The 468973-nt window shown below is 52.4% G+C and overlaps 1 protein-coding gene across 1 annotated transcript; it reads right to left on the reverse strand.

Moving 5' to 3' along the window:
* Positions 1–125482: 125482 nt before the first annotated feature.
* TBC1D22A (TBC1 domain family member 22A) lies at positions 125483–445397 on the reverse strand. The gene is made up of 13 exons (XM_060165087.1): positions 445179–445397; positions 418057–418113; positions 416705–417045; positions 412393–412569; positions 340810–340880; positions 328565–328693; positions 324593–324655; positions 306036–306150; positions 259206–259315; positions 242345–242420; positions 212707–212834; positions 162309–162404; positions 125483–127427 (listed from the first exon to the last, which is right to left on the reverse strand). The coding sequence occupies exons 1-13, from the start codon at positions 445238–445240 to the stop codon at positions 127299–127301; spliced, it is 1554 nt and encodes a 517-aa protein (XP_060021070.1). The 5' UTR covers positions 445241–445397; the 3' UTR covers positions 125483–127298.
* Positions 445398–468973: the final 23576 nt, after the last annotated feature.

The raw sequence follows: 468973 nt of genomic DNA on the forward strand, positions 1-468973 counted from the left end.
TAAACCTCTAACCAAGCTAACAAAGAAAAAAGAGAAGACACAAATTATTAATGTCTATAATGAAAGAGGAGTCATCCCTACTGATCCCATTGACATAAGATAACAAAGGAATATTACAAACAGCTCCATGCCCACAGATTTGATAACATAGATGAAATAGGCCAATTTCTTCAAAGACAAAAGCCACCAAAACTCACACAAGAGGAAATAGACAATCTGAATCTAAATCTATTAAAATAAAATGAATCAGTAGTTAATACTATTCCAAAAAAGAAAGCACCAGGCCCAGATGGTTTCACTGGTCAATTTTATCAAACACATAAGCAAGAAATGATACCAATCCTCTCCAACTTCTTACAGAAAATAGAAGCAGAAGGACAATTTTCTAACTAATTCTATGAGGTTACCATTGCACTTACGCTAAAATCAGATAAAGATATTACAAGAAAGGAAAACTACAGGCCAATACACATTGTGAACAAAGATGCAAAAACCCTCAACAAAATATTAGCAGATTGAATCCAACAATGTGTAAAAAGAATTATACACCACAATCAAGTGGGATTTATTCCTGGTACACATTCAATTAATATAAGCCATCGCATCAGCAGATTAAAGAAGAAAGATCAATGATCATATCAATCGATACAGAAAACCCTTTTGACAAAACCCAACCCGCATGCATGATAAAAACTCTCAGCAAACTAAGAACAGAAGGGAATTTCCTCAACTTGACAAAGTATATGTGCAAAAAAAAACCCCTTATAGCTGATATAATACTTAATATCGAGAAACTAGATGCTTACCTGCTAAGATCAGGACCTAGGCAAGAATTTTTCCTCTCACCACCCCTATTTAACATTGTAATAGTATCGGTAACTAAATCAAGAAGACAAGAAAGAAGCCAATCTGAAAATGCTACAGACCGTGTGATTCCAACTACAGGACATTCTGAAGAGGCAACGTTATGCAGTAAAAAGAGTCCGCGGTTGCCAGGGGTTGGGGGGCAAGAATAAAGGACAAACAGGCAAAGCACAGGATTTTTAGGGCAGGAAAACTAGTCTGTGTGAGATTGTAACAATGGATACATGGAATTACTGCATTCGTCCAAACCCGTAGAACGGACAGCATGGAGTGAACCTTTGTGTAGTTAATAATAATGTATCAGTATGGGTTCAACAATGGTAACAAATGTACCACACTAAAGCACGGTTATAAAAATAGGGAAAATGGGGGAGCGGTATATGGGAACTCTCTGTACTCTCCACTCAATGTTTCTGTAAAGCTAAACCTGTTTTAAAAAATAAAATGTATTCTTTTTTTTAAAGAACGTATAATCAGGATACATAAGACAAAGTGATTAAATTGGGAAGCGTACTGTGCTCATGCCAGGGAAGGGTCAGCATCAGGAAGACGTGTCTCCGAAGCCAAGGCATACTTTTATCTCAACTCTATTCAAACTACAACAGGTTGCTTTGTCGATAAGCTCACCTTAGAATTCACCTGGAGGAGGAAAGGCTCAGAAACGGCTAAGGAAATCCTGAACTAGGAAACAGGGGATGGGTTTTGTCCCACCAAAGGGCAGAGCAATTAAAGGGGTGTGATGCTCACACAGGGACAGGAAATAAGCCAGTAGAACAGGTCACACCGCACACAAACAGACTCACATGTCAATGAAAACCTGAAATTAACAGAGTGACAGGGACCCCCATCCTCCCCCAGTACCTGGGAGCAAAGAAAGAGGTGAGCAGTCCCGGGGACCAGAGCCCAGCTCCTGACCACTCAGCCTCCGAGACAGGAGGAAGGGGATCCCGGGCTCTAAGTGCCCCTGTTTTCAGCCAGTAACGTGGGAAACCTTCTCCAGAGGAAGATGATGAAGACTCCAGGCTTAAAACTGTTTCTACAGTTTTCTGTATACGACATCCACCAGCCGAACGCACGCCAAGGCAAAGCACACGTCATCAGTAGGCAACAAATGAATTATTCTGTAAGTGTCGCTGGATTGAGCGTTCATGTACAAAAAATAAAATAAAATCCGAACCCTGACACAGGCCTCTAGAGTGTGGGGCTGGAGGCTTTGCTGAAATATTTTATGGCAAGAACAGGCTGTTTTCATAAGTTCCAATGATATATCCTCAGCCGATCCTGCAGCAAGTCAGGCTGGGCTGCGTGCTGAGCAGGAACCCAGGCCTCCCGCTTCCTCGCGGGGGATGCACTGGGCCAGCGGCGATGGTGGCAGGTGGCGCTGCCGTGTTCCAAGGGAAGAGCCGCTGTGTTGTCAGTAATCTCGTAAAAACCTCTTAGGTCTCCGAACACACCACGTTGAAATTCCAGCATAAATACTTTATATGGTCAGAGAAAATCTCCTTTAAGGAGACACAAAGAGAAAGAGAGACATGGACATATATACACTACCCAACGTAAGGTAGATAGCTAGTGGGAAGCAGCCGCATAGCACAGGGAGATCAGCTCGGTGCTTTGTGACCGCCTGGAGGGGTGGGATAGGGAGGGTGGGAGGGAGGGAGACGCAAGAGGGAAGAGATATGGGAACATGTGTATATGTATAACTGATTCACTTTGTTATAAAGCAGAGATTAACACACCATTGTAAAGCAATTATACCCCAATAAAGATGTTAAAAAAAAAGAAGACACACTGTAGAATCTAGTGTCCTCTCCTGGGCAGTGTTTCCCTACATCACCAAGCCCACCCGGCCGCACGCTCCGCAGAATGTGGAGAACTGACGGGAAATCCAAGGTGCGCAATTCAGAGACTAGCGCGGCTGCACCTGCTGAGTCATCAGCGACCCCCAGGAGGGGCTGCACCCACACGACCCGTACCTCACATGACACACATGTCCGTTTCTAGTGGACGAAAGGCCTCTGTGGTGAAAAGAAAACTACAGAAGTTTTTAAAAGAAAATACGGCAGAATATCTTTAGGACCTAAAGGCAGAGATATATTAACAGCACACACACACAAACCCACAAACCAGAAAGGAAGAAAATTTTGTTTTCAAAAAGACAGCACAAAGGTAAGTCACAGCCTGGGGGATGCTATTTCCACTAACAGAACTGACCAGGTATCAGCATTTGGAATATTTAAGAGATACGCAGGCAGCTCACAGAAGAGAAAACGTGAGCAGCCTCTGGGTCAGTCTGAGACGCAGAACCAGCAGGAGGACCATATCCTTTCTTTTGAAGAATTGGCTCACACAGTTATGGGGCCATTAGGTCTGAAATCCGCTCGGCAGGCCAGCAGGTGGACACGGAGGCAAGAGCAGGTCCTGCGGTCTTCAGGCAGAATGTCTTCTTTCCTGGGAAACCTCAGCGTCCGCTCCTAAGGCCTTCGACTGATTGGGTGAGGCCCCCCTGCACAATCGAGGGTCATCCTTCACTTCAAGTCCACTGATTGTAGGTCCACCACATCTACAGAACACGCTCCCAGCACCACCTGGGTGTGGTGTGATGAGATAAGTGGGGACTGCAGCCCAGGTGAGCCAGGAAACCAACCACCACAGACATTCAGTGTGAAAGGATGCCCACCGTTGTTAACTACCAGGGAAGCGCCCGCTCACCACCATGGCATCCACCACATGGGCAGTGGGCTCAGCCTGACCACACTAGGTGCAGCTGAGGGGCGTAGCAGCATCGACTTTGTGTTTGTGGTGGTGGCACAGAAAGTGGGTGGGGACCTCAGCCAGGCCCCGGGGCCACAGGACCTGCAGTTTCCCTCTTCTGCCCCGAGCGAGATGGCCTGGGTTTCGCATTTCGGCTCTGCCCATGAGACCTTGGGCGAGTTATCTAGCCTTCATGGGCCTTGACTGTCTCATCTGGAAAATGGAGTCATGTGAGCTGTGACCACCAGCCGTGTCTAGCAAAGAGGCCTACACACCCTATGATGCGACCGACCCACCTCTAGAAGCGTCCCACCACTGAACTCTGCCCCATAAATTCAGGTGCGGGGGACAGCCATGGGCGCGGTCAATGGCGGGAAACGACTGAAGTATCCACGAGTGCAGGAGTGGATGCCCAAGCCGTAGCCAAGGCTGTGCAGCCGTTCGAAGGAATGAATTACTGGGATCGATCTCAAAGAAACAAAAATTCAAGGAGCATGTAGATTTCATTCATATACAACGTTACGCACACAAGCAATACCGGATACTGTTTATGTGCAGATATGTACCTAGTAAAGGAATAAAAAGAATGCCAGCCAAAGTGGGGTTCGTGTTACTGCCTCCAGGAGATGGGGCAGAAGGGAGTTGTTGGGGGGACATAAAAGGGGCTTCAAGTATAACCCACCCACCCACGTGCCCACAGCCGCCAGACCCACGTCCTATGGGGCTCTCTATCTGCCCCCAAACACTCCTGGCTCTAATGTGTTTGGGTCGGACCTGCAGAGTTGTCAAAGTTCTTCACTTTGAACGTGACAGAACTTTCCTTTTCTTCCCTGCAAAGTCCTCAAAGGAGAAGAAGATGGAAGGGTTCCCCTCCAAGTCTTGGAAACAGAATCGCCGATTTCTGGGTGGTCCAGAGGCCAGCGTTTATCCCCAGGCTGCAGACCCAGCCCCCTGCTCGCCCCTCATCAGGGGGACTCACCCTCATGTTGGCTTGCTTCCAGGCCCCTGTCGACCAGCATTCAGACCCCAAGGTCCCCCCAACAAGCCCCTACCTACAGGCTGGGCACACGCGTGTCAGCTCCAGGAGGGCAGAACACGGCCGGCCCAGGGGATGAGCCCTGTCGTTCACACAGTAGACACTTGCTGCATGAATGAACCAGCCGCGCTCATGGAAGCTCATGCGTCAGAGGCCTAGAATCCCGTAGGTGCTCAACGAATGCTCCTAGAGCAAATGCAGGTGTGCCGTGGGAGAACACTGTGCCCCAAGAAACGTTCTGCGTCAGGGCAGTCGCTGTCTCTGGAGCCCCATCCAGGAGCTCTGCTCAGCCCATCTTTCCCCTCGAGGTTTTCCCGTGACCACGGGGCTGCTGAATGCTGAGGGGGCTGGGAATCCCCCAGAGAAGGGAGGTGGGAAGTGCTTCCAACAGGACCTTGGAAGTGATGACGTGGGGCATCTCGGGAGCCCACCGCCCCGCAGGACACACCTGGGGGACCGGCCACCTCCTGGCTCCTGGCAGCCTCACTCCTATGCAGGGATGGGAGGAGAGGGATCTTTGCAAGGCAGGAGGGGACCAGGAGGACCCCTGCTGGGGACTGAGCTGAGACCGGGGTGGGGGGGGCAGCAACTGGATGACAGAGCCGCACACCGTAATGACAGCAGTCAGGGGCCAGGGCTCGGAGCAGGGAGCGTCTTACACAGGCAAGATTTATCGGCCTGTCACTCACCAAATGTATTTACAATAAAACCTGACATCACAAGAGTTTCTGGAATAAATATTTTTCTGGTTTTTGTGCTCTGGCTCTGAGGCCAGTCCATCTCTGAGTGGCGTCACGTGTGTGAATAGAGAGCATCCCTGAGAGTGGCAGCCGGGGTGGGGGGAGGGGGGAGAGAGGCCGTCCCCTCCAGGCCCAGGAGTCAGCAGAGGTGAGCACACGCCATCCAAGCCTGGGGCTCAGGGTGCTGGGTAAACCAGGAGCCTGTGGACAGACGCACCTGCCTTCTCACAGGTGAGGAAACACCCCGAGCCCCAGGGCCCTCCGTGGACGGACTGTCTGCACCTCCTGAGCTCCTGGCCTGGCATCTGGGCGGTTTCAAATGAGAAAATCAGTGAGTGTGGGTCTTGAGAAGGTTACCACCCCTGCGTCCACCGGAGGACCACGGAGGGTGACACGGGAAACTCCAGGTCAGGATACCTGGACCGACCCCTGGTCACCTCTGTCCTGAGGATCGGGCAGGCCACGAGGAGTCTTGTCCTCACTGCCATACAGGGAAGGAGAGGAAGACAGAGGAGGAAGCCCTTACAGCGCTGGGGGACCAAGCTCGGGCCTTCACATCCCTCACTCGCCACAGTTCTACAGCAGTACTCACCCCGGGACTTCCCCGGCGGTCCAGTGGTTAAGACTCCGCGCTTCCACTGCAGGGGACACGGGTTCAATCACTGGTCGGGGAACTAAGATCCCGCATACTACACGGCATGGCCAAAAAAATTTTTTAATTAAAAAAAGAAGTAGTATCGACCCCAAATGAACTTATTTACAAAACAGAAACAGACTCACAGACTTAGAGAACGAGCTTACGGTTACCAGGGGGGAAACGGTGGTGGGGGGAGGGATAGATTGGGAGTCTGGGATCGACATGTACACATGGCTATATTTAAAATAGATAACCAACAAGGACCTACTGTATAGCACAGAGAACTCTGCTCAATACTCTGTAATAAACTAAATGGGAAAATTATTTGAAACAGAAGAGATACGTGTATATGTATAACTGAATCAGTTTGCTGTACATCTGAAACTAACACAACGTTGTTAATCAACTATACTCCAATGTAAAATAAAAATTAATAATTAAAAAAAAAAAAGTATGGGAAGTGGGTCCAGTCCTGAAAAAAACGAAATCCAGTGTGCATTAATTATGATGTTTGGCCAACATTTATGTAAATAACTTTCTTTGCTCTTGGCTAAAAAAAAAAAAAATCCAAAAAATAAAATAAAATATTTGATTCATAGAAAGGATCTGTTTTTTGAAGAGTGCCCCAAATAAAGGTATCTGCAGACATCCAAGTAAATAAATAAAGTAGTATCGGCCCCATTTTACAGATGAGAACACTGAGACTCAGGAAAGGTGAAAAACCATCCGGGGTCACACAGAGAGTAACTAGCAGAGTAGAGATTTGAAGCCAGGGCCACTTGTCGCCCTCCCCCAAGGCCATGCTCCTGCCATCACACCAGGGACCCAATGACCTGCCACTACATGAGTCAAGGACCTTCACAGACACGGGCACTTGGCCTGATCCAGTCTCCCCGGCACCATCAGAGTGTCCTCAGACTGTCCTCCCCCACCCCTGCCACAGCTCGCCTCTCCCAAGAAGCCCTCGCCCCTCCTGCCCACCCTCACTCTCCCCACACGCCATCGGCAGCTCCTCTGCAGCCCCCGGCTACAGGGCTTCCTCCCTTGCACCAGAGCCGCCCACTCGGCCACCAGGCTCCTGGAGGGGACATGGCAGACCTGGGAGCCCAGGACGGTGGTTGACCCAGATGCAGGAGCACAGAGAGCAGTAGTGACCACGGTGAATCAGAGACCACTGGCCCCTTCCAAGGGGTCGGCCTACTTACTCCCAACAGAATGTGACCCCTGGACATCCTGATCAAGGATGGCCAAATCTATTAATTTTTCAACAGGAAAACTAACAGAACTCCAGAGTTCCAATGAATCCTCTCAGGGTTTAGACACTGGTTTGAGATTTTGTGAAAACACATAGCAAGGCCTGCTAGCAGGGGGACAGTGGCCAGAGTGGCCTCCACTGTGAACAGGGCAGTCAGCCAGCAATGGGAAGGGTACAGTGCAGAATGGAGGGGCAGCTGTACCTGAAGGCCCCCTCGCTCTAAGGTGTGTTTTGCCAAGGAAAGGCATCCCAGAAAGGAGGGAAGATGCCAGCATGCCAGTGTGTGCAGGGGGCCCTGACTCAGCTTCTAAAGGGGAGGGACACCGTCAGACCCACCGGTGTCTACACTGCAAGCACGTGGACCTCAGCGACTGGATTCAGAGAACAGTGGCCAACGAGTGAACACTCTCACTGGACTTTTCTTCCTTTTTACATTTTCGAACAAATCTTTTCCCCAGGCCAAGCTGAAGGGCAAAGCTCTTGTTTTCTGGAGAATACTGTGTGAGCAGCTCTCCTGGCTTGGACAGGGAGAGAGAATGGTGTTTCAAGATAAAGCCGTTCATCACTGCAGCGCTTCCAGACCTCGGTCGGGGCTGCCCGAGGAGCTGGAAGAATCCGCAGATGAGGGGGCTTGTGGGACACCGGTTTAGTGTCCTTGGTGGGCCCTGAGCGTCAACTGTGACAGGTAGCTTGGAGCAGGGGTCTCGAACTGGAGCACCCAGCAGCCTCGCCTAGAAAAACAGACCTCGGGCCCATCCCCAGAGCTCCCGACGCAGCCGCTCTGCATTTCTAGCAAGTCCCCGGGGCGGGTGCTGCACCGCCCTTGGTGAGCAAGACCTGGGACAGGAGAATGGGGTGGGGGGGGGCCATCCAGACGAACCCTGTGGTCCCAGTGGCCCTTACAGGAAGGAGCGGGCATGTCCCTGCGGGACAGTGACAGGCTGTGCCCCTGGTGGGTCACTGTCTAAGCCCTGTCTCCTCAGCGGCACAAGGATGGCGTCCCTACCACCCTGCAAAGCCATGGGGCTGGAATCAGGAAAACCACCACGTGGGACTTTGTGGACAGGTCTGCGAGGACCACGGTCACCTGGTGCCCGGGAGGGCTGCCTACACCCCCGCGGCCACCTGCCTGCACTCCTCCCCTGGCACTCTCCAGCAACCCCCTGGAAGCTTCTCCAGGACTCCCAGTCTCCCGCGAACCACAACACCCCGGCCTGTACCCACAGACTCCCTCGCCGCCTGGCTCACCTGGTCGGTGTCCTGGCCACCGCACCTGCACCCAGCAGTCCCACGTGCATCCCTGCTCCCAGATGGCCTCTGGACCACAGCGCCCACTCCGTCCTTGTCCCCCACCAGGTGGGCGTGTGAGGGATGCTGAAACCAGCCAGGCTGAGGGCCTGCCCTCCTCAAGGGGACCACGCAGCAGGCAGAGAGGAAAACGCCCAGAAGAGCCTGTGTGACGGGCAGTGGGCACATGAGGAAAGGGAAGGAAGAACACAGGTGTGTGTATCTTCTGCACCTACGGCGCGTGTACACCTCCTGTGCATCTGCGTGTGCACCTGTGCGTCACTGGCCAACTGGCCGATTTAGAGCCTTGATTCCATCAAATCCTCACAAATGCAGTGGAACAGGCTATGTTGCTACTCTAGTTCGGAGATGTGGAAACGGAGGCTCAGGTGACCGAGGGGCCACGCACACACAGCGGAGATGGGGCAGGACTGGGTCTGTCTGATCCCTGAGGACACATTCGCTTCCCACTCCTTTGACTGCAGACACCGTTCCCTGAAATACTAAGCTCGCATCCCCCCCCGGTTCCTGGATGGAGCGTCACCCCCGAAGCCTGACTCCACGCTCCTAGGTGTGAGCCAACAGCCTTGGAGGGGACCTGACCCCGTCCCGAGAGCCTCAGCCTCCAGAACCCAAGGAGCTCCCAGCCTCACCAACCACGCCCTGAGCACCCGTCTGGAGTATGTTGAATGGTGACCCTTAAAAATAACATGTCCGGGTCTTCCCTGGTGGCGCAGTGGTTGAGAGTCCGCCTGCCGATGCAGGGGACGCGGGTTCGTGCCCCGGTCCGGGAAGATCCCACATGCCGCGGAGCGGCTGGGCCCGTGAGCCATGGCTGCTGAGCCTGCGCGTCCAGAGCCTGTGCTCCGCAACGGGAGAGGCCACAACAGTGAGAGGCCCGCGTACCACAGAAAAAAAAAGGGGGGGCGGTTTATAGAAAGCCAGTCTGCAGAAGTGACTGAGTCCTGGGTTTTCAGGTGGGCCCTAAATCCAACTCCAAGTGTCTTTATACGGTACTAAGAGGCACACAGGGTGGGAAGAGGAGGCCACGTGATGACAGAGGCAGACGATGGGGCCACAGCCCAGGAGCCCCTGGAGCCACCAGCACCTGGAGGGGACAAGGAGGGAACCCCCTACTCTGGAGCCTCGAGAGGGAGCGTGGCCACACGCCTTGACTGGATTCTGGTTCCTGAGCTATAATGGAATCAGTGCCTGTCGCGTTAAGCCCCTCGGCCCTGGGTGGGGTCCGTGGGGTCCAGGACACGGATGCACCTTTCCTCCCTCAGCTGTAACATGAGGCTCGGATTCCGGCAGGTCTGAGTTCAAGCCTCTGCTCCTGGACTTACTGCCTCTGGGGCCCCCATGCCCCCCACCTTCTCAGAACAATGGAGACAGGTCGGCCTTGCTCTCGCCGAGAGGCCTGGGCAGGACGACGGGCACAGCCACCAGGGGGCAGTAGGGAGTGACGCAGTGAGGAACACACAGGCCAGGCTTCCGCGGCTGCCCTCACAAAGGACCCCAAACTCGGCGACTTCAGCACCTCCGACGTGTCGTCCTGCAGCTCTGGCCACCTGAGTCTGACCTGGGTCGCCAAAGTCAAGGGGCGCACGGGGGGCTGGCTCCTTCTGGAGTCTCCCGGGGACAATCGGCCTTTTTCAGTTTCTTGGTCGCTGCCTCTTCCTCCATCCTAGAACCAGCAGTGCAGCAGCATCTTCAGATCTCTCCGACTCCCTGACCTCTGCCTCCATCACCACACCTCCTCTCTGACTCTGACCTTCCTGCCTCCGTCTCATGAGAGCCCTGTGATGACGCTGGACCCACCCGATATCCCAGGCCCATCTCCCCATCTCAAGGTCCTTAACTCTAACACATCTGCAAACTCCCTCTTCCATGTAAGGAAACACTCCCAGTTTCCGGGGACCAAGACCTGAACATCTCTGGGGTCCTTATTCTGCCCATCACACGTGGGTCCCCCTCTACTCTGCCCCTAGCTGATACATGATCCTGGGCAGACCCTTGCCCTTCTCAGGCTTTGGTGGTGAACACCAGGGCCATGAAAATGTGGACGCAGCACCTCACCCAGCCTTGGGCGGAGGGAGCTGGTACAGTCCTGGAGGATGTGGGGAGACGAACCTGAAAGAAGTGTGGGGTGCCGGCTCCAGAGGGCACAGCACAAGCAAAGCCACAGAAACGCAAAAGAGCCTCCGTGCCTTGCATTCCAGCAGAAACCTAGTAACGAGGTTGCCCAGGGTCTTCTGGAGGCTGTAAGCGTTCAGATCTGTTTCAGTCCTAACAGCTGGTCAGGAAGCGGGGATTCCTGCAGAGAACATTAGGTGGCTGGAGAGGGTGATGGGCACAGGTGGTCCAGGGTAAAGCCGAGGCCAGCATCCTGGGAGCTGTGGGCACCCTCCAGTCTCCCCACCAAGGGAGCCTGGCATGTTCCAAAAGCCAGCTCCAAGGTGCCTTCGCAGAGCAGCCCCTCTGATGGTCTTTGATGTCAACATGGCCGGGATCCGGCCATCAGTTCCAAAGCCAACTTTAACCTGACATGCCAGCCAAGCTCCCTCTTAGCTGTTTCCTAAAAGGACTTCAGAGTTGCCCAGAGTTCCACGTTGGGCAGAGGTATAACAAGAAACTGGGAGTTCGAAGGCCCCATTAGACGGCAGAGCCAAAGGCTTCTCTGTGTTTTGAGACCCAAGTCAGGACCCACCCATGCACATAGGCCTGGCACTGCCAGCAACTGCCTGCCTTTCTGGAGCGTTTTTCCTTGGCAAAGCAAACCTTTCAAGCAGTGACACCTTCAGGTACGGCTTGCTCAAGCACAGCCATTACTCCACTCTGCACTACGCCCTTCACCTTGCTCACAGTGGAGGTCACACAGGCCACGCTCCACCTGGAAACAGGCCTCGCTAAGTGTTTTAACAAATCTCAAACCCAGGACTCAAACAGCACAGCCAGGAGGGCCTGCGATGGTGGGAAGGAAACTGCAGGCTGGCTGTGTCACCAACTCGACCTGCCTTCTCAGGGAGCCTCTTGGCCTGCCTCTAGAGAACCCCATGAAAGTGGGACAACACTCACGAATTCCAGAGGCCCCGAGGGTCTCACATTCCTGATACGCCAGCTCTTCTCTGCCTCTGTGAAAATCACGACTGCCCCGGACTCTCCACCGATACAGCGACCATTTGACCCTATGGATCAAGGGAGCGTAAGAGGTGTCTGCAGCCCAAAGACCAATTTAGCCCTTGGGACAGATGCCTCCTCTCGGTCCACTACGTGCGAGTCTCTCTTCTCTGATCCGCCCCAGGCCGGCCCTCACCCTCACAGGGCCTGCCCTCAACGGTGTGACCCCCCAGCCCCTGGGGAATCAGGGGAAGGGCTGCATTTGGCCCTGCACTGTAAGCCCTTCACAGGACGTATTACATGAAACAAATCCTTCTATGGAAATAAAACCTCAAAAACGTGTTTAATAAATGGGCATTAATGTCTCTCCTGGCGATGGGCATATTTCCCTACGTCGTGTGGCAACGATTCTCGGAGGGTTCCCTGGAATAATCGGCCCATTCCACTTGTTAGGACGTGGTCTTTAAAACTGAGTTATTCCTGAACATTCCTGGAAAATTGGGGCTCTTCATCTCACCAATTATGATATACTGCAGACATCGTTTGCAAACCGAAAAGAAGATTTATGGCCCCAGATCCAGGGGAGGCTGCCGCCTGAACTCCCAGCCAGAGATCCTGTTCTCGAGTTTCTGATCGTTTTGCAAGTAACCTTTGGGGAGGGTTTAACTACTGTGTGGTGGGAGAAAGGATGCAGTCCCCTCCACCCCCATGCTCCTGTCAGGGGATGGAGTGATTGAAGGGGGCTCTGAGGGAGGAGAGCACGGGATTACGGTCTGAGCCAGTTGGAGGCCCCCCTGGGCCACTCACTCATTCCCTCCTTCGCAGTCCCCCACCCAAGTCCCTCCTTGGAGCTGGGGCTGCTGCGGAGGCTGCGGATGGGGGATGGGAAGGCATCTCTGGGAGTAACCCCTGCCCGCCCGACGACGTAAGCAGTGCCGGGCGGGCACCCAGAGGCTGGGCCTGGACCCCGCTCGGCGGGACGTCGAGGCCGACGCTGGGATGCAGCCTTTGCAGAGCTGACTGGAGATGAGGCTGCACGGGAGCCGTGCCCACACACGCAGGAGCTGTGTTCCAGACAGAGGAGAGACGTTTCCAAGCAGGAGGCCTGAGGAAAGGCATCTTCCAAGCCTCTGCGTGAACCTGTCTCTGGCCGGCACGCAGGGCAGGGGAGGCATCGCACGGCCATCGATGGGGTGGCCCAGCGCGATGGGGATCACAGGATCTCGCCAGCGGAGAGTGGGGTCTTTGTGTGATTTCACACCATATGTGGCACGTGATTTCTCCGGCGCTGCTGCGAGGCCGCTGGCTGAAGGGCACGAGGCTGGGAGACCAGGGTGCAGGCTGTGGTCGGTGCAGAGGGGCTGGTGGGCCACGGGAAGAGGAACGGAGTCCTGGGTGCTTTGGTTGTTCACAGAGCTGGAAGGGGCCCTGTAGTGGGTCAGACATCGTCGCTGAAAAATTCGTGTCTACCTGGAGCTCAGAATGTGATTTAATTGGGGAAGAGCGTTTTGCAGATGTAATTAAGGTAAGGCTTTCACGATGAGATCATCCTGGATCACAGTGGCCCTGAATCTGACGGTGTCTTCAGAAGAGACACAAAAGGGGATGCACAGACGGGGAGACAGAAGCAGAGACCAGAGTGATGTGGCCGACAGGTCTCAGGAGCTGGAAGAGGCAGGAAGGACCCTCCCCTGGAACCTCCAGATGGAGCGCGGCCCCGGGACACCTTGATTTCATATTTCCAGCTACCGAAACAGCGAGAGAATCCATTTCTGTTGTTTCAAGCCACCTGGTTTGTGGTCATTTGTTTCGGCCGGCACAGAAAACTAATACCCTGTGAACGCCGTCTCAGCTCCCCGACAGGCTGTCACCCACCTAGGTCCCTCACCTCCCGAGTGAGGGTCTCACCAGCCATTTAAGGGTCTGGCCATCACGCAACACCGAGACATGAGGAAGTTCTCAGAGCTCCGGGATGGACCCTGGGCGTCTCCTCGTGGACCCAGGTCAACTGCCAGGCCCACCTGCTCCCTCCCCTGAAGAACCGGTCCCAGCCTGACCCTGGGACCCCCCACTGGAGCTGGTGGCAGGGCTCCCGACCCCTCGTCACCCAGCGTCCTCTGGAAGAGGCTCCAGGTCCCAATGGGAACTTTCTCAGGAACGTTCCATGCATTGGGGGAGAACCAAGAGAGCATCACCTCCTCCCACCAGCAAAGCCCCCTGGGTCCCCACGCTGGCCCCTGAGACAGCCGGCCCAGCACCGTCACCCGCGCCCCACCTCCCCAGGCTGTCCCCAGCCCTGTGCCCCCCGCAAGATGGGACAGAGGGAGCAGGGAAGGGCCGGGGCAGGCGCGGGCTCTCACGCCAGCCGTGTGGCCCCTGCCTGGGTGGGGAAGGGCACGTCCCTTTCCTCTGTGACTGGGGCTCCCCAGTGTCGGGTGGTAGCCGAGGCCGTGGGTACGATTCCAGCCTCCGTAAGTTCCAGGTGAGGTCCTTAGACGCTCCTGGCTCGCAGGTTTACCACGGGAGGGGCAGCCGAGGCCTGAGGGCAGCGACGGGGTCTCCTAGGCTTTACACGGAGAGCCAGCCTCCCCTACACGCGCCTGAGCACCACCTCCACGTGCAGTCAGCGAGCCCGGAGCTTACACGTCATCACACGCCCGCTGTAGTCTTCCTCGCAGTCCACACACGCATCACCATACTCTACATGTGCATCTTGGTACATGTGTGTCACCAATAGTGACGATGGAATAAATGTGTGGGCGGGTCACACCAGAAAGTGAGCGTCTTGGGGGCGGCTGTGTCCCCAGCACCTGGGCAGGGACCGTGACAGGCCCTCGACGAGCGTCTGCCGGTGACTGACTCTAGCCGTCGTCTCCCAAGAAGCCCTGCAGCCTCTCAGCCCGCGTCCTCCCCGCTCCCCCAGGGCCCTGCGTGTCATCTTCCCCATCTGATTCCTTCTCTGGGTCCCGACTCCCAGCATTTTCCCCAGTGTCTCCCAGCGGGGGGCCCACTGGTGGCAGGGGTGCAGAAAAGACCGTTGATGTCCTTGTCATCTCTGGTCCCACCCACTAGTTGTCAGGGGACCACCTCGTGCCCCCTCTTTCCACCTGCCCAGAGAGGGCCCCGGAGGCCCGGCCTGCCGCCCCGTCTCCTCTCCTGGGCCACAGTGCCGGCTCTGGCCTGCCCCGACCTCCTCTGATGCCAACTCCCCACCCCAGGACGTCCCTCCTCGCATCCGTCCAAAGCCTCCAGAGCTCTCAGGGTGGAGACGGAACCTTCGACCTGGCAGCCAGCCCCGCAGGCCAAGCCTCCAGCCTCAGCTGTCCCTGCTTCCCCATCTGCCTGCGGTGGGCCACGCCGACGCCCACTGCGTCCCTGGCCCACCGCACTCTCTGCAGCCCCAGGGCCTTGGCACACACTACGTCTTTTCTCTGTAATGGTCTTCTCCCAATCAGTGGCTCCAATTCTCCCAATTGGCAGCTTCCCTGATGACTCCTACCCTGCCCCCATCCTATTCCCATGGTTCCAGGTCCCCCTCACAGCCCTGGCTCAGCGTGAATTTTACATGTGTGACTCCTTGATAAATTCACTTCCCCATCAGACAGCGGGGCCCACGTGAGGGCCCACCTGCTTCGGTTCCCCACCCTGGGAAGGGCTACCCTCTCCAGGCTAGGCTGCCCCAGGGAGATGCAGGCATCGTAGACTAAAAGGGCCTCACGCCCCCCTAACCCCCATGGAATGCAGCATCTAACCGGATGGGGCCATCACAGCACCCAGACCGTGTCCACATTTCTGGCTGAAGGCAGAATTTCAAACCCCCCAGGGCTGGCTTTCCTCTGTCTGTGATCAAGGCAGTCGTGTGATTTCCTGAGCTTTGCAAGCTCCACAGTGCTGGGTTCCAGCCAGAGAACGGGAGGCCCCCTGGCAGGGATGGAGGACTGCAGAGAAATACCGCCCCAGCCTCCACCCACCTGTGGTGAAACCCAAGGATAAATTGTTTGGGACTCAGAGGGACATTTCCTCCCTCACTGATCTAAGTTCACAGAGCTCTCAAAAGGAGGTCCCAGCAGGAGCCCCGAGAACAGGGCTGCCACAGGGAGGCGGCTCAGCCTTGGTCAGACCATTTTAACACACCTGTTCCAGTGGGAAGGGGCCATCGCCTAGCAATTGCTGGGGTTCAGGCCACAGGGAAAGTTTTGCTTTTAGTCTCCTCCGTAGCACAGACATCTGGAGGAGTGGTGAATAAACAGGTGGGAGAATCTAGTCCACGTGACACATTGTACCAACAGGGACACCCAGGCCCGGATGGTGACATGAGCTGGGAGCGGCCACACTGGGTCAGCTGAAGCACCTGCCCCGGAATCCAGATGGCGTGACTGGAGCCGGGCCCGGGGGACGGGGACAAGGCCCTGCAGGTGTGGGTATCGCAGCCAGTGGGGGCGGGAGGAGGGGGCAGGGCCCGGTCCTTTCCATCCTCAGCTCCCAGCTGCCCGGGCTGCTCCCGCCAAGGCTTAAATCACAAGTGTATGAGAACAAATGCATCCCCTCAAATTGTAATAAATTAATTTGAAAGCTCTGTAGTGATGGGGAGATGGTGTTCTTTCCTCAGAGAGCCCGGTGGACACGGTCCTGAGCCCCCTTCGCTGTCAGTAAGAGTGAGCCCTGAGGGACGTCTCTCAAATCCTTCCCGCATCCTGATATCTGGGCAGGGGGGTGGGAGGGGCTTTGGATGAGGGCTGTGCACAGAGGGGCCATTGCCTTTCCCCCTCCCTCCTGCTTTACTGTGAATCTGTGGACCGGCACCCTGTTCGGGATGTTTCTAATGCAAACGACAGAAGGTTCAGCTGCCTTATCAGAGCATCGCCATCCAGCGGGGTGCTGAGGGTCTGTCAGGTCATGTCTAGTTAGCAGAGTTTCTGCACAAACACCGTCTTGGCCGAGGGCAGGCCAGAGGATGCTGCTTGCCCAGCGCCCTCCACTCGTCTCTGTTACCAAAGCCAGACGTTGGGAGGAAAGCAGAGGGATCAGTCACACGCACGGACCCTCCCCACCATCCAGCTGAGCTCGAGTCCTGTCACCTCCCATCCTCAGCAGAGCGCCCCTCCCCGGGCCTCCCTGGCCTTCCGCGCCGACCGTGGAGCTGCCCTGATTCAGGCCTTTCTGCAAACGCTGTTGGAAACCGCTGTCCCATCTCCACACCTGCCCCTCCCCTCCATGCATCCTCCAGCAAGCCTGACCATGCCAGCGTGGGCACCAGCAGCCCCGCGGCCCAGCCTCTACTCTGACAGACGCCCATGCAGTGTCGCATAACCAGGAGCACCTGTCTGCCCGCTGGTCGGGGACCCCTCCAGGAGAAGGGCCCCCTCGCAGCCTGGGCCCATGACCCCAGGCTTGCACCCCAACGTCCAACATGGCCACCTCTCAGATGCCACCCTGAGCACAGGCAGGCTCCAGGGCCCTGGAAGCCTCCAGCAGCACAGGGACCCACATCGTGCTCTCTGAGCTTCTGTGGAAGCTGATTCTAGACACTTGCATCTTGTGGGGGGGGAGGTCACGGAAGCCAAGCTGCAGGAAACACAGGACGCAGCACCAGTGACCGGGGAGGCTCACATCTCACAAAACGTGATCAGGGATGAAAGCCCGGGGCCCGGCCTGGGGCGATGGTGACGTGAGACGCAGGAAACACCCCAGAGAGGCTTCCTCACCACGGTAGGCATGAGGCAGGACACGGGCTGGACCTGCCAAAAGAACACGAGCAGGTTAAACCCTCCCTCGGCTGCCGTGCAGACCAGAGGAGCACCCGTGTGCTCGGAATAGATGAGCCCAAGAAGCGGGCGCTGCACCGGTGCTCAGCTCTGCACGGGGTCGGGGTCAGTAGACGTGGGAGGCCGTGGAAGATTCCAGGTGGAAGTGTGAACCTGGGAGCCTGTGGCGGATTCTAGAATCTTCACCATGAGCATCGAGGCTCTGGTTCATTGGACGTGGCCCATCCACTGCGATGTCACAGAGCCTGGGAGAGCGGAGAGCACAGGGCAGGGCCCGCGTGGGACCCAGAGTCAGGACAGGGAAAGGGAACCAGGACCAAGAGGCAGAAACGTTCCCGGAGCCTCATCAGTTTCTTAATGAGGACTCGGCGTGTCATTGAGGTCGTCATGTACATAACGATGTTAGGTTGCTTCGAGAAAACGATTGAATTCATCCAAGTGTGGCTTAGTCACTGTGACAAATCCTTCTGCTGTTGTCCTTATAGAGGCCGTATCAAATGAACACTATTTGTTGTTATAAGTACCTCCCTTGTTGAGAAGCAGCACGAGAATTCTGTTTCCCAGTGTGGGAAGTTCTGAGTTTCAGGACTCGCGGAATGGCCATAAATAAGATCAATCCCAGCGCTACCCTGTGCCTCATTATACTGGGTTTTCCGTAAATTCCGTACTGAGAATACATTATCGGGACTTCCCTGGCGGTCCAGTGGTTAGGACTCCACGCTTCCACGGCAGGGGGTGTGGGTTCGATCCCTGGTCGGGGAACTGAGGTCCCACAAGCCCCACGGCTCAGCCAGAAACAAAGAGAGAGAGAGAGAGAGAGAGAGAGAATACATTATCAATATTTAGCTTCACTAGTAATCAATGCAATGCAAATTGAAATAAAAATTACAGCAGTTTTTAAATGGCAAGGGAAAGACAGTTGTTTCCCCCTCCTCCTTTTAGACATGAACCAAAAAGCACAAAAGAAAACAAGAAACAGAAACATATCGATAGGCCTGAACCTCGGTGTATGAGGAAGGACGGCCACATGCAATAAAAGCCCCACGGAAGCATGGAAAGGGACCAAGAAAGGCCCATGGGGGGAGATGTTGGGGGGAAGAGCCAAAGCCACAGTGGAAACTTCCCACTCAGCTTTGGGCAAGGTGAACAGGACACAGACCTGGGACAGAAGCATCCGTGGGCCAAGTGTATAGGTCTCCAGAAGTAGGAAAAAGGGACTGAACCAGGGATTCCACTGAGATGCCCGATGTACAGGAAGCCATTTCTTAAAGAGCCAGACAGAGGAAGGAGGCTGCGCTGTGAATTAAGTGATAACCCAGTGTGGCCAGGGAGGAGTATAGCCCAAATAACACAACCTGCGCCCTCAGGGGACGTTTTGCCCGTCTGTAGCACATACCGCATATTTCACCATGATCAGGAAAGATGTTATGTTTAATGGAGAATCAGTTCTATAAACGTGAGCTCAGAGCAGAGATAAAAGTATCAAGAGAAAACAAAGAGATGGGGGAAAAGTGACAGCGTTCAGGGAAAAAGTAGAAGGAAAACATAAAACGACACCTAAAAGGTAAACCCAGCTGAACGTGGTGCAGAGACAAATGCAGACACGAGGAAAACACAGTAACAGACGTGAGAGTTGATTGAGAAAAGCAAGCAAATGAAGTGGAAATCCACGAGGACCGAGAGGATGAGGGAGAAAAGCACAGACATGGAGAGCAAATTAATATAACGGAAAAAGTTTACTATCATTCAAGAACAATTCTCACAAGAAAAAAGGACTTGTGTCTACAGATGGAATGGTACGTGTCACAGGGGGGAGAAAATTGGCCAAGGTGTTAGCAAAGTTGCTCAATGTTAAAGATAAAGAAAGGATTATTTCAGCAGCCAAAGAGAAAAATCAAGTCACATAAAAGGGAATATCATTAGCCCGGCCTCAGTCGTTACCATGACAACACCCAGCGCTGGAATCCGGAGGATGAATGCCTACAGAGTCCTGAAAAGGGAATTGGAACCCAAGAGCTTCACAGCCGGCCAATCTGTATCTTTCAAACATAAAGACAAAGGACAGGTACGTTTTGAAAATTCAAAATCTAGAGGAAAATCCTTAAAATGAGCTCATCCTGAAGAACCAACCAGAAGACAGCTTTGGCCAACCAAGAGAAAAAGGAGAAAGTGGAGCAAAAGAAGCAGCTGTGAGCACGTTTACACTGTTAACTACGAATGAAAAGCTAAAGCAAACATGGCGTCTCAGTTACCGGAGAAAATGTGAAGGTTACATACGAGAGCAGTTTAGAAATATTGTACCTTCAAAAGCTGGAAGAGAAAGGACAACTTATTCAAGAGGTGGTATGAGGACACAGATTTCCTCACCTGCCATAACCAGAGACAAACATGTATTTAAATCTGATAACTCGATTCCTAGATGTGTAAGGATGTGGGGAAGCGTAAAGGTAAACTCTGAGATTTGAAAAGAAACCCAAGTAAAGTTCGCAGAGAAGGTTGAGTTGGACTTGTTCTGTAACTTCTCATCACGTGGAGTCAGTAAAGGGTTGAGTCAAATATATGAAGTTCAGACTATAAGATAGTCACTAAACGAACTCCCACACGATAAAAATAAACTGACACAACAGAGTAAAGTACACCAGGAACTTATGGTGAAAAACGTTCTTAAGGCACAATCAAAAGTGGAAAGTATAACAGAAGGAACCTCAGACACACCCCTGCTTCACTAGGGGGTTAAACTGGACCAGGAGGAAAGCCCAGCTTCAGGCTGCATCCTGATATTATCTGAAAACAAAGCGACTCAGAAAGGTTAAAGATGGATGTGTACAAGACAAATGCATACAAAATGCAGGGACAACAGTCAACATCAGAGAGGGCTTATTTCGAGACAAGAGGCATCATACAAAACAGAAAAGGCACTTTATAATGGCAGAGGGGGCCATCCACAAAGAAGTCCGCAAGTATGGACATTCATGCAGCGTAATGTCAAGCCACTCCCAGAGCAGGCGCTCAGCGAAGATCGGAGGAAACAGGGATGTATCGGGGTAGGAAATGTGCATGCATATCTCCTAGTCCAAGACAGATCAAGGTGGGAAAATGAGTAAGAACACAGGAGATCAGGATATAATTAATATGGTCAAAATCTTCAAGGGAGCAGAGACACCTAGGGAAGCCCATGGGGCCATTGGTGGTGCGGCCTTGGCCACATTAAGGGTAGCACAAATCCCAGAGACCATAAAAGAAAACAGGTTTGATTACATAAAAATTATTTTAATCTTCGTGTCAAGAAATGTATAAACTAAATCAAAAGACAAACTATAAACTGGAGAAAGGGTTTGCAATTTATGTCATAGACAACTGCTATTTCTTTTTTCTTTTCTTTTCTTTTTTTTTAATTAGGGAATAGCTGCTTTACAATGTTGTGTTAGTTTCTACTGTACTGCGAAGTGGAGTTCCATGTGCTATACAGCAGGTTCTTATTAGTTATCTGTTTTATACATATTAGTGTATATATGTCAATCCCAATCTCCCAGTTCATCCCACTACCACCCCTGTCCCCCCACTTCCCCCCTTGGTGTCCATACATTTGTTCTCTACATCTGTCTCTATTTCTGCCTTGCAAACTGGTTCATCTGTACCATTTTTCTAGATTCCACATATACGCGTTAATATACGATATTTGTTTTTCTCTTTTTGACTTACTTCACTCTGTATGACAGTCTCTAGGTCCATACATCATAGACAACTGCTATTTCTTTTTTTTTTTTTTAAAAAAGGGGGTTCTTCAGATCAATAAGAAGACCAACAGGACAACAGAAAAATAATCCAAGTATATGAACCCCGTTTACAGAAAAGGAAATACAAATGGTACTAAGCATATAAAAACTATTCAACCTTATACACAAACACACACTTATGAAATTAAAACTACAGTGAGATACAGTTTTCAGTTTGATGCCCTCAAATGTGGACAAAATGTTGCCAAGTACTTTGTGGTTAGAAGGTGTAGCCATGGACCGGGCACCGATACCAAATACTATTATGTAGCAGCCAGAGTTTGGCCAGGAAAAGGGGACACACACAAAGGTACTTCAACAAGAGGGGATTTCATGCAGGCAATGAAAGGCTTACAAAACTGTCGGGAAGAGTAAGGGTCAGGGAAGCTTCTGGAGTGTCTGGGAATCTAAGGAGAGCAGAAGCTGTGGGGAACCCCACTGCAGATCTCAGCTGTACACGAATGGTCTTTGCAGGAAGCCACACCTGAAAACCACTGACAGACTCACCCAGCCTTCATGGAAACCCACATGTCACACCCTCACCGACATCAACTTCTTCTACTGGGCTTCTGAATTTCATACCAATGGCCTCGTTGGTAGACAATAAACAAGATCCATGCTCCCAAAGGATCTGGGGGAAAATAGTCTTCAGGCTGCGACCCCTGCAATACAGGGGGGCAGACAGAAGGGAAAAAGAATGAGGAAGCAACAAGAGATGACCCAGAAAAGTGGGCTAACTGGTTCAATCTCTGAGTAACGACACCCATCACATTTGCCCTTTGACCCAGTAATTACACCAACCAGAAACTTATCCTACTGGTATTTTAGCACATGTGCAAAATGACACGTCTACCAAGATATTATTCATAGCACTGTTTATAATATCAAAAGATTGGAAATACCATAAAAGCTCATTAGTACGTGACTGGAAAATCAGTTATGATGCATTCGTGTAAGAGAACACTGGGAGACCATTAAAAACAACGAGGTGGGGCTTCCCTGGTGGCGCAGTGGTTGAGAGTCCGCCTGCCGATGCAGGGGACACGGGTTCGGGCCCCAGTCCGGGAGGATCCCACATGCCGCGGAGCGGCTGGGCCCATGAGCCATGGCCGCTGAGCCTGCGCGTCCGGAGCCTGTGCTCCGCAACGGGAAAGGCCACAACAGTGAGAGGCCCGCATACCGCAAAAAAAAAAAAAAAACCGAGGTAACTGTCCATGATATCATGGTTCCATCTCCAAGACACACTATCAAGAGAATAAAGCAAAAACAGTGATGCAATGTGCTGCCATTTGTGTGAAAAGCGGAGTTGTGTGAAAATTCAAATAACCAGGTACACATAAGCTTGTCTGTGCATGGACTCACTTTCCAAGATTCATAAGAAACAGCGAGTCTAATTACATCTGGAGAGGAGAGCTGGGCACGGGCTGGCCAGGAGGGTCGGCCAACTCTGCATGTCCTGTTTGCTTTTCCACGTACTGCCTAATCACAAATAAGGATACTGTTTGTGTCAGTCGAGGTCCAATCAGAGAAATAGAACCAGTAAGTACAGAGACAGAGATGGACATGGACATGGTCATGGACATGGTGATGGAGATGGAGATGGAGATAGAGATGGAGATGGAGATAGAGATGGAGGAGGAGGGGAGATGGACATAGATTTGTTACAGGGATTTGACCTCACACAAGGGTGTGAGCTAGTTAAGGGGTCTCTCAAGGGAGGCTAACGTCCACAGGGCAGGCGGCACAGAGGGAAGAAGGCGGTAGGTGGGGGAGCCCAGAGGATGGACGGAACCCATGTCCTTCCGTTGCCTCTGGCCTGGGCAGTGTGGGTGTCCTGGGGATCCAGCCCTTTGTCGTGGACCTGAACGTGCACACCTGGACCAGAAGCTGGAGGAGCCAGAGGAACCAGGAGCAGTCCGCACGCCCCGGAGTCAGGCCAGCGGATAAGGGGGTCCCACGTGTGAACCCTGCGCGCCTCCCTCCGCAGCTTACGTGAGACCCTCACCCACCCACCACTCCGCCCAGAACCTCCACGAACGGAATTCTGGGAAGTGTAGTTCACCTGGCCAAACCGACACATCACGAAACCACCACACTTTCAAAACGAATAATGTGGTCATATTTTATGTCCACTTTAAAAACGCTGAGAAATGAGTCCTAATTCTGGCAAGCGTTCAGTAAAATCGATATGTGGTCATGTGTCCTTGGTGTCCGTCTAAATTGGTTCTGACTTAGGAGTGGCAATTTGGACAGACAGGTCAAGAAGCAGTGGAGCCCTCACACCACTTCTGGGAATTGGACAAAAAATAAACATCCAAAATCAGGGGGAGAAGGCAGGCTCCATCGCTCCATCGTCACATGACCCCTAACAACAATTAGAAGCAAACTAAACATCAAAAAATAGTGACCTGGGCCGTGCAGTCTTCCTGTTCACAGCTATGATGCCTTTTAAGGTTGCAAGCTCTGGCCACGTGAAAAATGCTTGCAGTATTAAGGGAAATAAAGCAGGATACAGAATGCTTATGTGCTTTGCTGTGGCTGTGCAGTAAGATGAGTTACATGAGACCCAAGGCCAGCCTGCAGCACCGTGGAGGTGCCCCGCCCACCACGGCCAAGGGACCCTTAATGGCTCCCCAAATATCAGAGCTTTTCCATGAAGAGGTGCCCATGGCTGTCATTTTTCCATCCCTTCTCTACGTGAAAGGCTGCACACATGTTATTGGTACGTGTGAAGCACATACCCAGCAAGGCAAGCCTTACCATCCTTGCGTCATCTTTGAGCAAATGAAGGTCCAGGAAGTTTAAGCCCAAGTTTCATCACTCTGAGTGGCCGACCAGCCTGGGAGCCTGAGCAACCCTGGTCCTCCTTCCACAGCAGGCCGTGATTCCTCTGTCCCCCTGGAGATCTCCAACAGGGGACACAAGCGCCTGCTGATTACTTTTCTCAGATGAATCTAATTTTTCATCCTATTCAGAGCAGGGCTTTGGCAGGGATTTCTATTCCCTGACCGTGTCCACTCATATTACGTGGAAGTGATTTCCAATTGATTTAAGAGCCTTCCTCCCGGGTGCTGGTCCCAGCAGATTGGACACGCTTCCAGCTCGGTATCTAGGTGATTCGATATATTTCAGAACAGAACTGACTACAGGAAAGAAGCTTCCCAGTGGAGACTGTGGAAAGGCGGCACTCCAGAAGGAGGGGGCTAAGTGTCAGGCATAGAGTTTGGCCCTCATTCTGCTCAGGCGTGGAAAGGATGCCCAGAAGATCGTAAGAGGGAGGAGGTGAGATGGAGCGCCCTCCGCCGTCTTGCAGGAGCTGCTCCCCACCTTAGTCTCCTTCCTCCCACAAAGAAGGACAAGATGCTCGTCTGATTGGTCAAACCCTGGGGCATAGATTGGGCCTCTGGTAGATCTTCTCCAAAAGTAGCCACACTAACTCCCTGCCCATATCCGTGCTCCCGTGCAGGTGACTTTCAGCTCCTCTCATCAGGAAGCACCGTCTTTCTCCACCCACTGGAAGGGATGGACACTGCACCAGTCCGAGCCCAGGCCTCAGGCAGTCACTTGTTCTCCTGGAAACCTGCTGGTGGCCGGGAGCCAGTCTGCTGGGTAAGGAGGGACACGTGGCCTGGTACCCACTGCTCCAGCCGACAGCCTGCTGAGCCCCAGGAGCAGGGCCAGGCCGCTGACCTGAGGCTGCCCACCAACACTGGAGGGAGCCCCGAGGGGCCCACAGAGCCTCCCAGCGGAGCCCGGCCCAAACACTGACCTGCTGAATCGGGGGCTAAATGCTTGTATGTTGCTTTTAGTCTCTAAGTTGCGGGTGACTGGGGACCAGCACAAGCTGACTGATTCCTGCGGATTTATTAATGAGTGCGGTCCCTTCTCCTAATTCTTGCTCTGCCTTCTCGTCCCCTCCCCTCCAGGCGGAGGGAAGGGGCTGAGCCCAAGCTGGCCCTGAGGCCCAGACCACCATGCTTTTTTTTCCCACTCTCTCCCCCTATCCCGACAGGGAGCGGTGCCTTGGGGCCCAGCCTCAGCACAGCTGCAGCCATGGCCACACTCAACACACCCCCCGTCGCAGGCAGGCCTTTGCCCCAAGGCCACCTACCATCCAGCAGCTGGACTGTGGCCAGCTCTCAAGTTACGAACCCTGGGGGAGGGAAGGGACACAGGGGTCTCTGTCGAAGTCTCAGGCCTAAGCTTTGAGCGCCGACCTGCCAGGGAACCTGGGGCATCAGGGATGAATGCACTTATTCCATTTCCCATCTGGCCGGCCCTTCTGACCTACCTCAGAGCCAGGGAGCGATGGACAGGACAGGAGGTAGGCAGGCCTGTGTTCCCCGCCATGCTCCACACTGACAAAATCCCAACCTGATCCCCTAGAAAGAAATGCAATCCTGTTCACACGTGTCTGGGATTCTATTTTAAGGGAATAATCAGAGAAGTGCATCCGGATTGATAATCCAGGGCGTTCCCTGCAGCCTTATTACCCTCCAGAACTGTGAGAAGATTGATTTCTGTTGTTTAAACCTCCCAGTCTGTGATATCTTGTTAGGGTGGCCCATGCTGACTAACACACGGACTTAACCATTTGATTGGAAGTCAAAGATGGTCAGGCAGGATGTTTAAAAACCTATATGCTGTTTCTGTGAATCACATCTAAACATAAGAAAACAGAAGGGTTTAAAGGAAAGAATGGGGAACGGTATATCTGAAAACACTAACTGAAAGGAAGCTGCTAATGAATATCATTATTGTATCAATAAACTTGAGGATAAAAGATTCCCAGAGACAAACACTGGCTGTTTATATTGATAAACACTTTAATTCCCCAAGAATATATAATTCCTGAGTTTGCACCTAAAAACATGACCCCAAAATAGGTAAAGCAAAACTTGACAAACGTACCCAAAAAAGGCAAATCCCTAATCGTTATAATTGATACATCAAGCAGGGTGGGCTGGGGAGGGAGGAAAGACCCAGAAGACTGAACCGCGTGCTTAACAAAGTAACGCAATAGAAAACAAGTGTACATGAGGAGAGTCACAAAAACAACAGTTAGTTCTTTGAAAGAACAAACAGAATTGATCAATGTCTGATGAATCTAATGAAGAAAAAGGGACAGAGAGGGAGGAGAAGAAAGAGAACACCAAACCAATATTAGGAATAAAAAAGGTGATGGTTACAGAACCTGCAGGCAGAACCTGCCCTTGTGTTAAGAATTTTGGGCAACGTAGATGAAAATAACTAACTTCGAGGAAAATACAGCATACCAAAACTGACTGAAGAGGGGACCTCCCTAGTGATCCCGTGGTTAAGAATCTGCCTTCCAGTGCAGGGGACACAGGTTTGATCCCTGATTAGGGAACTAGGACCCCACATGACGAGGGGAAACTAAGCCCACGCGCCACAACTACTGAGCCCACGCACCACAACTAGAGAGAAGCCCGCATGCCGCAACTAGAGAGAAACCCAAGCAGACCGCGTGCCGTAACGAAAAGATCCCTCATGCCTCAACAAAGATCCCTTGTGCTGCAACTAAGACCCGACACAGCCAAATATTAATAAATAAATAAGGAAACTAAATAAATATTTTTTAAAAAAATCTGCCTGAGGAAAACAGAGAAAATCAAAATCATCCCATAAATAATAAAATTACTGAATCGGTAATACAAAAACCTTCCCCCAAAAGAAAACTCTAGGCAAAAATTTATTCAGTGGAAAGTTGTACCAAACCTTGAATGAAGAAAGAATTCCAAACGTACACAAATTCTCTCAGATAAAAGTGAGAAAAAAAGGAACATTTCCCAGTTCACTCTATAAGACTAGCATACCTCTGCTCCCAAACCTGACAAGGATAGTACGGAGAAGAAGATGAAAGGCAAACGTCAGTTACAAACATACATGTAAAAATCCTAAATGAAGTATTCACACAGGGTTAATAATTATCTAAGAAGGATAACAACTACATAATGACCTAATCTGTTTATTCCCAGAGTGTAAATTTGTTCTAACATTAGAAAATTGATCAATATCATTTGCCACACTGACAGTTAAAGGAGAAAAACCATGATCATCTCGAAACAAAGAAACTGCGATTTAAAAATGCAACATTCATTCATGATTTTTTTTAACAAGTAACTGAATCAATTTTAAAATAGAATTAAATGTCCTTAATCTGAGGTCTGTCTTCAAGAAAACCTACACTAAGTATTATTCTTTCTTTTAACTGAAGTAAAGTTGATTTACAATGTTGTATTAATTTCTGCTCTACAGCAAAGTGATTCAGTTATACATATATATATATATATATACATTATTTTTTAATATTCTTTTCCATTATGGTTTATCATAGGATATTGGATATAGTTCCCTGTGCTGTACAGGAGGACCTTGTGGTTTATCCATCCTATATATAATGGCTTAAAACTGCTATAATCCCAACCTCCTGATCCTTCCCTCCCCCAACACCCTCCCCCTTGGCAACCACAAGTCTGCTCTCTACGTCCGTGTGTCTGGTTCATAAATAAGTTCATCTGTGTCCTTTTTTTTTTTTCTGGCCACACTACACGGCAAGTGGGATCTTAGTTCCCTGACCAGGCATCCAACATGGGCCCCCTGCAGTGGAAGCACAGCATCCTAACCACTGGACCACCAGGGAATTCCCTGTGTCACATTTTAGATTCTGCATATAATGATAACATATGGTATTTGTCTTTCTCTGTCTGACTTCACTTAGTGCATCCATGTTGCTGCAAATGGCATAATTTCATTCTTTTTTATGACTAATATTCCACTGTATATTTATAAACCACATCTTCTTTATCCATTCATCTGGAAAGGACATTTAGGTTGTTTCCACGTCTAGGCTGTTGTGAATAGTGCTACTATTCACAACACATCTTCTTTATCCATTCATCTGGAAAGGACATTTAGGTTGTTTCCACGTCTAGGCTGTTGTGAATAGTGCTACTATGAACATAGGGGTGCATGTATCTTTTTAAATTATAGTTTTGTCTGGATATATGCCCAGAAGTGGAATATTCTTAATGGTGACTTATTCAAATCTTGGCTTAGAAATAGGAAAGGGGCAAAAATGCCTGTTATCACAACTTCCATCCAGTGTCTTCCAGTAGGACTAGGCAGTGCATTGAGTCAAGGAAAATAAATGATACATGTGAGAACTGGAAAAAATAAATAAAAACAAACTAAACGTTTACTATTGGCAGATGCTATAATATAAACGTAATGCAAAGGAATTTGCACTATGTAATTTGAGTTAATATAAGATTTTTCTAATGCAGCAGGATATATAAATCAATATTAAACATCAATTTTAATTCTACATACCAGAAAACAATTTTTCCAGATAACATACATGTGCTTTTCAGCTTCTGGTAATAGTGGAGAAGCCTATTTCAAACTAATCCTCTTGCTGACGACAATTATAAACTCTGGGGAAAATGTATAAAGCAACTTTCTGAAACCACAGGAGAGCAAACAAAATTCGACAGAAACTGGGTGGAGATACCACACGTGAAAGAAGACTGTCACCCGGGGTGAGTCTCTTTCCCCGGCTCTTCCCAGGGATACGGCACACACAGGATGGAAGTCATGCAGAAAACAGCGTCTTAGCGAGTCAGTGTTAGTTAGGTGTCAGAGCCTCTGGAAACTGAGGGGGAAAATACCAGAAAAAGAAAGAACCAATAAGGAATTGGAGTCCCAGAAAGACAAGGGCAAGGTAATGAGGGGTATAAAATATACAACTGAAGAAATATTGTTGAAAATCTTACAAATTTGACCCAAAGCAACCTACAGCTGCAAGAATCTCAACAAATTCCAATCAAGACACACACATGCATACGCACACACACGCACACGCGCACACACACGCACACGCGCACACACACACATGCGCGCACATACACACGCACGCACACACACGTGCACGCACGCACACACATACACGCACACGCACACGCACACGGCCCCCACATCTGTGCACCTCATAATCAAACTGATGAGAAAAATAAAGAGAAAATTTTTTATCAGCCAAAGATACTCCCTCACTGGGCATGAAAAGTAATTAGTGTAGAATTTGCCTTCTCACCCTAACCAACTTCAAATCTTCTCAAACTATACAAATATATAAATATACATATGTATATAAATATACAAACATATAATATACGTATATGCATACGTATATAGATATACATATGTATATAAATATATATGCGTGTATATGTACACGTATATAGGCAATGTATGTATGTATGTACATACATATACACATGTATATATAAATATACAAATGTTGGAGCAAAAGAGAGTGCAGGACGGTAGTCCCTGAGATAGGGTAACAAATGTGGCTAAGTCCTGAGACTGCCCTGGCTTTCTTGGGGCAGAACATAGACTTCTTGATGAAGTGGGGAGAGAGAGAGAAAGCGGAGCCTGGGGAGGCTGCAGCAGCTGGAATTTGCAAGGCAGATTACCAGAGAAGAAGCCGTGCAGAGAAAGAGCTCCAGGAGCCTTCAGAAGGATCTGGTGGAGACTCTGGCTGGACACCGGTCTCTGCGTGTATACAGTAAAACAGCACGAAGCCAGTCCGCTGGGCGCTCTACAGTGAAAAGCTCCCAGACCCCACACAGCGGTGGGAGATATTTTAATTCCATCCTTCAAGAGTAGAAAGACTGGAGTGATCCATGAAGACCTTAGAAGGGTTACAGTGTAGCAGTGAGGCTAAAATTTCCCCAATGAAGGCTACTCTAGATTCCACCAACGAAACTCAAAAACAACACTCCAGGGATTCCCTGGTGGCACAGTGGTTGAGAGTCTGCCTGCCAATGCTGGGGACACGGGTTCGTGCCCCGGTCCAGGAAGATCCCACATGGCGCGGAGCGGCTGGGCCCGTGAGCCATGGCCGCTGAGCCTGCGTGTCCGGAGCCTGTGCTCCGCAACGGGAGAGACCACAACAGTGAGAGGCCCGCGTACCACAAAAAAAAAAAAAAAAAGCCACCCTGAATAGAGCCTCAGTAATCTCTGGGACAATATCACACAGTTAAAATGCCTGCATTTGGAACCCCAGAAGGAACAGAAACAGAGAGAGGGGAATAGATTACTTAAAGAACTAAATTTTTAACTTCTCTGAGTTTGATGAAAACTATAAGTCTACAAATGCAAGAAGCTCGAGATAAAAACAAAGAAAACCATACAAAGTCACCACCAAATTAACCAAAATTGTTGAAAGCCAGTGATAAGGAAAAAAAATCTTAAAAGCAGCCGGGGGGTGGGTGGTGGTGGAAAGAGCTTTATGCAAAGAGAAGAAATACAGCAGACACAGCATCTGAAACTGTACAAGCCAGAAGGTATGGAATGCCATCTCTGAAGCACTGAAAGAAAAAAAAGTCACTCTAAATTTCTATATCCAGAAAAAATACTATAAAAATGAAGGCCAAATAAAAAACTTGCTCAGATGATCAAAAACGGAGAGAATTTGTTGTTAGGAGACCTACACTTAAAAAAAAAACTTATAAAAACTTCTTCAGGTGAATAATGATTCCAGGCAGAGACATGGGTCCACATAAAGGAATGGAAAACAGTGGAAATGGGAACTATATCGGTAAAGATAAAAACCTTTTTTTCTAAATTAAAAAATTTATTTAAAATAAAACACATATTTGGAGTTTTATAAAATATATAGATGTGAAATACATAGGACAACTCTTGTAAAGGGACAGAAGGAGGAAGTGAAAAGTACACTGCTGCAAGGTTCTTACACTCTGGGTGAAGCGGTGTGCTATCACGTAAAAGTAAAGACTGGTGACTTAAAGGTACGTAGTGTAAACCCCAAAGTAACTATTAAATATTAAAAATAAATAAATGTCGCCGTCAAAAAGCCACTAATGCAGGTTAAATGGAATCATTAAAAAATCATTAATCCAAAGAAGGCAGGAAAAGAGAGAGGAAAAAAGAAAGAATCAGTGGGACAAATACAAAACAAATAGGCAAGTGGTAGGTTTAAGTCAACTGTAGGGACAATTACATTAATTGTCACTATGGATGGAAAAGTAAGAGTCAACAATATTCTGTCTACAACAACCTACTTTAAATATAAAGACACAGGAGAAAAAAATTGAAAGCAAAGGGATGGAAAATATATGCCACGCCAAACAGGAAGCATAAGGAATATGGGCGTTACCAGGCATAAAGGGAGTCATTTCATAATGATGACTGAATCAATTCATTGAGAAGGCGTAATGGTCCTACAGGTGAGTGTTCCAAATAACAGAACTTCAAAATATATGAAGCAAAACCTGATGAAACTGAAAGGAAAAAAGACACAATCGTAATTAGAGATTTCAATGCTCTTCCCACAGTAATTAATAGAGCATATAGACAGACCATCAGTGAGCTTAAGCAGACGCCCTAAACAATGTTATCAACCAGCTAGACTAGGGGCACCTAACGCTCCACCCAGTGACAGCAGAATACATATTCTGTTCAAATACACATAAAACGTTTACCAAGATACACCATATGCTGGACCATAAAATAAGTCTCAGTATGCTTAAAAGAATTAAAAGTATATTAAAACAGAAAGTTTACAAAAAAAGAATTAAATTAGAAACCAATAACAGGGACTTCCCTGGTGGCACAGTGGTTAAGAATCCGCCTGCCAAAACATTCATTGCAGCTCTATTTACAATAGCCTGGAGATGGAAACAACCTAAGTGTCCATCATCGGATGAATGGATAAAGAAGATGTGGCACATATACACAATGGAATATTACTCAGCCATAAAAAGAAACGAAATTGAGCTATTTGTAATGAGGTGGATAGACCTAGAGTCTGTCATACAGAGTGAAGTAAGTCAGAAAGAGAAAGACAAATACTGTATGCTAACACATATATATGGAATCTAAGAAAAAAAATGCCATGAAAACCTAGGGGTAAGACAGGAATAAAGACACAGACCTACTAGAGAATGGACTTGAGGATATGGGGAGAGGGAAGGGTGAGCTGAGACAAAGTGAGAGAGAGGCATGGACATATATACACTACCAAACGTAAGATAGATAGCTAGTGGGAAGCAGCCGCATAGCACAGGGAGATCAGCTCGGTGCTTTGTGACCGCCTGGAGGGGTGGGATAGGGAGGGTGGGAGGGAGGGAGACGCAAGAGGGAAGAGATATGGGAACATATGTATATGTATAACTGATTCACCTTGTTATAAAGCAGAAACTAACACACCATTGTAAAGCAATTATACCCAAAAAAAAAGTTAAAAAAAAAAAAAAGAATCCTCCTGCCAATGCAGGGGACATGCATTCGAGCCCTGGTCCAGGAAGATCCCACATGCCGTGGAGCAACTAAGCCCGAGAACCACAAGTACTGAGCCTGCTCTCTAGAGCCTGCGAGCCACAACTACTGAGCCCATGTGCCACAACTACTGAAACCCGCGCGCCTAGAACCTGTGCTCCGCAACAAGAGAAGCCACTGCAATGAGAAATCCACGCGCACCGCAGTGAAGAGTAGCCCCTGCTTGCCGCAACTAGAGAAAGTCCGCATGCAGCAACAAAGACCCAAAGCAGCCAAAATAAATTTAAAAATAAATAAAGAAAAAGAAACGAATAACAGAACAAGATATTTTGAAAATCCCCAAACATTTGAAAATTAAATGATATACATCCAAATAATCTATGGGCCAAAATTCCAAGGGAAATTAGGAAATAATTTATGCTCATAAAAGTAAAAAGGAATTTATCAAAATTTGTGGGATGCCATCAATGTAGCATGTAAAGAAAAATTAAGAGCTTTAAATGTTTATGTCAGAAAATTAGGAAGGTCTAAAGCCCATAATTCTATTTTTCACCTTAAGAAGATAGAGCAAAAGAATATATAAGATGCAAAATTATTAGAAGGAAGGAAATTATAAAGGTGATAGCAGAAATAATTGGAAAAAGGCAAATAGAGAGGATCGATTATACCAAAATCTGGTTCTTAGAAATAATTGACTTGGGCTTCCCTGGTGGCGCAGTATCCTGCCAATGCAGGGGACACGGGTGCAATCCCTGGTCCGCGAAGATCCCACATGCTACAGAGCAACTAAGCCCTGTGCACTCCAACTACTGAGCCTGTGCTCTAGAGCCCACGAGCCACAACTACTGAGCCCAAGTGCTGCAACTACTGAAGCCTGTGTACCTAGAGCCCATGCTTTGCAACAAGAGAAGCCACCGCAGTAAGAAGCCCACGCACCTCAACAAAGAGTAGCCCCCGCTTGCTGCAACTAGAGAAAGCCTGTGCACAGCAACAAAGACCCAACGCAGCCAAAAATAAATAACTAAAATAAATTTTTAAAAAAAGAAATAATTGACTAATTTGATAAATATCTAGTACATCTGATGAAGACTGTAAGATAAAAGACATAAATTTGCCATCAGGAATGAAAGATGTGACATAATTATAGATCTCACAATCATTCAAAAGATAATATTAAAACATTATGAAAAAAAGTTACGCCAATAAATTCAACTACTTGTACGAAATAGACAAATTCCTTGAAAGATTCAAATTACCAAATCTGACTCAAAAAGAAATGGAAAATCTGAATAGCCCTCTAACTACTGAACAAATTAAATTCACAAAAATCTAGCCACCAAAATCACTCAAGGCTCAGATGACTTCACTGATGAACTAACTGTACAGCACAATTAGGAAAAAGTGAAACCACTTCTACACAATTACTTTCAGAAAATGGAAGAAGAGGGAGTACTTCACAGTTTACTTTGAAAAGCCAGCGTCATCAGCCACTAAAGCCTAATAAAAACATTACAAGAAAATGAAACTACCAACCGATATTTCCCATGTATATATGTGCAAAACCTTTAACAAAATCTTAGCAAATCAAATCCACCGAAATATAAAAGTTGCTGCAGTCCAAAAATACAAGGTTGTTTTAGCATTCAAAAAAAAAAAAAAAAACAAGGCAATTCACCATACTAACAGAATCTAGGAGAAAAAAGTATATGCTCTTCTCAGTAGATACTGAAAAAGCATAGGACACAATTTAACGTCCATTTGTGTCAACAATTCTCCACAAACTAGGAATAGAAAGGAACTTCCTCAAAATAATAAAAAGCACCTACCAAAAGCCTACAGCTAACATAACATTTAATGATGAAACACCACACCCTTTCCCCCTAAGATTGAGAACAGTGCAGAGGAGTCTGTTTTCATCATTTCTGCTCAACATTGTACTGGAGGTCTAGCCAGTGCCATGAGGCAAGAAGTAGGACTAAAAAGCATCCTGACTGAAAAAGAAGCAGCAAAATGTTTTTATTCATAGACAACAGGCTTGTAACTGTTATGATGAACTGAAATGAGTCAGAGTTACACGGAAGTACTAAAACTATAAAAGTTGTAGAAAAATACTTTTGCAACCTTGAGACAGCAGAGATTTCTCAGCTATGACACAGAAAGCACAAACATCAAAGGAGCGATGGATACATTGGACTCCATAAAATTCAAAACCTCTCCTCTTCAAAAACATCACAGAGAAAATGAAAAGGCAAGCCACAGACGGTAAGGCGATATTTGCAACCATGTATCTTAGCAAAGAAGTGGCACCCAGGACATATAAAGAACTCCTACAACTCAATTATAAGAAGACAAGTAAAAATGGAAGAAAGATTTGAAAAGACCTTTCATAAAAGAAGATAGAAAATAGTCACTAAGAGCACAAACAGACGCTTAACATCGCTAGTCGCCAGAGAAATACAAATTAAAACAGCAACCAGGTACCACAACACACCCACTGCAATGGCAGAAATATGATACCAAATGGAGAGAATCTGGAGTAAAAAGGACCCTCACACGATGCTGGTAGTAGCATTAAATGCTATAATCACTTTGAAATATCTTAAGTAGTTAACCATATGCCTACTCTATGACTCAGACATTTTATGCCTAGTACTTACCTAAGATAAACAAAAACACTAAGACTTGTACATAAATGTTCATAACAGCTTTATTCATAAGAGACAAATACTGAGTACAACCCTAATGACCACCAACAGGTGAACGGACTAACAAATTATGATATAAACATACAATGGAATACTACAAAAACAAATACCACAAAGACCAAAAAACCCACAGAAATGAGTGAACATACAATATACAGCCCACGTGCAACAACGTGGTAAATCTGAAATCATCACACGATGAAAAAATCCAGATACTGAATAATGCCTACTGTAGGAGCCCATTTACATAAAATTCTAGAAAAAACAAAAGTAATCCCTGGTACTAGAAAGGAGATCAGAGATTTAGGGTCAGAGGTTAGGGTGGCAACTGACTGCAAAGAGGCAGGAGGGGATTTAGAGTGATGGAAATAGTCCGTATCTTGATTGTGGTGGTCATACATTCATGTGTACATTTGTCAAAAATGCATCAAGTGGTACACTTAAAGGGACTGTAATTTATTGCATGTACAATACAACTTTCTAAAGATGCTTTCAAAAAGAATAAAAGACTTGACCAGACACATCACAGAAGAAGACATATGAGTGGCCAATAAGCACATGAAAAGATGTTCAACACCATTTAGTCATCAGGGAAATACAGATTAAAATCGCAACGAACAGCACTTCACTCTCACTTAGGAAGGGTGAGATTAAAACGCCAGACAACCACAAACGTGAGGATAGGGTTGACTGGGACTCTCCAACACTGGCTGGTGGGGATATAAAATGGTACAGCCACTCTGAAAATTCTTTTCTATTTTCTCATAAGTTAAACACACCCCCATCCTACAAACCAGACATTTCACTTCCAGACATTTAACCAAGAAAATGGAAATACACATCCACACGGAGACTTCTACCAGAAATGTTTATGGCACCTTCGTTCATAATTGCCAAAAACTGAAAACAACTCAAATACCCACCCACAGGTGGATTAAATTATGTTATATGCTCATCCAGTGAAATGCCATTCTGAAATAAAAAGGCATGACTACCGGTACACAGAACAACATGGATAAATCTCACAAACGTTGAATGAAAGAAGCCAGACACCAAAGGGTAAATACTGTCGGATTCCATTTATACAGAGTTCAAAATCAGGCAGATCTAATCCACAGTGACGGAAATCCAAATAGTGGCTTTCTCAGCCAGAGGGATGGGACCGTTTCCCAGAAAGAGGCACTAGGGAAACCTCCTGATTGAGATCTTGTTACCTTGAGTGTATGTATACGTCAAAACTCATTGAGCTGTACTCTAAGTTCCGTGTAATCTGCTGTAGGCAAATTATACCTCCATGAGAAAAGCTCAGGGAAAAAAACTACGAAGAAGGGATAAATCTGACAGAGATGTAAAAGATCTTTATTCAGGAAACTGTAAAACACGATTGAGACATTTAAAAGAATCTCTTAAAATGGAGAAAATAAAATTTGCTTTTATTCGTGGACACAAGATTAGTGCTCCCCACACATAAGTTCTCTGTAATACTAATCAAAATCCCAAAAAGCACGTCTGTGAATCTCGGTGTGCTGGTTCTAAAATGGATGCGGAAATTCAAAGGGCAAGAGGAGCCGGCACTTTGTTGACAAGCAAGAAAAGCGTGAGAGTATTTGCTCTGCCGGATGCCAAGGTGGAGCTCCTGTAATCGGCCTAGAAAGAGGCCACGGGAGGTGGACACCTGATTTAGTACAAAGATGGTTCTGAGGAGCACTGAAGGAGAGAGACGATTCTGGTACAACCGGTATCCCCACAGGAAAAAAAGGAACTGGACTCCGGCACCTCCCAGGCACCCAAACAGTGATTCCATGCAGACTGAAGTCCCAGTGTGATAGTCAAAACACTCAATGAAGCTTTTAAATGGTTATATAAGAGAATACCCTCATGACCTTCAAATGGGGAAAGATTTTGGAACAGAATTCAAAATGCAATAACATCAAGGGAAAATTGGATGAATCTGGCCACATAAAAATTACGTATTTCTATCCATCCAAAAACACCAGTAAAAGAGTGAAAAGGCAAGACACGTGGCAGAAAGTATTTGGAACACACGTAACTGACAAAGGTCTCATATCTGACATATATAAAGAACCCCTGCAAATCCAGGCCGAAAATGGGCCCAACACGTGAACAAGAACTTCACAAACGCAGAGCCCCAGCTGCCTGTTAACACAGAAAACGGTGGTCCATTAGCCACGAGGGAAATGCACATTTAAAACCACGGTGAGAAACGACCACAAACTACCAAAAGAGTTAAAATGACTGGGGAAGGTGCAGAACAACAGGGACCATCCTAAGGTGCTGTACAGCCCGAACAACAGAACTGCCTGAGAAATGTAAGGACGCACGTGCTCTGCGACCAAGGATTCCACTCCTACACGCCCAACAGAAAAAGGTTCATAAACGTACCGGGACCCGAATATTCTTTAATAGCAAGTAGATGAGAGCATCTCAGTATCAGTGATAAAAACAAATGCATCACAGCTACACACAGCTCTGGGGATTAAACATAAAGTTTATGGAGCCAGCCAGACGCAGAAGTACTCTATCATTTCATTGGCATAAATGCTTAGAACATGCAAAACTAAACCATGTTATTTGAAGACACCTACGAAACCTGTTTGCAGATGACAGAGCGATAGAAAAAGGCAAGGAGTAAGTGACGGCATAAAGGTCAGGGTCACAGTCACCTTCGGGGAGGACGGGGCCTGGGAATGGAGGGGTCGCTTGCAGGGTGGGGGGGTCTGGTGACTGACTGGAGGTGGCAACCACGGGCAGAAGTGGGGAGCGCTTCAGAGTCAGAGTCAAGGGAGGATTTCTTTTTGCCCTGGGAGCTGGGTGTTGGCCATCCTGGCCCATAGGAGCAAGTAGAAGATGGTAATGCAGGAGGACAGAGGGGTGGGAGTCTGGATACAGGGAGGGGCCTGGGCCATTCATCCAGTAGAGCACGGGTCCAGCATACGAGGCTGATAGATTCAGGGGAGGAAAGATGAAGGGATTTTCTGTCAGAGAAATAAGAAACAGCATCAGAGGCCCCATGCCAGAGCTTCCAGAACCACCGAGGTTTCTCAACACTCCTGGGCCGGGCCCAAGACCAGGTCAGCAGGTCCCACCACCTCCTCTCCAGCCCCTGCCGGCAGGGTGCTGACGGCTGCAGTGTCTCACCTGGAATGGGAGGGGTCCCCACAGAAACCATGGGGACACTGGGACAGCTAACGGTCATGCTACCAGCTGTGTCAAAGCAACAAAGCCAGGGGCTTGGGGCTGTCACTGGATACTGCAGAAATCAATCCCTAAAGAAAAACGCTTTTAAAAAAACACCATCTGTGTTGAAAAAAAAAAAAAAAAAGGACCCAACCAGCTGCTGGGCGAATGAAATTCTCCACATCAATGATCATCATTATGGAAAACATTATGGAGGGACTTCCCTTGTGGCACAGTGGTTAAGAATCCACCTATCAATGCAGGGGACATGAGTTCGAGTCCTGGTCTGGGAAAATCCCACATGCCAAGGAGCAACTAAGCCTGTGCACCACAACTACTGAGCCTGTGCTCTAGAGACCGCGTGCCACAGCTACTGAAGCCCGTGTGCCTAGAGCCTGTGCTCTGCACCAAGAGAAGCCACCGCAATGAGAAGCCCGCGCACCACAACGAAGAGTCGCCCCCGCTCGCTGCAACTAGAGAAAGCCCATGCGCAGCAACGAAGACCCAACGCAGCCAAAAATAAATAAATAAATAAATTTGTAAAAAAAAAATTATGGAAACACTGGGCACATCTCATCATAGCTGCAGTGACAAGTAGGAAAGTTTGTTCTGAAAACTCCAAATTCAAGTTCTTACGTGCAAAATTTGCCTATACATCTGAAATGATAAAACTGAGGAATTTAGTAAATACCAGCTGTTTTCAGCTTTCTGGGAAGAAATGGGGTCAGAGCCCCGCATGGTCCCTCAAGGCAGAGAAGCTGGCGCCCAAGGGGAGGTTAAGTCCAGAGCTTAGGGCTAAAATATAGATTTTATTTTTTTGCTGATTTATCGAAGTAAAGTCACTGGCTTCAAAAACGGCTTACTTCACTGCCATGTCTTGAGCACTGAAATGAACTTATTTGAAAATGGCAAGAACTATATGAAAATATGGAAACATTTAATGATAGACTTGATAGATTCGAAGCAAAACCATCAGAAATGTTCACCCATGATGCTTAGCGAGGGTTATAATTTGAATCCCAAAGAAGAATTAGTAAGACTCCGGGAGCAACATCTGTGGATGCTGAGAACGTCATCGTTATTTTGAAATATTTGATATGAAAAGTTCAATTAGATTCAAAATCCATTTGCATTATCACCCAAAATTCCAACATTATATTTGTCAACGAAAGAAAAAGACGATTGCTAGATTGGAAGACGGAGTGCTCCCTTGGAGTTCAATTTAGACACGAAATGATCCAGATTCTGGTTAACGGTGAGAAAGGAGGTTCTGCCCGGCTGAGAAATGCAATCGATGATCTTCGGCCGTTTGCTGGAGGCCTCGCCGGCGTCTCTTAGCAGCAGCAGTTAGCCTTGGACAAACTGCACTCAGGAGTTGCCTGAGACCATTGCAAATAAAAACCTGCCATGAAGAAGGTCATGTGTCTGCCTCTGATTTTTAATATTTGAGAGGGTTTGATTTTGAAGTTTTAATGTTCAGTCTGTCTACTACTACTTTGAATTTTTTCCTTAAAATTATACAATATGAAAACATATGGCTATTTCGCCATGGCCTCCAGTCCCATGCAGTTTGCTCTAGCTTGCTGTACAAACGTGGCAGGTCCTGTGTCTGCAGGACAAGAATGGGGCTTAGAAGTTTTTCCCGGGATCAGAAAGGTGGTCTCTAGGGACTTCCCTGGTGGTGCAGTGGCTAAGGCTCTGCACTCCCAGTGCAGGGGGGCCAGGTTCGATCCCTGGTCAGAGAACTAGATCCCACATGCATGCCGCAACTAAGACCCGACACAGCCAAAAAAAAAAAAAGAAAAAGGGGTCCCTAGACACAGGGAGTCCACGTGGAAAACCCCACTCCAGCCAGAGGCTGTGGGGCAAGCAACGGAGCCTCTCTGAGCCTCAGTTGCCTCATCTGTAAAATGGGACAAATAACCAAGGCAGGTTTTGTCAACATTAAACAGGCGAATCCTGACCCCAAAAGACCGCTTGATCTGTGTCGGAAACAACTTTGCAGAAAGAGGGCAGACAGGCCCAAAAGGCAGACCCAGGCTGCCAGTGGGAGGAGCCCAGTGACCTATGTGACCGGGCATTTAGGTGGGGTTGCTTGTCCCGAGTCCCGGGTAGGTCAGGTCAGAGCCTGGCCAAGACCCCCAGTCCTGCCTCCAGTTAGGGGCTTGGTTCCCAGTGGGTCCCAGGGAGGCAGTTGGGTCAGAGGCTGGTCTGAAATGGTGCTACATTTCTTCCACACACCACACACGGCTTGCTGTGGGGACAGAGGCCCACTGCCTCACCCCCCTCCCGTGTCAGCCAGCCTCGAGGCAAAGGCCTGCTCTCACCTGGAGCCTTCAGCAGGGGGACGGGCTCTGGGAGCATCCAGCCTCCATGGCTCCTGTGGGGACTGGGGATACAGCTGGGCCTGTGCAGGCCGTGGGCAGCGGGAGACCCTCCCTCAGGGCTCCTAGCTCACTGCCCCGCTCTCCCCAGCCCAGCCAAAGCCAGCCCCCAAGAACCCACCACCCTAATGGAAGAGAGGAGTGCGGGACAGTGGCCCTCGGCCCACCGCTGCTTTTTGGAAGCTAAACGAACAACTTGTATCACAGGTATTTTAATATACATATTTTTTATCCCAAAATATATATGCTCTTCTAAGAGTTTTCCATGGAGACATTCTCATGGATTTGTGTAAAAACCTACCTGCGAGGGCTTCCCTGGTGGCGCAGTGGTTGAGAGTCCGCCTGCCGATGCAGGGGACACGGGTTCGTGCCCCGGTCCGGGAGGATCCCACATGCCGCGGAGCGGCTGGGCCCGTGAGCCATGGCTGCTGAGCCTGCGCGTCCGGAGCCTGTGCTCCGCGGTGGGAGAGGCCACAACAGTGAGAGGCCCGCGTACCGCAAAAAAAAAAAAGAAGAAAAGTAAAGAAACACCTGGCAGACGTCCCTTAATCACGTGAGCCAGGTGAGCCTCATGTGACCCTGGTTAACATCATGTGATCCGAGTTAGAGGCACTGGGGTAAATCATGTGATATCACACGCACCATCTGACGCAAGGAGGACACCACCTCTGTGGATTCTCCCCAAAAACCCAGAACCCCAGTCTAACCACAAGAAAAAAAAAAAAAAAAAAAACCTACCTGCGAGATTGTCCTCTCCACCATCTTTACAAGAGTAACATGTGAGGGGCCATTGAAATGGCACGTCCATGAGACGGACAGCTGCAGACGAACGCATGTGACGTGAGCAAAGTTTGAAAGACGTTATAAAGTAAGACATGTAACCTCAAATCGTCTGCAATTAGGTTTTCAACATAGGTGTATATTCTGTGTGTGCGCACACGGGCACTTAAGAAAACAATAAACCAGAAAAGGCACTCAGAAAATCTTAGCTGTCACCCCTGGGTGTCGAAATGCAGGTGGCTTGGTGATTGCAGAGAGTAACGGTGAGCAGTCTGGGCTGTGAAATACGGGCGCTTTTCCTCTTTGGGCTAATTAGTCTACCCTCCAGATAACATGGTGAGCATGAATCACCTGTGTACCCCAGAAACAATATTTTAAGAAATTAGTAGGATCTAGCTTGTGTGACACATCACAACTTACCTTCAGGTGTCTGGAGCCAGTGGGCCCCACATAAGGGTGTGAGCACCACACTGAGTGCAGGAAACGCAAGGATGATACACACAGGACGATAGTTACAGAGACAGTGACCCAGAACCTTTGTGTGAGTCCAGGGCCCCATCGAAACCTCTAGTCGACCTAGAATGTCCTCAGCGCCCTGCTCCATCCCAGAGGGGCTGCCGGGGGTCCTCTCTCTGAGTCTCATGGAAAGAGGTTTCTGAACATGTTAGAAACCAAGCACAAAACACCTTTTCTCATCTCTAAGATGTCTAGTGCGGGGACCTCGATTGACAAAATCAGTACTGACACATACATTTCACTGCATTTTCCCAGCGAATTCCCAGCCGTCCCCACTTCAGATATCTTACACACGCCCGCTGTGGCAGAGTACAAACCGGTAATTAACTCCCCACACCTCCAGTGGAAACCAGTCCTCTTTGTTTCTTGTCAAATGCCTTTAATTATGAATTTGCAGTTGGCCTGCTCATAAACTCATCTTACATGGGAGGCAGCCTGCCTTCTGCCATTCCAAGTTTTAAAGAAAATTTTAATGAGTCTTGAATTTCAGCAAAGAAACCAAACTTTATAAAACACACTGATGGGTAGAGATTGGAAAGTCCCACCTCCCGCAAGAAACCTTCCCTGACCAGCCAATCGCATCTGACATTCCCTCCTCTGGGCTTCTACAGAACCTACTGCCTGCACCCCTGGCCCGAATGCCCACCCCTCCCTGGACACACCCCCTCCCAACGTCCCCTCCCTGGACACAACCCCTCCCAGCGTGACTTGGCAGCTCCCCCCAGGACAGGCGGAGTCGGAGCTTCCCCTTGAATCTGTAAGTGACTTGCTTTGGCCCAAAGCATCCAGCAAAAGTGGCATCACCCCATTCTGAGCCTGGCCTCAGGGGCCCTGCGGGCCTCCACTCCCTCCCAGCTGCCAGGCTGGCCTGCTGCAGGACCAGAGACCAGATGGGGCAGAAGGAAGCTGTCCCCCGCAGCCAGACCTCAGCTGGCCCACCCTCTGATCCCAATGCAGGATGGAGCCCAGTCAGCCCAGCCCAGCCCAGCCTGGCCCAGGCCAGCCAAGCAGACCTGCAGACACAGAGAAATAAGAAGTGATTGCTGTTTTGAGTTATTAAACGCGGGGCTAGTTTGTTACACACTGAGAGCTGACTGATGCAGAAACCATGAGCCTCAGCTTTCCCATCTGTGAAATGGAGATGCCAATACCGGCCCCAGCCTAGGGCAACCACCGCGTCCTTCGAACTCGGTCGCCTAAATCCCTCCCGAGTTGTGGGTCTCCAGCCCTGGCCCACCTCACCCCCCTCCACTCTGAGGAGACCCTGGGAAGAGCGTTCCAAAGCACACAGCTTGCCCTGACCCCCGACACCTCAGGTTACCCCAGGGGCACCTTGGGCCCTGCCTCTTATACAGGACACTGGGCCCTTCCTGCCCTGGCTCCCCACTGCAGCGCCCACCCCACACGCCCCACCTGCCACCTGGAGCTGCCCCATCCCTGCCCCTCTCTGGACCCTTCACCCACTCTGCTCCCTCCGCCTGGGATGTACGCTCCCCTCCCAACCCTCCAGCTCCCGGCAAACTCCATCTTCAGGACCCACCTTCCCTGACAGCCCACGGTCACAGCCAGCGTCTGCTGAGTCCCCAGGGGGAGCAGCGGTCCCCAGTGGTCAGCAGTACAGGTAAGCCCCGGGCTGGGCCCCGCCTGTGCCACTGACCAGCTGGGTGACCTCAGGGCCCTCACCTGGCCCCTCTGAGTGTCGGATTCCCCATCGCTAACGTGGATGTGATCTGGAGCAGTCCCCACTGTGTTGTCACGAGGAGTGGGTCGTCCACGTGAAGGCGTGTGCCGGCATGGAGGCAGCTCACACCTGACGGGGCCGGGGCTGAACACCAAGACTGAGACCCCAATCTCTGGGCCCCCTCCAGGCCCAAATCGTAGTCGACTTAGGGGCCCTCACAAACCCACCGATTTCTAACTTGGGGATATTTAAAGAATGAGGGTCCGAATGTGGCCTTTCAGCCACAGGACTGGAATGGGGGAGACACGGGGGTCCGGCCCTCACCCCCTCTGCCCGATCGACGCGCCCCAGCGGGCCGCCCATCTCTCCTTCCACCCGGCTCTATCGAGCTGCATAGACACGATCTCCGAACCCATCCGTGCAAGGCAATTAGTTCACCACCCGCAATCTCTGCTTTTTGAAATTTATCCAGAACTCGCTAAACCCGCTGGGCTTCATCTCAGATGCCGGCGCTCTTTCAACTTCCCAGCCCCCTTCATTAATCCTCACACCCCAGCTGGGGTACCACAGCCTGCCTCTCCTCTCCTGGGCCTCAGCCCTGCAAATTGACGGGAGCCTCCCCTTCCCTGGCATTTGCACCACGGGAGATGGTCTGGTGTCTGCCACCGGCCGATCTCACCTTTCCCTGCAATTTGCAGAAAGCCTGAGGTCCCCAGCGCAGGGAGGTGAGGGCATATTAATTGGCAGAGCCAGACAAGGTCCGGTCCGCCTCCAAAGCAGGTGAGGGGCAGTGGAGAAGTCACCATTTAATTGGTTACCTATGACCCTCTCCTTCTGTTTTGGATTTAACGCTAACTTTTAACATTTGAAGCCACATCAATATTAATTATCCTTGCCTCTTTCTGAGGCCCCAATCACCCAGGAAAGGGCACGGCCATTTCTCAAAGGCAGGAAGGCAGCTGCAGCATCTGTGGCCAAGTGTAAACGTGGAGACTGCATCAACAGGCCCCTGTGGATGGAGAGACGGAGGCCTGGAGAACTGGTGCCTCCCCAGGCCCGGGTGGCGCCCTGATCCTGGAGCAGCCCCTCCGCCGCCCTGTGCCTGTTCCTGACGTCTGCAGGTCATGGTGGGGGGAGGAGGGAGGCGAAGTGGACAAAGGGACAAAGCCACTTGTTTTTGCTTTCCGATCCTCCAGCATCCCTCGGGAGATTTGGAAGGATGCTCCCTTGATGTTTCTTTCTTTTCCTTTTTTTTTTTAAATTTATTTATTTATATTTATTTTTGGCTGCGTTGGGTCTCTGTTGCTGCGCACAGGCTTTCTTTAGTTGCGGCGAGCGGGGGCTACTCTTCGTTGCGGTGCGCAGGCTTCTCATTGCGGTGGCTTCTCGTTGCGGAGCACGGGCTCTAGGCGCGCGGGCTTCAGTAGTTGCGGCACATGGGCTCAGTAGTTGTGGCTCGCAGGCTCTAGAGCGCAGGCTCAGTAGTCGTGACGCACAGGCTTAGGTGCTCCGCGGCACATGGGATCTTCCTGGTCCAGGGATCGAACCCATGTCCCCTGCACTGGCAGGTGGATTCTCAACCACTGCGCCACCAGGGAAGCCCTCTCTTGATGTTCCTGAAGGACGGCAACTCAGCCTTGCCACCCGGGCACCGGCCTGCTGTGCCGCTCTTTCAGAAGGGGGACATTGAAATGGCCGTGGAAGCCTGAGGCCAGGCCTGGGTGGAGGGTCCCGGGAGCCAGGCCCCGATCCCCATCGGCGGGAAGAGCATGGCGACCCACCTGGACACTCTGGGCCTGAGTGGGGTCGACAGACACTCCGGCCGCTGAGGATGCCCCCTACCGTCAGCAAGCACAGCCTCCCTGTGGTCCCCCTGCCACTCAGGGCACGTTAGCAAGAGACATGATCAGAAGAGGCTGGTGACTGGCTTCATCGGCTCGAGCTGCTGCAGCAGAATGCCACAGACTGGAGGGCTGACACACAGCGTTTATTTCTCCCTGCCACGGGGGCTTGGGGGGCCCAAGTTCAAGGCGGAGCCGATTTGGCACCTGGGGGAGAGAGCCGACTTCCACAGTGTCTGCAGATGACCCCCTTCTCGCTGTGTCCTCCCTAATCCCATCTAATCCCACTAATCCCATCATGGGGGCATCTCCCCCGTGACCCGTTCATCTCCCAAAGGCCCCATCACATGAGCGGGGGGGTTAGGCTTCACCATATGAATTTGAGGGGGACACATTCGGTCCATAACAGTGACTGAGATGCAGGCGTGCTGTCCCAAAGCGCGGCGTTAGATCCCTTCTAGGCCAAGGCAAAGGCTAGCCCAGGGCCAATCCCAATCCACCTCTCCTGCAGCGGGAGGGGGAGTCCAGTGCCCTCGTGACGAGTGGGTTCTGCGGGGCTCCAGGCCCTGAGGTCACCGTCCCCAGCCGGGGACTCTGGGACAACCACGTCCCCTGTCAGGGAGGCAGGTCCTCGCCGCCTAATGGGTGGGGGGCCAGGCTCCCTTTGCTCCCCTTCACGCCTCCACCTCGTATGGAACTCACGCTTCCCGGGTGCCCCTGTGTCCAGGTGCCAGGGCCGTAGGTCCTCACTCCTGCAGACCTGCTGAGGGTCTGACTGCCGTCAGCAGAAACAGGTGCCGACAGATCGAAGTGGAGAGAAAACCCACTAAAGGATGCGGAGCATCTCAGGAATGAGAGGCTGGACAGGTGGGTCTGGGGTCGGCCAGCAGGGGCTGGGGGTTTCCCTATACCCAGCCTCGCCCCAGGCACTGGGGATGCAGCAGGAAATGCATGAAGAGATAAAACCCCCCATTCATCCCATGCTTGCTCCCAGACACTCAAAATGCAAAGTACAGGCGGAGAGCATCGGACAAACGGAGCTTTGGCACCTGCTCAGCCCCCGCCCCCGGCTCACACCAGGGCGACTGGTTTCCCTGTGGCTCTTACTAACCCTAATCAGACGCATCCCCGGGGACTGGAGCTGCCCTCAGCCTGTCACCAGGATCTTCCTCCCCAGCAGGCCCCACGGCCACCTGCCTGGTGGCCTTCCTTTTCCAGAAGCCTCCACCACCGGCTCCAGAACACGGTCCTTTGAGCCGCCCACTTGAATTGCAGGCAGCGGTTACTCCCACAGTTTCAGGGCCAACAACTAGGCTAAGGGGCCGTCCCCAAAACCCATTTCCTGCCTGGCTGCGCACCGAATGTTCTTTCCCTCTAAGTAAAATAAACAGGCCTGAACTCCCTGGACTTTTCTATTTGCTGTCCACTAAAGCCTTCCAGCTCCTGGGTTTTTATACAACTAAGATTTATAGTATCTATTCTCACCAGTGCAGAGTCCCCAGATAATGTTAATAGATGGCTAGTTTTGCCAATAAATCCCTCCTGCGGTGGAGAGAAATATCTATCTCAGATGAGTTTCTCCGCAGTGAAATCCACATTCCAAGTGGTGGAGGGTATTGGGCTGAACTGAGCCCACTCAGCAGGCAGGGGCCCCTCTGCAGGGTCCAGCCTGTGTCCCCCAACTCTGCATCCTGGTACCCAGAGAGATGCCAGGGCGGATGGGGGGAGGGCAGCCACCCTGGCAAAACGCCCCTGAGGTGGGTAGACCAGAAGGCCGCTCCTATAGAAGTCTGGCTTGTCCAGGGAACTCTGTCCAGAGAAGGTGTTTGATGAACACTCACCAGTTGTTTCTGAGATTGTCGCCTGGGTGACCTGAGGCTGGCAGCTTCCTCTCCCACTCCCTGCCAGCCTCAGGTCACCCAGGCGACAATCTCAGAAACAGAACTGCCCCCTCCTCTTCTGGACACCCGCCCCCAGGCAGTCAGCTCTCTCTGCTTCCAGCTCATCCCTCTCCCCAGGGCTGCTGACAGGGTCTCCTAACATCAGACTCTCCCCACCATCCTTCCTCACCCTGTGGCCAATCCATTTATCCTGAAGAACTGACTGTCCTGGGCAAAAACGCTTGTCTCTCCAGGGTCACCATTTAAAGCAAGAACGGTGAGTGTCCAAAGGTATTTGTGGGGACGCTCCCATGGCATTCAAGGCTCTCCCAGGAGGGGACACAAACCACCTTTCTAGGTCCCCACCAGTCCCCCTCACTCGCCTTGGACATACAGACCCGCATTGGCCCCCTGCTCCCTCACCCCCCAGCTGGAGTCCCCCAGGCTCCTGAGACCCAGCACAGAGACCATCAACTGCAGGCAGTTTTCCAGTCCTCTGGTTTGCTGAGTGCAACCCTACACAGTGCACTGTCCCTGTGCTGGGAAGAGGGTAGTGGACACAGCCTCCTGTCCCTCCTCCCATGGATGCCCTGGTTAGAGCAGCGGGTGAACCCCTGCGGGATGCTGACAGCAGGAGTGGTCAGAGCCCTGGGCTGGTCCTGGGGGGGGACCAGCCGTCTTCCACCTGCCAGGTGGCCCAAGGTGGGTGAGCACTCCAGAAACGGGGCAGAGGACTGGAAACAAGGTGCCAATTCCTCCACATGCAGGAGGCCACCGTTCCCTCCAGGAAGCCCCCCGTGGAAGCAGAGGGGCTCCAGCTCTGCCCCTAAGGGAGTCCAGGCTATTTCTGGACTGAATGGCTGGGCCTCGTGAGGACCCCAAAGCCTCCACCTCGGCCCCAAGGACCATCTGGTCCACAGCATCGAAAGCCTCAACACCCAAAGCCAAGGCCCCCAGGGCAGCGCGGAGCCTGGGACAGCCTGGAACAGTCTGACCCCACTCGCCCTTGCTGGCTGGCTGGCTGCCCTGCCCAAGGAGCTCACCTTTCCTCCTCTACCCGGAGGCCAGGCCACCTCTCCAGGTCTCATCTATTCTGGGAAGGCCTCTGTTTCCCTCCCAGAAAACAAGCTCATTTCTCTTTTCCAAGTGTCATGGTGGTGGGGGAGAGCATCTCCCAGCCCCCTCGCCCTCTCCCCAACCCTGCTGCCATCACTGTCCCTGCTGAAGCCACCCTCTCCGGAGCACCCAGAGGTGATACGAGATTCTAGATGCCACGGTTCAGGGACGCACGGGGGCCTTGAGCCAGCCCGGCCCTGCTCGGCCTCAGACAGCAGCACCCAAGGTGACGGGGTAACAGCTGTCGATGGTCGCACCAAGGCCACCAGGGCTGGCAAAGCTCTTTGGGGCCTCAGGTGAGAGATGGGAAAGGACTGGAAAAGCCTGTGACGTGTGATTTTCAGGAGGAGAATTTCACTTCAGGAAGAGACAGTCTTCAGAACACTCAGAGCAATCAGTCCTGAAAACTGAAAGGAAGGGCCTCACTTTCCTGGGCTCCCGGCAGAGAAGAGAAGAAGAGGACCTTTTCCAACGGGTCCGCTGTGTCCCAGGGAACGGGGGCCACTTTCGTCTCCACGCTCATCTTGGCTTCCTCGTTCCAGGAGCCAACGGGCCCCGGAAAGGGCAGAGCCTTTCTTCCCCCACCGAGGGAGGGGGATCCGGGCCCGGGGCGTCCTGGCCGGTGCAGGACAGGGTGAGCTGTGGCTCCCAGGCCCTCACATGGGAACACGGGCATGCAGCCTTGCTTTTCTGTCCTCCCGCCCCACGGGCAGCTGACCGTGCCAGGCAAATAAAGGGAAGTGGCTTGAGACTCCGACCTGGGGTAGGAGGGGGCTGTGGAGAGGATTCCTGCCCTTCACCAGAGGTGGACAGCATCCCAGGGAGCTGGGTCCCTCTCGGTGCTGGGATGGTGTCTCCTCACTGGCTCATTCATTCGCCCATTCATCCCAAAGTACCTGTGGGTCCCCAGGCCCTGCCAGGAGGGCTCTGGTCCCAGGGACTCCACCAACATTCATGAGATTTCTCTCTCGGGCACTTACATTAACCCAAACTGGCCCTTCTTCTATCATGGGAAACAGTCGCTGGACCAGAGTGCCTGCCATTACCACCCCGTCTGTAGAACTTGACTCCAGCCGGGCAAGGCTGACGGGACCAGTGGTGGGTGGTGGTCCACAGAGGCCCAGTCGGACCCTCTCTCCTGAACCCTGGGGTTCGAGCAGCAGAACCTGTGTCCATAAGAGGGTCCTGCACACAGATCTGTGGAGCCTAGGACACGACCCCAGAGGTGGATCACGGACAGGGCAAGGGGACGGAAATGTCATCACACTCACTGCAGTGCCATTTGAGTTCTTACCTTGAGCCCTCTTATCTTAGCAGAGGAACTGCCACTGTCAACGCCTCTTTGAGGATGGGCGTGGTGACACTGCAGACATCCCAGCTCACATGGTGGCGAGAACAGCCTGATGACCAGCCAGGGGACACTGAAGGCCACACAGCCTCGGTCCAGCTCCCCATAAGAGTGGCCCCTGGGAGCAGAGGTGGGTGCTGAGGGGCTCAGCAAGTACAGGGGGCCCCCACGCCAGGCCGGGCACAAGGCCTACCCAGCAGCCCCAGCTGCACCCCTGGACCAAGGAGGACCAGGCTCCATCCCGTGCTTGCCTCTAGAGCACTGCTCGTGGCTGGGGGCTCATGCGGCCCCCTCAATCCCCTGCCCATTTTCCCAGCTTAACAATTGCGGGTATTCTCCCCTCCGAGTCATCCACCCATGAGATGGCAGAGCCTCGTGCCTTCCAGATAAACTGACCATTTCTCAGAGCCGCCCGGACTCCGGCCCGTGGAGTCCTGGAGACGAGATCCATGAGGACCACAGAGGGGATTCAGGGTGGACACCGTAAGAGAGCTTTTCTTTCTCCCCTTCGCTGTGGTTCAAGTCCTCACAGCCCCTCCCCGATCTTTGATGAAGTGGTGTTTGATGCCGTTTTATCAAGTTTCCCTCTACAGCGGCTCGCCTTGATCCAGGAGCTAATTGTATTGACATTAACCTGTTTTAACGGGTCTAAAGTATCAATAAATCATTTTTTAGTAGCTCTTCTTATTACAGCACTTTGTTAATGTATTGCACTTGAAGTGACAAATAGCCCGAGAAATCATTGCTTTCCCGGATTATACTTTGCCTTTTTAAGTCTTTTCTTTCCTCCTGGTAGTTCAGAGACTTCTAATGTTGATTTAGAGGTGAATAAAACGAAGGCAGGGCCGGTGCTGTGCGTTGGGCCTTAACCCTCCAGAGTCCACCGGGGCTCCATTTCACCCGGACAACAGCCATTCGCTCACGCTTCCCGTCAATCAGCAACCAGAATTTGAATAATTCCATGTTATTTACTTTTTTCTCTGTAAGAAGGACCTGGGGATGTGTATAATCAAGTGTTTCTGAGAAGGGCTTCAGGCTGAGAATTACAAAGAACAATCTTCATTTAGGCTATTTCAAACTATCAAAACCGATAGATGAGCAAAGAAATAAAAAATGCAAAATCTTCAACGGACTTTAGAAGTTTCCAAAATCTAGCTCTGAGCTTACTGGAGGCCAGAGTAAAAAGAGAAATACTTCTTCTTTTTTTTAATTGAAGTATAGTTGATTTACAATGTTGTGTTCATTTTAGGTGTACAGCAAAGTGATTCCGTTTACATATATATATTTATATATATATATATATATTCTTTTTCAGATTTTTTTCCATTATAGGTTATTACAAGATATTGAATGTAGTTCCCTGTGCTATACAGCAGGTCCTTGTTGTTTATCTATTTTATATACAGTAGTTTGTATCTGCTAATCCCAAACTCCTAATATATCCCTCCCTGCTTCCCCTTCCATAACCACAAGTTTGTTTTCTATGTCTGTGAGTCTCTTTCTGTTTTATAAAGAAGTTCATCTGTACCATTTTTTAGATTCCACATATAAGTGATATCATATGATATCTGTCTTTCTCTGACTTACTTCAGTTAGTATGGTAATCTCTATATCCACCCACATTGCTGCAAATGGCATTATTTCATTCTTTTTTACAGCTATTATTCTATTGTATATATGTACCACATCTTCTTTATCCATTCATCTGTCGACAGACATTTAGGTTGCTTCCATGTCTTGGCTATTGTGAACAGTGCTGCTATGAACATAGGGATGCAAGTATCTTTTCAAATTAGAGTTTTCTCCAGATATACGCCCAGGATTGGGATCACTGGATCATATGGTAGCTCTACTTTTAGTTTTTTAAGGAACCTCCATACTGTTTCCCATAGTGGCTGTGGCAATTTACATTCCCAGAGAAATACTTTTTGTATTTAATTTGCATTTGGAATAAAATGGAAGATGGCTGTTTTCGCAAGATCAGTGCACTCTTTTGTGATTCTGAATTATAAGAGGAGTGTAGCGGGCAGGTCCCTGTGGAAGGCATCCCATGGACAAACGGTAAGTTATAGCAGTTCACCCTTACCCAGCACTTGTCAGGGAAGGGAATGAGGGAGGGAGGGAGGGAGGAAAGAAGGAACTCGTCAGCCTCCCCCAGATGCACCCGTGCTCCAAAGGCTCCGTCTCCCTTGGCGATGCCCCCTTCAGGGGCCCACAGCCTCACAGATCCGAGCCTCTTTCTGCAGCAGGTGCCCAAAGCAGGTGCACTTTTGGTTGGAAACTGCACGAGTCCAGGAGGCCAGACCGACAAATAGAGGTCTTACGGCCAGCCTGGCAGGTTCCCTGAGTGAAGGAGAAGGAGAGAATAAGTGCTGGTACCCCCCCCCCACACACACACGTGTGCATGCAGTGCATGTGTGGGTACATGCATACATACAGGTGAGCACCATGTGGGTGTGTGCACTGTGAGAACACACACGAGCACATACATCTGCACGTGTGCGTGTGCATGCAGGTACCATGTGCCTGTGCACGCGGATACACACAGGCACACGCATGAGCACAAGCAGGCACACAGGTGGACAAACGCAGAGCGTGTGGGCACCTGCGTGTTCACACATGTAAGCCTGCAGGCATGCGTGGGCACGTGCACGTGCGTGTGCAGATACACACAGGCATCCGCAGGCGTGAGCACACACATGTGAGCAAGTGCAGACACACACACACCACAAGCTCCCGTGACTGCTTTGGTTTGGGGACTTGCTCCAGCCCAAAGGAGGCTTTCCACTGTGGGGGGCCTCTCACCCTTTCCTCAGGCCCCCCCTGAGTCTCCGAGGCTGGGCAGGCCCCTGGGGGACCGCAGTCAGGCCTGAGGCTGGAGGCCGGGGATGGGGGGATCCTCCTGGGTTCCCTCTACCCAAGGGCAGGACTTTCCCAGTCAAAGAGCCTCTGGCAGCGTCTCCCGCGGGGGCCCATCCCCCCCGCATCCTCTCCATCCCCCTGCATCCCCCCCATTCTCCTGCATCCCCCATTGCCCTCCAGCCCCTCCAGCCCCCTGTGTCTTCCCCCATCCCTCTGCGTCCCCTCCATCCCCACTGGCCCTGCCTGCTGGGCCTCTTTTCTTTTTCACTTGGACACCTCAGGGCTCCTAACCTTCCCACACATGACAGGTGCGGGCTGTAGGCAGTCTCTGCATGGGCCACCCAGGGCTTAGAGGTGTGGCTGAATTCCCAGCTCTCCAGGAGGCGACAGGAGAGTCACATGAGGTCAGAAATCCCGTGGCCCGCACATCAGCAGGCCTTTCCTGAGAAGGCCCAGGCCAGGCTCTGTGGCTGGTCCAAGCCGGGCCTGAGCATGGTGGGCTTAGACCCCAGGCCCATCACCACCCTCACTTGTCCTGTGTGGGTGACCAAAGGAGATGGAAGGGATCCCGTGCTGCACGGAGGCCCAACGCTGCTGAGATGCATCCCATCTGTCACGTCATCTGATCCCGTGGCGGCTCGGTCCATGATGCTTTGTTCCAGGTTTCCTAATCATAGGCCCTGAGGATCAGAGAGGTCTGGAGCAGGCCCGAGAGTGCACAGCCAGTGAAGGGAGAGGCCAGCCCGGGCCCAGGCCAGCCGAGGGGGTGACATTTCATCAGTACACACGCTCACCAGAACATCCTCTCATATCTTGAACCAAGTGAGAAAGGTGAAGAAAAACCCTACAGTCAAAGAACGTGACTCTGTGTAAAGCCCCATATTGCCCAATCTGCTGGTGCATCACCGCCAGCCCTCACAAACCCAAGTGACCCAGGGGGACACCAGGGCAGCCAGGCCCAGAGCCGCAGGTGGGTTGGAAACACGTGACCCCGTTGCAAGGTCCCAAGACAAACAACAGGCTGTGTCTTTACCTAAAATTTTGACATTTTGTCCATTGCACATTATTTTGCACTGATTTTGATTTTTTTAATGGTTTTTTTTTTTTTGCTCAGCTTTCAGTATAATTGACATACTTAATGAATACAATTTGATGAGTTTGGAGGTAAGCAAACACCTGTGAAACCATCCCATGTTCATGGTAATAGCAAAAAGCAAAGATTCCTTGTGTCCCTTGCTTTCTGATTTTTGTCTCTTCTGTTTTGGGGGTAAGAACACTTAACACGCAATCTACCGTCAAACAAAATGTTAAGTGCACAATACAGTGCTGTTAAGGGCAGGCCCTACGGTGCACAGCAGAGCTCTGGTGTGTAACCATCACCTGGTACCCAATGACCGGCAGCCCCGCCCCCTTCCCCTCCCCCAGCCCCGCAACCACCGTTTTATTTTCTGCTTCTGTTAAGTCTGGCTATTTCAGATTCCACATGTAAGTGGAATCAAACAGCATTTTTCCTTCTGTGCCCGGCTTATCTCACTCAGCGTAACATCCTCCAGGTCCACCCACATTGTCACCAACGGTAGGATTTCCTTCTGTCTTACGGCTGAACGATATTCCCTTGGATGTAAAGGCCACATTTTGTTTATCCACTCGGCTGCTGGTGGACATTTGGGTTGCTTCCACATGTTGGCTCTTGGGAATAATGTTGCAGCGAACATGGGAGTGCAGATGTCTCTTTGAGACCCTGCTTTCAGTTCTTTTGGGTTTATACCCAGAAGTGGAGCTGCTCGATAATAAGGAGATTCTATTTTTAATTTCTGAGGACTCTCCATACCGTTTCCCACAGTGTCTGCGCCATTGAAGATTCCCATCCACGCCCTCTCTAACACTTGTTAAAACATTGCACTGAACGATTCTTTATCTTGATGATTGAGTTTTGCGACCCCCTCAAATCCTGTGCCTGAGGTGCACGCCCTCCTGTCCCTTTGGGGTTTCCCTTTTGGAGCTCATTTTTAGCTGAGATTCCATTCTCTGCGGATGGGTGCGGACAACCAGCCCCCCCGCAGGCCCCAACCATTTAGCGTGGAGCTGCTAACATGCAGCCACCCAGGTCCATTAAAATCCTGTCTCTTCCCTGCCATGAGTTAAGGAGAGATCCTTTTCTCCCAGTTCCCACTTCCTGCTTTCAGCCCAGAGAGAATAATTAATTCTGTTGATCCTTAATTGACTTCAGGTGGTTCCAATACCAAACACTGACACCATTCCGTTAATGAATAATTTCTTTGCTTAAACTGATTTCAGTCTTATCTGGAAGAAAAGAATAAGAAAATTAAAGCCACAGGAAACTAACACAGCAAAGAATGAAGCATATTTACATATGCAGTCAGGCACCCCCTCTGCCCTAGGAAAAGGCTGCAAAGGGGAAGAACAGTCCACGCCAGGAAAACTCTTCATACACGGGACCATGTGCTCTGGGCCCAGGAGGCTGACGCTGTAAAGTTGGGGGACTGGGGTGCCAATGCCACCAAGGACCCCGTGTGGCCAGGACGCCCAGGAGGCTGAGCCACTGAGCCACGGCGTCAGACGCCTAGAACCTTCCATGGCTGGTGGGAAGGCCATGGGGACCCTAGGCTCTCCTTGGTCACCACGAGGGGACCCCTGCTTGGTCTCCTGGAAGAGCCATGCTCACCGAGGCACAGCCTACCAAGGGCAGGTCCTCCCGGCAGACAAGGAGGGAGAGGCCCAGAGCTAGAAACTGGAGGGACAGGCTGACCGTGGGGTTCCAGGCTTACAAGTAGTTTTCACTATTTATTTAGTGGCTGGGGACGGCTGTCTGGGGTAAGTGGGTACAGCTCAAAGCCTGCTGCGGACATCACGCTGGCCGGTGACCGCCCCCCACCCGCATCCTGCAGAGCCCGGCTCCTGACTCTCCACACTGCTGCACGCAGCCCCATCTAGGTCTGTCCCCGTCGGGTCTCGCCAAGGCATTCAGGGTGTGAACCTGCCTCTCTTCCCCCCACCCCCCAGGCCCTGGGGGCGCCAGGCCTGTGGGCAGGAAGGAGTCAGATCTCAGGCCTGCAGTGAGGGGCACAGGGAGGCCAGGCCAACTGGTCATTTCCATCAATTCATTCAGTGAACGACACACTGAGGGACCAAAGTAAACAGGGCAGCAGCCCCGCCCACATGGGGCCGATGGACGCTCCGGGAAACTTGCCTTGGGTGTGAACGGAAGTTCACTGCTGGGGCTGAGCGCCCACAGGCGTCTGGGTTACACATCTGTTACTGCAGGACTGAATCTCCCCGACAAGCACGAGGCAGGCACCTGCTTGAAGATGCAGAGACGCTTGGTTCAGAGAGGCTAGATCCCCTGCCCGAGGTCACACAGTGCACAGGTGACCTTGCCGAGATGTGAACGCAAGCCTGTCTGATTGCCGTCCTCTCAGCCACTAGACTCTAGACCTCAGCAAACTAGTTCCATCGAGGCCCAGGCAGTAAATACTTTACACATTGCAGACCACTACTCAACTCCGCCATCACAGGGTGAAGGTGGCATAGACAATATACAGTGGAATGAACCCTGTTGTGTTCCAATAAAACTTTATTGACAAAAACAGACTATGGGCTGGATTCAGTCCACGGGCCATACTTGACCAACCCCTGCCCTTCCATCTTATCATATCATTTGCAGCTCCCTGAGTGTATGTGGCATCTTTGGAGGGGTCCTGGCTGGGTCAGAGGGGGAGGGGGTTGGGAGACAGAAGAGAACCAGGTGCTGTTTCAGTAGGCAGGCCTCTCTGAGAAGGTGCTGTTTGAATATACCTGGTTAGGAAGAGGGGAGCAGATGGCATAGCCAGCAGATAAAATTTAGAGAAAACAAAAGTATGGGTCAGGGATCTTTCAGTTGTACCTGGCAGAAGTTCAAGTCAAACTACACTAAACAAGCAAAAATCACAAACACAAGATTCCTCGGGGCCCATCGGCGGGACCCTGAAGCCGTGAGGTGGCTTCTTGCCAGAAGGCTGTCTCCTTTCTCATCTCTCAGCTCACTTTGCTTTGTCCATCAGGCTCCCTCTGTGTCACGGTGACATCACCACCGGAAGCTCTGGACCTGCCTCATCCTCGTTAGGATTCTCGGTGAGAGCAAGTGGGCTTTTGGCAGGTGAAGTTTAGAATGCGGGAAAGTACTTCACTCCCTCCCAGTGTTCCACCAAAACGTCAGTAAGGAGGAGCTTTAAGCTTAGGAGAACAAGAAAGGAGATTCCAAAGCAAGATGCTAGAAACTGCAGAACAGCCTATGGCTGGTAAGTGATTTCGCTGGCCTGAGAAGACCAGATCCCAAACGTGCAGCCTGGAAATTCGAGGACCAATCAGACCAACACAGCGAGAAACTGAGAAAACAGGCACTTCTGGAAGCTGAGGTGAAGGGAGGGCTGACAGAAATGAAGAGGACTGGGGCGGGGGATGCAGAGACAAGGGAGGGGCAGCCAAAAAACAGCAGTGCAGCCTTGGGGCAGGGCCCTGGTTATGCTCAAGGGATACACATAGTACCTTTGAGCTCTTTATAAAACCCCCCAACAAATGGAAGATGTTCACATTCTTCATTCCAGAGAGGATCACAGTTTGATAACCTAGAGAAGCTCATCAGGAGACCCCCTGAGGCCAGATTAAAGGAGCGCAGGCCCTGCGCACACCCTGACCCTCATCAGCAACCCCGCCCTTGAACCACGGCTGTAAAACTCCTCACCAGATCCTCCCGGGTTGGGACACGGTTTTTCAGGGCGCGAGCCCCCTGTGTCCCCCTTTGCCTGGCAGTGCAATAAAGCTATTCTTTTCTATTTCACCCCAAACTCTGTCTCCAAGTTTCGATTCAGCACTGGTGCGCAGAGGCCAAGTTTTCCGCATCAAAACTAAGCACAGGAAAGGTCCCCAGGAAGCAAGCGAGGCTTGAGGAAGAAGTGGATTTCCCTTCGTATCCTCAGAGAAAGAGCTGTTGCATCCAGGAAAGAAAGCCAGGAGTTCCAAAGACAATGGAGGGGAGGGCATCCCTTAAAAGGCAAGAGAGGGTGGGCGGGCTCTGTCCAGAGGTGGCTGAGGGCTTGGGGTGGGGAGGGGCGTGTCTTAGGGGCGTGTCTACTGATGGGTGGGGCTGTGTCCCTGCCCGCTAATTGCTTGGCCTGGAGCTTCCCTGCTCTGGGTCTTGGAGCTGGTGGGCTGGGGGGAGGATTCCTCTGTGGAACTGCCAGCAACTGGGTCCCCATGGTAGACTGAGTTCCCAGGGGTGGCTGCCGCCGGTGTCCATGTCCCCAGGGTGAGCTGCCATTGCCTCTCGGGGAGACACTCCAGGACCAGCAGGTCCCAGGCAGGGAGTTCTCATGTGATGCCTGCTATTGCAAGGCAGCACACAAGCCCTGAGGATCCAGGGATGAACAAAACAGACCCTCTGGGCTCCCCTGGTGGCGCAGTGGCTGAGAGTCCGCCTGCCGATGCAGGGGACGCGGGTTCGTGCCCCGGTCCGGGAAGATCCCATGTGCCGCGGAGCGGCTGGGCCCGTGAGCCATGGCCGCTGAGCCTGCGCGTCCGGAGCCTGTGCTCCGCAACGGGAGAGGCCACAACAGTGAGAGGACCACGTACCGCAAAAATAACAAAACAAAACAAAACAGACCCCCTGTGCCCTCTGGGAGCTCACAGCCCTCCTAGTCTCCTTAGCTGCTAGTGGAGTTCAGGTTGGCAGAGGAAAATCAACTTGGGAAAGGAGACTTTGGAAGCACGAGGCCCTGCTCATGGCCACCAGGGCAGAGGAGGCCCAAGTGGAAAGTCAGATCGGCCACTGCCCACAGGAGCGCCCGTTGTGTGAAAGGAAGAAGCTGCTTTTAGACTTCTGACTTCTTTTCAGAATGGAAACAAGACAGCTTTTTATTTTTTCCTCCACCCATTGAATGCAATGAACAGTAAAATAAAACACTGGTTTGCAAGCTCAAAAATAAAAGAAAAAAGGCACAAGAATTTTCCAGGAAGGAAGATCATTAGTTCACAAATTTAAAAGACCCCTGAGCGCCCAACACAGACAGATGAGAATGGACCCACACTAGGGCACGGCACTGGGAAATTTCAGAATCCAGGCCACATGAGGAAGATTCTTCAGCCTTCCAGATGGGGCCACAAAGGGGCAAGAAAACAGGTCACATGCAAAGAATCGGAAAAGCAAAATGGATTTGGACATCTCAGCGACAACCCTGAAATCCAGAATACGGTGAACTGAAGCGTCCCAAATTCTCATGGGAAATAGTTCCCGCCTAGAATTCTTTGCCCAGGAAATCACTCAGACGAGTATGAAGGTAGCATGATGACATTTCAGACACGCAGGGACTCAAACTTTAACTTCCTCGCGTTGGTCCCCAAGCAGCTACTGGGGGACGGCTCCAGCAAAACCAAGGCGTAGAAGAAGAAAAGAAGCAACAGACTCAGAAAGTGAGGGAGCCACGCAGAGAACCCCGGAGGGAGACGGGAGAGCAGCATGGAGGGCGACAGTCCAGGCTGGGATGGTCCAACCCAAGAGACAGACGGGCTTAGATGCACAGACCATCCTGTCCTTCCGGGAGATGGGAGAGCAGCATGGAGGGCGACAGTCCAGGCTGGGATGGTCCAACCCAAGAGACAGACGGGCTTAGACGCACAGACCATCCTGTCCTTCCGGGAGATGGGAGAGCAGCATGGAGGGTGACAGTCCAGGCTGGGATGGTCCAACCCAAGAGACAGACGGGCTTAGATGCACAGACCATCCTGTCCTATCAACCTAAGGACAGACACTGGCTCCAGTCATGATCTGAGCTGGGCTTGGCCACACCCCAAAGGAGCCCCACCTCCCTGCCACCCTCTGCTTGCAGGACCTCTGAGAGCACTCAGGGCAGTCCACAGCCACGTTCTGCAGAGACTTGGTCTAGAAACCATGAAATAGAAACACAAGCCACTCCGCAGCTCAGGCCTCGCCCACCGATTTTCCCAGGAAGGTCTTGCAAACCCTCAGGGAAGCTGAAACCAGAGGGCAGCCTCGAGGCTGTTAGCATCTCTTCCTCTGAGGGGATGACACACCCTTCCTCACATGTCATGCACGTGCTGCCCTGAGGGTCTTCAGTACTTCATGATAGATTGTCCTGGATGATCCAGAAAGACAAGGAAGGAATGAGACAAGTCAGGCTCCTCCTCCAAAGGAGCCCTACAGAGGGGTCCCTGCTCTGGGCTTACTGCTTTGGGGGTTCCAGATATTAGAAACATCCCCCAGAATTCATTCATTAAAGGACCCCTGGGTGCACCCGTCACTCCATCCCAGCCAGACCTGTGCCCCAAACCCCCTGAGAAGCCCTTCCCACCTCCCTGTCTCTACCACCAGGGTGCAGGGCTGTGCTACCCTCTTGTCAGAGGCAGACACTGATTTCAGAGACAGAGGGTCTGGGAGGAGAAATCACAGGGCGGGAAGAAAGTCTAGTTGTCGAATTCTTCCCTCAAATAGCGTGGATGTGGTCAGTTTGAAACCAAGCAGGACCCTGTGGGGCTCCTGGTCACAGAAGCCCCTCTGTGTCCCCCGTTTCTTCTTTGTAGGGAATAGACTCCAGCCTCCATGACTTTCCTGAGTCCCAAAGGCCAGATTAAAGGAACCAGAAAAACTAATCAGGAGACACCTGAGGCCAGATTAAAGGAGTGCAGGCCCTGCACACACCCTGATCCTTATTAGCGACCCCACCCTTGAACCATTACCATGAAACTCCTCACCAAATCCCCCAGGCTAGGACACACAGTTTTTCAGGGCACAGAACCCATCGTGCCCCCCTTTGCCTGGCAAAGCAATAAAGCTAATTTTTTCTGCTTCAACCAAAACTGTCTCTGAGATTCCATCCAGCCCCGGTGCACAGAGGCTGAGTTTTTGGCATCAAGTTGTTGTATGTCCATCGTTTCAATTCAGTTGTTAGGAGGACATTCCGCCCAGTAGTGCTGAGGGACCACCTTCTTGCCTCTCCTTGGACAGCACTTCTGTTTCCAAAGGTCTCACCAGTCAGGAGGCACAGGTAAGTGTCACACACGGAAGCTGGGAATGATTTTGCAACCTTCGGTAACTCTTCTCTGTTTACATGTATGTAGAATTAGATGGAACATGAATGAAGCTTGGTATCTGTTCTTTGCAATGTTGCAGGAATCTTGACATTGACAATGAAACATGAGGAAAACTGTGAGAGAAGTGATTGTGATTTTATATGATGAAATTAACATAGGATGTTTCCTGTGTTAATGATTATGTATAATATGCAATCCCTAAAAAAAAAAAAAAATAGGGACTTCCCTGGTGGTGCAGTGGTTAAGAATCCACCTGCCAATGCAGGGGACACAGGTTCGAGCCCTGGTCTGGGAAGATCCCACATGCCACGGAGCAACTAAGCCCGTGCGCCACAACTACTGAGCCCGCGTGCCACAACTACTGAAGCCCGCACACCTAGAGCCTGTGCTCTGCAACAATAGAAGCCATAGCAATGAGAAGCCCACGCACCGCAATGAAGAGTAGCCCCCACTCACTGCAACTAGAGAAAGCCCGCGCGCAGCAACGAAGACCCAATGCAGCCAAAAATAAAAATAAATAAAAGAAAAGAAAATATTCAATCCCATTACAATGATTAAACCTTATAAGTAAAATTTCAAAGAAATTTGGTTAATTTCCTTCAATACCTGTCTTTAAGGGTTTTATTGACCATCCCAGCTACTACTGCCTCAGCAGATCAAAAAGTTTCTCCAAACTGAAATTAATTTTTAAAAACTTATCTAAGAACAACAATGACTCAAGATATGGTGTCTAATTTTGTCACTACTGTCAATAAAATGCAAATTATGTGAAAAATCTTAATTATAACAATATAATTAGCAATAGTGCTGAAATGAAGGCAAGAAAATAAATTTTATAGAATAAACATACAACTACTTAAAAATTATGCATGTGTTTGTTTTATTACTCATTCAAGCATTATTGGCCCATCAACAGAACACCCAGGCATCTGCAATAATAATTAAATTCAGTTCTCTTTGATATTTTGCCAGCTTTCAGTTATCAAAAAATAACCCGTAATTCTATACACCTTTTCAGTTTTGTTATTATGAAGGTGTATTTGTCAAAGCAGGAGGCTAGAACATTTTTTATTTAACAGTTCGTTAACTTGATTTATAATTTATAAATATTTCGACATATGGTGTGTGGGGCTGTGTTTGTACTCTTGCCCCGAGCCCCACAAATGTTAGGGAAGGAGGGAAGGGTTAGGAAGGAGTACACAGAGGCTCTAAGGTACCAGAATATTCTATGTCCCAACCTAGGCGGTAGATGCGTGGGTGTTTGTCTTGTTACCTTTCTGTCAACTGTATTTATATTTTACGCATTCTTTTGAATGTATGATACATATGACAGTAACAAAACAAAATGAAAATGAGGCTGAGAAAAAGAACCTGCCCTGTTTACCACACCGAAATCGTCTGCTTACCAGAAAAGGTCACATACAGGAAAGTACATTGTAAACCCAAAACCTTGCTCCAATGCAAACTGCCCTTATTGTTTATCTGCCTCTGGCCTGGGGGTTGGATGTTACTAGCTCAGTTGAGAATGAAAATCCTGTTGACATTTCCCTTATCAGAATTCTTAGTATCATCTTTTCTTCTGCACTGACTGTAAACCCAATACTCACCCATTTTGGAAAATTTGGAAACTATGAATAAAAAGCGAGCGTACATCTCGCCACCCAGAGAAAACCCCTGTGGAAACACTGGCCTATTTCAATCTTTTAAAAAATATATCTGGGCTTCCCTGGTGGCGCAGTGGTTGAGAGTCCACCTGCCAATGCAGGGGATACCGGTTCGTGCCCCGGTCTGGGGGGATCCCGCATGCCGCGGAGCGGCTGGGCCCGTGAGCCATGGCCGCTGGGCCTGCGCGTCCGGAGCCTGTGCTCCACAATGGGAGAGGCCACAACAATGAGAGGCCCGCAAAAAAAAAAAAAAAATATATATATATATATATATATCTTTCGATCTGTAATTTTGTATGGATGAGATCAGCCTGCAAACAAAATTTTTTTACCCGGTTGTTTCCCTCACTTAATATGCTAGACATTTCCCCGTGTTATTACAAAATCATTGTAAGCATCTTTGGCTGCATAATTTACTTAATCACTTCCTCATTATAGGACATTTAGGCAGGTTCTAATTTCTCACTCTCACGAATTACTCTGTGATGAATAAACAGTACTCTTCCTAAGTCTTTGTGTGGACTTTGGATTCTTTTCTTAGGACCAGTACCTAGAAGTGGCCTTGAGAGTTGTTAAGATTCCAGACGTGGCTCTTAAAGACATTTATTTCATAGGTACATTCACTGAACTTTCTCATTTGGGCCTGGACGTTCCGGCACCCTGGAGGGCAGCGTTAGTTACTAAGCAAGTCTGAAAGCCACAAAGAGGCAAACGGGCTTGAAATCCCAGCCTGGCTTTGCAAACATTGTCAGATGACCTCAGGACAGTCACAACCTCCCCAAGCCTTGATTTCCTCACCTGTAACAAAGATAGAACCATGACTACTACAAGTACAGTACTTGTCAGGATTACAAACAATGTACGCAAACCCCTAGCCCAATGCCTGGCACACAGTAGATGCTCAATAAACAACTACTAACACTAAACTTTTTTCAAGTGTCCTTCTAATTTTTCTGGAAAAAAGTTCCCAGGCCATACTCTGATTGGCCTGCCTGGAGTCATGTGCCCTTCTCTGAACCAATTACCGTGGGCTCTGATTGGCCAGCCCTGGGTGTCTTGCTCATCCTGATACGGAAGGTGGACAGCTTATCTGAACTACAAGGACTAAGAGTTGTGAGTCCCCCAGAGAGGGATTCTGCTGCCAGAGGGGGTAAAGGGGCTGAACCACAGACGTCCAGGGCATCTATAACAATGCCTTCCATGCTGCTTTTTTGGGAAAGGGCTGGGGTCCCAGGCAACCCCCTGGGGACCATGTGGGCATGGGAGAACAATTCCCATAGTAAGTGTTCAGATGGGGTGTAAAAAAGCAGAACAAAGGTGAAGGTCGCTGCTGGGTACCACAGGGGATTCTCAAGACGCGGAGCACAGCTGACCCCAATGAGCTTGAAAATCTTTCCAACCTTGAAAGACTGAAACTACGGGCGGGTCTAGAAAAGGAGTGAGTTCACCAAGGGCTTTGACGCCTAGGAAAACCGATGCCTCCGTTGGGACGCCATGGACAGGGCCTTCACTGCTAGGACGTGAACATGCCAGCTGGCCCTCCAAACCCAGGCCTGTCCGAAAGCCACTCATCGGAGAGGGGCCCCTGAACCCCGGCAGAGGTTAACAGGGCCGGCACGAGTTGAAGGCAACAGAAACAGATTTCATTCCTTCTGTTGCAATAGAGAGGAACGTCCAGAGTACACTGAGCTCACCTTCAACCTGTGCAGAGGTGACTGGGCACCTTAAAGGGAGGACGAGGGTGGAGGGAGGGTGGAGCCGGGCTGGAGCAGAGGCAGAGAAGTGGAATTTACAAAGAGCAGGGAGCTGGTCCATGCGGCAGCCACCTGGGTTTGCCATCTAGGGCTGATCCAAGTGACGCTCCCCCCTCCCCCGGAGGCTGGAGACAGGGCCCGTCTTCCGGTGATGGGAACAGCCATCTCTCGTGGCAGCCTGGAGCTTTCCCCGGCCAGGAACCCAAGGGGCCTTGAGCTGCTAGAAACGATGCCAGTGTGAGTTCACGTCTCTTGCTGGGACTGGAGTCTGCAGTCCCTAAAGGCCTGGGCCGAGGCCTCGTCAAGAAAAGGGCTCAGAGGAGCCTGAGCTTGGTGGAGAGTGTTGGCCAACCCTCAGTTGGTGCCACTCCACACGGCCTCATTCCCCATATTATAGCCATTTCAGTACTCAACTCTCAGCCCCAGAGCACAGTCGGATGCCCAAGGACAGGCTTCCAGCTCTGCATCCCTGGTGCCCTGCACAGGGCATGACGGAGGGCACAACTCCCGGTTAAGTCAAGGTGGCTGGTGCCCCAATGGCAGACAGCGGGACGAGCTGGGCTGGGCAGGTACACGGCTCCGAGCCCCTCACAGAGGGACATAAAAGGCTCAGCTCTCCAAGCCTGAGTGCAGGGATTTCGATCCAGGGATCTGGATTTATGAAGCTCAGGGACTGGTTTTTAAAGCTCCCTGACGACCCTGCTGCTTAGCAGGGGCTGGAACCCGCTGGCTCAGTACCTACAGATGCGCCTCTCACGTGACACTCTGCGCTGCACAAAGACGGGGCTCCAGGTGGCTCCCACCTGGGCCCACCTCCACGCTGCCCATCGGGGCACGGGAGTCATGGAGCCCGCTTCCGCCTCTATGCTCCTCCCTTGGGGCTGACAAGTCCTTGGACTCAGGTCAGGGTTTGAGGCAAACAGACAAAGGAAACCCTCCAGCTCAGTTGGCTGGAGAACCATTTGGGCCCTAAGGCTGACCCCCCGGGGCTGGGTCGGGCCAGAGCTTGAAAGAAAGCCTGAAAGCAAGAAAGCCCGCTTCGCCCAGCCCCACCAGCGGTCCCCTGCTGGCTCAGGGGGGCAAGATTGTTCCCGGTCATTCCAGAGTCCCCGGGTATAACTCAGCTCTGTCCAGTCACCCCTCCCACGGGAGCCACCAATCACAGAGGGTTAGGGCAGGGAAGGCCTGAAGAGCGTCCCACCCACCACCCACCTTGACAGACGGGGACACTGACGCCTGGGTGGCGCTCCGTTCAGGAGAGCGGGTTCCATTGCTTCTCCCCCAAACCCATCTCCACGCCTCGTTGCCTTCATTTTCATCCAAAGTTTGGGCACCACGACCCAGCACAATATTCTTCCCAAGTTAGTTTAAGGGTTTGGTTTTGAAAAACTGTAGAAAGGGCGTGTTGACCTCTGCCTGCCGTGCCCATCCCTTGGCGGCCCCGGCTTCGAATTCAAAACTGCGCTAACTTTCAAGATGGAAAGAACTAGTTGGAGGAGAAAAGTGGACGGGAGAAGACTGGGGACTCTTCTAGGCCTTTGTGGGAATTGCAGAGACTGGCTCTGTGCGGGTGGAGGGAAGGCCGGATGGGCTAGGGCAAGTGGGTTTCCTGGTGACACAGGGGACAGAGGCCAGCACCTGGCTGGCCTAGGGGCTGTTGGGTGGACCCGAGGCTGGGCTTCCGGAGCAGAGGGGGCTGCAGGACAGCCAGCCCACTGCTGGCAAATGCAGCGACTTCCACTTGCCACTGTCTATTAAGTGGCATTATTCAGACCCCACCAATCACCCAGACCCGGCATCTTAAATCTTTAACCCGTGGAAATAGATCAAAATGCAGCTTTTTACAGCCAGACGTGGTGACAAAACAGAAGTTACGTCTGTACTTGGGCAGCGTCTGCTGATGCCACACGCCAGCAGAGGCGCCGCCGTTGCCATTAGAGGGAAGGTACTGAGGGGCCAGGCATCTCTGTTTGGGTCACAGCGGGGTCCCTGGGGCACACAGCAGTCGCTCCCTGGCCCGAAGCAGGCACCTGGCAAATACATGTTGAATGAACGGTGAACTACCCAGCAAATGACCCCGTAGCAACCCCTGTGTGCGGGCCGTGGCCAGTGGGGGCGGGGAGGGCGCAGGGGGAGAAGCAACGAACCCCCAGGTGAGTACATGACACCAAAGGGGCTGGTGCGGGGCTGTGGGAACAGCCCACCCAGGCCTGGGGCAATCGAGGGGGCCTTCCCGGAGCCGGTGACGCCTGGTCCTAAAGCAAAGGGGATTCACAGGTTTTCTTAAAAGTAGAGAAAGGTGAGTTCAGAAATATGGCCATTCATTCGCTCAAGAGCTATTCACGGAGCCCGTGCTGTGTGCAGGAGATGCAAGGGTGAGCTAAGATGGTCAGGCCCTGTCACTGAGAAGCCGACGGCCTAGGAGGACAGATGTGTCCGTGAGAAGGAGAGAAGCACGGCGCCAGGCATACGACAAACTAGGACAGGTCTGCAAAGGAGGGAACCCGCGTCCGGGGGAAGGCAAAGCCCTGCCGGAACCCGGCCAAGAGCCCAGCATGATAGGCAACCAGGTGGGACCCGTGGGTAAGGGGCCTGGGCCTCACCCCACTCGGGCCAGAGGGAGTCAAGGGGGTGGTGCTGCAGAGCGAGCTGCGCCATCGGGGGGTGGGGGGGCAGGAACGTCTCTGTGGCCCCCTCCTGAGGGACAGCAAAGAAGAGAACGGGGCCCCCATGGGAAGGTGCTGGTTCTCCAGGCACGAGAGAGCAGGGCTCGGGGCCACAGCAGCAGAAGGTGCTGGAATACTGGCCAGTAATAGCCTGGCCCTTTTAGCCCCAGCCCTCCTCTTAGCCGGGACCCAGGGGTAAAGCACCTCGTCCTTGGAAATTTACCATGATGCTCGCGACGCCCTGTAGCCCGCAGCAGCCCTGAGCAGGGCCAGGCAGCCAGCGCTCCCCACCTCAGACGAGAAACCCGGGCGGAGACAGGAGGCAACGTGTCCACAGCCCTGGGGAGCTGGGCCAGCTCTGCCTCGCCTGGACCCGGCTCTGGCTGGCCCTTCCTTCATTCGTCTCCGGTGGCCTCTGGGAGGAAGCAAGAGGCTTAAAGCCGCGTGGGTTTCTTGTCCTACAGCTCTGGGATCAGAAGTCCAAAGTGGGCTGGCAGGGCCATGCTCCTTCTGGAGGCTCAGGGAAAGCCCACTTCCTTGTCTTTTCAGGCTCCTAGGGTCCCCCACGTTCCTTGGCCCGTGACCCATTCGTTCGACCTCTGCCTCCACGGCCACACCTCCTCTCTGCCTCTGACCCTCCAATCTCCCTCTGATCAGGACCCTTGTGATGACGTTGGGACCCCTGGGTCTCCAGGATCCTCCGGGGGACCCCAGGGGGGCCGAGGGCAGCCCAGAGCTGACCAGAGTGTCTTCCTGCAGGCCCTGGGCCTCCCCACTCCCCCACATCCTGGGGCCAGGACACCTCCCCTCGCTCAGAGATCCCCAAACACCCAGCCTCGGGGCAAATGAATGATGTCTGTTACTTTTTCCTGTATCTTCAGAATCAGAATCAGCTGATTGGAGATTTTCAAATCCTTATCTAAACCAAGATCAGAAATATCTTCTAAGATGCCACTACCCGTTCCTCAGGAGTTTAAAATGTGGGGATCTGACAAAAGCTGGTGTTGGTCCTCAAAGGCAGGAGAGGCCAGAGGCAGGAAAGGAGGCAGGAAGGAAGGGATGCTCTTACTATGAGCCAGGGACCCGCGGGCAGCCTGCACACACCCCTCAGCGCTCACAGAATCAATCAGGAAAAGGGTTTGGGTTTACTTTTTACACACTCAGTGTGGTTAACTGTATCATCATCAAAATTGTACTGCCCGTACTGCAGTAGGCTGTGCGTCCTGTCCCATGGGGGGTGGGTACGGCCCCTGGGCTCACTCTGGCCTTGAGATGTGAGTGCAAGTACATTAAGAGCCTCTGTAGGGTTCCTCGCTCTCTCTGTCCCTCTTCCTTGACACCAGAATGTCCCAGAGGGGGCTCAGCTGGGGTCCCAGGGTGAAGAGCTGAGCCCCTCACGATGAGCACCGATGGAGGGATGTTTGTCGCTGCAGCAGAACTCAGCCTAAGTTGACGGACAGACACGGAGCCAGGGATTCAGGACCACAGAGCTAACCCAGCACGGCAATGAGCCAGCACCTATGAGTCCACCATCAAAACAACAAGAAAAGAGCTAATGCCTATGTCTTGAGCATTTTCTTTACAGCAGGCACTGTGTCCAAAGCTTTATGGCCTTTCCAGTGACCCTCAGTAGGAGGAGCAGCTCAAACCCTCATTTTACAGGTGAGAGACGGGGGTTCATGTGCTTTCATTCCAGCGCAGATCTACAGCACTCTTTTTACCACCTGCATCATGGTCCACAATATGAATGCAGCTGATATAGGCACCCATTCCCCATCAATACACATTGCAGTCCCTTCCACTAGTTTGGAATTACAAACCGTGCTGCAATGGCTGTCCTGCGGCACACAGGTTTTTGCATTTCTTTCTGTGGGGTAGAGTCCCAGAGTGGGATTAGAGAGTCAAGAATATCCAATGCATGCTGAATGTTGATGGAAACTAAAACATAATCCAACCCCCCCCCAAAAAATAGTGCCTATTTGATTAATTTTCATTCTCATCGATAGTATAAGGAAGCTGTTTCCCACTGCTGTACCAGCCCTGGACATCAGCAGTGTTTAAAATTTTACAAACTGGAGAACTGAAGGAGAATATCTCATTGTGTTTTAATTTGGAGTTTTTAACTTATTGATGAGCAGGTACATGTTCTCCAGTGAACATCAGCCGTTTGATTTTGTCTTCCGTATGTCTTGAAGCAAACACCTCCTCCTGGCAAGGTAGTTAGCATAGCCTAGAACATCCACCCAAATCCATCTGGAGATGCGCTCCGTGCCTTCTGTCTCCACACCCCCAGAAGGGCTGGCCCACCCAGAGGGAATGGATGGGAGGAAATGACACCTTACTGAAAACTTTCTAAGTGCCCCCCACTGTGTGTGACAATTTGCGCCTGGGATCTCACTTCACCCTCACAAGAACCTGTGAATCAGATAGGCATCTTTCACCCCCAAATCCCAAAGTCCAAAGAGCTCTAAAACTCGAAAGATTTTTCACAATTTATATGGCAACAAAATCTGAACTGAATTCTCAAGAGACCACGTATAATCTGTTTACCACGTTCTTTAAGGACTCATGTTTTGCTGGTAAAATAACAAACTTGATTCTGCGGTATTTGCCCTGGACCCACTGGCCAGGTTAGTGATATGTAGTCCACACTGGATTATTCTTCCAAATTCCAGAAGAAAAGTTATGGAATGGAAACCCACCTGCCTCAAGAGCTTCAGCTGAGGGCTGCAGACCTGGGCTGTTACCCCATGTTATAGATGAAGACGCTGAGAGATCGATAGCTTTCCCCCGGGGCCAGGGCTGCTGGAGGATAAAGCAAGACATTCGACTCGGACCCCAAGCCTGTGCTCACCTTTCTGCTCTTGGCCCGACCCTTCATGCCACAGAGGGGTCCCCTGACTTGTGACCTTTGGGAGCAGTGAGAGCTCGGTGACAACCCTACATTTGTCAAGGCAACAAGGGATGGGACAGAGCTGTTAAGCTGACTGATCTCCCTGGGATTTCAATTCCGGGATGTTATCATGACTCATATGGGGTCCTGGACCCCACAGGCTGTGCCCAGGTAGCCGGACAGCTCTTTCCCCACTGTGCGGCTGAAATCGGCCGGGTCAGGAAGCAGCCTGGCTCTCCTAACAGATTAGTTTAATTAAAAGTGGGCTGCATGCTTGGCCTGCACTGGAGACAATCATTAGACAATCAAAATGCTACAAGGAGCTAATTGCATCGCACAGAGACCTTTTTGCCATCGAGGCAGAATCAATCAATAATTAAATCAGAAGTGAAAATGAGTCGCTCAGGCCCATGGCTCACTGACTCAGCAGATACGTCATGACCCCACTACAGGCTGAGGGCATGTAGATGTGGGGCCTCAGCTGCTAGAGTCCCTGAGGCTAACCCAGCAGAGACCCAACGGAGTGACCTGTGTTCTCATCAGGCGTTGAGCGGGGCTCTTGACACAGTTGATTCTAAAATATTATAATAGTGAAATGTCTTCTCAGTTTGAAGAAACTGAAACGAATAGGAATGGGGGATGTAGCCGTTAGCTACTGTTACATAACCGCCTCCCTCAAACTCAGCAGGGCATGAGCAGTGAGCGTGGATTTCTCAGGCATCTACAGGTGGGCTTCGGTGGCCCCAGCGATCCTGCGTCTGCAGGTCAGCCGGGATTGTCTGGCCCAGGCTGGGGGTTCTGTTCTAGCAGCAGGACCTGGGACAACCACACACTTCCATCCTCCTTCTGGGCCCACGAGGCTGGCCAAGGTGTGGTCTTCTAGTGGCGATGGCAGAGGGCAAACAGAAGCACGGGAGGCCTTCGAAGGCTTAGAACCGGCACACCATCGCTTGTATCCTTATGTCACCTGCCAAGTCCCAAGTCAAGGTGTGGGGAGGACCCCTGTGACGAGGCACGGCCAGGGTGTGGAAGCAGAGGGGGTGGGGAGGCATGGAGAAATGGGGCTGATAGATCAAACCTCCACAGGAAACTCGAATTTTTTTTTTTGAGCTCCTTCTGTAAACCAGTCACTTTATACAGATTTTCTCAAATAATCTGAGATGTACCATTCTAGGAGATGTGCCTGATTACTCCCATTTTAGAGATGGGGCAGCTGAGACTCTAGGAAGCAGCCAGGCCATGTTCATCCAATTAACGAATGGCTGGGCACAGGCCAGCCTGCTTCCAGAACATTCCACCACCACCCTGCCTTCACCCCGGCCTGGCGTCAACGGCAGCCGGGTACTAGTCCAAACCCTGTCTCACCTGCAGTGGGGGGCCAGGGGCAAGGCTCTCCCGTTTCTGGCCAGATTGTCTTCACTTGTGGACAAGGAAGCTTCCTAGGGCTCTGGAAGCCCCTGGAGGCTCTGAGAGTCCTGGGTTTAAGGCTAATTGACTGCTGTACCTGGCAGGTTTCTGTTACTCTCCATGAAGTGGGTGACAGGGCAGGAGATGGAGCAGATACAAACCACAGAGGCTGCTGGTTGGTTCACTGAGGTTCTACCCACAGAAGTTCCGGGCTTGAAAGGACTCTCGGGGTCACTTGGCCTCGTAGCTTCCGAATATTTCTGACCATGACTATGTAGGCTGAATTATGGTCCCCAAGGATGTCCACATCTTAACCCTGCAAACCTGGGAATCTGGTACTTTACATGGTAGAAGGGACTTTGCAGGTGTGAGTTAAGCATCCTCACTGGGGAGATTATCCTGGATCAGTCAAGTGGGTCCAATCACATCCCGTGAGTCCTTAGAATTGCAAAACCTTTTCTGGCTACAGTCAGACAGAGATGTGACAGCATAAGAGTCAGAGAAATTCTCCGCTGCCGGCGTTGAAGAGGGAGGAAGGGGGTGTGAGTCAAGGAATGCGGCACCTCCAGAAGCTGGAAAAACAAGGGAACAGATTCTCCCCTGGAGCCTCCAGGAAGGCCTTGATTTTAGTCCAGTGAGTCTCACTTCAGACGTCTGACCTGGAGGACTGAGAAGGAATCAGTGTGGATTGTTTAAGCCACTGAATTTGTGGGCATTTGCTACAGAAGCAGAAGGAAACTCATACAGTGATCTTCAGTACAAAACTCATTTTATATCACAGCCCAGTACATACACGCCACACACACACACACACACACACATATCACACACCACACACGCCACACACGGACACACACACATGGACAGACACACACGGGGACACACACACACATCACACACCACACACGCCCCACACACACACACACACACACATCACACACGCCACACACACACGGACAGATACACACAGGGACGCACACACACATCACACACGCCACACACGGACACACACACATGGACAGATACACACGGGGACACACACGCCACACATGGACACACACACATGGACAGATACACACGGACACACACACACACACACACACACACACACACACACACACACACACACACACTGCTTCCCGGAGGCCGGACACCCTGAACTGAGACTTGAAGGATGAGAAGGAAGATGTTCCAGAAGAAGTTTTCTGGAAGAGCAAACACCGCAGGCAAAGGCTTGGAGAAAAAAGAGAACACAGCGCCTGGGGAACGGCCAGTTCAGGGGACAGTTTCAGGAGTGTAAGTTAAGGAGTGAGAAGTGAGTCTGAACAGAAGGGAATGCTTCATGACATGAATGTATTAAACAACCTGGGTTTCTGGGGGAGGGAGGGAAGGAGAGCTATGCTTTACAAAGACCCATCAGAATGGGCAATAAACACTTGAGACTAAATGCTGGCTTCATTAAAATATGATGAGGATATAAGTTAAAAAAACAATAAGATGTCTTTTCACACCAACTAAACTAGAAAGAAATGTAAGGCTCTGATGACAAGTGTTGAGTAGGATGTGGAATACCCATCTCTGCTCTGCCAGTGGGCAACCACTCGGAGAACAGGTTGGCATCACCTGGTGAAGTTAAAAACGCATTCACAGGCTCACAGTTACACACCTGGGGTGTACGCCGTATGCCGTAGGAACTCTCCCACGAGTGACAGAGGACATTCAGTACCCGATAGGAAATCAACCTAAACAAACCTAGAATCAGTCAAAGGGTCCATCAGTAGGAGAAAGGACGGGTTAAATTCTGTGCTGGTTCCACAACGGGATCCCATTCCTGAGGGAGAACTAAGGAACCAGGGCATGGACAACAGGACGGCTGGGTGGGCTCTCGGGGATGGACTGTCAGACAGCAAATGCCCTTGATTCCCCTATGTACAGCCCAAGACACGCCAAGCCAGAGATGCACTGTAGACAGACACGCACTTGTTTAACTTAGGGGCAAAGGAAGAGAATGATGAATACAAAACTCGGGGCAGTGGTTACTTCCCAGGGGAGGGGGGATGGGCAGGATGCAAGCACAAACCCAGGGGCTGCAAAGGTCACATCTAATTCCCTAAGGTCGTGCTATGCCAGGGTGCTCGGTGATGTCTGGGTATCTACAGCTACTGGATACATATTATTTTGATTTTACTCAATACTTAATTAAAACAACAAAGAAAAAGAAATATGAAAAAATGGCAGAAATTTGGGGAGAGTAGAGAAAAAATAGGGATCTCTAGCTACATTAGGAGCTAAAATCCTTTCTCTTATTATCTAAATATTAAAAATGAAAATAAAATTACTTTTTAAAATTCAATTATGGTTGATTTGCAATGTGTTTGTTTCAGGTGTACAGCAAAGTGATTCAGTTATATATACATATTCTTTTTCAGATTCTTTCCCATGATAGGTTATTACAAGATATTAAATATAGTTCCCCAAATAAAATTATTCTTGGTACATACTTACTTCCTTTAGTCATTTTCCTTCCTCTACGTATCCATACTGGGTAAGTAGTCTTTTTCAGAAGAATGTATTTTTAATATGATTATGTCACCTTAAATATTTCCTATAATTGCATGTAGCAGTCTTCAAATTGTGTTTTTAAGTTGTTAACGTTCCACCTGACTCTTCTCAATAGGCCATATCTTTTATTTAAAAATCTCTCTACAGGAATTGAAGTACCTGGTGAGCTCAGAGTAATTCTGTGAAATGGAGGGTGTTTGCAATTCTAACATTTTGGCATTGAAATGTGGAGAGATTCCAGGAGCAAAGTTGTCACAATCCTGCCTTTTGCCTCCATTCAGTGTACCGTGTTTCAATGCATATTTTTTCATGACAAAATATGTCAAATACATCATCTCTATTCACGATCCTTTGGATGTTTCACCAAACGTAGATACTGTAAACTCCTAGTCCTGGGCCTTCTGCACAAGGTTCCATTCCTGCCCACATCATCAATTTATCCAAATAAACATAGCAGCTTCATTTAAAGATTCTTCCTGTGTGTCAAGATATGCCAAGGTTTAAATAAGAATCTCAAAATAAAAACTCATACACTGAGCTTCACGCTACGCCATGTCCAACTCCCCCTGGCTCCTCTAGGGATAAATTTCACCGTCTACCTGCAGGCGAGTTTTGTTTGCAATAACCGCAACTGGTGAAAAATGTTCCTGACGTTTGTGGCTTGCATCCATTAAATGCTTCAATTAAACATTTCCAACTGATTTTATACAACTGCATCCAACATTGAGAGGATTTATTTACAAAAAAATGTTTCGTACCATTATAGGACACTTGAGTTGATATTTTGAGCAAAGGCTCAAACATTTCTCAAATCTGGTTGATAATGAGAAAAAGGAAAGAAAGTTCTACCATGCCGAAAAAATTAAACTGTAGGTTCTTTAGAATTTAACATTAACTTGACCACAAAGTTGTTTATTTCAAGTCTTTCTGGGCACACACATAACAGCTTCAAATTTTGACAGCTACCACTTCTGTTTGGTTGGCAGATCATCACAGCTTGTCTGAATGCATCACCAGAACCCTAGCCCATTTCTGCACTTAATTTACAAAGAACATTGGTTTTTTTCCTTATTTTTTTATTGAGGTATAGTTGATGTACAATATTATGTAAGTTACAGGTGTACCATATAGTGAGTCACAATTTTTCAAGGTTATAATCCATTTATAGTTATTGTAAAATATTGGCTACATTCCCCGTGTTGTACAATATATCCTTGTAGTTTATTTTACACCCAATAGTTTGTACCTCCTACTCCGCTCCCCCTATATTTCCCCTTCCCCCTTCCCTCTCCCCACTGGTAACCACTGGTTTGTTCTCTATGTCCCTAGGTCTGTTCAAAGAACATTGTTTTTACCATGACACCAGTTTCACCAAAGCAATGTTGTTTCACCCGCAACAGGAAGAACTTCAAAAGCTTTATTACGATTCCATAAATTAGATGAAAATGATTAAACCATCATTGGAATTAATGGATTTTCTTTTTGAAGCATCTGGTAAAGATGGCATAAAACTGGAATAATTTAGCTGATTCCAAATTCTGGTAATGGAGCCAACACATCCCCAGCTACTGCTTTCAGGAGAGGCGTGCTGCCTGCAGCAGGGAGCGTGGCCACTGCAGACCCTTCAGGGCTGCCTAATCACAGACCTGCCGGCTCACACCTGACTAGGGCTTGGCTGGAGGAGCCGGCGGGTTTGAGGCCTGGCCGTCTTCAGAGTGTTCACGGCGTCCACCAAACCCACCCCTCAATGCAGCTCGGGAGTGCGGGACCACATTTAAAGGGTGAAACCAGCACAGGTGTCATCCCAGTCATCTGGAAGGTGGGGACACTGATGGCCCGGGGGTCCTGGGGCTGCGTGAGGACCACGTAGGTTCACGTCTGTCGCCATCCCTGGGCAGCTCTACAGTTTTCCATCTTGTTATCATTATTTAATGCCATTGAGGACACTTGAGAGGAGATTATTTTAATGATCCGGGAAAGAGTTGGTTGGGAGGGGTGTTGAGAAGGACACACACTGAACCACAGACCATCAGCAGGGGGCTCTTTGACTCCCCCCCAAGTGGCATTTTAGGTATGATTTCTGCTCTGCTCGAGACCTGCCATCACTAGAAACGGGCCCAGAGGTCAGAAGGGACCTGATGAGGCCACAGAGCTGGCAAGAGACAGAGTCAGGGGTCAGCCAGGTTCGTTAGGAGCCTCATGACCCCAGGCTGCTTTAGGGGGGACGCCAAGGCCACCAGGCAAGACAGAGCAGGAAGGAAAGACTGAACCCCCGAACTCTGTCAAGCTCCAGGCACAGAAAGACCCTCACACCCACCCGTCTCTCTAGGCCAGGCCTTCCTGTGCCCAGTTGGGCAGCAGAGAAGCCCAGGCTGCCATGGGGGTGCCAACCCTGGGATGATCTCCCTGCAGGTGGGACACAGTGGTCCCGGGGCCCCTCCCCGACACCCTATCCTGCAGAGGGAGGAGGTGTTAAGTGCCGGCCACCCTCTCCGTAGCAGGAGGGCTTGTATCTCACAGGTCCCTATGGCAGCATCAGCCTGAATGGGATACAGAGAAGCTGCAAAGCTGGAGGCTGCTTTTCCGGGCTCCCTCATAACACAGGAACTAGCCCTCATCCACCCACATCAGACCTTGATGCTCTGAATGCTCATGCAGAGACAGCCATGCCGTAGCCCAGAGTGGCATTCCCAGCTACAATGGCACCCGGAGACACAGCTTCACTGCTGAGCTCTCATGCTGTGTAGTCCCCACACACTGTCCCTAGCCCAAATGTCCACTCCAGGCCGGGACTCACAGCAGTGCAAGATGCCCCTGGACTTTGGTGTCAAAGCACCAGTTGGGGGCCCCGAGCAGCCTCCCTGAATGTCCCTTTGTCCTTGTGGGGTTCATCCTGGAGAGCTGCTGTGATGTCCGAGGATGATGCCCAGACCCAGCCCCCAGAGCATCCTGGGACCCTCAGATGCCAGGCTTCTGGGCAAGTCCACCTGGAGGACCATCTTATCCTCGAGTCTCAGGGAAACTGGCTGGAGAGGACCCTCCTCCACTCCATGCCCTGCTCCCTGTCCCTCCCCCTCCCCTACTGAAAGGGTGTCACTTTGCAGAAAGCAATTCCTGGCCAGGTCAGATGCCCACCTGCGCAGTGGTAACGAGAGCACATGGATAAATCCAAACATGGTGGGCAACTGCGGCTTGCTCAGCACCACCCTGTGCTCAACCCCCAGAAAGGCTTGTCCACCCTGAAATGCTGCCATCAGCCCCGACTGGTGGTATGTGAAATGGCACATGCGTACCCCCTCCTCCAAGAAGCCTTCCCTGGCCACCTCCTTCCCTAGACAGATCTTTGGTATAGTGTTCATTCTGACTCTGTGCCATGTGCTGGGGCCAAGGAAACCAATTCGAGATGGGACAGGCCCTTGGGGAGTCCCACTCTAGGGGATGAACACACAGGAATGATGACCGTGCACAGGGCTGCACAGAGCACAGCTGGACACCAAATCTGGTGGGAGCCTCAAAGAGGGAGCAACGAGGGTAGTCAGGGTGGGGAGCAGAGGAAGGGAAATAGCGGGAGAGGAAGGGGAGGGGAGGAGAGGAGCTGAGACCTGGGCATAGAGCATCAGCCCATGCATCACACTGTACCCTGGTCACCAGCTTCTCCGGCTCCTCCTCCACACTGGAAAGCCTAGAGGGCAGGGGCAGGGTCTTATCCATTCGTTCATTCTTTCATTCATTCACAATGTTTACTGAGCACTCACTGGGCACTGGGCACTGTCCTAGGTGCTGAAAATACAGTCCTAGCAAAGCAGACAGGCTCCCCACCTTGGAAGCTGGTGCTTCCATTCTTACCCATCTCGGAGCCCCATCTCCACACCTGGCACCCACAGATGCCCAATAAATGCTTGGGAAGAAGACTGACACAGCGTGCAAGACATTATCACACTGAACTGCTGGGTGTTCCTGGCGCCGCACAGCCAGTGGCTCTGTTAGAGCTGTGGACCAGTGGAAAGGAATAAATCACCTCCTCCGTCCACATGCAGAGCTGGGTCGCGGCTGCATCCTGATGGGACTGCAGACACTCTGGTGCTTCCAATAGCCATCAGAAGCCCGGATGGATGGACAGACACATCTTTGTTCCAAGTGAATAATTAGGTTGACCAGCATCAGGCTAGCGAGAAACATGACCAGTGAGTTTGAATTTGTCCTTCTTACCTCAAACACTGTCTGTTCCCTCATAAAATCCTGACTGCAGAGATGTCAGCCCACCGCTTAGCTTGTAGCTTGATTTAATTGTGGAATCAATGCATGCATGCATCATCCAGTCCAAATGTAACCCAGCAGGACCCTATGGGGCCTTCTTGGAGCAGACCACCCCCCACCCACCATGTCCTCCACCTGCATCTTGTCTGTAGAAAAACTTTAGCTTCCTAAGCCTTCCCCGAGTTCCAAAGAATAAATTTAATCCGAAAAGTGAGAAAATGCAGTAACAAAGGAAAACAGTCAAGCAAGACATAATAATAATAGTTTAGCCATTAAACAAAGTCAAGGACCTTTAGTTCCTCCTCAAGGGCTGGAGATGATATTCTGAGTCGCATCCTCTGAGGCGTTTGGCAGAGGTTGAAACCCCCACCAGGTGGGAGAAGTTGACTGTCTGCTGCCCGAAAGCATGTAGACCCCAGATCGGTTGGAACCAGAAGGTTGATGATGCTGACTCTTGATTCCCTCACCACCAACCAGTCAGAAGAAAGTCCACGAGCTGATCACGCACCCCACAACCCCCCTCCTCACTCTGTCTTCAGAAAACTTTCCCTGAAACCCTTCGGGGAGTTCGGGCCTTTTAAGCTCTAGCTGCCTGGACTCCTTGTTTGGTGCCTGCAATAAGTGCTGCACTTTCCTTCACCACGCATGACCTCGTGTCAGTAGACTGTCTTTAGGGTGCACAGCCTAGCAGACCCAAGTTTGGTTTGGTAACACAGCCACCTTAGTTTACAGGTGAGGAAACTGAGGTCCAGGAGTGGGAAGTCTCATCCAGAGTTACAGAGAACTTTTCACAGGAGTTGGATCCAGGGAAAGACACAGGCACCCCAGTGTTCACTGTAGCACTATTTACAGTAGCCAGGACATGGAAGCAACCTAAATGTCCATTGACAGAGGAATGGATAAAGATGTGGTACATATATACAATGGAATACTACTCAGCCATAAAAAAAGAATGAAATAATGCCATTTGTAGCAACATGGATAGACCTAGAGATTGTCATACTGAGCAAAGCAAGTCAGACAGAGAAGGACAAGTATCATATGATATCGTTTATATCCAAAAAAATGGTACAACTGAACTTATTTACAAAACAGAAATAGAGTTTCAGATGTAGAAAACAATCCTATGGGTACCAGGCCAGGGGGGAACAGGAGGGAGGGATAAATTGGGAGATTGACATATACACACTACTGTATATAAAAGAGATAACCAATAAGGACCTACAGTATAGCACAGGGAACAATACTCAGTATCTTGTAATAACCTATAATGGAAGAGAATGTAAAAAAAGAATATATGTATTTATATATATGTATAACTGAATCACTTTACTGTACACCAGAAACTAATACAACATTGTAAATCAACTATACTCCAAAAAAAACTAATAAGTAAAGACAAAAGAATTTCTTTAAAATAAGAGTTGGATCCAGGGAAGTGTCTGGCAAAGGACATCAGAGCCCAAGACTGGGGTCCTCCGCCACATAAGGTCCGAAAACCAGGGAGGCTCTTTGGACCGACAGAGCCCACACTGCAGGGGACAGGGGACAGGTGTGGCTGAACCTCTGTAATCCAAGAGAGCACAGGGTTGGCCCTGACACCCCCCAGATACCTGATGGTGGGAACCCAACCCATCAGGCTCCCTTCCTGGCTAGCCTCTCACCTGTACCTGCCCTGGCAGGCCCTCCCTGCTTGGGGCAGCTGACTGTACACCAAATCCAGCCCTTATGGGTGACCGTGAGCCACAGGGGTTCTAGGGCACCCTCTGCAGGTCAGGGCGTGCAGCGGGGTGCAGAACCCTCAGAGGCTCAGGCAGTGGCTGGACCCACCATGAGTCTCCTGGTCCAGCTCCACCCACCTCCCCTCTCCCAAAGCTGGAGCCTAGAACACAGCTCTCCCTTCCCCAGCAATTACTTGTTTCGAAGTTTAAACAACCATGATTTCCCTTTTATGTCCTTGCATTTGTTTTCCAAGAAGATTACCCATTCATAGAGTATTAATGGTCTATTAATATGGAAAGACTGGGGAGAGAGCTGGGTTGTGAAAGAACACACATTTTTATTCAAATAAATTACACGGATGTTCGATTAAAATGCTCCACTTAGAATGGACACTTAGAGCACTCTCTGGGCGTCTACTGCCAATTCCCCCCCTTCATTATGGCCGTGCCGAACAAAAGGTCTATTCAGAACACAGGCTCTTTGCGAGCCCAGGATGGCCCCGAATCCCGGCATCCTCATTGCTTGTTCGCCTGTTACATCTCGACCCTCGAATGCACTTCTGCAGAAGTAAATCAGACTCGTGGGCTGGTGCAGCAAGAGGAGGAAGTAGTCCTGCCCCAGGTCCTGCTACTCCAAACTCTCCCCCGCAGCTGGATCCTTGCCACCCATCAGCTGTCTGAGCCCCTTGCCCGTCGCACCGACGGCACTGACAGAAGGTTGATGAGCCCCAAAGCTTCATTCCGAGCAGGACTCAGCCCCACATCTCTGTCTGACTGCTCAGGAGAAGCAGTTTCTTCCGATGGCCCTGTCTCGGCTCGTGTCATGACAGCTGCTGCAGCTGGTGTGACCCGAAGGGCTCCTTCGTCTGTCCCCAAACAGATCAAGTCCGAACAGAACCGGGACTGAATCCGGCAGCAGAGATGAAATACTTCCGGAGCCTCCTTTGGAATTCTTCTTGTCTGTGTGGCTCAGACGACAACGCCACCTCCTGGGTCCCAGTAAAACTGGGGTGGGGCGAGGGGGGAGGATGGCCTGTGGGCTCCTGGGCACAGAAGGCTTTTTGTTGTCCCCTGTTTCTTGTAGGCAAGACTGCAGCCTCCATGACCTTCCCTGAGTTCCAAAGGGCAGATGTGAACAGTTGCTCATCAAGGGAGGAACAGCTAAGAAACCACCTGAGGCGAGATTAGCGGGACCAGAGAAACTCCTCAAGATTAGGAGACTGACCACCTGAGACCCTGCACACACCCTCATCTTGTCAGCAACCCCACCCTTGAACTAGTGCTAGAAAACTCCTCATCACATCCTCCCAGGTTGGACTTCGCTGGTGGCTCAGTAGTTAAGAATCCGCCTGCCAATGCAGGGGACACGGGTTCGATCCCTGGTCCGGGAAGATCCCACATGCCACGGAGCAACTAAGCCCATGCACCACAGCTACCGAGCCTGCGGGCTAGAGCCCGTGAGCCACAACTACTGAAGCCCACATGCTGCAACTACCGAAGCTCGCGGGCCTAGAGCCCGTGCTCCGCAACAAGAGAAGCCGCCGAAACGAGAAGCCCGTGCGCAGCAACGAAGACCCAACACAGCCAAAAATTTTAAATTAAAAAAAAAAATCCTCCCAGGTTGGGACACATAGCTCTTCAAGGCAGGAGCCCGCTGTGTCCCCCTTTGCCTGGCAAAGCAGTAAAGCTATTCTTTTCTACTCCACCCAAAACTCTCTCTCCGAGATTCGATTCGGCACCGGTGTAGAGAGACTGAGCTCTCCGCGTCCCCAGCACTGGCTTGCTTTCTGGTGTCGGCTCCAAGACTCAGGGCTGTATGATGGGGCATCACTGCCTGGAGGGAAGAGGCAGCACCAGGACCCCAAACGCCAAGTTTCCATGAGCTTCTGCCCCTCGTCGGCTGCATGCCTGGTCCTCTGTGCCTCAGTGTTCTCGTCTGTAAAGTGGACACAAGGAAGACCCGGCCATGCTCTCCTCATAAAGAGCTGTGAGCATTGAATAAAATAGCGAAGTAAAATAGTGTTGGTATCATTATTATTACAGAAAAGACGGTATCGGGGCCAGGTTCTGTGGGGCCTGCTTTAGAGCCCTTACTGCTAATTTAGACCAGAACAAAAGGCATTATTTCCATCTGACGGGAGGGGAACCGAGTGTTGGGTATCACGTGACTGGCCCGAGACAACTAACGCTGGTAGAAACGGCCGGGCCGAACTTCCCACACTCCGCACCATACTGACCCCTCCACTGGGAAATGTCCTCGGTTCTCTGGGGTTTGGGGGCCCTTCTCACTCCCCTCTGTGCCCCCCAAACCTGCCAGGACAAGTATCTGTATTGGGTTTGCTGGAACTCTGGCTTGGCCGGTGTCAGATTCATTCACACCTGAAGCCAAAACACCATCAGGCAACCTCCGAGGAAGTGAATCTGCCCGGCACTGGGCCAGCCAGGAGCCGCTGCTGGAGATGGGGCAGCGACCAGGTCCGTCAGGACCCCTGGGCCCCGGGACGCAGCCTGGGGGTCCCTCCAGAGCAGCGAGAAGCAACTGAAGATCTGCATTTCTGCAGACTCTTTCCAAGATTCTCTCCTTGAGAGCTGCAGCCATACTGCACTTAGGAGACCCCACCCCCATTCCAGAGCACCGCCCCCCCGTCAGACCCGGCACCTTCCCACTGACTCCTGCGTCGTGGAAGTCAGGAAGCCCTGGTGCCATGGAGGCCTGGGCTCGAGCCTGCCTCCTCTTGTGACGGGCAGGTGGCAGTTCACAGGATTTCCCCGGGGGCGGCATCCTGAGACTAAGCTCCACTTGGGGCTGTCGAGGAGCTGACAACTTGGCGCGTTGATGTAAAGCCGTCACCGTGGTCCAGCAGAGGATGCCTGTGTCCAGCCCCAGAACACAGGGTTTCCCACTGAAGGGTCATCAAGGATGCAACCTGCTGAGCCCCAGCCGCAGGCAGCCGCAGGCAAGGCAGGGAGCTTAGTCTGGGAACAGAAAGTCCCCTAGGGCTTGGGCGGGCTCCTCGTGTCTCCCCCAAGGAGGTCAGTCTCAGAGAACCCGAAGGCTGGCCCAAGGGCACACATCCTGAGTGTCTTCAGTTGCGGGCAGGAGGTGGAGCTGAGCACATCACAGGAGGACAGCTGGCTGGTGACCTCTCCAGGACCACCAGCTGGTAAGCGGCAGTCAGGACTTGAACTCAAGCTGCCTGGCCACAGGGACGGTGCAGTGAACACTGTGCTACGCCGCCCCTGTACAAGATGATGCCTGTAAATGCTCCACATGGCATGTGGCCGCTACTCAGCCAATGATGCTACCCTCCCCTCGGCCTTCTATGCATCCCTCAATGCCCTGCTCAAATAGCCCCTCCTCCAGAAAGACTGCTGGGATCCCAAGAGGCTGCTCCCGTTCCCCGTGTTGGGGTTCATTCTCCACAACTGAAGTTCAGCTAGGTACCGGCGTCACATAGAACCTCAAGGCCCAAGTCCTGGTCACATTGTTCCTGGGACTCCCAGCCTTGGGGTCAGGAGACCATTGTCCCACACCTGCCCCAGCCTGGAGGTGGTGATGAGTCCTTCTACCTTCAGTCTCCCTACATAAAATGGAGAGTTTGGACTACATGACTTTATGTGACCCCTCCCAGGTCACCTAGGGACTAGAGTCATCTGCCAGAGGACCTCTGAGGTTCCCCCCAGGTGACCTCCCTCCAGGTGACCTCCCCCCAGGTGACCCCCCGCCAGGTGACCTCCCCCCAGGTGACCCCCCGCCAGGTGACCTCCCCCCAGGTGACCTCCCCCCAGGTGACCCCCCGCCAGGTGACCTCCCCCCCAGGTAACCTCCTCCCAGGTAACCCCCCCCCAGGTATCCTCCCCCCAAGTAACTCCCCCCCAGGTATCCTCCTCCCAGGTGACCTCCCTAGAACCCCCCAGGTCACCTAGGTGCGGAGTCCCCTGCAGGGAGAGCCTGTGAGGCCTCTGGGCCGCAGCCCTGCTCTGGCTGAACATACAAAGCCCCCTCAGCCAGGGTCCTGCCCTCACCGACAGCTTCCAGCTTTCCCGTCTTCAAACGTTTTGTACACATCCATTTCACATTCCGAATCCGAGCACCCCAGTGCGTGCACTCCTGGGGGGGCGCATCTGTCGTGTTATTCTTGCTGCCTCTCGCCCACGGCATTTGCTTTCCTGGGGTGCTGGTGAAATGGTCACAGTGAGGTAGTTCATACGCTCGTGGTCGCAGCGTCTGGGGGTCCGCAAGGCTTCCAATCAGGTCACCGTCCTCCACAGGGGAGTCATTTTCTTTCTCTGGGAGCCTGGCTTTGCTGCTGACCTAGGACCTAGGTATCCCAGGTTGTCTGAGGAAGGACCAGGCTCAGCCCCCTGCCTGCTGGGGACTCAGGAGTGGAGGCATGGGCCCCTGGGGACCCGTTTCCCACAGGCTCAGGGTCCCACTCACCCTCCATCAGCGCTCATGAGTCTTTTTTCTCCCACTTTTCTGCTCGGTGGTGTCTCCCATCTTCCTGAAATGCACCAAAAACTATGTCTACAGTGGAGTCCTGCTTCTAGTTGATGTAGAAAATAAAGACCATGACTCTACAGAAACAGCAAGAAAATACCACACAAACTACAGAATCATACTTGATAAGCCTTCATAGAGCTACAAACGCAAAAAAAAAAAACCTTGAAATGAAGCAAATTTCAGAGAAAGACAAGGCCTTCATAAGTGAGCAAAGACCAATGTCTGCCATCATATCTGGGGTAGTTACTAAGGCTGGGGCCTCACTCCTCTGCCTGCCATAGGCCAAGACACTTGAGGCTCACGGAGAAACCAGCCAACCCCTTTCAGCACCACGGGCTTATGTGACTGGAATTTTTTTCTTTTCCTTTTTTTAAAAAATTTTTATTGAATTACAATGTTGTCTTGGTTTCAGGTGTACAGCAAAGTGATTCAGTTATACATATATAATTACATATACATATAAAATATATACATATATGCACAATATACATATTACACATTTATACGTGTAATATTATATATGTGTAATGTGTGTACATATATAATACATATATGTGTACATGCATATATAATATATTTTATATATAAATTCTTTTTTAGATGACAGGCTGGAATTTGAAAGAGACCCAAAGGTAAAAATAATCTCTATCACCTGATAATGCGAAGTTAGAGGCAGATGGAGGTGAGGTTGGAAAGCAGAGCAAGATCTTGAGTTTCATGATGTTTAGATTCCAGGCCCTGCTGGGGGTGAGATGGTATCTGATTTTATTCTCAAAAGAGTTGAAACCATGGTTGAACTAGAACTAATCAAAGCTGTAACTAGGACTTCCCTGGTGGCGCAGTGGTTGAGAGTCCGCCTGCCGATGCAGGGGACACGGGTTCGTGCCCCGATCCAGGAGGGTCCCACATGCCACAGAGTGGCTGGGCCTGTGAGCCATGGCCACTGGGCCTGCACCTCCGGAGCCTGTGCTCCGCAACGGGAGAGGCACCTGGAACCCCCCAGGTCACCTAGGTGCAGAGTCCCCTGCAGGGAGAGCCTGTGAGGCCCCTGGGCCGCAGACTCTATGAGTGAGAGGCCCATGTACTGCAAAAAAAAAAAAAAAAAAGAATGCACCTGCCAATGCCAGGGACATGGGTTTGATCCCTGGTCTGGGAAGATCCCACATGCCGTGGAGCAACGTAGCCCGTGTGCCACAACTACTACTGAGACTGCACTCTAGAGCCCACCAGCCACAACTGCTGAAGCCCGAGCACACTAGAGCCTGTGCACCGCAACTACTGAGCCCATGCACTGCAACTACTGAAGACCACACATTCTAGGGCCCACATGCCGTAACTAATGAGCCCACGTGCTGCAACTACTGAAGACCGCGCACCTAGAGCCCATGCTCCACAATGAGAAGTCACCATAATGAGAAGCCCAAGCACTGCAACAAAGAGTAGCCCCCGCTCGCCACAACTAGAGGAAGCCTGCACACAGCAACAAAGACCCAATGCAGCCAAAATAAAAAACCTGTAGCTAATTCCCAATGAGCTCAGTTCCTGATAAGACCACAGAGATCACTCCCTTCATGGAGGATGCAAGAGGAATTGAAGTTTGGGGCTGAGGGCAAAAAGAGATCCACATGGTCTCCTGGTACTTGCAGAAGGAAAGGGCCTGACCCCACCCTCAACGCATTTGAAACCAGAGAGGAACAAAAACATATGAGAGGTGAGAGAGAGAGCCCCAGGTCAGTTGGACTCTTGGTTGAAAATGTGACCAATAATCAAGAGAAAAAACAGTTAGTAGAGGTAAATGCCCAGATGACCCAGATGTTGGAATTAGCACATGACAACTTTAAATTTTTACTGTAAGTTTGTTATATAATTTAGAGGAAAATATGAATTCAGAATGAATGAACAGAGATTATTGACTGTTTAAAGCAATGATATCATCATGCTATGGGGTTTATAACATGTAGAAATAAAATATATGACAATCATAGCACAAGAGGAAGGGGAGTTAAAGGGACTTACACTGCTGTAATGTCCTTAAAATTGTGCTTGAAGTGGTATAATATTAATGCAACGTAGGTTGTGGTCATTTAAGGATTTATGTTGTATTACCCAGAACAGTCACTTTAAAGGAAAGAGGTACTAAAAGGTCAAGACAGGACATACAATAGAATATTTTTAAATGCTCAGTGAATCCAAGAGAAAGCAGTAAAGAATCAGAGAACTGATGGCACACATAGAAAACAAACAGCAAGAAGATAGATGTAAACTCAACTTTATCATAACTTAATTAAATGTAAATGGAATAGACACTCCAATTAGAAAGCAGCATTGTCAGGTGGTATAAAATTAGAATCAAGTCAAGTTACAGAACAATAAAATCATGTAAAAAGCTTGAACAAAGTATTAGCAAACCAAAACCTGTGTGTGTGCGTGTGTCATAAACAAGTGGGACTTATTCAAGGTGCAAGGTTGGTTTAACATTTAAAACTCCATGTAATTCACCAACTCAACAGAATAAAGGAGAAAAAAATATTATCATCTCAATAGATGCAGAGAAAGCATTTGAGAAGATTCAACACTTATTCCTGATTGAAAAGAAAACTCTCAGCAAAATGTAACAGAACAAACTTCCCCAATCTAATAAAAAGGCAAGATGTCCTACTTCACTGCTTCTACTTGACATCATTGGGAAGGTCCTGGCTGGTGTAGGAAAGTAAGAAAAAGAAATGAAAGGCAAAAAAAATTGAACAGGATGAAGCAAAATTGTCTGTATGAGCCAACATGACTGTGTATATGGAAAGCCTAAGGAATCTATGACAAAACTACTAAAAGTAACAAGCAAATTTAGCAAAAATGTAAAGTCAATATACAAAAACTAATTTTATTTCTATATATTAGTAATGAACAATTGGAAAATGAAAAATTTAAATACCATTTATAATAGTATCAAACATATCAAATGCCTAAGAATTCATCTAATAAAAGATATGGAAGATCTCTACACTATAAGCTATAAAACATGTTGAGGGGAATTAATGTTTTCAAAACCTGAATAGGTTTGCCATACTCGTCGATTAGAAAATGCAATTTTGTTAGGATAGCAGTTCTCCCTAAACTGGTCTACAGAGTCCATCCAATCCCAATAAAATCCCAGCAGGTCTTTTTACAGACATTGAAAAGGTAATTCTAAAATGAATCCAGAAATGTAAAAAGCCTAGAATATCCAATAAAATCTTTGAAAAAAACCCCAATAAAGTTGGAGGACACTCTCTTTACCATAAAGCTACAATAATTAAGATTGTGTGATATTAGTGCAAAACAGACAAATAGATCAATGGAATGGAAGAGAGTCCAGAAATAGATCCACACATATATAGTCAACTGAGGCACCAGGGCAATTCAGCAGACCAAGGAGAGTCTTTTCAACACAGAGTCGTGGAACTAGCTGACAATATGGAAAAAATAAACTTTGATCTCTCCCTCACCCCATACACGCGCATTCATTCAAGATGCATCATTGACCAAAAGGTGGAAGGTAGAAATATGAATCTTCTAGAAGAAAGCATGAGAAAACATCCTCACTCTTTTGGAGTAGGCAAATATTTTTTAGAGAGGACACAGGAAGTAATCATAAAGAAATATATAAATTTAATGTCATCAAAATTTTAAACTTATGCTCATCAAAGACACTATTAAGTGAAAAACAATCCACGGATCAGGAAAAATATGCATGATACACATTTCTGACAAAGAACTCATAAGTATCATATGTAAAGAGCTGCCATAAATCAATAACAAAAAAGCAATCCAATTAAAAAGGGACAAACAACGTGAATGGGCAATTCACAAAAAGAAATGGACTCATGGTCGATAAGTACAGGCAAAGTGCTCAAACTCATTGCCTTAAATCCACAATGAGATATAGTTTCTAACTCACTGGAAGGGTTAGGAAAGAAAGACTGACAGCGAGGCACATTGGTGAGGATGTAGAGGCACTGGGACGCTCATACACCTCCGGGTGGGAACGTAAAATGGTTAAACCACTTTGGAAAGCTGCTTGGCCGTGTACTGAAATTAAGCATACTTTTACCACGTGACCCCACAATTCCACTCCTAGGAATATACCTAAGAGGATGTACATGGCCACCAAAAAGGAAATCATGATAATAGCTAGAAACTGGAAACATCGACAGGGGAGTGAACCACCTGCCCTCCGTCCACACAGAGGGACTTACTCGGCAGTGAAAGGGGACAGCCCATGGCACCTGCAGCAGTGTGGGAGCAGCCCACAGACATTAGGGTGAGTGAAAGAGCCGGACACACCAGAACACAGACTGCGTGATTCCTTCCACGGGCGGCTCAGGGGCCTGAGAAACTGGCCGCGTGAAACAACTGGGCTGACTGGTCTATTGCATCACCCGCTCCTAGGGGTCTCCAGACAGGACGTGAACTCCCCAGCGGCATGGCTGGCTGCTTCCTTTCTCCATACATCCGGGTCGGGGCGGGGGGTGGTCACTGGCTCACTGGGCTCTGGGCAGACGAGAGGAGGTGCATACGGACTCAGGACGAGCAATGACCACATCTGGTCATTCTTGTTTGTTTGTTTGTTTTTGCGGTACGCGGGCCTCTCCCTGTTGTGGCCTCTCCCGTTGCGGATCACAGGCTCCGGACGCGCAGGCCCAGCGGCCATGGCTCACGGGCCCAGCCGCTCCGCGGCATGTGGGATCCTCCCGGACCGGGGCACAAACCCGTGTCCCCTGCATCGGCAGGGGGACTCTCAACCACTGCGCCACCAGGGAAGCACCAGGGAGGAGTCCAGGGTGACGGGGAGGGGGGCAGGGCAGGCAGCCTGACACTCTCGAGGGGACAGAATGTGCCTCGGGCCACAAGGAGCTCCTGAATCTCAGCTGCAGATTCGGCCCTCAGCTTCCTCGTGGCTAAAAAAGAGGGAAGGATGAGCAGGGACCGGAAGCTCACCATCCCTATGCCAATGACACATGCGTCCCCTCTGGCAGCTCCTTGCCTGGGACACGGACACGGGACCCCGAGAGTAGCCAAGGCAATGACCTCAGCCCCCTCTCAAAGGCCAGGGCACCACCTGCACATCCTGCCTGACCCACGGCCCATTTAACTGCGTTCCATGACGAACCATGATGCCCGTGACCCGCTGGTCGCGCTCCCTGTGACCTATGAGGCCTCCGCCCAGTGAAGTCAAAATCTGCCTTGGGCAGGAGCTGGGCTGGGGACTTGCACCCCCCATAAGGGCAGAGTCAGCTGCCCTCTGTCCAGCCCTGTGTGTCCTGCCAGGTCCCCTTGACTCTGGGACACTCCTGGGCCTGAGACTGTGATTAATCTTTTTCTTTAGAGAAAATAGATTTAAATTTAATTGCTGCTTGAAAGAGAAGGGGTGGGGTGAGGCAGCTGGGGAGGAGGGACTGGAACAAAAGGAGGAAAGCAAGGGCCTGATCAATTGTTTCCATTTAAAGAAGCTGCAGTAAAATGGCTGGAAGACAGAGTTATGTGCCTCCCGAAAATGTGGCAATAAATAAGGGAAATCACCCAGAACACACGGCACCAGCTGTTAGGTGCACAGAGGAGCCAGGAAATATGAAGAATGGACACCCATAGCTGAAAACGATGGACAGGGCCAGCGGGGGGTGGAGGCGGGGGGCAGAGACCCTCAGGCAGGTGCCCGTCCCAGGGTGGAGCCAGGTGCTTGGACACTCTGAGGAGGGACCCTCCAGCCCCTCAGCCTGGGATGCCCTGAGGGGCCTCGGGGAGCAGAAAGTCCTTGGGGGGAAATTGCCCAGCCAGGGCACTGCAGTACAGACGCACCTCCCAGCCAACACTTAATCATTCAACTAACACCCATGAGCTCCCACAACCTGTACCTCATCCTCACGTAGCTCAGCTTTCTAGGTGAGGAATCCATGCTCAGGGCAGGTGACTGGTCTACCCAAGATCACACTGCATCAGACCCCATGCCCTGCCCGGATGTCCTCCCTATGAGCCACTTGGTCCCTGAGTTCCTGGCAGAGGCCAGGTCAGGCTAAGCAGGATCCCAGCCCCCAGAGGGTTAGGTTTGCAGAACAGCCCTCTCTTCCCCATCTGGGTCCAGGAGTGTTACACAAAAGGATGTCCCTCCGCATGGAAACATGAGAGGTGGAAGAGAAGCATTCCCGTCTGCCAGCTCGGAGCAGTGGCTAAATGGAAAGAGCATCCATGGACAAGTCACCCGCGGAGCCTCAGTTTCCCCATCTGTGAAATGGGGACAATACAATCCCAAAGTTGAAAGTGGCCACGGAAGTCACCAAGCCTGAACCCTTACAACGTGATCATTAGGCTCTCCTTGCACACCTCTGAAGGCAGAAGCCCACAGTATCCCTGTGTGATCTCTTCATTCCCACCCCGGATCTGTGGGGGTAAAGGTCCCCTTTATGTTGAGCCCAAAGCGCTCTGTCTTCCCCGGGAACCACTCAGAATGCATGTGGTTCGGAGCAGCTCTAAGCCTGCACCATCCTCCCTGCCTCTGCATCCCACCTTCCACACAACGCCTGGGTACCCAGCCTAGGCACGGATCAAGGGCAAACACTCTGCAGAACCACCAGTCACTTAGAATGATCCCACTTCTCACCCTTGTCTGAGGACTAACAATTTTTTCCAAAATGCCTTCTATCTCCAGCGTACACTGCTGGATCGGGACAATGCCGGTGCTGTCTAGCCTTAGTGGGCTGTGCAACATGGGGCAAGATGCATTAGCCACTCTGTGCCTCAGGGTCCCCACCTGAAAAGCAGGAATAAAAATATCCCCTCATAGGGCTTTTGTAAGGATTAAATGAGTTAATTTAGGTAGTGTTTACAGTAGTGGGCAGAAAATATTAGGCACAATATAAGTGTTAATAGTCATCACCATCACCACTACCACCACCACCACCACCACCATCACCACCATCATCACCACCATCACCACCATCATCACCACCACCAACACCATCATCATCACCACCATCACCACCATCATCACCACCATCACCACCATCATCATCACCATCACCACCACCACCATCACCACCATCATCACCACCACCATCATCACCACCATCATCACCACCATCACCACCATCATCATCACCATCACCACCACCACCATCACCACCATCATCACCACCATCACCATCACCACCATCATCACCACCACCATCATCACCACCATCACCATCACCACCACCACCATCACCACCACCACCACCACCATCACTGCCATCATCACCACCATCACCACCATCACCCCCATCACCATCACTATCATCACCATCATCATCATCACTATCACCATCACCACCACCACCATCACCACCACCATCACCATCACCACCATCATCACCACCATCACCACCACCACCATCACCACCAACACCACCATCATCACCATCACCACCATCATCACCACTACCACCATCACCACCAACACCGTCACCACCATCACCACCAACACCACCATCACCACCAACACCACCATCATCACCACCACCACCACCATTACCACAATCATCACCAACACCACCATCACCACCATCACCACCATCATCACCACCACCATCATCACCATCACCACCACCACCATCATCACCACCAACACCATCACCACCATCACCACCAACACCATCATCACCACCATCACCACCAACACCATCATTACCAACATCACCATCACCACCATCACCACCACCAACACCACCATCACCACCATCACCATCACCACCATCATCACCACCAACACCACCATCACCACCATCACCATCACCACCATCACCACCACCACCATCATCACCACCATCACCATCACCACCATCATCACCACCATCATCACCACCAACACCATCATCACCACCATCATCATCACCACCATCATGATTATCATTACTTTGTTGTTGTTGTTACTATTTTTTTCACCCATCAAATGAGGTTGCAATAAGGTGCCCTGAAAGGGATCCTCCTCCTCTGGAATTGAGGGACTCTTTTGCTCTCAGTCTCTGTCACACATTTCCGCTGTCAAGTCACTGCTGCATCTCAGACTTATGTGAGGTCACTTGTCCCATTGGTGTAATTGACCTAAACAGCTTTAATGAACTCAGTGCCTTCCCATGTCGCCCTCAGGATGAAAAGGGCAGCTCCATCTCTGCTCATCCCTGACACAATGGCCTTCTCTGGGCAAAGTGTCACTCAGAGGAGACTAGTGACACATATCTCACTGGCAATATTCATTTAGGGCAGCCCAGCTCCACCTTCATGCCTATAAACCCAAGGTAATTGTTGATCTGCTCCATACCCACCCTGCTCACATAGGAAGGGAAACATCTGATGTTTCCATAGCAACCACCTGACCTATATGTTCACAGGCTTTGCCAGATGTGTCTTCCTAGTATGCTGAGGATTTGGGACTCTCACTGTCATGGCAGAACCCAAGCCCACAATCTCTCTCCTGGGCCATCCTCCACACTGTCACCATCCCAGTGAGATTTATAAAAGGCGAATGTCATCAGATCACGCTGTGTTTAAAGACTTCAGAGCTTTTTACTGTCCACAAGATAAAGCCCAAACTACTCAGCCTGAAACCAGTGACCCCAGGATATGTCCCTTAACCCCAACCTCTCCAGCCTTGTCTTCTGCTACTCCCTGCCCCCCCCTTCAGGTTCCTTCTGCCCTCCATGCCGACGGTATGTATGCACTCTGTTCCTTCTGAGTGGGCGGTCCCTTCCCCAGCCCCTTTGCTCACAGACCAGCATTCAATCATCTCTTAAGGCCCAGCTTTCACAATTCACCTATTCCAGGAAGCCCTCCTGATTCCCCAGCAGACATGCCCTTCATTGGACCCCCACTACCCTGACCACATTTGTCAATATGTCTGTTTACAGATTGGCCTTCACCAAGTAGGCTCTGAAAGACTCAAGGGTGAGAACCCCAGCAGAACTATCTCTGAGTCCTGGGGCCTCACACAGAAGGATGCTCAGGAAGTGTTTCATAAATAAATGACTGGACGGACGGATGGATGGTGGATGGGTGGATAGGTGGATGGATGGATGATGAGTGAACAGATTTATGTTACCAGAAGCAAGGATAAGTGTGTGTTCCGCTGGTTCCCTGGGCAATCAAGACTGCCTCTGACTGAGGCAGAGTGGAGCTGGAGCTGAGTCACAGGGCTGCTTCAGGACCCCCTTCAGGATTCATGGATGGCTTGATGGATGGGTGGATGTATAGGTGAATATTTTTAAACCCAATTTGAAAATGTTTTTTCCTTTAGGAAAGACCTTATGCCCATCTATTTATTTATGACCCAGATGAATATGTTTGATCTTTTACACCTTTGTTTTATGCTTTTTTTTTTTTTTTTGGTTTTATGCTTATTTCTTTAAAAAAAAATTCTGTGTGTTGATATGGTCATTTGGGGCTTTCATTCTTTTTTTTTTTTTTTTTTTGCGGTACCCGGGCCTCTCACTGTTGTGGCCTCTCCCGTTGCCGAGCACAGGCTCCGGACGCGCAGGCTCAGCGGCCATGGCTCACGGGCCCAGCCGCTCCGCGGCATGTGGGATCTTCCCGGACCGGGGCACGAACCCGCGTCCCCTGCCTCGGCAGGCGGACTCCCAACCACTGCGCCACCAGGGAAGCCCCAGAGGAGCTTTCATTCTTCACCAGTGATTTTGAAAGGATCAATCCTGTTTTTAATTCTATAAGACTTTGCCTTTATGTTGTTAGAATTATTCTTTAGTCTCCGAGTCTCTGAGGTCAAAGATAGGAATGAACCTTTTATCTTTGACTCGTTCTTTTTAAGAAAAAAGTAGTGCAGGCACTCCGTTACGGGTCCCCTGCGCTAGGGCCCAAGCCCGGGAGGCAGCTGGGAGGAAGGGCTGCCGTGGTTCTGAAACCCAGCGCTTCGGGCCCATTGGTCTCTGTGCTTCCTCATCGGTCTCTGAATGTGCCTGTGGTGGAGCCTCTTGGGTCACCTCTGGCCCTGGCTCCGAGCAGCCCCCGTGGGTCTGTGGACCAGAGAGCTGTCGTTGTCGTGTCCTTGCAGAGGCTGACATCCGGCACGTGTGCCGAAGTTTTGGGTCGCTGAACTCTGCTATGGCAACCGTGCAGTTTGAGTGAAAATGCACGCTGAGAATTGAAGGCTGTTTTGCTCACTGCTAAAGCAAGAGAAATCCCACGCTGGCCGTCACGTGTGGGCAGGGTGCTCAGATCCTGTAAAGGGAAGACGGTTCTCTGAAAGAAAAAACATTCCAACGCCCGAGGGGGAGCAGCCGTGTCTGCGTGCCCGTCCCTCCCTAGCGGTGTGCCAAACTAGCAGCGTGGGATTCCAGCCCCAGAGGTGTGCCTCCCAGGCCCTGCTCTCTTGGATGCCCCAGGGCTTATCCCTTGGGGTCCCTTTGTCCCCTCTACTGCCTCCCACGAGGCCCAGGACCCCTCGCCCCCTGTTCTGATCCGCCCAGCAGGCCCCACGGCCTTGCCCTGAGCTGAATGGGGCCCACTCCCCAGGCGTGCTCCACCCTGCCTGCCTCAACTGCGGTGTTTCCTCAGCCTGGAATGTTCTCCCCCTCCTCCCCGGCCTCTGCGGATCCTACACATCCTTCTAAGCAGATGCGCGGAGATGCCAAGCACAGGCCTCCGAGGGAGACCACCGAGCCAAAGCCCCAGCTTCGCCCTTTCCTGCCGGGGGAATCGGGAGCAAATTCCCGAGTGCCCTGGAGCCTCAATTCCTTGGCGCTGCAAAGAGGAGGGAGCATCCCCTTGCAAGAGGCCAAGAGGGCTGCTGAATTAGGGCACCGTGGCTGGGCGTTGGTGCTTCAGATTATGATGGCCCCGCCCCCTCTGGTGGGAGGGTCCAGAGCCCCTGCAGCCACCCAGAAAGCGCCAGTCAGCGGGAAGCTGAGATCTCCGCAGGCCTGCAGAAGGAAGGAGGAGGCGGCCCGAGGACCGAGCTGGGGGAAGGCCCACGGCTCGGGTGGAGGACGGAGGCCACCGAGCTCCACGGTTGCGGAGTGAGAGGAGGAACCCAGAGCTGTTGGTGTCTCCCAAACCAGGGGGAGGGGCTCAAAGTGGAGCTTGTTCCAAGTCTTCTGGCAGTGCAGAAAGCCTGAGTAGTGAGAGGGCTCTGGGGAAGACACAAATTTGGAGATGGGGGGGGCCACCGGAGACCTTAGGAGGAGCAGTGGATGGTGGGCATAGAAGGCAGACCACCAGGGCTCTGGAACCTTCAAAGCCATTGGGCCCAAGTTCCCACTGGACCATGAGCCTCCTCCACAGTATCCCAGCCTCCTGTTGCCCTTGATTACCTCCAATGATGGGCAACTCACTCCTCCTAAGGACAACTGCCTTATTGTTGGACAATGCTAACCAGTTCTTAGAAGAATTTTCCTTTTCCCTTAACTCAAATCTGTTTCTCTTTCTTGTTTTGTTTTACAAAAATATTTTAATTTTTGGGAAAATTTTCCAAATTTAAAAAAAAATTTTCAAGATTGGCTTCTTTAGAATTTAATAATATTCTATTTTAAAATTAAAATTTATTTATAAGTTTTTCTTATATTTAATGATGAATTTTTGGCTTAAGGAAGAGGAGGGGATTCACTTTCTCAGACCCCGTTTTTACCATCCATGTTGAAAAATGCTGAAAATGATGAATGAGAGGAAACTGGGTGAAAGTATAAGTAAGAAACAAAAACTTGGTGAAAGCTATTTCCTCTTCTGTATAAATGTTTACTGTGTCTTATGCAACAGAACACTTTCACATAGTATTATGGTATCGGCAAAGCTGCAGCATCAGCATGAGGCCAGGCATTCAGAGTGTAAAGAAAAAAGGGATGGCATGTTTTAAACATAAGTGTGATGAGAGCTTTAAAAGCCAAAATTGTGCATTACAATTTCTCAAAGTAAAATTAAGAAGCCACTGAGGCATCTTACGGAGCTACCATTTCACTAGCTGGAGACATGGGCATCATGGGGAGACTAATAGCGCCATGCAGAGTTAGCGGCACTGGGCGGAAAGTCAGCCCTCCACTGCCCAGCACCACGGTTAAGTCGTCGTGTAAATATTTAACTGCAAACATGGAGGCTGAGTTAACAGTTCGTCAGCAGAGGTGAACTCTGCCCTGCATACAGAAATATCCGCGGACGCAGATACGCTATCCACGTGCATTGGTCCCGTATCAGCACCACCTTACACCTAAGATCTTCTCTTCTGGGCCTTCTCAGCACCAAACACGAGTGGGAGGAAATCTTCACACGGCAGAAGAACTTTGTGAAGCTTATCATTTATTCTGGAACAACTGGGTTGACATTTGCGCTGATGGTGCAAAATCAGTGGCAGGCAAGGCTGGCACGACCCTCAGCACAGTTGAGGCACTGACACCAACTGTACCAGCAGCTATTGTATTATTTACTGCCATGTGTTTGCAGGGGAAAAAATGTCCCTGAAGAGCAGCAAAACAAATTTAATTTTATTAGGTTCCAATGCTTGAAGGCACATATTCCCAACCTTCTACGTGCTATGATCTGAATGTTTGTTTTTCCCCGATATGCGTATGTTGAAATCCTAATCCCCCAAAGTGATAGTATTAGGAGGTGGGGATTTTTGGGCCACGTTTAGGTCATGAGGGTGGAGCCCTTATGAATGAGATTAGTGTCCTTATAAAAGAGAACTCCCAGAGCTCCCTCGCCCCTCCCACCCACGAGGACACAGTGAGAAGGTGCCGTCTATGAACCAGGCGGAGAGCGTTCACCAAAGAACACAACCCAGTTAGTGCCCCGATCTCAAACCTTCAGTCTCCAGATTGTGAGAAATAAATTTCTGTGGTTTATAAGCCGCCCATCTAGGGCATTTTGTTACAGCAGCCCAAATGATGGGAGATGGTCTTGACAAAACGGGAAGTATTCAGAAAGCAGTTCAGCTATGTACTGAGCACTGCTGTCACCTTCAGGAAAAGCTCTCGCACAAACGTGAGTTATGAGCTGAACTAGCTCCTTTTTCATGGAATGCAATTTTTACTTAAGAGAACACTGACAAAATACGGTTATCCAGATATGGGTGGTTGGCAGGTATTTTCTTTGTTCAAAAATGAAGGAAGCCTGTCATTCAAGGAAAACAACTGACAGTAGTTGTTGCCAATGATAAAATTTTGGGTGTGTGAAAATTATAATGTTGGAAAACTTGTGACCAACATCATGAAATCATAGCTTCTTAATACTTTTAAAGATTTTTCTGATGAGATCAGTGGTGATCTTAACAAATTAGATTCTTTTTATTGAGGTAAGAAAAACGCATAACATAAAGTTTACCATCTTAACAAATGTTAAGTGTACACTACAATGGCACTAAGCACAGGCATATTATTCTGAAATAGATCTCCAGAAATTCCCCATCTTGCAAATCTGAAACTTCTATACTGATTAAATAACATCTCCCCTTCCCCCACCCAGCCCCTGATAACATCTATTCTATTTTGTTTCTATGAATTTGACTACTTTCAATATTTCATAGTGGTGGAATCATATAGTATGTGTCTTTTTGTGACTGACTTATTTCACTCAGCATGATGTCTTCAAGATTCATCCATGTTGTAATATGTGACAGAATTTCCTTCATTTGTGGGGATGAAAATACTCCACCATATGTGTAGACCACACTTTGTTTACCCATTCATCCATCAGTGGAAATTTAGGTTGCTTCCACCTCTTGGCTATTGTGAATAGTGCTGCTATGAACATGGGTGTGCAAATATCTCTTTGAAACCTGCTTACAACTTTTTTGGGTATATACCCAGGAGTGGAATCGCTGGATCGTATGATAGTTTTATTTTTAATATTTTTTAGGAACTCCATTCTGTTTTCCATAGTGAGCTCACCATTTTACAGTCCCACCAACAGTACACAAGGGTTCTAATTCCTCTGCATTCCCACCAATACTTTTTTCCCTGCTGTTGTAATTTTTTTAATAGTAGCCATCCTAATGGGTGTGAGCTGGTATCTCACGGTGGTTTTGCTTTGCATTTGTCTGATGATGAATGATACTGTGCATGTTTTCTTATGCTTGTTGACATTTGTATGTCATCCTTGTAGAAATGTCTATGCAAGTCCTCTGCCTATTTTTAAAACTGGATGATCTGACTTCCGTTGTTTTTGTTGAGTTGTAGGAGTTGTTTATATATTCCAGATATTAACCCCTTATCAGACATATGATCTGCAACTATTTTCTCTCATCCCATAGGCTCCTTTTTTACTTTGTTGATTTTGTCCTTTGATGTACAAAAGTGTTTGTTCGATATAGTTCCATTCGTCTAGTTTTGCTTTTGTTGCCTGTGCTTTTGACATCATCTCCGAGAAATCATTGCCAAGTTCCATGTCATACAACTTTTCCCCTGTGTCTTCCTCTAGGAATTTTGTAGTTGTAGGTCATATGTCTAGGTCTTTAATCCATTCTGAGTTAATTTTTGTGCTTGTTGTAAGATAAGGGTCTATCTTCATCCTTTTGCATGTGGACATTCAGTTTTCTTGGCATCATTTGTTGAAGAGACTTTCTTTTCCCACTTGAGTGGTCTTGCCACCCTTGTTGAAGATCACTTGACCATATACACAAGGGTTTATTTTCCAGGCTCTCTGTTCTTTTACATTGGTCTATTTGTCTGTCATTATGCCAGTACCACACTGTTTCGATTACTGTAGCATTGTAGTATGTTTGGAAATCAGGAAGTGTGAGTCCTCCAACTTTGTTCTTTTTATTCAAAATTATTTTTGGCTATTTGGATTTAGATTCCATATGAATTGTAAGATTTTTTTTCTACTTCTACAAAAAATAAGTCATTGGGATTTTGATAGGGATTGTGTTTAATTTGTAGATTGCTTTAGGTAGTATTGACATCTGAACAATACAGTCTTCTAATCCATGAACATGGCTCTCTTTCCGTTTATAAATGCGTCCTCTTTAAGCAGTGTTTTGTAGTTTTCGGTGTGCAAGTCTTTCACCTCCTTGGTTAGGTTTAACAAATGTGATTTTTTGATAATGTATAATGTAATGTGTCAACATTTGGAATATTTGCATAACTCAGGTCATTTTCCAAATGACACAGTGCATGATGTTACAAAATCATAAAGGGCTAAATGATCCAGTCAAAATGCAAAATAGACACGTAGGGTTTAACGTAACAGAGTAAAAAAAGGTCACTGATATGGTCTCAGATTCCACAATACAACCAACCTTTAAAGAACCACCACTTGCCAAAGAAGAATATCCACAATTATCTGAAAAGACTGTCAAAACATCCCTCCCTTTTCCAATTACATATCTGTGTTAAGCCAGGTTTTCTTCAAAATGCAAAGCAAACTATCTATTATCACAGACTGAATGCAGAAGCAGATGTGAGAATCCATCTGTCTTCCTAAGTCAAACACAAAAGAGATTTGCAAAAATGTAAAATAATGCTATTCTTCTTACTAATTTTTTCTTTGTTTTAGAAATACAGTTATACTTCATTAAAATAATGTTATTTATGTTAACATGCAATGTGTTTATCATTGTGATTTTTAAGTGAAATAATTCAAATTTTCCAGTTTTTTGTTTTTAATACGGTATCAATAGATATTACCCACATAAACAAAAGCTCTTTGGGGTCCTTGATGGTTTTTAAGAGTGTAAAGGAACTGCTGATGTAAAGCAAATGGAGAATGATTATGAATAGTCTATAAATGCACAGTTAAAAATCATAACTATCACTGAATTATACACTTAAAAACGGTTAATGGTTCACTTTATGTTATGTCAATTTTACCTCAACAAAAAGAAATGTAGGGCTTCCCTGGTGGTGCAGTGATTGAGAGTCCGCCTGCCGATGCAGGGGACACGGGCTCGTGCCCCGGTCCGGGAGGATCCCACATGCCACGGAGCGGCTGGGCCCGTAAGACATGGCCGCTGAGCCTGTGCGTCCGGAGCCTGTGCTCCGCAACGGGAGAGGCCACAACAGTGAGAGGCCCGCGTACCGCAAAAAAAAAAAAAAAAAAAAAAAAAAATGTAACCACTCAGACAAAACATACGCATACAAAATTATCAAAAGTAATAGGGACACAGAAAAAAATATGATAACATAGACTATATAGTACAAGATATTTAAGGTTTGGGACTTCTCTGGTGGCGCAGTGGTTAAGAATCCATCTGCCAACGCAGGGGACATGGGTTCGAGCCCTGGTCCCGGAAGATCCCACATGCCACGGAGCAACTAAGCCCACGCACCGCAACTACTGAGCCTGTGCTCTAGAGCCCGCGAGCTACAACTACTGAGCCCACGAGCCACAACTACTGAAGCCCGCGCACCTAGAGCCCATGCTCCGCAACAGGAGAAGCCACTGCAGTGAGAAGCCCGCAACGAAGAGTAGCCCCCGCTTGCCGCAACTAGAGAAAGCCTGCGCGCAGCAACGAAGACCCAACGCAGCCAAAAATAAAACAAATAAATTTATATATATATATATATATATATATATATATATAAAGAATAATCAACAAGAGCTCCTGAGAAGGCGAGGCGACCCGGGGTGGGATCCCCCCACCCACGCCCAGTGCAAGGGAAGAAACCTCAGGCAACTGAACAAAACAACTATTGATGCCGACAAACGGCCCAACCGCGGGGGGCTCAGCTCAAGTCAGGATGCTTTCAGAATAGGAGCCTATCAGAACACACACCAGTCACATGGATGGTCCAATAAGGAGGCACTTCTGCCTTCCCCACCCCGGGCCCACAGAGGTCCCGGAAGGCAGTCGTTCAAAGCCTGTCAAGTCTCTTGGAAAACCAGGGCCTCTCCAGAGGGACCAGCGTTCCACACGACGCCTCACAGGGACGTGCCGGAGGCATTCCCATTAACGACAGGTGCAAACCAAGGAAGCTACGTTCGCACCATTGTTTTGCCGTTTTCTGAAGTTTTAGCGGATGCTTCAAAGCGTAACACAGACCTAATAGGTATAATGACTAGAAAGGAAGCAGTAACCGTTTCGAGTTTTACCAAGGATACCCAGAAAACCCAAGAGAAGTGATTTTCAAAGAGGAGCATAAACAACCTATAATGAATGACAGTTTAGCAAACTGGCCAGATTCTAAATGAATTTTTTTTTATTTCTATGTTTTGGCCGCACTGTGTAGCATGCAGCGTCTTAGTTCCCCGACCAGGGATCAAACCCGAGCCCCCCACATCGTGGAAGCACAGAGTCCTAACCACTGGACTGCCAGGGAAGTCCCGAAATAAATATTTTCAAATCTCTCATTTTCCTACAGAGTAGCAATGACCAGTTAGTGTCCATCATGGGAAAGAAAGATTCCACTCAAAATAGCAACAGATTAAAAAAAAAAAAAGTAACACCTAGAAACAGCTGCAGTAAAAAATATTCAGCAGCGCTGTGAAAAGAAAACTGTAAGTTCTACTGAGAAAATAATTCCATCAGTATATGGAGGGGGGTATGCCATGCTGCTGGAAAATCTGAACATTGTAAATACGTCGGTTCTCCCCAAATATTTCAAATATGTGGCCCAATCCCAGCTGAAGTCCTGATTAAACAACAACAACACTCAGCAACATTGTTCTAAAGTAGATCCTGAAATACTCTCAGATCACACTGAAAGTTTTCACATAAAGGTTTTTCCACTGATTAGACAGTATTTTCCAGAGTGTTTTAAGTGGGCAGGTATGAATTTTATAAACAGATAAACACACAACAATGCAAACATTTCCCAAAGGCCAAAACCATTTTCAAACTATGTCCTTAGCTCAGAAGACTGGTATCTGTCTCTCTGTCATTGTCGAAATTGTTACCTGAGTGATTCATGATCCCTTTACATACCTGCTGCGTGGCAGGTGGCAGGGCGGGAAGTTGGCAGCCCAGTTCCTCTCAGAGAAGCCGAGGGGCCGCATCTCGACGGGCTGATCTGACCACCAGCTGGGAGGCCTCTGTGTGTGAGGAATATTTTAGGCTCACTACTGATCTAAGTACGAAGTACTGGAAGGTTCCACTGATTTTGTTTCGTTTTGCCTGTTTTCTGAGTTCTGCCTTCAACTTGGAGGCGATGGATGGATGGAGCAGAGGATGCCTTGTAGGGGTGACATGGCCCGTCACCCAGTCCCCGAGTCCTTCTTGAAATCCTGCCCAATAGCCTTCCCGTCAGGAAGGAAAACCACAGGTTGGAAAGAAATGGTAGCAAAACAAGGAGGAAGAGGGGGAGGGGGGGAGGAGGGGGAGAGGGAGGGGAAGGGAGGTCCCCTCTCCCTGAGCTTTTTCTTGACAAAACATTGTTTTTTTTAAACAAACAAACAAACCTTTACTTTGAGAATATATCCTTTCTGCCCATCTGTCCTTTGGTGAGCAGCCCAAAGCTGGCTTCTTGTCACTATGGAAACTAACTTTCCGGCTGTGCTGGGCCCCCCTGCACGGCCACCCCGCACACCTGCGCGGGAGGCACGGGGCTTTTCCCCAGGTACGCAGCGAGTGTCTCTTGCCAAGGAAACCTCAAAAGGGGCTTCAGGACATTGATCGTGACGTTTTGTAAACTTTTACCATGTGGGAGAATGTGTACTGCATGACTTTAAACATTGTGGAGAAATTGGAGAAATTGTTTCCTTTGTTTTCTGGTTTAAATGTGTCAATCTGGTGGCATCCCACCTTCATTAGGACACAACATACCCACAGGCCAAGGGGAAGCAAATCCAGGGTTCAAAATCCTCCCCCTCACCTCTTCTGACTCCTTGTCACCTCTGATTAGGTCTTCTTGGGGCCACAGAGGAGCTGCCACCCAGGGCTGATGGGACAGGCTGCCTCCTCTTCCCCCTCCCCCTCCCTCTCCCTCTCCCCTCCTCATCCTCCCCTCCCCCTCCCTCCCCCTCCTTTTCCCCTCCCCCTCCCCCTCCCCTCCCCTCCCCCTCCCCCCCTCCCCCTCCCTCTCCCTCCTCCTCTTCCTCCTTGTTTTGCTACAATTGCTTTCTTTTCAACCTGTGGTTCTCCGTTTTTCAGGAGTCTTTTTAAACCTCTTGTCCATTTCATCGACTTAACATAATTTAAATATCAGACAGCATATTCCATCTGTAACCCACCTGCACTGTAGCACTTCAAAGTGCAGCCCCCGTCACCGCTTCTGGGGCCTCTCCTCCCCTCCAGACCTGTGCCTGTGACGTGTGACATGGGCCATCCAGAGTCATTTCACACCAGGAAAGCCTACCCAACATGACTGAACCCTGTAAATGTTTTCCCTGCTTCCCTCCAGGGCAGTCCTGTGCTTCCCCTGGGGCGGGGGTGGCACCTGGAACAGAGACCCTGCCTGGCCTGGGGAGCAGGGGAGAAATGAGAGGCAGTTCCTGCTGTTGGTTTAGTGGGGACACCCAAACTCCCCCCCAGTTAGGGGAGGCAGATGGAGGGACCCAGGCAGTGAGTGTGTCCAGGCCCGGGGAAGGATGGGCGGTGGGCGGGACCCTTGGGCAGGACCCTCCCCTCCCCTTTCTCCTGCAGCCTCCCCACCCCTGTTAGGCCTTCCCTGCCCTGGTCTCCCCTCCCCGCCCCCCCTTCTTCCCCCAGAGCAGCCTCCCACCCTCCCTCCTGGGCTGCCCCTCCAGAGCCCGAGGGATCTTCCTGAAAGGCACAGTGGCCCTGGCCCCACCCCCCAGGATGGGGCCCTCAGGGCAGTGGGGGAGGTGTCTCTGGAGCCTGGGTGCCCGTGTGGGACCCCTTCTCAGCCAGGGCAGGCGTCCCTGTGGTGTCCGGGTTCAGGGGCACAGTGACAGGGAGGGACAGGCCACGAGGAGGCCTGGAGGCCGGTTCCTCCCCAGACGCTCAGTCCCTGGGCGGGGCTGCCTGGCCCGAGGGTCCAGGGTGACCTGGTGGGGTGCCCCCGCCCCCCTCCATGGGGAGACCCAGATCAGCAGGGCAGTGAGAGCCTTGCTCTTGGCAGAAAGTCAAGGACGTTGCAACTTGGCGTTTAGTTACCTTCTAGTTCTTCTCACGGGCCTTTCTAGACAATTCCCTCGCCCCCTTCCCTTGAGATCTGGTCTTATTCTTCTGGCGATAACACGGTGGCCTTAAAATACGTCCACCAAGTTCTTAGATTTCTCCCGTTTGAAAGATGGAGACTAATCTCCTCCCTCGAGCGTGGCTGGACTTGGAGACTTCCTTTTGATGAGTGGGATACGGCAGAGAGACGGCGGTGACCTCAGAGGTTTGCTTCCCCCATCCTCGCTCTGGGTCACTCCCTCTGGGGAAGTCAGCTCCCCCTGGAGGGGCCCACGTGGTGAGGCACTCAGGCCTCCCGCCAACAGCCCTCTTGGAAGCAGATCCCCAGCCCCGTGGGGGCCTTCAGGGGGCAGCATCCCCAACCCCGTCACACAGCTGGCGGCGGTGGGGGTGGCATTGGAACCCAGGTCTGTCCTATTCCTTACTTGAAACCAACTCGTGATCAATCCCATTTTTCATTATTTTTACTTATTTATTTACTGGCCGTGACGCACAGCTTGCAGGATCTTAGTTCCCCGACCAGGTATCGAACCTGTGCCCCCTGCCGTGGAAGCGCGGAGTCCTAACCACTGGACCGCCAGGGAAGTCCCCCCATCTTTCATTATTGACGTCTTAATTCTATGCCCGGTCCCTCCCACTCCTGGCCTTCCTCGGGACACAGGTCTGCCCTCCACTGCCCAGGGGGCTGGTGGGTCGCCTCTGCAGAAGGCATCTGAGACGGGCCCACGGTGGGTGCTGCCCTCTCAGGGCACAGGCTGCCTCGGAAGGGAAACCGTCCCAGGTCTGTCGGGCCGTGGTCACCTTGCCCAGCCTGGCTGGGCCTCAGTGTTACCCCCCCTGAGATGGGAATGAGAATCAGCGCTGAGTCTTCTCCACTGGGAAGCTCCGGAAACCAGAGGAAACAATGGGGCTGGTGGCCAACGGGTAGGGGGCACCAGGCTCTCCCGGCTGCAGGGTCTGAGCTTCTGGCCCCCGTCTTCACCCTCCAGGTAGACTCATCCCCAGGTGGGTGTCCCCACGGCACAGGAGAAGCAGACGGCAGCCTGATAATAAGCCGGCAGCTCATAACTGTCAGATCGTCTTGGAAACAAAAGGCCACGAGGTCTCCCTGGAAGGGGATGATCCCACGTCGAGGGAAACGAACAGAGTGGGCGGATCCAGCGCCCTCGCAGCCCCTCTCTGCTTCAGCCTTCGCTCCAGCCTGTTTGGGGCCCAGCCACTGTCTCGTGAAAGTTTCAGAGCTTCAGTATGTATCAGCAAAGCCGCCGCTTCGATTTGCTCTGTGTGATCTGATGTATTTATCGCGGTGCTTTTCAGATGCCTGCTCGCTCCATCTCCAGATATTTTCCCCTGGAGGCCCCAGTAAATGAATCAGACACTTCCTGATCTAGCCCTCCCCCTGCCGACAGCCTGGCTGCCTGGCATCCTCAGGGTGAGATGTTCAAGGCGACAGATTTTTCCTCCTGGAGAGGAGGTGTCTGTGGAGGGGCCGGGGGTACCCGGGAGGGCCACTGCTGGGCTCTGGGGGCGGGGTCTGGGGGTGGCAGGGACCCTCTCCGCCGGATTCATCCTGCACTCTCATCCTGACATGGTCCTCACGTGTTCAGTTCATGCAGGGAGAGGGTTACAGTGGGCCCCCTGTGTGTTCTGGAACTCTCTGGAGCATGAGGGCAGAGGGGAAGGTGGCAGGGAGTCACAAAGCAGGGGGATAGAGGACAAGAGGTAGACACCAGAACTGGGGGGAAAGGTTCTGGGGCGGGGAGGCTGGGCTGCCTGGGAGCCTGGGGTGGATGTCCCATTTGGGGATAGTGGCCATGCCCCCTGGGCCACCCCCTCCCCTTCCACACCTGCCAGTTCCGGTGGTGATCTCCAGCCCCCTCCCCCCGGCGTGACTGCCCTCAGAGCCCACTAACAGGAGAAGTGAGACAATAAAATGGTCGTTGCTTTAAGTCACCAAGTTTAAGGTTTGTTTATGCAACAGCAGGTAAGCAAAGTCTAGGAGCCAAAGGGGGGACCCTGGGAAGGGGCGTCCCAGGCAGAGGGAACAGCAGGTGCAAAGGGGTCAGATAAGAACCTAGGGGTAAGACAGGAATAAAGACACAGACCTACTGGAGAACGGACTTGAGGATACGGGGAGGGGGAAGGGTAAGCTGGGACAAAGCGAGAGAGAGGCATGGACATATATACACTACCAAGCCTAAGGTAGATAGCTAGTGGGAAGCAGCCGCATAGCACAGGGAGATCAGCTCCGTGCTTTGTGACCACCTAGAGGAGTGGGATAGGGAGGGTGGGAGGGAGGGGATATGGGGATATATGTATATGTATAGCTGATTCACTTTGTTATAAAGCAGAAACTAACACACCATTGTAAAGCAATTATGCTCCAATAAAGATGTAAAAAAACAAAACAAAACAAAAAAGAATCACCACAGCCTCCAAACAGAGCCTGACTCTATTCCCTCCCCTCCAGGGACTTCTCCAGGAGTTCCCAAAAGAGCAGTGAGGAGACATCCCTCCACGTGGGAGACACACTGTGCTTTGCTGGTGTAAAGGCCAAGGTTTTCAAATATGCATGTGTCCACGTCGACTTGGATGCCCGAGGGTCTGGGGCATTAATTTAAAGCCACGTGATTACTGACAAGTCTGAGCTGGGTGTCCCTCTCTCCTGTGGACCTGCGGACGTGGGAACGGCTGTTTTGCTCACTGTTGCACCCTGGTCCCCAGCTGGGGCTGCTGGTGCTGCTTCTGGCTCTGCGCCGAGGAGCTGGATGCCAGGTGGCACTCGAGGCCCCTCCCAGCACCTGCCCCTTCCTGCCGCTGCTGCCCGAGAACCTGAATGCCCCAAATTCCTGGACCTGATTTCCAACCAGCGTCCTAGTGGGTGGAGCTTTCACGGGAGTGAAGGGGGGCGGTGTGAGGGTGAAGAGGCTTGTGCCCGGCAGCCCAGGGGTGGACAGTGGTGGTCGCTCGTGGGCTTGCGTGCCCTAGCACCACCCCTCTTCTAGGAGGCGAATCCCCTCCTTGACCTCTTTGTGCGTCTGGATCAGCCCTGGAAACACCTGATCTTGCCCTGGGGCCCCAGCTTGTTGATTTTGGAGTGGGCGCTTGACCTCAGCTCTGCCAATGAGAGTCTTCTCGAGAGGTCTGGGAGCTGGAACTGAGAAGATGAACTTGACATTTCGTGGAGTGCCTATGGAGGAAGATGCAAAGTGCGGGTCGTCAGTGCTGTGTTCTGCCCTCGTGGGCCTGAGCAGCTGAGGAGCCCAGCTGCTCATAAGGAAGGATGCTGGTGCAGAGGGAAGGATGCTGGTGCAGAGGGAAGGATGCTGGTGCAGAGGGAAGGATGCTGGCGCAGAGGTGAGAAGATGTGAAGGGTGGAGACACACATTTGGATTTCCAGCTCCTTCTGTTCTGAGCTCCAAACTGCGTCTTCTCCTTGGGTCCTATGAGACATCCCAGAGTCCTCACAATATATTCATGGTTTTTAAGCTGGGTTGAGTTGGGTTTCTGTTCCATGCAACCCAAAGAGTCCTAATCAATAAAATATCAACACACACATTTCTATCAACTCTAAGAGTTAATCCGTATCCATCAATTACCACTTGAATGTGACAAGACATTTGGCACGATTTTATTGCAGTCATTCAGAATTTTAGTTCCAGAATGTTATTAATTTTCTTTCACATTATGCCAGTTACTTTGGAACGTTATGTCCCATCTATTTGGGGAATTATTTTCTAACAATGGCATTAAATCTCATTTTCTCAGTAATTATTTGGACATAACTTACGTTTTGTCTGTTTGCTCACCCTTGTTTCTTGTGGCCCAATGCCACCCTTGTCTTTTTCTCTCATTCTACTGGATGCTACTCCACAACTATATTTTTCCCAGAGGGAACAGCTGTGATATACTCTTCAAATCCCCCAAAATAGATAAACACATGTATTTTCTCCTCACAATGGAACTATATGTTATCTGGATAAGGAATTCGAGTTTCGAAGTCCCGTTTCTTCACAACTTTGGAGCCAGTGCAGATGAGAACGGCCAGCAGGAGTGGACCTTTATTCCTTTTTTAAGCAATCTATTTTTCTTTTACTCTGGAATCTTCAAGGTCTTTCTAATCCTTGCCGTCATAAATTTCACCAGGATGTATGGATATATGTAAAGTGTGCCATTCTCCCATGATTCCTTCTTCATACAGCCAAGATGTGAAGGCTCAAGCCTTCCCACCTCAGAGGAAATTTTCTTCTCTTATTTCTTTAATTACTTTCCCCCCCCCCCCTTCTCTCCCCTGGGACCCCACTGGCGTGATACTTCTTCTCCTGGATCTATATTCCCTGTCTCTCAACCTAACTCTTACAATTTCCATCTTTCACTTCTCTTTCTGCCCCAAGAGACTTAAATGGCTTCACCTCTAATTCATCAGTTTGGGTTTCAGCTATGTTATCCACAGCTTCTTTGGAGTTTCAGCGTTTTAGTAATCATGTTTTTTAATTTCAAAGATCTCTTTCTTGTTCTTTAATCCCCCAATTAAAAAACTGTGCCCGGCTCCTGTTTCACGGTTCACGGACATGATATCCTTTTGAGTCTCCCAGCAGATGCTAATTAGAAATTTACAATTCTCTTCTGTTTCCTGTATTAATCCCGTTTCATCGAGGATTAGTTGACCACCGGGTCATGCTGGAGATGTGATTTCGAGGATTTAACTGCCCTGCGGAACCACTCTTTCTATAGATAAGTATATCTTTTATCCGTGTCTGATGAAGTGGCCTGAAGTGGCCCTGGGAGCTGCCACCATGCTTTTCTCTGTAAATATTTTCAACGTTGCAGGCCCTACAGCCTCACAGCTGCTCAGCTAGGCCGTCGTAGCAGGAAAGCGGCCCTGGATGGCACGTAAACAGCAGTGTGGCCGTGAGTCAGTGACTTTACCAAGCCTGGCCATGGGCTTCACCCATGGCTCGTGGTGCGGGGAGCCATGGTGCCCTCATGGAGTAATCGTTCCCACTTGCCCATCCTGCCGATCTAGCCCGGGCTCCACGCTGCCCGTCTGTGGCCAAGGGACCAGCCAGCTCCCCAGCCCTCTGCCTTCCCTCCCTCTCACTTTCCATGGACACTTTCGCTTTCACTTTTGTCCACCACGTTCTGGGGGTTTGGGGGTTTGGAGGCTGACACTGGGAAATCAGTAGCCATTCCTCCGGTGCCTGGGCTGCCTGCTCCAACTTCTCTCGGCAGCCCTGTTTCTGCGTCAGTCCGTCTCATCCATGCTGTGGATTGCAGGATTTTCTCAGGATTTCGGATCCACTAATTCATCCTTTCCTGTTCCCCAGTGTCGCTGTTTATTTTTACCTTTTAAAGTCATTTACATGAGGTTTGGGGCAGAAAAAGAGCGAAGCCTGTGAGCTCAGACCACCATCGTGAGCTGGAAATCTGGAATTCCTTTCCCCGCTCCACTTTTTAAAAGTCGCTTTACTGAGACGTATTTTGCATGTCATATCGTTTACCCTTTTCAAGGGTACAACTCAATGATTTATTTTACCAAGTTGTGCAACCAGCACCGTAAGTCAGTTTTAGTACATTTTCATCACCTCCTGAAATCATTTTTTTTTTTGCTGTACGCGGGCCTCTCACTGTTGTGGCCTCTCCCGTTGCGGAGCACAGGCTCCGGACCAGACCGGGGCACGAACCCGCATCCCCTGCATCGGCAGGCGGACTCTCAACCACTGCGCCACCAGGGAAGCCCCTGAAATCATTTTTGATAGTCATATCCACACACACACCCCACACCCCATGTACACACACAGAGTCACCCAATCTGTATTCCCTTCAGCTGGAGTCCTGGGGACAAACCACAGAACCAAATATCTGACAAAGGGGGCCACCATCACCATCTCTAAGAAGCTACCATTTGACACACCTGACCCCTTTGCCCCTCCCCACACAATCCAACAAGCGCAAGAGTTACACCGCTTCACAGACGAGGAAGTTGGGTCCAGAGAGAAGTAACCGGCCTGAAGCCACACAGCTTGTCAGTGCAGAGAGGAAACGTGTGGCCCCAAAGCCTGAGCCAGTTTCTAACCTGCACCAGCTCTACGTGTACAAGTCAGCCCAAGGTTCATGAGATTTAACCCCGAAAAAGGACGATCCTTGACATGAACGATTAAACAGGATTTCACTTGTAGACGTTCATAAGGCTCTTCACGTGAATAAATCCACAAGCCCTGAGAGGCTCGTGCCCACCCCCGGCCCCGTCCTCAGAGGGCCGTGGTCCCTGCGTCAGCTCTGTCCCGGAGACGGGCTGAGGCCATGCCGATGCCCAGATGACTTCTGAAGCAGCCAGTGTGGAGACAGAGCCCTACTGAGCAAGAAACCGTCCTCCCTGAAGACAAGTCCCAAAATAATTGACCAGATGCCTGATGAATTCTTTAGCAAAGAATTGAGCTTAATAGCCAATGATAAAATAAACAAGGGGGAAAACTAGCGCTCTCTCCCGTCCCCGTTCGGCAGTAAGGGACTGACAGTTGGATCATCTCCCTAAGTATATGGCATCATTAAGGAAATGCTGAATCTGGGTGCTCCGGGGGTAGGGGTGACCCTGGCGGGCCCAGGGCAAATAGCCCTTGGTAATGCTCACACAAAGGGGTCTCCCCTGGTCCAGGCAGGACAGAGGGGGTGGAGGGTCCGGAATGAAGACGACAGGCGGGGGCCAGGGTGGCTGACACTCAGGGACCTGAGTCGGGTGACAGGGGACAGGGAAGGATGAGGCTGGAAAAGAGGACATGCGTGAGGCGGGGTCCCAGCCCTCCAACAGGGGAGATGGGGGAATGGGGAGCACGCTCTGGCCTCCAGCTGCAGGGCTGGGCTGCAGGAGGGGATGAGCCAGGAGGGGACTTCAGGGACAGCGTCCAGGCCGCGTGGGAGCTGATTTCCTAGAAGGTCTGCCGAGGTCGAGAACATGCCGTCGGGTCAGCTCAGAGGCTGCCAGGGATGGAGACCTGTCAGGACCCCGCAGTTACTGGGGCTTCCCGGCTGAACATGAGCTCCTTGAGTGTCTTCAGGACCTGACAAGGCTGCCGGCCCACGGGACACTCTGATCCCAAGGGCGCGTTCTTCTTCCCTCCACCGTGGTCCACGAGGGGTGACTCAGGGCCTCTCCCCACCCCAGCTTCTCCCGAGATCGTCCCATATCGAACCCTGCTGCCACCGGACATACTCTCCCACGTCCCCATGAAATTCCCAAGTGGGAGAATCCAGTCCAGTCCTAAAGCACGTAGTCAGGGGCTCCTGAGTGCCCGGCCCTGGGCCCTGGCAGTGAGCCGGCAGGAGAGAGGGACCCAGGAGCAGAGACAACAGGCCAGTTGGCTGCCGGCGCTCGGGGAAAAGCGCGTGCGGGGACAGAGATGGGCCTCACCCAGGGGTCGCAGAACCCTGAGAAGGTAATGCTGAGCAAAGAACTTACGGGCATGAAGGGCGACCCCTGCAGGTGTCTGGGGAGGACACGCCAGGCCCAGGAACAAGCAGAGGCCCCAGGGCAGCAGTGTTTGGTGTGTCTGCAGGACAGCAGCGTGGCCAGTGGGCTTCCGTGGCAGAGACACAGGGTAGAATGGGCTAGAAATGGGTGAGGCCGAGGAGTGCTTTCTAGGATGGGCTGTTTCTGTCTGTGTGGATGCTGTGGGAAGGGCCCAGGATGGGAGGAAATGTGGATGATACAGAAACAGGGAAGGACAGTGGCTGGAAAGGAGGCCTTGAAAAATGTTAAAGATAAATTACTCACCAGACGCTTGTTAAAAACGGCAAGACAGACTTTATACGAGCTACTGCCATAGGGAGAGACTTTGGTACAGAGCTGGGATTTGCAGCCAAAAAGCGGAGTATGGGGGAGTGCGGGGTCCGCGGCGGGAAGCTACTAGGAGGGACCTGATTAGACCCCAAGGGAAGGAGGGCTGCCACGAGGGTGCCAGAGACCCAACACACGTTCCCTAACTACCGGTAATTGGAACGTTATGAAATTGAAAGTTATAACGGACTAAGAGGACAACAAAAGAGCAATTTCGGTTCTTTCTTACGGGCTACTCACTTCAGGGTATTTCAATGCCCATGAGTTCTATCACTGGCCTGTTGAAAGTTGTTGACAATTCATTGTTGGCTCAGCACGTGATTCCTTTAGAAAACATGCAATAAATGGACGCTTATGTGTGAAAACATCCTGGAGAACTCGGGATGCTTTTAACTCGGGAGCATGACTCAGGGCGCCAAGTCCTCAGCGATGGATCGCCACTAGCCTGCCCGCTCCAGGGTTTGCGGGCCGGGCGGGCAGCTCACTCCCTGTAGCTCTGGATCCGTCTGTGTCACTGGGAAAGGTGGGGGTGGCTCAAGGGCGGCCAGCCAGCCGGTGGGGTCCGGGTGAGAGGCCGGCTGGCCCCTCAGGCCCCTGCAAGGATGGCTGAACTCAGCAGACCTTTGGCGGTATGGCGGCAGCAGCTCTGCCCCAGGGCCAGTGGTAACTAGCACGCCCCAGCAGCCGCCCTCCCCCAGCGTGTGCTGGGCCTCTGCGCCTGGCTGTGCACTGACCCACCGACCTTTCTGTCCAGGCAACCACTGCCCCTCGGGCCAGAGCCCCACCCCCTCTTGCCTCCTGACGAAGACGCCCCCCTTGACCAAACTAGTCAGGGTCCTCCGATGGCTTAGACAGCCCTTGGCATCTAAATCCCGCCTTTGGCAAGAATCCTGAGGGGCTGGTTTAGCAAGGACACCTTAGGAAGAAGCTTGGTCCTGGAGGATTCAGGTCACTGGAAAGGCTGACCTGAACCAGAAGATGAGGTGGGCAGGGGAGACCGCCTTGGAGTCCAGCCTGGAATACAGGGTCTGGCCTAGGAGCTTGGAGGTCTCGGGTCCCGAGCGGCGGGGTCTCACCTGCCCTCAGCTGAGCCCCCCAGAAGGGGAGGCCACGCCCGAGCCCCCAGGGAGGGAGAAGACCAGGGCCTCGGCACCGCAGAGCAGGACGGGGACAGGGCAGCCCCGCAGAGCCGTCACTGTGACTGGTTCCCACAGATCCATGTTGTTTCGGCAGCTGGCAGCCCCCAGGGAGAGAGCGAGCCCTCCAGGCTGCGCCACCAGAGGAGAAATACCCCCGCAGGCGCCCCTCCCACCCCAGGAAGGCAGATGGAGTGGTCACCTTCGGGTCCAGCAGGTATTTACGGTTTGTTAACGTTACCATGACAACCCTCTCTGATGAGGCCGCCGGGTTGCATAAATTAATGACCTCAGTGGGCTGAGCGGAGCATCGCTCTGTCCCGCTGGAAGTTCTGCAGGTCAGCAAAATCACCCTCAGGGAAACCAGGCCAGAGGAAAGGCGCGCCTGCAGTGGGGCCCGCGGGGGCCCTGGACCCTGGGCAGCCCGTGCAGAGGCCCCACACGAAGCTTGGACGGAAACCCTCCTGACCTGGGGGAGACGCGGGAGGGGCTGGGCAGCTGCCCACAGGTTCTGGGTGCAGGAGCGGGGTCCCCCCAGCCCCGCCCACCTGCTAAGCTCTGAGGTTCCACTCCCTCCCTCCCAGGGAGCTCTCGCCCTGTGGACTGAACGCCATGGAGGCACTGGGACCCCAATGCGCATGTCTCTCCTGGGCCCCCTGCAGACTCCAGTCCCTTTATCCAACACCTTCAGTCACCTCACCCAAAAGGCATCTCCGAGGTCACATGTCCAGGACCCAGCCTCAACCCCACCCCGCCTGACGGCAGCTCCTCACAAGGCACCCCCATCTCAGGTCAAGGCAGGGGCGGCCCCTCCCCTCCACCAGAGACACCCCTTGAACGTGCCACTCCCCTGTCTGCACCACTGCTACACAATGAACTCCCCCCCGCCCCGAGCATGGTGTTCAAGGCCCCCAGGGGCTGGGCCCAGCCTTTCTGCAGCCTGTTCTCCTGCTCTTCCCTGCCCCCCCCTCCACAGGCTCCTCTCCAGGCTGGACCTCCAGTTGGTCCCTCCTTCACCTTTGCCTGTGCTCTTCTCTCTCCCCAGAATGCCCTCTTCTATCCAACAAACTCCTACTCATCCTTCAAGGCCCAGCTGAAAGGTCCCATTCTTAGCAAAGACATCCCTGGCCCTCTCAGGCTGGATGAGCCCCCAGGGCACCCGTTTCCAGCCCTCTATCAGCATCATTCACGCCCTGGGGCTGAGAGCCGGACAAAGAGCAAGTGTGACAAGTCCCTGGCCTCCCCCCACCCCCCCCACCCCTGCCCGGCTTTAGCTCAGGGCTGGACGCAGGGCGTGCGTGAGCAAGGCTTAGATGCAGAAGACCACAGGGAGCCGGGCCCCAGGGCCCCGGGACCGCGCTGTGCCCTGCCCAGCACCTGGCTGCACCCAAATCACTGAGCCTTTGGTCAGACGGAAAGGAGGGTGCCCACCGCCCTCCCGCAGGGCCCGGTGAGCCCTGAGGGGCGGAGGGGTGTGCAGTGGGAGGCCGCGCTCTCGCCTTTCCAGGGTAATTATTGCAGCCGGAACCTTGAACCACACGTCTTCCTTAGGCTACCAAAATAGATGACTACATTATGACACTTTAAGTTGACAAGTAAATCTTATTATAAGATGTAATGACACCATAAAAGACATCTTAGTCGTTCCTTTAGTCCTCTCGTCCCGCTGACAGTTCATTACATCTCCCGCAACGTGGAGAACTAACACATTACTGGCAGATCGATGGAAATCTTGCAGGAGCACGGTTTCCCAGCTCTGGCCCGGCAGCCCTGGTGAGCACGCAGGGCCGGGACCCTCAGCCCGGGGCAGGTGTCAGACTCGGGGAACGGGGACTCGGCTTCCCCAGGGGGCAGGACCCTGTGAGAACACCCACATGGGGGAGGGGAGAAAGTCCACTGGCTGCTGGACCCCGCCCGGGCCACATCCTGCCGGCCACTCCCACCCACCGCCCCAGGCGGTCTTTCCACCACCGCTGATGGTGTGCCCTTGAGTAAGTCACCAGACACCCCTCCCCCACCATCTTGGGCCTCAGTTTCCTCCTCTGTAAAAAGGGCAAAGGAGTTAGCATAAGGGGACTGTGCTGCCCCTCTCCTGCCGGCCCTGGGTCCAGGGAAAGATGAGGGAGAGAATGCAGGCCTGCAGGGCACAGGGACCCCGTTTCTGGATGAACAGACAGAAGTGACCAGGCGGCCCAGACAGTTGTGCAGGAGCTGCGAGGGGGGCCAGGACCCTAGAAGGTGGGGCTTTGCAAGGACCCTAGAAGGTGGGGCTCAGAGACACTGGGGAGACAGCCCCACCCCAGCTCCTGGGACTCGGCCCCCCTCCACCCCTCCTCTGCTTCCCAGTTCACTACCGGCCTCCACCACCTTCATGGTGGAAAAATCACATCTGGACAGAGAGACAGAGAAGACTGGAAGTCACGTGCAGAGCACACCTGGACCCTTCTCACCCGGCAACATCCGCCCCCCCCCCGAGGACACACCCATCCTGGGCCACAGGGCAGGCCCTCCTCCCCCCACCTCTGAAAAGCAGGGATCGGTGTGTTTCTTACATCTTCACACCTGCCTCTAATCTGGAAGTTCTGCTGTTTAAACCAGCTCGATCTGAAGCTGTGATTTTGGGAGGCTGATCATTTCTTCCATTCTTCCCACCACTATTAGCAAAATGCCGGAGACATTTCTAAGCACATTCTTTGAAACTGGGATAAAAGCGGGAAATGGTCTTCACAGAGCCGTGAGGAGAGAACAGAAGCGAGGGAGGTGGCCACAGCCGGGCAGGTGTGCCCGCCACGTCGGGCCCGCCACGCCCACGCCGCACCGTGCCCACCTTGACGCCCCCTTTCTGCACCCAGACCCCCCAGGAGGCCCACTCCCTGCGTCCACAGCCCCCAGACGAAGCGCACGTCCGCTTGGGGATGACCAGAGCACGGCTGGCCACCACCCCAGCTCCCCGTGGCCAGGAGCCCTGTCACCGCTGGAGGAGCTGCAGGGACCCCTGACCGCCTGGCACTGTGGGCCCGGGGCCTCCCGTACAGCTGGTGGGGCCGCTCCTGCGCGGCACCTCCAGCTCATCCCACCCCCCGCCCGGACTCCTCCTCCTGGGAGCCGCCTGGGCCTGGGGTGGCCGAGGCTGAGGCCACTCCCTGCCAGGAGGAGGGGGCAGAGGTGGCAGGTCCCCTGCTGTCACCTAAGGCAAGTGTGGGAGCCAGCGCTACGTGGGGCTTCTGGAGGAGGAAGCGGGGCGGAGCGTCTCCAGGGACACGGATGGAGCCACGTGCGGATACCCTGACAGTGGGCCTTAGACACTTAAAGACGCACAGGGGTTTCTCAGCCGGAGGAGGACATTCCGGGCAGAGGGAGGGTCCCAGCAAAGGCGGACGGTGCCCAGACAAGACTGCAGGGCACTGGGGCCGGAAGGGGAGCTGCAGGCAGCGGCCGGGGGAGGAGGGCATCGGGGGCACCAGCGCTGAGGCCGGGAGGGCAGGCGGCTACCCTGAAGGACGTGGCTACCAGACTCAGGGGTCCAAGCAAACCTCGGCCACTGTCCCTTACCGCCCAGGACCTCAGGCTCCCCACAGAAGCCCGGCCTCTCATCCCAGAGCTTGGGGCGCTGCCCTCTGTGGTCACCGCCCTGCGGGCGCTCTCCCGGCAGGGACTCAGGCTCCCCCAGCCCCATCCACAGCCATCTCTCCCCCGTTTCTCTGTCCCTCCCTTTTCCTCCCTACCCTTCCCTCTGCCCCCATCTCTCTCCCCCCTTCCCTCCCGCAGCCCCCTGCTGCCGTGCAGCGCTCAGGGGGTCATCCTTGGGCTCACAAAGTTAAATATCTGAAAGATGCCAGGAACTTCTTTTGGTTTCTATGGCAACGTGAGAAGAATTCACATTTTCCAGCCAAACTGAAGGAGAACACCTTTTTCTTTGCATTGTGGGTGGCCAATTATTTTTAATAGCCGGTCAGGGCGGCTGTCCCCGGGCCCCTCTCACCATTAGCATCCCCAGACAGCAGTGGCCTTGGGAGGATGGTGGCCACTGAAAGTTTAGTAAGAGATTCCAGGCTGGAGAGAGGAGCAGGGACCAGCTTCCCACCACTTGTCACCTGGGAAACCAAGGCCAGGCCGTGGCCATCTCTGCCCTGCGGCCTTGACTCCACTGGGACGACCAAGGAGGATCACTGTTGGGGAAGAATGGGTTTGGGGTCAGGTCTCCCTGGGCTCAGGCATCACTGTCCTTACTTACTGGGTGAGCCTGGACGTCCTTTCTACTCTCTGACCCTCAGGTGCTGACCCCTAGAGTGGACTCTTAATCCCCGCCAGTGGGGTCGCTGTGCGGGGCCCAGGGTCCAGGCCAGCCCAGGACTCCCTGGCTATAGGGCCCTGGAAAGTCCCTTGGCCTCTCCAGGAGGCCCCAAACATTGTCATTCATTCGCTCCTAAAATATTATCAAGGACAAATCAGAGGCCCGGTGGGGACCACCCTGAGCTCCTGAACTAGCGGTTGTGGAGATGGTGGTCCAGGCCTGAAGAAACGAAGGGGTGGGTGGGGGAGAGGGAGGGCGACTGATGGAAGGCACTGGCTCTCGTGAACACGGGGGCCGGCAAGTGTGACCCCAGCCGCCTTCCTCGGTGCTGCTCCCCGACTAACACCGGTCCCTGCGCCAGAGACAGACAGAGGAGCGCCCACAGGCCTGGCCGCTGTTCTCCCGGACTTGCTGCAGTAGTCCCCCCCTCCTCCGCCCCTCGGAGGGAGGAGGACCCGCCCCCTCCCGCTGGTCTCCTCGGTCCAGATCCAACGCCCCTTCGCTGATGTGCATCTGGGTGTGTCTCAGTTTCAAATTTCCACGTTGGCTTCGGGAGTTTCTCCACCTCAGTCTGCGCTGGTCTCCCCTGGAAACCTCCCTCCTCGCCCGCCCCCCATCCAGTCTTCGTCTCCGCTTCCTTGTCTCTCCCCAAGCGCCTCTCCTGATTTCCCTCCAAGCTGAGACCCGCCAAGACCTTCCTCTACCTCCATCCAAGAAGAGGCCGTATTCTCTGGACAGTAAGCGCCTCCCCCGTTCTTTTTATTTGTTTGTGAGATAACTCGACCCCCTCGTTTGGGTCGCTAAACGCTAAGGCCCTGGTCACAGGCTGTAATTAACCGGGACACTCTGAGGTCCTCATTTTCTTCCATGACACCTGAATCCAGTTCAAAACCATGTGAACTCGGGGTGGCCCAGCCCTAATGAGCTCTAGATAAGAGCTGCATTATTAACCCCAAAGCAGGCAGGGGGCCTGGGGGCCAGTGGCCTCTTAGCCTGCAGACTCAATGAAACAAAATAAAGAAAACGTTAAAAGCAGCACGAACCTCCCTCTGTGGCTGCTTCCTGGCCTCCACTCCCCCAAGTCCCAACCCTGCTGGGTGTGGGCCCAGGTCAGGCTGCAGCCAGCAGCTGCTCCCCCGGGCCCAGACCCCACTTTCCCCAGACCCCAGGACCGCTCCTCGGTTAAAGCCCCACCGCGAGCCTTTTCAGCTCCTCCGGGACCCAGAGCCCCTGCCCAGGCCGCAGAAGCCAAAAGCCAACCTCACAGCTGTAAACGCGTAGGCCACCCGGCATGGCCACGCTTGGTCAGGTACGGCCAAGGCCCCAAGCCCCAACCCCACGCCCAGCCGTGCCTGGGGCCTCCACCTGATGCATTGTTTTGCTAAATCCTGGTCACCGGGGTTTAGCAGAACAGGCTGTAAAGCCATCTGGCATGTGGCCTTTGGAAACAGAGCCGTGTGACTACCTGTTCAAGGTATTTAGCGATTACTGATCTACTCAGTTTTTATTTCCTTCTCGAGTCAATTTTTGTAATTTGTATTTTTTCTCAAAATCGTCCATTTCATCCAGGTTTTCAAATTCATACACAGCTGCTCGTAGGAGGCCCTTATGAGTTTTTTTAATTAATAGATTACATTTTTTAGAGAAATTTTTGAGTCACAGCAAAACTAAGAGGAAAGTACAGCGATTTCCCACGTACCCCCCAACACACACGTGCAGCGCCTCCCCCATTATCAGCATCGTCCACCAGGGGGTACATTTATTACCTCCACGGACACATCAATATCACCCAAGCCCACAGTTGACATTAGGGTTCACGGCGGACACTCTGTGGGTGTGGACAAATGTCTAATGACATGTATCCACCAACAGAGTATCATACGTAGAGGATTTTCACTGCCCTAAAAATCCTGTGTCCTCCACCTATTCCCCCCTCCTCCACCCCCCCCACCCCACCAATCCCTGGCAACCACTGGTCTTCTTCCTGTCTCCATAGTTTTGCCTTTTCCAGAATCTCATCGAGTTGGAATCATACAGTATGTATCCTTTTCAGATTGGCTTCTTTCACTTACTAATGCATTTAATGTTCCTATATATCTTTTCAAGGCTCCATAGCTCATTTCTTTTTAGGACTGAATAATATTCCATTGTCTGGATGGACCACTGTTCGTTTATCCATTCACCTACTGAAGGACATCTTGGTTGTTTCCAAGTTTTGGCAATTATGAATAAACAGTTGTCTGTAGGTTTTTGTGTGGGCATAAGTTTTCAACTCCTTTGGGTAAAAACCACAGAGCTTCAGCATAATTGCTTCATCATATGGTAAGAGTATGTTTAGTGTTGTAAGAAACCATCAAACTGTCTTCCAAAGTGGCTATACCACATATGTACAATGGAATACTACTCAGCCATAAAAAAGAACAAAATAATGCCATTTGCACCAACATGGATGGACCTAGAAATTATCATACTAAGTGAAGTAAGTCAGAAAGAAAAAGACAAATACCATATGATACCACATGTACGTGGAATCTAAAATATAACGCAAGTGAACTTATTTATGAAACGGAAACAGACTCACAGACAGAGAAGGGACTTGTGGTTGCCAAGGTGGGTGGTGAGAGAGAGATGGAGTGGGAGTTTGGGGTTAGCAGATGTAAACTATTATATACAGACTGGATAAACAACAAGGTCCTACTGTAGAGCACAGGGAACTATATTCAATATCCTGGGATAAACCTTAATGGAAAAGAATATGAAAAACAATGTATATATGTCTAACTGAGTCACTTTGCTGTATGGCAGAAATTAACACAACATTGTAAGTCAACTCTACTCCAATAAAATGTATTTTTTTTAATGTATAAAAGCAAAGCGGCTGTACCATTTCACATCCCCGCCAGCACTGGGTGTTGCCAAGTTTTCAGATTTTGCCCGTTCTAATAGGTATGTAGTGATGTCTCGCTGCTGCTTTAATTCGTATTTCCCCAATGACACAGGACGTGGAGATTTTCATGTGCTTATTCGCCATCTGCGTATCTTCTTTGGTGAGGTGTCTGTTCAGCTCTTTTGCCCTTTAAGAGTTCTTGTGTATTTTGGATAACAGTCCTGTATCAGATTTGTCTTTCGCAAAGATTTTCTCCCGGTCAGTGGCTTGTCTTCTCATTCTCTGTTGCTTATGATTTTTAAGCACCTGCAGTTTGCCTCCTTTTTTTTTGGTTAATATGGTTGGATTTTATCCCTTAGAAATATTTGTCTATTTTTCATTCAACAAACATTTATTTAATCCCTACTGTGTATAAGTGCTCTTTCTAATGCTGGAGACAAACCAACTGCAAAACAAAGATCCCTGCTTACATTATTAGTCTACTTTAAAAATTAACTTTGGTTTTATCAGTCTTTTCCATTATTTGTGTTTCTTTTCTACTCCAATAACTTCTGCTTCTATATTTATTATTTTAATCTTTATGGTTTTTTTTTTTGCACTTTTGCTCTCTTATTCTTCTTCCAGCTTAAGTTGAATGTTGAGCTAAATTCTTTTAAATACTTGTTTTTCAATAAAACATGTAAGGCTATAAAGTCTCGTCTACTTACTGTTTTAGCTGCACCCCACAAGTTTTGATATTTTAGTCTTTCACTATCATTTTGTAATTTCCAGTATGATTCTATTTTTATGATTATTTACATGTATATGGGGGCTTTGGCATTTAAATGTTCTCCTTGATTTGAATTTCTAATATCATTGCATTGTGGACAGAACATATAGGTCTGTATACTGCCGAGGGTTTGGGTTTACTGGAATCTCCCTTACAAAGGCCAAACATTTGTAAATGTTTTTTCACGTGCCGGAAATAAATGTGTAATCTCTTCGTGGAGAGCAAAATTCTATTACATCAAACCATCATTTTTATTTAAATCTCTCTTTTTAAAACTTTTTTCTTCCCTTGGTCCACATTTTCTGTAAGAGATGTGTCAACCTATCCGTTTATGCTGTGGAAACGTCATTTTCTGCTTTCTGTTGGGGTCGTGTCGCCCTATTAACTCAGGCCCATGACTCACCAAGGCTGTCTCTTCGTCACAGGACACAACCCTTTGTCCTTGTGAATATAGATATTCTCAGCCACGCTTTCTTTTGGTTAGTATCTCCCTCACATTTATTGTTTTCATCCTCTTATTTCAAATCCTGTGACATTTTGTCTTAGGTGTATCTCATGTAAATAGTATATTGTTGGATCACATTTATTATTTTCATCCTCTTATTTCAAATCCTGTGCCGTTTTGTCTTAGGTGTATCTCATGTAAATAGTATATTGTTGGATCTTATGGGGGTTTTTAAAAAGTATAATGTGAATCTTTTTCAATAGGTGAGTTTAAGTAATTTCTTTATCATGATCACTTGCATATCTATTTGAACTTCTTTGGACCATGTTAGTATTTCCTACTCACCCTATTTTTCCTTTGCTTCTCTCCAACTCCTTTCCTATCTTCTCTTGACTCGATCAGTTTTGTTCATTAGCTTTCTTTTTCCTCTCCTGGAAGTTATACTCTCTACTTCTATTCTTTTAAAAGTTATCCTTACATTTTAAAATAATTTCTTAAACTTGTATTTTCAGAGATGTTCTCGAGTAAACCAGGTGAGTGGGTACCACCAAGGATGGGAGGGCAGTGGTCATTCGGCAATAACGACCGAAGAATCCCACTACCAGAAACTAAGGCTGAGAATGGCTAAGGCTGACCACACCAAGAGCTGGCAGTGAGGACGTGGAGAAACAAGGACCCTCGTAACCCACCGGTGGGAACGTAACCTGGAAAACCAGTTTGGCATCATCTGCTAAAGTGGAACATACCCACCCCACGTGGCCGTGGAATTCCACCTCTAGATGCACACCCGGCAGAACCGGCACGTGTGCCCCCAAGGGACGTGCACACAGATGTTCAGAGCAGCAGTATTTACAACAGGTCCGAAATGGAAGCAACTCCAGCGTCCACCACCCACAGCGGAATGGGTAAATTGTGATCCACTCAGAGGAGAGAAAACGACAGCAAGAGATAAAATGGACCACAGCCGCCCAGACACGGGGATACCTTCACTAACAGAAAAGTTGTTTGCAAGAGTCTGTCCGTGTGATTCCTTCAGATAACACAGTTTAGGAACAAACAAAACCACACGATGGTGTCAGAAGTCAGGGTGGCGTCCTGCTTGGGGAGGGGGCCCCCGGGGACACCGCGGGTACGGGCCATGTGCTACTTCTTGACGGTGATGGTGGCTCCTGGTGTCGGCCTTGTGACAACTCACTGTCCCTGGATTTGTGCTGTGTGGCCTGCTGTTATTAGCATACATCAGTTTTAAAGTAAAAACACAAAAATCATTGCCAAATCTTCCGGAAAAAATAGGAGGACTGAAAGAGCGGATTGGTTTTCTACTGCTGTTAATAACTTACCGCAAACTTAGCCACAGGGTCGCTCAGCTGCTCAGACGTTTTGTGACTTCTTTTTCACTTTTTTAAACTACGAATGACGTGAACATCTTGTCAGGCACTTGAATCGCTTCCTCTTGTGAATTGCCTATTTTCTGTGCTGTGCCCATTTTTATTTCCAAGAATTATTATTTCCAGTTATTTTCAAGCACTCGGTAGATATTAAGGAATTTCAGCCTGTCTCACCTGTTTGTTATCATTTATCTTTGTTTATCTATTTATTTATTTTTTTGGTGGTACGCGGGCCCTTCACTGTTGTGGCCTCTCCCGTTGTGGAGCACAGGCTCCGGACGCGCAGGTTCAGCGGCCAGCTGCTCCACGGCATATGGGATCCTCCCGGACCGGGGCACGAACCCGTGTCCCCTGCATCGGCAGGTGGACTCTCAACCACTGCGCCACCAGGGAAGCCCATGTTTATTGAGGTTTTAGAGCTCTGCTGGTTGTGCAGCATTTCTCCCTGGTGCATACTATAGATGTTTATCAGTCTTTTCCTTTATTGTTTTTGCCACTGGCATTGTGCTCAGAGAGCCTTTCACTGTTCCTGGGTATAAAAATATCTGTTTCTATTTTGAGTATTTGGGGGGATTTATTTAATATTTAAATCCACTCATCTGGAATCTACCTGGGTATATAGTTCTTTTAGCCTCAGTTTGTCACTGGAACGGGCTCACGGGTTAGATGCTTCGTGCATGGTCACATGGTCACAGAGTGGCTGCGAGCACCCCCTCGGCCATCCTTGTGAAGATCCTCTCCATGCCAGGGACTGGGCTGGGGTGAGGCTACAGGACTAGTGAGACAAGGCCTTGCAGCTGAGAGGGGCAGACCCCATGGGGCTAGGGTAGCACTGGAGGGAAGGGGACGAGAGGGGAGAGGGCCAGCTGGGCCGGGCAGGACCGGGGAGGCTCAGGGAGGGCCCAGCTGCCCGACACTCTGAGCAGGTTCCACCGAACACCAGCCCTGAGAGCTGCCCCACGGGGCTGAAGGCCCAGCGGACACCTCCGGCTCAGGGTGGACGGGCCCGCAGTCTCAGGCTCCATGCGGCTTAGTCGGGACCCGCCTTCCTGCAGAGACGCCTCCACGTGGCCAGGGGAACCAGGCTGCTCAAACACAGGGGCCATTCTCCCATTTCAGATTCGCAGTTGACGGCAGCACGAAAGCCCTGCCCGCCCCCCACCCCCCGTGAGTCCTTCCAAAAGCACAAATCGCTCAGACCTCTCTGGCCTCCACGCCCAGAGCCCCACCCTCCCTGGCACCAGACCTCCCCAGGGCCCGGCCTCCCGCTCTTCCGTCTCAGCTGTGGGGCCCACAGGCAGGGCCCCTCCTCGTGCCGGGCAGGGCGAGATGCAGAGGGGCAGGGGCTCGTCTCAGACCCCTGGGCTTTGGGCCACCCCTGGGGGCTCGCGGACCCTAAAGCGGGCCTGAGGAGCAAACTGCTGGGCCCAAACACCAACAAACAATGACAGCAAATGACAGCCGTCACCAGCTGCTGAGCTGAGACCTGGAGCCTGGCATCTCCCGCCTCCTGACTGTGGCGACGGGGGTGGGCAGCGTGTCTCCGCTCTGTGGCCTCGAGCCGGCACCGGGGGACTGCGAGGGTCCACCCAGCTCGACGCAGGCTCGTGCGGGGAGGAGAGGTAAACAGACCCCCCCACCGCCCGGGGGGCTCCAGCCCACCCATGGGGACGGAACCTCATCCCAAGACGGCAGAGAGCAAAGTGCTGCCCTGCGGGGCCCCCAGCGTGGGGGGGCGGGGGAAGGGCAGACGTGGGGCGCCCAGAGGAGGACAGAGCACCATGAAAGCAGCCCTGAGAAACCGGGAGGATGGGGGCTGGCTGAGGAGGGGCCTGGACACCCCGGGCTGGGGGTCAGGGCAGATGGGTGTGTCCTGGGTCCTAGCAGTGGGGAGGAGTAGGCCCCAGACCCGGGCGGCTGCCCCAAGTAGACGCTTGACAGACCGTGGCCGATGGGGAGGCCCCTCCTGTCCCGGGCCGGCCTGGATCCTGACCCCCAGCCGGTCAGCCTGGGCTTGGGGTTCAGCTCGAGTCTGAGTCTGGCGCGCCTGCACCTTCAGGTCCCCACGAGGCCCTGATGGGCTTCAGCAAGGCTGTGGGTGCCGCACCCAACGCCAGGCCTGGCACGCTGCAGACGGCCTGTATGGAAAGGCCCAGAACTCGGACTGTCCAGAGGCTGCTGTAGGGCTGGGCCAGGGCCCCTGGCTCTCAGCTCTCCCCCGGCCTCAGACCAGACAGCCACCTGTGACCCAGCACCCGGTCAGGGCACCCTGTTCCTTCAGGAGAGCCCCCGAATCAAAGGCCAAGGCTGGATTTTCATTGCATCTTTATTCTGTTTCGCACATTGTATTCCAGACAGAACAGCCTCTAATCACTTCAGACGGATTGGCTCAGGTTCCGAGGACCCCGTCAACACCCCTGCATTCAGTTCCAGGTTTACATACACGTGGAGACACGCACAGAGCCTCACTGAACTTCACAGATGCTTCCTATCTGAAAAGTCAACTGCCTCCAGGGGACATCTTTTGTGTCCCCAGCATTTGGGCTGCACAGACTACCCGAGCCGCGGTGGGCAGTGCCCGGGGTCTAAGCAGGACGGGCCTTCGTGGAACTGGACGCCCGGCAGGAAAGCAGCAGCGGGCCACGGGGGCCTTGCGCGGGGAGGAACCCCTGATGCCAGGGTGGGGGGCAGGGACCGGCCAGTAGGGGTGCTCTCCGTCTGCTCTAAGGCAAGCAGGTCCCTCCACTGATTTGGGGGCTTCTGACAGTTGCACAGTATTTTGTGCTGATTTCCACGCACATGTAACGAGCCAAAAATAAGGAACGCACAGCATCACACACGTGCAACTGTGTACTTTGACCCTCGGCTGCACAGCCTCCGGCCAGCGACCTGGCACCTGAGCTGTGCCAAGATGGGTGGTGGCGGGGCTGCCCCGGGAGGGCTGGCAGGTGGTGGGAAGAGATGCCTGCGCGTGGATGAAAGTCTGGGGCAGAGGTCAGGAGCCTGTCCCGGGCTCAGGGCTCAGAGGCTGTGGCTGTGGCCTAGAGCTCCACGGGGGTGTCCACGTCACCACGGGCGACATGCCCGTGACAGGTGCTCTCTGGCCGGGGCGGGCAATGTGGGGGAAGCAGGACGAGCCCTGGCAGAGCCCAGGGCAGGGCGGGTCTGGCACCTTCTGCAGCTGGGCTCACGGCCCCAGTGACCAACACACAGCAGCAGCGATCAAGTCCACAACACACCCGGAGACGCAGCAAGCAGAGGGGCGCGGGCCATGTGGCCCCCGCCGTCTGGGTGCAGGTGCAGCAGCAGAGCCCTTCACGGCTCCGATCACAGAGCTGGAGCGTCTGGACCCACCTGTCCAGGTGGCCCAGGCGAGCGAGGCTGTGGCTGGCGGCTGAGCGTCCGCCCGACGCCCCGCACCACCCAGCGAAAGGGCTCCCGCCCGCGCAGGCTCCTCGACAGACCAGCCGGGGCGGTTCTCTGTTTCCAGAGGTCATGGATGGAAAGTAAGGCAATTTCTAGAGGCCGCACTCTGCTCCCAGCTGCTGCAGCCGGAGGCTCCCCAGCCTCGCCGTCTGCCTTCCAGCCACGTTTAGGCCAAGGGAGCAAGTACGCGGCAAAGTTAAAGTGACGAAGTTACAGAAATCCGCCTGCTGTCAGAGGCCTGGGAGAGCAGAGACTTCATAGGTTAGTGCAACGTTTCACTTGTGACTTTGTCTACGTTTTATTCTCTTTCACTCAACAGAACAGAATTTTTACATTTCCAGGTAGGTAAGGAGATGGCTGCCACCTCCCTCTGCCCCCGGCACCCGGACAGCAGGCCACTTGGAGAGGGTCTGCCTCTCAGGCCGCCCCGGCTGGGGGCTCCACGAGGTGGGCGTTTGGCAAGGATGCTCCAGGGTCGGGAGAGGGGGACGCCCGGCCCCTCTCTGGCCCCGCGTGGCCGGGACCCTCCCTGGCTCTCTTTGGTATCTCAGAAAACAGAGGCCGCCTGGCCCTCGCCAGGCCCTGGACCACGTCCCGGCCAGCCGCTCCAGCAAGGCCTCTCCTTGGCCGTGGCCTTCAGCCGGCCGGCAGTGGGGTGTGCTGCCCGGGGCAGGGAGGCCACGCCGGTGGGCCCGGGCTCATTTCTTGTAGTGATTGGGGGCGTCCGCGAAGACAAACTTGAGGCGGTAGGCCTCGGCCAGCAGCAGGCTGACGTCTTCGTCGCCCCAGTGGGCTGTGGGCAGGTTCTGGAGGAAGAGCAGCAGCTCCTGGGGGGAGAGAGACAGCCTGGGTCAGACGGGGCAGCTAGCTGTGTCGGGCAGGGGCCCCGCGGGAGGAGCCCTGAGGAAATGCACAGGGCCACGGCGGGGTGAGCCTGGGGGGCCGCCGAGCCCCCGAGAATCGTGTCCCCTCCCAGCTTGAGCCCGAGGGCCCCACGCCCTGTAGCCAGGAGGAAGCCCCCCGGGAGGCTCCCAGGCCTGCTGGGACGCGGAGGGCAGCGCCAGCACCGCGACACAGCCGGGCTGCACGCACGCCCCCGGCCTCCCGGCACTCTGGGGCCCAGGGCCATCTGGGCGGGGATGCCCAGCCGCGGGGGTACTCAGGGCTCAGACCCAGAAGCCAGGCCTGGGCTCAGGTGCTGGCTGTGCTGCCTCCCGGCTGGTGGACCAGCCGCTGACCACCTCGGGGCCCTGGGTTCCCCATCGAGACAAGGGCCCCAGCTCCCACTGGGGCCGCCAGTGCCTGGCGCTCGGCGATGCGGGGGCCTGTACCCGGCCTGCTGTCCTCACGACGCCCCCCCGCAGCGCACGTCCCTCTCCCCACTCCCCAGTGGAGAGCCACGCGTCAGGACGCTCTGCCAGTGCGGCTTCCCTGTTGCTGCTTTCCCTTCCTCGGTCCCATTTCCTTTTGCATTTTGGACACTTTCTGGGGACCTTTAAATTGAATTCATGGAGCAAACTTCACTGGCAGAACGTCCCCGGGGATGTATCAACGCCAATCTGCTGTCTTTCACCATTAGATGCAGCTTACACGGACGCCAGTCCAATTCTGAGCAGGTCGTAAATAAATACCTTTGATTTGATTTTTAATCCACTTCGCTTCATATTATCATGACCTCGCTACCTGCAAGGTGAGAAGCAATGCCCCCATTGCGGTAGCTCAGCAACTCTACTGCACACTCAATTTCAGAATCTAATTTAGTCCCCCAGGTTCAGTGGACGGAGAGAGAATAGAAATGCCTGGTGGTCCGCAGCCTGCAATGTTAAAGAAGGAAAAATCTGTCCGGGTGACCTTTACGAGAGGCAGGGGACACAGCCGAACATGCCCTTAAATGCAGATATTTTTTTAAAAAGGCCTGTCTTATTTACGAGCTGGGCAGCGACACCTTCGACCTGGGAGCCACGGCACATCTATTAGCCACATCATTCGGGAAAAGGGCTATCGGTCACGATGCTGTCACTGGGTCACACCCCAGGGGACCCGCCAGCCCCTGCGATGGTGGCAGGGAGGGCCCGGTCCAGCAGCCCGCGAGGGCAATTCCGTTTTTAATCTTAACTTCTCTGTAAACAGTGCTGTGACCACGTCTGCAGAATAAAAGTTAAAGGAAGGTTTGCTCACAACACTGAGGTTGTGAGGAATCAAAGACAAGTCGCATCCCCGTGGTTCTTTTCTTCCCGTGTCCACGAGATGCCACCACGGCAACAAAGCCACGGCCTGGGGCATCCCACCCCCTCCATCGGCCTGTGTCACCGTGCCCTCCCATGCTGGCATGTGCTGTCCGCGGTGGCCGGGAGGGACCGTAGCGATGGTGCCGTCCCCGCTGCGCAGCCTGGAGGCCTGCTGTTCTCAGCCCCCAGCAAGGTCACGGTCACCCCGGAGTCTGGAGGCCCGCAGCACCCGGCCCCGCAGAGGGCAGCGGCCCCGAATCTCAGGTTGCCTGGGGTCTCGGTATGATGAGCGATTTGACTGTCCTCTGGACACTCTGGATGTCACCTCGCGAGCGTGTGGATCGTGGCTGGTGGTCCCTTTTACCAGGCAGTCCCCTGCGGAGGCCCCGCCGACACCACCCCGGCCACAGGTAGCCCTGCAGGCGTTGTGGTGCGGCTGACGGCAGTGGGGGGAGCGGGGGGGGGGCAGGGTGAAGGGCGGGGCCCTGAGCTGGGCTATTGCCGGGGATATCTTTTCCACAGAGTCCTTCCCGCTCTGACTTTCGCCTCTGGGTAGGTTCCAAGAGGTGAGCCTTCCAACGTTAAAAGAGTGAATAATGTTTCCGGCTTTGGGGACTTCTTGCCAAAAGAGTTTCATTTTTCCAGAGAGAGGAATCACGTTACCATCTGCAAAGTATGACTATCTCTATCTCTTTTGTCCCTCCCAGGAAGGACGAAATGGTGACACAGTGGCGTCCAGGAAGGTGGGCAGGGGTCCCCTCTCAGGACCCCACGTTCTCTGTCTGGTTGGCCCCTGTGAGGCCCCTGTGAGCCCAGCAGTAAGCCCACACACAGCCAGACACAGAGGAGCAGGTCCAAGCCCAGCGCACCCCCATCACGAGCCCACAGAACCCTGGAAGCACATCCTTGGTGTCATCACCGACGTCATGGGTGATCTGTCTCCTCTGTGACATCAACAGGTCCACGTGCCCCCATGTCCCCGACATGAAGCACACAGCACACGGTGCCGACCTGTGAACAGTCACTAGGGCACAGTCGGCTGAAGGTACGCACACTTGTAAAGGATGCTGAACGCGGGGCTCAAATCCAGCCCTGCACCACTCAGCCATGCCGGTCTCCTGGCTCTCTATGCCTCGGTTTCCTCATCTGTAAATGGGGACAGTAACGCGCCTCCCTCTCTGGGTTGTTAATTTGTGCCAGGATATAAAAGCACAGGATGAGTGTCACCTGCTGCCGCTATTATCCAACTAGTTCAGTCACTGTTCGCGGCGGGGGCTGATCGTCACGGCAGCAGCAGTGGCGTTTGTGCCGCATAAATTCCTATCTGTGGGAAACGCCAGGGAGTTTGGCAAACAAGCTTAAGACGAAATGGAATCCTCCCCGGACAGCAGCTTAGAGGAGGCAGCGCCGGCATCTTGAGGAAGGAAAGACACCACACGTGTCGACCTACGGGCTGTCTAGGACCCCGACCGGGGAGCCGCATGGGACCCTTTTGAGGGAACTTGAAGGAGTGCCTGTGGACTGGATCGTCCAATTCCGGCGTCTGGTACAAAAGGCACTGCATGTCATCAAAACGGCCCCAAACAGTCCATTAAGGAAGAGCAGCTCTGGGTGCAAGGCAGACAGGTCCCCTCACTCCACCTGCCTCTGCGTCAGGGCACACGCGCCATCACATGGCCAGCTCTGCCCTCGGGGGCCAGACAAAGGATCACGAGGCGAACAACGCTCAGCTCTGCGCAGGGGTCCGGCCAGGCGAGACTGGCTGGCGGCTCTCGACGCGGCCCCCCGTCTGTCCCCCCGCTATGGGGGTCTCGGAGGAGATGTGGGTAGATCACACTCCAGATCTCAGATACTTGGTCTGAACAAAAGTTTGCGAAATGTTCCTTAACTTTAATATCGATCACAGGTTGAAGGTAATGTTACAGATGTACTGGGTTAAATAAAATATGAATCTCACTGGTTTTCCCCTTTCTGTGAGGCTCCCAGAAGCTCTCCCTTGTGGCGGGCGCTCCTCTCCAGTGGACAATGCTGCTCTGATTACACCCAGCACAGCCATGCTGCTCTGATTACACCCAGCACAGCCCCCTGCTCCGGGGCAGCAGCCGCGAGGGTGCCGACCACGCTCCCTTCTGCAAACCCTCAGGCACAGGACTCGCCCCAAGGCTCCAGGTCAAGGCCGGCTCCGCGCACGTGGGAGAGCACACCGAGGCCAGGAGTTTACAGCCTGGCCACGCGCAGAGACGAGTGAATTAATCATGACGGGGCTGAAGGCCCAGATGCGAACCCTGAGTATTTTCTCGCCTTAACTGAGAAGACGGAACAGCAAGCCCCGCGCTGACACGGGCAGGTGACAGGCCTGATTGGTTTAATTCACTTCTCCACCACGTTCCGGCAACTTGTGCAGCTCGGCCAGCAAACCTGCCGCGGAAGGGCGGCCCTGGGTGCCACGTGGGGGCGCCACGGGGACACGCAGGCTGGGGTGGGCAAGGCTGGGGCCTCGGGCATTTCTCCCACATCCTCAGCCTTCCAGGCGAGGAGCCGGAGGTGGGGGAGGCAGGAAGCCTGGCCCAGGGCCTGGGTGGCTCGGCGCCTGTGCAGCAGGCGGGTCTGTCCCCGTGGGGCTGGGCAACGTCAGAGCACAGGTGGCCGGGAACTCTGGAAGCCAAGGCTGCGTCTGCTGGGCGGGGACAGTGACAGGAGTGACCTCCAGGCTGGGAGGGTCCGAGGGGCAGTGACTCAGCCACGCTCAGTGCAGGAGTGGCCCTGTGGTCCATCATCTCCATGTCACCAACATCCCACTGACACCCGGCGGGCCCTGGGGGCTTCACCGCCTCAGAGGTGCCGGGCAGCTCCTGCCAGGGCTGTGCTGAGGACCTGAGTACCCAGCGCACACAAGTTTAGCAGGACGCCCGGCACATGGGAACTGCCACCATGGCCGTCACCACCCTTGTCGTGGTTGTGGCCGTGGCCCCGGCTACCAGGACCTCAGACGACGAGAGTGGTGGTCACACAGAGCAGACGCGGCTGGAATCTGTGCGGCACCTGCGCCCAGGCCTGCCCTTTGTGGGCGGATACGCTGGTCTGGGCCCGCGTGGCCAGCCTCCCACCCCCCTGCCCACCCAGGCGAGTCTCCTCCAAAGGTCAAAGGTCACGGTCCAGGCCCAAACCCAGTGCCCGGCAGCCGGTGCAAGGCCAGGTCATTTGTGTTCCTGCCTGTGCAGGGGCTGCTGGGGCTTGAATCCACATTCAACGTAAAATACCTGTTCTTGGTCAGTACACGTGTAAAAGGGAAGAAAAAAAGGAGCCGAGATTAAATTACACTGAAGCGGGTTTGCGGCGACTGCCGGCAGCGCAGACAGCAGCGGGTTGCCGGGCAATTCTGATGGTCCGGGGGCTCTGGCCGGGCCTCCCTGGGCACCCCCGGGGGTGGGGGACAGGGCGGGCACGGCACCATGAGTCGGGAAGCTGGCGTGCGTCTAGCACATGGTCCTGGAGTCACGCGTGACCATCCAGCCCGCGGCTCTCTCCTTTCTACGCCTCCACCCACTGTCTGCTCCCTCAGCCAGGACCTTCCCGTCGGCGTAAGGAGACGGGACCCTGCACTGGGCCACACGACGGCGTCTGCAGGAACAGACCGGGCTCTGTCCCCTGCGTGGCGACGGCTGCTACAGGCAAGGGCATGCTACAGGCAAGGACAAACATGAACCTCGGGGGTCACCACTCAGAGAAGGTCCCAGGGCCGTCCCTCGAGTCAGTGGTCAACCACGAGCTGCCCTGAGCCCAGAGTTCACTTTGTGCCAAGCACCAGGCTACACGCTGACCTTCCGACCAATCCCGGGGCTCCCCCACCCCCGTGTCTACGACCAATCCCAGGGCTCCCGCCCCTCCCCCCCGTGTCTACGACCAATCCCGGGCTCCCTCCCCTCCCCCCCGTGTCTACGACCAATCCCAGGGCTCCTACCCCTCCCCCCCGTGTCTACGACCAATCCCGGGGCTCCCACACGCTCCACCTGGGAAAGAGGAATCTGGGACCCCAGGAATCTTATTGACCGCTCAGTTCACGCCTGGCGCTGGGAGGGCTGCTTCCCCCAGGGCTACCCTCCTGAGCCCTGAACCTGACCTCTGCAAGACCCTGCCTCTCTGAGAGGCCACATGCTCAGGGGGGACTGCCCCCCTCAAATGTGCCCCCCTGCTCTCCCCCCAACACTTAAAGGGACCCCTCCTTGGGACCCGGCAGCCCTGGGCTGGAGGTCAGACAGCCGAGGCTCTGACCTGGTCCTTCCTCCTAGAGCTGAGAGCTGACCAGAGGATAAGACCTCGGGAAGCCCCCTGGGTGGGCAGAAGGATTTGGGGGCGAACAGGGCTATGATGCTCCAAAGGCCCTGTCCCGCTCCACTGGCACCCCCCCCCCGCACCAGCCCCAGCCCCAGCCCCAGGAGGGCCCCAGAGGCCCTAGTATGAAAATTACCTATGAAAAGTTCACCCTTATTTCCCTTATTTTTAACCTATCACACTCGATGCCCTTTAGCCAGGAGATCAAAGAATACAGAACTCAACCTGACTCTCAGCAGACATGAAGGCGGCCCTGCAAAGGTCAGTCCGCCCGGCTCGCTGCTCCTCCCAGGCAGATGCTCGCTCGGGCGCCCGACTCGCCACGTCCAATCCTGCGTCCCCACCAGATTCGGACCACGGCGTCCAGGAAGACAGAGCCCCTGCTGTCTTGGGGGCTGGGGAGGGGGGGAGGCTCGGGTCCTAACACCTTCCGGGAGGGGCTGGGCAGCTGGAGGCCATCAGGGCCGTGCTGGGCGCCCTGGGGCTGCTTCCTGCCTCCCTCCCTCTCCCCTCCCTCCCAGATGGTCCTGTGACAGCTGATTCCTTTGACAATCCAGTTATTAGTTTGAAAATCTTGTCAAGTTCTGGACCAAACCAGGGCTAAAAATAGAAGGACGGTGACAGCCGGCTGGGATGGACGGCCAGCTGCCAGGCTGACCCCCTGGCTGGTGACAGCCCTCCAGAAGGTTGGATATGGAAGGTGACACCACAGAGAGCGATCTTCTGAGGACCCTGGGAGGTGCGCTTTCCTTGCAATTAATTTCATATTTCTTTGCCAAAAAAGGAATTCTAAAGAGAAAACACCTTTGGGTACTGAAAACACAAGCTTGACACGAGTGCCCCAATCAAGCGAGCTCTGCGTTTCATACGCACGGCTGAGAGGCGTTTGATCAGCACACAGAGGATATTTAAAATCCTGGCACGGCAGTTACAGCCGGCTCCATCCCGCAGGGACCTCTCCGCTTCGTGGGCTGGAGGGCCGGGCGGCTGGTCGCAGACGGGGTGCGATGGAGAGATGGAGATGCTGTCCATGGAGGGCCCTCGAGAACGCCCGGTCGGGAAGGACGCCCACTTACGGGGGTAAGGCCCCAGGCCCGTGTTTATCTACACGCAGCAGAGATGCCCCTTCCAAGCGTGCAGAGGGAAGGCGCCGTGCAGAAGGCTCGGGAGCCTGGAGGTGGCGCCGTTACCCCCCCCGCCCCCCCCCCCCCCGCCCGAGAAATCAGAGGAGGGGGTCACGGGACAGAGGCGGGGGTGGGGGTGGGGGAACTGCTGCAGGCTGCCGTCTGAACCCGCCCCCCTGCCCCGGGGGTGCTGCCTGCACAGGCTAGCGGGCAGCTCCCACAGCCTCCCACGTCCCCGGGGGCTACCCTGCCAGGCTCTGGGGCAGGGACGGCGTCAGCCCAGCCCATGTGGCTCCCCACACGTGGCCCTCTCCCCATGGCCAGTGTCCCCCCAGTGCCGGTCTTCCCTGTTGACCACCCCTTCCTGAAACCCCCTTGCCCCACCTTGCCTGCAGTTCACTGCCCATCCCCCTGGCCAGCCTGCCAGTCTCCCTGGTGAACCCTCCCCCTGCCAGGCGTCTCAGGGCCGGGGGCCGCCCTCCCTGGAGCCAGGGTCACCCGCACCTGTGTCCCCACCCCCAGCTGTCCCTGAACCCCGTCCTTGCATGTCCTGTGCCTGCCTGCACCCCTCTGCACTTGTATGCCGCTTGCCATCACACGACCATGTAAGGGCTCCCAAACTAAACATGTCCCCTCCCTCCCCTCCCTCCCCCTCCCTCCACAGACGGGGGCACGTAGCCCGCACACACGGTGCCCTCGTCACAGCAGTAAGACCCCTGCTCCCAGGACCGAGCCCTCCCTCTCGGGTCCAGCCCACCCCGGCTCCCCGGGCCCTTCCACCCTGCCTCGCTCGCACCCCAGCCCAGCCCACCACCACCCTCTGGTGGATGACCGCGGGGCCCCCTGGTTTCCCAGCCCACCCCAAATCCATCACCAGCACGGCCGCAACACCGGCTTCGTCTTAAAAAGGAAAACCGTCCCCCAGCGACCCTGCTCTCCACAAGCCACCGAACCGCTGGTGCTGGTGCTGGCCCTACAGCCCAGACCCGCAGGCTGGGGTCCTTGCGGCTTGGCTCTGGTCGGCTCCAAGCCCACCCAGGCCGCCCTCCCCTTGAGAGACACCAACATTCAGCTCCTCCTCCAAGGGTGTCCCCTGGCACGTCCCACGACCGTCAGGTCCCGCGTGCACCCCGAGAGCCCATCCCCGGCCACCCGAACTGAGCGCCGAGATGTGCTGCAGGCCGGCCCAGGGCCCCTGGGGGACGGCGGGGGCATCTTCCTTCCCAAGAAAGGCCCTAAAGGAGACACTTATCTCCAGGGTCTGCTGCAGATGGGACTCCCGCACTCCTCAGGGGAAGATAACAGAGCCCCGGGCTCTGGAGCAGGGCGCCCTCCAGTGGCCGGCACGCAGTCACAGCTGGCCGATGGCCGAGGAGACAGGAAAAGGCCACCCGGCCGGCCGGACAGGGGACAACAGGGTCCCATGAGGTGGGCTGCCTCAGGGCCAGGCTGATGGGGACGCTCGGGGCCCTGACCACTCTTCAGACTGCCCCGAAACAGCCAGGGGGCCCAGGAGCCCCGGGGCTGGCCAGTGGAGACACTGCTCCTTCCTTCTGCAAGTGGCTGAGCTCAGAGAGACAGACCGCTGGGAAAGCCACCACACAGTGGCCTTATGGCTCCCACGAGCTCAGGGTCCTCCTCAACCCCAGGGAGGTGGGGGTCTTCCAGGAAGGCCACCAGGGACCACCAAGACCTCCAGGCACAACACCCTGGTGAACTCGCCCAGTCCCCAGGAAGGCTCTCAGCCCAGATGACAGCTGAGACACGAGACTTTCGCCCACCGGGGAGAAAGGCGGCCAGCAGGGCCACAGCTGGACCCATGGAACCAGGATGTTCCACGACAGTGAGCCACACGCGCAGAGGCTGCACCCGGACCGCTGGTGGTACCGACTTGCAGCAGAGCTGGTTTCACAGACTCACCAGCAAAATGATATTTTCATTGTCATACACATTGTAAAACTGATGAATTTTCCCAAGCTGTTCAAGTATGTTCTCACATTGATTTTCCCGCTGCCTGGGAGGCCGGGAGGGAAAACGCGCAGCGTGTCTCGGCCCGCAAGGCCTGCTTTCATGCCAGCGTGTGCCGGGGCCACCCTGTGAGATGTGGGGAAAGCGCCCAGGACCACGGGGGCGTGAGAGCACCGCGCGTGCATACAATCGCCTCTGAGGGTGGCAAGTGGACTCAAAGCCACTCAGGCCCTCCTGGTGGGCTCCTGGGAGGAGCCTGGAGGCACGAAAGGGGCATTTTACATGGATAACAGCCCTTTGCCAGACACGTTTTGCAAATATTTCCGCCCACTCTGTGCTCTGTCTTCTCACGCCCTTGACACTGTCCTTCACAGAGCAGAAGATTTCATTTGAGTAAGCCCAGCTTACCAGGATCGCGTCTTTGGTGTTGCAGCTAAAAAGGCATCACCGTGTCCACGGCCACCCAGGTTGTCTCCTAGGTCGACTTCCAGCAGCTTCGTAAGTTCTGCGTCTCAAATGTGGGTCTGTGATCCACGCTGGGTTCATCTAGCGAAGGTGGCAGGTCCGTGTCTGGACTCAGTTTTCCGCACGGGGATGGCCTGCTGTCCCAGCCCCACGTGCTAAGAGGCCACCTCTGCTCCGTTGTGTTGCCTTTGCCCCTCGTCAAAGGCCCACTGACTACGTTTACGGGGCCTATTTCCGGGCTCTCTGTTACGTCCCAGTGGTCTATGTGTCTCTTCTTTTACCACACACCCTGCGACCACACCCTCCCTCACCTGGCCTTTGAACACGCTTTGCTGAAACCCTTTGGGGAGTTTGGGTTTGGGGAGTTGTTCTGAGCACGAGCCGCCCGTTTTCGCTGTGTGGCCCTGAAATAAAACTCTCTTCGCTCCAAACGCCGACGTCTCGGTTTGTCTGGCCTCACTGCGCGTCGGGCGCACGAACGTGCGTCGCGTAACATCTTGACGTCTGCAGCCTCACAGTCCATGGGGATGCTGGGCAGCATCAGCCTCCATCTTTGCTCTTTGCCAATATTGTCTGGGCCATCTGGGTCTTCTGCCTCCTTCTTACGAGCTTTAGAATCAGTTTGCCAACAATCCGATAACTTGCTGAGACGTTTATAGACTTTTGAAACTTTGAACAAGTGAATTCACAGCGACCTGGGGCAGGTGAGGGCCTCCCTGCTAGGTATCCCCCGGCTCCCTGGCTCAGGCCTGTGTGAAGGGCCCAGCCGTCATCTGGTGGCGTCAGCGACGACTCTGGCCCCTCGGCAGACGGACCACACCTCCCCAGCCCGCCCGAGCCGCCCTTCGGCAGGGGGCGTGAGTGGAGGCTCTGGGGCCAGGCCGCCCGTGCCATCCGCCAGCGCTGCCCTCGCTAGGGGTGAGCTGGGTGCCTCACCTGGCCCAGCTGTAAATGGGACGACGACAGCGCTGACCTTGTGGTGCTGCTGGGAGAACGGGGCAAATGCACAGAGCCCACGGCTGGTGTGCGCCCACCATGTCCGTGCCCCTTCCCCTGCAGTTCCCGTACAACCCCCGTCTACACAGCAGGGCTTCGGCTGCACCAAATGCTCCGATCCCCTGACTCCAAGGCCCAGGATCTCAGCCACTGAAGTCGTGTCTGGGCTCCTGCACGCGTCCCCCTGCAGTGACCCGTGCGCTCCAGAGTCCGCAGGAGCTGAGCGTGTAGGGGCCCGTGTGCTGGTCGGGCCACATCCACGCAACCAAGAAGGAGGTCCTGAGGAAGGGCACTGGCCGGTGGGCACGAGGCTCCCCTGCACCTGTGGCTCACCTTCCTGGGGGCCCCTCCCGGCTGCCATCACCTCCTGAGCCCCCCAGCGGTGCCTGGAAGGTGGGGCTGGTGGGCCCTGGGTGAGCAGAAGCTGCCTTACTCCGCCCTTCACCCCCCACTTGCCTTTATGCTGCAGGCGAAAGGGCCTTTTCCCCTCGGGAGAAGAGGAAAGAACCTTCGGGGATAAGTAGACAAACTCTGGGAGAGGAACTCTGGGGTCACAAACGTCCCCTTACAGCTCACTTACAATGCGCAGCTCCACCGAGGGTCTCTGGCAGCCCTGGTGCAAGGCTCTGACCTCGGCTCAGGAAGGTTGCAGGGAGGGGGAGGGAGGGGGATTTGGGTGGTTCGGGCTCTTCTTCTACAAAAGAAGCCAAAGGCAGCGACAGTTTAGAACACCCTTACCCTGGGTGCTGGCGGAAGGTTTGCGCCTCCCATCCCTCCAAGTACACGATGCCCTGAGACCCTCCGTCCAGGGGCATCTGGCCTGACCAGGAGTGATGGGGCACTCCGACTAAAGGGCTGCCTCTGGCGGGAGGCCAGGGCCCCCCGTGGAGCAGGACACACGTGAAAGGAGGAGGACGCGTCAGGGCAGTGAGCCGCGAGGCTCTCCCGTGTCTCCTGGATGCTGAGGCCCCCATGCCTCCTCCCTGGTCTCTGCCAGGCCCCAGGGACTGAGCCCTGGGCAGGTTCCTCCAGCCAGGGCCCTTCCTGCGTGTGCAGGTCCAGAAAGCGCAGCAGAGAGCACGCGGGGCCAAGGGGACCCTGCGGACAGGGCGGCAGGGAAGGGACCCAGGCTCCCCAGGCCCGGCTCTGTGATTCAAGCCCCTGCTTCCCAGACACTGGGCGCTGCGTAAACATCCCTCCAGGGGGACACCATCCACTGAGCTACAGGACAAGTGCCCCGACGGTGAGGTTTAAAATGCAAGCTTCTTCCTGGAAACTGTTCAAAACTAATGAACTAGCTGCACGGCAGGGCTTCTACCTCCTGATTCCAGTGAGACCCGGGCTGTAAATCGCCTGGCGTGAGGACACTTTCCTTTTGTTTTCAGGAACCTTAAAGGATCACCGTCAAGTACTCTGGACCTGAGATTTACGGACTTTTAGAGGCAAAAGTGTCTCTTCAGTCTTCATCAATTCAGAACGGTGTTTAAAGAGGAGATTCTCCTCCGCCCCCTACCCTCATCTGCTCCGCCAAGGGTCTCAGCGACAAAAGGGACACCGCTGGGCTGAAGCTGGGACTGGGGGTGAGGAAAGAGCTGGCTCCCAGGTCCTGATCCACTGGCATGGCCCCTCCCCGGGAGACAGAGGCAGGATTTCCAGGAGAGGCCCTCCCGGAGGCCAAGGCTTCGGTTCGGGTGTTCTCTTTCCAGAGCCACATTCTGGGGAGGTGTGTGGCTCCTTATGCTGTCTCCACAGCGCGGTCACCCTCAGGGCCTTTATATGATTTTACCATATGACTCAGTTCCTTGAGGGCAAAGGCTCGGACAGACCAGGCCCAGCAGCCTCTGGAACTTCACCATACTCGACTGAGAGCAGCAGGGCATGTGTCCAAGTAAATGTTGAGTGGAGGGCAGGTGGGCAGGTGGATGGATGGATGGGCGGGTGGGTGGGTGGATGGATGGATCAATGGGTGGGTGGATGGGTGGGTAGATGGGTGGGTGGATGGGTGGGTAGATGGGTGGGTGGGTGGGTGTATGCATGGGTGGATGGATAGATAGGTGGATGGATGGATGGATGGGTGGGCGGATGGGTGGGTGGATGGATGCAGGGGCAGGTAGGAGGATGGACAGATAAAATAATAAACAAAACAACGTCTGGGATGGTCCTGAAAGTAGGCTGTGGCTCTAACCCTCCCACTGGAAGCCAGCTAGTCCCGTGAGCAGCCAACCTCAGCCTGAGCCTGTGGGGCCACGGCTACACCAGATTCCGTACGTGCTCCCAGCGCCTGGCAGAGGGCCCAGCACACGGGAGGCTTATGTTCCATTAGCACCATTACTGATCAAACTGCTGCATAAAAACGCGAACACGTTCTGTGCCAGGTACCATTTCACAGCGCAGAGACCTCGGTCACGTCCATGCTTTATCCAGATACCACTTCACAGCGCAGAGACCTCGGTCACGTCCATGCTTTATCCAGATACCACTTCACAGCGCAGAGACCTCGGTCACGTCCATGCTTTATCCAGATACCACTTCACAGCGCAGAGACCTCGGTCACGTCCATGCTTTACCCAGATACCACTTCACAGCGCAGAGACCTCGGTCACGTCCATGCTTTACCCAGATACCACTTCACAGCGCAGAGACCTCGGTCACGTCCATGCTTTACCCAGATACCACTTCACAGCGCAGAGACCTCGGTCACGTCCATGCTTTACCCAGATACCACTTCACAGCGCAGAGACCTCGGTCACGTCCATGCTTTACCCAGATACCACTTCACAGCGCAGAGACCTCGGTCACGTCCATGCTTTACCCAGATACCACTTCACAGCGCAGAGACCTCGGTCACGTCCATGCTTTACCCAGATACCACTTCACAGCGCAGAGACCTCGGTCACGTCCATGCTTTACCCAGATACCACTTCACAGCGCAGAGACCTCGGTCACGTCCGTGCTTTACCCAGATACCACTTCACAGCGCAGAGACCTCGGTCACGTCCGTGCTTTACCCAGATACCACTTCACAGCGCAGAGACCTCGGTCACGTCCGTGCTTTACCCAGATACCACTTCACAGCGCAGAGACCTCGGTCACGTCCGTGCTTTACCCAGATACCACTTCACAGCGCAGAGACCTCGGTCACGTCCGTGCTTTACCCAGATACCACTTCACAGCGCAGAGACCTCGGTCACGTCCGTGCTTTACCCAGATACCACTTCACAGCGCAGAGACCTCGGTCACGTCCGTGCTTTACCCAGATACCACTTCACAGCGCAGAGACCTCGGTCACGTCCGTGCTTTACCCAGATACCACTTCACAGCGCAGAGACCTCGGTCACGTCCGTGCTTTACCCAGATACCACTTCACAGCGCAGAGACCTCGGTCACGTCCGTGCTTTACCCAGATACCACTTCACAGCGCAGAGACCTCGGTCACGTCCGTGCTTTACCCAGATACCACTTCACAGCGCAGAGACCTCGGTCACGTCCGTGCTTTACCCAGATACCACTTCACAGCGCAGAGACCTCGGTCACGTCCGTGCTTTACCCAGATACCACTTCACAGCGCAGAGACCTCGGTCACGTCCGTGCTTTACCCAGATACCACTTCACAGCGCAGAGACCTCGGTCACGTCCGTGCTTTACCCAGATACCACTTCACAGCGCAGAGACCTCGGTCACGTCCGTGCTTTACCCAGATACCACTTCAAAGCGCAGAGACCTCGGTCACGTCCGTGCTTTACCCAGATACCACTTCACAGCGCAGAGACCTCGGTCACGTCCGTGCTTTACCCAGATACCACTTCACAGCGCAGAGACCTCGGTCACGTCCGTGCTTTACCCAGATACCACTTCACAGCGCAGAGACCTCGGTCACGTCCGTGCTTTACCCAGATACCACTTCACAGCGCAGAGACCTCGGTCACGTCCGTGCTTTACCCAGATACCACTTCACAGCGCAGAGACCTCGGTCACGTCCGTGCTTTACCCAGATACCACTTCACAGCGCAGAGACCTCGGTCACGTCCGTGCTTTACCCAGATACCACTTCACAGCGCAGAGACCTCGGTCACGTCCGTGCTTTACCCAGATACCACTTCACAGCGCAGAGACCTCGGTCACGTCCGTGCTTTACCCAGATACCACTTCACAGCGCAGAGACCTCGGTCACGTCCGTGCTTTACCCAGATACCACTTCACAGCGCAGAGACCTCGGTCACGTCCGTGCTTTACCCAGATACCACTTCACAGCGCAGAGACCTCGGTCACGTCCGTGCTTTACCCAGATACCACTTCACAGCGCAGAGACCTCGGTCACGTCCGTGCTTTACCCAGATACCACTTCACAGCGCAGAGACCTCGGTCACGTCCGTGCTTTACCCAGATACCACTTCACAGCGCAGAGACCTCGGTCACGTCCGTGCTTTACCCAGATACCACTTCACAGCGCAGAGACCTCGGTCACGTCCGTGCTTTACCCAGATACCACTTCACAGCGCAGAGACCTCGGTCACGTCCGTGCTTTACCCAGATACCACTTCACAGCGCAGAGACCTCGGTCACGTCCGTGCTTTACCCAGATACCACTTCACAGCGCAGAGACCTCGGTCACGTCCGTGCTTTACCCAGATACCACTTCACAGCGCAGAGACCTCGGTCACGTCCGTGCTTTACCCAGATACCACTTCACAGCGCAGAGACCTCGGTCACGTCCGTGCTTTACCCAGATACCACTTCACAGCGCAGAGACCTCGGTCACGTCCGTGCTTTACCCAGATACCACTTCACAGCGCAGAGACCTCGGTCACGTCCGTGCTTTACCCAGATACCACTTCACAGCGCAGAGACCTCGGTCACGTCCGTGCTTTACCCAGATACCACTTCACAGCGCAGAGACCTCGGTCACGTCCGTGCTTTACCCAGATACCACTTCACAGCGCAGAGACCTCGGTCACGTCCGTGCTTTACCCAGATACCATTTCACAGCGCAGAGACCTCGGTCACGTCCGTGCTTTACCCAGATACCATTTCACAGCGCCGAGACCTCGGTCACGTCCGTGCTTTACCCAGATACCATTTCACAGCGCAGAGACCTCGGTCACGTCCGTGCTTTACCCAGATACCATTTCACAGCGCAGAGACCTCGGTCACGTCCGTGCTTTACCCAGATACCATTTCACAGCGCCGAGACCTCGGTCACGTCCGTGCTTTACCCAGATACCATTTCACAGCGCAGAGACCTCGGTCACGTCCGTGCTTTACCCAGATACCATTTCACAGCGCAGAGACCTCGGTCACGTCCGTGCGTTACCCAGATACCATTTCACAGCGCAGAGACCTCGGTCACGTCCGTGCTTTACCCAGATACCATTTCACAGCGCAGAGACCTCGGTCACGTCCGTGCTTTACCCAGATACCATTTCACAGCGCAGAGACCTCGGTCACGTCCATGCTTTATCCAGATACCATTTCATAGCGCAGAAATCTCAGTCACATTCATGTTTTACCCAGTTGAGTGCTACTTGGGAACTAGTGGAATCTGACACATAAACTGTAATCTTTAAACTAAGATATTAGCCAAGTCGATCCCTTCCCTTCCTTTCCTGCCTCCCTCCCTCCCTCCCCAGGAAAACGCAGCACAAAAAAACAATCCAATACTAAATACTAATCCTAATCCAATCCTAATCCAACCCCCAGTGCTAAACGTGGCCAACAAAGGAAAAACCGACACCTTGAAAGAGGCGTTTGGCACAAATGTCTCAGCCCCATTTCTTCTCGCAGAATCGTGCTGCCTGCGATTGGGCAGGCGGGTTGGGGTGTGGCTGGGAGCCCAGGTGTGGAGTTGGATTGCCCTGGGGTCTGGTCAGCTGTGTGACCCTGGGTGGTCCATCTCTGAACCCCAGATGTAGGGACAACCCCACCCTCTGGCAGAGCTCTTTCAAGGATTAGAATGTTACCTACAGAGAGCACAGTGAGCTCTGCAAAAGACACACAGAACATGGGGCAGCTCCTGGGAGGACTGGGATCTGGACCTCCCACTTGGGAGGGCAGGACGGTGAGGACAGGTGACCCGATCAAGGCCCTAACCCCGGGCGTGGAGTCTGAATCCCAGGCCCCTCCAGCTAGCGGCCACTCAGGGCCGCCTGTTGGCAGGCAGTCGGGACAGGCATGTTTTTTTGGTGGTGGTGGCGGGGGGGCGGGGGGGAGTCGAGTTCTCATAGGACCGACGCACCACCTCGGCACCAAGAACCACGTGGCAAGTGGCCCGCCACCAGCCCAGGCCCAGAGCAGCAACACTGAAGCGTCCAGGACCACCCTCAGGGCCACCATGTCCGGCTGCCGGGCTGCAGGTGGAGGGCAGGCCGGGCAGGGGCAGCTCCCCAGGGCCTGGCCGGCTGCCACACCAGGGAAGCTTCCAGGTAAACAGCCCGCTTCCTGAACCGCCCCCCGTGACCCGGGAGACCCAGCTGGGGTGGGTCTCCCGGGTCCCACCAGGAAAGAAGCGACAGTTCCACACACACACTCAGCGCCTGTGCGATCTGATTATTTCCACTGATTTCTAAATACATGCAGCTCAACTTCTGCTCAAAATCATGTCACTGCTCCCAAGGAGGAGGAATCGCCTTAAGAGTCGCTGGGCTTCACTGGGGGCGCTGTGTCCGCTTCTCCTGCTCTGTCTCCAGCGTGACAGAGGCGTCACCTAACAATGCAGGGGAGTGCGTGCAGAATCAAGACTGGTACTTAAGAGTGCGACTCTAACCAAGGGCGACCATGTCACAGGAGGCGTCACATTGTTTCACTCTGCGACAGGTTCACAGGCTGGCGTGCACGTCCCAGCAAGAATGAGGTTATTCCAACGGGATTATTTGGAAACATAAACCCAGCACTGGGGGCTCCCCTGGTGGCGCAGTGGTTAAGAATCCGCCTGCCAGTGCAGGGGACATGGGTTTGATCCCTGGTCCGGGAAGATCCCACATGCTGTGGAGCAACTAAGCCCGTGCGCCACAGCTACTGAGCCTGTGCTCTAGAGCCTGCGAGCCACAACTACTGAGCCCGCAAGCCACAACTACGGAGCCTGTGTGCCGCAACTACTGAGCCTGTGTGCCGCAACTACTGAGCCCGCAGGCCTAGAGTCCAGTGCTCTGCAACAAGAAAAGCCACCGCAATGAGAAACCCGTGCACAGCAACGAAGAGTAGCCCCTGCTTGCCGCAACTAGAGAAAGCCTGAGCGCAGCAACGAAGACCCAACACAGCCAAAAATAAAAATAAATTAAATTAAAAACAAAAACAAAACCAGCACCAAGAGCCAAGCCTCTCCCCCGCAGCAACGCCTGAGTACAAACGTGCACGTCGGCTACGGCAGCACCAGTGCAGGCCCACGGCAAGCACTGACCCCCGGACAGGAAGTGGCCGAGAGCAGATGAGGGAGTCTGCAGACAGGGGCTGGCCCGTCGCCCTGAGACCCCTGGGGAAGGTGGCTTCACACTTGTCCCCATGGGTCACCCTCCGCACGGCCCCTATCGGGACCCCGTGGGAGCACAGTATCAAGCTCCTTGTGGAGAACAAGAAGGGTGGCAACCCCGCTATGACAGCGATGAAGGAGCTGGGGTCCTCTAGGGCACCTCAGTGCCTGGGCGACGTGGGTCCCGGGCGCGTACCCCGGATAGGGTGTGTGGGACGTGTGGCCGCACGTGGTACCACGCCAGTGCCAACTGTATCCTCTGAGATGCTCCAACCAGCAACCTCCGCCCCAGACGCCCCACCCAGCAGTTACTCCTGGGGGAGTGGCCTTTGGAGGCCTGAGTCCTGGTTCCTAATCGGTCACTGATGAGCCCAGGGGTGACTCAGTGTGGACACACAGCAGTGAAGCACACGAGGTCAGCTTCTGGCAAAGGCTCGGTGCGGGACTCAGGAGGGTCTTTCCAGGCCGAGGGGCCCAAATCCAGGCTGGGCCACCGGGGGGATGGCCCCAGCCTCCAGAGCTGGCCGCATGTGGGTTCTAGGCTCCTGCCAGACAGGCAGCTGGGACGCACACAGCTGTCCACTGACACCCCGAGGAGGCTCCCCCGAGGATGTGCCAGCCTGGACGAGAAGGGGAGGCACCTGCCGGAGCCCCCACCCCCGAAGGGGCAACGCGCCAAGCAGGGCCCCGGGGGGGCGGCGGGGTCACTGCACACACGGTTCTCATAGCTTCTCCAGGAGAACACACCCACGTCACGCCCAGCTTCAGGTACCCGCGGTCCACTGCCTGACCCACTGCCATGCAAGGCCAAGGGCACCTGGGGTGGGGCATGTGTCCTTAGCCGGAACACACAAAGCACACAGAGCGCAGTGGGCGCGGCCCAGTACCTCCACTGTCACTTTCACAAGCTGTAACTCTGGGCGTTCTCCTTCAGTAAGGGTGGGGGGCCTGGGGGGACCCTGAGATGCTCTACCTTCCCAACTCCTTGACCTCAGAATGACAGGGGACTAGGAATCCTTTAGGTGACAGTGGCACTAGCGATGAGTCTCCACGAGCACCTGTGCTCCCCCTGCATCCGTGACAATCCTGAGAGCGGGTGCAGGTCCCCACCCCTCAGAGGAAGACGCTGAACCCCACACAGGGACACACTCTGGTCTCGGCTGTGAGGTTCGCCGGGGGCTGGAGGTGCTCAGCAGGGTGGGGTCCCTGCTTCGGGCGCAGAGTGTGAGGCTGGGGACGGGGGCAGCATAGCTCCCGCAGACAGAGCCCCAGGAAAGCCTGCCCCAGCAGAGAAGGAAAGATGGCGGGCATGGCGGGGTCCTCCGCTCCCTGACAAGAGGCAGCAGGTGTCCCGTCTGCCTGCTGCGAGGGGCGCGGAGAAGGGCGGAAGGCCGGATGTCTGCAAACCTCCCGCATCCCGTCCAGCTGGACCCTCCGCCCCCGCCGGCCCAGCTGAGCATCACACACACTAAATAAGAGAAGACCAAATATTGTTTCTTTGCATGAGGAATTACAAGATCAATGCAACTTCTTCTGTGTGCTATATATCAAAAAACAAACATCCCGAAATTGAATTAAGAAATCCTATCGTGTTTGCCCTGAAAATCCTCAAACTAATAAGGGCAACAAAATGAACGTTCCGTACAGATCAAGAGCTTTGAGGATTGAAAGCGGATCGCAAGGCAGATTTCTTCGAGCACTTCCATCAGTTTCATCTCATCTCTGTTATTTATGCGGCATGAGGGGAGAGGACTTGGTGAGCCCAGGACCTTGTGGTCGAGTTTGTTACCTTTGCGCTGGACCCCCTCCAGGGGCCGGAATGGGTGAGCCAGGCCTGCGGGGGGTGAGCGTGCCACCGGTCACCACCTCGCCTGGACGGCAGCAGTCCCCGCTCCAGGGCCCCAGGTGTGCTAGACAGTCCCCACCCCCTGCTGCTCTCTGAGTTCCTCTCGGGACCTGGTCCCGGGATGGGCAGGGGGGGAAGTGGCCACCGCTCGGGGTCACACAGGGGGTGGTGGCCAGGGATCGAGCTCAGGACTACTGAGTCACCTGGGCTCTTTGTGCCCCAAGTCTCTGGGTCCGAGGGGGCGTGTGTACAGCTTCATCCCCCAGACATCTCCCGCCACCCACCAGAGCCTCCCCGGAAGGGCCTGGGCCAGGGCCGTGGCCACAATGGGGCTGAGCAGGGGTGGCCATGGCTGGGAGCCGCAGGAAGCTGGCATCCGAGCCCTGCGGTCCCTGCGCTCCTCTGTGCCTCGTTTTCCAGCCTGAAAGGGGGAATCTGAGGCCCCCAAAACCGTTTGCTCTTGCCCGGGACCTGCTCTGCCAACTCCACCCAGCCACCCGGGCAGCCCCTAAACGGCTCCCCCCGGCCAACACCTCCAGCCCGGACGGCCCTATCAGGACGGTGCTGGCATGTGGCCACGTCCTGAAGGATGAACGGAGCGCGCTCCCCTCCGTGCGGCAACCCCTCCCCGGCACAGAGCCCTGGGGGCCTGGGGGTGCGCGATGGCCTCGTGGAAACCCAGGACGTGGTTAAATGAGGACCCAGGAGAGAGGACGGAACCACCGCGAGGCACAGGGGTTCCTTCCACAAGGCAGCCCAGGAGCCAGCGGCTACCCCAGCTAACCCCGGGTTCGGCAAGAGGACACGGCCGGGGGACGTTTGATTTCTTTCTGTCCCAGGTTTACAGGAAGCGGCACAGGCTTCTCCGCCTTAGCAGCCCACGTAAGTGGCTGCTGAGCCTATTAGGGTTGACTCCATCCCTCCAAGTTTTGCCACCGGAAAATCCTGAATCAGCCCTGCCCACAGTCAGGAAGGCTTTGAAGCAGTGAGGGCCCACTGGCACCTGGGGAGGCAGAGTGCCGCCGACCAGCTGGCCCAAGAGCCACGCACGCTTCCCTGACACCCCGGCCAGCACAGCCACGCGGGGCGGCAGGCCCACCCCCAGGCCTGTGTGGTGGTGGGTGTCCATGGAAGGTGGCAGGATGGACCGCGTGACAGCCGACGGGGGGCTGTGAGGGAGACGTTTTAATAAGGCCCGAGATGTAATTACATTTCTTCAGGGACTGAACAGATGAGCTTCTCCGAGTTGATCTACCTTAGATATCACACACCATTAATGAGATAATAAGGGCCTTTCAATTAATGATTTGAATGGTGGGTGTAATTTTTTTCTTTAATAGCAAGACTAATTCGCAGCAGAAATGAGCAGGGAGAGAGATGCTCTCAGCTGCCCTCCACCTCACCGGCAGGGCAGGCTCGTCCTGATGGAGGCTCGGCTGGGAAACCTCCAGACCAAGTGGGCTGTGTCAGGATGCAATCCAGGCCCCGAGGGAGGGAAAGGGCCTCAGTGCTGGGGGTGGAATGTCACTCTCCACCAGGAAAGAGAAATTCTTCCTTTGTGAAAGGGAGGGAAGGGGAGGGAGGGAGGAGGGAGGTAGCGGATGGGGGAGGGGTGAGGGAGGGGAGGGAGGGCAGGTGGAGGTGGGGAGGGGGAGGGGAGGGAGGGGGAAGGGACAGGAGAGGAGGGAGGACCCACCAGTGCTCCCAGGGGTCCTAAAAAGCAGCCCTGCAGAACCAGAGTCACTTCCCCAGCAGATCCCAACTTTGCCTCACAAGCTGGAATTGCCTGGGCCTTCAGAGGCACCCAATAGTGAAAGCCACAGCCTGCACCGCAGGCAGCCCTTGCTGGGCAAACTCTGGGGACCTGTGTCATGCTCAGGCTCTGGGGCCTGGGGGCGGCCACCCCAAGCGGCCCTCAGCAGGGCGGGCTCACAACCTGCTCGGTCCCTGACCCAGGGACTTTCAGAGGTGCCACATAACAAGCAATTAAAATGCAGCCAAACTTCACGCTAAATACACTTTTTCTCATACAGCATAAAAGGATTTTAAAAATTATTATTTTGAAATTATTTAGCGGCAAGTAATTCGCTTAACTTAAGATCGGCTACGATTCCTAAGAAGTCCTTGTGGGCGCCGGGACCGCTGTGAAGTGACGAGCTCGACCCCACGTTTATGCTCGAACATCGACACGTTTAAAGGAAGATGAAGTTGCACAGCGAATGAAATGGACAGGACGTTACTTTCTATAGACGTCACCTGAATGTTTGTTGACTTCACCTTTTGGAGCCCATTTCCTCCAAGTCGCAAAGAACACACGCTGCTTCCTGAGACTGCGGTGGCCGCCCTGCCCCAAGCTTGTGCCCAAACTGGGTCCTGAGTGAGGCTGCATCTCCACGTGAACTCGACGGCCACCCCAGGGAAGCTGCGGCCTTGGTTCAAAGTGTGTCATGTATGTAATCCACGGGTCCTGAAGATTCTCCCAGGCCTGATGAACAGCGCCACGCTGCCACCTGGCACGGCTGGGGCGTGGGGAACGGCCACCTCGGCCCGGCCAGGCTCGCCTGCAGACTGAGGACGAGAGCTTTAGGGGTCTGAGCTGCGAGCTGACTCTGGACCCCCAGCTGGGGTGACCCCCAGGGAGGCGCAGCCCTCAGAGGGGCGCTGGCAGCCGGCTCCTGGTCACTCCGCACTGACGGTCAGAAGCGCCTTCTGCCGAGAGGAAGAGCACGTGAACCCGGGGAGAGGCGGACAGCAAGGGCCCAGCTCCAGCCTCATCTGTCAGAGGAGGCCTGGTGGCCCCGCTGTCCCCACCGCGTCCCTGCTGCGCGAGGCAGTGCCTCCGTCTTCCCCGTGTGTCCAGGGCTCAGCCCAGGCAGACGCCACCCGCCCGCCAGGAGAGAGGCAGCAGCAGGCCGAGGAGTTTCTTCCACGACCGCTTGGTGGTCGTGGATCTTACGGGAAACAGCGGCGGCTCAGCCACGGAGCTCACACCCCTGTGTGTGTCACAGCGCCATCAGGAGGACGTGGAGAGGGCTCACTGCTGGCCCGGCCCCTGCAGCAGATTCCGCATTTCCGCACTTCGAGAGGAACCCACTTCCACCTGCCAAGGACACTACCCTCCAGCAAGATCGCAAACACATTTCCTGTGCACCCAGGGAAGCAGGACGGGACACCGGAGCCGGAGGGAGCCGAGCACCCACCCGTGGCACCCGTGCGTGGTGGCACCTCCACGTCACCGTGGCCACCCAGTCCCCCGGATCGGGACCTCTGGGGTTGAGAGCCAGGGGCCATCCGGGACGCCAACTATCGACCAGGATCCCAGGAAGAGAAGCATGGCGTTGAGTTCACAGCTCGGGAAACTGTCCAGAGATGGAGACCTGGCGTTTTGCAGACTGAACGGGCCCAATGACCACTCCGGCAGGATGACAGAAAGACACCTCACCAGACGCCTCAGGAGGGGGATGGACAAAAGCCCCCAGAGGCGGGCCATGGGCAGAAAGGAGGCAATAAAGGCCCGGACGATGGCACTACATTTCTCAGCAGCAGGGCTGGGCACAAAGAGCGTGGAGCGGCGTGTTCAACGGCCAGAGGGGCCGGCTCCACCCTCCAGGCCGTCCCGTCCTCTCTCACCCTGACTCCCCGCCGTGCTCCTGGACTCTGAGGGTGGCAGGGGATCGGGCTGCGGGAGCGCCCTGGGCAGGACGCCGGGAGGACGTTGTGTGCAGTGCCCACTCGTGGGATTTCTGGAGAAGCTGCCGCTTCCAATAAACCACGGCGGGGGCGAACCTGTGAAGAATTCGCAACGTGGGGACACAACTGCTAAGTCCAAGGGTGACAGGAGGGGACCGACTGACTCCCGTGAGCGGCACTTGGCCCCAACAAGGGGCAGCCCGGCCAGGCCGCCCTCTGACCAGGACGCTGGGAGCCGGGGGCCATGGGGGCAAGAGCGAATCCGCACCTTCCCTTCCTGCTTGAAAAGTCGTTATTTAAATAAATCAAGAAAGAGCTATTTAGGGCTTCCCTGGGGGCGCAGTGGTTGAGAGTCCGCCTGCCGATGCAGGGGACGCGGGTTCGTGCCCCGGTCCGGGAAGATCCCACATGTCGCGGAGCGGCTGGGCCCGTGAGCCATGGCCGCTGAGCCTGCGCTCCGCAGCGGGAGGGGCCGCGGCGGTGGGAGGGGCCGCGGCGGTGGGAGGCGCGCAGGTAAATACAAAACACAAAACGAAAGACAACTTAAGGTTGAAACGGGCACCTTTTGACGTGAGGGGAAGGTGGGGAGAAGGTATGGCTTGTTTTTGGGGAAAAGGTGTTTACAACTTTCCGTCTTTTAAAAATATATATACATAAGTAGCTTTAACATTTGTTTAGAAATTATGATGACTGGGCAAGAATACGTGGGGACAGTGCCAACCCCACCCACCCCTCTCCGCTTTCGAAAACCCTCTGCTGAGCCGTCTTCTGAGAACTGATGGAAATGCCACACCCGAAGGGAAACCGCTGGACCGCCACGCGAGAATCCTCACATCTGAACTTCAGTGAGGGCCGCGTAACTAAAAAGCTGACACTGTCTCACCTCAGCTCTCGTTAACACTCCTACTGGACCCCGGCCACGCCCGGGGCTCAGGAGCACGTAGCCCATCGTGACAGGGCGAGCAACGCAGAGCCTGAGAATCACCACCGAAGGGGTGACAGCGCTCGTCACGGCATCCCCGCAAGAAGAAAAAGAAAACCGGGCATGGGGAGCAGGTGTGGATAGGTCCCCGGCTCTGCCCCGTGGGCGCTGCCGGCTCAGGCTGTCCGTACAGGGATGTGCACTTTCACTCGGGCCCAAGGCCAGGTGTGGCCAGGTGTGGCCTGGTGACGCATGGACACAGAGCGGCACGCCGGCTCTCCAGGTGGCAGTTAGCGGCCTGGGTGCAGCCCCGGGGCCACCAGGCCCAGCAGGGCCCCGCGGGCTCGGGTTCCATGTGCTCATCCCCCAGAGAGAGCAGGACCCGCCGCGGTGAGGGCTGATTTAATAAGAGCACAGCCGTGTCTGGGGACGGTCGTGGGACAAAGACTCCCACCTCTGTTCTTCAAACGCCCACGGAGAGGGCAGTTCTTAAAGGGACACGACCCGTGGGAGGGCAGGGGCCACCAGGGGGCTAGGTGGAGGTGGGGGGCGGGAACCCAGCGAGGGGTGGGGACAGCCAGCTCCTGCCTCCCCTCCCACTCGTCGCTCGCTGAGACTACCACGCACACCGCCACCCACAGGGGCCTGTCCTCGGCGAAGACGGAGAACTACAGAAACATGTCGTAGACACTGGCGTGGCAGGAGGGGCGGGCGGGCGTCAAGGAGAATCCCTCAGATCGGCAAGTCGTCCAGGCCTGCGCGCGGCGGGGACGGCGGGGGGTGAGGACCACCTGCCCCAGAGACAACGCGTACCGGGCACTCTCCGAGACCAGGAACCGCGATCGGCAAGTCTGGCACGTGGACGGTCACTCCCTCCGCGGTCCGGCCCCTCCCGCCCCGCAGAGAAGGTGCTGCCGCAGGCCTCGCACTGTTCCAGCGGACCACGAAGCGGACGTGGCCTCCTGCCAACACTAACGGGGCCCGTCCCTGTGATGGAAAGGAGCCCGCGGCCATCGCAACGAGCGCGCAAGAGGCCGCGGTACAGAAGGACCCAAGCCGACTCCACGTGCGGCCACGGGGTCGTCTCTCTTCCCTCCCGCCACGGAAGAGCCTTCGCTTCTCCGGGCTACAAACCCAGCGCCGGCCTCTACGCCTCGTTCACCCTGACCCTGCTGGCTCACTGACGGGTCCCCCAACCCACCGGCGCAGGGCACGTCTCAGCACCGGATGACACGGCCGGCAGAGCTCCCATCCTGTGAGCCCGGCCCAGCCCCTGCCCTGCCCTGCAGGCTTCGAGCCCCGGGCTTGAGGGCAGGCAAGGTCCACCTGCCTCCTGAGATGCTCGGCCCGGGATGCCCCCCGCAGCTCCCCGCCGTCCTTCCTGTGTGGACAGACACTTGTCCCAGGTCACGCTCCCCCTCTGCCATCGCGGCAGGGGGCGGCGTGGTGGCAGAGATGAGGATCCCTGTTGAAACTGCAGGGTGGCAGCAGGCCAGGGCCCAACACTGCAGCACTGGCAGCACTCAGGTGGGCCTCGGCCACTCCTGCCACCTGCCCTTCCCAGCCAGGCCGCCCCTGCCCACCTGCCTGCCCTGTGGGGCGTGAGCGCACCCAGCCACGGCCCTGCCACCCACCCGGCACCGTGCGAGCCCTCTTTCCTAAGAGCTTCACGATGGCACGCTAGACTGCGCAGCAAGGGGCCGGCACCCCTAGGGCTCCTAGTCAGGAAAGGTCCCAGCTGACACTCCATCCGCCTCCACGTCCATGCACACCCACACTTCAACAGGCGCGCCACCCACGGGAGCACAGGAAAGCACAATCCACCGGAAGATTAGGTTTCAACTGACCCGATTTTGTCTTTAAAATGTCTTGAAATGATGAAGAAAGAGACAATTGATCTTTACATTGACATTTCCTGACATTTGCTGCTTCAAATGAACCCAAGATGAAACACAAACCGTTGGAGGTTAACCCGTGGAAGGCCACTTGGCAGAGCAAACTCAGTGCCGCTTGACACAGACGCACACCTGCCCTGGGGCCATTCCTCTGACCCAGTGGAGGGGATGACGCCAGGGGACTAATTAGCTGCCTCCGGGGACTGAGTGCACCGCGGATCAAAACAGCAATGGACTTGCCCAGGAGGTGCTGGAGCTCCAAACGCAGGCGAGCAGGCCAGCGCTGGAGGCGAGGCCGTGACCCCACGCTTGAGGCCTCAGTGACGGGGCGTCGGGTGGCCCCCCCAGGGGTCCCCACGGACAGAGGGCAGGAAGATCTTCCAGAAGGTCCCGCCGACTCCGCCGTCTGGTTTCAGAGCAAAGGGAAGGAACGGAGTGGGGACGGGCAAAGGCGCGCAGAGGCGGCCCCTCCATCCTGTCGGAGGCCCCGAGACCTCACGGCCGTGGACACCCCACGCCCACGGGGCAGAGGACACTCGCCGGGGGTGACGGCCCCGCAGGTGTGAGCACAGGCCGTCTCCGCTCCACCCGCTTCCACGCTAATTCCGAAACCGCGCTGATCTTCAAAGGCCCGGAAGTCCAACCTGACAAAGGCTCTAGCTGACGAGCATTTACATGGACGCCTCTGGCAAAGCAAACGCATTCCACGGGGCTGCGGCCAGCGGCTGAGCACACCGGGCGCCAGCGTCCAGGCCGGAGGACATGTAATGGGCGAGGACAGGTGAGCGGTGAGGTCGCTTGGCCCTGTGTCTGCACGCTGAGCCCGGCTCCGGCTCCTCAAAGCTCAGGCTTTGGACCTTGTTGTCTTTCTTTCTGTCTTTGTAAATCAGAGATGCCCCAGAGATTCTTTTAATGGCTTTACTAGTAGGCTGTTTACCAAAGATCCCAGAAGTCTGCGGTGAGGGTGGCGTGCTGAGTGCAGGGCCGGGCCAGGGGATGGGGAGGCCAGCTGGGAGGGGGCTTGAAGGTCATGTATTGGAATCCAGCCCAGTCTGCACACAGATCCCGCATGGTTATTGAGAAATGACCACTTCTAACCCCTTCTCTGATGGTAAGGAACTGATGACTTGGCAGAAAGAAGCCTGGTCCACTGAGTACAACACAGGCTTTGAGGGTGACCAATGGGCTAGACCAGGCGGGGCCAGAACCCTCCACCTGGCCAAAGGGAGGGGACCGCTGGGGCGCTGTGCGCAGCTTCCGAGCCGCCACGGGCAGGCGGGAGCACACCGGTGGGCACTGGGAGTCCTCACATGAGACGGACACACGTCTCGGCCCTGGGGACCACGCGGTGTGCATGCCTGTGTCTGCATGTGCACATGCGTGTGAGCTGAGGGACAGAGTCTGTGGGGATCCCGGTGCAGTGGGACCTGCTGAGACGCCCAGAGGATACTGAGGGACCTTGGAGCCCAGCGTCACTGAGCAGGGCCCCCAGCCAGGCACCTCACAAAGGGGTCTCACCTGCCTAAGGTGGGAATGAACCCGGGTGAGAAACCATGCTGACTACTCACTGAGAAGACGTGAAAATACAACAGACATTCAAACAGGAAAATTAAGATGTCTGTAATTCTACTAACCTAAACTAAATGATGCGAACACCGTGACCTGCTTCTGTTAAGTCTTTTTTAAAATTTTTATTTATTTATTTATTTTATTATTTATTTGGCTGTGTTGGGTCTTAGTGGCAGCATGTGGGATCTAGTTCCCTGACCAGGGACTGAAACTGGGCCCCTGTACTGGCAGCGTGGAGTCTTAGCCACTGGACCACCAGGGAAGTCCCTGTTAAGCCTTTTCATTGCGCATATAAGACAAGCAAACTTGGGATCATTTCTACATGTATATACACATGTAAGTATATGTATGCATTTTATATATATGTACACATGTAGGTGTGTTCCCTATATGTGTAGTGTATAGATTTGTAATGTTGAGCACATGTACACATATTTTACATACACATACATATGCGGGTTATGTTTACATGTGTAGATCATGTGTGCGTCTTACGTGTGTGTACATGTATGTGCTTATACACGTGTATATATAGACGTGTGTTTTATACATACATAAGAGGGTGTGTGTTTTACATGCATGGACATATATAGACGTGTGTGTGTGTGTGTGTGTGTGTGTGTGTGTGTAGACGTGTGTGATTTCGGATCACACTTTTCCCCCCACATAGGAATATCCTGAGAGCACTTTCTAACCTCAGTGACTATTACTTGAAGATGTGATTTTTGGTAGTTAGAAAATATTTCAACAGCGACGTACGATAATCCAGGGCACCTTCTGCCAACGCTGGATACTCAGGCTGTTGGCAATTTGTTTTCCCATAATTATAAGCAAGCGGAATTACCGGATCAAAGGTAAGGCTCTTGGGCTTCCCTGGTGGCGCAGTGGTTGGGAGTCCGCCTGCCAATGCAGGGGACACGGGTTCGAGCCCTGGTCTGGGAAGATCCCACATGCCACAGAGCAACTAGACCCGTGAGCCACAACTACTGAGCCTGCGCGTCTGGAGCCTGTGCTCTGCAACAAGAGAGGCCGCGACAGTGAGAGGCCCGTGCAACGCGATGAAGAGTGGCCCCCACTCGCCGCAACTAGAGAAAGCCCTCGCACAGAAACGAAGACCCAACACAGCCAAAAATAAATAAATAAATAAAATTAAAAAAAAAAAAAGAGTAGGGTTGGTTCTTCCTTTCTATTAAACTCAGGAGAAGCTACTGAATCTCTTAAGACCCCCCGTGCCTGGATGCCTCTGGTTACTGCTAGGATGTTACAACAACAGTGAGCAGGGCAGCATGCACACAGCTGCCCTGACCTTGGGGGCCTGGCTGCAGGGCTGCCCCTGGCTGGCATCTGGAGCTTGGCTCCTGCAAGCTGGAGCTGTGTCTCCGGGGCCAGCCTGCCAAGCCTGCCTGCACCAGCCACATGGCGCACGCTGAGCACTGGCTGTCCTTCCGGGATCTGGAATTTTGGTGGGCAGAGGGTGTCTCCACCACCTGCCCCAGTACCAACCTGGGGCCTGGGCTTCCATCAGCTCCTGGAGGGAGGCGGGCTCTGCGGGGCTCCGGCAGGGAGGACACTTCCTAAGCCATTGATTTACTTTATCGCTGGTTCCTTCACCGCCTTTTATCATAAGCTGACTTATTTTTCCATCTCTAACTTCTTCAGTTACAGAGTTACTAGGCTTTTTTAAAAAAAATGTTTTTAAATAATAAAAGGCATTTCGCCCATGAATTTGTTTACAAGCCCAGCACAGGCCACACCCCACGCATTTTTTTTTTCTTCCCTTTGCTGGTCACCAATTATTAGGGCGTTTCGAATATTTTGTGATGGGCCTGATTGAGGTTCACTGATAGAAGAAGGGGACGGAGAACTGCAGATGTGAACTTTACAGACAGTAAAGCGGAGTCTCTAAGGTCCCATGTTTCTCAATTTATTCTATAATTACAGGATCACTTTCATCTTGACCCATGTATTCTGAAGAGGGCTCTCTAATTTCCAGATGCTTCATTACTCAGGTTTAACTTTATTATCTAGTTTTAAAGGATTATGCTCAGCAAATGCAGTCCGTATTATTCCGGTTTTCCAGATTTTGACAATTTTTATGGTCTAGATCAGATGATTAATTTTGTAACTGCTCCACAAACTCTTAAAAACAAATGCATCTCTGTAGGATGTGAATTCAGATCCTCCCCAGAGCTTTTAAGCCGTCAGACCCACAGCAGCCTCGTTTTCTATCTTCATCAAATATTCTGAGCCTCCTCCTGCGGCTGCTCCATTCGATGTCTTTCTGTTTGTAAAGTTTTAGACTCAGGTTTAACCTGCAGACAGAGGGAGACTTTGACAAAGTGAGGCGTGGACCACCGCGTCCAACACCCCAGAGCCTCCGCCAGACAGTGTCTAACAGCAGAGGCACCTCTGAGCCGTGGGCCGCGCTGCGGACTGTGGCCGCCTCCCCCTCGAAGTCAACGGGAAGACCGCCAACCTCGCTGTCCCCGAGTCTGCGTGGGCTGCCCACCCGTCCCTCTGGGTTCCACGTGTCTCACACCCTGTGGGCGTGTCCACCTCCCACCCCAGGTCCCGCCCCCACCCCCTTAGGGCTCCTCCTCCAGCCTTACGGCCCCACCGCCTACTGCATCGGGTCCGTTCCCACCCCTGGCTCCCCTGCCCTGTTAAGGAAGCCGCCTGGCTCCCTCGTGCCCTCTCAGGCTCCTCTCCTGATCACCACCCACACCCCGACCCCACACGCTCAGCCCCAGCTTCGCTAACTTCCTTCCCTTGCAGAGGAGGCCGGTACCTGATCCGCTCTAGATCCGGGTCCCCGGTTCTAGCTCCCCAACCTGCTCCCGCACCTGGTTTATTACTCCCATCCCTGACCCCTGGCCTCACAATACACAACGCCCTGCTGTCCCTGCCCAGTCCACCCCCAGCCAGCCCAGCCCCTCGTGCGTGGAAACGGAGTCTCGTGACAGACAGCACAGGGCCCAGCGCAGAGGGAGGGCCTGAGGGGACATCAGAGGGGCCAGGGACATCAGAGCAGACAGAGGCCTCCCGCTGGGCACTGCCCCTGCCTGTCCCCACCTGGTCCCCACCGAGCGGCAACCTGCGAACACAGGAGACAAGGGGAAGGGCCTGCACGAGAGGAGGCCCCAGCTCCAGGGGTGCGGGGCATGGCGGCCACCACTCACACACTGAGCCCCCTCCGTGGACCGGCTGGGGTTTCCAGGCGGGGCCTACACACCCAGCCTCACCCTGGGCTCACAGCCTCGGGGCTGGCGGCCACCACGCGTGCACGGGAAGCCGTTTCTCCCCACGAGGCTCGTCGTTCACCAGCAAATACGCAGCAGCCGATTACCTTCTCAGAAATATTTACAGACCTCTGAGCTCCCGAGGTCCCTGCAGAGAAGGTCCCTGATTGCACTAGAAGCTCCACGCTCTGTTTACCACAATTAATTGCTTTGTCTCCTCTGCGAAACAAAGCACTGTACGCTGCTGCCTCTTTTGCATCTAAGGGACTTGGCCTCCTCTAAATCCAGAAGCACGATGACAGCTCCTACGTGGGGAGAAACTTCCATGTCACAAAGCACCTCTGCAGCCACGCTGCCGGGTCACCCCCGGGAGGCAGTGGGGTAGGAATGATTCCCCCGGGTGCTGCTCTCCCCACCAAGCAGCAGGGCCAGGGCGAACCAGGCTCTGCGGGCTGTGAATGAGGACCAGGGGCCCACACAGGGGCTGTTGGACCCCCGATGTCCTGGGACACCAGGACAAACTAAGCAGCTCGGACTTTGGGGGGATAAACTAGAATGATTTTCTAGCGTTGCGTGTTACCAACTGTTTTATAAGCTGCCCTTATGAATCAGACAAAGAACCCGGTAAGGCCAACACCTCCAGCGCACCTGCATCCCCGCCGGAGAGGAGGAACGATCAGGGGCACATGGCAGCTCTGGCTCAGGACCTGAGCCCAGCCCTTCAAAGGCATCTTCAGCCACGTGCACCCATCCTCTCTGGGCCCCAAGTTCTTACTGTGGGGCACCCCACAGAGGGGAGGGACCAGGTCAGCATGCCAGCCGCACCGCCAGGGGACACAAGACTGGGCACAGGGGGCTCCTTCCCCCACAGGCCCTACAGAATCTGGTTAGAAAAAGGCAGCCGGGGAGAATCAGGCTGCGGGCGCTGAGGCTGGGACTGCCGTGGCTGGCGGGGTGGGGACGGGGCTGGGGGAAGAGGCCGGCTTCGGACACCCAGGGTGCGGCACCTGCGGGCTGCATTCGGGCAGAGCTGGGGACCCGCAGGACAGACGGCACAAGGTCTGCCCGGGGGACAGCGAATCCTCGGGGAAAAGTACAAGGTCCCTGGGGCACCAGACCTCAGGGCAGGAGTGACCATCCGCCCCGGGAGGCGCCTCCCTCCAACCAGATGACCCGGCGACCCTCCCGGAGTCCACAGAGCTGGGCGCAACCAGACCCCTGGGCTGGGCAGGTCTCAGAAGCCGAAGCACACGAGAAGAGGTGGGACCTCAACTTCACTGAGCTCCTGGGAACTGGACGCAGGAAGCCAAGCCCATGCCCCCCCCAACTCCGCCAAAAGCACCCACACCGCTGGGCGTGCCGAACGCTAGGAGGACTCTGTCTTCCTCCTGAAGACGCCCCTCAGGAAATGACTGTTCCCACGGAGATGACACAGCAGTGTGCAATTTCACAGTTCTGCAGAGTGAGGGCCTTTAAAGCCTCTTCCATGGATGTTCCACTGTTGGACTCTCAAGCTGTCTTCCGTGCACACAGAATCATGTTCCTAAAACGCCACAATTGCACACGCAATTGCCCCGTGCCCACCAGGGCGCCAAAGGTGCTTTATTTAATTTGTTTTCTCTTCCTGTTTACTTTCCCATTCAGTTCAATTCCCCACAATGCAGTGTGTTCACAACACGCCCTGCATCCAACCCTGTGACATCCAGGCCTGAGTCCATCCTGAGTTTGGGGGAGAATCAACCTCATGGCTCCTCCGAGGTCTGGCGCACCGGCTGCTGTGCCGCGCTCGTCCCCTGGCCTCGGTGAGCCTCGAGTTAAGAGAGCAGGGCCCTGAGGAGGCCAGCAAAGCGTTCTAACCAGCCGCCTAGTGGCGCCCTCCAGTTACAACACGGCAGCATCTCTGGCCAGACAGCAACACGAGAGCGAGCGATGGGCAAGGGGTTCGTCTTTACGTCTTCCAAGGCCACCAGGGACGCAGTCACGTCAGGTGGGGCGGCCACACTGCAGAGCCCTGGGCAGCCCTCCACGGGCTCCCACGCGTGGGGCAGGAAGACGGGAAGGCCAAGCGGGGCGGCCCAGCACCACCACCCACCCGTGGGCACGTCCTCCCACCCAGCTCAGGGACCCTCGCGTCCAGGGCCGCTCCTGGTGGCCCTGGACCCTGGCAGCACCGTCCCTGTTTGCGGAGCAGCAGGAAGAAACGCAGGACAGAACCCTTTGCACGAGGTCACTACCAGCTTCAGGTCCCTGTCCCCAGCCGGGACTCACGCCGGCGGGCGAGGGCCATTTCTCGGGCACGCAAGGCTCAGGGGCCGCCCAGTGTTGGGGGTCACGAGCGGTTCCTGGGACAATGACGAGCCTTGGGCTCAGCGCACTCCCTACACTCTTTCCGAACCACCGCCCCCCACCAGGTGCGGGCCTCGCGAGGGCAGTGATGTCTGGCTGGGGCCTCCCGGAACCGTTTCCCCAACCAGAGAAGCCCCAGCGTAACTGAGGCAGCAACACCTGAGCCACCATCAGCCTGGGGGACTCGGGCACCTGCATCACCTGTCGTCCAGGTGAGAGCTGCCGGGCGCAGGTGTGGACGCTGGCCCGGGTCACCAGGGAGGCGGGGCCCTTCTCCCTTCCAACCAACGGCCCGGCCGGCCTGCGGGCTCCCCCGCACCTCCATGGACAGCGGGCCCTCAGGGGGCCTCATCGGACGCCCGTGGCCATCCCCCCCTCACTCGGCGACGCAGGCCGGCGCCGGGCTCTCTCGGCACCGCCACGTGCCCGACGCAGAGCGACCCGGGGGGGGCCGCAGGCCTCCCACGAGCGCAAGGGGGCAGGGCAGGAGGCTGCCTTCTCCCCAGTTCACAGACAGCAACCGGAGGTGGGAAGAGGCGGGGCGGGGGCGAAGGCCGCCCTGGAGCCAGGCTCCCACAGCGCAGCTCCCGCGGGCACGGCCGGGCCCGGCCTGACAGCAAGGGCAGGAGCCGGGATGAGAAAAGGGACCAGGTCTCGCCATCTAGCACCTCGGGGCGGGGCAGGCTGGGCGCTGGGCTCTGCTGGCCCGGACAGAGGCCCTCCCCGTCCACCGTCTCCTGGTGGCCGAGATGGAAAGCGCCTGGGCGCTGCGGCAGGGCTGGGTGGCTTCCCACGGCCCTCGGCGGGTGGAGCAGGGTCCTCAGAGCGTCTGACAAGCATGGGAGCTAAGGGGCCACGGGCCAAGCGAGCTGCCCAGTGTCACCACACTGTGGCCTGGGACAACAGGGCCTCCTTCCCTGTCCCCTCACCTGAAAGATGAGGGGCTCGAGGAGGTGAAGCAGCCAGAGAGTGACCCCCAGACAGTGAGGGGCAGAGCCTGGTTCCTGGTCCCCTCCGCTGGTGTCTCCTCGCTGCACCCCAGGCGGACCGCCCTCCCAGAGGTCAACACTGCCCACAGTACCACCGCACAGGCACACCTGGGGGCGGGGACGGGGTGGGGGATCGGCCCACCTGGAGCCCCTGGGTCGAGCACAGAGCCTCTGATGGATGGGGGCGGGTGTAGCTCTCCCACGGAACCGCTGAGGAAACGTGGCTCAGAGAGGCTAGTAACCACCCCTGGGTCACACAGCTACCAAGTGCCGGGTAGCCAGGCCATGCGATCACGCGGGCAGCCCCTTCCCTAACGCCCCACTCCCCACGGCTGCCACGAGGCTCCCAGGAGGCTCCCAGGAGCCCCCGGGCCATTCTGCTGAGGACACACGCCGGCCGGCTCAGGAGGTATCTCCTGGAGTCCATGACAGCACGTTTAATAAGGCCAGTGTTGGCAGAGCCCAGGCCCCACGTGATCTGTGCCCTCGGCCGTGGAGTCTCAGGCAGCAGGTCAGCGGTGATCTCAGGCAGCCCGTCTCCAAGCTCCTCCACAAATAACCCTGTGAACTAAATCTAATACACCTCTCTCCCAGCGGGAAATCACACTCGGGTTCTTCTGAAAAGGCATTTACTTACTTGAAAATCTCTTTCTTCCAGTATTTCTTTCCTCCATCTCACGAGAAAAGCAGCACACACGTACAGGTGGAAATGCGCGAAGCCCTCAGGTTCCGACTGCAAGAGAGAACAGCCGAGAAGGTCAGCGTGCAGCCCAGACAGGCCGGCCGGGAACACAGAGCGGGGCCGGCGTGCTCGCTTTTTGACTCAAGGCCTCCGCTTCTAATTCTCATCTCATTAAAATAAGGACAACTTTCTCTCTAATCGGGCAGCGGGACACAGCGGATGTGCCCGGCGACCGGGTGCTCGTTTGCTTTCTTGCACGGATGATGGGCAGCAACGATAAAAGGCCAGTCCGAGGGGCCCCCATTCTTGCACCGCGTGAGAAGGGACCCGTTTTCCCCACAGAGGCCGATCACTCAGCCCTGAACGAAAGGCAAGAGCAGAGCAGGCGTCCAGCCCGGGCACCGCCCGGAAACGACGCTGACCGGAAGCGGGGGGCAGCGAGCATGCTGCGCTCCCCCCGAGTGGTCACCTGCACCCCTCCTCGCTGCTCCCCGCGCTGCCAGGACAGACCTGGCAGTGGGCAGGGTGGGGAGAGGCAGACCCAGGGAGATGGGATAGAAGACCACGGAAATCATAAAATCCCAACTCGTTAGTGAGTTGGGACAAGGGGGTGCAGCACAGCTGTGAAAAGAGGTCAGATGCCAGATGGTCTGACGGCTGAGCCAACAAAATAGCCGATGAATGCGGGACTATGGGGTAGGAGACGAAGAGGAACCAAGGGTGACACCAACGTCCTGGCCTGAAAAAGCGCAAAGAGGAAGCCGTCGTTTCCTAAGAGGAGGAAAGGTTTGCGGGAAAGGGTGCGGGAGAAAGTGTGTTGACGGGAAGGTCGTGAGTCTGTCCTGTGGACACGCACCTGATAGGCCCCGAGGGGAGCTGTCAGGCAGGCAGTGGGACAGATGAGTCTAGGGCGTGTTACCGAGTCCAAGCTGGCTCTGCTCGCCGCACGACAGGCCAATACATCGGAGACGAGGTGTTGAGGCAGGGAATACGACTTTATTTGGAAAGCCAGCAGACCGAGGAGACGGCAGACTAGTGTCTTTGTAAAACCATCCTATCGGGGTTTGGATGCCAGTTTCCTTTATAGCACGGAGAGGAGGAGGAGATGAGAAGTAAAGTGAAAGGGCCGTAAGTTTTGCAAATAACCCCTGGAATAATGGCCGGGCTCAGGGAGGGGATGTGTCTGTCGACTTCTTCTTTCTTGTAGCCAGCCATCCACAGGTGGAACAGGGTCCGGATGTTTCCCTGAACAAAGGCACTTTGGTTTAACATTCAGGGGGCAGGGTTCCCCAAGGCAGGCCACTGTGTATAGACAGTATCCTTTTAGTGAACAAAAGCAGCGAAAACAAAGGTTAAAGTAAAAGAAACAGATGCAACATGTAGTCAGAATTGGCTCTTCCCTGTTACAAGTGCAAGAGGATGGCCCCACGGTCCAGGCCACAAGTTTACACTGAGGGCCTAACGGAACGAGCAGGGAGCTGGGAGGAGTGTGAGGTGCTGCCAGAGGGTCAGGTAACACGAGCCCGGGGAGGTGACTGACCACGGGGTTTAGCCACATGGAGGTCACTGGCAGGTCACACTGCCTGGAGTGTTAGAGGGTGCTGAGGAGAAAAGCCAGAGACGGGAGTGTGCTTCCGCATCTGCCCTGTGCTGGCCGAACCGGCATCGGCACGTTGAGCAGAGCTGCTGCAGTGTGGCGGCATCCTCGCCTTCTGCTTCCTGACTTCACAGCGACCCGACCACTGCTTTGCACCTTACGTGCCGGAGAAGGAAGCTGTTTCACACTAGAACTTTGTGTAGATAACGCGTAGCGGGTTGGGTGGGTGCCCTCCTACTCCTAATTTGCTAGAGCTCTTATGGATGGTTACAGAATTTCATCAGATGCTTTTCCTGAATCAACGGAGACAATAAGATTGTTTTCCTTTAATCTGTGAACGTGGTGAATTACATTAGTATCAGAGTTTCTTTAATGTTGAACCAACCTTGCATTCCCTGTAAACTCAATTTGGTCACAGTAAGTTATATTTTTTAATCACAGCTGGGCCCCGTTTGCTGATCTTTCATTTAGGATTTCTGCTCTCACACTTACAGAAAACTGGCCTCTCATGTTCCCTTCTAGAACCATCCTTGTCTACTTTAATCATGAAGGTTGTGTTTGTCTCTTTCCTCCTCCTCTTCTCAGAGTCTGTACGAGACCGGGATACCTGTCCTTCGAAAGTTGGCTAGAAATGGGCTGGGCATGAGGTCTTCTTTGTGGAAAGGTCTGTATTCCTGATTCAATTTCCATATGATTATAAAACACTTCAGACTTTTTAAAATTTTTGAAAACTTTTCTTTTTGTAGGAATTTGCCACCTACAAGGTTGTTCATAATATTCTATTTTTCTTTGAACCTCTGCTGCATTTGCAGCATCTAGACATTTCTTCTAAAATCATTATCCTTCTTGAAATGCAACCTTTAGAAGATCCTCTAATGAGAGGTCTTTTGGCAGTAAACCCTTTCAGCTGTCATCTAAAAATGTCTTTATTTCATTCTCATTCTTGAAAGATAGAACTGTTGGTTATTACTTTTAAAGATGTTAAAAATGACATCTTTTGGCCTCCACTGTTTAAAGCTATCAATCTGTTTGTCATTCCCTTGTAGGAAATCACACTTTTCTTTCTGGCTGCTTTTGAGATACCCTCTTTGTCTTGGATGTTTTGCATTTTCTTTATAATATTTATTCTGCTAGAGGTATCCTGAGAATGGGCTGCTTTCATCAGTTTTGGAAAACTGTCATCCATGATCTCCTATCAAACACCCATCTGCCCCCTGACATTCTCTGCATTTTCTCAGAACCCAGGTTAGGCAGGTGTGAGGTCTTTTCACTCTGCTCTCCATTTCACTTAACCTCTCTTTTTATATGTTCCATCTCTTTGTTTGTCTGGGAGAATTACTTTCTTCAAATCTTTCCTCCAATTTACTAGTCAACTCTTCAACTGTATCACAATTCCTGTTTAACTCACCCATTAAATTTGCGACTTGCTTCTCTTCTCAGACCTGCTTTGTAAATCACGAGTTTCCCTTTCCTCCTCCTTTCATCCACTGTGTTCCTTTTTATCACTTTAAACATGTTAAACTTATTTTCTAGCACATCTCAGATCACTTTGAAGTCTGCAGTCTTTGTAGATCTCTTCCTTGCCGTTTGTTTTCTCTGCTGAGTCCTGCTCTTAGTGGCCTGCCTCCTAGCGCATCTCAGATCACGTTAAAGTCTGTAGTCTTTGTAGATCTCTTTCTTGCCGTTTGTTTTCTCTGCTGAGTCTTGCTCTTAGTGGCCTCTGCCTCCTTGTACTTTAGTGATTTTCCCCCTCTTGGAGCTTACGTTTGATGAAATAAAATTATTTTTAAGGCAGGACAAGAAATGTTTTAACATAAAATTCTCTCTGCCAGTCTGGGCCACTACCCCTCTTTAGTGTGCACTGTGCACCTACGCTACCCATGACCCAGACCTCCCAAAGGACACGGGCATGCCTGCTCTGTCACAGAGAGCAATTTTCTCGTGGCACCAGCAAGGGAACTCCTTAGGAGATAACGTTTCTTAATCCTGTAAGGGGTCAGGATGACCTACTACTCGCCTTGTGCGTGCAGATCTGGACTATGTAAACTGTCAATACGTCCTTTGATGGAGTATTACTCCTTCTCTCAAAAAGGTATACAACTGTGTTTTAACTTCTAACTGGAGGAACAGTCCTCAGAGCTTCTGAAAGACTGTCTCCCAGGTTATTATCCTCAGGTTGGCTCGAATAAAATTCTCCATTTCTTTCTTAGATTGACTATTAATTTTGCATCGACACGTTCCTTGGAACTTTTATCTGTTGGAATTCTTTGAGGCGTGTATCAAAAATGGTTTTCTTTGGGGAAGAACAACTTTGTGCTTGCTTCTGCCAGAGCCTAAGGGCACTATTATCCCAAGTCTACTTTCAACTAAATTTTCAGCTTGAAATTTTGTAAGACAAGTAACATGAATCGGGACTCCAAACTCATGTGAATGCAGGACTGTGGTCAGATATTCCGAAGGGAGGTGTCTTCCTTCCTCTTCCCTTAACTTCCATGGCCAAGGCCAAGAAAGGCGAACAGCAGCACCTGTTCAGTCCCTGTACAGGCTCCAGGTTTGTCTCCTGCCTGAGGCTCATTGCAACCAGGCAGAAGGCCCTGGCAATTAACTGGCAGGTGCCCCTGGGGGAAGGCCTGCTTTGATGTTGCTCCCTTATCTCTCTCGATTTACATTTTCTCCAGATTTCTCCTATACCATAGTCTCTCTTCCTTTGCAGTTACGTTTTTGAGAAATACACCAGCAGCCTTCGCTGTATCCTGTGATGGAGGGGGCTCTTAATTTGCTTAACAACCTTTATTTACCGGGGAGTGCAGAGGTCAGCCTCAGGCCAGCCCTGGGACCCATCCTCACTCGGAATTCAGGAGGTTGGGCTGTGAATCCTGCGTCCCCATAAGGTACCCCCAGCTGGCGAGCGGAGTGCAGTATACGCCACGCGTTCACAGGAACACAGCATTCGGGGAAAATGGAGTTTTACAGCTTCGCTTAAGTGGATTATTTGTCTTCGATGACTTGGTAAATTATATTAAAATAGCAATTTAATAAATAAAACATTCATATCCTAATGGAAACTGGGCTTCTGCTTTAATGAAGCTTAACCTGGGCGTCGCCATCGCTGCCCGGATGAGACGAGCCTAGGAGGCAGGCTCTCCGCGGCGGACGCCCACACACCGCAGGGCCTGCCACCCGTGCCCACTCGGGATGGGGGCCTCCATCGTCTTTGGGATCTGACACGTGCAATCGGGACCTTCCCGACTGGTGCAGAATCAGCCACGTGGACCAGCCGTTTCCAAACAAACCCAGGGAGGAGCCGGCGAGCACGCAGAGAGCTCTCCAAGGGAAGAGGATGCGCCTTCGGGAAGCCCCCTGGGCAGCGGCCACTGCTGGAGGACCACGGCGCCGACCCCCTGGGAAGCACAGCGCTGCGGCCATTTCAGAGCAGGCTCTAGGGAGGTGCCTGACCCTCCAGTCCAGGCCTTCCAGCCGCCACCGCACAGGGCCCAGGCTGCAAATCCTTATCTCCCATCTCCCCAGGCTCCAGACGACTTGGGAGGGAAAGGAGGCCAGAGAGCTGGAAAGGCCACTCAGCGGTATACCAGGACAACAAGCAGGCCTTCTGCCTTCGTGGCGGCCCATCACCTCTGAAGAACAAGCCTGTTAGCAGAGTCTCCTCCTAAAAAGCTCACCCTCGGGATTCTGAGGCTGGGGACCCTGGGGGTCAAAGAGAAACACCGGTCCTATAACAAATGCCCTTTTTCAAAAATCATCAATCTCTCTAGCTGAGGAAAAGACAATTCACATAAGACCCCAGATGCACTTGAAAATGACCATCTAAAAGCCCCAATCCCATTCCGGTCGGATCAGACATCTGAAGTCTCAGGTCTTAAGATTTTTATTACCTCCAATCAACTGTGTCTAGCAAACCAGACAGCAAACCCAATCCCCGCTCCAAAGAGAAGGCAGCAGGATGATGGATGCCCACGTCACTGCAGGGGACCCCCGGCGCTCAGAGCCCCTCCCAGGGCAGACGGAGGAGAGGAAAGGACACCCTGACAGGCCAGGACTGCAGGCAGGTGGGCAGCCTTTGGGTGTGTGGGGCCCATCCCTGTAGGATGTTCCCTGGGGGAGAGGTGGAAGCACCCAAGAATGCATCACACCAAATAAGTGCAAGACAGCCGTGGGAGAGACGCTCAAGTTCTCTGAAAGACATCAAAGGAAACCTAATAAACAGGAAGATGCACCGGGTTAATGGACAAAACTTTCAAACCTGAAAAGATGTCAACTGCCTTCCATTGTAATTTATAAATCAATGTATTTCTAATAAAAATTCCAACCATGTTTTTTTGTGGAACATGAAGCATATTCGAAGGTTGATGTTGAAGAGCAAAGGGCCGAGAATAGCAAGACAACCCCACAGATGGCCAGATAAGGGGAAGATCTACATCCACTCCCAAGACATTCTGTGAGACTGATGAAGACCATGTGATCTGGGCCTAGGACAGGTGGGCCAGGCGAGCAGAGACCCCAGGCACAGGCCCGTGGTAATGTGGGTATTTGTCTTTGGCAGACAGGGTAGGCAGACCAGCTGGCGAAGGATGGATTATTTGATAAATGATACTGAAATAACTGGCTATCCATATGGAGAAAGTAAAATTAGGTCCCTACCTCATGCCACACATATGCCCCAATTCAAGGTGGATTACAAAGCAACCTGCAAGGCAAAACCTTAAGAGCGCAGGCATCAATTTTTAAAAAAATCAGTAAATTTGACAACACAAAAATTTAAACCTTATGTTTGACAAAGGCACTATAATTAAGGTAAAGGTATAAAGCACAGACTAGCAAAGGATATCTGCAGTGCATATATGACTGACAAAGGACTGTATCCAGTATCCAGTATGTGTGTGTGTGTGTGTGTACACACACACACACACACACATTTTTTTTTTTTTTTTTTTTTTGCGGTACGCGGGCCTCTCACTGCCGTGGCCTCTCCCGTTGCGGAGCACAGGCTCCGGACGCGCAGGCTCAGCGGCCATGGCTCACGGGCCCAGCCGCTCCGCGGCATGTGGGATCTTCCCAGACCGGGGCACGAACCCGTGTCCCCTGCATCGGCAGGCGGACTCTCAAGCACTGCGCCACCAGGGAAGCCCACACACATATTTTTTAATCCTCCTAAGAATCAATAAGAAAAAGACAAACTACCTAATTAAGAAAATGGGCCAAGGATGTGAACAGGCCTCAAGTGGTCAGTAAAAATAGGAAAAGCTGCTTATACTCACTGGTAATCAGGGATGTGCAGAGCAAGACAGGTAAAAGAAAGATGTCAGTTCTTGTTTTTCAAATGGGCAAAGCCTAGAAATTGGGAGGACTGCAGAGTACAGGAGAGGACGTGGGCATGCTGGGCGGAGCGGTGGGGGGATGCACCTGCTGTGAAGAGCCTGGTAATATCAAGATGTTTGCATCCTGTAACCCAGAAAAGGCCTGTCCTAAACAGAGCATCTCCTACACCAGGGTATAAGGAGACACACACAAGAACGTTAGGATTGAGCGCTGTTTGTAACTGCAAAAAACCTAGAAACAGCTCACATGTCTTTCAACAGGAGATTGGATAAATTATAACATATTCATACAGTGTGAAACTATAAAGAGTGAAAATAATGAAAGACAGCTACACCCATCAACATGAATAAGCATTAAAATATAAAGCTGAACACAAGAAGCAGGTCACAGAAGAATATTTAAGTGTGACGCCGTTTACAGAAAGTTTCAGAATATCATCAAGATCATAACTATTGTTTATAGATATATATGTATGTGGTGAAAACGAAAAAAAAGCATGTTTAGAAATCATAAAAACCAATTTCAATGTAGTGGTCACCTCTGGAGAATAAGGAAGGAAGCTTCAATGACAAATGTGAAATTTAATTTTTAAATAAGTAATAAATTATCTGAAACAAAAATGAAGAACGAACTGTCAGATTTGACAGAGCTGTGTAGTAAGTACACAGGCATTCACTGGATTATTAGCTACACTTTCTGTATACTTAAGACTTTTTAAAATTTAGATAACTAATAAGGACCTACTGTACAGCACAGGGAACTCTACTCAGTACTCTGAAATGACCTATATGGGAAAAGAATCTAAAAGAGTGGATATATGTATATGTGTAACTGATTCACTTTGCTGTACAGCAGAAACTAACAACATTTTAAATCAACTATACTCCAATAAAGTTTTTTTTTTAAAAAAAAGGCTTTTTATAATTAAAATAAAAGAAACAGACTGGGGACTATATTGCAGTGCTCTTTTCTGGGGTCACTGGGTGAGGGACCACTAACTCCTGTGGCCCCAGCCCAGCCTGGGGCACCTGTCTGGCCCCAGCCACCTCGCTGTCACTCAGACTGTGGCCTCAGGTGGATTCTGACCTCCATGACCTTGGGCAACCCCTGCTCATGTCTCCTCCCAGGGCCACAGGCACAGGGGGCGGGGGGCAGCCCCTAACTGCCCTCCGTCTTCCCTTTGACCTTCCTTCTGAGACTCTCCTCTGCCCTTAAACCAGCGGGGCTGTTGGCATGTTTACACTCTTACAGAGAAGGCTTGATTTTTGACAGAAGCTCAGAGGATGAGAACTTAATGCAGAAGAGCTGTCCCCGGGGGCAACCCGGCCTCTCCCCTCTCCTCCAGCTGCTGGCCAGAGGCGGAAGATAAACCCGGGCGCTCCTAACATGAGCTTTCTTCAAACTGCATGTCAGGTTCCACAGTGGATCTAGTTTTGCTTATAAAACGACAAAACGAAAGTTTGAAATGACTACACGATTAACTAAATGCAAATGACTTACAAGTGGAGTACACTTTTCAAAACGCAGGCAATCGGGCAAAGAAACAGCTTTCCTTCTGTCTTTTATAGAGAAACTGTGATAAAAGGAACAACTGTTCACCTTTAATCCATCATTAAACTTTGCTTATAATTTCTGGCACTGAAGACTTCCCTGTGTACACGTATTTATGTAGATGGATTTCCGAGGCCATTCAAACGACAGGAATTGTTTCCCATTCTTTGTGCGGATCCGAGTGCACCAACTTCAGCTGTGCAAGCAAAATCTTTGCTATGATTTCCTTTGAAATATTCATCACCAGGCCAGTGCATTACACAATTACCTACCAGGAATGCAGAGCACGGCCATCTTAAGATTCACGCCAACGCCCTCATGTTTGGGGCCCGGGCTGCTAATGGGACTGTAAATCACGTTTCATTACGGAGCCAGCTCCTGAGGCATGAGTGAGCTGGTGCTCGTCCAGCCGGCCTCAGAGCGACTGATCTATTAGCTCTCGCCAGATAATTCAGGCGTGTGTCTGTCCACGTCTGAGAACACTCCAAATGGCTACATGACAAAGGTCACGGCCAGTCCACTTCATTCCAGGAGTCACTGGTTGGGTGCTCATCCAACAGGGAGGGCTGGTCTGGGAAAGGGAGACCACCTGCTGTCGCTCTGATGTGTCAGCAATTCCCAACTGAAGTGAACATTTTAAAGCCGGAGAAAGCAAAGGTAACGAAGAATACTGAAATATTCTTTTACATTCCTAATAACTGTTTATTCCTTTGTTGATGATGTATCAGGGTTCTCTGGAAAAACAGCACCAAAAGGATGTGTGTGTGTTGGGACAACAGGACACACACATTTATATATATATACATATATATGTGTATATACACACACACACAGACACACACACACATACATATGCATAAAGAGACTGACTACAGAAGCTTGGAGAGTCCAAAATCTGCTGGAGAAGCCCAGCAGGCTGCAGGCCCAGGGAAGAGCTGATGCTGCAGCTGAACTGCAAAGGCCTCCTGGAGGCAGAATTGCTTCTTGCTCAGGGGAGGCTGGCCTTTGTTTCATTCAGGCCTTCAGCTGATTAGACGAGGCCCACCCATGTGACGGAGGGCAATCTGCTTTATTCAGAGTCCACCCATGTAAATGTTAATCTCATCCAGCAACACCTTCACAGAACCATCCAGAATAATATTTGACCGAATAGCTGGGTATCGTGGCCCAGCCTGCTTGACACACACAATTAACCATCACCCAGATCACGGTCCATCTTCAATTCTGAAAGGGACTCTCCAGTGCTGTGTTGCTAGGTCCTTTTAACTGACGAACAACTGGTTTAGGTATTCAATTAGTCAACAACAGAAACAACAAGCTCCTACGGCTCACAGAGCCATAAGGGAGAAGTTGATCCTTAAATGCAGACAAGGCACACCAGCGAAAACCAGTTAAGAGCCAAACAAACAATGGCTTTGATTTAAATACGTTGGCACAGGCCTCAGGACAGACACACATCCCCCCAGCACGTGCGCTTGGAGCAGACTGTGTGCCACTCGGCCCCCCCCGGAGCACGGGCCGCTCGTCACCTCCAAGAGACATCAGGCGAGGGGGTGCTCACACCACAAGTTCACAAGTGCTGCGTTGCCTGCACATGCCTGGCTCCTTTATGGATGAAATCAAAGGCATCCTTTGAATGCTGCTCTGTCAAAACTTCGTGAATTATACAAGCTCTGGAGAACTGCGGGGGCCAGAGCCAGCACCACATTGTCACTGACCTCAGCTGTCCTTCTTACGGCCCCTCCCATTTCCCAAATTTAAACATTGCATCCATCCCTGATGGCCTGGCATCTTTGTGAGACCATGAATCACGGTCTGGACTATGGGCACCCCCTTACAGGCGTTTTTGCTACCCTGTCCAACCTGATAATCCCTACTGTTGTTTAAAGTTTGTCAAGGGTGTTCCTGGCAAATTAAAAGGAAGAAGATCCTGCTGTGGGTCCTGATTATTTTTTCCTTGAAGTGAGAAATGACATCTCACCAGTTAATAACTCAAAGCTTCAGTTCTCTCCGTAGACCAGACTGAGCCAAGAGAGCAGGAAGGTCAGAGCGAGCTGCAGCTCTCGGTGAACAAGCCCATTGTCTGTCCACAGCCCTGCGAGGACGGGCAGGCCTGCACGCGTGCCCGTCCACAGGCTGGTACCGGGAGAGCTCCAGTGGCACACCCTGCCTGTGTGGCGAGCATGTGCTCGGGAGCTGGGTCCCCCCCCTCACCGCCCCCGTCTCCGCTGCAGCTCCGGCCCTGGCCTCCTCCCCGACTGTCTCCTGAGGCTCCTCCTCCAAAGGCTCCTCCTCCAAAGGCCCCTGCCTCTGCCCGCACCTCCCCGCTGCCTCCCCTGCGGCCTCTCTCGGCCGACTCGGAGGGCTGTGCAGCCTCCCTCCCGTGCTCAGTGCCATGTCCCCACGATACGCCAGGACACGCGTGTGCAGCCCGCTCCTCTACCCCCGCCCTCTGCGCAGACACCGGCCCACGGGGACCCCTCTGCCCTCCTGGAGAGGGCAGCTGACCTGGTCCCAGCTCCCGTGCTGCCTCGGCTGCCAAGTGCTCGTCTAGGAGCGCAGAGCGCGTGTCTACTCTCGGGGCGAGCTCCGGGAAGGCCAGGGTGACGTGTCTAGGCGCACAGCACAAAGCCCTGTGCCCGGACAGGGTCAGAGAATGAGGCCGACACCCCGCTGCGTACCTCATGGTGAGCACGAGTGTGAAACTTGTTAAAGACGGACAGACAGCTTAGCTCCAAACAAACCTCAGGCTCCTCGATGGAAAGGGAGGGCTGAGCCAGACACCTTCTCAGGCCTCGGACGGCGGGACAGGCTCCAGGGTTTGCACTGCGAGGGCGGGACCCCGAGGGGGCGAGGGCCACGAGTCCACTCCCAGAAGGGTCGTTTCTGGATGCCTGCCTCTGTCCACTCGCCCACACGGCCATCAGCCTCACGAGCGGTTCTCTGTCAAGCCTCACTCTGGTAGTAAACGAACGAGGAGGATTCTGAGAGCAGAGGAACTCGTGGCCTGTAGAGGCCCCTGCAGGCCCCGTGTCTGCCTGGACGGGGGAAAGATCACTCATTTGCTACAACAAAGCAACAAAGGACGCTGACTTGAGCCAAGATGTTAGCTTTTCCATCTCCTTGACTGGCATTCCCCAAAGTTACTCAGCCAGGGGAGTACGCGGGAGGCAGACGGTGGTGGTGGAGGTTCACGGGGGCCACGCACACCCTCCACCGATGATACTGTCTGAAACGAGAGGGCGCGAGCTTGGCTGGTCCCCAGACACCCCCAGCTGACGTGGAGCTCCCCGCGGGCCTCCCATCACCTGTGCCCTTCATGCCAGCTCAGTGCTTGGCATCAGATGTGCCTTGGAGCCCGTCGGGTGGATGAGGCTGACTCAGATGGACCAACAGATGTCCACTCTCAGCGTGAAGCAGAAGCAGAATCTCAATCTCCTGGTCACAGGCCTGGACCCTTCATTCTTAACCAGCTCCCAAGAGGCTGTCACACAAAGTGAAATCCGAGAACCACTCGGGCTGTGAGCTTCTGGGGACGAGGACCTGCCTTCCCTCTGCCTGGGTCTCCCCCAGCAGCTAGCGCACTGTTTCCACGCACAGCCGGTATTTGGAAAATGATCAAAATACCGAGTGAATGAATGTCAAGTCCCAAGTTACGGACTAAGCTCATTGCTTCCCGATGAGTGAACATCCTCAGACCACCAACCTTGAGTCAAGATTTATATCAGCCCCCTTGTAAATAAGGCTGTGACTAGGACTGTTATTGCTTTGAAACTAATTTGAACAAAAAGAATCCACATTCACCTAATAGCCATTCTCTAGGGAATGCCCAGATTTAGCAGAAAACATTGACAACAGAGAAAAGAATTTCCTGTGAGCTAAAACAAGGAAAATTACACAGACACCGCGCAAACTAAGAAATGAGAAAGAGTCTGACACGATGCGACTGTCCCCGTGTCGTGTCCAGTGGTCCCGCCGCCATGACTACAGGACCACTCTACATCCTTTCAGGGCTTGTTCCTTCCAAACTCCCTCCCCCAGGCCAGGCCTTCAGAGTGATTTCTAAAAACATTTTATAATAAGACTTTTCAAAAACTCCCCAAACTAGAAAGCACAGAATAAAGGAGCCCATGTACCCATTCTTCAGGGTCCACAACGATCACATGTGGCCAAACCTGTTTCACCTCCTACCCAATCCCCACGCCGCCCACATGCTGTGGGAATACTCTAAGGAAATCCCCGTCATCACAAGTCATCCATGAAAAGCATGTCACCTGTTCCGTGGGTGTTTCCCACTCGGGCTCCGGCTGGCGAGTGGCACCTGTGTCCCCTTCCCCAGGATGTCCTGTGAGCTTGGGCTTAGACCCTGAAGCCGGGGCGGAGTCGGATGCAGTTCTGTTTTGCGGGAACTGATGGAGCAGCGCACCCTTCATGCTTCCCATCAGGCTCGTGGATTCTGCGTCTCTCCTTCACGACACTATGACTGATTAGCGGGTCCAGGTTTTGCCAGACGGATCCATGCGTTAGAAAGTTCCCTGCCAGCCACCTCTGAAGATTTTCAACGCCACTGGGGAGAGTCCTTAAGCTGTTATACGATTAGGGTGACAATGTGATTCCTTCCTTCCCTCTGCATTTATATCCGCTTTTTTTCTGTAAGGAATAACTTCTCCTCAAAAACTATCTGATTGCCAGAAGAGCACAATACTTGCTTGAATCGTTCCTTTTGTTTATCAGGTGATGCTGAGCTGGTGAGGGTTTAATTTAGAAATCACGATGAATTCATAGTTAATTAACATATTTGGTTTATTTTAATCCACTGCCTTCATAATTCTGCCTGATGTTCAATTTTCCCCTTTCTGACCCGACCCCAGAAGCCTCTAAGAGGCCCCTTGCTTTCTTTATGATGAGGTGCTCCAGAGTCATCTGGAACATTTCCTGCCCTAGACCTGGGACTGCGTCTTCTCCTAAGGAGCCCTGGTTCCTTTTCACGGGGAATGGTGGAGACTCCACAGGTGCTCATTTACACCGGGTTGATCACTGGACCCAATAATTTTCAGTGGAGGAAGCTAGAAGATGTGGTTTTATTTCTTTCAAGGAGAAGAGAATACATCGCAGGTTCACACTGAGCCTTAAATCATATTTAAGATTATAGCGTTTTTCCTTCTTTGATTTTATGCTTGATTCTCTTTTAGGTTAAAAATCTTAGTTCCCGTAACATTATCATAATTACTATTTGCTTTACCCTAATGCATGTATTTATGTGTAATGTGTGTATATAAACAATAGTTTCAAGATAGCACTAATGTTATTACTAACAATATGATTACTGAGTAGAGTTTTAAAATTTTTTTGCAATTCTTTTTGTGCTTGAAATATATGCTACTGGGACTGTGCACGCAAGTTGCTCAGAAGTCTATTCAAAGTAATCTTGCTCTGTGTGATTAGGCCACCAACTCAATATAGAGTTAGGTTCATGTTTTACCTTTTAATTTTGTGCTTGCTTTTTAAGGCCCACTTGCTTAGGTTTAGTTTGGTTTTACACTTATGAAAAGCAACACATGATTCCACAGTAAAAACCTCAAACAGGGTGCATTTGGAGAAGTCGGGCTGCATCCCTGTCTCTCCACACCACCCATCCTCCCCATGAAGACCACACCTTTTCCACTAGGTTCTGGTTTACCCTTTCACTGACTTTTGTTTATAAGTAAACATGTGTGCACTCAGGAAAAGGTGTGTGTGTGTCTGTCCGTCCGTGTGTGTCTGCGTGTCTGCTCATACACTCCCAACCAACAAGTGAGGGCACCCACGCATGCTGTCTGTGCCTTGCCCCTCCCAGCAAACAGTACAGCCAAGACGCCCCCAGCCACGCGTAGAAAGCCCCCTCAGCCCTCCTCACCCCTGTGGGGTGCACCAACCCCTGGGAGTGTCAGTTTAGTCAACCAGCCCTGTGCTGACAGACATCTGTGGGGCTTCGGGCCTTTCACCGTTACAAACAGTGCTACAAAGGATAGGCCCTGTGGAAACGGCATTTTCTATTTTCTCCAGCTTAACTTTCGGATGGCTCCTGGGCCAACAGGGAAGAGCCTGTGTTGTTGGCAAGAGAACAACAAATAGCCCTTGTATGCATCCTTCCTGGGCCCTGCTTTCGACCCGCTGCAGCTCTGTCCTCACCTCACCACTGGCGGCCCACCTTTCTTACCAGCTTACGGGTCAGTCACTACCGGCTGACGGCTCACCTTCGGTGGGCGCTGGATAACCAATATCGCTGCATGTATACTAGCGGTACAGAGGGACAAGGGCCTACACTGTTGTTTTCTCATTGAACCTTTTGCCGAGATAACTGGAGATCCACGTTCAGTTGCAAGAAATAATACAAAGAGACCCCATGCTTCCCCTACACAGTTAGGGGCTACCCTTCTAATCTGCAAGAAAAGGAACACTGATCGACCCCCTGGCCTGGACCCCGTGTGGCTCACACAGCTGACGGCACGAGCTCAATGGACACATCACGGTCATCAGATATTCCACACGGGCTACTGAGCCGAGGCGTGTAGTGGGCGCTGGTGGGCTGAACATTTTTAACCTGGAACACGATTTTAGCTTCACCGTTTAAATGAAGATTCCTTTGCTTTGCACATTCACCAGCGCACAGGTATGTGGACGCAGGACGCACGTGTATCCATGTGTGTGGATGCAGATGCTGGTGTGACCTTTTCTAAACAGAGTCCAGCTATTCTCCCATCTCTGGGTTCCTGGTGAATAAATATTAATTTGACCATGAAAATTATACTGTTCAGATCCTTGGCCATTATTTTTTTTTCTGTTTGACAATTCATACACTGATAAGAAAGAACTAAAGTTCTCCATTACAACTGTAATCTTTCTATCAGATTCTGGCTTTATGTTTTCTTATCTCCGTGACTTAGGACATATATATTTAATATTGTTTTGCTACAATAAAATGGCTGTCTTTAATTAACTCAATACAATTCCCTTTAGTCTTTTTAATCTTAATGTTATCATTCCTATTTTGCTTCTGCTCGAGGTCGAACGGGAGAGCTTTGGCCAGCACTTTATTTCTAATCCTTTTATGTCCCAAAAGGAGGAATAAATGCTAAGAGGAAACTTCAAACAAAATCTGACAAGTATATTTTAAGATTTTACATGAATGAAACATTCATTGAATCTGTGGGTATTTAAAGTAAGAGTTTTGGTGCTCAATTTTACTTTTTGGAAAAACTCAATTCACGGCCAGCTATAAATACTTTGATGTTTTACTATTTTTAAATTGTTTAAGTAAATGTTGAGTTAACACCAAATATTTTTTACATATATGGGCGTAAAAGCTTACCAACAGAACCAGAATCCTTCGGCTTACTATCCATTGTTTAAGAAGAAAACTAACCTCTCACTGGGGAACTTTCTCCAAAGCCAGCCCAGCCCTTTCCTTGACATTCCAACCCTTCCAAGGTACACAGTGTCCCCAACTGTGTGTTCATCACTTCCTTGACTTCCTTTATCTTTGCACCACAGTCGTTTCCTTCTGGATCTGAATTTTAGATAAATGTAGCACAAGGTATGTATGGCTGGAGGACATTTATTTCATTCAACACTACGGCCCTGAAATACACGCCTGTCACTTCCTGCTGCCGCAGACCATTATTGCTTTCCGTGCCTCGCTGACACTCCACAGTTTCTTCATCCACACCACTGCCGACGGGTCTTTAGGCTCGCCTCCATTTCTGGCTCTTACAAATCAGTACTGCTGGGATCCTCGTGCACGTTTGTAAGAGTCTCTCTAGAGGACTGGTTCTCAGACCGCTGTGTGCTCCAGAACCACTCGGACCCCACCCCGCCAGCACATCTGATCCAGGGCTGCTCTGGGACGGGGCCCGACAACCTGCGTGTCTGACGCGCTCCCCAGCGCTGCCGCTGCTGCTGACCCAGGACCACACTTGGAGAACCACCGTGCCGTGCGGAGTTCTGCCACGATGGGAACGTCTTACGTCTGTGCTGTCCAATCGGCAGCCGCCAGCCGCAGCGGGGTCCTGATACTTGAAAGCTGGCCTATGGGACTGGGGAACTACATTTTTCAGTTCTTTAAATTCTAACTAAACGGCCACATGTGGCTAGTGACAGCGCAGCTCTGAGTACATATAACCCAGGAGTGGAATACCTGGGTGGAGAAGAATGCATCTCCTCAACTTTCCTAGGAAAAGCCAAATGACTTTATGAAGTGTTTTTTACTAGTTTACACTCCCCCCGACCGGCCCCTCCAGCGTGTATGATGGTTCTTACTGCTCTACATCCTCAGTCCTCCGTAAAGTGTGATATTCTGACTTTCAAACTTACGCAGAGGGTCCTTAAACCCTCCCTGGTAACAGGCGTGCACGGGTGCGCACGTGCGCAGACACGCACGCGCGCGCGAGCGCGCGCACACACACACACACACACACACACACACACACACACAGCTTGGCACGAGGGTCCTGGGGCAGGGCGGGAGCTATTGCTAAGCAGCCTGACCCTGAGGACAGAGCCCTTTGGGGGTGACTGATCTACTCAGAGGGCTCTCCCTTCACCTCACTGCCTGCGGTGAACGTTTCCTTCCGTCCCAAGCACTTGGTAAGGCCTCAAAATTGAAGCTCAAGCTCAAAAGATTGAAAAAATATGCCTTCAGTGTCCCACTTACTCTGGGCGCATGTGTTGACTCCATTTTTGTTTTGTTTTATGGTTTTAGGGACAGTTTTTTTTTTAATTGAGCATGTCTAGCCAGTATTTTAAAATACTTTCTTAGCTTTTTCTGATGTAGAATTTACATAAGGAGAAATAGAGACCTAAGAATACTGCCTGATGAGTTTCGACAAGTAAATGCAGCAGCGGAATCAACCTCCCTATGAATACAGCACGCACCCTTCCCAGCATCCTGCCGGGGAGTCACAGGAAGCCCACGGTCGGGAGCGCTCTCGCTGCTGATCCATTTCGCCAATTCCAAAACCTCATCTAAATGAACTCACACGGTAGCACTCTGGTGTTCAGCTTTCACTGGCAAACACAGTGTCTTTGAGATTCACTCCATTGTCGCTGAAAAGCATCCCATTGTATGAGTGTGTTTACCCATCCCCTGCTGACAGGTGTTTGAGCTGTTTCCAGTTTGGGCTAATATGAATAAAGGTGCTCTGATCACTCTCCTACAAGGGGTGTGTGTGTGTGTGTGTGCGCGCGCGTGCATGCGTGCGTGCGCGCAAACATAAATGTTCATTTCTCTTGTGTAAAGACCTGGGAGTGGAGCTCTTGGAACCGAGGGCGTATGTATGCTTAGTTTTATAAGAAATTACCACTTTTCCCAAGTGGCACCACCATTTAACATTCCACCAGCCATATTTCACATACTTGCCAATGTTTAGCACTGTCAATTCTTTTAATTTTAGCCATTGTGGTGCGTGTATGGTGGTCTCTCACTGTGGTCTACTTTGCCCTGCTCTGATGACTAATGATGTTGAGTATTTTCTCAAGTGTTTATTGGCTGTTCATCTACTTTGGTGAAATGTCTGAGTCTTCTGTCCAATTTTTAATTGAGCTATTTGTCTTTGTAATATTGAGCTACAGGAATTTGTATATACCCTGGATAGGAGTCCTTTGTCAAATACGTGTATAATAAATACTTCCTCCCAGTGCCTCTTAACCGTTCTGGACTTCAGCCGGTTCCATTAATCTACTATTTAGTCCTATGTCAACATCACACCGTCTTGATTACTGCGGCTTACGGTCCACCTTGAAATCAGACTTTAAGCTCTCCATCTCAGTTCTTCTTTAACAAGATGTAAGGCTTGCAATCTTAGGTCCTTTGTATTTCCATATACATTTCAGAATAAACTAGTTTCTACAGAAAAGCTTTTGGTAGAATACGATTGGGAGTGCATTGGCTCTACAGATCAATTTGCGGAGAATTAATATTTTAATATTAAGTCTTTCAACTTATAAACATGGTGTCTATCTCACCAAGTATTTCAACTTCTCTGAGCAATGCTTTGCAATTTTTAGTGTAAAAATCTTAAGTATCTTCAGTTAAAATTGTATTTTTGCTATGAATTTCATGTCAGTATAAATGATATTGGTCTCTAAATTTCATCTTCTAATTTTTCATTGCTAATAAATATACAATTGATTTTTGCATATTAACCTGTATCCAGCATCTTTATTAGTTCTTGTTTTTCTTTTTTTTTTTTTTGTCAGACTCTAGGATTTTCTACATATGTAATCAATAAGGACAGTTAACTTTTTACTTTCCAATCATTATAATTTTTATTTCATTTTCATTCCTGATTGTCCTGGCTAGACCTTCATGTATAATATTGAATAGAAGTGGTAAGAGCAAATATCTCTGACTTGTTCTCAACTTACGGGGAAAGTATTTGATAACTTTACCATTAAACGTGATGTAAGCTGTAGAGTTTCTGGATGCCTTTTATCATGAGGAAGCTTCCTTCTATCTACAGTTTACTGAGAGTTCTCGTCATGAGTGGGTGTTGAATTATCAAATGCTTTTTCTGTATCTTTTCACATGATTTTATAGTTTTCCCCCTTATTCTGTTACTGGGATCAATTACATTGAATTTTTTTTTTTTGTGGTACGTGGGCCTCTCACTGTCGTGGCCTCTCCCATTGTGGAGCACAGGCTCCAGACGCACAGTCTCAGCGGCCATGGTTCACGAGCCCAGCCGCTCCGTGGCATGTGGGATCCTCCTGGCCCGGGGCACGAACTCGTGTCCCCTGCAACGCCAGGCAGACTCTCAACCACTGTGCCACCAGGGAAGCCCTACATTGAATTATTTTTGAATGTTAAACCAACCTTGCATGCTTGAGATAAATCCCCTTGATCGTGATGTACTGTTATTATTATTATTATTATTATTTTTTGCGGTATGCAGGCCTCTCACTGCTGTGGCCTCTCCCGTTGCGGAGCACAGGCTCTGGACGCACAGGTTCAGCGGCCATGGCTCATGGGCCCAGCCGCTCCGCGGCAATGTGGGATCCTCCCAGACCGGGGCACGAATCCATGTCCCCTGCATCAGCAGGCGGACTCTCAACCACTGCGCCCCCAGGGAAGCCCTGTACTGTTATTTTTATAATTTACTGATTCGATTTGCTAATGCTCTGTCAAAGATTTCTGCAACTTTGTTAATTAAGGTATCGGTTTATAATTTTCTTTTACTATAACGTCCTTGTCTCATTTTGGTATCTCAGTTAGGCTGACTAATAAAAAGAGCTGAGAAGTGTTCTCTCTTCCTTTATGCTCTGTATTTGTGTAAGATTGGTATTATTTCTTCCTTAAGTATTTGGAAGTCCACCAGTGAAGTCACTTGTGCCTGCAGCCGTCACTACAGAAAGGTTCTTCATTACGAAAGGCACTTCTTAAATGAATACAGGGCTTTTCAGGCTTCTTATTTCTTCATGTGCAAAGTTTGATCATTTGTATCCTTTAGGAATCTGTCCTTTTTCTCTATGTTGTTAACTTTACTGACTGTTACAAGTTGTGAATAATATTCCCTTGCTAAGTTTCAAATATCTGTAGGATCTGTAGTGATGGCCCCTCTTTATTCATGATACTGGTCTTTTTTTTTTTTTTCCTCTCTCTGTTTCCTTTCTCTTTTTTTTGGTCTTGATTAGCCTAGCTGGAGATTTTTCAGTGTTACTAAACTTTTTATTAAACTCACTTTTGATTTTGTTGATCTCCTCTACTGCTTTTGCCCATTTTCTATTTTATTGATTTTTGCCCTTTTCATTGTTATTTCCTTCCTTCTGCTTCCTTGGGAATTAATTCCCTCTTCTTTTTCTATCTTCTGAAGGTGGAAACTAAAATTACGGATTTGAACTCTTTCTTCTTTTCTGATGTATGCATTTATAGGAATATGTTAGCTCTCCAAGCACTGCTTTAGCTGCATACTACAAATTCAAATGTTACATTTTTATTATTCATTCAGTTTAAAATATTATCTGATTTCCCTCTGACTTCTTTGAGTCAAGGGTTTTTTAGTGGTGTGCTGCCTAATTCTCAAAAATTTGGAGAATTGTAGACATCATTCTTATTGATTTCTAACTTAATTCTATTATGGTTGGATGACATCCTCTGTATAATTTCAATCCTTTTACATTTTCAGAGTTGTTTTATGGCCCAGGAAAGAAACTGTTGTGGTTATTGGTCACTGTGTACTTGAAAAGAATGTGGCTGGATATCCCTGGTTGCTGGATTATTAATGAGCTCGAGCCAGTTGCTTGGTGATATTTCTGTGCCTCCTTTATCTTTACCGATTTTTTGGCCTATTTTATCAATTACTGAGACAGAAAAATTAAAGTCTCCAGTTATAATTATGTGAGGCGTTCCACTGATATTAATAGCTTTTAATATCTTTCTATGCTAATTGCTCAGTTCTTATCAATTCAAATGCTAAACGTGGCCCTGAGTAAAAAGTTAACAGGGAGGAACGTCCTTTCCCTCACCCCCACCTGAGAGCCCAGGCTGAGACAGAGGTACACCCAGTTGTCTCCCAGGCTGGCAAATGGGTCCTTTTCCTTCTAGTTCATCCTTTGTCTAAGAGTATATAGCCTTTCAGTATGGCCTTCCCTAAGTGCCTAAGCTCTGCACTCCCTTCCTCTGAGGGGCACACGGTCGACCTCTTGTTCCGAGTGTCTGTTCAAACCCAGGCCTAAAGACTGGCAAAAAACCCCTCCCCCCTCCGATCTATTTTCACTTGGGCCTCTGGGATGACCCTGCTTTCCTGCAAGCTTTCATGCACTTACAAGTCTGCTTTGGATAGTCTATCAGCATTTCTGGGTGATCTGAGGATCATGTGATATGCCATATTTAAAGCTCAGCATGCTATAAGGCTGCCTCGGACCCACACAGGAAGTGATATAGGGGTCGGAGTCCGCCCGGAGCTCCTGGGTTTGCACCTGGGCTCTTGGCTGTCCCCCTCTCTTCAGTCTAATTTCTCCAGCAGGCGGTGAGCTCTAAGGTGGCAAGGGTTGAGTCTCACTCGCGTCTGTGCTTTCCCGCTACCCCGGCTGGCCCAGGCCTAACCTGGAGTAGATGTTCCCCAGAGTCTTGATGAACGGGGACTGGGAGTGTAGGATGGGGCTGCATGGTACAGATCCCTAACTGCCAGCCTGAGGCTTCTGGGCTTTATCTGACGGGCAAGAGAGGTGCCAGTGAAGCGATTAGGCAGGAAAGTAGTGGGACAGCTGCCCAGGTGGCACGGAGTTTCTGAGACTTACGGGACCAAGAGGACAACAGAACTGAGGCAGCACCATTTACAGGGTCCTGCCTCTTCTCTGAGAAACCGGCTACCAGAGAGCAGCTTAAAGAAGCTAACATTACAATGTGTGAAGAGACAGTATTAGACAGGTTGTGTGCATCTCTTCTTCCAACCCTATAGAAAAAGGTAAATTATTCACTTGAGTGGATGTAGCTTAGGAACAATGAGAGACATTTCCCGAATGAGCCTATTTCTCTCCAGAGAAAAGACTGTGGAGTTGCCTGGGAAGGGTCAAGACTCAGAATTAACAAAGTCCCTGCTTCCAGCACCTCCGGGGTTGTCACGGTGACACTTCCAACTGCAAATCACTGATACTGGCCAGGCCTTCCCCTAAGTTCTCCTATTAGACGTGGCGACACATGTCAGCGGAATACAAATGTGACCACGAGCGCCAATCGGGGCCATCTCAGCCAGCGGCTACCTGGGGCTCCATTTAAGCCATACCCTGGCCTGGATGCCTGGTCTGGGAGGTACTAGGGCATCGGCACCACGACACCATCAGCACCATCACTCCCACTGCTCTGGTGTGAGACAGTCAGGAAGTCAAGTCTGAATCGCTGTCTTTTAATACTATGCTCTTTAAAACAACCTACCATGGGGCATCCCTGGTGGCGCAGTGGTTGAGAGTCCGCCTGCCGATGCAGGGGACACGGGTTCGTGCCCCGGTCCAGGAAGATCCCACATGCCACGGAGCGGCTGGGCCCGTGAGCCATGGCCGCTGAGCCTGCACGTCCGGAGCCTGTGCTCCGCAACGGGAGAGGCCACAACAGTGAGAGGCCCGCGTACCGCAAAAACAAACAAACAAAAAAACCTACCATGGAATGATGTTCCCAAGGCCTACCAAGGAACAAAGGGCGGTGTGCCCCGCACTACCTCTCCTCAGACCGCGGTGGAGTCTGAGTGCCTGTCTGGTCTGTACACAAGTCCTCCTCCCTCCTGCCGGCCTGCGCTCTGGTTGTCAGGTCGCCTTCCCGCCACTGTGTCCAGGTGGGGCAGTTCTAAGCCCCGCCATCTGTGGCTTTAATCACAGCCTCACACAGTTCAAAACCGTGTGGGCAGAACTCTCTGGAAGGATGCACTGAGGGGGCCAAGGAAGGTTCAAGAGAGTAATGGACACAGGCTGTCACATGGGAACTTTCTGACTTTAAGCCTTAAAGTTTGGTCTCTCCTGCTCATTTGCTGGGATTCTAATGTTCCAAGTAGGAAAGCCTACTCGATGAACTCCCGAAAGGCATGATGTTACTGTGTTAATAAAGGTGCCAAGGGCACAAAAGAGATTCAGTACTTCAATACCTTGAATAAAAATTGTTTTCTGCAGCCTGGAACAACATTATGCACTTGCGGTGTCCACAAAGTACATGATTTCCTATTTCCTTGTGAGTTTTCTGGGTCACATATATTTCCTCGCCAAGTCTACACTTCTGCTTCAACAGTTAGAAGAGTCTTTCAGTATCATTTTTCCTGGAATAATTTGTTATCCATTACTTTTATGGCAGCATTAAATTTTAAGAGAGAATTGAGAGGGATAGAAAATCTATTGCACATTTCCAGCCCCCAAAGAAAGCCTTTAATAAATTTAGAACTTTTCAAGTTTTACATTCAAATCTGACCCCAGGACCAAGAAGCTGCCTGGAGCCATCCATCCTTCACGCCCGAGTGTGCGGCCTGACTGCCACTGGGAGGACGGCCCCCGGCCCCCAGCCGGCAGGACAGAGCTTGGTCTGTTGAACCAGACGTGAGATGTAGCCCCCAGAGGCACCGCAGCGAGGACTGGGAAACAGGGCCGTGTTACCCTCCCCCGAAACGAGGTCTGGCAGGTGTTTACAGGTGTGCCCTACAAGACACCAGGTAAATCAGATCGGGGGTGCCAGGCCCCCCCCCCACCTCCCACACAGCCCTCTGCGGGTGCTGGGCCCTGTGCAGCGGGCCGGTCCCACCCTCCAGGACTCCCAGCTAGTGTGTGTGGCACGCGTGAAGACGGTGCCTCCACAGAACAGCAGGAGCACTAATGGGGTCCAGCAAAGCGCTGCAGGTGCAGAGAAACGAGGGCCCCGACATCTGAAACCGGCGCAAACGCCACCCCGCTGAGCTAACTTGGTAGGTCGCTCCCAGCCAAGTGTGGGATCAGGCACCGCACTGCCGGAGCCAAGACGGCCGTGATGAGAAGCTCCGCGGGCTTACTTTCAGAATCACACAGTAGCCTCGTGCTGGAGAGCAGTGAACCAGACAGAGGGGCCACTGGGGAGAAGCGGGGGCCTGCCCGAGGGACCCTGAGTTTCAGCCCCTCCGGCAGCTGCACAGCCGGGCAGCCTCCGTCCCCTGCCCCGCCCCTGGGCAGCCTCTCCAGGCTGTGCCCCCACTTCCCTCCTGTCCCCGGAGCTCAGTGCTGCCGCCCTCCCGCCCCCGCACGCCTCCGCCTCGGTGGGCCTGCCACGGGCAAGCACACGCAGAGGTCTCTGAGCACCCACACCGTGCTCATCCACCTGGAAACGTGATGCCTCACACAGTGCTGCTGAAGACAAGGGACCGCCGCGCAGCTCCAGCACTGCGCTGAGTGTGTGATCTGCAACCCAAAGAGGCAGCCGGACTCAGGGGAGGAGGGCTGAGCCCGAGGAAACACGCCGCTCACTTCTCATCAGAGCCCTGCGTGACGCACAGCGAGCACACGCTCCTCCCCGGCAAGGAGGGAGAGACTGACGTCCGCATCATATGGGCTCTCTGGACTCGGAAATTCAAATGAGGACATAACCTTTATTTACTAGGACTTGCTTATTTGTTTTCCTCTTTCCCAGAACTTCGACAAGCCGCGGCTATAAAGCATTAGCATGTGTTTCTGGGTTGACAGATCAAATCACAGGATGATTGATGGACAGAGTTTCATTTACAAGGAAAGAATGGAAATGGCAGGGTGGAACCCTTTCCCTCCAACCCTGAGCTAAGGGTTTCCCATTTTAACTCTGACTGTGAAAGCAAAGACTAACAGTGGGGTGCAGCTGACCCCCGAGCGGGGCAGGCCTAGGGAAAACCAGGGGCGCCCAGCATTGCACGTGGAGGAGAGCAGTCCTGCACCACCACCAAAACGCAGCCGAGGACCAGCAGGGACTGACTGAGGGCCACACGCATGGCCATGGCCTCGTGAAGTCCAGCGGGAAGACCGGGTTCGACGAGACGACCCACAGCAGCTTCGTGGCTGGGAGACCTCGGGGCAGCGCCGGGCGGGCCCTGAGCCTCAGGAGGACCCACTGATGACGCAGGCAGGGCCCGGCTCCCAGCGCAGTTACCCGATGGCCACACAAGCCAAGGTGTAACACCAAGTGCTTACGATGGTGGCTGCCACCGTGGACTCTTCATTAAGTGGTTTTTATTTTTTTTCATTTATGGTTTATGGTCATTCCTCCAATCATTCCTCCAATCATTTAGAAGCCAGGAGACTGGCTTCTAAAATGAGTCTGAAGTTGCCCATTAAATGAAAACAACAACAAAGCCTCAGTATAGGGTTCAAACTTAACGTCGATGACTTTAAGAAATGTTTATATCCTAAGAGTCCCAGAAATGGAATTGCTGGGCCGTCTGCAGCACGTAATTCACAATAATAGGGAATCACAGGGAACCACTTGGGTGGACGGTGCTGGGCGCTCAGGGCAGCTTTGGTTCCGCCCAGCGGGGGCTCTTGAGGAACGGGACGGTGCTCACCAGGGGCTTAGGGCTGGTGGAACTCTAACGCGTCTGCACCATTCAAGGGTGGACTCGACGGCTATCCACGGAGCCTGACACACACAGCACTGCAACCTGGGCTGAGAGACGGGACGGTGGACGTGAACGCTGTGAGGGGTTAGCCTGCTCTCGAGAACTGTGGACGCAGCGGTCAGCTAGGACCTGGTGAGGGGACCTGCCACCTGGGCCACTCACATCAACAGCAGGCTGGCGAGGGAGGTTCGTCCTCTGGGTCAAATTTACGACACAAATAACGTGAACCTGCAGATTCTTTGCTGAAACTCTTTCAGTTTGGTGCAAACACCCAGAATTTCACTTGGTAATTTAGTCAAATTAACTCCTTTAAAAACTTGCTTTTGCAACTTTCGTTGTATTCTTTGGTTTTGCAGGTGGAGTTATTTTAACAATGTACAATATAATTAGCCACTTAATATCACTAAGAAAATTTATGAGCCTTCGTGAGTTGAAAAACAGTCCCAAATGGTGTTCATGAGCCATTCAGGACTAAAAATAGGACCCCACTGCCTCGGTGCGACACGCTTAAAGAAATGTACAGTCACAAGTAATATGTCTAATTACGTATTCAACTAATTCTCGCCTTCACCTTTTGAATATCTAAACTCCTTACCCCATGTATCATTTTAATTATTTTTCCAGTTCATTCCCAGGGAAACTGGCTGATGGGGCATTAATTAATGGGTCTAATAAAGAGACTGCCAGCTTTGTTCACACCACAATCTGAGCCCTGGCCTGATCTGCAAGTCTCCTTTTATTCTAAACAATAGCGCTGCTGAGATTTCGGCATGAAATTGTTAGCTCATTAAAGAGGACACAATCATACCCACTTCCACAGATAGTCATCAATTACCACATTTTACTGCAACACAGAACAACCACTGGAGTTTCTGGCCCCAGGGTTTGAGAGACGTTACAGGTATGTAAATACTACCCTGCAGATTCCACTTGATGACATGATTCGGGATCATTCAAGCCCAGGAAAGATCCTATATTTAAGTCCCTGTGAGACACAGGGGAGGCTGCAGGGCACAGCAAGGCCACGGCCACACTGGGAGGCCTTTCACCCTCAACGTCTCGTGTCCTGCTGTGCACACTTCTGGGCAAGGGGCGCAATGCCCCGGGCGAGGCTGGCTCTCCCGATGGCCCAGCGTGATGTCTGCTTCACCCCCCAGAGATGCTGGCAGAGGGGAGAAGGGGGCCTGGGGGAACAGGGTCCTCTCCCCATGGCAGGCCACGCACAGGGAATGCCTCGCCCGAGGTGGTGGCGGCACACATCAGGTACCTGCCCCTGCGGCCTGGCACCCAGACCTCTGCCTACAAGGTCCCCCACTGCTGGCCAGCTGAGAAAGCAAGAGCCAGGAGACCAGAGCCTGCCTGCGGCCTGGACGGCTGAGCCACCCACCCTGGCAGTCCCTGCCTAGCACCTTCTACTGGCTGTGGTGAAGGAGCACCTACCCTCTGTCCCCCACGCACCTAAACGCCCCCAAGGCACAAGATGTTCTCGTTTGTCTTTTCATGTCCGGCACGAGCACTCGGACAGGTCCAAGTACCCACCCAAGTGCTCAGAGCACCAAATATGAATGGATGGACAGACAGACAGATGGACACGTGTGCTCCAGGGAGACGAGACTGGCAGGTGCCTCCCCCCTCCTCCCACCTTCAAAGGCAGACCCAGTAGAGCCTCAAGGCTGGTCAAATGCTGAGCAGAGCACAGCTGTGTGCGCGGGCGCGTGGTTTTCATCGGTTTCTTCCGAGTTACTGCGTAAACAGCCGCCGTTCCTTCCTGAGGCCCTGGCTCCAGCCCCAGCCTCTCTGCCTGTCCTGGCCTGACCCACGAGGCTGCACGCAAACCTCCCCACCACGCTGGGCTGGACAGGACGGTGCGGGACAGGCCTGGTCTTGCGGCAGCAACCCCGAGGACCTCTCAGCTGGCTCCTTGGCCCTCTGTGCACCAACCGTGTCCAGAGTTCACCGCAGTCACACAGAGGGAAGCCTCTCAGGAGGGAGAAAGGCCCCGTCTACCCTGTGTAAGTCTGTGCCCATCTCTGCAGGCCGTCTCTCCCCCGAGTCTCACCTCTTCATCACTAGGATGAATGAAAGAGGAGGCAGGATTTATTCATTTAAAACAACACCTGGGGGGCTTCCCTGGTGGCACAGTGGTTAAGAATCCACCTGCCAATGCAGGGGACACGGGTTCGAGCCCTGGTCCGGGAAGATCCCATATGCTGCGGAGCAACTAGGCCCATGCGCCACAGCTACTGAGCCCGCGTGCCACAACTACTGAAGCCCGCGTGCCTAGAGCCCGTGCTCCACAACAAGAGAAGCCACAGCAATGAGAAGTCTGCGCGCCGCAACGAAGAGTAGCCCCTGCTCACCGCAACTAGAGAAAGCCTGCGCGCAGCAGCGAAGACCCAACGCAGCCAAAAATGAATAAAATTTTTAAAAATAAATAAATAAAATTTTTTTAAAATAAAATAACACCTGGAAGAACGACACTGGGATTCGCCTTCCAAAGGCCTTCCTTTGCGTCTACACTCCTGGAAGGAGGTTAGCAGGAGGCTTTAAAGCAGGCTGGTGTCAGGCGGGCCAACGCAGGCAGGGAGGCCTGCAGGAATAGTGCCACCCAATTAAAAAAAAAAAAAAAAAAGCCCCAAAAAGCTCTGCCATCACCTATCCAGAGCAAGCTTTAAAACTGGGGGCTTCCCTCGTGGCGCAGTAGTTGAGAGTCCGCCTGCCGATGCGGGGGACACGAGTTCGTGCCCCGGTCCGGGAAGATCCCACATGCCAAGGAGCGGCTGGGCCCGTGAGCCATGGCCGCTGGGCCTGCGCGTCCGGAGCCTGTGCTCCGCAATGGGAGAGGCCACAGCAGTGAGAGGCCCGCACACCACAAAAAAAAAAAAAAAAAGAAAAAGAAAAAACTGGATAAAAACAACCAGATGAAGAAGTGGGCCGGGGTGAGAGCAGAGACGCCAATGTGCTCTGAGGTCAAGTCCATCCGGGGGCCAGGGGTCTCCTCGCCGCCCCAGGGGGACAGCTGCTCCGTGGAAGACTCAGGGGAGCTTCAAGGCAGTCGGCGACCCCAGGTAAGCTCGGCCCTCCTAGACCCGAGTAGCCATGGCAGGGAATCCTGTGTTTGCTCGTCACTCCACCCAAATCCGCCCTTCCCTTCCAGGAATGCCAAGCAGCCGGGCGGGGCGGGACTGCACGCTGCATCCTCCTCTCTGCAGCCTCCCTCTGCCGGGCGAGTCGGCCACCAAAGGAACGGGAACAGGGGTGGGGCTGCCCCGGGCGAGCTTCTCTTCCACCGGCTGGGCCATGACCCAGCTGCGGCTCTGGGGGCGCAGCGGTCAGCCCTCGCCGAAGTCCCACTCAGGGGTTCCAGGGCAGCCACCTTCCTGCACTGGGCAGGAGGTGGCTTTGAGGTTGTTTTCGTGTAATTGGGGTCATTTTTCTCTTTTCAACCAAACCGCCGACTTTTTGGGAAGTGACTGTGTGCTCTACGTGCAGCCCTGGCTTATTTAATTACTGGTGGCTCAGATCCCACAACGTGTCGGCATGTCACAACGACACAGGCTTGCTGAAAGCACACTCCCTGTGTGTCCCACACCTCACAGCGCAGGGTGTCGGCAGACAAGGCTTTCCTTTCCTGGGTCCCTAGGTCCAGTCATCCACTGACCGTGGTCCACAGATGTGTCCAAGGTCCTCCAAGTCAGCAGGTCCAAAATGCGGCTCAGCATTTCTCCACAATCCTTCTACCTACCACCATCCCCCTCCCCTGCCCCACGCACCACAGCCAAGGGGGCTGGCCGCAGACTCCAAGAGGGATGCAGAAGTGGCCAGGGTCCCTGAGCCTCCGGACCAAACGCAACACCGAAACCTGGCTGCTTCCTGGCACCAGCAAACAGGGATGAGATTGGGCAACAGAAAGCCTGGGTGGCATCCGGGGACAAGGCTCCAGGCAGAGCAGCCTCGGGCTCTTCCTCCCTCCCTTTGCTCACATGCAGCTGGAGGGCGGGGAATGGTAGAGACTTCAAGACCTTTAACCTCTCGGCCCCTAAGATTAGAGGGGAAGTCCGAGGATATGCTCCCTTAGCTCTTCTCCAGGGAACCATCCAATCAATTTAGCCCTTTGAACGGAAGGACCTTGCTAGGTCTCCACGGAGAAGCACGGCAGGGAAATGAAATCGTGGACACAGTTTATTCCTCGAACCCCTGCTCTGGAGCAGGTCCAGGCGCACCTGGCCAGGGGACGGGAGAAGGCCCTGCGAGGTCTCTGCTCACCTCCTGGGGAGAAAGGCCACCACCTGAGCAAAAACCACATCTGTGCCGTGCAACTTTGAGGCCGGGGCTGACGTAAGTGAAGAGCCAGAGACAGATTCAAAAATACACTTAATTTATAATTGAGACTCTGCTTCTTTTTAAAACACCGATATCTCCTTTAGAACGGCCTCTTCGTAATGACGGAGATTAACGTGTAGAGTGCATTTTTCAAAAGACACTGTCAGTTGCAGAAAAGAAAGACACTTCTAGACTTACTATTTTTTCTCTGTGAAATTTAATTAAAAGCAGCTCATTCTTGACACCTTATCACGCCGGAGATCCCAAAGATAACGGAGACAAAGCCCCTCGCAGCGGCTCTCAGTTATGAAAACCCAGGTGGCCCAGGCGTCGGCTTTACGGTGACAGTGACAGGACAGGGGGCCCAGCTCTGCCCCACTGCTGAGCACGACCAGGCCCGGTTGGCCCCCAAAGCCACAGAGGTGTACTGATAACAGTGCGTTCACAGCAATAAGAAAAGGGCTTTTCTTCCCCCCTGGAAATGTACTACCATTTCTGTACTTAAAATGCCATCAGGCGAGATCATCCCGTTGAAGCATTTAATCCTTCCTGACAGGCACCACATTGCGCTGAACAGCTCAATCTGTACAGACACTGGACAGCGATTCCGTGTCCCTGGTCCCGTGTTTACTAAGCACACGTGGAGTCCGTGGATGAAGCTGCCCGGCAGGGAGCAGCCAGACGGTCCCGCACAGCTGCCCAGGGCCGCTGAGCGCTGGTCCACTCTGCACGCCCACCGGGAGGGAGGGACGGGCCGGCCACTGCTGCTCACCCAGCACGACCGCCACGCTTGGTGCCAGGACAGCTCATCGGTTACGGGTTTCACTGTGTCCCCCAGAAAAGAGATCTTCAAGTCCTAACCCCAGGGGGACCTGTGCACGTGACCTAATTGGGAAACAGGGTCTTTGCAGATGTAGTAAAGATGACGTCATAGGTGTCCGCATCAGAAAAGGGAACTGCGGACACACACACACAGGGGAGAAAGCCCCGTGATGACACAGGCAAAGACTGGGGTGATGCGTCTGCAAGCCACGGAATGCCGGGGACTGCTGGGGACCCCAGAAGCTAGGAGGGCCTCCAGAAGGAACCAGCCCTGCCCACACCTTGCCTTCAGACTTCTGGCCTCAGACTGTGAGAGAACACACGTCTGTGGTCGTAAGGCCCCCAGCGTGTGCTGCTTGGTCACTGAGCCCTGGGAAACCAATACACCACACGAGTCACACCCAATCTTGTCCTCCACCCCCTCAGGCTTGGCTAGAAGGGAATCCAGCTCTTCCTTGAGACTGTACTCCCCAGACATTTCCAGGGGTCCCCAAGGAGGCGTGACATAAGCTGGACAGCATCCCTGCCCTGTCCCTCCCTGCAGGCTGCTGTCTCTCTGCCTGTGAGGACGAGGTTTTGCTTCACTCCCACGGGGCTCCGGGGAAGGGGCTGGGCTGGGCTGCATCTCCCTAAGCTTTCCAGGAGCAGCCTGGGGCCTCTGTCAGCCCGGAGGCAGGCGGGAGGGATGCTGCACACTCCCCATGCCAGCCCCGCCCAGGGCCAGTTCAACGTGCACCACGTGGAGGAGGTTTCAGACACCGGCCAGGCAGGGTGCCAGGGACAGCATGAGAAGTAGAGAGAGGGGAGGTGAGCCTCACCAGCCTTGGGAGGCAGACACCATGAAGGGCGCTCTTTCACAGCTGGGGAGCTGAGGATCCGAGACGGTCACTCATCAGCCAGGGCCAGACACCAAGGGAGGCGCGGTTACAAGTCGGGCTCCGGCCCGCACCGCCTCCCAGAGCAGAAACCCAAGGCTCACGGAGAGCAGGGCGCCACCGCCCACCCCATCCCGAGGGCCCGGAGGTTCAGGCCGGGCCAGATGCACCCAAGGCCACTCCGCTACACAGCACAGGAGTCACGATCTGAACCCAGGTCCAGAGAAGGCAAGCCATCAGCACTCTGATACCACGGGCTTCTAGCGACTAACGCAGCCAAACACTAGGCCTTCAGGAAGCAGCCTGTGAAAGGCAAAGACAAAAGTCGACGAGTAGAAACTTCCAGCCGTTGGAACAGGGCATGGCTGTGGGTTCACGCAGAAGGACGGGGGAGGCGCCACGTGTCCGCCCCCCAGAAGGAAGCACGCGTCTGCTGAACGCTGAAAGGCTCGAACGGGCTGATTAAGTTGCATCTGCATATATATTCCCATTTTTTAATATTCAAGAAGTTAAAACTTGTAATACTTTTTTTAAAATTTTTTTAATTTTACTTATTTATTTTTGACCCCCTTGGGTCTTCGCTGCTGTGCACAGGCTTTCTCTAGTTGCGGCGAGTGGGGGCTACTCTTTGTTGCGGTGCACGGGCTTCTCACTGCGGTGGCTTCTCTTGTTGCGGAGCATGGGCTCTAGGCGCGCAGGCTTCAGTAGTTGTGGCTCGCGGGCTTCAGTAGTTGTGGCTCGTGGGCTCTAGAGCGCAGGCTCAGTAGTTGTGGCGCGTGGGCTTAGTTGCTCCGCGGCATGTGGGATCTTCCCGGGCCAGGGCTCGAACCCGTGTCCCGTGTTGGCCCGCGGATTCTTAACCACTGCGCCACCAGGGAAGCCCCCAATACTTTTTTAATAATTTGGGCTTCCTGCATGTTTAGCTGTTTCTTTGTGAGCAGCTGCTTGCTTTGCTGGCCATCGTGGAGCAGACACGCCCTGTGGAAGCTCCGCTCACAACGCAGGTTGCTCGACGCCTGCTGGTCTAGGGCCCAGGGATTCAGAGGTATCCCTGGCTCCTGGGGGCAGGTGCTGGACACGCTTCTGGCGCTCCTCGGCCAAACAGGTGTATGGGCCTGGATCAGACCGGTCCCAGGCACCGGGGCAAGTTCATAAATCAAAAGGAATAAACACAGGTTTGCTTGACTCCACCTCGGAAAGACGACCAGGCCCAAAGGGGAGGCAGCTTCCGATACAGGGGTGGGTGGGGTTGGCCTGGGCCTCAGGTCTCAGGCCGCAGGCCTTGGAGGGTGCTGAGGGATGGGGGTGGAGGCAGGTGGCAGAGACGTGGGGCTCTGGGTGCATCTGCTTTACACGCGGATCCAGTGGGATCTTGTTTTCCAAGGAGCTCGGCCACTTTCTCTCTGTGTGCCAATGGAAAGTGCTGGCCTGTGGACGGACGCAGGGCTGTGCTCGGCCTACGGGGGCCGTTGTGCGAACCCGACTCTTTACTCCCACTGACAGGACAGGAAGGGCAATGATCCTGCTGGAGCAGCACGTGTCACCGTCACCTGCCAGAGAATCGCTGCAGAGCAACAAGCGCTCGACACCACCCCGCGGACGGCGCCCCTGGGTGTGCAGCGCGTGTGCGGTTCCAAGGGGCCACCTCGTGTTCCCGCGGGCCACCACATGCAGGCCCCAGGACTCGCCCGCGACCTCACACACCTGCCCTCGCGGAGCTGGCATGGACAGGGGCGACTGCGGCCCCCACCCTGGGAAACTCCCCCCTCCCACTAGCTCCCCCAGCACCCGCCCCGGCTCCACTGGGATGTGGAGACTCTTCCCTCCCCTGATCTGGGTGGGCCTTCGTGGAAGGGGCCGTGCAGTGCTGGCCACTCCCCGGCCTCGGAGGCCACCTGGTTCTCAGAACCCGGCTGCCATGCCCAGAGGGAACCCAAGCAGCCCCCAGGCCCCGCGGAGCTTCCTGCTGGGACAGCACCAACCTGCCAGCCAGGCGGGCAGCCTCTTCCGAGGGCGCTGTCAGGCCACCCAGCAGGGCCATCTCTGCTGAACCCAGCGTAAACGGCCTGTTTGTCCACGAGCAAAACAAACAACTGCTATCTTGATCCATGAAGCTTGGGGCAATTTGCTTCCCAGAAGCAGGTAACCAGCATAGCACCTAATCCAGAGGGAGCCTGAGGGCTGCCTGAGCTGAGCTGTCCAGGTGAGGGGGTTTGGTGGCCCAGAGCAGCCACTCCAAGCAGAGAAAGGGGACCGGCTAACCCATTGCCACCGCACGGCCCCCAGGGCCACCACACGCAGTGGTCTGGTCCTGCGCCCGGGCCAGAGGGCAGGTGACAGACAGCAGAGTGAGCACAAGCACCGGCTTGCAGGAGGCTCTGTGACCATCCTGGGAACAGAGGGTGCTGCCTGGTGGTGCAAATGGGAGGAGAAGTCACGCGTTATCTCAGATGCAGGAGCAACAGGTGGGGAGGAAGGGAAGGGGAGAGTCCAGGACAGGGTCGACCTCGGCTGAACTTTGAACTCATCGAGGTGGGGGGTCAGGAGCCGTTGTTGCTTGGACGCCCCCCTCCAAAGACGCTGGTCTGATGAGGCACTGGAATTAAAACTGCCCCAGCGATTCCAACGTGCACCCAAGGCTGAGAGCGACGGGTCTCAGACGAGGCCAGGTGCGTGGCTGGGGTGACTGGCCATGCCGTGCGCTGCAAGGGCCACCGGGCTGGAGAGGCCTGAGGGCAGATGAAGGGCCCCGTTCAGGACTCGGGACGCCTCTAGGTGCCTCTCCTCGCCCACAAGGACGGTGAGGGACAGTGGAACTTCCCTGCTCTTCTCCGCGTTAATATCATAACATCCACCTATTTCTACATTTTGTATCTTGATAGCAACAGAAGCCACCAGACACTGTGTCAGGAATCCACAGTGCCCCCATGTGGGAACGGAGCAGAAAAGAGCGGGAAGGACACCCGCAACCCAGTCGGGACATGAGACGCTTTTGTTCCAGGAGCCACCAGCCGTCCCTGATTGAACCTCGCGACCACCAGGACCAAGTCCTGACCTCCCCGCAGTCCCAGAGCAGCAGCCTCCAGCCTGCGCAGGCGCCAGTCTCCTCAGCCTTGTCGGGACACAGGTGGCTGGGCCACCCCGGAGATTCTGATGCAGCGGGTCAGGTGGGGCCTGAGAACGTGCGTTTCTAGCGAGGCGATGCCATGCTGCGCCCCAGGGACCAGGATCTGAGAATCGCTGTCACAGAGAACATCGTAAGTTCTGTCTGACGGCCAAGAAAAGAGGGTTGAGGACATACCCTGTCACACCTCGTAACCTCAAGATGCGGAGGGAGTAGCGATTTTAAGGAAACACTCCTTTACAACAAAGGAGGACTCAGCAATTAAAAGGCACAAACTTACTTATAATGCAATATCGTAACTAAATCTCAAGATAATTACAAAGCGTGAAAGAGGCCAAACAGCACATCCTGCGAGGGTTCCATTTGTATAAAATTCTAGGAGAGACAGGTCAACGCTGTGGATGCACTGTCCCCAGGGGCTGAGCCATCCTGGTGTCTCAGTGCAGAGCCTCTGTGAGGGCAGAGGGCGCTCAGCCAGGGCAGACAGGACACAGCCCCGGGGACTCGGGACCACGGAAAGCAGGGCCACCGCCAGGCAAAGAAAAGAGCCGGGGCGGGGCGGGGGGAGCAGTTGTGGGAACAAGTTGGGCCCTCCTGAGTCCTAGAGCACGTCATCCCTGAGGTCCTCTGGAGGGGACAGAGGACTGTGGCTAAGGGTGTCAGAGATGAAGACCAGGCTCGTGCCTTCCAGAAGCTCACCTTCCAGGGATCCCGACAGCTACCTTAAATGACCGTGAATGCCATTTTGGGGGGGGGTACAGGATATTTCGAGTGGGCAGACAGGACCCCCGACAGTGATACGTCGACGACAGCCCGCCTTTGTCGCCACCAAGCTGAGATCTGAGAGGCGCTGGGCCAGTGGAAGGCGGAGGCGCCATTCACACTCCACAGCAGAAAAGCGTCCAGAAAGCACAGGCTACCGAGCGGCTTTAGAGCGAAATCGCTCACCCCTTTCCGACAGCGCCTCCCTGCCATGTAATTTGGCGGTTATTCGCCTGCAGAAGCATCAGCAGCTTTTCCCGAAAACAGAGGCAGGAGCCCTTAGCAGCGGCAGCCCAGCCGTGAGAGCCCTCCAGCACTTGCTCGGGACCCGGGGACGGGGGACTGGCTGCTGGCGACCGGGTCTGAAATCATAACGGAGCAGATGAGTGCAGAGAAGGCGTCCAACCATCGGGCACGAACTGCCCCAGTCCCGCCCAGATGAGCGTCTGCTTCCAGCGCCCCAAACCCCAGAGTCCCACCTAGGGATGAGGGTGTCCCTGGAGGCCGGGTGGCTCGCAGTGCCCCCACCCCAGGCCTCTGCGCCAGGAGCAGACACTTCCCGGCATCTGAGCGGTCACAGGACACAGAAGAGCCACACTCGATGCAGGACCCACACTTTGGCGAGTCGTAGATGGTCCTCTTCAAAATAATAATAAGATGCCTCCTGTTACTGTAAAGTATAAAAGCCAGAAACGCATGCTGGCTCCGCAGGGCAGGCACCTGCGGACCGGACACCACGTGGGGTGCTGCCAGGGCTCAGGTAGAAACAGCACCTGCATGTCACTCGAACTACTTCACGATGGAAGAGGAGGCCTCTGATTCTGACATGCTGGGCAGCAAGGGGTAAAAAAAAAAAAACCTTTTAGGAAATCTGCAATTCTGACATGCGGCCCTGGGAGCAGAAAGGACAGGGGCGCAGGGACAGCCACCGGGGGCATGGGGACAAGGGACAGGCGGCCAGTGTCCAGAGGAGGGAGGCTCTGAGGACATGCTCGGCCGAGAAGCCTGGTCCCCAGAGAGGCGGTGCTGGCCCCGAGGGCTCCCAGCCCTGCGCACACTCCCCAGGCCTGTGCCACACACACCACCTGCCCCCCTGTTCACACGGTCATGACAGGCGGAAGCGTGACTTAAAGGACCAGGAAGCCAGCACCCCTGCCCGTCTCCCCACGGCACCGCAGCGCAGGCATCACGGTGCGGCGTCAGCAATCGGGAGGCGCCTGTCGCCTGCCCCGCTACTGGACTTCAACAGGAGGCAAGGCGCCTTTGTCGTTATCCCACGGACGAGGGGGACAGGAACGCCTGGATTCCGAGGGCCTGAGAAGGGGGGAAGCAGCGCAGCCGGAATCGCGACGAGTGGGGCCAGTGCCTCTGCCCCGCGAGGTCTCGGCCACATCAGCAAAGAGTCCGTGAGGCTGCACCTGGGAGCAGATCTGCGGGGTATAAACAAGGCAACAGGAGCTGGGCACACAGGGAGGGCGGCCGGAGTGGCCACAGTCAGCGGGAGAGACCCGCAGAGAACGAATCACGGCCTCTCTGAACCTCGGTTTTCTCTTCCAAAAAATGGAGTAAACAGCCGCCACTTGGGGAACGGCTGCACGTCCGCGTTGGGCTCACATGCCCTCTGCTCTGACCCTCCCGACAGCCTGTCCTGCGGGTCCCGGCCCCGGGCCCAGACAAACGCGGTGGCAGCGATGGGTACACTCAACTGATTCCCTACAGCTTAAAAATGTCCCTCCGAGAAACCACGGACCAAGAAAAAGGTTATCTTAAAACACAGCACGGCAGCTACTAAAGATCAACATATCCGAAACTTTAGAAGTTTAACAGTAACCACAGAAATAAAACCAGAATCGAGGGATTACCATCTGTTGCTTAGTCAAGTTAAGAAAAATAACATTAGTTAAAAAGCCTGATGACGACAAGGGTGAAGAAATCGTCACTCTCACGTATCGCTGGTCACGACTCCACGCAAGGCCCCTGCAGAGCGATTCGTATCAAGCACCCTGGACACCGTCACGCCCGTTCACCCCGTAAGGCCGCTCCTGCGCAATCTGTCCTAAGGGACTATTAACACAGAAAAAGCTCTAAACGCAAAGAGGTCACATCACAGTCGTAATTACACTGCGAGACTGACCCACCACCTTTAGGCAGACGATAGTATATCCACAGGGCAGGATATTATCAGGATATCATGCAACCCTTTAAAGCGATGGCTGTAGGACTAGGAACTAATACAGGGGGAAAAGAAAAACAAAAAGCGGCATGATGGGGCGGTATAACAAATGCAGAAAGCAAAACTGTATCTAATACGTGATTACTACGTTTAAAAACTGCCGAGAAAAGATGCAGAAGAAACGTTAGCGTGCTTCCACAGTGGCTAGCTACGTCAGGGGGAGGGTTTGCTTTTCTCTAAAAAGTTTCTGCAACATACTCTCAGGGTGAAATAAAAGAATATAAAATTTCAGAAAATAAGCAGTGAAGGAGGCCCACTGGGAATTTAATCGTGGTCTAAGGTTTATCTACAGCAGTGCAACTGGCGCCAGCCAAGGGGGCCTTGATGTTCAGTGACCCCAGGGCAGGCTTGTACCTTGCTCGGCAGGCTTCTCTGCACTCACGGTTAAGTACAAAGAGGTCTGCGGAGGAGCGAGGTTAGCATTTGGAAAGCTCGACGCTCACACAGCGAGAGGAAGCCAATGGCTGGCCCAGGACACCATCCTCATGTCACAAAGCCTGGTCTCCCAGGGCCCAGGAAGAAGCCAAAGCCCACCAGCCGCACTGAGTGGCCACCCCAGGGCACCACGGCCGTCTCCTCGTGGTCGTTAACAAAAGGTCACGGAAAATGGCCTGGAAACCTCGAGAATACTCCCCACACTCGGGATGCACGAGGCCAAGCTCCAGAAAGCAATTCGCAGGCTAACTTTTACTTTTTGAGTTTCTTCCAGAGGACGTAAAAATCAGGGCAATTACCGGGCAATGCTAGACCCGTAAAGAAGGGTCTGTAAACCCAGGGCACAGTGGTCAGGAGAAGCGCCCCTGCGAGGACGGCCAGGACGTCTGCCAGGAGCTCTCAGCACGTGTCCCCCGGCACACCCATGAGGCGTCCTCACCCCCAACACTGCTCCTGAGTAAAGAGCAGCGGGTGCCCTGCCGGGGCGCCAGGGTCAGCGAACCAGACGACCCCGCCCCGCCCCACGCAGGGCATTCACAGGGGGAGGAGCCAGGCAAGGACGGTGACTCTCATTCAGTGTCCTCGTGCACCTGGGGGTCCTGCAAGGGCACGGGGTCAGCACACGAGCAAGGCCCGGCGGGGGTAGGTGTCCCAGTGCCTACTGTGACTCTGCCTGTCCCACCCCCACTCAGGCCTGCCAGCCGCCATCACAAGCACCCGAGATCCCACGTCTACCCTGCCCTTTGCCCTCTGCCCTCCGCCTGGTAAGGAGGCCTGTGTAACCAGGGGCAGGGGTCGAGGCGGGGCAAGTGCACATGCTGGGGAACACATCAGGCCCCGCCTCCCAGCAGGCCCACCCAGAGAGCCCAGAGGGGCCGGGCCACATCTGGGCTGCGAAAGCGGGCCAGCAAAGAGCCGATGCCACCCCTCCTCGCCCAACAACGATGAACTCTGTCCTTCCCAGGGCAGCACTGCCTGGGCCTGGCAGACCCCCGGAAGTGTCACCACGGAAGGTCCACGCACGCCATGTGAGTCGCAGGCCCTCCCCTGGGCTTCCCGTCTCGCCCACACGCAGGGAGCCAGCTCCTCCCCAGGCGGCGGCCTCAGCTGGGCCCCTCCTCTGCTGGTCTCTCATTCCTGCTCTCGCCCCTTGGGCTGACAGCAATCTAGCCTTTCATTTAAGGCACAGGTGAATGAGTCCTTCCTTTTGCCCTCAACCCACACCTACGGGGAAGCCCAGCCCGAGTGGCCCGGGGAAGAGGCAAGCGCACGATGCCTGCACAGCCCCTTCGGTCGCCAGACGGGGGCAAAGCCCAGGCTTTTGAACAGAGGGCCTCCCGAGGGCAGGTGAACAAAGGGCGTCAGTAGATTCTGCGGCAAAAAGAAGCCTGAGCCTGAGCACGGCTGAGGGACCCCAGCCCCATGCCACAGCCTGATGGCCGCAGACGGGAGGGCGCTCTCCCCTGCGTCTCCCAGAGCCAGCCGCCCAGGGCACGTGCACACGCGGAGACCCTCTAAACGCCACCAGCTCCACGTCCCACACAGCTGCCAGCTCCCAGAGCAGCCTCCTGAGGGCACATCCCGGCGCCCTGTGAACATGCTGGCCTGGCCTCCCCTCCCTGCCTGGGGCTGCCCCTCCTCTGCGCTCCCGCCGCCCAAGGTGCTGAGGGACTGGATGGCCACGCCCAGTGCAGGTGACCAGCTCAGTGGCCACAGAGACACACCTCAGGGATCGTCACTCCCTTCCCAGCCCCGGCAGAACGCCCAGGCTCTGCAGCCGGTGGGGCTGGGCTGGAGGCCGGACGCCTCCTTGCCCTCTCCGTGCGCCCGGGGCCACCGCATAGGGACACATCCTGTCTCCTCTGGGTCTCCTCCAACAGCCCCCTTGAGCCTTCTGTCCAGAGGCCAAAGGATGTCAGACAAGCTACTTCAGGTCACAGTGCGGATAAAACATTCATAAACGCGTCATTTTAAAGCTGAACACAAACGCTACAGAGCTATTACCCTCAGTGTAACCCTGCGCGAGGCCTCCAGCCTCCTCACCTGAAACGCGTGCACACGAGACCCTGGACACCCAGCCAGGGCTCCAGCAGCCCCGCTTTGGGGGGCGGGGGGGACGCGGGGATTGCCCGCGGCAGCGTTGGCCAGCACCGTGACTCCGCGGGAGCCGGAACCCGGGAGACGGGGCCACCGTGTCAGGGAGACGCAGAGCCAGCAGGAACACGTTCTGGATGCGAACCCCTGTCATTTCTGCCCATGCACCCCAGTTCCACACCCAGAGCCCGAAGACCAGGTCGGATGCCAACGCCAGGCCCGGCCCTTAGATGTGGGCTGCACGTGTGTCCCCAGGGGTCTCTCCCTCCTCAGCTGTTCTCTGTGGTTCGGTCCCTCACCGGCTGTTCCTGGTCATCCCCTGGGTGCACCTAACCGGTTGCTAAGGGACTGGGGGCCTGTCCCAGAGTCCACAGCCTGCCAGGACCGGAGGTCGGTGGTGCACCTACAGGGAAGTGACAAGACGCGCAGACCCCTAGCAAGGACTGAGTGGCACAGGTCTCACTCAGCCTGAGCCAGGCCTGCAGAGGGAAGACATCTCCACAGTCCCCAAGCCCTGAATAAGTTCTGATAAACCCATCCTGATGGAAATACGAAGAAAGAAAGTCTTAGCATCACTAAGGACGTTCTCCATGCTTCTTCAATACCACCCCTAAATCCCCAGGCCGCTGGTTTAATGCCGCTCTGGAGCAGGGGGTACAGCCCTCTTCCAGCTCCTCCCCGCACACTCAGCAGGCAGCACAGTCTCACTGAACATGCTCCTTTCTATTGCCTTCGCCGGCTGACAGTGATCTACGCCTGCTTCCTGGAGGGGGGCCCACGTGAAATGCTCACGACCTCAAACCTTAATGGGCTTATGAAAAAGTATGTTGTAAGGCGACCTGCTTCTCGGTCTAATTAGATTAACCCAATCCGTCAGGCTCACCGCCGCCTGAGTCCCTGAGAATCGCGCTGCAGAGCCCTGAAGGTTCAGGAGGGCCGCGCGGCTGGCATGCTGCTCGGCACCCCATGGGCTCTGCACTGAGCGCGCTCTCCACCACCAGGCACCGCAACCCACACTCCTGAGGGCACCACGGAGTGTGAAGGCCCAGGGCCACCTTCCACGGGAGTCGAAGAGCAGGTCCCAACGACCCCTGCAAATGCAGGACCACGGAACAGAGGATGGAGCCTCGGGAAGGCCTGCACATCGTCTGAACGCAGCCCCAGTCGCTAAGGTAGCAATGACCCAAAGACGAGGCTGGACAAGCAACGGGGCAGAGCCTGCAGCTCCGGGCCCTCCTGCACGCCCGGCCCCTCCGCCGCGCCCACACGAACACTTCGGCAGGATGCCCGGCCGCCCCGCCAGCTCCTCCCCTGGGCCCCAGGGCTCCATCCGCCACTGCCCAGCGGGAGGATGCGGGGCTGGCGAGAACCATGACAGAGAGCTGAGCGCCCGGCGCCTTCACCAGAGCCCCGAGGCGGCCCTCACAGCAGCAATGGGGACTCTTCACGGGTGGGCTTAGAGGTGCAGCCACAGTAGCAGGTCGTGCTGCAGGTGGGACTGGCGGTGTGGCCACAGCTCCAGGTAAGCATCACAGGTGGAGCTAGAGGCGTGGCCACGGGAGCAGGCTCTGTTCTCCTTTACGGATGGGAAACCAAGTCACCATCTGGGAACAGAGCTGGCCCACCGCCGCGGATGAGACCGTAGGCCTGCCGCCCCTCACGGCCCCCAAACACCCCGGGAACAACCACACCCAGCACAGACCCTGCAGTGCAAGCCGTGCGCGCCTGCCTCTTCCAGCCTTGGAACACGCTCTCCCTCCCGTGCACGCTACCCCTGCTTCGCTCCGAGCCGGCTCTGTGCCCCGGCCTCCGCAAGAACTCCCCGTGCACCCTCCGACCCTCAAGGTCCCCTCGGGGAGCCTCCTCAGCACCCCTGGGCAGAGTGCGGTGCCCCCCAAGTCCCCGGCGCCTACTTCATCACTTCCATCACAGCGCTTCCTGCCCAGGCGATAACTACATCACGTGTCCACCTCCGCCCCAGGCTGCGGACCCCTAGGGGGCAGGGATGCTGCCTCGCATGTCTCAGTGGAGTCCCGGAGCCCCACCCCGCCCTGTTTTTTGTGCACCCGGGTTCACATTGTACTTGGTGGGCAGGCAGCTGGGTGGAGAGAGGGAGGGAAAGAAGAGCGGATAGAAGGAAAGACAGATGCCCGTAGGACATCAGAAGATACGCCCCCTTTGGGCTTAGAAGAGTGTTACTAGTAGAACTAACTTGCATTTCCGATGAGAACTGAAATACAATTCCATGGACTGACAGGCTGAACTCCAAATTCAAAGTTATTTCTGGGAAGGCACACACCCCCGCCTCCCAACCTTTGCAAAAAAAATTTTTTTTCATCTGAAAGCATTAGTGGGCCCCAACACCGTGCTCACTCTGTGTGGACATCAAGGACAGGTTTGAAAACTCCAAGGCCCCAGCTGAGGGCTTCATCTGCCGCAGGCCTCCACAGCCCGCCTCTCCGCCGACAGCTGCCACCTCCTGCCACCTGCCTGCAAGTCTCCGGAGCAAGTGCCAGGCCTCCGCCGGCTGGCCAGGGCCCCTCCCCTCGAGGGCCAACAGGCGTCTCCAGCACAGGAAGCCCGACAGGACTCCTCCCTCCCACGCCCTCTCCAGTCTATCCCACCCCATCTTGCCCAACACAGTAGACGCGCCTGAACCATCTCCTGCCACCGAGACACGAATGCATGAATTATCTCCTGCTGCTCGACAAACCCCACGAACCGGGGCAGGACAGGCGTCCCTCGTCTTGCTGTCGGCGTGGCTCAGACCTGCTTCGGCTGGGTCTTCTGGCTCAGGGCCTCTCACAGGCTCAGCCCAGGGCCAGCTTGGGGCCGTGGTCATCTCGTGTCCCCAGGCTCGTGGCTGATGGCAGCCTCGGGTCCTCCCCTCTGGGCAGCTGACAACATGGCAGCAGCTCCCCTCGGAGCAAGCCAGGGTGGGAGCAGAGAGACGGGGTCACAGTCTCAGAGGTGACATCCCCACACGCTTGCTGGATCCCCTTGTAGGAAGTGAGTCACCACCTGCAGCCCACACTAGGGGGCGGTGCCCGCAGGAGGGCAGGACACGGACACCTGGCAGTGGGCATCACTGCAGGCCCTTCCAGAATCATCCCCCGACCTAGCCGCGTCTCCCACTCTTCAGCCCGTCCCTCTGACTCCACCTTCAAACTTCAGGGTGTACACAAAGTCTGGAAACACCCGTACTGTACCCTTCACCAGATGTCCCAGCCTGGAGATGCCCGGGCATCGGACACAGTCACACGCGGTGCCTGATTACTGCAGATCCAGCTCTGCTCGCGCCTCTCGCCTGCAGCCTGCGGGCCTCTCCACACGGCCCCCACCCCATCCCGGCCGGGCTCTCAGGACGCCGTTAGCCTGAAATGCTCTTCCCTGAGAGCCCCTCCCAAAACTCCCGTCACACAGCAGCGCCCCTGCAGGGCCACCTCCTGCGGACCACCTCCCTCCCCCCCGCTGCCCCTGGCTACACAGCCCTGCGCCCCCCCCACACACAGCCAGGCCCACCTTCTCCCCAGGGTTTGCTTGGGCTCCCTGACCGGGAGGCGGGCTCTGTGAGATCAGGACCCACCTCTTCCGTGGCTGGGTCCCAGCGCCGAGGACAGGGCCAGGCCCACAGCAGGCACCCAACAGGCGAGCACTGACTGTGACTCCGGGGCCCGGCCGGCCACAGGGGCCCCACACCGCCGGGCTCCTTCCCGGGAGGCCGGGAAGTCTGTTGAAGTGCAGGGTTGGCCTCCCCTCTGGCGACAGCGTGCTCGCCGCCTCCAAGGATAGGGAGGCTGTGCCAATGGGGAGACTTCACCTAAAATGGCGCAAACGGCCACGCCTGCCGCAGCAGACGGGGCATCTCAGGACCAGAGCCAGCTCAGGGCCTCGGGGCGCGCAGGTCTCTGCGGCAGGCAGCGGGGGCCCTGGCACGTGAGGGGGCCCAGGTGGTGGGGCCCTGCTTGGGCCACACGCCGCTGGAATGACGTAGAGGCCAAGTCACTTGAGCTCCGAGACCCCAGTTCCAATTTCTATAAAAACTGGTTGATAACAGTGACAGCCCGGCAATAGAACCCAGAATTTGTACAGCTCTACCGTTTACAAAATACCGGGGACAGCGGTGTGGGAAGAAAAGGGCTCTTACCCAGCACCCACTGCGCGCATGGTGCTTTCTAAGCTCCGCGCGGGAAGCACCCCGTTCCCCACGAGTCTGGCTGGCGTGGCCGCGTCTGCCCCTGAGCCCGAACAGCAGCGCAGCTGTGCAGCCCACGTGGCCCCCGGGCCCCAAATGCTGCCTGCCTCGCCCTTTACAGGACCTGTCTGCCGATCCTTGCATTAGAAACTCCTCCTTAGTCCCAACAGCAACCCTAGGAGCTGAGCTTCAGGACGCTGGACCTGCCCAAGGCTATGAGGACAGCGCTGGGCTAGGATGGGGAGTCCGTTCTGCCAGAGTCCCAGAGGTCACAGTATCCACGGGGCTTACGTGGAACATCCAAACAAATCCTTACGTTCCATTTGGCCACAGAAGAGCGATTCGGAGCTTTATTGGTAGAAAATGCCCTCCTGCCACTTCCCTCTGACGGCGTGTGTGCCAAGAGCCAGGGCCAAGGGCCGGGAGCACCACCCCAGGCTGCTCTGAGGCTCGAGTGAGACGGCCCTGCACCAGGAGGGAGGGGCGGTGAGAAAGGGAGCAGCTCGCCAGCCAGGCCCCCAAGTGTGTGTGTCCACGTTTCCTCTCCTGTGTCAACAGCCGGCCCCTACAGACGCACTCGGGGACACGAGCAGTACGTATACATTCTTAATTAGAACTCCAGCGGCCTTTAGACGCCACTAAGAAGGAATTTAATAAACGCTTTAAGCCAGTGAAGCCACCTTGCAACACTCACCTGGCAAAAGGAAGTTTTTCCTTTTCTTCTAACACAATCACTAGGTTGTGGGAAACGTCAGCCTCCGTACGCCCTCACCTACCCAAGCCGCAGTCCTCGGGATGGGGCGGGGGCCACTGCCATTCCTGAAGTCACACACATCATCACCTCTGCGCGGACACGAGGCTGTGATGCCCCCTCCCGTGGCCCGGGGCCAGTGATGGGTATCAGCCAGTGATGGGAAGACCTCAGTGAGAGCCGGAATGGGAAGGAAGGAAGTTACTAGAACGTAGAGAACAGATAGCACCGTTCTGAGAACCCGGCTCTCACATTTCCGTTCCAGAAAGCTGCTGACGTTCTTTTTCACTCCAAGACAGGTCCCAGCGGAGCACACCCTTCTGAATCAGCCTCGGGGCGCCGGGGAAGGAGGGACAGGGGCAGAGCTGTCCACCGCCCGGTGCACCCACCTCTTCGGTTCTACCGACAAGCCCGTCAGCTTGGAAATGCCCGGGGTTTCCCACCGCAGCCCCCTGCCTGCACAGGCGCACCTCTCAGAGGACAAGGGGCTCCAGCCAAGTCCATTTCCTCACATTCTCCCCAGGGCTGGCTCGAGTCACTGCCCTGCCGGACCTGCACCTGACGGCTGCTGCCCGATGCCCACGGGTCCTGACCTGATGGCTGCTGCCCAATGCCCACGGGTCCTGACCTGACGGCTGCTGCCCGATGCCCACGGGTCCTGACCTGCCCGCTGCTGCCCGATGCCCACGGGTCCTGACCTGCCCGCTGCTGCCCGATGCCCACGGGTCCTGACCTGCCTGCTACTGCCCGATGCCCACGGGTCCTGACCGCCCGCTGCTCCCCGACGCCCACGGGTCCTGACCTACCCGCTGCTGCCCGATGCCCACGGGTCCTGACCGCCCGCTGCTCCCCGACGCCCACGGGTCCTGACCTGCCCGCTGCTGCCCGACGCCCACGGCCCTGACCCGCTGACCCCACCCGTCCCTGACAGAGCAGTGCTGCATGCAGCTACCCGGGGTGGGCCTGTTCAACATAAATCTCCGTGAACCAAAATGCAAACTAGAAATGCAGTTCCTCGGTCACACTGGTCATATTTTTCGAGTGTGGAAAACCCACATGTGCCTAGAGGCTCCCCTCTGGGTGGTCCCGTCATCCTAGAGCCTTCTGCTGCCCTGGGGCCTCTCTCCCTGGCTCGCACTCTGGTGCGTCCTCTCCTGCCCGGGGATGCCCTCCTCCGGCTGCCCGGCCTCTTCCCCTGAACTTCCCTAAGCCACGTCGGCCACGCCCACGAGGGCCTTCCTTTTAAAGTCCGAGTAACGTTCCATTGTGCGTGTGTGTATGTGTGTATACACACACAATTTCTTTATCTTTTCATCCATCGATGGACACTTGGGTCGTTCCATATCTCGGCTGCCATGAACATGAGGGTGCAGATACCTCTGTGAGATAATTTCATTGCCTTTAGACAAGTTCCGTAAAGTCGCAGGATAAAAAAAACATCAACATACAGAACTTGGTTGCATTTCTATACACGAACAATGAACTGTTGGAGAGAGAAATTAAGAAAACCACCCCATTCACAACTGCATCAAAAACAAAATGCTTCGGAATAAATTTAACCAAGAAAGTGAAAAATCTGTTCACTGAAAACTAAAAAAAACACTGATGGATGAAATTGGAGAAGACATAAATAAATGGAAAGACACTCCTCATTTGTGGACTGAAAGAATCAGTACTGTGAAAATGTCCGTATTACCCAAAGCGACGCAAGGCATTCCCTACCAAAACTCCAACGGCATTTTTCACAGATACAGAAAAACAAACCTAAAATCTGTATGGAGCCACAAAAGACCCCGAACAGCTAAAGCAACCTTGAGCTGGCCGACATTCTAATGCCATTTAGGAGAAAAGAAATACAAACCAGGAAACGCACTTCGATCTCCCATCTTTCAGGAGATCAGCAGGTGCCGACCCCTCTGGCTGTCTCCTCCCGGGCAGGTCCCCTGGTGGGGGGGGGGGGGAGGACAGTCCCACTCACAGTGGGGGAGGGGGGTTTGCCGCACCGCCGACACCGGGAGAAGCTCACGCGGTCCTTGCCCGCGTGGTGGGACAGCAGCCCCAGCGCATATCCCAGAGAGCGAGCAACTGGGGGACCAGGGACCCTCCTCAACAGTGCACAGGCACACCTACTCCCATGGTCTGGGAGGAGGTCAAGCAGCTCAGACAGAAGGGAGGCTTTTGTTCCAGGAACTGCCGGGGGAGGAGCTGGCCCGGGAGTCGGGGGTTGCGGTCCCTGTAGTCAGTCGCCTGTGCCCACCAGGCCTCCAGACATAAAGTGCAGCCAGGGACGCGGGGAGAGAGCGCAGCCCTAGGACCCACCTCTGCGCCCAGGGCGCTGGCAGGGACGCACGCACTCCCCAGGACTCCAGCCGCTGCCGGGAGACGCCCGAGGTGCAGCCCTGGGCTTCGCAGGGACGCAGAGGCCCACGAGCCCCGAGCCACGGCCACCGTCCGGGGCCCACCCACGTTACAATAAAATAGAAGCCGCATCTGTGGCTGTTTTTCCACAGGAAAGCAATTCCAGAGAAGGTGTGTGAAACCAAAGACCCCGAGGGAGGCCCGCTGAAGCTGGAACGCAGGCCTCGAGGCGCAGAACAGCTCTGAGCGCAGAGGGGCGAGAGCTGAAGCGCCGCTCGGTGCCCGCCAGCAGGCAGGGTGCCCTGGAGCCCAAGCCCCCGAAACGCGCAGCCGAGCTGCTTTCCGGCCTGCTGCCCCAGCCCTCCGCAGCCTGGGACTGGCCCCCCAGGCCCTTGGGGCCGGACCCAGAGGGCCGGGCTCGACTTCACTGTCCAGGTAGCAGCAGGAGGCGGCAGGTGTGGCCTGGAAACACCCGCGTGCCCTCCCGTCAGCCCCGCGGGGCCCTCGCTCGCTAGGGAGGGAGCCCACGCCTCCTCCGCACGGAGCGGGGGCGTGGAGGGGAGCCCACGAGAGGGGAAGCGAGGGCCGGGAGGACACGGGCAGGACGGAGCGCATCCCGGCTGCCCCGACGGCCTCAGCCCTGCGGCCGTGGACCCACAGCACAGCACAGGGGCCCAGAGTTTTCTCTCTCATTTGAGGTGTCGGCTCCAGCTATGGCGGGTGGGACGCACCCTTTGCACCAGCTCCCTCTGGGAGCTGGACCACAGCAGCCTGCACGGCGCCCGCACCCCGCGCGCTGCTCGCATGGGGCACATCACGCCCCCAGGGGGCAGGGCTCACCTCCCTGCTCTTCGGCTGCTTCTGGATGATCTGCGCTTTTTAATTGCCTTTCTTCCTCCTTGTAACTAATGCCCCTCATGCGTTTTTGTGCCATCGTCTAGTCCACGGCCTGGGGCACATTATGGGTAGCCTTTTGTTGACACGTGCCCCAAGAGGATTTTAAGCTACCTTGCTTGTAAGGGATTAAAGAGTTCCTGAAACCTGTAATGGCCCAGCTAATAAACACCCTGGTTTAAGGGAGAGTAATCACCCGATTGCCGTCCTACGATTACTATGTACTTTCATTGCCAAAAGATGCAATACAATTTCATGGTCACTTGGGCCTGTAAAATAGAAATACCCCCAATTTTTAAGATACGAAAAGGTTTACGACGAGGGTACCGTCAGTTCAACCACCAGTCCACGGTACAAATGAGTCAATCCACAACAAAATTTAATTTCAAGAAAATTAACTCCATAAAGATGCCACAATTGTGCTTGAAGTTCTAATATCTATTAGGAGTTTTAGTGAAGTGGTGCAGGACCACAGACGCGCAGGTCCATTTTCTGCTCCTCAAAATGCGACTGACTTAATACCCAATTTATTCATAATGGGGACAGTATTACAGGGGACTCTGTGTTTAATGAGGGGGGTCAGGACCTCAGTGTAACCCATCACCAGTGCAGAGCGTTCAAAATTTACGGGATACGAAGTTTTGTTTCCTGCGACGTAACTGAGACCTGATCGATTGCACCAGGCCAATGGCCACTTTAACCAAACAGCCCCCCCGAAACGGCTTTACATCCCAGGAAATGTGAGTGGCTAGAAATTCTGTAGCTGTCAAGTGCCTACGAAAGCAAAACCAAAGTGGGGGATTCGGACGCGGCTACTGACCGGTCGTAATTTCTGTAGCCAACACCATTAGAACACACAGCTGCACAAAGGAAAAGCAAAGTCACAACACAGGGCTTCAGAGCCACAGAAACAGCCACACACCCCGCGCCGGGCACACGGGCCGGAGTGAGGAACAAAGCTCTGGGCTACCCTTCTCGATGACCTGGGAGAAGTGTGCTCAGAACTCAAGGCTGGCGGGCACGGGGGCCAGCAGGGCAGCAGCTCGAGGTCCCCATCCCACGGGACGATCGTGCCATCTAGACCAAGGGCTCCATTGACGAGGAGGCCGGGGGGCGAGGCCCTTCCAGCCTGCTCGGGGCCTCGGGACCCCACCGCCGTCTTCGTGGACGTCCATGCACGGGAGCCCAACCCTGCGCCTGGGGCTCCTGCTGCCCCGCGAAGAAGCCCGTGGCCTGGGGCTCCCTCTCCCAGCCTCCAAAGGCAGCTGCCCCGTCCAAGGCCCACAAAGGGCTGGCGCCCAGTGCAGGAAAACCTTGCCTCCCTGAGTTAAGAATGCAAGCCAGCCTCCGAGGGGACGCCACTCCAAGTACACACAAGGTGCCTGCTCACCGCGAGGGATGAGGAAAGGCCAGCGTGGAACCCCCGGCACGGCCTCAGCCTCAGCAAACATCTCCAAGAAACGGGAGAGGCGTTAGAATAAGCAACGTGACACTCAAGGGAACAAAGGTGGTTTGTTCCAGAAAACGCTGTGGAGAGGAGGAAACTTCACAGCGCACTGAATCTGTCGGGGACTTTTTAAAATCTTTATCACGAGTGACTCAAAACACAGACAAGGTGTGAGTCCTGAGCGTGAGTGTGTCCGGCACATGCAGCTCAGAGTCTCGCTGGAGTTACACCTGCCCCGGAGCCCCGGCCAAAGTGCAAACTGCACAGTGGGATGAAATCCAGCTACAGGTAAAACTACATCAAGTTCTTTTCCCTGTCTTACATCTAGTCAAATGACAAGAACGCCAGAAGTGGACTCTAAAAAGACGGCATTTCAGTGGAGAGGATGCTTCGAAGGCGAAATCGAGCACCGCAAACGGACCCAGAGCAGCAGGCGGCGGGAGGTGAGGCGCCGCGGGCACCCGCGGGAGGGAGGGCGCGAGGGGCGCTCACCTGGTAGGTGTCCCACAGGCGGATGGTGCAGCGCAGGGGCACCTCGCGCATCAGCAGGTTGTTCATCCAGCGGAAGGCGAACTGCAGGTACCTCACCTCGTGCTGGTCTAGGTGCCGGTGGACTTGCCCTGCAGGGACAAACACAGGCCCCGCGGCTGTCAGGAGAGCCCCCGGAGGTCTGCCCCTTCCCTGAGGCCCCGGGCCCACCTCAGAACCCCTCCAACCAGCCGAGGCACCGCCCCCAAGGAGCAGGGACGGAAAAGGAACTTCCACCCCAAGACCTCAGACTCTCTTCCTCAAGGAATATGGGTGGTGACGGCAGTAACGGTAACTAGGACCACGACAGCTCCTGCGGGCGGACTGTGCGCCCCGTCTGGGATGCCCCGAGCCCCACCCCAGGAACACGGGCAGGCCCAGTCCTGCCCTACAGACGGCGGCCCTGGTCCGAGCGGCCGGCGGACACTCGGGGGCACGCGGCGGGGCTCAGCTGACCTTCACCCATCTGGCCCACAGGCAGGTCCACCAGATACGGGCTGCAGTCCTGAGAGAGGGGATGGCTTCGCCCTCGTGCCGGCCTGGGTCCCACGGGCTCTCGGGCCCGGCCAGTGAGGGGGCAGGCGGGCCCATCCCTGGATCCCAGGTTTGGGGCTGCTGTGAAGACAGCAGGGCCCCTGGGGAGAACCAGGCCCGATGCGCCATCTCCCACTGGCCACAGAGTCTCCCCCCGTCACAGCGCTCCACGGCTCGCGCCCCCAGCGTCCCCTGCCCAGGCCTCTCTGCTGGGCTCTCAACCACCCGCAGGAAAGGCTTCAGACTGGAGCTCCGAGGTCCTGGGACCCTGGAAGTGCCCCTCCAAGGAAGCAGAGACGCTGGGGGTCGTGCTGACTGTGCCGCATTTTCCCAACATTCTGCCCTGGGAAGAGCCACTCGAAGGGCCAGGGGAGGACGGGTGCTGCCTTATAAAACAGGCAAGTATGGCCTAATTATCCAGACCGGGGACTGGGACGTGCCCACCCTGACTTCCGGCCACCAGGACCCACGAGTGTGGCCCACGGCCCCGTGTCTGCACATGCCCAGAGTCACTGGCTCCTCCTGTGGTCTTACCCCCCGCTCCCCGCCTGCCCTGAGAGGCAACCCTGAGAAAAGTGTACAGCTCCTTCAGTTCTCCCAACGAAAGTTCTAGAAGCGGCAAACAAGCGACAGCCAGGGGATCAGGGAAGCGCGAGGCCAGCTCAGAAGGCTGCAGTGTGGGCCGACAGCGACCTCAGGGGTTCCCAGACGTCACCCTCATCTCAGCGGCTGTTAAAACACAGCTTTCTCGGCGCATCTCGACTTTCTGGATCAGAATCTTCCCGGCGGGATCTGCGTTTCTGTGTCTCCGGAAGATTCTTATGTCAGCCACACCCCTGTGCTGGGAGCCCTCGCAGGGACAAGTTACACAGGCACCCGGGCCCCCAGAGACAGAGGGAGACGGGGCTCCAGCCTCTGACGCAGGGTCCGCGTCCCAGGAGGAGCGCCCCACGCAGGGCAGGGCTGGCTCTGTGGTCCGCTCTGCAGCTTCTAACAGCTTACGTTGTGTTAAATACACTTACTTGTTAACTTCACCTCACGACCCAAAACGGTCCCCTGCTGCTCCAGCGGGGGATGAAGTGGGAGCAGAGTCACAGCACAGAGCCTCCACAGCGGCAGCCGGGCAGAAACGAGCCACACGGCTTGTCACCGAGGAGAGCCCTGGGGTCTGCGAGGGGAAGTGTCCTCCCCGTGTCCCCAGCTTGTAAGCTCAGGGGGCCGCCTAATACCACGAGGGAATTCCTCTCAAGACGTCGTGAGGGCCCCGTACATGGCCCACAGTTTGAGAGACACCAGCTGGCAGACAAAGAAGGACCAGCTGGGCCAGAACCACCCTTCTCGGTCCCCGGCCACCCAGCACTGCGCCTGCTCGGGTGACACCGGGTGCCCGGCGAGGCCCCACCCGGGCGCCGACCCAGTCCCTCCCCCCGCGCCAGCCTCCTTCCTCCTGGTTCCACAGCCTCCTCCCTGGACCCCGTGTCACACTGCCCGGGCTTCGCTGCTTAGGGCTGTGCCTGCCCCAGGATGTGAGCTGCTCCACAGCAGGTGTGGTGCCTGAGACCCCTCCGTACCTGCAGCCCCGGGGACACACTAGGTGCCCAGTAAGCATGAGCCAGACGACGGGTGAATGAATGAATGAGGGAATGAGGGAATGAATGAAGTTAGAAAACGGGTAACTGAACACGTGAATAAACCGCCCATTTCTCAGTCATCCGCCCCCATTTCTCCACGACGAGATACTGCGGAGCTTTCCAGCAACGCGATGGGACGTCCTGCTCTTTTCAAAGAATTAAGATCTACCTCTAAGCTGAAAACAGCAGCAGCTACAAAGCCGGAAAGTTCCGTGGGGCCCTGAGTGGCCCCCCGTGCCCGTTCCCCAAGGGTGGCAGCCGAGGCCGGGGCACCGACGCGAGCACGCTGGCCAACGGGAAACGCAAATACCATCAACACCTGAAAACCGGCAGTTCAGAAAATGAATCAATTTACTGAACAAAGATCTTTTACACAGAAACAGGGGAGTGAGCTTCCACGAGGGCAGTCGGCAGCGGGGGCAGAGCGGGCGGAAGGATGGCGACAGCTCCGAAGAGAAAACCGCCTCCTGAATGCAGAGCGCCCGAAGGAGGGGGACCCGGCAGGGGCCGCTCCCAGGACAGGCCTGGACGATCAGGGGCTCCAGCACCCGCCACTCACTAGCCACTGAAACTCTCCGGGACACATGGGTCGAGGACAGAGCAGCGGGCGGCAGGCCGGCAGGGCCAGGCGCCTCCTGCCCAGGCCCGCACGGGGCGCCGACGCCACCCCACACCAGGCGCTCGCCGGGTGTTGATAATCGGGAAGGCGGGGCGACTCCGAGTTCACCCTCGCGGATTCAGGTGGCTTTTCATGGGTTGTGGAGCCCTGGGTGTCCCTGGACCGCGGTGCCCGTGGGGCGGGACCTTGTCTGGACCCAGGGATTGGCACAGAGCCAGGCCCGGCGTGTGGCGTGTGCCCGGCACATTCGCGCAGGTCAAGTGGAGTGACGGCTGGATGCGCTCGGAGGCGGGGGCAGGGCGGTGGCGTGGAATGAGCCGCCCGCAGTCCCCCAGCCACGTCCCTGCGCCTGCAGTGCCACTGGCCTCCTCGGCTGACGCAGAAGGTCACCGTTTACAAGCGGGGAAAACAAGCAACTCTAATAAGTGCCCCGGAGGCACACGACACCTTTCTAACGTGAACTGGCGAGCAAACTGATTTGCAAAATTAAACACATACTTCCGGAACATCTGTCACTGAAGGAACCTAACCAAACAAGTAAAAATAAACCCCTCTTCTCCTCCGTCAGTCCCACCTGAGGCCCGCCCCACGAGGCTTCGGCAGACACCACCCCGTCTCAGGCTCGGCCAGAGGAGCCCATCCCAGCCGGAGCGCGAGGACCAACGGCCCACTGGCCAGCTCTCGCCCACGGGACCTGTGCCCACGCGAGAAGCAGGCGAGGTGGCCCATCCGGGGGTGCACGTGGCAGCGGCAGACTCAGGACTGTCCCTCTCCGTGTCCTGAAATGACCCCACGATGCCAGATGGGCCCACAGACCCGCCCGGTATCTCCGGGTACCAGCACCCTGGGCACAGCCGGGGCCTCTGCAGAGCAAGGGCCACAGCGTCAACCCCACGAGGACACGGGCAGAGGCTGCTCATTCATCAGCTCTTTCCGGGAAGCTCTCGGGCGTCTCCACGTACCCCACCGCCTGTGACAGTGAAGCTACAGAGGAGACGTGGCCGGCGTCCTGCCCTCCACGAGCTCAGCAACGTGCAGGAGAGACAGAAAGAAAACGCAGCTTTGAGCCTCCGAGCTATTTCACCAGAGTTACCGACTGAGTGTCCTGAGGGCCTGGGCTTCTCTTCTGCCCGACGCAGGCCCGAGCTCCCGACAGCAGCGAAGCAGGCAGCCCCGGGCCCACCTGGTGGGGATGCGAGCCTCGTCCGCCAGGCTCCGACCCACGACCAGGCCCCCCCAGCCAACAGGAGCAGCCACCCCAGGACCGCGGGAGGCACTCCTTGGTCACGTGGAGGTGCCCGTTTCTCACCGATGGCCTGGCTTCTCCGGAAGCCACAATGAAGAGTGATGTGGCCACGGCCCCCGCCCACCTCCTAACGCACACAGTGAACTTCTGGGGAGGCCGCCTCTGCCCTGAACGCGTTGAAAAATGGACGCCTCAGCTCCAGCCACGACTTTCCATTTGTACACATCGGAGCGCAAACGTATGTGCAGAAAGAGTCTTACAAGCAAGTGTGAGCAGATGCTCTGTCACTGATAAAGGCAACGCGGTTAGCAGTGATTCCGGATTTGAAATTTCCATTTCACTGGAAATTAGAGGGGACAGGGAATGCGTGATCAGGCAGATGGAATTATTATCATCTTTCAGGCTGAGGAGACGTTTTTCCATCAAAGCCTTCTGAGGCAGACCGCCACAAAGGCACAGGAAGTGCCCATCGCCCAGCACGTGCTGGACGCTTCTCCCAGCACCTGAAACAGCGCGTCTGCAGGCTGGGAATTCTGCTGAAACACCTTGTCTTCTTCATTAAAAACCAAAATAAATTACACAAACAGATTGTGTCCCAAGATTTATGCTAAAAAGGAAAAAAAACACATATCCCGTTGACTTGGCACGAAGAATAGGCACTGTTCACACAGGGCCAGGCACTGCTTAGGTTTATTTGCCCCAAGAGTGAACCTAACTGCTCACACGTAGATACCTGACAAGGAAAACCGCCCCAAGCCACCCCCAACCCACTTCTGCCGGGCGAGGCCCGAAAAGGCCTTGGTTTGGGGTGGGGGGGGTGGAGATTTCAATCCTCCAATCAGTTAAAAAGATAAAGAACTAAAACAAGAGCCAGTGGCAGGGAATGCAGGCCTCTCTGCAGCTGAGGAGGCCTTGTTCTGGGCTCACCCACCCTCCTCGTCTGCCAGGTCTGATGGACGGTAACAACAAACAGCTAGAAAAAAGCATCAGCCCCAAACGGGGGCAGGGCCGAGCCGCACGCCCAGGACCCCCGGCTGAGGAGCCAGGGTGCGGGGCTGTGCCAAGGGGCAGGAGGAAGGAGCCGGACGGAGGACGACACCCAGGACGCCCGGCCCAGCAGCTCCCGGGGGAGAAGCGTCCAGGGCTCCCTGCTGCAGACAGACCTGCCGTGGCCACCCCCAGAGGCCACCAGGACGACAGAGGGCCCGAGCTGGGAGGGAACCGGGCGGGCAGACGGGGGGAGTGAAGGAAGCAGCTCAGGACCCAGGACCCGTGACTCCACTCCCCAAGCACACAACACGCTCACGCAGTGAGCGGGCCTGTCTTCTTCCTGAGGCAGAGCAGAGCCTGGGTCAGACTGGAGAACAGTAGAGAGACCTCGGGTTACAGCATCAGGAGAACTGGGCTCAGATCCCAGGTCAGCTTCCAGAAGGTTCATCCAGGCTCTCAGCACCTCCAGGCCCTCCCGGGAACGGGGAGAGCCCCAGCTCCCTCACAGCACCCTCTCGGGAAAGTCCCGGGGTAGCGGCTGCCATACGGTGGGCATGTGACACAGGTGCCAGACTGAGAGGAGGGAGGAAGGGCAGCTAAGCCTCCTCCCAAAAGGAAATCTACCAGGGAAGCCCTGAGCAGGCAAACAAGGCCTCCGCTGAACAGGGCGCCTGCTCTCGGCCGCCTCAAGGAAGCCCCCGAGAGCGGGCGCGGCTCCCAAGGCCTCGGGCCACAGGCCCATGTCAGGCTCCCCACAGACCCTTCTCAGCCATCACAGCGCAGTGAGCAAAGGGGCAGAGGGAGAGGACTCAGGACATGGGGACCTAGACAAACAGCAGGAAGGCGGCCAGGCTCTGGGCAGGGGCTCTGCCAGGACCTGAGACCAGCAGACGCATTGCCCCTCTAGCCACAGGGGACACGCGTGTTCTGACGGGGCCACAGGTGACAGCCCCTGGTCCCAGGGTCTCAGGACACGACAGGAGCTGGGCACTGAGCTCCATCATGCCCACGTGAGGAAGCCCCAGTAAAAACTCTGGACGCGCGGGCTCAGCGGGTGAACACGTGAACCGCGGAGGGCGACAGGCCCTGACCCCAGGGCCGAGAGGAAGCGCCGAGTCCCCGGGCCCCTCCCGCCTCACCCTGCACTCCCTCCCCCGCCGGCTCTCCTGAGCTCTGTGAGCTGCTCCGGCGAGCAATCAGGCCTTGGGGCCCCAGGAACCGCTGCCTTTATCACTGATGGGTCACAAGTGCGGGCGGCCTGGGGACCACGGGCGCGCAGCTGACGCTTCCCGGAGAACTGCGCCCTTCACGGGGGTCTGACGCTCACCCTGGCAGGGAGTGGCAGCGCTGTGCTGCGGGGCACCCACTTGGCACTTGGTGTCCAAGCAGAGGACTTCCTCCAGCATTAAACGACCCTGAGGGTTGAGATCCAGACAGACATCAGGGCAGGGGCCCAACTGCAGACACGTTCTCCCCAGATCACTCCTCCAAGGCCAGTTGAACACAGGCCAGGCCGCGGGGTCGCTAGCTTGTTGTATAGGAAGAAGAGGGGTGGTGGTGACGGCGGGTCGGACCCTACAGGCTGCCGCCCGTTTGTAAAGTGGGCAGTACACGCCCGGGAGGAGGTCACACCGGGCACACCTGGCCTTGGGGACAGGGACACCACCACACTCTCAGGACCCCAGCATAAACAGGAGAGTGGATGGAATGAAGCCTCCCAGCAGGTTGTAAAGAAACAGCGTTTATCTGGCACCACGCACACCACCTTTCCATCCCTAGAGAGGCACTAGGTTCTACTTTTCCGACAGAACCTCATCCAGAATACGAGTTCTCCTGGAGCTACACAGAACTGACGCGACGAGCTATGAGACCATGCTCCCTTCACAGACGTGCTCACGAGCATCTCGACGAACGCCCCAAACGGGGCTGTTTCCACAGAGCGGGGCACCGACTGCTCCACAAGCCACATGAGGGCTCCCTGCCCCTAGCCCTGGCCACGCCCAGAGAAGACAGGAAGTGGGTGCGACACCAGATCCGGTGGATGGACCTCGGCCCACCCCCCACACCCATGCAAGGCTCCAGAGGGGACACAGGGCGGGGCTGGTGAGGCGTGCAGATCTCAGCGAGCTGCACCGTGGACAGACCTGAGCTCGCCGTGGGCAGGAGGCCAGCCCTGACACCACCCAAGTCTGCGATGAAATCGAAGACGTACAGCTTTCCCAGAAGTCTTCCCTCTCTCCAGATGCACTTTAAGACTGAGAATCCGCCACAAAATATGTGTGAGAGTCTGACCTGGATTTGAGACTCCCCATGCCTGGTACTGGCTGGTCCCTGCCTCCCCACATTCAAGACTCAGCTCGAGCATCACTGCCCTTTTGAAGCCTTTTCTGACCTCTCTCCACCCTGGAGCTGACCCCCCTTCCTCAGTGCCCCTACCTCGACTCCTAGAGAGTGACTGTGACACTTCGATGGCCTTGAGGTTTGCATGGCTGGGTGCTCTCTGCACACACGCAGCCGCTCCTGGCCTGGCCCTCGGGATGAGTGAACGGTGGGGCTCGTCCTCCCATGGGACACCTGTGTAAACCAAAGACTCAACAGTGGGTGCCATGAAGGCAGCTTCCCCAAACATCCACCTGGGGCTCCTCAGGCGTGAGCCGGCCAGCCAGGTGACCACGGTGCGGAGCGGGGGACCTGGGGCATGAAGACCGGGCATCTGCCCGCCAGGAGGCCAGCACCCACACCAGGGTCTGGGCCGCCCTGACCAGGCTGGCTGACAGGCCAGCAAGTGCTCAGGGGGCCTCTCCGAAGGCCCCCCCAGGGCTCCCAGTGCTAAGACAGAGGGGGTGCACCAGGGTTTCGGGGCACCAGCACGCACGTGCACGCAGTCTTAATGAGCCGGTGAAGCCCCGTGCTACCGGGAAGGGCTGGGCTCTTGTGAAGCAGGGAAGGACCGAACCAGGGAGACGGGTGTTTGAGACTCTCCTGGCGGCCCTAGTTCAACCCTCAGCTGCTCGGCCAGCCCGGGGGCATCTGAAGTGAGGAGGGCTCAGCGGAGGCTCCGGAGGCCAGGCGGGGCTCTGCAGGGGCCTGAGTGGTGGATAAGCAGAGGCTGCTCTCCACCAGGGGACGACCAAGAAGGAAGACAGCGGCCTGCGGCTGACCCTGCTCGCCTACAACCGAAACCCGCAGCATGTTCCAGGGGCCGGGCTGCTCCCGGGAAGGAGCCAGCCCTCCCCGCCCCCATCCTACCTGCTGAGACCCCCCAGCATGGCTGGATTTCCTGTCCCGGCCGCTCTTCCCAGCCCTGGCTCTCCCGCTGCTGTTGTCAGCAAGCAAACGACGCAGAACAGCCCACACGGGTGGTGCCGCGGGAAACCTTGCTCACCCAGAACGCCTGCACACGTGTGGTCGCAGGCCAGGATGCCGTTCCCGCTGGAGCGCTTTCCACACCCAGGGACGGTGTGAGGACAGCGAGAATAAGGGCACCAAGAGGGAACTGCAGGTCTCCTCGCAATCAGGAGAGAGGCATCCAGGTGTAAGAAGGAGGTGGGCCACGGTGTCCACACACCCCTGTAAGGCACCCATTCAACATGGAGCTAAGTGCATGCATTGTCTTCAGGCTGCTTGGCGCAGATCAAATGAAGAGACACCTTCCCCACGCAGCTGACAATGTGAGGATACCCAAAGCGACCCCCTCCAGGCTCCCCAGGTGCCACGTGGGGACCCGCACCCCTCAGCCCTGCGTCCCGTCGCACGGTGTCATTTCCCGGGTACACACGATGGGCAGCTCTGTGGCAACGGCTCTCTGTGCCCGTCTCGCCCCAGCCCCTAACCGCCTGCTGGTCTCCGGTGCCCCCCAGGCGCCAGCTACAGAGGACAGCCTCGGGTCCGCGTTCTCAACGCGCGGTGCCACCGGGTCCCCACGCGCCAGAGAGCCGGCTGCACGAGTGTCCAGCTCAGGGACCTTGGCTGCCACGCACTGGGGAAGACGGGGTGAGCGGGTCTCCTCGTCGCTGTCACGGGTTCCAAGGAGGGGTGCTAAGAGTCCCCTCGGCAGGGCGCCAACCAGAGACTGGAGCGGTCACACGCACACGTGGACACACGCTTGCACACGCAGGCGCACACTCGGGGCCCTCAGGAACCCGGGCTGAGGGGTGACAAGCATGGGCTCCGGAGTCAACAGACACTTCATCAGAGTGGACGGAGGGACACTGCATCTGTGCAGCCTGAGCAGAACGCTCCTGGCGGCCTCAGTCCCCGTGTGTCAGGTCAGGTCCCGTCAGCCCCGACCTCACCAGCCGTGGGGACGGGTGACGTACCGAGTACCTGCTGCAGGCAGAGCATCACGGGCTGAGTGCCCAGCGCCCCAGCACTCCCAGCGCTGCTGCGTGAGGGGCTGTTCCCAGGCAACGCCTGGCGGAGACCACTGGCGCCCCCTGTCCGGGACCCCAGCCTGGACCAGGGAGGCTTAAGAGGCCATTAGAGGGGCTTCTGACACCTGCGCGCACCTCTCCTCCTTCCCGGCCCCCACACAGCGACAGAAGGGGGCAAATACTCGAGGGCCAGAGAAAGGCAGAGAGGTAGGCGTGAGAAACAGAGACAGACGGACAAGCGGGCTCCCCCGATGGCCCGGCCAGCTTCAGCCTGCGCCCAGGCCACGCGGAGCCAACAGGCGAGCCCACAGGCCTGGGCCCTGGAGAGAGGTGGGGAGGGGGGTGCTGGGACAGAGTGGGGGGCTTCGAGAAGCAGCTGGACAGCCTGTGCCCACACCCCGGCCCTCCCCATCCTGCCCACCCCCCAGGACACAGGAGGGCTACCACCGCAAACGTGACCCCGGGAGTCCCAGTGCGGGGGGACCCGGGCCCGGCAGAGCACGGAGGACTGCACTGTCCCTTGCGCAGTGATGGGGTTGTGACTGCAGGGCGGAGCTGGGTGCTCGGACGGGCCAGGGAAAGCAGCCTGAGGGTGGGCCCACCAGGGACTACTGCCTGAGGTACGGGGGGGCCCAGAGGGCCCATCTCAGGTCCCCCTTCACAGAACAGCACGTGCCTCCTCTGCCTCCTTGAAAGGGCTTATTACTGTGGAAAGGAGTCTGACCCCCGTGCAGTAAACTGTCCTCCTTCCACCAAGCCCCGCGTGGAAAAGCCCTGCTGCCGGGGCGGCCTCCCGGCCTCATTTCAGAGGGACGTTAGTTCTTTACAGTAAGGGAGATAAAGCCACCCACACTCTCTCCAGCAACTTGTAACCATGAACAAAAATGGCTTCGGGGAATCATTTCAAAACCAGACTTGATGGCCTACATTCAAAACCAAGACAACTTCTTCTTCTTAAGGTCAAGGAGAATCGCTTTATTTGGAAGTCTCTATTTACAATTTAATTAACTCGTCTCGGTTTGGCAATAAACCTGGAACATCAACCTCGGGTGGAGGGTCACAAAGATATATCATCATTAAGGAGAAAAGCAGCGAACTCGCTGCTCGGGAGGCCTCGCGTGCTGGCCTTCTCTTACCCACTGGGCGGTCATCACCGCTCCCCAGGTGAAAAGGCCCCCACTCGAGCAGCCGAAGGTGAACCAGCAACCCCACGTGGCCTTCCGCGCCGGCCCCTCCGGGCGCTTCCGGGCAGAAGGGCCGGCCAAGTCACAGGCGCAGCGTCTCTCACACACGCTCCAACCCGCCTCCTCGTCTCGCGAGGGGCCGGCCCCGCCCCAGCCCACCTTCACCCGCTTCCTGGGGCCGTAGAGTGGGCTGGGTGGTGGTGGCCCGGCCACCTTGAGGGCCCCGCCTGTGAACAGGGAGTCTTTTACGATCCAGTGCTAAGTGCGGGCCTGGAAGGAAGAACTCCCGGAGCACCTGTTAACCTTCTGTCTGCTCGTACAGCACAGAACGTCCTCCATGGTCAAAGCCAACGACGCCTCAGCTCCAGGTCTTAAAAAGCCCGCTCTGTCCTGGGGGGCATCTCAGTGCAGTCCCACCTGACGGCCGCCAGCCCCAAGACCCTCCCGGGACCCTGCCAGCCCAGACATGGGAGGAGAGCTGTCCCTTGATCTTAAGAAAAGAGATCCCTCTCCACCTGCTCGGGGGGAGCACCTGAAAACAAGCTTAAGTTGGGAGGAAAACACAAAGGGCTGGGAGACAGGGAGGCCTAGGAAGGATGGAGTAGGGAACAGAGAGGGTCCAGCAGGGTCCCCGGTGACAGGCCCAGCCCAACTCTCCCCACACACCACTCAGGCTCTGGAGGCGGCCACAGGCCCAACCCCAGGTCCTAGGACGACGGTGGGGAGGCCTCTGGGACTGGGCTCCTGCAGCAAAGGCTGGAAGGGCAGGGACGGAGGGCGGAGGGCGGGGCCGTCCAGCATGGCTACAGGGGTGCTGAGCCCTGGGACCCCTGAGCCACTGACCCTGCACGTCGGGCCGGTACAGCCCCTCCCGCACAGTGGGGCCGAGCCCTTCCAAGCTCTCTGGCAGGCATCGCCCCCTCCCCCGATGACGTGACGCCCCTGGGGGTGGTGGGAAATGTCTGTGAAGATGGTCACTTGGGATCAAGGCTCTCGCACAGAGAAAGCACTGTCTCTAGAGCAGCACACAGGTCAGTTAGCGGGAGAAGCCAGCAAGTCCGAGAGGCCCTCGCGTCCCGGTGAGGAAGGCCCAGCTCGGCCAGCGGTGGGGTTGGCGGGGGAGGGTGGGAGTGGGGACTCACTTTGAGGCCAGACAGTTCTCAGACGGCCACGAGAGGGTCGGCTCTCAGCAACTCAGCCAGGAATCGCTCGTCGGCCCCGCACATGCAGCATTTTTCTGTTCCTTTTACCAATGATGTAGCCGCAGCCGGGGCGACACTGGCACGTATTACGAGCTTTCCCAGGCATCCGACCGCCCATCCTACCGACTGGAGGGCGGGAGGGGGCCTGAGAGTCTCAGGCAAAACAAAAGCCTCCAAGGAAACCCACGTGGTGCAGCAAACATCTCGAGACTAGAATAACCAACACGGCAACGGCTTTAACACCCACCCAACCCTGCACTTTGTACACAGGGAGCTTCATCTTCAAACTCTACGGAAGCAACTCGAAGCCACGGACGCTGAGGGCGCCCCCCTGTGCAGGAAGCACAGCAAACACCTGACTGTTAGCCCACCAACGGGCACGGAGCACACCCTGCACACGCGGGGCGCCGTGCTGGGTGCTGGGACGTGGGGGGTGGAGATGCGGGCACCGGCTCAAAGCCAAGGGGAAAGGAGCGCCGCTGTCTATTCAAAGAAGACAACTTCGATTTTCTGGCCTCCTCCCTCCTCACAGGGCGGCACAGCGGGTGCGGCAGCAGAAGGCGCGAGATGCTGCCAGGAGTCCCCAGAGGGGCGGAGCATGGGGGGGTCTGGTGGAAGGCACGGCCACGGTGCTGCCACAGGCTGCTGCTCCCCAAGGAAGCCTGGGGCGCAGGCGGGGACGAGCATGACTCAGAGCCCCAGGATACCACCGGGTCCCCCGCACGGTTGGGAGACAGCTCAGTGGGCTCTCCCATGTTCAGTACCAACGCAGGATGGGCAGAGCTGGAGGCCACATGGAGATCATCCGGCCTGAGGGGAAACTGAGGCCAGAGAAGGGGCAGGGCTCTCAAAATGGGGATGGCCACGCACCACCTCACAGGGGCGCTGTGAGAAGCCAGCACAGCGATGCAGAGAAAGAGCTGAGAACAGTGCCTTGTACGCTGCAGGTACCTAATGGATGCCGGCTGCCGCCGTCGTCGTCATCAGCAGCAGGCAGCAACCAAGTTCAGAGTCAGTGGTGATGGAGGCTGAACTAGAACCCAGGGGTTCATTCATAACACGTTATTTTTTAGATTACAGGAAACTTCCTCTCCTCCTTTGATTTTTTTGGCCTGAGTAATAGATCCCTCTTCCCCAAAATGCAACCCAATAGCCATGTGGGTTTTCAGTTGAAGGCACGTTAAATCAACCGGACACGCCCTGGGAGAGTGAGAACCCACGGGCCACCTGCTGTCCAAAGGTCTCAGGCCGGCACAGCATGGAGCCACCGGAATAAGGACGCTGGCTGTGGGGGAAAAGCCCTGGCCCGAGACAGGGAGACGGGCTGGTGAGGGACACACAGAGGAGTCGCCGCGCCCACGTGACTTCCCGTGCCTGACAGCACTGCCGTCACGCGTGTGCTCTGCCTGTCACCAGGGCCCCGCGCCTCCAAGGAAACATCGCCATCCTTCCCGGCTCCCATCAGTCACTCCGGCGCCTAATGAAGACGCAAGCGGGGGAGGGGAGCTTGTTATTTCTCACTGTCACGCACTGAATATTCCACGGGCCAGGGCCGCTCTGCTGATTTACCCTCTGCTCTCCGACGGCTTACATTGTAGCGGTAATAAAAATATTTTCACTTGGATGGTAATAAAGCTGAATCTAGTTTAGTAGCTGTAACTGGATTCTATCTTGAAAGAATAAGTCAATTTTAACCTTACAATGTAGTCGAGACAGCTTTCAGAGAAATTTCATTAAAATCGCATTTAACCTAAATTTAAAAACTCAGGGAAGGGAAAATGTACACGCAGATTAAGCCTTTAACACACCGAGATAAAACTACTCTCCAGGAGTGCATTTGGGCATTTTTTCCCAAAGGGTGAGAGTGTGAATTTTAATAAAAACGACAGCCGGCACTCCCCTTGGCCCCCTGGGTTGGGTCAGTATCGGCCACGCCAACGGGCATCCGGGCGTGGACAGAGGCGCCTGCCCAGGGAGCAGAGGCCCCAGACTCACCCCACCAAAGGAGTGCTAACCCACCCACCGCTCCCCGCCTGCTACGCAGTTGATAAAAATGATGGTGAGATAATACAGGTACAAAGTTGGCTGGGCTCACAGGCACCGTCCTAAGCACCTTACCTGCGCTGACTCTTCACACTCCCGGGAAAACCATGGCCACCGCGGGGCCATCACTCGCCACTCACACCCACCGCTGGGGCGACAGAACCAGAATATGAACGCACGCCGGCCTCCGGAGTCTTGCCCTGTGCTGAGTGGTGGTTCAGGATAAGCCAGAAACGTTCAAGAATGGTTTCCAAGGAGCCCAGAGCAGGGCCACCTTCTTTCCTCAGCTCCTTAACCTGCCTCCTGTGTCTGCTCATGCGTCAGCAGCCCCTGTCACCAGGGGACCGGAACTCTGGCATCTAATTTCCTTCTAACCCCCTAGTGGGAGGTCAACCTGTCCCTCAGGTTCCCACCAACTTACATGCCCCCAGCTTGTCACTGCTCTTTAGCACCCAGGACGACTCCCTCCCCAAGGGAAGGGTTTCCACGGCCTCACAGGAAGGACGGGAAACACAGGAGCACGGGGCCGGGGGGCGGGCAGGCTGCCGTCTACATACAGGCCTGCAGACCGCACACCTGCCCCCACCCCACCCAGTGCACTACGGACACCCTGCGGAGTGATGGACACACGCTCTGGGCCCCCAGCAGCCCTGTCACAGCGGACTGGCCGTGGAGTATTTGGTGGTGGCCCAAAACCATGAAGGACGTCACAGAGGAAAACTACAGGGCCCCAGGGGCTTGGTGTCACCCTAGGCCAGGGTGACAGTGACATCCTCCTGGGACAGTCAACGGCACCTCCCGGGCTACGGCCTAAAGAAGGCGTCCTGCAGACCCTCCACGGCAGCAGGCCCACCGGGTGGGCGAGCACGGGGCCCCTGAGCCTCCCCAGGCTGCATCAGCGTGTCCTGCTCCTGTGGCCCGTCTCCTCCTCCGCGTGGGCTCCCTGAAGGCCAAAGTTGCATCTGTCACTTACCTCACCTGCCTCCCCTCCCTCCACCCATCAAACCCCACCCCAGCCTGGAGCACTGCCCTGTTCTGCCACGCAGAGCAAATGAGAAAGGGCCGAACTGCCTGGGGGGGGGGGCGTGGCCGAGGCGGTGGGCGGCAGCGTTCCAGGCAAAGGAAGCAACATGAACAGGGATCCCAGCACGGCTGAGGTCATGTCATGCTTAAGGAAGAATAAACAGCCCCAGGCTTCAGCACAGCCTAAAGCCAGCTGGAGGATGAAGGGGTGTGGGATCAAACTGCCAAGGGCCTTGGAGGCCACTGCACCGCGAGTCCTGAGGTCCAGCTTCCATTACATCAGCAGCAGCGTGGACGGCAGACCTGAGAGGAGGAAGGTGCTCATCTCGTTAGGAGGCGGAAGGCAGGGGCCTCCTACAAGCCCGCCTGCACTCATGGACGGGAATCAACCAGGTGAGTGTCCCGGGAGGCAGGGGCAGCCCAGCGCGGCTGTGCGCGAGGACTTGAGTGACACAAAACACATCTCCGAAGGTCATCACCCACGGTCAGTGCAGAAAAAGCCAACCATCCCCAGGGCGACTGTGAATATATTCACCAGACGGCTGAGGGGCCCTAAGCCAGCCTTTCAGAAAATAATGATTAATAAGTCAGAAACGGATCCAACCAAATGAAAAGGAGTAGCTTCACTTAAAAAAATCACTTGGTGACCAGCCTCATCACAATGTCTGCACTGAGGAAAGTCAAATGAGCTCAGCTGGTCAATCCAAGCCTTTGGCATAAACAAGAAGCCCTCCCGGGAGACAGGCTGCCCCTCTGTGCACATGTCGGGGGGCCGGAATGTGTAACGAGGTCAGTCTGCCCCTCGGCAGAACGGGAAGGTAGCGAACCTCAAGCGCGGCAGCCACGCCCAGAAAATGAACCACATCTAAAGTGGGCATGTATGCATGCAGAGGGGCGTGTGCACATTGGTGCGTGCGCGTGTTGGTGTGTACGTGTGTGTCGGTGTGAGTGTGCGTGCATGTATGTGGGTACTGGTGTGGGGGAGTGTGTATACTGGTGCGTGTGTGTCCATATATGTGTAAAGGTGTGTATGTGTGTGTGCACGTGTGTATACTTTAATTTCAAATGACCCATCATGTGTGAGCCGTATTTTCATTGCCACCTGTAATAACCTCTAGGAGAAGAGGGCAGCCTCAAGCTTCGGACTAAGCTTACGTTCCAGCTTGACGCAACTTTGAACTCTCCCTTTGTGGAGTCGCCAGATAAAATCCAGGAGGCTCAGTGAACTCTGGATTTCAGGATGTACCCAATACTGCACCCAACGAACAAAAAATGGTTCATTATTGATCTGAAATTCAAATTTAACTGAGTGGTCCATATTTTTATTTGCTAAATCTGACACTGCTAAGATTAGGTAGGAAGGATTTGTCCCCATTTTTCCTACAGGAAAGGGAAAGCAGAGCCGGATAAGCCTGAGAAGGCGCATTTCTGTTGGTGGTTCTGGCCTCCCCAAGCAGCCCTAGGACAGTTTAGAGTGTGGAGAGAACTCCCTCTGGGCTGTGCTCGCTGGCCACCCGGTCCAGACTGGCTGACTAATGACCAGGTCTCTCCACCTCCCCCTGGTGGCCCCACAGGGGCCTCAGCTTTATGGTCCCTCCACAGCTAAGGGCAGAGCCCAGCAGACCTTGGCCTGCAAAGGAGTCATGGGCCTTTAGGGGGTGGGCGTGCCTGTCTCCTCCCACTTCCCCTCCGCTGGTTCTGCCCCACCAGGAACTATCCACCCAAGTCCCTTGCTGTGCCTGTTTCCTTCCCCACGGGAAAACTCACTGGTCTGTGAAGCAATTCTTTCAGCTCTGATTTTAAGTGTTCTGAAAAAAAACAAGCATAGACATAACCAGATTTACATGTCTGCTGAGGCTGAGTATCTTCAAATGTTCCTTTTTAAAACTGAAATAGGGGAGGCGGAGTCAAGATGGCGGTGTGGGGAGACACGGAGTTAGCGTCTCCCCACAACTAGGGCACCTGCCGGCCGCTGGTGGGGGACTCTGGCACCCAAGGAGATGGGAGGAACCCACGAGTGAAGCAGCAGGACACAGGGGGACTGAGGGGGGAGGAGAAGCAGAGGCCAGGAAGATCAGGAGACGCAGGTGGGAGGAGCCATCCAGGAGGAGCAGAGGGCGGTCGCCGGGCCCACTCGGGCTGGGGAGCCTGCTGAGCTCCCAGACCGGTAACCCCCCTCCAAAGCCCCATCCAGGCCACGTGGGTCCTGGGGGCATAGGAGGGAGGCCGGGGAGATCAGGAGAGGCAGGGGGGAGGGGCCCTCCAGGAGGAGCGGGAGGGTAGTGGAGGGTGATTGCCCCGCCCACTCAAGCCCAGGAAGCCTGCTGGGCTCCCAGGTGAGGTCCCTGCCCCATGAGACCACGGGTGGGGGGCCCGCCTGGACCCCTTCTGTTCCTTGAGCCTAAGCCCCCCCCCCACACACAGAGTCCCTTTTCCAGCCCTGTGGGTCCTGAGCACTGGCCCCATCCACCGCCCAAACCTCGCCCTTGCTTAGGCCCCACTCCCCGCAGCCAAGGCCTTCCCCCCCCACACCCCCACCCCCCACACCTTCTTCTTCTTTTCCCTTCTCCTCTTTTTTACTGTCGTGGTACTGATGTACCTTCCAGTTATTGATTCATCTATATTTTTACTTTGATATTCTTCCTAACATATCTGTTAGTTTCCTAGTCTAATCTTATTTTCTGTTTTTTTCTTTTTTGACACCCCAGGCGGCTTGCAGGATCTTGGTTCACGAGCCCGGGGTCAGGCCGAAGCTCCTGTGGTGGGAGCTCTGAGTCCAAACCACTGGACTAACAGAGAGCCTCAGACCCCAGGGAATATTCATCGGAGGGAGGTCTCATGGAGTTCCTCATCTCACTACCAAGACCCAGGTCTACCAAATAGCCTACAAAGCCCAGTGTTGGAAGCCTCAGGCCAAACAGCCAGTAAGACAGGAACACAATCCCACGCGTATAAAAATAAATAAATAAAACGGCAAAAAAACGTGTCACAGATGAAGGAGCAAGGTGAAAACCTGCAAGACCAAATAAACGAAGAGGAACTAGGCAATCTACCTGAAAAAGAATTCAGAGCAATGATAGGAAAGACGATCCAGAATCTCAGAAATAGGGTGGAGGCGCGGATGAGAAAATACAAGGAATGTTTAACAGAGACCCAGAAGAACTAAAGAGCAAACAGAGATGAACAGCACAATAACTGAAACGAAAAATGCACTAGAAGGAATCAATAGCAGAATAACGGAGGCAGAAGAACGAATAGGTGAGCTGGAAGACAAGATGGTGGAAATACCTGCCAAGGGCAGAATAAAGAAAAAAGAATGAAGAGAATTGAAGACAGTCTCAGAGACCTCTGGGGCAACGCTAAACACACCAACATTCGAATTATAGGGGTCCCAGAAGAGGAAGAGAAAGAGAAAGGGTCTGAGAACATATTTGAAGAGATTACAGTTGAAAACTTCCCTAACATGGGAAAGGAAATAGTCACCCAAGTCCAGGAAGCACAGAGAGTCCCATACAGGATAAACCTTAGGAAAAACACACCAAGGCACATATTAATCAAACTAACAAAAGTTAAATTCAAAGAAAAAATATTAAAAGCAGCAAGAGAAACACAAAAAATAACATTCAAAGGAATGCCCATAAGGTTATCAGCTGATTTCTCAGCAGAAACTCTGCAGGCCAGAAGGGAGTGGCAGGATATACTTAAAGTGATGAGAGAGAAAAACCCACAACCAAGATTACTCTACCCAGCAAGGATCTCATTCAGATTCGATGGAGAAGTCAAAAGCTTTTCAGACGAGCAAAAGCGTAGAGAATGCAGCACCACCAAACCAGCTTTACAACAAATGTTAAAGAAACTTCTCTAAGCGGGAAACACAAGAGAAGAAAAAGACCCACAAAACAAACCCAAAACAATTAAGAAAATGGTAATAGGAATATACATATTGATAATAACCTTGAATGTAAATATATTAAATACCCCAACTGAAAGACACAGACTGGCTGAATGGATACAAAAACAAGACCCATATATACGCTGTATAAAGGAGACCCACTTCAGACCTAGGGACACATAAAGACTGAAAGTGAAGGGATGGAAAAAGATATTCCATGCAAATATAAATCAGAAGAAAGCTGGAGTAGCAATACTCGTATCAGATAAAATAGACTTTAAAATAAAGACTGTTATAAGTGATAAGGAGGGAAACTACATAATGCTCAAAGGATCAATGCAAGAAGAAGATATAACAATTATAAATGTTTATGCATCCAACATAGGAGCACCTCAATACATAAGGCAAATACTAACAACCATGAAAGGAGAAATAGACAGTAACACAATCATAGTAGGGGACTTTAACACCCCCCTTACAACAATGGACAGATCATCCAAACAGAAAATAAATAAGGAAACACAAGCTTTAAATGACACAATAGACCAGATAGATCTAATTGATATTTACAGAACATCCCACCCCAAAGTGGCAGAATACACTTTCTTCTAAAGTGCACATGGAACATTCTCCAGGGGAGATCACACTTGGGTCACAAATCAAGCCTCGGAAAATTTAAGAAAATTGAAAGTCATATCAAGCATCTTTTCTGACCACAACACTATGAGATTGGAAATCAATTACAAGAAAAAACTGTAAAAAACACGAATACATGGAGGCTAAACAGTGCGCTACTAAATAACCAAGAGATCACTGGAGAAATCAAAGACGAAGTAAAAAAGTACACAGAAACAAACGACAATGAAAACACGACGATCCCAACCATGTGGGACGCAGCAAAAGCAGTTCTAAGAGGGAAGTTTATAGCAATACAATCTCACCTCAAGAAACAAGAAAAATCTCAATTAAACAATCTAACCCTACACTTAAAACAACTAGAAAAAGAAGAAGAAAACCCAAAGTCAGTAGAAGGAAAGAAATCATAAAGATCAGAGCAGAAATAAATGAAATAGAAACGAAGAAAACAATAGCAAAGATCAATAAAACTAAAAGCTGGTTCTTTGAGAAGATAAACAAAATTGATAAACCCTTAGCCTGACTCATCAAGAAAAAAAGGGAGAGGATGCAAATCAATAAAATTACAAATGAAAAAGGAGAAATCACAACTGACACTGCAGAAATACAAAGGATTATAAGAGACTACTACAAACAACTCTATGCCAATAAAATGGACAACCACAAAGAAATGGACAAATTCTTGGAAAGGTACAACTTTCCAAGACTGAACCAGAAAGAATTAGAAAATATAAACAGACCCATCACAAGTAATGAAATTGAAACCGTAATTAAAAATCTTCCAACAAACAAAAGTCCAGGACCAGATGGCTTCACAGGCGAATTCTATCAAGCACTTAGAGAAGAGCCAACGCCGATCCTTCTCAAACTCTTCCCAAAAATTGCAGAGGAAGGAACACTCCCAAATTCATTCTACAAAGCCACCATCACCCTGATACCAAAACCAGAAAAAGGTATCACAAAAAAAGAAAATTACAGACCAATATCACTGATGAACATAGATGCAAAAAACCTCAACACAATACTAGCAAACAGAATCCAATGGCACATTAAAAGGATCATACACCATGATCAAGTGGGATTTATCCCAGGGATGCAAGAATTCTTCAATATATGCAAATCAATCAATGTGATACACCACATTAACAAATTAAGGAATAAAAACCATATGATCATCTCAATAGATGCAGAAAATGCTTTTGACAAAATTCAACATACATTTATGATAAAACTCTCCAGAAAATGGGTACAGAGGGAACCTACCTCAACATAAGAAAGGCCATATATGACAAACCCACAGCAAGCATCATACTCAATGGTGAAAAACTGAAAGCATTTCCTCTAAGATCAGGAACAAGACGAGGATGTCCACTCTCGTCACTATTATTCAACATAGTTTTGGAAGTCCTAGCCACAACAATCAGAGAAGAAAAAGAAATAAAAGGAATACAAATTGGAAAAAAGGAAGTAAAACTGTCACTGTTTGCCAATGACATGAAACTATATATAGAAAATCCTAAAGATGCCACCAGAAAACTATTAGAACTAATCAATGAATTTGGTAAGGCTGCATGATATAAAATTAATACACAGAAACCTCTGGCATTCCTGTACACCAACGAGAAATGAGAAAGAGAAATTAAGGCAACACTTCCATTTACCACTGCAACAAAAAGAATAAAATACTTAGGAATAAACCTGCCTAAGGAGGAGAAAGACTTGTACTCAGAAAACTATAAAACACTGATGAAAGAAATCAAAGATGACACAAACAGATGGAGAAATAGACCATACTCTTGGATTGGAAGAATCAATACTGTGAAAATGACTATACTACCCAAAGGAATCTACAGGTTCAATGCAATCCCCATCAAACTACCAATGGCATTCTTCACAGAATTAGAACAAAAAATTTTACAATCCATGTGGAAACACAAAAGACCCCGAACAGCCAAAGCAATCTTGAGAAAGAAAAACGGAGCTGGAGGAATCAGGCTCCCTGACTTCAAACTATACTACAAAGCTACAGTAATCAAGACAGTATAGTACTGGCACAGAAACAGAAATATAGATTAATGGTTACAGGATAGAAAGCCCAGAGATAAACCCACGCACATATGGGCACCTAATTTACAACAAAGGAAGCAAGAACATACAATGGAGGAAAGACAGCCTCTTCAATAAGCAGTGCTGGGAAATCTAGACAGCTACATGTAAAAGAATGAAATTACCTAACACCATACACAAAAATAAACTCCAAACAGATTAAAGACTTAAATGTAAGACTAAACACTATAAAACTCTTAGAGGAAAACATAGGAAAAACGCCCTTTGACATAAACCACAGCAAGATCTTTTTTGACCACCCTCCTAGAGTAATGGAAATAAAAACAAAAATAAACAAATGGGGCTTAATTAAACTTAACAACTTTTGCACAGCAAAGGAAACCATAAACAAGATGAAAAGACAACCCTCAGAATGGTACCATTTCTACAATGGTAGAAAATATTTGCAAATGAAACAACAAAGGGTTAATCTCCAAAATATACAAACAGCTCATGGAGCTCAATATCAAAAAAAAACCAATCCAGTTAAAAAATGAGTGGAAGACCTAAATAGACACTTCACCAAGGAAGACATACAGATGGCCAAGAGGCACATGAAAAGATGCTCAACATCACTAATTATTAGAGAAATGAAAATCAAAACTACAATGAGGTATCACCTCACGCCAGTCAGAATGGCTATTATCAAAAAATCTAGAAACAATAAATGCTGGAAAGGGTGTGGTGAAAAGGGGACCCTCCTGCACTGTTGGTGGGAATGTAAATTGATACAGCCACTATGGAAAACAGTATGGAGGTTCCTTGAAAAATGAAAAATAGAACTACCATATGACACAGCAATCCCACTACTGGGCATATACCCTGAGAAAACCATAATTCAAAAAGAGTCATGTACCACAATGTTCACTGCAGTACTATTTACAATAGCCAGGACATGGAAGCAACCTAAGTGTCTATCGACAGATGAATGGATAAAGATGTGGCACATATATACAATGGAATACTACCCAGCCACAAAAAGAAACGAAATTGAGGTATTTGTAGTGACATGGATGGACCTAGAGTCTGTCATACAGAGTGAAGTTAAGTCAGAAAGAGAAAAACAAATACCGTATGCTAACACATATATATGGAATCTAAAAAAAAAAAAAAAATTGGTACTTATGAACCTAGTTGCAGGGCAGGAATAAAGAGGTAGACATAGAAAATGGACTTGAGGACATGGGCTGGGAGGGCAAAGCTGGGTCAAAGTGAGAGTGGCATGGACATATATATACTACCGAGTGTAAAACAGTTGGCTGGTGGGAAGCAGCAGCATAGCACAGGGAGATCAGTTGGCTGGTGGGAAGCAGCAGCATAGCACAGGAGATCGGCTTGGTGCTTTGCGATGACCTAGAGGGGTGGGATAGGGAGGCTGGGAGGGAGGCTCAAGAGGGAGGGGATATGGGGACATGTGTATGCATACAGCTGATTCGCTTTGTTGTGTATCATCAACTAACACAGTACTGTGAAGCAATTATACTCCAATAAAGATCTATTAAAAAAAAAACTGAAGTAGGTTCTCACGGTGTTTTCAGTCAAAAGATAGCAATTCCATTTACATTATCTTATTTCACAAAAGATGCATGAGCATAGAATCCAAGGTGAGCCTGCCCCACAGGGGGCCCAGTCCCCGGATTCAGTCACAGGGGCTCTAACTGCAGCCTCTCGAAGAGCCCAAGGGCTGAACTTGGGGGCAACTAGGGATCATGCAACCTCAAAAATTGACATCAGATGTAACAGACATAAGGACAATAAAGGTACAAGGTGTGTCACTCAGATACACGGCAAAAATGTGAAATTTCACTTTCAAATATGTGTAAACATTCCAGGTGTAATCTGGAGTGAAAATCTCCTCCAGTACTTTGTATGGTGAAATTCTATCAGTCCATGGTGTGTTAATGTATATTTATTATTGAAGCAGTAAACTACTCAATGATTGGTGTGAACCGTTAACCTTATGTATAAAAATTGTTTCATAAGTAGGGAACAGACTGATGTTAACAGAAATGCTGAGAGCACCCGCTCTTACCTCTGAACTTCTCTCTATGCCTCACCCATTTCTCTGTCCCCAGTCTCGGGGCCAGGCTCACCCGGCCCAGGCAGCAGGGCCCTTTCCCTTCCTCCTGACTTTTGTTGCAGCACGTGACTCGGTTTGGCCAATGAAATGCAGCCGAGCACCGGGGACCACTTTCTTTCAGAAGCACAAAGAGCCTGTGACCAATCCCCAGAGATTTTCCCTGCATCACAGGAACTGGGCCAGCAAACTCCTGAAGGCGGCTGCTCCATCAGCCTGAGTCCCCCGGTGAGGACAGCACAGACCAGAGCCCTGGGCAAAGCCACAGAGGACGTGCCATGTGGGTGAGAGGCAAACGTGTGCTGCTTGAGCTGCTGAGGTTTACAGGCTGTCTGTCGGGGCTTAGGGTTAGGGTTAGGGTTAGGGTTAGGGTTAGGGTTAGGGTTAGGTCTGTCTGGCCAGCAACAGGGGTACCTGGCTTCCGCCCACCGGGGACTTTTGCCCTCATCACTCAGAGTTTGGCCCACATGCGCCTTCGATGCACTCCTGGTGCCAGGCCGTGTGCTCGGACACTGCACGAGAGGGTTCACATCTAACCCACCCCGAAGCAGCAAAGGACACAGCGTGTGCACTCAGGCAAGGAGTGGTGGCAGCCCACAGAGGAGAGGGAACTGGTGCTGATGGGAGAGGGAAGGGAAAGGGGGGAGGCAGCAGCAACACAGAGGGAGTCAGGGGCACCGCAGGAGGCTGGCCCCTGCCCGCGACAGGGATGTGGGAAACAGCTCACAGCACCCAGAGCAAAACCCATCCACGGATGTCAGCATCCTGCTGCATGGCAGGCAGACCTGCTCGCCCAGGGTACATGCGCACCCCTCTGCTTACGGGTCCCCTCCAGGGTCTGCAGACACAGGGAACAAGCACCGCAGCCCCCACACGCCCACCACTGCTCCAGCGTGTGTGAGCAGAACCTGAGGACGTGGTGAAGACTCTAGTGTTTGCGGGCTGCAGCCAATAAGACCAACCAACCAGTCCTTGTCTATTGGAGGCCCTGAGGCTTGGACGCAAACGACCACGCGATGGTGGGTGGTCTCACGGAAGCACTGATGCTGCCTGGCGTTTCTCTGAACGAGAGCTCTGTGCACAGCCTTTCCCAGAAGAAGTCTGAGCATCGTGCAAGTGGCCCCAGGAGAACAGAGGACCGCGAACCACATCTAACACCGAGGGCTAAAGCTATTTCTCCCCAAGACAGAAGAAACTACATTTGATAAGAGATTAAGAAATCAATGTTTTTTTTAAAAAAAAGGTCTGAGGCTGCTTTTTGGACGAATGAGAGCTACATGAATACTGACTCCAGGCCACTCCCTTCCTCAAGGCCACACGCTGGCCTTTGTCAGATAAGCTCTGTCTCACCCGATTATCAACAGCTGCTGCCCCTGGTCTCCCAGACTCAATCCTTCCATCTGCCCACCCGCAGCCAGAGTGCCCCAAAGAAACACCAAATGTCCCTCAGCTGGGCTACAAGGTGGCCTGCTGGAGGCTGACCGGCCTATGGCAGTAACACATTTGCACAAGAAGTGGCTTGCTCTGCTCCAGGGCCAAAATAAAGCACAGTTTGACAGAAACAAGAAATCCCTAGGCAAGCCCTTGCCCCAAAAATGTGACCTAAGCATTCACCTTGTAGAGGCAGGTAACTGTTAGAAATGGGTTCTGCTAAGGTCGTAGCAGACGCTCATCCAGACCTCCCAAAGCCTTTCCAATTTCCCAAGAGCCAGTGCTTTGATCTCCCAGACCTCAGACCCAGTCTCGGTATTTTCCCATTCTCGGTGGGATTTCGTCTTCCTGTGGTGATTTCATCTGGCTCTACTCCTAAGCTGCCCATATACCCACTCCTTTTCCCAATGACCACCTGACTCTCCCAAGGCTGGATGGGGTGCTGACCTGCCGATCTCCAAGGGCTCTGAAGTTCACAGTAATCGTGGTCCCCTGCTTATGCTGCAAGAGCAGGCGTGTGCACTTCGTCTACTTTCCTTCTTGATTACACAGCTTCCTGGAGGCAGTGAGAAACAATGCAGATTTAGGTGGCCTCTTGGACTTTCATTCTTGAAGGGTATTTCTGCTGGATGTCGACACTACGGTGACAGTTATCATTCTTCCTGCACATTGAACATATCTTCTTGTGCTTTTGTTGAGAAGACAGTTCTCAGACAGCCATTCTTAGAAAATAATCTCTTACTCTCCTTGCCTTAAAAATTAGTCTTCAATTGAATTTTACTATGATGCGTTTACATACAGTTTTCTCTTTATTCTCCTGAAGATTCAATGGGCTCTTCAATCTGTGAATTGGTTTATTTCAGTACTTTTGGAAAACAATGCATCATTATCTCTTCAGATTCTTACTCACTCTCCCTCGTCTCCTTCTATGACTCCAAATAAGTACATATGCAGCTCTCTAACCATACCTTCTCTTACTTTCTATATTTTGCATATTCTTATCTCTCCATGTTTTGTTTTGGCCATTTTCTTCCAACCCATCTTCCAGTTCACTACCTTTCTCTATAGCTATGTCTAATTTGTTAAATCTGCCCACTGACTTTTTAATTTGGTTATTGTATTTTTCAAATCTTTTATGTAAAATCATATAGTTTCCCACTACCATGGCAAACATTCTCAAGATTCTCTTTTTTATATTTCTTCATACATAGTAAGGAGAATAGTTTCATGGTCTATGCGTAAGAATTACAGAAACTTAACATCTTGTGGGCCTGTTTCCGTTATCTGTTGTTTCTGTTTGTTCTCACTTAAGAAGTCTTGAATGTGTGTGTATTTTTGACTATGTGTAGATCATTTTAGGTGGGGAAAAAAAAAAAAAAGCAGAAACAATTTGAGGAACAATTTTCTGGTAACTTCCTCCAGAAAAGATTTTTTTTTGCTTCTCCCAAGCACTCTACTCCAGTACAGAAGTGCCGTAATCAAGGTTCAAACAACCCTGGTTCTCTCAGGTGATGTAAACCTGGCCTGCAAGACGGCACAAGGGCAGTTTCACTTCAGTTCCACCCTGACAGTTGGTCTTCTGGGTCTCAGAAAGTACCTGGGCATTTTCTGCACTCCTATCCTCAGGTAGGCTACGGTTTGATCCTTTCCCTCCATGAAGCTGTCAAAACTACAAACCACGTTGGGATTCTTTCTTCTGGATTAGCAAGAACCCTCAGAACAACAGTGGCCTTCAGGGCTGGGCTCATCTCTCTGGTTCCAGCATTCTTCCAGAATCTGGCCAGGAAGTCCTTGTCTCCTTATTAGCAGTTCAATGCTTTTACGAAATTTGTTTTCTTTTTACCTTCTTTGTTTTCTTTTTTTCTCTCTTTCATTCTTCCTCACCACCCTCCATTTGTTTGTTTGTTTGCTGGCTTTAAAAAACAATCTTATCCATTTTTCAGGTCTCTTCAGTGAGAAATCTGGTTGGAATTACCTAGCCCACCACCACTGGCAGTGGAAGGTCCTCCTACTCTCACCTTCGACATTGCCAATTCAGTGGCTCAAGGCTCCATCTCTCATTGTGTGGGAAGTTCTGAAAGCTCTGCCCCCAAAATTACAGACTCCTCTGGGGCTTCTCACTAGCCAGCTTACCTCTCTCGAGACAATTACCACCCACCGGGCGGTCTCTCAGGCTGCTGCCCATCACCTTCCTGCTCGGCCTCCATTACAGACACGACCCTCTGTCTTCAGTCACGCCACCTTCCTGTCTAGGGAACAGACTTTTTCTAAAGATGTGGGGGTAACAGAGAGTAGGGTACCGTACTACTCAAAATAGAAAACTACTTTAGAGAACTTTTCAGAAATCCTTTAGCCAGCTGTCACAGCTAGAAAATAAGACAGTGACTTTGACCCTCTCCTAATCTTCCCCACCCCCCGCTGCCCCCCTCCCCTCGCTGCCACCCTCCTGTACCCCTGGGCCTCTGCCCTCCTCTCCCTCTCCATTCTCTTCTGACTTACAACACTACTATTGGAACTCCAAAATTCCTCTCACTTTTCCTTGTGTAGCAATTTAGCTCTTTTCTAAACTATTCCCATCTGGGTCAAGCCCATAAAACCTCAGCTTTCTTAATAACAGGTCCATGAAATTGTGTTCCTTCACCAAATTGCCAAAAAGTTCTGAAATCAATGCTGTCCTTGCCCTGAAATGCAAAAATGGGGCAGTTTTTTTTTTTTTTTCTAAAGCAATATTTTCCTCCTAGTGTATCCTGCCGTCCCTGCACAGTCCCAAGACCACAAATTCTTTCTCCAGGAGGACAGTGAGAGAAGGGGGCCTACAGGACACTTCTCCCCGGGGCTGCTGAGGGGTAAGAGCCCAAACTCTGTCAATTCTGCTACTTCCTGCTTGAAAAGCCTGGGAATTCTTCTGAGGCCATCGCAGAAGTTCTTCCAGGTTTCACTGGAAGAATAGTTACAAACAGATTACAAAGTCTAACCGATTACCAAAAAGAGCCTCCTATGTTGTGAAGAACTGATCATTTAAACAAATGAAAATGCCCTCCTCAGAAGCTGCAGGAAAATAAAAATGGGATTCCCTGAAAAGCCCAGATCTGGCTGGGCTTCCTCTGGTTGCTGCTGCCGCTCTCTGAAACCATCACCCAGCAAACCCGAGATGTGCTTCTTCTAAACCACAGCTCTGGAGAAAATCAACTCAACTATTTCCCAGACTGTAGCCCTGGAACACATAAGCACCAACCGCAACTTTCCAAGCTCCACAAAAATACAAAACCTGCCTTCTAAGAGACACAGGAGGAAAAGAAGAACTGCTAAGGAAGTGTAATTCACAGCTCCTGCCAACTGCATTTCAAAGAACGAAATGAGGCTGGGGGAAAGGTGTGAAACTGCTAGCAGGGAAAAAACCCAAGAGCGTCCAACAAAGATCTCCCCGTGAAGTTAAGAATAAAGGTACATAAATGCAGTTACACAAGCCAAAAACGGTACTTTGAACACGTAGCTGCAAAGCAGCTAAGTACACTGAATCGAAGTATTAGTGGAAGAACTGTGTAGAGCTTCATAATATGGAAATGAGGCAATAACCATCAGATGCAACTGAAAATCAGATTCAATCAAGGAACAGAATGGAGTTGATAATTTGTATGACTCCATTTCATAATGTCATTCAAGTGCCAAACCAAGTGCCTTTCTTGGGAAGATGATTACCGATATACCTTCTACTGCTGAAGGTACAGCAAGGGGAAGAGACACCGGGATAGGCCTGTCCTTGGAAGGCAGCCCTGGAACACGGGCAGCGAGTCTACGTTTTAAGCAAAGCATGATTTCTCTGCAGGTTCAGTGAAGCCATTCACCAAGCTCACACCTGGCGCCTGATGACACAGCCTGTGTCTTCTCTGCGCATCACCACTGACCAGCCAGCTGGTGTCACAGATCCATGCCCGGTTCTGCTCGGTATCCCTCTGTTAATGCTCTGTTCATTAATTTAACAAACTATCAGGAGAGTATGCTTGGAATGGGCAGCATTATCCCTCAACTTTAATTAAACTCTGCTATTGCAATATGACAGTCAGCACATCATAGGGGGAATTATTTTAAGGATGAGGGTAGAAAGTATTTCAAAGCCCCCACTTAAACAGGAAAGCATAATCTAAAATGGCCGAGCACATACTATAATTTTTCTATAATATTAAAGACGTTATTTTCAGACTCAGTAATTAGTTGGATTCCATGGAGAAATTACGCCAGCATCCCTGATAGCAGAATGATGTGCAGAGGCAGGAACAGCGTGCCAGGCGACGGCCATAAACAACCCGGCTGCCACCCAGATTATGGCCGCCACCGGGCCTAGCAAGGAGTAAGAGCTGCCTGCTTCTAGGACGCACCCATTACTTCCTGCAAAGCGACGGCACTGAATTCTGATTATATCGCCTTTGTAAAAGGAATGACAGCGGCACCTGCTGCAGCGGTGGGTGGTCTCAGAAGAATGCGGGGAAGGCGCAAGCCCGGGGCCACGGGCTGGACGAGGACGGCATCCTGTCAGCTGTTGGCCGGCAAGTCCTGAGCCTTCCACCACCTTCTCCCCCACCCCACAGGGAAAGGGGAGCCCAGGAAGCTGGCTTACCATCGATCCGGCTTACGAGTTCTTCCAAGATTTTCACTTTCATTTGAATCCCAGGTTGAGCAAAGGTGTAGTTGTCCTACGGGAAAAATAACAACGAATATCACATGCATGGAAAATAAAACCTGCTTTCCAAAGGGGAAAAAGGCAGCGGGAACAAAGGTGAACAGTTTCACAACATAACAGGTTCACAAAGTGATCAACGCACAAGGCATTAGGCTGCGTTACACCACCAGTGTGCAGCACGAACCAGAAGGTGAGTCCGACACCCCCTGATGTCAGAGGGGAACACACCGATCTCAGGAATATTTAATGGGGCACATCTATGTAAATGCAGATATTTACATTTAAAGTGAACGCTTGACTCGCCACCACGGACGTGGAAGGCGGGCAAAGGCGCCACCACCCAAGCAACACAGGCTCGAAAGAGACCAAGGAGCGAATTATTCCCTGAAGCCCCAGGAGGGACGCAGCCCTGCCCACGCCTTGATCTACACCTTGATCCAGCACCCCAGGTGCATGGCAGCCTTCTGGCCTCCAGGACGATGAGGTAATAAATGTGTGTTTCAAGCCACGACGCGCTGCACCTGCGGGTCCTTGAACTAGAGTGAGCGCATGGGGCCTCGGGCCCTGGCGGTTCAGGGGGGATCCTGCTGGGTCGGTGTTGGGAGAGGATGGCTTGTCCTCAGGGAGGCACGGGGGAGGCCCCAGGACATGGGAACAGCACTCCCGGTGCCACCCGCCCCAGGACCTGCGAGGGGGGCTCCAACGACACAGCATGGGGGAGAGGAGGACCTTCACACCAGCAGCAGCGTCGAAGGCTGAGCAGTCAGACGTGGAGGGCTCTGATTCCAGCACAGTCGGCACTCTGGGTTTAACACGCGTGCACACACACACACACACACACACACCCCTCCTAACGAGAGCAGAAGTGGCAGCCACGATGACACAGAACTTAAAATGCCTACAAGGCAACAAGGATCTTTTTCCCGCAGAAACAGAAAATGAGTAAACTCAGACCTAACTTCTTGCTGAGGTTTCTCCCAAGTCGATTTCAAGTGACAGCCTCTGAATCCAACTGTCACATCCCCGCGAGGGCAAAACCGAGGACAGCTCCGAGCGGTGCCCCGACTCAGAGCAACCCTGAGGTCCCACACGCGCCCTGCTCTGCGCAGGGGGACGGTGCTCCTGGGGCGGCTGCCACAGGGGCCTGGCGTGATGTGCCCTCTAGACACGGTGACAAGCTTGTGCGCTCTGCCACGCTTTGAAGGCTTGTGAAGCGAGGGCTTTCACAGACTGGCACTCAATGGACAGGACCTCTGGGCCCTGAAAGGCCTGTGCGTGTCCTGGTGAGACACCTGCTGAGCACAAGGTAAGCACGAGCCGTGAGCTTTCACGGACTTAGACATTAACGGGCAACGGAACTTCTGGTTTTGGACTTGAACTTACAAGGGTTGGCCTTTAAGACAATTTCTCTCTGAAACTGGGTAACATAAGGAGATTTATACTCAAATGCGGGGCAGGCTGTGTAGCTGGAAGCTTACACACTGGCATTTCACCTCATGGTGGAATTTCTGATGAGACAGGTGGAAGAGTCAAGCAGGACATAATTAAGGATGAGAAATAAACTAAGGGTGGAGGCCTTACAGATTATCGAATTAATGTTCAATTCTGACACGTTTCAAAGCCATCAGGACCAGGCTCTAACGTCCCCTCCCTGGCGTCCCAGGAGAATCCTCAAAGGAGCGGGGGTTCCACTGGGGGCTGGCCTGTCCCGATGGGCTGTGGGCTCCAAGGCGGGCCATGCCCCCGGCCGAGAAGGGACCTAATGGTTATGCAAACAGCCAACTCTCAAACCCGGGGTCTGCTTCCAAGTGGAGGGAACTCAGTTGGTGCCTCTCCTGCACTATCTCCATCCCCAGAAATACTCACCCCAAGAAGGCAAGTTCAACTGCTAAGCCTGGGAGACTAAACAGCCAGTAGGTTCAGCCCTCCTTCCAGCTCTCAGCATCGGCTGATCCCCCAGGAAGGTTACTCCCCCAAGGGAGGTTGCTCCCCACAGAAAGACTGTTCCCCCAAGAAAGCTGCTCCCCCAGGGAAGGCTGCTCCCCCAGGAAGGCTGCTCCCCCTAGGGAGGCTGCTCCCCCGGGAAGGCTGCTCCCCCTGGGAAGGCTGCTCCCCCGGGAAGGCTGCTCCCCCTGGGAAGGCTGCTCCCCTGGGAGGGTTGCTCCCACCCTGGGAAGGCTGCTCCCCCAGGGAAGGCTGCTCCCCCTGGGAAGGTTGCTCCCCCAGGAATGCTGCCCCCACCCTGGGAAGGCTGCTCCCCCAGGGAAGGCTGCTCCCCCTGGGAAGGTTGCTCCCCCAGGAATGCTGCCCCCACCCTGGGAAGGCTGCTCCCCCAGGGAAGGCTGCTCCCCCTGGGAAGGTTGCTCCCCCTAGGGAGGCTGCTCCCCCAAGAAGACTGCTCCCCCCATCCCCGGAAGGCTGCTTCCTGGTACAGCTCTGATGCACGTGAGGGGGTCCTGCCCAGGCCCAGCGCTGGCTCTGACAGGGTGGGTCAGCCTGAATGATCCTGGGATTCAGTCAGCCAGGTTATTTGGCTCTCACACTAAGACAGGATTTCAAGCTTCTCATTTAGAAGAAACAAAAGTTATTCTTTGGCCATCTGCCACTATTTTATTTCTCAATTTGTTCAAAACCCAGGTAGGGCAGATGAGTTCTCTTGAAAATCCAAATAATAAGAAAAGAATGACACCCGAGAGTCTACAAAAAAAATCTGTATTGTGAAAGGACCTGAGAAGACTGACAGGTGTGGCCTTGGCATCTGGATCTAGGCAGGGGGCGGGGGGCAGAGACGACCACCCTTCAGAAGGGGCACAGTGTGGTGGGCTGAGGATGGCCCCACAGTAGCCAGGAAGCCTTTGAAGGGCACACCAGGGACATTCCAGAGCCAGAGGCTGAGTTGGAAGGTGTGAGGGGAGAAGAATGTTCTGCGGCCTCAGGAGAGGCACTTGGCACTCAGGCCACCCAGCAGGGCTCCACCAGCGCCCCTCATCTGACCGTGGGTTCTGCCCACTTCAGGCAGGGGCGCCACCCCCAGCATGCCATCCAAACCCGCGCCGGCAACGCACCTGGCACAGAAAACGTCTGCTGAATAAATGTATGACTAGGCTGGCAAAACAGGAAGTAATAAGGACGTAAATAAGAATGCGGTATATTTACAGAAATAGTAACAGTCATAATATTAACAAAACTCCGTGAAAAGTAACCATGCATGTCCTTTCAAACTGAAATTTGAGTTTGTGTCTTTAAGAAACGATAGAATATGTAAAACTTATGGGTCAGAGGGAAGGAAGGAAGGTCTGAAGAATACAACGACCTTTTGGGCAATGTTTTACAGAAAGTGAAGTCCGTAGCAGACGGACTTTACCTTTCTGCTTACCTTTTTACAGAAAAAAAATAAAGTAATGCACACCAGGCTTGCCTCGCATATGCTGCCGTTCCCGCCTCACCCTCCAGCAATAACAAACAGCATTTTCTGTGCTCTTCAGAAGACAAGCAGAATAAACTCTTCTGAAGGAGCATTTCAGAGAAGAGCTGGAAGATACACTCATATCGGCTTAGCCGGAAGGACCGCAGCACCCGCCTATTAAAACTCCCAGCTCCCAGAGAACTGAGAATCCCTCTTACCTCTGACAAGGGGCTGCCCCCAGACCAGAGACGCAAGTCCTCAGCAAGTCCCACACCCCTTTCCTGGCCAGTCTCACTCTGAGAAAGCTGCTTTCTTATGCTCAAACCACACTTGCCTCCCTCACCTGCCCTGGACCTGCGACTGGAACGACTCAGCAATACAAGGCCCCATTTCAGGCACCCTGATGATCCAATCAGTGCAACTGATGCATCAGTCCATAGAAGACAGAACCACAGCAGACTGGGAGCTCTTCCCTCTGTGCAGGAAACACTGCCTGAGTGCCTCACACGTGAGACAATACCCCGAGGCCAGAGCAGAGACGGTGCGGAAAAGCAGGAAAAGCGGAAAAGACTTCCATCCTGAGACAGGCCCGTGTGCAAGGTCGGCCCTCCCTCAGCCAGCGCCTGGGACCGAGCATTTCGGGTGTTCCCACCTCTCCCGAACCAGTAAGAATGGCTCGCTGGCCTCAGCTGAGCACCGTGGTTTACGCCAAGCTCCTGCTTTCGAGGTACCTATGTGAACAGCCTCGGTACAGATCCCAGGCGCAGAGCCTCTACCGAGCTCCCGGCAGACAGTGACAACTCATCGCTGGGGCGTTAGGCGTCTCCTGCGACTCCACCGGGGCGGGACTCCGGGCAGCTGGAGTCCCCGGGCCTTCTCCCTTGGCCGCTGCCGCTTCACACGACTGCGCTGGGAGGAATCACGGCCGGGAGCACAGCTACATGCTGGGAGTCACGGGACCCGGGGGCAGTCCTGGCCCTCCCAACACAGTTGGGCAGGAAAACAGCACGGGCCTCCCGTCCAGAGATGACAGTCCGGTCGTTAAGCAAACGTTCATCACGCAGGCCACGCAAATGCGCATGGGGGCTGGCTGTGCCCTGGGGAGCCCGGCCGCCATGGCACAGAACGGGGGCCTGACCTGAGGACCACGCAGAGAAGGTGAGGCCCGGGCCGAGACCCAGGGAGAAGGAAGCTAGGCACACTCCAGGCGTGGAATGAAGGCCAGTGCGGCAGGAGGGGCCGCAAGGAAGCTGGCGTTGACGGGAGAAGACCATTCCGAGGCTAGAAGGCCACGTGGGGATAAAGGGTGAGTCCCCAGCAAAGCTACAGAAGGAAGCTACTGACACGGAAATGGGGAGCCACCACGGTTACGAGATTTGCATTTGGAAAAGATGACTCTGGCCGCAAGGTGGGGCGTAACAGAAGGGACCAGACAGGATGCAAGAGGTCAGCTACAAGACCAAAGCCAGAATCTGGGCACGAGAACCACGAGAGCATCCCACTGGCGACGCAGTCAACCCAGGCTGTCCAGGCTCCACTCAACGAACCGTACTGCTTGGTTTTGTGAACTTGAATGTAGGGCTTCTCACTTATTCCTGTGAACTCGTTTGTTTGATTGGCTCTCAGCCGGAACTGCAGGCAGTGGAACTCATTCTGCACCTTGATCGTGTCATCGATCACATTAGCTGTCCTTCCAAGCTGAGAGGCAGCGCGTAAACTCACACCCTCCACGTCTTCGCCACGGTCTCTGGGAAGAGGGGAGAAGGACGAGGACAGAGCTCCGTGATGCCTCTCAGATGGAAGAGCATGTAAAAGTCTATCAAGGGCTTCCCTGGTGGCGCAGGTTCACTTCCTGGGCAGGGAACTAAGATCTTGCTTCAAGCCACCGCTCACTGCTGTCTCGCCAAGATCAACAGTATTTGAAGGGAGTAAGGTAAGTTATAGGTAAGTTATAAATACGTGCTGGGCTTCCCTGGTGGCACAGTGGTTGAGAGTCCGCCTGCCGATGCGGGGGACACGGGTTCGTGCCCCGGTCCGGGAGGGTCCCACATGCCGCAGAGCGGCTGGACCCGTGAGCCATGGCCACTGAGCCTGTGCGTCCAGAGCCTGTGCTCCGCAACGGGAGAGGCCACAGCAGTGACAGGCCCGCATACCGCAAAAAAATTTTTAAAAAAATAAATAAAATTAAATTAAAAAGTAACCACTAACTAAAAGAAAAGTGGGGAGAGGAGAGATGGCCGATAAGCCAGAGTGAAAACTAACAAGAATAATAAGAAAGTCTCCCTGAGTGAAAGGAGCCGGTCTCAAAAGACTACACACTGTGTGGTTCCACGGAAATGACATTCTGGAAGAGGCAAAACCATGGAGACGGTGAAAAGGCCAGTGGTTGTCAAGGGTTCAGGAGAGGGAGGGATGAACAGGGGGAGCACAGAGGATTTTTAGGGCAGTGAAACTACTCTGTATGATACCATAATGGTAGATACACGTCATTATACATTTGTCCAAACCCACAGAATGTACAGCACAGAGAGGGAACCTAATGTCAACTATGGACTTTAGTTAATAATGACATGTGGATACTGGCTCATCAACTGTAACACACAGGCACCACACGAACGCAAGATGTCAATAACAGGAGAAAGCTTGTGTGTGCGAGGAGGCGGCAACAGAGTACATCAAACTCCCTGTACTTTCTGCTCAATATTTCTGTAAACCTGAAACTGCCCTAAAAAACAAAGTCCATTAATTTAAAAAGTACCCAATGCGTGCAAAAGAAGGGAGGAAATAAGATGAAATGAATAGAAAATAAATAGCAAAATGGCAGCGTAAACCCCAGCCGTATAAATAATTACATGAATGTGAATGAACTAAACACACACTAAAAGGGTAGGAAAGCAAAATCCAACTATAAGCTGTCTACAGGAAACGTGCTTTAGATAAGAAGACACAAATAGATTAAAGGCAAAGGGATGCAAAAGACACACCAAGGAAATACTAACCATAAGGAAGATGGAATGGCTATATTAGTATCAGAGGAACTGGAATCCAGCACAGGGGCTATAACCAGAAATAGAGGAATATTTCATAACAATAAGCATATAAATTCATCAAGAAAACATAATCATCCTACGTGTGTGTGTATCTAATAACCAAGATTCAAACAACATGAAGCAAAACCTGACAAAACTAAATGAAGAGACAAATTAACCATTAGAGTTGGAAACGCCGGAAGTCCTCACTCAGCAATTGACAGAAACAGCAGACGGAAAATCAGTAACGATACAGAAGACAGGAGAAACACTACCTATCAACCAACATGACCTAACTGATACTTACAGAAACTTCCCCCAGCAAAGCAGAAGACACATTCTTCTCAAGGACGCATGAAACATTCATCAAGATAGACTACGTGACACATCTCAAGACACGTATCAATTAGTTTAATTACCAATTTTAGGAATTGAAGACATCACTTTAGTTCTTATAGACATTAAAAGAATTAGGGAATATTGCAAACAACAATATGTCAATAAATTAGACAATTGTTTAAAATGACCAAATTCTTTAAAATACACAAATTATCAAAACTGACAAGAAAAGAAATAGAAAATCTGGAGCCCTACCCAGAGGAGAAATCGAATTTGTACTTAAAACTTTCCCACAAAGAAAGTTCCAGTCCAAGATGGCTTCACTGTTGAATTCTATCAAGTATTTAAGAAAAACACAATACCAATCTTGCACAAACTCTTTCAGAAATCACAGGAGCATTTTATGAAATCATCATTTCCCTAATGCCAGAACAGAAAAAGAGAATACATGGAAGAAAAGAAAATGGAAGACAATACTGCCATCCCTCAGTATACAAAGGGGGTTGGTTCCAGGAGCCCCCATGGATACCAAAATCCACAGATGCTCAAGTCGCATAGTCAGCCCTCTGTATCTGCAGTGCTATATCTGTGGATTCAGCAAACCCTGGATCATGTAGTACTACCCGTATTTAATTGAGGGAAAAAAAAAAAAAAGCATGTGTAAGTGGACCTGCACAGTTCAAACCTGTGTTGTTCAAGGGTCAGTTGTATTCCTCGTGAACAGAGATGTAAAACTCTTTTAAAATATATTACATACAATACAATAAAATAAAATATCAAAGAGAATCCTGAAACATAAAAAGACTAACATCTCACGACAAAGTGGGACTTATCTCAGGAATGCAAGCTGGCTTAACATTAAAAGTTAATCAATGTCCTTCAGTACATGAACAGAATAAGTCAGAAAAATCATATGAGCATCTATCTCAACAAAGAAAAAGCATTTGGCAAAATACTGATTCATAATTATTTAAAAGTCTCAGCAAACTATGATCTGTCTTCCAGCTCTTCTTCCACCAAGTCTTACAAATTCTATCCTCAATCTCTTTGTCCTTTATATACTGGTATTCCTCAAATGTAAAGAAAAAGACCTACCAAAATAAGGCAGAATGTTTATTAAAAATACAGACTCCTTGTCTGTGGAATGTGCACTGTCAAAACCACCCTGGTAAAGGGCATCTATGAAAAGTCAACAGCTAACATCAAAGTTAATGGTGAGCGCCTAAATGTTTCACCCTCTCCACCAATACCTGGAAGGAGGTAGAAATGTCTGCTCTCATCACTTCCGTTCAACATTGTACTTGAGGTCCTTGACAATGCAAAAAGGCAAGAAGAGGAAATAAAAGCCACACATATTACACAGAAAGAAGTAAAATTCTATTCATTTGTAGGTGACATGATTGTGCACATAGAAAATCCTAAGGCATCTACCCAAAAGCTCCTAAAACTAACAAGTGAATTTAGCAAGATTACAAGAAACAAGGTGTGGCATATATTTTCCACAACAACCTCTCTTATCCCATATATTCTTTTATGATGTGACCAGGGCACTCCTGCATCTAGAGATGGAGTCTAATCTCCCTCTCTTTAAAGTAGGCTTATGACTCCTTTACCCAAAAGAGTAGAGTGGAAGTGATATTATGCGACTTCTGAGGTTCAGTCATGAAAAAGTGCAACTTACACCTTGCTTTCTGGAAGTCTAACTGGGAGCCTGAACCATTATATCAGAAGTCTGACTTTCCTAAGGCCACCGTGCCATGAGGACGTTAAGCCACATGGAGAGGCCATGTGTGGGCAGCTCAATCTACAGTCTCAGTCTTAGAGTCGTCCAAGCCCAGGCACCACACACTTAAAAGGGTGAGACTGCACATGACTCCAGTCCCCAGGCATCAGCTCATGCCAGCTTTCAAGCCGTCTGCCCGCGGCGCCAGACGCCGTGGCGCACACACGGAGGTTCGTGGTGTGTCCTGACTGAAATCCTGACCAACAGGATCTGTGAGAGTGATAAAACAGTTGTTCTAAGTCAGGAAGCTCTGGAGTAATTTGTTACACAACAATAGGAACTAGAAAACTGTCAGTTTACAAAACTCAATTGTATTTGTACAAAACTATCAGTAAAAATCAAAAAAACAAAATTTACCAAGAAAACTATACCATCTAAAGGAGCATCAAAAAAAAAATCTAGAAACAAATTTAACAAAAGATGAGCAAAACCCATACACTGAAAACTACAAAATGTTTATTAGGGTAAGTTAAAGAACATTTAAATAAATTTAAAACTATATCATGCTTACGGACTAGAATAAATTAACACTGTTAATACTGTTAATTCTGGGACAACTGACACATAGATTCAAAACATAATTCCATTCTAAATCCCAGGCCGTAAGGCTTTTTTGGTAGAAAATGGCTAACGATAAACTTTATATAAAAATGCAAAGGACCGGGCTTCCCTGGTGGTGCGGTGGTTGAGAGTCCGCCTGCTGATGCAGGGGACGCGGGTTCGTGCCCCGGTCTGGGAAGATCCCACATGCCGCGGAGCGGCTGGGCCCGTGAGCCATGGCCGCTGAGCCTGCGCGTCCGGAGCCTGTGCTCCGCAACGGGAGAAGCCACAACAGTGAGAGGCCTGCGTACCGCAAAAAAAAAAAAAAAAAAATGCAAAGGACCAAAAATACTCAATATTTTTTTGTAAAAAAGAACACACTTGGAGGACTTTACCGAACTCCAAGAAATGCTACAGTAGTGAAGACAGTGCGTACTGGCATAACAACCCATTAACAGATTAATGGAACATGATAGAGTGTCCAGAAATAGACACACATGTATACGGTCATTTGATTTTCAGAAAAGGCGCCAAAGCAATCTACTCTGGAAACATAAACTGTTTTCAGCAAATGGTGCCGTGTTAACCACGAAATGTATATGTGCCTTCCTCACACACAGAAAAATGAAGTCAAGCGAGATGACAGACCTAAAAGTAAAAACTAAAATTATAGTTTCTAGAAGAAAAACATAGGAGAATACCCTGGCATGCTGGGCGCAGGAAAAGGCTTTTTGGTTAGGACACAGACAACCGTTACCACAAAAAATAATAATAATAAATTAGAATTCAACAAAATTAAAATTTTCTGCTCAGCAGAAGACTTTTTTTTTTTTTTTGCGGTACGCGGGCCTCTCTATGTTGTGACCTCTCCCGTTGTGGAGCAACAGGCTCTAGACGCGCAGGCTCAGCGGCTATGGCTCACGGGCCCAGCCGCTCTGCGGCATGTGGGATCTTCACAGACCGGGGCACAAACCCGTGTCCCCTGCATCGGCAGGCGGACTCTCAACCACTGTGCCACCAGGGAAGCCCCAGAAGACATTTTTTAAAAGTAAATTGCGGGACTTCCTTGGTGGCGCAGTGGTTGAGAGTCCATCTGCCAACACAGGGGACGCATGTTCTAGCCCTTGTCCGGGAAGATCCCACATGCCACGGAGCAACTAAGGCCATGCGCCACAACTACTGAGCCTACGCTCTAGAGCCCGCAAGCCACAACTACTAAGCCCACGTGGCACAACTACTGAAGCCCACACGCCTAGAGCCCGTGCTCCGCAACAAGAGAAGCCACCGCAATGAGAAGCCCACGCACTGCAACGCGTTGAAGACCCAACGCAGCCAAAAACAAATAAATAAATAAATAGGGTTTTTTTTTAAGTGTATATTGACAAGCCACAAACTTGGGACAAAATATTCTCGTCCCCTCTCTCGATATGGATATAGATATAGATATATGGACACCGTATGGTCAGGCCACTCAAGATGGCTGTTCTCTTGCTCTCTGTACGTCCCTGCTGGACCAGCGCCTGCTTCACCTACACCTGCTCAAGTGACTGACCTTCCTTCATACTTGCCCCAGGCCCCAGCTAGTGACTGTTCTTATCAAAGGGGCCATGAAGGGGGCGTGCCTCTCTGCTGGTTTCCCTGGTAACTGACAAGCCCACCTGAGGTCAATTCCCCCTAAAACTGGCAACGTCCCCTTCCTCCGGGAGTGAAGACAGCCGCCATGTCCTGCCCACTGCCTGCCGCACGTGGTGAGGCATTGCTCCAGGAGCTAAGCTCCCCCATCCATTAAACCGTGGATGTCTCTGTTGCTGACTCCAGGCTCTTTCTTCACTCTTAAAGCTGGGCAAGTACAGGCCTTGCAAGCCTGTGGAGTGAAGCCCAACAATATAGATACATAGATACACATGCACGCATGTGCATGCACACACACACACACACACACACGACTGCTAACCAGCAGAAATAAAAACAGGGCCGTGCAACGCCAGCGAGGATGTGCGGCAGCCAGACCTTAGTGCTGATGGGTTTATGAAACAGCGCAACCAATTCGGAGAAAAGATCTGGAGGTTTTCCATAAAAACTAAGTATAGCCCTACGCCACTACCCAGCAAGTCCACTCCTAAGTACTGACCCAAGAGACAGAAACACACGTCAACGAGAGGACGACTACACGAGTGTTCACGGAAACTTCACCCCTCACAGCCGAAGACTGGAAACAGCCCTGGCTTCCACCAACTGGAGGATGTTTCAACAACTGCGATAGATTCACACGATGGAGCACCGCTTTGTAATTAAAAGGAACGAACGACCCACCCAGGCAACAACATGGATCTCACTGTTTTCAGTGCAACTGTAAATTGATTTTTTTAATCTTCATTTTTACACTGGCGCACAATAACTCACTCTTAATGAATCTTCTGCTTCAGCCCAGTAACCCACACATTCTTGTCTACTTAATAAACGTTTCTAAAATGTTGCCAAGAGTCCTCACTGTTATCGACTGGAGCTCTAGCATCACAGCTCTGAAGGCGCTTCCACCCCGCGCGCGACGCCTCTGGATGCGAGACAGGAACGTGCCACGTGGAGCGGGCGCTCCGGCCCCCCGCTGCCCACCCGCGGGCCGGGCACGGGGTCTGGCTCTGCGCTCTCCTCCTGCTGCTCCGCTGCCCCTTCCAGCTGGAGACTCCTGATGTGTCAAGGCCACGTAAGCATCCTCTCCACCACCTTCCCAAGCGACGCACCGGCCCTCTGTTCTCTGGAGTTCGGTTGAGAGGCGGCAACAGATCGAGGTTCTGGGTCCTTCTGAGGATCCTGGGCCACCTTCTGAGCGTGCCTCGGGCCGCTCTCCTTTTCGGAGCAGAACCTTCTCCAAGGGCTCCCTGTGCAGGCTCTGGTTCCCTGTCATACGTCGTCCCTTTTCTCCCCCTGGCTAACTCACAGCAGCTGTATTTGAGGGACCACCCCGCCCCCCGCAAGACAGTGTCCCCTCCAGCCCCCAGTCACAGGGCTGGTCATTCCGGGCCTTTCTCTGCCAGACACTACACCACCACGTTTCCGGCCTTTTCTCTGGCAAGTTCCAAGATAATATCATCACTTTCCCCAATATTCCCATCCCTTCCACGCCAGCAACCAGTTCTTAGAATTGAGTAATTCTTCCCCAAGGAAAGAAAATGTAAATGACTGATTATAAAAGGCAACAGTCCTTTTCTACTCAAAGAGGCTGTCCTGCTAAGTAATGAATCTGAGAGTAATAGTATGACTGCAGGGCAGGCAAGTATGGAAGCCGTAACTCAAGAGGTGAGAGCTCCCCGACAACCCTGGCGTCATGTCGTTAGTGAAATGAGAAGGCTGGCAAAGGCCCAAGAGTAATCCCCGAGAAGCCAGAGAAGGGCTCGCCCACCTGGACTGGGACCTGGGCCTGCCCTGCCCCGGCGCCGCAGCAGAGGCCTTCGAGCAGCTTCCTCCCTCAGAAAGCACACGGGCACTCTCCTCCTCGGCCCCAAGGCCCAGGTCCTGCTGGCCTGTCACAGGCGGTCCTCTGTAAAGAAGCAGCCCAGCAGCTGCACTGGCTCACACGGCCTTTGGTGACCTAACCAAAAAGCACCTCCAAAGGCGGCATCAGAAAGACACGATCCGTGAAACCACTGGAAGAAATAACGGCCCACCACATTTCTTTTTGGCCACGCTGCGTGGCTTGTGGGATCTTAGTTCCCCGACCAGGGATTGAACCCAGGCCACAGCAGTGAAAGCACTGAGTCCTAACCACTGGACAGCCAGGGAATTCCCCCATCAAATTATTTTTAAAAATTAAATCTCTGGGGCTTCCCTGGTGGCACAGTGGTTGAGAGTCCACCTGCCGATGCAGGGGACGCGGGTTCGTGCCCCGGTCCGGGAAGATCCCACATGCCGCAGAGCGGCTAGGCCCGTGAGCCATGGCCGCTGAGCCTGCGCGTCCGGAGCCTGTGCTCCGCAACGGGAGAGGCCACGACAGTGAGAGGCCCGCGTACCGCAAAAAAAAAAAAAAAAAAAAAAAAAAAATTAAATCTCTGGCTGGACTCCTCACGTCGTACCTGAGGACAATCGACCTCATTATGAGGCCCGAGTGTGGCTCTATCCCGCCAGTGAGACGGGAAAGCCCGCGTCGGGGCCCTCCACCTCACGTTCCCAGTGGCCCCACTGGGAACATGCAGTCAACTCACGCTGCCCAGGATCCGAGGAGCAGGACGTGGGCAGACAGACCCCCTGTGGGAGGATCCCAAGTCCAGGGCACAGCTCCCCCAGCCCCAGGGCCAGCCAGTTCACTCGCGGCGCACTTCCTCCGTCTTGTACTTTTCCTCTTGTGAGCTCACCCTGGGGGCCCCTCCATGAGAGCATGTCTCCCTGCGGGGCTGCAGCTCCCACGGTGCTCAGCCAGCCGCTGGGCTCCCTGGGACCCTTTCAAGCAGCCTGTGAGGTCCAAACTCATTCATAACGATACTGAGGCATCGTCTACCTCTGTCGCCGTGTCGGCATTTGCTGTCATGCTACGGAAGTGGTGGCAAGTAGAAGTGCTGGCTCGCGGCACAGACCAAGGCCGCGTCCACAACCGTACTCAATGCCACACACTCGTGCGTTAAAAAGAGGCAGTTTCACTTAAGGATGCCCTGGGTGACACAGGAAAGTTCCTAATCTTATGCTTAGTATTGGGTTAAATCTTGACCCTTGATAAACATCTTTTCAGTGTTCTATGGCAAAAATGGGAAGCACGTGTAAAGCTCTGGAGACGTGCACCCAAAAACATTGATTTCTTCCAGAAAAGCAATTTTTGGTGCAATTCTCTGAGCTGAGAGCCGAACTGGATACATTTTCCAAGAGAAAACGTACTTGAAAGAATGACCAACAGGCAAATTGATTATTCAAACTTGGGTATCTGGCAGACCTTTTCTCAAAAATGAACAAAGTTACCCTGTCACCTCAAGGGAACCAATTCACAGTGTTTGCTGCCAATAATAATATTTGCACTTTTAAGCCCAAATCTGAATTTTAGAGAACTTTTCTCCACCACTCTGGGCTTGACAGTTCCTTATGAGACGGTGGTAACACTAACAAAGGTGATTTTTTGATACTGTATGATGAGACGCACCAATGTTTAGAAGATCTGCATACCTCGGGCATCCAGGATTTTCCAGTGACCAGTGTCTGATGTGACAGAACCATGCGTGTGTAAACGATCTATTCCAAGTGCAAGACAGGTCAATGGAGTTTACTGTGACTGAGCACAAAACGTCCACTGAGATGACTTCACATTCACACTGCATGACCTTTAAGAAACTACCACCTGTTCGGCTGTGGTCCAGTATTAAAGGGAAAACATATTACAGCAGGTTGACTGGAGAAACACGTATGAGAATTCAGCTGTTTTCTGTCAGGGCACGTAAAGCAAAACCATGCCTTTCTTCTCACTAAACATTTTTGTTTGGGAAAATATTCATTTATCATAAAAATATATTATTTATAATAGCGTACAATGGGTTTATGACACCTGGTCCATGCTTCCTCTTGATTTTAAGTCAGTTCATATCCTCACACTTATCCAAACTACAATGGCGAGAGTACTTGCACACACTGAAAAGTCCCCCACGGAGCTCGCATGGGGTCACGGGGGATGGCCTCACCTAAGGGAATTACAGAAGAGCCCCCCAAACTCCCTGGATGCTGGTAATGGGCATCGCTGAACGCTTGCTCACGTGAGGATCTCGTGGAATCAGTCGTGAGCATGTGACAGAAAGACAGGCGGCTGCCGTTGGCCTGGCGTGCGTGGTAATCTCACACACACACACACACACACACACACACACACACACACACACGCACACACACACACACGCCAGAGAAGCATTATGCCTTCCACGCAGCACCCTTGTCAAGAAACCATTTCATCAGACAACGAATCTCAGGTGAAAAATGAAAAGCCAGTATCGGTTTCATTGTACAGCTGATTTTATTTACAAGTAGAAGCCGGATAATCTTGTATTTAAATAGCAGAAGTTCCACCGCTCATGAGCAGAAAAGTGACATCTGAAATTTATAAGAAGTTTCAGATTATGATTCAACCTCCTTTCCAAGGAGGAAAAGAGTCTTAAGTTTTGGGAGAAAGACTGAAAAATATGAAAACATTAGCAGAGTAGAGAAATGATGAACTGATGCTGGGGCCAAAATCTGTCGCCAGCAGGTACATTTTTCTTTACAAGATACAGAATCAGTCAGGAGGAGTTCTGATGGGCTCTCAGATACAAGCTTTCTATTGTTCATCTCCAGAAAGGGCTTCTGCTTTCTCTTTGTCAATTCCTAAGTTATCAAGGGGAATGGGAACCCACACAGTTTGCTTCAAAAGAATCGTCCTAGCTGATTTATTCAAATTAAATCTCAGGGCCTCACTCAGCCTTCAGATGACATCATAGAAAAACCTTGCTTGGGCCATTTCCATCCAATCAAGCAGCTTAGCTGAGGCCTCTCCAGTGGGCGGCATCAGGAACGCCTGCTATTACAACAGCTCAGGAAAAGCCAAAGCTGGTGGGAAACGCCTGTGACGAGCGCATCCGCAACACCAGTCCTCTCTCTTCAGGTGGAAGGGCCTTCCTTACCTGGGACAAAGGGATCCTGGCAGAACCCAAGGCCCCCGCACAGCGTCCATCCTGTGGCGGCCATCTTTGGACCGTCCTCCAGTGAGTGACCGGAACGAACCTCAGACCAAAACCCCGCCCCAGGCTCTTCCTCTCCTCTGTTGGCAAATTCACGGCCCCCCTCCAGGTCCCACTCTGCCCCGCATGCGTGTCGTCGGAGCGTGGTTTATGCCTTGTGCCGCAGCACTCACACCTCTCCCCTTCACCCCACGGTGAGCCCGGGAGCTCGGCCCTAAATCCCTTCTCCCGCCCCAGAGTGGGTGCAGCCCCGGCCCCAGGCAAGCGTCTGGCAAAGCTGTGTGGGCACCAGACAAGCCTAAAATGGCCACAGCTGGCTCGAGGGCCGTCTACCTACCGCGGCCACTTCCCGCCACACGCAAGGCTCCAGCCCATCTTCCTGCTCTTGACCTGCCAACGTCCTCCTCCCCGGGCACTGTGTGTGAGTTTCCCCCTGATTCAGGGGAATGGATGATTCCATAAAACCATCCCAGGCCCCGGAAGACTCCGGCTTTCCAGGGAGAATCCCAGCCAGGGGCCCAGCTGACACCAGGTCCAGCAGAAGCCCCAGCCACGGGGGGCAGGATGCCCTCCAGCTCATGCTTCCCTCTGGGACCCGGCAGCCGTCACTTGTCCTTGAGCGCTGAGATCCCTGACCCGAGGCGGGCGGGGATGGTGGGGCTGGCCGCTGACGGCCCGGTGTCACGGAGGCGGAGCCAAGGCCTTTAAGTCTGACGCCCTTTAAGAGGCGGGTTCCTCTGAACACAGTTCACGCAGACAGTGAAACGGCTCGTCAACGACGCCCCGCGCTGGGGGGCAGGACCACACCACAGTCACCGGCAGCCGAGTGGGGTGGGGTGGGGGGTGGAATACCCGCGGGGATCGGACTCTGCAGGGGGGGCCTGGTCCCTCCGAGCCCTGCGCTGTGCCCTCCAACCGGCTCCAGAGGCACGTGTGCGCCCCGCAGACACACAGTCACCCTGAGGAGTATGAACTCCGCCAGAGGGACGCCACGGGGGGGTCGCTGCCTCCGGGGGCTCACCTGGATGCCGTCCAGCAGCCGGCTCATGCACCAGTACGTGTCGGCCTCCACGTTGCGCAGCGCGTCCGCAGGCACGCAGGAGACGTCAGCGGTGTCCACGTCCTGCTCATCTGTGCCGCGGGGCAGGGGAAAGACAGGGAGCCGTCAGCCCACGGGGTGAACGAGGATGTGCGCTCGGCCGGCAGGACCCGCCTCCCCACCCCCGCCCGTTCTCCTGGCTCTAGCTAGATGACTTGGCATCTTCCACCTCATCGCTTAATGGTTCTCAATTTTAATACCTAATTAGTTGCAGATAATTCATATTCTGAATCCTCTCCAATTAATTAACATAATTAACATATTGTAAATCATTGCTTCTCAGGCATTTCACATCCTAATAAGAGAGGACCGAAAATACCAATTTATTACTTATTCCTCACTGAGGTCTGAACGTTTTTTCCTAAGATTTCTAAAATTCTGCTTCTCATATATTCACATATTAATTCAGTAACAACCCCTCTAAAAACCCGTTTCCAAGGTTAGAGTTCCCAAAACCACACTGCGTAAATACTTCTATGCTATGAGCAAACACCAAGAAAGCAAAAACACAGATATGTTTGAAAGAAAGAATAGGCAATGGTGCTCTAAATAATTTCCTCCTCCAAGCATAAAAAATCTAATGAGAAAGCATAACTTAAAAGCTTTAAAATGCAAAACAGATGCCTAATTGAAATGGCTTATCAGACATTTGAAGAAATTAACTTTAGCTCCTTATAAAAACTGCTATCATCCATCATAATAACACTCATAAAATTTTTTTTTAAAATTGTGCATCCTATTCTTTTAATTTTATTTACTTTTGTTGTATTGTGCTAATGTGCATGGCAACTTTGCAAGGAAAATGTTCTTCAAGAAAAGAAACATTTCAGCCCAGAATATATTTAGAAAGTTTTAAGTGGGTAAAAATGACAATAATCACAATAATGATAACTGCTAACATTTACTGAGTGGTTATTAGATGCCAGGCACTCTTCTTCATGTTTTAAACACATTAACTCTATTACAGCCACCATTGCACCCCTTGGGAAATGGGGTACAGAGAAACAACGAGCCGGCCCAGTGGCAGCCTGGTAAGGAGTGGGGTCAGGGTGTGGACCCGCCATCCGTCCCGGAGCCCGGACTCATAACTGCTCCCACAGAGCAGGCCAGCCCTCCGCACCTGTGCACACCTCACACCCGGGCTTCGATCGCTTCCCCAGCAGCAGCCCGACACGGCCTGACTCCCACCAGGTGCTGGGCTGGGAGAGCCGCCTGTGAACACCCTCCCACTCCGTCCTCTGTTCACAGCGGAAATCGGAAAGTAAAACAGGGAGGGTCCTTCCAGGCCAGCACTCCGTGGGGAAACCAACCAGCTGGGGCCTCCACGGGGGGCTCAGGAGCCCAGACAGGAGGCCACGGCCCTGGACACACATCCAACCGGGCACAGCCTCACGGCCGTGTAGACCACACAGCAGATCCAACTTCTAATGACCGCGTCTCCCTGGAAGCACGTCTGTCCTTCTGTGCAAAGGAAAACAGCACTCTTACCTCCCTTCCTTCATCTGCTCCCCCTCATTCACTCAACGAGTTTTTTTGTTGGTTTGGTTCGGTTTGGAGGGTTATTTTATTGAGATATAACGCACGTACCGTAAAGCTCACCCCTTTAAAGTGTACCACTCAGTGGGCTAGTATATTCACAGGGTTGGGTAACCATCACCACGATCTAATTCCAGAACATTTTCATCGCCCCAGACAAACCCTGACCTCATTAGCAGTCACTCCCCATTCCCCCTGCCCCTCCCAGCCCCCAGTAGCCAGCAGGCTGCGTCCTGCCCCCATGGATGTGCCTGTGTGGACATCTCACCTCAGTGGAATCACAGGACACGTGGCCTTTCATGTCTGGCTTCTCTCACTGAGCACAATGTTTCCAAGGGTCACCGTGTCGTAGCCTGTGACCGTGCTTCCCTCCTTTCTATGGTATAATAACTTTCCACCGTATGGGTGGGCCACACTGTGTTTATCCCCCGCCCCTCGGTGGTCACTGGGTCATCCCCACGTCGAGGCAAAGTGACGAGAGGCAGCAGGCCCTCCCTGTGTCCCTAAACTCCGGACCCTTGGGCACAGAGACGAGGAGGAACAAACGCCCCCAAGAAGCTGGTGGGTTAAAGGGGAAAACAACTTAAAAATGGAAAACAGAAACATTTAGGTACCAGCCACCCGGGTGATGGGGGAAGGGTGGGTTACTCGGACCCAGGCTGTGCGCTCAGTCAAGGCCCTGGCAGGCAGACCCAGGCGGCCCTGTCCCCTTCCCTGTGACATGGGACTGGGATGAAGAGTGCACTGGGGCCAGCCCTGAGCTCCCCTCTGCCCGAGTGCGCCCGTGAACCTGCACCAGCCCAGCTGCCCCCCTCCGGGGCCGGGGCCCTCCCTCCTGCACGGGGCACCGCTCTGCCTGCCGGGCTGGCCCAGCAAGGCGCCCGGCCTCGGAACTCTGCAATCCCAGGAGGCTCCCTATGCCCACACGCCCTGAGCACACCCTGGGATGGAGGCCCACCTGATTCTGCACATGGCCTGGCTCCGGAATTTCTCGTGGCAGCCAAGGCGGGAGGTGTCATCACCGCCAGTTCACGGATGGGGTTCACTGCCCTGCACTGTAAGGGCTGCCCTGCACCGGGTCCCACCCGTCACGACGCCCTTCCTGCTGCAAGATCAAGTTCGCAGACAGGAGTGCAAGTCACCTCGTCGGGGCGGAGACCTGCTCGCTGGGAAACTCGATTCAGCCTCCCCCCAAACTAGTGCAGAGCTGGATTTATTTTCCGTTCTCAGGGGACCGCGTTGACGATAATCAGAGGGCTCCTCTGGAGGCCTTCCGTCCACGTACCCTCTTTCAAGGGCCTTCAAAGCACTGAGACACTTCCTCAGCTATAAGAAAAGGCAAGCGGGGGACTAAAGTCCTCCCCAGACCTCAGGCTCCTGTCCTGGGTCACAAGCAGCGGGGCTGCCTCAGCCCGGGTCCGCGGGGTGTGGGCAGGAGCCTGGGTGAGTTTTCTTCGTCTGTTTAGCTGGCTTATTATTTTATCCCAGGAAATATCGGTGTCCTTTCTCACAACGGGCCATTTGGTACTCTTGGATGTAATGAAGGAATGGCATTTAACTCAGACAGCCCCTATGCCAATCTGTCTTGGAAAAGCCGAGAGAATCGGAATGGCCCTTATTGTCAGAATGAGATAACGACCCCCCGTATTTTTTTAGGGGAGCACAGAGAGCAGTGCAGTCAGAGCCGAGGGATGGGCCCAGGAGCGCCCCTAGCGGGGCACAGGAAACAGGGCACTGCTGGTTCCGAGTGGGCTCAGCTGGACCTAACCACGAACAAAAGAGCAGGTGCGGTACAGGCTCGGTCTGGTAGAGGCTAAGCTACTCACCCCCCAGAGAGTCCACACCACGGGGCAGGGACGAGCTCTCAGGGTCAAGACCATCTGAGCCCAAGGGTGCACACCTGCCACCAGAGCTCACTCACTGCCTGGGACAGCCCGGGGGTCAGGGTGGGGGCGACCACGAGGGGAGGAAACCCAAACACGGAGCCGCCCCACTCTGCACAGGCCCAAGAAGTCTGGGCTTCAGGCCGGCGGCCATGCAGCCCACGCCAGGTGGGACTCAGTGACAGCGGAGAGGCCGGAAGTAAGGCCGTCAGCCAAGACCAATGAGAGAGACCCACGGAAGTGAGGCTTCCCGGGCCATCCCAGGGTTCAAAGGAAGAAACGACCCAAAGGGAAAAAATGATCAATTGACAGGTACAGGAGAGCAGACAGGCCCAGGCCAGCAGCAGACGGAGGTGAGGCGTAAGTAACAACGTGGCTGTGGCTGTGACTCTGGGACCTGGGGGGTTGGGCCATTCTGACACAACCCGAGAAGATGCTCCACGCGGGAGGGGGGCGCAGCACAGGCCCCCAGGGCGGGGGCAGGGCCCACACAGCCTCCCCACTCCCCACCCTGCAGGGCTGGGAGCCAGGACCGCTGGGGACTCACCGTGGCAACATGTAAACATTACTTAAAATAACGGAATGTAAACCAAACTGTTTCGTCAAAAAACAGACTAGATTCTCTGTCTTGCATTTATCTTCTAATCACAAACAGTAACGCTGGCATAAGTAACACTGCACCCAGCCCTCCTCCCCACGTTATCCACGACACCTCCCTTCAGGGGCCAGGCCCTGTACCCCGGGGACACCACGTTGAGGAAGGTGACCCCAGAGAGCCCTCAGAGTGCCAGGGAGGACGACAAGGCTAACCCAAGGGGCGCCTGGGTGAGGCAGAAAAGGCGCTGACCGCCACAGCCCTGGGCAGTAGATCAGGAGTCCCAAGTGGACCACAACCAAATATAAAGGCACAGGACGTAAAAGCAGACACTTAATTAAAAATAATCTCACTTGTCTTCTCAGATCATAGAAAACCTTTAGGGGATGATTTAAATAAATTCTTTGAAAACGCTGTCCTGCCATATGCTTGTTTAAAAAGCAGTTTGTAAAACAATCCCATCTTTACCCACAACTCCATTTATATGGAAAACTCCACCGCTGCACGTCTGTGTAGACGTGCACACGGAGAACACTGCTCAGAGGGACGCCACGGAGAACCGTGGGTGCCCCGGGGTGTGATTGATGGGGTAGGAAACTATCGCTCTTTATTCTCTACGGAAGGGTACAGGGTAAAAAGAGAACATCCATTTTCACAATGCAGTTATTTTAGCAATAGGGGAAAAAATGTTGGTTAAGCCATTGGGATAGTTTAACTAAAGTCTGTCTTTTCCACAGGTAAATAACCCTAGAGAAAAAGTGCCCAACGGTGGTGGTGCTGTAAATGGTCTGAGAAGCTCACAGGGTGTTTGGGGGTCGGAGTGATTAGAGTGAGGGGATCCGCTGGCATTCAGTGGGTGGGGCCAGTGCTAGCCAGCCTCTGCCAGACTGGGCAGGTGGGCAGGTGGGTGGGTGGGTGGATGGGCAGATACAGGAAACTATTAAAAGAATGGCAGGTACTCAGCCTGGTCAGGAGAAAACCACACAGGGATATAATTGCTGCTGTGAAATATCCCAAAACCTGTCTTAGGCAAATAGAAAGCAGCAATTTCCTGTCCGTGTTTCCATGTCCAGGAGATAGACAGCATCAGTGGATAAATGAACAGGCAGGCTGATGAGCTCAAAACCCTAGGACACTGCGATGACGAGGGTGCCCACCATTGACGGACGGACAGACGGACTGAGTGTTGCGCCTGAGTTTCCACAGCGCGTCCTCTGGTGCCGGGGCCGTTTCATCTGAAAACAGCCCGCTGAGGAGAACACCCACACCCGACAGACACAGGGCCTGTGGGCAGGGAGCGGGCCAGGAAGGGCGGAGCCCAGAGGCTGTGCTGGTCCCCTCGGTGTCGCCGCCGCTCTGGACGGGCTGGGCACCGGGGCCTCTGACTGCGTGTGGAGAGGAGGAAGGAGCCCTGGTCCCTAACCTCCCTGCACGGCAACAGCTCTAGAAAAGCAGGACCTCGTGCGTAAGAAACAATCCCCTGTCCCCGCCCCCGTGGGACTGCCGCACAAGGTCACCGAGCTTTCCGTCTCCTGGGGGCGGGATTCCCATGGCCTCCTCCCTAACTGGAAAGGGGAAATTGCTCAGTTTAAACAGCGCTGGGACCATCACGGGATTCCAGGACAGCGATCGCCAGCGCGGGCTGGACAGCGGCCTCATTGAGCACGAGGTGTGGAGAAGAGTGCCGGCCCTGCTGGGGAACAGCGAGGGCAGGGAGGGGACCAACGCTGTTGTTACGACTACGTCCATCACCCCCTGTGCACGAGCCCTGCGATAAACCTCTTCACATAATTAGAAGCTTAGCTGGTAATCGAAAATAGTCCCTTCTGTGTGAGCAAGCTGGACCGTTCTCCTGTCTAAGCTGCTGCATCGCTCAGCTTGGGAGTTGTAAATTTGAAACCCTGACACTTTGATGATGGAGACTCCAGCACTTAATTACACAGATTTGGGCTCCAATGTAGGGAAAAATCCTGCTTTGGCCAGAGTAGTGTCACAACTCAAGGCTGTAAATTCACGAAACTCCTTGGCCCGGCAAAAAGAACGGATGCTACGATCAGATTGGCTGAGCAGCAGGAATGCTCAATTCTAACGTAAATAACGTTCAACACAAGGTCACGGACTACACCCTGTCAGAATGTCCAATTCTGTGACGTGGTTGAAGACCCGCAGCCCGCAGTCCCGGGCACACGTGGGTGGATGGGCTGTCAGCAGACAAGGGGTAACAGATCAAGGAAAAAGCAAGGACCACGTGCACTCCCAGGAAGTCACGCTGGGAGCACCTTTGCTGCTGGGGTGATGGAGGCCCTTAAGCTCTGGCTCATTAGAAGGGTTTGCGGCCCGACCTGATGGACGGCGCAGCCTTCACTGGCAGTTCCAACAAGGTGACTTGGCCAGGGCCATTCGCACGCTTTCATTGACATCTCCTGGTCCTCAATAAATCATTCAGACACATCGACTCCAAAATTCCGCTCGTGTTTTCAGGCTACTGACGCCCCAACTGGAGGCAGTTTACGGCGAGAGTGGGCATGGCATCTGCTGGCGCCCGACATCAGGGTCTCATGCGCAGACTGCAGTGGGGTCCGTGTCCACGGCCGCTGCTGCAGTTCCAACGTGTCTGCGTAAAAGCCTGTCTGTGCTCACTCACCAGGCATGGCCTCGCCAGGAACCAGGCTTTCAGTCACCCTGGCAATGCCCCTGATGCCATCAATCGAGAATTGCTACATTTCAACCCATTCTTCCCTCTGTTACCTTCAGCAAATGAACCCTGAACAGGAAGTTAAAAACTGCTTACGTTGTAACTAACCCAACCGCATGGAATCTAATCACAGAAAGTATGAGGCTCAAAACACAACCTGGACAGACAGTCCATGGATTACAACACAAGGTCAAAGCAAAATGGGCTCCTTTCAAAATTTTTTGAAGCTACTTCTATTCAAAATAATATAATCAACTGTGTGGCTCTCCAACTTGTCAATAATAAGAAATGCATTCCCAAGAAAAGAACCCTCAGAACTCCTTTAAAACAGGGGGCCCTTCCTTTCCTACTGGTCAGGTGGCCTCCTGGCTCACGGCTGCCGCAAATGCTACAGGTCCCTGCAGTCAGGGAGGGCCACTGGGGCCGCTGGGTGCCGAGAAGGTCCGCAAAAGGCCTGACTGCAGAAATGTCCAACAAATTAACTTCTTCTTCTTATTTGAGACCAACATTTGTTTTGCAAACAGCACACCCGCTCTCCATCGCTGCACTAAGAAGCGTCCAGACACAGAAGGTGTGTTGCAGGCGGCCCAGTGCAGGGCCTAGACCTGGGGAACGGTCTCCAGAGTCACTGAGCCACCAGCACGGCCATCGCCCTGTGCACGCTGGAATCAAAGAGGAAAAGCAAACGCAGGCACAGGTCCCCAAAGGGGCCCCCAACGGCTGGTCCCTTGGGTTTCACCCTGGGAGGTTCCCACTCCCCCGAAGCACACCGGGAACTGGGGAGGCAGAGGCGAGGAACGGGGGGGGCCCTTCACTCAGCACCTGCAACCTGGCCAGAGACCGAACGGCTCTCAACGGCCACGGCCCGAGCACTCCCGGTCTGCCCGGGCCTCGGACACCGTGAGGCCGGTGTGGGCACTGAGAGGGGCTCAGAGAACCCCAGGCGGCGCCCAGGGCGCGTGCGAGATCCTGAGTGGTGGGGGGGGTACGACGATCGGCACCGATCATTTTAATCCACAGCCACAGAGGAAAATGTGAAGAATTCAAACTTGTAAATAAAGGGGGAAATCAGGCACAAGTCTACCGTGTAAAGCACTTCCAGGCTACCTGAGTTTAATTTTATTCCAGTTTCTTCTACACGTAGTTTTCGCTCAGCTTTTCTGTGGCTATGGTCGCACTGTAAATACAAATGTGTATATACTGACACTGACGTTGGTAGCCGGGGTTTTCCACTTTATAACACACTCTTTGGGATGTTACAGGATGCTGGTAAACCGTCAGGACCTGGTGCTCTGCCGGTTTCCTTAACCGCATCCCTGCTTTGGACGTCATCTGGAACGTCTCACTATTATCAGGAAAGCCCCCGCCATGAGCATCATGTTTGCATGAGGGGTCTGATCCACGCTGAGAATCATTTGCTTAATATAAACATCTCAAATGAAACTGGCAGGTGAAGGAAAGGTAAGAACATTTTCAGGGTCCCGACAAATATTAGTAAAATATTTTAAACGAGCGTTCAGAATTTATACCCCAGCCAGGGCACCCGAGACCGTGGACCCCACCATCTCTCATCAGCGGTTCCTTCTTCCCACCTCTGCTCACTGGGAAGGTACAAACAGCTCAGTACAATGAGGTGGAGTTTGCATTTTTTTATGCTCTGGTGAAGTTTGACTTTTCTCCCACAGGTGCCTTTGTAGCTGTTCCTTAACCCATTTTGGATACACTGAGTTCCCAGGGGGAGCCGTGAGGCGTGGGAAGCGGGGCGGGGAGGGGGTGAGTTCTCATCCCCCAGGAGCGGGGCTCTCCTTGTTGGGATTTCAGACACCTGTGCCTCCCACTACAAGCACCCCTCGGGCAGAGCCCAGGCCTCCCAGCAGGCTCGGGATGTGTGCCCGGCCAGCCCAGTCACCCATTACCCTGAGGAAACACACAAGAAACTCAGCAGCCCAAATCACAGCCATCCAGATAAGTCTGTCGAAATCCACACGCACGTGCACGCACTCCCCAAACTGTCTGGCTAGCAACCTGTGCAGGCCCACATGGGTCCCTCTGTAATCACTAGGCGATGGCACTGCGTCTGCCCCTCCCGTCTAGTACCTGGCACGTACGAGAACTGAGCGCTGCTGTGGAAGGCCCCTGACAGAGCCCTGGGTCCCCAGTGTCCAGGGATGGGGGGTTGGGGGGTAGAATGCTCGACTAAATGAAGGACTAGGTTAAAATTCTCCCAAGTCTCTATCAACCCAGCTGCCTGAAGAAATGACTGAGTCTCTCCCTTGTCATGTTTGTGCTGGGATTACAAGATGCAGAATTAGGGTGCGGGCCCAGAACGCTGTAAGCTGTACAGAAATCAGGGAGCTGCATGAACACTGTAGCTTGTTGCAGTCTCTCTGTTGGTCTCATAGGGCTATAAGCGCTGAGGACGGGCCTAAAAATGTCCCGAGCCGCTTGAAAAGCTAAATGTACCATGAATATAAGATCATACAGATACGCATCACAATCTGAAGGCACTGGCGTCCCTACAAGTTGGCTGAGGTAGAACCCAAGTGTGAATCAACAGCAATTGCTCAACTTGAACACGGGAGCAAAATTTTAAAAACGCTTAGATGATGCTTGACGTTCATTTACCACATTTTCTGAAATGCTTAACTTGTTTTTAAACTTAGAGTATGTTAATGTATTGGTACCATGAACCTCTGTTTACTCCAAGGCAGTTAAGAGACTCAATTCAATACTAGAGCTGCCTGGGATAAAAGATGACCACCACCAGCTGACACTGTTTGCAGAGAAGATGAAGGCGGGAAGCCCGTCAGAGCAACGCCTCAAAGGCCTGATTCGTGTTAATCACTCTGTTGTCATTTTCCACGGGCTCTACTGAATTCTCTTCACGCCAGCAGTCCTGGGCGAAGGTTTCTGTTTTGTTTTTGAGGAAGTCTATTCTCCTAGCTGGAGGCGGGCCATTCTTTTGTCTGCAGCTGTGGAGCGAGATACGAAGCGGGAGCCTGCCCAGACCCGCTCCCTGTAGGTTGGCTTGAGGGTCCTTGAGCCCAATATCAAAAAGATGCTAAGAAAACACAGATTTCTAAATAGGGGTCCAACCCTGCACCTGGCACACAAGGCCTGTCATGGCGCTAGCTAACGTGCCACCGCCAACAAGCGCAGGTGAGAGGAACGTGGTTAAAAGGAGGACAGCTCAGCTCCTGGCCTTTCTTCGGCTCGTCGCTGGCGGCCTGTCGCTTATGGGATCCTGCTTCCCTGAGTGCTCCCGGGAAATCCAGATTTCAGTCTCTGTTACCATCCTCTGCGACAAGGAACCGGGGCTCTGGGACAGTAGCGGGTCTATGTTTGGGGCAGAAAAATCCAAGAGGACCTGCTGACAAAATGGAGGCCTTCAGAGGTCCCAGGGGCAGCGCCGAAAAGGCTGAGTGGAAAAGTCAGTTCAAAGGACAAGGGGCCAAGTGAGACCGAAAGGCACACTCTGACCACGGGCCACGCGCATAAGCAGGGCCTGCGAAGCCCCGCCCACGCGGACGCTCAGAAGCACACAGCACCAAACACGCGGCCAGAGCAGTCCCGCCGCCAGGCTGCTTCCAAACGGCGGTAGGGTGGAGGCTCCCGGGGGTCTGGGTCTGCTCTGACCCAAGCAGAGTCAGGGTCAAATGAGGTCACGGGCGCCAGGACTGACTGGAGGAAGGACAGACGGAGGAGACGGGAGGCCCTCGGCACAGGGGTGAGGAGGTGAGCCTTTCCCTTCCAGGGTCCCCTGCCTGTGGGGTGGCATCAGGAGGACAGCCTGGGCGCTGCCCGAAGGCCTGGGCGTCGGCTCCTACCTTCAGGACAGCGCAGGACCAGCCCCGTGGGGGGTCCCAGCTGGACCCCGGTGTGCATGGCGCTCCTACACCCGCCTTATCCCAGCCCAGCCCACCTCTGCCGCCCGCCTGTGCCCGCTGGCTCTCCACTGCTGCCAGGGCGATCGCGGACAGAGGCGGGGATGGCTGGACCTACGGGCGCCCTAAGAGATGCCTCATCCACCCCTCCCGTGGTTTCAGGGCCCTTTTGTTTCTGTTTCTTCACCGTGTGAACTGGAGAGCACTAACCCGCCCAGGACTGTGAGAACCAACCAGGATGTCCCGCCACGCCGCAGTCTGGGGGTGGGGGACGGGACAGACGGGGACACGTTTCGTGATCAAGGCCGCCTCTGTGAGCCACATCCAAGACCCAGCTCGCTTCATACTTGATTAAAGGAAAAGCTTCGCGCTTCAGCTGGGCGGAAGGAAAGTACAGAGAAGAAAACATGTTCCTTCTGCACAGATTTCGTGAAAGAACGCAGACGCTCGGAGGGCTGCAGCTCTGTCTCCCGAGACGCACAAGCCACAGGAGCAGCACTGTCAGCGCAGTCAAGAGTGAGGGTGCTTATTACCAGACACGCACGCTCATTCCCCAAGTTCAGTACGTCCACAGACAAAGCAAAGATGCGACCTAACCCTTGAGGAGCGGCCAAGCCCACTGCCGTCCTGGGAACCCGAGAGCGACGCGCCCGGCGACCTGGGGCAGGCCCGCTACACGTGACACCCGCGGAGCCGATCCCCTCCAGGGCCCCGCGGACAGGGGCAGGCTGGGCGGCAAGGACAAACAGTTCAAAGTGCCCATAAGTCACAGCTCCCCGACAGCAAGCATGCCACCCAAGGCGGGGGGTCCTCTGTGCCCGCACACGCAGAGACCCCTGCCCACAGGGAGCCCTTGTCCCCCCGCAACTTGACGACAGATAACTAAGCACCCATGGGATGAACGGGATTCAGATGCAGGCTGCAGGGGGGCCAGCAAAGTATTGAGAAGGGCGCGGGGGGTGACAAGGTTGGCACAGTCCCTGGGAACAGGACAACCAGCTGCCAGGTTCCAGCCACAAAGGGAACCAGAAGGACCCGATCCAGGCTTAAAAGCCTCTGGTTCTATACCACCCCCAGGAGGCCGCAGCCACCCAAGGAGGGCAGGCAGTTAGGTGCACAGAAGGAACCCCGATGCCCTGGGGCTGGAAGCTGTCGCCACAACTGCGCCACCACCTCCCGGCTCCTGTCCCTGCCTGTCACCCTCCTGCAGGAGCCCAGGACCCCTGGGCTGCCCACATGCCATCCCCTGCCACTTGAGGACACTGTCCCCAACCTGAGACACAGGACCAGCCCCCTCCAAATGCAGGAGATGTGGGGTGCCCTTTCGGGGGGGTGTCTGCCACGATCAGGGGGCAGGGGATGGCCTGGGTCTCCCACCTCCAATCCATCCTCCACAAGGGCTCCTTCTTCAAACGGACCCGCCCGGGGCCTTTGTCAGGGAGGCTTTCCCAGAGCATCACTGGCCGGTGGCTGTCCCTTTCCTCAGGGAGGCAGGCCTCTGGGCAACAGCAAGGGGCATGTGGGGCCCGGCAGAGCCTTCTCCCTCTCCCGTGCAGGACGGACCCCACCGGGAGCTGACTGCTCGCCCCCGTCCCAGGATCCCTACGGAGCTCACGCCCCAGCCCGGCTGGGTCCACATTCAAGGGGCTACTCTGGCCTCCAGCTGTTGGTCTCTGTTTATCTTCCAGGCCAATCCTGTTCCCGGCTCGTCAGCGACAGAGAGCACGTAAATCTACGATCACGGAGAACGGAGGGTGTTCCCCACGGGAGGCTCATCTGAAAGTGAGGAGAGATGCCTCTGCCAGAGCCCCTTGGTCCCCCCGTCGCACCACTCGGCCCCTCGCCGTCCGTGTGCACACGCGGCCTCACTGACATAACACCCACCTAGGCTGCAGACGGCAGCTTCCACGTGCTTTCCCAACATCACCACCTTAGGGCGGGACCAGACATTGGATACACCCCAGCTCATGTCCGTCATCTAAGGGGTGGCCAGGCTGACCCCCGAGAGGGGCCTTCTTCTGTCTGCTTATTCCAGGGAAGCGTTCTTTCTAACAGCGCGTTTATTACAAAGCACGATGCTTGAAAACAACCTGGCGGATACAGAGTCCATAAAAGAAGGGCAAAGCACCCGGAAACGCACGACGCGGCGGCCGCTGGCATCCCGGTATAGTTCACTGCATTACAGTTTAGCCCGTAACACTCGTTCACACACACGTTGTTTTAATAAACCAGAACTGAGACTAGATATGAAGCGTTATGTCTGTTTATACCCTGGTCATTCTCACATACTGAGAACACGTGAAAATCACAGCTGGCTTCCACGTCCTCTGTGGCTGGACGTCTGGGCTCACCCGGAGCCTCCACGAGAACAGGGGCCTCTACGATGAACGCCCCAGCCCCGATCCTCGTGCCCTCCCGTCTCCTCCAGACAAGGAGGCGTCCAAGCCTTTCAATAAGCTCCCAGTGCTTTCCAGAAAGCCTGGAATCCTTCACCAGAAGATTACAGGGTGTCAACAGCACCTCACCTGAAAAGCACAGAGGGTTATCTTTTTTAATTTTTGCTAATTTGATAGACAAAAATAGAACTACGTTATTGGTTCAACTTGCATTTTCATTGCTTGGGACGCTAGACTTTTTTTTAGTTTATGATTCATTTGTGGTTCCTACTTTGCAGCATCGCCGCTTATTTCCAAGCAGAATTTTTTCAACTATATGTTTGCTTTTCACAGACGTAAGAAATGGTTCGTAAGGATAAACACTGTCACAAAAAACCCCACAGGCAAGGAGAGAAGTGCAGGTTGCTGTGAGAATGTAAACACCACCGTGGGCGGCATGGAATGCTGACGGCGCCACCAAGCAAAGCAAACATTTCTGGTCAGTTTGAAGCCACCTTTCCACACAGGGATGAAAGATAACTAAAACCATGGTACCATTCTGGGGTGGCAAGAAAGTAATTTACTTTGATTGACCTTTCTTATCCAATTCAACATCAGTGAATTTTTAATCAAATATATCAGTATGTACTAATTAACCCTGCTTGGGGTGAGTGGTTAACCAACTGCTTCAATAATAAATCAAAAAATCATAATTGGTATATTAATTTTTCACAAGTAACATACCACGTAACACCAGACTGAATATTATATCACCACCAATTACGCCACAACATACTCCACGGCCCATCCCTCACACTGTTATTAGACTCATAAAATATGCTTCCAAAATAAGAACAGATAGCTGTCAAGAACTGCATCTTATTGCTCAACTATTAAACTTCCCTCATCATCAATCAGTTTAATTGCTCCTGACAAGGGTTATAAGTAACACTTTGTGGTTCAATAGAACACTACAAGGATAACCCCTCCACCCCCGGAGCTGATCAGAAACTCCTCCCTGGATACTCCAATAGCATCTACTTATCCTTCACTGGGATACTGTCGGTTCCATTTCAATTGGATGTAACTTTCTGAAGCATTTTGCTAATTTATGCCAAAGATGTTAAGAAATCATTGTATTAATTGCTCACTATTATTTTCAATTAGATCCCTAAGGGGCAGATGACCCGTTCCACTTAGTCCAAACCAGCAGCTGAATGAAGACATTACCGTGTCCAGTTGCCGAGAATTGTGTCCCCTCCTCCAACCCATCGGCTCTGTGTCCTGAGCTCTGGCCCTCAGCCCAGAGCCTGGGCTGCAACAGAGGCAGAGACAAGAGACAGCCGCTACCTTCAAGGGACTTAACACTGAGGGAGGATACAGGAAAAGGCAGGGCTCAAGACTGACTCTGGGGTTTTCCACCGATGCCACGTGCCAGGCCACATGTGACAGCGTGTCATCCATCTGCACACCACCCTGCTCTCGTGGCATTAATACCATGGGCGGGGCAGTGCTCCGCGAGCCTGGGGGACTCACTGGACGCCTGGGTGGGCCTGCTGTCTATTAAATGCACTCACACAGGCCTTTTCGCCTCCTCTGGAATAACTATCACCGCTGTAATCAAGCAGGTGTGTAGAAATCTGTGTTACTGTTGGTCTTTCCTGGTAAAGTGTAGGCTTGAAAGCCCCAGGAGTGATACCCCACACAAAGGCACCGAAGGGGTGCCTGAGACACGCTGGCTGAACACTGGATGGTCAGCTGGCCTCCCAGGGCCCGAGTGGAGAGAGAGGCACACGGCATGCTAGCATCCAAGGAGGGGAAAGTCCATCCTGCTGGAGAAGGAGGTTTAAGACGGCTTCGTGGAAGAGGGAGTCTTGGATGATAAATAAGCAAAGTTTCCAAACTGAACACATCCAGCCACCTCACTCCCCTGATGAAAATTACTCTCCCACAGCTCCCCAGGGCCCCACAATAAACCCAGGCCCAGTGGCCTGGCCCCCAGGGCTCTCCACGGAGCCTCCCTGCGGCCGCTCTGGATCTGACCCCGCCAGCCACCAACATGACCCCTCGTGTGGCTGCAGGGCCCCAGGGCCTCGCCCCACCGGGCCTCCCATGCCCTGCCCTCCTCCCTGATGTCCTCCTAGGCTGGCCGCCCTGCCCACCGCTCAGGGCCGCAGCAAACACACCACGTCTGTCACAGTCAGGGACTGCCCTGTGACCCGCTCCCCAGCAGCATGGACCTCAGGGCTCCCTAGGGCCCAGGCTCAGGGCTCAGCGCAGAGGAGGCTCCCGCAAACGCTCACGGGCCCGGCAGCAGGCAGACGCGCGTCAAGTGCTCACCCGGGGCCGTGTGGTTCATAACATGTTTTCTGTTAAATGCTGTCTTCGGGTTTTTGTTGTTTTCGTTTCTCAGAAATGGGGTTTTAACCAAAGGAAGTAGGCTGACCGAGGCCTACAGGCCAGTACAACCATGGGGCAGGTTCTCAGAACGGCAGGCGGAAGCGGGTGGGCAGAAGTCAGGCTGTGGCGGCGAGTCGGGGTCGTGGGGGGCTCTGCGTCTGAACAAGGGAGTGGTACGCTCAGAGACAGCACCATTCAGGCTGCGCTCTGGGAGGATGAGCTGCAGTGACAGCCAGTCGAGCGGGAATGTGAGGCTGGGCACAGGAGTGCACGCCTTGAGCCACAATCCTTGGCCTTGAACGAGGAAAGAGATGTGGCTTCTCATCTGGGCGAAGCCTCAGTTCACTGATTTAACTGATGTGCACCGAGGCAACCCAACCAAGAGAAACATCCGCCTGCTGACCCAGCACAAGGCGCTACGCAGCTCGCGGGTCACATATCACATTACATCATCCTGACCCAGAGCCAGCAGCAGGCAGCTACTCACCTGTCTCAGAGGTGAGAAATCAAACCCAGTGAGGCCGCAGCCTGTGCACAGCTGAGCAGGATGGAGCTCGGGCCTCTCTGCCCGGCTCCAACGCCCGTGTCCATCCCTGCATGGAGATGGCATTTTAACTAGACTAGGATGATGGACTTGGTTAACTGCCAGGGAATTTTACCAAATCCTAAGAAGGGGAACAAAAATAATAACTAGAGCAGACTTTCCATAGAAACCACGCAGGACAAAAGGCAATGCAATGATGTCGTTAAAGTACTAAAAGAAAAAAGCTGTCAACCCAGGTTTCTATACTCAGTGAAAAACACTTCTTCAGACAAAGAAAAGCTGCCCTGCACGAAATGCTAAAGAAGGCTCTTCTGGCAGAAAGAATAGGATACAAGGGGGAAATACAGATCTCCACAAAGAAATGAAGATGACAGGTAATGGTAAATGAAGGCAAACAGGAAAGGTATTTTCCCTCATTTATAATTTCTTTAAAAGATACTTGACAAGAGCACACAAGTCACAAAGATCTTGGCTTCTAATACCGTTCTCCAATCAAAGGGACTGGGCTCCTTGGAGATATGGACACAGAGACACAGATACACACACACACACACACAAAGGCGCGCGCGCGCACACACACACAATAATGCGGGTATGTCACAGGGACCCAGGCACCAACTAAAACAGAGCCAATGGCCAAAGCTGAAATATTCCGAACAACAAAAGATAATGCAGACTCACTCCCTCTTGCGAGAGCACCAGAATCACAAGTAGCTGCTGAACAATCATCGACAGGAAGACATTGGAACTCACCAAAACAGATACCCCACATCCAAAGACAAGAGGAGAAGCCACAATGAGACGGTAGGAGGGGCGCAATCACAATAAAATCAAATCCTATAACTGCTGGGTGGGTGACTCACAGACTGGAGAACACTTATACCACTGAAGTCCACCCACTGGAGTGAAGGTCCTGAGCCCCATGTCAGGCTCTCCAACCTGGGGTTCCGGCAACGGGAGGAGGAATTCCCAGAGAATCAGACTTTGAAGGCTAGTGGGATTTGACTGCAGGACTTCGACAGGACTGGGGTAAACAGAGACTCCACTCTTGGAGGGCACACACACAAACTAGTGTGCACATTGGGACCCAGGGGAAGGGGCAGTGACCCCATAGGAGACTGAATCAGACCTACCTGCTAGTGCTGGAGGGTCTCCTGCAGAGGTGGGGGGTGGCTGTGCCTCACTGTGAGGACAAGGAAGTTCTGGCAAGTACTTCCTGGCAACAGAAGTTCTGGGAAGTACTCCATGGCATGAGCCCTCTCAGAGTCCGCCATTAGCCCCACCAAAGAGCCCAGGTAGGCTCCAGAGTTGGGTCGCCTCAGGCCAAACAACCAACAGGGAGGGAACCCAGCCCCACCCATCAGGAGACAAGCGGATTAGAGTTTTACTGAGCTCTGCCCACCTGAGCAACCCAGCTCTACCCACCACCAGTCCCTCCCATCAGGAAGCTTGCACAAGCCTCTTAGATAGCCTCATCCACCAGAGGGCAGACAGCAGAAGCAAGAAGAACTACAATCCTGCAGCCTGTGGAACAAAAACCACATTCACAGTAAGACAGACACGATGAAAAGGCAGAGGGCTATGTACCACATGAAGGAACAAGATAAAACCCCAGAAAAACAACTAAATGAAGTGGAGACAGGCAACCTTCCAGAAAAAGAACTCAGAATAATGATAGTGAAGATGATCCAGGACCTCAGAAAAAGAATGGAGGCAAAGATCGAGAAGATGCAAGAAATGTTTAACAAAGACCTAGAAGAATTAAAGAACAAACACCTAGAAGAATTAAAGAACAAACAAACAGAGATAAACTACACAATAACTGAAATGAAAAATACCCTAGAAGGAATCAATAGCAGAATAACTGAGGCAGAAGAACGGATAAGTAACCTGGAAGATAGAATGGTGGAATTCACTGCCATGGAACAGAATGAAGAAAAATGAATGAAAAGACATGAAGACAGCCTAAGAGACCTCTGGGACAACATTAAACACAACAACATTTGCATTATAGGGGTCCCAGAAGGAGAAGAGAGAGAGAAAGGACCTGAGAAAATATTTGAAGAGATTATAGTCAAAAACTTCCCTAACATGGGAAAGGAAACAGTCATTCAAGTCCACAAAATGCAGAGAGTCCCAGGCAGGATAAACCCAAGGAGAAACATGCCGAGACACATGGTAAGCAAACTGACAAAAATTAAAGGCAAAGAAAAATTATTGAAAGCAGCAAGGGAAAAACGACAAATAACATACAAGGGAACTCCCATAAGGTTAACAGCTGATTTCTCAGCAGAAACTCTACAAGCCAGAAGGGAATGGCATGACATATTCAAAGTGATGAAAGGGAAGAACCTACAACCAAGATTATTCTACCCAGCAAGGAACTCATTCAGATTCGATACAGATATCAAAAGCTTCACAGACAAGCAAAAGCTAAGAGAATTCAGCACCACCAAACCAGCTCTACAACAAATGCTAAAGGAACTTCTCTAAGTGGGAAACACAAGAGAAGAAAAGGACCTTCAAAAACAAACCCATAACAATTAAGAAAATGGTAATAGGAACATACATATCAATAATTACCTTAAACGTGAATGGATTAAATGCTCCAACCAAAAGACACAGGCTCGCTGAATGGATACAAAAACAAGACCCATATATATGCTGTCTACAAGAGACCCACTTCAGACCTAGGGACACATACAGACTGAAAGTGAGGGGATGGAAAAAGAGATTCCATGCAAAAGGAAATCAAAAAGAAGCTGGAGTAGCAATACTCATATCAGATAAAATAGACTTTAAAATAAAGAGTGTTACAAGAGACAAGGAAGAACACTACATAATGATCAAGGGTTCAATCCAAGAAGAAGATATAACAATTATAAATATATACGCACCCAACATAGGAGCACCTCAATACATAAGGCATCTGCTAACAGCTATAAAAGAGGAAACTGACAATAACACAATAATAGTGGGGAACTTTAACATCTCACTTACACCAATGGACAGATCATCCAAACAGAAAACTAATAAGGAAACACAAGCTTTAAATGACACAATAGACCAGATAGATTTAACTGATATTTATAGGACATTCCATCCAAAAGCAGCAGATTATACTTTCTTCTCAAGTGCACATGGAACATTCTCTAGGATAGATCACATCTTGGGTCACAAATCAAGCCTCAGTAAATTTAAGAAAACTGAAATCATATCAAGCATCTTTTCTGACCACAACGCTCTGAGATTAAAAATCAACTACAGGGAAAAAACGTAAAAAACACAAACACATGGAGGCTAAACAATACGTTACTAAATAACCAAGAGATCACTGAGGAAATCAAAAAATACCTAGAGACAAATGACAACGAAACACGACAATCCAAAACCTATGGGATGCAGCAAAAGCAGTTCTAAGAGGGAAGTTTATAGCTATACAAGCCTACCTCAAGAAACAAGAAACATCTCAAATAAACAATCTAACCTTACACCTAAAGGAACTAGATAAAGAAGAACAAACAAAACCCAAAGGTAGTAGAAGGAAAGAAAACATAAAGATCAGAGCAGAAATAAATGAAATAGAAACAAAGAAAACAACAGCAAAGATCAATAAAACTAAGAGCTGGTTCTTTGAGAAGATAAACAAAACTGATAAACTTTTAGCCAGACTCATCAAGAAAAAGAGGGAGAGAACTCAAATCAATTAAATTAGAAATGAAAAAGGAGAAGTTACAACAGACACCACAGAAATACAAAGCATCCTAAGAGACTACTACAAGCAACTCTATGCCAATAAAATGGACAACCTGGAAGAAACGGACAAATCCTTAGAAAGGTATAACCTTCCAAGACTGAACCAGAAAGAAACAGAAAATATGAACAGACCAATCACAAGCAATGAAATTGAAACGGCAATTAAAAAGCTTTCAACAAACAAAAGTCCAGGACCAGAGGGCTTCATGGGTGAATCCTATCAAACATTTAGAGACGAACTAACACCCAGCCTTCTCAAGCTCTTCCAAAAAATGGCAGAGGAAGGAACACTCCCAAACTCATTCTATGAGGCCACCATCAGCCTGATACCAAAACAAGACAAAGATACTACAAAAAAAGAAAATTACAGACCAATATCACTGGTGAATATAGATGCAAAAATCCTCAACAAAATACTAGCAATCAGAATCCAACAACACGTTAAAAGGATCATACACCGTGATCAAGTGGGATTTATCCCAGGGATGCAAGAATTCTTCAATATACACAAATCAATCAATGTAATACACCATATTAACAAACTGAAGAATAAAAACCATATGAGCCCTGGTGGCACAGTGGTTGAGAGTCTGCCCGCCGATGCAGGGGACACGGGTTCGTGCCCCGGTCCGGGAAGATCCCACATGCCGTGGAGCGGCTGGGCCCGTGAGCCATGGCCGCTGAGCCTGCGCGTCCGGAGCCTGTGCTCTGCAACGGGAGAGGCCACAACAGTGAGAGGCCCGCGTATCTCAAAAAAATATATATATATGATCATCTCAATAGATGCAGAAAAAGCTTTTGACCAAATTCAACACTATTTATGATAAAAACTCTCCGCAAAGTGGGCATAGAGAGAAACTACATCAACATAATAAAGGCCATATACGACAAACCCAGAGCCAACAACATTTTCAGTGTTGAAAAACTGAAAGCATTTCCCCTAAGATCAGGAACAAGACAAGGATGTCCACTCTCACCACTATTATTCAACAGAGTTTTGGAAGTCCTAGCCACAGCAATCACAGAAGAAAAAGAAATAAAAGGAATTCAAATTGGAAAAGAGGAAGTAAAACTGTCACAGTTTGCAAATGACATGATACTATACATAGAGCATCCTAAAGACCCCACTAGGAAACTACTAGAGCTAATCAATGAATTTGGTAAAGTTGCAGGATACAAAATTAATGCACAGAAATCTCCTGCATTCCTATACACGAATGATGAAAAATCAGAAAGAGAAATTAAGGAAACACTCCCATTTACCCTTGCAACAAAAAGAATAAAATACCTAGGAATAATCCTACCCAGGGAGACAAAAGACTTGTATGCAGAAAACTGTAAGACACTTATGAAAGAAATTAAAGATGATACCAACAGATGGAGAGGAATACCATGTTCTTGGATTGGAAGAATCAATACTGTGAAAATGACTATACTACCCACAGCAATCTACAGATTCAATGCAATCCCTATCAAATTACCAATGGCATGTTTTACAGAACTAGAACAAAAAATCTTAAAATTTGTATGGAGACACAAAAGACCCTGAATAGCCAAAACAGTCTTGAAGGAAAAAGATGGAGTTGGAGGAATCAGACTCCCTGACTTCAGACTATACTACAAAGCTACAGTAATCAAGACAATATGGTACGGGCACAAAAGCAGAAATATAGATCAATGGCACAGGATAGAAAGCCCAGAGATAAACCCACACACTCATGGTCAACTAATCTATGACAAAGGAGGCAAGGATATACAATGGAGAAAAGACAGTCTCTTCAATAAGTGGTGCTGGGAAAACTGGACAGCTACATGTAAAAGAATGATTTTAGAACACTCTCTAACACCATACACAAAAATAAACTCAAAATGGATTAGAGACCTAAATGTAAGACTGGACACTATAAAACTCTTAGAGGAAAACATAGGAAGAACACTCTTTGACATAAATCACAGCAAGATCTTTTTTGATCCACCTCCTAGAGGAATGGAAACAAAAATAAACAAATGGGACCTAATGAAACTTAAAAGCTTTTGCACAGCAAAGGAAACCATAAACAAGACGAAAAGACAACCCTCAGAATGGGAGAAAATATTTGCAAATGAATCAGCGGACAAAGGATTAATCTCTAAAATATATAAACAGCTCATGCAGCTCAATATTAAAGAAACAAACAACCCAATCCAAAAATGGGCAGAAGACCTAAACAGACATTTCTCCAAAGAAGGCATACAGATGGCCAAGAGGTACATGAAAAGCTGCTCAACATCACTAATTATTAGAGAAATGCAAATCAAAACTACAATGAGGGGGCTTCCCTGGTTGCACAGTGGTTGAGAGTCCGCCTGCCGATGCAGGGGACATGGGTTCGTGCCCTGGTCCGGGAAGATCCCACATGCCGCGGAGCGGCTGGGCCCGTGAGCCATGGCCGCTGAGCCTGCGCACCCGGAGCCTGTGCTCTGCAACGGGAGAGGCCACAACGGTGAGAGGCCCGCATACTGCAAAAACAAAAACAAAAACAAAAACAAAAACAAAAAAAACAAGCTACAATGAGGTATCACCTCACACCAGTTAGAATGGGCATCATCAGAAAATCTAGAAACAACAAATGCTGGAGAAGGTGTGGAGAAAAGGGAACCCTGTTGCCCTGTTGGTGGGAATGTAAATTGATACAGCCACTATGGAGAACAGTATGGAGGTTCCTTAAAAAACTAAAAATAGAATTACCATATGACCCAGCAATCCGACTACTGGACATATACCCTGAGAAAACCATAATTCAAAAAGACACATGCACCCCAATGTTCACTGCAGCACTATTTATGATAGCCAGGTCATAAAAGCAACCAAAATGCCCATCGACAGACGAATGGATAAAGAAGATGTGGTATACATCTATACAATGGAATATTACCCAGCCATAAAAAGGAACGAAACTGGGTCATTTTGTAGAGACGTGGATGGATCAAGAGACTGTCATACAGAGTGAAGTAAGTCAGAGAAAAACAAATATCGTATATTAATGCATATATGTAGAACCTGAAAAAATGGTACAGATGAACCATTCTGCAGGGCAGAAATAGAGACACAGATGTAGAGAACAAACGTATGGACACCAAGGCGGGAAAGTGGAGGGGGCAGGTGGGGAGGGTGTGATGAATTGGGAAATTGGGATTGACATATATACACTAATATGTATAAAATGGATAACTAATAAGAACCTGCTGTATAAAAAAATAAATAAAATTCAAAAAAAAAATAATAATGCAGTACCATCACACTATAACCCAAAATGTAAAATAAATATCTATGCAACCATACTGATATAAATGATTGAATAAATTAATAGGGAAAACAGACAAATCTTTCATGCAGAAGAATCCCAATTAATTTATGTAGAGATCCACCTTGAAGGAGGTAGGGCATAACTGCCACCCCTTACGTTTGGGCACATCGTGACTTCCTTCCAAAGAGGACAGGAAGGAAAGGAGAGGAAAAAAAGAGGAACTTTGCAGAGGAGAAACCTGATGAATACACCTCGGCCAGGTGATCAAGGTCAGCACCAAAGGTGATCACCCCTGACACCGCGTGCGCCCTGATGTGATGACACAGCACTTGCTCCTTTGTGCTCCCTCCCCAAACCCACAAGCCCAGTCTGATTACAAGAAAAACAGCAGGCAAACCCAAATTCAGGAACACTCTACAAAATAACCTGGCAAGTACTCAAACCATCAAGGTCTTTAAAACAAGGGAAATCTGAGAAAATGTCACAGCCAAGAGGAGCTTACGGAGACACGACGGTTAAATGTCATGTGGTGACCTGGACGGGGTCCTGGAGCAGAAAACGGTCATTAGTAAAAACTAAATATAGGTCATAATAATCTATCAATATTGATTCCTTAGTTGAGATGAATGTCCCAATGTAAGAGAGGGGGGAGGACCTGGGCAGCAAGACCAGGAGGGGTCGTCCTGAAGCCAGCCAAGGAGAAAGCTCTAGAGGCAGGAGTGGCTGCAGGTGGACACAGACGTGCTCTGGCCGCACCGGCCATGGACACCACCACCCTGTGCCGTGCGGCTCAGCAGAACACTCTTAATTTCAAAACTAATAACAGGGACTTCCCTGGCAGTCCAGTGGTTAAGACTTCACCTTCCATTGCAGGGGGTGCAGGTTCGATCCCTGGTCGGGGAGCTAAGATCCCACATGCCTCATGGCCAAAAAACCAAAACATAAAACAGAAGCAATACTGTAACAAATTCAATGAAGACTTTAAAAATGGTCCACATCAAAAAAAAATCTTAAAAAAAATAAAATAAAATAACAAATAATAAAGGGCCACCTCTCGCCGACTTCTGCTCTTAATGCAGTAATTGGTCCAGCTCCAATAAGCTAAATGGAATACCCCGGGAGATGAAAGGAGGGGGGCACCGCTGTCCCCCATTTCTCTGCAGACAGCACAGCCTCCAGACTCACCAGCTTGTACATCCACAGGGCCTGGAGTGCTACAGCGACTAACAGAGAGACGTTTCCCACATTTCCAATAAAGCTCCGCATCTGAGCCTTCTGCTTAAGTAGCACAGATTCCAGTGGTTATAAATCAGGTTTATGAATTTTGTATGCATCTGGGAAAAAACCCTCAGTGCCCACTGGGCTGCTCACCCACCACACATCTCTGCCGTAACTGGACAGCTGACAAAAGGCCCTCGGCCCTGAGGACGCACTATCACAAGTCAAGCTCCACGGGCTCACAACCAGCAGGAAGCGCTGCTGCCCCGACCCCACGTGAAATCCAACCCTGTTGATCCAGGCGGCCAATTGCTCTTTTAGTCCAACTGCACCAACTGTGTATTTTCCATACTCACTGCCCTGGGCAATGCTGCACACCCTTGATTATTCTTTGGAAATACATAATACATGAATCACGAAACCAATTGTGAAGGCCCCAAATTAGACACTGCTGACCAGCCCCAGAAAACGCTATCATTTTAGAAAGTTCTTCTGAACTAGTTTTGTGTTTTATTGGCAAAATGGTGTATTATTATTGCAATCATGATTTAAATATAAATACCATTAGAGCTATAATAATAATGCACATGTACTTTGTGATTTTATTTCAAAGACTTCACACCACTATATATATAACTCAATCATTAGCCTCCCAGCAAGAGCAAAGGCTGAAAGGAGGTTCACACACTTCTCACGACAAAACCATATCCTGGATGTGTGCAAGGAACGTGAGCCAGCAGAAAGCTCTGGAGAGAAAGAACAACAGAACCGCAACCCCAGTTGTAACCCTGAGAGAAACGAAGCAGAACTCCTGAGGGCGGAGTTTTCACATACACAAGCATCTAGAAGATGCAAGGATGCATCTCTCCTTTGTCAGTACCCACGTCAACATCCATCCATCATTTGTGCCTGTCTGCAATGACTCTTTCAGTGGATAAAAGATGCACCACTCTCGTCTCAGGGGTCCTGGGACTTCCCGCCTCGGGTCCCCAAGCCCTTACTGGAAATGCAGACCGGGAAGCTCAGAGGACAGGGCCGGCTCTGATCTCGGGCAGGAAAGTGAGAGGCAGCATTCCAAGAAGCCAGGGCCGTGGCCACCTGCCCTGGAGGAGAGGCCTGCATTTCACACTGGACACCAAGACCAGGAAAAGGGCCCAAATCAACTGCTCCCCAGGAAGGAGAAAGCAAAGACCAGCGGTGTCTGACACGAGAGGGGCACTGGGGTGTCTAACAGACAACACACACGACACACGCCCGAGACCGGGGTCCTGGTCCGTCTCCGTGGCCTTCTCTGGAAGAGGCGACTCCATCCCCTCCCATTAGTGAGGGAAAACCTCAGGGTCATCCTTAACCTCTCCCTCTCACCTCCATCCAATCTCAGCAAACCCTTCAAACCAGTCAGATGCAACCCCAGCTCGCCGCCACCTGGCTCTGAGCCCACGCCATCGCCTCCCCTCGGATTCGGTCAACAACCTAACTGGCCTCCCTGACTTCCACCCAGCTTCTCCCCGCGCCCCGTCCCCTGCATGTGTCCCAAGCCACCTTTCACAGGCGACGGCACGTTAACCCTCTGCTGAAAAGCCTCTCTCTTCCAGATCAAAAGCCAACATCCTTCCAAGGGCTCACGTGTCCTATGGGACCCGGGCCATCACCGCTTGGGTGTCATTTCTCTGATGTCCACAAGAGCCTCTGCTTGGGCCCTCGGGCTGGCTGGGCCTCAGGGCCACCCGAGAGGGTTCACCCTCACTCAGAACGTCCGGTGAGATGCCTGTGTCTCACATAGAGGGCACGCTCTATAAAGAGCTCTAGCTTCACCCCTCACTGAGGCTGACAGATGTGTGGGGAAGAGAACCCCAGGCAAAAGGCTCCCAGCTCATGGTCCTTCCGGGGCGCCTGCTCCCTCAGGGAACCGTGCATAACTGCTCACGTGACCGAAACAGTGTGACCTGCCTCTGCACGTGTGTGTGCACAGGCGTGTGTGTGCATGGCCGAGTGTGCATGTGTGTGCATGGGCATGTGTGCACGTGGGTGCGCATGTGTGCATGGGTGTGTGTGCACATGGGTGCGCGTGCACGTGTGTGCAGGTGGGTGTGCGTGTGCATGTCTTGGTGTTGGCCCAGCACGTGGGGCTGACTTTGCGTTAGTAGGCCTGGCTGTGACGCGCCTCCTGGGCTCCCTGCCTCGTGTCTGAGCACCTTTGCGTAGCAGCGTCTGGAGACGACCCTGCTTCCAGGTGGAAAGGCACGGTCTTCCCCGCTCTCACGGGGTCTCTGCGCAGCAGGGATGGGCTCAGTTTAAACAACCATTCTTGTTCCTTCTTGAGAAGCTGCAGCTTCTGCCCCACAGGGACGAAGACCACAGACAGGAGGCACTGCTGCGCCTGAGTCAACGTTTCCCCGACCGAGCGGGGCAGCAGCCACGGACACAGAACAGACTCCGACAAACGGCTATCGGCTAACACGTGACGGGAGTTAGAAATTCACAGCGAGGGGGAAATGAGCAAAGCCTGTGACTGTGACTGTGACCATGGCTGGTGGAGAGGGCCCAGCCCAGGGCATGCAGCACGTGGGGAATCGTGAAGGGCAGGACCAAGAATGGGGAATCGCAGAGTCGTGACCACATACGAAACCAACGCTCCCAGCAGGTTCCTGAGAGTTCATCAGATACAACTGACCCTGTCTGTCCACGTCCTGCTCTGGAACGGAACTGACCAAAACGGGGAAAAAGTATGGATGCCACCTCACTTGCCAATTTAAGAGCTAAAATGTATGTGAAAATCTTTTCTACTTAAAGAGCTTTCATTCCTTGTTTTCTCTCTGCCACCTAAAATGTTTTATTCGAGGGCAGGCGATTTGCGGTTTTTATTTGCTCAGCTGGGTCAATCTCTCCCGTTTGTCTCTGATGCTCTGGTCCTCCGGCCCAGCAGCCCTCCAAAGGTGTGTTTCCTAGACAACACCACATTTATGCAAGGGTACAAAGAGCAGCATACTTCATTCACGCCTGGCATTAAAAGGCAAGTTTATCAGGTGAGAGCAGGATTCTAAAAGCCCTGGTAATTTTTCCGCATCCCTCCCGAGAAGAAAAAGCTCAATAACCAGGTCCCCCGGTTAGCAACAGAACGGCAGGTAGCAGCCAAGTCACTGGAGAGAAGAGCCAGGCTGCTGCGGGGGGTGGAGGGGGGGAAGGGGGGACAGAGGGAGCGGGGAGAGGTCGCACCCGCTAGAGTGGACACAGGAAGAAACCCAGGCCGTGCAACACAACAGTCACACGGGCAAATGGTGAACAACGCACGTGCCTCCCATAGGCCGGGACGTGCGCTAAAACTTAAATGACCGCCACCAGGATGGCGGGGGCCTGTAGGAGGCATCTGGGGGCCTGTCTCTGCAGCTTAGCTCTGTCTCTCAGAGCCAGCGGGGCCACGTCCTGCCACCATAAGAGCAGGAGGTGTGATCGCCCTGCAGGCCAGTGACGAGCTCAGAAGGTACCTCCCAACCCAGCCGGCACGCCGAGCCCACGACGTTGGAGGGAGGCCCCGGGCTCGCCCTGGGAGATGTGGTCATGCTGAAAACACTGTGCAGGGCGCTGACCGCGTGGATGAAGCACCTTCGTCCCAGAGTGAGACTGCCTGGGAAATCTCTCAACGCACCAAATGGGGCCCACGTGCCTGTCACCCTGAGGCCCTCCCTGTGCACCTACCGCAGTGGTGGCACCTTTGTCCTGGCATCCAACACCACCCCCTGCTCTCCACCAGGCTTTCTGCTCTCAAGCCCCATCTGCTCTGATCCCAGCGCTGCCCTGCAGATGAGAAGGCAGAGGGTCACCCCAGGCCCGTGGGCCTGAGCGGCAGAGGGAGGGCAACGCCCGGGCCCCTGCGTGTTGAGGACACCACCTCCCCTGCCCCCCACAGGCCACCGACCACACTGCCTCCGTGGGAGAAGCACAGTGTGTCCCGGCTGCTCCCCCTCCAGACAGAGCACGCTCTGCAGGCAAGGACGGGAACGTCGCTGGTGCCAAGCGCGGCCACAATACGGTGGCGCGGGCAGGTGCCCATCACGTGGGCTGGACCAAGTGGGAGGCCGCTGTGATGCACGGGCGGATGCTGGCCTGCCTGGCAGAGAAATTGAGCCTCAATGTAGCTGCTGGGTCGATTCAACAAAAACACTCCAGCCCCTCATTTTCGGAAGCTGTGTTCACATCTCTAAGGCGCAAGGTAAGAAAGAAGGGTGCATACTAACACAGGGCCACTAACGAGACGGCTCTTCAATGCAGAGAGTTAGAATTACACAGAATGGCAGTGTTGCTCTGTGATAAAGATCATTCCAAAGTACTTTAGGTCACACTTCTATACTGAGCAGAAAAGCAACGTCCAATCCGAAGTGTACAAAACATCACATCAGTCAGAAGGAGGACGCTCACTGCAACCAAGCGTGAGCTGTAGGCGCGTGGATGAGCCATCCGCTCCTCCGTGGCTCAGCTGCCCTTCTGTCCTCTACAGGAGGACGGGGCCCCAAACCCACACGAGGAAGCAGGAGGCAATATTCATCAGTGAGGAGTCTGCACTGACAGAGGGGACCCCATGAACTCTGTCCCTACACAGGCCCGCAGAGGAAGGGACAGAAGCATGAGGACACAGCGCCGGTGGCTGGGGCTTCTGATATCATCCATCTGGCTGCCCCTTTCCCCATACAAGAGAAAAGCCGTCCACACAGCAGAAGACGGCCGGGGGTTGATCCTGGCTCTGACAGTCAGTAGTTTAAAGACCTTGATCAACCTCTTTTGCTGACCTGCAAAATGGGATGATAAGAGCATCAACCTCAGGGAGTAGTGATGTAATAATAAGGAAAGTTCTGTGAAAGCTCCTGGTACAAAGGAAGCTGGCTGCAGTGACTGCCACCACCAGCACCACTACCACCATCACCATCACCACCACCACCACCATCTTCAACACCGTCACCATCACCACCACCATCATCATCATCACCACCAGCACCATCATCACCACCAGCACCACTACCACCATCACCATCACCACCATCACCATCGCCACCATCATCATCACCACCATCAACATCACCACTACCACCACCATCTTCACCACCATCACCACCACCACCATCTTCACCACCACCACCATCACCATCATCACAATCACCATCACCACCATCATCAACATCACCACTACCACCACCATCTTCACCACCACCACCACCATCTTCACCATCACCACCATCACCGTCACCATCACCACAATCACCATCATCTTTGTCTCTCCAGCAGTAACTGCAGACCGAATGAATATAATAAATTGCCATCTATCCCTTCTGAAATTTAAACTATCTAAGAGCTAAGACCATGTCTTACACATCTAGGGATGCCAAACACCTTCCACTGTGAGCGATTTTATAAAAAGTCTGTGGAATTGAAAGAAACTGCAAAGAGACCAGAAGATGGGGATTCTATTTTGACCTTTAAGAACCAAAGTCACAACCAACCCACAGATTCTGAAGAGGATCAGTTGCTTGAAGCATAAAGTTGCAAAGTTAGAAGAGGTGACTTCTCACTTCAAATTTTTCCTTTAATCTCTCTCAAGCACAAGATGGCAGAAATTGAAATAACCTACTCTCTACAAACTTGTATCTCTACCTTATAAGAAAAATCAGCCTACACTTTCAGCTTTTGTGAATAAGAAAATAAATCAAATTTTTGCACCCAACTTTCCCTGAGAATACTTTTTCCTGTAAAAAAAAATGAAAGTAATAATAATGAAAAGGAAAGTATCTTCATTTTAAAATTTGAGACCAATTTCAGTCAAGTTATTATAGATTAGAAAACATCAAGTGAAAGAAAGGTTTATTATTTTTTAAAAGCAAGGCATACATAAACTTTAATGCTAGTAAAATAAATTTTAAAGTTCAAAAGATTTTTAATGAATCCAATCAGCATCAAATATAATCTCACCACATTAAAAATAATAAGCACGGGGCTTCCCTGGTGGCGCAGTGGTTGAGTCCGCCTGCCGATGCAGGCGACACGGGTTCGTGCCCCGGTCCAGGAAGATCCCACATGCCATGGAGCAGCCAGGCCCGTGAGGCATGGCCGCTGAGCCTGCACGTCCAGAGCCTGTGCTCCGCAACAGGAGAGGCCACAACAGTGAGAGGCCCACGTACCGCAAAAAATAATAATAATAAGCACGTGAAAAGACACACAACATTATCAGTCATCAGGGAAATACATATCAAAACCACAAGTTACCACTTCACACACACTAGGATGGCTAAAATAAAAAAGACACTAACAAGTGTAGACAAGGATGTGGGGAAATCAGAACTCTTATGCGCTGCTGGTGGGAATGGAAAATGCTGCAGCCCCTTTGGGAAAGAGTCTGTCAGTTCCTCTAAAAGTTAAACATGAAGGTACCATATGACCCAGCAATTCTACTTCTAGGTATATAGCCAAGAGAACTGAAAACATGTCCACACAAAAAGACTTGTAAACAAATAATTACAGTGGCATTATTCATAACAGCCAAAAATGGAGGGGAAAAAAATCCAAATGTCCACTAGCTGATGAATGGATAAACAGAAGGTGATCTACGCATACAATGAAATACTATTAAGCCTTAAAAGGGAATGAAGTTCTGACATACGCTACAGCTCAGATGTACCTCAAAAACATTATGCAAAGTGAAGGAAGCCAGTCACCAGACGTATGATCCTACTTATATGAAATGCTCAGCACAGGCAAATCCAGAGACACAAAGTAGACCACTGGTTGCCGGGGGCGCTGGAGGAGCGGGTGATGTGGAATGACTGCCCGTTGGTACAGGGTTTCTTTCTGAGAGATGGAAATGTCCTGGAAGTAGTGTCATGGTTGCACAACTCTGAATACACTAAAAGCTACCGAATTATACCCACTAAAAGAGAGACAGGTACCTGCAGGTGGGCAGAACGTAGGTAGGCAGGCAGGTGGGTGAAGAAATAGATCACTTGACAGGTCAGACAGAAGACACAAGTAGGGATGGGAGAGTTGATTTCTCCTCCCCTCTTCGGTCCTGGCCATCCAGCAGCACCCTCCCTTATCCTGTACTTACATCCTTGACAGTTGAACATTTAAAGCCGCAGCTACAGACCATTTCATCTTCTGAGCTGGTCTCTGCTCCAGCAGATAAACTGCAAAGTTGTGTCAGGTGGAGGGAAAACACAGTTGCTTTCTGCCACTGGCGAAAACCGCTGGGGCAGATTCTGTAAAGTGGGCGACGAGGCTCATGAACTACATCACGATGGATGGTGGGGCGGATCAGATGATGGGGGCTGGGGGGAGGCTGGGAGCAGCGCAGGAGCGAAACCAGGAGCGGGCTGCTCCCTTCCGAGCCCGCCCCCATCACTATGGTAACTGCAATCAGCTCTCTCCCCTTCCTAAGGCTCTTGCTGTGACACCCGCGCAAGTCCTCTGGCTTCGGCTCAATGCCCTGTCCCCGCCACCACCGCCACCACCGCCACTCAAGCTCACTTCCGTCGGTCCCAGGAGCACAACGCTCTTCCACCCACACTGCCGGGTGGACCGGCCTTTGCGGGCCTCTCTCTGCTTTCACCAGCCAAGCCACGCTAATCTTCATAACGAAATGCATTTCTCTCCTATCTGGCTCTGAAATGAGGTGACCGATGACAGATACTTCATCTCTTCCCCATAATTCACTCACCCTTAAGGAAAAGTCTCATAAGTAATTAAATTGATTTTCCCTGCTATTTGGGACACAGGTTTATTTAAGACAGCAAAGTAAGAGAAAGCATGATTTCTCGGCGCGGATGCCTTTGGGAGGCTGGCAAGCTAAGTGCTGGAGCAAGACGCACTCCCCTGGAATAAACCTCCGCAGACAGGGAGCCAAGCGTGCGGCCGCCCTTCCTAACAGACGTGTGCTTGTATATATCAGATCCACAGGCACTTCCTGCATTCAGAAAGGCTCTTAAATATTAACGCAGTTTGAATCCTTCTTGAATATCATTCAATTCTTGTTACTGAAGCAAAAACTCAGACGTCTGACGTTAATGGCTTAGCTAAGCAGCTGGAAGAGTGTGGCCACTGTAGCCGTTTCTAACCACCCTCGGAAGAGTCCCTGAAACTTGCCCAAAGAAACAAACAACAGTGGTGAGGCTCGGGGCCTTCAGAAGTCAGTGAGACATCTCTATAAAGAATGGGAAAGGGCTTCCCTGGTGGCGCAGTGGTTGAGAGTCCGCCTGCCGATGCAGGGGACACAGGTTCGTGCCCCGGTCCGGGAGGATCCCACATGCCGTGGAGCGGCTGGGCCTGTGAGCCATGGCCGCTGAGTCTGCACGTCCGGAGCCTGTGCTCCGCAACGGGAGAGGCCACAACAGTGAGAGGCCTGCGTACCGCAAAAAAAAGAATGGGAAAAACACCTAAAACAAAGGTAAAAGAAAAAAGCACAACAAAAAAGACGGCCCTGTTACTGATGTCTGCTGTGAACAGCACACAGGGCAGCCTGCATTCCAATCACCTCTTGCAGACACACCTGCTTTCAGCATTTCTCCATTTATATCCAAGTTCGGTCCACAAACATCTCCCCTTTTTGGCAAAGGGGGGATGGTCCACATTCTTGTCACGAAATCTTACGTGATGAAGTCCTTCCTGTTGAATGACTAGGTGGATGAGAAACCGCATTTCCTTCATGTCCTTAGAGCTACATCGTTCAGTCACTGATGCCTGAGTTTGAGAAAATTCATCTAAGACACCTTCGGCTGAAGACTCACAGTCTGCGATTCTGCTTAGACGATCAGTTTCGCCGTCATCATTAGCATCTAAAGAGCTGCCCTGCATCCCTCTGCGTGCATCTCCTAGTTCGTCTAATAATGAGGAAATGCCTTCCTCTGCCGATTTTCCTCTCCTTATCATTACGGGTGTAAAAAAATAAAAAATCCTAATTCTCTACTATATTAAATAAAAGCTTTTAAAAGAAAAGACTACAAAAATGTCTCCGGACTCTTTTTATACCTTCTTAAAAGATAACACAATCATTTGGGAAACACAATAAGAAAACTGAAGGATCACACAGAACGGATGGTTTATTTCTCAATGACATTAGCCTTCTAGATGATTCCATCTTCCCATTCTTCCATCCTCTTATTATTTTAGTCCTTTTTTTTTTTTTTTTTTTTTTGTGCGGTACGCGGGCCTCTCACAGTTGTGGCCTCTCCCGTTGCGGAGCAACAGGTTCCGGACGCGCAGGCTCAGCGGCCATGGCTCACGGGCACAGCCGCTCCGCAGCATGTGGGATCTTCCCGGACCGGGGCACGAACCCGTGTCCCCTGCATCGGCAGGCGGACTCTCAACCACTGCGCCACCAGGGAAGCCCTAGTCCTTTTTTTTAACTGTAGTTAGGAATAATTGATGAGTAACAATAAAATAATACCTGGGATGACACAATAGCAAAATACTTTAAGACACAGAAAAAAAGTAAGATCATTATGATCTGACAATATATCTTAGATTTATAAAGAGGTCCAACGGACCTACATAGCAGCTGCAAGACAGAATGGGATTTTATTCTATTTTTCAAAACGAAGTAGATTTTCTCCTTGCTCTTTGAAGAATGGAATAAAAATCATCAACCCATACACATAGTCTGAAATACTCAAACAGGAAACTCAAAAACTAAAGTTGGGTCGAATGGTCCTTGAGGGTTCAGAGGTTCACGCCGTTCCTCAAAACCAAGGACAACACAGGACACTCCAGCAGCCTGAACAATGCCCCTCATCCTCCTGGTGCGTCCCTCGAAGAGCCCTATCTGTCCCCGACCAAGAAGACCCCATGCTATGCTCGTGAGGGGTCAAACATTCATCCTGAGAACGGTTTTTCACTTCCGGTATTTGACAGGTCTAGCTAATCGGTCTGTGAGGAACGTCTGTCAGTCTGCTTTTTGGTCAGTAACGTTTTCACTTGGAGCTTAAAGCTGACGATTCTTTAGGCCCAGTCAGAGGGGCTGGTGAACACAGTCTTTGTCGGTCAGTTAGCGCTCAAGGCTACCTTCTGCCCCGCTGGCTTGTGTCCACGCCCACAAGAGGTCCGGGATCCAGGCCTGCTTCACACTCTGTTCTTCACCCAGGGACGCTTGACTGAGCCTGAGTGGCTGACCAACAGAACCTCGTCCAGACCCGACGGGAAGAGCCATAATCACCGCGAGTCCGTCTCATGCTCTGCCCGCCTGGTGTCCACACCTCCGCCTGGCAGTGGAGGTCACCAGACGGGACCCAAAAGCCTGGCCTGGCCGCAGGCCATGGAAGAGCCATCCTCAGCAAGACTTCAAGCTGTCTGTGCAGGACTCGTGAAAGCCCCCGACCAGGGAGGCCGAGCAGGGCTGTGCCGCCCCCTGAGCCCGCCACAGCCACCTGACCGCCGGCAGCAGCTGCCCCGACGTCACCTGTGCTCGCCGCGCGAGGGACCCAGGGCTGGAATCGGGCCTGACTCGTGCTTCTTTGGAGAAAATGGTCGTGGAAAGAATGTCACTTGTTAGACTTGGCGATGGACACGAACAGCTCAGAGAGAGGAGCAGATAGGTGGTTGATTGGTCTTAGGCAGAAAATAAAGATTTCTGGAGGGAGGATGTGCAGGTAGCTGGAAACAATGGCCGCCACCAAACCACTCGTCTCCCAATATTTCCTCTCAAAACAATACAGAACCACCAAAAGGGAAAAATAAAACTACGCGGACACCATGGCCTCTCAGCTTGAAAACAAAGGCTGCCCACGCCTCAAAGTCACTGTCAGTGAAAAAGAGATCTCACCCCGTCCTGGCTCACAACCTCTCCTCCCCCCACCTCCGGGGGGCTTTAGGATGTGGGGGGCAGGGAGGGGGCCACGGAAAGTGAAGGACAACCCCAGCAGGTGGGGGTCTCACCGATGCTGTCCGCCATCTGGGCTGCACGGACAGAACCCAACACAGAGAACAACCCCCTCTTTAAGAAGCTGTGACTCTCCACCAGTAGCTCTTGTAACACGCAGTACTACAGGAGGAATAAGCATGTGGCCTGTGTGTAAAGACGTATGTGTGTGTATGGATTTGTTAAATTAATATTAACAAAATAAAATTTGATCTGACAAGGGTTTCTGTGATTTAACAACAACCTCTGCTAAAAGGGAAACCTTTAAAGATGCTGAAAAACAAAGAAGGCAGGAATTGGTACGTGTTATGTAAGAAACACTCTGCAAATTCCTGATTCTAACACAGTGAGATATAAAAATTCTAGAAGAAAGCTAAAGTTTGTGGGGAGAAAGGATGAGTGAGAGTCTTCAAATGTAAATGCAAAGCCTTCCATTCAGCCCACACCCCTCTGCAGGACTTTAATTATCACGTAGGGGTTCTGAGTCCAGGCCCAGGAAATAGGGTCCACGACTTTCTGAAACACTACGCAAAGTGTGGGGCAGGGGTCTCTCTGGGCAGAGCACCCAGGGCCGCAGGCTCTGAGCACAAGGCCAGCCTCCGAGTGGCCTTCACACGACTCGGGTGAAGTCAAGCGTTTCCGAAGGCCCTGGGCTGAACCGCTGAAGCTTCTGGATGTCAGATCATGTGGCACTTTATATTAGGAGGGTAAAGAGGGAAAGGATCCCACTAATGTATTGGTTAGCTTTTTCCTGTTAGCCAGAGCCAGGACCACTTCAGCAATGACTGCAACTTAAAACAAGAAATGAAGAGAAACCATTTAAAAGAAAGGAAATAAATCAGAAAACAACAACAGCCGTGACACCGCACTCCAGTGGAGAGGAAGCAGAACTTGTCCTCTGACGAAAGGCCTTTAAAGGCTGCACAAAGGGCCCCAATTAGGGAGGATAAAACTCTACCACCTCAGCCTCGGGAATCATATCCGAACGCAAGAAAGCACTTCGGCACCGTGTCACTAAGAAAAGCTACAAATTGGGGAGATTAATCCTTGACTTAACTACCAGCAGCAAAAGCACAAACGCACATGACCAAGGAACTCGTGGCCGGCCGCGAGCAGAGCCAGGCTGCCGGCAGCTTAGGAGGTATCCGCGGGGCAGGGCTGCCCGCCTGGCTGTTCAGATAAAGCAGAGACACCGATTCCAGATCCGAAACGCCAGGACCTCGGCAAGTTACTTAACTTCTCCACGCCTCCTTTTTCCTAAACTCAAAGCAGTAACGCCGACCCTAGAAGGCTGTCGTTAGAATGAAAAGAAATGCACAGTGAAGTTAATTAAACTGTGAACTTAGCTCAGGGGAATCAGGGAAGGGGTCGGGGAGAACCCCTTCTCTACCCCACAACCCTATGACACTCCAGCTAGACAGCGGCTGTCACTTCAAGGAAGGGGAGCCACCACCTAAGTACCAGGAGGAACAAGACGATTAGCTCATGGATCGGGGGCCTCGGAGCCCCAGGTCCTAAGAGACTAACCCGCTCACCAGCACACCAGCCCAGAGCAATTGCTCCTTAAACGTTGGGGACTGTCACCTAACACATGAAAGGCTGCACCTAAGCCATCACTTTTGGCAACGGAGGAAAAGACTGTAGACCCCCGGGGTCTGATTGGAGAGCGAGGTGAGGACACAGTGGGATCTAACTGAGGGAAAGCAAGGTCCCAGAAAAAGGCCCACAGGCCACAGAGAGGACTGGCTGCCTTGTGGGTGGGTGGCTGACGACTGTACAGGCTTTGCTTTGTTGTTCATAAGAGACACCAGCGGGGCTTCCCTGGTGGCGCAGTGGTTGAGAATCTGCCTGCTAATGCAGGGGACACGGGTTCGAGCCCTGGTCTGGGAGGATCCCACATGCCACGGATCAACTGGGCCCATGGGCCGCAGCTGCTGAGCCTGCGCGTCTGGAGCCTGTGCTCCACAACAAGAGAGGCCGCAATAGTGAGAGGCCTGCACACCATGATGAAGAGTGGCCCCCGCTTGCCACAGCTAGAGAAAGCCCTCGCACAGAAACGAAGACCCAACACAGCATAACTAAATTAAGAAAACTCCTATCCCAACATCTTCTAAAAAAAAAAAAGAGAGAGAGAGAGACACCAGCACCTTCCTCGGCTGGTGGAAGTGTAGCAGAGACCGGCTGATGCCAACGCGTGTTCCGCTTGTGCACGCGCTGCATTTCCACAAAGCTGCCCCAAATGAGTCCACCTCCACCTCGCTCCAGATGGGCCAGCGTGAGCCTCAGGGACTGGGGACAAACGATCCTGTGTGTAACGTCCCCCAGAGTGGCTGCTGGTCACACACCTGCTTCTGCCACGCTAGCGCACACAGGGCATAAGGCCTGCAGCCGCCAGGCTCCACTACAGTGTTGTTTCCCTACACACACACACACACACACACACACACGCACGCACACACGCGCGCACACGCACCCTTGTCTATTCCAAGTTCCTAATTAGGCCTGCTGAACACAGCTCCTGCAGGTTGAAAACTCAAACGTCAATGCTGGAGAGTGTCCTACTTGCTCCTGGCCCTTCAGCTAATTCCCTAAGTCCCTTAACATCGTGGAGCCCTCGCCCTCACGGGCAAACACTGACGTATCTACAAACAAGTGATGTGCACATATAAGCACACAGACGCACACGTAGGTCCTGTATCCAGCCAGGAGCTACCAATAACGTCCAGAACACCCCAAAGACAGAGCAAGATGGCAACCCCTGACACGGCTGCAGAGCAGACATTCAAACATCTTTCTGGTCCACAACCTGGCAAACGTTATCAAGACTTAAAAATACCCAACCGTTGAGTCGGTAATGGCTCTTCTAAGTACATGTCAAGAAAACACTCCAAAATGCAATCAGGAATTCACTTACTGAGATACTACGTGTACTATCCGTGACACTGAAAATGTAGAAACCAGGCAAACGTGCACCAACAGAAAACAGCCAAATTATATCACCACACAGCGGGCTACGGGCCAGAATGCTTGCGTTCCCCCCAAATTTAAATGCTGAAACCCTAACCCCAAAGAGGACAGTGTTAGGAGGTGGGGCCTTTAGCAGGTGCTCTGGTCATGAGGGCACAGCCCTTACGAATGGGACTAGTGTTCTTACAAAAGGGACCCCCAAGAGCTCCCGCGCCCCTCCCACCCCGCGAGGACACAGTGAGAAGACGCCGGCTGTGCACCAGGCAGAGAGGCGCCCCAGAATGCAGCCATGCCGGCCCCTGATCACAGGCGTCCAGCCTCCAGAACCGCGAGAAACAAACTTCGCTGCTTATGAGCTACCCAGTCTGTGGAACTTCGTACAGCAGGCCGCACGGACGAAGACAGGACCTCTACTTTCTTTACGACAGCTTTACTGAGGTACAACTTACACACCACACGATTCAGCCAGTGAAAGTGGCTTTGAGTATATTCACTAAGCTGTGCACAATCAATCACTACAACCTGATCTGAGGACATTTCGTCCCTCCTAATAGAAGCCTGCGCCCAGCGAGTCAACCCCCATCCCCCCGATCCTGCTCCCAAGCCACAAGCCACCGCTTGTCTATGCTCTGTCTCTACAAATTCGCCATTCTGGACCTTTCATACGGACGGAATCACACAGCACGTGGCCTCTTGTGGCTGGCTTCTTTCGCTGAGCATGACGTTTTCAAGGGCCATCCGTGTTACAGCGTGTCTCGGTCCTCCGGTTCCCTTTCATTGCTGAAAGTTACTTCATTGTACAGGTAGATCATCCTTTATTTACACCTTCATCAGCTGATGAACACTTGGGCTGGGGTTTGGGTTTCACTGGCTGAAAGGAACAGTGCCCCCGTGGGTGCCTGGGCAGGCTTTTGCCGGTAACTCTAGGTTTAACCCTTTGCTGAGATGCCACACACTGTTGATCCAAGTTGCTCGGCTAGTGTGATGCCCCCAGCAACACATGAGGTTTCTAATTTCTCCACATCCTTGCCAACTTCTCTTACTGTTCCTCTTTTTGATTTCAGCCATCCTAGGGGGGGATGAGGTGGTATCTCATTGTGACTGGTTTGCATTCCCTAAGGATTAATGATGTCAAGCATCTTTTCATGCTTATTGGCCATTTGTCTTATCTTCTTTGGAGAAACGTCTATTCAAATGCTTTGTCCGTTTCTAAAAATTAGACTATCTTATTGAGTTATGAGAGTTCTTTATATATAATGGCTATGTCTCTTAGCAGGTAGATGATTTGCTAATATTTTCCCCCATTCTGCAGAGGTCTTTCCCCTTTCTTGAGACTCTACAGCACAAAGTTTCCATTTCCATGTAGTCCGGTTCACCTATTTCTTTCTTTTGTCATTTTTGCTTTTGGTGTCATATCTAAGAAACCGTGGCCTAACCCAAGGCCGTGAAGCTTTACTCCTATGCTTTCTTATTAGAGTCCTATAGTTTTAGCTCTTACATACAGGTCCATGATTCATTTTATTTTTGTGTATGGTGAGAGGCAGGGATGGAACTTCATTTTTTTGCATGTTGATATCTTGTTGTCCCAGCACCATATGTTGAAAAAGACCATTTCCCCATTGGGCTGTCTTGGCGTCACTGTCAAAGATCAACTGACTGTAAATATGAAGGTTTATTTCTAGACTCTCAGTTCTGTTCCATTGATCTACATGTCCATCCATAAGCCAGAATGACACTTTCTTGATTACTGTAGTTTGGTAGTAAGTTTTGATATCAGGACGTGTGAATCCTCCAACTTTGCTCTGTTTCAAGACTCTTTTGGCTATTCTGTGTCTCTTAAATTTTCATAGGGATTTAAAGATAAACTTGTCAATTTCGGCTACAGTTCTGACAGGGATTGCACCGACTCTCTAGATCAATTTGGGGAGGACTGCCATCTTTATACTATTAAGTCTTCCAGTCCACGACATGGGGTGTCTTTCCTTTATTTAGATCTTCTTTAATATCTTTCCACAACGTTTTCTAGTTTTCAGAGTGAATACTGTACTTCTTTTTGCTAAATTTAGATCATTTTATTCATTTTGACACTACTGTAAATGGAACTGTTTTCATAATTTCATTTTTGGATTGTACACTGCAAGTGTATAGACACATAACTGGTGTTTCTACCTTGACCTTCTATCCCACAACCTTGGGTGAACTCATTTGTTGGCTTTCATAATTTTTTAGTAGATTTCTTTGGATTTTCTATATACAGATCATGCCACCTGCAAAGGGAGGTAGTTTACTTCTTCATTTCCATTCTCAATGTCTTTTGCTTCATTTTCTTGCCTAACTGCCCGGGTTAGAACCAGTACAAGGTTGAACAGAAGTGCAGTGCACACGCATCCTTGTCTTGCTGCTAATCATAAGGGGAAAGCATTCAGTCTTTCCCATTAAGCATGACGTTAATTGTGGGTGTTTCATGGACGCTCTTTACTAGAGAGGAGGTTCTTCTATTCCCAGTTTGTTGAGTGTTTTTATCGTGAAAGCGTGTTGGATTTTGTCAAAAAGCTTTTTCTGTGTCAATCATTCTGAGATGATTACGATGTTTTGTCTTTCAATCTGTTAGTATAGTGTATTACACTGACTGATTTTTTCCTATGTTGAACCAACCTTGAATTCCTGAGATAAATCCCATTTGTTCTTTTACTATGCTACTACATTCAGTTTCTTAGCATTTCGTTGAGGAGTGTTACGTCTATCTTCATAAGGAATACTAGTCTCTGGCTTTCTTTCCTTGTGATATCTTTGTCTCCCATTTTGGTATCAGGATAACACTGGCCTCATTGAATGCACTGAAAATCGTTTCCTCTCTTCTATTTTTGGAAGAGCTTGTGAAGGAGTGGTGTTAATTCTTTGTTAAATGTGGGGAGAATTCACCAGTGAAGTCACATGATCCTTGGCTTTTCTTTGTTGGAATTTTTTAAATTACTAATTTAATCTCCTATATACATTGTTCTTGTATATATCCATGTAGATATTGACAAATAAATGTACATATTATATTATACTATATTATACTGTATTATATTACATTATATTGAGAGAGAGAAACTTATTTTAAGGAACAGGCTCACACAATAATGGGGAATGGCAAGTCTGAAACCTCTAGGACAGGCCAGCAGGCTGGAAGCTCAGTCAGGATTTCTATGTCTTAACAAGAATTTCTTCTACTTCAGGAAATCTCAGTCTTTGCTCTTAAGGCCTTCAGCTGATTAGATAAGGTCCACCCATATTAGGCAGGGTAATCTGCTTTATTCAAAGACTACTAATTTAAATGTTAATCACATCCAGAATATACCTTCACAGCAGTATCTACACTGGTGTTTGACCAGATACGTAGGCGCCACAGCCTAGTCGAATTTATACAAAATTAACCATCACAGTCAGTTTTGGTCATTTGTGCCTTTCTAGGAACATCTCCTTTTCGTCCACATTCTCGAATTTGGAGAGTTGCTCACATTATTTCCTTAGTGCTGTTTATCTCTAAAAGCACTCATAACTTTAGTCATTTGAGTCTTCTCCCCTTTTCTCCTAGGTCAGTCTAGCTGAAGGCTTGCCAACACTTTGTTGATATTTTTGAGGAACCAACACTGGTTTTATTGATTTTTCTCCACTGTTTTGTATCCTCTACCTCATTTACTTTGTTCTAGTCTTTATTTCCTTCCTTCTGCTTGTTTTGGCTTTAATTTGCTCTTCTTTTTCTAGTTTCTGAAATTGAAAACTCAAGTTAATGACTTGAGATGTCCTTTTTTAATATAAGTATCTCTTGGAGCACTGCTGTAGCTGCATGCCGTAAGTTTGGGTATGTTGTGTTTTCATTTTCATTCATCTCAAAGTAATTTTCCTTGTGATATCTTCTCTGACACACTGCTTCTTTTTTTTTTAATCTTTTTTTTTTAATTTATTTTTGGCTGTGTTGGGTCTTTGTTGCTGCGTGTGGGCTTTCTCTAGTTGCAGCAAGCAGGAGCTACTCCTCATTGTGGTGAGCAGGCTTCTCATTGCAGTGGCTTCTCTTGTTGTGGAGCACAGGCTCTAGGTGCGCGGGCTTCAGTAGTTGTGGCAAGTGGGCTCAGTAGTTGTGGCTTGTGGGCTCTAGAGTGCAGGCTCAGTAGTTGTGGCGCACTGGCTTAGCTGCTCTGCAGCATGTGGGATCTTCCCGGACCAGGGTTCGAACCCGTGTCCCCTGCACTGGCAGGCGGATTCTTAACCACTGAGCCACCAGGGAAGTCCCCACATTGCTTCTTTATGGTTGTGTTCTAAAATCTCTACATATTTGTCAAATTCTTCAAATTTCCTTCTGTTACTGATATCTAATTTAATGTCTGTGCGGTCAGAGAACACAATTTGTATGACTTCCACCCTTTCAACTGTACTGGCGCTTGTTCTATGGTCTAGCATACTGTCTGTCCTGGAGAATGTTTCGTGTGCACTTGAGAAGAATGTGATCCTGCTGTGATGGGTGCACTGCTCTGTACATGTCTGTTAGGTCTAGGGGTTTTCAGGTGCTTAGTTTTCTTTCTTTCTTGTTGATCTTCTGTCTAGTTTTCCTACCCATTATTGAAAGGAATGTGTCACTATGTTTTAAAGAGACGTTTTTTAAGTGCTTAATGACTTTGGGAAATGTTTAGTAGATATTAAACAAAAAGCAATACTAGAATGTGCATGCATAATATGACTGCTGCAGTGTAAAAAGTATATTGACAAAAGACCAGAAGGAAATTAATAAAACGTGCCAATGACGGCTTCTGGGACAAGGAGCTATACTGTTAATGAGTTTTCCAATTTTTCAATAAGTCCATTATTTTGACCATCATCAAGATGTTTTTAAGCAGAAAATCTGACTACATACACGTCACGGGCTCTGCAAGCATACAGCCCGCTCCTGTCATTTCAGGGGCTGCCGAACAGCAGCCCCACCCTCTGGTTCTGACCCACTGGCGTTGCCAGGGCCCTCTGCTCTCCACTCCCCCCACGTGGAACAGAACTGCCACAGGAAGCCTCCTGTATGCAGATGCGCTCGTTTCTGTCTTTAAAATGTTTCTGAGACAAGCTGTGGACCCCAAAAGTACATTAGGTGGGAGGAACACCAAAGGAAGCCAGGTAAGGATGCATTTAAAAGCAGTCTTGGTTCAGGTAACACATGGAAAAAACAAAGTGCAATGAGGGAAAACTTAAATGCAAACAAGGAAAATTAAAACAACTGTTTCTAAAACTAACTTATCAATGAGAAATGAGCAACAGCTCTTCTCTCCCTGTCACTCGAAGCCCAATTCATACTGACAGTGGAAAAGGCAAAAGAATGGCGGCGCCACTGGCATTCAGCTGACAGCAAACTCCCAGCATCACTTCTGCTCTGTGTCCCGACTGGTTGGCATCACTTCTCCTCTGCGCCCCTTGCCAACCGCACACCAAATCCAATTCCAGCGCGTCCCAATCTCCAGGAACCACGTGCTAAAACGTCTTCTCTGGGCAAAATTAACCTGTTTAAAAACAACCTGTGCTTTTGAGATTCTGATTTACAAACAGGAACATAAAAATAAATACCCATGGGGCTTCCCTGGTGGCGCAGTGGTTGAGGGTCTGCCTGCCGATGCAGGGGACTCGGGTTCGTGCCCCGGTCCGGGAGGATCCCACATGCCGCGGAGCGGCTGGGCCCGTGAGCCATGGCCGCTGAGCCTGCGCGTCCGGAGCCTGTGCTCCGCAACGGGAGAGGCCACATTAGTGAGAGGCCCGTGTACCGCAAAACAAATAATAAATAAATAAATAAATAAATACCCGTAATGTTCATAAGCAAATACACTGTTTATGCCAGCCACTTTCTGTATTAGCTTTCAAGAGTAATTTGTTTTACGAGAAAATGACACATAAAATCAAATCAAGCAGAGCTTACACATGCTGATAATGAAAATCAATTGTAAAATACTCCTCATCTTCCCAAGTTCGTCACCGGCATTCGTCCCACGCGCCCAACCCTCATTCAGCCCGTCCGAAGAGCTGGTCCAAAGTGCCAGAGCAGTTCCTAAGTCTAAGTAGCACAGAGGATGCGGAGCGGGTGCTTCTCCGTTTCTCGCTGTGCTGAAATTACTTGGTTCAAGTAAAAGATGTCTCTACTTAAACTGTGGGACTCAAGGTGACCGAATAATGGCTCTTGATCTTAAATCACATTTAACATTGCTCAAAGGAACGTGGCAGTCCCTGTTTGAAAAACACAGGCTTTACTTAAAACTTGCGCCACGCCTGGGGGGAAGAAAACTAAAAAAATCCAACGACAGGAGAATGGTTTCATGAATTATGCTACATTATCTCAACAGAATATTATGTGCAGGAGGTGGAAACGATCTTTACAAAGATTTCTTAATAATATAGGGATGAGCTTATGTTACAAGGTTAAATGGGGAAAAGGCATGAAACGATTTTATACATAATGTGCTTTGAACTCCATAAATACAACACACGGCGAAAAGACTCAGGAGCTCTGCCCAAACGGCTGTCCTCCCCGGGGCGCTGCCGCGGGCCCGCGCCCCGTCTCCAGGTCGGCCTGATGGGGATACACAGGCACAGACACCAGCGAGGGATGACCAGCGAGCAGCCGTCGGGGGCCCCAATGCAAAGGGCGGTGGGAAACGCGGCCGGCTCAAGGCTAGAGGGGCCCTCCTTCCTTCCAGCACAAACCAAGACATCAGGACCCCCGGGCTCAGCGGAGCTTAGAGAGAAAGAAACTGGACCCAACCCTGCGCTTCCCAGCCGGGAGCCGCACCACGCCACACGGAGCCCTCCTCCGCCTCCGAGCACACGGCACCCTCCCAGAGTGACACTCAGCTCCTGGGCTCCCCCCCGCTGGCCTCAGCACCGCTTGCATGGCCATCTTCTCCCACCTCCGCCTCTGGACAGTCCGCACACCGTGACCCCACCTCCAGGGTCCCAAGAGCTCTCCTGACCTCCGTCCCCAGCCGTCCCTTGGGGGGGACAGGCACCTCCAGGGCCCACCCAAGACCATGGGCTCCATCCCGAGGTTAGTTGGGGATTTGTTCCACACTTACTTGGAGAGGCTGTGGCTGGCGTGGTGCACATGCATGTGTCTGTGTGTGCCCGAGCGTGCATGCACGTGTGCGTGCACCAAACTTGCATTTTGAAGACACTGTGTCCCAGGAGGAGACCTGGGCTGCTGGCAGCCCCAGGAGGCCAGTCGAGCCGCTGCACGTGTGCGTGTGTGCGTGCGTGCGTGCGGGAGTGTGCGGTCAGGGCTGCGGAAGGCAAGGGGAGTCTCTTTGAGTCTCTAACCGAAGGCACCACTTGAACATAGATTCTCTTTCCTCCAGCTTTTCTCTCTTCCGGACAATTACCATCACGGTCATGTCCCTTCGTCCTAGCTTGCTGATCATTCAGACAAACGCACAATGGATCGCTTGGGCCTTACAATGTAAGTTGCTGCTAGACTCATTAAGGCAAACTTATTTACCACATTAATTAAGCGGTCTATTTAACACGGAATATCAGTTCTCTAATCACATCTCAGTTGAACTTCTTCTTTCAATTAACAGCTCTGAAGTCTACTGACAGAGGTCCTGCTGTTCTAGGATCATTAAGAACATTTTCATTATCTGTCAGATGAGAGAGGGAGAAGCAGAGAGGCAGGAGCGCTCTCAGGAGTGACCTGTCCCTGCTGAAGAGACGTGGGGGGAGCAGCCCGTGCTCGCTGGTTGCTTAGCAATGAAGAGACTCCCATGAAATCGTCAGTGCTGGGAGAGGGGTGGCCACAAAACGGACCAAGTGGGTACATTCTCATCCTCAGAGGATCACATCTGCCCCGGAGTCAACCTCACCCTCCAGATTACAACAACGATGGAATCGAAGCTGACCAGAAACTGAAATGGCTAAAACACAAGCGAAAAAACCAACAAACACCAAGGCAGGAAGGTTCGCATGAAGACAAAGTAATATCAGTTTTAAAAAAAATGCTACAACTAAAGAGTAAACCCCTCCCGTGGCATTTAGATTTTATCCATAGATGAATTAAAAAGCAGATCCTGCACATGTGTTATCAGAATTGTTTTTAAACTTGAAATATAAACCAGGTGAAGGTATATTACAGTTGGCTGCTGCAACATAAATGGAAGAAAAAATATGCAGTCCTCACAGAGAAACAGCACAACCCAACCTAAATGCCCATTAAACCAATTATTTTGCATGTAATTAATATTTCCATAAAATTAAATGCTACTAGTATATCAGAAGCAGAAAGGTGATGAACTGCTGCACAAATGCAATTAAAGAAGATTCGGTTTTTAGCTTGTAAGCAAAACATTCAACTAATATTCTGCCACCTTAACCTTACCCATTTCGATCCAAACCATTAAAGCCAGCGCTCTGATGACCGTTAACACAAAACTACACTCCCCATATATACTGCATTTCTCCTCATATATTAGTAAAAGGAAGATATTAATAATAATAACTGCATCTTAATGTCTTCGGCAGTTGGGCATGTGGATTTAAAGACTTTTTTAAAGCTGGCATCAATGAGAAAACTACTATTCTCTAATATCAGTTGTCATTAATAACAGTAAAACTAATAGCAATTTTCAGTACTGGTATAATTATGCATAGCAACATCGTAAGGCCACTGAAGTCCATGTTTAATGTTTGTGAGAAGGAAACATCATGATATGGTCTTACCTATGTATTCGCAGATGAAGACTACAAAGAAAGGGGTGACGAGGTCATTTATCCCCTGAACGTATCCACTGGCAGGGTGACGTATGGCCCATATAAACAATATCCTTTCAAAAATCTGAAAGAAAATTGAACAGCTGGTGAAGCAAAAAGTGAACACATCAGAAACTTTTAAATGTACACATTCTTAAAATATACACTATCAATACTTTTCGATCTCTAATACGAAAATACCAATGGGTTTCATTTTTTTGTAAAATTCCAGTTATCTTAATTTTTTATAGACTCACAAGCAACATGGAGTACGTCACCAACCCCTGGGCTCAGTCCCACCCCACGAGCTGGCTCCCACAAAAGATGCTCTCTGCTCCTCCAAGCCCCTTGGGTAACCACGGCATGTGGCTGCCCTGGACTTGGCCAGCCAGCACAGGAGCACCCAGCCTATCAGTGAAGGAGACAGGGATGGAGGGACAGAGGGATGGATAGGCAGGGGGGTGGACGCATGCATGAATGGGCACACGGATGGATGGAAGGGTGCATGGGAGGGAGGGAGGGAGGGAATGGGTGGACGGATGCTCTAAATTTCCCACATGTGATTTTTTTTTATTGAGGTATCATTGACATATAACAGTATGTTAGTGTCAGGTGTACAACATATGGTTCAATATCTGTAAATACTCTATTGGGAAATGGCCACCATAATAAGTCTAGTTAGCATCCATCACCGTACACACGTTATACATTTTTTTTCTTGTGATGAGGACTTTTAAGATTTAGTTTCTTAGCAACTTTCGAAGAGGGGATACAATATCATTAACTGTACTCTCCGAGCTGTACATTACAGCCCTAAGACTTTTTGTTTCATTCTGACCCCGTTCACCCATGTCACACACACACCCCAACCCTCACCTCTGGCAACCACCAATCTGTTCTCTGCATCTCTGAGCTTGGTTGGTTTTTTTAATGGATTTTCTTTCAGATTATTTCCCACGATATTGAATAGCTCATTATGAGATACTGAATACAGCTGCCTGTGCTATACAGCAAATCCTTGTTGCTTGTCTGCTTTACGATAGTAGTCTGTACCTCTTAATCCCATACTCCTAATTTATCCCTCCCCCTCCCTTCCCCTTTGGTAACCATAGGTTTGTTTTCTATGTCTGTGAGTCTGTTTTGTTTATGCATTCACGTGTATTACTTCTTGGACTCCACACGTCAGTGACATGACAGATGTCCTCTTAAACCCCCGGAGACCAATCAGCATCTGGAGGCCGGCGTCTTCCATCACCCCTGCCCCCGCCAGCCGTCCGACAACCCGGGGGCCACCTCTCTCCCGACCGCTACACACTCACTCACGCCACCCTCTCCTCCACCTTCCTTCAGGAGAGGGATCTCGCCAGGCGCAACACAGCGCCCTCAGCCACGCGCACGCGCGTGCCGGGCTCGCTGCCTAGAGAGCCTGTCCCTCCCCCTGTTTACCTGGCTTCCAGCTAAGCCCCAGCCCTCGATGGAGACTGTGCTGCCACCTGTGCCTCCCAGCCTGCTGGGAGAGCCAAGCGCTCCTGCTTGGGAGCCTTCCCGGGTCCCCCACCCGGCAGAGCGTCCCTACTGAGCCGAACCGCCTCCCTTCAGTGACGCACCCACCGCCAGCTCCCCGACCCCGGGCTCCTGCCACTGGGCCAGGCCTCGCCGCCCTCCTGGGCCTCCCACCAGCGCAGGCTGGACCAGCGAGCGTGCCAACAGAGGATGACTCACATCATTTCCAAACGGGCCGACCTCGCAAAGCCGAGCATGTTTGTACCCAAGGAGGTCAACCCCTCCGAATACTGCCTACATTCCTACACATCACCGGGCCTGTGGTCTAGACACCCCCAAGTCACCACCAGCTCCGGCATTTACAGCGAGGGGCCTGGCGCCCAGACGGGGGAGGTCAACCAGGGCACGAGCGGCCCTAGATCCCAGGCCACCGCCCAAACCCCACCCTAGCACTCGTCCACTGGGGTTCTTCCAACTGAACCACAACGGAACCACCCGTTCATCAGGCGGCAGCTCGGCCCAGCACCTGTAACAGGGGCACCTGGTAAATGTTTGCTGAGTGAGCAACACGTTCATGCTCTCTATCCACACACATTTGTCATTTTAAGTCAACAGCTTTCCGGCCAGCACTGAATATATAAGTCAGATCAAAAGACCAAAATCATTCAGCGACGTCCGCCATTTGCTGTCTCCCACAGACAGCACCAGGTGGTGTCCTCACGCTGCAGCATCAGGCGCACCGCCCTCGGTGACGCGGGGAGCAGCACCCCGCCAGCCAGGGCGGCGGCAGCCGAGGACACGAGCAGGCGGGGTCCGTGCGGGCACCCCTCTCGGGCCCCAGCACCTCTCAGTCACAGGTCAGCATGCGGCAGCCACGGCCCCGCCTGGCTGCGTGTGCACGAGGAAAGCCCAGGGACGGGCGGCAGGGCTGCGCGTGCAGGGGCGGCCTGGGTGCGGACAGGCTGGGAGGGTAAGGCACCCTCAGCCCAGGCTCCGCTGGCAGGAGAACCCCAGGACTGCTCGTCAGGAAGCTCTGTAGGGGCCTGGAGCCCTGCAGGCCAGGAGCAGGGGAGGGTGGACGGGGGCTACACGCAACATGCAGGAGCAGTGACAGGCATGGGAGGCCCGGACGGCTGGCCACACGAGGGCAGGAGGGGCAGCAAAGGTCAGCTGAGCATCTCCTCGCTCACTGGGGCCCTGGCAGACCTCCATCCAACGCTGCACAGTCTGCCAAAGATGACCGGCAGGCAGGGGGTCCACCTGTACACCTCCTGGGACGCCCGCCCCTGGAGTTTGAGCAGGGCCCTGTGACCTGCTTCTAACCAACCAAATACAGCCAAGGGGATAGGATTACATCCAAATATCATAACCCAGCCTGCCAGGAGACACTCTCCCCCGCTGGCTTCCGCGAAGCCAGCTTCTGAGCTATGAGCTGCACGTGCAAAGGGCCACGTGCCGAGGAACTGAGTGGGGCTGAGAGCCAGCAAGAACCCGAGACCCCCAGCTCTGCAGCCTACAAGCCCCCAGATTCTGCCAGCAGCCAGGGCCGTTTAGAAGCAGACCCTTCCCTAGGGGAGCCTCAGATGAGGCTGTGGCCCAGACAGCACCTTGACTGCAGCTTGCGGAGATCCTGAGCTAAGACCTGCCCAGACTCCGGAGCCGCAGAAACTTTGAGACAACAAATGTGAATAAATGTGTGTTGTTTTAAGCTAGGTTTGTGGCAATGCTGTTATGAAGCAAGACATAACTAATACAGAGGAGACAACTGAGGCACAGAGGAGTTAAGCAACTTCCCCAAAGTCACACAGCCTGTGAGCAGCAGAGCCAGGATTCCACCCTGCTGGTCTGACTAAATGGGGGCCTTGTACAGCCTAGAAAGGGCCACCACAGCTATGCTTTAGGATAAAAGAGTTGTTTTCATACATGAATCGAAAAAGAAGAGAAGACCAAGAAATTAGAATTTTATAGTAAGAAAGACACAGAAAAGACTATGAGCTCCTGGTGAGGAAAGTCTGCATCAGCTCTATCTGCACCTGCCTGAGGTCCAGCAGGGAGCCGTCCATGCAGCAGGGGTTTGAGGTGTGTGTGTGTGTGTGTGTGTGTGTGTGTGTGTGTGTGTGTGTGAGGGAGGGAGGGAGGGAGGGAGGGGGGGGAGAGAAAGAGAGAGAGAGAGAGAGAGAGAGCGTGCACATGTGGATTGAAGGACACGCCAGAGCTCGGAGCACAGAGACCTCCCCTCCTTTGCAATCTCATCCTCCTGGCAAGTGGTAATTTAAGCCGTGGGAGTCCGTTAACAAGCCTCACACTTTCAGAGGGCTTGTGACACACACACACACACACACACACTCCTAAACCTGCTCACAAGCATGAATGCCATTTTGCCCTCGGCGGCCCTGGCACCAAGAGAAGCCATTTGGCACAGATGACGTGGCCGGCTTTACCCTGAGAGGAATGGCCGGGGCGCTCGAGTCTTGTCCAGTGCAAACAATTCAGCACCTGTGCAGGCGACTGGAATGGACTGTTCCTGGTGCCGGAAAAGGCCTGAGACAGCTGCAGGGGGGCTGGGCTGGCCGGGGCTCCTGACTCAGGCCCAAAGCAAAGCCTCCACTGGCCCAGCTTCTCCTGTGGGGAGTCCAGAGCAGGCTGTCCTGAGATGAACTAGTTCCCCCGAACACCCCACAAGGAACCCAAAGAGAGAACCCCAGAACCATCAGTCCCCGGAGCCAGGCTGCAGGGCATGGGCGGGGGGCGGGGGGGGGCGCTGAGCATCCCCCTCAGGGAACAGGCAGAGGTCAGGCACGTCCACGGCGCCGTCCACAAGGAGAGAAACCAGCCATCTGGGCCTCTGGCAGCTGGCGCCAGCCTTGATGTTAAGGCACTTGGAAAGGGTGCACTGTATTATTTTGAGGAAAAATGTAGAATTCGGAGCTCCTGTTAGCTAAGGCAAGCTGTCAGTTCAAACCCCTTAGATTTAACCTGGAAGTTATATTTTTACAACTTTACCCCAGTAATGTGCAAATAAAGGGCCGGGTGCCTCAAGCATAAAACGCAAGCGGCCTCTAAGGCGGCAGGCAGGCTGCGGCAGCGAGCAGAGCACGCCCCGGAGGCCTGCAGACCAGGTGCAAACCCCGGCCCTGCCGCCACAGAGACGTGGCTTTGGGGCCATGAGGCCCTGAGGTCAGGCCTAGACCGCAGGGGCAGCACCGTGCCCTCCAGGCACCTCCACCCCTCACCTAGGCCCCCGCGGCAGGCCCAGCGGCCCCCGGTCTCCTGGCTGGTCGCCCTGCTGACACCTGTACTCACCATCCCATGGAGCGGCACAGGGGCTGCTGAGATGCGAACACATCAGGTCACACGTCCAGCCCCGGGGCTTCCCTGACTCTGAGGGAAAAAGCAGACCCCTAGCCGTGACGCCACCACCCCTCGTGGCCTCCACCGGGTCCCCTCACACTGCGCCCACTTCTGTCTCTACCTCGGGGCCTTTGCACTTACTTGTTCCTTCTTCCTGGAATGCCCTTCTCCCAAACTTCCCATGGCCACCGTGATTTTCAGTATAAGATCTTAGCTCAAACCCTTCTCATGGAAGACAGCATCCTTTACGCCCCATTGAGGCGGCAGATCCTCTTCCCCGCCCATTTCCACAGAAGCCCCGCCCATTTCCACGGAAGCCCCGCCCCCCCAGGAAGGGTCTTCTCTCTCGCTCACTTCTGTGCCCTCGGTCCTGGCATGTAGCTGAATGGCGCTCCATTGGCTGAACGGACGTGTATATGAGTAAGGTCCCCCACCCTCCATTTTCAGCCCTCGCTCCCCTCTGTTCTGTAAGCTCTCTGCCATCAGGGGGCACCTGGACCTTCCCGCCTGGGGTCTCTCTGGACAGACGACACCCGGGGTGTCTCCTGGATTTGGGACTGGCTTTTCCCATTCTGTTTCTCCATGAAGCAGTGCTCCAGACCTGGCTCCTCAGATGCCAGCCAGTCAGGACGTCAAGGTCCCCCACTTGTGTAAGATGGGAAATGGCCTGGGAGGGGAGACTCAGCTCCATGGAGGGGAAGGAGGTGGGGGCATTTGGTGCAGGGAGACTTCGGAGAGGAGGCGACGGCAAACAGGGCTGTGAGGCTGACGAGGAGTTGTTCAGAGGGAAGGAGGCGACAAGAGGAGCCTCCTAGAGAGAGACAGACAGACAGACAGCCACGGCAAGAGGCAGCAGGACGGGCAGGGCTCAGGCGCCACGCGTGCCTGAGGAGCGGGGTCAGCGGCCTTCGCAAGACGGCCTGGTTCCACGCACAGAGAACTTTCTGTTTATCCACACACAGGTCTCCCTGCTTCCAGGCCACAAGTCAAGGACCGAGAGTGAACAGAATCTACCGCAGGAGGCCGGGCAAAGCACTCGCGACTGTCCGCCAGCACCGGGTCCGCGCGCCCTCCTCGGGGACCATGCCACCTGCGAGCCGTCTCCATGCCCACGTGCCCCAATGCCACACAGGCACCCGGCCGCTGCCGAGACCTGGAGCCCTCACAGCTTCGATGCCAATAAATAACACCCCCGGTGGCTCTGACGCTTGCGTGCCCTTCACCTGCCATCTGCTCTGGGCAAGCGCTCCTACTTCCTCACGTAATCAGAGCCAGCAGGCTGCACCTAGAGCCTCTCGCCTTCTTGCACGTTATTTCCCTATAACAGTAGCTATTAATTTAGAAAGTAAGAACAACTCCCGTGCTTTATGCATCTCTGGGCGGGAGAGGGGGAAGAAAAGGTAAACCACTTGCTTAAACCTCCTTCAGCCTCTCTCTTCCAAGAGCTTATCTTCGTCAGTTTCAAGGAGCAGCTTCCTCTCCCCCCAAATCACCCAATCTCCATCCCTTTTACCCCGTTCACAAAGCAAGTATGTACATCCAAATTTAATACGCCCCACGCATAACAGGAACAATTCTCTAGATAGGATCAATGATTTATGTAATTTCAAATATTTTAGGAATCATGGGTCCACTGTCATCCTCCTCTTACGAAGTAATTAATGAGAAAAATTCAACCTGAGGTTTTCACAGATCACAAGGACCAATGGTAACGGTCCTGCCGTGCTGAGGACACCAGGAGGCCGAGGCAGCCTCCACCCCAGACAAGCCAACCACCCATCCCAGGCCCCGCACCTGCCCTCACGGGCGAGTCCCCTGGCCCAGGCGTCCCCTCCAGCCCTGCTCTGGGACCAGCCACCCCAGCCCCAAACAGGAAGCAGCATCTGGCTGAGGGGCAGGCAGAAGCTGACAGAGAGATGAGCCCCGTCTAGACTTCAAGGAAAAAACTCCACTGACTGTAATAATGTAGAAGAGATCTCCATACAGAGAGGATGCCTGGTGACACGGAAAACATGAACCCAAAAGGATCGGGGGGAACCCCGAGTCCTGACCTGCCCATAGCTGAGGGGGGCTGAAGGGAGGGCGCTGGCTGGGGCAGGGCCTGCAGGATCCGCAAGGCAGCGAGGCTCCCTCGTGCCCCTGGCCGTGCCCCGGGCCCCCAGCTCCAGCCTCCGGGACCCATGTGCCAAGACCACGTGTTCCGACGTCTGCCCCTTGCGTGCCCGCCCTGAGCTGTCCGGCTGGCTCAGCCTCCAGGCTCTGTCCGCTCCCATCCCTGCTCCCGGACCCTCTCCCCGGGTGCCAGTGGGACGGGAGCGGGACACTGGACTCGGTGGCCCCGGGAGACAGGGCTGCTGCAGGACACCCGGGACAGACCTAAACCCATCGGCGGCACAGTTAACTTACTCATTAAAGGCTGTGGGCAGAGAGGCAGTCACGACAGACCAGGCTGTGATGCCGATTAGGAGGCCGCCGCCTGCCATCGGAAACCACAGCCGAGCTGCAAGGGTGCAGCGTTTCTTTTTCTTTGTTGTTTCCTTTCCACTGACTGATTTATTCTGTATCTTTTGTCTTAAATCACTTCATAGGGGCATGCTTTGCTTTTGCTTTGAAATCACAAAAAGTAGCACTGATTCCAGCCGAAGTCACTTAGCGTCACTGAAAAACTCCCCCACCCATTAATCCGACACAGGCCCACGGGCCCCGGGGTCCCCATTGCTTCCCTCTGGAAGCCCCTCGGCTCGTTTCCCAGCAAGGCCGCCATGCAGCCCGGGAAGGCGCTCCGACCGTGCGAGCACTCGGGCAGCAGCGTGAAGGGAGGGCTCCCCTGAGGTCACTGTGCCCTGCCCTCGCCGCCGTCATAATGAGCTCTCCCCAGATCAGACACGGAGACCCTGACGGAGCAACAGCAATCCCGGCCCCAGCGCAGAGCGGCCCGTGCTGAGGGACTCCTACACCTGCATCAAACAATGGCACGGTTATTTTGCAAAGAATGAATGCATCGAGCCATTTCTAAGCTTTTGCTCTCAGACTGGTTAAAAAACAAATCAAAACAAAACAAAACATAAGCCACTGATTGTGCACCGCTTTCCCCAAACTGTAACATGCTTTAAGGGGTACGAGTTACACACAGGGTCCCCCGGCGTGTCTGCAGAGGCCAGCGGGGAGCACACTCTCTCCTCCTGCCCCGCCCCCTTCCCCGGGTCCCATCCGATTCTCCAGGGCCTCTGATACCGAGTCTCAGCTACAACGACAGAGAGGAACCTCACAAAGGACACCCACTCCTTCTTCCCCGCCCAGGCCACCTCACCAAGCGGGCACAGCCCCAGGAGGGCCGACGTGGGGACAGCCGGCTCCAGCCCACTGCCGGGACCCCTGTCTCCAAGGGCCCCGACATGCCCAGATCCTCAGAGCAACTTCAGGCCCGGCTCAGAGGCCAGACCAGAGGCCAGAGCCACTCTGAGTCCCCCAAGACAAAGTGGGAAGAGGTGATGGGTCATTGACATCAGGGGTCAAAAGCCAGCAGCCCCGGGCCAGGACTCCAGACGGAGGGGGACCCTGGGATGGCACAGGCCGGGCGGGCCACGCGGCAGGAGCCCAGTCTGCACCCTCCCTGCAGCCCCCCTGCAAGGACGAGCCCCCTCCAGCCAGGGCCGCGGGGCTTCACCGTGCAGTCAGCCCAGCACTCCGGGCCCAGGGGAAAGGCGGCGGCAGAGGCAGCTGGGCCACAGGTGCACCAGGGAGGGGTGCCGGCCAGTCGGGGATGCGGGCCTCCTGGCCGCAAGGCGCCCGAAGGCCCAGGTCAGGAAGGAGAGGCTTCCCAGACCGTGAGCCGGCTGGCCTCAGCAGCTCGGTGTCCCCTCCAAACTCGTGTCCCCACAGACGGCCCTGCCTCCAGGTCATCCTCCCCAAGGCCACGCACAGCGGGAGCAGGGTTGGCACGACACAAACGGACTCTGTGCCCCAGGGCCTCCGCCGCATGCTGCCGAGGACGGGGCCCACCGCAGCCATCACGTGCCCAGCAGTTGGCCACTGGCGCTTCTTCAGGGGCCACGGTCCCCAGGACTCGGTATGTCCAAAATCCAGGTATTTCATTAACAGCTGTCACAGGAAAGGTGAAAACAATGCATTCACTTGCACAAGACTATTATTAGCAGACGCAGGGGAGTTCAAGAAATAACAGACACGGAGAGGGGGTCAGACCTGTCACAGCACATTAACTCCCATTTAAATGAATGTGCTGGGGGTTTAAGTAGAGGTATTATCTGCCGATAAAGAAAGGATGCCCTCCGTGTGTGGATGTGTTTAATGAAAACACAGAAGGATCCAAGACGGCTCTAGCGATGGATACGCACTGGTTATTATTCGCTCTTAAAGTTCTGTTGACATTCCTGACGCTCTTGTCTTTATTAGAGAGGAAGAATTCATTAAAAGTCATTCAAACTTTAAACTCTTCCTCAAGTATCTTTTCTACAACAGAGCAATTTATACTCAACGACAATAATTAAAATACTTGCTACTATTACCATCAGGGCTAAAAAAAAATGAAAATGCGACAGGCATCCCCAGTTTGCTTGCCCAACTTCAGAAACCTGCGCGTCATGCCAGGTTTTTCCTAAAAAGCTCCAGCGTTCTCCCACAGAGGGCTCTGGGGAGGGGCTCAGGAGGCCCCCTCCTGGCAGCTCTTTCTGTCCTCACTGTGTAAACCTTATCACAGGCCCTCCACATGCCCCCAAGGCAGGACCAGGATGCCAGTAACTCAGGGCACTCGGGGAGCTGAGACGTTTTGCATTCTAAGAAATGAAATATATTGAAACTGAAATTGAAAATGTCGCTGTGCTCATGATTACTTAGGAAGAAAACCTGATTCCAGAAATGTGAAAACATCATAATTCTACCATATGCATCGGCAACACGACTTCACAGCGTATAGAGCACCGTGGAGTTAATTTCTACGAGAGGAGCTGCAAAACATACAGCTCTGTTGAGAAGATCTGTGGGATTTATATCTCCCGAGATCCAGGAGCCGTGTGGGCTCAGAAAGAAGAGATACTTACAACACAAGTGCTTGCAGCAGGATTGAGGGAACCTTCCCCCGTACGAATTATAACATCTGATGAATGAAACAAGAATAACGGTCTATAACAAATCTAAAATGTAGATTAACAGGCACCCAGATACCACATAAAGTACACACTGAATATAGGTCTACAACACAATGAATAACGCAGCACTCTCGGAACAAGCAACAACGCCACATTTGGCTGTGATTACTCCACCTTCACCCCCTTCAAACGTGGGGATTTACGTCCCACATCTTGTGCTCAAGTCAGTTGTCTGGATAGGTTAGCAAAGCACAGACGTCTCATCACACTCAAAACTGAAGTACAGAAAAGAAACGACACCTTCGAACAAAACGTCACAGTGTCACACACGTCACCAGACCAAATATTCGGCACAGCTGATGGGACCACGTATCAAAGCACAACTGAGGAATCAGACACTGGTCAGAGGGCATTCTTCCATTTAAAGAGAGGCCAGGCTTCCCCTCCTGGCGGTTCGGCACATGAGATGTTATGACACTTAATCCCACGAGGCAGTAAAAAAATCCACCCTGACCAATTTGGACTTATTTCGGGAATGTACAGTCACCTCGATACTAGGAAGCCCACTGATAAAATCTACCATATCAACAGAATAAAGGAGCAAAGACCTATTCTCCTCTCGATGACATGTGGGAAAGGACATGATGAATCTCAACAGGAATTTAGGATTTTAAAACGATGAGAAAAGCAAGGCACCATCCTTAACATAAGGTATCTATAAAATCTACAGTGAATATCCTAAGTAGAAGAAGAAATGTTAAAAGACTTCTTTAGAATCGGAATGACGCCGGGATGCCTGCTTTCACTACTAATATTCAATACTGTAGTGGAAGTCTTGGCCAGCAGGAAAAGAAAAAGCCAAGCATGTATATACAGAACAGAAAGAAAAAAACGAAACTACCGTTATTCATAAGTAATATGATTAACTTCTTTCAAAACTCAAATACATCTACACACAAAATATTAGAATTGATGAAAGAGATTAGTAAGTTTGCCAGATACAAAATTAACTTACAAAGGTCACCTGCATTTCCATATACTGTCAATAAAAAATTAGACAATGCCACTAAAAATTTTAAAAACGCTATTTGCTTAAAATGTATCTATGAATAAATTTAGTAAGTTGTGTAATATATTTAGGGAGGTATGGTCCTTTAAAAGATCAGAATAACTAAATGCAAAAACAGAGTATTAATTTTCTCCAACTGTTCAACAGATTCTATGTAATTTCTGAGATTTCTATGAAATACAACGATTTTAAATTTACCTTCAAAAGCAAAAGGTCATGAGTAGCCCAGAAACAAGAGCCAGGCCTGGGTGGCCTGTCCTACCAGACATCAAGACCATGTAACCAAGACAGGATGAAGATGGCACAGGGATGGGTGGACAGACCAGGGGAAGAGAGGCCAGCCCAGAAGGAGCCCACACACAGCTGCTGTATGATAGCTCATGAGGGCAAGGGGCACAACCACTTATCCACGTGGGGGATTTTAAAAGAAATGGGGCTGCTGTGTCAAACTCCATGCAAAGTCAATCCCAAATGGATTACGGTCCTAAAGGTAAAAGGCAAAACTCTAAAACTCTTAGAATATAAGATTTCTTTGAAATCGTGAGGTTGGAAAGGATGTCTCAGTACGCAAAAAGGCCTGATCATAAAGGAAAAGACTGCTGAACTGCCTTTGTTAAATTAGGAATTGCTGTTCACACCAAGGAGAGTGAAGAAACAGCCTACTAACTAAAAGAAGATATATGTATCCATATGTTTCCAAAAAAGAATTAGTATCCAGATTATATCAGGAACTCCTACAATCAGGAGGATAAACTAACAAACAAAAAGATGCAGCAGAAAGAGGGGCAGAAGCATTTCCCAAGAGAGGAAATCAAATGGCCTAAGAAACCTAAGAAAAAATACTTAACGTGATCAGCAGTGAAAGGATCGGAAGTGAACAGCACCCTGAGACCCAGGCAGTCAGGGAGCCTTTCGGTTTCACAGCTCCCAGTGCAGGGGAGGGGGCAGCACTGGGCACTCACCACCGGCCCCTGGGGCCACTCCCTGGTACACCCCCCAGAGGAACCCTCAGACCTGTGCACAGGGACTCGGAATGCTCACAGCAACATTCTGAGAAAAAGCACAAGAATGAACATAACCCAGATGTTTATCAACACTGGACTGGATCAACAAACCACGGAACACACGAGGGAATACTACACAGCAGTGAAAATGAACTACACGACAAGCATCGGTGGATGGAGCTTAGAACCTTAACTCTGTAATATAAAGAGTGATGGCAAATGAGTACAGACAGCACAGTTCCACTAAAAACAAAGATTAAAAACAGGCGAAACACACACACACACACACACACACACACACACACATAAACTCGTGTCATAAAACCATACAGAAAAGCAAGAAAATAACCAAAATTCAAGGGAACAGTTACTTGTTGGGGGACAGGGACACAGCTGCAGAGGGACAGAGAAGGGACCTCAATGACCAGTCTGGTTCTATTTCTTCAGCCTGACAGTGGGTACATGGAAGCTAATTTTTAATTTTTTCTTTAAATTGGACATATATATTATAGAAATCTTTCTGCTCTATTTTACCATAAAACCAAAAGGACAAAAAAGGAAAGATCTATGGATTAGATCCCCAAAATATACACCAGAAGAGTTTAATGAACTGATTCTATAACAAATCTGTATCTCTCAGGCTCTCACAAATGCATCCCCACCTCTGAAGTAAAAAAAAGATGAATTATGAGACCGAACGAAGAGAGGAGGAGAAAGAAGACGTGGACTCGCAGAGCACTGAGCCCCGGCAGCGCCCCAGGCTCAGGGCCCCACGGTACAGAACGCTCACACCAGGAGGAGTGCGTGTTTAACGCATGCGTCCCGCCAACATCTGGCAAGCGCTTACCATGCTACATGCCAGGCCTCAGGAGAAGAAAGACCCAGGCCGTGCCCTGGGGAGCTTGCAGCGTGAGAAGAGACAGCCACGGCCAGAATCCCAGCAAGACAGCTGACTCACCCACCCAAGCCCACCAATGTCCGTTAGGCACCAGAGGGGGCCAAAACCAGCGTGGAGGCTGGTTGAGTCTCAGGGGACAGAGACACGGGACAACACGCGGGAAGCACGTGGGCGCGGTGGGCCAGCCAGGGCAGGAGAGGGGGTGCTGGCAAGCTCGGGGGGCTGCCGAGCAGAGTAGGCTGGGGAGGGGCCCCCAGGCAGAGGAACGGCACGTGCAAATGCCAAAACCCTCTTCAGGTTGGCCCGGATCCTCGTGGACAGAGCCAACGCCTGCTCCTCGGAAGCGGGCTTTTCTTCCCGTCCACCGCGGGGCCCACGCTTCTCCACGCAAAGGCTCCGGTCGGGAAGTCTGTCTACAGAAAGTTCACAGTCAGGGAAGGAGTCCAGCATGAACACGTCTGTGCTCCACTGGCACCTGCCTCCTGGAAAATGACCATCCTTCAGGGCCACGGAAAACTCATCACACCAACTGGAAGAACGGTACATAATGTGTCTAAAAGGCCTGCGTGTTTCATTATCCTCTGTGTCTGTTTAAATGTAATGAGACATCACTTCTCCACGGCTAATTGGAAAAAGCATCTACTTTCCCTAATTTGTGAAACTGCTCTAAGAAGCAGATAACCAGAGGGTAGATAATATAACAATTACGGAGGAGAAGTGACCCCGTAGATGATGAACTTATCAAGCGAAAAGGCCCAGCTGCGAAATCTGAAAGAGCTTCTTCCCATGAGCTCCCTGCACCAATCACAGGGCCAGAGGGCCTCGGGTCCCAGTCCGTGTTCTCCCAAGTAATAGGCTGAGTTTATTCAATGGCGGACAGAGGATAAAAAGAGCAAGTGGCAAAAAAGTTACGAATTTTACTTTCAAGTAACAGCGCTGGATAAAAAGATTAATTACTGGTTTCGACAGAACCTCCTGAGTCCCATGAGGCTCCAGGCAACGCTCCAGGCACCAAGCCACGGCCCTGCCCCCAGGGAGCTGACACACAGGTGGGGTGAGACCTCACCAACAAGAAGACAAACCCGACCGGACGACAAGCACCGTGAGACAGCCAGAGCGTGAGTGAAAGCCAGGAGAGGGGCTGGGACACCAGCCAGGGTCGTGGGGAAAAGCGTCTCCGAACCAGACACCTGAGGTCACAGGTGAGAGAAGGAGGAATCCAGACAGCTGTTCACGAAACAAGTACTTGTTCACAGCTGCTCTGTGCCGTGCGCCGCTTGAGGCACCTGCGTTAGGACTGAAAACGAGACAGACAGAAGGTCTGCTCAGATGCAGCGGAGACAGAAGAGCAGAGCACAGGCGGGGGGCAGCCCCAACCCAGGAGCAGCTGGGCCCCAGGTCCCTGGGGAGGTCAGGTGGCGCAGCCTCTAGCGGTTACCCCAGGAGGTCCTACCTCCGCAAAGACCCTCCCTCCCTCGGTGGCCTCCCTTCAGGTGGGGACTTCCAGGCTCCACCCCGGGAGTCTGACTCAGAAGGTCCAAGGGAGGCCAGGGGCAGGCGGGCTAAAGGTTTTTCAAGCAATTAAGTGAGCGAAAAATGGAAGAGACGCTTCAGCAAAGAAGCTCTGAGCGTGACAAATCATCATATGAAAGGACGCTCGACACCCACAGTCAGCAGACAAATGCGAATTGTGACCCCGTAACAGCCCGCGACACACCTGCTTTCAAAATAGCTAAAAAAGGCTGGCAAATCCCAAGAACCGACAAAAGGATGCGGAGCGACCAGGCGCCCCAAGCATGGCGGCCCGGCACGGCCACCCCGGAAAGGGGCTCGGAGGTTTCTTAGAAAGTGTATAAACATACCATACGGCCCAGCAACTCCACACCTAGGCACTTACCAGAGAGGGGAAAACACAGATGCCTTCCCTAGATTTATACGTGAAGGTTTAGAGCAAATGTCCTTTGTAATGGCCCAGAATTGGAAAGGACCCCAGTACCCACCAACTGGTGACTGGGCAAACACATACCCGGAAGACGGCCCTGCTCAGCGGTGCCGTGAACAGCAGGGCTGAACGTCCACGCCCTGTCCAGGTCAGGGGGGAGCCACTCACTAAGTCTGTAAGCTGTATGATTCCCTTTCTGTGAAATGCTTTAAAAGCAAAAGTCTAGGGATAGAAAGCAGATCAGCAATTGCCAGGGGCAGGGGGAGGGGGCGGGAGACTGACAGCAAAGAGACACGAGGGGACTTGTCAGGGCGGTGGAAATGTCCACACCATGATTCCAGCGGCTGGTACATTCCTACACACAGGTGTCAAGACTAATCTGACTGTATGCTTAACACAGGTGAATTCTCCTGTGTGTCAATTAGCCGTCAATAATGCTGACAGGAGAAAAGGAGGACAGTGGGGAGGGAGGAGGGGAAGGGGAAGGGAGGGGGGAAAAGACATCCAGAGCAGAAGCGGGCATCACCTGTTGGACGAATAAACCAAAGCGCGGACAGACTGGGGGAAACGCTTACGGCAGAAACCCTTCTTCCCGAGTCATGAGAAGCCCAGACTTTATAGGGGCACAAGACCAAGTGAAATCAGAGTGACGTTTCCTGGTTCCATACAGCCAAGGACAAGCACGTAGGATACGAGCCAAAGCACTACAAGCAGCTTCTCTCAGAACCTATGTTATGGGAGGGGCTGCTCTTCTCCCTCGTGTCTTGTGTCTTGCGTCTTCGCATTCCTACTGCTGGAATGCAAGCGTGAGGGAGGGAGCTAGAGCCCCAACCTGGACCACGAAGAGAAAGCCAAGCACAGGGGGCCGCCGATGCACCGCCGACGACCTCCCCACCGAGGGGGCGGCAGACGCCCGTCCAGCACCTCAAAATGACTACTTCTGTGTGGAAAACCAATTTTCTCCTTTTGTGTTCTGTAATCTAAAGCACGTTGGCTTTAATAATCCTGAATTTCTTTTTAACAAACTTACTGCACAGACAAGAGATATCAAAGTTTAAAAGTGCATTTACTGGAGCAATCAAGATGCAAAACAAACATTTAAAACAACAAGAAAATTCAATTTAAAGAGATGCCATTTATAATAGCAACAAAAAATATGACAACTAAGAATAAATCTAATAAAATGTACACAGGACCTATTATGGAACAACTTCTAAAACTTCATTGAAAGGCATTAAAGAATGGCCTAAAAAATGGGGAATTAGCATGTTCATGAAAATGAACACTAAATTTCATAGAGATGTCAATTCTCCCAAACTGACCTATAGATTCTGTGCAATTCCAATCTTAAGTCAAACACACATTAAAAACCAATAAGAATGGAATCTAAAAAATACAACAAACTAGTAAATAGTTTGTAAAAATACAACCAACTAGTAAAAAGAAGCTGACTCACGGATATAGAGAACAAACTAATGGTTACCAGCGGGGAGAGGGACTATACGGGAGGGGTTTAAGAGGTACAAACTATTAGGTATAAAATAAGCTACAAGGACATATTGTACAACACGGGGAATATAGCCAGTATTTTATAACTATAAATGGAGTAAAAATTATGAATCACTACATTGTACACCTGTGACATATAATATTGTACATCAACTATACTTCAATTAAAAAAAAAAAGAGAGAGAGAAAGAGAGAGATGGACTTCCCTGGTGGCCCAGTGGTAAAGAATCCGCCTTCCAATGCAGGCGATGCGGGTTCGATCCTTGGTCAGGGAACTAAGATCCCACATGGCGCGGGGCAACAAAGCCTACACTCCAGAACTACTGAGCTCGCGTGCCTCAACGAGAGAGCCCACGTGCCGCAAACTACAGAGCCCACACGCTTTGGAGCCTGTGCACCACAACTAGAGAGAGAAGACCCGCACGCCACAACTAGAGAGAAGTCCGAGCGCCGCAACTAGAGAGAAGCCCAAGCGCCGCAACTAGAGAGAAGCCTGAGCAGACCACACGCCATAACGAAAAGATTCTGTACGCCACAGCTAAGACCCAACACAGCCAAAAAGAAATAAGGAAAATAAATAAATATTTTTAAAAAAGAGAGAGAGAGAAAAACTTGGCCCCCTGACTCTGGGACTTACGTGGAAGAGCAAAGCCTTAAGATGACCTGATCACTTCTGAAGAGGAAGAGGGGGTGTGAACACCTCCTACCAAATACTGAGACTTAGGGTGAAGCTGAATGAATGAAGGTAACTCGAATACTGGGACAAAACAGAGACCAGATCTCCGCGAATGTGGAAATGGCATGAACAGAGGGACACTGCAAACGTGGGGAGATAAGCTGGACCGGCCACCACAGGAGAACGTTAAGCTGGATTCCCACCTCACAGTACACACAGCCATCAGATACAGATGAATTAAAACAGGTGTGAATGCTAACACTTTATAACTTTGAGGTGAAAATAAGGGAGGGAGAATGGCTTGAGGATGTCTGGGTAGGAAAAGATCTCCTCAGGAAGCTAACCCTAATAGAAGAGATGGGTAAGTTCAATGCCACGAAAACTGAGAACTTCCGATCATGACAGCCATCAAGAAGAAAGTGTCAGAAACAAGCCACAGAGTAGGAGGAGGAATCTGCCATATACAAACTGCAAAGAATTAGAATCCCTAATATATAAAGATCAACAACCAACAAACAACTAGATCAACCACACAAGAAATCAGGCAAAGGTGGGAACAAGCATTTCCCTGAAGGGGGACACAGAAGCACATAAATACATGAAGAGATGCTTACTCCACGCGTGATCAGAGAAAAGAAAGTGAAGGATGCCCACCAGAGACAGAACTTGAGAAGCCTGGCAACACCCAGACCTGGCAGGGGTGTGAGCACCAGGACGGCTGGTCCTCTACAGGGGAGAGAGCTGAATCAGGACAACCCACTGGGGAGCGTCCTGACGTCATCTGGAAAGTTCAACAGGCTGACAGCCAACCTCGCAACAATCTTCCTTCTTCGTAAACGCTCTTGAGAAATCCCTGCCCGGGGGCATCTGCATAACTGTACCTGCAGCTTCCAGGCAACACTATTCCCAACAGCAAACCACAGAGACAACCCAAATGTCCACCAACAGGAAAAAAGGCAACAGAAAGTGTGGAATATTTAAATAACAACTAGACACAGAGATTAGCTGAATCTAAGAAAATAATGTAGATGAAAAGAGCCAAGTTGCAGAGATTAGACTACACAGAGGAATGATCCGGCTCCAGAACACGGCTTTCCCAGTGTCGCGTGACATGTATTAAAGGCATGAAGAATCGCAGATACGGGTCAGGAGAGAGGTCATCTCCTGGGGAGGGGCCTGGAGACGAGCGAGAACAGCAGGCGGCTTCCACACTAGCAGTCTCACTCGAGTGGGCGTCTCGGTTCTAAACTGGGTGGTGGACTCGGGAGGGTAAACTACATACACAACTCCAGCTAAGTTCTTCTGTACACACCAGTGCTGCACAATCAAAATAGTTAAAGAACAGTTAGCAATTCCGGTTGGCGATTCTGTCCCCAGGGGCCATCCCCACACCTGCCATGGGTAGAGCCACTAGGACGGTGGGCACCCATCTCCCTCCAAGAAAGGGAACTTCCGGATCCCAGCTCTTACCTCTGTCACTTTGGGTTGAAGTATTAACGCTTCAGGACTCATTCGAGGGATGTCTATGTGGATCTGCAGATGGAAGAGAAAGACACATGTATTTTAAAAGATGCTGAACAGCATGACAGGCAGTATGATTAGAGGGTGATACTTAATAGCAGCAACGGATTTGCTCCGGGTCTCGTTCTGCTCTCTCTGAGAAGACAAATTCTGTGTCACGTGTTCTCCCGTGGAGGAGAGGCAGGTTCCGTCTGCCTGGGCCCCCCTCCCCGCCCCCGGTCCTAGCACGACAGTCTTGTTCCACGCTTTCCAGCCCAGTGGCGGCTGCGTGATTAGGAGCAGAGCAGGCCCTCGGCTATGCAGTAACAGGATCCACAGCAATTAGCAAACACTGACTTCCAGCCTCTGACACGGGGAGCGACTCAAGCACATCAACAGTGTACAAGTGTTCAACTGGGACGGCTTCTTCTTCGAACCCCGGCCACAGTTTTCTCCACTTTACAAAATCCTTGGGGGACCCAGGGCACTTTTCAGAGGACGCATTTAAAAACCTCTGGTAGAATCAGCCGATCCCCGCCTGACCACCATCTGACACGAGAGTCGTGACAAAGTCCCCACACCGCGGAGCAGCACAGCTGCGGGTTCAAGACGCGACCAAGTACGGTCGTTCAGGGCTTGAGCTGGCATCCAGGCCGGCCCTCAACGCCCTACACGAGCACCCCACAGCGGCCAACACACCATCACCATCCCCTGCAACCCAGGAAAATGGCCCAAACAGGCCGAGGGAAGGCGTGCACATCTTAACGCCGTGGGGAGCCTACGATTCAGGTTCATCCCCCGTCCTTGCCCGTGACCACGAGGGTTCTGAGGTCCACAGGGCCTGGGAGTCTCCTCACCCTGCCTCGCCAGCACCGTGGCCTTGGGTCCCTCACCAGGCTCTGGGGCTCAGCATCCTCGCCTATTAGACACCTGCCACGACCCTCAAAGGGCTACTGGGGAAGATCCAACAAGAAGGCGGATCAACAGCCCCCAGAGCTCCATCAGCTGCACGGCTCTGAGACGTGGGAACTGTTTTCGCACTCACAGGTTCCCGCCTTGAGCTCTTCCCTCAGGGGAGAACCTGGAAATCAGCTGCCCATCAGTGGTACCAAGGGAGGGGATGAGATTGCTCAGGGTACAAACTGGGCCAGGGGCCAGCAGACTGAAGTGCTGAGGGAGCGTGGACGATGAGGCGGCAGGGAGAGTGAGAAGCACAGTTAGAGAGGAGAGGAGGCGGCATCAGAGAAGGCAAGAAATAAGCATTCTCAAGCCCACCGAGCAACGCGGGGAGGAATCTAGCAAGCTGAGGGAAGGAGGCCTGGACGGGGAGGACAGGAGGGAACTTTCCAGGCTGGTGGGGTCGGAAGGCTGCAGCTGGCCACTAGCGGGAGCCCTGAACCTTCTCAGCCTTTGACCAGGGCGTCCCCTAAGGTCGCCCTCAGAGCACTGATCACATGCCATCAGAGTCACGTGGGCACGCGTCTGTCCCCGGCACACCAAGGGCCAGCACGGCCCACGTGACAGAAGAGCTGCCCGTCGTGCGTTCGCTGGGCGACAGGATGGTGCACACCAGCAGCGGCTCTGTGTGCCCCGCCCCCCATACAGGACTGAGCCGGTCGGGCGGCCACGAAGTCTGCAGAACCCGCAGAGCGGGGAGGACATACAGATGAACCTTTAGCTCTGACCGACTCTGTGCGCTGTGGATGGGACATCTTCACCCAAAGAGTAAACACAGGACTCAAATGAACAGAGGACAGAAAAAGGACAGGGAAGCAGACAGGGGACCCTGGCCTCCTGCGGCCTCCCAGTGCTGTGGGAAGGCCGGGCCACACCCCTCGGGGCAGACGGCCGGCTAAGGTCAGTTCATGGGTCAAACACCGTGAGCGGGCAGCAGGGAGAGACCAGGGTGCCCAAGCCCCAAACCCAGGCCGGCTCCACCTTGAGCTAAACAGAGCGCCTGAAGCGGCCGCGCCAGGACGGCCCAGGGCCCACCTCCAAGAGGCGTGTGTGCGCAGCACAAAGCAAGCAGGCCCACGGGAGACACTGCCACAGCTCACACTGCTCCATTACAGTAATGGAGGAACATTTGGGGGACTCACAGTAACACGGGAGCTTTTTATTACCTGTCACAGTAATGAATAAAGATCTATGCAACCCATTTTTAATTAACTTTCCCTCAAGAAATTCATAATAGAATGCAGCCTGGTAAATTTTGCTGATAGACGCTCGTGCCATCCTTTGGGCGTCTTTTTTTGGAATAAAAACCAGCAAAGTGACTTCCCTGGTGGCGGAGCAGTTAAGAAACCACCTGCCAATGCAGCGGACACAGGTTCGAGCCCTGGTCCGGGAAGATCCCACATGGCGCGGACCAACTAAGCCCGTGCACCACAACTACTGAGCCTGCGCTCTAGAGCCCATGAGCCACAACTACTGAGCCTGCATGCCACAACTACTGAAGCCCACGCGCCTAGAGCCCGTGCTCCACAACATAAGCTACCGCAACGAGAAGCCCGCACACCGAACGAAGAGTAGCTCCCGCTCGCCGCAACTAGAGAAAGCCCGAGCGCAGCAACAAAGATCCAACGCAGCCAAAAGTAAATAAATAAATTTTTAAAAAAAACCACACACAGCAAAAATACATGCAACACAATACCAAATGTACCCATTCCCTAAAACCAGTGAAGTAGAAAAACAAACCAGGTAAGCTAGTATTTCCCTAATCCAATCCAAATGCGATCTGTATCACAAATCAGTTTCCCAGAGTGACGGGTGGCAGCACCGTGTGGCCTGGGAGCCGCCCGGGTGGGAGACAGAGGACAAGCCCCAGTGTGGGCCGCAGGGGCCAGACGCAGAGAAGGCCCCGCCCTGGGAGGTGACGGAAGCGGGTCCCCCGCCCCATCTCCCCCCCGCCCCCAAACGAGTCACTCTTCCTGCAGAGCTGCCACGTGTCTGTGTGGGGAAGATGCCTTTCAGCAATCCATTTAACTTAAAGAACCTGTGGTCAGCAATCAGTGCTAAGGCCTGTCTTGGACCTTCTGACAGTGCTACACCAAACTGACAAGGAGATGTGGGTATCCCACATCTGAGGGGGAAAAATTCGGCAACTCTCATTCACCTAGTGGTCGGGTTTCCAAGAGGAAATACTCCATACTGACACGCATCAGGAAAATCAGAAGTTCATGTCAGGATACGAGGCAGTGCTACCCATTCCTAACCACCAAAAGGTGGTTCAACTGCAGCACAAACCATTCTGAATTCTCACAAATTACGAAGACGAGAATTATAAAGGCTTCGAGGGATTCTCACAGCAAATTCTGGATACACCATGAACCGTAAATCAATTTTAAGTATCTTTCCCATCATGCACACTGTCAACTGACTATTCAAGAAGCCATAATTATACCCATTTTGTATTAAACTAAAGAGCAAACTTATAAGCTGGCTACACCTCTGCCATGGACTGAACTGTGTGTCTGCAGAACCAAGCCGAGCAGCACGGCTCCCCTCGACCTACATCACGTCCCTGACAGCAGCAGCGGACAGGCCCACGGGGCCCAGGGGACTCACACGTCGGACCCGACCCAGACAAATGTGTGCTCCTGACCTTCTGGTGAGACGGCCGCTCGCTGAGTCACAAGACACCCTCCACCCAGGGCGGGGCGGGGGTCGGCGGGGAGGATCTCAGTGCACGGCGAGGGGTCTGGGCTACCTGTTCTGTGGCTCCAATTAAGAGCCCCCTTCCCACTTTTGCAGAAGGAACTGGAGATGCGCAAGGTGCTAGCATCAGCGGGAATTCACCATTATTTGCTTTCAAGTTTATTTCTTTACTAGAAAATAAAGATCTGTGACCCAATCAGGAACTTACCAGATAAACCACTTCCTCCAAGAAGGCAGACGTCACCGAGTGGCTCAAGTGACAAGAAAAAGAAGAAGTATCCCCACCTGTCTGTATGTGTCCTGGTGAACTTCATCCGTCCTAGAATCATAATAGTGATCAATAAAAGCAAAATATTCTTTCTGTTTTCTTTGGAGCGTGGCTGGTCTTCGGTCTACGTTGGCAGGAAGGTAACCCTGCGTGAGAAAAAACAAACAAGAAAAGTACATACGGTTAATGGTAATTCCTGGAGTCTCTGTGAGAAAGAAGTTTGTAATCAAAAGGCTCACATCTTTTTTTTTTTTTTTTTTTTTGCGGTAGGCGGGCCTCTCACTGTTGTGGCCTCTCCCGTTGCGGAGCACAGGCTCCGGACGCGCAGGCTCAGCGGCCATGGCTCACGGGCCCAGCCGCTCCGCAGCACGTGGGATCCTCCCAGACCGGGGCGCGAACCCGCGTCCCCTGCATCGGCAGGCGGACTCTCAAGCACTGCGCCACCAGGGAAGCCCCAAAGGCTCACATCTTAAACGAGCTTGGCGCTCTGAAATCTGACACAGAGGGGAGGACAAATGAGTTGTGAAGAAAGAGACACAAAGAAAAGCAGTGAGCTGAGCCCCATGGAAGTATCACCCCCAACCGCACTCCATGGGGTCTGGGCTCAGGCATCTGCAGCCTCCACCGAGGTGATGGAACTCCACCTGCAGCCGTACAGGAGTGGGCCGGAGCCGGCGCAGCGGGCTGGCATTTACCGCGCTCATCTACAGCACAACTGAGAGATGAAAGGCCCCTCTCTAAATGCCTCGGACACCATGGAGAGCTCAGAAGCGTGTAGGCCCTACAACTATACGTGTGTGTGTGTGTGTGTGTGTGTGTGTGTGTGTGTCCACGTACACATATACGCATGCATATATATACATACACGTGCGTATGCTTGTGTGTGTGTGTGTGTGTGTACGCACACATATGTGTAAATTCTCATGCACATTTTCTCGTTTCTCCAAAGACTCCTGGGCTCTGGCAGCCGCAGGCCCAATACAGACTCAGAAAGGGTCCGGCAGGCAGCAAAGGGTGGCCGTGAAGAGCCCAGACTCCTGTCTTACATTTTCTACTTTTCAGCCAACATTACCACCACACCAGAGATAAAACAGAAGGTGCCTCTTTTCAGGAAACGGTTCCATGACATCTGACAAAGGGGTACAGCCGTGCGACAGCTGCCCCCGTGAAGAATGGAGCAGTGAAGAATGAGCCCCAAAACCGCCCCAGTGCCCTCTGCGGTCCCCCCACCCCCTCTTCCCCACAGGTCGCGGCTGCCGCCCTAGAATCACCCGTAAGTGGAATCATGTGGACCTGTGCCTGGGGGCAAGGTTTCCTTCACTCGGCCTGCTGGCTTCTTTTTAACTGAAGTATAGTTGACTTACACTGTTGTATTAATTTCTGCTGTACAGCAGTGACTCAGTTATACACCTATAGACACTCTTTTCTTATATTCTTTTCCACTATGGTTTATCCCAGGAGAATGGCTCTAGTTCCCGGTGCTCAACAGTAGGACCTTGTTGTTCATCCATTCTATATGGAATAAGCTGCACCTACCAACCCCAAACTCCCAGTCCTTCCCTCCCCGCCACCCCCCTTGGCAACCACAAGTCTGTTCTCTATGTCTGTGAGTTTGTTCCTGTTTTGTAGATAAGTTCATTTGTGCCATATTTTAGATTTCAACAGATGAATGGATAAAGAAGATGTGGTACATATATACAATGGAATACTACTCAGCCATAAAAAAGAACGAAATAATGCCACTTGCAGCAACGTGGATAGACCTAGAGATGATCATACTAAGTGAAGTAAGTCGGAAAGGGAAAGACAAATGCCGTATGATAGCCTGCTGTCTTCTGAGATTCTTTCAGGAACCAACAGTGGCCTCCTCTTTCTCCCCAGGTGGAATTTCCAGGGTACGGCTATTTACCAGTTTGTTAAGCCATTCACTCTTTGCTGATCATTTGAGTTGTTTCTAGTTTGGAGTTATTTTAAATAACGCTTGTCATAAATATTCTTGCACAAGATTTTTATGAATATACAGTTTGATTTCTCCTGAGTAAATACCCAGGAGCAGAGTTACTGGGTCACAATGTAGGTGTATGTTTAGTTTTCTAAGACACTGCCAGATCCTCTCCCAGAAGGATGATACCATTTTCCATCCCAACTAACAATGCCTGAGAATCTCAGATGCTCCACACCCTCCCTGACACTCAGTACTGTCAACCTCTAATATCAGTCACTCTGTCGAGGGCTTCTAATTTCATTTCCCGAATGATTCATGATGTTGAGCGTCTGTTCACAAACCCTTCTGCCACTGCCTCTCTTCTCTGGTGAAACGTCTGTTCACATCTTTTGCCCAGTTTTTTAATCAGTTGCTTGTCTTCTTAGTGAGTTTTATGAGTGCTGTATACATTCGAGACGCGAGTCTTTCTGTCAAATATATGCACTGTGATTATACTCTCCTAGCCTGTGGCTTGCCTTTTTATGTCTCAAACAACAGAAGGTTCACATTTTCATGAAGTCCAATGGACAAAGATTTTCTTTTATATTTAGCGGTCCTTGCGTCCCGTGTAAGAAGTGTTTTCTCCTTGCTTTCTTCCTAACGTTTAAAGCCTATCCCTCGAGTGTCCCTTCAGCGTCACTCCCTCCAGAGGCTAGACCTGACCCTTGAAGAGGCTGCTCACACAGCGCCCCAGCAGCACCTGGCACGAGGCTCTGCAGAGCCAGCCCCTCACTGTACCAGCCACATGGCAGGCACCCAGGTTTTCACTGAGTGCATTCATGTAGGAGTGAAAAATGAACCAATACATCCCCTGCAGTGCTTTCTGCGTTTTAAAGCACTTTCACATCCCAAGTCAACGTCACTGTGCTTACTGCTAAACATCTATGCATCCTTTGTTCAAACAGAGCCCTGAAGAGCCTCTGGGAACTGCGTCTTCCTAGTCTCAACCCATGTGCCACCTGAAGGTGGGTAATCCCCTTCCTTCAGGACAGGTCTTGATGGGCTAATAAGCTAAACAGCTACACCATCCCACCAGCCAGTGACCGGCAGGCTCAGGGGTAAAGGGGGGACCTGATGCAGGCACAAAAGCCAGGCCCGGGGCCTTCTGTGCTGCTGCTTGTGAATCAAAGAGAATGTGCACAGTCTGGAGCTGCAGCAGCCACTCTGTGACCGCGAGGGAGAACCACGAGCTGCAGGTCCACCATGAAGAGCTGACTCAAGAGGAGCTGAGCTCAGTCGCCTTGATGATGAAATCAGCCTAAGTCCAGCCGCATCTTCTCAGCTGTGTGAGCACACGCATCCCCTTTAGTTCTCTAAGGCATCTCCATTAGCATTTGCTCTGTATTACAGATTACACACTCATGCACATTTGTTTTATCACATTTGGATCACAGCATTTAAACTTTTTAATAAACTTGTACTGAAACATAACGTGTGTGTGCACGTGCGCTCCCAAAAAGTGTGTGTGAATGATCGTAGATTGAACCTGTCTCAGGGCCCTTTGGGAGCCTTCCAACCACTGACCCTTACCTCCTGATCTGGTGTCAGAGGTACCTCCCTGACTCCTGACACCTGGATAAATTCTGCCTATTTCTGAACTTTATATACATAGAATCTTTTTTTGGCTCGTTGCTTAAACTCAGCATTATGTTTGAAAAATTCATTCATTTTGTAACACAAAAACAGTAGTTAATTTTCACTGTTGTGGGACTTCCCTGGTGGTCCACTGGTAAAGAATCCGCCTTCCAACGCAGGGGACGCGGGTTCGATCCCTGATCGGGGAACTAAGATCCCGTATGTCACGGGGCAACTAAGCCCACGTGCCACAACTACTGAGCCTGCATGCCTCAACTAGAGAGAGAAAACCCGCATGCCACAACTACAGAGAAGCCAGCACACCGCAACGAAGATCCCACGTGCCGCAACTAAGACCTGACATAGCCAAAAATAAAAAAACAATAAAATAAAATTTTCACTGTTGCATAATATCTCCATGTACAAAATCCGTCTGTTAACAGACATTTGGGTTGTTACCAGGTTTTTGTGATAAACACTCTTGTACCTGCCTTTTATAATGCACGATACGCATTTTGTTAAGTATATACCTGGGAACAGAACTACTAGGTTCTGCTAAAGAATTTTAGGTTTTGCTAAAGAATCTTTGACAGGTTTTGCTAAAGAATCTTCCAAAGCGATTACACTCCCATTCGGAGCGCATGGGAACGCCCACTGCCCTACATCCTTACCAACACTTGGTATCAGACATCTTTTCATTTTGGCCATCCCGATGGGTTCACGGAGGTAGCTATCAGAATGTAGTTTTCACCTGCATCTCCAGTGGATCGAAGGATGCCGTGTACGTCATCTGAGTGCAGCCCCTTTCCCTCCCCTGTCAGGTGGTCCCCCTCTCTCCTCCTGATGCATAAGCACCTGCCACATGTAGGCTGACGTGAGCCCTGTTGCAAGCATCTCCTCCTCGTCCCCGTGGTTTGCCTTTTCTCCCTACTAGTGATGTCTTTGGATGAAGAGAAGTTCCTGACTTTAACGAAGCCCAATTTACTTTTAATGACTAGTCTTTTTTAAGGAAATTTCCTCTCCAACATTCCGTGCTTATGTATCTCAACTTAAAATCATGACCGTATTACCGCTGTCACGTCGTACTGTTCCACTACAGGAGTCGGCAAATGCCAGCCCACTGCCCATTTCTATACACAGAACTTTGGCAGCACACAGCCACGCCCGTTTGCTCACGTGTATGGCTGCACGCAACCGAGGTAGAGCTGAGTGGTCGGAAAGAGACCATGTGACCCACTGAAACACATGCTGAAACACTTGCTCTGCAGCCCTTTACAGAAAAAGCTTGCCAACCCCTGCTCTAAAACCACTGATCCCCAAGGCTGCGTAGCCTTCCACCACATATATTTCTTTACACGGATTTCTATTTAACCTTTCCTCGATTTCCGAACGTTTTGACAACTTCCAATTGTCCAGTTTTCTAAAACACGTGGCCGTGAGCAGTAGTATTTCTACAAGTGCATCGTTAGTGCCAAGGGATACGGGCTACATTTAAGGCTCCTGATGCCTTTTTTTCCAAGTGACGCTGCCAGGAGGTGTAGCAATTTACATCCCAGCAGCCTGGGCACAAGGTGTCACCTGCCCTCCACCTTCCCCAACAGCGAGGAGAAGCCCCCATGGAGAACACCTGCCCTCACACGGCTTCAACTGATTACCGTTGGTCGGAAAGGGGCCCATTCCCAGAGCAGCAGGTCCATCTGACAATACATGAGAGTCAGATAGTGAGCAGCCCTACTACCGAGGAAAGGAGTGGCCGCGGTTCCCACCCGCCTCTATTTTCTGGTCAAGTGAGGCATCTGTGTTCCAAAGAGCAGACCGCCTCACGGAGTTACACCAGCGCCAAAAACAGACGGGAGCCCCGCAGTGTGGACGGAAGTGCCGGGCCCGCCCGCAGAGCCTCCACGTGCCAGCCGGCAAAGCTGAGCGGCTCAGGACGCGGCCTCTGCAGCCAGCACCACCTGGAACACGCCGGCCTGGGGGGGGCCCAGCACAGAGCCCCCTTCCTGCTGGGCTCCCAGCCCTGCCCCCCCGAGGGAAGTCACAGCTTCAGAGAATCCGTGTGGGACCAGGGGCATCGGCCACGCCCAGGCTGGCCTCACTGCCATGTCAAGTCTCTGTCACCTCCTGGAGAGTAACGATTTCCAGGGTTTACTTCTTTTTCTTTGTCCTAAAACTGCCACAGTCACGGGTGACCGTGTAGCTCTTCACCAGGCGACACACAGACCTGCCTCTAACCCTCGCCGGCGCACACAGGCCGATGCCAACGCTGTTCCCAGGTGAGGAAACGGGCCCCAGAGGCACGCGGACCTGGTGGGGGACTGAAGGCAAAGCCGGCCCACCTGAGGCCCCACCTCCTCGGGGCCACCTGGCTTCGTTCACAGAAGCAGGGACCGAGTCCCCCGCCACCACGTTGCCACACACACACGTCCCCTGACAGCACTGGGATGCAGGGATGCTGCGGCGGCCGGCTGCCGGTGGACCAGGCCCTGCTTCTCTCCCCACCCGTCAGGCCATCCCCGCACGCCTGCCAGCGCTGCTGTGGAAAAGAAGGACCGGACCGCCCAGCACCGCGCCCCAGGGCCCCTGCCCCCTCTCAGTGTGCTCGCGCCTGCCCTCCCGCCCGCCCGGCCCAGCCCTCCCCAGCTCGCAGCCGGGGGACACTCTCCCCTCCCCTTCCCTCACTCACCCTGGCTCGTGGCCCCTCTGAGTTCACTGCTCCCTCTGCCCGGGGCCCTTCTCCTCTGCATCAGGGTCAGCAAACTACCACCCACAGGCCACGTCCAGCCCACAGGATACTCTGTCGGTAAACTGTTATGGGAACTCGGCTGTGCACCTTCGTGTACAGGAGGATCTTTCAGCTCCGAGGACAGGCTGCAGCGCGGACGGCAGGAGCCACGGCGCCTGGAACGGAACCTGCCGGGCCTGATGAAGCCGCCCCTCTGCAGGGCCAGCTCCCACACGCTCGGTCTGGGCTCCAGGTTCGGGCGCCGCCTTGGCCCTTCCACAGGAGCGGCCCCTCCTCTCGGCATCGGGGCCGAGGACGCTGCTAGTTTCTGCTGCTTACCCTCAACGTCCAAGCAGGGCTCCAGGCAGCGGGGCCGCCTGGTCTGCACCGCGTCCCGAGGGCCCACGCGCTGCTGGGGTTGGTACATCCCTCTCCAAAGAACCCAGGAACCTGGACGCGCTGCCCCAGACCCTGCGTGGCCACGTCCCTCCCCCCCCACCCAAGTGCCTGCTCACAGGTGTCGCCCCGGCCGCCGACCTCACCCTCAGGATCCCCCCTACTTTTTGCTCGCGTTCTGTTCTGTAGCACTCAGCTCCTTGGAAGATACTGCGAAGTTTACTTGTTGCGTTTACTGCTTGTGTCATCCCACGAGAACGCCAGCTCCACCGGGGCAGGAACCGTCACCCCTTTTGTTCACAGACAGCCCCCAAGGGCTCAGGATACTGTCTGTACACAACAGATGCTCCGTAGATACTTGGTGGATGAACAAATGATGTCAACAGATGTGCAAGGACACCGTCACGCCCAAGGAGCGCCCCTGCCCTGGGGGCTGGGGAGGACGTGTCTAAGCTAATTGATGAGAAGTAGGGCTGCGCTGGCCCAGTACTGCTCAGGGTTGGGTTTGGTGATGCACGAGAGGATGGAGGTGGAGAGGGACAGACACAGACGCCCTGAGAAAGGTGACGGAGCCGCATGGAGCACACAGGGCAGCATGTCCTGGCTGGCCCTGGGCAAGCCCGAAACAGCCTGGCACAGGAGGGGCATGGGCGTGTGCGCCAGGCCAGGGCAGTGGGGCCAGCCCGGTGTCAGCCGGGGTCAGAGTGGACAGCCTATGCAGATCACCTGCAGTGCCACCAAAGGATTCTTAGTGAATGTGAACGAGTACCCAGAAATTCTCGCCACCCCCAAACGTTAACTAACATACCAAAACAGAACTCCTAAAAGGCAAGGGTATCAAAACGGGGACACGGGCAATAAAAAACCCCACACATATTCCTGACGTTCCCCTTCCTAAAGGAAAACACACATAGGCAAGTTGAGGCCCCTAGGTAATTAAGCAAGACTGGAAATTATGCAAATGAAATATATTCAAGTATGCACTGAATTATAAATTACAGAAAACTTAATTGCTGTATTAGCATGCTATAAAAACACTAATCATAAATGTAAAACAATGCATGCATATACTTATATCAAAATTGTCCCGGTGACACAAACATCAAATCGCTCCCTCCTGCTGGGTTCACGTGCAAACTCACCTCAATATATTGAAAGAAGGAAAGATGATACCAGAGTTTCACTGATCATTTCTAACCATACTACTGACTAGCATAAATGTCAAGTGTTTACTTTGTTTCTGTTCAATGTTTCTGAAATAGTTTTTGTTTTTTGTTTTTTTTGTGTGGTACGCAGGCCTCTCACTGTTGTGGCCTCTCCCGTTGCGGATGGAGCACAGGCTCCGGACACGCAGGCTCAGCAGCCATGGCTCACGGGCCCAGCCGCTCTGCGGCATGTGGGATCTTCCCGGGCCGGGTCACGAACCCGTGTCCCCTGCATCGGCAGGCGGACTCTCAACCGCTGCACCACCAGGGAAGCCCCTGAGATGGTTATTTTTAAGAGTCAAAAATATGATTTTCTACAGCACTAATTTTTTAAAATGTTTTAAACTTTTATTTTATATTGGAGTATAGTTGATTAACAACGTTGTGTTAGTTTCAGGTGTACAGCAAAGTGATTCAGTTATACATATACATGTATCCATTCTTTTTCAAGTGCTTTTCCCGTTTAGGTTATTACAGAATATTGAGCAGAATTCCCTGTGCTATACAGCAGGTCCTGTCTGGTTATCTGTTTTAAATAAATCAGTGTCTACAGGATTAATTTTTAAAAGTTACTGCACGGCTTGGATGGAATTTCAATGTCAACCAGCGTCAGTGGTGGTTTAATGGAAAGTTCTAGAGCATGTGTTAGCTCTCCATAAGTGACCAGAGCCAAGTTTCCCATCTTTCTTCATTAAAGCAGCATTTCCTACTCATCAGTTAAGAACAGTACTCGTCCACGAGCCACGAGGATGGTGTTAACGACAAATCTTGAACGTGTCGGGAAAGTCATTTGTTAGCCAGGTCTTGAACTAGATTCATATTCAAGTTCAGCTGCGGTTGGTGGTCTTTCTAAACTGGACAGAGCGTAAATTCTTCCCGATCCTGGGTTCAACTCTTGATCCTGGACACCAAGGGGGCTGGGACACCCACCTCCGCCCCGGCAGCTGAGCCCCGGGCCGCACGACCCGGCTGAGTCAGGCCCAGCCGCTCCCCCGCCCAGCACCTCCGCCCAGGTGCGCTGCCCTCAGCGCCCTGTCTGCCAGCGGGCTCGGGGGTGCCCTGCCCTGTCCCACGTAGGGCCGGAGTGTCCTGGAGCAGCAGTCACCAACCCCGGGCCCGCCTGAGAACCCCTAGGGAACCCAGATAGCAGCATTTCCCAAGCTGCCCAGGCGACACGAATGTGGACCGAGAATGGAAAGCCACAAAAGGTCAAGGGGTGACCTGAAACCGCCACGCCCCTGCTGCCCAGCCTGGGGTGGGCGCTCAGCAGGCCCCGTGTCACAGCGAGCCGGAGGCGGTACCAACCCTGACACCTCAGGCCACCCAAGGCTCGGATCTGCTTCATGGGCCCAAACCTCAGGATCTGCGAGAGCTTCCCTCCCAGGAGAGAGGAGTGTCAGGCTGGGTGAGACCCTCAGAGACAGAGAACGACCGAGAGGCAGCCCTGACTGCAGAGACCCCTCGTCCACACACAGCCCGCCCCCGCGGCCTAGGCGGCCGCAGGGTTCTCTCCCCGCTGTCCCCGTGGCGCCCTTGGGCCTGGCGCTTGCACAGGGCCCAGCTGAGGGCAGACCCACGAGAAACATCTGCTGGACCGGGGCAGATGTTGGACCAGGCTGCGTGAGGGGCAGGGTTCACTGAGCGCCTGAGCTTCCTGCCACGGCCTGCCACGGGACACGTGCTGAGGCTGACCGCCGGGGAGCACCCGAGGCATGAGCGGAAGCCTCAGAAGCAAGCCCCTGGGTCCGGTTTACAGGACAGGAGGCGACCGCGCCCACGGTCCACCTCCTTCCGCCTGTCCGCACCCGGGTCTGACCAACACCCCTCAGCCCGCTGGGTTCCCTGCCCCCGGGTGCCCAGAGCCCCCTCCCTGCCCCCGTGGCTGCACCACGTGCAGCCCAGGAGCCCTGTAGGCTGGGGTGTCACCCCTGCTCGCCCGCACAGGCCTGGACTGTCAGTGAGCACAGTTCCAAAGCGCCCACCCTGGCTTTCTCCTCAACTGCCCGAGCCCCACCCACACCTGCAGGCCTGGGCCCCCTCCTCCCCCTCCTGTTCTCCCTGCCCCAGCTCTAACCCCTTCCAGGGGCACAGCCCACCGCTTGCAGAGGATCTCTCGCACGTGCTCAGCCTGGCACACGGCAAGCACTCGATAAATGTTTGCAAAACAAGTGAAAAAGCAAAGAAAGAGAGCGGGAGATAGCGCACTGGGGACATGGGCTCCTGGGAAGATGGGCTCCTTTCCGTGCAGTGAGATCCAGCTCTGTCCTGGGGGCAGCAGAGGAAGGCAGGGACTCCATCCTGTTCCGCAGACCCCGTGAGGGATGGGACGTGGTCGTTTTCCCTTCCCTGCTACCTCCCGGCATCACACACAGTGCCTGAGACACGGAAAACGCTCGATAAATACTGATCAAATGAACGGATAAGCCAACTAACGGCCCCTGCAAGAGGCTCCTGGCTTCACCAGAAACGCAGACCCCAGCCCCCCACTTCAAGCCTTCAGCGTGTGGCCCCTGAGCGCCGGCCTCCCCTGGTTCCAGCTCCCCGTGCCTCCCCATCCCCTCCCTCGCCCAAGGGCTCAGCCTGCTGGTTCCTGGGGAGCTGGCTCACCTCGGCCTTGACTCCTGCTGGCCCTGCCTCTGCTGCGTGCCCCAGGCCACGTGACTCCTCATCTCCCTCTCCGGAGGAGCCCTGACACCCCCTTCGAGATGCCACAGAAGCATCCCACCTTCTCCAAGAAGCCCTGTCTGGCACTGCATGAGTCTGCACTGCCCTGGAACGGCCCCCTCTTTCTTGGTGCCCCACTTGGGAAGGACAGGGTCTGCTCATTGACCCCAACGCCCTTTTTTTTTTAACTCAGCCATCAACGCAAGCCTAAGAAAGTCAGAACTGCCCCACTCATCTCTGTCCTTTCCCCCCTGCCTCTCACCCACCGCCACCACCTGCAGACCCTGGGAGTGAAGGCCTCCCCCCAGTACGTGTGCCCTCGGCACTTACACTGCTGCCCTCCTCTCGCCCACAGTGCCCGCCTGCATCCCATACATCCCACAGTCTGTGGTCCCCAGAGCAAACCCTGCTGCACCCCTGACCAAACCCAAGCACCCCAACCCACTGTGGTGGACTAGTGTCTAATTCCCCTCTGCTTCCGGGCAAAGGGCCCCTGTAATCAGTGGTGGTTAAGTGAATAAATGTGCGTGAGCAGGCTGGACTTTCTGTCACCTGCATCCCCAGCGCTCCTGGTTACAGGCTCTCCCCACCTCCCCCCCCGCTTCAGATCAGCCAAGTGGAGCCTGTGCTATCTCCTCTTCTGCCCCTCTGTCCACTGAGTCCCAGCTGGCCCTTCTTCCAGGTCAATCCCTGGGCAGCACATGAGGGGACCTAAACCATGACCCGCAGAGGCTGAGAATGAAAGGAAAGAGGACAGGACAACGTAATTCACGGAGGACTTTCCACCAGGTGCAGCACACCCTTAACAAAGACAAAACCGCAACAGAGGCTCTTAAAGGTATTTTCATCCAAACTTCCTGTAACCTATCTTAGAGGACATTTGGAAAACTGGATACAAATGCTTAAAATAAAAAACAACAAAAACATAAGCAATTGCAGTAGGTCTAATTTTAATTGCAGGAGAATATTTAGTCAATAAATATTCACCATTCAGAGCTGCATCTGCAATTAGGATTACGAGGTACTAAGCTGCAAAATTATCAAGACTCATTAGCGAGAAAGAGTCTTAAATACTGAAAGTCAGACGCAATTTAGAGTAAACTCTTAGGGGTCCTTAGTAACTTAGCTCCAAAAATAATACAAAAAGGAAAGGGGAAGAAAGCTGTCAATAAACTATTCTGAAATTCTCAGCAGGGCCAAGCTCGCTTCTGACACGGACTCAGGTGAAGCACCAGCACCCGAGCTTCCCCAGAAGCCTCCACGACCGGCAGCTCAGCACTAGGGGTGAGCAAGCCACAACTCCAGCCTCCATCACACAGACACAAACTGTTCCTAATGTCGTGGTTACTAACATTTAAAAAAAAATCCTCAAACATATTTCCCTGTTTGGAACCTCAGAGTTGAAATAATTTTCTATGCTGGAACTTTTCTATACCACAGGTTTGGAAATACCACAAAGATTTAAAAACCAATAAAATCAGAGAAAAAGAATACAGCTGTCATAAATTATGACTTATCCTCATTTTCTGCCAGCCTTGTCAAACCAAGCTTGAAATTAAGCAAAGGATGGGAAATGCCATCTTGGCCCCGGCAAAGGCCCAGATCACCGCGGCGCAGACAGGGCACGTGACAGGGCCGGGAGCCTGGCCAGGCCAGGGGAGCCCGTCCTCGCGGGAGGAAGAGGCGCGGGCAGGTAGGCCCGGGGGGACTCACCGAGAGCAGCTTCCACGTGATGGCACGGACGGGCTTCGGGATCCCGGACCAGCTCAACTTCCGCAATTCTTCTGTTGACGAAAAAGAGACAGGAACAGGGTTACAAACAGCAAGCAAACTTCCACTGTGTGGTAACGTCCTCCACCAGTTACTAGGGGGCAAAGAGCCCTGGACATGAAACCACACTGAACCTAAATGATAAAAATTCCAGATACTGACTGTTCTCAACAGACGAGAGAAGTTTCCACTCTATTCAAGCAAAGCTGAACGTGACCTGTTTACATTTAAATCTTAGCACGTGTTTGCTAAACACACCCCAGCGATCCTGGGGCCACCGAGACAGGTGAGGTCCAGAGGACTCGGCTTCCTTCCACCCCTCCTTCCTTCCCACCCTCTTCCTTCCTTCTCTCTCTCTCTCTCACTCCCTCCCCCTCCCAACTTCACATCTTTCTTTCATCCCATGTCACTCTCACCACTTACTGTTTAAGAAGACCTACGTGAGGTGTTTTTCCCAGGACTGGTTTTGAAAGACATTCCTTCACGGAGATACGCTTGTGTCTACACAGCACTGATAAGGATGTAGCGTATTACACACACCAAGGACAATCAAGTTTAAAGAGTACAGTCACTGCTGCCCTAACGAACACCTACGGGGGCGGGGGGGGGGGGGGTCACAGAGGGGCGGGGCTGGCAGGGGCAGAGGAGCCTGGACGAAGGGCAGGATGGGGCACAGCCTGGGCCGGGGGGGGGTGGGACAAGGATAAGGGCCCCTGAATTCTGTCTGACCTGGGTCTCCTCCAGTGTCTCCATCACATGCCCTGAACGGCTAGAGAACACATTTCAATTTGTAGATAGATAACAGTCAATGCCACAGAAACTGAAGTAATTATTTCTTTCTTTTAAGTTAGGAATCCACCATTAGGTCCTCCACCTAACAGCTCAGAGCTAATGATTAATACTAGGAATAAAAGAAATGATTAACGAGAAGACTTTGGTAATATAATCAACAAAATACAAAGTCCTGGCATCTAATCTTTTTCCAATTACTAAAGTCTAAGTAAAATAAGTACAGAATAATTGGGCAACGTTACCAGCGATAACTTGCATTTTACAGCAATCTCAGAAAATATCAAATCTTCCCGGGTTCCCTAAGGATATTATGAAAAGCAGGAACACCAATAACGCAATGTTTACCAATCATGTTCCCAGGGCCCCTCTGACTGCATGAGCCTGGCTTTCTGATGATCGTTTATGAAGAAAGCCGAGAGAAATCTCAGTCGTTAATGTTCTCTCTCTTCATGAAAGAAACTCATAAAAATGGTACCTTAAATAGACAGCATGAGACACAGTTCTGACGTTGTGTGAGCTCGGGTGCTTAAAAGAAGCTTTTTCATATATATTATTTGATCCTCCAAACAGCTTGAGTTCATTAGGGCCGCAATCCTACAAGGTGAATGAGGAACAGTCTCAGAGAGGTTAGGTGACTTGGCCGTGGCGGCACAGGAACCAAGTGACCTTCACGTCCCGGAGTCCTTCCCCACGATTAACTTCCATTACTGAGAAGGCTTCTTGGAACACAGACAAGATCGAAATCTTAGATCAAAACACAACTGGATATCCAAAGAACAGCAGACACCAGTAGGATTTACTCCAGGAATGAAAGGATGGTTCCGCATCAGGAAATCTTATATTATAACTTTATTATGGTGTTGGAATGAGTGGATGGGAGAAGTAACAGGACTGCTCTGACAGATGTCAGGTGTGGACTTTCACCCCGGGGCCCATTCGCCCCTTCCACCTTTCCGGGAGAATCCTGGTTATGCAAAGTGACCACCCTCGGCAGCCCAGGGGAGGCTGAACCCGCCTGCCTCACTCTAAACTGAGACCGGGTTGGCTGGTTTGGAGCTAAGCCACGCCCTCACCGGTGACTGATTCGGCAATGGGCCTGGGACCCTATGTGAACCACTGAGAAGAGAGAGCAAATTAGCTGGGGGCTTCTGAGAAAGCTCCTCCTGGCTCTTGGGAAATGTGTCGGAGGTAACCCTCTCTTGCCTCCTCTGGATGTTGCTCGGGTCAGAGGTCAGGCTGGGGACTGCGACAGCCACCTAGAATCCAACCAGCCTGAGGACGAAGCCAGCAGAGAAGCCGGCAGCACCAGGAGACAGGCAGGAACCAGGGTTCTGAGTCCAGCAAGACGGGCAGATGCAAGGGACAAAAATCAATAGCTTGTCGCCACTGACAAAACAGATAGAAAACTGGGCAGTCACAACCTTAACAAGAAATACACAACACCATATGAAGAAAACTATAGGGGTTTTACTGAAAGACATAAAGGAACAGAGGAAAACACTGAGCTCAATGACTGACATCAACAAGTATTTAAGGAACACATCCACAGGGCCAGGCACAAGGCCAGCGGTAGGGGAATTACTCAAGTGACCACCACACAGCCCCCAGGAGCAGGGAACTCACCTCCCACTCCAAGGTCATGGCAAATGTAAGATCACGACTGGATAAAGTGCTTAAAAGATGAGGTGAACAGCACAATGAAGCCCTCAGTGGGAAGGTGTACCCAGCTAGGGAGGTCTCCTTGAGGACATGAGAACTGAACTAAGACCTAGAGACGCGGAGAGATCACCTGAGAGAAGAGGGGGCCGGAAGCGGAATATTCTGGGCCCAGCGAACAGCTTATGCAAAGCCTTGACCACAGTGGAAAAAGGATCAGAGGGGCCAGTGGCCCCAAAGAGCCCACTTAAGGGGCTACTTAGGAAGCCCAAGGCAGAGGTGACGGTGGCTAGGATGGTGACAGTGAGAGAAGGGCAGTGACCAAAGAGAAATTTAGGAGATGAAAACAAGAAGACACAGAAGACTGGATCTAAGACTCAAAATCACAATGCTGTCAACTGTCCATCTTTAAATTCAAAGCAAAGCCAATCCAAATTCCAACAGGATAGACTGCATGTAAGTTTCAGGATAGACGGAAACGTAATTAGTTGACCTGAAGTTCATCTGGAGGAGCAAATGCATAAGAGCAGCCAATAACATTTCCAAAAAGAATAATGTAAAAGAATTTGCATTAACGGATAAGAAAATGTATACTAGGACTACAGTAGTTAAGGCATAAGGATTCTACGAGCAAAGCTAAAATGAAGAGAGAGAGCAGTGTAACAGAATAAGTGGTTCACATCAAACCTGCATTTAGTTGTGATAAAAAGAGCATTTCAAATCAAGGGGCCCACCAACTAATGACGTGCCAACAATATAGTATCTATTATCAGAGAAGTAATTTAGAACATATATCTTACCACACAAAAACGTATTTCCAGATGATTAAAGATCCAAAGATCTAAATGCAACATGTGTATAAAGGAATGATTTTTAAAATACAAGAAAATATAAGAGAATATCTTGCTGTCTGTGGGATGGGAAAAAGGTCTTCCAAAGCAAGACACAAATCTCAGAAACTATAAATAAAAAGCTTAACAAATTAACTATATAAACGTTTAAAATGACTGTACAGTGAAAGAAACTACGTTAAAAAAAAACAAATGACAGATCTGAAAACTACACATGCAACATAAAATATTAAAAGGTTAACATCACTAATATGTAAAGAACACAGAAAAGTAAGAGTGATCAATCTACAGAAAAATGGAAAATTCACAGGAGACAGAAATGGCTAATAAATGTACAAAACTAGGCACGTAACCTTAATGGTGATCAAAGAACAAACTACACTATTAAAACAAGACACTTGTCAAAAGTTAGAATCTTAAATAATGCCCAATATTGATGAGATTCTGGGTAAACAGCCACTCTCTTATAGTTTGGTAAGAGTGTATATTGATATAATTTTTTTGTTGGTCAAATTTTAATGGTGTATAATGCTTGAGCAGCAACTTCACTTGAAGAAACCTGTTCGACAAGGATGTCTGCAAAGGTACACGAGGATTATACACAAGGGTGTTAGCATCTGAGTACAATCATAACGGAAAATTAGAAACAAAGTGTCTATTAATAGAGAGATGATTAAAAACCCTGTTACATCCCCACTGGACGACAATGTTGCCATGGAAAAGAATGGGTATCGTTTTGTGGGTGGATATAGAATAAACTTCTCTAAATTCTGAAAAGAGAACAACAGAGAAGAGAATGTAGCCGCACTATCTCTGCCAGCACACACAGGAATCGAGACGCACAGCCAGACTTGGGGAGGGGTTCAGGGAGCGGGCTCAAGGATGCTGAGACCTACCTTTCATTGTCTACCCTGCTGTGTTTCTACAAAGTTCCTGTCCATCTCCACCTTTACCTCCAACTTTTCAAAATCCACCCAGCCTTCCAGGCCCAGCTCAGCCTCTTCCAGATCTAGGACACCTTCCTGACGACTCGAGCCCTCACTCACTTCCCTCTTCTGTGAGTGCCACCTGGAGCCCAGAGCCCGGAGCCCGCCCACCTTCAGGGCCACGCCAGGAGCATCAGTCTCACCTCCTAGAGGGGGCTTATGAGTTCCTGGAGGTCAGACCCCATGATTCTCCTGCTTGTCTGTCCTGATGCAGTGCCTTGCGATTGCTTGGCAGTAAGTACTGGAGAGATGCAAGACCAATTCCTCCCTCCAGCCCTTCAGAGGTGTTTCTTTTTTCTTTTTTTTTTTTTGGAGGGGGGGGCAGGTGTCACATTTTTAATTGAAGTGTAATTTATACACAATAAAAGAATGAATATAGCCCCCCAACAAGACTGAGAACACTCCTCTCACCCTCTTCTAGTACCTCCTTGCCCCCCACTCCGAGCTAACCCCTTTCTGGTATCTGTCACCATAGATTAGCTCTGCCTGTCCTTAAAATTCACGTAAATACTACACACGGGATGCCCTCATTTGTGTCCCACCTCTCTGCTCATAATGTGTCTGTCAGTCATGCGTGTAGCAGTAGTTCCTTCTTTACAAGCAGGGACAGTATTCTTTGCTATGAATATATCACCACCTGTTTAGGTATCCACCTGCTCACAGATGCCTGGGTTATTTACAAGCTTTCCTCCGTGAAAAAGCTGCTATGCACGTTCCTGTGGGTACCTGCTTTATGGGTGGATGTTTCCAATTCTATCAGGCAAATATGAAGCAGCGGAACTGCTGGGTCACAGGACAGATACACCTTTAACCTTATTTAAAAAAACTGCCATGTGGTTCTCCGAAGTGGTTGAACCATTTTACACTTTCCACCATTAATGTAGGAAAGTTTTCACTGCTCCAGTCCTGGTCAAAATTTAGTGTTACGTCGGTCTTTAATTTTCATCATTCTACTAAATGTTAAATGGTATCTCATTACAGTTTTAATTAGCCATTCTGTGATGAGTAATGATGTTGCACGTTGAACCGATTTTCACGTGCTTTCTGGCCATTTTTATACCTTTTATGAAGTTTATATTGGAATCTTTTACCCATCTTTTTATTGGGTTGTTCATCATTTTATTATTGATCCATGGGCCTGTCTCTGATGATTGATTTTTCTTCTGATTCTAGGTCATAGTCTCCTATCTCCTTGCGTGCCTGGGCTTTTGTTTTTGTTCCGAACGCCAGATGCGCCAGTTAGCAATTTATTCCCTCTCTGGTCATGGAACCGGGTCTTGTAAACACTTCTCCTTGGTCAGCTGGCATGCCGCTCTCCTTTTCAGCAGAGGGTGAAGGAAGGACCATCGAGGAGCAAGGGCTGCTCTGGTCCAGGTTCTCCAGGCTCCTGCAGAGGGTGGTCCCCAGCTCCCTTTAGCTCTCGCCTCCCCCTGAGCAGGCTTTCTCCCGCCCTTAGGCCCTGCAGAGCGTGTTTTCTCCAGCACGCGGGCCCTGAGCACACAGGGTTTCTCCCACATTCAGCTACTGGCCAGAGCGACTTCCCAGTCCCGGTACCGGCAGCAAGGGATGGCCAGCAACACCCCACAGCCGACGCCTGCGTGAGCTCTGGTGGTTGTTTGACTGACTGCTTTCTGGGGACTCTTTCCCTGCCTCATGGAATCTCACCCCACCCGTGAAAAGATCAGCACTCGGCCAAGGACTTGGAGGGACGCTGCCGACACCTGGGCTCTACCTCTAGCTATTCTCTCCTCTCCAGCACTCTGCTCCACATGCTCTGTCTCGGCCTCTGGGAACCCCCTTTCCTGAGTCCTCAACTCGGCAGGACCGCCAGGTTCAGCTGCGCTGCAGCCTGCAAGCTGCCTCCAGCTGTAAACAGGAGCAAATGGAAAGCTCGCCTTGCTGTTCCCCTTCGTCAGGGACACAGTCCTGCATCACCTGTTCCACAAGGTCCCAAGGCAGCTTTCCAGTTGTTACAACAGGGGAGCAATTCCTTTGACAGCTAGTCCTCCACGGGTTGAAGCAAAAGTCAACTTACTAACATATTTTAAAGACATCTTTGTCTAGTCATCAGGAATATTGATCTCTAGTTTCTGTTTCTTACAATGCCTTTGTAAGGTTTCAGTATCGGGGCTACGCCACCTTAATATGAGCTGAGACGTGTGTTCTCCTCTCTCTTTTGAAATGAAAGACTTTCTGGAGAATCAGTATTATTTCCTCCTGAGATAGGGTTCACTGGAAAAGCCATCTGACCCTGACACTTTCCTCATGTGAAGGTTTTTTAATGACAAATTTACGTTTTAAACTGATATAAGAGTTTCCAATTGCCTCTTGCATCTGTTTTGTTAGGCCATGTTTCTCAAGGAATATGTCTATTTCATGTACATTCTTGAATTTATTGGCATAAAGTTGTGATCAGTATCCACTTATTTTTTAGTGTCTGTAGGGTCTGTAGTGATGTTTCCTCTTTCATATCTGACACCGGTAATTCGTGTTTTCTCTCTTTTTCCATTGGTCAAGTCTAACTACAAGTTTTTACTGATCTTTTCAAAAAACAAATTTTAGATTTTCTTGATTCTTGCTCTTGTTTGTACATTTTTCAGTTTACTGATTTCCACCTTTATTTTGTTTCCCTTCTTTTATTTTGGTTTTGTTTAATTCCCTCCTCTTTTCCTAGCTTCTTTTTTTTTTTCTTTTTTTCTCTTCTCCCCCTTCCTCCCACCCCACCCTCCTCCTAGCTTCTTAAGGTAGAAGCTTTGATCATTGATTTGAACCTTTATTCTTTTCTAACATAGGCATTTAAAGGTATAAATTTCCCTCCAAGCATTGTTTTAGTTGTATCATATACATTTTTATATGTATTGTCATTATCATTCAGTTTGAAACGTTTTCTAATCTTCCCTGTGATTTCTTTGATCCATGAGTTATTTAGAAGTATGTTGATAAATTTCCAAATATTTGAGGATTTCCTGGGTATCACAGTAGACTGCTTTCTAATTTAAGGATTTGGTCAGATGAACTTGGTGCTATTTCAGTCCTCTGAAATTTACCACGACCTGTTTTGGCAGCGCATGTGGTCTACTTGGTGAATGTGCCATATGTCCTCGCAAAGAATGTGCATCTTCAGCTGGTGGATGTGGTATCTACACACCGGTGAGATGCAGCTGGGTGACAGCACTATTCATACTCCCTTTACTGATTTTTATATCTACCTATTCTGTCAATGACTCAGGAAGGGGTGTTAAAATTTCTGCCTACGATTGGAAATTGGTCTATTTCTTTCTTTATTCTTGTCAATGTTTGCTTCATGCATTATGAAGCTGTGTTATTAGGTACATACACATTTAGGAAAGGTACCTCTACTTAACGAGTTGAAGCTCTTATCGTTATAAAACATCCCTCTTTGTCTTAATAAAACTCTTTGTCTTGATGTTTATATTTTCTGGTATTATTATAAGTAAATTAGTTTTCTTATGATTAGCGCTTCCCTGGCATATCTTTTTCCACCTTTTATTTCAACTGCCTGAGTCTTAACGTTTACAGTGTGGTTTTGGCTTTTCTTTCAGCTCTCTGTCCCCATACTTCTTAGAATCAGACTGCAAAATCACTAGCTGTCTAAGACAGAAAACTAAAATGTAAGAAATACTTTAATAAGCAGAAAATGAATGAGAAACAAATAGCATTTTTTCTACAATAGTGCATCTGCTTTCTAAAAAATAAAATTTGGAAACATTTTTATGAAAACAACACCAATATCACAACTCCATACTCATCTGCACTTTGAGTCTTTCCTTCTCAATAAAATTCCCACCTGGGAAATTGACATTGCAAACAGTCCATGACGAAAGGAAGCAGAGAGGTACAGAGCAACAAATGCTAGTTGTGGATTCAATGGACCTGGGGTTCAAGACCCAGCGTGGCCAACGAGAATCTGTATGACCTTGGTCAGTACTCTTAATCTCTCCTGAGCCCCAGTTTCTTCCTCTAAGACTTACAGCAAGATAAAAATACCTTCCTTGCTTAAATCACAGAATTTCTGTAAGAGACAATACGTGAGAAAGCATTGTGACATACTATACAAATGCAAGAACATGATTCTGTTACGCTTACTGATGTAATTATTTGGCTGGTTGGGCTGTGAACCCAAACCATGCAGCCACTGGGACTCATTCGTTCTAATTGGATGTAAAATATCACATTTGAGACTGAACCAGAAATCTGTCACAAAAGGGTGTATGCAAAGAACTCCTATTTTAAGTACCTTTTTTTTTTCTGAAAAGCCAGGAATAACAGAAAAATCAACCCATAATTTAAGCTATTTTTTTCTAATACTCATTTCTTTTAAACTGGCTTTAATTCTTATTTTTTAAAACTCTGGCAGTACTGAAATCTCAGACAACAATAAGAAATGCATGTATATTACAATCACCTAGGCTCTTGCTTGAATCTAGTCCAGAGCTGAGCTGTCACCAGCATCAGAAGGCCCTGCAGAACAAGCACATCTCTTGCTCCTGAAAGCCACGGCTCGGGAGGGTCTCATAAATCAGCAATCTGGCCAGCGCTTACTGAGCACCCCTTTGTGTAAGCTGCCCTTGGGTCCAAAGCCACTTCCACACTCGGCCTGCTCCGAGTCCATCACACACGTTGATTTACCCAGTCTGTGAACACCGATCGACTCTGAAGGAGCCTCGGAGGTTACGATTAGACCCAGTTCCTACCCTCAGTGGCTCACTGGAAGGAGGGAGGGAAAGTCTAACAGTGCAAGTGTTTAGGGATGCTGCGCAAGAAAGGTGTGCAGGTAATGCGGGACCCCGGAGTAGAGGTGGGCTCCTCCCTGAAGAAGGGGGACACGGGGAAGATTCCCAGTGAGCTGCTCCTTGAGAGGCACCTTGAAGCCAACTCAAAACCTGGAAGATTCATCTCTGCCCCCACCCTTGACCTCATCAACACAACAGGAAAGGAACAATGTCATAAACAAGAAGGAGGGCATCAAGGAGGAGACGAGAGCAAACAAGAAATGTCAACAAAAATCTGGAAGATGGAACGTGGATGAGAGAGAGGGAGCTGACTTGGCAGAGTGGTGAAGAGACTCAAACCTGCTGCCTGAGAAGGGGAGGCCCACCCATGGCAGAGAACTCCAGACGCCCGGCGGCAGCTGAACGCAGGTGGACCACTTCCAAGGCACGGCGGGCAGCCAGACCCCCGGAGCCACGCAGGAGTCCCCACCTCCCGCACAGAGAAACAACTCTAGGGTAAAGCAGAAATCACACACGGCAGGTACCGGTGGCTCAGCCCCGAACCCGAGTTCCAGCCGCAGGAGCACGATGGATCCCCATTTCCCAAACACTGTGACATGAGCTACACTGAGAGGGTGGGGAACGAGAAGAGGGAAGGGAACCATGAGAGGTAACCTGTCTGCGTCCAGAAGAAGGAGGCAATAAAGACAGCTAGACTGTAAAAACCTGCAGAATTTGCAGAGTGTTTAGAAACAGAAAGGCAAGTCTATAGTTCCTCATACCAAGACATAGAGTGACAGCCCGCGGGGATGGGATGCAGGGGGAGGAAGGCTGGGGGCCGAGGACTGCTGCTGCCAGTCTTGTATTACCGCTTCGTTTTTCAGACCAGGTGCATGGGTTGCTTTGATAGAAAGAAAACTAACTGAGTAAGGTGTATGCCAAGGGGCCCAGAGCACTGCAGCTGGAGGAAGCCACCCACCCAAAAGCACGGTGGAGTGGACTATAGAGCAACTTCACAGAACTGTACGGAGCTCAGCACGATGCACGCACCCAGGGGGAGGGTGCGAGGGGTGCCAGTGAGAAATCAGGCTGGAGAGGGAAGCAGGGCCGGGATCATACAGGGAAGGCTGGGACAGCGTGCCACCACCTGGATTTACACTCAGCGGAGCTGAGGGGCCGGCGGGGCGGGGGAGAGGGGCGGGGAGTGTTAAGCAAAGACTGCGAAGGTGTTGTGACCCATGTGGGTTTCCTAAGCAGAAGCACCAGTATTTGGAGTGAACGCCGCAGGGCTTGCTGGGTGACTAGGGAGCTAGAGGAAGAGCACAGTGACCCCTTCCAGATGTGAGGGGCACCGCAGCCAGCGGACCAGCCAAAGGATGAGCCCGGATCCAGCTGCCCCTGCGTCCTGCTCACCGCCCAGTCACCCCATGGCCACCCCACACCCAGCGCGCCAGGCTTTGCGCTGGAACAGAGGCGGGAATCCACCAGGCTGGTGCACCCTGCAGCACCCGCTTTGGAACACCGCTGCACCCCACGAGGAACCCCCAAACGGAGGGATGGCTGCCCCTGGAAGCAGCTCACGGCCACCCCACCACCCCCAGGCTTTCAAAGTCAAGTAGGTAACTTTCCAGGAAAGCCTGCTTCTCTTCTCAGGTGAAAATACGGAGAAATTGAAAACTTCCTAGCCACCGACACGTCAATGATGTGTCATATGGTGGCCGTCGCCACTCTGTGTAAGGGGAAGCCTGGACGGGAGAGGAAAAAGTGCGGCAGGCCTGAGAAAGACGCCTGTCCCGTTCCTGCCTGGCCCTTGGCAAATTGGAACAAGGCTTCCCTTCCACAGACAGAGCTAGGAGGGTGATGGAGCTGAAGGATCCTTCCGGAAGGTGTTTCTGCAGGACCCTGGGGCCCAAGCTGCAGTCGGGGACGGTGAGCGCTGCACCCCCTGAGCCCTCAGGAGCAGCTTCAGTCCGTCTGGCATCTGAGGAGGAGACGAGCGGCAGGGACGCCCCGCTGCTCGGCAGCTCTTCTCAGTGTCCCAGGATTTTCATCCTGACGACCCTTAACTGCTGCGATGCACATAATAAAGTCTCGCAAAATAACTTCTCTAGCTGTAACTTTTTCTTTTATCTAAAGGGTTTTCCTCCAGACAGGGAAGGCGCGTGCGTTTAGAGGCATCAGAACCGGCAGAAATGGACAAACGCTCCTCTTGGGGACACAGAGCTGAGCCCAGGGAGAGGGGAATACGGGGATGAGGAGAGGCAGCCAGGGCTCAGGACCTGAGGCGAGTCCTGCACAGTCTAGATGCCAGGTCAGGAAAGGCTCTGCACAGCGAGGCCACTTGAAAGGTGGGGTGAGGTCCAGCAGACAGACAGACAGACAGAGGGAAAGGCCTTCCCCACAGGGAGCATCTGAACCAAGGCCTGCGGGCTGGGGGCAGCAGGGTCCAGGTGGGGCCCTAAAAGAAAACCTGGAGGGACACAGTCAGGGCCGACCACATGAAGGACAGCAATGCTTTTATTTATTTATTATTTTTTTAATCTATTTTATTTTATTTATTTATTTTTGGCTGCGTTGGGTCTTCATTGCAGTGCGCAGGCTTCTCATTGCAGCGGCTTTTCTTGTTGCGGAGCATAGGCTCTAGGCATGCAGCTTCAGTAGTTGTGGCTCACGGGCTCTAGCGCACAGGCTCAGTAGTTGTGGCGCACGGGCTTAGTTGCTCTGCGGCACGTGGGCTCTTCCCGGACCAGGGCTCGAACCTGTGTCCCCTGCACTGGCAGTCAGATTCTTAACCACTGCGCCAACAGGGAAGTCCAGCAATGCTTTTATTTTGTATAAAATTACCTAACCTGACTTATGGGGCTGTAACTAACTCCCAACCAGGATAGGAATCGCAGGCGGAGGGGCGGATACAGATTCCTGGGCCTTGAGTGGGTTCTGAGCGGGGAGGTCTCCCCTCCGCTCCTGACCACAGAGCAGGGACACCCCCCCAGCAGGAGCCATGCCTGAGGCTGCAACCTCACCAGAAAGGATTTAATGACCACACAAGAGAAGCTGGACCACGCGCTCCCACAGTCCTGAGAGTCCTGAAAAAGGGGGAGAGGGCCACCCCCGCCGCCAGAGTTTCCCGCCACTTCCTTTGCTCCCAGACATAAAGACCTGAAGCCACTGGCAAGAAAACACACGGCGAGGCCTTCCGAGCTCCGGACTCTGGCTGCCTCGCTGCATTTCACAACCCGGAAAGAGAAATGTTTTGAAAAGAATGAAAAGACCGAGATGCGTTTTATCGTAGAAACTGCGCTACAATTAACTGCTAAGTCATTCTACGTGAGATCAACCACATTCCTAAAAATTAAGTTTATCACCTGCTTTCAAATGTCCCTCCAACAAAAAGAGCTGCTCACAACAGCTGCTCGCAACGCCCCCACACGGGAAACCAAGAGTCACACCCCCCTTCCCCTTGTACCACGCACTGTAACCCCAGTTACCGCCACACACACCATTCATGCGCTTTACGAACAGCAAAATAACGCATCTCCTGTTCGCTGCTTAACTCACAGGTGCTCTAGGAAATCCCTCCCTCGCACCACTTTACAACGAATCTCCAGGAAGCATTGTATTCACTAGATGAAGCTGGCCATGTCATCAGCAGAAAGGACACGCAGGACTGTGCGTATTCGAACCACAAAGGAAGCTGGCAATCTTATTTTTTTCCTTGTCATTTGTTTTTGTTTTGCTTGATTTTGCTAGTTTTAACACAGTTACTTGCTCGTATCACAAGCAGGAGTCTTCTTTCCTCTTCCTTTCCTTTTCCTTTTTTTTATTATAATTTACCTCCATGAATATACCCGATTTGTTCACAGAGGGGAAAACAAATCCTATTAAAACAGAAGTCACTTTGTCAGCAATGACAGGAAAACAGCTCTACCCTCCATGGTAGGTGTCCTGCTTCTCCTCGGCCCTCCCATCTGGAAAGTTCGAGGCCACCTCCACCCGGCCCCTACCAGCTGCCACAGGAAACAGCCCAACCAGCCAAAGCCAGCTTCCCTGCTGACCCCTCTGTTCAGCCTGGTCCTCGTGGCAATCAACTAGAAAACAATGGGCAGTATCAAGAGACTTGGATGTCAATGATAAAAGGACAAATAACCCAGTTAAAAATAGGCCAAAGGATCTTAACAGATATGTCTTCAAAGAAGAGATACAAATGGCCAATAAGCACATGAAAAGATGCTCAAAATCATTAGCCACCAGGGAAATCGAAAGCATAACCAGGTGCCACTTCACACCCACTCGGATGCCTAGAGTAAACAGTGTAGAAAAACTGGAGCTTCTGTGATAACCTATATAAGAAAAAAGTCTAAGAAAGAATGAATATGTGTATATGTATAACTGAACCGCTTCGCTGTACACCTGAAACTAACACAACGCTGTCAATCAACTATCCTCCAATAAAATTAAAATTAAGAAAAAAGAGAAAAGAAAAACTGGAGTCCTCATCTAACGCTGCGGGGATGTAAAGGGCCGCAGCCCCTTTGGAAAACAGGCTGGCAGTTCCTCAAACAGTTAGACAGGGTTGCCACGCGACTCAGCAATTCCACTCCTAGGTATTTCACCCAGATGAAAACATACCCACATAAAAACACGTACGTACATGCGTGTTCATGGCAGCGTTACTTATAACAGCCAGAAAGTGGAAACACTCCAAATATCCATCAGCTGATGAATGGCTAAATAACATGTGGCCCATTCATACAATGGAAGATCATCTGGCCCAGAAATGACCCAAGGGTAGACGCTACAGCATAGACGAAGCTTGGAAACATTTCACTAAGTGAAAGAAGCCGTTCTCGAAAGACCACACAGTGTACGACTCCATTGTGTGAAATGTCCAGAACAGGCAAATCCACAGAGATTGAAGATTAACGGACGCCTAGGGCTGAGGGGAGGGAGGCTGCAGGATGGGCAGTGGCCGCTTAACAGGCCCAGGGTTTCTCTTTGAGCTCTGAAATGTACTAGTGACAGCTACACAACCCTACAAACATACTAAAAACCACTGAGCTGGACACTTAAATGGTGAATTGTATGGTATGTGGATTATATCTCAGTAAAGACGTTTTCCAAAAGTCCTGGATAAGGAATTTTTTAAAGGCTATATGACCCTAACTGCCTTCTAAGGCGGGAAGATCCAGGCAAGGGGGGCCCTTTGTTTCACAGAACATAACGATGGACCTTGGTGTGCAGAGTTTTGATCAGAGCTGAGGAGGCTGAATGGTGCTGCACGGGGGAAGGAGGGGCTTGGATTTGGAAGGGCCCCCCACCCCCGAGATGACAGGATGGTGCGGAGCGATGAGAGCCCTCCCAGGGACCCCCAACCTTCATTGCAGGAGCTAAGAACCCGGCAAAGGCCCGCTCAGCTGGATGTGCTGCTCCGGCGTGTTCGTGGCTGGAGAGGCCCGCAGATGGCCCAAGACCAAGGCGCCCACTCTGAGGACGCCACGACCCGGAGACGCCCAGGGAGCCCTGCGCGTGCGCCCGGGCAGCCACGGGAGCCCAGGAAACGCTTCATCCTGCACCAAGCACGCAGGGCTGAGGGCAGGTTTACGACTCGATGTCGTGGAGACAGACGCCTCCAGCTCACAGCCAGCCTCGCTGAAAATGCTCACGCCCTCTAAGCCAGTCATTGCACTTCCGGGAATGTGTCCCAAAGAAACATTCCAAAATGTAAACAAATACGTATGCGTACAGACGGTCACTGTGGCGTTATTTACATGTTAAGAGAAAAGATATGATCTCAGTGTCTAATAATAGGGAACTGACTAAATGAGAGTTATATCCACTCCCTACTAACAGGAAATCAAGAAGCACACCCACAGTGCTCTGGGGAAAACTCTGGTGTTTCAAAGCCCACAGCAGGGAAAGCGCCGTGCACTCTTCTGCCTGTCCTATGACCAGCCCTCCACCCACACCCCAGCCCTTGACAGAGAACCCCAGTCATCTGCCCGTCACTTCACAAGGTCTAATTACACTGTTTTCCCTTCAATACCATTGATCCCACAGCCAACGCTGCGTGGCATTTAATTAAAGGAAAGGCTACTGCTATTTCATGTTAAATATCTAAACCCTTTCAAACAAATTACAAGCTTGAGCTTCTCTGCTTTGCTTTCCAGGACTCGATGAAGACGGACCCTCAGTCTCCTATGATTTCTGCAGTAAGAAATATACGTACAGGACTTCCATGGTGGTGCAGTGGTTAAGAATACGCCCCCCAATGCAGGGGTCACGGGTTCGAGCCCTGGTCCCAGAAGATCCCACATGCCACGGGGCAACTAAGCCCGTGCGCCACAATTACTGAGCCTGTGCTCTAGAGCCCGTGAGCCACAACTACTGAGCCCACGTGCCACAACTACTGAAGCCCGCGCGCCTAGAGCCCGTGCTCCGCAACAGGAGAAGCCACCGCAATGAGAAGCCCGCGCACCGCAACGAAGAGTAGCCCCCGCTCGCCACAACTAGAGAAAGCCCGCGCATGTGGCAACGAAGACCCAATGCAGCCAAAAGTAAGTAAATAAATAAATTTAGGAAGGAAGGAAGAAAGGGAGAAAAGAAATATACGTACACATACAGCAGGCCTGAGCTGCACACCTTCTGGGATTATCAGTGTTTGCTGATAACAGTCCCTGGCAGCGGGCTACTCACTTCATAACAGGCAAAGTCTGTTAAGGGGTCAGCAAGTACAGTCGTTCTGACACTATGATGTCTGAGTATCAATGGGGGCAGCCACACAACAGCCCCTAAGAGAGCTTTCTGCCACATCCGTGTGTCTGGTTAGGACCCTGAGGTCATCACGACCTCTTCCGGTCCCTGCTCTCCTGCACTTGCTCAGCACCCATCACTCTGGAGAAGCCCCCAAGACCAAACACCCCCCGGGAAGTGCAGATCAGAGAGGAACCATCTCCCAGCTCTCCTGAGGGACCCCCTCCCCCACTGTGACCCCGAAGGCCAGCAAGCACGCTGCTAGATGCCACATGTGACTGAGGAACCCAGCAGACAGGAAGCTGGCTGGAAGGCTGCAGACAGCCTTGTCAGAGATAAGCTCAATTAATTTTAGATAAGTGTGCAATGTAATTACAAAGGCAAAGCAACATAATCCCACAGTCCCCTGCATATCATTTCACATGTAAACACAGAGGAGGAAGGCTCAGTGGCAATGAGAGGAAAACCCAGGGACAGTTAAGAACTGACCGTTTCTGTTCCTGGCTACAGGTCCACACCCACGTGGCACAGCCAGGCTTGCCCGGAGCCACCAGGGTGCTTTCAGCTGGAACACCACCTATCCTTGGTGTCTCCCCAGCAGTCCACTGTCATCCACAGAACAGCTTCCCTGGCTCCCAGCCTGCCCCGCCACTTCCACCCCATCAAAGCGATCACCCCCTTCCCTCTCCGAGTGCACACTTCTGTTGGTGCCAACACAAGCTGTTTCTGGTTCCAGGTCTGTCTGTGCCCTGACCAGGGGCTCCCCGAGGACAGGGACTGTGTCTTACATATCCCTGTACCCCTAACTCCTGGCATCATGGCTGCACAGACAAGGTGCTAAAGCGGTAACTGACAATACGAAACCCTACACCTGCCAAGGGAGATGGGCAGGAAATAAGGGCTCTGGGCAAGTCTGAAGAGCCGTGGCTGTGGGCCCGTCACCATTCACACACTGGAACCCATGCTCTTCATAACGCACAGGTAGGGTGGCCGTGTGATACACTGTTTAGACACCTGGGGGCATAATTAATACTAATGCCAAGACAACAGGGTAAACCAGCACCTGGGCCTGTGATCAACCTGTACCCAAGGGCACTGCCGTGGGCACTCTGTGTGGCAGAAGGATGAGAAGGTATCCTGGGACACTGAGATCAAAGAAAATATGCAGAAAGACACATTCCAGACAAGGAAGAATATGTGAACTACTGTTCATTGTTATTACTTAACTATCATAATAGTTACTACACTGCTATCTGTTGTGCCACCAGATTATTTATACTTTAGTGTATACTTTAATCATCACCATTCACAAGTATTAGATAAAGATTAACAATCAACAGTTCAGGATCGGTAGGTTCCTATGTCTAGAGGGAGCAGAAGGTTGAACAAGTAATTAAGAGTCTGATTACGAAGGGCATTACATACCAGGAGTCTGGTATTTGTCCTGGAAGCAGCAGGGAGCTGTTAGAGCTGAGGAGAAAGCTGTGTTGCAGTTTGATTCACCTGCTAGTACATGGAATGTGTTATAGGGGAAGAGAGACACAGAGAGACTAGTTGGAAGCTCCTTCAATGGATGAGCAGAAATAATAAAGGTCTGAACCAGGGCAGGACCATCAAAGACAGAAAGGAAAGAAGGAAGGAAACAACACAAGAACATTTTGAAAGAACAAGAACACATAGGTTTCAGCAATAACTAGATATCAACACAGAGAGGCAAAGATTTGACAATGACCCCCAAATCTTACCCTGAGTAAAAGAGATAATCACAGAGTTACAACTGTGATTTAAACAGGAAGTGGAGAGGGGTAGTTAGCCTAGCGGAGGAGGAGAGGAGAAATGGGACAAGGATCAGGAGAGCAGTCATGTACAACAAACCCACAGCTAACACCATACTCAATGGTGGAAAGCTGAAAGCACTTCCTCTAAGATCAGGAACAAGACAGCAATGCCCACTCTCGTCACTTTTATTCAACACAGTACTGGAAGTCCTAGCCACAGCAATCAGAGAAGAAAAAGAAATAAAAGGAATCCAAATTGGAAAGGAAGAAGTAACTGCCACTGTTTGCAGATGACATGATACTGTACATAGAGAATCCTAAAATCACCACCAGAAAACTGCTAGAGCTCATCAATGAATTCAGTAAAGTTGCAGGACACAAAATTAATATACAGAAATCTACCACACTTCTATACACTAAAACAGACTATCAGAAAGAGAAATTAAGGAAGCAATCCCACTTACTGTCGCATCAAAATAAAGTACCTATGAATAAACCTACCTAAGGAGGCAAAACACCTGTACTCAGAAAGCTGTAAGACACTGATGAAAAAAACTGAAGATGACGCAAACAGACAGAAAGGTATACTGTGTTCTTGGATTGAAAGAATTAATATCATTAAAATGGTCATACTACCCAAAGCAATCTACAGATTCAATGCAATCCCTATCAAAATATCAATGACATTTTTCACAGACGTATATCAAATAATTTTAAAATTTGTATGGAAACACAAAAGACCCCAAATAGCCAAAGCAATCTTGAGAAAGAAGAACAGAGCTGGAGGAATCACCCTCCCTAACTTCAGACTATACTACAAAGCTACAGTAATCAAACCAGTATGGTACTGGCACAAAAACAGACACATAGATCAATGGAACAGAATAAAGAGCCCAGAAATGAACCCACACACTTATGGTCAATTAATCTGTGACAAAGGAGGCAAGAATATACAGTGGAGAAAAGACAGTCTCTTCAATAAGTGGTTCTGGGAAAACTGGACAGCTACAGGTAAAAGAATGAAATTAGAACATTCTCTAACACCAGATACAAAAATAAATTCAAAATGGATTAAAGACCTAAATATAAGAACGAACCATAAAACTCCTAGAGAAAAAACATAGGCAGAACACCTTTTGACGTAAATTATAACCGTACTTTTTGGTCTGTCTCCTAAAGCAAAGAAAACAAAAGCAAAAATAAACAAAGGGACCTATTAAACTTAAAAGCTTGTTTGTGCACAGGGACTTCCCTGGTGGCACCGTGGTTAAGAATCCGCCTGCCAATGTAGGGGACACGGTTCGAGCCCTGGTCCGGGAAGATCCCATATGCCGCGGAGCAACTAAGCCTGTGCGCCACAACTACTGAGCCTGCGCTCCACAGCCTGTGAGCCACAATGACTGAGCCCACGTGCCACAACTACTGAAGCCCATGTGCCTAGAGCCCATGCTCTGCAACAAGAGAAGCCACCGCAATAAGAAGCCCGCACACTGCAACAAAGAGTAGCCCCCGCTCGCCGCAACTAGAGAGAGCCCAGTGCAGCAACAAAGACCCAACGCAGCCAAAAATTAATTAACCAATTAATTAAAAGAATGAATTATTAAAAAGAAAAAGCTGTGCACAGCAAAGGAAGCCATCAACAAAACAAAAAGACAAGCTACTGAATGGGAGAAAATATTTGCGAATGATATGACTGATAAGGGATTAATACCCAACATATATAAACAGCTCATACAACTCAACTCAAAAAACCAAAAAATCCGATTAAAAAATGGGCAGAAGAGCTGAACAGACACTTTTCCAAAGAGGAAATGCAGACAGACAACAAGCACATGAAGAGTTGCTCAACATCGCTAATCATCAGTGAAATGCAAATCAAAACCACAGTTAGATATCACCTCAAACCTGTCAGAATGGCTATCACCAAAAACAAGAACACAAATAACAAATGTTAGCAAGGATGGGGAGAAAAGGGAACGCTCATGCACTGCTGATGGAAATGTAAATTGGTACCAGCCACTGTAGAAAACAGTACAGAGGGGTCTCAAAATATTAAAAAGAGAACCACCATACAATCCAGCAATTCCTTTTGGGCCTTTTTCCCAAAAAAAAAAAAAAACACGCTAATTCGGAAAGATATATGCACCCCATCCCCCTATGTTCACAGCAGCACTATTTACAACAGCCAAGGTATGGAAGAAACCTAAGTGCCCATCAACAGACGACTGGATAAAGAAGATGTGATACATATATACAGTGGATTACTATTCAGCCATAAAACAAAAGAATGAAATCTTGCCATTTGCAACAACATGGATGGACCTCGAGATTATCATGCTAAGTGAAGTAAGTCAGACAGAGAAATACGAATACCATACGATATCACTTACATGTGGAATCTAAAAAATACAACAAACTAGTGAATATAACAGAAAAGAAGCAGACCTACAGATATAGACAACAAACTAGTGGTTACCAGTGGGGAGAGGAAAGGGGGGAGGAGCACTATATGGGGAGGGGAGTAGGAAGTACAAACCATCAGGTATAAAATAAGCTACAAGGGTATATTATACAACACAGAGAATATAGCCAATATTTTATAATAACTATAAATGGAGTATAACCTTTAAAAATTGTGAATCACTATATCGTACACCTGTAACTTAATATAATATTGTATTATCAACTATATTTCAATTAAAAAAAGAAGGGGGGGTGGAGAGAGAACCAGGCTGCGCCAGCATTCGTCCCCATGGGACAGCTTCTCACCCTGAGGGGCAATTCTTGTCCCCATTTTACACGAGGGGATAATACTCAGCTGCCTGACTCTAAACCAAAATTCGTGGTCTTTCTACCACACCTTACACGTTTAAGATGGAGAAAGACCAAGTATGCCGCAGTGGGCATCTCTACAAGACACTGGGATTGGGGACGGAAGCTCAGGAGAATGAAAACCAGGAGGATGTGAATCAAGCCAGGGAGAACTACAAGAGAGAGGTGGGAGACTTCGATGACGCACGGTGGTCACCAAATCAAGGTGGGCAGAGCAGAAGCGAGTCAGGGGGACCTTCAGAGATGGTGGGGGAGGGTCACAGAAATCCCGGGAGAAAAGCTTTTCCAGGTGCAAGATGCTTCAGGTCAAAACAAAGACTGCAAAGCCATCGCTCAGGCAGGAAAAGGACAGGACAGGCCTGCTTTCCAGACCTGCCTGGCCCCCAGCTGCTCCCAGCCCACCGAGCAGACCTCTCCATGCACCGCTGTGCCTCTGGGGCCCAGTCCACAGCACGTGCTCCAGAAGCACACGCTGGAACAGGGACCTCTCCTCGTGAGGCTCCCGCTTCCACCCACAACACGGGAAACCGAACTCACTCCTCAGCTCCTGGTCAGCTCTCAAGCACCACTGGGCAAATGGGACGTCTCTGGTGAGCTCCAAAAGACCAGTTTCGGCAGAGTGGGGAGCGAAATCCAGATTTCAGGCAAAGGGAACTTAGAGGACACTCTGCGTCTCCAGCCATACCTGGAGGCAGCCGCAAGCGAAACCCACAAGCCCCAAATGAGGTGTGGCAACCTGCCAGCTAGAGGAAATGTCCTGGCGGAGGTCAAAGCCAGGCACGTGGTACAGTCACAGACCAAGGCACAAAGACCCCCAATGAAAGGAACTGACGTTTCTCCAATGTTCAAAAATTCTTATGCCCGAACTTCCATGTGACGCTGATTAGCACATTTCTGCAAGCAGGTGTCTAAATGCCTCTCTCACCCGCTTTCAGCATTGCTGAGATTCTGCTCAGACCCTAGAGGCACCTTGCCTTCGTCTGCTCAGGTTGCTAGAACAACAATACCAGAGACTGTGGGTTTCTAAACAACAGGCATTTATTTCTCACAGTTCTGGAGGCTGGAAGTCCGAGATCAAGGCACCGGCAGGTTCGGTAGCCGGTGAGGACCCCTTCCTGGTTCCTAGTTGTCTTCTTGCTGTGCTCGCACCTGGGGGAGGGGCAAGGGAGCTCCCTGGGGTGTCTTTTACAAGAGCACTGATCCCATTCCTAAGGTCTGCACCGCTGTGACCTAATCACCTCTCAAAGGTGATCTCCTCACATCAACACCTTGAGAATTAAGGCTCAACATGTGAATTTGGGAGACACAAGCATTCAGTCTATAGCAGACCTGCAACGTCCCTGCCCACCAGAAGCAGCTTAGAAACGTGACCAGGGCTGCGGATGGGGTGCAGATGGAGCGTGAAAAAAAAATCAATGAACTGAGAGAGAGATAAGGACAAAGGTGGAAAGAGGGAAAAGAAGTCTGAAAAGACAAAAGGGGAGACTTCCGGGAAGATGGCGGAAGAGTAAGACGCGGAGATCACCTTCCTCTCCACAGATACACCAGAAGTACATCTACGCGTGGAACAACTCCTACGGAGCACCTACTGAACGCTGGCAGAAGACCTCAGACCTCCCAAAAGGCAAGGAACCCCCCACGTACCTGGTTAGGGCAAAAGAAAAAACTAAACAGAGACAAAAGGATAGGGACGGGTCCTGCACCAGCGGGAGAGAGCTGTGAAGGAGGAAAAGTGTCCACACACTAGGAAGCCCCTTCGCGGGTGGAGACTTCGGGAGGCGGAGTGGGGGAGCTTGGGAGCCGCGGAGGAGAACACAGCAACAGGGGTGCGGAGGGCAAAGCGGACAGATTCCAGCGCAGAGGATCGGGCCGACCGGCACTCACCAGCCGAGAGGCTTGTCTGCTCGCCCGCCGGGGCGGGCGGGACTGGGAGCTGAGGCTCCGGCTTTTGTCGGAGCGCCGGGAGAGGACTGAGGTTGGCGGCGTGAACACAGCCTGCAGGGCGTTAGTGCACCGCGGCTAGCCGGGAGAGAGTCCGGGGAAAAGTCTGGACCTGCCGAAGAGGCAAGAGACTTTTACGTCCCTCTTTGTTTCCTGGTGCACGAGGAGAGGGGATTAAGAGCGCTGCTTGAGAGGGCTCCAGGGACGGGCGCGAGCCGCGGCTAAGATTGCGGAGCCCGGAGACGGACATGGGACGCTGAGGCCGCTGCTGCCGCCGTCAGGAGGCCTGTGTGCGAGCACAGGTCACTAGCCACACGCCCTTCCGGGGAGCCTGTGCAGCCCGCCACTGCCAGGGTCCCGGGATCCAGGGACGGCTCCCCCGGGAGAGCGCACGGCGCCCTCAGGCTGCAGCGTCACGCCGGCCTCTGCCGCTGCAGGCCCGCCCCGCACTCCGTGACCCTCCCTACCCCCCCCCCCCGGCCTGGGTGAGCCAGAGCCTCCGAATCAGCGGCTCCTTTAACCCCGTCCTGTCTGAGCAAAGAACAGACGCCCTCCGGTGACCTACACGCACAGGCGGGGCCAAATCCAAAGCTGAGCCCCTGGGAACTGTCAGAACAAAGAAGAGAAAGGGAAATCTCTCCCAGCAGCCTCAGAAGCAGCGGATTAAAGCTCCACAATCAACTTGATATACCCTGCATCTGTGGAATACCTGAATAGACAACGAATCATCCCAAATTAAGGAGCCCTGTGGATGAAAGGCTCTTGGTGCTGCAGCCAGGAGTCAGTGCTGTGCCTCTGAGGTGGGAGAGCCAACTTCAGGACACTGGTCCACAAGAGGCCTCCCAGCTGCACATAATATCAAACAGCAAAAATCTCCGAGAGATCTCCATCTCAACGCCAGCACCCAGCTTCACTCAACGACCAGCAAGCTACAGTGCTGGACATCCTATGCCAAACAACTAGCAAGACAGGAACACAACCCCACCCATTAGCAGAGAGGCTGCCCAAAATCATAGTAAGTCTACAGACACCCCAAAACACACCACCAGACGTGGACCTGCCCACCAGAAAGACAAGATCCAGCCTCATACACCGGAACACAGGCACTAGTACCCTCCACCAGGAAGCCTACACAACCCACTGAACCAACCTTAGCCACTGGGGACAGACACAAAAAACAACAGGAACTACGAACCTTCAGCCTGCAAAAAAGGAGACCCCAAACACAGTAAGATAAGCAAAATGAAAAGACAGAAAAACACACAGCAGATGAAGGAGCAAGATAAAAACCCACCAGACCTAACAAATGAAGAGGAAATAGGCAGTCTACCTGAAAAAGAATTCAGAATAATGATAGTAAGGTTGATCCGAAATCTTGGAGATAGAATGGACAATAGAATGGACAAATTGCAAGAATCAGTTAACAAGGACCTAGAAGAACTAAAGATGAAACAAGCAACGATGAACAACACAATAAATGAAATTAAAAATACTCTAGATGGGATCAATAGCAGAATAACTGAGGCAGAAGAACGGATAAGTGACCTGGAAGATAAAATAGTGGAAATAACTACTGCAGAGCAGAAAAAAGAAAAAAGAATGAAAAGAACTGAGGACAGTCTCAGAGACCTCTGGGACAACATTAAACGCACCAACATTCGAATTATAGGGGTTCCAGAAGAAGAAGAGAAAAAGAAAGGGACTGAGAAAATATTTGAAGAGATTATAGTTGAAAACTTCCCTAATATGGGAAAAGAAATAGTTAATCAAGTCCAGGAAGCACAGAGAGTCCCATACAGGATAAATCCAAGGAGAAATACGCCAAGACACATATTAATCAAACTGTCAAAAATTAAATACAAAGAAAACATATTAAAAGCAGCAAGGGAAAAACAACAAATAACACACAGGGGAATCCCCATAAGGTTAACAGCTGATCTTTCAGCAGAAACTCTGCAAGCCAGAAGGGAGTGGCAGGACATATTGAAAGTGTTGAAGGAGAAAAACCTGCAACCAAGATTACTTTACCCAGCAAGGATCTCATTCAGATTTGATGGAGAAATTAAAACCTTTACAGACAAGCAAAAGCTGAGAGAGTTCAGCACCACCAAACCAGCTCTACAACAACTGCTAAAGGAACTTCTCTAGGCAAGAAACACAAAAGAAGGAAAGGACCTACAATAATGAACCCAAAACAATTAAGAAAATGGGAATAGGAACACACATATCGATAATTACCTTAAATGTAAATGGACTAAATGCTCCCACCAAAAGACACAGATTGGCTGAATGGATACAAAAACAAGACCCATATATTTGCTGTCTACAAGAGACCCACTTCAGACCTAGAGACACATACAGACTGAAAGTAAGGGGATGGAAAAAGGTATTTCATGCAAATGGAAACCAAAAGAAAGCTGGAGTAGCAATTCTCATATCAGACAAAATAGACTTTAAAACAAAGACTATTAGAAGAGACAAAGAAGGACACTACATAATGATCAAGGGATCGATCCAAGAGGAAGATATAACAATTGTAAATATTTATGCACCCAACTTAGGTGCACCTCAATACATAAGGCAAATACTGACAACCATAAAAGGGGAAATCGACAGTAACACATTCATAGTAGGGGACTTTAACAGCCCACTTTCACCAATGGACAGATCATCCAAAATGAAAATAAATAAGGAAACACAAGCTTTAAATGATACATTAAACGAGATGGAGTTAATTGATATTTATAGGACATTCCATCCAAAAACAACAGAATACACATTTTTCTCAAGTGCTCATGGAACATTCTCCAGGATAGATCATATCTTGGGTCACAAATCAAGCCTTGGTAAATTTAAGAAAATTGAAATTGTATCAAGTATCTTTTCTGACCACAACGCCATGAGACTAGATATCAATTACAGGAAAAGATCTGTAAAAAATACAAACACATGGAGGCTAAACAATACACTACTTAATAATGAAGTGACCACTGAAGAAATCAAAGAGGAAATCAAAAAATACCTAGAAACAAACGACAATGGAGACACAACGACCCAAAACCTGTGGGATGCAGCAAAAGCAGTTCTAAGGGGGAAGTTTATAGCAATACAAGCCCACCTTAAGAAGCAGGAAACATCTCGAATAAACAACCTAACCTTGCACCTCAAGCAATTAGAGAAAGAAGAACAAAAAAACCCCAAAGCTAGCAGAAGGAAAGAAATCATAAAAATCAGATCAGAAATAAATGAAAAAGAAATGAAGGAAACAATAGCAAAGATCAATAAAACTAAAAGCTGGTTCTTTGAGAAGATAAACAAAATAGATAAACCACTAGCCAGACTCATCAAGAAAAAAAGGGAGAAGACTCAAATCAATAGAATTAGAAATGAAAAAGGAGAGGTAACAACTGACACTGCAGAAATAAAAGAGATCATGAGAGATTACTACAAGCAACTCTATGCCAATAAAATGGACAATCTGGAAGAAATGGACAAATTCTTGGAAATGCACAACCTGCCAAGACTGAATCAGGAAGAAATAGAAAATATGAACAGACCAATCACAAGCACTGAAATTGAAACTGTGATTAAAAATCTTCCAACAAAGAAAAGCCCAGGACCAGATGGCTTCACAGGCGAATTCTATCAAACATTTAGAGAAGAGCTAACACCTATCCTTCTCAAACTCTTCCAAAATATAGCAGAGGGAGGAACACTCCCAAACTCCTTCTACGAGGCCACCATCACCTTGATACCAAAACCAGACAAGGATGTCACAAAGAAAGAAAACTACAGGCCAATATCACTGATGAACATAGATGCAAAAATCCTCAACAAAATACTAGCAAACAGAATCCAACAGCACATTAAAAGGATCATACACCATGATCAAGTGGGGTTTATTCCAGGAATGCAAAGATTCTTCAATATACGCAAATCTATCAATGTGATAAACCATATTAACAAACTGAAGGAGAAAAACCATATGATCATCTCAATAGATGCAGAGAAAGCTTTTGACAAAATTCAACACCCATTTATGATAAAAACCCTGCAGAAAGTAGGCATAGAGGGAACTTTCCTCAACATAATAAAGGCCATATATGACAAGCCCACAGCAAACATCATCCTCAATGGTGAAAAACTGAAAGCATTTCCACTAAGATCAGGAACAAGACAAGGTTGCCCACTCTCACCACTCTTATTCAACATAGTTTTGGAAGTTTTAGCCACAGCAATCAGAGAAGAAAAGGAAATAAAAGGAATCCAAATCGGAAAAGAAGAAGTAAAGCTGTCACTGTTTGCAGATGACATGATCCTATACATAGAGAACCCTAAAGATGCTACCAGAAAACTACTAGAGCTAATCAATGAATTTGGTAAAGTAGCAGGATACAAAATTAATGCACAGAAATCTCTGGCATTCCTATATACTAATGATGAAAAATCTGAAAGTGAAATCAAGAAAACACTCCCATTTACCATTGCAACAAAAAGAATAAAATATCTAGGAATAAACCTACCTAAGGAGACAAAAGATCTGTATGCAGAAAATTATAAGACACTGATGAAAGAAATTAAAGACGATACAAATAGATGGAGAGATATACCATGTTCTTGGATTGGAAGAATCAACATTGTGAAAATGACTCTACTACCGAAAGCAATCTATAGATTCAATGCAATCCCTATCAAACTACCACTGGCATTTTTCACAGAACTAGAACAAAAAATTTTGCAATTTGTATGGAAACACAAAAGACCCCGAATAGCCAAAGCAATTTTGAGACCGAAAGAAGGAACTGGAGGAATCAGGCTCCCAGACTTCAGACTATACTACAAAGCTACAGTTATCAAGACGGTATGGTACTGGCACAAAAACAGAAAGATAGATCAATGGAACAGGATAGAAAGCCCAGAGATAAACCCACGCACATATGGTCACCTTATCTTTGACAAAGGAGGCAGAAATGTACAGTGGAGAAAGGACAGCCTATTCAATAAGTGGTGCTGGGAAAACTGGACAGCTACATGTAAGGGTATGAAATTAGATCACTCCCTAACACCATACACAAAAATAAGCTCAAAATGGATTAAAGACCTAAATGTAAGGCCAGAAACTATCAAACTCTTAGAGGAAAACATAGGCAGAACACTCTATGACATAAATCACAGCAAGGTCCTTTTTGACCCACCTCCTAGAGAAATGGAAATAAAAACAAGAGTAAACAAATGGGACCTAATGAAACTTAAAAGCTTTTGCGCAGCAAAGGAAACCATAAAGAAGACCAATAGACAACCCTCAGAATGGGAGAAAATATTTGCAAATGAAGCAACTGACAAAGGATTGATCTCCAAAATTTATAAGCAGCTCATGCAGCTTAATAACAAAAAAACAAACAACCCAATCCAAAAATGGGCAGAAGACCTAAATAGACATTTCTCCAAAGAAGATATACAGAGTGCCAACAAACACATGAAAGAATGCTCAACATCACTAATCATGAGAGAAATGCAAATCAAAACGACAATGAGATATCATCTCACACCAGTCAGAATGGCCATCATCAAAAAATCTAGAAACAATAAATGCTGGAGAGGGTGTGGAGAAAAGGGAACCCTCTTACACTGTTGGTGGGAATGTAAATTGATACAGCCACTGTGGAGAACAGTATGGAGGTTCCTTAAAAAGCTACAAATAGAACTACCATATGACCCAGCAATCCCACTACTGGGCATATACCCTGAGAAAACCATAATTCAAAAAGAGTCATGTACCAAAATGTTCATTGCAGCTCTATTTACAATAGCCCGGAGATGGAAACAACCTAAGTGTCCATCATCGGATGAATGGATAAAGAAGATGTGGCACATATATACAATGGAATATTACTCAGCCATAAAAAGAGACGAAATTGAGCTATTTGTAATGAGGTGGATAGACCTAGAGTCTGTCATACAGAGTGAAGTAAGTCAGAAAGAGAGAGACAAATACCGTATGCTAACACATATATATGGAATTAAAAAAAAAAAATGTCATGAAAAACCTAGGGGTGAAACAGGAATAAAGACACAGACTTACTAGAGAATGGACTTGAGGTTATGGGGAGGGGGAAGGGTAAACGGTGACAAAGCGATAAAGAGGCATGGACATATATACACTACCAAACGTAAGGTAGATAGCTAGTGGGAAGCAGCCGCATAGCACAGGGAGATCAGCTCGGTGCTTTGTGACCGCCTGGAGGGGTGGGATAGGGAGGGTGGGAGGGAGGGAGACGCAAGCGGGAAGAGATATGGGAATATATGTATGTATATAACTGATTCATTTTGTTGTGAAGCTGAAGCTAACATACCATTGTAAAGCAATTATACTCCAATAAAGATGTTAAAAAAAAAAAAAAAAGACAAAAGGATGCTTAACAAGGGGCAAGTCATCCCCTTCCAGCCTCTGGCTTTCTTCAGACATTTGCCTGCTATGCTCTTGGCCTTAAAGGCCCTTCAGAATTCTGCCCAGGGGCTTCCCTGGTGGCGCAGTGGTTGAGAATCTGCCTGCCAATGCAGGGGACACGGGTTCGAGCCATGGTCTGGGAAGATCCCACATGCCGCGGAACGGCTGGGCCCGTGCGCCACAACTACGGAGCCTGCGCGTCTGGAGCCTGTGCTCCGCAACAAGAGAGGCCGGGATAGTGAGAGGCCCGCGCACCATGATGAAGAGTGGCCCCCGCTCGCCGCAACTAGAGAAAGCCCTCGCACAGAAACGAAGACCCAACACAGCCATGAATGAATGAATGAATGAATGAATAAATAGATAGATAGATAGATAGAATTCCGCCCACAGCCAGGTAGCGCTGCCAGGGAAGCGGGTTCCCCACAGGAGCAGCGCTGAGGGCCCTGGTGCCAGGCAGACAGTCTCCAAGTCCAGCGGGGCCTCCGGGCCCCAGAGCCAGGCCAAGAACAAGCCCCCCAGCCTTTCACCCGGAGTGTCATCTCCGGCCACAGCCTCGCCCCCCAGCCGAGAAAACAAGGACACACGCCACTGTGGCTCAGAAGAATGTAGCAAAGGCTCCCAGCACACACAGGGCAATCCAGAAGCCTCCTGACTCTGCCAAGCCTCGAAGAAGTGGGCCAGGACGACGCACCTGGATCGCGTCGACAGACAGAACGCGGCATCCCGGAGGAGGGTCTGTCTGGCTCCCTGGGGGCCTGGGAAGCCAGGCGGGCGCCCGAGGGGATGCGCAGGGGGTGAGGTGCCCTCTCTGCTGGATCTCTCTCGCCCACTCCGAGCAGGACAGGCCGCCCTCCGCCCGCACTGAGCGCAGGCCACTGCAAGGCCCACGGCTCCCCCTGGTGAGAGAGAGCTTAGCGCCCTGACAACCTGAGCCGAACAGCTGGCGTGGCCTCGGGGGCAGGAAGAAAGAAGAGGGCTGCCGGGCTGCCACCACAGCGCCCACGAAGCACCCTCCAGGCCAGCATGCCCAAGAAGAAGCCTCCCGGCCTCAGCAAATGCCAAAGGCACGACAAAGCGTGGACCCTGCAAAGGCCTCCACTGGGCCACGGCCACACCGCTCAATGCAACCGCTTCACTGGCGCACACGGAGCGCAGAAAGACGGTGCTGAGAGCCTCGAGCCCAGCAGCCAGCCCTCCGTCCCCCACCGCCACCGACCTGAGCACCTCGGAAGTCCCATCCCCAGTCCTTCCCCATCGGCCTCTCTTCCTGCTGGAGACAAGCTGTGGGATCCCAAACCCGCACTGAATCCCGACGGCACACGGGACCTGGGGAGCGCTCGCCGGTCTGCCTGCACTGGGTCCTTATGAGGTGGAACAGCGCAGAACCAGGAACTTGGATTTCATACATCCGGGGGCGGTGCTGCCTTCAACCAGCGAGGGCCCTCCTGCCAGGCCGGCCCCAGCAGGCCCTCTCCCCCCGGAGGGGGTCGGTGGCAGGAGCTCTGTGACCTGCAGAGTGACACCTGCCCCTCCCCAAGTTCCAATCAGTGAGATGAAAACGTCAGCTGTCCTTCTGGCACCTCCTGACCGTCTGACACTTTTCCTCACCCCTAACAGACTGTCACCCCTGCCAGGGCAGAGCCCCTCTGCCTCCCCTCACAGACAGCCCGCGGCAAACGCCAACAGGCACATTTCAAACTGTTTGCTTTTTTATTGAGACATAATTCACATACCCTAAAATGTAAAGCGTACAAGTCGGTGGGTCCTAGCACGTTCACAGAGTTGGGCGACCAGCACCACCGTCTAATTCCAGAACATTTTCGTCACCCCACAAACAAACACATTCCCATCAGCAGTCACTGCCCATGGCCCCTGCCCCCAGCTCCTGGCAGCCACCACTCTACCGCTGTCCCTGTGGGTCTGCCTGTCCTGGACATTTCATGTCAATGTGGCCTTTTATGACTGGCATCTTTCACTGAGCAGAATGTTTTCAAGGTTCACCCGTACTGTGGCCTGTGTCAGGACTTCACTCCTTTGTACGGCTGGATGATGGTTCATCGTACAGATAGATGATGTTTTATGTATTCGTTCATCACTTGATGGACATCTGGGTTGTTTCCACGTTTTGGCGACTATAAATAACGCTGCTGTGCAGAGTCACATATAAGTTTTTGTGTGGACATAAGTTTTCAATTCTCCTGAGTATATACACACCTAGGGGTGTACCTGCTGGGTCACGTGGTAGCTCTAAGTTAAATTATTTGAGAAACCGTCAGACTGTTCCCCAAAGCGGCTGCACCGTTTTCCATTCCCAGCCACAGCGCATAAGGCTCTGACTTGTCCACATCCTCGTCAGCATCTGTTAGCGTCTTTTTTATTAGAGCCATCCTAGTGGGTGTGACGGGTACAGTTTTTGAATGGGATAATGGTTATTTCTCAAACTCTTGGGTCTGGTTTTATCCCTCCCCAGAAGGGCTCTGCACACTATATTTCTACTGTGAATTTCACACACACACACACACACACACACACACACACACACGCACAGAGTCATCAGGCTGGCATCAGCCCTGACACATGTAGCCCACAACGCTGCCGGTGGGCAAAACACTCAACGGTGCACCCCGAAAGCAACCACAGTGCTGGCCCACTTGACCCCGGCAGCACAGGCAGCCCGTCTCCCGAGAGGGCGGGAAGGGGCCCCGCGCCGTCCTCAGCCCGGTGTTCACGCCTGCGCCATCCCTGCGAGCTCCAGGAGAGCAGGGGCTCCGGGCCGCCCGCCGTGCACGAGGCCCGCCACACAGCAGGTACACGGAACAGCTGCGAGAGCCCCAACGGGGGAAGGAGGGCGGCAGCTGTTCCCCAGGGAGCAGCCAGGGCTGAGCTGAAGTAGCGTCACCGGCTGTCACTTACCTGAGCTCGTCCAAACTCATCTGGCTGCACGCGTGAGTAAAAAGAATAACTTAAAGGAAGACGGAGCAGGCGTGTTCCGCAATCCTCCACGCAGAGGGAGCGCCGACAACCCAGCCAGAGGAGCCCCCAGCGGTGCTCACAGCAAGCCGCGTTTGTATCAGCACCTCATCGTGTCTTTGCGAGTCTTTCTTGAGGAAGTCAAAGCCCCAAAAAGAGGTGCAGGACCAGTTTGATCCCTCCCTGAGAGAGAGGCAGAGACAACCAACGAGCCGGGTGCTGTGACCCACAGGCCTGGCTGTCCTCTCCTGCTGGGATGCAGGAAGAAGGTGGCTGAACCGGCCGTCCAGCCCAGGACAGGTGACCCAACTGAGCTGTTCTCTAGCAAAGACGACAGAGGCTGCGGCTTCGTCAACAGCAGGCTCGGGAGGGCCGAGAGCACGCGGTAGCTGCCCCGGGGGAGTAACGGGATCCCACGCCATGGGAGGGGAAGACACAGGCCCACTGCCTCCCACCGTCGGTTCCGAATTCCAGAGAAAGGCTGACCCCCAGCCCCGGGGTCTAGGGGAGGAAGTCAGGCTGGTAACAGGCCCTGCGGTCACAGCCGGGAATGGCCTGAGCCGGGGCAGCAGCACAATGCCAGCACCGTCTGCGATCCAGAGACCACCTGCCAGGCAGACAGAGACACCCTTGGGTGGCCAGAGCCAGACCAGTGGGAGGACCTGCCAACAGAGTCTCTCTCCTGGAAGAAAGAATGTTCCGCTGCTGGAATCATCAGGCACCCTGCCTGGAGCAGTAGGTGAGTTGTGGCATTTGAGGCCCACAACCGACCGACTTTTGAGACAGCCCACCCTTGCTTTCCTTACAGGTGAGGCTAAGGAATGTGTCCAGCAGGGTGGGGAAGGGGACGCATTGTTAAGGGTCCCCCTAAGGTCCCTGCCCACCATGAGATGCTGTCAGAGCTCAGGAACCACGTCGTGAAGGTCTACGGTCTAGAAAGGAAGTGAGGAGGCCCCATTACTGTGGACTGAAACCCACTCAGGAAGAAGCACCAAAGCAAAATACAAACTGCTCAGCCCTGCAGCCCAAAGCGTATGTGAGATCAGAGAAACATGTCATAACGTAGTCAAAACTGTAACAATATTGAAGACTGTTTGCAACAGAAATAGTATGCAATAAAAGTAATACACAGTAACAGCGTAAACATCACACAGCTTCGTGGATGCCAACCGAAAGCCCCTGTTACTGAGGCAGAGGCGATAAATATTTGTACCAGGGAGCCTAAGGGGTCTGTCCGAGCTGCTGACGGGGAGGCTGAAGGCCAGGGGCCCACCGTGGGCTCCCAGGACCCCATGGCCTGCTCTGAAACCAGGACCAGGTCGGAGCTGCCTCGGCAAGGGAGCGCTTAAAATTCACACACGACCTGCTTTATAACTCACTACGGTTAGTCACAGACCAATTATGGGCCCAGAGTCAGCTCCAGATGGTCTGCACGCACTGCCGTCCTAAGGCAGGCCCTCCTTCCCTGTTCTCCTGGGTCCCTGACGGCAAGCTTCTACCGTGAGATTTATACTGCCCGGGTCGAGCGGCCCACAAGTTCCACTGGCAATACTGAAAGAGCTCTTCTGAACCTCCTCCCTTCCCCGGGGTTTTGGGGAGAAGGGTGAACGATGCGGAACGGAATTCAAAGGAAATGTTCCAGAGCCACACTTAACGAGCAAAAACCTCCCACCGCAAAGGCGTTGCCAGGTAACTTAGAGCAAATTCACTCCCCCAACGAGTTTCCCAACCGGACTGTCACCCAGGAAGGACAGCCACTGAGGGCAGAGGTTTGGGGTCTTCCCCGTGAGTGTGTACCACGGAGACCCCCTTCATGCTCTGCTAGTTTTCACTACTCCCCTAGGAGCCAAGAGAACAGGCCCTTAACATATTTTTAATGTTTTATATAGAAATGTCTATTTGGAACTGAACCTTTTTTCATTTCAAACCCCACTTCCCTCCCGCCCCAGAGTGAGTGGGGTCCCTTCTGAAAACACAGAGCACCAGCGAGCTTGGTCGCCTTGAGTACAGTGTCATTTGTACATCTTGTAATGAAGGACTCAAAAGTCCCACTTGGGACGAGCACGAACCTTGAGCACCATCAGCAAACCCGGCGAGCATGACTTAAGATGACGGAAAAAGTCAGCGCACCACCGCATCTCCCTGCAGTCGTGTAAAGCGGGGCGGGGCGGGGGAGGAGAAGAGGTATCACGCAAAGGCAGAGCAGCAGCATAACGCCCTCCACTCCCAGTGTACAGAAGGGGCTCTGAAAAACAGGAATGGCGGAAATGGCAAATCATAGCCACCAAACCCACCTAACACCTTAGGCCCTGGTAGGTGTCTCTTACGGACGTCAGAGGATGTGCGCACCTGCGGGACTGAGGCTCCTCCCGAAAGAAGGGCTCTGCCTTCTAGACCCATACCAGACATCCCAGGTCCGGTCACGCTGCGTCCCAGAATATCTACCATAGTCCTCACACACGGAAATCTGAACATCAAGCCTAGAGCCATAAGACCTAACAAACGCCTCCAGGACAGGCCCCCCCAACCCACGGCCTCCCAAACTGAGAGAGGGACTCTACAAAACTGGTTTTCCAAACTGCGAGGCCTTCCACCCAATTAGCCGAAGATCATTTGAGTCACTGACTCCCAGGGAAGGCTGATGCCCCCGAGATCCAGCCCCGGGCTGTGGACCCCACGCCAGAGTCGGTGGAGGGAAACACCTTCCTGAAGGGCCTCTCCACCAGCACCATGTGCTTAAAATAGCAGGAGATGTTTCTCCTTTTTGGAATGCATACTAAGAACAGAAAGGTGAAATGACATGATGTCTGGGATTTGCTTTGAAATACTACAGCAAAGGGAAGGAAGGAAAAGAAAAAAGGGCAGGATGAGCCAATCACAGCAGAATCTTGATAACTGTGGGATCTGGGTGACAGGTGTATCGGCTTCATTGTTCTGTGCTCTCGACCTCTGTGTTTGTTTGAAATTTTTCGTAACACAATTGTTTTAGAGCGTGAGAGCAGGTGGCGCAAACCTGCTGGCAGTGACGGATCACACTCCCACCTTGGAGAGCCGAGTCCGTTTCCTGAGGAACGGAGCGCCCTCCCCCTTCTGGGCAGGGGCTGCCCCCCCCCCACGAACTGCCTCCTCCGACCCCAATATCCCCCGCAGTGCATCTACTCACAGGCCCGAAGCTCGGGCGGGGAGGCTGTGTCTCCGTGGCCGATGAAACATCCATGCGAATGGAGGCGCGCTAAGGACAAGCTCACCCCGCGAGTCATCCTCGCTGAAAAGCCGCAGCAGCTTGTTCACTGCACGAGTGAAACAGCCACTGCCTCATCGTGGTACGTGTGCGTGGCTGAGAGACACGAGCAACGGCAAGGGAGCAGAGCGCCAGGCACGCTCTCCCTTCCCGGCTCCTCGTGGCCCACTCCACGGCGTCTGCCTGGCAACAGTACCCAAAGGCAAGACCCCTATTTCTTGTCCCAGACAGACGGAGGTCTAAAAAGCATCTTGTCTTTCAAACAGAGCTTTCTTCCTCTAAACCACCACCGCAGCCCTCCCAGAGCCCGTGGCCTCACCTCGCCCGCTCTCTGGCGGGCCGCTGCCTGCGTTGTGACTGCAGCGAGCTGCACGGTCCTCCCGGGGACGGGCCGGCGCCAACACCTTCTTCCTGAGCGCTGGCGACCCGACGCCCGCGAGAACGCCAGACTCTGACGTCCCCAGCCTGCAACTAGTACACGATCATCATTCTATCACTTTCAAATCAAAGAGCCTAATATTTTGAGCATAATGATTTTAAGGAGCTCGACAATTTCTTTGCATGCATTATTCATTTTGTGACACAAAACTGTTATTTCACTGAGATTACTGTAAATCGCTACGTGAAGAGCTGGCTTGCATGAACAATTAAATGATAGATATGATAAACTAGATTTATAAGCTTTATGTTCCTATACCATAAATTCCTTGAATGATTTAACTCAAGAGAGCTAGAAAATTCTTTCCAGACACCAGGTTCATGGATCTGCAGCTCCCCCATCAGCATTTACCAAAAACTGACTACAGACTGACAAGAAAAATCTTTAATAAAAGGTTTAATATTACTATGGTAACCCCAGCAACTTGTTTCAAAATGAATAATAGCTCTGTTAGGTGCCTCATTAAAATTTTTTCAACCAAATATTGCCTTTAATCTTCTCAATGGAACAAAAGACGGATTCAGAACCCATGTCCAAGACTGGCAACAGCATCAGGTACACGCGTGTGCCCGAGCACAGATATCCTCCCACCTGAAGCAGGGAGATGGCATCCAGGCAGCTCAGATGAGAAAGTGGGGTCCTTCTCCAGAAATAATCCATGAGAAACCATGATATCTCATTTTATGCTCTTTTCTCCACTAATGAAAAACCTGAAGGCATCTGTCAGCCCACCAGCACGGCTCTCCGCTGACGCCAGGGAGCTGTGCCCGCGGGAGAGGCGGCAATCCAAGACCAGCGATGCAGGGCCCCGGGCGCCAGGCCCACACGGGACTCGCTGCCCGGACGGCTCCGGAGCGGAAGCACCCAGGAGTCAAGGCCTGACTGCAGGAGGGGACCTTCGGCACCACCTACCCGACACGTCCTCTGCCGCGTAGGTGCTGCGCCCCCCGGAAAGTCCAGGGCCCGCTGTCCCAGCCCCGGCTCTCCGGCTCTGCGCTCAGGAGCCACGCTGAGGCCACGCGCCTGCGACGCCGCTCAGATTCACAGCCCGGCCGGCCTCACTGTGCTCAACTGTCAGCCACGGCGACGCTCAGCTCACAGGCGGGTGCGGAGGCTTCGTCACACCCGCGACCGGGGCCCGTGCAGAACCCTGAGCCCGGCGACCCCATCAGGACCGCCCGGCCCCACCCCGCCTACTCCGCTCGGGCCGTGCTGGGCTCCCGGACTGGCCACCCCCGGCCCGCACAAGCTGCCCCAACCCCACGCCCACCGCGTCCCACCTCCACGCTCACGGCTCAGTGCGGGCCCCGCCTGACGATACGCCGCACAGCCATTCGCCACGAGGCTCCCTCCCCAGCCTCGTGACCGTGACCGCAGCCGCCCCACCTGGCGTGGAGGAGGTGCCTGCGGAATGCCGGGAGCTGGAGAAATGGAGGGAGATGGGCTGCCCAGAGGCCTGACCGGCGCACATCCTTTAGTCACAACTAAGCTGCTAAACCTCTCAAAAGAGGGGAGAGAAGAGAAGGAGGTAGCACGCGGCCCGGGGTCCCGTTCTCAGCAGCAGTTCAAGGGGGCTCACTGGCCACAGCCTTGGACACAGGGCCCAGCGCGTCTCCACGGTCACCCCACGCTGAGGCCGGCCACCCCGCCAGGCCCACAGTCCTGCAAGTGACGGCCAGACATAGAGGCTGTGCGACCCCGTCAGAGCTGGACAGCCCACAGACACCTGGCTTGGGGTTTCTGGATGCCCCCCGAAATGCTCACCGGGCATGACTCGGTATGCACCATGTGTGTCTGTCTGATGGACTGGACGGAAAGCAGCTGTCCTGTCCTTCCTGACACGTGAGGGGCCGTCCTAGGGACCCGGGGTGGCGCGAGGTGCTGCTTATGGCACAGCACTGGTTCTCCCGGGCGAGTCATCTAGGAACGAGATGCGATTTCCTTCCTTTAATACAAAGGAGGCTTGGCCCTTCTTCGGCCCAGAGAACCAGGCTGCTGGACATGCCAGTTGGCCTGGTTCACTCCCTATGTGCCCCTCTTTAGCTGTTAATAGTAACCCCTTTACCCTGAAAACAGATGGTAAATGATATGGCCCCCTACAGAGAACTTTCCAGAAGTCTCTAGGAATCAACCGTAGAATGAATGGCGCCCCAGCTCTGACCCACTTCCCAACGTGCGCTCCAGCCGCCGTGCGCTCCTCTGTGCACAGATAACAGGGGATGCCTTTCAGCAGCTCAATAACGGGACGTGGTTAGCAGGCGAGCCGGCTTTACAGCGGAGCCAAAGGCCTCAACCATGTGGCATCCCAGGGTGAGCGGCTCACAGAGCACCGCCTGTGCCAGTCACTTCCTACCCACTGCCACCCTCATCTCTGCAAGGTAGTTATCACCATTCCTGTAAAAGCACATATGATGACAACGATCATGTCTAACATTTACCGAGCGCCGCCCTGTGCCGGAACTGCTCTGAGAGCTGCTGCATGCCTGAGCACTAAGGCTCAGAACGAGCGGAGGAAACACAGGTATCATTACTGCCACTCGACAGATGTGGACACTGAGGCAGAGAAGTCTGCGATCTTTACTGCCCCCCACCATCTCCTCCACCCAGCAGAACTGGCGGGTGCCCTGAGTCACCACACCCCTCAGATCATCTCATAAATAAGGACACTAAAGTTTGGGGAGGTCAAGAACTTGCTCAAGTTGTAGAGTTAGCGTGAAGAGAGGGCTATCTTGAAATCCAGAGCCACCACACTAAACGGGTGGACGAAATGCATTTCCCACCAAGTGCCTCAGGCACACACAGCATCCGCTAGGCCCTACAGACGCTCAGAGGACCAGGACACCGCGGCCCCAGAAACCCTAGCCCCGACCACTCTGTCCTCTCCTTCTATCTTCTCATAAGCATGGGCCGCACACCACACTCAGTCTCCTTCTCATCCAGACAACCCAGTCGCTGCTCAATTCACCAGCAACGTTGTCCAGGCGCCAACCTGGGCATACAGACGATAGTCCACGCTGCCCATCAGCTCAGGAAGGGATTCCTGCACACAAACCTAGTGAGTTAGTAGGAGAAAAGAAATAATAAAGGTCAGAGTAGAAATAAATGAAGTAAGAAAAAAACTAAAAAAAAAACAACAGAGAAGATCAGTGAGGGAGTTCCCTGGTGGTCTAGTGGTTAGGATTTGGCATTTTCACCACTGTTGCCTGGGTTCAATCCCTGGTTGGGGAACTGAGATTCTACAAGCCACACGCGTGACCAAAAAAAAAAAAAACAACAAATTCAGTGAAACTAAAGAGCTGGTTCTTTGAAAAGGTATACAAAATTGATAAACTTTTAGTAAGACTTATCAAGGAAAACAAAAATAGGGCCCAAATAAAATCAGAAAGGAAGGAGAAATTACAACTGACACCACAGAAATAAAAGGATAAGAGATCACTATGAACAATTATATGCCAATGAAATAGATAACCTAGAAGAAACAGATAAATTCCAGGAAATGTACAATCTCCCAGGACTGATTTATGAAGAAATAGAAAACATGAATAGGGACTTCCCTGGTGGCACAGTGGTTAAGGATCTACCTGCCAGTGCGGGGGACACAGGTTCAATCCCTGGTCCGGGAAGATCCCACATGCTGCGAAGCAACTAAGCCTGTGTGCCACAGCTATTGAGCCTGTGCTCTAGAGCCCACAAGCCACAACTACTGAGCCCACGCGCCACAACTACTGAAGCCCACATGCCCTAGAGCCTGCGTACCACAATACTGAGCCCACGAGCTGCAAATACTGACGCCCACATGCCTAGAACTCGTGCTCCGCAACAAAAGAAGACACCGCAATGAGAAAGTCCACACACCGCAACGAAGAGTAGCCCCCACTTGCTGCAACTAGAGGAAGCCTGCATTCAGCAACGAAGACCCAACACAGCCAAAAAAAAAAAAAAGAATGAAAATATGAATAGACTGATTACCAGTAATGAAACTGATTCAGTTATTGGAAAAAACTCCCAACAAACAAAAGTCCAGGACCAGACTGCTTCACAGTTGGATTCTTCCAAACATTTAAAGAAGAGTTAACAACAACCCTTCTCAAACTATTCAAAAGTTAAAGAAGGAATACCTCTGAACTCACTCCATGAGGCCAGCATCACCCTGATACCAAAACCAAAGACACCACAAAAAAAAAAGAAAAAAAAAGGAAAAATTACAGGTCAATATCACTGATAAACATAAACGCAAAAATCCTCAACAAAATAATAGCAAACCAAATTCAACCAATAGGGACTTCCCTAGCAGTCCAGTGTTTAAGAATCTGCACTTCCACTGCAGGGGGCACGGGTTCAATCCCTGGTTGGGGAACTAAGAACCCACATGCTGTGTGGTGTGGCCAAAGAAAAAAAAAAAATTCAACTAATGTATTAAAAGAATCATACACGTGATCAAGTGGGATTTATCCCAGGAATGCAAGGATGGTTCAATATCTGCAAATCAATGTGATACACCACATTAACAAACTGAAGAATAAAAATCATACAATCATCTCAATAGGAAAAGCTTTTGAAAAAATTCAACATCCACTTATGATAAAAACTCTCAACAAAGTGGGTATAGAGGGAACATACCTCAACATAATAAAGGTCACTTATGAAAAACCTACAGCCTACATCATAGTCAGTGATGAAAAGTTGAAAACATTTCCCTAAGGTGAGAAACAAGACAAGGATGTCCACTCTTGCCACTTTCATTCAACACAGTATTGAAGCTTCTAGCCACAGCAGTAAGACAAGAAAAAAAAAAGGAAAGGACTCCAAATCAGAAAGGAAGAAGTAAAACTGTCACAATTTGTTGATGACATGATACCATATAGAAAACCCTAAAGATGCTACCAAAAAACTATTAGAACTAATAAATGAATTCAGTAAAGTTGCAAGATATGAAATTAATATGCAAAAATCTGTTGTATTTCTATACACTAACAAGAAACTATAAGAAAGAGAAATTAAGGAAACAATCCCATTTAGAATTGCATTTTAAAAAAAAACTAGGAATAAAACTAACCAAGGAGGTAAAAAAGACCTATACTTGGAGACCTATAAGATATTGATGAAATAAACTGAAGACAACACAAACAAATGGAAAGATATACCATGCTCATGGATTGGAAAATTTAGTATCATTAAAATGACCATATTCCCCAAGTCAATTTACAGATTTGATGCCATCCCTATCAAAATACCAATGGTATTTTTCACATAACTAGAAAAAATAATTTTTAAATTTGTATGGAAATACAAAAGACCCCCAACAGCCAAAACAATCTGGAGAAAGAAGAACAAAGCTGGAGGTATCATGCACCCTGATTTCAAACTATACTACAAAGCTACAGTAATCAAAGCAGTATGGTACTGGCACAAAAACAGACACATGGGTAAATGGAACAGAAAAGAGAGCCCAGAAATAAGCCCACACTTACATGGCCAATTCAACCATAGCAAAGGAGGTAAGAATATACAATAGGGAAAAGGCAGCCTCTTCAATAAACAGTGTTGGGAAAACTGCACAACTACATGAAAAAGAACAAAACTGGAGTATTTTCTCATAAAATATACAAAAATAAACTCAAAATGGACAGAGAACCTGAAGGGACATTTTTCCAGAAATAAAATGCAGGGCTTCCCTGGTGGCGCAGTGGTCGAGAGTCCGCCTGCCAATGCAAGGGACATGGGTTCGTGCCCCGGTCCGGGAAGATCCCACATGCTGCGGAGTGGCTGGGCCCGTGAGCCATGGCCGCTGGGTCTGCGCGTCCGGAGCCTGTGCTCCGCAACGGGAGAGGCCACAACAGTGAGAGGCCCACATACCGCAAAGAAAAAAAAGGAAATAAAATGCAGATGGTCAACAGGCACATGAAAAAATGCTTAACACTGCTAATCACCAGGGAAATGCAAATTGAAACCACAATGAGATATCACCTCAAGCCTGTTGAAATGGCTATTATCAAAAAGACCACAAATGAGTGTTGGTGAGGATATGGAGAAAAGGGAACCCTCATGCACTATTGGTGGGAATGTAATTTGGTACATCCACTAAGGGAAACAGTGTGGAGGTTCCTCAAAATATTAAAAATAGAACTACCATATGATCCAGCAATTCCACTTCTGGGCATTTTTCCAAACAAAACAAAAATACTAATTTGAAAAGATACACACACCCCATGTTCACTGAAGCATTATTTACAACGTCTGAGACATGGAAGCAACCCAAGTGTCCATCAGTAGATGAGTGGATAAAGAAGATGTGGTATATATACGATGGAATACTACTCAGCCATAAAAAAGAATGAAATTCTGCCATTTGCAACAATGTGGATGGACCTAGAGGGAATCGTGCGTAGTGAAATAAGCCAGACAAAGACAATCACTGCATGATTTCACTTATACGTGGAATCTAAAAAACAAATGAACAAACATAACAAAACAGAAACAGAGAACAAACAGGTGGTTGCCAGAGAGGAGGGGGTGTGAGGAGGAGTGAAATAGGTGAGGGAGACCAAGAGGTACAAACTCACAGTTATAAAATAAATGAGTCACAGGGATAAAATGTACAGCAAGGGGAATGCAGTCAAAAACACTGTAATAACTCTGTATAGTGATAGATGGTGCCTAGACTTACCTTGGTGATCATTTTGTAATGTACAGAAATATCAAATCACTATGCTGTATGCCTGGAACTAACATAGTGTAGTAGGTCAATGATGCTTCAATTTATTTATTTATTTTTAATACTTATTTATTTGGCTGCACCGGGTCTTTCTTAGTTGCGGCACGTGGGGTCTTCGTTGCAGCATGCGGGAACTAATTCCCTAACCACGGATCGAACCTGGGCCCCCTGCATTGGGAGCACAAAGTCTACCACTGAACCACCAGGGAAGTCCCTGATGCTTCAATTCACAAAAAGGAAAAGACTGTGACACATTTTGTTTTAAAAAGTTAAGGCACTGGCAGAGGGAGTAAAGTGGAGACTGAAGCCCGATTCCTCCCTCTAGCAGGTCCCTGCACCCTGGCTTGAGCTGATTCAGCCCAGAGAAGGGAGGCCTTCCTCCCCTTAGCCTGCAGCTGCTGTCTCGCCCGAAGGCCCGGCTCCAGAGGAACCAGACGCTCACTGCTCTGGTGCCACCTGCTTCTTCGGAAGCACCACCCCGTCTCTACCTACAGGAGCTCAAACTTCTCTGCCCAGCTGTCCCCTCCTCCGAAAAAGTGTTCTGATCACTTCAGCCAGACCACTCCTCCCTCCCCTGAGCTTTCAGCCTTTCCCACTTGCTCCTTGAGCCTTATCTCACCCAGGAGTCAAGTCCCGAGGACAGGACAGGGAGCTGAGAGCCCTGTAGGCAAGGCCTTGGGGGCCCAGCATGGGAACACACTGTGGGACTCAGCGAGGGGCAAGGAGTTGGCAATCCAGGCTGACTTCCAGCTGGCAACCTTGAAAGGGTGTCAGGAGCTCAAAGGTGGCCTAGCAGCTGCCATGTCTCCGTGGCCCTGTCTCCAAGCCCTCCCAGGCAGCTCTGTCTCACTGTGAGTCCTCTGCCTACAATTCAAGGGTGTTTACAAGGGGGCTTGAACTGTGACCTTCCAGTTTAAACAACTTAGCTTTTCACAAGTACGGTCAACTGAGTTAAAAGTCACCTAAGTGGTGGGACTTATCTGGTGGTCCAGTGGTTAGGATTCCAGGCTTTCACTGCCGGGGGGCCCGGGTTCGATCCCTGATCAGGGAATTAAGATCCCGCAAGCTGCGCCGAAGAGCCAAAGGAGAAAAAAAAAAAAGTTCACGGAAGTGCTTTCACGTGCAGCAAACAGGGCTTCTAGATTCTGCCTAGTTGGCACATACATAAAATTGAGAAAGTGTGAGACTAACACGAGTATGTGTTCCCAGTAACCTGACCATTCTGAATCCCAGCCGTAATTGAGATTCACTCTCCGTCCTCAAACTTGGCCAAGCCTCCGGGACCCCTTCTCAGTTCGGCGAGGTCTCAAAGCACCTGTGTGTTTTGTTCTCTCTGGGCCTCCACTGACTCTTAAACTCATCCTAGAAGAGAAACCCCCACGCGGCTTAGCAGGAGCCCAGGAGGAACAAAAAAGGCGCAGCATCGAAGTGCTCGCCTGAGAAGGTCTCTGTTCCCCAAGAAAGGAGCTCTCCAATTGCCTTCGTGACTTGTTTAAAGCTTGTTAGCACCAGATATCCAGGGATTAACAATACAGTTATAATTTATTTCAGCAGAATAAACATCAAGGCAACTTTCTTAAAGTCAACCTTTTATTAAAATATTTTCTTAAAATGGACAACCTATTTTTAAAGAGACTTAACATTTTTCATAGGTCATAACTGAGACACCGTTCATTGAAACAGCAAGACTTCAAAGAGACCAAGTGATTTCTCTGTGCACGAGCCCACAGCTCCTTCTGTGGACCTGCTCCCCGGCCCCGGGCACCTGTGTCCAGGTGGGCCCCTTCCCTGCATTCTACTCAAATGCAGCCCCACCAGCCTCCATGACTCTGATCCAGGAGGTGACTTGAAAAAGGAAAGGAATGACAGAAACACTGACTGGCATCCCCAAACATCCTGCACTTCCAGCTGACAGCCTTCACCCCATTAGCGAGGATGTAGCCAACACCAAATGGCAAGTATCAGTGGGTCAGCTCGTTTTCGTATTTAAAATACTCCAACAATGCAGCCTTGTCCTTCACTTTACTGACTCTGCCACGATGATCTACGGCCCCTTCTCTTTCCAACGAATTGCCAAACAGCGTTTTACTGGGGATTTCCTCTAAAAGGCAACTGGAGGTTCCTGCAACACAATTTATAGGCGCACTGTTTCCATTTATTTTAATTTTATTTATAGCCTTCTGCCCAGAGCCCGCTGGGCACAGGCGGCTGTAAATCAAAGATCACAAACACAGCGCTGCTTTGCTCCTCTGTTGGTGCTGAAATATCAGGGGATTGTTTGGTGAGCTCTAATATGAATACTAATTACTTTCTCAATCAGACCATGGGTGTGCACTCACTTGAAAAACTGCAGAAAACAAAATTCCATTAAATAGTAGCTATGATCTTGAAGCAGAGGACACTAGGAGTGCACTACTTGAGAAGGAAAGTGGTCCACGGGAGGGGGCATGCGCTCTGGACCCGGAGCACGGGGGCTGAACCGCAGGCTTGGCCTCGCTCGCTGGATGACCTTGAGGCAAGTTCCTTGATCTCTGTGTTCCCTCCACTATTAAACAAAATGGTGGCCGAGAGAATCTACTCTAGAGAATTTGCTGGAAATCAAACGAGAAGCTCTACAGAGCCTCCTGAAGCTATGTCCCCCGCGACGCGGCAGGTCGGGGGCAGGCTCTGCCGGACCCCCCTTCTTCGCCCCCATGTGTGATGCTGGGACGCCTCAGCCACACCCAGTGTCAGAGCGTCGGCCCTGCCCAACCTGTGCCTCCCCAGGTGGCCTCCTGCCCGACGAGCTCACTGCCAGCTAGCTGGCCCCAAACACCAGCAACACGGCCACGCTACTGACCCTGCGGGCCCTCGCTCCATCAGTGCCCTCATCCTGGCGACGCCGCGGCCCTCCGAGACACCCCTCGTGTCTTGTACTTCTCTGCCACACCGCTAAGTCCGTGTGCCCTCCTCACTCACGCCTATCTCACCCCAAGTCCAGCCTCAGCCCTGCACGCCACCCTCCACGCCACCGCCAGGATAGCTGCCTGAACTCTGTAAACCGGCTGCCCGGTAGGCTCTACTACAGCTTCCCTACGAAGGGCTGTGTGTTCCTGTCCGTTGAGGCCTTTCTCGGCCATGTGCTAGCCTCTGCCCAATGGAACGCGGGTGGCTGTGACACGCTGTGACCTGGCGAAAGCTTTAAGAGGCACCCAGGGTTTCCGCCAGCCCCTGGCTTCCGCTGTCCGCCCGGAGAACGGCCCTGGATGGAGTCTGTGCTTCCAGACCAGGGCCTGGGCGGGAGACACACGGAGCCGCAGCCCACCCACAGCCCTGGGACCTCTTGCCCTCGGAGACGAGAGGGCTGCTGGCGAAGCTGCGATGGCTGCTCGTCGTTCAGTGACAGAGGTGGGCCTGCCCTCTGGAGCCCGGGGGGTGGGAGACGGGTGGGGGCACACGGGCCGGCCTCCGGCCCAGCCGCTCGCCCCAACATCTGCACCCGTGTCCGCCTTCGGGGCAGCTGTGCCGACACCCGCAAGGCCCTCACACAGCTCCAAATACGTGGTTCGCGGTATTTTCTCCCAGGGAAGAGGCTGTCCATCCGCCCTGCCATACCCCCCGCTATCGGGAAACCGTCTCCCCCCCCTGGACCCTTTCCTCTCGAGGGCACCATGCTCCTACCGTCAGGGACACAACCTGTCTCCAGCAGCTGGCAGCACCCGGGAATGGGCCTGTCTCACTTTCCTTTGCACCCCCGCTCACGCACCGTGCAGCACGGTTGGCACTGAACGCGTTCATTTGTAGGATTTTTTTTTTAAGATTTCATTATTTAGAAATACCGACACATTCAGTTTTCATAACATCATTTCCGTCTGCACACATATCACTGAATTTCAAAGCTCTGATCCCCCAAACAGTCAGAGAGCCAATTTTGGAAAGAGAAGCTGAGATAACCTCAGAAATCCACGGAGGGGACTAAGAGGCAGGAGACCTTAGGAGGCACAGAAACGCCACCGTCCCCAAGGCTGTGAACAATAGCTGCATTATCGCTCCCTACCCTGGGCAAACAGGCCATTGTAAATGCCTATTTTATGACTCAGTCTCTCATAAATTATGCAGGAAGACTCTCTTAACCTGGCTTTTCCCTGGCTTTCCAGACGCAGTATTAACTCGGCAGCAGTGTCAAGTAGATGTCCTCTCTCCACGCTGGGAAGTCAGTTATAAGACTTGTCTCTGGTCAGCGGCAAAAACAGAGACGACTTCATGAAAGTCACGCAGCTCAGAAGAGAGAAGCCTCAACAGCACGTTCCTCTCAAGATCCCCACGCTTTCCAGGCCATCAGGGACGCTGAAGTCCAACACATGTATTTTAAGAAATTCGAAATGCCCCCGGGCTGCCTAAGTGCCTACCCACTTAGGGCGGACGGCGGGGTCTGAAACCCATGGGGTGCAGCCCCACCCCCAGGGCCACCGCCCAGACCCAGGAGCTGTCAGCACAGGCATCCCACCAGGACGAGAGGGGAGCTGCCATCTGGCCTGGGACTCAGAGATGGCACACGGGTGCCAAGGAGGGGCAGAGGAAGCCCAGCCGCGTCAGCAGAAGCAGGGAGGCCAAGGGGGCCGGGGGACGCCACACGAGAACAGGACCCGTCCTGCCTCGAATCCTGGTCAGGGAACGTGGTGACGGCGTGACCTCAGGGACCCTGCCGGCTGTTCCCGTGCCTCCAGCTCCTTGGCTAAAAGGAAACAATAATAGTACCCACCACGCAGGTTGTTTTAAGCAGGAAATTAGATACATGAAGCACTCAGAACAGGCCTGGCAGGCAGGACATGTGCACCAGATATCAGGGCTTGTGTGTGTGCACATGTGTGTGCGTGTGAGTGGCACATTCAAAGAGAGAGACGATCCCGTGGGCTAGAGGAAGTGAGTGGCAGAGAGCAGCCCTTGACAAGGCAAGAGGGCAGGCCAAGGCCAGACAGGGAAGGGCCTGGCCTCGTGTCCCGGGCTAAGAAGTCTGAACTTTACCCCTGAACCACGGCGGCCAAGCAAAGGCTTTGAAGCGGAAGCTGACAGAGGCAGACGGGCGCTGTCATCAGACCACATGTGGCAGGTGGGTGGGCAGAGGAGGCAACACAAGAATGGCCCAGGCCAGAGAGGGCAAGAATCGGGGCTGCCACGGTGGCGGCGAGACAGAGAGATGCAGGAGGCAGATTTCCCCAGCGACCGGGCAGCACTCAGGAGCAAGGGCGTTGCTACAAGCAGAACGTGAGCACCTAAGAGAAGAGCAGGCCGTGCAAAGGCTTCTGGCCTCTCCCTCCCCCGACCCTGCACCTTGCTTCCTGGAGAAGTCACAAGGCTGCCTTTTTTTTTTTTTTTTTACTTTATCACCTTTACATACATGTATTAGTCCTGGGCCAGGAGGGAAGAATCATGCTCAACAAGTGTGTTCCATCTCCACACATTCTCTGAAACAGGCAAAAAAACCTACAACCTGAGTGCTGGCTGTAGGAGGGCCTGTGCCATGTTTCAGGAGGGCACAGGGGCTCAGGCAGCCCTGCCCTCAGCGTGCTTCTAATCCCAGTGAAGACACAGGAGAAGCCTGCGGTGCTACCTTCTGGGGCAGCCTTGCTGAATCAGACACGGCCTAACGGTTGTCTGGGGATGGGGTTTTTTTGTCGGGGGAGCAAAGGGGGTAAGCCTACGTCACCACTTGCATGAAGAACTGCAGGCGTTTTAACTCTGCTCATGCCGTCTGCTGGGACGTTCTGTGCAGATAAGACAGCCAAGACCTAGTGAAGCCTTTGCCGATTCCCCAGCAGCAAGTGGCCTATTGTCCCAGGGACCCCAGGGCGCTTCAGCCAGGCTCTCTCAAGGCCCTGGCCTCAAGCTTCAAGGGCCCAGCGGGAACAGAGACCCACCCCGACCCGGCACGGCCAGGCTGCACGGGCTGCCCAAGCCCACAGTGTCTGCAAGCAGAAATGACAGCCACCCCCCCGGGCAGGCCAGTCACCTGTGCTGCCCAGATGCTCTGCGGGCAGCCAGGCCTCTCTGATTCAAAAAGGCTGTCACTTACAAAACACCATTTGGTACACACAGTCCAAGTGCAGCTCTACGAGAAAGGAGAACAGGAGAGTTTAACAGGGTGCTGGTGGTCGGAGCGTCTTCGGGGTGGGCAGTGAGGCTGAGGGAGAGGCATGTTTTAGATACACGATCTGCAGCAGCGCTGAGAAGGCCAAGGGTGTGATGCGGACGCAGACCACGGTCCTTTCTCCCCAGACCGCGCGCAGGCTGCACACGAGCCCACGATCACAGCCTGCACTGGCCCTGGGCGGGGACACCACGCGCCTCCACGTGAAGGGGGCGTCGGAGGGTGAGGAACCAGACCCCACCCTCCACCTCCCCGGGGCCAGCGGCCGACAGGCAGGGGCGAGGTCCGGGCGAGCCCCGCCCCCCCGTGTGGCAGCAGCTGTGCGTGGAGAACACGGCGGGACCTAGTTCTAAGCAAACGGTGCTGCCGAACCGAGTAACTCATAGATACATCTCGAGGGACATTTTAACATAATTTGCTTTCCAGGCACAAAGAACCATGTCAATCAACTCAACAGCACGACGAAGGCAGGAGTCTCTGTTGATTGCTTTCTGGCAAAGGAAGAAAAACAGGTTTCACAGCGAGCTAATCTTTCACACACACAGAGGCACACGTGGAAAGGAGAGCTGAAACTGGCTGTGCGTTTCCATTTATTCGTTCGACAATTACCTGAGCACGAACCGAGAGCCAGGAGCCATCCTGGACACCGCGGCCTCGACCTGTATGACACTTGGAACCGGACAAACACCGGCTCCCCTCCCCACAGCTGCCCAGCCCTGGGAAATTGCTATCAACAGCCTCCCTACAGGCGGGAAAGAGCAACCCTGAGGATTACATGTGTGATTACACCCATGATGGGCTCAGCTCAGACTCTCAATAAACAAACTAACAAGATCAGGGGAGTAAGAAAGGAAAGGCTTTAGGCTCCTTCAGCTGCAGTCTGCACGTGAAAATGTCACAGATGGGTCCACTCCCAGGAAAGCTGAGAATTGCTGAGCAGGGGGAGGGGACGAGCCTTTAACACAGAGGGGGCTTCCCTGGTGGCGCAGTGGTTAAGAATCTGCCTGCCAATGCAGGGGACATGGGTTCGAGCCCTTGTCCGGGAAGATCCCACATGCCGCAGAGCAACTAAGCCCGTGAGCCACAACTACTGAGCCCGTGCGCCACAACTACTGAACTACTGAAGCCCGCATGCCTAGAGCCCACGCTCCACAACAAGAGAAGCCACCGCAATGAGAAGCCCGCACACCGCAACGAAGAGTAGCCCCTGCTCACCACAACTAGAGAAAGCCCGCGCGCAGCAAGAAAGACCCAATGCAGCCAAAAAGTAAATAAAATTCCTTAAAAAAAACCAACTCATCATGATCTTTCCTGGCAAGGAGGTACCGCATAATTTATGCCAATGTGGAGAACAAATGTCTCCACGTCTCCTTTCTGCTACCAGCATCCAGTAGGACAGAGACATGAGGCAGATGAGAAGGCAAAGCTGAGCTGGCCCTTCTGCGTGGCCTGTGCGCACAGGGCGGCGGCAAGGGGGTGAGGGGGCCCGCGCTGAGCCAGCCAAGGGCAGGAGCAGAAGCACCCACACCCACCACAGGGAACCAGGGTCAGAGATCTGACCCCCGGGGGAAAAAGGCGCCACCTCATTTTAAGCCAAAATTTAGGCAAAAGTAGTGTTACCCAAGGAGGGGTTAGGAAATGAGGCATTTGTACCTGCAGCAGACGGAAGCTTTGGAGTCTCCGGGGTTAACACAATCACTGTCTAAATAACTTAAAATCGACTGCTGGACATCCGTAATCCAAAAGAAAAAATTCCCTTAGCCACCAGGAATTTCTTACCGACGCGGTACCAACATATGAGTCCACGCTACTATTTACAGCTTGTACACGGATTATATATTGAATTTATAATATGTTAAGATAATACTCTGTATATATATATTAGAATAATAAGTAAATCCTTAGAATTATTTTTTTAAGATATTTTTTAAAGTCTTTATTGACTTCAAAAGCAGCATTACAATACTGCTTGTTTCAGTTTTTTGGCCGCGAGGCATGAGGGATCTTAGCTCCCCGACCAGGGATCAAACCCGCACCCACTGCATTGGAAGGCGAAGTCTTAACCACTAGACCACTAGGGAAATCCCTAAATCCTTAGAATTAATTTCGCCTGTTTCTTTGCATGTCCTCGGTGTGGCTACAAGGACATGTGAAATCACACAGTGACATCTTCCCCTTGGGTGGCGCTGCCCGAGACCATTATCCGTGTCCCCTGAGTCGCGGCACCAGGTCTCATTTCCCCCTGTATGTCGGTGGCACCCAGCAGGTCCTGGACCAAAAGCACAGTTAACTGATCGAATCAAACCAAGAATTCAGAGGAAAGCAGGAGGGCAGAGCCAGAAGTGACCACAGGAGTAAAAGTCAGTATCCCAGCTCACATTTATGGAGTCCTGTCTATATGCCACGCACCATTCTGAGAGCTGTACTTAAGTGAATTCACTTAATCCTCTCCACGAGCTCAGCGTCACGTGGTGGTCAGTGGTGTGGCCAGGACTCAAGCCAAGCTGACAGTTGCAGTCTCCACCCCAACCCTGTGGATGCTGCCCCAGGCACCCCGAGAATTCACTGCAGGCCCTGGACCTTCCAGAGAGGACCCACCCTTCACACGTGACCTCAGGTGGCAGGTAGGGGACACTGACCACACGAAGAGCAGGACCACGGTTCAGGTGGTGAGACACGATGCAGGTAATGATCTGTCTGAAGGGGTCCTCTGTATTTTCCAAGTTTTCCTAAAAGCACGTGTTATTTATGGAATCACAAGGTCTTCTATGCTACAGCAGACCTTCGCCTGGCGACACTGCGGGCTACAGTGAGTTACTGAGGTCTAGCGTTGCCCATGACCTCCCAAAGCCTCGCATAGCCAGAGCCCCACAGCAAGGCTCCAGACACCGTCTGAGCGCTCCCGCTACCTCCGCCCTAGGACCTGGGTTACGACCCAGGGTTCCGAGGCCCCAGCCGGGGGGGAGGCCAGGCACTGGTTTTGCTGTGTTTTTTTAAAGCTCCCCAGGAGACAGTGACCGGTGCGTGTGCCCAGGCTGACGCCACTCCAAGCCCCGGGGGCCCCTTCCGTCGCCGACCTGAGCCCCCGCCAGCCCTCCAAGCCAGTCCAAGCCCCGCGGCCTCTGCCAGGCCAGCCTGACCAGCTCACGGGCCCCCCTCAGCTCATGTGCAGCCAGGGCTGGCCGAACCCCTCTTGGGCCACCCGTCCTGGCGCCTGCCACGTCTCCCCCTCACCTGTGCACATCTCAAGGCCGGGAACTAGTAACCGGGCTCCCCCCGCAGGGCCGCCCACAGCAGAGCCGGACACGACAGGCCCCAGGAGCATCCGACCTGGTGACGGTGGTGTGAGCCTTCGATTCGCTTCTGATGGACGGATTCTCCTTCGAGCCCCCGCAGAAGTCACCTAAGCCCGCTGGAAACCAGCAACGTGACTTGGTGAAGGGCGCAGCGGGGAATTTCCTGAAAACAGGTTTTGGCTGAGATAAAGGCGCCACCACTGAACACCACACGGCAGGTAGCGCCTGCTCTTCAAGGGACCAGACACCACCAGGCAGGGCCCTGAGCCAGGCCCGAGCAGAGCCACAGTGATTCCTAGGGGACTCAGCCCAGGATCCCCAGAGATACCTCGCAACCAACGTTGTGTGGGAACGAAGGGGGCCCCAGCGCTGGCCGTGCAGAGGGGGTTGGGAGGCCCAGGGGACAGGCGGGACCGGAGCCACGAGCTTCAAGTGCAGAGATGGGAAGTGGCGAGAAATGCAGCCAGAGAGGAGGGTAGGACCGACCAAAGGTGGGAGACTCTCCCAAGGGGACATTCTGAAAGAGCCGTGAGCAGGGAAACGACATGAGCTTCAGGATAACATCCGAACCGCTTCGCCGTTCCAGAGCCCTGCCGCCCAGCTGCGGCTGGACCCACCTGCCAGGCTCCATCTCCCACAGGGGCACACGCACAGGTGTGCACACACAGCACAGCCCAGCCACACCTTGCTACTCCTCCCTGTCGGGCAGCGCCTCTCCCTCGCCTCCGTCCTTCACTCCGACTAAGGTCAGGGACTCCTTCCCCCACTCGACTGGTCTCAGTCCCTCCACAAGCCCAGCAGCAGACTGACCAATACCTCCTGCATCCTCAGTGCCCAGTATGAGGCAGGTGCTTAAGAAATTCGCTCTCCAAAACAACGAAGGAAGAAATCAACAAGTGGATGACAGAATGAGTAACTTAGGGAGAGAGTGAATAGATGAGACTAAGAAATGGCTGCAGCCTTGTTAAAATGCCCACCCGCCAAGGAGGACCCTAGAAAGGCTCGAGCAGCAAAGCCTGAGCAAATCCCACGGAAGGACGGCAGGAGGGCGGGCTCTGAGTGACACAGCATCAGAGGGTCCCAATAAAGTACCGTGTGCCCGGGGCACCTCAATCCAAAACACTGATGTGGATGAAACGAAAGGGCAAAGAGTAACCAAGTCAACGGCGGCTCTCAGACTACACAGGACCCTCGGGGAACCGAAGGGTCACACGCGAGGACACGGCGCCCGAGCGACCGACGGTGCTCCTCCATTAATACCAAGCCCGGGCTTGGGATTTATCCTAAGGAAACACAGAAGGTGTGCAGAGTTATGATTGGGGGTGTTCCTTGGGGTCAGTCATAACAATAAATAAAAAACAAAACCAGAACTGAAAACAACTGAAATGCCCAAATAATAGGGGAATGGCTTACGAAATGTGTCACCAATGAGCAAATGGCAGAAATGGCTGTACTTTAATGACTATCACACAGCCGTTAACAACCGTGCTTTGAGAGAACATTACTATCTTGGGAAAGACATCATTTATAACAAGTGAAAATCATGAGATGCACAGAGAGGTACAAGCTTAATCCCAAGTCTATAAAAAGGAAGACCACACACACGCACACACACACACACACACACACACACACACACACACACCATAAAGGCCCTCCCGAAAAGACACAAAGATAAGCTCTTTTAACCCCCTGGGCTACCAGGACAGCAGGTGTACAGCTGGTTTTCATCGTTCTTTCTGACCCTGGTCTTGGGAGGTTGTGTCCACCGCACAGGGTCGTTGTGAGAATAGATCAAGAAAATTCCCAGAGAGTACTGAGTGCCACGCATGGCACAAGATGGGCATCAAAAAATATTCAATGCTATTGTTTTTCTTATGATTATTCACACTACGTGCTAAACTTTAAACACTGAACACTTGTAATTTTAAATTATACTTAGGAATACCAAAGATAGGGCTTCCCTGGTAGCGCAGTGGTTGAGAATCTGCCTGCTAATGCAGGGGACACGGGTTCGAGCCCTGGTCTGGGAAGATCCCACATGCCGCGGAGCAACTAAGCCCGTGCGCCACAACTACTGAGACTGCGCGTCTGGAGCCTGTGCTCCGCAACAAGAGAGGCCGCGATAGTGAGAGGCCCACGCACCGTGATGAAGAGCGGCCCCCGCTTGCCACAACTAGAGAAAGCCCTCGCACAGAAACGAAGACCCAACACAGCCAAAATTAAATTAATTAATTTTTTTTTAAAAAAAGTAACTTTAAAAAAAAAAGAATACCAAAGATAAACAAAGTTAATATTCCACAAGATAAGGCTGTGTTCCTACCATGCAAACCCTGTATATGAAAGATCAAAACATGACTTTGCTAAATACATTTTATACTTTCATATTTGGTTTAGGTAATGGGGATGGAATTTTCAAGTACAGAAGGCCCAAATCTAGAAAAGTTCTAATAACTTCTGATAGGATTGGCACACAGAAGGAAATTCATGTCTTACTAATTCAATATGCATTTTATCGAGGAAATAACCACGAATAAATGGAAGAAAAGAGTGTACTTTAGCGAAGTATTTAACGGTCTGATCGAGAAAGTCATTAAAGTAAAGGGACAAGCAAATGGAACCCAGTGACCTGCATACACAAAGGCCTCGGGCGCCTGAGAGACGCACAATGTTGGAGTGATGCGCGGTGGCGGCCACGTGATCACCACGCGGGCAGCCCTGACACGACACGACACGACGGAGTCCGTCAATGAGGAAGGCACCACGCACCGCAAGAACGCAGAACGGTGAGGCTCAAAAAAGCGTAAAGTGACTTGGAAGGAACCAAAGCAAGAAAAGATAAATGCTAACTAAGGAATACGCTGAAACAGGCAACTTTAAGTTCACAAGCATTAGGGAACATTTTCATGTAAACTGAGGGTAGTTCCTAAATTTAACAGTGGTGGTAGGTCCTGAGACAAGGATCACGAAATCCACCCCAGAGCCCTGAGCTAGCTGGCGGCATCTTTCAACTAAAACGCTGGGAGCCTCTGCCCTTCCTCACCAACGTCCACTGAAAGCCCGGTTCACAAAGGCACGCGGGACGCAGCGCCACCCACAGGGCCGCGGGCAGAGGCTCCCAGGAGGGTGGGCCCAGCCGACGGGAGCAGGCTCACCCAGGCTGGGAGGGTGCTGCAGGCAGATGGAGGCCCAGCACTCGACAGAGCGGCGGACCCGCGTGAGCTGAGGAGCCCACTCGCCCCTCAGGCCAGCTGCACGGGGCCCCTATGATCCACGGGACTGCGCGGGTCCGGGTCTGCGCCCCACCACCGGCCAGCTCCAAACAACCTCACTGGCTTGAGCCGGCTGTGGCCGCGGGGTGTGCAGAGAAGAGCGGGCCGGTGTCCGGGAGAGAGCAGGCCAGGGAGGGGGGCAAGGGACCCACAAACGCGCGGGGCAGTTCCAGACAGCTTGGGTTCAAAGCACAGCTAACTCAGTCGCGGCCGCATTTCAGAGTGTCGCCCACACGCTGTCACCTGCAGCCCTTCGGTGGGATCATCACAAAGGAACAGAGGCCAGATTAACCTGCCCAAAGTGCGGCTCTGATCATTCCACTCCCAGACCCCAAACCCTCGCGGCTCCCACCTGCCCACAGAACGAGTCACTGTATCCAAGGCTCTCGGGCCTCTGCTGCCATTGGCCCGACTCCTTGATTTTGCCCATGAGGAGGCCAAGGATGCAGCAAGTGACCAGAAGGCGTGAAGGCGGCAGAGGCAGGGTGTGAACCCGAGATCTCAGCATCCGTGCCCCACTCGCCGCGTGGCTTGCGGGATCGTGGTTCCCCAACTCAGCGAAAGCACTAACCACTGGGCGGCCAGGGGATTCCCCATCACAGTGTCTCTCTCTCTCTCTCTCTCTCTCTCTCTCTCTCTCTCTCTCTCTCCCACTGCCCCACGGCTGCCCGACCTGCCAAGCTCCGGTCCCGCCTGCACCCCTGGCTTCTCCCACCGCTGCATCTTCAAAGAAGCCTCGTCCCTGCAGCGCGGCCGCCTCAGGACGACGACAAGCTCCCTCAGACACCGCTGCCTCCAAGTGTTGGCTCTGCTGGCCGGGAGGCCCGCAGACGGCGACCACGTCACGGCCACCTGACTCTAGGGACAGCACACGGCTCCCGCGCGGTGTGCTCAGCGCCTCGGCAGAGGTGGTGTCGCTGCACTGTCGTCGCTGCTGCTGCTGCGGCTGTCAGGGCTCAGCTCCACTCGCCATGTCTCCTCCCCAGCAGCCTGCTGCCCTGTGCCCAGGGTGTGTCCTGGACCACAGCCTAACACAGCCACGCTCCCCGAAGCCAAAAGCCACCAAGGCCGGTTGTAGCTGACCACGGCAGCCCACCCCCGGCTCTGGCGGCAAACTGGGGGTAAAGCCTCCCCTCCTTAAGGTCAGCCCGCCCTCCGCGGGACAACCGAGCAGCCCAGGAGGCTCAGCTACAGGGGTGGGCGTGCAAGGACATGAGTGGGAAGGGAGTGAGTGGCCCGGGCGTACCCAGTGCCCGGACGCACCACAGAGCGAGTTCAACACCGCTGGCTGCCCCAACAAACTTCGCCCCGCAGTATGCACTGAGCACACTCACAATGCCGGATCTGACAGCAGTAAACGTAACCTGGACAGGAGGTAAGGACAAAGCACGTAAGCCCCAAAGGAAAGGACAGGCTCACAACCAAGGTGTCCACAGCGTCGGGAGACGCGAGCGGGCTTCACCTCCCTGGTCCTGCACCCGGACAGAGTTTTTAGGTGGTGCCCACACCCGCGGCGATGACCCTGGAGAGCATAACGACAAGTGAACACACTGCCTTTCCAACCCTTCCAGAACACTGCTCCACACCTAAGCCCCTCGTCCCCACCAGAGGCAGCTTGTTGGGGCAGCAGGAGCACGAAGCCTGCAGTCAGGATGGGCCATCCATTCTGACGCAGCCACTTCCACCAGCGACTCGATAAGATGGGAAGACCACGGCCGACCCTGGCGGCCCCACGGGCTCAGGGCAGGAAGTCGGGCACCGCACCTGGCCCAGGCGGGGATCCAGAAGCGCACGCCCGGTAGGACCAGCTCTCGGGCAGCAGGAAGGGGAAAGCCCTCACCAGGGGACTTCCCAAGGTCCTGCTGTGCGCGCGCGCGCACGTGCACACACACACACACACGATATGATGCATCATATTTTCTGGGAGGTGATTTAATCTGTAATTGAATAACGCCGAACCACAGGGCACACCTGAAGAGGGGCAACCCGAAGAGTGAAGGGAAGACCTACCTCTTCAGTTGATTATATGCATAAAAAATCCCCTATTGTGTAACTGCTGTTACACCAAAAAACAAACAAACAAACAAAACCTCCTGATGACTACATTTCCAACAATTTTTTTTTTATTGGAGTATGATTGCTTTACAATGGTGTGTTAGTCTCTACTTTATAACAAAGTGAATCAGTTATCCATATACATATATCCCCATATCCCCTCCCTCTTGCGTCTCCCTCCCCCGCACCCTCCCTATCCCACCCCTCTAGGTCGTCACAAAGCACCGAGCTGATCTCCCTGTGCTATGCAGCTGCTTCCCACTAGCTATCTACCTTACGTTTGGTAGTGTACATACATCCATGCCACTCTCTCACTTCGTCCCAGCTTACCCTTCCCCCTCCCTGTGTCCTCAAGTCCATTCTCCAGTAGATCTGTGTCTTTGTTCCCGTCTGGCAATTCTTTTGCATTAAGAATATATATATATATATATATATTTATTTATTTTTTTTTTTTTTTTGGCAGTACGCGGACCTCTCTCTGCTGTGGCCTCTCCCGTTGCGGAGCACAGGCTCCGGACGCGCAGGCTCAGCGGCCATGGCTCACGGGCCCAGCCGCTCCGCAGCATGTGGGATCCTCCCGGACCGGGGCATGAACCCGTGTCCCCTGCATCGGCAGGCGGACTCTCAACCACTGCACCACCAGGGAAGCCCAAGAATATTTCTGATTGAGGTGTAACTGGCCTATTATAGTAGTTTCAGGTATACAAGGTAATGATCACCACACTGAGTCTAGTTAACACCCATCACCACACAGTTACAAAATGTGTTTTTCTTGTGATGAGAACTTTTAAGATCTACCCTCTTAGCAGCTTTCAAATACGCAGTACAGTATTACTTCACAACGGGAAGCTTGTTCCTTTTGACCCCCCTCGCCCATTCCACCTGCCCCTAACCCCCCCACCTCTGGCAACCACCAACCTGTTCTCCGCATCTGTGCGCTCAGTTGTTTTTGTTTTTGTTTTAGATTCCACAAGTAAGTGAGATCATATGGTATTTGTCTTTCTCTGACTTACTTCACTTAGCATAATGCCCTCAAGGTTCATCCATGTTATCACAAACGGCAATATTTCATTCTTTTTATGGTTGAATAATATCCCGCTGCGCACGCGTGTGTGTGTATGTATCACATCTTCTTATCCACTCATCCGCTGACAGACACCTAGGTTGTTTCCACGTGTTGGCAATTGCAAACAATGCTGCAGTGAACGTGGGGGTGCAGATTTCTTTCTTTACGGGGTCATGAGGATGTTCTCATTAAGAATATTGTAGGCGGGGCACAAACTTTAGGTGACTGCACAACACTGTGAGTGCACCAACTACCACTGATCTGTGCAGGTTAAAACGGTTCATAGTATGTTATAGGAATTGCACCTCCATTTTTTCTAAAGGAATATTTTACTTGAGAGTTTGATGATTTGTATGCCAGGCTGACACTAGTGAATAAAATGATGACTACGCTAAGTATCACCTATTCTCAGGCTCCCCAACGTGTACAAAGTGAGAAAAGAGGCCCGTGAGACTAATATGCTTCCATTTGCATTTTACGGAGAATGGGGGCTGGGGGGGCGACGTATACACACCCATCCATACAGTCACTTGAATAAACACAGGGCACTTATGAACGGAGGTAAGAAACAGAAGGGGAGCCACTGGCCTGGGGACGGAGATTTATTTGTCATTATGTAAACCCTTAGCGACCAACTGAATTTTTTAATATTGCATGATGTAGCTTTTTCAATTAAAAAAAAACTAGTAAACAAAAGATACGAATGAACATCACCAGTTCCCAAACTTTAAGTGCTCTCACAACTCCCCCTCCTGCAGAATCTCGAGGAACAACGTTCCTGTTAGTGCATCTACAGTACGTATTTTGAATACTGTTAAATATGTCTAGATTTTGACTAAGCATATAAATTAAATGTTGATTTAGACAGATACACAACTTTAATAACAATTTTAAGTAAAGATCATTCTCAAAACATTATATAGCCATTAAAAATGATGGTTATGAAGACTGCAGCAAGGTGGGAAAGGCGTATGAGGTGATATTAACTGGATCGGGGTGACAAGTGGCATCTGCATCCTCACTGCCACTGTGGAGAGAGGTGGGTAGGCTCCACTGGGAAAGGCAGTGATGCAGACCCGCACCAGCGCCAGGGCGAGCCTGCTGCACTGCACGGACCGCTCCTCACGGGACTGCTTCCCAAAGCCAGGTGGAGGCAAGCACCATTAGACCCATTTTACAGGTGGGGAGACTAACGCCAAAAGAAGTCTGGGGGAAAAAAACTGCCCAGGTCACTCTGCCAGTAAATGGCAAAGCGTGGCCATGACCTGATGTGACCCCAAAGCCCACATGCTTGTTTTCCACACTCCTCTGTCCCCCAAGAGCCCAGAGATGGGGGGCAAGGTGACTGGCCATCATGGCCACTGACTTTTCTATATTGTGGTTGTTCTTACTTCTAGAACCTAAAACAACACATAGGTTAAAACACGGATTTAAAAAGACATCCTTAACTAATTTTTTCAGACTATCTTATCCTAAGAAAAAGGGTATTTCATTTTTTTAAGCACTTTAAGCAAGCCTGAACCTTTTCCCTTTAGGACCAATTTGAGTACAGTCTAAGATTTCACCAGAAAGCCTCAGTTTGTATTAGTATCTCAAGACCTGGCTCAAAACCAAAACCAAAGCCTTGCTCGGCAGCACCTCACTCCTCATGGCAAATTCAGGATAAAGATGATTTTCTTCACTTCCCGACACAAAACCCAGCGCTGCCTTGTTTCTCTAACTTCCCTCCTGTGTCCTACCCGATTGTGAGGCCAACCCAAGTGACTTCTCATCTCCCACGCCCTGCACTTCTATTCATCAGGAATTTCTCCCTTTTTCTCATTTTGGTCACGTGCGATCTAACCCTGCACCAAATCTCTAAAACTGGACTGCGTGTCCTGGTACAGTGAGTGCAGAGGACGTGCAGGGAGCCCCGGGCTGCTGCTGCCTGTGGGCTTACCCTCAGGCAGGCCCTCCTCCTCCTCTGAGTCTCAGTTTCCTCATCTGCAAAATGGGGCCGCTCTGCTGATCGCTTAGGGCAGCACAGAACCTGTGAGGAAACCCGTGGGGAAGACCTTCACAAACAGAGGCCTTCCTCCCTGACAAGGGCAGGCTGGTGCTGTGCGGTGACCACACAGTGCTGCGTCTCGTCGAGCAGGAAAGCTGCCGTAGACTGTTTGTGTCCCCAAAGGGCCTATGTTAAATCCCGACTCCCAGGGTGACGGTTCAGAGGTGGGGGCTGTAGGACGTGCTTAGGTCACAAGGTGGGGTCCCCCTGGATGGGATTAGTGCCCTGATAAAGAGGCTCAGGGAGTGCCCTCGCCCCTTCGGCCGCTAGAGCACAGTAAGAAGGCGCCATCTATGAACCTCACCAGGTACAGAATCTGCCGTCGGTGCCTTGACCCTGAACTTCTCAGCCTCCAGAACCACGAGAAATAAATGTCAGCTGTAGCTGCCCAGCCCACGGTATTCTGTTCCAGCATTACCACACCAATAATGCACTTCCTCGCTTTCTATGCTGAAACTAGAAACCCGCTCAGGGCGAAGCAGCCCGTGGGCCTCGGCGCCACGCAGGGCAGGATCCTTGGCACGGGCTCAGAGGTCCACAACCACCGGCACACCCTGCAGCCAGGTGACCGGCCATTTCAGACGGCGTCCGTGAGCATCTGCACCCCACGGACTCGTGGGCCTGCAGAGTGAAGCTTTCAAATGAGTGCAGTGTCGAGCTGAGCAGGCGACCGCAGCCCCTGGGCCCGTCAAGTGAACAGCAAACCACTGATCATCACTGGAGCACAGCGTGGACCAGGAGTCGGCCCTGTCCAGGCATCCCTGCCCCCCGCTCCTCCGCGCGGCCCCTGAGCGTGTCGCACACATCCGCTCCTGTCGCGTGACTCAGCTTACAGTCTCCTGACCTGCCACCGTCAGGGGCCCCATCCTCAGGGCAGTTCAAGAGCGGGGGTCCAGGACGTGCAAACACGGGGCCCCACGTCTGGCCTCTCCTGCCCCACCGCCCCTGCACATGTGACTGCTGTGTTTCCCTCCTGGGAAGGGATAACTCAGGCCCTTTGAGGGTCACAGAGGGCCTGGGAGTGACAAAGTCAAAACGGCACCCGACCTCTTTCTTCTCCACTTTCTTGCTTCTCATCTTTAACACGTGCAACTTCCCTTCCTACCTGTAAGCGTGAACCAGATAGACGGCACAAGAAAGTAACCAGGGCTTCCCTGGTGGCGCAGTGGTTGAGAGTCTGCCTGCCGATGCAGGGGTCACGGGTTCGTGCCCCGGTCCGGGAAGATCCCACATGCCGCAGAGCAGCTAGGCCCGTGAGTCATGGCCGCTGAGCCCGCGCGTCCGGAGCCTGTGCTCCGCAACAGGAGAGGCCATGGCAGTGAGAGGCCCGCGTACCACAAAAAAAAAAAAAAGAGAGTAACCAAACAAGGGAGCACGGCTGACTCTGGCTCCTGGGATTTTCCTAGGAAGATGGGCAACCAAACCACCCCACGAAGAAGCACCAGAGTGAGTAGGGCCTCTGTCTGGAAAACACACATGACAGGAACCCAGGAGGGTAAAGTTGAAGTGGACAGCCATTGTGCCCCGGCCTCTCTGAGCTCCTTCTCAGGGATTCCACATACTTCCATGTACCTGACACAGAGTAAGCTCTCGGTCAAAGCCAGCCACCATCACCAACATCACCACCAACACCACCACTACCACCACCACCACCATCACCAACATCACCACCATCATCACCACCACCATCACCACCACCACCATCGCCACCAGTACCACCACCACCACCATCACCATCACCACCATCACCAAAATCACCACCACCACCATCACCAACATCACCATCACCACCATCACCACCACTACCACCATCACCATCATCATCAACATCACCACCATAACCAACCATCATCACCACCATCACTACCACCACCACCACCATCACCACCACTACCACCACCACCATCATCACCAACATCACCATCACCACCACCACCACTACCACCACCATCACCATCATCATCACCATCATCTCATCACCACCATCATCACCATCATCATCACCATCACCACCACCACCACCATCACCAACATCACCATCACCATCAACATCACCATCACCAACATCACCATCAACATCACCACCATCATCACCACCACCACCATCACCATCACTACACCACCACCACCATCACCAACATCACCACCACCATCACCACCATCACCACCACCACCACCACCATTACCATCACCACCACCATCACCATCACCATCACTACCACCAAGGTCACCACTATCACCATCCCAGAGCCCTGGATTTGATTCTAAAGAAGTCAAAATCCTGCTGCTGTGTTGCCTGCATCCTTCCACACCTACAGGGAATTCCAATTGCTCACCATCTCTTCCAACTTCCCTTCTTCAGAAAACCCTCTTCTTTCTAGCTTCACCTGGCAACTTTACAGGATGTGCATTTCTAGAATGCACAAGATAGGATCTGTGCATTGATTAATTAATTAATTAATTTAAAAGCATTATTTTCTTTGCAGTTTCCAGGACCAGACACCTGGCTATGTGTTGGTTTGTGGTCCTTTGGAATCTGAGCTACATTTGGGGGCAAAACCAGGACACAGGAAGGCTCATTCTAAATACTGTGTCTTTGACTATGAAAATTCAAAGTTCATTCACTCGTCCCCTCCACACCCAAGACTGTGTATACAGTTCAACACAATTCAAACAATTTCTGGGTCTCCACCGTGTGGTCGGGGCAGTGCTAGACACCAGCCATGGGTTAAGTGCTACAATACAAGAAAGACAGTCCCTACTTCAAGGAACCGGAAACCTGGTGGGGTGACAGATTTACACGTGCCTATCTGAGTGGCAAACACAGCTGGCTGTCCACCCAACATCCATCCCCTCCCTCTTCCCTGTAACCGGAACCCCAATTCCAAAGTGCCAACGGCCGAGCCCACGAGATCCTTCTCAGCACCCCTTGCAGCTCGGGGGGCGGGAACCGGGCAGGGGGCACATGACCCAGCTCTGGTCAAACTGCTTTCCTGATAAGACTACAGATGCCATGGTGACTGCCCTTTGCTTTGACACAGGACAATGACCGCCACCTTGTGGCCACGAGCTTAGATCCCTGATGAAATCAATGCCCACAGCTCCCTACCTCCAGACATCCTGCTGAGAAAAATAAACCCCTATTTGTCTAAAGGCCCCTGAGTCTGGTTTTCTGATACCTTCAGCCAAAACGAATCCTAACCAATCCCCCTCCTCAGCTGATGAACCACAGAGGCCAAGAGCACTGAGGGGGCCGTGGGGCAGGAGAGAGCAGGCCAATGGACCCCAGCAGCACTTCCTGAGCAAGCGCCGTCACTGGCCCCCATCACTGGACACGAAGACCAGTGGCTCACAGCACGGCCCACGAGGAACTCACAGTCCAGTGGTGAGATGGACACAACCCTGAGAGCTGAGTCACGAGCACAAAGGGCTGCAGGGCAGGGAGCAGACTCCCACACACTCTGCCCACTTTTCCGCTCTCATCCCTCAGACAAAAAAACAGACACCACGGTCTCATGAGTATTCAACTGGTTACTTCATGTCCTGATCTACAAAGGAAATCATTAGAGAAAAAAAGACAAACATGTAATGGATTGATTTCTCAAACTGCTCCTTTAAAACTGTACAGTAGATGTACAAACTTTTTTTTAATATTTGCTTTTAAGATTATACGCAGGAAATCATCGTCCATGAGAAAGTTACCTGAAAGACCCCTGAAAGGTTTCCTAATTAAACTGAAGATCTGCTCTACCAGAGATATTAAATGAAATGCTTAACTTTCACCAAATCATATTCACTTTGGTTTATTCTAAGCCGAGTGATAACTACACGTAGCTCAAATGCCACACCTAGTAGTGCGAATGCCACCCAGACAATGAGGATACTGCAGTGGCCATGCAATGAAGTCAGGACCGGCGCGTCTTCTGCAGCTCTCACACTCCCGTCCTGAGCCCAGAAGACAAAGCAAGCTCGGGGAGCCCCTTCTGCGGGGCTCTGAAGGGCTGGCGAGAGCCGATTACAGGTAATGAGAGGAGAGGAGAAAACAGCCATAATTTAGCCAGCGTACACAGTGGCAGTTGCACTTTGTGGCTTTTATTTTTTCCACGTCTCTCACTTTCAATAACATTCCGTGAACTATCATTGCGGAAACCCTACAGCGAGAGCGACACAGAGGGAGGAGCCGTGCGGAGTCCCCTCCTCCGTGGCGGGACTCGGGCGATCAGCCCCCCGTGGGCCGGGCAGAGGCTCTGGGGGGAAGCAGGGCATCAGTGACACGGGGACGGCGCAGCACGGGGTCCGCACATGTGCAACGGGCCTGGCTGCAGGGAGGATGCTGCCGCAGTTGAGCTGTATTTGAACGTCAGGAATAATTACTTACCTAGTGATTATTTTCACAGAAAGAAAATGAAGCCAGACTGGGAGGACTGCGCCCACCCAAGTAAGGGGGGAGACGTCTCACTGGTGCTCAGCAACCCGTGCCCGCCCTGAGCTCGCACGCCCGGCACCACCAACCCCTAGAAAGAGACCGAGGTCTCCCTCCGGGGGTCGGGGGCAGAGGGCAACGGGTGATCCGAGGAAAACATGGCAGGATGAGAGGGAGTGAAGGTGTGGAGGCGTTCGGGGGTGGGGGGCATGATGGGAGATCCTGATGATGAGGGTCTGTTCGAGCAGAGGCCTGGAGGAAGTGAGTCACGCAGGAAGCCGAGGCAGAGGGACGGCAGAGCACAGGCCCAGGCACGGACGTGCCGCTGCGTCCCGGCGACCGCAGAACGGAGTGAGGGGACGATGGGAGGGGAACAGGCAGGTCGTGGGAGGCCAGGCCTCTCAGGCGTCACCAGGCCGACGGCTGACTCTCTGAGTGAGAAGGAGCGCCAGATGGCTCTGATGGTACCTGATCCGGATCTCATTTCCAAAGGACTGCTGACAGCTGTGCCGAGCACGATGCCGGACATAGGTGCGCGGGGGACGGCGGGGATGGGCTGTCACCATTAGGCGAGAGGCAGTGGCAGGGACCAGGCGGTGGGCTGGAGGTGCTGAGCGCAGGAGACCTGGTGACAGCCCAGAGGTGGGAGTGGGGAGGAGGGAGGAGAAGACGGCGGGGGGCTGGGCCCGGGTCACCAGAGGGGGCACCGCTGTGCAGAGATGGGGGCACGAACGGTGACAGGTTCAGGGGGGAGGAGTGAGGGCCTTGGGAAGTCAACTAAGGTGACACGTCCAACCTAGAATCTGCCTTTCAAGGCAGATGAACTTTTTCAAAAACGAACTCCTTGTGTACATTCTTAACGAAAGCTGCTTTGCCAGTGTTCCTCCTGACGTCAGAGAAGATGCTACCAGGGAGAACCAAAGCTGGGGGGCAATCCAGGAGAAGCGGGAAAGAAAGGTGGGGGAGAAGAGCCTGGACCCTGGGCTCTGGCCTCCCTGCCCCCTCACAGAGGCCCCCCCACCCCGACTGGAGCCCGCAGGCACTCTGCTCAGTCAGAATCGGCCTCGGCGGTGCTTGCCTGACAGGAGAGGCTCAGCCAGCCCACAGCCCCACGAGACGCAGTAACCAAGGAAAAGGCACCGGCCGAACGCTGCCTCGGCTCAGCCTGAGATGTGCTCGCTCCTCCCGCTGCTGCATGTGCGCCTACTGCGTGCCAGGCCCTACTATGTGCACCAGGGTTCTGGTCCTGAGCTGCAGGCGGGGACTGCAGGACTCGGGCAGCGTGGTGAATTCATTAACCCTCTTTTAAACCTTCTCTGTTTGTTTCACTAAAAAGTACTTTCTCCCCAAACCTCACAGCTGAGATAAAACCGGGCTGCAGAGGCTCCCTGCCGGGCTCCCTGGAGCCCCGCCTCTTACACTCCAATTACCTTTCAGAAGCTCGGCTGGCGGCAGGGCCCGGGGGAATCTGAGGAAGCGTGTCCAGCTGAACTGGTACCAGCAGGGCAAAGAACCAAATGCTGCCCACACTCCGCTGAGAATCGGGATGCGAGCGCGCGGCTCAGCCAGCGGGTCCAAAGCGCACCGCGGCGGGGGAGCGCGAACACCGCACGCGAGGAGACCTCGACTCCTCTCCCCTGGAGTCTCTGCGCTTGGGCAGCTGCCAGGGGTCCCCGGGGTGGCCATCCCGGTGGGAGTCCTCCCCAAGGCTGAGTTAGCGGAGCTGCCACCTTGTCCCTCCCACATCCTGTTGCCCCTCTGGGACCACCCTCCCCTTTCACAAGGCAGCAGGACAAGCCCGCACGGGCACACACACTCGCAGCCTCCACTGTCCCTGGCTGGGACACAGCAGCGAGGCTGTGGGGCTGCGCCTGGTCCTACGGCTGACGCTGGGCACCGGCGGGCCACCACCCGGACCTTCGGGAACAGGGGTACCGGCAGCCCTGCCACCACAGCCAGGCCACGCCGTCTGCCGTCCACTCCCGGTCCTCCAGCAAGGCCCTCAGCAGAGGAAGGAGGACCCGGCCGGCATCGGCCCTGCCCTCGCCACAGGGCCACAGGGTCGCCCCTGCACCAGGGCTCAACCTCCCCAGCTACGATCAGGAGCCGGCTGCTACCGGGGGCAGGCTCCGGGTGTGTCTGGGTTGGGGGGCGGTGCACACGCATGTCAACACACAGGAAGCACAGTGCCCCACACAGAGTGAGGACCCGAAACACAGCAAGTGTGCAGCTATTTGGATACACTGCCTCCCCTGGCTCTGTTTCACCAGTACCTGATTCTGCCACCTGGTGAAAAAACACCCTTCTTGGGCGTGCCCCGGTTTTGTGTCCATCAGCTGTCCCCCTACGCCCGCAGCCCCTGGGCTCCAGCTGACACAGTCCTGGTGGCCCCTTCTCCCTGGGCCACCAGCTTCCCCTCCCCCAGTCGACCCCCCTAATTTCCTCCCCGTCCCCACATCCCTGCACCTCCCCACTGCTGCGTGGCCTTTTTCCGCTCCCCTGGTTCCAGCCCTGCCAGAGGCTTTGCACAGAGAGAAAGCTGGGGGCCTCCTCCTGGCCTTCTCAGCCCTCCAGACCTGCCCCTCGCTGCCCTGCCGGCCTCCCTCCTCCCCTCCCCTCCCCTCCCCTCCCCTCCCCTACCAGGCCCTGTCCATCCCCAAAGCCCCATCCCAGGGCAAGACCTCTGCACCCCTGGCCCCTCCCTGGGAAGCTCCAGCCTTTACCCCACACCTCTGTTTTTCTCTCCACTGCGCCTACTACCTTCGGCCGGTTCCTGGAGTGCTGACTGCGTGCATCTGTCTGTCTGTCTGTCTGTCCCCGACACTCAACGTCAGCTCCTGAGCGCAGGGACCCTGGGGTCTGTTCCTGGTACACCCCCAGCACCTACAGCAACAGCAGGTGCTCTACAAACACTGGCCGAATGAAGAACTACGTGGGCACCTGACGTCAACCACCTCCGACGTCACAAGGACCCTGCAGGGGAGTCCCAACTCCCCCGTGATGGCTGATGAGACAGGAGGCTGAGTCACCTATCACACTGGCTCCCAGGCTGCACTGCCTCCCCTTCCTGCCATCAGGGCCCCTTGCAGGCAGGGCTGTCCTCCAGCCCCGGGCCCTGAAGGGGCACCGAACTCAAACCCTTGCTTCCTGAGTGAACAACTCCATATCACCCTCCCCCCCCCGAAAAAAACCCTCTCCTCCCCATAGCCGTCTCCCGGCACACTCTCCGTCTTAAAGCCCAGCCCGGGTGCTCACGGGGTAACTGGGCCGTGACCTTGCACCTGACCTCACTCCCTCTGTGCTCGTGTCTGAATGTCCGGCACCAGGGCTGCGTGTCACACACGGACGACCTCAGAGCCCGGCTGCCACCAGGCGGTCACTCGGCAGGCCTTGGGCTGCACATGTTTAGCCGATGGCCAACTCACATGCCGGTTCAGACACACGTGGTCACAACGAAAGCCTCCAAGTGTCATTTTCTTGGGCTTCAAAGCAGGCAGCCTTTGCACAAGTAAATATTGAGTCAATGCTAAGAGCAGAGTGAGCTGTTAAGTTCTATTTGCTACTCTCACCCCTATAAGGGAGCACAAGCTGAGCAAAGAAGAACAGTGCTCTGACGGGCGGAGCGACATTCTGCAGGTAGAACTGCTTCTGCGGGCGGGCGCTGCTCACGTCAGTGATTTTCTTCTTCAACATTAGCAAATATTTGCCACTTGCATCTTTCACGTAATGTGAAGATAACACATCCCACTGTCTTCCGGAGCTATCTTAACTGCCTTATAAAAACAGGCAATTTGCCGGCTGTGTTTTCTCTTGCCACTAAATACAAATCCAGTAATTCACTTTGAAAGCTTTGGTTTTCTCTTTTTGGTGTTAGAGTTGATACTCACATAGAATTCTAAAGAAAGAAAAAAAACCATAATCCCACAACCGAACAAAAGAATCTGATTTTCTTTTAACCTTTCAATCTATCCATATGTACTCACTTTCCCACAAGCCTTGAAAGCTTCTTTTTTTTTTTGCATTACGCGGGCCTCTCACTGCTGTGACCTCTCCCGTTGCGGAGCACAGGCTCCAGACACGCAGGCTCAGCGGCCATGGCTCACGGGCCCAGCCGCTCCGCAGCACGTGGGATCCTCCCAGACCGGGGCACGAACCCACGTCCCCTGCATCGGCAGGCGGACTCTCAACCACTGCACCACCAGGGAAGCCCGAAAGCTTTATTTTTAAGTACGATTTTATTTTCAGAAGTTACTCCAATGACAAAGTCCACTAGAAGATTCTAACTGGGGGCTCAGAACCTGACCCAGAACTGCCGTTCCCATCAGGCAATCTTGTTTTCACGAGCTATCTCCTTGCCACCTACCATTAGAAGCTGCTGAATGTAACCAAGAAAATATCTGTAAAGTGGCCACATGCCAATGTTATAAAAATCGAGTAGAGAATAAACAGGCCAGTGCAAATGAAAATAATCAGAAGAAGTAAAATAATTAATCTTTTCTGAGTGTTTATTGAGTGCTGGCCACTCTCCCCAAAACTTCACATGTATCAATATTATCAGCAAAATCTGTACAGTTCCCCCCACTATCCGAAAGTAGAGTGTTTCTATGAAATCTTACATAAGCTGAAACGGCATGAAGTGAAGACGCAATTTTTGCTTTTCACTTTTTTTCATGAAAGCAAAAACCCCCTCCGGGTTTCCTTCCGTTAGGGAAACAGGTATTGAGTAGGGCTTCCGTGAAAGCGAGGCGGTGTAAAGCGGGGGGCACCTGTGCTGCCACCGCTGTACCTGCAGGTGAACGTGCAGGCTGAGGCCTGGAGGCTACGAGGCTCGCTCCAGGGCACGTGCAGAGGAAGCCCCGCAGGCAGCTGCCCCAGGAGCCCCGCCCTCGCTGCCCACGCACAGCACTCCGCTCCTCACGCACGGTCCCCTTCCCTCGGGCTCGGAGCATGAGACTTCCACGCACCGAGGCCCCCAAGCTCTCCCTCCCCGAGCTCCCCACGGCCAGGGATGCTCCAGGAATGTCAGGTCAGGGTGAGGAACAGGTGTTCTTCTTCTGTCGGAAGAACAGCTCTTGCGTCTGTAATGAGAGCAAGTAAGGAAAACCCTAAGGGCCCCTCGGGAGGGGCAGCGAATAACCGGCTTGGCGGCCGCAGACAGACGGGCTCACTGCCGACCCCACACAGGGGCCACAGCCTCTCCCTAGTACTATCGGGAAATACATGGTTAAATTTAAAAGGTGAGCGGAACAGCGTTACCATTCGTATAGAGAGGAAAGAAAAAAATATATGTAACGACACACAGACCCAAGTACCTCTCTACACATCACCTCTGAATCACCAAAGGAACAAGAGTAACTTTTTGGGGGGAAGAACTGGCAGACACCCCCTGAAGCAGGGATCAGAGCTGGCTTCATCGACCTCAGGACAAACCAGCACCCTGGCCTCCTGCTACGACGACCAAGAAGGCAAATCAATTAAGTGCTGTTCCTACCAAAAACAGCCGGCCCAAATCTCACCAGGGGAACGTGAAACAAGACACTCCGAAGGGCCTACGCTCTTCCAAGACCACAAGGCGAGGCCGGAGCATCACTCCAGCTAACAAGACGAGAGACGTGGCAACCGAACGCCACGCATGATCCTGCAGTGGGTTCTGGACGAGGAAGAAAGGTATCATGGGTGCTACTGGGACAAGCGTCAAGATGTGAACGTGGGCCGTGCGTTAGAGAGCAGTGCCGCGTGGATGTTTAATTTCCTGACTTTGACAGCGATATCATGACAACATCGAGAGGGTGTCTTTGTTCTTAGGAAATAATGAAGTCTCGCGGGGCAGATGGCTCAAACGGTTCAGGAACAGCATGTCTGCACGTAAGCGCACACACACACGGAATGCAATAGGGCAAAACGTAAACAACCGGTGAATCTGGGCAAGGAGCGTACGGGGGCGCTCGTGCTGTTCTTGCAACTTTTCCGTAAATTTGAAATCACATCGAAATCAAAAGTTTAACACAACATGTGCGCGGACCATCTCTGGAAGATGACACCTGGAACCGGGCAAAGGGGGAGAGGCGAGCTGGGGAAGGGAAAGGGCTCATCTTCCCTCTGCACCTACCAAAGACAGCCGGCCCAAATCTCTGTGCCGTGCGACTCTGCAGGCAAAAACTGAACAAAACTAAGAAGAAAACACCCACGGTGAGAACGGCACCCGGGCTGGAGCAGCACCTTCCGAGCTTCAGGATCTTTCCAAGGACGCCCTCCTCCGGCCTCACGAACCAGGCCCGCGGCTTCGGCTTCCGCAGGCTCGTCCTGGGCCGCGGCCGCCTCCCTCCGCGGGCCTCATGCGCCACCTGCTGGCCACGCGGGGCACTGCCCGCCGTGGCGCCCAGCCCGCGGAGCGCAACCATGAGGGACTACAGCCACCTCCACCCTCCCGAAAGCTCCGGCATCGGGCAGAACGCCCAGTGCAGAGTGGCACTCAACGGGGATGAGATCCATAAATAGAAGAACACAGATCTGAGTGGAATTCCAGCAGAACTTGAAAGCAAGCACACCTCAGCCTGGCTGCAGAGCGTCCAAGCGGGTATCATGACCCATGAGAACCACGCCTGTGACTGTCCTGTCCCCTGCTGGCCCCTCCACCCAAGACCTGTCTTGCCCCCTGCCCCCTGCAGTGCTCACACTCTACGCAGACCCACTGGGCCCCTGCAGGAAGGTGCAAAGTCAGCCACCGTCAGGACGTCCGTCACCGGCCCGGATCGCCGGCCCCACGACCACTATGAAGGACAAGGATGTCCACCTGGCCGGCCCTGCAGAGCTCCCCAAGGCAGTGCTAAGAAGCCAGAAGAGTGCAACTGGGCATTAAGGAAAACAGATCAGAAAATGCTGATCGAACTGCAGAGGAAGCACATTAATAAACACGTCGACAGTAAACTTTCAGGACAAACGGCTCTCGTCTTAGTGACCTACTGGCATGAAACACAACAGATCAACCTCTCACCAGGTGAATTACACGGGAAGCAAGTGCGTTAAATGGCAGCAGACTGGCCTTCAGAGCTGCACCCCCTTTAGAAACGAGGCACAGCCGGCGTGGCCTCGCCCACAGGGGACTCACCGAGGTCTGTGTTGGGGCCAGCGAGGAGCTGTTTGAACTTGTCCAGCCGGGAGGCCTCTCTTTCACTTAAGGCTGAGCTGCTGAGGGTACTGGGCTCAGGCACCCCACCCAGTGCCACAGTCGCCGAGTGCGGGAGAGACTGGGATCTCTGCAGAGGGACGGCATCACTGGCGCTTCCTGCAGAGGGAGGGGGAGAGAACAGAGGTGAGGCTCCGGACACACCCACACCCACGCCCACCACTAAGGAGGCCTCACACATGCCTCGCTGCTCTCCCTCCGTGGATCTGCCATCACCGAGCAGCGAGGACCTGGTTTCTTGAGGGATAAAATGAACCTAGCTCACACCCATGGAGCGTGCCGGCCCTCCTGGTGGAGGGGTGTTCCCCAGTAAACAGACGCACCCCACGAAAAGCAAGACACTGACAACCACACAACCGTAGACCAGGTCTGTCAGGGCTGCCAACAGTCTGGGCCTGCCTGGGTGACGCGCCCCGAGGATCTGCTGGTGTAGGGCAGGGGGGAGGATGCCTGCACGGGTCACCCGGGCCTGGCATGGAGGGAAGCCACCAAGGCACACGTGAAGGGAGCATGAAGCCCATGGAGGTGCTGAGGACTGTCTGAACGTCCCAGGTCTCCCCGAGCCCCAGGAGGGAGGTCAGGCAAGGACCATCACCCAGAGAAAGCAGAAGAAGCTAGATCCCCCACTGCAGGTGGAGACGAGGGGCCACCAGAGTGCAAGCTTGCCCAGCCCTCACCCAGGCACCACTGACCTGAGACAGACTGAAGGGCTGCCCACAAGGACCCACAAGAGGGCCTGAAGTGACACTGCGCGGCACCCAGCACCCGGGACTGGGGACAGGCAAAGGAAAGAGCAGAGGGCCCTCAGGTCACTTGACAAAGAGCCTCCAGGGACCAGCACGGGACCCACAAGCAAGAGGCCCTGAAAGGCTGTAGACCCCCGGGCCCAGATTGCATTGAGCAATCGCATCTTCCAAAACTGAAATTTAAAGTAAAGGGCTTCCCTGGTGGCGCAGTATTTAAGAATCCACCTGCCAATGCAGGGGACACGGGTTCAAGCCCTGGTCCAGGAAGGTCCCACATGCTGCAGAGCAACTAAGCCCGTGCGCCACAACTACTGAGCCTGCGTGCCACAACTACTGAGCCTGCAAGCCAAAACTACTGAGCCTACGTGCTACAACTGCTGAAGCCCAAGCACCTAGAGCCCATGCTCCGCAACAAGAGAAGACACCACAATGAGAAGCCCGCGCACCGCAACAAAGAGTAGCCCCCGTTCGCCGCAGCTAGAGAAAGCCCACGTGCAGCAATGAAGACCCAACGCAGCCGAAAATTAATTTACTTAAAAAAAAAAACGGGTCTTCCCTGGTGGCGCAGTGGTTGAGAATCTGCCTGCTAATGCAGGGGACACAGGTTCGAGCCCTGGTCCGGGAAGATCCCACATGCCGCGGAGCAACTAGGCCTGTGAGCCACAACTACTGAGCCTGTACGTCTGGAGCCTGTGCTCCGCAACAAAAGAGGCCGCGATAGTGAGAGGCCCGCGCACCGCGATCAAGAGTGGCCCCCGCTTGCCACAACTAGAGAAAGCCCTCGCACAGAAACGAAGACCCAACACGCAAAAATTAATTAATTAATTAATTTAAAAAAAAAAAAAGTACAGTAAAAGCTAAGCTCCGGGAAATGGGGTGAGGAGCAAACAACGTGCAGCGAACATGCTAACGCTGGCCTCCGGCAGCAGCTGTCAGAAGGGAGCTGCCGTGCTTTACAGCAAACACACGGGCAAGGCTCCCAAGGGGGCCCGCGGGGCACCAAGATGGCCCAGGCCTCCGGGCAGAGTCTGGCCCAGTTACACTTCCAGAAAAGCCTGCAAACGTGGCGCAGCGCTGAGAGCACCTCCCGCTTCGGGGCTCTGCGAGGACAGGCTGGAGTGGTGAGGGGAAGGCAGAGGTGGCGGGACTCAGAGCTCCCCTCCCTCCCGGGGACCTGCTCTTCCCAGTGGTCCTCGTGAGTCTGCAGGAGGCGCCGCAGCAGGGGCGGGGCCCGCGGCAGCGCGGAGCAAACGTGCTCGCTTTTATCTATCTGCGATCGCAGAGATGCTCCGTGTGACTTTATTCAGACCCTAATGGCCCCACTTGCCCCTGAGCCCCATTCGAAGGTGGGGCTGGTGGGATCTGGAAGGTAAAGCAAGAGCAGCGGCCCCCAAGGAAACAGTCTACAGCCAGGCCTCCCGTCACCGCGAGTGGAAAACACGTCAACGTCCCGCCTCCAGGGCCCCCGAGAGTGTGATTTAACCGCCACCCATTGGTGTCCATACGAGACCCGCTCGCGGCTGGGTCACGGTCAGCTATGGGGACAGCCCTCGCCTGGCCGATGCCCGCTGAGCCCTTCCCAGCCCATGACACGCTTTGCCATTAACCCAGTGGTACCCGAAATCAAGCAAAGTGCCTCTGACTTCAGGTACAAAGGCAACAGATGTCTCAGACGTTCATTAAGAAATAGACAGCCAGAAGGTGAAGTGAAGGCCCGGGGAAGCCAGCCTACGAGCCCACACTCCACCACCACTGAGCTTTGAGGCCGCCATCTCCCCAGGGCTGAAGGGCAAAGCCGACGGCAGCAGGGAGGCCCTGCGGACACCGCACAGGGTGACATCTGCTCCCCGTGGGGGCTCACGATTGGGCGGGCAGTGACACAAACGCTGGCAGAGACACAGCCACACTCTAACTGCACCATGCCCCGCGGTGGAACGTTCCAGGACATTCAGAATTCCAAAGCGCTGCTCACAGGAGCAGTAAAGTCAAATGGACCTCAAAGGTCTCTCACCCGAGGCAGAGGCCCCGGCCCCGGGCAGCGCATCCCTGTGCGGGGACGGGCGTGGCTGCCACGCCCCATGGGCAGCAGGCCCTGAGGACAGCTCGGGTTACATCACCAGCACCTCCGTAACTGCCCAGGACACCCAGGAAGAACAAAGAGGACCTGGACGTGGTCCCGCCTCTGCGGCTCGCAGGGTCGCAGCATCAGCTGCAGAGCCCACAGCAGGAGGAACTCGGTGCCTGGGGACGCCTGCCCGGCTCGGGCACACAGGAGGTGGTCAGAGTGCCCGTCATGAGTCACAGGAACGTTCCGTCAACCTGTGCAAGTCCTTCCATATTTAAGCTCTAATACTTCAAAGTTCACCCTATTTTAAAGAAAAATTGTTCACGTTCCAATACAAAAACGGATCAAATGAAATAATTCACACCTAAGAAGACTGTAACATTTTAGAAGTTAATTTCTGGAAAGCGTTTTTGAAAACTAGACCTAAGTATGAAACCTAATTCTGCAACTACCAGCAGGTAACCTTAGGCTACGGTGATGACCTCACTTTCTTATCTGTAAGCACGGGGCGAGCACCCTAACCCCCAGGAGACCCTGGGGAGAGGGATTAGAGGGTGTGCAGCTGCACTGCTGGCCCCCCTGCCCCCAGACCCCCACAATCACCCCCTCACCTCCTTAACACTGCTGCCTCCCCTGGGAGGGTACCCTGACTGCCCGATTTAGGACCACAGCCCAGACCCCACCCTGCTCTGGGGACCGCTTCCCACCTCCGTTCTGACCCCTGGCACCTGCCACCTTTTAGCCCTCGTGCCTCCTCACACATCGTGTGTAGGCTGCTGTCTGTCCCCCTCGCCAGAATGGACACTCCACGGGGCAAGGACTTCCATTCAGCTTGTCCCCTGGGGCAGCCCGAGCCCAGAGGACAGTGTCTCACCCATCGCAGATGCTCATTTAACAACTGCGCTGTTTTCTATCTCAGCCCCTCCAACACAAGACGAGCAGAAGTGAGGAAGGCGGTGCCAGGCATGTGGATACGATGCAGACGTGAGCTTACCCTGGCGGAGTTTAGGGGCGGAGCAGAGACCCACCCCTACAGACCCTGAGCCCACGCCTCCGTGTCCTGCAGGGCATCGTCAGAAGCGGCCGAGGGAGGTCCAGCCCCGGAACGTGCAGCTGTCCCGGCCCCTGGCCTGGAAACACCCCCGGGAGCAGCCAGGGCGTCCTGACAAGGGCGGGGTCCCCCAAGCAGCCCACGAAAGCTCCCAGCCGGCCACTCCATCTGCAGGGGAGACGCACTCGGCCAGGAGGACCAGAGAAAGTGCGCTGCCTCTGCTGCCCAGAAGGCCCGCTGCCGCTCGGGTCTAGGAGCCCCAGGGCGGGGACCCTTGCTGTATGGGAGGATGGGGCCCTCCCCACCCCGGTGAGCAGCCTCCAGCCCCGCTTTCTGGAGATGGGCCCCATCTCTGCAGCCCTCCCCTCCCACCTGCGGGACAGGACGTGTGGCTCTCGCTGACAGACTTCACCAGCCGGAGGTCACCACTCGGGACCAAAGGAGGCTCCACCGAAGGCTTTGGCTTCTGCTCGGGCCCCAGGGCCTCCGGCGGCTTGTGGCACCCCTGCCGCTGGCTGTGGTTGCGCAGGACCCGGTTGGCCGTCTCCATGACGACCGCGGTGTTCAGGCTCTCGGCCGCCATGGCCAGGAGCTCGTCGTCATCCTCGCCGGCATCCCAGGCGTCGCTGGTGTTGCGCTCAAACTCCTGGAAGGTGCTGCCTCGCTTGGCCTTCACCGGCGTGGTCGGCACCTTGGGTGTGGCCCTGAGCAAGCTGCAAAGCAAAGGCAGCTTTTACTTGCGCCTCGGGGGGTGAGCGTGGTCACCCAAGACCGGTCAGAGAGGAGAGCCCAGGTGAAAAGGCACACAAGCGAGCCGAGAGTGAAGTGAGAAAGCAAACACGATGCAGAGACATCCAGAATGAGACAGAGCTCACAGGATGCAGTGACAAGGAAGGAGGAGAGGCCTTCTGGGAGAGTCACGCTGAGCGTTCGCCCCACAGACCAACGCACAAGGACACACAGCACTGCCCAGCGATAGTGCCCAGCCCTGCCCCACAAACACTCTCGGCCCGACACCTTGGCAGACCTCCCACGGCAGCAGCTGGCGGTGGGGGTCAGGAGAGACTGTTCGCGGGACACAGGCCCTTGGCAGGTGGATCTGGACACGGGACAACTTCAAGGATGCCCACAGCATGACGACACACAACACTGGCCCCACCGAGTGTCGGGAGCTCATCCGACACGTGTGGTCCTCCAGGGCCACCCCTGCCCCACACCCGCCCCTGCTGGAGGAGCCCAGACACGGGCAAGCAAGCTGCAGGCGGTGGGCAGAGAGCAGGGACAGTCAATTACCCCTTATCAGCTACGTGGTTTGCAAAAGATTTCTCTTGCAGGTTTTCTACTTTTTTGATGGTGTGTCCTTTGAAGCACAAAAGGTTTTAATTTTGATGACGTCCAATTTATCCTTTTGCTGTTGTTGCTTTTGGTGTGTTCTCCCGATCTAAGCTCACAAAGACTTGCCAGCCCCGCCCTGGCCCACGGGCAGCCCGAGACCCCGCACAGGCTGCCCACCTTGGGCCATGGCTTCCACGTCTGCCCTCCTCCGAGGATGGGCTATGCAAGGCCAGCAGCGCCTCACACAAAGCAACTGCTTGATGTGTGTTGGCTGAGTGAAAGGCCACTTTCCTCCCCCTCAGAATTCCAAGGAGCTGGGGGGTCGCCACAGCCCCCCAAAACCTGGCCTGAGATGAGAACAGCCTTGCGAGATCTGAGGCGTCACTTACGTGCCATGTAACAGTGGATCAAATGGGGGGTGCTGGGCGCCATACACATGCTGGATGCTATTCAGAAAGAAAGGAAAACAAATTAGCTTCTCCTCGGCTTTCCCAGGAGCCCCCCACTGACTCAGGAAGAAGGCCAGCTCCTCAAACCCACGCCCGAGGGAGCAACTCCGGCCACCGCAGGGTCCCGAGGGCGTGTCTGGAAGGAATGAATAGCACCGTGCAAGCCCACGACCCGCACACAAGCAGGGCATTCAGCCTCCCTGCGAACGGGCCTCACTGAGGGACCCACAGCCCCAAGGGCGTCAGCACAGAGCCTCGGGCATCGACTAGGGGAGGCTCCCCGCAGCCTCTGCCCTCGGACTAAAACACGGACCACGAAACGCCCGTTGGGAAGTTCTCCTCTGGTACCATTCTGTCTAAAGATGGAATACAGAATTACAGAGAAGAGAAATATAATTTTGCTACAAGACTTCATGGTTTCACTATAAAGTCTGTGTTCATCAGAGTATATCTGGAAAAGAGACGGAAACAGAGTAACTTGCCGGCACACTCGTCAGTGGAGCGACCCCACCCACGCCCCCGCTTCCTCCTCGACGCCCAGCCAGGGGCGGCCGCGGGACCCGGGGCCGGTCAGAAAGAGACAAAGGAGAAACGCTTAGCTGGTACACCCGGGCCCTTAGCTTTCCCCTTCTTCTGGCCCGGAACACACATATGAGGCCGAGACGTGTCTCAGCCATCCTGCCCCCGAGAGAAATAGACACGAGTTAAAACTAAAGCCCCCCTGGAAGAAGGGCAGTGGGGTGGGGGCTGGCGGCGGAGATGGGGAGAGCGCGGCTCTCCAGCAGGTTTGAGAGCTGCCAGCCCAACCTTGGACCTCGGACTTCATGGCATGAAATAAACAAGCCCGTTTGTTGACGCCATGGGCACTCAGAGTCCTAACTGATGCGGTCCACGTGGAACAGACAGCCACTGTTACACTGGGGCGGAGCCTTGCAGGGTGTGTGTATGTAAAGACAAACACAGACACTCAGGTGCTTAGTAGATAGATGAAGTCTAAGAGCTTTTTAAAACAGAATGAATGAAATCCTACCTTGTTTACTTAGTAATGTATCACAACTATTTCCCCATATTACTGTTCTTCAATTTACTTAAATACATTTATTTACTTTATGGTTATACATACATTATGCGATAACACACGAAAAATATATGCAGCTCATACACATTTAAAAACATAATACTGAGGGCACATGGGACTTTCCCATACCTTTCTCTGCAACTCCCATAAATCTATAATTATTTTCAAGTTTTGTTAAGTTTTTTACAAATCTTAACAATGAGTACCACCACCCTGGACAATCTCCCCTCTAATTTCACACTGTCCCACCATATGGTTACAGGGTAATTGGTTTAACCAGTGTTGACCGTGAGATATTTAACTTGTTTAAAATTGTGTGTGATTATAAAAGCAGCAATAAACTTCTCTGGGGACAATACTTTCACACAAATATAACTTCTAAAGGATAAAGTCCCAGAGAAGGAAGACCTGGGACATAAAGGATGCACGTATAAACGGCTGACCCCTGAACAACGCGGTATGTGGGGGCACCGACCCGCCGCACAGTCGAAAATCTGAGCGTTTCCTCCAATCGGCCCTCCGGTTGCTCCTACCTGCAGTTCTGTGCGCACAGCTTCAGCCCACCCAGATGGTGCAGGGCTGTAGTATTTACTCCTGAAAAACACCCGCTTGTAAGCTGACCCACGCAGTTCAAACCCGTGTTATTCAAGGGCCCACAGTAGGGACCATGAATCATTGCTATTTGATGGGAGAAAAGGGGTCTCAGTGCTGCTTCTGCACCTTCTCGATGATTGTGAAGGTTAAGCGATCTTGAAACATATTTTGTTCATCTGTGCTGCTTCTTGTTGTAAAATGCCTGTTTGGACCCTTTGTCCATTTTTCTAAGGGGCTGTTCACCCTTTTCTCACTGATTTGTAAAAACCTCTCTGTAAACAAAGGATTCCTTTGTCACTGAGGCAGTGAGGTGGGCAGAATAAGGGCCCCAAAAACGTCACCTCCCAAGCCCAGCACCTGTGAACGTGTCACCTCACACTGTCATAGGGAAGAACCTTTGTATTCTATTACAAGTTCATCGCTAAAGGGATGTTGCCTATAAGCTTAAATTATACATAGTGGCCCATCTCTGGGAACCCTGCCTCCCTGGTAATGAGCCGTTAAGCTAAAATACCTTTGTTTAGCTCACAGGAAACCTCCTGACCAGGCCCACCTGTGAATGACTGCAGGGAGGAAGAAATGAACACATCCCCTCTGGGGGCTGATGGGAACCAGGAAATGCTTGACTCTCCCCCCTCCCCTTTTCGTATAAAAGGAGCCTGAATTCTAAGTCAGGCAAGATGGTTCTTTGCGGCACGAGCCCACCATCTTCTTGGTCTGCTGGCTTTCTGAATCAAGTCGTTTATTCCCTGTCCCGACAACTCACCTCTCGATTATCGGCCTGTCCCACAGCGAGCAGTACGAGCTTGAACTCGGTGACAGATTTGGGGGAGCCATCTAGGAGCCCTGCTGCTCGTGGCCAGCCGCCCCAGCCGGGGAACTTTCGGGTAAGGCCCTAGAAGCTGGCGGGACCACTTACCCTGAGGATCTGCCCTCCACAGTTCCCTGAAACGACACCAGCTACCCCAGCGCTTGGCAGTTGGATCAAGGAATCGACATTCTGGGGACCGACGGGCTCCGTACAGTAGGGTTAAGTCGCTCCGGTGTGCACGGCCAGAAACTTTATTTCCTCTCCATTTGGGGCTTTTTCACTGGACTAAGCCAGTTTGTTTTGTGTTTGAGTGGAGCACCCTGTCGGAGAGTGGGAAGAGCTGTTGGACTCCTACCCGATTTGTGAATTTGTTTTGTATTTGAGTGGAGTACCCTGTCGGAGAGTGGGAAGAGCTGTTGGACTCCTACCCGATTTGTGAATTTGTTTTGTATTTGAGTGGAGTACCCTGTCGGAGAGTGGGAAGAGCTGTTGGACTCCTACCCGATTTGTGAACCGGCTCGTTGGTTTCTTTGGGTACTAGCACTTGTGTGTGCCCTTTGTGTTTTGTCTTGAAAAGGGAGTAATGTCTCAACTATCCCCAAAGAAAGTCCTCTGAGGTGCATTTTGGATAAGGGATCTGAATACAGCTCTGAAGCATGGGTGAGTGGAAGATGATATTGTAACAACGTGTGGCCACAGTACCTGTTAGGATCTCCACAGGGGGTTTAGAAAGCGTTCTCTTGGGACCCTGTGCACCCTGTACTGCTACTCTTGCTGTGTTAATTACGTCGTTTATGGTCTCCTGTGTCCTTGGTATATTTAAAACCCCACAACCAAACTTGAGGGTTTATTTAGGATTTTGTTTGTTCTTTTGGTTTTTTTGTTTCATTTTGTTTGGTACTGTTTCTCCACTAACAGCCAAATCAGTTTTGTGATACTTAAAACTTTTACTGATATTAAATGGAGGAAAGGAACAGGAAAAAAAACCCGTCCTTGTCCAAGAGTGGGACATTCGAGGAAAAAGAGAAAGGTTCCACTTGGTTCCTAAAATCACCAAAAGCTACAAACAAACAGAAGTGTCTTTTCCATAAATACTAGTAAAAAGGGTTTAGCTATAGTAGACAGGTGACCCTGATTTGTCCCATTTGCCAGAAACCCAATTTGAATCCAACCTCTTCTATAACTGATGGGTTTTACATTGTTGTACCTGATTCACGGCTAAAATTTTCGAATGGGAACTATGAGGTCCCTGTGTTTGTGTTTGCACATGTTTTATAGATGTGTGGCACTGCCAGAATTAATCCGTAAAAGAGCTCTATTTAATTGGCTTAAAGGAAGTTAAGTGCTTATAAATACTCAAATATAAAAGAAACTGGCCAGAATGAGTTTCAGGTTCACGTGATCTAGGAAATACTCAGTATTAACATCTGGTGTTAAGGTTAGCTTAAGCTTGTTGGTTTGATACAGATATGACTTTAGAGTCATCACCACTAAGTAGAATACTTTCATTGTACCTGGGTTTACTAGAAATCAAATAAGACCCTATCCCTGTTATAAAGTTTGTCAGCAAGAAAAATAACAGTGTGACGAAGCTTTTAAGTAAGTAAGATAGAGGTAAATGAAGTAGAGAGTTTTGGGTAAACTCTGCAGGAATAATGTTCTGGGAATGTCTGTCTGGAATAGTCTCTCCAGATTTCTGTAACTCGAAACTAAACTAAGTTCTAAGATAAGATTGAACTTAATTAAAATCTCAGAGGTAAAGTGGTACAAGACCTGAATTTGGTTCTCTAAGAGGACAACATTTTCTTAGAATATTGAACTGCTTTTGGTAAAAGAATGAGTTTAAGTGATCTGTATTTGCCATTGAGATCTTTTATTATCACTGGTTTAAAACGCTTTGACATTTTTGACAAACTTCCCAAAAATCAAGTTCTAAGTGGGGTTCATTTGACCTCTGGCTAACTTTTGGATTTTCCGGAGGGTCCCTGGAACACCTCAAATTACTTGTTTTCTGTCCGTCTCAGAGAGAGGAATATTGAACTCATTGGGCTTATGTGGTGTGTTGAATTGAGTGATGATAAACTTCTTAGATCGTATCACATGGGTAAATGCATATATTCTAGAAATTATACGGAACTCCTAAAATTCTGGTATATCCTGGTAGAGATAACAGTCATAATTATAGAAATCATCTTAAATTGTTTGCCACAGCAGTAATCAGGTTTTTGTTCAACTGCACTGCAGTCCCAGTTGGTTGATGCCAAAGCAAAAGGCATCCTTTTAATGGTTAGATGATCAATTGCTATCTATGGTTTTAAGTGGCTCTTGAGCGACTCTATAGCTGTTTTGTGGAAAAAAGCAGGGAAGAATGACGGAATCCTTTCTGTGCAAGCATTGGTACTGTTATCAGGGAAAATAAGGAAGGGAATGAGAACGAGCACACACGGCTTCAAACCTTCACTCCTCTGGCTGAGCTGGCGTCCCAGCCACTCTGGCCGTTCTGCCAATATATCCACCCCGTCCACTACCTCCCGTTCCCGACACTGGGGCTCAGGACCTCCCCTCCTTCTAGGGATCAATTAGAAAAGCCTGTGTTAGCTTCTGGGGCACAGGGACTTGGTCTGGTATCGCCATCTAAGACCCGACAGGGCACCCAGTTTGGGCCAGGAGCCACTTCCGGGACATCATGGCTATTTCCCCTATGCCATTACCTCATAGGGGGACTAAATGCAAATGACCAGCTGGCTGGGTTTCTCAGACTTCTTTAACTGGGTACAGGGAGGATCCTCTGCACCTGAAGCCCACCTGGCAGCGCCCACAGCCGAGCCAAGGGGGACCCCAGTGAGGGAGGAAGGCCCCGTTTTGGCAGGGCTCTGAAAGGGAAACCAAAGCTAAAGAGTTTGAACAACATGCAAGAAGCTCAGCAGAACAAATGAAGCCCTCTGAATTTTTGGAGAGGATTTATCAGGCCTACAGGCGTCATACTAATGCAGATCCCGAGGTCCCTGGAAATATCAGAATGGTGAATTTTACATTTCGGAGCAAAGCGCTTCAGATATCAGGACAAAGTTGCAGAAATGAGGTGGTGAATTTGGAATGAACCCTTCTCGATTGGTAGATGTTGCTTTTAAAGTGTTCAACAGGGAACAACGACAGAAGAAAGAAGACGCAAGACGACACGCCACTTCTCTGGCAGTGGCGCTGGATTCCCGGAAGGAGGGGTGAGCCCTCACTGGGGAAAGAACAGCGTGCTGTGAGGACGAGGAACGCTGGAAAACAGAAAACAGTCAGAGCAGGAGCCCCTCGCCCGGTAGAAAGACAGGGACGCTCGGAAGAGGCCCAGGGGCTCCCTTGGACTTGAGGCGCCTAACTCCCCACAGGAGCCCCGGGGAAAACCGACAGTGGGAAGTGAGCTGGTTGTCTTTCTGACAGACCTCACCCTGAAGTTTTTCACCAAAACGCCTTGACATCAGAGTCCAGAACACACACTTTTTTTTTTTTTTTTTTTTTTTTTTTTTGCCGCAGCACATAGCTCGTGGGATCTTAGTTCTCCAACAAGGGATCGAATCCGGGCCCGTGGCAGTGGAAGCGCAGTCCTAACCACTGGACCACCAGGGAATTCCCCCAGAACACGCTTTATGCCTACAGATGGAGCTCATGAAAATCCCAGAAAAGGAGACAGAGCTCTTTCCCCCAAGGTCTTTAAAAATAACCCAGAGCCTGCTGTCAGACCTCCCCAGATGGGGACTCAACACAGAGGAACCTGCCCCACCGAGGACTGAAAGACAGACTCTCCTCAAATGCCTTAAACTGCAAGAAATTTCAGACAAGCTGGTAGTGTTTGTGTGGACGCTCTTTCAGGATGCGTGGAAACATATGCCACCTGGACAGAAGATCTCTGATGTGGGTAAAGCCCTCCGTAGGGAAATTATCCCCTGATTTGGATGACGGCATTAAAACAACATTCATCCTGGAGACCATAATCAACAGGAAAAACCAAGAAAATGAAACATACATTAAAAAGGAACGTCGCTAAAACATGTCGCGAGACACTGAACTTGGGAAAAGGCCTTGCCAGTTGCGCTGCTACAGATCAGTGGCTCCCAGAAGCGGGCTTAAATTAAGCCCCTTTAGAATACTGTATGGCAGGCCATTGCAGGTGTGTGCCCAGGCAGGAGGATCTATAAATGCTAAAGACCTAGCGGTGGCCAATCACATTAAAACTTCGGGCGCTATTTATTCATGAGTTTACCTCCAACAGGCCTGGCCATCCAACCGAAGTAGACGGAAATTCCATCTCCATTGCCCATTGGAGAAGGGGCAACCAATTTGTTTAATTGGGTCCAAATAAATAGCACCGGAATTTAGTATATGTACTGGGAACTGGAACCAAAACCCCAAGTTCAGTTACGAATTAGACAAGAAACTGCTAAGAGGTTTCGTCGGGTTCAACTAGTTGTAGATAAAAAGGACTAACTAAAAATTCTAAGGGATATTCATCACCTCCGTTCAGCAGAATGGTCTTCATTCCTTTTCCCACAAGACCGCTGAATGGATGCTGACAGTGGGGAATAGTAATACACAAGAACCTTTTTATATTCTATCACAAGTCCATCACTAAAGGGATGTTGCCTGTAAGCTTAAATTATACATAGTGGCCCATCTCTGGGAACCCTGCCTCCCAGGTAATGAGCGTTAAGCTAAAATACCTCTGTTTAGCACACAGGAAACCTCCTGCCCAGGCCCACCTGTGAAGGACTGCAGGGAGGAAGAAATGAGCACATCCTCTCTGGGGGCTGACGGGAACCAGGAAGTGTTTCACTTTACCCCCTCCCCTTTTCGTATAAAAGGAGCCTGAGTTCTAACTCAGGTAAGCTGGCTCTTTGGGGCACGAGCCCACCATCCTCTTGGTCTGCCGGCTTTCTGAATAAAGTCGCTACTCTCTGTCCCAACAACTTTTCTCTCGATTACTGGCCTGTTGTGCAGCGGGCAGTACCAGCTTAGACTCGGTAACAACACAGCAGAGGGGGCTTTTTAGATGTGACTAAGGGCACACAACTTGGGAGAGCATACTGCGTTATTCAGGTGGGTTCAATCTAATCACAGTCCTTAAGTGGAAAACCTCCCTGGCTGTGGTCTGGCGGCAGATCATGACCATGGAGGAAGGCTCAGAGCGAGGCTGCACAGCTGGCTTTGAGGATGCAGAAAGGGGGCCATAGTCAAGGCAGCCTTGAGAAGCTAGAGAGGTAAGGAGATGGTTTCTCCCCTAGAGACTCCAGAAAGCCCTGCCGACACCTTGGTTTTAGCCCAGTGAGACCTGTGTGCAGACTTCTGACCTCCAGAACTGCAAGATAATAAATATGTTATTAGCCAGGAGGTTTGTGGTAATTTGTTTCAGCAGCAATGGAAAACTAATACAGGTAGCAAATCTGTTTTCCTGGTATGTGGGAGGCTTAAAGGTTTATGTTAGGTCATCACACTTTTATCCTTTACGGAGGGTTCTGCTTTGAGGACTATACTTGGAAAAGCCCACCCCCTACTGCCCTAGTCCATTCAGGGTGCTATAATAAAAAATACCATGCACTGAGCAGCTTATAAACAAAGTCTCACGGTCGTGCAGGCTGGGAAGTCCAAGATCAAGGCATCTGCACTTTCAGAGTCTGGGGAGAACTCCCTTCCCGGTGTGCAGACAGACATCTTCTCCCTATATCCTCACATGGCAGAATGGGTGAAAGAGCCCTCTGGGGTCTCTCTTGTAAGGACACTAACCTCATTCACGAGGGTTCCAACCTCATGACATAATCACCTCCCAAAGGCCCCACTTCCTAACACCATCACGTTGGGGGTTAGGATCTCAACATACGAATTTGGGGGGCACACAAACATTCAGTCCACAACACCTAAGGCTGCATAAATACGAGTGTGTTTCATATTTCTGTGGTTTCATTTTTTACCCCCGTGTTTTCAGCCGCCTAGAATTTATTTTATTTCGCTATATACTTAGTAGGAATCTTCTTTAAAAAGTAACCTATTCCAATTTATTAAACAACCTACCCTTTCCCCCACTGGTTTGAGGATATCATCTTTAATAATACATTAAATTATTATATATAGGTCATTTTTGCAGTTTCCTATGCAGTTTCTATTCAGCTTCCCACTCCCGTGCCTTCAGCACAATATTTAAATCAGGTACAATGCTCTTTTTTACATCCTAAAACTTCTCGGCAAAATTTAGCAAACATTTGACAATGCCACTTTGTGATGGGCATTATGATGGGTGCTGGGCAGGCACAGATGAGCACACTATAGTCCAAGCTCTTAAGGACCCTGCAGTTTACTAATAATAGCAAAAAACGAACCAGCATTATAACGCTCCATGAGAATTCCTACAATAACATGCCACGAGGGTACATAAAGCCAGTCTTACGGAAAAGGAAGGTTCCTCGAGGAAAAATTCCTTAAACCGAGACCTATGAAAAGAATAGGAAGAGTGAGGTAGACAGAACGTTCCAAGCAAAGAGAACAACACGATAAGACCCTGACGGCGCGGGAGAGGGTGAAACGGTTGGGAAATGGAAGCCACAGCTGGTGGCCTGTCACTAGGGAGCGCAGAAGGCGAGTGCCAGGGCAGACCTTCCCTCGAGGTCCTGGGACACCAGAGTGCAGAGGGGCCTGAGGACCCCAGTCCAGCCCTCACTCCACAGAGGACGGGAGGGGCTCTCAAGAGGCCTGTCTTTGCCGTGATCCGAAAGCAAGGCAGTGACCCTCCACTTGCCCCGTGAGGACACCTCTGCGGTGGGCAAGGCCCACAGGGAGGTCACGTCGGGCCTCGAGGGGCCCTGGAGGAGGAGCTTCTGCCAAAGGCAAGAAACACACAGGAAGGGGGAGGGACAACACCATGCCCACCCCACTGTGCGCCAACCGCTCAGCTCCAGCCTTTCCCAACAGCCTCCGAGTCTGCTCCAGACTCCCGTTTGCTCTTCAGCATGAGACACAGCAGACGATAAAACAGAGCATAACAGCCGTGTGAACAGATTCAGCATCATTCCAAACTCAGCGTGTCTGTTCCTCTTATCCTCACGACCCAGCGGGCAGATATGGCTATCCCCACCGTACAGATGGAGAAACTGAGGGACAGAAAGCTTAAGTGGCCTGCCCAAGGTCACAGCCAGCTAGCAGGTTGCAAGGCCAGCTTAATAGCACCTAGAACATAAATACCCACACAAACACCACAGCGTCACTTTAGCTCCATCCAAAACCCTATCATTTTGGGGCTTCCCTGGCAGTCCCTGGTTAGGGCTTGGTGCTTTCGCTGTGGGGTCCAGGTTCGATCCCTGGTCTGGGAACTTATGCCCTGCAAGCCTTGCTGCATGGCCGGAAAAACAAAAACAAAAATCCTATCATTTTGTCATACAATAGATTTGAAACCCTCCCCAATTCTACTGTCCTATGAGGTAACTACCAACCTGAATCTGACACTTAAAATTCTCACACAAGTGTTTATACCTTTACTGCAGACTTGTACATCTCTAGGCAACCTATGATATTATTCTGCATGTTTGTAAAGATTAAGTTAATATTATTTTATAATATACACAACTTTATGTATCTTTTTGCAGCTTTATTTTCTCTCAAGATGGTTTTTTTGTGTGTCAGTGTTAACACATGTAGCTCCAGTTTTGTTGTCCTGTGAGGTTTCATTTTGTGTGTGAAGGGGGGTGTTTTAGCAGTAAACCAACTTTTCAAAAGAATTTTTACAGAGAAACACAGTACAGGCAGAAGCAGAGCTGTTCTGGTAAAGGGGAGAAAAGCAGGAGCCCATCCACTTCCCACTCATTCTGAGGCCAGAATTACCCTGATACCAAAAGCAGACAAGTACATCACAAAAGAAAACTACAAGGAATCCCTGGTCAGGGAACTAGGATCCCACAAGCTGTGCGGCCAAAAAAAAAAAAAAAAAGCTACAGACCGGTATCTCCTATAAGTAAACGCACAAAACTCCTCAACAAAATACTAGCAAACCAAATCCAACAACATTAAAAAAGGATTGTACATGATGACCAAGCAGGATTTATCCAAGGAGTGCAAGGCTGGCTTAAAACCTGAAAATCCCAATAGGAAAAAGGACAAAGCCACACAATGATTTCAATAGTCACAGAAAAAGCACCTGACAAAACTCAACACCCCTTCATGATAAAGATGCTCAACAAACTAGTAATAGAAGGAAATGTCCTCATCCTGATAAAAGACATCTACAAAAAACCCATATCTAACATCATACCTAAGGCGAATGACTGAATGTTTTCCCCCTAAGGTCAGGAACAAGACAAGGATGTCCACTCTCCCCACTTTTGTTCAATATTGTACTGGAGGTCTTAGGGCAACTAGGCAAGAATGAGAATAAAAGGCATCCAGATTAGAAATGAAGAAGTAAAACTAACAAAATAATATAATCTTATATACAGAAAATACTAAAGAATTCACTAAAAAAGTAGTGAAACTAAACAACAAATTCAGCAAGGCCTCAACACACAAGACGAACATACAAATATTAATTGTATTTCTATACATTCGCAATGAACAATCCAAAAACGAAATTAAAAAAACAACTCGACTTATTATAACATCAAAAAGAATGACATGTTTAGGAACAGATTAACAAAAGGTGTATAAAACTTATACTCTGAAAACTAAAAACTACTATTGAAAGAATTTAAAGAAAACCTCAATCAATGGAAAAATACCCATGTTTGTATTAGAAGATGTAATATTGTTAAGCCTACAGCACTCTCTAAATTCACGACAGACTCAACGCAATCCCTATCAAAATACCAGGCAGCTTCTACGTAGAAATTGGTAAGATGACCCTGAAATTCACATGGAAACTCAAGAGACCCAGAATGACCAGGTTAAAACACTCTTGAAAAAGAACGAAGTTGGAGGACTCACTCCTCCAGATTTCAAAACTTACTAAAAGATGCAGTAATCAAGTCAGTATGGTACTGGCATAAGGATAAACACAGAGATCAGTGGAATAGAACTGAGAGTGCAGACTCCGCACATTTACAGTCAACTGATTTTTTTTTTTTAATGGTGCCAAGACCCTTCACTGGAGAAAGAACTGTCTTTCAACAGATGGTGCTGGGACAACTAGATAACCACATGCGAAGAAAAAAGTTGCACCCTAGATGGATAGGTAAACAAACTGTGGTATACCCATAAAATGGAAGATTACTCAGCTATAAAATGAAATGCTGATACACGCTACAACACAAAGGACCCTGAAAACATTATGCTGAGTACAGGAAGCCAGTCACCAAAAAATCCCCACATTATCACATGACTCCATTATATGAAATGTCTCTAATGGACAAATCATACTATAGAGACAGAAAGATTAGTGGTTTCCCGGGGTGTGGGGTGGGAAGCCGGGGTGACCACTGATGAGTACAGGGTTTCTTTCTGAGATGATAAACATGTTCTAAAATTGACTGTGGTGAGAGTTATACAACTTTTTGAATACAATATAATATCATTGAATTTTACACTTTAAATGAGTGAATGGTGGCGTATGTGAATTAAAATAGGTGCATTATGACATGTGAACCTCAATAAAGATGTCGCTTTTTAAACGGCAATACAGCTTCCACTTGGCTCTCCTGGCCACCATGCTGTAAGGAAGCCCACGCCAGCCACGTGGAGGGCCCGTACGTGTGGGTACCACAACTAACAGCGCTGGCGGGGGTCCCGGGTGACGGCCTGCGCCCAACTGCTAGACACGTGAGGGACTCAGGCTGCAGCCTTCAAGACTTCCAAGTGACACCCAGGAGCTTTCTTTTCTTTTTTCCCTTTTTTTGGCCAAAAAAAAAAAAGTATCAGCCTGCCTAGGTCAAGCACCACCCATCTGTCGTGGTCCCTTTCCTGAAATTTCCATGGATGCCTCCCTGACCTTGGTAGAAAGTTTCCAGTTTTAAGAATCCAAAGGCCTGGGTTCAAGTCCCAACAAGAGCGTTAACCAAGTAATTGTTCCGAGCTTTACCTTCCTCATCCCGGAAATGGAAATAAGAATGTGTATGAAATGAGATAACCATATAACAGCAGTGTGAGTACTGCAGTGACCTACAGACAGTGTTTACCAATACCATCAATTTATCTTTCCTCGAACACTTGCATTCTTCCATTATGCGCAAATGTATTCAATACGGCTCCAAACCAGCAGGCGGTCTGGTCTACAACCCAGCATTTGCATGTCATTTTCACCAAAGTCTGCAGCATTATCACATACTGCAGGCCTTGCCCTCCCAGGACAGCAGGAAACGCATTAATTCTTCATGGGCAAACCACTTGTGTTTACTGAGCAGAAAATGTTCCAACCAAGTTCAAGCTCAGACTAAAAGGAACCTCATTTTATCTTATTAAAATTACATTTTTATTCGGTTTTGCACAGGGAAAGAGGAAAACAGGCTTCAACTAAAGCCCTTTTTAAAGAATAAGTGGCAACTAATACACATACCTCCTTTCAAATAATGAAATCTTTCCTTAAAAAATATATTAACCAATAAACTTTTTTAGAAATTGTACCGCTTTAAAACACTACAGTAATTCACTGAACCCTAACGATTCCTTCTAAAAAGCAGATCCAGGTGACATAGTTCCACTGCCAGCTACACACCCTGGAAAAACAGGTACACAAGGAGACAGGTTCAGCAATGTTCATAATACCACAAAGAGAAAAAATGTTAAGAAAAATCTAAAAAAAAAAAAAAAAAAAAGAAAAATCTAGATGTCCATTATCAACTGAATAATGAATAAACAAACTAGAACATATGCGTATAATGGAATACCAACCACAGCAAACAGGAAGGAACTTCAGCCACCAGATTCAAGATGGGGAAAGTTCATTAACATAATAGTGAAACGTTGAATACACACAGTACGACACCACCACTTACAGGAAGTTTTTTAAATGCAAAAATGAGACAATATATCATTTTTGGGTACATACATGAGTGGTCAAAAATCCTACTGCATGCAGGGTAAACCGCAAAATTCAGAACTGTGACGATCAGGGGAAGTGAGAGTAAAGAGCTGGGCCCAGGAAAAGAACACAACAGGATCAACTGTGGACGTGGTCTACATTCCCCGTATTCATCTGTATGCCTTCCTGAAAGTCTGAAATGTGTTCCAGTGTTGCAAACAGATGGCTCTGGCTCTGAGAGGGGAGGTGTTTGCAGGCACAGCCATTCAGAGGGTCAGGGAATGCAGTGCCTGGAGCGCTCCTCGAAGACACGTTTCTCTAAGTCTCCTCCGACCCCATTCTTCCTACACTGTACACAGAAATCTTTCAAAAAGAAGGCTCACCGTCATTAGCCACCACAGAAATGCAAATCAAAATCACAACTAGAGGGACTTCCCTGGCAGTCCAGTGGTTAAGACTCTGCACTTCCACTGCAGGGGGCAGGGGTTCGATCCCTGGTCAAGAACTAAGATCCTGCATGCCACAAGCCGTGACCAAAAAATTTAAAAAAAAAGAAAAACATCACAATTAGGCACCACTTCACAGCCAGGAGGGGGGCAAAAATTTAAAGATAATATGTGTTGGCAAGGATGCAGAGAAACTGAAACCCTCACACGCTGTGGATGGGAGTGAAAATAGGTGCAGCCGCTCTGGACAACAGCCTGGCAGGTCTTCAAAAGGTCCAACATTGACCACATGACCCTGCGATTCCGCTTCTAGGTACACACCCAAGAGAAATGGAAACATGTCTATACAAAAAACTTGTACTGTATTATTCATGACAGCCAAAATGTGGAAAGAGTCCAAATGTCCATCAACTGATGAATGGATAAATCAAATGTGCCTATCCATACGATGGAACATTCATTATTAGGTCATAAAAAGAGATGCTCCAACATGGGTGACCCTTGAAAACGTCACAGTCAGTCAAAGAAGCTAGTCACAAAAGACAACACATATAATTCAATTTACATGACACATCCAGAACAGGCAGATCTATAGAAACGAAAGGTACGTCAGCAGTTGTCAGGGGCTGGGACGAGGGAAGGGGAATCACTGCTGATGAGTTCTGGGCCTCTCTCTGTGGTGATGGTGGTACAGCTGGGTGAACACACTAAAAACACTGAATTGTACACTTTAAGTGGGTGAAATGTATGTTACATAAATGATATCTCTACAAAGGTGTTAAAAGGAAGGAAGGAAGGAAGGAAGGAAGGAAGGAAGGAAGGAAGGAGGGAGGGAGGGAGGGAGGGCGAGCTAGGGAGAAGTGAGGATGGGGAAGGACCAGACCAGTCCCTCCTGGCCCAGGTGCCGGGAGCAGGTGCGCATGAGGGGAAGGCTCAGGGTGCAAAAGCACGCCTTCAGCACCCGTCGCCCAGATGACCAACATCACTCGATGAACCTTTAAACAGGTCCAAGTCCACCCCTCCCGCCCCGGATAACAGAGTCTGCACTGCTACCGTCACAGAACATTTCAGTATACTTCATGTGGAAAGGACGGAAATTTTTATCATCCTCCAAAATAAGAAAATGAAACTTAAGAAAGACTAATTTGGGCTTCCCTGGTGGCGCAGTGGTTGAGGGTCCGCCTGCTGATGCAGGGGACACGGGTTTGTGCCCCGGTCCGGGAAGATCCCACATGCCACGGAGCGGCTGGGCCCGTGAGCCATGGCCACTGAGCCTGCGCGTCCGGAGCCTGTGCCCCACAGCGGGAGAGGCCACAGCAGTGAGAGGCCCACGTACCGCAAAAAAAAAAAAAGAAAGAAAGACTAATTTGTTACCAGTAGGCAAGGCGGGGACCATGAGCCGTGTCCTCTGGGTCCAACTGGTACATACCCTGATGACCACGTGCCTGAGCAGCCGGGAAGGACTGTCAGATGGAAGAAGAGTGACTGAGAACTAACAAGGCATCACAGGCTCCAACACTGCGATGTAACAGAGGCTCCCAGCTCGGTGAGAGGGTTGGGTCCAGACAAAGGACAGCACAGGACGGGTCAGGAAGGAAGGCAGAGAGACGCCCACAGTGTGCCCCGAAGTGGCCCCCAACTAGAAGCGCCTCCCACGAGAGCCCTGAGTTCCTATAAAGGTCACTCTTCTGCAGAAGGCACAGAAAACGCCCCCATTGGTAAGGGAAAGAAAGATGACAAAAGAACGGGCAAAGCTAAGGTTTAAAGAGAGAACCGGGAAGAGCGCTCCTAGAGGACGGGGCCCCAACATGAAGACAGGCTGGAGACACTGGGCAGATGCAGGGACGCCCAAAAGAGAGAGATGGGCCCCGGGGACCAACGCCATCTCTTCAGGGTTCTATCCAGGCTGCCTTTACAACACCAGTCAGGAAAGCTTTTTGGTTTTGGTCGTGCCACGCGGCACGCGGGATCTTACTTCCCCAACCAGGGATCAAAGCCATGCCTCCTGCAGTGGATAATCACTGGACCGCCAGGGAAGTCCCCAGGAATGCTTTTTTTTTTTTTTTTTTTTAATTTATATTTGGCTGCGTTGTGTCTTCGTTGCTGTGTGCGGGCTTTCTCTAGTTGCGGCGAACGGGCTCTACTCTTCCTTGTGGTGCACAGGCTTCTCATTGCGTGGCTTCTCTTGTTGCAGAGCATGGGCTCTAGGCGTGCGGGCTTCAACAGTTGTGGCACACGGGCTCAGTAGTTGTGGCTCACGGGCTCTAGAGCACAGACTCAGTAGTTGTGGCGCACGGGCTTAGTTGCTCCGCGGCATGTGGGATCTTCCCGGACCAGGGCTCGAACCCGTGTCCCCTGCATTGGCAGGTGGATTCTTAACCACTGTGCCACCAGGGAAGCCCCCCAGGAAAGCTTTTTGAAAACTCAGAGTCAAAGACTATCTGTCTGAGGGCCTACTTGTGGACAGCCAAGCTCTGGGGAGGAGTCTTTTGAAATTAACATGGAAAAGTACAACCCTGCCAGCCCTGCAGTCGGAGTCATGGGTCCCATTTCCCCACCTCTCCCTGCCTTGCTGCTTCTCCCCCCAGTCCCTCTCCTGTCGACGTCACCTCCAGGCTCACCGCACTGAGCCCTCTCTCCTCTCTCCCAGCTCCTGCCAGCCTATCTAGACGCCCCTCAGACTCCTCCGTGCGTCCCGAAGCCCAGTGCTCCACCAGTTTTCTCTTCCCAGTTCACGCGAAACTGTGCTCTCTCCTGACGTTACTGGGCACCTCCAGTAAACACTCAAACAGCAGCCTCCAGGCTGAGCTGCTGCTGGCTCTCGGCCACCTCACCACCTCACATTAACGGGCCCATCGCAAAAATCAGCTTTGCCCCCGCTGCCATGCCTCACCCCCACTTCCCGAGACAGGACGTGACCCTCTGCAGTCACGCAGGTACAACACGACAGGCGCGCCCCGCCTCGTGCAGCCCCTGGCAGCCTCCTGGCTCTCTCCTGTGACACCTGAAACCCACCTGCTGTCCCCAGCGTCCCTCTTCCTGACCCCATCACTCACTCCTCCCGTGACTTAATCTCCAAGAACAGCGATCCCAAAACCCAAGATACTTGTTGCTACATTCAGCGTTCCCTTTTTTTTTTAATTTTTATTGGCATATAGTTGCTTTACAATGTTGTATTAGTTTCTGCTGTACAGCAAAGTGAATCCGTTATATGTATACATATATATATATATACGTGTATATCTATATATGTGTGTGTGTGTGTGTGTGTGTATATATATATATATATATACTCTTTTTTGGATTTCCTTCCCATTTAGGTCACCACAAAGCACTGAGTAGAGTTCCCTATGCTATACAGTAGGTTCTCATTAGTTCAGTGCTCCCTTCTTTACTACACGAATACTTGAATGATTAAGCATTTTAAACCTGAAGGAGTTCCAAAGACTAGAGCACATCCCCTCATAAGTGGGCGTAACTAGGCAACGCCCTCCGAGGAGCCCCCAGCGTCCCACGCCTGCCCGGCCCTGTCAGAGCGACTTACAGTCATGGTGGTTGATGAGCCCACATGTGGCTGGGACATAAAGTGCTGTAATGGCTCCATGACTGGCTTTGGCACAGGAAACTAACCCAAGCTAGGGAGTAATTCTAAAGGAATCAAAACGGGGTGCAGGAGGCGGCAGCCCCTGTCTGTCTGAGACTAACCCGTAGCACTAGCCACCCCAGGACGGTAACTGGCCCGGTAAGACAATCCCCACGCCCTAGACGGCGGGAGGCAGACAGTGCGGTGAATACTGGGGGGCCGGGAGGTCTCCCGCGCTCTCTTCCTCCTGAATTCTGTAATGGCAAGGCCAGACCCCTTCTGCTTCCCACCCAACCGGCTGGCCTCGCCACCTGCAAACACGCACACTTGACAAGAGAAGCAGGTGCTGAGCGCCCCCTAGGGGCTGCCTCCCGCCTCCAAGGTCCCGTGACGCCGAGGGACCCCTCCCCCCTCCAAGACCCAGTCCTCCGCCCAGCCTCTCCACGCACACCGTGCCCACGCCCTCTGACAAGCCCGGACCCTGCAGAGGGCTTTCGGCCTAGGATCACAGGCACTGAACATCGTTTGTCTCGCTGCGTGTGAGCCTGGGCGCCAGCAAGAGCATTCTGTCCTTGAGGCTAGTAGAAACGCTCACGGAAAGAAGGCTCATGGCAAACCCTGCAGCGAGCTGTGTGAGGGAGCAGGGCGAGGGCGGCCCGGGGCACATCTGAGAACCGTGTCACGGTCTGGCCCCCGCAGCACGGGCCAAGCTCGAGTGTGCAGCCCGGGTGAGAAGGAAGACGGCGGGCCATGCCCGGGCCGGAACACTCTGGCAGTGCCAGTGAACTCCAGACCCCGGGAGGATGGACCACGGGGAACAGAGCATTCATGCGGTCAGGAGCCCAGAAATGCACAGGGCAGCGTAGAGAAAGGGCTCTGCCCTCCGCCAACATGCTTGAGTTCAAAGCCAGCTCGCTCACTGCTCACCGAGGGGCCTCGGGCAGAGAGCAGCAGAGGGGCGAGGGCCCCCTGCCCAGCTGCACTAGTAACACTAACAGCAGCTTCAGCCCTGAGCCCTCCTAACCCCAGTAAGAGAATCCGTAACTGTTCTAAGCAACTAAACTCACCGATAGCTACATGTGCCTTCGCCACCTTCAGCACTCAGACTGGGATTTCCACGTGAATCCCTCCAAAGAGGAAACAGCATCAGAATGAGGGAACAAAAGGACCAGGGACACTCAAAACAGAAGTCCCCTGCAGCACGGAGCCCAGAAATGGGAAGAACCCAGGCTGCCCCGTCCCCTCTGGGCCTCCTGACCCTCTGCCTCTCTCTGTGAGGGGGGGGAATGTCTGGGTGAACCCAGAAGCTGCCCCTCTCATCCCTGGAGAACCGGGAAAGAGGAAGTCAGTGTGCAAGGAACCGGGTCCCACCCCCAGCCCCAGGCCAGGCCCACCACCAGCTCAGCTGCAGCCTGTAAAGTCTGGAAAGGACCCCTCAGCATTCCCGCTGCTGCTGGCCCGAACCTGTGTGTCAAGAGCCGGAAACAAGGGAGGTGCTCAATAAGCAGGCGCAGGTACGAGGTGTCACTACAAGGCCAGCACCATCTCCATCCGCGGCTCCACCTCCCGCCTGGGGCGCAGAGCCAACACCTGCCCACGGATGTGGTTCACAGCCACTCTCCCCGGAATCCTCCAGAGGGAGAACCAGGCGGTCGGTCGTGTCTGCACTCCCAGGGCCGAGCATGGAGGCATCCCCCACGTGCAGCCCAGCCCTTCCAAGGCCGGGACCCCCGCTGCACCCAGAGGGTCCGCAGGGGCCGGTCCTCACACTGCACATGTTCCACTGAGGAGCGGCTAAGCCCAGGAGTGGCAAGATGGTGGAGCTTCCGGAGAAGGCCAGGCGGAGGCGGGTGTCACGCCCTGGCCCCCGGGTCACCGTGCCGTGCCGCTGCCCTTGTCCTAGCTGTACGTGGGCCAGGCAGGGCCACTCCAGTGGGAACAGAAAAACGGAGGCGAGGGCTCCCGGCGCCTGTTCTGTTCATTTCCACCCCCAACCTCTGGTCTCGCCTTCACAGTACTTAGGGGAGTGAAACACCTCCTCCAGCTCTCATTTTACAAAATTTTAAAAAAACAGAACAAATCCAAAATCATCAGGGATTTTTTTAAGTCATTTTTGTCCTCATCTAAAATTAACCCAAAAGAGTCCAGATTTGCAACATTAGATAAACATTTAAGAGGGGAAAAAAATGATTTCATTTTAAATTTATTTTTTCAAAATGTTTCCAGACAAAATAAAAGGTGTTTCATAACATGAAACATGACCACTGGAAAACAAACAAGTAAAACAAACTATGTATTTAGCCAAACCCCACCCTCCGGTGCTTCCACAGTGCTCAGCACAGCAAGACCATCTCCACTCATGGGTGGCAACCAGACGGGACCACCCTCCCCCCCCGCCCCACAAAACACAAAGTCACTGCCAGAGCACAGAGTCCTGGGCTCCTCGTGACAGGGAAAACTAGGAATAAAGAGACACTCCAAACATCCACTCCAGAAGCACCAGCAGGAAAACAAGGCAGGTCTATAAAAACACAAGACAGGAGAGCAGGTGGGGCAGCAGCTCAGAATTTCTCAGGAAAGAAAGGCGGGGCCTCCACTTGGCCCCTGGACCCGAGAGGACACGGAACAGAGAAGACCCCTCCGACTAAACACGCTTTGCAGAGGTCACCAGTGAGGGCCCAGCCCACCCGTGAAGACGGGCCGAGGTACCGGCCCACGTTCAAGTGCAGGACCCCTTCCCCAGCCGACCTCCCTCGGGCACACTTCCCTGCCCTCCACCGACCCCGCAGGGCTCTGCTTTCCTGCAGCCGCTGTAACAGACTTACTGCCTTCAAACATTCCCACCCATCATCTTAACACTCTGAAGGTCAGAGGTCCGGCATGGGTCTCCCAGGCTAAAGTCCAGGGGTCGGCCCGCTGCATCCATTCTGGAGGCGGTCCTGGGGAGAATCCATTTCCTGCTCATCCGGGTCGCTGACAGAAGTCAGTTTCTAGCAGGTGCGGAACCAAGGTCCCCGTCTTCCTGCTGACCAAAAGCACAGGCTGCTCCCCGCTCCTAGAGGCCACCACGTGCCCTGGCTCGGGGCCCTTCCTCCATCTTCAAAGCCAGCAACCGCAGATCAGACAGAGCCACCTGTGTCCAACCTCTGACACTTTTAAGAGCTGATGTGACCGTGCTGGGCCCCCCGGATAATCCAGGGCAACCTCTCCATCTCAGGGGCAGCTGACGGGCAACCTTAACTCCATCTGCAAAGTGATTCCCCTTTGCCGTGGGACTGACACGTCACAAGCTCTGAGGATGAGGACGTGGGCATCTTGAGGGGCCCCCACCCCTCAGGCCAGAACCCTGGGGGTCACCTCAACCCCCAACACCCTGCCCGTCAGTGACCCCTTTGAGGCCCACCGCAGCCCGGGCCCTGAACCTGTCCACTCCCCCTGCCCACCGCCGCTGCCCTGGTCCCCACTTCCCGTGCCCACTTCCTCTCACCCTCTCTTTGAGGCGGAGGAGCAGAATGAAGTGCTTCCTCATGGCTCTCGGGACCAAGACCCAATTCTTCTCCGGGGCCTGGACGCCCTGCGTGCTCTGGACCCCGCGCACCCCTCCTCACTTCCTCCTCGGGGTCTCCCTGCGGAGGGCTCCGACCCCAACCCCGACCCGCACCTCTGCGTGGCAGGCTGGCCCCTGCTCCAGCCCCGGGTCCCATCCTAGGCGAGACCTCCTCGGGGCGGTGGGGGGGAACGTGGCATTCTATGGATGCGGGGCTCTGGTGTCCTGCCCCCATCACCAGGCTGCGGCCGTGGGAGCCTACAGACTGCTTGTGTACCCGGTGTTCACCGTCCCCTTCGGCCTGAGGACCCCGAGGCCCACGCCTCTGCTCAGCATCCCCTGCGGTACCTGGCGCACTGAAGGTGCTCCAGTATTTTCTGAATGAACTGTCCCCCGCCACACTCCTCTCCTGCAGCTGGCGACTGACGGTGGCCTGTGGAGACGACAGCTGAGCTGAGTGTCCCACTTGCTCAGGGCCGCCTCGTGGCTGTAGCAGCTGTGCGCTGAAAGCTGCCAGGGCCACGCCACTGTGAGCGGTCTTCTGCTCCACGCCCACCCGAGCACCCATGGCCCTGCATATTCAGTCGCGGCCTTTCTTGCTGCCACTGCACGTACACATGTCACCCTTCACATGCCCCGGCGGCCCGCCTACCCTGCCGTCAGCAGAGCACACTGGCAGGCAGAGCCGTGCTAAAATAGCAAGCGTCAGGTCCACGCTGAAAGGCTGCCTGTGTTCTCACGCCCAGTGTGCTGTGATTTCGTCTTGGCATTTCAAGTTAAGTGTAGCAGGAATGCCAAGTGCAACTGCAGAAAGCCACAGCCCCGTGGGAGCCAAGCGAGTCAACGGCCCACGAAGGAACAGGCCCAGAGAGCCAGAGGCTGAGCCTTTTCTGTTATCATCAGCTTCCCGATTCTTACCAAACCACCACCGCCTCTCACCTGCATGTTCGCAAAGCCTCCTAACTGGTCTCCCTGCTCCTGCCCTGGCCCTCTCGGCCCCCCAGTCTACCTACAACAGGGCAGCCAAAGGAATCCTGCTAAGTCAAAGGCAGGGCCTGCCACTGCCACAATCCTCCAAAGCCCCCCCTTCACTCGGAAGAAAACACTGGGAGTCCCTGTCTCTCCTGGGACCATGAGGCCCACCACTCCCACCTTTCAGGCCTCGTGCCCCACAAGCCTCTCCCCCCCTCAGCAGTGGTCACGCCGGCCCCCCTGGGCTTCTCCTCGGACACACCAGCATCGCCCCCGAACCAGGGCCTTTGCACGAGCTCACCCCTCTGCCTGGACGACTCTATCCCGGCCACCCAGGAGGCCTGTTCCCTCACCTGCTGCAAATCTTGCTCAAATGTCACCTGCTCTGTTAGAGCTTACCTGGTCACCTTATCATCCATGACACTATCCCCACGGCACCTGCCCCCAAAAGATCTATCCCACTTCCCTGCTCTGTGTTGATAGCAGTCATCACCTTCTGACAGTTAACTCTCTACTTAGCTTTTCTCGGGGGATTCCCTGGTGGTCCAGTGGTTAGGACTCAGCGCTTTCACTGCCAAGGGCCCTGGTCTGATCCCTGGTCGGGGGCTAAGATCCCACAACCCGTGAGGCACAACCTAACTTAGTTATCCTCTGCCTCTCCCACTCCGCTGTTAGCTCTGTGAGAGCACAGATTTTGGTCTGTTTTGTTCACTGATACATCTCTAGCACCTGGAACCATTACTGGCACATAATCTGGGTTAAACAAATATTTGCTGAATAAATAAATGATCAGACTCTCAAAACTGATCCAAGAGGCTTCTCTCCTTCTCATCTAAGAGAACAGGGTTAGGCCAAGCAAATATCCTCCTGTAGGTCACAACCACTTAGGTCTAATGCAACGCCCTAGGTTATATGTGCAGAAACTGATGGCCCTGGGGGCAGTATGAGGAAGGTGAAGGTCACAGAGAGATTAACAGAAAACGCTGGCTAAAACCTGGACCACCCAATTCCCAGTCAGACGTCTTTCCACCATATCACACATCCTGCCTCATCCAGAGAAGAAGCTTTTAAGAAAGCATCAACCAAACATATAATCTAAGGACCAGGGTGTGCACAGAATAGGGGGATCTACCAGCAAGACCACCTCGTGCGCTGTGAGCCCTTGGCCAAGTCACTCAGTCTCTCCAGGTTAATCTGGAAAACAGTTTGGATCAACCACCACTTACTGGTTTGGCAGTAACAATGCGAAGATGAGCAAGGCACACTCCCTAAACACGCAGAGCTCACCGGCTGGTGAAGAAAACAAGCGCTTTCCAACACTGGGTGTGACGCACAACGGGGTACTTTAGTCCAGACTGCATGAAAACAGGCCAGCCCTGACCAGGAGGTACACTGGAGGCGAGTTCTTGAACATCTTTAAAAAGTAAGCCCAGGGCTTCCCTAGTGGCACAGTGGTTAAGAGTCCACCTGCCGATGCAGGGGACGCGGGTTCGTGGCCCGGTCCGGGAGGATCCCACATGCTGCGGAGCAGCTGGGCCCGTGAGCCATGGCCGCTGAGCCTGCGCGTCCGGAGCCTGTGCTCCGCAACGGGAGAGGCCACAACAGTGAGAGGCCCGCGTACCGCCAAAAAAAAAAAAAAAAAAAAAAAAAATAAGCCCAGCAAGGACTTCCCTGGAAGTCCAGTGGTTAAGACTCCGCACTCACAATGCAGGGGCACGAGTTCCATCCCTGGTCAGGGAACTAAGATCCCACATGCACACAGCGAGGCCAAAAAATTAATAAATAAATAAGAAAAATAAAAAGCCAGGCAAAGGAGAGGGAAGGGAGGAAAAGAACATTCTGGCCACAGCTATGAAAGCATGAAACTGACAGAGGCATCACACAGCAGGTACAGCGAGGATCCTACAAGTCCATCAGCACCCGTGAGGCAAAGCTCAAAGCAGGGAGGGGCGGGAGATGGGGCTCAAGAACTGAGCGGGCTCAGGTCATAAAGGGCCTTAGACATCACGCAAAAGCACTTAAGCTTCTCGGCACGGCATTTCGGGGAAAACAACCAAGGGGCTTTAAACCAGCCTACCTCATCGAGTGTCAGAGTGTGCTTGGAGGACAGAGTGTGCTTTGTAAATTCTAAAACACCAGAGACACGAACATTTGCAGAGCGCCAGGAATAGCGCCTGGCAAACAGTAAGTGCTCGGTGAATAGCAGCCGCTACTGTCATAGGAATTGTTACTAAGGAATTACTAATTTTAAAGGACTGTGCTATACAAAAGAGCCTTTGCCAGTTCCATATTTTGCGGCGGGTGTGTTCTTCCTCCTTCTGAGTTTCTCCGGGTTGAAACCAAAACCACTCAAAACCAGTCAATCACGGGAACCGCTCAAAAGAGCTGGCACGACCGCTGGGAGCCAGCTGGGAGCTGCGGCACCGAGCTTGTGCAGGTAAAGACCAGGTACGCGGCCGGTGGCCACCACAGGGAGGTCATCTACTGACAGGGAAACGGGCACACCTTTGCGACTCCTCCTGGCGCCTGAAACGGCAGCACTGCCAGAGATGAGGCCACAGGAGGCGAGGGGCACGAAGTGGCTGTGCAGGCCTTTCCGGGCGAGCCGACCTCTCCTCCTCGCCCTGCCCTCTGCAGTGACAGCCTCCAGGAGGCCTCCAAGACTCCACTCCAAGTCTGGGACTATCACACGGGAACAGCTCTCAAAAAGGCCTAAGGCACAGCACGGTATCGGAGTCCAAGGAAAAAGCAAGGCTGTCTTTGGGAATGCAGGATTTCACAGAAGAAAGTTGAGGACAGTATTATTTTCCTGTGGCTGTCACAACAAATTACCACAAACTTAGCAGCTTAAGACAACAGAAATGTATCCTGTCACAGAGCTGGAGGCTACAGGTCCAAAGCCAAGGTGTGGGCAGGGCCATGCTCTCTCTGAAGGCTCTAGGAGAGGATCCTTCCCTGCCTCTCCTAGCTCTACTGGCTGCCAGGAGTCCTCAGCCTGCCTTGGTCTGTAAAGGCATCACTCCAGTCTGTCTCCATCTTCACATGCCATCTTCCCTGTGTCTGTCTCTCTGTGTGCAAATTTCCCTCTTCTTATAAGGACACCAGTCACTGGACTAGGGCTCACTCTAATCCAGTGTGACCTCACTTCTCATTTTAACTTGATTCCATCTGCAAATACCCTATTTCCAAATATGGTCACATTCACAGGGTCCGAGGACCTGAATGGGGGGGGGGGCACTACTGAACCCAATACAAGGACAAATACCCAAGAGACACAGTCATCAATCCAAAGGTTTATTCACCATTATAACTACACACAGGAGCTCGAGTATTCTCACACCTCAGCTGGTTGTTAAGAATCAGAATCTATTTAGACGGAGGAGGAACCAAAATCTCAATACCTAAAAACAACACACAAAAGTTCTACTGCCACGTGGCTCCTTTCCTTGCAGTCTGTGCTCTACAGCATGTGTTCCTGTCACTGCTAGGACCTCCTATTCTCTGCTATTCCAGAATTTTCACATCATCCTGGACCCTGACATTGGTTTTGATGAAACCTCTTATTGTTCTTCAGTCAACACAGTCCTAAGGACTTCCCTGGTGGCACAGTGGCTGGCTAAGAATCCTGCTGCCAATGCTGGGGACACAGGTTCAAGCCCTGGTCCAAGAAGAGCCCACATGTCGAGGAGCAACTAAACCCGTGGGCCACAACTACTGAGCCTGCGCTCTAGAGCCCGTGAGCCACAACTACTAACCCCGTGCACCACAACTACTGAGCCTGCACTCTAGAGCCCACGAGCCACAACTACTGAGCCCGCGTGCCACAACTCCTGAAGCCCACACGCCTAGAGCCCGTGCTCCACAACAAGAGAAGCCACCGCAATGAGAAGCGACACACCACAACGAAGAGTAGCCCCCGCTCGCCGCAACTAGAGAAAGGCTGTGCGCAGCAACGAAGACCCAACACAGCCGAAAATAAAATATAAATAAATAAATTTATTTATTTAAAGGAAAAAAAAAAACCCACCGTCCTACAGAGTAAAATAGGGTGCCTGGCCAACTTCAGTGACCCCCTCCAAAGTCGCTTTTCTGAGCAGTCAGGAACTCATACTGCTAACTCCCAGACCATTCTGAAAATTAAACCTTTCTGACTCGACACAGTGCATTCCAAAGTTTACAATTCTATCCCTCAAACAATAGTGTTTACTATGCAACACTTACGAATAAACTGTGCTTATGAATGATTCTACTTGGAGTTAAGACCACAATTCTTAATTTTCAGTATCTCAGACGTTAGTTTCCAAACTGAACAGTGTGTAGAAATCTTGTAGTTTGTTTGTCTCTAATCTATTTTCACCAGCAGCTGATTTTATCCTAGGTGTTTTCCCCGTCATGTCTCCCATGTTTCCTAGGGCCCTGGCTGGGCTGGGTGACACATCAATCAGAGGAGGACTTTGGAGTTGCACAGCTTCCAGGTTGCACCCAGGTCGCTGCAGGCACTTAACTAAAAAAAAAAAAAATTTGCTTCCTGCTGCTGACTCAAGACAGGAGTTGGCTTTGAAGCCAGAAAGTGGGAACGTGGAAATCCACAGGGAGCCTCAAGTATTCTTCCTCGCCCAGGGCAAAAGCAGCAACCCAGGAGAGAACGAGAACGCCAATCAAATGGGTCAAAACCACCACGCCCCCTGCAGAAACCGAGCTCGCCAGCGGACGCAGACTGCCCCGGCCACTTTCCTCACTCCACCAACTCCTCGCGGCTGGAGAAGAGTGGGTTCCTTGCAGCTTCCCCAGGGGGCCGAGGAGTTTCGCAGAAGAGAGCCTGCCGGTCTCGGGACAAGCCTGCCGGCAGCTCCTCCTCCTTTCTGGCCTCGCTCCTACGTGCAGCCACTGTCACCTCCCAGACCCCACGATCCGACCCCCAGGACACCCCGAGCAGTCTCCTCAGAGCTCAGGTCACCCCTCCCCAGACCCCGACTCCACCGCAGCCCAGCGGGCCGAAGCGCCCACCTGACCTCTGACCTCTGACCCCGACCCGGGTCCCCATCACACCCACCTGCCCGGGACCTTGCTGTTGCTGCGCTTCCAGAACTGCTTCCTGGCCCCGTCGCTGGCCATGGCCTCTCCTCATCCCTCAGACCCGCAGCCCCGACACCCCGAGGGCGGCCAACCCGCCCCGGCGGCCCTTTCCTGTACCCCGGGTGGCCCCCTCACTGATCCCGGGATTCCAGAGAGTAGAGCCGAGAGGCTCTTCCGCCTCCCTCCGGAAGTTGTAGCTCCGCGCACCCGGAAGTCCCGCCTCCGACCCAGGCGCGCGTGATGGACGCGGGGGAGCCTCACGTCACTAAAAGGCGTCTAAGGGGCGGTGCCGCGGAGGAAGCGCAGCTGCCGGGTCGTCCTTCTAACTGCCCTCTTCTTAGGCCTGGTGTCCGGCCCAGGGTTCTCCTACTGCGCGAAGCGGCAGGACAATGGTCCTAACCCGAGGGCGAGGCGACGCGGAGACCGAAAGCACCCCGCTGCGGGTGGTGGTCGAGGAGGTGTCTGTCGCCCGCACTGCTAGGGATCGGTAAATACCAAGTGGCTGACTTACCGCTGCAGTCAGTGCAGCCAGGTGAGAACCATGAGGAAGTGGTCCGGGCTTGTGAGGGGCACGGGTGGTGGGGTCCGGGGAGGGGGCAGGTGGGTCGGGGAAGGAGGGGGTTGGCAGGCTTCGGCTGAAGCGTGAAGATTCCCCCACCGGAGCCTTGGCCGCGGGCGGCTGTCGGCGCTTGAAACGTGCAGGTAAAATACACCCAGGACTTCAGTACCGAAGAAGGAATGATGACGCTGATTTTTATGTTGAGTACATGTTGAAGTAAGATATTTTGTGTATTGGATTCAATAAATGTATTGCTAAAATTATTTTCACATTCCTTTTTTTCAAAGTAGCTACCAGAAAAGTAGAAGTTACGTATGTGGCTGCATTATATTTCTGTCGGCGGTAGACCTAACCCGAGAGGTCAGGGGCCGGCATTTCAGAAGGGAGCGCAGTGCGGCTTTGGGGAGCCGCTTGACAGACGCGTGCCAGTTCTTGATGATGTTTTCGGATTAAAGTTTTCCGTGCCTCCTCACTTACGATAAGTAACACTTGCTGTACGCAGGGTATTGTGCTAGGTACTTTACGTGTATTATCTCAGTCGTATGCCAACCAGCGCCTCAGTAAAGGCCACCCCCGGCCCTCAGAGCAGAGTGCGTGGCTCTCTCAGATCCCTTGCAACACTGAGTTTTCTATCCTGTCTTGTAGTAGCAGAGGCTTCCCGCAGCCCTTGTCCCTGCCCTGGAACATTTACTGCCTGTCTTTCTTCCCACGGAGCCCGTAGGGTACTGCAAGATACTGCTGGGCGGGTGAGACCTGTGCCTTCTGCTTCTACAGCTAACACAGTAAGCGTTTGTTAAACGGATGACAAGCATGGGAGCTCTCCAGGGATCCCCTTCTGTCACAGCCACAGAATCTCCCTGAGGTGATTGCAGTGGGTCCTCGGGGAATCCCCTGCTGACAGAACCTCAGTAGACGCTCAGGGCTACGATGCTGCACAGCCTCAGGAACTGTCCCGGCATCCTGTCCTTTCATGACCTCAGTGAATCTCCAGCGATGTCCTGATAAAGCCTCAGTGGACCTTAGGGACCCCTTCCTGGACATAGCCTCAGGAAGCCTCCTGGGATCCTTGGCTAGTGGGGCTCAGGAAGGCCCCAGGGATCTCTTCCCAGTATACGGCCCGGGGCCTCCCCAGAGGTCTTCCTCAGCGATCAGCTCCTGACAGCCTCAGGGATGCCCTGCCGACAGGGGATTTTCCCCAGCTCAATTTAGCTTCTTGCAAGAATCAGTGAGTGGGGTCGCAGCAGAACCAAGATAGTAGCGTTTAGAAAGGGAAGATTGACAGCAGTCAGCGAGCGACTGATTGGATGTAATTATAACATCTTAGGTTTGGTTGCTCCCCATAGCTTACCTAATGCTTTCCTGTCTCCTGTCTCTTAGGGGAGGGAGTTAGTTACAGGGAGACTAAGATTGACTCGAAGGCTTCAAGACTATCTGAGCAAAGGATTACTAGTACCACCGACGGAAACCTCAAAGCAAGCAGTGCGCCTGTTTGCAGCCAGGTTTATGGTTGGTTTAGGACATGTTGGGTTTGAGGTCGGCTGTCAGGCCTCAGCCAAGCACTAGGTTAGAGGACATATTGGTCTCCAGGTGAGGAGACGGGGTTACACAGGGGAGGACAGGCCAGGGCGAAGTCCCAAGACCGGTGGGGCGGGCATAGGTCAGCATCAAGAGCGACGTAATCAAAAAACATAGTCAAGTATGGAATCTCCAGAAATGGGTTCAGGCGGGGGGGTGTGGTAGAGATGGGTGTGAGGGAGTATCTGGAAGAAGGCCAGTCGTGTAAGCCGGAGTCCTGCAGAGGTAGAGTTGAGGAACGGGACCCACGCAGGAGTCAAACAGGACGTGTGCATGAGCACAGAGAGTGAATGAGTGAGCCTTCATAAGAGGCTTCCTTTCACTGAGATTCAGGCTACTGTAAAAACCAAGGACATACCATTTCACGCTTAACAAACAATTTAAAAATCTCTCAGTGCCAAAATCGATGAGGGTGTGGACTTATGAGCAGTACATAAATCAGTGCACCGATTCACTGCCGGTGGGAGCATAAGTTCATCCAGTCACTTTGGACAGCCGTCTAGCAATTTCTTGTAGTTAAAGGTGCGCATACCTTACAAGCCAGGTGTGTACCCTAGAGCCACGCGCCTGTGTGCAAAGACAGGAACTGTTCATTGCAATGTTGCTCCTGGGGAAAGCTGATCAATTACACGTAGTTATCTGGAGAATGCTACAGGATAGTAAAAAGGAATGTTACCCACATGTCAACATGAATGGATTTCACAAGCAATGATGAGTGAAAAAAAGTTGAATGTGAATGCATGTAGTATGATACCACTTAATTCCCTTTTTTTAGAGTAAAAAAATACTAAAAGCTAAATTCAGGAGTGTGGTTGCCTCTGGGTGTTGGTGGGGACTTTGATCAGTGAGGAATTTACAGAGAGTTCAGTTGTTTTATGCTTTATTTCTTAAGGCAGATGGACTGTGTTCAGGTGTTTGTTTTATTCTTTATGACTTTTTGCATGTATAAATTGTTTCATAATACATGAAAATGTAATTACGGAACTCTCACCCTGTTATGCACTGAGCTACCTCAAGCGCTTTTTGGAAAAGGCAAGCATAAATGCTGCAGTAATGAAGGAACAGCGCTGAGGCTTGGAGGAGTCAGGTCCACTGTTAGGTTTGTAGCTATTGTTTCAGGTTGAGTAGCTATGACGGGACAAAATGCAACCCGGAACGTCGTTGCCGAAGCCAGGGGACAAGAGGAAACTGGGTGCTGCCTAACAGGTGGGGGTTAAGGATGGCAAGATCTGTGGTGCAGGCTGGGTTCCCCAGGAAGCAGATTGTGAGGCAGATATTTCCATGCAGATGGCTTACTGGGGAGAAGTTAAACTGGGAGGGGCTACAGTGGAACATGGGGCCAACCCCGAAGGATGGCCCCCAGAGATGTCTTGAGATGAGCCGGTGGAGCCTTTGCACAGCTGCATGGACGAGTCACTGAATGTGGGCTGCCCCCTGAGAAGGTGCGTAACCTCGGGAGAGGAAGTGCCTTCTGCCGAGGTCAGGTCCCAAGGAGGCGCTTATCTCCAAGCCATCAGCAGCCAACGCTGCCAGCAACTGAGGGGAATGAGAGCCTTCGCCTTCCAGGAGGAGTCTGGGCCGTGTGACGCAAGCGCGTCTGCGGCAGCCCGCCCTCTGCCCCACGCAGATCTGCTGGCTTCACGTAAGTTCACCGTCTAGGAAGGCGCCTCCAGGATTCTGGTTGGTCCCTTCTCTGGAGAAACTGCCAAGAGGAAGGTTGGCGACGTGATCCTGGAGCCGCAGCAGTCACCGTCCCTCCACCATCACCTGTTGTAGACGCCCTCCCGCTGCCAACACTAACCCTGCCCCTACCTGGTAGCACCTCTGCTGCTCTAGGTCACTTACCTGTTGGAGTGACCCAGGCTCTCATCCTAGAGGCCTCGGAGCCGCTGGCCACTGACGGTGCCCCCCTCAGGCCGTGGCTGCTCTACTCGCCCACATGCCATTAATGCTGGTCAGAGAAACACCCCAGTGGCTCATGTAGGTGCCACACGTGACCTTGCTGCCCTCACCACACAGGAGCACCCCTGCCTCCCCCATGGTGAGGAGACCCCTCTCCTTGCTTGCTAGTTTCCTGGCACAAGGAGCCCCCAGTGAGTGAACTTAAAGTTCAGTGAGACTCTCGCTGTGTCCTTTTCTGAAAGCATTCCTACTCTGGGATTCGGCACCTCTAGAAGAGGCCAGAATGGTGAGAACAGGAAACACAAATCCCCCTGAGAGTGATGACAGTCAGGGCCCCCTGCTACCCCTGGCTCCTGCACCCACGCCTTCACTTGGAGGGGCCACGGCACCATGCAGGGCCGACACCACGTCTTGAAGGGCGGCACCCCAGGTTTCATCGCTCTGTCAGGGCGCAGCCTCGGTGGGGCGCGGAGCCATGTGCTCACTACCACCACCTCCTCGGCTGTAAAGTGGGACCCTTGGGCCAGTGCAAGGCTGTGCACGGTTTCCTGTGGATGCATCGAACAGTCTGAGACCCACACATGGGATATATGTGTTCCAATCATACACAAACGGAGACCAGACCAGAAAATTCCCTGAGCAGACAAAACCAGTTTAGTCACACAAGCAAAGCTCAATTTAGCTTATTTTCCAAGACAAGCGAGGCGAACGTGACCTGGGTCACTTCTTGTTTATTCTTCTGCGAATCATAAGCGAAACTTAAATTGTTCCCCAAAATTGATATGAGGAAACCACTAACCAGTTCCTTTCATTTAACAAAATTGTAACCAATCACTGTGAAGAATAAACACTCACTGCCTCCAGACTATGTAAGCTGCTTTATAGCATACTGTGAGCCTCATTCCACGTGGTCACGGGGCACCTCTGCTGGCCCGCTTGGATCACCTACCTGCCACCCTTGAACCAATCTGTGTGGCCTGGAAATGCCACAGCAGCCTGGTCAGTGAGCATGCCCCTTTGTAGCTAGCCGTGGAGGCGTGGCCTGGGCGCTGGGGAGAGACCTCAACACCTCCTGCCGTACCAGCACCACCTAAAGCAGGGGCCATCTGACAGAAACTGATTTGACGACCTAAATGTGCTGCTTGGTTTGTCATTACATTGTTAATTGGACAAAATATATGCCATGTCTGATAACAGTATTAATACACGGAAATCTTATAAATGAGGAAGTAGAAGACCCCAAGGGGGAACAGCCTGATTTCGTAATTAAGTATATATTTTAAATATATACATCAAAGGACATATTCAAAGAGGAAATACAAGCGGTAAATGAACAAATGAAAATGGGACTTTTTTTTTTTTTTTTTGGCTGTGTTGGGTCTTTGTTGCTGCACGCAGGCTTTCTCTAGTTGCAGCAAGCGGGGGCTACTCTTCGTTGCAGTGCACAGGCTTCTCATTGCGGTGGCTTCTCTTGTTGTGGAGCACAGGCTCTAGGCTCACAGGCTTCAGTAGTTGTGGCACGCAGGCTCAGTAGCTGTGGTACACGGGTTTAGTTGCTCCGCGGCATGTGGGATCTTCCCGGACCAGGGCTCGAACCCATGTCCCCTGCATTGGCAGGCGGGTTCTTAACTACTGTGCCACCAGGGAAACCTGAAAATGGGACTTTTTAGTGGTTTTTTAAGTAAAAAAATAAACACCACTTATCAATAGACCGGCAAAGATGGAAAGGATGATGTGAATCACAGTGCCAGGAAGTGGTGTTGGTGGGAGTGTAAACAGGTGGGTGTCCCATAGGCGAAGTACAAGTTCACAAGATGAAGCAAAAGCCCTGTGCATACACATATGCTTTGATGCTCCAACTACTCTCCTAGGAATTTATCCTAAGGAAATTGTTGGACAAATGAACGAAGATACATACATGCTCTGACATTACTGAAAACAGTAAAAAGTTGGAAACAATCTAAATGTCCCGCTGCAAATGAAACGGGTTAAATGAATTATGAGACAACCAGTGTAACACAGTACAGCCATTAAAAATGGTGACCTCCATCTTCATTTTTTTTAACGAGGTTCACAATTTATTGTTAAGTGTTGAGAGTCAGGTTACAAGTTTTATTGGAAAAAGTTTAACGTGTAGACCCAAAAAAAAAATTCTAGAAGGTCATTGGGTCAGTTAAGATGTTTCCGGATGAAGAAAACATGATTCAGCTGATTTAAACACTAAAGGGGAGTGATTGGTTCAGTGCCTAGAAAGTCCAGGTACGAGAAAGGCTTTTGACACGGTCCAATGCGGGCTGCAGACCCATTTCTCTGCAGTGGTCTGGATTCTGTCCCCCTTTGTGGGCAGACTTGGTCTCAGGCTGGCTTCCCTCATAGGCACAGCTTGGCTGCCAGCAGCCACCAGGGCCACAGGCGTCCTTGTTCACAGCCAGGGGAGTGAGAGAGAGTTCTGTTTCCCAGAGCTTCACTCCAATGGCGCCATCCCTGAACCCATCACAGTGGCCAGGAGAATGCCTGCACCGCCCAGCTGAGACTTAGCTGCCCGCTCTTCCTTAAGCAATCCCTTGGTAAAGGAGGGTAGCCTTACTCTGCACTTCCTGGGATTTGTGTTCAAATTTTTTTTTACCGATAGGGAAAATAAAGTAGGAAGACCCCTGCTATAAACTGCTCTATTTCTACGTAATGTTTTATAGCCAAATATAAGTAACTGTCACCTATATCCTGCTAAGCTGCAAAAAAACACCTCCACCCTCCTGCCTGCCCTGCTGTCCTGCTCTGCGCCAGCCAATGGGAGTGTTCCCGTGTCACACCTGGGTTGCTCACTGTCTCTCCGAAAGAGGTGCGGTCTGGACGCCATTCCCCAAGCAGTGTCTGAGCCCACCCTTGCTCACTGCGGCTGCTCAGAACATTTGCTGGTTGAATGGACGGCTGTGGAGAGGCTGACACCCTGCACGGCGCTCCCTCCAGTACTCCCACACCCCCAGAGGAAGGTGGAGGCTGGGAGAGGCTGGTGGGCTGACGAGTCTGCCTCCCGGATCCAAGATTGGGGTGAACGTTACACTCCAGAAACTTCAATCTGATCAGATACACGGGGAGGAAAGGCAGTCGGGAGGAGAAGAGCCTAGCCAGGACAGGCACAAAACGCTCTGAGGGCACTGGGAGCAGGGCAGTGTTGTTGCTGTCCTTTACATCCAGATGCTTAGTGGCCCAGAACAAAACTAAAATTCCGGAATCCAGTCTTCATCCGCCCAGTTCTGTGATTCCAGCAACAAGCCCCAAGGCTCAGGGATGCACCGTGGGGTCTGCACTGGCCACTCCTCACCATCCTCCCGCTTCCTGGATGACCTGCAGGTGTGACTGGTTCTCCCAGAGAAGGGCGGTGGCTGCCCAGCCAGATCCCCCGGGACATCGCAGGCGGCTGGGGACCAGCCCTTCTGGGGCAGTTAGACTCACTAGTGATGGATCTGTAGGCAGCCCCAGGGCACAGCTGCTGTGAAGTGACCCTATAGCACCACCCAAGGGACTTCTGCACACTTCAGTCCCTCCATCACTGCATGTCCCAGGGCAGGGCTGGGCAGGGCGCAGACTGGACCTGGGGTGGAGGAGAGGAGCCCCAGGGGACAGCCCCAGGGCGGGCCTCTGTGCAGGAATCCCCGGTCCACCTCCTGGAGCAAAGCAGGCACAGTCCTTCCCAGCTCTCCCCTGGCTTCCCATGTCCATCCCTCCCCCTCCACACCCAGCCTCCAGATCTTCCCAGACCCGGGGAAGCAAAGAGATTCTGCTGGAGGCTAATTTCCTCCGTGCAGCATTTTCCAGCCGTCTCTAGATGGCGCAGAAGGAAGTAAAGATTTGGGCCACCCGGCAGGCCAGGGATAAGCCGGGGGCAGAAGTAAGGAGCCTATGAGGCTGCTTGGGGTGGTACCTAGTCAGGAGGAATGCATCCATATTTGAAGTGAGATGCCTGGACAGAGTTCCGGGCGCCCTTACCAAAATCCTCCCTGTCTTCCCAGGTCCAGCAACCTGCTCTGTGTCCCTGGCATAGGGGCAGCCCCGGAGCCCAAGGCTGGACACAGCCCACCCCGGCCTTTAACACTAGGCAGCATGTGGAGGGTGGTGGCCGGCAGGGCAGAAGCCCAGGCCAGCAAAGGTGGGCAGAGAGGGGTCTCTGGCAGGAGTCCATGATGGCAGGCGCCCTCCCAGCTGATGGGCCTGGCGACACTCTCTGGGCCCCAATGCTGCCTGCGGTGCCTCCTCTGCGCCCCTCTTGGCTGCAGTTGGTGAGCTCCTGCGGCGCGCTGTCTGTGCACGCCAGCTCTGCTCCGTCCCCATCGCTCGGGCTGCGGGGACTCGGGGGCTTTCTGGTGCCCCCCTGCCCCCGTCCCAGGGCCTGGAACACTTTCACCCCTTTCTCCGAGGCCCAGTAAATCTTGGCCATGGCAGGATTTGCTCAAAGGGAGAGGACTTGCTCCCCATCCAGGCTCCATGGCTTATAAATACCAGTCTAGGAGAAGCATCTCCCCTTGGGCAGGAGCTGGCTTGCTAGGACAGGGAAGGGAGGGAGGGGGGAAGATGCCCGAGCAAGTCCCAGTTCTCTCGGGCCTCGCCTTCCCGGTCTATAAAATGGTGTCATAATCCCCACCCTCATGCCTCACAGGGTTCTTCTTAAGATCAAGGGAGAAGGGAGGGAGCTGGAAGGAAGAAGTGGGGGCAGGGAGGGAGGGAGAGTGAAGGGGAGCTGCTGAGCTGCTGAAGGGCGGCCTGCTGCGCCCTCAGCTCCACATCGCCCTGCATCCCAGCATCCCTGCTCTGGGCTCCCAGCCAAGGCGGGGTACTGAGCGCCTGTCAAGCCTGGCCAAGTGCGGCCACGCCCCCTCCCAGCCCGCGCCCCTGCTTCCTCATTTCCTCGGTCACCGCTGTCAGCCACTGACCCCAGACGCTCCTCCACGGCTGCCTGCCTCGGCCACACCCTGCGTCCACCGGGCCGGGCGTCCTGCCCATGGCCTGGAAGGGCCTGTGGGAGCCGAGACGGGCCTGAGAGACGGGCCTGAGTCACCGCACCCACAGGCCGCCCAGGTGGGACGGATGAGGAGCCCGAGGGCAGAAATTGGGAAGAGAGACTGGGCGTGTTTCCCCCAGAGGAGGAATCTGAGCTTCCTCACGCTAACCACCCACAGAGGTGGCGCCCGCCTTCCTGAGCCCTGCCCCCAGGCCCCCTCCAGCACCCCGCCATCCTGGACGCCAGGACCCACATCCTGCCGAGCCCCCAGAGCTCCCCCAGCTCCTCTCCCCTCACCTCCTGTGTCCCTCTGAGTCATGGGCATCGCACGCTGTGTGCGGCCAGAGAGGTGGCCCCAACCCTGTGTGACCTGGACACATCCCAGCCCCTCTCTGGGCCTCACATTCCGCATCTGTGAAATGGGCGTGATAACCACACAGGCTCTTCAAAGGAGACAACACGTGGGCAGTTGCCTTGAGGAGCAAGCATCGCATCAGCGTCAGGGATTTTGATCAGTTTGGGGGCCCAGGTGGGCCTGCCTCGGGGTGGGGCCTCCAGCACTCAGGAGGTGCTCTGTGAACACTGGAGAAATCAGTTTCCAGGACCCTGAAGCCCCTCCCACTTCTCAACTACAGCCCAGACTGACTTTCCTCTCAGGCTACACCCAGGCCTGCAGCCCACCAGGAATTCCTGCCCTGGCCGTGAGGGTGGCCAGTGGGGGTCGGAAATCAGCTGGCCCTGACTGGCGGGCCCCTTGCCCCCAGGGCGGAGGTGGCTGCCTGGCAAAGGAGCATCCTTTAAACGTCTTCCTATAGATCTGAGTTCACATTGTGACTCGTGGTCATGCCAGCCTCAGCCTGTTTCCTTATTGGAAGAGGAAGAGGGTAATGAAGGGGTGAATTTTTTTCTGCAGAGTGTAAACAGGAAACAAGGCAAGCTCTGTGTACCTGGCCTCAGCCCTCTCCTACTACCTGCTCCCAGGGAGGTCACAGGGTACAGAGAAAATAGCAGACAGAGGGCCGTGTGCCTGGGGCCAAGAATGTGCTTGGGAGCCTTGGACTGTCAGAGGCCAGGGGATGGGGGCACCTTCGAGTCCTCACTTCTGCACCCGCCTTTGCGGATGGGCAACTCAAGGCCCAGAAACCAGCGATATATCGAAGGCTGAGCTGGATTCAGCCCCAGCGTCCCAGACTCCCCAGCTAGCATCGTTTCTGCCACCCCTCCACCCTTGACAGGAAGCAGTCCCCCAAAGGGGAGGAAGGACAGAAGACAGTGGGCTGGAAAGGTGATGGGAATGGTCCAAGGTCACCTGGGAGGCTGGCAGAGCAGCCTGGAACAGAAGAGGTCCCTCAGCCCCTAGCCAGGGGTCTCTGCCCACACCAGCTGCTGTGGGTCCAAGACGCCAGAGTTCCGAATGGACAGAAAGGCGGAAACTAGCTCCCAGCAGCAGGGACCCGGCACCAGCTCTGTGCCAGGCCCCGTCCATGCATCTACTCCTCAGCCGGCCTCTAGGGCTGCGCGGTGAGCAGGTGGCCCCCAGGCCCAGGTGCAGAGCACGTTCAGGGCCTAGACCCCGGGCTCTGGGTGGGACAGAGCGAGGCGGGACCCCACCTCGACTCGCTGGGCAGTGCAAGGGCCACCAGCATCCAGATAACCTGGGGAGTGTGTGGAACATGCAGAATCTCACCTCCATCCCACCCCCAATTGACGGAATCAGGATCTCTGGTGTCTGTGCCTCCCCTGCCCCCAAAGGCTCTCGCCCTTGGCCTGTGGACAAGCAAGAGGCAAAGCTGGGTGTGTTCCCAGGGGAGGGGACATCCTCACAGCCCCTCCCACCAGTGGAGGAACATTGCGAGTGGGATTTTCCATGACCCTCCAGGGTCTGTCCTCAGGGACGCTCTGGTGGATATGCCGGCCCCGGCTCACGAGCAGCTGCGCCGCCCGTTCTATTTCTGCTCCAGGCCTAAATGAGGTCACCTAACCGGTGCTGCCTTAGGTGAGCCCAGCTGGAGAACTCAGGGGCCCAGGGGCCCAGCTGCCCAGCTCCAAGCCTAGGGAAGCCTGGGAAACCCGGATCGGGACAGCCCAGGGTGGCCACCCGCCTAAAACGGAAAGATTTGCCCGGGTGTGGGGCGTCGAGCGCCAAAACCAGGGCATGCCAGACAGGCCGGGAGGGGTTGGTCCCCAGGAGCAGCTGGGACAGACGATCCTGGCGAGCCTGCTCTGCGGGGCGAGCTCCTGACCGAGCTGGTGGTTGGCTGCTCCGAGGTGAGAAAGGCGGGGGCTCCTGGCCATCACGGAAGCCCAGTCCCCCAGCCGCAAAGCCCACCGCTGGGGCCAGCGGTGCAGCAGCAGGCCCAGGACGGGTGCTCCATTCAGGCCGCGGAGCCAGGCTGGGACCTCCCAAGCGTCTGATGGCCCAAGATGCAGGCCATCGCAGCAGGAATGCTCAGAAGCGACTCCTAAGAGCTTCTCCCAGAGCTGCCTCAGGTTCCTCATCGCCTCCCTTAAAGCCAACCTCCAAAACCTGTGGCCAAAACCACACCAGAAGAAGCACGTGCTGCGTGCCCGGCACTGGGCCGGATACTTCGCGCTTCCTCTTACTGTCTGAACTGACACAGAGCCCTTACAGTGCCCCACGTGCTCTGCGTTTGTGATACTACCTAGACCTCACCGCATCCCAGGAGGTGGGCTTTAGTACCTGCATTTGCAGAGGAAGAAACCAAAGCACTGAGAAATCTAGTGATTTGTCTAAGGCAGTGGTTCTCTATGGGGGGGACATTCAGCAATGTCCGGACATTTTGGATTGTCACAACCGGGGTGGCTCCTGGCCTCTGCTGGGTAGAAGCCAGAGATGCTGAACACGCTACAGTGCACAGGGCAGCCCCACCACAAAGAATGAGCCGCCCAATGTCAGTGCCAAGGTGCAGAAACCGGGTCCAAGGTTCGCAGCTCCTCCCAGGCAGAGTGCAGATTTGAACCCTGAGGCCTGGGCCACTTTGCTCTACTCTCATCACACCGTGAAATCGGTGCGAAATCCAAGGCCCGGGTAGGCGAGGGCAAAGTCTCAGAGCTAGCACAGGTGGGCCTGGGGCTCCCTGAGGCCACCCCGACCGGAGCCCCTCCCACCTCTCTGGTTGGGCCATCGCACCTTCCTTCAGGGCCTCCTCCTACACCACCCCGCCCTCACCTGTGGTGGGGGACCACACAAGTCCTCACCCAGCAGGGAGCCTTCCAAGAGGGGAAGGGGCACTGCTGCAATGAGGCGGCATGGTTGGCGTAGTCCAGCATTGTCCCCGGTCACGAGGACGTGGGGCCCCTGCTCCCGGCCCCCTCTCTCTTGCACCGCACGGATCCACTCCTATCTGTTCACCAAGGAGTCTGGACACGACCTCCAGCCCAGACGCACGCACACAGCTGCCTGCCGATGTCCCACAGACATCGCTCCTCCCATGTCCTCCCACCCATGTGACAGGCACCCACCCACCCAGACACAGGGTGCAGCCAACCTAGATCCTTCTGTCTCCATGCCCCCCGTATCCTGTCAATCACCGTGCCCGTCATTTCTGCCTTTTGACCACCTTGACCGGAATCCATGTGTCTCTACTTTTGCTGCCATGGCCATGCTGGGGACACCCTACTCTCCCTTGTGGGCAGCTGCAGGAGGAATCAGTTTTAATTGTGGTCAAATACGCAATAACAGGGACTTCCGTGTCGGTCCGGTGGTTAAGACTCCACACTTCCATTGCAGGGGGCATGGGTTCTATTTCTGGTCAAGGAACTAAGATCCCACATGCCCAAAAAAAAAAACCACAACAACACAACAAAACAAACAGAACGCATAACATGAAATTTACCATTTGAACCCTTTAAAAGTGTATGACTCAGTGACATCTAGGACCTTCACGATGTTGGGCAACTATCACCTCTATCTAGTCCCAGAGCATTTCTCCCAAAAGGAAACCCTGGAGCCGTCAGCAGTGACTCCCCATTCTCCCCTCCCCAGCCCCCACCAACCACTCATCTATTTTATGTTCCTTGTGGATTTGCCTTTTCTGGACATCTCATATCAGCGGATCACACACTATGTGGTCTTTTGTGTCTGGCTTCTTTCACTTAGCATAATGTTTTCAAGGCCCGTCCATGTTGCATCAGTACTTCAGTCCTTTTTATGGCTGAATAATATTCCACGGTACAGGTATGCCACATTTTGTTTACCCATTTATCTACTGATGTACATTTGCGTCATTTCCACCTTTCGGCTATTGTGAGTAGTGCTGCTATGAACATAAGTGTACAAGCATCTGTTTGCGTCCCTACTCTCAGATAATTGCCAGGTCATAGGGAAACTCTATGTTTAACTTCCTGAGGAACAGCCAGACTCTTTTCCACAGTGGCTTCCCCATTCTACATTCCCACCAGCACTGTACGGGAGTCCAGTTTCTCCATAGCCACGCCAGCACTCATGATTTTCCGTTTTTTTAATGATAGCGTCCTAGCAGATGTAACGTGGTATTTCATTGTGGGTTTCATTTACATTTCTCTGAAGACTCATGATATTGAGAATCTTTCCATCTGTTCACGGGTCATTTGCAAATCTTCTTCGGAGAAATGTCAACATAGGTTTGATGATCAGCTTGCCCATGATTCGTTATGTGGTGGTTGTTTCAGATCTCAGTCCTGCCATGATGACTGTGGCCTTGTGAAAGCCTTTTTACAGAGCCCAACATCAGACTCTGGAGCTGGTGCTTTCTGGGAACCTGACTCAACACAACCTCACACATGTGTCCTGCTGCTCCTCCCCTACCAGTGGCAGACATCACCAGTCAACCACAGCACTTGAAAGGCCAGAGATTTTTTTTTTTTTTTTTTTGCGGTACGCAGGCCTCTCACTGTTGTGGCCTCTCCCGTTACGGAGCACAGGCTCCGGACGTGCAGGCCCAGCGGCCATGGCTCACGGGCCCAGCCGCTCCGCGGCATGTGGGATCCTCCCGGACCGGGCCACGAACCCGTGTCCTCTGCATCGGCAGGCGGACTCTCAACCACTGCGCCACCAGGGAAGCCCCGAAAGGCCACAGATTTATTCACTGGGCCCCAGAGACTGGGCAATTGGATTGGGTTTCTGCCCTGGAGGAGCTCATTCAAGAGGAGAAGAAAAAGAAATGAATGGACCTAGGTTTTCAGATGCTGAGGCAGGAGTCTATACTGGGGACAGTGGGCCCTAAGGAGGGTGGGGCTGGACCCAAGGGGGCACAGAGGCAGTGGATGGAATTTGGGGGGGGCTGGTAAATAACATCCCTCCCACATTCTGAACCAAGTGAGAGACAAGACACGGAAGTCAAACAGAGGTCAAACTGTCATCTTTAAAAAAAAAAAAGGGCTTCCCTGGTGGCGCAGTGGTTGAGAGTCCGCCTGCCGATGCAGGGGACACGGGTTCGTGCCCCGGTCCAGGAAGATCCCACATGCTGCGGAGTGGCTGGACCCGTGAGCCATGGCCGCTGGGCCTGCGTGTCCGGAGCCTGTGCTCCGCAACGGGAGAGGCCACAACAGTGAGAGGCCCGCGTACCGCAAAAAAAAAAATTGTCCGCTTTATTACTGATAAAGCCAGGCTGACCCAGGATGAGATATGCTTTCACACCCACTAGGATGGCCATAATCAAAAAGGCACGCATTGGGCTTCCAGTGGTTTGGAGTCCGCCTGCCAATGCAGGGGACACGGGTTTGAGCTCTGGTCCGGGAAGATCCCACATGCCGCAGAGCAACTAAGCCCGTGCGCCACAACTACTGAGCCCGCGAGCCACAACTACTGAGCCTGCGCTCTAGAGCCCGCGAGCCACAACTACTGCAGCCCGCGCACCTAGAGCTTGTGCTCTGTAACAAGAGAAGCCACCTCAACGAGAAGCCCACGCACTGCAACGAAGAGTAGCCCCCGATCGCCGCAACTAGAGAAAGCCCGCGCGCAGCAACAAAGACCCAACGCAGGCAAAAAGAAAAAAAGAATGGAGCACCGACACAGGCTACAACATGATGAATCTTGAAAACGTTACTCCAGGTGAAAGAAGCCAGTCACAAAAGGCCACATATTATATGATTCCATTTGTATGAAATATCCGGAATAGGCAAATTCATAAGAGACTGAAAGTAGATTAGTGTTTGCCTAAGGCTGGAGGTAGGGAAGGGAAGGAAGCGACTGCTGAGGGGTAGGAGGTGTGGACACAGAATGTCACCAGGGTGCTGTGACCACTGCAGCTGCCACCCCACCCCCCAGGTGCACCCCGAGGGGACTCCGGATGGAGAAAAACAGGACACTGGCCCTAGATAGCTGAGGTGCCTATCAAAGGAGTGATTTCAATGAGCCCAGACTCTTGTATCTTCCCATACATAGAAAAGTGCTACATTCATTAACTTAGATGTCTGGTTGTCTTTAATTAGCAGTAATCTTTTGATGTCTGACTTTTTTTTTTTTTGCAGTACGCGGGCCTCTCACTGTTGTGGCCTTTCCCGTTGCGAAGCACAGGCTCCGGACGCACAGGCTCAGCGGCCATGGCTCACGGGCCCAGCTGCTCCGCGGCATGTGGGATCTTCCCGGACCGGGGCACGAACCCGTGTCCCCGGCATCGTTAGGTGGACGCTCAACCACTGCGCCACCAGGGAAGCCCTGATGCCTGACTTTTGATGTCTGATTTTTAGGTTGTGCATTTTCTTCGGTCGACAGAGGTTTCTTTATGGGTGATGAAAATGTCCTAAAATTGATTATGATAAATATGCTAATAAACAGTGGACTGTATACTCTACACGAGTGAATTATATGTACGTGAACTGTATCTCAGTGAAGCTGTCACTAAAAAAGCAAAGCTAGGCCATAGGATGTGACCTAGATGTGGGATGGGGCCCCGCCACCCTTAGCCAGCAACTTTCTCTGGGCCCCCGTGACCCTGTTACTTTTGTCCACTGGGAAGAAAAAAAAAGCACAACCTAAAAGCTGGGAATTACGTTTTATCCGGTGGGCTGACTGAGGACTTAAGCCCAGAAGACAGCCTCTCAGGTAGCTCTGAGGGACTGTTCCAAGGACTGAGGTAAGGGAGAAGCCAGGCTATACAGGAGGTTTTGCAAAAAAGCAAAAACAAAAAACGAAGGTAGTCAAACATCAAAAGATTACTGTTGATTAAAGAAAACCAGACATCTTAAGTTAATGAATGTAGCACTTTTCTATGTATGGAAGATGCAAGAGTCTGGGCTCATTGAAATCACTCCTTTGATCTGCACCTCAGCTACCTGGGGCCAGTATCCTGTTTTTCTCCATCCTGACTGCCCTCGGGGTGCACCACGGGGGAGGCTGCAGTGGCCAAGCGGCTTGATGGCCGCAACAGCCTTTGTTTACTGATACAGCAACAATTTTTGTCCATGCTTTGCTTAACCCAGACTCTCCCACTCCACCCCCACCCCCCCACCCGCCTGGGGCTGTGGCTCCCACGTGCTGACCGCCTGCTCCCGCTTCCCTCCTGCTTCCGGTGGGGGGGGGGCTGGCACCCTGGACTCTGAGACTGGGCCTCTGTGTGTGATCACCCAGGCTCCATTGGCTCTGGCTCCTATCCCAGCTGAATCCATTTGCATGTAGTACATTCCTGTCCATTATTTTCTCCTTGCCTCTCTAGAAACTTCTCCTTTATGGTTTTCTCTCCCCCGTTTGGGGCATATATACCTACTCACTGCTGCTATGTTCTCATCCATCTCTATCGTTGAATAATGACTTTTTAAATCCAGCTTAACGTCTGTGGTTTTAAGTTAGCCGTCACAGATGGGCTGGTCTCTGAATGTCCCTGGCCTGCATCTGGGCTTTGTTGCCCTGACAAATGTTTTATGTTTTGGGTCGGAATTAGTTGCCAATATTTAAAAATCACAAGGTTACACACACACACACACACACACACACACACACACGCACACACACACGCACGCACACAAATGTGCGTTTCTGGCTTCTCTTGGAAGCTTCATGTTCCTACATGGAGCTGGAGGGGCCTGTCACCTTTTGACAGGAAGGTGCTGTCTGGTGTACCCCAGTTTCCACTGCGCCCTAAGGTCTGCCGCAGTCAGTATTCCTATATACAACCCCTGATTTAATCTCAATTTTGTCTTAAATCGAAATTGCTCCATTGACTTTCCTGTGCTTGCATTTTCGTTCATTCATTCAGCGAATATTTATTGAATACCTACACTTTGCCAGGCTCTGTTTGGGCACCAGGGATACAAAAATGAAAAAGACAAGGCCCCTGGCATCATCCACCTCCCAGTCTATGCCCATCACCTCTCATGCCTCTTCATAGCCTCACCACCCACCTTTTACTCCTGCTGATGCAGGACAAATAACCTTCCCCCTCCAGGCTCAGCTGCGCTGGGTGCTGTCTTTCTGCCCCAGGTCTCTCTCACACCAGGCACATCCAGAAGAAAAAGGCCGGGACTTCCCTGGCGGTCTAGTGGTTGGGACTCTGTCCTTCCACTGCAGGGAGCACGGGTTTGATCTCTGGTCTGGAACTAAGATCCTGCAAGTCACGTGGCACGGCCAAAAAAAAAAAAATGGCTAGACTCTTGCAAATGCAAAACCCGAAGTCAGGAGGGGACCCTGGGGGTGAAAGTGGGGTGGCCAATCCTGAGGCTCAACCCACCGGGCTCCTGGAACCTGCATGACGGAGCGTGATCACGTGGATGTGTGGCCAGCAGCCCCATGACCGGTTCAGGCCCCTGCTCCTGTGCCCAGGCCCTCTCCCCCGAGTAAACTGCAGGCTCGCAAGCCTTGGTCTCAGGCTCCACACTGGCTTTCCCAGTGTACCCGGGGGGTGGGGTGGGTAGTGATCAGGCTGAGATGGAGATGCCATCAGAGTTCCCGAGGTACAATGACAATGGGGAGTGAATAATCAGGACGATCCAGGAGGATGTCACCGAGTCGTCCTTCCAGCAGGATCTTAGGCCACAGAGCAGGTCACCAGGGGCCCCAAGGGGAGGAAAGGGTGTTGATCTCCCCAGCTTCACCCTTTCCACTTTTGTTTCCAGAGCAGCCTCTGCCAGAGATACACCTTTGAGATCTGTGTTTTAATCCATCCAAGACTCTTTGTGTAATTGAAACAGGAGGGTAGGGGGCAGGGCACAACCTTTGAAAGAATGACACAGCCCGAGGACATGACATAAACTGATTAGAACCAAATGGGTCCAAGATGGCGGACGAGTTGACTTCCCCTACACCTTGAGCCTCAGTTTACGCTCATTGTTACACATCAGCACAGCTAAATGACGCACCCACGGGCGCCATGACATTTCTAAGTTGACCCTAAGGATCGAAAGGTGGGCGGTGGCCCAATTCCTGGAAATCCCCGCCCCTTCCAGAAAGAGCTGGAATACTCCTCCGCTCATTAGCCTGTGAAATCACCCACCACTCTAAAAACTGACAACCCCATAGCCTGGCGCCTTTCTCACCTTCTGAGGTGGCCCACGCTCTGTCTGTGGAGTGTGTTTCTCTCTAAATAAATCCAATTCTTACCTATCACTGAATTCTTTCTGCGATGAGACATCAAGAACCTGAGCTTCATTAAGTCCTGAAGCCAGGTGTGTGATCTCAGTTGGAAGACTGTGGGTTTTGGCCTTGTTCGAGTCCCAGCCGCGTGGGCTCAAGTCCCAATCTGGGTTTTGATTGGGTTCGAGTCCTGGCACGTTGGTTCAAGTCGTGCACTTGAGGTGCACAGTTTCATAACCACGGTCAACCAACACATAGTTTCCATGACTGTACTCATATCTTATATACATATAATGATTGGGGGTCCAGCACGAAGCCTTGCCTTGTGGAGCTCGCATCCCGGCGTGGACGATGGGCCTTAAATGAACAAGCACAGAAATATCTAGAACAGCCTCAGGTGGTGATAGATGTTTCATGAAAAATAGAGAGGCAGGGGATGGAGCTTGACTAAGGGAGGGGGCAGATGGGACAGTCACTCTCATTGGACACTTAAGCAGGCTGGAAGGAAGAGAGATCAGAGCCATGCAACCAGCAGAGAGTTGAGGGTCCAGGGTCAGGAGAAAGCTCTGAGCAGAGGCCCAGAGGTAGGGTCACGTTTGGCTGTTCAAGGAATGAGAGACCAGTTGCCCCCGGGGAGCTGAGCCAGGAACAGGAGCGGGGGGTTCCTGGGGGCAGAGGGGAGGAATTAGGAAGAAATCTGGACTTCCACTTAAAGAGGATCCCTCTGGCTGCTGAGTGAAAGCTGGAAGATCAACATGTTCTAGGAGTTTTGTTGGACAGCCCTTTCCTTCCCTGGTGTATTTATCCTTCTAACAGGGTTCGATGCAATTGTTAATCTCAGCTCCCAAAATCACAGCGGTTTCCTGTAAGGAGTCCTGCGGATAAGACGCAGGACTTAGACATTTCCCTAAACCTAGACAGTCTGCCCAAGTCCCTTCACCTTCACCCTGAATGGCAGCCTAGCAAGCAAAGGACCCGAGCTGCCTCTCACCCCAGACACGAAAACAGAGCTCCGGGGGCCCTGGGACTTTAAGGCATCTGAGAAAGGGTTTAAAGCGTTCTTGTTTATCTTTTGGTTATGTTGTCTGAGGAGTTTTGGAATGTTTCCGTAACAAAAACAGATCTTACAGGCACTCTCTGATTCCTGATATGGGAGTCTGCCTTTAGAAACAGACCGTGCATATGTTTTAGCTCAGATAAAACAGCGTTCAACTCCCAGCTCAAGTAGCAGATTGTCCCCCTGGGCCTCTAAAACGGGCGCAGTTAGCTTTATCTCCAAGGAATGCGCTGAACCGGGTCCCGGCTGCCCCAGAGCAGGCTGTCAGTTAACGGTGGGCATCATTGCCACTGCGGGGCTTTGTGACTTCCCTCTGTTTCCTGGCTGAGTTCTGCAGATTGTGAAAGGCATGCCTCTCTGAAGACCTTCGTCCTTCCCGCTTCAGCCCACAGGGAGCTTGGTTCAGGAGCCCTTGCCCAGCTCTGCTCCGGGGGTTGGGTCCCTGCACCTGCCAGTACCTGGCACACAGTAGGGCTCAGTGAGCCTGAGTCAGAGGAACGGCTGCTTTCCTGGACTTCTGCAGGGGCTGCTGCCCCTCTCTGGTCTCAGTGTCTCCATCTGTCAAGGGGGTGGAGAGAGCTGGTCCAGATTCCCTGACCTGAGCCCCGCGCCCTAAGTTCATGGCTCATATGCCCTCCTCCTCCCTGCTTTTCTGTCTTCTGCTACACAAACCGTGTGCGCGAGGGTGCAGCTCTCCAGCTCGCCTTTTTTTGGTCTCTTTCCCACCTGTCCTTCCATGTACGGTGTCCTCTGGCCAGCCATCACTGCCGGGTTTGTCTTGGTTCTGCAGTAGCCGATTTCAATCATCCTCTAAGGTGGGCTGGCAATGCATGTTGTTTCTACTGATTCTTCTTCCCTTTGTTTTTTGGGGTTTTGTTTTGGACTCAAGAGTAGATTCTTTGTTTGTGCGGCAGAACTTCTGGATTGAACCCAGATTCTGTTTGTTTATTCTTCATCTTTAAGATCGTCTTTCCTCCAGAAGGTGTTATTTGCATTCGCCTGGGTTTGGCAGAAGCAGGCTTTCTCCTTCTACTTGGGGTGCAGGCCCATTCCCTGACTCCTGTCCCCGGTTCATGGAACTGACCGTTGCCCTCCCCCACCCTGTGGCTGAATCAGATCACCTGTCTCCCAAGGCTTTGCAATTTCCTCTTATGTTTTACAGACCTCGGATATCAAAAGGCAAATGCACATGCCAGGTATGCCATCCAGCCTCTCCTGATCCATTTGAAGACCATAGTCGAGGGCTCTCCTATGCAAGCATCACCTCCGTCGTGTCCCCGGCAGCGCTGGACACAGGGTCACGTGTTCCCCACCCCACATCCCACTGCACCCGACCAAAGGCCACTCAGCCGGGCTGCATGCTGGGCCATAGATGCCACTGGCTGGGAACCTCCCAGGGTCCTCCTCCCCCAGGCCCCAAGGCTGGACACTGCAGCAGCTCCCACCCCCGAGGAGTCAAGGCCGTACTAAGTGGACTCTGCTGCTGACCTGGGGACGCAGGCTCACATGCAGGTGCCCCTCCCACCGCCCTCACTGAGCTCTCCCCGTCTCTGAGGACCCCAGCCAGCCAGCCCGCTTTCCTCCAGGTGCAGAGATGGGAGCGGAGTCTCTGCAGAGTTCACCCCCCGGGAGCTGGCCTTTTCCCCAGCACAGTCTGCTGCTAAGCAAACAGCATCCCCCAGGCGAGGCAGGCCTGTGCTCAGGGCCTCTGGGCCTGCTCCCCACGGGGAGAGAAACCCAGGATGTTGCCGACAGGACAGCCAGACTGTGCGAGGGCGGCCTTCGGGGTCCCACAGCCCTGTGTGTCATTCCCTGCTCCACCCCTTGCTACTGGATAACCCTGGCCCAGGTCCTAACCTCACTGGGACTGTCTTCTCACCTGCAGAGCAGTGGCGCCTTGAGGACTAGATGAGCTGGCGCTGAGCACAATGCCAGGGTCCTCTCAGCACCCAACCCAGGCAGGTCACCCGAGCAGGCCTGGGGAGCCTAGGGGGTGCAGACCAAACCTGATCCTGGCCTTTGGGCCCTCCCCTGGGTGCACTGCTCCCACGGTGCCCAGGTCTGTGAGCAGCCCTGATCCTTGGCCACCTGTGGTGTTATTCTCTGCTGACCGCATCCGACTGGCCCTTCCAGCTCAGATCCACCCTCTGGCCACTACCCTTGAGGGCCACCCTCCATGCCAGCCCAGGCTCGGGGCTTTCCCCGGGTGGGCAGGTCCAGCCTCTGCGGTATAGCCTCTGGGAATCTGGATGGGGACCCACAAGAGCACGTCAGGCAGGACAGTCCTGTGTGCCCCGGAGGGTGGCTTGGCTGGAGTGCCTGGGGCAGGACCTGCTGGGCGTGCAGGCTGCCCTCCTGTGCCCCCTGTTCTCATATTTCAGACTCTCCTACACCAGTGTGGCCCTGGGGCTCCCACTGAGCTAGTTACATTTCTGTGGAACTTGAACAGGCCAGGTTAGTTTTGAGGACCTCAGTCTTTCCATGTGTAAAATGGGGCAAATAAATCCCACTTCCAGAGGTTGCTGCCTGGGTCACAGGGATGTGCATTTTGTAACTTATCAGCTTACTCTCCCTGGGATATTTCTTCCAGGCACTCAAACGTGACGGGAAGTTAGAAGCTCTTCTTGCAGGATGGAGGGCAGAGGGCAGAGGGCGGCGCTGCGGGCGGCCGGTGTGCAGCTGGTGCAGGTGTTCCCACCCCCACCCAGCAGGATTCTGATGTCAAGTCCGATGCTGACTTCATGGGGAGGAAGGCTGGGAAGATAAGCAGAGCTGTCACAGTCAGCGCGGCCAGGGGCTCCCAGGAGAGAGGAAGTAGGTCAGAGGCCACGGAAGGGATGGTCCCAGAAGGTGCTGACAGTGCCAGGTCCCCATTAGCGGCCAGGGCTCTGTGGGCACGAGAAGCCGGTGGGCCTCCGGCAGGGATGACCCAGTGGGCGGGGACCTCAGGGTCCAGGCAGCCCGCATGTGAGGTAACCTGGACGGGCACAGTGTGGCCCAGGGGGCGTTGGCCAATGCCGGGCGAGATGTCCAGCCTACACAAGCTGTGGCCAGTTCAGGCTGTAGGGCAGTCAGGCCACCAGGGAGCACCCCAAGCCTGCAGACTGGACACGGGACGGGACAGGTGGCAGGGCAGAGCCTGAGCCAGCGGGGCTCCAGGCTGTCGAGCTGAGCCTGTGCTCTCGGGCCCAGCTGGCTGCCGGGGCACATCTAGGCCCCGTGGAGGAATGGCCAGCAATGTGCACACACCAACCGCAACAGGTTCTGCGGTGCCGCAGGTGGAGCTGAGGCCACGGACGGGCAGCCCCGAGGAAGCCCCATGAAGCCAGCTGCCCAGGGATTCGGCCGCGTTAAAGGAGAAGGCTGGTGGGCTTTCCCAGGCAGACACGTGGGAAGGGCATCTGGCCAGGGCCCAGCATGGGAAAGGTGAGAGGTGAGGTGGCTGGAAGGCCAGCAAGGGAGCCCGGAGCCCATTCTGAACGCAGACGGCCAAGTCACCCCAGCCTCTGAAGGTTCTTGGGGGCTGTTCTGCTGATTTGCCTTTGCAGCCAGCTCCCGACGGGCCCACCAGGACCTGGTGCGCGGCAGGCGCCCAGCAGCTGCTCTGGGGCAAAGCCGCCTCCTTCCTTCCGCGCCCCCAGCTCTGTGCTCAGAGTCACGGGCCCACAGCCCTCACGCAGGGCCTGACCTCCTGCCCAACCCTCTCCCATCCAGCTCAAGTGCAGGAAGCACGTCTTTGGAAAACTTGGCCTTTATTTCAAGAACTTCTCCGTCTGGTTTAAGCATGTGGTCCCGCCTTGGCCAGGCCCCTCCCCAGCCAAACCCCGGACTACAGCCCCCTGGGGTGGAAGGCCACGGTAGTGGTTGGCCGGGGCTGCAAAATGCCATAGGCTGGGTGGCTGACACAAGGGAAATTCATTTCCTCGGCTCTCGTTCGGAGAGGCTGCAAGTCTAAGGCCAAGGTGCCAGCAGGTTGCTTTCCTCTGAGGCCTCTCTCTGTGGTTTGCAAATGGCCACCCTCCTGCTGCCTCTTCACGCGTTTGACCCTCTGTGCCCGATTACCCATGATCCCTCTGAGCGTCCAAATCCCCTCTCTTATAAAGCCACCAGTCACACTGGATTGGGGCCTACCCCCAAGGCCACATTGTACCTTAATCACCTCCGTAAAGACTATC

The sequence above is a fragment of the Lagenorhynchus albirostris genome, chromosome 11 (assembly GCF_949774975.1).
Source record: "Lagenorhynchus albirostris chromosome 11, mLagAlb1.1, whole genome shotgun sequence".
Classification (NCBI taxonomy): Eukaryota; Metazoa; Chordata; class Mammalia; order Artiodactyla; family Delphinidae; genus Lagenorhynchus; species Lagenorhynchus albirostris.

Bases quoted from the DNA above. Each gene is read 5' to 3' on its own strand.
- TBC1D22A (XM_060165087.1), bottom strand. From the start codon at position 445,240: ATGGCCAGCGACGGGGCCAGGAAGCAGTTCTGGAAGCGCAGCAACAGC. The intron at 417,046-418,056 runs GTAAGTGACGCC...TTTGCTTTGCAG, and splicing joins GATCCACTGTTACATGGCAC to CTTGCTCAGGGCCACACCCA. The intron at 242,421-259,205 runs GTGAGCCCCCGG...TTTTTCCCGTAG, and splicing joins GGCTGCTGGACGGCATCCAG to GACAACTACACCTTTGCTCA.